Source organism: Hippocampus guttulatus, chromosome 21 (genome assembly GCF_054856545.1).
Source record: "Hippocampus guttulatus isolate MCC_2025c chromosome 21, RoL_Hgut_1.0, whole genome shotgun sequence".
Taxonomy (NCBI): domain Eukaryota; kingdom Metazoa; phylum Chordata; class Actinopteri; order Syngnathiformes; family Syngnathidae; genus Hippocampus; species Hippocampus guttulatus.
In genome coordinates this window covers 1,550,482-2,072,019 of record NC_141281.1, presented here as the reverse complement: position 1 = coordinate 2,072,019, position 521,538 = coordinate 1,550,482, and the positions used below count along the sequence as shown (strand labels likewise).

At 47.6% G+C, this 521,538-nt stretch overlaps 31 protein-coding genes, 6 long non-coding RNA genes, 1 other non-coding gene and 3 pseudogenes across 81 annotated transcripts; 20 read left to right on the top strand and 21 right to left on the bottom strand.

The window, feature by feature from the left end:
* Positions 1-3,920: 3,920 nt before the first annotated feature.
* Positions 3,921-10,643, bottom strand: LOC147186671 (phospholipid scramblase 1). 2 transcript variants are annotated; one of them, XM_086102448.1, is made up of 8 exons: positions 10,561-10,643; positions 10,055-10,134; positions 9,549-9,591; positions 8,471-8,505; positions 8,285-8,350; positions 6,319-6,480; positions 5,852-6,013; positions 3,921-4,982 (listed from the first exon to the last, which is right to left on the bottom strand). In XM_086102448.1, the coding sequence occupies exons 2-8, from the start codon at positions 10,121-10,123 to the stop codon at positions 4,953-4,955; spliced, it is 567 nt and encodes a 188-aa protein (XP_085958574.1). In that variant the 5' UTR covers positions 10,124-10,134; positions 10,561-10,643; the 3' UTR covers positions 3,921-4,952. The 2 variants fall into 2 exon arrangements, with proteins under 2 accessions (XP_085958574.1, XP_085958573.1); XM_086102447.1 differs by having other exon boundaries at positions 8,285-8,505.
* Positions 10,644-25,844: 15,201 nt separating this feature from the next.
* LOC147186670 (syncytin-1-like) lies at positions 25,845-31,258 on the top strand. The gene is made up of 7 exons (XM_086102561.1): positions 25,845-25,961; positions 26,634-26,741; positions 26,839-26,861; positions 29,983-30,396; positions 30,466-30,596; positions 30,712-31,114; positions 31,165-31,258. Exons 1-7 carry the CDS (start codon positions 25,845-25,847, stop codon positions 31,256-31,258), a joined length of 1,290 nt encoding a protein of 429 aa, XP_085958687.1.
* A 28,506-nt stretch (positions 31,259-59,764) lies between these two features.
* On the bottom strand, positions 59,765-62,599 carry LOC147186669 (uncharacterized). Its single transcript, XM_086102098.1, has one exon. It carries the CDS (start codon positions 62,205-62,207, stop codon positions 60,867-60,869), a length of 1,341 nt encoding a protein of 446 aa, XP_085958224.1. The 5' UTR covers positions 62,208-62,599; the 3' UTR covers positions 59,765-60,866.
* Positions 62,600-130,031: 67,432 nt separating this feature from the next.
* zic4 (zic family member 4) lies at positions 130,032-137,074 on the bottom strand. 2 transcript variants are annotated; one of them, XM_086102464.1, is made up of 3 exons: positions 136,325-137,074; positions 135,653-136,222; positions 130,032-131,863 (listed from the first exon to the last, which is right to left on the bottom strand). In XM_086102464.1, the coding sequence occupies exons 1-3, from the start codon at positions 136,761-136,763 to the stop codon at positions 131,412-131,414; spliced, it is 1,461 nt and encodes a 486-aa protein (XP_085958590.1). In that variant the 5' UTR covers positions 136,764-137,074; the 3' UTR covers positions 130,032-131,411. The 2 variants fall into 2 exon arrangements, with proteins under 2 accessions (XP_085958590.1, XP_085958589.1); XM_086102463.1 differs by having other exon boundaries at positions 135,653-137,074.
* A 3,376-nt stretch (positions 137,075-140,450) lies between these two features.
* Positions 140,451-142,814, top strand: zic1 (zic family member 1 (odd-paired homolog, Drosophila)). The gene is made up of 3 exons (XM_086102225.1): positions 140,451-141,541; positions 141,680-141,843; positions 141,954-142,814. The coding sequence occupies exons 1-3, from the start codon at positions 140,545-140,547 to the stop codon at positions 142,176-142,178; spliced, it is 1,386 nt and encodes a 461-aa protein (XP_085958351.1). The 5' UTR covers positions 140,451-140,544; the 3' UTR covers positions 142,179-142,814.
* Positions 142,815-251,317: 108,503 nt separating this feature from the next.
* Positions 251,318-261,160, bottom strand: LOC147186666 (uncharacterized). The gene is made up of 2 exons (XR_015098991.1): positions 259,657-261,160; positions 251,318-251,718 (listed from the first exon to the last, which is right to left on the bottom strand). It is a non-coding gene; the product is annotated as an uncharacterized LOC147186666 (long non-coding RNA).
* agtr1b (angiotensin II receptor, type 1b) lies at positions 258,126-270,400 on the top strand. Its single transcript, XM_086101869.1, has 2 exons — positions 258,126-258,198; positions 267,633-270,400. Exon 2 carries the CDS (start codon positions 267,698-267,700, stop codon positions 268,793-268,795), a length of 1,098 nt encoding a protein of 365 aa, XP_085957995.1. The 5' UTR covers positions 258,126-258,198; positions 267,633-267,697; the 3' UTR covers positions 268,796-270,400.
* A 71-nt stretch (positions 270,401-270,471) lies between these two features.
* On the bottom strand, positions 270,472-271,586 carry LOC147186664 (uncharacterized). The gene is made up of 2 exons (XR_015098990.1): positions 271,443-271,586; positions 270,472-270,708 (listed from the first exon to the last, which is right to left on the bottom strand). It is a non-coding gene; the product is annotated as an uncharacterized LOC147186664 (long non-coding RNA).
* On the top strand, positions 270,626-276,086 carry cpb1 (carboxypeptidase B1 (tissue)). The gene is made up of 11 exons (XM_086101867.1): positions 270,626-270,690; positions 271,343-271,418; positions 271,496-271,620; positions 271,901-272,000; positions 272,829-272,930; positions 273,010-273,114; positions 273,180-273,290; positions 273,370-273,460; positions 274,151-274,353; positions 275,256-275,340; positions 275,707-276,086. The coding sequence occupies exons 1-11, from the start codon at positions 270,626-270,628 to the stop codon at positions 275,892-275,894; spliced, it is 1,251 nt and encodes a 416-aa protein (XP_085957993.1). The 3' UTR covers positions 275,895-276,086.
* A 5,437-nt stretch (positions 276,087-281,523) lies between these two features.
* Positions 281,524-305,125, top strand: LOC147186661 (glycogenin-1-like; annotated as a pseudogene). Its single transcript, XR_015099065.1, has 5 exons — positions 281,524-281,619; positions 282,734-282,906; positions 282,978-283,149; positions 283,233-283,394; positions 305,043-305,125. The product of XR_015099065.1 is annotated as a glycogenin-1-like (transcript).
* Positions 300,436-303,919, bottom strand: LOC147186662 (uncharacterized). 2 transcript variants are annotated; one of them, XR_015098989.1, is made up of 4 exons: positions 303,722-303,919; positions 303,443-303,496; positions 301,676-303,191; positions 300,436-300,876 (listed from the first exon to the last, which is right to left on the bottom strand). It is a non-coding gene; the product is annotated as an uncharacterized LOC147186662 (long non-coding RNA). The 2 variants fall into 2 exon arrangements; XR_015098988.1 differs by having other exon boundaries at positions 300,436-303,191.
* Positions 305,126-306,169: 1,044 nt separating the features above from the next.
* plcd1a (phospholipase C, delta 1a) lies at positions 306,170-315,664 on the top strand. Of its 2 annotated transcripts, none has more exons than XM_086101753.1 (15): positions 306,170-306,404; positions 309,685-309,843; positions 310,456-310,684; positions 310,759-310,888; positions 310,960-311,188; positions 311,281-311,482; positions 311,577-311,721; positions 312,126-312,278; positions 312,451-312,600; positions 313,122-313,278; positions 313,771-313,887; positions 313,956-314,134; positions 314,263-314,398; positions 314,487-314,636; positions 315,203-315,664. In XM_086101753.1, exons 1-15 carry the CDS (start codon positions 306,374-306,376, stop codon positions 315,292-315,294), a joined length of 2,259 nt encoding a protein of 752 aa, XP_085957879.1. In that variant the 5' UTR covers positions 306,170-306,373; the 3' UTR covers positions 315,295-315,664. The 2 variants fall into 2 exon arrangements, with proteins under 2 accessions (XP_085957879.1, XP_085957878.1); XM_086101752.1 differs by lacking the exon at positions 306,170-306,404 and adding an exon at positions 307,434-308,259.
* Positions 315,665-316,547: 883 nt separating this feature from the next.
* On the bottom strand, positions 316,548-324,085 carry vill (villin-like). Its single transcript, XM_086101751.1, has 20 exons — positions 323,892-324,085; positions 322,638-322,727; positions 322,446-322,520; positions 322,036-322,226; positions 321,778-321,886; positions 321,571-321,681; positions 321,230-321,435; positions 320,483-320,561; positions 320,307-320,405; positions 320,082-320,235; positions 319,841-319,941; positions 319,192-319,329; positions 318,968-319,126; positions 318,706-318,888; positions 318,486-318,631; positions 317,971-318,115; positions 317,688-317,876; positions 317,522-317,590; positions 317,177-317,386; positions 316,548-317,090 (listed from the first exon to the last, which is right to left on the bottom strand). The coding sequence occupies exons 2-20, from the start codon at positions 322,710-322,712 to the stop codon at positions 316,977-316,979; spliced, it is 2,553 nt and encodes an 850-aa protein (XP_085957877.1). The 5' UTR covers positions 322,713-322,727; positions 323,892-324,085; the 3' UTR covers positions 316,548-316,976.
* A 1,477-nt stretch (positions 324,086-325,562) lies between these two features.
* On the bottom strand, positions 325,563-335,477 carry ctdspla (CTD (carboxy-terminal domain, RNA polymerase II, polypeptide A) small phosphatase-like a). Of its 5 annotated transcripts, XM_086101757.1 has the most exons (9): positions 335,359-335,477; positions 334,671-334,911; positions 331,660-331,832; positions 330,362-330,463; positions 328,997-329,053; positions 327,825-327,938; positions 327,020-327,205; positions 326,526-326,669; positions 325,563-326,320 (listed from the first exon to the last, which is right to left on the bottom strand). In XM_086101757.1, the coding sequence occupies exons 2-9, from the start codon at positions 334,744-334,746 to the stop codon at positions 326,195-326,197; spliced, it is 978 nt and encodes a 325-aa protein (XP_085957883.1). In that variant the 5' UTR covers positions 334,747-334,911; positions 335,359-335,477; the 3' UTR covers positions 325,563-326,194. The 5 variants fall into 5 exon arrangements, with proteins under 5 accessions (XP_085957883.1, XP_085957884.1, XP_085957886.1 ...); XM_086101758.1 differs by lacking the exon at positions 335,359-335,477 and having other exon boundaries at positions 327,825-327,917; positions 334,671-335,239; XM_086101760.1 differs by lacking the exons at positions 326,526-326,669; positions 335,359-335,477 and having other exon boundaries at positions 326,992-327,205; positions 334,671-335,238.
* LOC147186656 (glycine--tRNA ligase-like) lies at positions 335,362-341,994 on the top strand. The gene is made up of 17 exons (XM_086101754.1): positions 335,362-335,680; positions 336,864-336,965; positions 337,027-337,129; positions 337,194-337,335; positions 337,610-337,698; positions 338,096-338,172; positions 338,244-338,389; positions 338,462-338,611; positions 338,876-339,038; positions 339,411-339,575; positions 339,656-339,764; positions 339,839-339,983; positions 340,062-340,147; positions 340,210-340,319; positions 340,589-340,682; positions 341,340-341,530; positions 341,603-341,994. Exons 1-17 carry the CDS (start codon positions 335,411-335,413, stop codon positions 341,726-341,728), a joined length of 2,268 nt encoding a protein of 755 aa, XP_085957880.1. The 5' UTR covers positions 335,362-335,410; the 3' UTR covers positions 341,729-341,994.
* On the top strand, positions 337,406-337,540 carry LOC147186657 (small nucleolar RNA SNORA84). The gene has a single exon (XR_015099079.1). It is a non-coding gene; the product is annotated as a small nucleolar RNA SNORA84 (small nucleolar RNA).
* Positions 341,995-342,641: 647 nt separating the features above from the next.
* LOC147186654 (glycine--tRNA ligase-like) lies at positions 342,642-349,340 on the top strand. Its single transcript, XM_086101755.1, has 17 exons — positions 342,642-342,782; positions 343,313-343,414; positions 343,480-343,582; positions 343,907-344,048; positions 344,111-344,199; positions 345,031-345,107; positions 345,183-345,328; positions 345,682-345,831; positions 345,906-346,068; positions 346,306-346,470; positions 346,540-346,648; positions 346,993-347,137; positions 347,564-347,649; positions 347,725-347,834; positions 347,918-348,011; positions 348,623-348,813; positions 349,044-349,340. The coding sequence occupies exons 1-17, from the start codon at positions 342,738-342,740 to the stop codon at positions 349,155-349,157; spliced, it is 2,031 nt and encodes a 676-aa protein (XP_085957881.1). The 5' UTR covers positions 342,642-342,737; the 3' UTR covers positions 349,158-349,340.
* On the bottom strand, positions 344,605-348,716 carry LOC147186655 (uncharacterized). Its single transcript, XR_015098976.1, has 3 exons — positions 348,570-348,716; positions 348,401-348,486; positions 344,605-344,742 (listed from the first exon to the last, which is right to left on the bottom strand). It is a non-coding gene; the product is annotated as an uncharacterized LOC147186655 (long non-coding RNA).
* A 372-nt stretch (positions 349,341-349,712) lies between the features above and the next one.
* Positions 349,713-355,000, top strand: hhatlb (hedgehog acyltransferase like, b). 3 transcript variants are annotated; one of them, XM_086102593.1, is made up of 12 exons: positions 349,713-349,822; positions 350,864-351,005; positions 351,422-351,489; positions 351,575-351,688; positions 351,766-351,960; positions 352,172-352,381; positions 353,022-353,193; positions 353,301-353,445; positions 353,517-353,552; positions 353,628-353,829; positions 354,475-354,616; positions 354,706-355,000. In XM_086102593.1, exons 2-12 carry the CDS (start codon positions 350,900-350,902, stop codon positions 354,933-354,935), a joined length of 1,620 nt encoding a protein of 539 aa, XP_085958719.1. In that variant the 5' UTR covers positions 349,713-349,822; positions 350,864-350,899; the 3' UTR covers positions 354,936-355,000. The 3 variants fall into 3 exon arrangements, with proteins under 3 accessions (XP_085958719.1, XP_085958721.1, XP_085958720.1); XM_086102595.1 differs by lacking the exon at positions 349,713-349,822 and having other exon boundaries at positions 350,817-351,005; XM_086102594.1 differs by lacking the exon at positions 349,713-349,822 and having other exon boundaries at positions 350,841-351,005; positions 351,435-351,489.
* LOC147186653 (uncharacterized) lies at positions 353,015-354,519 on the bottom strand. Its single transcript, XR_015099067.1, has 3 exons — positions 354,412-354,519; positions 354,056-354,310; positions 353,015-353,199 (listed from the first exon to the last, which is right to left on the bottom strand). It is a non-coding gene; the product is annotated as an uncharacterized LOC147186653 (long non-coding RNA).
* Positions 355,001-355,585: 585 nt separating the features above from the next.
* Positions 355,586-358,728, top strand: klhl40b (kelch-like family member 40b). The gene is made up of 6 exons (XM_086102592.1): positions 355,586-356,770; positions 357,133-357,293; positions 357,367-357,474; positions 357,883-358,068; positions 358,148-358,297; positions 358,591-358,728. The coding sequence occupies exons 1-6, from the start codon at positions 355,676-355,678 to the stop codon at positions 358,700-358,702; spliced, it is 1,812 nt and encodes a 603-aa protein (XP_085958718.1). The 5' UTR covers positions 355,586-355,675; the 3' UTR covers positions 358,703-358,728.
* Positions 358,729-359,460: 732 nt separating this feature from the next.
* Positions 359,461-370,912, bottom strand: nktr (natural killer cell triggering receptor). 6 transcript variants are annotated; one of them, XM_086102587.1, is made up of 18 exons: positions 370,582-370,688; positions 369,651-369,743; positions 369,361-369,439; positions 368,539-368,613; positions 368,270-368,377; positions 368,035-368,079; positions 366,466-366,553; positions 365,624-365,653; positions 365,412-365,557; positions 364,829-365,048; positions 364,562-364,732; positions 364,368-364,455; positions 363,834-363,982; positions 361,329-363,749; positions 360,851-360,928; positions 360,658-360,720; positions 360,284-360,385; positions 359,461-359,957 (listed from the first exon to the last, which is right to left on the bottom strand). In XM_086102587.1, exons 2-18 carry the CDS (start codon positions 369,654-369,656, stop codon positions 359,888-359,890), a joined length of 3,939 nt encoding a protein of 1,312 aa, XP_085958713.1. In that variant the 5' UTR covers positions 369,657-369,743; positions 370,582-370,688; the 3' UTR covers positions 359,461-359,887. The 6 variants fall into 6 exon arrangements, with proteins under 6 accessions (XP_085958713.1, XP_085958712.1, XP_085958714.1 ...); XM_086102586.1 differs by lacking the exons at positions 369,651-369,743; positions 370,582-370,688 and adding an exon at positions 370,825-370,912; XM_086102588.1 differs by lacking the exon at positions 369,651-369,743 and having other exon boundaries at positions 370,582-370,729.
* Positions 370,774-374,553, top strand: sec22c (SEC22 homolog C, vesicle trafficking protein). Its single transcript, XM_086102596.1, has 7 exons — positions 370,774-370,923; positions 371,570-371,772; positions 372,331-372,494; positions 372,559-372,741; positions 372,828-372,946; positions 373,021-373,086; positions 373,773-374,553. The coding sequence occupies exons 2-7, from the start codon at positions 371,591-371,593 to the stop codon at positions 373,971-373,973; spliced, it is 915 nt and encodes a 304-aa protein (XP_085958722.1). The 5' UTR covers positions 370,774-370,923; positions 371,570-371,590; the 3' UTR covers positions 373,974-374,553.
* Positions 374,554-377,679: 3,126 nt separating this feature from the next.
* mos (MOS proto-oncogene, serine/threonine kinase) lies at positions 377,680-379,242 on the bottom strand. Its single transcript, XM_086102065.1, has one exon. It carries the CDS (start codon positions 379,064-379,066, stop codon positions 378,035-378,037), a length of 1,032 nt encoding a protein of 343 aa, XP_085958191.1. The 5' UTR covers positions 379,067-379,242; the 3' UTR covers positions 377,680-378,034.
* Positions 379,243-380,071: 829 nt separating this feature from the next.
* plag1 (pleiomorphic adenoma gene 1) lies at positions 380,072-387,585 on the bottom strand. The gene is made up of 3 exons (XM_086102063.1): positions 387,490-387,585; positions 384,434-384,791; positions 380,072-383,730 (listed from the first exon to the last, which is right to left on the bottom strand). The coding sequence occupies exons 2-3, from the start codon at positions 384,682-384,684 to the stop codon at positions 382,617-382,619; spliced, it is 1,365 nt and encodes a 454-aa protein (XP_085958189.1). The 5' UTR covers positions 384,685-384,791; positions 387,490-387,585; the 3' UTR covers positions 380,072-382,616.
* A 122-nt stretch (positions 387,586-387,707) lies between these two features.
* Positions 387,708-389,564, top strand: chchd7 (coiled-coil-helix-coiled-coil-helix domain containing 7). Of its 3 annotated transcripts, none has more exons than XM_086102066.1 (4): positions 387,708-387,901; positions 388,543-388,604; positions 388,682-388,780; positions 389,115-389,564. In XM_086102066.1, exons 2-4 carry the CDS (start codon positions 388,551-388,553, stop codon positions 389,217-389,219), a joined length of 258 nt encoding a protein of 85 aa, XP_085958192.1. In that variant the 5' UTR covers positions 387,708-387,901; positions 388,543-388,550; the 3' UTR covers positions 389,220-389,564. The 3 variants fall into 3 exon arrangements, with proteins under 3 accessions (XP_085958192.1, XP_085958194.1, XP_085958193.1); XM_086102068.1 differs by lacking the exon at positions 387,708-387,901 and adding an exon at positions 388,234-388,454; XM_086102067.1 differs by lacking the exon at positions 387,708-387,901 and having other exon boundaries at positions 388,234-388,604.
* A 1,623-nt stretch (positions 389,565-391,187) lies between these two features.
* Positions 391,188-405,929, top strand: arhgef4 (Rho guanine nucleotide exchange factor (GEF) 4). Of its 10 annotated transcripts, none has more exons than XM_086101475.1 (13): positions 391,188-391,507; positions 392,955-393,458; positions 393,540-393,672; positions 397,979-398,127; positions 402,183-402,362; positions 402,445-402,648; positions 402,789-402,968; positions 403,068-403,300; positions 403,372-403,696; positions 403,973-404,190; positions 404,676-404,753; positions 404,831-405,004; positions 405,110-405,929. In XM_086101475.1, the coding sequence occupies exons 1-13, from the start codon at positions 391,427-391,429 to the stop codon at positions 405,132-405,134; spliced, it is 2,484 nt and encodes an 827-aa protein (XP_085957601.1). In that variant the 5' UTR covers positions 391,188-391,426; the 3' UTR covers positions 405,135-405,929. The 10 variants fall into 10 exon arrangements, with proteins under 10 accessions (XP_085957601.1, XP_085957599.1, XP_085957606.1 ...); XM_086101477.1 differs by having other exon boundaries at positions 391,189-391,507; positions 403,973-404,216; XM_086101474.1 differs by having other exon boundaries at positions 391,190-391,507; positions 403,372-403,501; positions 403,565-403,696; positions 404,831-405,929.
* Positions 405,930-406,160: 231 nt separating this feature from the next.
* Positions 406,161-419,936, bottom strand: LOC147186643 (uncharacterized). Its single transcript, XM_086101482.1, has 8 exons — positions 419,360-419,936; positions 418,024-418,093; positions 416,566-416,646; positions 416,024-416,154; positions 415,455-415,569; positions 408,165-409,959; positions 408,005-408,093; positions 406,161-407,901 (listed from the first exon to the last, which is right to left on the bottom strand). The coding sequence occupies exons 2-8, from the start codon at positions 418,066-418,068 to the stop codon at positions 407,818-407,820; spliced, it is 2,340 nt and encodes a 779-aa protein (XP_085957608.1). The 5' UTR covers positions 418,069-418,093; positions 419,360-419,936; the 3' UTR covers positions 406,161-407,817.
* LOC147186644 (uncharacterized) lies at positions 412,861-415,414 on the bottom strand. Its single transcript, XM_086101493.1, has 2 exons — positions 414,949-415,414; positions 412,861-413,714 (listed from the first exon to the last, which is right to left on the bottom strand). The coding sequence occupies exon 2, from the start codon at positions 413,701-413,703 to the stop codon at positions 412,861-412,863; it is 843 nt and encodes a 280-aa protein (XP_085957619.1). The 5' UTR covers positions 413,704-413,714; positions 414,949-415,414.
* A 130-nt stretch (positions 419,937-420,066) lies between the features above and the next one.
* On the bottom strand, positions 420,067-429,100 carry plppr4b (phospholipid phosphatase related 4b). 3 transcript variants are annotated; one of them, XM_086101484.1, is made up of 8 exons: positions 428,955-429,100; positions 425,728-425,927; positions 424,690-424,875; positions 424,437-424,566; positions 424,150-424,345; positions 423,781-423,838; positions 423,252-423,425; positions 420,067-422,688 (listed from the first exon to the last, which is right to left on the bottom strand). In XM_086101484.1, exons 2-8 carry the CDS (start codon positions 425,797-425,799, stop codon positions 421,285-421,287), a joined length of 2,220 nt encoding a protein of 739 aa, XP_085957610.1. In that variant the 5' UTR covers positions 425,800-425,927; positions 428,955-429,100; the 3' UTR covers positions 420,067-421,284. The 3 variants fall into 3 exon arrangements, with proteins under 3 accessions (XP_085957610.1, XP_085957611.1, XP_085957609.1); XM_086101485.1 differs by lacking the exon at positions 428,955-429,100 and adding an exon at positions 427,985-428,376 and having other exon boundaries at positions 424,150-424,303; XM_086101483.1 differs by lacking the exon at positions 428,955-429,100 and adding an exon at positions 427,985-428,373.
* plppr5b (phospholipid phosphatase related 5b) lies at positions 428,437-433,703 on the top strand. Of its 2 annotated transcripts, none has more exons than XM_086101491.1 (6): positions 428,437-429,029; positions 429,925-430,057; positions 430,824-431,074; positions 431,224-431,400; positions 431,532-431,660; positions 432,402-433,703. In XM_086101491.1, the coding sequence occupies exons 1-6, from the start codon at positions 428,826-428,828 to the stop codon at positions 432,429-432,431; spliced, it is 924 nt and encodes a 307-aa protein (XP_085957617.1). In that variant the 5' UTR covers positions 428,437-428,825; the 3' UTR covers positions 432,432-433,703. The 2 variants fall into 2 exon arrangements, with proteins under 2 accessions (XP_085957617.1, XP_085957618.1); XM_086101492.1 differs by lacking the exon at positions 428,437-429,029 and adding an exon at positions 429,080-429,231.
* A 156-nt stretch (positions 433,704-433,859) lies between these two features.
* Positions 433,860-438,187, bottom strand: snx7 (sorting nexin 7). 3 transcript variants are annotated; one of them, XM_086101489.1, is made up of 9 exons: positions 437,075-438,187; positions 436,376-436,558; positions 436,191-436,301; positions 435,872-436,030; positions 435,359-435,557; positions 435,019-435,209; positions 434,844-434,930; positions 434,224-434,450; positions 433,860-434,092 (listed from the first exon to the last, which is right to left on the bottom strand). In XM_086101489.1, the coding sequence occupies exons 1-9, from the start codon at positions 437,150-437,152 to the stop codon at positions 433,954-433,956; spliced, it is 1,374 nt and encodes a 457-aa protein (XP_085957615.1). In that variant the 5' UTR covers positions 437,153-438,187; the 3' UTR covers positions 433,860-433,953. The 3 variants fall into 3 exon arrangements, with proteins under 3 accessions (XP_085957615.1, XP_085957614.1, XP_085957616.1); XM_086101488.1 differs by having other exon boundaries at positions 435,010-435,209; positions 437,075-438,165; XM_086101490.1 differs by having other exon boundaries at positions 434,292-434,450; positions 435,010-435,209; positions 437,075-437,604.
* Positions 438,188-438,991: 804 nt separating this feature from the next.
* On the top strand, positions 438,992-440,453 carry ppp1r3g (protein phosphatase 1 regulatory subunit 3G). Its single transcript, XM_086101494.1, has one exon. It carries the CDS (start codon positions 439,085-439,087, stop codon positions 439,823-439,825), a length of 741 nt encoding a protein of 246 aa, XP_085957620.1. The 5' UTR covers positions 438,992-439,084; the 3' UTR covers positions 439,826-440,453.
* A 258-nt stretch (positions 440,454-440,711) lies between these two features.
* lyrm4b (LYR motif containing 4) lies at positions 440,712-443,846 on the bottom strand. The gene is made up of 3 exons (XM_086101495.1): positions 443,690-443,846; positions 442,351-442,471; positions 440,712-440,870 (listed from the first exon to the last, which is right to left on the bottom strand). Exons 1-3 carry the CDS (start codon positions 443,776-443,778, stop codon positions 440,823-440,825), a joined length of 258 nt encoding a protein of 85 aa, XP_085957621.1. The 5' UTR covers positions 443,779-443,846; the 3' UTR covers positions 440,712-440,822.
* On the top strand, positions 442,153-458,439 carry fars2 (phenylalanyl-tRNA synthetase 2, mitochondrial). Of its 2 annotated transcripts, XM_086101487.1 has the most exons (10): positions 442,153-442,283; positions 450,216-450,504; positions 450,730-450,816; positions 450,885-450,944; positions 451,012-451,180; positions 451,596-451,761; positions 451,830-451,961; positions 456,194-456,354; positions 456,922-457,027; positions 458,157-458,439. In XM_086101487.1, exons 1-10 carry the CDS (start codon positions 442,220-442,222, stop codon positions 458,213-458,215), a joined length of 1,293 nt encoding a protein of 430 aa, XP_085957613.1. In that variant the 5' UTR covers positions 442,153-442,219; the 3' UTR covers positions 458,216-458,439. The 2 variants fall into 2 exon arrangements, with proteins under 2 accessions (XP_085957613.1, XP_085957612.1); XM_086101486.1 differs by lacking the exon at positions 442,153-442,283 and having other exon boundaries at positions 450,263-450,504; positions 456,867-457,027.
* Positions 445,014-451,915, bottom strand: LOC147186637 (uncharacterized). The gene is made up of 4 exons (XR_015098953.1): positions 451,792-451,915; positions 450,071-451,262; positions 446,285-446,403; positions 445,014-445,777 (listed from the first exon to the last, which is right to left on the bottom strand). It is a non-coding gene; the product is annotated as an uncharacterized LOC147186637 (long non-coding RNA).
* A 3,016-nt stretch (positions 458,440-461,455) lies between the features above and the next one.
* nrn1a (neuritin 1a) lies at positions 461,456-466,990 on the bottom strand. The gene is made up of 3 exons (XM_086101926.1): positions 466,782-466,990; positions 464,758-464,905; positions 461,456-463,432 (listed from the first exon to the last, which is right to left on the bottom strand). Exons 1-3 carry the CDS (start codon positions 466,819-466,821, stop codon positions 463,207-463,209), a joined length of 414 nt encoding a protein of 137 aa, XP_085958052.1. The 5' UTR covers positions 466,822-466,990; the 3' UTR covers positions 461,456-463,206.
* Positions 466,991-467,016: 26 nt separating this feature from the next.
* Positions 467,017-475,268, top strand: LOC147186634 (coagulation factor XIII A chain-like). Of its 6 annotated transcripts, none has more exons than XM_086101921.1 (17): positions 467,017-467,164; positions 468,153-468,344; positions 468,870-468,922; positions 469,024-469,309; positions 469,384-469,632; positions 469,712-469,830; positions 469,899-470,568; positions 470,899-471,037; positions 471,304-471,407; positions 472,014-472,102; positions 472,204-472,357; positions 472,432-472,547; positions 473,028-473,199; positions 473,261-473,415; positions 473,493-473,629; positions 473,703-473,808; positions 474,682-475,268. In XM_086101921.1, exons 3-17 carry the CDS (start codon positions 468,893-468,895, stop codon positions 474,736-474,738), a joined length of 2,583 nt encoding a protein of 860 aa, XP_085958047.1. In that variant the 5' UTR covers positions 467,017-467,164; positions 468,153-468,344; positions 468,870-468,892; the 3' UTR covers positions 474,739-475,268. The 6 variants fall into 6 exon arrangements, with proteins under 6 accessions (XP_085958047.1, XP_085958050.1, XP_085958049.1 ...); XM_086101924.1 differs by lacking the exon at positions 467,017-467,164 and having other exon boundaries at positions 467,235-468,344; positions 469,899-470,006; positions 470,394-470,568; positions 473,034-473,199; XM_086101923.1 differs by lacking the exon at positions 467,017-467,164 and having other exon boundaries at positions 467,235-468,344; positions 469,899-470,006; positions 470,394-470,568.
* Positions 475,269-478,910: 3,642 nt separating this feature from the next.
* Positions 478,911-505,586, top strand: rreb1a (ras responsive element binding protein 1a). Of its 5 annotated transcripts, none has more exons than XM_086101465.1 (20): positions 478,911-479,144; positions 490,701-490,757; positions 493,558-493,671; positions 493,820-493,994; positions 494,105-494,180; positions 494,250-494,339; positions 494,408-494,571; positions 496,029-496,170; positions 496,232-496,410; positions 496,532-496,682; positions 496,769-497,014; positions 497,336-497,783; positions 497,854-499,309; positions 499,740-499,915; positions 500,151-500,336; positions 500,430-500,591; positions 500,862-501,002; positions 501,080-501,177; positions 501,810-502,449; positions 503,218-505,586. In XM_086101465.1, the coding sequence occupies exons 3-20, from the start codon at positions 493,560-493,562 to the stop codon at positions 503,646-503,648; spliced, it is 5,073 nt and encodes a 1,690-aa protein (XP_085957591.1). In that variant the 5' UTR covers positions 478,911-479,144; positions 490,701-490,757; positions 493,558-493,559; the 3' UTR covers positions 503,649-505,586. The 5 variants fall into 5 exon arrangements, with proteins under 5 accessions (XP_085957591.1, XP_085957590.1, XP_085957586.1 ...); XM_086101464.1 differs by having other exon boundaries at positions 478,912-479,144; positions 496,493-496,682; positions 501,083-501,177; XM_086101460.1 differs by having other exon boundaries at positions 478,912-479,144; positions 496,493-496,682.
* A 90-nt stretch (positions 505,587-505,676) lies between these two features.
* On the bottom strand, positions 505,677-513,457 carry LOC147186632 (regulator of MON1-CCZ1 complex-like; annotated as a pseudogene).
* Positions 513,458-515,847: 2,390 nt separating this feature from the next.
* LOC147186631 (xylulose kinase-like) lies at positions 515,848-520,719 on the top strand (annotated as a pseudogene). The gene is made up of 18 exons (XR_015099064.1): positions 515,848-515,922; positions 516,778-516,915; positions 516,986-517,066; positions 517,153-517,239; positions 517,442-517,563; positions 517,631-517,696; positions 517,782-517,845; positions 518,125-518,243; positions 518,332-518,413; positions 518,485-518,525; positions 518,683-518,798; positions 518,874-518,989; positions 519,056-519,129; positions 519,202-519,298; positions 519,371-519,429; positions 519,509-519,596; positions 520,155-520,249; positions 520,479-520,719. The product of XR_015099064.1 is annotated as a xylulose kinase-like (transcript).
* The last annotated feature ends 819 nt before the right edge of the window (positions 520,720-521,538 follow it).

Genomic DNA, 521,538 nt, shown 5'->3' with positions numbered 1-521,538 from the left:
GAGATGCAGAAAGGAGGAAAGAGAATTATTTGGTTGGATAATTTTCTACCAGTACAAGGCATCTCTGAAGTTCACCCCCCCCCCTCCAAAAAAAAGGACTGTCATCACATTCAAAACCTATTTTTTGGACCTTCAAACGTGATCAGCCGTTCTAATTTTCTGTCAAGTTGTCAAATGTGTCCGCCGAGCTCTGATCACACGCAATGACGATGACGCAAATAGTTAGAGATTACTGGTGTCACTGTTCAGTTAATTCCGTTTTTTCACGGCCCTCTGAATAGGGATCGGCGGCCAGCATGGAAGGATCACTCTTTCTGTACTTTTTTGATACATTTATTGGGACACTTTGCAGCAGAAGCTGTAGCAGTATCAGAAGTAGGTAATAACCTAAAGCACTCATAAATGCAGTAAAAAAATGAATATATCCATCTTTCTGCATCACGATGTAAATATGTATAGAATTGACATTAATTAATACTTTTATTTTAACAATACATTTATAAATACTTTAATCAACCATGATTTCACTATGTATTATTATCGTCATTATTTTAAACGTAAGAAATCATACATCACAAACATATCAAGTCGACTCGAACAAAAGAACTACAAGTCCCAAAAGGTCCAACCCGGAAGTGGAGCGCCGGCATGATTAAGCCCAGCTGCAACGCAATTTACTTCGTTCAAACATCAAATTGCAGCTGGACAAACACAACAATTATGCAAAAATGAGCTAAATAAAGACACCACTGTTCTAGAAACACTTTGGCCCACGCGGTCTAAATTGCCGATTGCGAACGGTAACTGACTGTGATTGCAAACAAAGCATAACGGACACAATGCAAAGCAGACAAACAAAGCAACCGATCGTAATCGAATCTAAAGCTAACTTTACATACAGCATCTGGTAAAGAAAAGCACACGCGTAGCTTAGCATTGGGCCATGCCGACGACGAAGCGAGTGTATTCACTAACGTAACATAATGCGATGCTGCTTTTTATACGTCGCGCCGACGGTCACCTGTCAGTGGCAGCCCCGCCCCTCTTAAAGCGCCAGGTGAATCCAACAGTCACCCTGTCTCATACTTCCATCCATTTTCCGAACCGCTTGATCCTCACTAGGGTCGCGGGGGGTGCTGGAGCCTATCCCAGCCATCTCCGGGCAGTAGGCGGGGGACACCCTGAATCAGTTGCCAGCCAATCGCAGGGCACACAGAGACGAACAACCATCCACGCCCACACTCACACCTAGGGACAATTTAGAGCGTCCAATCAGCCTGACATGCATGTTTTTGGAATGTGGGAGGAAACCGGAGCACCCGGAGAAAACCTACGCAGGCCCGGGGAGAACATGCAAACTCCACACAGGGAGGCCGGAGCTGGAATCGAACCCGGTACCTCTGCACTGTGAAGCCGACGTGCTAACCACTGGACTACCGGGCCGCCCTGTCTCATACTTGTCATTCAAATTTAGAACTGGACCAAATAGACAGCGAACAATGACCAAAATGACAGTTTTAACCCTTTCGGGGACAGCGGTTACTACAGTGGACATCTTATCATCTTACAGGGTGCATGAAAGGGTTAAATTATGTTTTCAGGCATCATTTTCTTTTACTATTTTCTGTCTACTCGTGATTGACATTTGTACCAACTTTCCTGTTTCTAGGTCATTTGTTTTTCCTAAAAATAACTACAAAGCACTTTCAACGCAGGGGTGTAAAAGGACACTGTGATGTTGCAGATTGGTGACGATCCACAACCAACATTATTTTTTTCATCCTGACGCTTGGAGACTTAAACTTTCCATGAAGTTACTTTCCAGTAACCACTCAGAAAGAAAAGGAACAACAACCATGAAGACTTGAGCAGCAAATGACACAGGATGGACTTTCATTTGAATCTCGCCTCATCCTTTGGTGGGCAAACAGGGCTGTGTAAACATTACAAGGAGAACAGACTTCAGGATTGCGTCAGTCTGGTCTGTTGCGTTTCCATGACAAGAGTGACTTTTCTTTTTCATATAATCCAGACGGGTGTGGGGAGGAGTGAGTGGGTGAGGTTGAGCTGTTAATACAGTGGGTAACATTTATGAAATATGCTGAAGATTCGATGCTGTTCATCATTTGTGACAAGTGATGCGTTGCATGCATTTAGACAATTCTGGATTTGTTAATACAGTACAGCGGTTCCAAAATCCGACCCACACTCCATTCTGTAAAGCCATATTTGGTTGACCCGATAGCACGGCAAATGCAGTATTGGTGCCCGTCCTGCATATACAGTGAAACTCCTCCACAACGAAATCATGTTTCCAGCAAGAAATTTTTCACAACAGGGGGTTTTTCACTGTAGCAAATTTGATCTCAGATGTAAACACACGCACGCACGCACACACACACACACACACACACACACACACACACGCACAAATGAATGTGTACACGCACACACAAACATATGTGTACTCTTTGTTTTTATTCCAATAGTGCATAAGTATGAGCATACACTTATTTGACACTTCATATAGTCAGTGTAGAAAGAATTAAAGGGGAAGAAATTGTGAAATTTACAATCAGCATTCACTTTCACTGACATCAATTTCTTGGATGATGTCTTTTATTTTGCTTCCTCCGTCTTTCATTTTGATCACTTTTACCCTCTCTTCCAGTGTCAGAGCTCTTCTTGTCTTAGCTGCTTGACATCCAAAGGTCCGTTTTGTAACCATTTTAGCAATGCAACGTTCTTGCTGCGTCTGAAACTAACAATAAATACTTGGACTAGAACACTACCTGGACTACTGCGCATGTGTAAACCAGTGTGGTGGTTGCTGTTGCCGTTTCCGAACAAAGCAATAGAGGTCGCTGTTGGATTAGACTTCGTTGTAGTGCATCTCGTCAGGAAACTGGGAATGGTGCTAATGCATGAAGATTTTTTTCACACTAGGGGATATTTTCACCCATGTCGGTTTCGTTGTAGAGGATTTTCACTGTAATTGTGAGTGAGACTTGAGACAGGAAACTAACAAAACGGGGGCATGATTCCGAAAATGTAGGTGCAACTCCAAGTTGTACAACTTTTCAGGTGTACCACTTGCGCTCCATTTGAACCCTTTCAGTGGACAGCTTATCATGTTATCGGGTTACAGGGTGCATGACAGGGTTATTAATGGTTGCTGTTGTTTCTCATGGCCTCTTTTACATCCTGAATCTGTCGTCTTGTTCCCAATTGTGCAAATATGTTGTTGTCCAATTCCAGAGAGTTATGCCGGCCGGAGCTAGCAGCAAATTTTGTCTGTGTTGCATTTACTGTTTCTAATCTTGGTCTTTTATCTGGCAAAGCGCTTAGCTAGCTCACCAAGTAGTCATTGATTTATATCAGGGATAAGTACCGTACAATTGGCTTTGTGATACGAATGCTGTGCTTGATTTTAAATGCAGCGTGGAGGGAGGTACTGTTGCAGCAACGTTCGTGTCAGCTCCCAACACCAACACTGTTACCTGGTGTTATCTGGCAAACTGTTTTTTTTTCTATCCATGTGTACAACAGGCTTTTATATGTCTACGTCCTTCGGGTGTTGCAGGTTTAGTTTATTGGAAAAGAAGGTGTGGTCATGGTTGCGTTTGTTTGACATGCAGGGGGCAAGTTGGCACAACAAGATGATTATTAGAACAATTGTGATCTTGCATGTCATACACAAGATCCATTTTTAAAAAATATTTCCTCTATTGAAGTTTATTCACATTCATTGACTACTTCCATGACGTCTAGGCTCTCTGTATTTGTACACAACTTAGTACGTTAAATTTAAGACAGTGTGGTTGTAGTTTACTCACAAAGTAGGTTTTAATAGCCTGAAGGTGGCGTAGCAACTATTAGTCCACACACGAGACGCATATGATCAGCTCAGCCTTCTCAAGGAAAGTTAGTCACATTTATTTCTCTTTTTATTATTCCACCAACTATTTCAGACCAGAAATGGTTGTAACAGACAGCAAAATTCATCCACAATATCAAGAAAATACTCGTGACAAAAAAAAAATCTCTGCTGAGGCATACAAATATTTTGTTAATCATCAAACAGTTCAACTGAACACACGTTAACCAAAGCAAACAGAACTATCAAGAATCTGCATATTTATAGAAAAAAAACTTCAAAGTATCAATAATGACCATTTGTAACTGTTTTTTCGAGAGTACAGTGCGCGTACGAAGTGAAACAATGGTGACTCAACATAGAAAATGTCAATGCCTAGAAGAAATCAGGTTTATGTTTTTTTTGTATGTGTTTGTACAATCCATAGTTGCATCGAGCAGGCTTGGCGGTCACGGGAATGTGCCTTACAGGAAGCGCTAGCGACCCCTTGTGGTGGAGGCCGAGTCATACACTTTAAATCATTATCAAATCCGGTATCTTTTTTTTTTTTTTTTTTTTGGTAGGTGAAACGTATTGTCATTAAATTAAAAGTTAACTGAAAGCACACACATAAAGCAGCGCAGAAGCGTGTCGTGCTGTGGAATCAAACGACACACTGAATAAGTGCTTTTTGTTCAAACACGACACGTACTTAGTCCACTATTTGAATTTGAGGACCATGTTACACAACGCTGTAGTCTCACCGAATCGTACAAATGACGTTTTATTTTTTTACACAAAATAATTTCCATAGTAACCGAGGCTTCCCAAAGTTAACATAAGCCTGACAAGAGTTCAAATCCGACTACAGCAACTAAAAAAAAACAAACAAACCTTGTATCTTCACGTCTGTGTTTCTTCGTGTCGTGCTTTCTTAGAACGTAAATGTTCTTTTCTGTTAAGCTATTCGTTGGAGGACCGTTCTGACACATGAATGTATTCGGCACAGCTCACTTTTTGTGGGGACTTTTGTGGCCTTGTTCCTTCCAGCAGCTTTGCATGATAACGTTTTTTGTTGTTGTTGTTGTTTAACTCCTCAGTTAGTCGTCTCAAAAAACATGAAATCCTGCAAAAAAGAAAAGGGGAGAGCAACGGATGTTAATGGAGAAAACGGTAAACTGACAACGATGCAAGCACCAAAGTTGAATTGCCTGCCATGTCCTCTAAATTAGCTGTAAAAACCGTTCTGACGTTTGGAAGACACAGAGGGGGCTGAAAATCAGTTTTAAGTTTATGGTGAAGGCGGTTAGTTTCACGTCACACTTCCAACTAAATCCGAGCCAAGCGCTACAAAGAGTGGTCACTACAGGAACATTTCCGACAGCCAGCGAACGGAAAAGTCATCTCAGAGGAAACCTTTCAGCCCGTTAGAGTTGACTCTGACACAGAACAGACAATTGCTCACCTTTCACTCGTAAAAGAATGACAACTAGCTGTGCATTGATGTATGCAATCACCCACAGGTCCTTTGTGGATCCTTATGTCCGACCTTTTTTTTTCTTCATTATTCTTACTATTCTTCAAAATATGCCACAGCCTGGCACCAGAACACAGACATTGCTTGCAAAAATAGTGCCTCAAAATGGATACAAAATGACTTCTTGTCTAATATAACACTGAGCCCAAGAGGCCCCGTCCCAATAGTCAGACTGAATGAATAAGAGGACCTAAATCTTGCTTTTTTCTCTCTTTTTTTTTCTTTTTTTGGGAGCTGGAGATTCCGCGATCCTTCCAGACATATTCAGGATGTTCTGGTAAAACTACTCAGGTGGACCCTTTGATCAAAAATGTCATCAACTTGGCAAAATTGAGGAAGGAAATTGTGCTGAGAGCTCAAGCAGTGTTGCAAACTTCAAAATATCCGGAAAGGTGGATGAGGGACCGGAAATGTTTTTTTTGTGTGTGTATGTGTGTGTGTCACAGTGGAATACTTACAATGAGAAAACATGCCCCGATCATGACAGCCTTCATCCTGACGTCCAGGTCCATCGGAAACTGGATACCAAAGTTGTCAGAATCTGTGAACACTTCCCGAAGGAGGCCGGTCCATTGCTTGCTGATTTTCCCAATCTTGCTGACCTCATCCATGGTCAGAATCTAAAAGAAGACACAAACTTTGTATTCGTTGCCTATGAAACCATGGCCGGATTCCCATTCAATTCCAGGCTTTCTGCCCGTTGGCCCAATGACGCCAGTTTTGGGGCTCATAAAGACAGCGAGGGGAAAAAAAACAGGCGTGTGATATTTACAGTTCAGTTACTTCGAGCTCTGTACAAATGACCTTGAATCCCTGTTCAGCAGAATCAGCTTTGAGCACCCGGAGAATCACTGAGCGCCTCAAGAGATGCCCATGAACGAACTCCGGACAACATGAAGGGATTGCCGTGTTTGGTTCGACCCACCTCAAAGTCCACATCTGGAAGGCAGCTCCATCCGCAAAAGGGGCCGTGGATCTTCAGGACCGGCTCCGTGTGTTCATTGGCGACGACGAATTTCGGGGAGAAGGGGTGCCACTGTTGCATGACGTACCCCACCGTGTTTCCCGGGGGGGCCTGCACCTCCAACTACAAAAAATAAAAATCGTTTGAACAATCACATACTGTAGAAATTAGATTCAGAATACAAGTGGTACTTTGCAGACTACATTTACTTTGATTTGGTCACAGTTGAGAAGAGAATCAATCAAAATGATCATTATTCATTATCATATCATTATTTGTGATGCATAAAGTTATTAAATTATGACGGAAGTAACGCAACAGCGCACAGTATGGCGCCTGCTTCCCGCCGTAGCATCAGGCAGACCTACGAAGAAGTTGCATTGGTGAGTCAACAATTTTATAAGAATATTTCACCTTGTCTTCTCTTTCGACTGTGTGGTGTGCCAAAGTAATTCCCTGATTTGTTCCAAGCCCACATTGCTTTGTGTGTTGTTATTAAAGTTACGTTTTGTGGAGTGAGAGTTTTTACATTGTGGAATTGAACAGCAAGTGCTTGTCTGTTGCGCAGTAATGTCCGAGACCCAATGCGACTTCATCATTGAGCCAAATGAATTAAGGCGTCACTTAAAGACATTACACCCCAAAACGTGCCGAATATTGCCAACAATCATGCCGCTTTGTGACTGCTACTTCAGTAAACTAAAATACTGTACAGGTCCCGGCTACACATTGAGCAGGAGCCGAGAGTTGCTGTGTCTTGCTTCAAACCTCGCTTCGAAAAGCTGTGCATTGCAAAATGTGCTCATTGTAGCCATTAATCCAGACATCATCTTTGATTAAAAAAAAAAAAAGAAGCACAAATTCTTTTTTATGTTTTTGTTTTGCTGGTTAAAGTTTTTTTTTTTAAATATTGTGCTCCTGAGATAATGTTGATTAGTTTGAAGGCATTATTAGTTATTGATTTTATGTAATTTTATTTTTCAGTGTCGTATGGTTTGACATGGTCAGTCCAAAAATATTGGTTAAATTAAGGATTTAATGTTATTTTTGAATTTCAGATGCACTTTAAATCTTTTCTGTTCCAGTTACTAAAGCTATTCTTTGTTGTAAGTTGGTCCATAAAGTTGGTCCATATTTCTTTCTTGTTTTATTCTCTTATACGTTAATAAGGATACAGTGTTATGCAAAGGTGTACTTATAACAATTTCATAGACAAATGATACTATTTATAGTTGTGCAGGGGTGTGGGGGGGGGGGGTGGCACGAGATGTTTTCCTCTTCCTTGGGGGGGGGGCATGACAGAAAATAATTGAGAACCACTGCTATACGATCACATACGTTGTATATTTGTTTTCTTTTGAACAATGATTTGTCAGGTCAGGCGGCCCGGTAGTCCAGTGGTTAGCACGTCGGCTTCACAGTGCAGAGGTACCGGGTTCGATTCCAGCTCCGGCCTCCCTGTGTGGAGTTTGCATGTTCTCCCCGGGCCTGCGTGGGTTTTCTCCGGGTGCTCCGGTTTCCTCCCACATTCCAAAAACATGCATGGCAGGTTGATTGGACGCTCTAAATTGTCCCTAGGTGTGAGTGTGGGCGTGGATGGTTGTTCGTCTCTGTGTGCCCTGCGATTGGCTGGCGACTGATTCAGGGTGTCCCCCGCCTACTGCCCGAAGACGGCTGGGATAGGCTCCGGCACCCCCCGCGACCCTAGTGAGGATCAAGCAGTTCGGAAAATGGATGGATGGATGGATTTGTCAGGTCTGTGCTACGAGGAAGTTGCATTGTAATGTCCGAGACCCAATGCGACATCATCATTGAATCCACCTTAGTGTCTATGGTTTTGAAGTGACAGCGTACGTGGAGCTGCAGACTGCCACACCCGTAATGGCGCCGTTTTAGATCAATATAAGAAATGTGAGCATGGTCTTACCTCCTGTAGACAGCACGGGAAGAAGCAGGACATGCACTTGAGCGGGCGGGTGACAGTGATGATCTCCTGTCCGAAGTTGTCCAGAATGTGGATGGAGAAGGGGCGCATGGGACCACAGCACTGGCGACTCAGGCAGTCGTTCTCCTCAACGGCGTAAAACACGTTCTGGCCAATGGAGTTACGCACCTCATATTTGTTGTTACTCTCGAATCCGACGAGAGCTGTGAGGGCCGACAATTGACGTGCTACTGTGTGAAATCAAAACCTGGATGGCACAAAATTTCTTGAGATTCAATGAAAAGAAGACAGAGGTGATATTGTTTGGTCCCAGTGGCCCTTGTACATTCCATCCTGTAGACTTGGGCCCCCTGTCTCCTTATTTTAAGTCAACAGTCTCAAACTTGGGCCTTAAACTGGACAGTGATTTCAAACTCGATCGGCAAATTGGTGCCGTTGTTAAATCCAGCTTCTTTCACCTTAGACAGCTGGCCAAAATAAAACCTCTCCTCTCACATGAACACTTTGAGACAGTAATTCATGCCTTTGTCACATCCCGGCTCGATTACTGCAATGCCCTTTACTTTGGAGTCAGCCAGTCCTCCATTAAGCGCCTTCAGCTGGTCCAGAATGCCGCTGCTCGCCTCTTGACTGGTACTCGTAAGAGGGAGCACATAACTCCTACTCTGGCATCCCTTCACTGGCTCCCCATTCATTTTAGAGTTATTTTCAAGATCCTCTTATTTGTTTTCAAATCTCTGAATAATCTCGCGCCACGTTACCTCTCTGAGCTCATCCGCCCCTACACACCTGCCCGGCGCCTCAGGTCTGTGGACCAGACCTTATTAGAAGTACCAAGAACTAAACTGAGGCTCAGAGGGGATCGAGCCTTTTCTGTTGCTGGTCCCTCTCTCTGGAATGACCTCCCACTGAACATTCGGCAAGCCTCCTCGCTGCCCATCTTCAAAACCCTCCTCAAAACTCACTTGTATTCTTTGGCATTCGACTCAGCATGACTTAGATTTGTTCTTGGTTTTACTGTTTGGTGCTTTCTACCGCCTTTATTACCGATTTGTCTTACTGTTTATTGTGCATGTTAAATTGCTCCATGTACAGCACTTTGTATGCAGCGATGGCTGTTTGAAAGTGCTCTATAAATACTGTTGACTTGACTTGACTTAAGGGGATAACACCTCAACTGCGCATGTGTTTTTACCGTAGTTTTCGCAAATGGAAAAAATATGACGAAACCGTGCTTGCTACTTACCTTCAACAAGTTCAACCTTCTGTTTGATAAGTAGCTGGTCCACCTAGAAAGCAGACACTGAAAACATTATCATGGAGATCACAGTGTAATGTTGCAAATGGCGAACCACAAATATGCAGGGGTTCACTTTACTGGGCTGAAACTAGTACGCAAAAGTCTTTGTCCACCATTATATTGGTTGTTTTAGCAATACCATCACTATCAATTGAGCCAGACCTCTGCTAGTGTCAAACAAACAGATGAGTAGTACCATCATAGGGTGGGATGGCTGTTTGGCTACATTTCATGATCAACTATATATGAACTCATCAATTACTTATTTGTACTTCTCTTTGAATGTTCTGCGCTCCTGCTTCAATATGTACTTTTACCTAATTGTTGTTTTTTTTCCACACAAATGTCTGCTGTACTTCAATAGGCTGTAGAGTATGAGTGCCACCTCTGTATTTCTACTCATAAAAATAATGCATAAAATAATAGAATAAATAAGAATATGTAACGTTTACCTGAGTCAGGTATTCCAGTCCAGGTGGACAGCCTGGTATTCCCGGGCTGGGAACCTGGTACATGTTCATGTCCTCTCAACCTGTTGAGGAAAAACAAGTCAATACTGAGATCTGGCGCCCTCTTGCGTTCATTTCAGGGCTGACAGTCATAAACAAACGGAGACAAGATCCGCGGCAGGTGGTCTTTAATCACGCCATCAGTGGATCAATAGTACGTTTTCCAAAAGCGGGAAGTGATGTCAGCGACATCGGTGAATAATAAATAATCGTTAGATGAAATAATCATTTTGAGTACACAACGACAACCCGTTTGAATGTCGGGGCCATTCTGGGCGGATAAGTGGGTCAAACGTGTGGCGACGTCCAACGTCACGTTCGGAGGTTGAGATGAGCGTAAGCGCGCGCCCTTCTTGCCACTGTCACGCGCCGCGAACATCCGTGGACGTACGTGTCAGATGACGTCACATGCACGCAGCTGTACAGCCTCCGAAAATGCTACTACTCACCGATTTTCGGGCCACGACTAGCATCAATAACGGGCCACTCCGGAACTAAACCCCTAGAATAAACGTCTCGTCCCATTGGTCGACGTCATAACACTTCCTGTCCTCGGCAGCCAATGACGAGGCGTCAAATGAATAGGCTGCAGTCGATTCCGACTGGAGATTACGCAATCATGGAGCAAAAATAAAACCCCGAGAGAAATTCGTTTTAAAACTAAAGTAACTATTAAATTATTGTATGCATTATTTAGTGCCAGTGTTGAAATTTTTGAATTTATATTGTAGTATTCTGAATATATTTTTGGCAAAGAAATCCATGCAAGTCTATTTAATATTTATTGTTTTCGTTGAATTTAGTGTATCTAACTATATTATCTGTTATGATTATTAATTTGACTGCATTGAAGCAGGTTTAATCTTTTACTTCGACCTTTGGGCTAATTTTATTCATTATGATCATAATTAGTTGTAACATTATTGTTATTTATTTTGACATGTTCTCGTCAAGTATTTGCTTATTTACTATTAGTAATATTAGTCTTTTTAATTTGAGTCAGTTAACACAAAATTTCACGGCTTTTTTTCAATATTCCCCCAAAATACTAGTTGTTTTATTTATTTTTTATTACCAATTACCACTAATATGAAAAAATACAATTATGCAACCATAATTAGTTTTTTTTGCACTAGGATTGAAATTCACACAAAAAATTGCATCTTTTGTAATAAAAAAAATATCCTAGAAGATATTTTATGATATTGTCATTTATTTTTAATGTGTATTTTGTTTTATTGATCAAATTTACATTTTATTGTTGTGATGTTACTTCTTGTAAAATTATATTTTTCCCCCATTGAATTTATGACATTTATTATACATACAGTATATAACATGCATTTTAATATTTCAGTTGTATTTATGATTCATTTTGATTAGGGTGAAATTAGACACAAGCATTTTCTGCAGTTTTTAAAAAGAAACTGCATTATAATTACTTTGAGCCTCTATTCTACCGTTTTATTTGAACGCATTTCAAATATTATAATCTAAACTATACACTATAATTATTCCAGCAATCTGTATCCAGAGTAAGACAGTATTAATGTAATTGTCAAATGCCCACTAGAGGACAGTATTGAGCTACTAATGCCCAACCCCATGGTCACCACTAAGTCTAATGCACAAATGGCCTTTTTTTCTCCCATTTTCCAAACAACAATATTCCCACATATCAAGCACACAATACACATACATACACTGTTGTGCACCGTGCTTCTGTGTTACAAATTGCGTAACGCCAGCGGGTCGACTTTCCCTATTTGCGAGTAAAAAATCACCGGATTCCCTCAAGCGGTGCCGATTTCTTCCCAAGAAACGCTAATGAGAACAAATGTTTGACTCGGGCGCAAATCTGCTGACACTTCAGCTGCTTTCCGGCGGCTAACATCTTCTTTTAATTGATTCGCGTAACACAAATTGCCCAAGTGACCCACAGTAACCCAGAAAGCAATGCATGCGCCATCAGTGGTGTGTTGTCATAACAAGACAAATAAATGTGGATGTGGAATTTGTACCTGACTTTTTAAACTTTTGCTATGGTTTTTGTTTTATACCAAAAAGTATCAGGGCCAAACCAAAAAAATATATATACAGTATATATATGTTGGAGGGTGAAGAGATTAAGGGGTGATTTACACAATCACATTAAACTGTTTATATTAGCTTAGCATTTATGCTAAGTCCAGTGCGTTTACACTGTTTATTCTTGTATTGATTAATGTGCACTGCCTCAATGAAATAAATAAACAAATATTTTTTTTTAAAAACTGTTCATATTAAGTCCAATTTAACATCCACAGTTAACCCTTTCAGGGACAGCGGTTACTACAGTGGACAATTTATCATGTTATCAGGTTACAGGGTGTACGAAAGTGTGAGTGTGACCTGTACAATTACTGGGAATGTGTCTGTTCAGAATTAAACCAAACAGATTCCTACTCTGTGACTGTTTAGCGCGTCAGCCTTGCAGTGCAGAGGTGCAGGGTTCGATTCCAGCTCCTTCCTGTGTGGAGTTTTTTTTTATGTTCTCCCCCCATGCCCGCGTGGGTTTTCTCTGGGTATTCTGGTTTCCTCCTACATTCTAAAGACATGCGTGGCAGGTTAACGGAACACTCTAAATCAGGGGTGGCCAACCAGTCAGAGACTAAGAGCCAATTTTTTTCTACTGTGTTACTGCAAAGAGCCACATCCCACACATACACACACGCGCCCGCACACACACACACATAAATCGTCGTGGGTTTTTTTTCGGCTACAAACACCTTACTATCCGTGGTCGTTTTTTTTTTGCACCACGTTTTTAGCCAAAAACGTGGTGCAAATTGTGTTTGTTCATTTTTTCATATACAGTTCAGATATCGGATCCTACTACATTGCGCTTTGTGTTGCAGCCAGGCTATCAAACAAAGAGCAACACTACACACACACACAAAAAAAAAAAAAAAGGTCTGTGCACCATCAAGGGAGCATTTCATCACCTGGAATGGCCGCGAAGAGCACTGACACTGATGTTCTTCATCAGTGAGATCAAAACAAAGCAGTACAACGCCGGCCTTCTGCGCTCCCATCTGAATAAACACAGCAGACAGTCAGGGGGTCTTTGAAAGCCGCTCAGATTGTCTTTCTGGCTCTAAGAGCCCAGTTACACCCACCAGGGGTTTCGCGCCCCCCACCTCCCATTTGTGTATGTGTGTGTGCCCGCCACATTCCTACCTGTTTTACAATCCGTCTGTGTGTCTGTTTGTGTTTGCGCCGTGCTCTTTAGCCGCATGTTGTAATCTTTCGTGCACTCCTAACGAGCTTGTCGCCTCGGCCGCATAATGAGGACCCCTCCAGCCCCCCTGATGGATGTCAAAAAAGCCCTCCATTTACGCCACTTTCCTCTTGTTGTTCATTAGGTTAGCGTAAGGTTCCAAATACATTACGCCCGATCTCGGTGTTCCCTGCTCACGATTGTTCGGTTGTATTTCACCCTCTTTTTTTGGTTTTTATTTTGTTCGCTGCACTGTCAAAATTAGGGGTACAGTCAGTCCATTTTTATTACACGAATGTCCCCCACAGGGCTAATTGTTGAATAGATATCATGATATATAATTTCACAACTATGTACGGTTACACACACTTGCCAGTTTGTTGACAAGCATGCTGAATTTTATGGTTTAACCCTTTCATGCACCAACAATGACGACCTGTAACATGATAACATGATACGCTGTCCCTGAAAGGGTTAATTCAGGGGTCGGCAACCCAAAATGTTGAAAGAGCCATATAGGACAAAAAAAACCCAAACAAATTGTCAGTGAATTGATCGTGAATTTCCGTTTTTCTGAGGCTGTCTTTGAACGCCTCTCGAGTCGAACGAGAAGAGAGAAGGCACGGAGTCGGACGCAGACGTGTCTGTTTGTCGAGTCTGTTGAAAGCATAAATAAAGTGTACGTTTTAAAAAACCAACACCACAGCTCTCCTTTTTCGGAGCTGCAACATGTATCTCTATCTATTTGAGCTTTATTAGCCTCCTATGAAAATCTTTTTCCATTTTCAAACATTTTTTATAAAGCTCCAGGGAGCCACTAAATGTCGCTAAAGAGCCGCATGCGGCTCTGGAGCCGCGTGTTGCCGACCCCCGGGTTAATTAAAGTCATACTGGACAATATATGTAAGTGGTGCCCCAGTACCTGATACATGGTCGTAGTTTGCCGCAGCATGGCGACTGTAAGATCAATCGATCGTCAACTCTCATTATTTTGTGATGGTCCCTTCCGCCATCTTGCGCGGTGGGCCTCAATTACATTGACTGTGCAAGTGTGAATGTGAGTCTCAATATTTTTTTTTCCGATATGTACTCCCGTGATAGCTTGGGTAAAACTTTAGAACGTATTTTCTCAACACGCCGTTAGCCGTAAACAAAATAAACAAGTAGAAAATGTATGGACAGTACTGTGCATACTGTGGTGTCAGTGTGTTAGGTACAGCGGATATCAAAAGTATGCACACCCGTTTTCAAATGCCAGTATTTCCATTATTTCCTATGGGGAAAAAATCATTTTGAGATTTGTGTATCATTTGTTTTTCTTCGAGTGAATTATGCAGTCTGCACTCTCATGTGTTGTCATTGCATCATCCATGGATGTCGGAGCTTTTGTCTCCTCACCTCAGCCCGTCCCTCCTGCTTTTCACTCCACCCTCCCCTCCCCACCTCGCCAACCCCCGTCAAGTGCTTTTGTGCGCCGTGACTTTCCGACGGGGGTTATCTGAGCGCGGACAGTATGCCTCGCTCTGGCAACGGGAACCTCAGTTTCCACGGCAACTTTATAATTGTTTTGGACGGGGTCCAAGCGCCACTGGACGTCGTGGCGTTATTGATGTCAAAAGAAACGCGTATGAAATGAGGAGAGGTGGAGGGCGTCCATATGGTTCCGTACGCGCTCTCACGCAAGGCCATTTTACTCTTTTTTCTGGGAGAGTGTTTTCCTCCTATTTCTGTCTTTAATTCTGTTTAAAAAATATATGTCTTCATTTTTCCCTCTTTTTTAAAAAAATATTTTTGATCTTCTTACATCCAGCATGCTAGTGCCTTTTGCAGTCCTCCCCCTGCCTCACCCGGACCACAAGGTCATTGTGGCATGTCTGGGCCGAGTATGGCGGCCTTATTGAAGACAATGTGCCTCCATCACAGCGTGTTACAAATGTGAATAAGCGCGACGGCACCCAAAAGCGTTCCATCATGAATCTTTTCATTGGAAGTCACATCGTTCTCATTTGCGTTTTGACAAGGGGCAGTGCTTGTCACTCTAACCATATTATCACACACACACACACACACACACACACACACACACACACACACACACACACACACACACACACGCACACACACGCACACACACAAACGCAGCACAACCACCACGCTGCAAGACTCAGGCCTTGGTGCCAGGTCCGACCCACCACATAATTTTTCGTGGCCCAGTAAACCAAATTATGTCTTCTTCATGTTTCTGGCTGAAAGGTTTTGTCATTTTAATTTTGATCGGATATCTGTCTGAAAATTACAGATTTTTCTTTCCTTTTTATATCAATTTCAGCCATTATTTTGAAAACCCACTTTGGTGTCAAACTAAACATAAAACAAGGAGCATTTAACGTTGCACATTTAAAATTGCTGGATTCATGCTAAAGCCATATCCCTTACAGCAATGGATATTTGAACACCAATGGGGCAGCAACGAAGGAAGACATGTAATATAACAGGCCTTCTTGTCATTCCTTTATTCTCTGTGAAGCACAACTGATATGACTGTGTTGAGGAGCTCCGACCGCCTCCAATTAAAAAGTCTTTTCTAATTATATTTTATTTTCTCTTCTTTTTTTTTTAATGCAAAGGTCACTATTATAGAGTGCCGTTTTCTCTTCATACATGACGAAAATCCTCACATATTTTGTCTGTTATTTTTTGGAGAGGGGGGGTGAGGGGGTAAATTTGGAAAACATTAAGGGCATTTCCATTCGTTTCAATGGGGAAAAATGATTTGTCATGTACGTGATCACATTGAACATTTTTTTTTGTTCAAAATTCCTAAACTAATGCAACAAATATGACATGATCTTTTCTAATCTAATTTCTTAGCATGGGCAGTTCTTTGCACACTTTTACCAAAATTGGTTTGATAAAAAAGGATTTCCTCATTTGTATTAATTTCGTGATTGTCTTCTGCTCGATCATGATATATTTGTCAATTGATTAACTTTGAATGAATGATTAATTCTAAGTAATAACATTCTGCATTTGTAAAAATAAATAAATTTTAAAAATGTTTTTTATTCTTAATTTTTTAAAATGAAATGATTGATAATTATGGTTGATGAAAATTGTTATTATTAATCCTTTCATGTGCCAATGATGATAACCTGGAACAAGACAACATGAAAAGCTGTCCACTGTAGTGGCCGCTGTCCCTCAAAGGGTTAAAACAATTTTACGCACATTTTATTTCCAGCATCTCCAAATCAATTGTATCAATAAATCAATCAATTGTCACCCTTTAGGGCAAAAAGCGTGTCCACCCCGTCATAGTGAAGAACCCAAAACGCAAGATCTGAATATGTTGCTTTGTTCTTGTATTCTTTTCAATACTGTGCTCTCTCCTGTGTTTGAAACATCAACCAACATTGAAAATGTGCTCTTTTTCCTTAATCCAAACGCTCCCCCCACCCACCTCCGCACCCTTCCCTCAATCCTTTTCCCGGCTTAATTTATGACCTGCGAGGCATAACCCGTGGAGTGAGAAGTGAGTGAGACTGGTGTGAAAGCCCTGAATAGAGTCGTGCCAACAGGCCGTCCAAAACAAGACCAAAAATAAATAAATAAATAAATAAAGAGGCACCACAGCTGTTTTGGAGACAAACATCAAGTCGCGTCTTCTGTGCGGAATTCACTCTCTGGCTGGCACTCACGCTGACTTTATTTTGTAAACGGCAGGATCACGTTACGTTTACGGCGATGGAAAACTTCAGCGATGTGTGCTTTGTGAGATGAGACGCTTTATTTAGCATGTGGGATACGAAATGCTAAAAACAGGGAATGAGCGTCTCTTTTATTTACATTGTGACTGATGCGTTGCCTTCTCGATCCATTTCAAAGTGGAAAAGCGCCACAAATTGTTGTCTGGATTTGGTCGAGTCATTCGCAATGCGAGCCCGAAGGCGCTTTGATGTCAATTTCAGTCGACGGTAGAGGGCAGTAAAGGATAACATGTTTGCGCCCTGTGACGAATGAAAAATCATTAACCCGCTTAATTCACAAACGCAATATTCATCATAATATCGTGTTTTGATGAATCGAAGCGCACAAATTGTGGCCTAGAGTTTCGCTTTAAAAATGATTTGTAGCTAGATCTTGAATTACTTTTGACGAACTACCAAGACGAATTCCAAAGATTTCTTCATATTTCCTTCATCGACTTGAGTGGTTTATAGACAAAACAAAGACCAGTTTCTCCGCGTTCTAATTCTTTTATTAGCTGAGGAGCCACAGTGTTCTAAAACAACGATTGTCAACTTATTCTGGATGTCAACGCTTGGAACTGTGCATCACGATCATTTATTCAGCACTGTGTCATTGTGTGCCACGACCACCAGCGTTGTAAAGTGATACCAACACAAAAAAACGATGAACACAATGTGCTCAGTTAAATGTTATTTTTTCTGGAAAGGAGAAATAGTACAGGGATCCCTTGCCACTTTGGACTTCTTTTGCGGCTTCAGTGTTTCGCGTTTTTTTTTTTTTAAATTTATTTAAAAAAAAAAAGTAAATTAAATACAGGCAATATCGGCAGCCATATTGTGGAAACAAAGAGCTGACGTGACTCCGAAGGGTTTGTGCACGCCTGTCCTCTACTGTACACGCCCACTCAAACGAGGCGCGTGATTGGTTCCCAGTGCGACATCGACCAATGAGAGCGCAAGTGGACTGACCCCGTCAACTGATTGGTAGCATTTTCCCTTGTCTCACATAGTGTAGCTTCGTGTTGTGTTTGCGATAACATTTTGGGATTCGTTAAGCGCTATGCCGCGCGCCCAACAATGCGCCCTGTGCGGGAGAATGTAAGCCTGCTCGTCGGAAATGGCACCATCAACAGGGACACATTGCGTTCGCAGCCTTGACCGGGTCGGCGGAGCCTTATTTTGAAGGTTTCCCGACCCGGTCAGCTGGTTTTTTTTTGTTGTTTATTTTTTTAAGACTCATCACAAAGAAGCAGTGACAGTTTAGATGAGGGCCGAAGTGACAGCCGCAACTGTCAGCACAATGAGAGTTTTTTTTCCTCACCCAAAAAAACCCCCAAACACTATTGTCTGATAAAAAAAAAAAAAAGAAATCTGAAACCTATATCAACTAATAAGAAGACAAGATGAATATCATCATGCTACTCATCACCATCTTTTTCTCCAATTTACAGTCCAAAATGAAAGAGATTTTCCTCCTTACCAATACCTTTTTTCTGCGAGGTTGTATCATTGCCATCTGCAAATCATGATCCATCCTTAAATTCTAGAGATCTCAAAAGTGTTTTTCCAAGCCGGCCTCGTGTGCCCCTCCTGTTGAGGACCGGTGGTCGTGGTTCTGGGTAAAGAGGGGGGGGGGGGCAGGTTGTTCTGAGGCCCACTTTGTACCTCTCCAGGCTCGTCTTCCAGGTTCCTTTACCCTTTGAGGGTGTCATAACTGTGGCCTGCGTAACACGGCTGACTGCCGATGGCGCTCCGTGGCACTTGATGGGGGCCTCCCTCCCGGGGCCCCTTGTAAATTCCACACCGGTGAAGAGGCGGGTGCATGCATTATGGCTTCCAGAATGTAGAGGGTGCTCCAAGTCCACGTTTGAGAAGCAGAGGGACTGAAGCCCCCCCCCCTCCCCCCTTCGCTGCTGACAGCAAGTGAAATCTGTGCTTTGTCCTCTCGTTGTATGAAATAATACAAAACAAATGCGAAGCCGCAGAACCTGCAGCTGTTGCAATGACATACAGTTGACTGTAGCTTATGTATGGATGGTTTTTTTTTTTTTTGGTGCGTGTGTGTGGGTGTAAAATGGAACAATGCGGCGTTAACAGCACGAGAACAATCCCCCACACCTGGTACTCACCTCTCGGGCGGACACGATGCCATGCTGGCATGCCGTAAAACTCCTTTGTGGAAAAACACCGTCATGCTGAGGCTGATTCAAAAAAAAAAAAGGGAAAGGGAAAATAGGATTTTTGTTGTTTTTTTTTTTGGAGGCGAAAATAGGACTTGTGCATGCGGCAAATCAGATTTTTTTAAACAATGCAATCAAATCTTTAACCCTTGATATAAGCAGTCAAGAAAAAAAAAGATTCGCTCAAGGTATATTTATATAAGAAAATATTCAGTTAAAGGTATGCATTATTAATTTTAAAGATAAAGTACAGTTAAGAGCAATAATGAACTTATTCTTTTTTTTAATGTTTAGGTTAAAAAAAAATCACAACGTATTTATATTTTGAAATATTTTAAAAGCGGTAGTAAAAAGAAATTCTGAATTGAATTATCGCCCAGTATAAAACAATTATGAATAATGGTTAATGGTGAAATATTCAGAATAATTGTGAATTTGCATTTCGACATGAATTTACAGAATTGTTTTTATATCATCATGATTGAAACCGCATATTTTGTATCATTGTGGTATATTTCAAATCCTGCCAGATTAGTTGATAAATGGAACATCATTAAAATGCCATTAAATATAAAATCCCGTACATAGAAATGAAAATCATACAATTGCACAAATTCATTGTCAGTCATATTTTTCCTCCTTTGTTCATATGCGTGCCAAAAGTTTTTCTCGTGTGTGTTGAACCTGGACTGGCCCAACGCACACATTCACACACTCGATTGGTGCGAGGTTCAAAGGTCACGGCGCTTTGGGGCTGTGGGCCGCCCTCAGCTAACGTGAGTTGCCGGAGCACGCTTGCGGTGTGCACAATGCTCCTCTGTTCTCTGGCTAAAACACACACACACACACGCACACACACACACACACACACTTCAATGTTAATCTCATATTCCATGCTGGTTTAATAGCTTTTTTTTGTTTGGTTTTGTGTTAAAAAATTAACACTACAACTACTACAATGCTGCTGAGTATCCTCGCTGCTTTCCACATTCACTTCTCTGTACGATGTATGTATACAAATATAGTTAGTCAAAAATTATACGTTAAAAAAAAAAAGCTCTGCGAACTTTTCCCTGAGCCTCCTCAACAACCTGCAAATTCAATTCATTAAACAGAGATGCTGTCACATGGGTAAAAAAAAAACAAAAAAATCCCGAATGCAGCCCGTTGATCAAATATATCAAAACCGGCGTGTGTAGACAGTGGAATGCATGAAGAATGTTGAGCTCCATCCCTCTGCGGCGTTGACGGCCGGCATCCATCTCGTGCTAATATCCCTTAATCGGATTCACTTGGCCGCACAGTTGCCTGTTGGAGCGCCTTCGCGCATGATGGATGCTGTTGTCAGAAACGCCAAGGTCAATATGTCCCGCCCCAAAAAAAAATTTATATACAGTATATATATATACGCAAGAGCGGCTGGATAGCTCAGTTGGTAAGGCATCGGTTTGGCATATGGGAGACGGTGGTTCGGATTCGAACCACATAATGAGCACATAACACCATCCAGTGTGGGTCCTTGGGCAAGATCCTTCACGCTAATGCCTACCTCATACAAAGATGAGAGACAGTAAAATGAATGACATGCCGGCTCAGACGTTGCCCGGCCAAACAAGGTCTGCGTCAGGTGCTGGGGAACCAGAGCACCTTGATGAAAAATGGGCTACTGGAACAAAGCGAAGATGGGCGAGATGCGATAACATGGCTCTGTTGGAATGCTACTACTCAAGCAACCCTAGTCAGAGGGGTTACATGCAGAGAATGTGGGCTAAATGGTTACTTCGAAACCCACAGTCACGGTTGACCACGAAACAACTAGTAGCTCAGTGTTCCAACATCCACAAACGGCAACTGCTGTCACAACTTGAGATTGATGAGGTACAACGCAGGATCCATGGTGAAGGGCCCCAGGCTGCCAGATCAGAGGAGGAGGTCATACCAGAGATTAGGAGGCAAGCCCCAATGAAAGCAGATGATGAGATTGGGAGGCCAGCCCCAATGAATGAAATGCTGAGCGAGGCAGCAACTGACCTGAAAGCTGGGCAACCTAGAAACCGATTACAACGGCTATGTGAAGTACCACCGGAAAGTGTGAATGCAGCACTGAGGGCGACCTACCATAACGATCACGGAAACCAATGAGCTGATATACGCTTCAGCATCAGTGATCCTTGAGATGCTTGGCTATAAGAGCAACCATGGAAGCCATGAGATACGTTACCCACCATGGAAAAGACGGTTGAAGGCTAAGATCAAGGCGGCTCGGAAAGATGTGAGTCAATTGACTGAGGCCCAGAGAGGTGTGATGAAAAGGCCGATACCCGAGAGGTACATCCAGATGACCATACCTGAAGCACACGAAACTGCTAAACAAAGGCTCCAAGCCTTGTCCAGCCGCCTAAAGCGGTACACGAAAGAGAATGAGGCCAGACGAATAAACAGGCTGTTCGCAACACAACCTGCAAAAGTGTACGCTCAGTGGCAGGGTCCTAACAACAGAGCTGACCCACCAAGACTGGAAACTGAAAGGTACTGGAAAGGCATATGGGAGAAGGAGGTTGCACATAACAGCAGTGCACAATGGCTGGTGACCCTGAGAGAGGAGCACAGCAACCTCCCTGAACAGAACCCAGTTACCATAACAGTGGCAGACATACAGGAAAGAGTCTCAGATATGAAGAACTGGACAGCACCAGGCCCGGACATGGTCCACACCTACTGGCTAAAGAAACTCACAGCACTCCATGAGCGCCTAGCAGCACAAATGAACCAGCTGCTGAGGGATGGGACTCACCCAGGATGGCTAACCGAAGGGCGAACGATCCTGATCATGAAGGATCCCTCAAAGGGTGCAGTCCCATCCAACTATCGGCCAATAACCTGTCTCTCCACAACATGGAAGCTCATGTCAGGCATCATTGCGACTAAGATAAGTGGACACATGGATCAATACATGAGCGAAGAACAGAAGGGCATTGGTAGAGATACCAGAGGAGCCAAACATCAGCTCCTGGTTGACAGAACAGTCGCACAAGACTGCAGGTCCTGACGTACCAACCTGTGCACAGCCTGGATTGATTACAAGAAAGCCTATGACTCGATGCCACATACATGGATCACTGAATGCTTGGAGTTGTATAAGGTGAACAGGACCCTAAGAGCCTTCGTTGCGAACTCGATGAGGATGTGGAAAACCACACTTGAAGCCAATGGCAAGCCACTTACCCAAGTGTCCATCAAATGTGGCATATACCAAGATGATGCACTCTCCCCACTGCTGTTCTGCATAGGACTGAACCCCCTAAGCCACGTAATCACCAAGACAGGCTATGGATACCGCCTCAGAAATGGAGCTACAATCAGTCACCTCCTCTACATGGATGACATAAAGCTGTATGCTAAGAGCAAAAGTGTTGGATTTATTATTTTTAGTAATCATACATTCGCATATTATTCGATTGATTCTCGCAAAGGCTATTTATGCTCGCAAAGAAGAATGCTTCTGCTTGCCATGATAATTTGATTTTGCTTGCAAAGAAGAACGCTTATGCTTGCAATCATTAGTTGCCTTTGCCTGCAATGAAGAACGCTTATGCTTTCAATAAAGATATATCCTTCATTAGTTGACTTTGCCTGCAATGAAGAACGCTTATGCTTTCAATAAAGATATATCCTTTATTATTTACTCACATCTGTAATCATTACATATTCTTCATTATGTACTCACTTTTATAATCAAGAACGCTTGGTGCACTGTGTGAAAGGTTAGGGACGCAACCACCTTTCCGAGGACGTGGTTGGGAAGAGATAACTGTTAAGACTAAACAGTGAGCAAGGGTGAACAGTGAATGGAGACATCAACACCAGCTGCAACGTGATGTTTTTGTGACATTTGCACACTTGTACGTAAATTGCACTCACATACACACAAATAGTCAAACAAGTTCAGTGTGTGTTCAACAGCCCCCACCCTTTAGGTTGGACACACCTATGTAGTAGCTTTCCCAATAAATGAGGAGGGAAGGGGGAGATCGTGAGGGGTGACGTGCCGAGAACTGAAACCGAATGCTTCTCCTCGTTCCCTCCTGGTACCAGAATCGAGTCTCCTGTCTCCTCCTTGTGTTTTATTCCTGAGTGTCAAATTGGATTAATTAACCTGACATTTTTGGGGGCTCGTCCGGGATCGCAACATACCTGACGCCTCCAGAGGCTGAGTCGAGGACCAGGAAGACCGTGGCCACGGCAAAAACACCCTTTCCGGGACTGGGTTTCGGCTCCTCGTCTGGGGGCTGAGGGTTGAAGCGAATCCAGAGGAGAGAGGACTACTCTTGGTGGTAAGTAGGGCGGCGGTGTCCTGTACGTACTTAAACTCCGCTTAAACACTCTAGGTGAGTGTTTGCGCGCCGGGTTTGTAAAGACGGAGGTCGGGTGGTCTTTAAACCTGTTTTTAATTGAAACCCTCTCTGAGAGGGGTTTGTTGAGAAGGGACTCTTTCAACGTTGATTGAGTGATTGCGCGCCGGCAAAGAAAAGACGTGGTCTTTTTAAGCCGCAAAGCCCTGAGCCATACTAGTCCCTATCAGGCATATAAACCGGCAAGTCTCATAAACTGGTGAGGGCGACGGTGTCCTGCACGTGCTTAAACTCCGTGTGTAAATAATGTGTATTAAACTCCGGGTGTAAATAATGTGTATATAGTGCGTTACCTCGGGTGAAGGTAGTCGGATAAAAGCTAATTAAATGCGCATAAATGAATGACTGTGTAACTGTGTGAGTGGAGGTTCGCTACCTCATCTGAACAGGACATTTGTTGTGGCGACTATCTGAGGAAGCAGATGCAAGAATTTCCCGCCACCTTGGTGGTAGAAGGTTGGAAATTACCTCAGTCGGAGAAATTGCCACCCTGTTCAAGGGAAAAGTCAGCCTAGTTACCCTAGGTAAATCGCTGACTCTCAAAATTTCTCAAATTCTCAAAGTTCCACCACCAAGTTCACAATGGGGTTGCAAAATAGTAAGACCGTGGAGAAAGGGGATCCCAAAATGAAGTTAACATGTAAGGACTGGAGATTCGTAGAGAGCCAATGTCCTTCGAAGATAAAACATTTAGATACGTGGATAGAAAAATACAATTTCGCTGGCCAGCTGAATACACAAACGTTGATGCGCCTGCAGGATAATATTAGATCTATGTGCAAGAATGACAAAAAGAAAATGTATAAGGATGGGTTTGGAGACATTGATTTCTGGGTGTCCTTGGCTGAAAAGAGGCGGAAAGTGAAAGTAAAGAGGGGTTTAGAGAAAGTGGGAAAAGGGGATTGTGTAAGTGAGTTTGAACATGAAAAGAATGAGGGAAACGTTATGTTTCACAGGAGAGAGGATGATGAATCGGGTCCGGTAGGTATACTGACAGGGGGAAAACAGAAAGTAGAAAGAGAGAATGCGTTGGAGCAGAAAGAAGAAAGAGAAAATGCGTTGGAGATGGCATCCACAAATACTGTTGTTACACCATCATTATATCCAACTCTTCCGACATCTCCTCCTTTTCCACCATCCCCTCCACCCTCTTACAGAGGGGGCCATCCGATGGCCACCAGGGGAAAAGGAGATTTGGGAGTGGAATTTTCAAAAAATTGGGGTAGTGTTTTTTCCCCTGTTGCGACGAAGGTTGACTCATCCGGGAGGGAGGTACGAGACGCTTTTCCCATGATTGAGGTTGCAAATCCAAACATAAAAGATGAGTCGCCTGTCATTCTTGTTTATAGAACATGGACACAAGAAGATGTTAAAAAAGCCGTAGATGGCATTACATCACATAAAATTGATGTGGTACAATTCGTCCATGAAATGGAGGATCTGCGAAAATCATATCATCTAAATGGAGCTGAGATGCAACAAGTTTGGATGGCGGCTTTGCGGGGTGATTGGCATAGTGTAAGGGGAGGTTGGGACCCCAAGCAGGGGGGCATGATACTTCCTCATGATAGCAGTGAATTGACAAATAGGGTTCGGGATCTGGCAGAACGCACGCAGGATAGATATAAGCAGAGAGCAAATTATACTACCATCAGTAGGGCGAAACAAAAAGAAGGTGAATCTTTTGAGGAGTATCGCACCAGAATGACTGCCTGCTTTAAGGCCAACAGTGGTATTCTTGAAGACCACACTCCGGGCAGTGTTTTTCAAGAACAGTTGAAAAACGTTCTCCATGCCCACTCTAATAGTTCCATTCGACAATGGATTGACAAACACTGGGTTGACAAACCAACTGGTAGTCTTGAGCAGTATATAAACCAGGCACTGCAAGCTGAGAGAATTTTGCAAGAAAAAACTAAGAGACCCAACAGCTTCCTTATGAGAAAAGAACTGATGTACAAAGGGCGTGGCCGTGGGGCTGACAATGACAACAAGGGCCGCCATCGGAGCAGAGGAATGTCAAAAATGAGACGAGAGACAGGTCCGAGGGAGAAGGTTTGTTGGTGTTGTGGAGAGACAGGACACATTTCCCGTGACTGTCCCAATAATAAATTTGCGAGTGCATGACTAGACATGCCTGGGTCTCAGCAAGAGATAACAACTCATGACGCAGATGAGGAGTTAGAGGTGGCGCTCAATCTGCAGGAGATTTCGGCTCTGACTTCTGTTAACCCTGAAGTAACATTGATGGTAAATGGTAAACAACTAACATTTCTGTGTGATTTCGGAGCCTGCCAGACAGCTTGCGGGGACCCTTTTCCTGGTGCCACCATCTTTAAACAGAGGTTTGTTAGATCAGCTAGCGGCATGCTCACCGTAGCTTTGGAGACTGACCCAGTGTGGATCAGAGATCCACAAGGGGAGACTTGTAGAATGTCGGTGTTATTGATGCCCCAGTGTCCTATCAATTTACTGGGGAGAGATGATTTACTTTTGCTGGGATTGTCTTTAGTCCCGTCACCGGCAGGTGTCATAGAAATAAAGAGGCGACATGAAATAAAAATGGCTAACATCAATGTGATAAAAGGCAGACCCTCCGTCCTTTTGTATTACACATTGGACTTACCGAATAAGTTACCTTCGCTAACCTGCGATACGCTCCTGTCCGAGGGGCTCCTGCACATTGGCAAGCTGGAGGAGAAAATGGAGTGTGACTCCTTGCATATTGTATTGTGGCGTAAGCGCACAGAGGGTCACAACTCAGACTATGAAAGAGCCCTAAATTGAGCTACATCTGCTAAGATAACAATCGACTATTTGTATTTTGATGGTGTTTCTACTGTGGCTGCAGGGGTACGGCTCTCGGCAAAGTTACAATCACTCTACAAGGAACGGTTTGTCCCCCATATTTCTTTGTACAAGGCGCATGGGGTGGAGTGGTCCAGCATGGGACCCTTCGTCCAGAAAGGGCAAGTGATGTCTGATTGGATGCCAGACGGGGGAGGTTTGGAGTATAGTGCAACAGCTGAGGTATACAGGAAACCACTATTTTGGACTGTTCAGGTCGAAGAAGGTACACACCTTTATTGATTTGAGGATGATCTTCCTCATTTGCTCTTAACCACAGATGAAGGAGAGTTTTTGCAGAAGGTACCGGATGTTTTATGGTCTACAAGTCCTTCGGATGTTGGTTTGATAAAAGGAGCGCTCCCTGTTCAGATAAGACTGAAAAGCGAATATAGGCCTTGTGTGAGGCAATACCCTTTAAAATCAGATGCACGTGAGGGAACCAGACCAGTAATTAGTGATTTGATCAGGGCAGGAGTAATAGCGGAGTGTAATGATTCGCCGTGTAATACTCCCATTTTTCCTGTTAAGAAAGCACCTCCCTCCGTGGGGTGGCGATTGATTCTTGATTTGCAGGCGGTGAATTCAGCTGTAATTCAAAGAGCACCTTGTGTGCCAGACCCACACACACTTTTGAATAGTTTAGATCCTGATGCAATGGTGTTTACTGTGGTAGATATTAGTAATGCATTCTTTTCCGTACCGGTTGATACAGAGAGTCAATTTTGGTTTGCGTTCACATTTGAAGGTAAAACATATACCTTTACGCGATTACCTCAGGGGTATTGTGAAAGCCCAACAATTTATTCCCAGATGATGGCCGCCAGCATGTCGAAATTCGTTCCTCCCGGAGGGAGCCAAATATTAGTCTATGTGGATGATGTCCTAGTAGCCTCACCTAATCTAGATGCTTGCAAGACAGACACTCTAGCGTTATTCAATCATTTAGCTCAGGAGGGTCACAAGGTCAGTAAGAACAAGCTGCAGTTGTGTAAGGAACAAGTAAAATACTTGGGACACAGTCTCAGTAAATCGGGTCAAACTATTTTGGAGAGTAGGAAGGCAACTGTTTTGCAAGCACCGAAACCACGGACAAAGAGACAAATGATGTCCTTTTTGGGATTGACTAATTATTGCAGGGGATGGATTCCAAATTATGCGGAGATAGTCGCCCCTCTGTCTAAATTGATGTATGAAAAGGACCTGAAGATGACATCATTACTACATTGGACAACAGAGGCGGAAGATGCTTTCTGTGAAATTAAACACATGCTAACGTCGAATTTGGCTTTAGCGTTGCCCGACTACTCAAAGCCGTTCATTCAGATGGTTGACTGTCGGGATGTGTACATGACGTCTGTTTTATCTCAACAACATGGAGATAAGCTAAGACCAATCGCTTACTTCTCAAGTAGGCTAGACAGTGTGGCTTGTGCACTTCCCCACTGTGTCAGAGCTGTAGTTGCGGCGTCTATGGCAGTAATATGCAGTTCCCATATTGTGCTATTTCACACTTTAATACTGAAAGTACCACATGCAGTTGCCACCCTGCTTCTGCAGACAAACATGACTTTTTTGTCCCGAGCGAGAAATTTGTCTTGTCTAGCGATATTGCTGTCTCAGCCGCATCTCACCTTGGAGAGGTGCACTACTTTGAATCCAGCCACACTGTTGCCACTTCCTGAGGATGGTGATCGACATGATTGTCAGGAACTGGCGGAACAAACTACAAAATGTAGGATTGATTTGAGTGATCAGCCATTACAAACGGGGGAAGTCGTTTTTGTTGATGGTTCATCGAAAAAGAACACTTATGGAAAAACGCAGACGGGATATGCTGTGGTAACTGCAGACAAAATATTAAAGGCCGAACCTTTACCGCCACATTACTCGGCTCAAGCTGCGGAATTGGTGGCGTTAACTGAAGCATGCAAACTGATGGCGAATAAGATTGTTACTGTATTTACGGACAGTCAGTATGCGTTTTCTACATGTCACGTATTTGCACAATACTGGAAAAATAGGGGGATGGTAAGTTCCACGGGGAAACCTGTCACACATGCGGAACTTCTATCAAATTTGCTGAATGCTGTTCAGTTACCACAGCAGATCGCCATATGTAAGTGCATGGCGCATTCCTCAGGCATCGATTACATCACTCTTGGAAATGCTTTTGCAGACAAAGCAGCGAGAGATGCCGCCTCTAAACCCTTTTTGGCAATTGTTGATTGTAAACAACAAGATAATATTTTGCGAAATGATATCTTATTTGATATGCAGCAACAAAGTCCAATCAGTGAACAGAAAATGTGGGGGAAGAGGGGGGCTACGTTGCAGGATAGGATTTATGTCAGCACTGACAAAAAAACTATTTTGCCAAAAAACCTTTTTAAGTGGGCTGCTGTATTAAGTCATGGGTCATCACATGTTTCGGCGAGAGCAATGGTGTCTCTGGTTGAGAAACATTTCACAGCTTATGGGTTTAACCTATATTCAACTACCTTTTGTAGGGCCTGTCTAATTTGCGCTCAGCATAATTCTCAGGGAAATTTGCGTCCGAGACGGGGTCAATTTCCTAGGGCTACATACCCGTTTCAGAGGTTACACATGGATTTCATTGAATTGAGCAAAAGTGAAGGGAAGCGATATTGTCTGGTCATTATCGATGCTTTTTCGAAATGGGTTGAAAATTTTCCTACAAAACACCCAGATGCTTTGACGGTGGCTAAAGCTTTGTGTAAGGATATTATACCTCGATATGGTATCCCTGAGACCATCTACAGTGATAATGGTACATATTTCGTGAACAAAATCATTGATAAAATAGGGCAATTGTTTCATATAAACCTTAGACACCATTGTTCATACCATCCGCAATCTGCTGGGTTGGTGGAGAGGATGAATTCTACGATTAAAAACAGGTTAAAGAAATGCATGGTTGAGACCCACAGACCGTGGACGCAGTGTATAGATTTGGTTAAACTATATATAAATATTACGGGTGTAGCGGCTCCGTCGCCATTTGAAATTTTGTTTGGGAGACCATACAAATTACCGTTTTTTTCCACACAATGGGAATTAGATAATGAGGCTAATTTGGCTGATTACATGAGAAAGACAAAGCACATTCATATAGTGCCCGTAGTTATGGTCGGGGTTATATATGGTATTTGACATGCAAAACTAGGGATTGGACGAATCTAGTTGCTGAAACAGGGACGAATTGGCATAAATGGACCACAGACAGCTGTGCGAGGAAATTGAGGCCTTTAATACAAATGGTCCACGTTGCTGTGGGCATACAAGTGACCATACGAACTCTTCAAGGTTTTTCTTGCGACTCGAAACCGTGTTTGATGTTTTATCTGAGCCCCTATGGGGGGAAATGCCCCTACTTTGTGATAAAGTTGTGTGTTTCCCCCAGCCTGGCGAGACCCATTCAGGCGGTGGATAATTTCTCTCAGTCACATGGTCTTCACAGGGTGAATGGTGTTACGGTAAAATTGAAAAGCGACATAACTACAGATGATAAAATTTTGTCAATAACCGGGGTTTCTCAAACCGGGAATAACTGGTTATTGTTAATGGAGCATGCTTCCTCCCTGGTAAATTATAGCTGTGTTACCTGTATGGGGCCGAGACCGCTGTTACGAATAATTCCTACATTACTACCCGATCGTTGTTTTCTGGAAATAATGACAAGGAGAAATCCAGTCTATTCTTGTCGTCAATGGCACATTACGTACCCTCTGACTAAAGCTGTGTCGGTTACACCAATTTTTTCAACGAAGGTGGCGCGCGCGAATTTTACTTGTATCAGGGTAGCTGGGGGTAGGCGGTCAGTGGGGTTTCTGGACTCCAGTTGGTGTCAGGCCATCTTTAATGTTGCGGTGCCCCTTGTTCCTAGAGGTGATGTGTGGTGGTGGTGTGGGGGAAATAAGCTTTTTGATACTTTAAAGGGTGCTAGCGGTGTTTGTGCGTTGGTATCACTGCTTTTGCCAGTAACTGTGTTTCCATCAACAGCGGAGGATATACAAGGCTGCGTTATCGTCGATGACGGAGAATAGCCTTCTCCGGTTCCGGCGTGACGCCTCCTGGAGGGATGGCGATCACACCTATATAGATGCAATTGGGGTTCCTCGTGGCGTGCCAGATGAGTATAAGTTGGTTAACCAGATTGCTGCCGGTTGGGAATCCATTTTCATTTGGGTTACCCCTAATAAGAATGTTGACAGGATCAACTACCTCCACTACAATGTCCAGAAGCTCGGAAATTTTACTGAGGAAGCCGTTTTGGCTATAAAAGAGCAATTGGCGGCCACCTCCCTGATGGCGTTTCAGAACCGCATAGCGGTTGATATGCTCTTGGCAGAGACCAATGGAGTATGTGCGATGTTTGGTGACCAGTGTTGTACGTTCATACCTAAGAACACCGCGCCTGATGGCGCCCTCACCAAGGCCATTGAAGGCCTCCGCACCCTGAATCGCAAAATAAGGGCCCATTCCGGCGTGAATACGTCCTTCTGGGTGGAGTGGTGGCATAAGGCCTTCGGAGAGTACAAGGATTTGGTGTTTTATGTACTAATCTGTTTTTCTCTTTTTGCAGCTGTCTTGACGTTGTGTGGATGCTGTTGCATTCCCTGTATCAGAGTGCTGCTTATCCGGCTTATTACTACGGCTGTTGCGCCCACGACGTCTAAAGTGAATGAAATGTATCCTCTGTTGTTGTTTGATGGCAGTGATTCTGAGGTTGATTATGCCTCTTCGGGTGATGACGTCATTTCGCTTCGGCATCAGGGGGTCATAGATGATTTTTAGTCGTTTTGCTCCCCGCCCCTAGATGTAACTATGTTTGCGTGTGCGCATATTATTCGATTGATTCTCGCAAAGGCTATTTATGCTCGCAAAGAAGAATGCTTCTGCTTGCCATGATAATTTGATTTTGCTTGCAAAGAAGAACGCTTATGCTTGCAATCATTAGTTGCCTTTGCCTGCAATGAAGAACGCTTATGCTTTCAATAAAGATATATCCTTCATTAGTTGACTTTGCCTGCAACGAAGAACGCTTATGTTTTCAATAAAGATATATCCTTTATTATTTACTCACATCTATAATCATTACATATTCTTCATTATGTACTCACTTTTATAATCAAGAATGCTTGGTGCACTGTGTGAAAGGTTAGGGACACAACCACCTTTCCGAGGACGTGGTTGGGAAGAGATAACTGTTAAGACTAAACAGTGAGCAAGGGTGAACAGTGAATGGAGACATCAACACCAGCTGCAACGTGATGTTTTTGTGACATTTGCACACATGTACGTAAATTGCACTCACATACACACACATAGTCAAACAAGTTCAGTGTGTGTTCAACAGCCCCCACCCTTTAGGTTGGACACACCTATGTAGTAGCTTTCCCAATAAATGAGGAGGGAAGGGGGAGATCGTGAGGGGTGACGTGCCGAGAACTGAAACCGAATGCTTCTCCTCGTTCCCTCCTGGTACCAGAATCGAGTCTCCTGTCTCCTCCTTGTGTTTTATTCCTGAGTGTCAAATTGGATTAACCTGACAGAAAGGGACATAGACTCCCTGATCCACACAACCAGGATCTACAGCAGCGACATCGGGATGTCATTCGGGCTTGAGAAATGTAGTCGGATGGTGACTAAGAGAGGAAAGGTAGTCCGCACTGAAGGGGTCTCACTCCCTGAAGGAACAATAGCAGACATTGAGGACAGCTACAAGTACCTCGGTATGCCACAAGCCAATGGCAACCTCGAACTGGCAACAAGGAAAGCGGCTATGGCCAAATACCTCCAGCGAGTGAGGCAAGTCCTAAGAAGCCAACTCAATGGCAAGAATAAGACCCGGGCAATAAACAGCTATGCCCTGCCAGTGATCAGATACCCTGCAGGAATAATAAGGTGGCCAAAGGAAGGGATTCAGACCACGGACGTTAAGACCCGAAAGCTCCTAACCATGCAAGGAGGGTTTCATCCCAAATCCAGCACCCTGAGACTGTACGCAAGCCGAAAGGAAGGAGGCCGGGGACTGGTGAGTGTGAGAGCCACTGTCCAGGATGAAACATCCAAGCTCCATGAATACATCAAGGAGAAGGCTCAAACGGATGACGTACTCAGAGAATGTCTCAGACAATGGGGAACAGAAGATGAGGCGCTGGAAGAGGGACCATCATGGGAGGACAAGCCCCTACACGGGATGTACCACCGGACCATAACTGAAGTGGCCGATCTCAAGAAGTCCTATCAGTGGCTAGAGAGGGCTGGCCTGAAGGACAGCACAGAGGCACTCATCCTGGCTGCTCAGGAGCAGGCCCTGAGCACCAGAGCCATTGAGGCCCAGATATACCACACCAGACAAGACCCAAGGTGTAGGTTGTGCAAAGAGGCACCTGAGACGATTCAACACATAACTGCAGGGTGTAAGATGCTGGCAGGGAAAGCCTACATGGAACGCCATAACCAGGTGGCTAGCATAGTCTACCGAAACATCTGTGCGGAGTATGGACTGGAAACCCCAAGGTCAAAATGGGAAACACCTCCGAAGGTGGTGGAGAATGACAGAGCAAAGATCCTGTGGGACTTCCAGATCCAGACTGACAAAATGGTAATGGCGAACCAACCAGATATCGTGATCATAGATAAAGGGCAGAGGAAAGCCGTTGTAGTGGATGTAGCGGTCCCAAGTGATGGAAACATCAGAAAGAAGGAACACGAGAAACTCGAGAAATACCAAGGGCTCAGAGAGGAGCCGGAGAGAGCCTGGAAGGTAAAGGTGACAGTCGTGCCTGTGGTGGTCGGAGCACTCGGGGCAGTGACCCCCAAACTAGATGAGTGGTTGCAACAGATCCTGGGAACAACATCGGACATCTCAGTCCAGAAATGTGCAGTGCTGGGAACAGCAAGGATACTGCGCAGAACCCTCAAGCTTCCTGGCCTCTGGTAGAGGACCCGAGCTGAATAAGGGACGGACACCACCCGAGGGGGGGTGAGACGAGGAATTTTATTTATTTATACATATATATACTCCCAAATTGAGAATCGCTTCCCATGAATCATCATCCCTTGCAATCTGACCTTGCTTTTTCCTCTGTAATAACATTCCGAGGGAGGAGCCACTGCTGGGCGCGGGCGTTGATCTCTTCGACGGGTCACGCCATCGGCCAGGAGAGGGCCCCCCGTCATTCACTGACGGCCATATTGCGTTTTGACGCCGACGCCCATTTTGGAGAAAAGTGAGTGGGTTGCTATGAGCGGGGGACAATTATGTCTTAATTTGAGCTTGTCAACTGGAGGGGGGCGGTGGGGGGGGGTGACGCCATCGAGCAAGCTGACAGAGACGCATTAGTGTGTCATTATGTAAAGCGGCTGTAATGTGAACTAAAATGCAGAGACACTTTGTCAACATCACTTTGAAGTTCTTGAGTTGTTTTTGTTATGTTTTACGGAATATACTCATCATTTTAAATATCTGACTATTTTCTTTATTTTTTTTTTAAATGTAAGAAACTCCATACACATAATGGCGACAAATCCTGAAGTCATCATCATGTGTGGTGTACTCGAGATGACCAAAACACCGCTTTCATTAACTTGCCAAGTGTTTGTGAAGTGAAAAAAAACTTTTTTTTCAAAAATCACTAGACACATGCTCTGGCGCTCGATAAATTCCGACACAATAATTAGGACGGCGACCCGGTGGTCCAGTGGTTAGAGCGTTGACCTCACAGTGCAGAGGTCATGGGTTAATTCCAGCTCTGGCCTTCCTGTTTGGAATATGCAGGTTCTCCCCCGGGCGTGTGTGGGTTTTCTACGGGTATACCAGTTTCCTCCCACGTTCCTAAAAAACATGCATGGCAGGTTAATGGAACACTCTAAATTGTTCTTAGGTGCGAGTGTGGGCACGGATGGTTGTTCGTCTCTGTGTTCGTCTCTGCGATTGTCTGGCAACTGGTTCAGGGTGTCCCCAGCCTACTGCCCCAAGACAGCTGGGATAGGATCCAGCACACCCCACAACCCTTGTGAGGATAAAGCGGATCAGAAAATGGATGGATGAAAATTTTACATTTTGGTACAGATTTTAGCTAGCATCATGGAAGTTGACATGTTTGATTTGTTTTTGGGGGCCACATAGAATGAGGTGGCGGGCCAGATCTGGCCCCCGGGCCTTGAGTTTGACACCCGTGGTCTACAAAGTGGATGGGTGGACATTAAAACCTGTAAGGTGCTTTTTTTTTTATAAGTCACACAACGCAGAACTCAACTCCACCGTGTCGAGCTTTACTTATTCGCAGGACTAAAGAAAAATGACTTCAATTTAACTATAAGTGAATCAATATTGCTCCTGACCAAAGTCAAGCTCAGAGAAATCCCTTGATGGAAATTGCTGTAATTGCCCCCTAACAATGGGGACGAATATGTCTCTGCTTAATTACATGTGGCTTAATATTTAAATGTCGCATTTATGGAGGTTTTTAAAGTATCATAATCGCGGCCATCAATTCAAACATACACACCATTTGGAGTGCGACTGGTTACACGTGGCAGGTAACGCTCGCAGAATGTCAGGTATGTATTATGCACGAGGCGCCGCTGACAAGAACGGGTAATTGTCCTTTCCCCGATCGGCGGGAGGCCGCCAACAGTCCGTTCACATCTACTAAAGCCCGACAATTGTATGCGACCACTGGGAACAAAAGCCCCCCTTTCACGCTACAATCTCATTCTCTCTTTCACTGCACAGAAATTTCAAAGACGTTGCCTTATAGAATATAATCACATCATTTCAGGTCTTTTAAAAAAAACAGCCTTTTGACAGTGCACCAAGAGTGTATATTTTGTGCAATAGACTTTTAAAATTTGCGCACTAAATAATAGCCTGCATGGAGAGTCATTGAACAAAGTCTTGGATGTTTTGGTAAATTTTGGATTATATTACAGTGGTAACTCTACTTCCGAACGTCTCTTCATACGAAACTTTCAAGTTACGAAACGCCTCAACTGGAAAATATTGCCTCTTGTTACGAAAGAAATTTCAAGAAAGGTAAAAATACAGTATGGGCAGCTAGTCGCAGCTCCGAGTTTCCTGAACGCAACATACTTATAGCTGCTCTGCCATTGGCTATTACTGAGCATAATTCTGGCATTCCATTGGCTAAGAGGGACCTCTACTGAATGTGTAGATAGAGAGATATGTGTCGATGCAGAGTCCTCGTCAATCGCGCCTCAGGCCATGATCGTTTTACGTAAATGTGAATCACCCAGAAAAAGTGTTCACCAGTCGGGCGATCGCTCACTATGCCGATGTTTGCCTTGGACGTTTTCGAAGGATTGTTAAAAGCCGATAAAAGCAGACGCCCTTTGCTCGGTTCTTTACAAAACGCCAGGCAAAAAGCCACTTCTGAAAGAGAACATGAACTAAAGAGGGCAAAAATGATGAGGACGCGGTTAAAGATTAGATGATCATCATTTTAATTCTTTATTCATTGTTTTTTTTTAACATTCTGCACAACTCTCATTTATTGTGCAATAATCTAATTGTAACATGTATTTGTTACATATTTTGATGCATTTTTATGCTTTAGAAAACATTTATGTCTGAATTTGGGGGGGGGGGGGGCTTGGAACGGATTAGGCCCTTTACATGGAAAACGGGTCTCTACTTGCAACATTTTCTAGTTCAGAAATGTCTTCTAGAACCAATTCATTTCGTAAGTAGAGGAACCATTGTGTATAAAAATAAAAACATCATTTGCAGTCCACTCGTGTATGGCTGTGTGCCTTGAAGGGGCGTGGCTTTGTGAGTGACATAAGGGGCTCCGACTGGAGCTCAGCTCGGCCGTTTGTCACGTGGCCGGCTCAATGTTAGCGTCCACTCCATGCTCCTTGCGAGTGTTATCATTTTGCGTATTTGACGTTTTGTACCATTTCCTAAACCGGCATCTGGGACTGTGGCTCTCACCCAAGCGACCGTTTGTAACTCCAACAACTCGCCAGCGCAACTGTGTGACATACAGTATAGTAGAATAATATTAAGATGCTTATATTAACCCTTTCATGCACAAATCATGATAACCTATAACCCTGGCAGGTTACAGGTTATCATGTCCACTGTAGTAACCACTGTCCCGAAAGGGTTCAAGGTCACCTTCAAGTTCTGTGTGCTGCAACTTTAAGAACAATGCAGTGGATTGAATAATGAATACAGCAATATTCTTAAATTCGTGTTGTCAAAGCTTCACTGAGCCACGGCTCGGACGGTATCACCAAACAAAAGACATCTGTCACAAAAGGTATCATGAAATTGGGGAGGTACGAAGACACATCTCAATCTGTATTCATAAGAAATTAGATTTGTATGGTGCTTTTTAGGACCCCCCCCCTAAAAAAAGATGCGGTCTTTCAGGACTTTTCCACTCCGGAATAAAGCCCGCTTTATTATCCGAAAATGAACATATTTTTGTCGCATTCGGGCTTTGTTGCAGGGGCCAAAACGCCGTTATGATCTCCAACCTTCTGCTCATCCAATGTTAATTTTCCCCATCACCCCCTCCTTCTCTATTTTCAGGCGGTGGTCATTTAAACTTGGCTCCTGCTGGATCAGGGGTTGCACCCCGGCGTCCTGGCCCGCGGCCAAGCGGCGACTCTCCCAATCTGGCCGCCAAAATCGCCACCTTATCTAATTGGCCCGAATCACCCGCTGCTCGAGGACCCCCCGCGAGCCGCCGCATGGCAAAAGGCCTTTGCGACGAATCAAACAATGTTTGCAAACTGTTAATGTCATGTTTGGTCAAGGCTTGAAGGCTTCTCCAAAAAGCTGCAGACGCAAAACCCCGCTAATTTTAGTTGTTCCGATGTTAGGGGAGAGAATGGAACAAAGGCTTTTTGTTGATGACACAGGGACCTTGAGTGCATGCCGGTTTCATACAATACACTTTTAGGCCAGAATGTACAAACCAGGCTTGTGTGCTATATACAGGTCCTTCTCAAAAAAAATAGTATCTTGTGATAAAGTTCCATTATTTTCCATAATGTAATGATAAGAATTCAACTTTCATAGATTTTAGATTTATTGCACACCAACGAGGCCCGGTGGACCAGTGGTTACCGCGTCGACGTCACAGTACAGAGGTCGTGGGTTCGATTCCAGCTCCGGCCTTTCTGTGCAGAGTTTGTATGTTCTCCCCGTGCCTGTTTGGGTTTTCTTCGGGTACTCCAGTTCCCTGCCACATTCCCAAAACATGCGTGGCAAGTTAACTGAACACATTAAATGGTCCCTAGGTGTGAGTGTGAGCGCGAATGGTTGTTTGTCTATGTGTGCCCGATGATTGGCTGGCCACCGGTTCAGAAGCTAGTGCCGCGATCTACGGGGACGTAAGTGAATAAAGTTAAAATCATTCGCAATTACAATAAAACGCACGCCAATAAAAACTCACTTACACGCCGTCGTTTCGGATCTGATGATAGAAAAAGGCGAAGTGAAAACGTGTCGTCGTCGTGTGTTTCCGTCGCATCGGGTGGGCGTTGCGTGTATTTAAGCTGCCGCGGCCTTCCCTCTCCATCCGGATTATGGCTAGTGGAATTTCTGAAAGTAACTTCCGATAACATGTAATATCGTAGTCAAAATATTAATGCATAGGTTTTTATTCCGGCTGAAGGAAATTCCTTTTCATAGAATTCCGGGGATGGGAATGTTTACTGTATATATATAAACACACCCACACACACACCCACACACACATACACACACGCACGCACACACACACACACACACACACACACAGTGGTACTTCTACTTACGAACGTCTCTACATATGAAATTTTCAACAGGAAAATATTGCCCCCTTGTTCCGAAAGAAATTTCAAGATACGAAAGGTAAAAAATACAGGATGGTGTGCTACTCGCAGCTCCGAATTTCCTGAATGCAACATACTTATAGCTGCTCTGCCATTGGCTATTAGCTAAGACCTCTACTGTTGTGTCTATGTGTGTAGATTGATTGATATTTTATATATATCAGCTCTTCGCTTGGAGACACAAAAGGGAAGAGAAAATTTCACATTTGACGGTTTGACAGGCACGCGGATGCAAAGATTTGGATGTGAACCATTCAAACGTAAACATATTAACAGAGAAACAAGACAAAGCAATCAAGTTCCATTGCACTCTTGTTTCTTTTGTTGTTCCCCCCCCCCCCCTTCGTTTCTGAGTTTGTAGTTTGAGAGAAATGGCGGCAATATGCGGCAAACAACCAAAGCGTGCCATGCCGCATGCCCACCACGCTGCCACTTATCGAGCGCTGACAATAAGCGAAAAATGCTGCGGGGCTAACAAACACGCTCAGTGGAGAAACCCCTCACACACATACGCGGAAGTTAAGCAGACCTTTGGGTCACAGTGTGAGTGAAAAACAGAAAAGCGGGAGTGAGCGAGCAGCTGCAGGAGCCGTGGGGTGGGTTTGGCCTTACGGGCGAGCAGCGAGGGGCAAAAAAAAGAAGCGGGAGGGAAGTTTTTCGGGGGATGGAGCGGGCTGAGGAGGGCTGCGGGGAGACCCGGAGCACGGGGGCCCGCCTGTTTAATTGGAGCTCATTTACGCAGCAGTGAAGCAGGAGACACCTGAAGGGCCTTGGCTGCCTTATCAGCTAAATAGCTCCCTCTCTACCACTTGTACCAGTCAGACTCCTCGTCTCGTTAATGCGTTTGCTTGCTCTTCCCCAATCATCGCTTCTCTCTTTGCCTATTTGGAATTCTCGTCTCTTTATTTATTTATTTTTTGCTGTGAGTGTTTGCTCAAAGTGTCACACAACGAGGATGAAAATCGATCGATTTTTTGGTTTTTTTTTTCAAACTAGCCATCCATCCATTTGCTGTTGTGCTTAACCAGACGAGGGGTTGCAAATCTCAGGCTATAAATAGACAAAGAACAATTCATAATCGCAACTATGGACAATTTGAGTCTTTGGGATGGAAGAGGAAGTCGGAGCACCAGGAAGGGAAAAAAAAAAATATGCCAGCAAAGTCTTCACAGGAAGACCAGAGCTGAGATTCAAACTCAAAACGTCAACAACTGAGAGTCGGATTTGCTCACCGCGTATTATTTGAACTTGCTGAGTTTACAGCTTGCTCCATTTAACCGGGGTGAGTGTCGATGAACCCTTTCGGGGACGGCGGTCACTCGAGTCGACAGCTATTCAGATTTCGTTTTGTCTGATATTCATTCATCTTAACTACAATGGAATCATGAAATGACTTGATGATGAAAAATGAAAAAAAAAATACAATGGAAACTTAAATACATCTTAACTACAATGAAAGTGTGTTGCCATCCAAGATGATTTTTTTCCCATGCCTAGACGAAAAAAACCAAAAAGAAAAATCCTAATGTAGGTTCTCATTATTTGTGCATGAAAGGGTGAAAGTTGTGACTATTTTGTATTTGTATAAAAAAAAAACAATAATAATAATAATAATAATTAAATGATGTGGAAAAACAATTGTAAATAGCACTGCGATTTATCCATTTTGTATTTATATTGCACTTAATTGAACGGTGTTTGTTTGTTTTTTCTTCTTTCTACCTACATTCTTGCTGCTGGAGGCTGTAAATTTCCCCAGTGTGGGACAATTAAATGATCTCTTATCTTATCTTATTTTCTTTCAGATAAAATGATATGGTAAAATGGGGAGTGACAAAAGTTTTTTTAAAACTGTTTTGAACTATGGAGGCAGATGTGCTAATCCCTCGCTGTTGATTCTCTTATCGAAGTAAATGTCATGTCAAAAAAAACAAACAAACAAACAAAACAATTCATCGTGGTAGGCTAAAAATTTACCACGATTGTCGCCCCGGACTCTTTTGCACATTTTGAAAGCCATCCAACAATCTGGACTTGACTGCGTGTCTCACGCCGCGTCTCTCTCTTTGCATCGGGTGACTTTTTGAGTTATTTATGCAAACGAAAACAAAACCTCCTCCGTCATCTAAAGGGCAAAATGTTTTGACTGGCAGTGGCATTATTGTGAATGCTTGACTCTTTAGCATTCACGTCGTGTTTTTTTTTCTTTCTTTTTTACCATTTTGCAATAAATGAAATCAATTTTCTGGGTGGCGGGAAAGGCGTGTGGGAGGGCGAGAAAGGAGGAGGAGGAAGAGCAGCGGGAGGAATGGGAAGCCAAAAGAAGAAACAACTTTACTGTAATCATAGTCATGTTCAATCAGACACCCGCTATTAAGTTGATAAATACACTTTTCCCAGTGTGAGTCCAGATACACCGAGTACCCCTCAGGCACACTTGTGCTCTTTAACTACCCTCCTCCGCCGGCTTTCTCCACTCAAACCACGACGACTCTCCTCCCATTAACTCGCATTTCGCACTCTCACAAGACGTACCCCCCCCATCCCCGAATTCATCCGCCGCCGCGTCCTTGCGGGGCAGGCCGCCGTGTGATGGACTAAATGCAGTCCTCAATAGGATCGATTGGGGCGAGTGGCTTCTTTTCCGGCTTTTGGGGACTGAAAGATAGTTTTCGCACATTAAGAAAGTCCGATTTTCTTTTTTCTCGCCACCTCGCCGCCTTTCCGGTAATAAGAACAAATGGAAGTGTAGTGCGCTGTTGGACAGAGGGGGAAAAGAGCTTCTTGTCTTACCTTGTCACAGCTCCCGTCGTCAGGGCCGAGAGGAGGCCTCCCGTCGCGCGTGGTAGTTGACGGGGTGTCATGGCCGCCACCCACCTCAGCACAGATTGGCATACCTGTCAACTTTTCGGAGCGCCAACCTGTATAAACTACCAAAAAAATCCTTCTAAAGAGCAAAAAATCCTTATAACATAGCAAAGCATTTTATATGTCAAAATAACGGCAGAAAAACCCCCACGAAATTGTCAATGATATTTATTGTAGATCTCCATAATACAATGTCTGGTTAATGTCTAATCATCATTCTACTTAGTGGCATTTCTGTGTTCAGAGTTGTATTCCTGCGTTACTTTGTTCACCAACTCCAAATCATTTGGAGTTGGTGAACAAAAAACCCAAAAATTTACAGAATCCGTATGATTTGTGCGATACGGCCATAAACGTAAGATTCACCACAAAATCCGTATGAACTATGGCTAAACCGTATGAGTTGACAGGTATGGATTGGCTAAGTGTGATTGTTGTTGTTTATTCATTTTACGGTCCTTTGGAGTCTGCCGGGAAGCTAAGCAAATCGTATGGGAACTTAGAGCAGTGGTCCTAAACTAGAAAGGCTGTAGGTCCACTTTTTTTTATTTTTTTTTTATAAGACCACGGTGCGGTCCCATGCACGGCGGTCATGGGGAGCAGGGCTATATGCCAATTTAGTATGGTCAAGCCAAGCTTATACAAAAAGGACACTCCTCACAACCAACCAATAATGGGGTGCATGAAAATAACAATTATTCACTTTGCCAGTACACAGCAAATAATGAGAGGTATTGTGTTGAGGCAGAGGAACTCCTTTATTTTGTTAAGTTGTGGCTGCTTAATAATAGAAATAGCCCTTTTAGGGAAATAAGACATTTTTACTTTAACTTTGTTAAACAGTAGTTGTCTTTTTTCCCCTTAATTTAACAAAAGCAAAACAAAATACTAATTTTACCAAAATAAATACTAAACATGAAAACAAAAATATCCTTTTCATTTGTACAATTCCCCTTTTCACATCCTCTCTGAAATCACTGAAAAATATATCAGAAGAGGAGTTAAGAACCATTTTAAATACTGACACAAGGGAGCACAGGAATGTGCAGTGCTGTTCTTCCACTAAAGGTGAATGCAATGTCTGAGGCATGCAAATATTATTTGAGGACGCCATTGGGACGTTCATTTACCACGTTGCGGTGTTCTGCTGTTAAACAGCTGCAAAGATCCCCGGGTAGACGGGAGAAAAACTGCACACGATCGAAACCTCCCGCGATTCGTCTTGTCTAATTGTCTGTGTGCGGCTCTCCTGTGCTGAAGCTGTGAGCACACTGTGGCGTCGCGCATGCGTCTGTTTCCTGACACAGTCATCCATTTTGAATGCGTGACGGTTATGTATGGGCACACCTTAAGTTCAGAGGAGCCAATCAGCGCATCGTATATGCTGACGTTTATGTATGGGCACACCTTAAGTTCAGAGGAGCCAATCAGCGCATCGTATATGCTGACGTTTATGTATGGACACACCTTAAGTTCAGAGGAGCCAATCAGCGCATCGTTATCGCCGACATGCCCTGCTCAGCCATTATACACACACAGTCGCGCTGCTGCGTCCTCTGCAATACATCTGTTCGTGCACGCAAATAATAAAACGGATAATTTTAACAAGCGATCGCGGTAATGCGCAGATTATAGTCCAAAAATAGAAAATGTATAACGTAAAAATCACTTTATAATTTGTTATTTTACACAATTTGCCGAGGGTCCGGACAGAGGAGGTCGGCGGTCCGGTCGTGGATCGCGGTCCGCCAGTTGAGGAAGACGGACTTAGAGGTACAGTGGTAGCTCTACTTTTTAAATTAATTGGTTCTGGAAGAAATTTCTTCACTAGAAAATTTTGTAAGCAGAGACGCGTTTTCCATGTAAATGCCCTAATCCGTTCCAAGACCCCCCCCAAAATTCAGACATAAATGTTTCCTAAAGCATAACAATGCATCAAATGCATCATTTTGGAGTCCCAGTTTGTATTTAACCCTTTCGTGCACCAATAATGATAACCCAATAACATGATAAGCTGTCCACTGAGAGGGATCATGAATTTTTGCGTGGTTGTGAAATGTTCAAGTGACAAAAACAAATATCGACACGTTGCGTCTACAAGATCTTAACTTGGAACAGGCTTCAAATTTACCAAGACCGACGCAACAACATACCATCTGATCAAATGTAGCAGCCTGTTGTGGTAAATCTCCATTCCAGATGATTTTTCCATCTAATGCAATTGCAGATTTTCATGGTTGCGTGATGGGTGTTAAGTGCCAGCGTATGTTTGCTCCGCGGTACTGTCACACACAACATTTGGGTTTGGACCTGGCCTTACAAAAAAAGAGGGGACACGCGTGCAACTGGCAAATGTGATTGAATTCCACATTTGCTTTGAAACATGAATATCCTGTGTACATTGCCCCCCCCCCCCCTCCCAAAAAAAGTTTCCCATAAGTTGCTTTGAGTCTTAAAAGAAAATTCATAACTTGTGCGGTCAAAGTTCAGAGCGCTTCTCAGCTTGAGCATGTGGAGTGAGGGGGCGGTGTGAACGCAGCGTAACATGTACACTTTCAATGGAACACACTTCATCAGAGATTTTTTTTTTTTTTTTTGCTGCTGGTCTCACAATTTTATTCATGTCCACTTTGCCATTCACGTCATGCACTATATAGTATCGATTATTCAGGTATTGCTCCACACGTCACCACTGACTATTCACTTCTGTGTCCGTCGTACCTGTTCATGTTCACTTTTCCCTTCCCATCTGCATATTTATGTCTTTCTACATGCAGTTGTTATTGCTCTTTCATTGTCCATGGTTGTATGTACGCAGGTGATATTAGCGTAATATTCTTGGGAGCCTGAGCAACCCAATCTTCAACAATCTTCCAAGCAACCAGTGACCTTGTTTTGACCCGAACATGGGGAGGAAAACATATGTTCTACCGGTCTTGGCTGGCTGGCTACCTGCAGAGAGGGTTGGGAATTCCTCCAGCGGGAGGCAATGGAAGAGGGGAGGGCCGGCTGTACGTTATTGTCCCGTAGCCGTACACATGGCGAGAGTACGCCGCGTTTTATATCCGCGCTACGTCGGACAAGCTGCGAAGCGCGTTAACCTTTGGCGCCGGCGTCGACGAACGGAACATTAAATGCAATGTAATAAAACAGCTTAGTTCCCCTTTCCCGCTGCTAATCCGACGGGCTCAGTCAGCCTTGTCGTTCCTTAATGTTTTTTTTTTTTTATTACGTGTAAAGCAGTTGCCAGCTTGCTAAGTCGCCATAGCGCTCGATCCGGGATTGTTTGGATCACTTCCTAGGCCCTCCCGTGACCACTCGGGGAACGCTAGCTAACCACACTTAGAAGTCTAATATGAGTTGCTGTCCGTGTGTGGATTTCAATTGGAAATGTTGACGTATTGACGAGCATAAGTTTGTCTGAGTTATGAAGCCGTGGTCACCATTCTTAAGCGCTTCCTGTTACTTTGGGGGTGAAGGGATGGAAGCGAGTGGGGGTGCAAAAAGGGTTGCTAAGCAGTTGCTAGAGGCGGCCCACGTCTCCCCCCTTTATTTACTCTGACCCCGGGTTGGTGGGAGGCCCAGGGAGGGCACATGCCAAACTCCCCAGGCGGGCAGAGCGGGCCTTGCCCTCTCGCTCACCTCGCAGCCCGCCCCTCCGTCTCCGGGTAGATTTACGAGTGTATTTTATTTTTTTTCAACGAAAGGCAGCGTGAACGATGACGATACCCTCCTCCTGTTTCGCCGACATGTCTGTGAAAATTGTTCACAGCACTCACACGGCAACATGACCTGTTCACGTGCGCATTGACTGCCATGTTTCTTTCATTGTAGTGCACCGGTAAGTGACTTTCGATTCGTCCCGTTAGATGTCGTCCTGAGCGAGTCACTTGGATGATTTGTCCGGCGCAATTCTGATGCCATTCCTGTTACGACCCAGCAGCGGCTCGGTAGTGGGGCATTCATAAGAATCAAACTTGTGCTTTTAGTCACTTAAATTGACCTTGTACTAAGTCAGTAAAATCGCATAATTTCCGACAAATAAAAATCGTTAAATATAATTCACAATTAAACAAATCTCTGAATACGTAACGAAAGCACCGCAAATGTAGGCAACAAACCCGTTTTTTTTTTTGTATCCTGTACCAAAGAGGGAGAAGGTACCTCAACGGTATTTTAAAAGTGACCGCTCATGATCTCTTATGGAAGCACATTAAAAAATAGTTCGATTGTAAGGCACAGAACCTGCTTTATAATTACCGTATTTTCCGCACTATCAGGTGCACCGATAAGCATTCAATTTTCTCCAAAGCAGATTTTTCTCCGATGCGCCTTATATATGGATCAATAATCTGAATTCTTGGATGTAGTATTTTAAATGTTCTGTAAAGAGCTTTGTTCCAGCTGTAGTATTTGTGAAAGCTCAATATAATATATAATGCAACCACATCAACTATTGTAGCTTCTATTCTATGCACCTCATAATGCGGTGCACCCTATTTATGAGGACAGTTTTAAAATAGGCCATCCATTAAAGGTGCGCCCTATAGTGCGGAAAACACGGTATTAATAATAATAATAATTCAGCAATATAACACAGGTAATATAAGGTATTTCAAGTGTGAATACGACGGAATGCAAACTGAATAAGTGAGCGGTGGCTCAAAATATGTTAATAGCTCAAACAAGGACGAAAGCTTCCTGCCTGTTGTCAATGTCAGCACACTTCAATTATTACCATAGCAACGCCACCGTAGCGGCCAATCACAGTGTGTTTATTTGGTTAAAGCAATTAGCCGCTGCGATTCGCTGTACAAACATAATTGCAAGCTAATCTTGCGCTTCAAGGGGTTGCTCTATTTATGGCTTTTTTTTTTGGTTTGTTTTTTATTTTGTGCGAGTAACCTTAGAAACATCATTGATGAAAGCACAATGCCAACAAGCACAGTTAGCTAATTTCCACCTATCATCCTTCTTGGGCCATCCACAAAATGAATCCGAGCAGGCTGGTCCTGGTCTCTCCAATACCCAATTCTCCAGACATTTGGTATTTCTCAGTCCTGTGGATTCTAGCTGAGTGCTACTCTCGTGATGTTTTGGATGAGTTTTCACAGAGTGTCCTAGCCAGCAGCAGAATCTCTGCATTATTTCCTCTTCGATGGACTGCTGAGCTGATGTCCTTATAATTGCTTGTTGCTGATCACATTTGGAGAACGTGTTCTTGGAAAGCAAAAAAAAAAGAAAACAAAAGTCTGCTTCAAGACTTTGATATTCTGTAGCGCTTGCTCTCATTTGAGCATTGGGTGCGCTGTCTGGTTTGGTCTTTTCTTGATCTCAATCGGGCTTGGTTTGGACTTATTTCGGGCATACATTTCTTTGGTCTTTGTCTCGTCTTGGTCTTGACCTGCTTTGGTCTTGTCGTGACTTAGTCATGATCTGCTCTGACCTTGTTGATGACTTTGTCCCACATTTGGTCTCCTCTCGCCTTAGCCCCGATCTCGAAAATGTCGTCTTCAGCCAACCTAACATGTTTTTCGAATGTTGAGAAAATCTACGCAAGTACAGGGCGAGCATACAAACTCCACATAGGAAGGCTGGAGCCAAGATTCAAATCCAGAACCCCAGAATTATAAGGCTGACATGCTAGCTAGCCATGGACGCTATGCTACCTGTGTATTTAGCCTTTCAATCCTTTCAGAATTTTTAGCGCGTCCAAACATTTTGGGAGGCAAATTTCCATAAATCAATCGTCAAATCACGTCGTAAGTGAGCTGACTTGGGTGGGCCAAAACATGTCGATTGTGAGGTGTGAGGTGTCCCACCCCCCGCGCCAGCCAAACGAGTGCAACTAGTGGCTCAGCGGCAGTGCTTCAAAGTGTCACGCCAAGATGACCGTTGTATTCCATTACAGCTATCAGTCAATATCTGCTATCAGAGCAGATGACAACAGTTGACCACAGTTTCGAGTGACAAAAAGGAACGGAGCCATTGATCACAAAAAAGAAAACATTTGTGACATCATCATTGAGATGCATTTGCTAATCATAATTTTTCAAAACTAAACTCACACCATAGAAGCAACCGAGGGGAGTTTACCGGGGGGTGACACTTGGAAAAATAGACATGTTTTCGTGCTGCGAGGAACATGCTGTGACATATCGAAGGACCAATTACTCCACTTTCAAAACACGTTGCCATTGAAAATGAAGGCCAGTGACACAATCCATCCAATTCCAGCGGTTTGCAAGAGGGCCAAGATGTATTGGACCTCTATGGGGGGACGCCGATAGAGCCGCTGGGCACGCGAGTGAAATTTTTGGCCTCAATCTGGTTTTTCCCCCGCGCCGAGAGCCTCTGGCGCAGGCCCGTGGTTGCCAGGCGCCTCCTGAGGGGACTCTATCAGAGCCAGTCAAGCCTGAAATCAATCACTCACAGCCATCAAAGCTGCCTGCCTCGCACCGCCATTGTGACGCGGCCATCTGGGCCTGGGCAAAACATTTTTTTTCTTATTTTAAAAACTGTCCGCATTCATCCCACATTGAAAATTATGAAAAGTTGAGCACATTAAAACTCAACTTAATTACTTACTTTTTAAAATTCGTCATACAAGGTTACCAGCAGCAATTGTGCAGTAATCTTTTTATTGGAATCAAGCCATCCGCAATGCATCACGTAAGACTGAAAACGAAAATGCACCGAAATATTTGGAATATTTGAAAACTGCTACTGTAATCGTGATAGGTTTTACAGAAAAAGTAATAAATTCAACATCGTGACGAAATTAAGACAATGCATATTAATTTGTGTCATAATTAGAACCTCGTTTGCGTTTTTCATTGAGTAGTTCCAATTGAGCCTCGTAGATTCTGCCCAGCAACAGGTGGCCGTTCAAACTTGGGATATACGAGCAGGAACATGAATCTCTCGTCTGTCGAGCTATATTGCTGCACCTGTGTTATTACAGATAATGTGATTTTTTTTACATACATTATGTTTGTTTTTATTAGGGCACTTCTGAAACCGCTGTGTCACGAACAGACTTTTTGGGGACCACAACAATTTTTTGACTGAGTGGAAATTGGTACCCTATGGTAGGGATTCTCCAACCTTTTGGAACCAGGAACCTGTGACTGAGGAGAAGTCTTTTGAAACAATTTAACATCTGTGTACTTCAAAATGCCATTCGAAAAATACATAAATAAATAAAAATAATGCCAGGACACAAACGTGTATTTTTACAGGGTGGAAAAAAAACAAGAAAAGAAACAAAGTATTTTTTTCTGTATTTTTGTTGTATTATTTTTCAGAGAATAATGTTATATTTTCAACATAAAAATTCACGATTCCAAGATTCAACATGCCAAACATAATATAAGGTACTAAGGCATTCATTCCCTGAACCGATTCAGGCTAACTGGGGTCGCCCAGCTGTCATTGGGAGAGAATTGCAAGATTTACATTTCTGTGACATCCTCATTAAAAAAGAAAAAAAAGATCTTAAGGATCAAGAATTATACGACGTATTTCATACCATTTGGATATGCGGTTGTAATGTTGATAACAAAACCTATTTTTCAAAATGAAGCCTATTAAATTTCAACTGCCCAAACGTAAAATATAAAGACATATACGTAGTAAGAGGGATAAAAAGACACTTACAGTTTCGAAAACAAAATACTAAATACAATTAGAGGCATAACTATGTGAAAAACAAATACATCTTGACTGTATATGCCAACTATATTTTCGGAACCAGAAAATAAAACTCAATATTTTCGAGAAAAAAAGGTTAATTCTTTCGATACTCGAATCCTCCTATGAGACTGAAGTTGCATTTTATAACGTTGTAAAACAAGTTGAACGAAGGAAGGCCTTTTGTCCTGAAAACTACACTACAAAAAACGTATTATATATTCTCTATGAATATAATAATCGAGCTTTTTTGGGGGGCATGGCGATCTCTGCTTTGAACCAGCTCACTTGCGTGTGAAGCCTTTTTCTCTGCTTTTTGAACTCGTCTCCAAAGTGCAAGCAGGTTAGCCAAACGAGCGCTAGCATACATTTTCCCGCCATTGGAGGGCAGTAGAGCACCAGCATAGCCATCGCGGATGGAAGCGCCACAAGCTTGACCAGCACAAGAGTAAAAGTGATGCTCTGGTGTTTGTGTGTGTGGTGGTGGTGGTGGTGGGGGGGGGGGGGGGGGGGGGGCACCTCGTCAGTCACTTTGACAATCACCGTGGACCTGAATCATGATGCAGTTTGCGTGTTCTCAATATAAACATGTAGCCCCCTAAAATGTCAATCTACTTGCTCTAAATGCTCTTCTTGTAGCTAATTATCCAGCTAAAGAAGCAAACCACCTTCACAGGTTTCCCTACACACTCTATCAAATCACCTCAAGGTCACTCACTACCTTCGCCCTGATGTTTGAATTTCATTTCAAAGAGATGTAATCGGACAGCGTGGTGGAGAATTTTAGCCAGTTTATGCAATTCATACGAAAGAGTCTATTTTAAGGTAATGAACTTTCAGATGTTTTCAGATTTCTGTGTGTTTATAAAATGTTAGTCTCTGTTCTCACTGGGTCATCTATTTTCCTCAAATGCATATTTATTCGATCGAAAGGTTATTAGTCAGGCGTTTAATCTAATTATAACTCAATCTAAGTGAGTTTACAGTTTATAGGAATAATGAGATTGGACTATTGAAGTGTACATCCTCTCAAAAAAAAAAAAACCCCAGCCATGAAACTTCCATTTTCTTCTGTCTGCATTAACGTCGATGTTTTGGTGATGGTGGTGGGTTTGCGTTGTAGGGGGGGGGGGGGGGGGGGTTTGAAGTGAGATGCCCTGGTACGTCCCATGTGCAATGTCCTCGAGCTCGGCCTGGCTTTATTTTATTTTTTATGATGCAAACAAAAACTCCTTGCTGTGAAGGGCTCCCATAGTTAAGAATTCCACTTAGAGAAAGCAATACGGCAACATTGATGTTTTCTTTTCCTGAACGCTTTCAAGCTGCTTCCATGTTGCTCTAAATGTAGTCTCAATACCCAGTTGGCCAAGCGTATGTACGGACGATAAAACCATAAAACTTTTGAGTCACTGACTGATGTTTATCCAATCCAAAGATCGGTTCAGAGACTCATTCGTTTCTGTCTAGTTGTTATGCATTGGATGTGGTTCGAAGGAGCTGCACTATTACATATATCTGGATTTTTTTGTTGTTGTTGCTATCTTATTAAATACACTCACCACCAACTTCATTAGGTGCCAAATTTGTAATTAATTTAACAATGTTTTTTGTTGTTCCCGGTAAATGTAGTTTAGAGCTTATTTCTTAAGGTGTTTTTTTTTTTTTTTTTTTTTGGTGGGGCGCAGACCTTATAAAAATATTTAGACATGTTTCCGTTTAATGCGCTGCAATTGTACGGCATTGGAATCTATCAATATAGTAACAAGTTGTTCAAATCAAAACAATATTTTTGGAAAAAGATTATGTAGGCCTACCTAATGTTTTGGCTGTTTTTGCCACATTGCATCCGACAGCTCCCGGGTGTGTTAATACATTGCTGTGACGTGCTCATTGAAAAAATAAATTGTCATAATAATCTTTCATTTTAATAAAACCTATTTTTTAAGATGAAGCCTCTTTCAGGGACAGTGGTTACCACAGTGGACATCTTATGTTATCAGGTGCATGAAAGGGTTAAGTTATGTTGTTAGTTCTATCTTAATATTTAAACGACGTGGTACTTTTTGGGAAGACTGTATTTATTCCATGAAAGTCACGTCATATCAATCCCAAACTTTTCTGGATGACGGCGTTGTTTTCTTTTCGTGAAAAAAAACCCCACACACAAAAACGCCGCAAACGTGTTTACAAGTGCCTGAGGGTGGAACGGGACCTTTTATTTCCCACCCGCTAATTGTTTGATTTCCCGTTGCCGCTGGAGAGCTCAGTGTCGACGGTGGTGGTGGGGGCTTTGTGGGGGGGACGAGGCCCGGCTACATTCGTTTTTTTCGGAAGCAGCGCGATGGCTCCAGGCAAGCCTCTCTCCAGAGCTTTGTACAAATACCAAACAGTGACATCTGACGTTGTCTGTCTGTTTTGTTTTTTTCCGTCTCACCCCCCCGCCCCCCCCCCCCCACGTTCCCCATCCGCCATTCGAACACACAGCAGCACCTGTGGTTGGTTGAACCCTTTCTCGTGCCGTTCAAACGTCTTGAAGTTGTTCCACTCAAGCATCTTGTTCCTAGCTTGTTTTCGCTGTCATTGCTAATTTCTCGCTTTGTAAGGAGAGTGAAAAATCATCATTTGAGCTTTTTTTTTTTTTTCACATTGGGGCATATGCCGGTTGTCTCGAAAACATTATCCTGTGTTGTTGGGCGTTTTGTTTTATTTATTTATTTTTCCGGGCATACGTACAGTCATGAATATTTAACCTGTTCAATATTATATATACATTGCCTTCCATAATTACTGGCAACCCTGGTTAAGTTGTTTTTAGCTTCTAATGAATTCCTTTTTTGCCTTAAATGTAGTCCCAAAATTCAATTAAAATTTAATAATAATCAGTGGGGGGGGGAAATCCCACATTAATTTTACATCAAATCCTGTGCTACAATTATCGCTTGATGTTTACACACCCCCTCTTTTGCCAACAAAGCAGCACCTCGTCGTCTCCTCGAAAGTTTTTCACAAGATGGGAACGTACAGGAAGAGGGATCTCTCCAAATCATCCAGCCAGCTGGGTCCTCTCCTCTTTCGCTCACGCCACAGGTTTTCAATGGGGCTTGCGACGCGGGGCCCGCGGGAGCAGCTCCATTCTGTGTCTGCTGAACCATTTCGACAATTTTCAGGATGAGGACTCGGCTTCCGCAATAAGAAATGAATTCATTTTGAGGCTTGTGTGCCAATAATTACGGAGGGCAAACGATCGCAAATCTTAACTTGTGGTCAACGGCGAGTTGGGTTTAGCCGTGGAGTCTGTGGTGGAATTGAACAAGAGCCAATGAAGCAGAATACAAATATATTGACACATGAATTGTTGGATGTCTCTGAAAGATTATCCTATGGTATCGGGATTCTCAAGACGTGAACTAGAATAATCGGTACTATAATAAATAGTGGACACAAATTGTGGATTTTTTTTTTTTTCTGTTTGTTTCTTGTCATGTGGAGTCTTCCTACCCCCCCCCCCCCCAAAAAGAAGATATTTAACCCTTTCATGCACCCTGTAACTTGATAAGATGTCCATTGTAGTAACCGCTGTCACTGCAAGGGTTGAAAAAAAAAAAGAAAGAAATATATATATATACAGTATATATATGTTTGAATCCCACTTTACTCCAGCGGGCAGTAAAAGTTGAGGTTTGTACTCCGCCGTTGAGGGAGAGGACAATTTTTACGAACGCTGGCAAGCGTGGCCGATCCCCCACTTTTCGAGGCCCGCTGAGTGATGCGTTCCCGACGAAGGTTCTGCAGGGCTAGAGCGCCACGTAGTGCGGTGGATTCACCTACCACATCACGCAGGACTATTTTCATGCAGATTTATGTTCATCGGGACTCGGAGAGATTGTTTTAAGCGGATTGCTGCTCATTGGTTTGTTTTGCTGACAACAAAAAAAAAAGAAGTACCGCTGTCAGATGGCAATAAGCCAGTAATTGTACACAGAGCTTTTGGGGGGGACATTTGCACAATCCCGCGAGGCAGACAGACTCTCTGCAGAGACTTCTGCGGTGACCGGTTCTTTGGGCAGCTTCACTTCTGAACCTGGTGTCATGAGGATAGAGGCTGCCCTGTTACCATAGTTACCTTAAAACAGGGCCCATGACAGATACATGAACATCGATGTTTGGGTTTTTTTTTTTGCGTTGGCTGTTTCTGAAAATAATTTCATGAGCCTGACATCATCATTGCCAAGTCCAAGTCATTTTGCATCACAGTCAAAGATACCAATGTGCTTGCTAAAAAGGTGTTTTTTTCTTTCGACGGTCACATTTCTCAATCATCCGGATCGCAGTACAGTAATCCCTCGTTTATCGCGGTTAATGGGGATCAAAATCACCCGCGATAAACGAAAATCCGCGAAGTGGCGACCAATTAACATATACAGGTAAAAAAAAATTTTAAAGTCCGCAAAAAGTCCACAAACGGTCCGCGAGAACCTGCAAAACAACACTGAGTAAAAGAAAGCAGCAAATACAGTACTGTACTCCATGTATATTAAAAAACATTTTTTTTCAAAAAAAAAGTGCAATTTTTTTTATATGTTTGAAAAAATCCGTGATGCACTGAAGCCGTGATAAACGAATCGCGAAATAGTGATGGATCGCTGTAATCCAAAAAAGACGGGCAGCAACGGAATTTCTTTTTGTCCTTTTTTTGGGGGGGTTTTCCTGAATCGTTCAAATGTGACTTCGGCAGGAAATAATATGTAGCGAAGGATCGGGTACATTTGGAAAGCTAGCAAAGCATGCGTGTCTAAAGGCTTTGTGGAAGGCGATGACAGCGTTCTTGCGCAATTCTCGGTTCATCGTTGATAGTTTTTGACGGTACGGGTTGCTTGCCAAACGCAAAAATACGCGGGCAATTGACACCTCTCAAAACGGGTTCCTAATTGCGTACTGTATAGACATCACAAGATGGCCTCAACTCACTCCAACATAGTTCCCCCACAATGTACATGTGCAATTGAGATGAGGCAAATGACAACATGGTGACTGACTTCTGCCATACCCCGCCGGCTGTCGTGCGAGACCCCTCCCCAACTGGTCCGCGGCAGCACATTTCTGCCTGCCAGCGGGCCTTTAATCCCTCCTAATGGGGATTGACATCCAGGCGCTAATTTAAATGCTCCAACCACGAGGCTCCCCCACCTGGCCCAGGATAATCCCATCTCTAAAAAAAAAAAAAAAAAAAAAAAAAAAGGGGGCCTCCTTCCCGACAACTAGCCGCCTCTTTTTTTCGGGGGGCCCGGGGGCCCTCGCCACCCTCCCGCCTGACAACAGCATCTTTCAATCATCTCTCCCTGATTGTATTAATCTTATCTGTGTTTAATTACATTTTTTAAGATTATTGCGGCATGCCATCTTTGCGCGCCGTGGGGGCCTCAGAGGGCTGCTCATTTCGCATGCGTTTTCATTTGAGCGTAAATCCCCATCAAAGAGTGCCAGAAATTATAGGGGAGCAATTCTTCACGCTTGGGGGGAGTTTGTAAACTCGGAACGTATAGCCTCAAGTTACGGCGCTAAGAGCGGCGCGTCGCATTGTTGTCGGACGCTTCTAAAATGGTAAATCCAATTTCACAGACAGCACATTTAATACCTAATAAGACAGTTCTTCTCAACTGGCTTCACCCTGGGACCTACATTTTCCCATAGTCATTAAGTTTAATAGAAGTAAAAAAGCAAGGAAATGTCTTTTTTTTCCCTCCCCAAAGCAGATGCGTGTCCTTTTGTGAACACAAATAGACATTTACACGTGTAAAGTGTGTTTGCATTCATCCTTTTCAAACGCTTATCCCGCTCAGGGTCACTCACGGGTTAGCAGCTAACATTGACTATAGCTAATCGTTAGCTTGCCTAGGACTAACCGTTAGCTGTAGCCAACGTCAGCCAAGCGGGGGGCAATAAAGTCAATTTTAGTTACTGCGTGTCGAAAATGAAACGGGACTGCAAAATACCTTTTATAGAAGTGAAATTAAAAGAATTTTCCTTTTCTTTGGTATCCTCTGTGGCATACGCGGAGCTTCACTGTAGATTCAACAATGCCACTCCAGGCGCTCTTTTTTTTTCGTCCGTAGTTTTGAATTGATTAAGCCGCTTGCGGCTTTCATTTCATTTCATTCATTGTTCTGTCTTTTGTTGCCAAAATTAGGGAGGATGTTGGGGATTGCGTTTAATTAACTCCGGCTTAATTCGCTTTCAATTCAGCATTGGCGGGTGTAAGGAGCACGAGGTGCTTCCGAATCTGCATCATCACCACCTCGCCAGGCCTTAACGAAGCGACGGATGCTTGAGAGTGATTGCAATCAGCGCCGCGCTTTCGTCGTGAAAGTAAACAAATCAAGCGCTCCGCGCCAGGCGAGTGGTATGTTTGTTTGATTGCAAACGCCTCCTTTCTCTCGGGTGCCGATCCGCCGGATGATTCGGATCAATCAATGTAGGGCTGGACCGTTAATCGAAATTAAATCGTGATTTTCATTTTGGCTTCTCTCAGTCTTACGATAGAAGACAAACCTGCAGAACGGTTCGGTCCGTTTACCGATTTTGTGAAAGTACCCTGAATGCACCTTGTTGCTTGCGTAGCAAGCGTGGAGCGTAACAACTTTAATCTGCAACGTTTCGACAAAAATCCGACGTCTTTATTACCCAACTATCCAGCGGCTCCCCCTTGATTATTGAAGCACTTTTTTTTAAGAAGAGTGAAAAAAAAAAAAAAAAAAAAAAGATTCAGCATTCAAAGGTTCCACACCTGAAAAGCGTCCGCGCCATGTGAGGCGACATCACACGGGATTACACACGTGTTTTTTGTTAAGACTTCAAGTAGCGCTGGAAAATAAATGTGACGGTGAGCCGGCCTCATTTAAATAATGTCTGGAGCGCGAGACAGATAGAAGGGGTTTTTGTTTGGGGGGGGGGGGCAAAAGGCATAGTGGATGGGGGGGCATGCAAATGTTCCAGGAGGGACAAAGGAATGAGTCTTGGCAGCACATTAAAATGATCGTTGGACAGAATTAATCTCAAATTCAAATGCTCACGTGGACATTTGATCCGTACACACGTTTTCTTTTGGACGTCCGATCGCAAAAAATAAAATAAAAAATAATAATAATAATAACGTCGACAAGGAGCTTAACTGGCTGTGAGTTTTACCTGGGTCGATGAGCAGAAACAAAAAAATGATGCTGATGTCTTTTTATACTGTTCAAGTGTTTGGCTACGACACATTAGCATGTCTCCATTAGCAGCTAGTCACGCTTCGCGCACGAGAGGGAGAACGAGCGAGAGAGTGAGAGCGGAGTCCATGTTTGACAGTGGCAGAAGACGCTCTCCCTCAACAAAGCATTACTGATAAAAGGATTAACTAATTTAATTAACAGACTAAAGTACTTTATAACTGTTAATTACGTGCTTCCCTTCGCCGCTCCAGGCCTCTAGCACCCTTTGTTTGAACGGCTCCTTGTCTGGCCTAATTGACCTCTGGGGAGCCTTTGGTGTGTGTGCCTTTGGGGGGGCGGGGCCTAACACGATCCAGTGGCACGCAGAAACAAATGCATCTCGGGTGAAGTGTGTGAATGCGCTGAGCGGACGCTTAGCGCGGTGACCTTTGGGTTGGCCCCAGCTCTGCTTTTCGGAGACCTTTTTGAGGCGCCAAAGCACATTTCTGTCTAAAAAGGGAATGTTATATGTTATTGCTAAAATAAAATTAAGAATTCTATCACAGGTACACACACCAGTAGCATTCATTTGAAACAGGAATTCTCAAGTTTCATCCTTTGATAGGAGACAGTGACAGCTTACCACGGTGACCTTTGTTTCTTCTCTGCATTTGGGAATCTGGACTACATTCTTTAAAAAATAAATACATTTTAAATCCTCTTTTTTTTTTTTTTTTAATAACCCATTTTAAACGGTAAGACCAAATTAGCGTTTCGGTCCGCTGCCGCATCTTGCTTGGGTGATTGGCATGATCAAATAATGCTAAATGTCAAAATGATTAAAATTTGATCAACATGATCAAATTAGAGCAGTGTTTCCTTCGCCAGATTCCCCCAAACACCCTCCCCCTCCCAAATAGTTGACATATCTGTATTTTAAAATCGAAATTATTTTAATTCGGGTCAATATCATCTTTGGAATTTGAAAGGGTCAATTTAAACCTTTTGCATTGCGAATGGAATGTTCCAATGTGATGTTGCCAACGTCTTGTGGGAGCGCGTGCATGTGCCTCCCATTCATCAAGTATGTCAGCGGGCATTATTTGGCTTTCAAGTAAACCGTTGAATGTTTGTTTTTGTTTTTTTCCTTCGAGACTTTGTCATGCCATCACACCGAGGCCGTGGACGGCGACTCTTTTATCCCGGGCAGTGTCTCCTCTGACGCGTGGCCAATCACATTATTAACCTCCCAAGGCCGCAATCAAAAGACTTGATATATGCCAGCCCGTCTCCCATCCACCCCCCCTACCCCCCCACTCCATCTTTACCCCCGTGGTTCTTTTAACCCCTTCTCTCCCCTTCCAATGGGTCGTGGGGGCCAACGAAGTCCTAACAATGTCTCGGACAAACGATCCATCAGTTGGCAATTACAACATCTGTCGCCACGACAAAGATGGCTCTCTTTTGAGGCGGGGGGTGGAGGGGACTCATCCTTCGCCGCAAATTACGCCTGAGTTTGGTTTGGGCTTGATGGTGGTGGTGGGAGGGGGGTGCTTTTGGGGGGGTGGGGGGAAAGGGGCCGCCAAACAGAGACAGACACGTTGACAGCAAACACAAACATAGCAAAACAAATGGTTCACGCCTACCTCTTTAGATTGCCATTCAAACGCACTCCACAACTCTGTGAACAGTTCTCTCTATCTTCTATAGAGTGAAGAACCTACCAGCTGCCGTCGTCTCGCCTCGCCTATAAATAGGACCTTTCACTCGGGAACAATGAGAAGGGCTCCTCTTTTCTCCGGCCCCGCCACGTTTTGGTTTCAATCGCAATAGATCAGTAGCAAACAACACTCCAAAAAAAAAAAGTGATGGCGGCTTATGCTGCGAAACCAGGAGGAAAAGACCAAAGAAAACAACAACAAATGAAGGAAATGGGGGCACTGTAGGGTTGAATTTAAGCAGAGTTGTCTGCCAATTGAAGGGGGGAAATTTTGGTTGAAGATATCAGAAGCAGTAGCTAAAAAAACAGCAGCCTTAAAACTAGTACATGGTACCTCTACTTACAAAATTAATTGGTTCCGGAAGAAATTTCTTCATTAGAAAATGTTGTAAATAGAGGCGTTTTCCATGTAAATGCCCTAATACGAGCCCCCCACCCCAAAAAAAAATTCTGACAAATGTTTCCTAAAGCATAAAAAATGCATTGAAATATGTAACAAATAAATGTTACAATTATATTGTTGCACAATAAATGAGAGTTGTGCATAATGTAAAAAACAAAGAATAAAGAAGAAAAACTATGGTTATTTAACTGCATCCTCACCGTTTGTTTTTCGCCCTCTTTAGTTCATGTTCTCTCTCAGAAGTGGTTTTTGCCTTGCGTTTTGTAAAGAACTGTTTGCTTTTGTTGGCTTTTCACAATCCTTCGAAAATGTCCAAGGCAAACATCAGCATAGTGAGCGGTCGCCTGACTGGTGAGCAGTTTTTCTGAGGGTGATTCCCATTTACGTAAAACTATCGGAACACCTCATGGCCCCAGGGGCGAAATGACGAGGATGCTGATAGATACGTCTTTCTATCCACACACATCGACACATTCGGTAGAGGGCCGTCCCTCTTAGCCAATGGGATGCCAGGAAGATGCTCGAGAATAGCCAATGGCAGAGCAGCTATAAGTACCGTATTGGCCCAAATATAAGACGGTGTTTTTTGGATTGAAATAAGACTGAAAAAGTGGGGGTCGTTTTATATTCGGGGTCGACATTATACCCATTCACGACGCTAGATATCATTGAAGCGAATGCTGAACTTGACTCCCATGGCCAAAGTGAACCCCTGTCACGAAGAAGAAAAATTAAAATAGCGGTAAGAAAGAAAAGAGAAGAAAATAATAGAAGAGATAACAGAAAATGGAGAAACGTAGCGACAATCTAGAGAAAAGTGGGTTGAAGATCGGCCAGGCCAACCGGCAGCTGAGGAGAAGTTGTGATGCAATTTACATTTCAAAAACCAGAAGCCATTCATTTACGAATGTGATTGCACTTTCGTTTACATTTTTAAATGTTCAGATATTAAGATTTGAATGAGGCAAAATAACATGCTTTTTCTCTCAAATATCTTGTTATAATCATTTGTTTCAGACGAACTGTAATTATTTTATGGATAAAAATTTATTTGTGTTCAAAAAGTCTTTTTTCAAACTTGAGTCTTGAAAAAGAGGGGGTCGTCTTATAATCAGGGCCGTCTTATATTCGGGGCAATACGGTATGTTGCGTTCAGGAAACTCGGAATTGCAAGTAATGGCCCATATTGTATTTTTATCTTGCGTATCAAGGAAATGTATTTCACAACAAGAGGCAATATTTTCCTGTTGAGACGTTTCATAACTTGCAAATTTCATATGAAGAGACGTTCATAAGTCGAGTTACCACTGGATATCGTCACTGTTCAGTTAATTCCGTTTTTTCACGGCCCTCTGTAGGGATCGGCGGCCAGCATGGAAGGATCACTCTTTCTGTACTTTTTTGATACATTTATTGGAACACTTTGCAGCGGAAGTAGTCGTAGATGATACAGAAGTAGTTGCAGTATCAGGTAATAACCTAAAGCACACATAAATGCAGTAAAAAATGAATATATCTATCTTTCTGCATCACGATGTAAATATGTATAGAATTGACATTAATTAATACTTTTATTTTAACAATACATTTAATAAATACTTTAATCAACCATGATTTCACTATGTATTATTATCGTCATTATTTTAAACGTAAGAAACCATACATCACAAACATATCAAGTCGACTCGAACAAAAGAACTACAAGTCCCAAAAGGTCCAACCCGGAAGTGGAGCGCCGGCATGATTAAGCCCAGCTGCAACGCAATGTACTTCGTTCAAACATCAAATTGCAGCTGGACAAACATGACAACTATGCAAAATGAGTTGAATAAAGACACCACTGTTCTAGCAACACTTTAGCCCACGCTCTTTACATTGCCGATTGCGAACGGTAACTGACTGTGAGTGCATAGCGATGCGGCAAACATAAAGCACAACGGACACAAAGCAAAGCAGACAAACAAAGCAACCGATCATCATCAAAGCCAACTTTAGATATCTGGTAAAGAAAAGCACACGCGTAGCTTACCATTGGGCCATGCCGACGACGAAGCGAGTGTATTCACTAACGTAACATAATGCGATGCTGCTTTTTTATACGTCGCGCGAACGGTCACCTGTCAGTGGCAGCCCCGCCCCTCTTAAAGCGCCAGGTGAATCCAACACCTCCCACTTAAGTTCCCGATGTCCCATCCAGGGAACTTACACCAACACGTAATCAAAAGACCCCATTCAGTGACAAAAGTGAAAAGTTCACAAACATTACAACAGTTGTGTTGTTGTTTTTTTTGTGGCGAACATTTGTCCAATGTTGCCTCCTTTTTTGAGGCCCCAAAGTCAATCATGGCCCTCAAGCGGGTCAATGGCTTTATGAGGTGTGGATGCTCAACTTCGTGTATGTACGGTGTACATTTTGTGTGGGCATGGTGGCAGCGATCCGCCTACACCAACCAGCCAAATAATGACTTAAAAGGGTCTTGACTGGAGCTAGAGTCCGGGTCACAGAGTTGCAGCTGGAGTCAAGTCCTCTGTTGGGATAAGCACAGCCAGCCTCCTTACATCTCTTTGCAGGATGATGGTTGGTGGGAGTTGTTGACGTGTTCTGCCTTTATCATTGGCAGTCCGGCACAAACTTTGACGTCAACGTCCCTGACGATTCCGTGCTTGTCGGATCTTGTGGCCGTGACTCGGCCCAAGCGGAATTGCCCTCTGATAGCGTTCGGGTCCACGATCCAGACCACGTCTCCTTCTTGGACGTTTCTTCGTTTTGTATGCCACTTCTCACGGACAAAGAGATTAGGACCAGCTAGTTCGTTCCATTTGGTCCAAAATCTGTCCACTAAATTGTGGATGTTCCTCAGCCTGCGCCAGGGGTGAGTGACAAGATCAAGTCCATCTGTGTCTCCTCCCACTGAGGATCGTCCGAGGATGAGAGAATTGGGACTAATGTATTCGATGGACTCCTCTTGCTCCTGGGCGTGAGCGTCGATCGGGCGCTCGTTCGTCAGGTTGGCTGCCTGAAACAGTAGAGTTTGAAACTCACCCCAGGTGAGATAGTCCGTTGCTCCTTTCAAACTCGTGAGGGCTCTTTTTATCAATTTCACGGCAGCTTCTGCTGCTCCATTTCGGTGGGGCGCATCAGCAGGGTGGAAGCTCCACGCCCAGTCCGTCCCGTTCTTGGAAGCGATGTCCTCAACTGATGACGTCTGAACACAGCGTATGTGGTTTTGGAGCTCATTCAGGGCGGGTTTCGCCCCGATGAAATTTGTCCCTTTGTCGGACCATAGCTTGCGTGGATGGCCCCTTAGAGCAACAAAGCGTGAGTAGGCTAGCAGAAAACTTTCTGAAGATTGGTCATCGCATACATTGGCATGGACTGCCCTTGAAGCCGTGCAGCAGAAGACGATGCCCCAGACTTTCTTCCTTACTCTCCCTTTGACCGCGTCTTTGACTTCATAGGGGCCAAATAGATCCAAGGTTGTATACTCAAAAGGGCCTGCCCTTTGTGTGCGCTCCAACGGGAGGTCACTCATCACTTGCTGGCATACTCTTGCTCTTTGCTTTCGGCAGTGGATGCAGTCATTTATCACTCTTCTGACGACTCGACGGCTTTGTATTATCCAGGCTCTTTTCCGAGTGCGTAGGAGAGTTGCTGCGACCCCCTCATGGTTCTTCTCATGAACCTCTAGGGCCAGCAGTGTGGCCAGTCTTGTATGCATAGGGACCAGAGGAATAGCAATTTTGCCTTCGTTCCAGGACTGAATACGTCCTCCGCAGAGCAGGAGTCCTGTCCCGCCATCGGTCCGGACCACGAGTCGGTCAAGTTTTGAGTCCCGTATTTCAGCTCCATCCTGGGCTTCAAGGACAAGGCATCGGAAGGCTTCTGCTCGATCCATAGCTGTAAGGCTGGGTTTGGGATTCCTATTGACTGTGGTCTGGTGGTTACCTCCCAACCAAGCCTCCCCCGCCCGACGTGTCCAGGCAACCGTCCCACACAGCTTCGTGAGGGAGCTGAATCTCCCAGGCCCAATGAGGCGCACAAGGGCCAGCCAGGACTTGCATCCGTGGGATAGGGATAAAAGGAGGTGGAGTGGTTCCCGGTCTACCAAGCTCCGGAGGCTTCATCATGTCGTTTTTCTTTTCCTGATGCCTTGTGACCACTGCAGAGAATGCGCGTCTTTGAAGCCTCTTGATGCTCTCGTCAGCGACCGTGGCAGAGACTTGACTTGCAGTCTTCACCGGCCATTCACTCTCAGGCCATTTGAGGAATTGAGGCCCGGTCTGCCACTCAGAGTCTTCGTCCAACTCCTCAGGGGTCACGCCCCTTGTGAGGATATCTGCGATGTTAAGGCATCCTTCAACCCACTTCCAGGTGTCCACCGGACCGGCTTTCTGGATTTCTCCGATCCGGTTTGCGAAGAAGGTTTGGTATCCATAGCTGTCCTTTTGGATTGCACCGAGGATCGTCTGACTGTCTACTAAGTGTACCCAGTGATCGACTGGGATGCGGCAGTGCCTCTCAAAGTATTTCTTCAAGCGAGTAGCGATCACCGCACCGCACAGTTCAGCCTTAATTCCATCCCCCTTCTGGCCGAGAGGAGTAAGCTTGGCTTTAGACTCCACCAGCCTCACGATGACCTGACCAGGCTTGGTTTCCCAGCGGAAATAAAGTACAGCTCCGTAAGAGGCTTCACTCCCATCAGAAAATGTAATTCCAACTGGGGGGCCTAAGACTTCAGTGGGTGTGAGACTTCGGTCGAATCTTATTTGGCCAAGCCTTACATACTCCTCGAAGAGTGTAACAGCTGCCTCCCGGAGTCTTGGTGACAGCGGATCATCCCATGTATCTTTCACAGGACGATCTTTTCTTGCTTCTTGGAAGGCTTCTCTTACAAGGATTACTCCCTTCTGTTTTGCAGGGGTAACTAGACCAATTGGGTCATAGAGGCCTGTAAAATTACGCATGATTCAAAATTTTTCTTAACCTAGTGCAGTATAGTTAGCTTGCATTTAGCTTTTCTATACAATCCTTCCGTTTTTGTGTGTGTGTTTTTTTTATACTTTGGAATTGTGCTCAAGCTTTTGGTCAGGATATTTTCCAATGTAACTTTTAAACGCAGTACATGTATTTGGAACATTGAAGTACATTTTTTTAAGTGTGCTACTATTCAAACTCGGCATCGTGTTCCAGCTGCTTACGATAATACTACTTTGATGTACTATCGGCATGAAAACCATACGCACTAATGTATTTTAATGTCATGGTAATGGTGGTACTAAAGCTCAGGAATTACAAAGTACTTTCGTTGGTACTTGGTTGAAAAGGTTGGAAAACCACTGACAGAGACGGTTTAACAAGCCCCACCCCACCAAAAAATGGTCAGTCAGCAATAAGCGACAATGTGGGCGTGAGGCATCTTTCACTTGATCAAGTTTGAAGTCCCATTTCAGGTGGATACATTTCCATGCTGTCCTTTCTGTTGCCCAGTGGGAGGAAGGTGTGGGACTTTGCTTTGCCCCCCCCCCCCCCCTCCTCTCCAGGAAGAACACTGGATAGATGGCATGACATCACGGGCCAAGCTGGCAGCACAATGCAAAGGTCATGCGGCCCCATTGATCTAAGGCAGGGGGTGGGTGGGGGCAAAGAGGGGGCGACGGGCAGTGGGCACCCCGGATACAAACTCCCCTGCATTATGGCGGCAACCACACGCGGGGTCTTGCACACACTGCGCCATAGAAACGGACCACAAATGTAGCCTTGTTGACTACCCATTCACGGTCCCGCAATCAGCGGATTTACACTTTGATGTGGAGCCGGGGAATAAAGCCCTTTTCGAGCGCTGACCTTTATCGACTGACGGATTAAAATCCATAGCCCTCTCTCTCTCTCCCTCTCGAGCTGCCTCTCTCTCTCTCTCTCTCACTCTTTCTCTGGAAAACGACATATCTTAGTTACAGTCCTCCTCGCTCTTGCCGCTGAGGCATTTCTAAAGCCAGTGTTTTTTTTTTCTTCCCCCCGCCCTCAACTCTCTGATCTCACCCCAACTTTTTGTGCCTGGCTGCTAGCATGGAACATTTTCCTTGACAGGAAACCACGTTATTCCGCCTTCCCTGAATGTGCAGATCACTAACACTTCTCCCAACGAGGAACAAAGTGTTCTCACTTGGCACAAATAGAACACCCAACAATGTTTGCGGGCATGTTATTTCTTCGGTGTACAGGTGGGAGCTGCTGGGGTTGAGTTGCTGACTTTCCACTTCCTTTCACGCTCCATGTATCCTGATAACACGGTAAGCTGTCCACTGTAGTAACCGCTGTCCCTGAAAGGGTTGAAGATGTTTGTCACTCATCGTTGAAGTTCAACTAGAAATCAATGGAAACAAAACAAATGAGGATGAAACATGTACAGTGCATTCGGAAAGTATTTACAGCAGATCACTTTTTCCTCATTTTGTTACACCCTCCTCTCAGAATGGAATACATTTCCCTTCAAAATTCTCAACTCAAATTAATAACAAAGACGGTAGAAAGGACAAAAACAGTAAAACTAAAAAAAATAATAATCAAGTCGCATGCGGAGTCAGAAGCCAAAGAATACAAATGAGTTTTGAGACGAGTTTTAAAGATGGGCAGCGAGAGGGGGCTAGCCGAACGTTCAGTGGGACGTTATTCCAAAGAGAGGCACCGGCAACGAAAAAGACTCGATCCCCCTCTGAGCTTCCGCTTAGTTCTTCGTACCTCTAATAATATCTGGAAAGGATCTTGAAAAGAACTCGAAAATGTATCGGGAGCCAGTAAAGGCATGCCAGAGTAGGACTAATGTGCTTCCACTTGCGAGTACCAGTCAAGAGGCGAGCAGCAGCATTTTGGACCAACTGGAGATGCTTAATGGAGGATTGGTCCAAAGTAAAGTGCATTTCAGAAATCCAGCCGGGATGTGACGAAGGCATGGATTACTATTTCAAGGTGACAATGTGATTTTTTTAAAATTTATAACAAATATATAGACATCACATGTACATACTGTAAATATTCACACCCTTTGTTCCGTACTTTGCAATGTACTTTTCGCATTCATCACTGCCTGAAGTTTTTTGTTTTTAAATATGCGACAAGCTTTGCTCACCCATCTTTGGGCAAGGACGTTCACAGAGTTGTCCTAAAGCCACTCCTTCAATGTCTTGGCTGCGTGATTAAGCTCATTGTTTTGTTGGAAGGTAAACCTTTGCCCCAGTATGAGGTCCTGACCACCCTTGAGATGGTTTTCATCCAGGATGCCTCTGTACATTGCTACATGTGTCTTTCGGTCAATCCTGACTCGTTTCCCTAAATTGCTTACACTGAAAATCATCACAATTTCATGATGCTGCCACCACCATGCTTCACTCGAGACAAGACACCAGAGTTCCATCATCAGACAAGAGCACAATCCTTGCTTGATCTAAACATAAAGCAACTAGCTTAATGCTAACATTTAATATAAACAATAGAAGTCAGCCTTGAAACTGGGGTCATTTTAGACCATCGAACAAATGTTACTTAGACAGAAACATGTCACTAACATCTACAAATAGAACTTCCAACACAGGCATACACTCTCACTTCTTTTTAGAAACGATTCGAACTTGAAGACGTCTTGCGTCAAGCTCGTGGTTGACATCTATTGTCAACCGACGCATAAACAAAAAAGGATGAAACATCATATCTTTAAGAACCAAAAAATATTCTATCGAGGTGTAGAAACAGCGTTTAGTGATAGTCGACTTCTTTTGACATTGATCAACTCCATCTGGCTCGCTACTGCCACCGTCAGGCTATGTTGTGCACACCAGAGGGGGCAGTCCGAGTCGTGTGGACAATTTGCGGTCGTGTTAAAGTGGAAAACATGTACTTGACAAGAAGTCATGTTTGCGCCATCTTGAAAAACCGCCTTGCCTGCCAACGTCTATTATTCCCGTATTGTTTTACAGCGTCCCCGATGCCCACTTGAACACGTCTCTTCCGTCTGCTCTTCTCCCCGAGGTGCCAGCTTGAAGCAAATAAACAAGATCCATCGCTTCTCAACCTGACTGGATTTGATAGCCTCTCCATTCTGCTTCGTCAGAGACACACGGCAACATACAAGAACACTTGGCGGGCCCCGAGTCGTGTTCAACGGCAGAACTGGCAGCCTGGATGCAGTGGTGCATTTTAAAAATCTCACATCCACTTAATGCAGCCCGGTGCTTTCGAAGGGCCCACCTGAGAATTGCGAGGCCGCCCGCTGAGAGTCAACCATCAGCATTAGCGAACATTACCACTGTGCAAGCAAAAAAAAAAAAGAAAAATCACTCAGGCTATTTCCCCATAGAAAATGCAGAGGCTACACGCCTTTCCCAGAGCTCTTCTAAGTGCAACGAGACTTTGAGTCTTCGTTTACAACCGCCATCGTCGGCCCAAAAGACCTATTTGACCCACTGTTATGCCTGGTTCCATTCAAGCAATTACTCCCCTGTTACCGCCAGCCTCTGTTAAAGAGTCGTTAATTTGTTCACTAAACAATCAGGGTTTTTAGCGCGCTAACTGTGAGTTGAAACAGCTTCGGTGCCGTAATAGATGGCAAGACCTTTTGTTTTGCAAAACAATGACATCCCAGCCAAACAAGGAAACAAGGCCCCCGCGTGTGCAACGATGACAAGAGAATTGTGCCTTCGGGCAGAAAACATTGGACACGCTGGAGATTGCAGCGGGGGAATTTTCGAGTTGATGAGCATAAAGTACAAGGTCCATTCTGACAAATGGGAAGAAAACAACAAGGTGCACTGAGAGAGAGAGAGTGAGAGAGAGAGAGAGAGAGAGAGAGAGAGAGAAAAAAAAACAGTTCAATAAAATATTAATGGGATATATTTACCGACAAGCTTTTGTAACCAACGGCGTTCTTCGGGGACCTTTGAGTTGAGAGCGCTGGAGCTCGACCGACAACCCTTGCTGCTGCGGTACATGCACATACCAGACATAGAAACACACTCATGAGCTGCCTTGTTTAATTTATGTAGGCAAGAATGGCTCATTCTTGTACTTCCGGAAAACACTGTGAACTTGTCTTGTCTTGCTGTTTTGTTTTGTTTTGTTTTTTTGGGGGGGCCGGGGCGGGGTTAAACCAGGCCGCACATATCATATTGAACGCCTGAAATAATTTTAATAGCAACACTAAATCAACAAACTGCGCACATAACAATATCTATTGACCCATGAGGGCACGGAAATACATAAAATACAACAAAAGAAAATTATAATAAAATACAGTGATAAGTTAAAAAGAAATTGAAGGAGCTAGCTAACGGTTAGCTTGTTTGGTCTTCCTCTGATCATGAAGGCGATATGGCTTTGGAGATACATAATGCACCCACGCAACAAAACCAGCTGCTCGTCCATTCTTTTTTGTTTTTTTATTTTATTTTTTATTTCATTGGAACAGTGCACATTCATCAACACAAGAATAAACAGTGTAAATGCGCCGGAGTTAGCATAAATGCTAGTTTTCAGCCGTAGTCCCAAGGCAGGTTTCTAAAATGGCACAGTGAGACACATAAAACTTTAAGACCACAATGACAATATATAAAAACCAAATAGGTAAGACATCATGAAAGAAACAATACTGTTACGTTTCGGACAAGCCGAATTAAGTTTGGACCCCAAAGTGTAGACGTCAACAAGGTCTCCGTTGACCCCTCCCTCAACTTGAGGGAGGGGTACTGTCATGATTCGGTTTAGGGACCAACAAGTGGCACTGTAGGGCTCCCCCGGCAGCTGCACACCTGTTGGTCATTTGGTAATTAGTTGTATAAAAGGACTCCTGCCCGAACACTCTGTGTCGGTATGACAGTAGCAACAAGCCACAATGACCCGACACCGACCCTACAGTGCCACCTGTTGGTCCCTAAACCGAATCATGACAAATACAAATAGTTGTGGTACTCAATTACAAGACAAAAGACCGGGCACAGACAAATCACTTTGATTCTTGAGGATTTGCAGTCGTGGATATTGAAACAGGTTTAATATTTCCGATTGTCAGAATCATGAATGAATTATCGGCGACCTCATTCACGGAGATGACATATCGGTCCGTGTGTACCTAAGAATTTGTGACTCCTGATATTGAACTGATTTAACGTTTGCAATTGATAGCCCTGAACATTTTGTAAAGCATGTCGCGGAAAAAAAAAATCTGTCTTGGCGTATACCACATCACTGAATAATTGCTCAAGATAATCTTTCAGAGAGAGCCAAGAATTGGGCCTTTCCTGCCTTTGATACTGCTTTAAAAAAAGCCCAAACCTCTATCATTTCACTGCATCGCAAAACTGCCAATCGTCAAGACCGTCAGTTCATCAGTATCAGTTCAACAGTGACCAAGGTTGGGTCCCCTGTGTCCCATTCCTGTCTGCTCCCCTTTTTCACATGTCCCGGAAAACTTTGTTTACCTAATTCTCGCAGCATATTTCTTTGCCACAGGAGGCTGGTTATGACAAATTAGAAAGTCTGCAAATGTTCTGATGGTGCAAAGGCCCCAGCTGTCACCAGGGAGATGGTGATCGGGTTTCCGAGCCGCATGGTCTCTTGGCGCCACAAAGAGTTCCATATGGTCATCCAAATGCTTGCACCGAAATCTGCTCCCATTCTCCACCCGGGAGCTGAGCCCCTTCCACCGAATTAGTCACAAGGCTTCTGGAGCAACTCAATTGACGGGTCGTGATTTTAAGGATGTTCACTATTCTTTCAGTTTAGGTTAATATTTATTTATTTTTGCTCGCCGTGCAGAGTCTCACACCTTTACTTTTCGCTATTGTTCATGATCAGACAAACCAAATTCGCTCTTGAATAATTAGTCCCAAATTTTGCTATTCACCATGAAAGAAGAAACAATTTGATTGTCGCTAATTGAGCCCTTTGAGGGACAGCGGTTGCTACGGTGGACAGCTTATCATGTTATCACGTTACAGGTAGTCATTATTGGTGTATGAAAGGGTTAGTCAGACGTTTGCAAGAGAGGGACTGGAAGACTCACAGAAAGGTATAGAATTGGACGTCCTTGTAAATGTTCATAATGAGGTCATTGGAAGTTCACCTGTAAAGGGTATCATGCATTTTAGCCTAAAATCCCCCAAATTTTGTGAGTAGTGTGTCGTCATTGTTATTCCAGATGCTGTTTGTTTTTTAATTGAATTGATGTACAAAAGATAGTTTACAATATATCATCATAGTAGAGACAGTTGCCGCAGATTTCCCTTTAACTTGTCAAAAGTTACGAACCTTTTTCTGATCTCCTGCCCAAAAACATGTCTCGCGTTTGATTCGCAACAAGAAAAGGCACGGGCGAGCTATAATTAACCGGCAGATCGGCGCTGATGTCATTGACGCAGCGAGGAGGTAGAAGGTGGCACTGCCAAAGCACCTGTTGTTGTGTAGTGTGGCATCTGATATCATTACCTTCCCAGCCGGAGCGCCAATGTCCCCGTTGGCTCACGAACTGTCCAAACGACCAACCTTTCACACACACACACACACACACACACACACACACACACACACACACACACACACACACACACACACACACACACACACACACACACACACACACACACACACACACACACACACACACACACACACACACACACACACGTACGAGTGCTGTCATCTACTGTCATCGTGTCCTTTTACGTAACTCATTTTGACAGCCTTTAACACCTCGAGGGCAGCCAGACACAGAGAATTCCAATTACTGATAATGGTATTTTGATGAGGTCTGCTTAACTCATGCTACTGTCAAAATGCAGCTGTACAAATATGAATGAAGGATGACATTGTTACAAAATGTAATAATAGAACATAAAAATAAATAAATAGTACTAATAATTATAATAATACATTTTCTTTGTGTTGCGCTTTAAAAAACACTTTACACGGTGAAAGACTATTTAAAAAAACAGAACAACAAATTAGGCATGTAACAAAATCAAAAAATAAGACAATCGTAATTTTAAATACTATATGGTTGCAACCGTGTGTAAAAAACAAAAAAAGAAGGGACATGAGTGCGGTTTTAAAAGAGGGGTGTGTGTGAGTGTGTCTGAGGTGATGAGGGAGAGTTCCAGAGGGAGGGGGCGACTTTGTCTCCCCGGGTCTGGTGCTTGATTTGGATAGAGGGGTGAGGAAGTTGGCATGGGCAGATCTAAGATTGCAGGTGGGGGTGTGATGGTGAAGGAGGTCAGTGAGGTAGGAGGGGGCGAAGTTTTAAAGGGTGATGAGAAGTATTTTAAACTGGATTCGGTGTTGGATGGGGAGCCGACAGTGTGGGTGTTGGAGGATTGGGGTGATGTGGTCTCTGGTGTGGGAGTGGGTGAAGAGATTGACAGCAGAATTTTGGATGTATTTGTTGAGGGTTTAGGTGGGGTAAGCCGTAGATGATGCTAAGGCAGTAGTTGAGTCGTGAGGTGATGAAGGCGTTAATCAGTGTTTCAGAAGCTGAGGGGAGAGAGAGAGAGAGGGGCGAATATGGGCGATATTTTTGCGGTGTAGGAAAGCAGGTTTGGTGATGCGGTTGATGTGGGTTTCAAATGAGAGTGAAAAAAAAGATGACGCCAAGGTTATGGGTAGAAGCGGGACTTGTAGAGCCGTCAATCGAAAGAGAGAAGTCAGGGCAGGATGTGCGAAGTGATTTTGGGCCAATGATGACAATTTCTGACTAGTTGTTAGTGAATTTGAGGAAGTCGGTCCGCATCCATTTTTTTTAATGTCGAAAAAAAGCTGGTGGAGTGAGTGGCAGCAGTGATGGGATTTGGGTGTCGTCGGCATAGCAATGGAAATTGAGACCAAGGGGAGGGGGCTAAGCATCGAGCCTTGGGGGACACCTTGGGGAACTGGGTCAATGTTGGACTAAGATTTTTGAATGCTGATGAACTGGTGGCGGTCGGTGAGGAATGATTTTAACCACGAGAGAGCAGTGTCAGTGATGTTAAGGGAGGATTTATATCTTTTCAGCAAGAAATTCTGCCAACTCCAAATGCATCGACGTCGATGACATTGTTTCACATAATATCACTCAGTAGAATCAAAACCATCTATCTAATTTTGCCATTTTCTCCCCCTTTAATCTGACCAAACTTATGACAACAAAATGAATGTTATCTTTTTCAACAACAAAATACTTTTATCTGGGCTTCAAAAATAAATTCTAATAGTTTCTGTGATATTTGTGATTTGCAATTGGGGGCAGGGGGGAGGGCCACGTCAGTAACAAATTGCGTCAGTTGTGAACACTTTGATTTGATTAACGCCTGTGATTTTTATTTTCTTGTCAACAACAAAAATGCTTTAATTTGGTTTTAAACCGAATAGACACAAATTTTAATGGTATACACGGTATGCAATTTAGTGCTCAGTCAAAAATGGACTTTTCTGCCTCAGTGGACGTCACTCTAATGTTTTCAGATTGTCATACAGAATAATGTGAATGTCATCGGCGAAGATATATGAGGAAAAATTGTTACCGTGGGTCTCTTGGCCATTATCTGGTGCAATTGTGATATTTTTGCAGGTTGCCTTTACATTAATGTCCCTCTGAGTTAAAGCCCGGCGTCCTCTGGGAGCGCATGCCGTCGTCTGACAAGGTTGAAGGATTCCAGTGAATATTCCCCCTGATAATGGAAATCTCCCAAGGCCTGTGAGACAAACAGACAGGAGACTAGCGAGAAATGTCTTCATCTGTATCAAGCCTTTGTTGAGCGTCCTCCCACGCACAGCAGTACATCTGGATTGCGTTGTGACCGTCGGGCGCCCGCGGGTGCAGCCCAAGCGGCCGCGTACGCGGGTGAGGGTCGGAGTCCGGCGTACCGCGGCGAGGGCTCTCCATCATGCCGCCTCTCGGCTTTGACAAGACCCCGGCTCCGGGAGCGCGTCGGGGTCTTGCTGCTCGCGTTCAAACTGTGCTCTGCTGAGCAAGGGATTCGGTATCCTTCTAATGGATTACTCACTCGCATCACCTGTCCAAGTGTATTGTCTTGAACGACAGGCAAAATTGTACGGGTCTTTTTAAGGCATGACTGGGTCAGCGGAGGCCAAAGAGGTTATGCTTTTATCGACGTTGACTTAAATTGTTGATCTGTATATTCATCCAGATTTTTAAAGATGGATAAAAAATTGTTTCCTTTTACAGCCAAAAATCATTTTTTGTTTGTTTGTTTGTTTTTGTTTCGAAAAGCACGACTTGTTACAGAATTTGGAGATACAGAACATGCTATCCATTGAACCTAGTAAACTGTAATATACGGTCATCATGGATATTAATAAAACTAATGGCTACATTCTTTAATATGCCAATATTAACCCTTTCATACACCCTGTCACCTGATAACACGATAAGCCAGGGGTTTCAAACTCATTTTTGTTGCGGGGCAGATTTTAGTTACAGTTTCCCATGGAGGGCCGTTAAGACTGAAACCATATAGAGAAGTCAAAAATAATGGTTTACTCATCTATTGTTTAACTTACTGTGATGAGGTGTTTGGTAACAAGAAAATGCTTCCAGTATCATATTTATTTATTACAAATGAGAATTTGAAATTTTGGTCGTGATTTTAGCAAGCATCATGGAAGTTGACATGTTTGATTTGCTTTCGCGGGCCACATAAAATGACGGGGTGAGCCAGATCTGACCCCCGGACCTTGAGTTTGACACCTGTGTGATGCTGTCCCCTGTAGTAACCGCTGTGCCTCAAAAGGTTAATGACAAAACGCTACATGCGACGATGAAAAGTATGTCCACATGTGTAAAGATAAAAAAATATTTAACAAAAAAACAGAAACCGTTTTTTCTCATTTACCAAGCGTGGTCGGCAATATTTACACCCGGCTTCTGTCCGACATGAAACTTTCCTCGTTTTTAGAAATTACGAGACTTCACTGAACATTCATTTCCTCTGTGAGAATTTGGTTGTACCGGTAGCGGCATTTCCCTGGTATGCCGACGCTCTCTCCAACAGAAATAAAGCACGCTGACCAAAGCTCGCTATTCTTTAGCCTGCCTGACATGTAAAGTCATTTTCTCCTTTAACTTAAAAGGTCACATGGCCACCTCAGTCATCTGCTCGTAATTCGAGAGAGAGCAGAGAAAGAGGGAGAGCCAGAGAGCCCGGTGTCATGCTGCTGGACACCTGCGGACTTTGCTTCGGCCACTGCCCTAATCAGACTAATACATATGTGTCACACTCAATGACCCACTAGGCTGCCTCGTAATAAAGGTCACTCACTGAGAGGTACTCTGTCCCCCCAGGACCTCTGTAATGGGGTACCCCTCACCCCCCACTCGACTGTAACTCCGATGCGCACACACACACACACACACACACAAACGTGGATGAATGCAACCAACCAACACACCTGCATGGTCTAATGAGATCCAACATTCTAGCTCAAATGAATTTTTAACCAAGAGGATAAATACTGTAATATAACTGGAATGGAAGAGCAGAGTGCGGACTTCCTCCAGGGCCAAATAAATAATCTCAATTCGGATTAGCACTAAATTAATAGATGCAATAGACACATATTGTCATTGACTGTGACATTAGTTCAATGTTAAAAAACAAAAAAAGTATATATATTTTTTAAATAGACAAAAATCAATTCTAGCAGAGGTGGACAAAACTGCGCTGAAAATTTTCCTCTCAAAATTAGCAAAAGTAACTTCATTAATTTTTTGTGTAATCTTAATTCAAGTCATTAAAGGATGCTTAACAGTGTAGTGAGTACAATTGTATTATAACGCCCGTCATAAAAATGAAAAGAGGGCCAAGACTTTTAACTGGAATTAATTAATATATACGGTATGGAAAAAAATAAACTTTTGGTGACATTTATTTATTTATTGCTTAAATTCAATGGACAGTGTAGTGCTTCCTGGAGTCACAACTTCTTTGTGATGTCCAGTAATAATTGTTTTTAGCAAAAGTCCGTAGGCATGTGAGTATTGTTACTTTTTTAAAAATATTTTGCGCTACATGTAATTCTCTTTGCGCAACGTTGCGTTTGACAGCAAACTACAACTTGGCGTGACAATGAGCAGCTTGAAAATTTCTTTTCATGACGTTGGTTATCTTTGAGGCAACCTGAATTTTCAATACAACTCTTATCTTGGATTGTGTAAGAAATCGGCCGAGACACTATAATCACTTCTGACCCACCATAATTCAAGTGCGTAAAGGCTATTACTTCAAGGTTATGGACAAAAACAAAAACAAAAAAAATCCCTTTTCGCTCCCAGACAGATACTGTACATCAATGTTCCAAACTGGCATTTCAATGCTATTGCCGGTAAATAACAGCAATGAAGGTCAAATATTGATCGGTCTTTGAAGGAGACCTCTGGGGCACGTTAAGACTGCTCATTGGCGCTTGTCAATGATCTCTTTATGGCCTTGGACTTGACAGATCTGCCGCTATCAATCCGGGTTAAACCAGTCCTCTAATAACAAATCAATAGTGGTCGATAGATATTATCATGTGATTATAATTCAGTCACGTAAGACATCAATCAAAAGGTCTTGTTGTTTTTCAGAGGGGGCAAAACAATGTACTCTGTGGCGAAAGTGCCTGTAAAATGGATTTTTAAAAAATGTTTTCTGAATTTAATGCAGCACAGAGCATTGTTGACAAGCCTAACAGATTTTTATGATTTATAAAAAAAAAAATAAAAAAAAAGACCAAGTATATCCAAATGAGGCTTCCAGGTCATGAATTGAGTCACTGGCATTAGCTCGCTCACAAGCTAGCAGTCCCTGAATCGCGTTCCTCCATTAAAATTTTCATTATGTCTTAAAAGTCCCCAACATCTCACTCCGTGAGTATTCCCTAAACATTTTTACACTGTGTCGTTTGAGGTGGTTGAAGAAAGTAACAATCCTATTTCGAAAACCAATTTTCATTTGTGGAATGCAGTCAGTAAAGTGTTGTCACAGAAATAAATACTCAAGTAAAGTTTAGATATCTGATAAATCTGCTTTAAATTCAGCAACCAAATATTTCCACTTCTATTTAATTTCCACCACTGTTGTTCTGCGGTACGGCTGCAGATCTGCGTCGCAGCGCACAAGTTATATTGTGATAACCTTTAGGCAACGGCAGATATTTCACCTGCTTAGCCAACTTGTTATTTAGCGCTAAGCCTCGTCCATCAACGTGCCCGCATCGCGGCAGAGAGCAGCATCAGTCAGCGGTGTTTCCCAGCGACCAATCGCGATGCGGCAGTATGCGTATCCGTCAAAGGCGTGACCTTTTGCCGCGCTCGCATTTACGTTCACAACACCATTAAACATGCGCGGGTTGCTTGCACAAGGGCTTTTTTTGGGGGGGTTAACGATGCTCGTGAAGCGAGCCGCGGCACGGACGCTGGTGTCATCCGTCCCCGGTGCTGCGCACCTATTGATGGAAAAGCTGTTACCCGATGGAGAACATTGCAGATAATCACGACTGGGTCTTGATATGTGGTGAAGCAGCATTTGGTTCATTCCTCTGAACATTATTTTCGCTTTTTTTTTTTTTTTAATGAACCAATAAAAAGAGAAAAACTTGTGTTAGCTAGCGTTACGTTTTGAATTGAGTTAAGTGGCGCTGAGGAATGACATCATCATTTTTGATTGGCTGCTGCTAGATGATGTCAAAATGAATTGCCAAAGATGAAAACAAAGGACATTTTCACGACAGCTTGAGTTACATTTGGTACGTTGTAAATGTAAAATGTCGTTTCAGTGTTTGTTTTTTCATGTTATTTTGTTTACGAAAATGTCCCTTTCAATTTTAGTTGGAGCTACTGCATTCGTTTTCATGACGTAAAATAACCTTGATCCATGGCTAGTTGTCTCAGCATCTGCCTTCTGTGTCTGCAAAAAAACTGGGTTCACTCTTGGGCCCCTCTGATGACTTTAGTGTAGCCACTGGCACCTACTCTCGTCCAATATCAGCTAAGAATTGGCCCCTGCTTCTCATGACCCTGAACAGGATCGGTAGCATATTGATTCCAAGACGGCTGCATGGATGGACTTAAACTAGCGATACCGGCTACTTCACACCTGGGCAAGCGAATAGATTCCAACAAACTTCCACACTTGAGTCTTTAAATACATACCGCATTCAAGTGTATGCTTAACTCTCGTTTCACAATGTCAAATCCGCTGCGTGTGGCGCAGCACATTTGAAGCTTCTTGTCGCTAAGATGCAAACGACTAAATCAAAAAGTCTGCTATCAGTTGCTAGGCCATAGCAGCGGGAGCCCCCCCGCCACCTTTTTTCTTTTTTTTTTAACTTTGCATATTAATATCATCCGACATTGGCCCAAAAAGAACAAACACTTTGATTTCATTTCATTCCCGCCGGATAAAAAGCATAGCCCCGGTCTACATTCGCTCACCTTTTTTTCCTCCGAGTCCAACCTAGACACACTGATTTGGGAAAATGTAATTCTAATTTATCATTTTTCAGCCTGGGGCGAAACGCTCTCAAGCCTGGGGCTGTTTGAAAAGCAGTCAGACACAAAGACGGACCCTGGGAACTTTGCCCATGCAGTCAATCAGTCAGACACCCCAGAGTGCCCAAAGCTGAGCGGCTTGTTGTTTTGCTTGTCAGTGGATATCAAACAACTTCGTCCTTTCCCTTCAGAAAAGAAAATACATGTAAATAGGAGTGACTTTCTTCACATTTTTTGGGGGAACAAATTTAACTGGAGATGGTCTGCGGATGTACGGTGCCGAGTCGGCTAAGGGGGGGGGCCGTACTTCAAAAGGCCCGCCAGAGGTCTGTGACGGAGAATACAGCTGGTGTGTGAGCTTCGGCGCTGGGGCGAGCTGCAGGCCAGGGCCTCAGCTGCTCCACTATAAAGACGCACGGGGCAAGGCACCGACTTCAAAGCATCCACCCACCCGCACACAAACAACAAACACCCCAAAAAGAGCTTCCCCCAACCCCTCTGCCAAAAAAAGAAACATCACTTTGTTTTTGTGCGTTTTTTTGATGTGCACCAAACTGCTGCTGCCTTTCTTTACTTTTCTGCTTGGAAATAAAATAATGTATTCGCTCTGATGTCGGGACTGCCTGTTTACATTTGTTTAATTCCGCTCAATTAAAAAAAAAAAAACAGCTTCGATCCCTCGGGGTGTCATTTACAAACACCAATACGCACATAAAAGTTGAATTTGCACACCGAGACGGAGAGTGCAAATAGAAGTTGAAATACTGAACAATTAAGAGGCAGCTGCTAACTGCTTAGTGTGACGAAAGCAAAAGTTCACATCGGGTCACAGAGGACATAAGGCAGGAATATGTTTTATCAATTGACGTGTTAAGTGTGACATTTCTGCACTAAATGCGTGAATATATTTCTTTTTATTGCATGTTTGATGTCAGAAATAATTGTAAATAATCTAACTGGAGTGCGGAACTGCTCCGGGGTCCAAGCAATCCTAATTTGGACGTGCACCAAAGTCATAGAGAGATGATCGATGAATATTGTCATTAAGAATTATGCATTATTCAACAGGAAATAAATAAAACCGGAAACAAAACAGGGGAAAAAAAAACAGTTTGCTGTGATAAATTCAATGATGTCTCAAAATGTAGCGCATCGTGACAATTTAGCTAGTGAGCAAAAAAAGTGTTCCAATTTTTACACATTTTAAGTCAAATATTTTTTGTTGTTGTTCCTGTGTGATTCTTTGAAGTGAAGAAAAATGATCAGGTAGTTGTGTTTAGTGTGCTTACTATAGCATAAAATAAAATATAGAAAGTTTGTAATATGAAGTCTCAAAATGTAATCAATCACAGTGATTGGACAATGGTAGGACAGGTGCTGTTGGGTTTTTTTAAGTTTCATACAGGTTTTTTTAAACGTCATCTTAGCAATTTTAATCAGTCAATTCGTATTTACATCTGTCAAAAAAAAAAGAAAAGAAAATTATGACATTTAAACAATACTGATTGTGTTAAATTTTTTGTGGTAGAAAATTTTGTCACACAGCCAGCGGTGAAAATTTATAATTTTAAACAGTGTGTTACAGTTTTAGTTTTAGCCTGACTTCTTGTAAATTGGATTAGCACCAAATTCTCAAGAGCTTGATGTTAGTTGCATTATGACATTTCGATCCATACGCCAGTCAATGATTCAACAGATTCAAATGATCCGGATCGTTGTTCGGCTCAGCATTGATTTGAATCAGGTGTGTTCGTGGTGGGACACGTCGAAAACATGCACGACATGATGGACTCTTCAAGGACCGTAGTTGGTGACTCCTGCTGTACAGAATAATGATCCAACTGCTGCCTGACCGTGTCTCAAGACAAAATCTGATGATCTTGACGGAAAATGACGTATATCTTTTTTTTTTGTTCATTTAATTGCTTCAGTCGCGCTACGAGCCTCCCATCCTAAAAAGTTCTCAACCGTGTCCCTATTGTCAGTTCCAGTGTTGGTCTGTAGAGGGCGTGCCAAAGCAGCAATCTCGTCTCGCCCAGCGGGGGGTCCCACAGACACACAATAGCCCCACAGGGGACGCACACGGGGCCACTTTCATGTGTCTTTAAAGGGAGGAAATGGCTTTGTTAGATAGAGGAGCACTAATATACCGAACACCGAACATAAAGATAGTCAGCGTGTCTAAAGATTTCTGGGGAAATCAGCGCGCTTTCTTTTGCAGAACGAGGGGACCACCTGAATAAAACATAACGTATCTATTGCCGTGGAGTCGGACCCGGGCCATCATTCATTTAACCATTTATTTATGACTCCATTCATCTACATAAATATTTAAGCATGTCTTGGCATCTTTATAGAGCGCTTGCTCCGGAGCTCCATTTACAAGGCATGGTGTCCTAGCCCGGCCATATGTCAGCGATCTGGTGACACTACATCTCCACAATTTATGGACGCCAGCTCAAGAGTTGTGGCATCATTCCGGTGTTTATTTATTCTTTTTTCAGGGCTTCAATGTATAGTATCCACCACGCAAGTATTAATCCGTGGCTAACGACTGGCGACAACAGCCTGCCAAGCCCGACAGGATTACTGTACACATATCATATGGCAGCAAATAAATTGGGCGCCCACCATATGGAGCCTCCATGGAGACGCTCACTGGACACTTCATTAGGTGCACATCCAATAACAAGAACATGATTTAAGTTGAAGAAATAATATTTGTTCAAATGAGAAAGCTGAAAATGACGCCAAACTCTCCACTCACAGCTGAGACGAGTCATCTGCCATTGGGGAAGGAAGGCCCTTTCACTTCGGGGTGTGCTCACTTTTGTTGCGAGTGGTTTAGACGTTCGCTTCTGTATTGAGCTATTTTGAGAGGGCGCTACACTGAGACAGTTGAGATGTTTTTGTATTTTACATATATGTACTATTTGTACTTATTGTATCGTGGATATTCTATTTGCATTTGTAAAGAAAAAATATAAACATAAGAAAAAATGAAACAGATTTGGAGAGGCCTGCTTTATAGGTGGTGATGCACACTTTGGGGAAAAAATCAATTCATTATATAAAGTTAGTAAGCATTGAGCCCACATGCTGGGCAGTGATGACAAAAAAATCTAATGATAATAATATACAGTTGTGGAATGTCTGATTTTATTGCCCTTTCAAAATGCCCATACCAAAAAATACCCCCCCAATCCCAAAAAAAATTATCATGTATTTTTTATGTGGCCACAAATAAACAAATGCGCTGTACTTAACTTCATAAAAAATCAGAAATTAAAACTACAACTGAAAAAGCAGAGTAACAATTGGAGCAACTTTGATCGTAATGGTCCAAAAAGAGGCCATTTTATACATGAGGCGTATATTGAATTTAAAGCAACTATCATCTGGAGGCCAATTCCACCCGCAAAAAGTTTTCCCTATCATATTTTTGTCGATTCATATCGCTGAAATGATGTATGCGGTCTGATCCCAGTCCATCATGGGCCATCTTCCTCCTCTATGAGTCTTGAGGCCATCGCGCTATCAACCAAACGGTCTTGTCTTGTTACTCACAGGAAGAGGATCAGAAAGCTCAGCGTAACGCGGGGATGGGGTCCCACCTGCCATATACATGTACGTTGCGGTCGGGAAGGAGGGGTTGCTTCTGCTCACGCTCGGGAGGCGGGAAAAGAAAACGATGCACGCGCAGGTGGTCAAATGTTCTTTTTCTTGCTGTTGCTGTCATCTCGCAGGAGACAACCAGTGCTGCTTTTCTTGCCGTTCAATCATTTTCAAAGAGAAGTCCTGGTGGGTGTTTACGGTTCCTCACATACCCTCCCCACCAGTTTCTGCACGATTCCACGCGCTCTCCTATCCCTCCGATCCCCCTTAAATATGCTTTTGTCATTGGAGGGGAAGAGAAAAATATGTGACGCCTGCCTGTTATCAACCATGTTACCTTCAGGCCACAATGTTATGCTGGCCAACAAAAAAAACATGGCTCTCCAAATTTCAGATTTTCTTATGATAGTAATCTTTTACATATTCGCGCTTCACTCTTCAGAAATGTGTATTTTTGTGGCCACAAGATGTCGTCAGAGCCTGTCTAAATGGGAATTGGTGTCAAGGAGGTTTGTTGACAAGACGAAGACACTTTTTGTATGTCTTTGTATGTCGTGGGGAGGAGCTACTGTAAATTTAACCTGGTTTAACGGAAGTGTGCATTCATACTTTTGGGGCAATTTAAATTTTTTTTTTTAATCATATCATCTGTTTTCGGGGAATCTCAGTTTCAACACAAATTTGAGTGGAAGAGTATATATCATGACAGGCCTCAACAAAAGGCATCTGGGACCAGTGCCTGAAATGAAAGAAGTCAACAATTGTACTTTGAGCAACTCCAAGAACCCAAAAAGTTTGAGAACCCCTTCGTGTAGGTGTAGAATAAATTGTGCCCAGTGAGTTTGTAAATGTATGTTAAGTTCCTTTTTCCGACCATTGCAAAAAATGTCAAGCGGCCACCTGTTAGCTCAGCATGGCCACGGATGGTTCTGCAACGCTGTGAAGCTGCCGCCACTCTGAGATGATTTCAACGTGCTTCCCTTTAGCCGAGAGAAGGGGTCAAGTCGGGCTCATCAGTCACCGGGCCGATGGGCCGGGTATAGCAGCTGGAGGCCATCGATGGCCGTTAAGATCTTCAGCAGCTCTGCTCTCATTTGAACTGGTCTCTAAAAGAATAAAAACTTGAATATTATTAAGAGTTTGAAAAACAGTACACTCATTTTCAAGACAATTTTGCCACAGTGATACATTCAGCTCTGAGTTAACGTGGTTTAAAAAAAAAAAAACTACAACGCGCTAATCTGTGTGTTTACCCAAGTTGGGGTCATTATCTTCAGGTGCGCCCGACACCTCGATGTGTCCTCCTTCGTGACGCACACTTTCGCCTGGTGTCGTTTTAGCCCAGTGAGAGCACCAACAGTGTGGAACAGGCCTGTTTTTTATGTACGGGTCAAATTTGGGCCAGGCCCTTAGGCAGCAGTCATCTGATCCCTCCCGAGGTGCCTCTGGTCTGGGACCTGTTTGAACCTCCACCTGCTGGGAGAACTTCACTTTGGATACATTGTTCTGGCCCTGCTGAACACCGCAAAAGGGGAGGAGGGACATGACGCCAAAGTGAACTTGGAGAGATAAGTCTGCTGTTTGTTCTTAGCTTTGAGGGTCATCTCCATTCCAGTAGAGTCAATATGAGGTCATGTCCACCAGGGATTCCTATCACGGGTATATGTATTTCAAAGATTATAATAAAATTTAAATAAGATTATTTTGGGACATGCATACATTCAGCGTTTGTGTTTTCACGTATTGCATACAATACCCAATATTTTGGACCATAGTCTTCAGGTTCTCCTTCAGGGGAAAGAGCTGCCGCAAAAATAGGGCCATGGTTGCATTTTGTAGGCTTGACTTTTGGGTATTCAGTCACTTATTGAACTCTTCCCAAAACGAACTACTTTGAAACCTTGCTCAATGTTCTCTCCTTCGAGGAAAGCCCCGTCGATTGCTAACGTTCGCGAGCTAATGCGCTAATCGCTCTCGTAAATGCTAATAGTAAACAATTGTAACGTCTTTTGAATATAAATTCACGGTGAACAAACCCCACGAATTAATACTATTGCATAAAGTTACAAGATACAAAGATACGGGCTGTGCTTGGCTTGGAACACGAACCTTCTCCGAAGAACGTAAAACAAGTGTCTCACGCAACAACATCCGGTGTGCCTTTCACAATAATTTGCATTATTTACTTTATAAAATAAAGCAGCTCTCTAACTATAGAAACAGAAAACAAATATATGGCTCTTCAGCAGCCAGAATAATATAATATAATTCTAATAACCAAAATTAAACACAACCGAAGTTTACCAGAAAATGTTGAATTTTATTCGATTTTTAAAATTAAAAACAAAACATAACAAATTGTCAATGTCAAGCAATCACACTGTTCAACTTTCCTCAATGCTCCTTGCAATTGTTTTCATGATATATTTGTGTCTTTGACTGTTTGTCCCATTCATGAAACAGCTGAAAGTGCATCAGCGACTGTCACTGATAAAAATACTTGTTTTTTCCACCATCCCCTGTTACACGCTAACTTCGATGGAAGCAATTTCTTTTATTGGTCGGTTTAAGCAGCTGTTGTGTGGCGCCGTCAATTAAACAACATGCCTGTTGAGAGTTTAGCGTGAATTTTGATTTTGTTTTTTGGGTGAGTAGGAGGGTTTGACGTCATTGTTCCGTCTGGCCTGGCGTGTTCCCCTCCCTCTTGGTTCCATGTTGAGGTTTTCCGTGTTGTTTTGTGCCCGTGGAAGACTAAAGGCGGGATGTCTGCTCATCCATCTCCGACTAACAGCCAGTCCGGGCCCCACACTGGAGCCCTGGAGAGCGGAAGCGATCGCTCACAGTACAGGAGCCCCCCCCCCCCCCCCCCCCCCACACACACACACCCTGGTCTCCTCATCACTGCTTGACACTGGGTGGGGGTGAGGGTGGGAGGTGGGGTATAGGGTCGAAGCCATTTAACCCATCCGGGCCCAGCCTACTTTTCTTTGCTAGCTGATGCAATCGTGTTCGTTGATTGTCAGTAGTAGGCGTATGCTTCTGTCATTATGTGCACATCTGTACATATTCAATCATTAGCATGACTTTCCGTAGATTCATCCATCACTTTCTCTCCATCGCCCCCCCCCCCCCCCAATTCATTTCAAGAATAGGCCCTCCTCCTCTGTCTGGTGTCAATGGCGTGTAGGAATTGACATGCCCCTACTTGTGTTGACATGGGAGTGTTTAGCGCCATATTGTTTTTACTTTGACAGAGAAGGGAAGTCAGTGATGCTAAGTGCAAATACTTTGTTGATGTACTTCAGTAGATTTTTCAGGTACCTGTACGAAATGATTTCGTTTTCTGGACAATTTTATTATGATATACTGTATATTGAATCTCTGTTTATCAAGGCGTATATGTTCCAGACCCACCCGCAGTTGGGGGAAAACTGCCAGAAATGAAATCACAAAAAAAAAAAAAAGGTTACTGTATTTTTCCTTGTGTGAGGCTTTCCACATACTTTGGGATTGAAAGATTCACTGGGGTTAATTGTAAATGAAAATGGATAAAAAAAATACTGTATAGTACTGATAAATGCTTTGGCTCAGGTGTGGAATTTCATGGTTTATGCTGAGAGGCAACTGTAAATTTTCTAGACTGGGGCCGCCTAACTCTGTCATTCCTGGAACATATCCAGGAGTTTTATCCCCACCTGCACGGTCAGGGTCTTCCTCTGGACTTAAAACGCACCCAAAATGGTTGTATCCAAGAATCTGCAATATTTTCAATTTGACGAATCAGAAATTCCTGTGAGACGGCTTCATTATTTTACTGGATATACTTTGGGACGTATTGTTTGGTGTTTTTGACTCGAAGAATGATTGTTTATCAATGCGTTGTCTTGTGCTAGCCTAAAAAGCACCAACATGTGGTGGTAAAAAAAAATAAATATCTGTTAAATCTGAAAAACCACATAACAGATTAAGAAGCATTTGTTCAGTTGTTCATGTTGGTGAATAAAAGTTCTCGTTGTTAGGAAGCTATGGGAACATATTGTTTTGCTAGCATAAAATCCTGAGAGTAGCTAGTGCTTGGATTAAAAATTTTAAAAAACTGTCGTGAGTGCTTTGTTTTCTATTTTTGTTTAAAATGGGTGTTGTATAAAATTTAAACTAAAAATCCATTTAAGACATCAGCATTTAAGTACCTTTCTGTGTCGACATTTTTTTCAATTGAACCCTTTCATGCATCAATGATAACCTGTAACCTGATAACATGACAAACCGTCCACTGTCGTAACCGCTGTCCCCGAAAGGGTTAAAACAGTCAAATCAGTAGGCCTTCTCCTTTTACGAGTGTCACATCAGACCAGCGCAGCTGTTATCGTGCACACTGTGGGCACGCCACCTCCCATGAGAAGCACACATATTTACGCAGAGCTTTACTGGTTAGCGACACTTTCGAGGATTGGAATTTTAGGTATCTGGGTTCAGTCTGGGTGACGCCAAGGTGAAAGGATCCATCAGGGAGATAATGGTTGACCACGCACCATTACGGTAAAAAAGAGCAGTCAATGAAGAATGAGACATTGGCGGCGGGGAAATGAGCGGTCTTGAATACATATGAAAGCTGAACGGGTAGTTAGGTCAAGAAATGAAAGAAAATTGAGTCAATCACAGCCCGGGTGCGATGACTTTTAAACAATAAAATTGACGACCCTTGTCTGTTCGGCATAAAGCGTGGACGTCGTGAGCCATGACCAAAAAGCTATTGGTGACTAATGTCAAGCGAGTGCTTCGTCTTTGACCCCCGCGGCTGGGAATGGAAAAGCGGCGCAAACGGTGGAAACATTTGAGAATATGAATGACGCGGGGGAGACAACACAGGGAGACCTTTTTCCAAATAAGTCTCAGAATGACATACAAATATCATCTGGTAATGTATTTGTATTCATAGCGAAAGTGAGACGTTAGTAACTTTTCCTTTCTGACTGCTTTTTCTTTTCCTTTTTTTTTTTTTTTAACCAGCAAATGACATTCCTGGAGAAGAGAGGTGGCCATGTAGATTCTTAAGCGGGGTATATGGATAGTCAGGCCAAATTTCAGCATCATCCAAGACCACCCTCCCAATCAAATTCACAAAAAGCCCAGTTGTGGGATATCTCAATTGCTCCAGACTATCTTGAGCAATTGTATCCCCTGATGTGGGCCGTGTTGAGAAGGATGTTTCCTCCGCCTTCTTGGCGAAGCTGACAATTTTGTGAAACACGTTCAATATTTCTGATCGCAAATCCTGATATGCACGTTCAACAGTGAGTTACGCTGAGCCACAAATCTTGGGGTGATAAAATATAACAGTAGACTAGCGATTGCCAGACACAATTAGCAGAACAACTAGTTGTGTTGTGTTCAGGTAACATGTCTTCCAAATTACTCACCACAATACGAGTCGAACGAGAAGAGAGAAGGCACGGAGTCGGACGCAGACGTGTCTGTGTTTGTCGAGACTGTTAAAAGCATAAATAAAGTGTACGTTTTAAAAAACCAACACCACAGCTCTCCATTTTCGGAGCTGCAACATGTAGCTCTATCTATTTGAGCTATATTAGCCGACTATTAAAATCTTTTTCCATTTTCAAACATTTTTTATAAAGCTCCAGGGAGCCACTAGACGTCGCTAAAGAGCCGCATGCGGCTCTGGAGCCGCGTGTTGCCGACCCCCGAGCTAGGGCCTAGCTGGTGACTACAGTACATAGCTGCTAAGCTAACAGTTAGCTTAGCTTCTTCTATTGTTTTTCTTCTGTGATTTTTTTTTGTTTTCTTTTTGAGTCTTGTTGGTAATGTTTGATTTTCACCTTGAATTGTTTCATTCATCTACAACACCTGTTTTTTAAAAGTCCTGGTACTGTCTATCTATCTACTTATATGTTGTTTGGCGGAGAAGACTCGCAGTTTGTGGAGCTACTTCGTCAAAGCTCACCAACCACGTCCCTGCTATGTTGTTGATTGTTTTTTTTCATGTAGAACAAATTTTGTTGCTCATTTTGAGTGCACCACACACTATAAGCAGCAGGAAGAAAACAGATGCTCATTTTTTCCCCCCTCATCATGTGTAGAGTCTTTCAGGCTTAAAAAAACAGATAAGGTTTTAAAAAATCAGTTTGCGCGTGCCCTGCTTGAATAAACAGATGGATGCACCCTGACTTGACATTTTTCAATTGGAGAAAAAAAAAAGCATCAACAAACGGAGGGCTGGAGAAAATAAAAATGCACACAAACATAAACACAAGCTGGAGAAATGAAAATGACTTTGAGGAGCGGATAGCTCATTAAAAGTGATGCTGGAAGGCTGCAAACAGGCTAATTAGAGCGAGAGCTCCTGCTCACACTTAGCAGTAGTGTGCGAGGTGGGGGGCCGTGTTTGTGTGTGGGTTAAGTGTTGTAAGAAAGCTTGTTTTTAGCCCCGTCTTGGCGCCAAAGTCTTAAGTCAATTAGGTTGCTGTAACAGGAGGCCAAACACATCCAGTGCGAACACGTGCGCTAAAGCATATGGGCGTAATTTGTCTTGGATATGGATGGATGGTGACTTAAGGCAATCGAAATGATCGCAATTATGACTCCATATGATGTGAGAAACACTGACGCCAAGTACATGCAACTGGAAGGCATTTTCCCCTACTTCCTGTCAATGACTAAACATTCCAACCAACCGGTGAGGAAGAAGGCCACTTTTTTTTTTCAATTTACATTTTAACATAACAGTTTTATCATGTTTTTTTATCAACAAATAAATGATAACACGCACTTAGAGGGGGAGGAGCTAAAGCCGGTATCTCATTGAGTGGTGAATGCTTGTGAATGCAATGCTTCTTTTTTTTTTTGGGACTATGTTAAACATTTCAAAAGCTTTGAGGAGCAACTAAAGTTCCCAATTTTGAACTTGTTGAAAATTTCTTGTCGACAAGAAAAAAACGGAAAAAGTAGAAAACTGCCTGCGATATTTTTCGCAACCTTTTACGAACATTGACACACCCAAAATTCGCTGTGTTCGCGAGCATTCGCTGCTCACAGAGATACCATCTTAACCCTTTCATGCACCCTGTAATGTAAAAACATGATAAACTGTCCACTGTAGTAAACGCTGTCCCTGCAAGGGTTAAAAACGTATTTTGCAAATTTGAGAGGAACACCCGCTCCTAAAAGCAGCATTGTCAAGATCAGTCATGCCGGTTTCTTTAATTGGCAGCGGACTCCTGGCAAAATGCCATCTTCTGATGTCGAACATGCGAGATAACATCTTCAGAATGGGCTCGTCATCAGAGAGTATTTTGTGTGTGTGTGTGTGTGTGTCTGTGTGTGTGTGTGTGTGATCGACATCCCCTCTGATGAGAGGAGCATGTCCTCAGTCATCCTGTCTTCAATGCTAATGCTAATTCAGACACGGCAAACACAGAATGCCCCCTTTACCTCTTCTTATTCGTCGCCGTCTCCTTCTTGGGGTAACAGGAGGAGACGCAATGTGCTGTAGCGGATTGAACAATTACACGTCTGGCATACAGACACGGTCGGGGGAAAAATACACATCACAGTTGCACATGAACATGCGCGGGATGCCAAAAGAATGAAGTCACTGCGGTAGAGGAGAAACCCAAAATGGTTTTTCGGTTCCCGCCGATATGTGCGCGTGTCACATACATGAGCGGCCGTATTACGTGCAGAGAGACATTCCCTTTGCTCTCACAGTTAATCCCAAACTGTGAATTCTTCCCCCCCCCCCTGCATCCCTTTTTTTCTCTTTTTTTCTTTTTATTGACACAGCATCTCCCACTGCTAATCTGACATCTCGTTATCATCTCCGGCTCAGTGTCCGTCAGTGGACTCTGTCATATTTTTTTTTTCACTCCACTTCTTCCTGTGCCTCTTTTTTTTTCCGGCCTCCCTCTGGCATGGAGTCTGTATGTTGCTTAGGGGAATGGAATGGGAGGGAATTAGGGAGTGGGGGGGTGGGGTGGCTGATATGAACCTGTGAACATCTGTCTGGGATGAATGGACATTAGTGATCGAGATGAGCCACCCGCGGGGGGCGGGGGGGGGGGCCGTTTGGACCGTCGCAAAACTTCGTGCTTATTTGTCTGGGACTTGTTTCCTTTTTTCAAAGAATCCTACAAGCGAATGGGAGACACTTTTTTTTTGGAGGATGAGGACTGAAGGAAGAGCAGGAGGAAGTGGTGGAGGGCGGGTGGGGGGGTGTTAGAGCAGGAGAAAAGCATTAGTAGTTCCTGCCAGCTGCCAAATGATGCCCTTGATTGCCTTGCTTCTTGTGCAGAAACAGAAGGTGTGAGGGGTGATTAGGCCTGGGCTGATCCCTGATGAACAGATGTTAATAACAAAAGCCTGCGTTCATTGTGCTTAATAGCTGAGCACGCCAGGGCTGGAAAGCTGAGGCTGGAGGAAAAGAAAAAAAAAAGAAAATCTGCCTCCATTGCTCTTCTTTCTCCCTCTCTCTTCACAGGAGAGAGAGAGAGAGAGAGAGAGAGACTCTCTGCTAATGTTTAGGTTGTACGCTAACGTAATGAGCGGGGTATTTGCAAGAAAAGGTAATGATAATCCGTCACAGGGCAAAATGGGGAAAAAAAAAGAAGGTGGGCGAGGGTGGTGATGGTGGTGGTGGTGGTGGGGGGGACAACACCGCAAATGATGGCGGTGTGTCGTGTCGAGGAGATCGAGGAGCTTACGGTTTGTGCTGTTAACTTTTAGTTGATGATCGTCCGCTGATGACATCAGAGATAAAGGGATGCTAATAAAGCGGAGCTGCATGACTGCCTCGTCTCTGATTAGGCTTTTGTCTGCGGGCTGTAACGACAACAACTATCATGTGCAGGGGAGTCGCCATCATTTGATTTCGTGCCGCTCCAAATCACTCAAGTCGAGGAATGTGGCGCGGAGAGCTGAGCTAAATCTGTACTAACAAGCGAAAAATAAAGTTTGGAAGACATTATGCTGGCTTGCAATGTAACAGATTGTGCTTCTGCGGTCGAACCCCCCCCCCCAGTGATCAACCTTTTCTGTGTTCTTGAATAAAAGCCCTGGATCTCATAGCCTTCTCTCTTGACTCGGTCTTAATCTGGTTTAGTCCAGCTCTTGACTTCATACTTAGTCTCAATACACCACAGTTTTGTTCTTGACTCAGTCTAACATTGTCTAAGTCTTGATCTTGACGTGGGCCCAAACTTCCTTGGTGGCTTATGGTGGTTTATGTCTGTTCTTGTCCGACTGTTTGGTTGACAAATACACTCACGTTCACGACCCGCCATGGTGCGTTTTGCTGACTGCAACCCGACTTCACCTACTTCTCTCGGCATCCAGCACCACCTTTGTAACCTCGTATGGCAGCTGGATTTTCGAATACATGCGATTTACACGACTCTGTTGACCAATTATTTGACAAACGAGGAATTGGACCGGACCTCTAACCTCCACACCAATGGATTCCCCATTTTTGAGCAAGGAAAATTTGCGTAATGCCCATCCCTCGGTTAGCAATCATCCATTTATTTCCACAGTGTCAGCTGATCCATCAGAGAAGCACACAATTAAAACATACCATACACATGCCGAGCCTGACTTCCCCCTTAAAATTGAAAGCCAACAATGCTAGTTAAGTTATATTCCCAGCGGTACGCTTGCTCTCCCAGGCATCAAACGCCGCTGTTTAATGTACACTCATGCCTCATCTACCTCGTCCTCCATTACATTCTACTCTCCAGACCTCCGTCTCTTGCACACTTTCCCCCCAAGCCTCATGCTGGCCCATGCTATTTATTGAATACATCTTTTACTCAGCTACATTTTTCCACCTGAGCTGGCAGTTGCAACTTTTATGGGGGTTGGTGCAGAGAGGCACCAGGGCCAAGGTATTTTTCTGAGCATCCATCATGCTCCAGCGCACGACGGCCATATCAAACTCAAATGGAAGACACCTTACATTTTTGGGCTTGTTGATGGCCTCCTGTTTATATTATTGAAGAAGGAGTGATAGCAGCTACACGACCCCTCATGAAAAAATAAATCCATGTAAGGCCACCGGCTGGGTGCAGCCGGAACAGGGACGATTGGAAAGGCTAAGTAAACAGCAAACCAAAAGGCAATACATTACAATCTATTAGTGACACCCCTGCCCCTTGTGATGGTAAACCGTACAGCGGGTTGCAATTTATAACAGTAATAGTAACAGTATTCCCCCCCATATTTTTATCTATCTATCTGGCTTGCTGGCTAACTAGCTATCTATCTAACTCGCTATCTATCTATCTCTCTATCTCGCTAGCTAGCTAGCTACGTAGATAGCTGAATAACTAGCCATTTATCTGTTTATTTATTTCCCATTTTTGAATTCTTCTCCTTCACTGGTGTGATAGAGGTTTGTACCATCACAGGTTTGGAGTAGGTTATAAGCATTTTCTAACCTAGTTTTAGTCTTTTTTTAGTTTTGTTTGTTTTGTAGTTGCTCTGCGATTGGCTGGCAACCTGTTGAAGGTGTACCCCACAGACTGCCTGAAGAGGCCAACTTCTCCTCACCCGCCACCCTCGTGAGGAGAAGTTGCTTTAGAAACTTGATGAATGGATGTGTTGTCGTTCGCGACCAGCCTGAAGGTCATCACAGGAGTGCAACAGCATTTGTTTTCATTGTGAAAAATGTGTTTGGTCATGTTAATGGATACATTTCTGCGCACATGATAGTACCATACCTTTAATAGCAGTCCAATTGTACAGTAGACCTTCATCAATCACAGCTATATAATTATGAGTAATGAAGAAAACAAAAAGTAACACTTTGTCTTGATCTGCCGAGGCATTGGTCTCGTTCAAGCTTGGGCTTCGTCTAATGACGTCGGACTGCACGAATGTAGCCCGATTGAACCGACAAGACATGTCGCAGACAAACGTAGTGTCTAGTGGCCAATTTTGAGTTCTCTTTGTACATGGTAGCCCGTGTAGTGATATCGTCAACGATTGGTCGTCTGGAACGCCTCGCCCGGTACAACTTGCTTTAACCCTTTCAGGCACAGCGGTTGCTACAGTGGACAGCTTATCAGGTTAGCAGGTTACGGGTTATCATTATTTGTGCACGAAAGGGTTAATGATCTTGGTCTGGATTTAATTTTGACCTGCTTTGGTTGTAGTCTCAACTTTGTATTGGTCAACTTTGATCTTGACCTTGACCACCTGCATCAACCTGTCAGTTTGTCTGTAATGAGCAATTTTTTACGTACATCCTTATCAGCCGTAGCTTTTTATAGCATAGCTGTAAAAACACCAGTTGACATTTTACTGTAAATGTATCCTCTGTAGCACAAGTGGATGCTCTTCTTGTTCAACAAACGGTACTTTGGGCATACAAATCAACGACGCCAGTGTGTTCATGTCTATGTGAAGTGTAACGATGTAATATCAGTCCCAGTGTCAGAGAGGGATGAGTGTCGATGTGCAATTCACTCCTTTCAAGGGAAGGCCGTCTTTGTAGTTGTGGCAAAAGCAAAAAAGAAGGTTTGCAGCCGGACGACACCGATGCTTTGTGTAAATAATCAAGGGCTGACCTATGGGGTTAAACCCTGGAATTGAAGTGATGCCTCAAAGGGAACGACTGGCACCTTCTGCAGGCTGCACCATGCCGCATGGAGCGAGCGATCCAAATTTAGAGGCGGGGTTGGGGGGGGGGCGGGTAGTATGGCTGCCTGTGAGTGGGTTCATGCACACACATCCAGAAAAAGAAGATGGAGGTAATGGAGTGCCCAGATTGGATGACACCGTCGGAGTGCCCATCCTGGTATACAAGTGCCGCTCTTTTCCCCACCATCAAAGGCAAATTGAAGCCGCAAATGAATGAAATGAACATGTGAGCCTTTCATATCACAATACAAGCAAAAGTCCCGCTGCTTGTGGTCCTTGCCGAATGGGGATGGCGGTGGGGGTAAAAAGGGGAAGATGAGATCACTGAATGTAAAAACGCAGCCTTAAAATTCCTACTTATCATGATGTATTCCTGGAGGATGTTTTGACACAAATATATCATTGTTACAGATACTCTTCATTACTCTGACAAATGGCATGCAGAGAGCAGACATCGCTCATTCCAAATAATGCAGACCCTCAAATATGCTGTATTTCTTCATCCTATTTGCAGTTTAAAAAAAAACCCAATAATAATTTTTAAAAACCCAGACAATATAGGGTCATATGTAACCCTTTCAGGGGCAGTGGTGACTACAGTGGACAGCTTATCATGTGATCAGGTTATAGGGTGCATGAAAGGGTTAATGTTATAATACTTTTAGTATTTTGTATTTAACAACATGGGGGAATTTAAATGCACCTTATGCATTTATGACTGCATCATGTAATGGAAAATGCAGTTAATGGAGCATCATGTTTCTTTTGGTGACTTTTTAGTTGTACCTTCATGTAATATTTTAATGGCTGGCGACCAGTGCAGGGTACAGCCCGCCTCTCACCCAAAAGCTAGCCGGAATATACTCCATTTATCTTCAACCTAATGACAGCAGGAGATACAGAAAATGGATGAACACGGGGGGAAAAATGAGCCTTTGTGGATATTGATCACCTATTTCAGGGGTGTCAAACATTTTTGTCGCGGGTGGCATTGTAGTTACCGTTTCCTTTGGAGGGCCAGTATGACTGAAACTATATAAAGAAGTCAGGAAGAACCGTTTAGTCGACTATTGTATAAATTAGGTCATGAGTGGATTGGTGACAAGAAAATGCTTACACAATATCTCCCTTATTTATTACAAATGAGAAGTTGAAATTTTGGTCCAGATTTGAGCAAGAATCACGGAAGTTGACATGTTTGATTTGCTTTCACGGGCCACATAAAATGATGTGGCGGGCCAGACCTGGTCCCCAGGCCTCGAGTTTGACACATTGTGACCTATACTGTATTCCCAGTCAGAATCCATCCATCCATTTTCTGATCCGCTTTAACCTCACAAGGGGCGCAGGGCGTGCTGGAGTTTATCCCAGCTGTCTTCGGGCAGTAGGAACAACCTGAACCGGTTGCCAGCCAATCGCAGGGCACACATAGACGAACAACCATCCGTGCTCACACTCACACCTAGGGAATATTTTGAGTGTTCAATCAGTCTGTCATGTATGTTTTTGGAATGTGGGAGGAAACTGGACCACCCGGAGAAAACCCACGCAGGCACGGGGAGAACATGCAAACTCCACACAGGGAGGCCGGAGCTGGAATCGAACCCGGTAACTCTGCACTGTTCGGTCGACGCGCTAACCAATCGACCACCGGGCCGGCCCCCAGTCAGAATGCAAACCCAATTACCCGCTTTTTTTCCTCTTACCTAGCTGTGCTGTCTTTACCAAATGGCCGGCCAGCCTCGAACCGTGGCTTGGTGACGCTTGCTCGAATGTACATATGTAGAGTAGAACATGTATCGGCAACTGAGTGAGTAAGGGACTGCGGCTGACACCACAACAGTTATTTACTGACAGTACTGATCAGCATGGTGCATTGTGGTTGACGGATGCTGGTGCGGCCCACTATGAAAGGCCTCCCTCCCAACCCGTTCCATGCCGCCTCCACCCCTCCCCAAACTGTGCCCACTTGGTGCTGCAAGCAGCAGCAGAGAGAGAGGCAGATTGAAGCCTAGTTCGTACGTCGCTACGGGCCTCTTTCCCTCATTAATTCTGCTGATTCCACCAGATGGGAAACAAAATATTAATTCTATTCCGCCCGAGGCGTGCGCTTCTCTCTGTTTAGGTGTCTCAAATCACGGGCTGGGATGCTCCCGCACTCTGCAGCGTGGTGGTGGAAAAAAAAAAAAAAAGGCACGCTGGTCGATGGGGGTATGCGGCGTTTTGAAATTGTCATAAGTGTAATTAATTGTTTTGCAAAATGATTAATTTTGCAGAAGCTGGCGTGAGTGAGACAGGACCCCTAGCCATGCCTTCCCAGAATGCACGCTCGCTTGGAATTATGCAAATGAATTGACTCCTTCAATGTGGCATAAAATGCTGGCGCAAGTACACTGCATGCTACATTAGTCTGTTCATCCAATAAAACTGCTTTCTCCACACGTGACTTTGACGGCGGGACGAGAGCTCGGGGATGCAATTCGCTCTGGGCGCAGATGTGACAGGCTGGCACGAGCTTTCGCGTGCGAGCGGGGTGAGAAAAATGTTACATTGTGTGTGAATACACGAATGAATGCTGTTGGTCAGCTGACCCCTCTGACAACTGCTTTGCTTTTTTTTTGTGGAGGTGGGGGTGGAGGGTGGGGGGAGGGCAATTTGATCCATGGTCTGAGTTGGTTGGTTGCATAAAAAGGGAGCATGTGGTTACACGTATAAATTCAGGGAACTCCTGCATTGGTCTCAGCTCGGCTTCACACAACCTGTTGGAAGCTTTCAGGTACAATGGTACCTCTACTTAACAAACGTCTCTTCATATGAAATTTTCAAGCTACGAAACGCCTCAACAAGAAAATATTGCCTCTTGTTACGAAATAAATTTCAAGATACGAAAGGTAAAAATACAGTTTGGGCTGCTAGTCGCAGCTCTGAGTTTCCTGAATGCAACATACTTACAGCTGCTCTGCCATTCTTAAAAGCCGACAAAAGCAAACGTCCTTGGATCAGTTCTTCACAAAACGTCAGGCAAAAACCACTTCTGAGAAAGAACATGGACTTCTAAAGAGGGCAAAATACGATGAGGATGCAGTTAAAAGACCATAATTTTTCAGAACTCTCATTTATTGTGCAATAATCAAATTGTAACATGTGGTTACATATTTTGATGCATTTTTATGCTTTATAAAATTTTTATATCTGAATTTTGGGAGGGCTTGGAACGGATTAGGGAGTTTACATGCGATACGCGTCTCTACTTACAAACTTTTGTCGTAAAGAAATTTCACTTACTACACTGCAACTCCAAAGTTTATTTTTAAAGCTAGACAACACTTTGTCATCATTATGGCGTGTAGAACCAACCTTCATATTTTCATCTCAAACTGACACTCATGCCTCACTGTTGAAGATATGAATTGTTTTTATCTGCCATAATGGACAGTTTGTCGTGTGCCTGTTGGTTAATAAAAGGGTGTGTTTTACCTCCATGATTTTATTATTTGTCAACTATTAGTTTTGTTTTGAATGAATGTGCAGTAACAATCTGTGGCTGAATGTGGTGTTGTGATTGACAACTCGTGCCTCATTTTCCGTGAACAAAGGCATTGCACATTTTGCCAATTTGGTTTTGTCTCAAAGTAACACATTAAGTTTTGGATTTGTAACTTGAATCAGATTATTATTTTTAGAAATAGCAACACGTTAAATTACTAGTGACTCAAAATAGCAGCCCTTAATGAATAACGGATTACTCAGTATTATGTTAACGTCATCACTGGATTTGGGTATTATGTCATTTTTGTTTTTTTGTTGGTTTTTTTGATGATAGGCTCAGCATTCATTGAATTCAAATGAATGAAGACGTGATCAAAAAAAATTTAAAAAATTGAATGACAAGCTTCAGAAATCCCGTTCTACCTCTTCTCCCATACACCCCCTCCCCTTTTACCCAAAGCACTGCCTCAGCCACCCCCGACACTTGTCCCCTACTTTAAAATACATGTGTCAAGGCCAAGTGACAAATAGCACATATTAATTAGGCACCGGGACCTGGCGAGATTGCTGTTATTAACGCTGGAAAAAGGGAGTCAGGTTGGATTTAATTGCCTGTGACATCAAAGTCAAGCGAGTCGTATTTCAAGCATCATTTAAAATGTTTGATATGGAGGCCATTGTGCTCACATCTAAAAATATAAAAGAAGATGGATGGGAAGGAAGGGAAGAAAAAATACCTGTGTGCTATATCATCTCAGATGGTGATGGAAGCAAGCTGATGGTTGCTGACCGATGTGCCACAGGCCCACTGATTATTCAAGGGCCCCTATCAAGACTGCGGACAGTGCTTTTTTAGCTGGTTGCCATGGCGACGCTGTCCTCCTGTCGGGCGTTTTTCCTGCTAACCCTGAAATTAACGGCAAGGTGCGGCGCCACCCCAAACTGTGCTCGCCCCCCCCCACCCCCAGATTGGCTGTCCACGGTATTTAAAAAAAAAAAAATCACTGTGAGCAAGATAAGCACCTGATGGGAGTCAATAATCCAAACCAGAATCTTAGAAAAAAACGACTGTGGTAAAGGACCAAGCCCCAACACAAAAGCAAAAATTGTCCATCCCCGAAAAAAACAGCAACAAAAGCCAATATTAACTCCTAAACATCTTTTGAAACTCATTTCACGTGACTTTTAAAAATAAATGGCTTGCAAATTATTTGATGTCGAAAAAAAGTCACCCAACTGTGAAGATGCTGGCGCCGCTTCACAACCTGATAACACAGAAGTGACGATAGTTTCCAATTAAACCGGCTGATGATATTATTACGTTTGACTCCGTGAACTCTCAGGAGGAATCTAAAATACAATTTTGCCTTTCCAGGTGATTAATTTGATCTTCACCATTGAATGTTTCAGTATTTTTTTTTTTCCAAGGACGTTCACCTCTATGCTTTTCTGTGACTCTACCAGTTATATTTTGGATGCTGGACGCATGACTGGAACAATAACAATGCGACGACAATCCGATTCTCTTCGCATTTTGACATGAAAGCAAACCCGTAGCAGGCGCTCACGAGTAACTCTCGCTCACGAGGCTTCAAACAGGAGATTTCAACAGAGATGAAGAGAGATTACAGGAGTCACAGAAAGACATCAAAGTGGACATCCTTACAAATATATTGGTCGACTGACTCAATTCCTGGATTAACAATCTGTCGTGAGTTTTGCCATTCAATTCTTCAGAGAACAGAAAATGGTGCAAGAAGCACTGAAACACTTCATGCGGAATGTGAATTTCAAATTTTGGAGATGTCCACATTAAATTCACCTTTAAAGGTGATTGCATATTTTAGCTTCACCCAGAAAATTCACAGACTTTTTATGCCGTGGATATAAAGGGGCAAGCAGCAGTTTTTCGCTGTCAAGCTAGCCAGTGGGCCAATGCTAGTTTCCGCTTTGCTAACATGGCGCTAATGGGTTTGTTTTAGCTAAGTTCGACAGAAAAATCTGTGAGCGGGTGTGTTAGCAATTGACGTTTGGCAATTTGGCGTAGCTTTACTCGACTGGCTCCTTGTATAAAATTCTATCCCTCGAAACCACTTTCCGATTTTCTTCCGTCTTGGTTTTAAGGGCCCCGTTTATGCTAACATTGTCAGCAACGATGCCCCCACACGGGAATAAGCAAAACCGACTGAGAATCAAGCCATTTTCCAAGCACCCGTTCGTGCCGTATCACGCACCAGGTGCACCCGCTTGCAAATTAGCGGATCAACAGGGAGGCGAAAATGGCGTCCTGATGATGCCGGGCGCCAGCGTGGCACATCGTTTAGAAAATAGCCTATTATTTTTGTGTGGGCATTAAAAAGAATTTACTGTCTTTAAATTCAAAATCCCCCCCAAAACATGACCGAGCCCAGACCGTGTGTGTGTTTTTTCAAAGCAAAGACGTTGAACTGTACTTGTTATGGGCTTTCGAAATGAGTGCAACCACCCGTGGAGTCAAATAATTAATTGTATCTCATATTACCGAGGCCTGGGCCATACAGCCTGAAGACACAAAAAAAATATGATTTTAGGTGATCCCCCTCCAACACTAAGCCATCATCATCCCCCTTCGCTTATAGAAAATCAAATGACAACATTAACAAAATCAAAATTTTCTTTTTGATTCGTTACTCCCTCCCCGCCTTTGGAAGATTAGACAGTTGGCTTGGAAATAACAAAAATAGATTGCAATACATATTGATAAGATGCTGTTGTCCCCTTTGCCCAAGACTAGAATTCTAACGAGCTGGATGAATGCTTCCCCCACCCCTGCCATGAGGATTCGGCTCTCATCCCCTGGCAACCCCCTCACTGGGAATCTGCTCAGTGCGAAGGACAAGTAGCCAAGTGGCGGGCGGGAACATACTGATGTTAATGAACAACATCTGACACAGATGCTGGGCTTGTAGGCACTCGGGAGGTGGTCCCATCAATTTTTTCCATTTTTTGGGGAAGCGTTATTTGATTTTTACCTTGCTTGGTTCTCTCTCGCGGGCAGCGCAATGGCCGAGTGCTTAGCATGTCTACTTGGCTGGTTGAACTATTGAAATAGCCCAAAATCAACCCCCTGGAAACGTGGTGTTTTCTTGCATTTTTCTATCTGGCCAGGACTGTGTGTGTGTGTGTGTGTGTGTGTGTGTGTGTGTGTGTGTGTGTGTGTGTGTGTGTGTGTGTGTGTGTGTGTGTGTCTATAAAAGGCTTACCCGCACCTCTGGACCAGAAGCTGTCATGATACAGTCCTGTTTGCTTTGTTTTTCCAGTCTCTTGCTGGAGAGTGGGCGTTCCCGCATGAGCCGCACCTGTCTGTAATCATGCCTTGTTACCACCTGCTTTTAAAGACTCTGCCATGCCGACAGGCCTGGAATATCATACTATCTTTTTATTTATTTGGAAAGGAACGTGTCTACTGGTGGTCAAGAGACAACAGGAGGGTCAAAACTCATTCGTCAGTTGAGAATGCCACAAAATCAGGGTCCTCGATAAAACAACCCTCTTTCTCGGACACATTCTGCTTTATATCAGGCAAAGAGCTGTTTAAAAACCTTGAAATGTGTCAATGTTTTCTGCAGCTAAAAAAGCTTGCTGTCAAATTGACCCCTGAGGATCATAAATGCGCGCAATATGTGTTCAGGACATTGAAAAAAAACATGATAATTTTATGCTTAATCAGCTTCCCCATCAAATAAGGAATAGTAATGAAATATAGAGCAAAAAAAGGCAACAATGGTTTTATTTTTTTAATAATCAAATGGGGTCAAATTGCCCCCGATGACCTGCAGCTAATGAACTGGATATGTAGTCCCTGAGTGTCTCTTGTTCAGGTTTGGATACTTGGTAGAGGCGAGAGCTTGGCAGTGGGGTATTTGCGAATAATTCAACAATGCAGGCGTACCGTCAGTACGGAGGCGATGATTGAGCTCAATCTTTATGAAAGATTTAGAGATCATGGTATTCATCCAATCTCCAGAATAATCCAGAGAGAGGTGGATTATGTCAATGGATGCTTGGGTGCATTTCATGCACACTGTCCATTTTGACCAGCAAACCTGCCATTCCGAAGATCTGACAGAAGCAACTTCGGGCAAAATAAATAAATAAATAAAGTAGATTTTGGAACAACCGTGAACCAGTTGAAATTGCCCAAGATCAAAAGTTCCACTTTTCTTCCCATTTTTGGATCTTGCTAGGACCCCCGGTGTGTGGTCCTCTGTTCTTTGCAACCCGAAGCATTTGCAATTCCGTGTCGGTTCTGCCTTTCTTTCACTTCGCAGTCCACTGAATCAAATGACTTGAATGGTCGGCTTTCCCAACACACGATCAGTTCCTAACCCTCCTGTTGAGACAAATCCGCTCTTAACACGCCTCACACCAAAGGGTTATTTTCTCGGACACTCTTTGAAGATAGGTGGGTGAACCTGATCAGGAAAGGGCAAAAAATCAGGGCAGAAAAAGTATTTTTGTTGTCGTGGATTCCCGACCTTACCCTCAAGGACACTTTATGAGGGAGCTGAATATCGATCCGTGTTGAACACCAACCGCTCTACCACCCGTGCCGCCCCACATGGTGTTTTTTCGAAGCAGAGGGTAGCCAGGACGGCCCACCTCGGCTGCTCCCTCTCTTAATGACCCTCGTAAATCACATCTTTAAGTGACCGCCATGGACTCCTGGCCTGTCTGCCATCCATTTTCCAAGGCGAACTATCCTGGCATCTGGAGCGAGACCGTCGCATAGAAATGAACCCTTTCGGGGACAGCGGTTACTACAGTGGACAGCTTATCATGCTATCAGGTTACAGGGTGCATGAAAGGGTTAAAAAAATGGATCGTGTCTCTTCGAAATGACCACTCTGCCTTTGAAGCCCTGCAGTAGGTGGGGTACACCCTGAACTGGTTTCCAGCACTCACACTCACACCCCGGGACAATTTAGAATGTTCCAATGAACCTGCCATGCATGTTTTGGAATGTGTTTGGAATGTGGGAGGAAACCGGAGTACCCGGAGAAAACCCACGCAAGCGCGGGGAGAACATGCAAACTCCAGACAGAAAGGGCGGGGCCAAGATCCAACCCTGCACCTCTGCACTGTGAGGCTGACGCGCGAACCAGTCGCCCACTGGGCCACCCTGTGTATATAACAAACTATTTTTTTTTTAATTATAATTTACATTTTCAAATGTGCTTGGTACTTGTCTCCCGTTTCTTGTGGTGTTTTATTGTTGAATACGCCATAAAGACAAATTCATGGAACAAAGACTGCATTTTCTATTTTGAATAGCTAAATACTTCCGAGAGTGTTTCGGTCAGCAAAGAAGGCACCCCTGACTGTATTTCCAGTCCTTGAGGTCTTGTGTGGGACAGTCACGCACCTCACCCTCAAAACAACAACATCAAAAATGGATCATGGACGGCCACTTTTATAAGGGGCCCCTCTGTGCCGCTTCCTCCTCATCGTCTCTGATCTTGTCACACTGGAGTGCAACGTTTGAAAGCTTCGGCGAATAAGAACCAAGTTGAAGGAGGATAGCGGCTGACATGTTGACAGCCTTAATTCCTCTGCCACGAAGCACCTGCCAATAAGTCCACAAGCAGGAGGAAGGAAGGGAGGGTGGGGGTGGGGGGTCGGGGGGGGGCACTCCAATGCAATGCTGCCGCCCCCTGCTGGTAAGCAGCTTTTGAAGCCTTCCCTCCTCCCCACCCATGCCATTCAAACACCCCCTCCCAACCCGAGCCTCCCCTCCAATCCCCAGCAGTAAGATACTTTTTTTTTTAATTATTATTATTTTAAACAAATCCCACTGCTGAATATTGAACTATTTCCTTTCACCTTTTAATTATTTTTCGAAGGGGTATTGGCAACATTAAAATGAGGAATAGGCGGAGGATAGGGAGGGAGAGTTAACTGTGTCCTTACGTTTATCTTAAAAAAAAAAAAGAAGCTACATGCCAGCCAGAAGGTAGATGACTCCAAACGCGACGTCCTCCTCCTCAAATTGAATCCAAATAAATTCCGTAGCGCCCTCACTAATGGTCACACTGACCGCAGGAGGCAAGTCTAACAAAATTAGAATGCAAAAGAGATGGACTATCAAAATATCGGAGGATGATGAAGGGGGAGGTAAGGAAATGGGAAGAAGAAGAAGAAGGAGGAGAAGAAAAGGGGGGCGAGTGGGGTGGGGGGAGAGACAATGGAATTTGGAGCGTGCAGACGTGCGTAGCCTCCCAATGGAAGCTGCATTGAAAACAACTTAACCCGCGACAGCAGGTGGGATGGGGATGCAAGAAGGGAGAGAATGCAACACTCCTGGAAACAGCTTTGATATTTACTTGATTCCGCGGCGCAGCTGAGGACCAAAACAAGTGCTCCTCTGTCTCCGTCTCTCTCTCTCTCACACACACACACACACACACACACACACATTCACTTTAGGATTATTAATGTGCGGCAGACCGACTGAGGCAACTTTTCTCCACCCAAAGCACATTAAAAGTAACTGCACCTGCATTGTCGTGCACAACAACAAAAAAGAAAAAGATAATATGAGCTGTAACATTTCAGATTAATCCATGGTTTCTTTCGTAAACTAATTCATATAACTATACACTGGTTTATGATGTTATTTACACGATGAGACTGAAAGGGTGGAAGAAAATAAATTGTATTATTATTAAGGGAATGGAATTTTGGCGTGAAACTAGCCTTAAAAATATGGATTTAAATGGGCCGACACAAACATGATGAAATTGAAAATCTATTATAAATAAAAACAAATCGATAAATGTTTGCATTTGTACGAAAAATAATGGAGCATTTTACAGGAAAATGTAAACATAGATCTATAAATGTATAGAAATCATATAAATAATATATCTAAAATCGAAACCAGAGAATTAATGTGAAACCGTACCTTGAATTTCGTTTCAGTCAAAACAATCGAATCCGAGTATTTCACTGATCATTTCGTAATTCACATCCTTATAAAACTTTCTCAATAACAAAAGCACTTGACAAATTCGTGATTATTTTCTGATTTCCGAAAGTCATCGAAACACGTCGTAAATGTATTTAGTTCGTTGTCGTAAATACTGCACGTCCATTTTTGCGCAAAACGTGGAAATTTGACTGTGCTCCTTTTTTTAAAATCAAGTATCCCATCATTAATAATAATAATAGTAATAATAGTCATATTTGAAAAAAACAATGATAGTCATAATGTTGTTCTGTTGGGCGCAAAGTCGCCCCAAGCAGCTCGCGGGCCGCCGATGTTTTTTGGTCTTTATCTTCCTCTCTCCTCCTCTTCCTCCTGAATGTTAATCGCAGCGTTTCCGAATCATAAACGCTGACATAAATCAGCGTACTACAATATACCGCTCCACTTTTTTTTTTTTTTTTTTTAATGTGACCCTACGCGGTGTGCAGGAGCTGCGGAATAAATCACCTCCGGGGTGCTGCCTCTTGCACGCTCCCAAGCTTGCGAGCTTCAGCCTGCGATTTCCACGCCGCTTTTTTTTCCCGCCTCCTCCTACAAGATGGAGACTTCATTTAGTAATCAATGGACATTCGGCTGATTTAGATTTTCCTTTTCCTTTCTGTTTTTTTTATGTGTGTTAGGATTCAAACGTGCTCCGTTTCATCCGTCAACGATCGCGCGAGGGTCACGGACGATCGTGATTATCTGGAAAAAATGGAAACGTTCCCATGCGTTAAATATTTAAAATGACGAACCATAATAAATAATTGTGTTTAAAAAAAAATTGTGTGTGTGTGAGTGCGTGTGTGTGTGTGTGTGTGTGTGTGGGAAGGGGGGGGGCGAAATTGGTATTTCCAATTAAATATTAAACACTGTGAATGTAGTGAACCGAAATCTAATTTCCCCATGTGGATTCCATAATAATTCCAGTGAAAATATATTCTTTCCATAATTATTTAGTAGCAACAAATAAAGAATTACATCAACGACAAATTAAATGTCGTCATAAGTTATCTTAATTTCCAATGAATTATTGAATGTTTTGGAGAACATTAAAATGAAGTGTTTTTAATACAGCCGGATGTGATTTTATTTCAGCTTTAATAATAATGTACTCTAATTTTCACTATATTATGTTAAGCACTGGTTCAAGGGCGGGTAACCTTTTTCCCCATAGGAGGAGTATTTGAGTTGATAAATTAAATTTAATATTAAAATATGAATTATTCAATGTTTTGAAACCTGCCCTTTATACAACCTGAATGGATGCGATTACAAAAATAAATAAATAAAAATTACAGTATGAAGATATCCGGGTGTACAATTCAAACTTAAAAAGATTTTACTATTGGTTCGTAAATGAAATTTGATATGACCAAGTCAATTATGAAATGTTTAGGGCTGTTTAAATCAGTCTAAACTGATGAGATTTACAAATAAAAATGGACATTGATTTAAATATCTAAAAGACATATCTGTTCACCTTTGAGTTATAATAATCCTGATTTCATTTGTGATGACGATTAGATGAAAAATTGTTAGTACATGTTATCAGCATGTGTGGGGCATTTTATTTCATTTTTTTAGGTATTTCCTTTTAGGCCCTGCATTAAAAGGTATTTGAAAATGTTCATCTGCCACTTGTGCTCTGATGTGAAGTGAAGTTGTGAGTATCCATGCGTGCACCTCAGCCATGGCATGTACTCGCCTCCACAAGGGCTTCCATATTTCCCCCGTCCCTCATGCCAGCCCAGCATGGAGGCCTCGTAATGTGCACGTCTCTGCGCCACCACGCTCCCCCTAAATGGGCCACATTTGCACATCTCCCCTCACATCCAATCCCATTGCTCCATCGACTTTTTTTTTAATGCGACTTCATTTCAAGATAATACTTTTCCCCCCATAACATCCTCCATCATTTATTGTGTGTGTGTGTGTCTGTGAAAAATTAATGCCTTTAATTTTGCTTGATGGCAACATCAGTGCGGCTCTGTAAATTGTGCTTTAATGAGATTTTGCTACAGGGGATAATCTGAGAGAGGGTGGGGTAAGGGGGGGGTGAATTAAAAAAAAACATCTTGCAAACATCTGTAGACCTTCCACGTCGGAGACCACCGTAAATCTGCAGGGGTCTCTCCGGGAGGAGCTCACAGGAAAATGTCCGATCAACTCGACTCGATCGTCAGGGACTGTTTGAAGATCCGCTCGATTCAATCAGGGACAATTTCAATCTGAAGCCCAAATGTCTTAAATGTCAGAAGTCAACATAGATCAAACGTTGAGAACCAATGGGAAGCAAGTTTCCGTTTTGGCCAAAACAAAAACAAACAAACAAACAACAAAAAAAAAACCCTCATAACGTGAGCACACTAAGTCACAACAACTCCACCAAATAACAGCGAGAGGCAAAGCAAAATCAATGCGGTACCCTTTTAATGTATGTTAGCTGGGCACCATTACTGTCTCCAAAGCCAATCGGAAAACCCGTCGTCTTCTTCTTCCCAACCTTTCTATTAACATTGCTTCACCAGGCAGCTTTTTCCCTAGCTACATACTTATTTTCCGACCTACCTGTACTTAGAACCATATCTACAATGGATATAAAAAGTCTCACTTATTCGCAAAAGCCTCAAAGTTATGTGCTAACAGTGACCGCCATTTGGAACTGTTCATAATTCCTTCCACCTTGTCTAAGGCGTTTAGCTAAAAAAAAATAATAACAAAAAAAGTTCCAAAGCATGATGCTGTCACATTGTTGTTCTTGTGTTTGCACCAGATATATTGTTCCTTTGGCCATTGTGGCTATAAAGTTCAACTGTAGTTTCATTGGACAAAAACAAAATCTCCCAAACAAAGGAAGATATATTTTTATGTATTTTGGTCTCTGGTTTTTTTTTCATTCTGTCACATAATCCTGGCATTTGAAGAGGGGTCTGTAGATTTTTTTTTTATCCACTGTAGTTCCTCACTACACGGCCAGTCATTTCTTTCTTACTGACTACCTAGCTTCTTTCCTATTGCTATAGCTAGCAATGTGCTTTCGATCTACCCATCCTGACCAGTTTATCTTCCTAGTCTCTTATCTACAGTATTTGTACCAACCTATCAACTCATTTTAACCTAATTATCTACCGACTTGACAATTTATTATTATAATTTTTTTTAACCTATTCTCAAAGTGCTTGTCCAGTTGCTTGTCAGCTAAAGGGTTATTTTTCCCTTGACAATAGCCATCAACTTAACAGGAGGAATTTCATTTGAACCTTTCAAAGCCAAAAAATTAACTAAAAAGTTAAGTATAAACAAATAAATAAATAAATAATATTTATGTCTGTGTTACAGATCAAATACCGAGCTTATGAGAACAAATGAGCCAACAACCAATTTTTATATTGGATCAAAAATAAATAAATAAATAAAGGACCCCAAATGAAATTAGGAAGTTTGATTTGCTTGTCTATCCCAAAAAAAAAAAAAAGATAAAAATCCTGCGTGGAAAGCAAACATCCAAGTGTGAGCCCTTTAATGAACTATTTTCCACCACTCTTTAACACCACGACGCTTTTCCTGAGCCAATCTTAAGGTCAAGCGCGTAACGCCTCGTTACATTTTTTTTTTTTTTTTTACAGGTCCGTCCACACCCTCCACCTGGTATGTATGTTCCCTCATTATCACTACATTAGCCTGCCTTGGTTGCCGTGGAAATCAAACTAATTACAGAGCAGACGGTAACCTGCAAGGTGGGATGCTGTGAAAGTGATGGAGGGAAGAGAAGGATGGGGGAGGGGGGGCAGAGGGGGGCACTTCTCATAACGACATTTGACGTCCACTTGGAGGACTGCTTTTAGGTCTAGGCGGAGTAGGAATATATTCAGGGTAGAATTTACCAGAAAGCGTCCCTGGTGCGGATAACATCTGACATAACAATGTCATCTCTCCATCATTCATTTAAAAAAACAAGCAAAAAAAAAAAGCAGTAGGAGTCAGTGTGAACTCCAAGAGACAATACATTGATCTTGCGACTCATTCAGATGTCAATATAGCAAAAAAGACTGTAAAATGTATTTTGCCATCAATCTGTTTTTTTTCCTAAGCCGTCCATCTAAACATAATCAAGGCCCCAAAAAGGCTGAAAAATGTAAATGTATCCAGCATGGACAGATATCGTAAGGCCGGAAGCACCATAGGGCCACCAAAAGATGCGTCAGCCTCTGGGGTTCGCTTGTCATTTTCATCGGCTCCTCTTGCAGGGTCAATTGGATCAGCAAGTGGCCCAAAAAATGCATGACACGATCCAGGTTATAAAACAAGCCAGTCAAAGAAGGGACAGATTTGTGTTTCATTTGCTCAGAACAGAAACGTATCAAATGCGCCTCTGTGGGTCTTTCGGGTTTCACCCGTGCGATCCCCACTCGGGTTGGGGGGGCAAAGTCCTGCCGGGCCAAATTAAGTGGGGAGCCTTAAGCGTGCGGGATCCTGCTGGACTAATGATGGGCCCCGGAGGATATTTGCAGGGTCACGCCAAGGATGTGGCACAAGAAAATTGGGCATTAGGCGGGAATGACACAGCTCGCTTCAGACTACCGCCGGCCCCACTAGCAGGCAGCGGGATCGCTGCGCTTCGCCATCTTATTTATTCAACTCCTTTCTGGAAATGAGATGATTATTTATGGAGTATCTGCATGGCTTCTGATGTTGCTGTCAGCCCGCAGAGCCACAAGTGGGGGGAACAAAAGAAGCATTTATTCAGGGACAGTGGACTGCTCTAACGTGCAGCTGTAAATTTGACGATGCCGAAAAAGGCCCATTCCGCCAGTCGCATCAAAAAGTAAATTCAACCAATGACAATTTTCAGAGATTGTATCTCGTACGCTTAAACATCCGTGTTGCTTGATACAGTGGTACCTCTACTTATGAAATTAATTGGTCCTGGAAGAAGTTTCTTAACTAGAATATTTTGTAAGTAGAGACTGGTTTTCCATGTAAAGGCCTTAATCCGTTCCAAACCCCACCAAAATTCAGGCACAGTTTCCTAAAGCATAAAAATGCATCCAAATATGTAACAAATACATGTTACAATTTGATTACTGCACAACAAATGAGAGTTGCGCATTATGTAAAAACAAAGAATAGAGTAAAGAATAAAAATGATGGTCAGTTAACTTTTCATTGGGTCCTCGTCGTTTTTAGCCCTCTTTATCATGTTCTCTCTCAGAAGTGTTTTTTGCCTGGCGTTTTGTAAAGAACTGATCCAAGGACGTTTGCTTTTGTCAGCTTTTCACAATCCTTCGAAAATATCCAAGGCAAACATCAGCATAGTGAGCGACCGCCCGACTGGTGAACACTTTTTCTGAGTGATTCACATTTACGTAAAACTATCGGAACACCTTATGGCCCGAGGGGCGAATGGTGAGGACACTGCATAGACACATCCGGTAGAAGTCCCTCTTAGCCAATAGGATGCCAGGATGATGCTCGGTAATAGCCAATGGCAGAGCAGCTATAAATATGTTGCGTTCAGGAAACTCGTAGCTGCGAGTAGCAGCCCATAGTGTATTTTTACCTTTCAGATCTTGAAATTTCTTTCGTAACAAGAGGCAATATTTTCATATTGAGGTGTTTCGTAACTTGAAAAATTTCGTATGATGAGATGTTCGTAAGTAGAGCTACCACTTTGTTAGGTCCAAATGATTCATATTAACCCTTTAGGGGACTGCGGTTACTACAGTGGACATCTTATCATGTTATCAGGTTACAGAGTGCGTGAAAGGGTTGATTTACGACACTACACACCACTTTGTGTGACTGTTTGGCGACGTTTTTGAAAAATCTTTATCATACATCACTCTCTCCGACAGACTACTTCAATGATGAATATATCACACCGCAACATCAAAACCAGCTGCGGTGAATATGCTGCATGTGACCGGCATGTGATAACAACCTTCCATATTCTTCTCAGTCATCTGCCCTACTTATGGATTTATAAGTGAACGATTAAAAACTAAATAAATAAAATAAAAAATCAGGTGTGAAGCTGAAATGGCAAAGATGCAGGCTCTTTAGGGTGAAAAGTGACGTGATGTCTTTTAAAGCCAAATAATTAGTCGCTAGATGCCCGAACGGGATGACGTCACTTGTTGGTTCCATTTGATGTCTTCACAACATCAAGTTGAAAGCGTTCGCTGACGAGCAGTTCTACTGGCAAAGACAAGTCTCAGCTGTTCATCATCATCATCTGAATGCTTTCTTGAGACAAAAGCCGACGCAATTACACTCGCTTGATGAATTCCAGTTCCTCTGTGTTGTTTGATAAATAATGAAATTCGTCAAAAGGCGCGCTCAACGTATGGTAATTAAAGTGAAAAATTCTGTCACAATGTAAATCCTTAATTGGACTCCCGGAGAGACGTTAGAAACGTGTCTGGAATAAAACGGCGGATGAGCGCGGACGGGAAAACAAAGCGCCTTGAAATGTGGCCCTGCATGTTCAATTAATCACCAGGTAGAGAAAAGGAGCAATTTAGCATCGCTCATTCAGGGAATCACTCGGCCCAGGTAATGCACTTTTAATCATGCCTCGCCGGGAGTTCGGCGTAACAGTAACACGGAGAGAAGTTAAACATTCTGCGGGGACAATTTTTTGGCTCCGTGGTGCAAAAATGTTGTATTTTAAACAAGACTGAATTAATAGAGAGGCGGCGAGAGGGCTGCTATCGTAGCTTGTGCTATTTGTAATGTCGAAACTGGTGACAAGTGCAGACTGGAAATGCCTCCTCCTGCATGTTTGTCAGGACCACCAGGACCTTATTAGCACGGTCACAGCCGGATAAAAACCCACGCGTCCAACTTTTGTGCCGCTCGGGTCCCAGCAGGGTACGCCCTGGACTGGTCACCTGTCGCTGGAAGGACCGGGACCCATCCGTGCATTTTTTTTCTTGTATCATCTGTTTCAGAAAGGTTACACAGCGGAGTAGTTGCCAGTCACTTGTGGGGACACGATCCCAGCCACTCTTTTACTATATCGTGTTGATCTTGACAGACCGCGGGATTTCTCGCCGTGGCAGACCTCAGAACCGTTCCATCAGTTTTTGGAAGTACAATCAAACCTCGGTTTTCGAACGTCTCTGTTCTGGACCAAATCAGTTTTCGACCAAAAATTTCGAGTTTTTTATGCCTCGGATGACGACCGAAAATCGGTTCTCCACCAAACTGAGCGCAATACCGACTTCAAACTGGACTTGTTGCCAGTCAATTGCAGTTTGTAAGGTCAATGGAATCATTTGCAGAAACTAATCTGGCGATCGCAATGTTCCTATTTTGCTACCCTGCTTTACTTTTACAGTATTTCATACTTTCTGAGCTTGTAAAGAGAAGAATGCAAGTAAAAAGGTAATTGCTTGGTTTTTACAACATCTTTGTTTTGTGGTCTTTTTTGTTGTTGTTTAACCCTGCAAATGTCTCTTAACATCTTGAATTCCGAGCAATGCTGCTGCTTGGTTAAAAGCACCATGGCAGGAATGATCCAAGTTTTGAAGAGCACCCCCCGCCCCCCACCCCACCCACCAACCTTCTCCGCCAGCCATCTGGGAAAACACACCTGCTTCACCGTATGCCTGTAATGGATTCCCGCCTCCGCGCGGCGGGCCTGTCATTCCGGGATCATTAAGCGGAAGGCTTTCCTGGGATGCATGATTATAGATATTGCAAGACTTTGGAAATGATCTATTGAAACGACTCCGCTGGCAGAGGAGCTCTTATGCCACTTTTGTTTCCATTTTCAATGTTCACGTCGTGGTGCGCCTAACGTGGAACCGACGGTGGCTATTTGGAGCTTTGTTGAGCGACTTGGATGCCAGTCGCGATGCGATCCATTATTTATCATGCTTGTCCTCGCTATCCCAGCTAAGGGAAGGGCACACCCTGGACTGGGGCACCCTGGATTGGTCACCTGTCAGTCATGGGGCACACAGACAAACAACAATTCCCACTTATATTCACACTTATTGACAATTTTCAAATCAGTGTGTTTTTGGAACATGGTAAGAAGTCAGAGAACCTGAAGGTGAGCAGGGTCAACATTTATGATTGCCGGCCTAACTGTTTTCCAACCAGACCAGGGAGGGAAAATCACTCTGAGTGTATCCCACAGCACGGGAGAATCTTTCTGACATTGGATCATCTGGACTTTGCTCCCTTTGACCTGAAACGGGTAAAAATGCTCAATTTTGTCCGGTCATCAGTATGTGTAGGTCCATCCCGCTTTGGGTATTATTGTGTCAACTGATTGAGTCAAGTAGGAGACGATCATTCGGTGGGTTTAAAGCACAGTGAGACGCCTTTGAAATGTCACATGTTGCACTGAAGATGCTGAGACAAATGACGGCATCAGATCCTTTGAACTTGCTATCGGGTCTCGTTGCGCTCCATTGAGGGGGGGGGGGGGCATGGAGAGTGCCGCGTCCTCGTCAACTCTACGCCGAGGCCGTCAGGTTTCCGTCCTTCTCCTCCACCATTGTATCTGTTTCTAAATGGGCCTGACGCAGGCCACAGACATTCCCTGCTGGGGTCCTCTGAAACCAGAGACCCTTGAAGTGTCCGGTCTGCTCCTGCTCACAATCCAAGGACTCCAAATGTGGCCCCTGCTACACAGGAGGCCTTCTGGTCAGCCCCACTTTTTGCTGGAGGGTCCCCCTACCACCGAGAGCAACCTCCTGCGGCCTGAGGAGCAGACCACCCTGGGCTGGTCAGCAACCCCTGCTTACACCTGCCATAAAACTTAAAAGCTTCAGTCCCATCCCGCGGCTTTGAAGTGTTCAAAGCATAGCTCGCCGGCCCGACCTTTGCTGCGACTCTGGCCACAACACATGTTCTGCAGCCATGTAGAAAAGACGAGGGCCCCGGCCGCAGACAAGGCGCAATTGTTGACCTAACATGTGCCGAGAGTCAGGGCCAGTGCGCAGCGGCCATGCGTGCAGCTCCGCCGTTCCCACGCAGGGTTGACGAGGAGTTTGTGTTTGCGGCGGCCATATGTTCCACGTGACTCTGCCCGCTTTTCTCACAGGCCCTCACGTGCGCGCTGAGGCCACCGAGTCACTGTGCTTTGAAAACACAGAATGCGATCACGTCAGCCTGCTTTCCTTCCACGTTTTTCTGTATGAAGTTGTCACATTTGGAGCCTGTAACCCGATAAGCCGTCCACTGTCGTAACCGCTGCGCCAGAAAGGGTTCATGGCTTCTCAAATGTGCCACTCCCCACATCATGTCAATGCTTTCATATTCATTCCTCTTCTGCCACACTTTGCTCCACTCCATGACAGTCAAAGTGCACAATAACAAGGCCTGCAGCTGTTTTACAGGGCATGATTTTGCGGTACGGTAGGCCAATGACACAAATGCACGGCTCTGTGTAAATGTCAATCGAACGTCACAACAATTACAAGTGGATAAAAACTCCATGCATGGCATGCCCATAGCCTTCCGGATAGTACAAAACAATGACACGGCACAAAACTGTATTGTTATCCCAAACGCTATGCTATCTCTAGATCAAATAACAATTTAGAAAACACACCATGCTACCGTAAAAAAAAAAAAAAAAAAATGCTTTATCATTTTAATTATTCACGTTCAGAGGCGCCACATAGATAGGCACTACTTTTTTGTTGCTTACTGAGCCGCAAACAGCGTGATAAAATTGCCAAGGAAGAAGCCATGGCTGCTGTAGCGCTATTGCAATAATTCTGAGAGGAAATGGGCAAGAAATAAAGGAGAGAGTGGCGATCTCAAAAGGCTTTGTTCACGAACTGCGGCCATGCCTTTGGGTGGCAGAGCCGAACGTGGTCATTTTCATGTTTCTTTTCCCAGGAGTGAACTCTACAAATGTCTAATACAGGGGTGTCAAACTCATTTCACATTGTGGGCCACATACGGCCTCGGTAGATGTCAAGTGGGCCGGACCATTAAAAATGATACCATACTTTGCTATAAATAACCAAAATAATATGTCTTTCCTTTGTTTTGGTCTAGAGAAGCACAAGAACACTAGGAAAATGTTGAAATTTAATGAACATATCTTTTACAAAACATTTCATGAAGCACCTAAGATTTCCTTAGACAAATGTGCAATTTACTTTTATCATTCATATATACGCATTGCAACTGATCCCACTGACTGTACAAAGGCACAAAACCTTAACAAGTAATTGGTATTGAAAAATATAGTAATGCACTTTTAAGATTAAACGAGATTTATAAAGAAAGGAATTTTTCAACCATTTACACGAGCATATAAAATCTAAATGTAATCCCTGCCTACATCATACAAACTAAGGAGAGTGCTATAATATGTGTAAAGAATAAAGTATTCAAATGTCCTTGATAGCGTCTGCTGTGTTGGGTCTGTTTCAGTGACAGACTGAGGCTGCTGTTGTCTTCTTCGGTGTGTCCATGAATTGCACCTTGTTAAAAATATTCATTCCGTGTCTTTTATGCATTTTTTCCCTTTTAAATGATCCTGCGGGCCTGATCAGACCTCCTTGTGGGCCGGTTCCGGCCCGTGGGCCGTATGTTTGACACCACTGGTCTAATAGCATATGGGCTGTGAATCCGCCCATGGAATAAATTGTTTCCTATTCCTGAGCAATCGGAAGGCGGGTCTTGATGATGTCATCACCAGTGTCGGAGCCAAAGGAGTAGCAGGCCTCCGCTAAATATAGACAGAGAAACATCTCGCGGCGTGACTCTTTCTGGCCCCGGGGGCCATCTTGCACTGCCTGCACAAATGTTGAACGAGATGAAACACGGCAACCGCGTGGCGTCTGCACTGTGACCTGCGGAATGCGTCTTCAAACGAGGACTCCTGGCTCGGTGTCAGGAGATTTCACTTCCTGACGCGCGAGTGTTTTCTCACCCCGTACCCATCCCATACCCGCAAGCGGGCTGAAAAGTAGCAGCCAGGCTGTTAAAAATAAATAAATAGAGGCATGGGGGACCTGTCGCTCGGCGGCCGAGCCGGCGCGGCAGGAGTGGCACATAAGCTGCTCGGTATAATGGCGGCCCTGCGCTCCACGCGCACCGCCATTAAAACAGTGCGAACGGGAAGTGGAGCTGTCAACACTCTACTTGCGTGATGGGTGTAAATCATGAGAGCCAATTTTGAAACCGCATTGGGGTCCGCGTGTCCGCATAAATACAGACCCCCCCCCCCCCCGCCACCCCCACCTGCCTGTGTGCCATACCCTGACTTTTAGATACAGTATTGAATTCTTCTCATTCTATCACTTACGGTGACTCAATCAAGTCCAACTCAACGTTGACCGTACACATCAGGATGTGAGACCGTTAAAGTGCCATATTTACAATCGGCGCTCCTGACTGTTTTCACAGCATATTCGTGGAGTGAAAATCACTCATGACAGGCTCCACACCACAGGAGATAATCCTGGCGCAGGTTAACCTTTGAGATATGTCATAATTGGAGCTTTGATCTAATTGGTACCGTAACTTGGGCTCATATATCGTGAATATGTTTAAAGTTTATGATTATTGGTCACAACCATTTTCTGAGCGGATCTGAGAAACCTCTCCTCACGCCACACACCAGGTTTTGCGATTTTATGTACCCAAATGCACAAACTAACATCAACATTAGCACTTTAGCTTAGCTACCCGTAGAATTAGCATTCACCAAAATACCAACAGCAAGTAGTCCATGTAATGTATATGCTAGCATAGCCGTTCGCCACCCGCGAGCGTCGTTAGCATCATGCTAATCCCCCATTAGCATCCTCTTCTACTCATTTTGTCAGAGTAAAATATGATACATAACAAAAAGTGTTCATAAAAATGAAAATTGATTTTTTTTTAACCCGGCTCGAGTGTTTCAGTGAATCTCTCACTGGGAGTCAAGTGAAGTGAATGCACTCCACGGCTAGTTAGAAAGACAAATCAAGCACAACACCACTTCCGTTGCTCCCCCCCCCCCCCCCCCCCCAGCCCCTTCCAGATGCTCGGCAGCCCCTTCATGTCTTTCACACTGCCGGGAGTCGGCATGCCGAGATGCCTTTGTGCTCCCGCCGCTTAGGCCGCGTTGACTGGAACTCCCACTCTTTTCAGCCGGGAAGCGAGAGAAATGTCCGGAGAGGCCCGAGCCGGGCCTGAGCGAGCACAACAGCCCTCTCTTTTTGTGCTCGGCAAGGGGAGGCGGCGGGGGTCCTAAAGGACGGATGCGGTCAGTCTGCCGGAGGATAATGGAGGGCCGGCCAGCTGTCTGAGCCACAACAAAGGCACCAGTCTCCTGTTCGGCCTTGTTTATTTTTGCCTTGTTTCCATGCAAACGCACTACCTGGATGGATGCGCTGGCGTGAAGCGAGGGGGCTCACGATTGAGACCTCAAATCGCACCGGCTTGAATTGATGGACAAGCGACATTTTCATTTTTGTTTTCTGTGGATCATCACTTTGGCTATCCGGGCAAGATTTTGCCAACGATATAGCCATAGATAACACAACGGAAAAAAATATTGTGATTCTGTGAGCAATACATTGGAAGAAATATAATCCAGTCCAGATTATTTTTTCCACTTTTAATCTACAGTACATTTTTATACTTAATGTACAGTGCATTTTTTTTAGGAACAGTTCAGTTGTGTTTAACTTTTAAGTACCGTATTTTCACGACCATTCGACGCACCGTATGGTTGGGCGCAGTCTCATTAATGGGTGCTATTTCTGTATTTTACACATAGACAAAACGCACTGTATTATTGGGCGCAATTTTAAAGTGGTAAAACATACGCCAGCTTAAACATACGGCATGCATGCGCGCACGTTAAAAACACGTTAGCTTGTAGCATACGGTAGCATGCCAAGACATACAGATACAAGCTAAAAACACGTTTTTAAAAAGGCAACGGAAAACTGAGTTCCGTTGTATTTTATTTAGCCATCGTACAATGTACTCACGTTTTTCGATCAATCATCACCCAGAAATCCATCAAAGTCCTCATCCTCTGTATCAGAATTGAACAATTGTGCAAGTACCGGTAATCCATCAAAAACGCCGTGTTCCCTCTCGTTGTCAGTCACTCTCATTGCCATGTGGCTCCACAGAAATGATGCCGGCTTTGCCAAGAACTCGAACAACAGTGCAAGCAGACACGTTCGTCCAAGCAGCCACAATCCATTCGCAAATTGTGGCGCTGCCTCTCACTCTTTGTAAAGTTGTGTTTGCCATCGATCATTCATTGTTCCCATGCCGTTCGCAACTTTACTTTGAACGCCCGGTTGATGCCGATGTCCAGCGGTTGGAGTTCTTTAGTCAAGTCTCCGGGAATAACGGCAAGCTCAGAGTTCATTTGCTTGACTTGGTTTTTCACCGCTGCTGTGAGATGGGCACGCATGCCAAAAGCATAACCGATGGCTTGAAGTTTGAACTGAGCTTCGTAGGCGTGTCTCTTTGTAGAATTTATTTTCGGGGGTTCTTAGAAACCAAAACCGAAGTTGTTTTGCAACAATGCACATAGCCACACTCTATACAGGTGTTGGTACCTGCTTGTAGCGTCCCTTTAGCGTCCACTTACACGCCCACCCTTCACTCATTGGCGGACTTCTTCCCCGCATGCCTGTCACTCACGTCTGCCTTTTCTCTCTCTTTCTCTCCATATATGTATATATACACGCCCACCCTTCACTGATTGGCCGACTTCTTTGTCGCATGCCTGTCCACAGTCACTTCCGCCTTTTCTCTATATAAACAGCGTGTCGGCTGTCAGTCAGGTTTTGGAACTCAGCGCATAGACAAGACGCTCCGCATCATAAGGCGTCCTGTCCATTTTGGAGAAAATTTTAGACTTTTAATGGCGCCTTAGAGTCGTGAAAATACAGTACATACTTTTGCATTTAATTCTTCTTGTTAACATGAATGTGGAATATCGATTTTAATTATATCATTTAAAATACATTTTTTTGTGTGGGTTTTTTCATTTTTTAAACGCATTGTGCACAATGATACAGTGGCTTACAACAATAAAGACTTTTTCAGAATAAAAGCTCTCGTTACCTTAATTAACATCAACTACTCAATTATCAAATTATTGAAAATGTTATTTTGAGGGCGGCCCGGTAATCCAGTGGTTAGCACGTCGGCTTCACAGTGCAGAGGTACCGGGTTCGATTCCAGCTCCGGCCTCCCTGTGTGGCGTTTGCATGTTCTCCCCCGGCCTGCGTGGGTTTTCTCTGGGTGCTCCAGTTTCCTCCCACATTCCAAAAACATGCATGGCAGGCGGATTGAACGCTCTAAATTGTCCCTAGGTGTGAGTGTGGGCGTGGATGGTTGTGTGTGCCCTGCGATTGTCTGGCAACCAATTCAGGGTGTCCCCCGCCTACTGCCCGAAGACAGCTGGGATAGGCTCCAGCACCCCCCGCGACCTCAGTGAGGATAAAGCAGTTCGGAAGATGAATGAATGAATGAATGTTATTTTGATCGTCAATTAATAATTTCGACCCGCTGGTCGAATGGTTAACATGTCTGCTGAATGGTGAGCACGTCCTCCTCACAGTGCAGGGGTGCAGTGTTTGATTCCGTCTCCAGCCTTCCTGTGTGGAGTTTGCATGTTCTCCCCGGGCCTGTGTGGGGTTTCTCCGGGTACTCCAGTTTCCTCCCACACTCCAAAAACATGCTTGGTAGGTTAATGGTTCACCCTAAATTGTCCCTAGTTGTGATTGGGAGTGCGAATGGTTGTTCGTCTATTTGTGCCCTGTGATTGGCTGGCAACTAGTTGAGGGTGTCCCCCCGCCTCTTGCCTGAAGTCAACTGGGATAGGCTTCAGCATGCCCGGGACCCTCATGAGGATTTCAGATAATGGTTGGGTGAATTCATAATTTTGCGACGTTTTTTCAGTTAAAATGGTCCAAATCCTAAAAATGTCAACCTCCCACAGTCAATATTCTATTTCTGTATGCAGATGAAAACGGACTGAGTATCTTTGAATGGAATGGATGGGAATTTAAAAATAAATAAATTGAATGAATTGACAAAATAATCAACAGTTGAATGGATTATTAAAATACATATTTTCAGCCCTATTTAATATTTTTGGGTGCCTAGATATTTTTTGGATGTGTAAAAAGATTGTACTGGGCTGTTAACGTGATATTTTTTTCAGGACGTTTTGTGACATCAGAGGTTAAAAACGGTGATGAGCCCAGACAAAACGTAAATTTGCGCTTGTGGCTTGGTTGGAATCAAAGTGTCATGGTGGCGCTTTTGGGAAACTTTTTTTTTTAACACACAAACATTGCTCGGTCATCGAAAGTAGTCGTCTATCTGTTGGCCCCTCATTGACCCCCCCCCCCCTCCCTGCCCCACTTCCCCCCACCCCACACCCTCACTTGGTTAGACTCTCTTTGATCCCTTTCATTCGCGCCCCCCTCCCATGCCCCCACTTTTTTTTTTCCCCTCCACGCCATGCCGGAGAATTCTTGAGTTTGTCCATAGAAACGTGTCTTTTTCCACAGGGATATTGATGTTTTTTGCCTCGCGGGGGTTATGATATGGTGGATCGCAATCAGAAAGCTGCAGACAATGCTGGCATTCATGCTGGAGGGGTTGGGAGAATTAGGGGGGGAGGGGAGGCTGATGTGTTATGTTAATATCCTCATTTTTCCAATGAATACAAATAATTACCGAATGGCTTCCAGTCACGTGACGATTTTTGTTGGAGCGGCAACAGTCGAGAAACCGGTCCATTCTTTTTCTTTGTGCACATGTTTATTTGGTTATCCCTTTCATTTTTTATTTTTTCATTGTATGGTTTTTCTTTGAAGTATTGTTTGTTCAGCCATTTATTTTCCCCCCGTTATTATTAATGGGTTCAATTTTACTCAAATGTGTTTGTTTAGCTTTTTGTATTTTTTTTGTTGTTGTTGTTTTTGCTTGGTTTCTGTTATCCATTTTGATCATGTGTCATTATTTTCATTTCAAAATTGTCTCATTCTATTATTTATTTTAAAATATTGTCTGTTCATGTGTCTTTAATACTCTGAATGTATCAGATAACTGTATGGTTTGGTTATATTTTTTGTTGTTGTTGTTGTTAATGACATTTAATGCTTTGAATGAGGATTTGATTGGATTGTTTGAATTTTTTATTTTGTTTCTTTGGTTTTGTCACCCATTGAGTTTAATATATTCTCGTCTTTGATTTTCTGAAATTACTTTCAGGGACAGCGTTTACCACAGTGGACAGCTTATCAGGTTCTCAGGTTATTATTATTTGTGCGTGATTGTTTTGTTTGTGGGTTAAATTTTATTCTATATATTTTTATTTAAATATGTTCTTATTGGTTTGTTAGTATTATTGTTTGGAGAACAGAACCGAAACATTTGTGTATTTTTTTTTCTAATTTTGTACTATTTTTATTTTATTTATTTTTTTAACCTCACAGTAGTTTGGTGTTTTTTTGGAGGGGGGGGGGGGTCCTGAGTTTATTTGATTCTTTCTTTATTTTCTCTTTACACTGAGTGCATCAATTTGACCTTTTGTCACTTGTAGCCGAGCCACGGTAACCTGGCGCTCCTCAAGTGGAGGTATTAAATAGCCACTTTTCGGCCCTTTCTCAGCCTTTCTGCCGCAAGACGTGTCTGAGATCGCGCGCTACCTCCCGCCGCTTTGTGGCCCTGTCACGGCCAACAGTGTTCATCCCAGCGACACTAGTTTTTGGCGGCTTTGATCCGCCAAGCGAAAGCAACAGCGTTATGACGAGAAGCAGGGAGACAGGGGAGGGAGGGGGGCAAAGAAGGCGGGGAGGTTTAGATTCAACTATCCTTCCCTTCAAAAGCACAACATTTGCAAGACAAAAGTTAACTTCAAATCAGTGGGTGCCTTCTTCACAGGGCATTTTTCAATTTTGTCGCCCAATGCTGATGAAGCAAAGCAGCCCCAGAACAGAAGTGAACCCCGCCTCTATGTTGTGCAGTATGTACACTATTCTTGACAAGCCATTAAGCTTCTGGAAGAATATCCTTTTCAGGTCTACCTCACCTTCCAAACCATTTCACTCTGGCGTACTTTAAAATATTTACAATTGTTGATTAAGTGGTGCAGATTACAGAAAAACAAGAAATTGGCAGGTCAACATATGAAAACCACTTTTTAGGTTTCCAAAACAGTAAAACTGGTTGAAGATAGTGGGAAAATCATTTATTTAGGATCGCCCGCGTCCCTACTTGAGGCACGGGTGCCCCAAAAAAGGCACTTTTTTTTAAACTACTCACAAAAAGGTTTTTGGGTGGACTTTTAGGATAAATCTAAAATGCGCTCTAACCTTGACGGTTGAACTGAATTTGACTTTCTCGTAAGACTGCCACTACTTGCTGTTTCTCCATCAAGTAGATGAAAAGAAAACTTAATCATAGTCATCACCGAAGAAAATCTTCAGACATCGCCTTTCTGCCTTTCTGTGACACTTCCGGTCTCTCTATCTTTGTTGTAACCCGCCGATGAGACTGTAAGCTCGGTGGTCATTTCCCTCCCACCATTGTGAGGCTTCGGGCAGGATGCTGTCAGACAGGCCAAAGTGGCATTGGCCGGTTGGAACAGAGCCACTGGAAAAGTCACAGAAAGGCGGAGGTGACATTTTCGACAGATGACACCACAGAATTTGAGTACAGACAGATTCAGAAGAGAAAAGGTTCACCAACACTTCAGAGAGGTTGAAATGGACGCGTGACAGCGGCGCGCGTCCCCTCACAAAAGACACAATTGTCATTGAGGGGAGGGGTTAGACGTTGTCTTCTATGGGGTTGGGGCCTTGTGTTTGGGCGAATGGGACACATAAAGGCAAAGGTCAAGTCCCTTTTCACTTCAAGTGTGCGACAACTTGCCGGAGCTCCCAGTTCTTGGGAGGAAACCCCCCCTTAATTCCTTAAAGTGCCCCCGCCGCCCCCCCCCCACACACACACACCTTCACACTCACTCCTTCCTGCCTAGAAACATTCGCAGATTTAAAAAAACAACAACAACAACACAATAACGACAAAGAAAGTAAAGGATTTGTATGATTAGCGCAGTCACTCGATCGTTTGTTAGGGAGAATAAGTAGTGTTAATTGCGCGGCAGGTATAACGAGGGGGTCTAATCCTTCCCCCTGTTCACTATTGACTCCTGGTGGCTTTAATGAGTGGCAGGTAGGCGCTGCTTCCTGCTCGCCGGCGCACTCAAATGGGCCTCTCGCTGCTTGCAGCCGCAGACCCTGGCTGTTTGCAGGAAACAATTGATTTGGGGTATCAACTTAATGACACGGGCCAGGAATTAGACAAGACCCAGGCCGGATTTTTCTCGACACGCATAAACACATTTACAACCTCAGTCTGGCGCAGCACCGTGTGGTGCTGAGCTTTGCATGGAAAAGGTTCCGAGTATTTACGATACACGCAAACAGAGACTGCATCGCCTTCCGTGATGTGATTCGCTACCTCCAAAAATTGCACTGACAAAAACAAAGAATAGCGTTATCAGACTCATGTGGTGGGATAGTGTTTAGCACATCTGCCTCACAGTACAGAAGTCCAGGTTTCGATTCTGGGCTCCAGCCTTCTTTTATGTTCTCCCTGCGCTTGCGTGGGTTTTCTCCGGGTACTCCGGTTTCCTCCCACATACCAAAAACATGCATGCTAGGTTGATTGGACACTTTAAATCTTCTCGAGGTATGACTGTGAATGCGAATGGTGGTTTGTCTGTGCGTGCCCTGCGATTGGCTGGCAACCAGTTCAGGGTACACGTCGCCTACTACGCGAAGACAACTTGGAACCCCGTGAGGAGAAGCGGATCAGATAATAGATGAATGAACACACATAAATGAACTGCACCCAAAAAAAATAAAAATAAATAAAACGCACGACTAAAAAGACACAAATGTCAAATTAGTTTTCACACAATAGAAATACTTTTTTTAAGACTCGCAACACATGGTTGTTTTAACATACTAACTTTCCTCCCCACAGCTGTTTAGATCTTAAAATATGGAAAATGCAATCAAATCTATTTTATCACACTCAAAAACGAGTCTCGCCACTTTGGAAGTGCTCACTAAAAAGCTCAATGCTGTCGGTTGGCCTCCATTGCAAACCGTCATGTTCCACTCTCTTTGATGACATTCCGGGTCCATGGGAAAAATGTGGAATGATAATTTAGTACCCATCATGTTATGGTCGTCGCAATCCAACCGCATGACAACTTTTAGGCATGATTTTCCAAGAAGTGTATGTGCCAGTAACAAAAGCAAGACAATATGGTTCTTATTTTCACAAACTAAGGCGCGTTGCATTTTGGGTAATATCAGTTTTTTTTTTATTCCATCTGTACACAAAACCGAAAATCCGAAAAACAGTCGTGATCTGCTATTTCGTATTCTTTTTTTTGGAATGAATATTGACAAAACCAAGTTATGATTTTTTTTTACTTCCGGTTTTGTTTTGAAAAAGAAAAATGCAGGTCTTCTGATTATACCTGCAGCGCGTTTCCTCCAGTGTGAAAAGTAGACCCTTGCGACATTGGACATGAGTCTGATGATGATTGTGATTACGGGTGTGTGTGAGTGTGTGTGCGTGTGCGTGTGCGTGTGCGTGTGCGTGTGCGTGTGCGTGTGCGTGTGCGTGTGCGTGTGTGTGTGTGTGTGTGTGTGTGTGTGTGTGTGTGTGTGTGTGTGTGTGTGTGTGCGTCCGTGTGTGTGTGTGTGTGTGTGTGTGTGTGTGTGTGTGTGTGTGTGAGTGTGTGTGTGTGTGTGTGTTGCATTGCGCGGGAGGCGTGATTAAGATGCAGTGACCCTCCGCCGAGGGGACCTCCATATGCTTTGGCCGTCACAGTGACACTTGCTGTCTGCTTCCCCTCCTCCTTTCTGCATCGCCTCGGTGTTGTTAGCCGGCTTTTGTTTCTCCGTGATTGACACGTCATCAAGCTGATGATGATGATGATGATGATGATGACGATGGCGCGCCATTCGCATCGGACCGTCAGCAGGCGGGAACGGGAACGGGAACTATCAAGATGACAACCTTTGACACGCTCGGTCAAAAGTCACCTCTTCGGCACTGTTCCAATTCATTTGCATTCGCGTTTTGCATGATCGAAAGCATTTACAAGTAAATAGGGTGAAATTAACTTCAAATGAACGACGAAAAAAGAATGCAAATCGATGTTGCGTCGTCTTTCATTGTTCGCTGTTTTGATAGTTATCTGTTGGGAACAAAATGGCTCCTCCTCCTCCACTAGATTTCCTCCGGCAAAAGAGACTTTTTTTTAATGTATTTTATTTTGCATGCATGCATACATGCAGGCGACGTTATGGATGGCCCCCCATTTGCATCCCATGGCGAGCCCACCTCCGAGCAGGTGATCGGCGCGTGGTAACGGGCAGCCAGCGGGGTCCTGACACCACTGTAATAATAGTTAATAGAGCGTATTAAAAGAGGACGTCACGCGCGTCTTCATTAGGTCGCCGCGGCAGCCATTTCATTTGTCTGCCAATTTATGGCCAATATTAAAAAAAAATGCGTGTACATCGTGTGTAATGTTTTTTTTTCCTGCGGGAGGGAACGAAATGACCCCGAAAGTCGATGCGTACATGGAAAGTGTCCCCCCCACCACCCCCCTTTCTTCTTCTTCTTCTTCTTCTTCTTCTTCTTCTTCTTCCAAAGTGACGTGTGAAACGGCGCACATAAAGCAGTGATTCATACTCAGTAATGCTCGTGGCTTATGATGATATATGATCATACGCTGTCTCTTTTTATCGAGGGCACTGACGCCTTTATGGTTTTCGCTGCGTCGCTGAGATCTTCTCTTTCTTAAATTTATCCCTCGTTCTTTTTTTTCCTGTCTTTTCCTCCCCACTAGAAGACACTTCATTTGCTAGTATGTCAACCACTTTCAGGCCACTCAATGTGGAGAAAGGACAGAAGGATTCCCACTGTGGCCAGAGAGGAGCCTCCGTCTAAAGTTGCTGTGAAGTAATGTGCGTGTGTGTGTGTGTGTGTGTGTGTGTGTGTGTGTGAGTGTGTGTGTGTGTGTGTGTGTGTGTGTGTGTGTGTGTGTGTGTGTGTGTGTGAGTGTGTGAGTGTGTGAGTGTGTGAGTGTGTGAGTGTGTGAGTGTGTGAGTGTGTGAGTGTGTGAGTGTGTGAGTGTGTGTGTGTGTGTGTTTAACATATCCACTTAACGCGTTCAACAGGACCTAAACAGGAATGTTAAAAAAAAAAATGGAATCCGTGATTCTGCAGAGCGCCAGCAGGAGATGCTCGAAATAAATCATTCCTAAAAGTTTGACAAGCACCGATCAAGTTTTGTATTTGCTAATATATATATATATTAAAATGGGATATACCACGTAGGCCAAATAGTATATGAGAATATAAATAAATAAATTATTAAAAGCAGTTTAAAAAATATTAATGAATTTATACTGATTCTACAGAGTGCACCTACTAAATAAAAAAAATGGGGGCGGGGGTGGGGGTTATGTCAAATTCTGCAGGATGCACGGGCTAAAAGTGAACAAATAAGTGCTCGTTAAATATGTTAAATTACATGCATTATGTTACACATAATTACCAATCAATTTTTCTTGTATCTGATATTTAAAAAATATATAACAGTTGTGAGGCTAAAAATACATTGCAATAAAAAGTAAACCTACGCTGCACTTTTTATATTTCTGTTAAGGCCTGGCTATGTAGAATCTAAAGGCCCAAAGTCCAACATGATTTCTTCTTCTTATTATTATATGATTGTTATACCTCGAAATGACACGCGTTCACGTCCGCGTATTTTGCTTTAAATGACTGAAATGCTTAATTTTGGTACAGTATTTGGGATTGTTGGATTCACCTGGCGCTTTAAGAGGGGCGGGGCTGCCACTGACAGGTGACCGTTCGCGCGACGTATAAAAAACAGGATCGCATTATGTTACGTTAGTGAATACACTCGCTTCGTCGTCGGCATGGCCCAATGCTAAGCTACGCGTGTGCTTTTCTTTACCAGATACTGTATGTAAAGTTAGCTTTAGATTCGATCATGATGGGTTGCTTTGTTTGTCTGCTTTGCGTTGTGTCCGTTGTGCTTTATGTTTGCAATCACAGTCAGTTACCGTTCGCAATCGGCAATTTAGACAGCGTGGGCCAAAATGTTTCTAGAACAGTGGTGTCTTTATTTAGCTCATTTTTGCATAGTTGTTGTGTTTGTCCAGCTGCAATTTGATGTTTGAACGAAGTAAATTGCGTTGCAGCTGGGCTTAATCATGCCGGCGCTCCACTTCCGGGTTGGACCTTTTGGGACTTGTAGTTCTTTTGTTCGAGTCGACTTGATATGTTTGTGATGTATGATTTCTTACGTTTAAAATAATGACGATAATAATACATAGTGAAATCATGGTTGATTAAAGTATTTATTAAATGTGTTGTTAAAATAAAAGTATTAATTAATGTCAATTCTATACATATTTACATCGTGATGCAGAAAGATAGATATATTCATTTTTTTTACTGCATTTATGTGTGCTTTGGGTTATTACCTGCTTCTGATACTGCAACTACTTCTGTTTCATCTACTTCTGCTGCAAAGTGTCCCAATAAATGTATCAAAAAAGTACAGAAAGAGTGATCCTTCCATGCTGGCCGACGATCCCTATTCAGAGGGCCGTGAAAAAACGGAATTAACTGAACAGGGATTGAAGTTTGACTGATACTGTATTTGGACTGCACGCAATGCCGTGTCGACTGTACACGACGCTCATATCGGACGTAAAAGGGGCTCAGAGGAGCGGCAGCTGTGCGGAAAGTCACGCGGGTGCGCATGTGTGGGGGGTCGGGGTCACCCCATTCAGCCTGCAGGTGTCAACTACGTGGCACGTTTTCACCGAGAATGTGCCACGCCGCTTAATCATGCATGCCCGTGTGTGGGGGAAGCTCCTCTCACCGAGGTCCTCGACTTAGGTCAGTTACAAGTTTGACTTTACGCCCTTTTGGCAATCGTCTCTCTTCACATGTGATTTTATTTTTTTAGACGGGAGAAGTAATCGTAATAATGATCACAATGCGTGCGCTCATTACGTAAAGTTGTGGCTCTCCTTTCCCACGTGTGAGGGCATCACAGGAAGTCAAAAGGCAGAAAAAAACAAGTTCTAGAAGGAAAAGAGAACGATATAGTGGGCAATTTTGGAGGTTTTAAAACGTGTTTACAAAGTGGGTTTAAGTAAAAACGAGGGATAGGATGACGTCACATAAAAGCTGATGTGTCAATGGGCGTTTTAAGAAAAATTGAGCCAATTTATGATGGTGAATGCTGATATGATGAAGATAAATAGAAAGTAAGAGTTCCTTTTGTTACATCAATTTTTTTGTATTTATAATTGGTTACAATTAATGTATTTAACTTCAACAATGAAATATAAAAGATTTTAATTTGATCACCTTGTGGCTGTATTTACAATTACATTCATATGAAAAAAATAGCAAAATGGTTGCTTTTCATCATCTCATAGTTTATTTGAGTGTTAATTGTTTCACTTGTACTTTTTGTAATTTAAATCGTTTTTGAAAATTCAATAGTTTTTGATGAAACTCCTACTTTTAACGATATACCTCATTGAACTAACATTCACTGAATTCGTGAGTTCGAATTGTGTATGTCCATTTTTTATTCGGCATCTATTTTTCTTGTTTTTCGTGGTGCTGCGTCCACGTGAACTGCTCTACTTCCGCAATGTAATGGCCGGCGTGATGCTGCACTTCCGCAATTGAATGGCCGGCGAGCTGCTGTACTTCCGCAATGTAATGGCCGACGAGGTGCTGCACTTCCGCAATTGGATGGCCGGCCTCTTCCTAGTCCGCAATTCACTTCATCTCACTGGAAAAGGCTCCCAAGAAATCGTGAAAAGGCAATAAAAAAAATAAACAAACAAACGCATCTTGATAGCCGAGGCTGCGGGTTGCCGATCACATCACGAGTTTGCGACCTCGCCAGGCCCTTTGGCGATTTCCCAGCGTGCGCGCGCACACACACTTTACAGTGATGTTAATACATGAGCTGCACGGGTCCTTCTAAATTGAAATAACTATGCGATTTTTGGACAGTATGTTGGGGGGGGGGGGCGAGGATTGACCTATGGACGGTGAGGCGGTAAAACCAAATATTTTCAAAGTTGTTACGTCCCCAAAAAATTTTGACATTAAAAAGGCCTTATTTTGTCTTTTAAAATGTCATTTTAATCTTTCGCAATTTAAAAAAATGGACCCTCTGCCTAAATGTCATTTGAAAACACTTTGCATATAGACATTTTCAAATTGTAATAAACTTTTGTCGTGTTAAGACTTCAACAAGAGAAACGAGACCAAGCATGCAACTTTTAGTCCACACACCTTCCTATAAAATATATACACATCTCAAATCTCTCGAAAATAAAACACACATGGAATAGATATTCAACAAATAAACCAAGCATTTTTAATAAGGGTCGTTTTAAACAACAGAAAGAAATAACGTGATGTCAATCGGAAATTAAAAAATAATAAATAAATTGAATTGTATGCTCTCTGTAATGTATTCAAACTCAAAGTGCCACATACAAGAAAAAAAAAGCTTCAACGGGCCTTCGGATATCTGCAAATGCATAAAACATTCATCCAATATGAACAAGTGAATGTGAAGAGCGTTTTTTTTCCGGTGTGTGTTTAATTTCCTTAAATTGCACCTGTCTTCTCCTTTCTCCTCTTCGTTCGAATAATTATTGACCTGCTCGAGGTGCGGATGGAGGGTTGGGACGGAGGGATGTAGGGAGGGTGGTGGTCTTTTTTTTTTCTTGCTCCTCGCCTGCTAATCCCCCCCATTAAAAGGCCTTTTGTTCAACAATGCCGGACAGTTTCCGGAAGTGGGATTAGCTCCACTATTATTTTGCAAAAGAAATGAAAATTCACACTCAAATGAGCCTCGGGATGTATTGAAGGGCGGACAGTACATTAGGTACACCCGCACACAAGATTCGTCTATTATTGGGGGTGTGGTTTGGAATCATTTGCTTCCAAACGTGATGCAGTTTTTTTAAACGAGTCTCTTTTCAAAAGTAGTGCAAATATAATCAAAAAATAACATTTGGACGTGTTTTTAAAGCTCCCTCAAATAGCTTATAATATACTGTAATTATTTGCCGTATCATATTTTATCATAAATACATGACGACCCTCGGGGGACTTGTAATACATTAAAAAATAATAATAAACGGCCCCTTGATAGGGAAAAAGGTCCCCACCATCCCTCCTGTGAATATTGTCCCCATTTAGGCATCTGCAAAGAGCGCATCCGGCCATCTCTAGAGTGACGGCAGGTGTGCCTAATGAAGTGACCGTCGACACAAACCAAATGACACGTTTCATCGGTTCACGATTCTACTGGCGCACGTGGTTTCCCAATGACGACTGTCATGATGCTTTAAAAAAAAAATTCGATGAGAGAGCTCCTCACTTCACCGGTGACATTGGTGGTTTAGTTATGAAGGGCAGCTATAACTATTGGTTAAAAATTTGGGGTGGGGGGGGGGGGTCATCGATTTACGCAATACGATTTGTCCAGGTTACGAACGGCAGTCCTGACAACCATTTTTCATTTTACCAGCATTAATTGCTCGAAATTTTGCGATTTCGGTTTTACGCCTCTTTTCGAAGTGAACGAACGCCAGGAACTCAACTTTGCCCCCGTCGCATATTTCACATTTATTTCTCCTTGACCGCAGCTGTCACTCGACTGCTTAACCAACGGCGCGTTCCGACTTACGAACCGCCATCCCGGCCGCTCATTCAAGGCCATCATTCTTGCGCACATATCGAATTAAGAGACCTTTTTCAAAGGGGTTGAAGATTGCCGTGTCCAATTGGCGCGGCGTGTTCTCAACTCCCCGGTCGTCAACGCTCTCGCGCACGCGCGTTTTAACTCCGCGCACCAAGTTGACAAGTGGAACTAAAAGGGGTTTTTTTTTTGGTGGGGTGAAATAATAGAGAGAGGCTAGCACAAAGGACTTTTTTTTTCTCCCCCTCCTCGGCCTCTCACATGAAGTCGCACTTCAAAAGAAGACTTTCAATTGAGATCCAACTATCTCATATAGTGTGTGTGGGAAGAAAAGCGTCGTCCGTGTTGTTTGCTCGCCGCACAAAGCGCACATCGTCACGCACTTCAAGGGGCAAGACATGCGGTCTTTGCACCCACTTGCACCAAAACTTCTTTTATCACGCATTTTAAAGTCGACCCAAAAAAGTTCACTTTGAACACCGAAGCTAAAATATGAGCAGAGGTGCACAATGTGACAAGAGAAGGCTGGAGAAAGAGGGGGGGGGGGGGGGGGGGATTTTTTCTAGTTGGACATAAAGCTGCACGTAGATTAGCGTTTCCGACCCCAAGGGGAAGCGAATATTACATTCTTTGCAAGCGACGCCTTTGAGGCGGCGCCCCCCCCCCCCCCAGCCCAAGTCTTATCATTGCACTTTGACTCGGCCATTGCCATAGAAATCTTAATGCAGCGTCACAACCACACAAGGGGACCCCCCCCCCCCAAAAAAAAGAACGGTTAAAAAAACTGCTCCTTTTGTATCTCGATGCACTTTGAAGTTCGGCTAAGCGGTTCGTGTTGCTTGGCATCCGTCACCACGACAAGTTAACACTTAACACACGCACGTTCTGCATACAATAGACACGTAAAGAGGTGGGGAAAAACAGCTCTTTTCTCAGCTTAACTTTTGACAAAACATTGACATTAGTACAATGAAAGTGAAGTGAAAGACGAAACACAGGATGCAGAAAAATAATAAACGGAATTAAAAATGTTGAGCACATGGGTCCACCCTCACAAAGTCTAATAAAGAGCCAAACTTGCATAGAAGATTCAGCAACTAGAAAATTTAAATTAACCCCCCCCCCCAAAAGATACAGACTTCTCGTGGGTAAATAAACGCGTTCATAAATAACAAATATAAAGCATCAAAAGACTTTTGCAAAAAGGGGAGAAAAAAAAGACAAGATGCAAAAATATGACGTAAACCCCCACTCAGACTCTACTCTTAAGACCACACAAATTCCAGCAAAAATAAATAAGACAAGACACGCCCCTTTTGGGAAATAAATACATTTATGAAAAATTACATTTGGAAAAAAAATAAGACACTAAAAAGCTCCCTCCCTCCTGTAAAAACAAAACAAAACGACACAAGCAACGACAAAAACATTTTCTGCATGAAAAAATACTCTCAAAGCAATTTTAAATAAAACAAGACATCCTTCTTTCTGGAAAAAAAAACACTCTTTACAAAAATCAGTGCGAGTCACATTGAAAAGACAACCAAAAAAAGTCCGCCGAACAACGGAAGAAGTGAACACAAGAGCACGTGACTTTGTAAAAATGCACCAAAAGGAGAACTTTACATGAATTCCTCAAGATTTATTGAAAATACCCACAAAAGACAAGGCAGTTCGGTACGCGACTTGTGAGCGCTTCTCGAAGCTGGGGAAGAACAAAAAAAAACAAGAAAAAAAACCCTGACCTAGTACAAAAGCCACAAAAACGTGTTCCAACGTTTACAATTTCACGCTCGGTATTTCAAAAGCAAAAAGTTGGATGCGCTGCTGCATAAAAAGCGGGACGCGTCAACAACAACAAAAAAACGTCCTGCGTACAAAAAAACCCCGAACATTGACAACATTTCAAAATAATTTGTACAAAATGTACATTTTGGCCTCAAGGAGTTTCACAAACGTGCACTTTGGTTCTTGAATGCAAAACCAGATTGAAAAATAAATTAAGAAAAATATATTTACAATTTAAAAAAAAAAAAAGAATGCATTGCACAGAAAGCATGCCCAAAAAAGACTACGTCGGGGTGGGCAAAGGATGGCAAACTTTTTGTTGTTGTAGCAAAATAGTAAATAAATAAAATGGCTTCAGGACATCGTATTTGTAAATTATTCGTCAATGTTTATTCATTTGCGATTCAACTGTATCTTGAACGAATTACCCTAAACGATACAATTCAATCTTAGCAATCTAAAGAATGATACACATTCCCATTAATTTAAATATTGTTAAATAAATCAAAATTAAGTTCTGAAAAGGGAATTATGTGAACGACCAATTTTTTTTGTAAACAGACAGATGGGCCATGTCAAAAAGTGTTTGTTTCGAGAAATATACGAAAGATGTCCGTTTTAAAAAATAGAGCCTATATTTAAAAAAATATATCTTTAAAAAAAAAAAGATTTTTTTTTTCAACCAAATCGGACGTAGAAAATTACAAATGACTTGACTCCCCCCCAACTATCTCCAAATAGTAAGTGTTAAACAGCAAAATAGTCAAGATGGGTTTTTTTGAAATACTTACAAAAAAACCCATCTTTTTTGTACAGTACTTTACTGCTCCCCCAAACATTACTTACTCGCTCTCTCTCTATGTGGATGGATATATATATATATATATATATATATATATATATATATATATATATATATATATACAGAGAGAGAGAGCGAGCGAGAAGCGTTCAATTTTTCCTCCTTTTTTTTAAACCTCATCTGCCAATAATCTGTCCCATGTGTCAGTGAAAAAAAAATAGGAAAAGAAAATCCACCGTGGCCCAGGAGCACAACAGTTTGCCCACCCCTGCACTACATGAATGCACCACAAAGTCCACAGATGATTGGAACACGATTCGGTCCATAAAAACAAGTTTTTTTTGTGCTCCCTTTTTGGAGGGTGGGGGGGCAGGGGAGGGTGGGGGGGCAGGGGAGGGGGGGGCAGTGAGTCTATAAATTGTCCCTCGGGTCTCGTTCCCTGTACGGGGGTCCGTCGTCCTCAGTGGCCGAGTCCGGCGTGGAGGGCCCACTGTGGGCCCCGCTGGCCCCGGAGCTGTGACACACGTACCACTCGCTCAGGTTGGCCGGGTGTGAGGAGGGGGCGGGGGTCGGGCCCCCTCCAGGGGGCGGCGGCGGCGGCGGCTCCCGGCCTGGGTCCGATGAGGGGGACACCAGGGACGGGGTGGACGACTCGTAGCCGGAGCTGGGAGGCGGCGGGGACTTGCAGTGCACCTTCATGTGTTTGCGCAGCGAACTCGGGTGCGTGTAGGACTTGTCGCAGCCGCGCACTTTGCAGTTGTACGGCTTGTCGGACGTGTGCACGTGCGAGTGCTTCTTGCGGTCGCTGCTGTTGGCGAAGCGCCGGTCGCAGCCAGCGAACTCGCACTTGAACGGCTTCTCACCTGCAGCCCACACACGTGCAGAAACACACACACACACACACACACGAAACAAAACAAAGAAAAAGTTCAACTTAAGTGATTTGATTTGAAACCGCAGCGGGACGTCAACCTCCATATTCTGGAGAATTATTGTGTGTGTGTGTGGGGGGGGGGGTTCGCAGTAATTGTTTGATATGTTTTTTCATTATGTTTGGTGTTAAAAATGTATTTGTGGCTTTTGGAGAAATATGTTAACATGAACCGGTCAATTCCCCGCGGGCCCCATAAAACACACATTCTCTATTTTAAAAAAAAAAAATGAGACCAGAGGCAAATATTTCAAAGTGCAAAAATGAATTACAAGTAATACGTTAAAAATAAAACAACCGAATGAGATGAAAAGTCATTCTATCAACAAAGTAGACATTAAAAAAACATGAAATAAAAACATGAAAATAATGTACACCTTTACACGTCATTAAGTGCTTGTTTGTGAATAGATGCATCATAACTTGTTGTATATTAAATTTTTTTTTAAAAAAAGATAGAAATTAATATATGTAGACATTAAGTGTAGTATATTCATGCATTGGGAGCTTTCAGATATTTGGTACGGTATCAGAATCAAAAACACGACGAAATAAATATACAAAAGCGCCACAAAAAATACATGTTAAAAAAAAGAAGAAATGAATCAAATGTGTTAAATGTATTTTGATTTCCACAATTAACTTTTTAAAAACGTTGCAGGGTGGTCCACATCAATGCTCTCATGGACGCAGATATTGCCCAGCACCCACAGATTGCACAACTATGTCCACTGTCAGCAAAAAATAATAATAAATAAGTTAAATGCTCAACAAAAACAAAATGAAGCAATTGGCATCTTCGTGTCATTACATCCCATACACGCAGAGTGCACATGTGAGCATACAAAACAAAAAACTCCAAAACGCAAGAAAAAAAATTGCGTGTTGGAGGAAGGGGGTGGGAGCCAAAAACAAACCAATACAGTAAATACTGCAAAGAATGCCCCCCGCCCCAAAATGAACAATTTTGAGAGTGAGGGCTATACGATATGAAACACGCAGGCTTAGCGCAGAAAGTAGAACCATAAAACGAACAAACAAAAAACGTCAGGAAATTAAAAACTGTAACATAAATTTCGAATATATATTGTGAAGAACTGTATTTGTGAACAGATGCTGGATTACAACTCTATCATTGTCGAGTGTGTGTGTGTGTGTGTGTGTGTGTGTGTGTGTGTGTGTGTGTGTGTGTGTGTGTGTGTGTGTGTGTGTGTGTGTGTGTGTGTTTGTGTTCGTGCGTGCTTGTGTAAGGCCAAGTTTGTTTGGATTGTGCAAGGTGTGAAGCCCAGCGCACAGACTTCAATCTTCGCCATCCGCTTTTCTATGCACACGGTAGCGCGCGCCCACGCGCACGCACTTACAGGCAGACACACGGGACAGTGCGAATAAATTAAGCAGAAATCAACTCCTGCTACAGCAAGAAGGCTTTCAGAGCACATGTAATTGGGCCTGTCTAATTACACTTGCGCTTTTTGGGGGGGGGGGGAATATCAATTTGACCTTCAGCTGTTGGGTTGAGAGAGCCAATCAAGGATATTAGTGTAGAACAAGAAAGCGTCGAGGAGCAGGCAAGACCCCAGGGGCAGACCCCCCCCCCTTCCACGCGCACCCCCACGTCACCGACACTAACTCAATCATAACCACACTCACTTACATGATAGATGAAAAAAAATAAAGGAGCATGAGGCCCCTCGGGAGTCAAAATTATTTAACAGATTTTTAGGTCATGTGAGCAAATGATATGAATAATGCATAAAGCGGCCACTAAGTGTGTGTGTGTGTGTGTGTGTGTGTGTGTGCGTATAGTCAGTGTGACTCAACATTTTGAGGCCACAAACAAAAGCATAAAAGGAGGGCTACAATCTCTCGTTTTTTTTTCAGTCAGGCAATGTTTGGTTAACATTTTCCCATTTGAGTTTTGATATCCAGTGCGGACCGCTTTTATGAAAACAAAAACAAAAGGTGAGAGTAAATGTTTATATGGGTCCAACGTTTACAGGTTTTATAACAAGTGGTTTCGTTCAAGGGTCCAGATCAAATGCAATGACGGGCCCATAGATGGCCCACGTACCACAGGTTTTATACCGTGCCTGAACCCATGCTTGTTGAATGAGCTCATGTTATTTCTGTTGTTGTTATTATTATTATTATTATCAGTTAGTTAGTCAGGAGATATTTTCAATCACCAACGATTAATGTAGTTTAAACTCAAGGGAGAGTGAGGGAGGACCCTTTTCAGAACATACCCTTCATAGATCACCAGAGTAAAAAAAAAAGTGTTACAGCAGTTAAGAAAAAAACAAACAAACAGTCCTTTCAAGAGTGACTTAGTTATATAACCAATTAATCATATTTATGAAAAATATGATAATGGTCAAGAAAAAAGAACATTTTGTCGTTTTACTGTAATTTTAGTCAGGCAATATTTGTAGCTATCTATCAGCAGCTCTTTGACTTTTTGATGAAAATTGTTGACAAGCTATTTTTGTGTCAGCATGCCTTTCAAAAATGTCATTTGAGTTTAAAAAAAATGTCCTCTCGGGATCCATTTTATGACCAAAAGTGACAAGAATGAGACTTGTTGGAAGTTTCTTTGTTTTTTGTTTTGTTTCTTTTTTTTTAGGCAGGCAGTATTCGTAGCTGCCTATCTGCCTGATAACAGCAAGGATTGATGAAGTTTCTTTGACCATCAAGAGCCATTTGGGTTTGACAGAGTCAACGGGGAAAATGTATCACAAAATATCATGACACAGACTTATCATGATTATTGATGTTCCGGTGTAGGCTAAATATTTGTGTTCATAAACATTAATGGCACAAGTGCCATACATTGCACATCGATTCTCTCGATCCATGCCTGCGACATATCGTGACAGCTCGAATAAATCAACTCCTCCATTCGATGGCAGAAGGTCAGAGAATATCCACGTTTTGTGACATTTTAGTTTGGTTGTGTGTTGAGATTATTTGTATTAATTTTTTTATCTATATGTCAAATATCTGCAGTGGCTCAATAGAGATTGGGTTAAACGTTCAGACTGAACAATAGGTGGTTTAGTTTGGATAAAATGTATGAGGGGGGCCACTTACGGCCCATGTGCCGCAGGTTGCACGCACACCCAGGTAGGACGAGCCCTCATGATTTTTATTTGCATTAATTTATTTTCAATCCAAGCTAATATATTTTAGTAGGTGATATTCACATCAAACAGGGAAAAACATCATGATTATCCATTTGAGAATGTCCAATTTTACGAAAAACGATGCCTCACGTGTTCATTAATACATGCTGTACATATTTTAAAGGTGAAATCTTTAGATTTGAAAAAAAAAGTTTCGTCCGTGGAGGGTGGAGGGGGGGGGGGGGGGTTGGCACACACGCCACAGGTTGCACACCCGGGAGATTCAGTAGTACTGGTGTTGGTGTCACTACAATAAAGCAGACAGGCAACAAGTGCTTTGACATGACAGCAGCAAAGTGAACGTAGTGTGTGTGTGTGTGTGTGTGTGTGTGTGTGTGTGCCGGGGAGGGGGGGGGGGTCACTAATAAGACGTCCACGTCTCTTTTGTGCGGTGGTGTAAACAAGAGGTCCAAGCGTCAAACGCATGAGCGAGCTGCCATAATCTCCCCCATGCACCCCCCCCCCCCCCCCACCACCTCCAGTCCCCCAAACCACAAAGACCCAAAATGATTGAATGCCATAAAAACGCGCAAACTAACCTGTGTGCGTCCTTTTGTGGATTTTGAGGTTTTCCGAGCGCGCGAAGACTTTGCCGCAGCCGGGGAAGGGGCACGGGAAGGGCTTTTCGCCCGTGTGCACGCGGATGTGGTTGACCAGCTTGTATTTGGCTTTGAAGGGCTTGCCCTCGCGTGGACACGCTTCCCAGAAGCAGATGTGGTTGGCCTGCTCGGGCCCGCCGACATGCTCCACGGTCACGTGCGTGACCAGCTCGTGCATGGTGCCGTAGGTCCGCGCGCAGCGCTTCTCTGCCGGTTCCAGCCACTTGCAAATCAGCTCTTGCTTGATGGGCTGCCGCATGTAGCGGAAGAAGGCGCCGCTTCCGTGGGGCGGATGCTGCTGGTGCGGGTGCGGATGGTGAGCGCTCAGGTTCAGGTTGAGCCCTCCGTAGAAGGCGTCGGCTCGGGTGCCCGCCGCTAAGTGCTCCGAGCGCACGTAAACGTCCCCCGGTAGTCCCAAGCGCAGTTGGCCGCCCGGAGACTGCTCTTGGTGCAGCCCGGAGAAGAGCGCATGGCTGCCGGCGTCGTGGCCGTAGTGCGCCGGGTAGCTACCTGTTGTCGAGAGACACATTCCGACGTGAGAAGCGGCAGCGGCGGCGTGCCGGTGGTGCTGGTGGTCAGCCAGACCCGGCATGGCGCGGAAGAAGTCCCTACCTGCGGTAAGAGCTTGGGCCGGGTGCGTCATACCCGAGTAGGGCACCGGCGTCGCCCCGAAAGCTCCCGTTTGACTAGAGACCACTTGACTGTGGCCTGCCATGCGATGATTGTGCTGAGGCTGGTGCTGCTGGTGATAATGATGGGCTGGGCTGATTTTGAGGGCCGCCGAGTGCCCCATGTGTTCTGGCCCGAATGGACTCGGCCCCAGGCGGGGTTCCGCAGTCATCTCCCCGGGGTGCGCGTGAGCCATTGAGTGCGGATGGCTGCCGAGCCCCAGGAAGCCTGTCACGCTCGGAGGGACGGGGTGGCGGGGATGATGATGATGATGGCGATGATGATGGTGGTGAGCCCCCGCCAAGTCAACTAATCTCAGCGCCGCGTTCCGTTTGGAGAAGGCAGGGTCCATCGCGGGGCTTCCCAGCGCATCGGCGCTCATTACTGCCCTTTTTATTTTTTGTTCTTTATTTTTGCACTTAACAGCGGGCAAAACAATAATGATGATAAATGTGTTTTAATCGCAACTCAAAAAAAAAAGGGAAAAAAAACTTTCTAAAGTTGCGCCTAGCGGCGGGGCTACATTCGCTGGGCAGCAGGACGCATTTGATGGAGAATAGCGGCTCGCGGTGGGCGCTCGCAGCCCGCCGAGCCCAACAATCGGGCCGCGCTCTAATTGGTCAGAGGCGGCTGATTGACGTCACCGGTGACACTTTTCCAACCAGAAGAAAAATGGTGAAGAGCGATTGGAGGGGTTGCGCATGCGCGCTGCCGTCAGGCAACAGCACGGAGGGGGGAGGGGGGGGGGTTATGCAAAGCGTTATTGTATCATTAAAAAAGAAGGAGTGTAATCCGGATACATGACGGATTCTCTTTTGTGTTCGGAGGTTCCACAACTTTATTTCACGGGATTAAAAAGAAATCTTGGTCAGGGCGCATTTGGTCCATCTCGTGTGATATCTTCATTTTTTAAAAACAGTTGCCAAGGGGAAAGTCGCCTTTCAAGGGAGGACGGTCCAAAAATCATAAAAGCCAGCAAAGCTTGCATGACGCCCTCCCGTTTTTTTTTTTGTTTTTTTTTTTTGTGGTTCCGCTTGTTTGGCGCAGATTTCAGAATCACCACGCCGCCTCCCTCTCGTCGTCGTCGTCCAAAAATGAAATCAAACAAAAATGTCGGCGAGGACCTGTTGTCACAATCCGGGCTCATTTGCTTTGTCGGCGTCGGAGGCGAAGCGACTGCAAGCAGCAGATGGTTGCCAGAGGAGGTGGCGCCTGTCTGTGCAGGCTGCCGCTCTTGCATGCATGCAGGCATGAGGGGGGGGGGGGGGGGGGGTAGGAACGCTCCAAAAGAAAAACGGAGTGCGAGTACGAAAGAAGTAAGCCGATGGAAAAGCCGAGCTTGATCGCCACGTTCTACGTTGGAATGAAGCGAAACGAGGCACTTTTGAGCACACGAGAACACAGCAAAGGGTAAAAAGTGAGTTTTTCTTGCCGGGAATTTGCAAGGATATGCAAGAGGCTCTAAATACGCATTCAGTCGTGTGTTCTTATAAAGCTAAAAAAAACCTCAATAATAATCAGAGCCGGTTTCAAGTAAAATAGTCAATGCATTAGAAAACGATCCCATAATAGAATGCATACCGAATGTCTCCCACAAATAGCCCCTTCCATAGTTTTGAATTACACACATTTGCACGCTCCAAAACAGCTTGATAAACAAATTTGCGAGCCATCCCCTCTATCAATATTGACTCACTTTTTTAAAGTGCAGGTCGCTGTTAGCCAAGGGTGTGACATTTTAAAACAAACAGGAAAAGGAACATTTCCTCTCCTTTTTTAAGCAGTTCTAATATTTGCAAAGCGAGTGGCGAGTTGTGGGGATGTTCATTATTTTGACTTTGAAAACAAACTGCAAATAAAGTCCACTTGTAGGCTGTTAACTTTCGAATTCCAAAGAGCGTAAAGAAAAATCAAGCTTGTTTTTTTGACACTTTTCAGTTCCATTTTTACGGAGTCAGCACAAAAAGCAACATCATGTTTTCTCTAGTGTACATAGAATCATACATTCCAAACAAAGGGAAACTTGGGAAAATGCTTACAAAAGAAAAAAAAATGACGTCATACAGCACCTTCAAAAGTGTGTGTGTGCGTGCGCGCAGGCGAGTGTGCGTGTGGAGTCGATTCCTTTTTTTTTAATGGCTCGCATGGCATTAAGAAAAAAAAAACGTCTGCATGTGGATTTTTGAACTCCGGGGCAGCCGCAGGTTCCTGCCGCAAATCCCACTTGATAAATTCTACAACCCACAACGTTTTAACACACACACACTTGAGAATTTATTGACCAACGTAGCCAGTCCAGGTGGAAGGCGGGATGCTTAAAATGGACGATCAAGTCGACTATATTTTATCTGAAATAAATTTTTAACACAAACCTTTTGGGCATGTGTAGCCCATTGGTGCCCTCTCCGTTTTTTTGTTATTTCTGCCCCCCCCCCCCCGAAAGTTGGAAATTCAAGAAAAATAACTCGCACGTTGTGAAGAAACCGTTTTTGGTTGATTTGATTTTTGATGAAGAAAAGTGGAAGGTTTGAGGAAAGACACGTCACATACCTGCCGGGTAGGTGGATTCCACTAGTAAGGAACCATTTTTGGTCACAATAGAAGTGTTTTTTCCCGCCCCAAAGACAGGACGAAGTTGAGGAAATTATGTGAACTAAAGACTAAATGGGACACTTTTTTTAGATTTTTTTCTCAGTTTACTGAAAAAGAAATGCGACACACCTTTTGGGAGTGATTAGCTAACTGGAAGGTAGCATTTTTGTAACTAGGGTTGAATTCTTTGGAAAGTGGGAAATTCAAGGAATGTTGAGGAAAAGATGTGGGACATACATTTTGGGAATGTGTAGCCATTGGTGGCTCCAAGGCAGTGATTTTGAAGGGAAAAAAGAGTGGAAAGTGGAGAAAAAGGACAATGGAGGTTTTATGAAAAGACAACAGAGACTTGTATTGGGAAAGTGCAGTGAAAAAAAGTTTTTTTGTTCACAAGGGAGATCGATTCTCACCAAAATTGGTACATTTAGGAAAAAGTGAAGTTGGAGGAGGGGGGAGGGGGGGGGGTCTCATAGGAAAATACAGAAACAGTTCAGAAAAAAAGATGTAGAGAATGTGGATAGCTCAATTCATTTTGGGGATCACAAAGGTGTTCTTTTTTATTTATTTATTTATTTATTTATTTTATTTTTTTTTACAAGAAAAGATGGAAGTATCCAAAAATACGTGACATACTCTTTGGAAATGTGCAGCTAATTTGGAAGGGACCCATCTTGGGTAACAAGTTGGTGATTTCTTCAACATAGGAAAGGATAACCATGAAAATATGACGAGCAAAAAGCTCATCGTTATCTTGAATGCATTTTTGCGCATTCAGTTTGAATTTAGTTCCCAAAGTTAAAAAAAAAATCGTAATCGTTTGGTTTCCGAAAACATTCAAATATGACTTTTGCCATTTTTTTTCTCTCCAAAAGTAAAGATATTAGTCCAAAAGGTTTAAATGTCACCAACTATGAGGGGGTAAATAAGATGCAACGTTGTTTGTATTTTGACTGTGTTCATATATTTATGATAATGTCAAATATCCCCCCCCCCAATAAATAAATAAATAAATAAGTCCTACATGGCTTGATGATGCAAAGAGGCCAATCGTCTTGCAACGTGGATTGTTATTTGGTGAGTGGATGTTATTGAGGAAAGGTTGGGGGGGCTTGTTGGCGCCCACCAATCGGTAGCGGTGGGGGCCTCACGTGACCGCCCACCGCACACACCCCTCCCCATTCATCAGGGCTGGACCGCGCGTCGTCTTTGCAAATTCATTTATCTGCAGGAATGATCCCAACTATCAGTCCGCATCTCAGCGGCCGAGCGAGGAGGTGAAAGTCGCGCCGCGGGGAGATCGAGCGTACCCAAAACAAAACACGAGAGACAATAGCGGGGCGGTTGTTTTTTTTCGGGGTGTCGCGTGGGCGTAAGATGCGCGCGAGAGGGGCGCCCTAGAAAGTAAACAAGACTCGGGTGGATTTCGGAGGAGTCGGGACGCGATAGCGAAAGTGAAGGAGGTGGGTGGGGGGGAGACAGAGGGTGAGGCGGGAGGGACGAATATCTGTGCGTGATTTTTTCAGCCGTGTCCTCAGTCGCGTCGGCGCGCGCACAAGACCGAGTGGGCGAAGATGCTCCTGGACGCCGGCCCTCAGTACCCCGCCATCGGAGTGAGCACTTTCGGCTCCACGCGGCACCACTCGACGGGCGAGGTGACGGAGCGGGAAGTGGCGCTGGGCATCAACCCGTTCGCGGACGGCATGGGCGCCTTCAAGATTAACCATGGCTCCCACGAGCAGACGGCGTTCTCCGCGCAGGCGCCGGCGGGCTACGCGGCGGCGGCCGCCCTGGGCCACCACCACCATCACCACCACCACCACCACCCGGGCCACGTCGGCTCTTACTCCACGGCGGCCTTCAACTCCACGCGGGACTTTCTGTTCAGGAACCGCGGGTTCGGCGAGGCGGCGGGCGCGCAGCACAGCCTCTTCGCCTCGGCGGCGGCGGCGGCGGCGGGCGGCTTCGCCGCGGGACCCCACGGACACTCGGAGGCGGCGGGCCACCTGCTCTTCCCGGGGCTGCACGAGCAGGCGGCGGGCCACGCGTCCTCCAACGTGGTCAACGGCCAGATGCGCCTGGGCTTCGGCGGGGACGTGTACGGCCGCGCGGCGGCGGAGCAGTACGGCCACGTCACGAGCCCGCGCTCCGACTACGCGTCCGCGCAGCTGCACGGCTACGGCCCCATGAACGTGAACATGGCCGCGCACCACGGCGCCGGGGCCTTCTTCCGCTACATGCGACAGCCCATCAAACAGGAGCTCATCTGCAAGTGGATCGAGCCCGAGCAGCTGGCCAGCCCCAAGAAGTCGTGCAACAAGACGTTCAGCACCATGCACGAACTGGTCACGCACCTGACCGTGGAGCACGTGGGGGGGCCCGAGCAGACCAACCACATCTGCTTCTGGGAGGAGTGCTCCCGCGAGGGCAAGCCCTTCAAGGCCAAGTACAAGCTGGTCAATCACATCCGCGTTCACACGGGCGAAAAGCCCTTCCCGTGCCCCTTCCCCGGCTGCGGCAAAGTCTTCGCGCGCTCGGAAAATCTCAAAATCCACAAAAGGACGCACACCGGTAAGGCTGCGCCAATAACCAAACAAAACAAACAAACAAAGCCAGGCTGCGAAATGAAATGAAATGGGGGGGGGGGGGGGGGTTGCATTCCTGCTTTTGCGCCAAATTGACCCACTTGTTTGCTCTTTGCGATTCAAGGTGAGAAGCCGTTCAAGTGCGAGTTCGACGGCTGCGACCGCCGCTTCGCCAACAGCAGCGATCGCAAGAAACACATGCACGTGCACACGTCCGACAAGCCCTACTTGTGCAAAATGTGCGACAAGTCCTACACGCACCCGAGTTCGCTGCGCAAACACATGAAGGTAAGGTCACTTATACGCTCCTGTCAAGAGAGCAAAAAATGTCCAAGGTGATATTAAAAAAAATTCTCCGGGTTACCAAATAGACATTTTGTTGTTGTTTTTTTTTCTAGGTCCACGAGTCGAGCAACCCGGGCTCGCAGCCGTCCCCCGCGGCCAGCTCGGGGTACGAGTCGTCCACTCCCCCCACCATCGTGTCCCCGTCGGCGGAGAACCCGAGCAGCGGCAGCTCAGTGTCGCCCACGGCCCCCGTGGCCGTGCAGCATCACGCCGCCGCCACCGCGGCGGGTGGCCACAGCGGCGCGCTCACGTCCAATTTCAATGAATGGTACGTGTAAAAAAAAATATATTTCTGGGGAAAGGGCTGGGTTGAAAAAGATCGGGGTAAAGAGTTTTTGTTTTTTTTTTTTTTTTGGTGGACTGTAAAGACTTTTTGGAGCGTGGACTTAAAGAATGCATGGACCAAAAAAGAGAAAAGAAGGAGCCAACTTTTTTAAAAATTTTTTTTTTACCTAAGGACTGCTCCAATAGTTGCAAAACGGGGGAGGGGGGGGGGGCGAGCGGGAATTGTTTTTGTACATACCACAACCAAGATGGAAAGGAAACAAACATGTAATATTTTATTTTGTAAATATCATAAGTGGAGGGGGGGTTGTCAAGAAAAAAAATGTGCTCCCTTGATATATGGACAATAGACGCCACTGAAAAAGAATGTTCTAGTCGTGTACCAAATGTGAATGATTCCCAGTATTACAAGGTGGAGCTTATAGTATTAAATGTGCTTTTTTTTGTTGCCATCATGTATAGCCCAGCGTGCAGCATTCTCGTCCCAAAAAGTTGGAGTAGCACACTTTTAATCCTTGTTGTTATTTAAATGTCATGTCGACGAAATCGTGTCGAATAGTGAAAAAGCCTGAACAATTCCGTGTCAACCTGTTTATTATGTATACGTGATAAATATACACAAAAAGTTACCTGTCTTGTCTGAAAGGAAATATTATTATTATGATGATGATACATGTATAACTAGCTCACTTTTCCATATTTATCCGCATGTTTTTATATTTTATTTTTTAGAAGTGGTCGGTATTTATGGAGAAATGCGCTCGTATGTTAAATCTAGTTTCGATTCAACAACAACCACTAAAAATGTTTGGATACATTTTCGTACTATATTCAACGATTAAAAAATGCGAATGCAAAAAAAAACAAAAAAAAACAAACAAAAAACAAAAATGCGTTGGGCTTGATTTAAGGCTGCAACTCGGACACCGACGTCAAGTTGTCAACATTTTATTCCCGCTTGTCAGTTGCGCAAAAAAACAAACAAAAAAACACCCAAAAAAAACTAATTGAAAATGCAGATAGTATATTTTTAAAAACTGGTCACGTGACCCCCACTTCAGGCGGAATCGCTCAGTTGGTTGAAGGCAAAGGTGGAATTCACAGCTTGTGTTTGCAACTTTAGTGACAGTCAAGAACAAGAATTGCCCTCAAACACACACACACACACACACACACTCACACACTCACGCGCGCGCGCGTGCGCGCGCACGTACACCCACACGCAGTTCTAGCCTTCAACCCCCTTATTTCTGTTTATCCAAATTAACATCCAACACTTTTGCCCCGCAGTAATGTGCAAATTAAATCGATTAATCACGCCGGTTGTTCCTCTTGTGTATACACACAAAAAAAAAATAAGTTGGCCTTACTTAATTGTTGGGGAATCTCATTTCGCAATCTAATTTATTTCCGTTTGTGGGATCGCCTGGATTTATCGGGGAGGAGGCAGTCAAGGGGGGGGGGGGGGTGCAGCAGTGCATGAAAAGCATGAAAAGTGAACCCCCTCTCCCCGACTCAAGCCCCCCCCCTCTGTTTTTTTCTTTTTTTTTCCTCCCCTCATTGTTTGTCTGCAGCTTGCTTGAGCGGCCCATTAGGCAGCCAGAGATCACGTCGTGATCGCCGTGCATGTGGCAAGTCTTTGTCAGCAATGCATGGACACCGAAAAATAAAGGCGAGGGAGTTTTACGAACGAGTGTACGTGTGCGTGTGCGTGTGTGTGTGTGTGTGTGTGTGGTCAAAATGAAAAAAAAAAGGAGTGTGTGTGTGTGTGTGTGTGGGATGGGGGGGTGCAAAATGCATGCATCATCTCGGCAATATATTGAAATGTATTCATATTTCCCTTTTCATGGACTATTACATCCGGGGGATGACGCGGAAATGACTTTTTCGACGCTATTTAACAATTCTGTCGTCAGGCAGAGTCCATTCCACTCTTGTCTCACACACGGGCACGATCACACGAACACAGCAGATGCCTTAAGAAATAATCTCAGAGTAGAAAAAAAAATATGTAGCGTGTATCGTGCTTCGCGTCGCAGCGAGGGATGTTTTTTTTTAAATCGTGCGGGCCATATTTGGGCAATTGAGGGTGGTCAGTGTGAGGCATACAACCACCGCAAGAATTGACTGAAGCGTTCAACGAACACAACGGGCAAAAAAAAAAAAAGAAAGAAAAAAGGCGTGCATGACATGTTTCAGAAAACAACACTCGCAATCGCTTGTCTTGCTTTGCGTATTTTCAACAACTCGGTCACGTGTAAAGATGCCCTAAAATGTGCCATTTAGAAACACGACTTCATTTCATGTGCATATAATAATAAAGCCAGCTAAAACCGCGACCGTAAATTACACGAAAGCATCTTTGTTCACAACACAATGTAAAGAAAATGAATCCATCCATATGAAACGTCTTAAAATGCCTTTAGTGAGATTATAATACTCACGTTTGCTGAAATATCGCGATGCTGTGCAAACCGAAAGCACTCGAACGTTAATATATGAATCTACGATGACCTTAAATTCCCTCCTTTTACTGAATTGACTACACAATCTGAATGACTGTGCCATTTCAAACAATTTATTCCCCCGCATACAAGTGCAGGTAACCGTAATGTTGCCTCATGGCTAATGTAACGTCACGGGGGGGGGGGGGGGGGGGGGAAATGTCATTTAAAAATAAAGACGAGCTTTGAGGTATTAATAGAACGACTCAAGACTTGCGCTGCCGAAAGTTGTTGACTATTTTTCAAGATAACTATAACCCGGCTCGCAAATGGGGTCATCATACAAATCTTCGAAAGTGGCGAGTCGATGTCAACAGTTTTTTTAATCGTGCTGTTAATTTCCAATATGGCGCCAAGTACAAGAAACAATTTTTTTTTCCGACGGCTGTCAATCAAAACTGAGCTCCATTCCCGCCCCACGTTTTTGTGCTCTGAACGAAGCGGCGTTGTATCGCTGTCTTTTGATCTATACGAAAATACAATACGGTTGCGGAAGGGGGGAAAAAAATAATCGTAACAACAATAAGTGAGTTTATTGTTGTGTCCTGCGCGGGCGGTGAGGGTTGAGGCTGCGAGCCGTGCCTAATTTGCGGACTCGTTTCCACATGACGCCCGATTTGGAAGCTGAGAAATCCACCCTGGATGCGTGCGCGCTCGCGCGGAAGAACTGCCGAGAAAAATAGTGCCCCCGGAAGAAAAAAAAATCCACCAACAGAAAAAAAAGATGTATTTTTTAAAAAGTACAATGTATTTCATGCGTGTACGCTCACGAGGCACTTTATTAGGGATACCTTCGCAGTTACTTGAAACACCTTATTGAACAATTTGGTCCTCAGGGATTTGGAGGTCCGCGGAGCAGGACACCAAGAGGGACGTGTCGAATATTTCCACCCTGAGGCTAAGTAAGGGAACAAAATGTGATTGACTTGCTACATAGTTAAGTAGTTGACTATCTTGTTTAACTGGATAATATCCCGTGAAAACATCACGTGGAATTAATAATTCAAGTGCTTGTGGTCTGCGGGGCAACGTTGTGACTTGTCTCGAATAGTTTGAGGGAGTCAGCCAAAATGTGATTTACATACTTCAATAGATGACCACGAGGTTGTTTGCTACTTTTGATTGAGTTGAATGAGTAAGCCATGCGATGTTCATGAGTCCGGTTTGCAGTGCATTCGATCTCAAGACAAATTACAATTTGCATCATTTGATGGAACCTAAATTTGGTGGGATAATTTAACACAGTGTTGTGGTCAGCAACCAAAATGTGATTGACACTTGGACTATGATCACCAGAGGTCGATTATAATGACATAACACAGAGAAGACTCGCTCTCGAATGTTGCAAAATTGGATCAGAAAATATTCCTGATTATTGTCAGAGTGTACCTAAGGCTGTGGCTGATGTGTGTGTGTGTGTGTGTGTGTGTGTGTGTGTGTGTGTGTGTGTGTGTGTGTTTGTGTTTCAGTTTACTTGGAGGGACAAAACTAAAGTTGCTGTTTTTGAATATATCCACATAGAAATAGGCATTAAAAAATTAGACTACACAGTCGTAGGCTCCAGACAATTGACATTAAGGTCCTGCGCAAAAGTGGAAGGCCACCACCAGCTTTGTGCTTACACACACACATATATATATATATATACATATATACATACATACAATATATGCATACATATATATATATATATTTTTTTTAAATACACACACACACACACACACAAGATGCATAACGTTAGAAAAATATACAAACGCGTGTTGAATATAAGCGAGGACGGAATATTTAACAGATATGACAGATTTATTATCCCATGAAAGAAATAAAATAATTCTCCGTGCGGCAAAATAAGATGTATTCTTTGCAGTTTAATTGCAATGCCGCGAGATACTGTTCACCTATTGGAACATTTCGGGTTGTATATGACTGGTCAGTCAGATTAAAGCATACAATTCCATAGGAAAGTGATTGCAGATCTTTGTAATGTGCAGACTGCACGGGACATGATTGCAATGATGATATTTTTGCAATATATTGGGCAGCTTCAATACAAACACACAAACAAATATATATATATATATGTTTTTACAAGTTCTCTAAATGTGTAATTTTTTTTTCTCCAAATGATGAAAGCGTACGACTGATTGGACCATTCATCTGCAGCTTGGGTGTTCGTTATGGTGACACATGGACCGCGAGGTGTGACCCCCGTAGCATCACTTGTGTTTTCTGACACACTATTAGGACTGCAAGGGAGATTTGTGGAGACCCCGAGTAATGTCGCACACCCTTTAAATCCCAACAAAGTCACCCCTCCACCCCTCTTTTTTGGGGGGTGTTGGGGGGGGGCGTGTTGCTAAACAAAGCTGGTCCAATTAGCTCCCTGCTGCAAGCTGGGGAAGAGAGGGCTGCAAGCCCGAGCTGGGGTGTTGGAACCTGGGGAAAGAAGTGCCTGGCTCAAGGGCTTTCTCATTAAGTACAAGTTAAATGACTCTGGGGCTCTCTACGGAACATTTTGGATTCAGGGGGGAAAAAAAAAACCTTTCCATGGACCACAACATAATCCTAATGGCAACTGCAGATAACGATGTGCTCACAACTTGGAATCAAATTAATTAAATTCAATCTACCAAGCCATTTATTTATCGAACCCAAAATTTTGGACCCGAGGTATTTGCGTCCAAGCCGCAAATATTTTGCAGGTCACCTAGCCTTACCTCTATTGCTCTCCATGAGAAAAGAGTGAGAAGGAGCGAGAAAAAAAATGCCAGGCTGCCAGATTTATGCGATGCAGTACAGCATGATCACATCAGTTTTTATTAATATTTGGTACACTGAACACAAATCTCATCACTTGGATTGGATCAGAAGAAAGTGTCCATTTTTGCAAAACTATTGATCAATTGTAATATCATAATTTGCCTATCGATCAATGACATCAATGATCATACCCTCAGAATAAGTTATTACAGCAAACACAATCTCATTCAATCATTCTTGGAAAAAACATTTCCAACACTTCAAAATTGAAAATCCACATTTTCAATGTACGGAATGTTTATCAGCATTTTTGGCAGAATTCTTCGGGTTTAATCGCCATTTTTGATCCAATGCATTTCAATGGGCCTCAAAATATGTACATTTTGGCTGAAGAGTAATCCTTTGCGGATAAGGGTTTGGTCATGAACATTTTTTTTCTCTTTGCCTTACAAAATAATCTCAAAAAAATAAACAAAAGAGATTTGCAGGGTTAATTCTTCTGACCAGGAATGGGCAACTTCAATGCTGGAGAGCACCGCAATTTGTCTTCGGTGAGACTGGATTTTAATCAGTGTGGGGATTTGTGAAACATACAAACAACAAAAATAAATAAATCATTTAAATAAACGATTACTTGATGATTCAATGGAGGGATAATCAATAGAATTGTCAATTCGAAAAATATTCTACAAGTGCAGCCCTCGTAGCCCTTCCATTTCCTGCTCTATGTTTATCATCACATTTACTATTTTTCCATGGTCAGATTAGTCCAAACACCTAAAAAAAAAATCCCGACAATTTCAGCGCAAAAATATTATGTCACACATGACGGATTGACCTCATCCTGTCCAAACATTTGCGGTTTAAGGGATATGTTGGATGTTGGGCTATTCCCAAATTGTCTCCCAGCGCCACAAAAAAAAAAAAAAAAAAATGATCGCAACAATGTACGACCATAAAGCAAAATGTGGGCGAGTAGGTCGCTCAGGCCCACATATCAACTTGATGTGGTGATAAAAGGTAAGCACAAAATGTTGCGCCGTCGCCACTCGCCGACATCTGCTTACGACTACGACTGCGTTTTGTCTGCTTCCTGCTGAGCGATTCCCGATATATTCCGATCATTTCCTAATAGATTGGTTTCTCTTTTCTGGACTTTAAGGGGAGGTATCGAGTATCTGGCGTTGAAATGACAAAATGTCTGCCACTTCCAGAAGGGAGTGGGTCAAATCCATTAAAAAAAAAAAAAAATCCTTGACTCTTTCCAGACGCGAACATGTGACTGACTTGGCAAGAAATCATGGCACTACCACAAAACACAACAACAACAAAAAACATTTAAATCTTTCACGAACGTGACGTATTTCCCCCATCAAAGCACACCACCAGAACTGAGTGTTCACTATTGTGTTTTTTTTTTTTTTTTTTTTTGCTCTTCTTCCTTGTTGTGCAACAGATTCGATGGTCATTTGATTAGGTACACATATGCAAAAGAAGTAAATATGCCATTCGAATGGAGAGACAATGAGCTCTGTCTGCATCATCCGGATGGCGACAACAATATTAGGTACAGCCCTCGCTCTCATATCAGACAGCGCTGGAAACATTTGATTCCATCGACATTCCGCAAATGGGCAAATTGAAGAGTTTTTGCTCTCCGCTTCCTTTGGGGATCGTCACAAGTCGTGAAGATGTTACTGTTTGATAGTTGAAGTGGGGCCGGTGGGGAGGGGGCAAATTGGGGGTGGGGGTGGGGGTGGGGGTGGAGTAGGAGAGGATCGACTGCAGTGGGAGATTTGGCAAAGAAAAAGTGGTTGTCAGCTATCATCAAGCGGTGCGCTTGGCACACGCACGCACACACATGCAAACACGTCAGCTTTCACCAGGTGCAAGTGCAACATGACCACCGAGGGATGCCAGCTAGCATGACTGTGTGTGTGTGCGTGTGTTTGTCAGTACACTTTATAGCAAGGAGGGAGAATTATCAATGACCAGAAGAAAATACAAGCAAATGAAAAAAAAAAGGGATTCATTCAGTCTCTATGAAATGGAATTGCATCCCATAATAAAACCAACACATTGTCGGCCAATTAATTTCCTTATTTAACCCTTTCGGGGGCAGCGGCTACTAGAGTGGACAGCTTATCATGTTATCAGGTTACAGGGTGCATGAAAGGGTGACTATCGGTCATGTAGTCGAACGCGCTTCCACACAATACCTGCAATACGTTCTGTTGACTGCTTTTCAAAATATTTTAAACAAGCGGTGAATTGTTGGAGAGATTCCGCTGCTGTGCGACAAGGTGACCTCAAAGGTCATTCTGCTTGGACTGAATCTACTTGTGTATGGATGTGAATTGTTTGTTCATTTATATATACACACAGTATATTATATATATATATACACTGTATGTATATATATATATATATATATATATATATATATAAATTCAAAATGGGATGATTGCTAACCATTCCCAAAGTTTGCATCCAGCACAGCACAAAAAAATCATTTTGATTGTTCTTTGAGCACAATAGATGAAAAAGAGCACCTGCGGTCCACACGAGCACCGCACAGCTTTTTTCTTGTCAACGCTGGTCGACGCTATCGATCAAACAAGGCAGCTGTGATCCTTCCAATTTGTTCCAATCAACACTTTGGAAATAAAATGCCAAACATCCCCTTGTACATAATAAGAGGTGTATATCCAATTAGGGGCTGCTGCCTGTTGCTCTGATTGATCATAATTGGGCCAAAGCCGCTTGCTCGCCCTGTCCAGGTGTTTGCTGTTTATTCTGCTTGCACTCGCTTTGATTCATTAACTAATTGTGAGTTTCCCACCTGTGCTTCTCCGACGTGGCCAGATGCCCACGAATTGAATTTTTATCGCAAGCTGAAGGGTGGTGCTGATCTGCCTTTGACATGTCAGATATTCCTCCCTTCATCGGTCGTGCTGCCATGTGATTCAATCAATTTCGCGGGGTTCACACGTAACCAAAATGTGGGCCGAATTTCAGTATTTATCCCCACTTTTGATCAAAATCAGCAAAGGCCTGACTATCGGATGTCTGAAGTCTATCCTTTGTGATGATCTTGTAATGTGTGTTAAAACAATACAATACAATACATCCTGATTTAATAAGAAAGCCTTTATTAGTCTCGCAATGGAGAAATTCCCAATTCACAGCAGCAAAGTTATGAAAGGAAGAAGTAGAACAACAAAATATAGGAGCTGCTGGAAAGGCAGCCACTCTCGCGGCGCCATTTTGAAGTCAAAATAACAAAAATAACACAACACAACACATAGGACAGAGACAGACGCCTTACTCTACATGGTCGTTTTTCTTCGGCTAAAAACGCCTTACTATACATTGTCGTTTTTTTCGGCCAAAAACGCCTTACTTTACATGGTCGTTTTTTTTGGCCAATACTTTACATGGTCGTTTTTTTCGGCCAAAAACGCCTAACTATACATGGTCGTTTTTTTCGGCCAAAAACGCCTTACTATACATGGTCGTTTTTTCTATACATGGTCGTTTTTTTCGGGCTAAAAACGCCTTACTATACTATGTCGTTTTTTTCGGGGCAAAAACGCCTTACTATACTATGTCGTTTTTTTCGGGCGAAAAAACGCCTTACTATACTATGTCGTTTTTCTCGGGCCACAAACGCCTTACTATACTATGTCGTTTTTTTTCGGGCTAAAAACGCCTTACTATACTATGTCGTTTTTTCGGGCTAAAAACGCCCTAATATAGTATGTCGTTTTTTTCGGTGCAAAAACGCCTTACTATAGTATGTCGTTTTTTTCGGGCTAAAAACGCCTTACTATACTATGTCGTTTTTTCGGGCTAAAAACGCCCTAATATAGTATGTCGTTTTTTTCGGTGCAAAAACGCCTTACTATAGTATGTCGTTTTTTTCGGGCTAAAAACGCCTTACTATACAATGTCGTTTTTTCGGACTGAAAACGCCCTACTATAGTGTGTCGTTTTTTTCGGGGCAAAAACGCCTTACTATACTATGTCGTTTTTTTCGGGCTAAAAACGCCTTACTATACAATGTCATTTTTTTTTGGGCTAAAAAACGCCTTACAATACTATGTCGTTTTTTTCGGCCAAAAACGCCTTACTTTACATGGTCGTTTTTTTCGGGCGAAAAAACGCCTTACTATACTATGTCGTTTTTCTCGGGCCAAAAACGCCTTACTATACTATGTCGTTTTTTTCGGGCTAAAAACGCCTTACTATACAATGTCATTTTTTTTTTGGGCTAAAAAACGCCTTACTATACTATGTTGTTTTTTTCGGGCCAAAAACGCCTTACTATACTATGTCGGGTTTTTTTGGCTTACGGTTTTCGACCATAATCCGTTCCAGAAGGCTGTTCGAAAACCGAAACCACGGTCTTTTAAAAAAAAAAAAATCTTTATTGAACACATCTGTGCACAATGGAACGCTATCCTCGTGTAAGGAAGGTGAGAGAAGTCAAATGACGCATTCAAGTGCACTCAGTTTGTTCGAGAACCGAAATTCGGTCGTTATCCGAGGCATAAAAAACTCGAAATCTTTGGTCGAAAACCGATTTGGTCGAGAACAGAGACACGTTCTAAAACCGAGGTTTGACTGTATGTTGGTTTTGCGTTTGTGGCGTCAAGTCCACCAAATTCATTTTAACATTTCAAAGAGCCATTCTTATCTGTTTCAAATGAAGTTTTGGAGGAAAGAGGATGTGAGCTACTACCACAGAGCATACAATGTTGAAAATGGTCGGCGGTGGAAGTGATAAGGCAAGATGTGTCTTATCGCATCTTGACACAAACAAGGTTCCATGTGCAGCTTCATCTCTCACAGAGTGAATAATCTGAACACGGATTGTAGAAAAACATCTTTGTGGCGTCTCCTCAACACGCTATGCTCGAAACGGTGGTGGCCATGGCGCAGCGGCGCGCGGGGTAAAGTATTGGGGTTTGCGGGGGGCGGTAGGGTGGCGACACGGGATGGAGCAAGATAAGACCGGACGCCCTTCATCTCACTGGCCACCGGCAGACGTAAGTCAATTTTGCTCTCAGTGGGAGATTTTCTCTGGAGCAAGTTTTTGGCTAAATCCAATCAGCTGCTGGCGAGATCGCTGTGTTGCATGTCACCGGAACACATTTGGTTGGAGACCCGTCATTTCTAATAAGCTACTGCATCGTTTACACCTCCTCCAAGAGCATTCATTATCACTTCAATTGATGTGTAATGTACATGTTTTATGTATGGGGATTTTTTTTTTCCAGAAAAAGGTTGAAGGGTTCCCATTTATTTGACATCATTCCATCATGCCAACCAACACTGCAGGTCATGTTTCATGACTTTCCCCAAACTACAGAGGCATACGTTTGGTTGAAGGGTATATGGGGTGCTTTCAAGACGGAGTACAGTTTCAATAACTAATCTCCGCTAATGCATTGGTCAGAGTAACCAAGTTTTTTTTCTCTGTATAAAATTTCCTGTGGCCATTCTTCTCTTCTTACCAGAGTTTCAGGGGAAAAAAGGCAAAAGCAAAAGGCAAAGGCAGAGTTTATCATTTGATGCTGGCAGAAATCAGGTCGATAGAGGAATACTGACTTCTTGTATTCCCAAAATTGGACAAGTTCAAGGCACAGTTTACCGTATTTTCCGGACTATAAGTCACAGTTTTGGTTTGGTAAACTTATTCGCATGTTCTTTATGCTATCGTTATCTGAACAAGTCTCAATATGTTACGTGAACATACCAGGCAGGTTCTCAGTTGTTTACGCATCATGTAACGTTAGCATATCGTTAGCATATTTTATTTTGATTTTAAATTGACTTTCAAGATGACTGTTTTTGGTGTTGGATTTGATCATATATAGTTCCCCCCAAAATGCGATTTATACTACAGTGCGATTTATATATATTTGTTTTTCTTCTGTATTCTACATTTTATGGCTGGTGCGATTTATACTCCAGAGCGATTTATAATCCGGAAAATACGGTAATTTTCCACTACTTTTGTTTTAAAAGCAAAAAAAAAAAGTTCCATTAAATTATTTTTTTCTCCATTTTTTGACAAGGCATGTATGAAGGGAGACACTCTTGCTGGAGTGCTTTGGCGTGGCGGCCTAGCGTGAAATCTGTCTGTCTGCAAGGTGCCAGTTTCCAAATCTTTCTTCCCCCAAAACGCCCGTCAACTGACCTGACAGCCGAGACAGGCCCTGTTGCCTTCTTTTTTTTTTTTTTTTTAATTCTCTTTGATTGGCTTCATTCCATCATTCCTCATTAGCATGTGCTATTATCTGCGGGAATATTCAGGGGAATGATTCCAGGGCTGCAGTCCGACGGCTCCTTGAGCTTTTTTGTCTGGATCTTAAGTCACATGGTACTTGTTTCAAGGTCATCTGGTCCAAGTTGGCCCAAAAGCGGGATGTAAAAATGTAGGGGGGGGGGGGGGGGGGATGCAAAAGGAAAGGATCCACTTTGAATTTGTGGAATTGCGTCGTTACGCTTGGATGCAACTTTGCTCACGTTGGCGGGTGACCATTTTGGCTCTGGTACAAGCGTCAAGTTCACATTCATTCACATCTGCTTTGTATTTAAGTGACAATGCATTCGCGGTATGTCTACACGCCACCAAATGGATGCTTGTCCAACCAATTCAGGAGAAATTGAGTCAAACCCATCACTGAAAAACAATTGTAGTGCAATACACACATCCAACTAAAGAAGCCACTTTTCGAGTGGATTATTTCCGGCCCAAGCAACAAGCTGCGCCAAGGTCCTCTTGGAATTGTCATTTCTGCCAAGTGTTCTCAAGATAGAGTCCGCAAAATCTTTGTTATAAATTATCTCATTTCGGTGGAAAAAAAAAAAAGCACATTCCTACATAAGACGTGCGAAGCCAAGAAGCAGCTTTGAGCCAATTAAAAGTTCCGATATGCTTGTGGCGCATCATCATGTAAATCTGACATTCTGGATGAAGTCATTCTTATTATTATTAATTATTATTATTTTATTATTATTATTTTTTAGATATAATAATCAAATTTGTTTGAGACTGACGGGATCCATTTCAGAATAAAAGGTGTAATATTAGTAAGATGTGTTTTCAGAATTCACGAAATTTACAATTTGATTCGTTCATCATTAAACTTGGACATCTTTTTACTCGCTATATTTACTCTTTCGACAGAACACGGCTTTGTTTTTGGAAAGAAAACACTTTGTCTTGAAAAAAATACTTTACGTTTTGAACCCTTTAGGGGACAGCTACAGTGGACAGCTTATGTTATGAGGTTACAGGGTGTGTGAAAAGGGTTAAAATTGATGAATTTCTGATCAGGATTCCAACTTAATCCTTGCAACATTTTGGGGTATGTTCAAGTGTGGTTCGGATTTCGAGAGGCACTTGGAAAGAATCTTTTCCGCCTATGCGTCGCTAACTTGGTTGGAGCTTTGTGTATGAGCTCAATTTTAGGCTACAAATTTGGATTTACTCTCTGAAAGTGTATATTTAGGACTAAATTTAATTCCTCAATTTTGCCAGTAAAGGGTGTGAGACAGTGTGTTCGCGCTCACATATTGAATGTGCGCATGTGGCTGATTGTCGGAGGACGACGGCATTATTTCGCTAACTCAATAATGCAGTTTAGTGGGATGGCAAGGATGAGCAATGACGCCTGCGGGGGGTCTGGACAATGAATACGAGCAGTGATGAATCTGCCGCAAGATAACAACAGGCCTAAGCATTTTTCCCAAGGATATTAATACCCTTTATTTTTTATTTATTTATTTATTTATTTTTTATCCCCTCCATAAACTCCAGCTGTATTGGGATGTTTATGCTTGTGCTTTTGTGTTACCGCCGGGTGTGACAAATGAGTATTGTTACAATGCGAAAGATGGGAGGCATAATAGCTGTTTTGGTTTTTTTAAGCCTTAATTCAGATATGAGAGTGTTCATTACACTCATTATTTCGATTGCAAATCTGTTGCAATCTGCAGTATGTAAATTGGAGTGAAGTGCTACGATCGTAGTACTCGGAAGAAATCTGGGGCGTACCATTACTATTTAAGGACTGTAGTTCACGAGTTCCTTTGGACTCATTTGTGACAAAACCTATTCGTCAACGTGTCCCCCCCTCTTGACCCCCCCCCCCCAAGTCTACGCGTGTAGTCTCAGTTTATTTTGTAGTGAGTGTTCCATTAACCTGCCATGAATATACTTGGTACATGGGAGGAAACCGGAATACCCGGAGAAAACCCACGCAGGCACGGGGAGAACATGCAAACTCCACACAGGAAGGCCGGAGCCACAATCGAACTCTGCACCTCTGTACTGTGAGGCCGACATACTAACAAGTCATCCACCAGGGCCGCCAATATTTTTTTCCAATGTTCAAATGTCAGAACCAGAAGGGCCTGCAAGAATTAAAATGTTGGAACAAAAGCTAAGTGAAAGCAAAGTGTAGAAATTTGCTAAGGTTTGGAGAGGAAATGCTGGTTGGATTTGGATCTGGAAAGTCACCAATATGCAAAATGAGGGTGATTAAAACTTTGTTCAAACCGGACTGATCAATCTTGTCTGAGTCACTGCACCAGCATGTTCCCGAAATTGAGCTTGTGCTATCCAAGATTTGGAGCAGGTGTGCCCCAAAAGATTTTGTGAGAACAGAGCACAGTGGCTTCAAAGCGCTCTCTTGCGCAATTGATAAAAATCCCTCAGCCAGATTTACTCGGCAACGTAACTGGGTCTTCATTTGCTCAAATGGGATCTCGATGCAACCTTTTCACAAAAAAATGATTTGATTCACCACACCCACAAAAAAAGCCGAATTTTGCTGACGACATTTGCCTTTGATTGTGTTCCTTGTGAGTTTTCTCAAGAGAAACACTGGAGTCGTTTTTTTGCTTCTGATTGGTGCTCATTTTTGTGAATATCCTGGTATTTAGCTGAGTCGGATTTAACACAAAATGACCGAAACAAACCAAAATGGCCGACTGCCTGTTCACTTATCGCGCGTGAGTCATTCATACGTCCCGTCATGTCCACTCAATGTCATGACAATTGGTAAAATTGTATTTTCGGGGAGGCTTAAAATACAAATCTTCAGCAACATCCACGTTGCCGACGACAAATTATGATTCATCGGAAGAGGAAGAAAGAGCGATCAGAGTGCCTCTGCGCTGCCCTGTCCTCCGAAAAACTCAAGGTTTTTGTTAAGGTGTCAAACCCAAGCGCTGTTTCCCTGGTGTACGTTGTTGCGGGGGCCACTTGGAGGTAGTTGAGACTGAACGTGTGGTGGCTAACAGCTCCCCGGAGAGTAGCAGTGATTGCACTTCAAGTCTATGAGGTGATATTATGCCTGAATGTGTTGATTTACTCCTCCGGGGCTTTCCCCCCAGCCGACATGTGGTGTGCTTTTAATTCTATGAACGCGTCACCTCGGTTTCACTCCACTGTCGATGCACAGCGTTCCCGCTCCGATATCGGCACTCGCCTATTGCAGCCTCATTGTTGCAGATTTTCTCCAAGTGTCGAATACAGTTGGTACCTCGACTTATGAAATGAATTGGTTCTGGAAGAAATTTCTTAACTCAAAAAATTTTGTAAGTAGAGACGCGTTTTCCATGTAAATGCCCTAATCTGTTCCAAGGCCCCCAAAATTCACACATCAATGTTTTCTGAAGCATATAAATGCATCAAAATATGTAACAAATGCATGTTACAATTAGATTATTGCAAAGTAAATGAGAGTTGTGTATAATGTAAAAAAAAACTAACAATAAAGAATCAAAATGATGGTCAATTAACTTATAAACTGCGTCCTCATCATTTTTTGCCCTCTTTAGTTCATGTTCTCTCTCTCAGAAGTGGTTTTTGCCTGGTGTTTTGGAAAAAACTGATCTCAGGATTCTTGCTTTTGTTGGCTTTTAACAATTCTTCGAAAATGTCCAAGGCAAACGTCAGCATCGTGAGCGATCGCCCGACTGGTGAACACTTTTTCCGGGTGATTCACATTTACGTAAAACTATCGGAACACCTCATGGCTCGAGGGGCGAATGACGAGGAAGCTGCATAGACACATATGGTAGAAGTCCCTCTTAGCCAATGGGATGCCAGGAAGATGCTCGGGAACAGCCAATGGCAGAGCAGCTATAATTATGTTGCATTCAGGAAACTCGGAGCTGCGACCTGCAGCCCATCCTGTATTTTTACCTTTTGTATCTTGAAATTTCTTACGTAAGAAGAGGCAATATTTTCCCGTTGAGACGTTTTGTAACTTGAAAATGTCATATGAAGAGACGTTCGTCAGTGGACGTACCGCTGTATATTGAATTGTCTATAGCAGAAAACAGCGGTTTCTCGTGCACGCTCGAAATAAAGTGCAGTTACCGAGCTCCGTATCGTGCGGCTTCTCAGGTACAGCATCGAGCAGTGGTCTGGGACCACGGATCTGAAGCTCCTTGTGCCGAGAGTCCCCCCCCCCCCCCCCACCCGCCAGAAACTGTCTTTGATTTGTTGCCGCCCCTGTGCACCGAGGGCAGTGGGGACCAAGCGTAAATGGGAGCAAGACAATAGGCCATCACTAATCAGAGACCTCAAGGTTGCCATGAGGTTAATTGTAATGCAGGTGGCGCGAGGGGAGGGCAGGGAGGGGGCAATAAGAAACATGGACTCCTTTACCCAAATAAAGCTGCCTTTAGTGCCTTGGTGGCCATTGTGCTCCGACGTGAAGCCCCGGGGCAAGGATTTGCCTTTCTCCCCCCTTGCCAGTATTTACCTTTTAATTTCTTATCATCCGCTGATTCTCCATTCACCCTCGGTGGGTTCGAGAAAACCTCTCGCCACGTGTCAAAAGGAAATGTTAATATCGGGTCTGGTCCCGCCTGTTGTGATGCACGGCCGCCCTATTGTGGGCGACTCAATAGCGTGTTTTGCATTGACTGGAAGCAGTCCTCTCGCAGCATTGTTATGTGTTTAAAACGACAGAATCTCCCGCTCGCCATTGTGTCCCCCCCCCACCCCCCCGCACCAACCCAAAGACCGTCAGCCGAGTCGAGCCTCCCCATGAATACACAATGCTACGCTGTCTTTACAGCGGCATTAGCTTTGAGGGCTTTTTGTCGCAAGCGCTTGGGCCTACTTTTCAGGGCCGCTGGACCAAGATATATTTACTAGCCAGGAGAAATGCTTTGATAAGAAAGCACACATTATCCTCTGTTCTCTGTAATGCCAACAATTATCGCACACGTGAGGTTTTAACTAAAAAAAAAACCCCAATAAAAACGTAAAAAAACAAATACATGGAACTACTATCAGCATCTACTATCCTGCAAGATTCAACCATGTCCAATCAAATTGCTTGTTCAGAATTAGCCGTTTTCACTCCTCTGTTCAAGCTCAAATGTCAGCTTGATGTGATTAAAAAAAAAAGAAATAAAATAGAAGAACATACAGTATATCATTACAAAACTTGTTCACACACCCGAATCACATTTTCGGGACTCCGTGCACACCTGCCACCATTTAAAGGGCCTCTGATGAAACCTAAATACATATCAGATGTTACACTAGCCTCTTTTACTTTCTAGCAGAAGGTTATGTGCTAACGTTGACTATTTTCTGTAACTATTCATAATTCCTTGCACTTTAACCGAGACCCGAGTTCCAGGTGAAGAAAAGCAGCCCAAATCATGACGCTGAGGTGTTTTGTTGCCGATGGGGAGTGTTTGGGGCTTCACCTCCGCATTAACCTTCTTTTAAGGCAGGGGTCGGCAACCCAAAATGTTGAAAGAGCCATATTGGACTAAAAAATGACGCCCCGATGCTTTATTCCATCAAACCGCCATCCTTAACCGTCGATTTAATCCTATCCAATTTAATCCCTTAGATATTAAGATTAAGATATCCTTTATTTGTCCCGCAATGGGGAAATTACAAATATATATATATATATATATATATATATATATAATGTCCTGGAAAGTCAGACATTTCTTCCCCCCCCCCCCTCTCAACTTCCTTCGCGCATTTTCCCTAAATTGCCGCAGGGATGTTCTCAGCTATCAACATCGCTTCACCTTTGACTTTGAAAGGGAAACAGGTCAGGTTGCGTTTGTTCAGCCGAGGCCTGGATGACGGCCACGGCCGAGTCACTCTGCAGAAGCGGCGTGTGTCTTTGCGGAAGGATGCTGAAGTTTACGTTTGATATCGAACGAACGACACGGTAATGGACAACGGGGCTGCTGTGATGGAGTGCAGGCGGAATGTTCGAAGGGGGAAGAGGCAGCTAGATTTCTCCCAAATAGCTTTTGATCAGCTTTTGGGGCTTCGACATCGCTCGAAAATGTAAAATATTCTTGTTCTGTGTGTTCATGCTGAAGGAGGTTATCAATATTTTTTTTCCACCCCATTTCACGCGTAGCTACATAGAGTCTGTGCATGTCTACGACAAAGTCAAACACTCTTCATCCAGACTCAGTGGTCCCAGGCTATAAAACGGGTTAAAAAGTAAAACATATTGATTGCGTTACTGCATTATTTTCGAACAATGTACATACGATGCTGCTGACTATTCAATTGCATATACTACAGGTGTCAAACTCAAGGCCCGGGGGCCAGATCCTGGCCCGCCACATCATTTTATGTGGTCCCCTGAAGGAAAATCACATGTGTCAATGTCAACTTGCATGGTCCTTGCTAAAAAAAAATTAAAAAGTCAAATTATTTTGTGTATAATAAACTATGTTGAGATTTTGCAATAATTTTGATACCCTTCCAAGAAACAATGCGATCATGCGATTAGACATTTTTGTGGTTTCACTGTCTTAACTAACCCTCTGAGGGAAGACGTAACTCAAAAGTGGCCCGCGACAAAGAATGAGTTTGACACCGTTTGATATCCTGCCTGTTTTTGATTGAGAAATATTGTTTTTTTTAACTCCACCGTTGGTGGTATTGCCGGTTTTAACGCATATGTGTGTGTGTTTATTGTTCCATGTCACCACATACGATGCTACTGACTAGTCATGCTTTGCGTTCACGTTCAGATCGGCATTGATCAGGATCAATTATTCACCAACATTTGCCGGATACACTGCTCATTCTCATTGCCTGATCTCAGTCACCTTTCCATGCACCCTGTACCTGATAACATGATAAGCTGTGCACTTTAGTGACCGATGTGCCTGAAAGGGTGAGAAGACATATACAGTTTTTTTTTTTAATGGCTACTGCTGCTGCTGTTAAAAAAAAAAAGGGACACAAAACTAGAATGCCACGGCGGACCAGGATGCAAATAGCGCACTTTTATAAATACTACTGTACAGTCTGAATTTTGCCAAAGATTTAGAGAGAGAAGAGAAAAAAAACCCCACTGTTGATATCTACTCGGTGTGAAAGTAGGGGGAAAAAAAACACAGAGCCCTTGCCAAATTTTGAAAGAAAAAAAAAAGAGTTCTTTGCTAGAGTAGAAATGTTTTCGGAAATCCTGACCACAAACAAGCCCAGCTGAGGTCACACCCCCTCACCCCCCAAAAAGCTATTTGCCATTCGCGGAATTGCGAGCAAATACAAAGTAGTAGACCCGATTTGAACAGTCGATAAAGCCCTAATTGTTATTATTCTCCAATTACATGAAGACAAAAGCTATTGACCGAGGGCTGCGGCACCACACTTGTCTGCTGTGATCACTTGCGAGTGTCGAAAATGCTAATTAGCCTCCAAGCAGCCCTCTTTTTTTTTTTCGTTACGTCTCGCATGCAAAATTATTCATTCCGGCTTTATTTTTATTTTTTTTAATCCGTGTCTTCCAAACTTGCCCCATCCAAATAGTATTAACCCGGTGATTAAGGTGTGCGTGCTTTCAAACTGCACGCATTCTTCTACGCACCCTTCATCTCTCAGCCACTTCGACATGACCAGCACATTGGCCTGACAAAAGCAGATAAAAGAAAAAAAAAAGGTGTTCTTGAGACTCCAGGCTGATATTTACCACATTCATCCGGATATGTGACATTGAGAGGGACAAGCAGAACCAGCGGGGCGATTAAGGCCCCATTATCACCTGCGCCTCACAGACATGCGTGACTCCGGCACACATCCGCATGGGCAGGAAATCTGTCGAGCCGAGCGACTTTGAAATCAACCTCTTATGAGGGCTTGCGCCGCAAAGCGCTTTGAGAAGCAAGATGGTGTCTACCTGCGGCAGATGGGTTGTCAACATGCTTCTTACAGAGAAGGGCCATGTCGGTTGATGGCGTCCTCCGTCAACGTGTTCAGAAGTGTGCACGCACAATGCGGAAGGGTCTCCAATTACGCTTCCAGGCTGATTTTTGCTAAGCCGTCCATCGACATTTCTGTCTTTATCTCAACACCCTAAAAAAAACCCAAAAATTTCAAATTTGATTCCTTGAACGCGTTTTGAAATCTAATTACATTCTTATTACATATTAATTACATTCTTATGGCTTCAAATTGTTTAACCGGCTTGTCAATTGTTAGGTCCCATAATATTGCAATTACAAGCATATAACATAGAAAGGGTCCTCATTTGATGACTGTGTTCCCTTCCTAGGGTGACAGCCTGTATGTTCCACAACTTGAAGCAGCTGGAAAATGAGCATCAAAAAACTCATAGGACGGACCACAGGCACCTGAAATCTATCTCGTTATATGTTTATTTAAAAAAAAAAAAGGGGTGGCGTCAACATCTTCAGATAAAGTAGCCTGGCTTTGTTGCTGGGACCTGCACTTGCAACCCCCGCCCTATCTTTTTAACATTCAAGTCAACAGCTGCAGTCCCCACTTCAGAGTCTTGTCTTCTGACAACTCTTTAAAAAAAAAAGAAGGTGATTACTCCAAAGTGCCATTGCTTGTCTCTGGTGTAGCACCTGACTGGGAGGGTGTAGACCTTCTTAGACTGGTGTGAAATGGTTTTAAGGCTCACTGATGGAGAATGTCACAGTCAGAGCCAGCTTCTGCCACCTCCATTCCGTGCAGTATGTGGCTCACGCCAACTTGTGAGAGGCTTTTAAGTCTTGATTTGGAGATGCTTTCACTCATCCCGGCAAACGGAATACAGTTTTAAATGCGAGCACGGTAGCGGATAAAATGTCTGGCATTGTGACATGCAATAACTTTGCATCTACATTGAGTCCAATGGGTTTCTCGAGAATTTTTTTTCACACATTTGTTTGACATATGTTATTGTCTGGAGACCTTAAGGCAAGAATGGCAGTCATTTTTTTGTCGCAGGCCACATTTCTGTTACCGTTCCCCTTGGAGGGCCGTTATGACTGGAAGCATAAAATGATTCTTTCAACTATTGTTTAAGTTACTGTCATGAGGGGTTTGGTGACAAGAAAATCCTTACAATACAGTTTCTCCCTTATTTATTACATCTAATTTAAAAATGTTGGAAGAAATTTTAGCAAGCATCATGAAAGTTGACATGTTTGATTTGGTTTCGCGCACCGCATGAAATGATGTGGCGGGCCAGATCTGGCTCCCGGGCCTTGAGTTTGACACCTGTACCTTAAGGTGATAAGAAAGAAAAAAAAAAAAAAACTTTGCCCTCGCAAAGTTTGGCGTTCCCTGGCAAAAATTGTGAGATAACTTAGTTTTTTTTCAAGGGAACACTTTAAAAAAAGTGTGTTTATATACTTCAGCGTCATCTTCCGGTCCAACGAAAGTAACAAAGATGGAGCGCTTTCCACCTGTGACTGAGTTTAATCGTATTTTACTTTAAGATTGGCTTGAAATACAAAATACATAAAATCCGTTCTCGATTTTGAAAATAAATAAGCGAAAGGCATGTGAAGCGGACTTTCTAGGAGCCAGTAGCCAAACTGACCCGGAAGTACATAAACGCGCATTTGATATCGGCATTCCCTTTGAAAAAAAATAAATAAAGGAACTTTGCGTTATCTTAGCGCAAAGTCATTGTTTTTTTCCCCCTGACAGTTACTTAAACGTAACGTAACTCGATCGCAACATTGAATCACACAGTTGCGGATGCATACCTGTCAACTGTGTGATTCCATGTTGCGATCGAGTTACGTTATATACTGTCGGCTAATAGCTGCCCTTATAAATGATTACGATTCCCCTTACAAAGCAACAAAAACCCGTACAACGTTTTACCGCGCATGCGCACATCATGCTTTATCAATCCGACCGTACGCAGCGATGAAAAAAAATAAACGATTGAGGATTACTTTTGCTGGTTTGCCGTGACAATAGTAGTGATCGACGACGGCATTGTCGTTGGCTACCAGCAGGTGAGACGATCTGGATTTGAGCCAAAATGGTCTTTGTGAGCTCGGTTCACAATTGTTGTTTGTTTTTTTTTCGTATAAAAGTTGTAATACGCCGTACATGATTTGAAATGATAAAAAAAAAACGTATAAAATATGGGGAAAACGTACAAGTTGACAGGTTTGCGGATGTCACGTATGCAAATATTTTCTGAAATCTAGAATGACATTGAGTTCATTTCCGCAACGTGTGTACATTCCTGCGATCGAGTATAGTGTGGGAACACCGCATCTGCAAAAAAAACAAAAAGTCTCAAGCGGAGTAAATAAATCCATACAGCATGTCGTGTATACTTGAGCCGATTGTCATCGGCCATAAAGACACTCAAGTGTGTTTCTCCTTTTGTTTTCTTGTGAGCGTCCGTGTCGCGATCGAGAGGTTTTTTTTTTCTTAAAAGGACGTGAACGCTTGAGTCACAGGCTAAAATTTCACATAAGACAATAACCTCAAGTCGCAGCCTCTAAAGCTTGTGTAATTAGTCTTGCACTATTAATCAAGTTGTGTGATTGTATTTCGCCATGCCCTAATTGAAAAGCCTTTTCTTTTTTTTTATAATACACTGCACGGGACGGTGATGGATGCAGAATCGGGCACAAACAGTTTGAACCACTCAGGCTGTGATTGATCAGTCCTTCTGGGATATTGGGTGGATCTCTCCCCCCCCCTTCAGCCACAAGATAAAAGCCCGAACAACTCCCTACTCTTGTTGGACGTTCCGATTGTGCGCGCTTGTCAGAGTTATTATGTGGCACTGTTTGACCTTGAAGTTTCTATGTGCATTCGAGGCGGCGTCGTCTCCGGGAGTGTTCTTTTAAGTGCCAAAACACACCTTTTTTTTTTTTGTTTGTTTTTATGTGTCCATTGATGCCGCTGTACATACACGACAAACGCCGCCATGGAGGAGCCCATTTGCATGAAAATTTAAGTGATTTATGACTGAATTCTATAGCGTTTCCCCCATAATCGGATGGCGCATTTTTGCATGGCGCTTAGTAGTGGCCGTAGTGATGCCACAGTACAGTGCTGGAAGCAGACTTCAAAGAGTATTTGGTTCACACACTCACACACACACACACAAATCCAATCGGCAAAAGGTAGACCAGCTGGCTTGTTTTGTTCTGCAATTCTCTTTTCCCCCTGCCGCCTTTTCTTTCCGTCGCTTCGTCGTCAACACTTTCCAATCTTTCTTTCCCGGAGCATTTGCGCAGAAGATTTACACGTTGTCCAGGAGGGGGATAGGGGGGGGGGGGGGCACACGAGAATCACAGTGAGCAGGAGAGCAGGCCACGCTGGGGGGGGTGGGGGGGGGGGGATTCGGGTTTTGAAGCGTGGTATTTCCACGGGGTCGTAGCTGATTGTAACTGGCGGCGGGGATGGATGTGGCTTTTTAGATCGGAGGAGATCGCTCGGCATCTTGTGTCACCGTGACCCCCACCGGCGAGGGCCCCCCTCAGCAGGGAGTCCCGCTGAAAGGCAACATACATTTCAGAAGGACAATCAATAGAAGGGTGAGAATTGGAGGAGATGCATTGGTTCCGACTCTCTGACTGTGACCCTGATACTTCGCTCTATACGACAGACAACAATCCTCCACTCGAGAAAAAAACCCCATAAAACATCAACAAACCAACACCGGGAAAATAGTTTTCAAAATGTACAATTCAGGAATGGGTGTGTAATAATTCACGAGTCCGTTCATTGAACGTCAATTGCTGCTCGACTGATTATTCAAATTTAAAAAGAACCGAGTCCGTTTTTTTCCCCCCTTCCAATATTCTTCAAACTGGAGTGCAGGAGTCAAAAATGTGATAAAGCTACTGTCTATTTTTTGACTTTGGTGAATTAATGTGACGTTTGGCTCAGTTTTTGTTTTTTTCGGGGGGGGGGGGCCACAGTTATTTCAAAGTGATCCTAATTTTTGAACACAGTCATGTATATATTCGTATCTGTTCATTTTTAATGAAACGGCAGAGTGCATTTTTTATTTTATTTTATTTTTTATCGTCGTATCATCGGTTCTTGGGAAAATAACCAAATGGTCGTTCCTAATAACAGCGACAGATAAACAAAAAATCCTTCGAGATCAAACATACCACTCCCACTATCCTACCGTACAGATGGGATGAAAAATTAGCTTGGGCTAGCTCAGGGGAATTGCTGGCCCCAAAACATTTACGTCACAAAAGTAGTCCAATCGTAAAATGGAAACAGCTACCTACCGTGTTGGCCCGAATATAAGACGGCCCTGATTATAAGACGACCCCCTCTTTTTCAAGACTCAAGTTGGAAAAAATACTTTTTGAACACCAAATTAATTTTTATACAGAAAATAATTACAGTACACCTGAAACAAATGATTCTAACAATATATTTGAGAGAAAAAGCATGTTATTTTTCCTCATTCAAACCTGAATATCTGAACATTTAAATATGTAAACTAAACTGAAATCACATTCGTAAATGAATGGCTTCTGATTTTTGAAATGTAAATGCCATCAGAACTTCTCCTCAGCTGCCGGTTAACCTGGCCGATCTTCGACCGACTTTTCTCCAGATTGTCGCGACTTTTCTCCATTTTCTGTTATCTCTTATTTTCTTCTCTTTACTTCTTATCGGTATTTTTTCATTTTTCTTCTTTGTGCTACCGCTATTTGTATTTTTATTCTTTGTGACAGGGGTTCACTTTGGCCTGGGGAGTCAAGTTCAGCATTCGCTTCAATGATATCTGGCGCCATCTAGCGTCGTGAATGGGTATAATATCTAGACCCCGAATATAAGACGACCCCCACTTTTTCAGTCTTATTTCAATGCAAAAAACACTGTCTTATATTCGGGCCAATACGGTACATTTGAACAAAGTCATACACTTTTTTTTGGGTACTGTTGTATACAGTAGCGACTCTGACTACGAGTGGCTGAATTGACAGTCACGAGGCCGGTGGAGGACGGGGGACGGGGGGGGGGGGGGGGGGGGGGGGGGGTTGGGGCTCCAGTCATGTTGGATACACGGGGGCGGGGGGGACCATTCTCCCACAAGATGTATAAATAGCTGCAGCCATTGGGCTCCCTGTGTCAAATTTAGGACACTCAGCAGGGTGCAAACTTCAAAGTGAGCAAGAAAATTGTCCAAAAACAACTGCTGGAAATTTCAAATCCGCATTCCCTCTCAAAACTGTGAAACCTTGACACCGGATTATTTGGATTATGAAACGATGGCGTCGCCCACGATTGTAGTTCCAATTGTGTGTTGAGCCTAAATCAATTGTAAAAGCACAAAGAAAATTGGATGGTTAGCATGAAGCTAATTGGATGAAGAGCTGCACATAAAGGCGAACCCCCCCCCCCCAAAAAAAAAACATCCGTATGCATTTTTGGGCGTTCCATGATTGAATGCTGTTGGTCGTTACGTGTGAAATGACATTCCCACATATGGAAAAGCCACTGTTCTCTCGCGCCCGCCCACCCGAAACATCAAAGTGGTACCCCCGCTGAACATTATACAACACTGCCCCCACCGCCGTCCACTTCTCTTTCTAATCCGATTGGAGGCGTGAGCTTTATGAAGGAAAATCTCAGCGAGAGATTTTTTTTTTAACGGCTGTTTTTTCAGGTGGGAGGCAAAAAAAGTTTAGCGGGGGGAGAATGGGGGGGGCAGAGGACGATGCCCCATGTATTGCAGCAGCATTCTATCGACGGTACGAAATCTAAAATGACAATGAAGAGATTATTGCTTACACTCACTGTACGGATTTACTAACAAAATGATTATTTTCCCCATTTGGTTCATTTGAGGGTTTAAATATGATTTTTTTTTTTTTTGAAGGCCGGTAAATACGATAATTGGTTTTGGAGTAGGCCTTATAGGCTCAATATGATAGCACATTTTGGGTGAACAGATGGTTAGCGAGGGTATCTGCAGGTTTAAAGACTGTGTTTTATTTTTTTTTTAATTAATGCCACTTCAATTTTTTGTCCTTTCAATCACTAATACGAAGCATTTGGAGCGGGCAATGTGAATTCAATATGACAGACGGGCCGTAGTATTTGTTCATATGGTGTTTGTTGTCCTTCGTGTGGACCCGATGTGGACTGTTTTTCAGCGTTTTGGCCACGACATTCGTCAAAGTAGAAGAATCTGTGCTTGATGGGTGCGCCTTCTTGGCGGCACGCGTGCACCAGCACTGATTTGGATTTTGATGGGGAGGAAGGCCGGCGCTTGTGAGGTTTTTTTTTTGCGCCTGTAATGGGCAGCATTTTTCGCAGCCCCGTTTTGTTTAGCGGTGATGTCGGCGCTGTTGGATAATCTGCGTTTTTGCGGCTGGATGGACGGCTACTGGAGCCGAGGATGAGGAGAGAGGAGCGTCGGCGCCGAGCGTGGATGCGTACTTGGAATTGAGAGTCACCGCTTGGAATTGAAGCGGATTTACATGGGACGAGGGAAGTGAATCGAACGTTTGCAGGAATAGTGGTTTACAATTGCATGACCGTCCGTTTCTTCTGTTATGTGTTGTGTTATACTATTTTGTTATTTTATATTCACTGTTCTGTAAAGCATTTTGTTACAGCTGGAACTGTTGTGAAAGCACTATACAGTCATACCTCGGTTTTCGACCATAATCCGTTCCAGAAGGTTGTTCGAAAACCGATTTGTTCGAAAACCGAAACCACGCTCTTTAAAAAAATATATATATATATCTTTACTGAACACATCTGCTCACAATGAAACGCTGCACGAGGAAGCGTCCCTTCCTCGTCTACCCGAGGAAGTGACACTTCCTCGTGTAAGGAAGGCGAGAGGAGTCAAGTGGTGCATTCAAGTGCGCTCAGTTTGGTCGAGAACTGATTTTCGGTCGTAATCCGAGGAATAAAAAACTCGAAATTTTTGGTCGAAAACCGATTTGGTCGAGAACAGAGACATTTGAAAACTGAGGTTTGACTGTATGAATAAAAACGTATAGTAATAAAAATAAGAAAACTATTTGTCTCACAATGGAGAAATTCCCAATTTACAGCAGCAAAGTTATGAAAGGAAGAAAGTAGAAGTACAAAAAGAAGGACAATAGAAAAACAAAAAATATAGGAGCTGCTGTAAAGGCAGCGTGTTGTATTGCAGCTTTTGAAAAATTTTACAGAAATGCTCAGAGGAAGCAGGATAGAAAATGGATGGATCTGTCGACAGCCTCTCTATTGAATTAAAATGTAAGATTTCTATTCGTCAGCAAGACCACCGTTGTTTTCTACTCTTCAAACAGTGGACATTTTCAAATGGCTGCCCTTCTTCCTTTGGCATAACGTCAAAAGGACGGCGAGGAAGGTTGAGGAGAAATAATTGTTTGATCTGTCCTTTTGCCCGCCGCTGCCCTAATCATTCAAGACTGATTCAGAAAATGCAGGCTTGAATGTCAGAGGGCCTCCTGCGGCGAGGCGGAGCGTTTTTGCCGGCTTTGGACAGCCGCCACCCAGTAATCACCGCTCTCCCCGACCTGGTTGGGGCACTCCAGAGCTCCCCCTTGATTGAGCGCCTCCATCTAACAAGGTGCTATTGCTGGAGCCAGGTTCTGACAAACCAGCGGATTGATGCCCGATCATCATGGGACATTGCGTCTGCACCTCCCCCCCTCCCGCTCCCGAATCAACCATGTGTGCAGTTCTGCGGAAGCAAACCTTAATGGGAACACCACACATAAAATGTGCTCAAACAACTGTGATAACTGCGTTTTATGACTTGTGTACAAATTCTGGTGATGTCACCACCATACTGACTTCAAAATGATAACCGTCAACACCATTTGAGGGTGGAACAAAAATAAATGTCTGGTTTTAGTGTGATACTTGCTGAGAATTCCAGTCTACTTCATGCGTTCGTTGTAACCTTCTGCTCGTTGCCAGTTGAATACTTGAAAACGCAGCTGTGGAGGGGGGGGGAGGATTCAAATGCGTGCAGATTAAGTGCCGACTGCATTCGCAAATGATGATCAATTGTCGCTTTCTGCAAAGCTGGATTTAAAGTGTCATAAATGTCGCCATGCGACAGGAAATAATAGCCCCGTCGATGTTCGCGAGAGTCGAAATTCATTGTGGCCTTGCCTCCAGTCTTTTAACCCCTCATCTGTTTTCAGATTAATGTAATATTGTTGATTTATCTGCGATAAATTTGGCGCTGCGGGTGTCCGCCGCTCCGATTGTGAAACGAATAGACGTTTTTTTTTTGGCGTGGGTGTTTCATTCTCGTGGCGGCTTTGACTGAACTGTGGCGACAACGTGGCACACCTCGATGGTGAGACATGACGTCCGGGCGTCTCGCAAAGACATTTGTCATTCAGGGCAGCCCATATATGGCCGACGACACACAGTAATTCCAACTCAAGTCAGTCACTTGACTTCCACCTACAGAAAGAAGCGGGCGGGGGGGGGGGGGGGGGGGGGGGGGGAATAAAAAAAGTATTCCGCTAATTTCCAAAGTGGGTCCTCATAATGTGCTGGCCAGCGTTGATTAATAGCGCATTGAGCGCAACTTACAGGCTTCCTCTTTGTAATGAATTAGGGCCATTAATCAATAAAGAGCACGGCACTTCCAGTAGACAGGGGACATGCTGGCTGCTAATAGAAAAAAAAGTCAGGAAGTGGCACTCAGGCCTTTAGCAGGCATTGACCACCATGGTTGAGGTGTGCATTGTGCACCTGCCTCCAATGCAATTAGATGACATCATTAATCAACATCCCTTTCAAATCAGGATGACCCATTTGTACTCTGCACCCTATTGATTTCACTGTCAATTTCGGAGATTTCAAGGAGCCTCTCTGAAACTTTTTCAGCAACGCATGTATGACGCAGACGTACCGCATTTCCGGTCATTTGCTGGATCGCAGGTGTGACCGGTAGAGACAGGACATAATTTATGTGGCTGTGCCTTTTAGACGGAACTCACTTAAGTGAAATACTGCTGTGTTCCAAGTGCATGTTCACGCAACTATTGTGGGTTGGTTGCCCACAAGTGTTAAACTTCACATTCTGCTTAAGGTTGGTGGCGTTTCACACGGTGACGCCTTGAGTACAATGTCAGGAAATGGCTTAATTCTCAGGTGGACTTCGACCTAAAAGGGAAAAAAAAAAACCAGTGTAAGACGAAGTGCACCTAAGGTAACAGACGCTTATACGCATTTAATTTTGGGGTATGGTAATATGCTGAGGGGCATTCCAAAAATTGAAAATGTGCCATTGTAAAAGCAGACCAATTTAAAATCTGGTGGAGAACGAAGAACTAAAGTCAAACATGGTCCACTTGAATTAACCCTTTCATGCACCAATAATAATAACCTGTAAACTGATAACATGATCAGTTGTCCACTGTCGTAACCGCTGCACCCGAAAAGGTTAAACGGGAGTTGAATATTTAGGCCCCGCCTCAAAATAAAATAATCCAAAACAGGGGTGTCAAAATCATTTTTGTCACAGGCCACATTGTAGTTATGGTTTCCCTTGGAGAAAAACCATGTCAATGTTTAATCCCCTCCACATATTCCATACACAGCGCACAACAAATTGATGAATAACGAGTTTTCAAATCAGAAGTCAAGAATAATGACTGTGATTGTGGAGTATGTTTTTTTTTTTATTCTGACTTTAGCAAGCATCGTGGAAGTTGACCTGCTTGATTTGCTTTGGCGGGCCACATAAAATGATGTGGCGGGCCAGATCTGGCCCCGGGGCCTGGACTTGGACACCTGTGATCTAAAGTGTGTGTTTCAAGTAAAATTCTAGCAGTTTCTTGTCTACACTAGTAACTTATGAATGGTAAAGATTAAAAAAACAAAACAAAACAAACATTAACTTTGAGTACCACAGGAACATTTTAAGCAGAAAAGACAAGTTTTACAAACACGATAGTTGAATTGATAGGTGCGATTTTTTTCTTCAGTTGCTTTTGGCCTGATACGAAAGGCATTTTTTGGGGGGGGGGCGGGGGGGGGGGGGGGATTGCTCTTGTTTGAAATGAGTGGTGTTACGTTTAAACAACAAAAGAGCCCAGAGGGATGCTAGCATGCTGGCAGCCAAGCGTGGATGCCCAAAGACTAGATTTATTATTCAGTGAATATGAGTGAACGATTCATGACAACACATGACACTTGAATGGATAACTCTGACTGGCTAGCTGAAAATGTTGATTTCCTTCACCTAAGCAGGCGCAAAGCTGCAACCAAGCAAAGTGCTTCCTTCACACTTGATGAATGATAAGCTGTGGGGCAATGCTAGCGGGTATCGTCTCAATTATGAAAAAAGTGGCAGCCACTACTCCGTTGCGCTGATGCCTTCATTCTCCACACAGTGCTATCACTCACGAAAAAGCTGAAATAAAGGTCAGCGCTTGCTAGCTACAATGCTAAATCGCTATTTATACACCTCCGAAGAAAGTGAGGACTGCATAATGTGAATAAATCTACTTCGAAATGAGAGCTAACTTCCCCTTTTGAGGTCATACCGCCGGCGTAAGAGCAGAAGATTAGCGAGTTTAATATGCACCGGAGGGTAAAGAACATTCTATTACTGTACGTCGTGTAGAAATAACCCCCATAAAGAAAGCCAGATAGCAATTTGGGGAACAATTTTCAATATGATTTTTATGACACACATTTCTACTTATGCTAATGAAGTTGTCGTGGCGCTTGCTCACTGCCGCTAATGCCAAGAGCTCATCGTTCAATTTGTACGAATTACACTAAACTGTAATGCATGAACTTCATTAATGCTGCAAATGAGAAAAAGCATGTTATTGCATTTCCGGACCAGTGGCTGTGGCTTGGCGTGTTTTATATTGTTTTCATCTAATTTTGGAAGATGCAGAGAGAAGCGCTCTCCAAGGTATAACCGGGACGGCAGCAAAATATAAACAAACAGCGGGGGGACGCTTATCGAGCGCCGACAAGAAAATCTCATTGAGGAGAGAGATTGTTCCGTTTATGAGTTAACTGAATAAACGTCACATCCATTCCGGCTCGAGTGGGTTTAGTGTCACGTGGGCATCAATTGGGAGTAACAAGATGGCACCGTAATTTATGACACTGCGAGTGAAAATGTAAAATATAACTTGGAATTTTTTTCCCCCATTCAATATGTAAAGTCGAAATGCACCATAGTGCACGTAATATTTACATGAAGGAGATTTGAGGCCCATACCGGCCTTATTTTAAGGTATCGGGTATTGATGAGGCAGCCAATACTAGCCAGCGATACTTAAGACAAAAAGAAAAAAAAATCTGACATCCTCCTCGCCAGTAGTTGGAGCTTTACTGCGGCAGTTGGACACATTGGTGAATCTGCATCAGAAAGAAAGTTCTTTGGGTCACAACCTTTAATTATTGTGTTAAATTAAAATGTAAACGTATTCGCGGTATCACTACTTGGCATTGATGAGTACGTTGTTGTGCAGACGAGACAACTAGCGTTGTCTTTGTATTTTCGTCTGTGGCTACTGTGTGAGGTTGCAGTGCAAATCGCAAAGCATCAAACACACCGGGGCTCCGTGTTTTATGCTCGCAATGAACTCGTTTTTGCAGCGGCCAAGAAATACACCCCGCGGTACAGCACACTCGCTTCTTGCTGAATTCGTTGTTTTTCCATTGGATTATTTGTGACAGTAAATGCAGTATGTTTGGCTTATAAATATTTATTCTAATTTACCGCATTAGCGTAGGCTAGTAACCGTCTATGGCATGTTCGAATTTGCGCACAAATCTGTTTTACGCCGACATAGAAATGGTCTCAGATAGCTTTCTTCTCTTGACGAAAGTAAAGATCGAACGGTGCTCAGGACTTGGCACTGTATAAGAAGTGTTTATAATTTGCAAAAAAAGTTTGAAAAAAATCATTTCAAGACATCTGAGCACAGAAACAGAAACTCAAGTGAATAAATCAGCGGCTCCGGTCGATATCAGCAGAAGTAATTACCTGTTGGCTCTTCACTCATTTTCAAAGTGAACACCGAGTGAACTTGGCTCAATGACTTTAATCCCTTAATGTGATTCCGTTCACTGATTGAGGAAGCCGGAAAAAACGTCCTAATGTGTCTGGACAGACGTTGGGAATCAGGCTTGATTCTTTTAATTGCAGGGTGGGCTCTTCAACCACGTTTTCATTCGACAAACGGATGATGCACAACTGTCTTCAGAATTGTTTTGTTTTTTTCAGTATTACAAAAATTATTTATTGGTATTGGGTGTAAATGAAAGTATAAATGTATATTAGCGTGGTAAAGAAGTAAGCTAACAATGTGAGCTGAGTGCAAGTTGCACACTAAACTGAGCGCACAAAGTCATCGTCAAGCAGGCGAGCGTGATTTCCCATCTGTTGATTAGAAAATTATTAAGGAGCAATTTTGTTTCCTGAAAAGCAGGCTAGCTGTCTCCTTATGATTCTAATCACAAAAACAAAAGGCGAATTCCAATATTGTAACCAGGAAAAGGTAGCTAGCTTCTTTCGCTTAGCTAATGCCACAAATGGTAACTAGGCCTAAAATTAGGTTAGCCTTTGGATAACAAGCTAACAACATCATGCCATTATTTTACGGATAATACGGGTTGTACACTGCTTAAATTGGAGCAGGCCACCTGTCTAATTTTGACAGATTAAAATGACTATGCAAATACCCACTTAGCTTTAGCATTAACTTGCAGCTAAAATGAAAAATCAGAATCAGAATCAGAATCATCTTTATTGGCCAAGTATGTAGAACACACAAGGAATTTGTCTCCGGTGTATCACGCTGCATTAGTATCATCGTAAACAACAAATCATTGAACCATTTTAGAGTCACCAGTAGCAGTATTTGTAGTACAAGAAGAGTGACTACGTCAGTGACTGTTTAAGGAGTTAATGGCTAGAGGGAAGAAGCTGTTTAAGTGTCTACTGGATTTGGTGCGCATGGATCTGTAGCGTCTGCCTGAGGGGAGTAGCTGGAAAAGGTGGTGGGCAGGGTGCGGGGGATCCAGGAGGATTTTCCGTGCCCTTGTCTTGATTCTTGCAGTGTGCAAGTCCTCAAGAGTGGGTAGGGCGGTGCCAATGATTTTTTCCGCCGTCCTAACTGTCCGTTGAAGTCGGATTTTGTCCTTTTTTGTGGCGGCCCCAAACCAAACCGTGATGGAAGAACACAGGATTCTACCCATTTGTTGGAATTCCCTTTGCTGTGAGTGACTGAAACGCAGTCATAAAATTAAAAAGACAAAATGTTTTTAAAAAACGCGTTTGCTATGATGCCCTGTTCACTCCTAAACTCAAAATTAGCCACTTGCGGTGTATTCTTCAATGTAACCGGATGAACCAAAACAGTCAAACTGCTTCATTAGAGGAGGAATTCCGCTGACATGAAATTGAAATGGTGTCAATCTGGCAAGTACATACAGCATGCAAGTCAGAATTCAAACGTGCATGGTTGAATAGTTTGCCGTCAAACGGTCAAAACGCGTGAGTTGACCGACTTCCTTTTCAGACTCCTCTGTCTTGATCTGACACTTGTGAAACGGGGACATTCCCGACTTGTCTGCGAGAGCGCTGACGCGCGCTATTCGCTGTTTTTGGAGGGGTTGTCTTTGGCGATTTATTTGCGAGGTTCGTAAAAATGAATTTCACATCACGGGATTAGACGGCACGGGATTTATTGCATCCATCAACGTAGCGCTGAGTGACACTAAGCTGTCTCTCAAGCGTCCAAATGACACGCGCAAATTTAATGAGATCTTAAGCTCTGACAACATATAATAAAAAAAAGGGGTGACAGAGAAATAAGACAGCAAAAAAAAAGTCTCCCAAGACTCCGCAGTGAACTTTGCCAAAAGCCGTAATACTCAGAAATAGTTCAAGTAGGACGGCCAACTCGTGTTTTGATGGATTTTATGAGAAGATAATCATTAACAACCTGCTAATTCAAGGATTTAAAAAAAATATTTGTGCCTTCTGAATTGCAACGCTGAATTTGTTTCACTGTATGCGCCAAACCTACAAATATGCAACTCTACAATAAATGTCGCCAAAAAAAAGTATGACTGTGTTATTACTACAATATTTGTTTGCCAAAAAAGAGTGTGAATAAAACTTTCTTCCCGACATTGCGGTTTGCAAAAATATATGTAACTGTCTCATATTCAGACAGATAGATAGATAGATACTAAAAAGGTGAACCAGAACCTGAACTGCAAAGTGTTTGTTCACAGGCTACACGTGTGATAACAGCACGAGGCAGTAACACTTCCTGTCCCTTACTTAGCATTTTCTATGCCGTCGGACTGCATAATTGCCCCTGCATCAGATTAACACTTTGACATAACTAGTCTTTGAAGAGAAATCAAGAGAAATTGGAGGCAACAAAATGATTTGGAGGGCCAGATCTGGCCCTTGGGCCTAAATTTTGACACCGCCCAAAGGAAACATTTTTGCAGTTTTCCGGACAGGAATGGGATGCAAATAGACTTGTGTTCCCAGGAGGAGGAGGTGATGACTGGATTTGGTGGCAGGCCAATGTTGAGCCAGCACATGTTGTTCCTTCACCCACTCACTTCCTGTGGGTGGAGGAGCCATTGAGCCACTGGCTCACTTCCCAGCCGGCCGTCACCTTTGCCAGCGAACAGCAAAACAAAATGCCCCAGGAGCGTGTTCTGTTTCTGTATGTCTGAATTGCGAGTGAGCCACACGACGGATGAGTGGTGAGCAAAAATCGGCCTGACAGTTCAGAGTTTTCGGGTTTGAATCCTGGCTCCGACCCATCCTCTCCCTATGCTTGCACGGCTTTTCTTTGGGTATTCTGTCTGAGGGACGAATGCTTCTTTCTCAATATGTGCCTTGTACGCTTACGTATGGAACAAGAGCAGCAGCAGCATCTGGCGCTGACAGTCTTCCGGCCTTTTCCAAGTCAATTTGCCGCGTTAGCCTTTCGAACAGCGGTATGGGGTGTCGGAATCCAAAGACCGCCCAAAGGAGCCCTTGGCCGTCACTTTGAATGGACGCGAGGTAGTCGGGCTGAAGGCTTCCCACTGACCGGAGAGGAGTCGTCGGCCAGCCTTTCCTTGTCACTGGCGGTTAAGGCAGTCACTGATCCTAATGCCCGCACTGTTGAAGCGGCATTCCAATTTCTAATCACTGCGTGACTTGTCAGACCTAATGAGGCCGGTCGGGGAGGAACGGAGCGCTAATGAGAGCGTCACACGCTGACCGCATCCATCTTGCTTAAGATCTGCATACAAGGATGGCCTTGCGCAGGGAGAAATAAACCACATCAAAAAAAATAAATTAATGGGGTACAGGCATGCCGATATGGGCGAATTTGCACGAGTCGGAAAAAGCTTGATTGTTAAATGAGGGAAAGTTTATGCTAAGCGATTAGCTTGCAGTGTCTTAAGCTATTTTTCACCCTCGATCTGCTCGGGAAACAGTCAAGCTGACAATCCTACATGCTAAACCTGTTCAATATTCAAACAGGGGTCCACTAGTGCGAAAAAGGCCAGATTTAACCACTTCTTTTTTTCCTGATAGCTGGACGTCTCTCTGAGATTTTTCTTGAGGGGTTATCCTGTGGTGTGGACTGTGAAAATCTGCTCGGAAAACATTTGGGTCCCACAATCATAAATATTATCGAATAGCTTTGTATTGTACGATGAACGTCAAATTCAGCCGAGCCATGGACTCTCTATTTAATCAGGAAGCTCCCTGAAGCTGACTCTTCTGCATTTATAAAAAGAGTCCATGTTTGTTTGTATAAGCATTAGCAACTGCAAAGTGCTGAACAAAGGAGATAAGCCCGGCTTCTTCCAGGACTTCTTCTACGACAGTTTTTCTTTTGGGTTTTTTTTCTTTCTGTCAGTCTGGATGCTCTTCGAGCACTGTACTACCTCTGACAGGTTCGTTTGGTACGCGGACAGACATCTGGTGATCGATGGTGATGAAATCAGTCCAGTCAACTCGAATGCTTTGTTCAATTGTTGTTCAAGTGAGGGTAAACAGGGTGACAAAAGTTTTGCAAAATCTCAATGTTAGATATCACACGTGAAAATGTGACATTTTGGTACAGATTTTAGCCGGGATCATGCACGTTAACACACATGATTTGCTTTTGCGGGCCACATAAAATGAAATGGTGGGCCGAATCTGGCCCCCAGGCCTTAAGTTTGACACCCATGGGCTAGAGTATATATATATATATATATATATATATATATATATATATATATATATTTTTTTTTTGGATTATTGTCTTACTATTTTTTATCAATTCTTTTCATTCATCCCTTTTCTGCATGTTTAAAGATTCGCTTGATTTTACACACGTTATGATTACATCCATATTTATTTTTAAAGCTTGAAGTCACATTTGTGGCAGGAATTCAAATTTCATGAGACAGTCGTGGGAGCAAAAGGCGATCTTCTCATACCTCAAATTGGGTTGACCCGCGGCGGATGTTAGCACACCTTCCTCTTTGTGTGCAATCCAACGCTGGCTCCACAAGCTCGTCTGAGAATTTTTCTCCGAGGACGACACCCCTTGTGCACATTGCGCACAGCTTTTCACTGGTATCCCCTGGAAACTGCTCCCCATTCTTTAAACTCCAGGGGGTATTTTAAAAAAAAATGGGAAGAGGAGGAGGGAGAGAAGTGCCTTTTCCACATTTTGAAATGCACTTTGATCACGCCTTGGTCTTTGACACGAGTGACTGACGATCCCACTCTTGTCACCAGCGCGCCTTGGAGTACATAAATCAAAATTCACTCAAACATTAAGACATTTTGCACCATGGGCGAACTCAACGATGTGACTTCCATCTCACATTCTCTATGTTGGGGTGTCCAAGCTTTTGTTGACCGAAGATTTACACACGGGCACACGCGTACGGCCCCTAACATGAACGAAACAGAAAATAAAATAGACACAAGAGTTTATGAGTTTGTGAAAAAGAAATCACTGCCTACCTTCGTCGAGACCTGACGAGGCACATTTGTCGCGTGTCAAGTGCAGGAACATCCCTATCGTAGCTCACGTGTGTCATGTTCTGTCTTGATTGTGTTTCAGCTGCAGCTGGAGTGAAGGGCGTTTCCCTCCCGCAGGTGCACCTGCAATTCGTTACCCCGTCAAACTTGGCTGGGTATTGAATGTATTCTGACTTTTGCTGTTACTCGTCGGATTATTGAACTTGCTTGCTTCAAGTGTGATTTTTTCCGAGACCTCAGGATATACTTCATAGTGGCTCTCGTTTGTTCATACATTCTCGTTTGTCAATATTTTGTTATTTTAGTATTACTCTTGATTGTTTTCGTGTTATTGGATTTTTGACATTTTGTTTTTGTGTATGCTTTTTGTGTTTCAATTTCACCTTGCCTTCACGAGCGCTTTTGGTTTCACGCATTGTTTATTCCTGGCTCCTTGCGACCTGCGATTTCAGTTGATACTTTGTCGGTGCGATTTTTCTTGAATAAACATTTTTGTCATCGCACTTTGTCTGAGCCTGCATATTTGGGATCCTAAGAAACATTATTCGGTGTGAATCAAACGTGTACAATTTTAAAATGCTTTTCCTGGCACTCCAGATTCCGGTTCTTTGCCAGCGCCATTGGTGAATTGTACATGAAACTAATTTAAATGAGAATACATTTAAAAAAAAGAAGATATAGCGCAACAGGGGTGGCCCGGCGGTCCAGTGGTTGGCGCGTCAACAGAGTGCAGAAGTACCGGGTTTAATTCCAACTCCGGCCTCCCTGTGTGGAGTTTGCATGTTCTCCGTGGGCCTGCGTTTTCTCCGGATACTCCGGTTTCCTCCCACATTGACAAAACATGCATGGCAGGCTGATTGAACACTCTAAATTGTCCCTCAGTGTGAGTGTGAGCGCGGACGGTTATTTGTCTCTGTGTGCCCTGCGATTGGCTGGCAACCGCTTCAGGGTGTCCCCCGCCGACTGCCCGAAGATGGCTGTGATAGGCTCCAGCACGCCCCGCGACCCTTGTGAGAATAAGGCGGTTTGGAAAATGTATGGATGGATATTGCGCAACAGCTCTGTTCACAAGCTGCGATTGCAGACGGCTGACTGCTAACAACTTCCAGTGATGCAAGTCACGCGGCAGTGGAACACACATTTATTTTATTTTATTTTTTTCCATTTCCCCCGACACCCCTCGCAATCAACTTGGGAGCAGTCCGCGGGCTACCGGTTGAACGCGATCGACATATGAACCACCCCTCCTTTATGTCCAAAGTTTGTGTCTATCAAACTATTTGCTTCTGAAATGACTTGTTTGTATACCAAATGCTGTCCTGCAGAAGTGAGTGTTGGGTCACGTCCCACTGCCTCGGAGGAAAAACTTCTTCCACACCTTGGCAGTACACCAAAACACGCACACTCGACCCCCCACCCCCTCCACCCCCATGACATGTGACCTTGCCGGCAATATCCGGACCACCGGTGCGCATACACCTGCTCGCCGGTCATGATGGTAATGGAAGTTATTTGCTGTATGAGGCGTGTTGCACCTCCAAGTTACTTTTTCAGATCAATCCGACACTTATAAAGAGAAAGTTTCATTTGATCTTTGCTCCTCCATTTATGGGTGTGCACAAGCTAATAAGCTCCACACAAAAAAATTATTTTGGTCTTTCTTCATACTGTCAGAAAGAACATGTTTTACAATGTTCACATCATTGTAGTTGGCAGTTGCGAAGGACTGCACAGCATCAGACTGAGAGCTGTTGGTCCTATTTTACCCCACCGGTAAACTTTTATTTGGTAAATGTCGAAAAATATCACAAATAGTTTTTTTGCTGGGGTAGGGGGTGGGGCCTGCACAATTTGGCGCAACTCTGCAAACCAACACACAGCAAAAACATTCTCCGAAGCAGAGGCAATAATTGAAGTCATGTCATCCGGCAAACAGATTTGCTAATATCGAAAACAATTTTCACCCAACTTAAATTAATGATTACTGCTAACCTTCAGCATCCAAATATCCCACGCCAGACCGTTTAAAACTAATTCACTCCCAAAGACGTTTTTAAACGTCTTTTCAGACTTGGTCCAGAATTGGCTGGTACTGAATGAGTTTTATGAAAATGACTCAACGCATTTTACTGCATTTTGGATATTGACAAGAGTAGATGTTTTTGATGTTTCAATTTCTACTTCAAGTACAGCAACGTGATACCGTCTACAGTCAAAATCCGACACCGCAGTGAGGTTCAAACCGAGCTAACAAATCCAACTTTTCAATTGCATGTCGGTGGTGCGACACAAAACAAGAGGGCGACCAAAATTTGGTGATTTTCGGTAAGCCGCCAGACAACAGCCGCCTTGGGGAATGGCCTTTGTTCCCTGGTGGAAAGTGACACTTAACAACAGGTGAGCAACCTCTTGTCGGTTTTATAATCAAGGGGGTCATGAGCGCCTGATGATGAATGGCAGCCAACCTCTGCCGAGACACTTTTCCAACCGTGTCACCTCACGGTTGGTTGCGACGACGGCCGCGGGGGCAATTTAAGCGTAAAACGTCTCCACCGGGGGAAGGGAGGGAAGTGGCGCCGGGGCCACCGGGTGCCCTCTCGGGGTAAGTGGCTTTGCGGTGGAAAGCTGACGCCTGCCATCGCCGTCAAGGTTGTTGTCACCAGGCGGTTCTTTAAGCGCAACGCTGCCACGTTAAAGGATGAACGCCGGCGGGGGCTGGGATGGGCGGGGAGGGGGTAGGGGTGGAAGCCAATGCGAAGTACAAGAATTACAGGGCGATAGGCGGCAGGGAAATGAGTCGTGCGAATGTTGCTTACACGGGAACACGGGGGAATATTACCTAATCAGTCAAATCCTCCCGAGCTGACACCTCTTGTGTGGCGCCCAACGAGACCCCCCTGAACCCCGCTGCCCCCCACCCGTGGTTCAGCCCTGAGGGAACCCCCGCGAGGGATGATCTGCTGGTTGGGAATTTCTCCTTGACAGCCACTCTTAGAATTACTGGAATGGTTTTGCATACAGTGCAGTATCTAACAACCGGAGGCCACTTTACCCTCAATTAAAAGTGCAGCGGTGAAGCTGCATATTTTGCATTTGGGCAACAATGCGCGTGTTAAACTGAAGGTGATGGTAATAGGATTTTCTGCGCTTGGGAACCAGAGATTAGGAGATTTATATGGCGGATCTGCAGAATGTGAACAGGGGAGTGTTTTAATCTGGACTGGATGCCTGACTGTTGAGAAAAAAAAAAAAGGTAATGGATGAGACATCAAAAAGAAATAATTACTTCATTTTAAAGGATGTGTGAACGAGCACATTACATGCTAATATCTTGCTGACTCCAGACGAGACTATTTTGAAGCGCTCCAAAATCTTAACCCCTTTCCTGCACAAATAATGATAACCTACATCAGGATTTTTTCTTCCTTAAATGTTTTTATTCGTCTTTAGGCATGGAAAAAAAAATAATCACCTTGGACGGCATCATATATAAGGGTCCATTGTAGCGGTTGAAAACATTTGAATAGCCGTCCACTCTTGTAAACGCTGTGCCCAAAAGGGTTCAGCAAACCTAGCCATTAATTTTATTTATTTATTTATTTTTTTTACTCACTCACCAAGAACAACATTGTGCGGTGTCGTCAACAAAAACTATCTTCTTACTAATCTCTGACATTTCAAAAATAATTCAACACAATTGTTGTTCATTTTCCCTGTGATCAATCATGGAAATTCAGTAACAAGCCCACCCGCAGCAGCGTAACGTCGGGGTGTTATTTTGCCAACAAAATGCAATGCCGTTCAAGTAAAAAAAAAAAAAAAAAAACATTGACAGGATATATGTAAATTGTATGCTAATGAGCTACGCAGGAACCCCCTAATGGAGTGTTGTACCGAGACGTAGTCAGCCTACTAATGTTAAATATATAATCCATCTGGAATCAAATTTGACGGTTAATCAAAGGAAGCGCTGCTCGAGCAGACGTTTGGATAGACATAACGAACATCGTCAGTGTTTGCAGAAGAAACGGAACGCTTCAATGATGCTTCCACAGGAAGTCATGTTTCCGCCGCTCACTTTTTAAATGATTCTGCTGATTTAGTTCAGCTTTAGATGGCCGCTGGAAGCGAGGGTTACGTCAAGGTTGAGCTAAGGTGCGGCTGCCTTTTAAAGGGAGGGAATTTGACAGAAAGGGGAGGGTGTGCGCGCTCGCGGGGTGAGGGGTGGGGGGGCGGGGTCATCAAGATTGGATGAATTCATTCTCTTAATACCATTCAGGCGCTTTTGCATGTCAGCTGCTTGGGTGCGTTTGGAGAACAGCGGCGAGTGAAGGAGTCCTTTTGATGGTCGGACAAAGGGGACTATCATTTACAGAAAGCGGGCTTCAGCCGGAGAGGGTGCGAGTGACACGTCAACAAAACCCAAGTCGGGCTTCCTCTATGGGTTCCTGACAACAACAAAGCCTTGGACATGTGCTTCATCTCCTTCTCCTTCAATGAGCCAAGACTGCTTGAAAAGTGAAAGAAATATGTTGGGTGCGTGTTTATTCACATCCAATAAGTACAGTCGTACCTCAACTTTCGAATGTCTCTTCATACGAAGATTTCAAGTTACGAAACGCCGCAACATGCGAATATTGCCTCCTGCTACGAAAGAAATTTCACATTTCTAAGGGTAAAAATACAGTATGGGCTGCTAATCGCATCTCCGAGTTTCCTGAACGCAAGATATGTATAGCTGCTCTGCCATTGGCTATTATGATCATCATCCTGGCATCCCATTGGCTAAGAGAGACCTCTACCGTATGTGTCTATATGTGTCCATAGTGTTGAAGAAAATTTTTCCAGAAGCAATTAATTTCGTAAGTTGAGGTACCTCTGTACTCTACACATTCTATATATTATATCAGTTCATATAAAATTTATGTGGCATCACAATGAAACCTCTGTGATGATTTTTGTCAAGTGCTAGTCAACTTCACGACACTCTCACACAAGATTTTGAAACACCAAGTTGGTGGAAGGAAACCTAAATTGGCTGAAATGTGCAACGTGCACACTCCACGATGGGTTGCACTTGTTTGATGCGTTTTTACAGCTGTTCACTTTGTCAGGAACACCGATTGGAATGTAGCGTGGATGGGACATTACTATAAATAAATGTGTTTATAAACTGTAGAACGTTTGTCTGTATTCAAAGATACAAATAAACCATTTATGATTAAGAGAATAATTTATCTTCAAAACACTGACGTGAATTCAGATGATTCAATTTTAGTAAAAATAGTTTCTTCCACTTTGTGCTCTAAGGCTGATTTATGAAGACATCACATGAATGAAAATAGTCACTTCACTACAGTGTTCTATTTTTTTTGGGGGCGGGGGTCTGATTATGGAGATGAAAAAAAACTCAACTATTTGCCTGAACGCCTTTAACAGAAAAAATTGAATTCGACAATATAAACAATATACACCAACGATAATTGCTTTCTTGACTGACTTTCGCGTTTTTTCCCTATATGCGGCCCTCAATGAAAAAATATGGACACCCTGACCTAGATCGTTTGTTCATAGAAATATTGACTGCAATTGGAAATTCGCTACTGCGTTAGCATAGTTGAGTGAGAGACGATAGCACCTTCCGATTTCAAGTTATGTGGTCACTGTAGCAACTGTCAGAAACCAAGGACCCAAAGTAATAAAATATATATATATATTACATCCTTTTTTAAAATTAATATAATTTAAAAAATTACATTTATATATACATTTTTATTTTTATTTTTTAATTACATTCGGCCCTTGGTTTATGACAGATTTGCTATCTAAAACAAAAGATGATGGTCAATATCCTGAAAAGAGCTGAAAATGATTTAATGTTGCATCTATTAGCCAAAACAATGATTTCATGAGTTCTTGGTTTGTCTGGATGTCGCCGCTTCCACTAAAACCAGCATGAGAGGTCCACATGCTGACAAGCACATTTGTAGCATTCTTCAAACATTAAGATATTCCCCGCAAGCCCGGGAGTTGACGGTACATCTTGTCGTGTTTATTCAAAGGATTACATGACTCGGCCCCTCGCAGACACGGGTGACACGCCGTAACACGCTTCTCTTTGTGGATGCTTGTTCTCGGATCGGTCCGAATGAGGCATCGTTCCACAAAAGGTCGCTCAGTCTAATTACATGGGCACCAAATTGTCCCCTCCTCTCAGCGGCTAACACCTAATCACGAGACTGGATGTGCGTCCACATTTCCAGCGTGTCTCCCTGGCTTTCCAGGAGGGCCGGCGGCCTCAGCAGTTAGCGGCTTTGACGAGGTCCTCTCCGTGCTACCTCGCCGGGGAGAACGCGGGCTTCAGCTCCCCTCAGCGTCAAACTTTAACCTTTCTCAACTTTAATTACACAGAGTAAGTTGGGAGTGCGCCGCGGCGCTGTCTGGCCGCTTCACTTGCGCGGCTACACTGATGGGAAGCCCGCATGGGTGCCACGGCCCCCGCCGCCTCTGACACAGTGATGTTGCACAACACTGACGCCTGCGCTGACGCTTCCTCCTTTAGCTGCTTCCTGACCGCCTTGCTAGGCCTTTGGAACTGATTTGCCCTTGGGAACATCCTACTTCCGGGGTGATTTGCACATCAAATTCCTCAAAAAAAAAAAGACAAAAAAAATCAGGAGGTACTGCAGAGTTCATCAGCTTGAAAACTACATTGCTGGTGTGGATCAGAATCCTTACATTCCGAAACCATCACGTGAAATGTTTGTTGAACCACTGGGACACTTTTAGTTGACGAACATGAGGACCAAATTTGCACATGGGATGTTTCCACTTGATTGTGAGGCTACTTGAAATTAAAAAAAAGGGGGGGGCATATCGCTTACAGAGCTGGCAAGGAACAAAGTGCAAATATTGTATGTCATTGAATCTAGATTTTTTTTTGCAAACGAAACGCACTAGCTTCATTGGTCAAGTCAGCAAGCTGAGCGCCAGACGAGCATTCCTCCGGGGAGGATGGCTGACTGTTGGCCATCGAGGCAAATACGGCTGGCGATGTCCCCTTTATTGCACAATAAATGAGAGTTGTGCATAATGTAAAAAACAAAGGATAGAATAAAGAATAAAAATGGTCATTTAACTTTTTTGCCCTCTTTAGTTCATGTTCTCTCTCAGAAGTGGTTTTTGCCTGGCGTTGAGTAAAGAATTGATCCAAGGACGTTTGCTTTTGTCGGCTTTTAACAATCCTTCGAAAATGTCCAAGGCAAATATCAGTATCGTGAGCGATCGCCCGACGGGTGAACACTTTTTTCTGGGTGATTCACAGTAAAATTATCGGAACGTCTCATGGCGAAAGATTTGCAAAAGACGAGGATGCTGCATCGACACATTTCTATCCGTTTATTTATCTATCTACACACAGACACATAGGGTAGCGGTCCCGTTTAGCCAATGGGATGCCAGAAAGATGCTAGGTAATAGCCAATGGCAGAGCAGCTATACGTGTGTTGCGTTCAGGAAACTTGGAGCTGCGATTAGCAGACTAAACTGTATTTTTACCTTTAGAAATGTGAAATTTCTTTCGTAGCAGGAGGCAATATTCTCATGTTGCGGCGTTTCGTAACTTGAACATTTCGTATGAGCGGAGTACCTCTGTACATTTGACTCATCAATTCGTATTATGAGTGGTTTTTGGAGTCCAAACCCAAAACGTAGCCCATACTTACAGTATACTGTTGAGCGCATCTAAACCACACAACCCTCCTCACAGCAGGCAGGTGAATTGGGAGATTTGAGCTAAAAAAAAACGTTTGGCAAAAGTCTGCTGACTGATATATTGAGTGAAAACATTTTTAAGAAACACATCTCGGGTGGGTGAAAAAGGGGAAAATTCGATTTTATGCCCCAATAATGATAACCTGAAACCTGATCACATGATAAAGTAAAGTAAGTAAAGTAAAGTAAAGTACATTGTACATAGTAAAGTAAGTAAAGTAACTGCTATCCCTAAAAGGGTTTAAGAACATTCAAAGCTAAGGGGGCAATCAAGTGGACTTGCTTTTTGAAAATAAATTTATTACAAACGCCGGAGTCAGAGTTTTCATCGATTGGTTGGTTTGTCGATTGTGCCCCTTATCAAAATAGACACCCTTGCAGTCCTCTAATTCTGTTGATGAATTTGACTACCAGAGGGAGCTTAAAAACAAAACAAAAAACAAGTTACTGTGGCAACCACATGACCTGTCAATTACTTGTAATCAGTCTGCCCCCACCCCCACCGCACCTCTGGCTCTGTTTCTCTCTTCATTGCTTGGTGCGTCAAAATTAGAACTCTCTCGACAGGGGGGGGGAACAAAATATTTGAAGGAAATGATAAAGCATTGCGAGTTTTGCACCCCATGTTGGAAAACTTGGCAGAGTGCCACTCATTCGGCTTGGACTTGCTTAGCACCCGAGTAGGGCATCAAACGTTCAGTGAAACGGCATGAAACTCTTCAATTAACCCTTCCAGAGACGGCGGTTACTACAGTGGACAGCTTATCGTGTTATCGGTTTACAAGGTACATGAAAGGGTTCAATGCCCACATTGGGGTCACAAACCATTTCAATGCAAATGCCGCCAACGTTGTGTATGAGCTTTGGGGAAGGGTTGGAAACGTCCGGCGGTGCGTCACGCCCCGCTCCCAAGATAAGGACACAGACTCGCAAAATGAATTGTTTCGAAGCGTTTGACTTGCCGCACAGTTTCCATCCGTGCGTAAAATTTGCGCGGAATAGCTGCGAACGCTCGACGGGGTCACATTTTTAGCATTTCATCCAACTGGCGGCGGTGGCGCGTTCAATTGAAGTGCGGCTAATGCACCGGGGGCGGTAGATGTGAACTGTGACGTTGCATCGTGGAAGAAAAGGGGCACACGGGCTGTCAAGATCTTAACTCACCATTAGTTCCTTATTCTCTCCGATGACAAAGACGAGGCCCTTTCGGTTTGGAGTTCGCCCTCGCATACCAAAGTCATTCAACGGGAGAGACCTTTGCAAAGCGCAATGCTCTATTCAAGCCGCCTTAATTACAATTTTAAACCGTGATTTGTTTCACCACCTGGTTAACCTATTCAGACCTGTTGAAATCCTCTTTATTATCCCAGGTGTGATAGGAAGGCACTGAGGAGTGAAAGGGTCTTGTCTGGGTGCAGCGGGAACATAATCAAGCCCGCACTAGAGCACTGAATGGCTTTTTTTTGGGGGGGAGATGAGATCAGATGTTACACACTCCAGTCCTCCAGTAAAAGGTGGATTAGGTGTGAAAAGAGGATTTTGTCAAGGATGTGTCCTCAACTTTTCCTTTTCACCGGCGACGCCATCGTTGAATGGAGCGCGACTTCAGCGGCTGTATTAGGGCTGTCCAACAAATCAACTGTGGTCTTAAAAGCTTTTGTTGTGCATTTTTGTGCATCTTATTTGTGTTGTGGTGGGAGGGCTTAGGGAGCGGGTGGTGGGGGGGGGGGGGGGGCGTCGCCTCGGGAGACTGGATGGCGTTTGTATTAGAAGAGTTCTTCTCATCTGCTAAGCTCCTTTGAAGTCGAAGGTAGTAAGAACAAGCTCCTGTGTCCATTATAGCCTCATTAGCGAGGCTCTACGAAGGAACTTGACCCCTGCGGTGCCTTTGTTGATATGACCGCTTGTTCGGCTTACCTGGCCGGGTACTTGCTTGGGATGATCCCATTACAATAGGAAATATCAACAGAGGGGCATAATGGGGCAACATGATGGAAAAACAGGAGAGAATATTTCATCTTCACAAGAATTCGCTCAAAGCCTTTTTTTTTTTTTTTTTTTTGTAATTTGCCAGCCCCGCCACCTCCTGCATCCACAATGGCCACAGGCTGTTTGTGTACGCCACCTGCCGCGTGCTTCACATCGAGCGCAGCCTTCAATACAGTAAAGGATAGCCGCACCGAGCTCTGATGAACAAATTAACACCCTCTAATAGCCCTTTGCCAGTCCTCCTCTAAATGGATTAAAAACCCCTTTCGCCCGACGTTTTCTTTTGGCGCAAAATCTAATTTGGATTTAGATTTGCTCAGAACACGCCGGGACAGATCGGCGCTGGATTCATGATCGACTTCAATTAGAGAGCAAAAAGCAACTTAAGCGGCTTCGCCAGTAATTAGGCTATCGCGAAGAAAGAGATGCCATCTAATTAGGTTTCATCTTCATTCAATTTCTTTGCAAGTTATCGTGTGGACCATGTCACCTTTGTGTGTGTGTGTGTGTGTATGTGTGTGTGTGGCTATCACTACAGCTTTTCAACAGAAATACAGTGGTACCTCTACTTAGGAAATGTATACAGTATGTTCTGGAAGAAATGTCTTCACTAGAATATGTAGAGACGCGTTTTGCATGTAAATGCCCTAATCTGTTCCAAGCCCCCCAAAATTCAGACATAAATGTTTCTTAAAGCATAAAAATGCATCAAAATATGTAACAAATACATGTTACAATTAGACTGATAGGTGTTGTATTTGTCTAAGCCATTGTTCCAGGCGGGTACAAAAGGTGAAGCATGGCTAAATCCTTGCTACTTCCGTTCCAGGTTCTTGTATGTGCACTCATGCAAGGCCCTCCCCTCCCATGAATGAATTTTTTGAATCTGTCAATGTGCTTGCTGGTGTGTTTAGAACCTTCATTTAGTCTTCCCTCTCAGCCCAATAGTGCATTAGCAGCGGCAGGTGGGGTATGGAGAAAAGGCCCTGCCTAGGATTGGATGTCGTCTAAAAGAGCCATCAGTCAACCGTACCGCAGGGCGTTCGTGTTAACGCTCAGGAAACGTCCTGTAAGCACTGAGGAGCGGGGCTGTTTGTCAAAGTGCATCAAATGTGAAGGAAGTGGTTCAGTAGGGCTAGCCTAGCGTCACATTTGCATGGTCAGACCACAACCTTTTCCCCTGGGACTTACGTTAATTGTCTTGCATCTAAGTGTCAGTCAAGGGGACCATTCAAGGATTGATTTGTTCCATTTTGGATTTTCTCTTGATAAAATGAAGGTGATTTAATCCCAAATGAGCAATATATCGTTTTAATAAAATGTGTGTGGAACAAGTAAACTATACAAGTGATGAACTACAGTGGTACCCCTACTTATGAAATTAATTATTTCTTAATTAGAACATTTTGTAAGTAGAGATGCATTTTCCATTTTAATGATCTAATCCGTTCCAAGGCCCCCCAAAATTCAGACATAAATGTTTCCTAAAGCATAAACATGCATCAAAATGTGTAACAAATACATGTTAAAGTTAGATTATTGCACAATAAGTGAGAGTTATGCAACATGTAAAAAACAAACAATAGAGTAAAGAATAAAAATTATGGTCATTTAACTTTTAACTGTGTCCTCGTCGTTTTTTTGGCCCTTTTCCGCTTTTAACAATCCTTCGAAAATGTCCAGGGCAAATATGAGCATCGTGAGCAATCGCCCGACAGGTGAACACTTTTTCTGGGTGATTCACATTTATGTAAAAGTATCGGAACACCTCATGGGCGAATGACGAGGACGCTGCATAGACACATTTTTCTCTATCTACACAACTAGACACATATTATGGCTAAGGTCCCTCTTCGCCAATAGGGTGCCAGGAAGATTCTCAGTAATAGCCAATGGCAGAGTATGTTGCGTTTAGGTACCTCGGAGCTGCGACTAGCAGCCCACACTGTATTTATACCTTCGTATCTTGAATTTTTTTTTTGTAACAGGAGGCATTTTGTAACTTGAACATTTCGTATGAAGAGATGTTCGTAACTGGAGGTACCACTGTATCAACAATCCAAGGCGTTTCTTGTCAATGTGCAGTGTTCCGGATTTGGCAAAAATATGGAAAAATGACTCCAGAGCTACATTCAGGCAGTGGTGTCTAACAGAAGGGTGCTCCAAAATATCCGAGGGTCCCATCCAATTAAAAAAGTCTATTCATTGTTCATTTTTCCTCATGTGAATCAAGACCAGCGAAGAATCAATCTTATCAAGCTAGCTAGCGGCTACGTGCACTATACATACAGCGTCTCCAAACAATAAATGTAGTTGCCCATGTATTTGTCTAGTGATTTAAAACAAGCGAGAATGTCCTGCCCTGTGTTAATTTACTCAAAGCAGCAGGGGTCACCGGCCGGGCCACTGACCATTACACAGTAGGACAAGGGTGTCCAGCTGACTGTCCTTTTAATCGACAACAGCAGGCCTAAGGAATTTAACAGCATGGATCCCCCCCCCCCCCCCCCACTCTCCCTCAACAAATAACGTTTATGGAAGATTTACGAGTGACTGCAATTGTCTGGGCTTTCCCTCCCTCTAGCTCATTCAATTAGCGACTGTGAATGTCTCAGTTAAAGGGGGCGACGAGACAATTGAAGGTGTCATCTAATTATTTTAGCCCAGCACTACGCAAAACCACTACCGTGCTGGAAATCCCGGCCTTGGCTTGATGATATGAAGGAAATCAGTTCACGCTGTAGGGGGGGTCGAAGACAATGCGGCTGTCCTGCAGGTGTTCCTCAACCTCAACCATCTTAAAAATGAATCATGGACCCGCAGTGTGGCAATTTGATTTGATAGGAAAATATATGCTGTGTGGGCTAAATGAAATCACTTGGGTTTTAAACGCAAGTTTATAAGCAGACTATATTTATGAGCAAGGGTCGACATGTATTGCGTCCATTGGGCTTGAGAAGTTGGGGGGAGGCGGGGGAAAAAAAAATGTTTTCGAAAACCAAAATAGCGAAAAGCCAAAATATGAACCAGTCGACTTTAAAATGGCTAAAAAGTGTCATGCCCAAAACCAATATGGTGGAAAAGAGCTCCATCTGCAACTTATCTTAAATCTAGTGGATAATGCTGATCAAGCTATTTGAGTAAAAATCAATAAATACATTAAAAAGCCTGGATGGAAAAGAAATCTCTTCACCGAGCCTCCTCCAACTGCATGTAATGTGACTACTTCTTCCTGTGACAGTCACCGAAATGAACAAAACTGTAGCTACGGCTAATGCTACATGCAAAATGGAGATGCGGACACATGACCATTACAACGAGTAAACATGCCAGAAATTACCCTATGTTAATCTTAATCCCATTCTTTCCCTGGGGCCAAAGACATGTGAACCGTTTCAGCTGCCGCCGCTGGTGCTGGTGGCAAGAAAACTGCAATCGCAACTTGACTTAAACTGCACATTTCTGGACCAAGTTCAGCAATATTAATCAATAAGCCCACAATCTAGCAGGTTCTAGTATGTACAAACAATACAAAAAAAAATTGCATGTTTGTTGTGAAACAGTATTTGCACCGTTATTAAAAAAAAAAAAAAAAAACTAACTAAAAAACGCGTTTAAATCCCTGGTTTATTTGTCCCTGATAAAGAGCCTTGGCTATGACTACCACATGGGTCCCCAAGCGCACATTAGGGAGCACGAGGGAGGGCAGCGGGGGGGACCCTAAGTGTCACCCATGAAATCAAAATGTTAGGGTATGAAAAACAGGGGTGGGACCGCAAGTAATTCTCCTTATTGTTAAGTGTTTCGTCGTTCCTTGGTGTTGACTTTTCGCCGTCTGCCGAGAAACAACACGAATCCTGCCGCCGTCACTTTCAAAAGAAATAGATTTTGTGGGGGGGGGGGGAGATTGGGGGGGGGGAATCCTCTTAAATCCGAGTATAACCCTAAATTAATTACTACAAGACCAGACTCATTAAAAGGTTTCGTATTTTCCTCGTCACTTGCTGATTATTGTCAAATCCTGAATGAAAGGCGGCGGAAGATTCATCACTTTATGGTTGTACATCCTTATGTTGAAAAGGTCAAGTGCCCCCCCCCCCCCGACCCCCTCTCGTAAGGAGGAAATTCTTCAGGGCAGGCACACATTTAGGCTGGCAGAAAATCCGGGACGCAGTTCTGATGAGTGGCAGACGCAAAAGAAATTCTCAATGGCAGATTCTTGACATCAATAATGGCTTAACGTCGTCTTGACAGAGAGATTGGGGGTTGTGGGAGGGAGGGGGCGGCAAAAAAAAAAAGAGTGACTCTCTGCGCATTGGTGTGGCCCAAAGGCTTTTGCTGTCACCGCCGATGACAGTAACTTTCTCCATGCAGATTAAATTGGTGTTTACAGATTTGCCCTGGGTGTACATTTTTGTCCCCCGCTGGGTTTCACTGGCTGATGATGAGTCGCAGATGAGCGCCAGCCAGCGTTTTTGACACTGATGCTGATGTTTCCATCATACGGGGTGGGGTGGGGGGGGTGTCTTACACCAGGCAACACCCGATCCGGGGTACCAAATGAGACGCTATTAACAACTACGGTGTTACCTCTACTTACGAACGTCTCTTCATACTAAATTTGCAAGTTACGAAACGCCTCAACAAGAAAATATTGCCTCCCAGATAGCAAAGACATTTAGCCCACATTCGGCATGAGGCTGGCAAAGGTGGCATTGCGTCGGCACTGGCATAAAGCATGTGGGCCGAACATGGCCCAGGAGTGGCAAAGGAGGCACTGTCTTGACTCTGGCAAACAAGATGTGGGCCAGTTGTTGAGTGAAGTATGCGGCCCAGAAATCAATTTACAACTCAGGGCCATATATGGACAGCCAGTACAGTAAATATTCTCTAGTACGGACTCGTGTTTGAGCTGTCCAATTTGTCCTGATAACAGAAATTCCTCATTTGGGAAATGAGCATGGTACATGTCCTTTATGAACCTGCAAGTATGTTGACAAAATGCACGTGTAACAACACAATCAATAAAATACAAAAATATACTGTCCAAAAACTGTTTATATAACAAAAACTGCAATACAGGTGTATCCAAAAAAAAATCACAACAATAAAATACGTACAGTATTTTAATGTTTATTTTTTTTCTGTCTTGGGAAAAAAATATGTATTTTGGATTGTTTTGTTGGATGCATTCTTTGGTTTATGACAATATTTGCCTGCGTGTCATACAGTTTTCTTGCTAGTTGCAAGTAACTGTCCCGTTGATCACCGATGTCTGGTCATTCTTGTGCATACTGAAGGATTTTTGTTGCCATTTGCATTGCTTCCTTGCTGGATGGTGGTTTGTCATCAGGAGTTGAGTCGATGCCTTGTTGTTTAAAGTTTCGTAGATTTGCGTCTTTCCGACTCCAAGTGTCTGCTGGATCTTTTTAACTTTGTGTCCAGCCTCGCTCAAACGGATGCATTTCACTCGCTCCGCTCCAGTTGTTACAGTTCTACGTTTCGATGCGATGATCTACACGACGTAAGTGAATAAAGTTAAAATCTTTCGCAATTACAGTAAAACGCACGCCAATAAAAAGTCGCTTACACGTCTTCGTTTCGAATCTGATGAATGAAAACGGCGAAGCGAACACGTTTCTTCGGTCGTGTCGAGTGGATGCTGCTTTTAAGCTAGTGCCGCGTTCTACAGGACGTAAGTGAATAAAGTTAAAATCATTCACAATTACAGTAAAACGCACGGCAATAAAAACTCACTTGCACGTCGTCGTTTAGAATCTGATGATCGAAAAACGCGAAGTGAAAACTTGTTTCAGCGTCAGTCTTTTCCGTCGCATCGGGTGGGCGTTGCGTGTATTTAAGCTCCCGCGGCATTACACCTCCATCCGGGTTACGGGTAGTGGAATTTCCGCTTACGCAACTTCCGGTAACACGTAATATCGTAGTCAAAATGTTAATACATAGGTTTTTATTCCGGGTGAAGGATATTCCTTTCCATAGAATTCCGGGGATGGGAATATTTACTGTATTGATTTTTTTTTCGTCACACAGCCTTGTTTTACATCACAGTCAGATGTAGAATTCGATTCATCACACACACACGCGCACACACAATGGCACACACACACTCTCATGCTTGTGCACGCTCGCACACACAAGTTAAACTTGGTCAAATAAGATTATGTTGAAGTCGACTGACGTCAGCGAAAGAAGGTGCAAGTGCAAATGTTGAATCTGTTTGTTGTTACAATACAACATTCATGTATTGCTACACTCCGACACAGTAGATGGTGATGCACCGGGAATGTTAGCTTAGCTGCCACCCGCCAAATAAGAAGAAGAAGAAGTGCAAGTGGTGTATGTGGCCCAGAGCTGGGCCAGACCAATTTTGTTGACTGGGCTCTTGTTACGAAAGAACTTTCAACATACGAAAGGTAAAAAATGCAGTGTGGGCTGCAAGTCGCAGCTCAGAGTTTCCTGTACGCGAGAACCGAATTTCGGTCGTAATCCGAGGCAGAAAAAAACGATTTGGTCGAGAACAGAGACGTTCGAAAACCGAGGTTTGACTGTATGTCTGAAGTTCAGGTATGCTTGGAACGGATTAGTGCATTAAAATGGAAAATGCGTCTCTACTTACAAAATGTTCTTGTTTAGAAATTTTTTCCAGAACATATTAATTTCATAAATAGAGGTACCACTGTATTTACTTTACATTTCTGCCTCAGCCCCTCCAAATACATTGATGGCTGCCTTGGCCGTTGCTTGCTTGCTTGCTGCGTAGAGGAGGGAAATCGAACTGTCATCGAGGAATCCAAAAGGGGGCATATGTTGATGGTAGACCCTAACCCATAAGGTCCCACAGCGCTAAAATGGACAACCGTGATCCGCCGGTGTTTTTTTGAACAGCTCGGGTTGTTACAGCTGCTAAGTGAAGAATGTGCTCAGAGTTTAAAGACACAGTGGGTTGTTTTCACAGATGCCTCCCCCGCCCCCCTCTCTCCTCTTTGCAGCGCACTTCAAAAGAGAAACGGGGAGGGAGCTTGGCTCATCACAAGGCACAAGTTTGGTTTTATGGGAATCACTCAAAACTGAATTGAGACATTTTTTGCTCCAGGCGATTTCACAGCTATATTTCCAATGCTCGGCAAACGGCTAAATTCTTTACGGCCGGCGTCCAATGTGTCTCCGATGTGTCTGCGTAAATACGAAAAATATAAAAAAATCTGTGACAGAATTACCCACAGCGTATTTCAAAAACACGAATGCCAAGCAGCGGTTTGATACAGACGAAAGAACCGTTCGAGTGATTTCGAAACATGTTTATACAAAGCTTTAAAACACCTCAATCGGCAAAACCAAAGTCATAATTTGGTCAATGATGACACTTTAATGGATTGTTTTGAACATAAGCCCACATGATATTGCACTTGAAGTTAGCGCGAGTCACCCAAGATAAACTTTTGACACATTTCTTCTCCCACCTCAATTCCAGCCGATATGTTGACATGCCCGTTTTTATTTTTATTATTTTTTTAAGGCTGCATTGGCCCAATGTCACTTAATATTGATGTTTTAATCAGCCACACGCTACGGTCAATAGCCATTCCAAATGTGCATAATTGAAATATCCTTACAAAAAAACAAAACAAAAAAAACACTTCTTTCTCAACATGTGCTTATTTGCAACACACGTCGCCCTGCACCAAACACAAATAAGAAGGAATTGTTGTGGCTGTATGATAACCGAAACGTGAAGCCGCTAGTCACCTGAAATTTGCATTGATTCATCTGTGAGCGCGGGGGTTACGCTCTGATTGCCTCGAGTGCGGGAAGCACAACATTTACTCTGAATGGCACTTGGTTAGTTCAAATGAACAGCATTGGATTAAAAATAAATCAAGGGAGCACAAGTGTATCCAAGTGAGGTTGGACTCGCTTCGTCGATATCCTTTATTTTTTTTTTTTTAAAGCTTTGATATGAAAACCGGACGTAAGGACATTGTCAAAATTATTACATTTGGTTGAGGATCGTGTTAATTACATCTATCCATCCATTTTCCGATCCACATTATCCTCACACAGGTCGCAGGGGGCGCTGGAGCCTATCCCAGCCGTCTTCAGGCAGTAGGCGGGGGACACCCTGAACTGGTTGCCACATCGATGAACAACCATCCGCACTGACACTCCCCACCCGGAGAAATCCCACACAGGCCCGGGGAGAACATGCAAACTCCACACAGGAAGGCCGGAGCCGGGATCGAACCCAGGACCTTTGCACTGTGAGATCAATGCGCTAACCACTGGACCATCGGGCCGCCGTGTTAATTACAGTCAAACATTTATTGCATATGCTGAAGCGTATCGCAGCTATCTTTGGGCCGTAGGCGGAGGACACCTTGAACCCGTTGCCAGCCAATCGCAGGGCACACAGAGACGAACAACCATCCGCACTCACATTCACACCTAGGGACAAGTTAGAGTGTTCTGTTAACTTGCCACGCATGTTTTGGGAATGTGGGAGGTGACCGGAGTACCCGGAGAAATCCCACGCAGGCCCGGGGAGAACATGCAAACTCGACACAGGAAGGAAACCCACGACCTCCGCACTGTGAGCCCAACGCGCTAACCAGTCGACCAGCCGGCTGCAGATGGTATTTCTGACCAGATTTAGGCCATCTTGCAAAGCGACGATGTCGACAGATGAGTCGGACGGAGTGTATTAATTTCAGGTGGTAAACAGTAGCCAGGGAGCACCGGGTTGTTATTGAGTTGTGGCTCCTGGCAGAGGATTGATCCACTTCAGTTCAGCAGCGGGGAGGCGGAGAGCTCCGGAGGGGCTCAGCGGGGCTCCAAATCAATAAGGTTAATAGATGTGGGGGCCACGCAGTCAGAGGTGCGTGGTCTGGCATTTTCGGTGCCAATGAGGAAAATTCCCGATGACGAGGTGTCTCCTTTGGAGCCTGCATTAATGTCAGTCTGATTACCTGCCGACCACGATGTCGCATCCAGCCAGGGCGAGCGCTGCCCAGCCATTAACTGGAATTAGCTTTCCGAGGAGACCCTTCAGACAGAAGACTAACCTGCCTCCTCTTCATCGGCTGTCCATTGAGAACAAATTGCCCAAAGCCCCCCCTCTTCTCCCGGCTCCAATCTTTGCACCCTGATTTCTGTCACGACAACAGCTTCATAATCACTTGATGAGTAATTTCCTGTCATTTGGGATTTGAAGAGGAAGGTTTCATTAAGAAGTTGCTTTTTCCCTTCCTCTCTTAAAAACATTAGTAGAGGATGGTCAATACAAAAAAAATAATAAATAAAAATCCCGCAAAAGGCGTCAATGGAGTGGCTCCTCTTTCCAAGGCAGTGAGTTGTCGAGCATAACAATACTGCCCTGGATGAATCACCCCAAAGCAAACAGGTACCGTAGCTCAGTCGGGGACCGATACTGGTCCGCGGGTCGTTTGGTACCAAGCCGCACAGAAAGAATAAATAAATAACTTACTTTATTTTTATTCATTTCGGAACCTGAAAGATGTTTTATTTTGAAGAATTACCAGATTCTTTGTTACATCTTTTTGAGCAATTCGACAATCTTGCCTGATCGTAAAATGGGAGAGATGCTTAAATTTGACCCACTTGTGTGTGTGTGTGTGTGTGAATCTTTCCTGAAAATTTGACTGGCGCAACACCTGCAATTAGCCATGCACCTGCATCGGACCAAATTTAAGCATTCAAGCAGGAGGCATGCTGGCTCAGCCCCCAAAGCAAAAACTGAAGTCATTTGCAAAAACATGGACCCCCCCCCCCCCCCCCCCGCTCCCCCCCTTCCTTTCACCCTCCCCTCAACAAAGGGACCCTTTCGCATAGGAAATCAGTTGTCAGTGCCTTCGTGAACACCGTGCCGTGTGAGCTCCCATGGAAATGAGTTTTGGCATTGTTGTGGAGAGACACTCCCCCCTTTGAATAAATTGAGGAGGATTAACAGAGAAGAATGTAATAAAAGGATAGTCATTTCATCATGGCAGACATTATTTTTTTTTTAATCATCGGGAGGGAGGGGGTTTGGGCAGTGGGAGATTTAAAGGATAATCAGCGGTGGGTTTATTTCCATAACATGCTTTACAAACTGCTTCTTTGAACTCAGCAGCCACTTATATTGGTAGATTTGGGAGTGCGGAAGAAAAAAAAAACATTATTTAGTGTTGAGACGAGTAATATATTAGATACGTCTTAAGTGAGTTGTTAAACCGTTATGGCGCTTGGAGATTATCAAGCGTTAATCGAAAGGCTTTGAAGTGAGCATACGCGCGGAATGAGGAAACATTTTAAGAGTGCATTTAGGAGCCTTGCATGTTGTCACTTTGAAAATGTGGAAAAGGTGTCAATGGAATCCACCTCGAGCGGTCGTTTGGATATTTGCGGTCTGATCAGGGTACCAACGTGGAAATCATGCAGAGGTTTGTTTGTTTAGACCTGATTGGAAAGGCGTCACGATTTGGATTGGCGGGTAGCAGCAGGCGACTGCGGCCAGCGCTTTGAAGTTCCTGGGCCCCGATTGATCCGCTGCATATTCCTGAAAATCAAAGGCCACATCAAAGGCATAGCTCGACTCTTAAAAGAGGGAGCGAGCACCAAAAAAAGGGCAACAGTGACAGCGTGAACAAGCAAAGCAGGTGGTCGGCTGCCGGCCGGGGCGATCACCCCGACGACCCCGTCAACGACACTCGCAGACAGACTGCCCGGGGCTCCTATTTTAATGTCGGACAGCAGGGAGGGTCCCGCTTGACTGACACTTGTCTTTCATTAGTGCATGAAACCAACTCGAGTCAAACTGTTAAGGATTGTATGTGAGCCCCAAACGCACGACAGCAGACGGGAATGGCGTTCACCAAAAACCTGCCGTAATTTATTATCAACGTTGCAAAGTCAACTCAGGAAAAATCCAAACTGAAACTTACTTCCAGTTCAAGGGAGAACACGAAGACTCCACAGGGAGAGGTAGGAAGGAAAGAAGGAAGGAAGGAAGAAAGGAAGCCAAAACGTCACAAGATTTCTACCAGAGCTCACCTTGAACCAAGGACTGGTTATGGATCCAAGTTATCCCAGCCCTAACGAGCTGGTGAGCTACTGGTGAGTGATTAGCGGGCGAGCCTCAGGTGTGAGATACAGAGCACACCTGGCTGAGAAGGCTGCCTGATTGGCCCCTCCCTACCACAAACATTCAAATGATGTCTTTTCATTCAACACTTTAGAGTAGACTCTGGATTTTCACTGCAGGTCTCCAGGCACGATTCCGATTTCATAACTATTTCCATGTGTCACATGTTGTTGTATTTCGATGAGGATCTAGCTCACGTTGGCGGGGAATATCCGGTCTGCCCATTGGCGCATATCAAATGTTGATCCCGTTGCGATTTGAAAATACCAAATATCATGGCTGATTGTGTCACAGGAGAGTCCAAATAGTTGAACTGGTGTCACCTGAACCATGCAGTGCAAATACAACAGAAATGATTCAAACAGTAGCAGGGTCCCAGAGTTATGAAGGCTTGATGGACTGGGGCCACTGTCGGGGCCACCATGTACCACAGAGTGACGCTTGCCTGACCAGGCCAGGACAAATGTAATCAATCCATCCATCCATTTCTGATCCACTTTATCCTCATAAGGGTCGCGGGGCCTATCCCAGCCGTCTTCAGGCCGTAAGTGGAGGACACCCTGAACCGGTTGCCAGCCAATGACAGGGCACACACAGACGAACAACCATCCGTGCTCACACTCACGCCTAAATTGAACACTCTAAATTTTAGAGCATTCAATCCTCCTGCCATGCATGTTTTTGGAATGTGTGTGTGGGGGGGGGGGGGGGGGGCACCCGGAGAAAACCTACGCAAGCACAGGCAGAACATGTCAAATCCACACAGGGAGGCCGGAGCTGGAACCGAATCGGGTACCTCTGCACGGTGAAGCTGACGCGCTAACCACTCAGCCACAGGGGCGCCCAGCAATTAGACAAATTAGTAAAATCATCAACAATCGCATGAATTGACTAAGTTAAGTTAAGAAAACCTTTATGAGTCTCGCAATGGAGAAATTCCCAATTCACAGCAGCAAAGTTATGAAAGGAAGAAGTAGAACAAAAAAATATAGGAGCTGCTGGAAAGGCAGCCACTCTCGCGGCGCCATTTTGAAGTCAAAATAACAAAAATAACACAACACAACACATAGGACACAGACAGTCGTGCAATCTTCACCAATTTTCTGCATACACGTTGTTGTCTGAAGCAGTTATAGATGAAAGAGGAGAGGATCAAAGTGTCCTTTCACCAGTGGATCAGAGACGTCATGCTGAAAATGTGCACACGTCTGCTACAAGCTATGTTTTGAAAGCAAACGCGAAGCTGTAGCGTCCATTGACGAAAAGAGATTTGTTCACTTCTCCTGTCCCACGTAATCCGCTTCAAACTCCAAGCCGCGACTCCCAGTTCCAAATCCGCATCGGCGCTCCGCGCTAACGCTCCTTTCTTCTCATCGACGACTACAGTCATACCTCGGTTTTCGACCTTAATCCGTTCCAGAAGGCTGTTCGAAAACCGAAACCACGCTCTTTTTAAAAAGAAAAAATCTTTATCGAACATGTCTGGTTACAACGCTACACCCGAGGAAGCGTCACTTCCTTGTGTAAGGAAGGCGAGAGGAGTCAAGTGGCGCATTCAAGTGCGCTCAGTTTGGTCGAGAACCGATTTTCGGTCGAAATTCGAGGTTTGACTGTATTTGGTCATCCCTCGAAAAGACGAATTAGGCAAAACACAATTGGTCACATAATATATAACATCAGGCTTTAATACTAGACCGGGTAACAAAAGAAGGTGGGGTGGGGTTAGACCGTCTTTGGTGGACGGTAAGCCAAGCCCTCTTGGTGACAGGCAACCGTATACGGAGCCATCAGCTCCTCATTCAATGACTCCACTATGGGCACGATTGATGGCGCTAAAACAACATGGGGGAGGGTGCCACATTTGGAGGAATAAGACAAATCCTTTCTGCCTTCCGTATCCAGTCTGCCATCTGATCCATGGCCGTCCTCTGTGCTCCCCTTTGGCTGACTTATTGAAGGCGTTCTGAGATCAGCGGGCGGGGAGGTGCTGCCACACCAGCTCACTGTTGGATTTCCCTCGTTGCGTGCGACGTTGGCCCTTTTTTTTTTCTTCCTCCCCCTCTCTCATGCGACGACACGGGGTCGAGTTGGCGTGGGGCTGATTTAACTTGTTCGCTGCGGTCCACTGCCACTGGCCACATGCCTGCCAGCCCAGAGACTCCGACACAATGCTAAGTGCTCCTGAAATGAGCGGGCAAAAAATGCTGATTCAGATTAGAGTCTTTTCTTTCCTTGTTTGTTTTTGTTTTTAACTCCCTTTGACAAATTTGTCAGCTGACAAGTGTTCCGCGAGTATTTAATGGGTAATGGGGATGGGCTCGCTCATCGATTTGTTGGTCGTTAAGAAGTGCGTACAATTGATTGTTAATTGATGTGTCAGGTCTTGGAGAAAAAAATGGTGAGTGTTACATGGCTGCAAACAGGAGAGGTACTGCTAATTTACAGTTTGCCTAGTACTGTCAACACCAGGGTTCACATCTTTTTTGGCAAAGAGGAAAAAAAAACCCCCACCATACCTAGCTGACAGTTTCGGCTATCGCTTCAGCCTTCATTGGAGCTCAGCTGAAGTGACAGCTGAAACTATCAGCTAGGTAAGAGTTTTTGTCCACACCAAAAAAGATTTTTGTCAGGAAAAAAAATAACCTTTAAACCTTATTTAAACAATAAGTAGACAAGATGAACGTTCAGACACAGGTTACAATGCACTAAATGTAACATATTGAGCTAACATAGCACGACGTGATACACGTGGTCGTCGTGTGTTTCAAGAGCAAAACTGTAAATGAAGCGTGCCACAAATAAGCATTATTGTCGCCCGTCACTTCTGCACGGCGAGTTTATGACTTATGAAGCATCTCGGCAAGGAGCACCTCGAGTCGGCGGGCCAACGCGCTCTCACCGCGGCGGCGCTCCTTCAGAAGACGGGGACGTCAATTTCCACACAGTGATAAATCTGTGGCATGAAATTGTCGTTGCCACGTTCTCAGCCCTGAGGTCTCGCGTTATTGCTTTATTCTATTAGTCAGTTATTACCAGCAATCACAGTCAAGCCCCACAACGTGCACACAAAGGCCCCTTTTACATTCCATTCATCAGGCGTTGTACACATGATGAAAACATATGACGGCAAGCCTCAGAGCTGTGTTTCCTCCGGGGCTTTGGAGGAAGGTGGTGGTGGTGGTGGTTGTGGCGGGGGAGCAGCCAGCTGGCCCACAGCGCATCTGTTCACAGAGCTGGGCGGCAGTGACACCATGAGGGCCACTTCTTCCGTGATATATACAGTGGTAGTTCTACTTCCGAACGTCTTTTTATTCGAAATTTTCAAGTGACGAAACGCCTCAACAGGAAAATATTGCCTCTTGTTACGAAAGAAATTTCAAGATACAAAAGGGTAAAAATACAGTAGGGTGTGCGACTCGCAGCTCAGAGTTTCCTGAACGCAACATTCTTATAGCTCCTCTGCCATTGGCTATTACCGAGTATAATCCTGGCCTCCCATTGGCTAAGAGGGACCTCTACCGAATGTGTCTTTGTGTGTCGATGATAAATCGAGACATATGTGTCTATGCAGCATCCTCGTCATACGCCCCTCAGGCCATGAGGCGTTACGAGAGTTTTACGTAAATGTGAATCACCCAATAAAAGTTTTTCACCAGGTCGGGTGATCGCTCACGATGCTGATGTTTGCCTTGGACATTTTCGAAAGATTGTTCAAAGCCAAATGTCCTTGGATCAAATTCTTACAAAATGCCAGGCAAAAACCGCTTCTGAGAAAGAACGATGAGGACACAGTTTAAAAGTTAAATGACTCTCTTTGTTTTTTTTTTTTTACCTCTATTTTTGTTTTGTTACGTTATGCACAACTCTCATTTATTGTGCAATAATCTAATCGTAACATGTATTTGTGACATATTATGATGCATTTTTATGCTTCAGAAAACATTGATGTCCGAACTTGGGGGCGCTTTGAACGGATTAGGGCATTTACATGGAAAACGCGTCTCTACTTACAACATTTTCTAGTTAAGAAATTACTTCCAGAACCAATTAATTTTGTAAGTAGAGGTACCACTGTACCCAGTTAGGTATTTGATGGTGGGATACCGCGCCGTCAAACGTGTTTCTGCTAATACCTTTGTGACGTAGCTAATCCCGAGTGCGCACTTGGAATCTTGGCCCCCTTCGCAGATGTTCAGGCCCAGTTGCCACTCGAGAACCGCGGCCCCAAGGCTTGCTAATGGTGTCACGACGCGGAGAATAATTATCACGCCGTCGTATATAATGTCGAGGCAATCGCAAGGTGATAACATGCAATTAAGTCGCAATCTCGGATTTGTACACTCTTGCATCTCCACAGACATGAAGATAAAGTGGCCATTTGAAAATGTCAAAGAGAAGTAGCTTCATCTGATTATTTTCAATTAGTATGCACACCCTTCTGTCTTGGAAACGCTGCACTTATTGACGTTGATGAATTGAGCTCATTGCGTCTGGAAGCCAGGTCGGAGATAGCTTCATTTTATTTGCCATCGTCCCTTTTACTTTGCGCTCTACTTGCCGCTTTCATTAAATCTCACGCGCGCGAATCCGTTTTAGGACGGCTAGCGCTCAAAGCAGCAAAATAGCCAGCCATTGAAAGGTGTCGGGAAATAATTGTCATGTCATTTCAGCACCTTGCAAAGTCCATTCGAGTCCTGTTGGAAGGGAGTAGGCAGCCGTGGATGACAGGTTCCAGAGAGCAAGGGGGGGCTGAGGGAAATGAAGTGTTTATTGTGTCACCCGGGAGGGAAGTGGCAGGCCCGCTCTGAAGAGTCAGTGCAGTCGGGATCGCCACAAGCTCGCCCACAGATGAGATTTGCGGTGAGAAATGAAGACCGGCGAGTCTCTGGTGAGGTTCTTAGAACCATCTTTGCAGTTGAATAGACATTTATAAAGGATTTTCCAGCCCTTCTGTTGAGAGGGGAAAAAAAATAAAAGTGAAACGGTGCCGTCACATTTGAACAGATCCTTCCATCTTGCCTGAGGGAGAGTGGTGCTCAACGTTTGAAGATTAAAACATCCACTGTCATTTCCTGCTCCAGTGGTTGCTTTCGCGGGGAGAGCGCCGATATGAATTGTATTTTCCACCCCCTTCGGAGCTGATTATCAGGGATCCAGCCTTTCAGCGGCCACCCAATGTTTCATGGTGGTCCCAGAGACAAGCTGCCACAGAGGCAGAACCAGAGGGGTGCGGATCAGCTGGGTGTTGTATTTGTCTAAGCCATTGTTCCAGGCGGGTACAAAAGGTGAAGCATGGCTAAATCCTTGCTACTTCCGTTCCAGGTTCTTGTATGTGCACTCATGCAAGGCCCTCCCCTCCCATGAATGAATTTTTTGAATCTGTCAATGTGCTTGCTGGTGTGTTTCGAACCTTCATTTAGTCTTCCCTCTCAGCCCATCAGTGAGTTAGCAGCGGCAGGTCCGGTACGGAGAAAAGCCCTGCCTAGGATTGGATGCCGTCTAAAAGAGCCATCAGTCAACCGTACCGCAAGGTGTTCGTGTTAACGCTCAGGAAACGTGCGGTAACCACTGAAGAGCGGGGCTGTTTGTCAAAGGGCATCAAATGTGAAGGACGTGGTTCAGTAGGGCTAGCCTAGCATCACATTTGCATGGTCAGACCACAACCTTTTCCCCTGGGATTTACGTTAGTTGTCTTGCATCTAAGTGTCAGTCAAGGGGACCATTCAAGGATTGATTTGTTCCATTTTGGATTTTCTCTTGATAAAATGAAGGTGATTTAATCCCAAACGAGCAATATATCGTTTTAATAAAATCTGTGTGGAAAAAGTAAGCTATACAAGTGATGAACGACAGTGGTACCTCTACTTATGAAATGAATGTGTTCTGGAAGAAATTTCTTTGCGAGAAAATGTAAGTAGAGACACGTTTTCCATGGAAAAGGCCTAATCCGTTCCAAGCCCCCCCAAAATTCGCCCCCCCAAGATGGCACCGCGAGAGTGGCTGCCTTTCCAGCAGCTCCTATATTTTGTTTTTCTACTTCTTCCTTTCATAACTTTGCTGCTGTGAATTGGGAATTTCTCCATTGCGTGACTAATAAAGGTTTTCTTATCTTAAAAATGCATTAATTTAACAAATACATGTTAGAATTAGATTATTGCACAATAAATGAGAGTTGTGCAATATGTAAAAAAGAATAAAGAATAAAAATGATGGTTGTTTAACTTTTAACTGCGTCCTCATCGTTTAGTCCTCTTTAGAAGTCCATGTTCTTTCTCAGAAGTGGTTTTTGCCTGGTGTTTTGTCAAGAACTGATGTAAGGCTGTCTGCTTTTGTCGGCTATTAACAATCCTTCGAAAATGTCCAAGACAAACATCAGCAGAGTGAGCGTTCGCCCGACTGGTCAACATTTTTTTCTGGGTGGTTCACATTTACGTAAAACTATCGGAACACCTCATGGGCGAATGACGAGGACGCTGCATAGACACATATCTATCTATTTGTCTATTCACACACATAGCCACATACGGTCGAAGTCCCTCTTGGCCAATGGGGTGCCAGGAAGATTCTCGGTAATAGCCAATGGCAGAGCAGTTCTAAGTATGTTGTGTTCAGGAAACGTCCATACTGTATTTTTACCTTTCGTATCTTTAAATTTCTTTCATAACTAGAGGCAATATTTTCCTGTTGAGGCGTTTCGGAACTTGAAAATTTAGTATGAAGAGACGTTCGTAGGTTGAGGTACCACTGTAATTGAAAACAAAGAGCAGTGAAGCTTAACCCTTTCATGCACCTTGTAACAAGATAAGCTGTCCACTGTCGTAACCGCTGTACCTGAAAGGGTTAGTCAGTGGAGTCTCCCCCCCCGCCCCCATTATTAGCATGACCAATTTCTACTTTGGCCCATTATTAGTGGTGACTCTTGTGAAACATTATGCACAAATTAACCCAAATACATCTTCACTATTTCTAATCGACACTGGGGCCCGACCGATATGGATTTTTTGACACTGAAGCAGTTTCCACTATTCAGCAGGATAAAAATGGATCAACCGGTATAAAAACATAATTTTGGTCCCCTAACACTTGAGACAATTAAACATTAATTACAGGCAGAACTCTAACGAGTATTCTTCTGCTATGTGATGATGGCCGCGTGCCATTCGTAACCTTGAAATCTCGTGTCAGGATTTAACATCAACAAAGTATGTATCGACAAAATCTTCATCTTTAGTAAATGCCACAACCGGAAAATGTGCGATGAGGAATATCGCTTGTTCTGTGCACATGTCAGAAAAAAAAGGAAAAAAAGGCAAGCTCAGCAAATCGACCGCAAGATGGATTGGGTTCATCTTGAGCCCACGCTCCGAAACCTACACTTTTACCAAAGTCAGGCTGTCGCATTTTGCTCAGTCATCCTGTACGTACGCACACGCTGACGCTCTGCAGCACTGATGGATGCCAATGAAAAAAATAAATAAAAATGCTGATTATGTTAAACAGAAAAGCTCTGAAATATGGGAGGCTCTTTCTTGGCCTCTGCAGGAAGCCTGCAGCACATTCAGATTATGGGAGCATTCAAACAAGGAAGTTCTGATCAGGCGTAAGGTCCCTCGCAGCAATTTTCAAACGGGCTCAAGACCGGCGGGTGGGCGGGCATGAACGTGGGCAGCAGCCAGCTTCTGCGTGACCTTGGAGAGTGTGAGAGGAGCCACAGTAAGAGTCGGCACGGTATGCCAAGCCAACCCGACCCACTTGCCATCTTGGAGAGCTCAGCACACACCAATACACTTCTGCTGCTCTGCAGCGCTATTTTTACATTATTTATTTATTTGTTTATTTATTTTTTTGCTCGTTCAAAATCCCAACTCCGTTCCTAGCGTGCTTCGTTTTCATACCTAATTATTGGCATCCTGTGTAAATTGCTTGTCACGCCGCGTATTATCGCTCAGCGGATATGGCAAGCGCGCTTTGCATTTCACCTTCATCTCATAGCTTGCCGTATGAAACGGCCGAGCATATACGGTGTCTTATTTTCATGCCAATCATGCTGGTGCGAATATAAAAGTCAGATTGGAGGGGGGCAAAAAAACCCAAAAACAAAACCCTGAAAAAGGGAGTCTATTTACGGAAAATATTTCTGACATGCATCTCGACACTTCTTTGAGAATGTTGCCTCGGGCGGAGGGTGAGATGCTTCAGCTGTTTCCAATACAAAACTCTCCTTTAGCAAAAACAGCAGCGGAGATGCAAAGATAGCACATGTTGGAGATTATGGATCCCGATTCACTCGGGAGCGACTGCTTGTTTACAGACTCGGTGATCAAAGCCGCCCCCCTCCCGAGAACGGCTCTATTAGATTTCACACTTTCCCCCCAGGAGCCCAGGAGACAACACAAAGCATACTTTCCAATGTCAATAAATATTAATTTTGCGCTTAGATCAATCCCCTTTTTCCAAGTGTGTCTCTAACACAACATGTTACGACTGACCAGGGCCAGAGAGATCAACAAATATTAAGATAAGAAATATTTTGGGGGCATGACAAATCAATTCTGACATGTAAAGTAACCGTAGATATTAAAAGTGACAGGAAGGAAAAACGAAAAAAAAAACCAAAACACGCATTAAATAGGATATCGGAGATCGAAACAAGGCTTCTTTCAAGAATGGATACAAATCAGTTCCAAGTCATGTAAACCAATGCATATGTGAACAAGTCAGCTACACCCTGTCAATTTTATCCTGGTGCCGTAAAAATAACTACATGTATTTCACACCCAACTCTTGCACACCACAGTTTGGTAATCCTTGGTAAATAGCATTCAAATCGAGAAAATGACCTGTAGACTCGTGCTGATGTGAGCGTGCATTTGAACAAAAAGCGAAATAGTGAGTAAAGCCTGGCGAAATGCGATGGAATCGTGAATACCGTATTTTCCGCACTATAAGGTGCTTCGAAGTAAAAGGCGCAACTTCGATGACTGGCCTATTTTAAAGTGTTTTCATATTTCGGGCGCACCACATGATAAGGCGCATAGAATAGAAGCGACAATAGTGGCTGTGGTTGCATTATGCATCCACTAAATGGCGCTGTGCTAAAGGGAATACAATACAACACGATTCATTCATTCATTCATTCATTTTCTGATCCACTTTATCCTCACAAGGGTCGCGGGGGGGGTGCTGGAGCCTATCCCAGCTGTCCTCAGACAGTAGGCGGGGGACACCCTGAACCAGTTGCCAGCTATGCCACTGTGAGGTCAGCGCGTTTTACAGAACGTTTAAAATTCTCTGTCCAAGAAATCTGAATATTGATCCATATATAAGGCGCATCGGATTATAAGGCACACTGTCGGCTTTTGAGGAAACGGAATGGTTTTAGGTGCACCTTCTAGTGCGGAAAATTCTGTGTTTGTATTTGTTATTGGTCGTCACTGTTCGAGCCACACACATTTTGGGTGCCTGAAGGTTACTTGAGGTGTTCAGTCGATGTGGTGACATCAACATAATAACAGAGGGGCAAAGTAACAACTGTCTTAATTAACTGGGATGAAATTGGGATTGAGGCGACTTTTTGGTTGAATGAGATCTGGGCACAATGCCAAATGACTGGAAAACTGTGCTCGCTTCCACTTGACTGGCCGCGGCATTGTCCCCATTAAGGAGCGAGTGCTCGTTACCCGCTCTAGATTTGATTCTTGGAACGGCAATAGCTACATTTTTTCGCCTTGTATCTCAGGTAAATCGTGGGATTTTTTTTTTTTAATCGAGTACAGGAAAGATTTTCCTGCTCCAGGAAGGTGCTGAGGAGTGTGTTTGACACGAGGTCTTTGGTAGCAATTATCCATCCATCCATTCATTTTCTGATCCGCTTTATCCTCACAAGTGGTCGCGGGGCATGCTGGAGCTTATCCCAGCCGTCTTTGAGCGGGAGGCGGGGGACACCCTGAATCGTTTGCCAGCCAATCGCAGGGCACGCAGAGACGAACAACCATCCGTGCTCACGCTCACACGTAGGAACAATTTCGAGTGCTCCAATAACCTACCATGCATGTTTTTGGAATGTGAGAGGAAACCGGAGGACCCGAAGAAAACCCACGCAGGCACGGGGAGAACTTGCAAACTCCACACAGGAAGGCCGGAGTCAGGATCTAACCCTTGACCTCTGCACTGTGAGATCGCCGCGCTAACCATGATAGTATTTGCGTATTTGCTTCCACGGACCATTAAATACTTCTTTGGTGCTTCGTGAATGAATTCCGCATTCTTTCAATCGAGTTCGACAGTTTGACAGATAAGACAGTGATGTCCCCGTTTACCTTTGACAAGGCCTCCGATTGGCAGCATCCAATCCCCTACAAGCCAGTGCGTTTTCCCTCCACCGACGCTGCCACCCCGCATCCATCCCACCCCCACTCCACTCCCACTCGGCCCGGATGCCAAGCTAAAACCAGAGGTTAGAGCTCCGTTTTCGTTCCACGTTGCCATGACAACAGATACAGAAATCACAAGGTCTCCAGGGGCAAGAAAAAGCCAGGCGACACCGAAACGCGGTGGCACTTTTGTGGCACAGTGAAGGAGAAGATCACCCAGATGAGCTGGTCATAGATGAACATTTAGCGCTCCGAAGAGAAAGGAGCGGGAAGGGGGAGCTTCCCCCCACCCCCATAGAAAGGCTCCTATGGCTCAGAAGCAGTTCTGCTCCTCACATCAAAGCTTATTGTGATGAAGTCTTGAGAGGCCTCTGCCGGCTGCCCGAGACCTAACACAACTGTCTTGGCGGAGAAACAAAGCGCTTACTGAGGCATTTGTAAGCCGGAAGCAGCTCCTGTAAAGTGCGAAAGCAGAGCTGAGCGGCGGATAGCGTGGCTTATAAACACGCCTGCTTTCGTCAAATTCCACGCACGCTTCTGCTTGATGGATTAAATGTAGGAAGTGAAAGTCTCTCCCCGCCTCGCGCTCGGTGTTTAAGAGCATGTGTCGGAATACGTTCAATAAAACCGTCAAAGGCTTCACGCAGCTCGCCGAACAATAAAAATCGATACCATTAAACACTTCTTTAAGGAGCCGAAAGCGCCCCCCCCCCCCAGAGGCCCCTGTCAGTTTCTATGAATGGTATTTTTTTTCCAGACACTTGTCAATAAAACATTGGGAGCATCTGAAATTCTTCATCGCATCTCAGAGGAAGCGCGTTTTTGAAGGTCCCGACACGGCAAGATCAATGGAGAAAAAAAAGAAAATTGGGGGGGGGGGGGGGGAGCGCAAACGGCTTTCATGCGGCGCAAACTTGTTTCTTCCCGTCTGGGCCGTGCGTCCAATCAAGGCGGCCCCCGTTACAAAGAGGCTCCGACCGCAAAGGCCCTGATCATCCGCTTCCCGAAGGCATTCCAATTCCTTCACAGGCGTATAAGCAATTTTTACAGTAGTTAAGCAGAGGTGGAACTGCTTCACATAATCTCGCTGAGACCGTCTCCGCTGTCGGCCCAGTGACAGATCCTGTTAAAATCCCCAGGCTGAGTTCAACCACAAAATGTAGGAAGCTTTTTTTTCTCCCCCCTTCTTTGTGCAATAAACACTCTGGGACAGACACTAGCGCAATTGGTCTATGCTAGCGATATCGGTGCTATGCTAGTGCAACCGGTGCTATGCTAGCGCAATCGTAACGCAATCGGTGCTATGCTAGCGATATCGGTGCTATGCTAGCGCAATCGGTGCTATGCTAGCGCAATCGGTGCATCCTGTCAGAATGCTAAAACAGCCTACGCCCCCTGCAAGCCGCGGTTTGCCACACTGGATGTTTCAACGTCTTTTCCCCAAAAGTAGCTGTAATTCAGCGGTACACGGCAGGTCCTGAGACACCCACTCAAAATATTGTGCTAGATTGGATTCAGACTGCAGCCATTGGGGTCACACGATGGGAGGGGGCGTAGCAGCAGGTCAGTTCACTTTTACCCAGGTCAAGTTATTTATACCCCTTTTTCTCCTCGTTTACCACGCCAACTAGTCATTTGCATGGCTAACTACCGACATTCTTGCTGCTGGAGGCTGTAAATTTCCCCAGTGTGGGACAAATAAAGGATATCTTAAATATCTTAACCTGACACAAACTTGAACTGAGCAGGCAGCTTTAATTGTTTAACCCGAAGCTGACCATGACAAAGTGGCCCTTTCACAATAGGCCAAGAGGCTTACATAACAAGGACAAAAGAATGTCTGGTTACAACTCAAATGTGACCATTCATAAAATGTTTAAGAAGTGATGCATGTAATCCCCCCCCCCCCAAAAAAAATCTATATCTAAAGTTTCCGATTTGATGAGTTTTATTCGAAGCTTCACGAGTTGTATCAGGCAGTAAATAATTAGCCGATGTTTGCTCATTGCTGATTCTTCTCAGCAAATGAAAATTCCAGAGAAATTCGGAGTGAGGATAAAGACGAATTTCAACTGGTGAAAGTAAAATTCAGGTTCGATTTGAAACCTTTCAGGGGACAGTGGTCACTACAGCAGACAGCTTATCATGTTACCCGGTTACAGGGTGCATGAAAGGGTTAAACTTGAATCCGCCAACGCTGTAACCCAACGGTGCGTCTTAATTGTAACTATCTCAATTATAACGGGCCAACTCCTGAGACGCCTTGGCCCCGCCCTTTCCTTTTTACCCATCCCGCCTGAGCTTCATCAAAGCAGAAGGAAAACCCGGATCTCCTCATGCTTCAGATGGTAGAGTCAGAACTAACAACCCGGACAGGTTCAAGAATTCTTTGCGGCGAGTTAAGGTCACTTTGGCTCTCTCCCTCCACCTTCTTTATCAGCACCACCTCCTTTCAAAAAAAAATGCTTTTCTCTATTAAATCAGAACTCGCAGCTCAAACTGGTCTTCAACTTCCTGCCCAATCCTCACTAAGCCTGTCATTTCTGGCCATTATTTACTTTAATGGGCTTTGGCTGATCCCTACGCAAAAGCCTCGGATCGGAGAATAATGCGTCAGAGGCAAGCAGACCCAGACACGAGCGCGGGGCCGCTTGTAGATTAGCTATGGCAGATGGGCTTTACAGGGGCTTCCTGTGAGCGGTAGTGTTGATTGAGAAGGCATAATGAGAGAGGTGGTGTCCTCACAATGGACCTCGGCGCACCTCTTGGGCCAAACAACGCACCCCCACGCCCCCCGGCCCCCAGAGGCCCTCGGCGCTGGCTCCTTTTGCTTTCGGTGCCTCCTCTGCGAGGAAGTTAGCAGTTTGGAACTGAGCACAAAAGCAACTGTAAATAGGCATGAATGCTAATCCAGCATTAATTGGTTGCATTTTAAATTGGGTGTGCACCCTCATGGACCAAAAGACCTCGACCCCCTCCTTTTTCATTGTTAACCTGCTTCCGTTATGTGAGGAGAGAGAGATTGGGTGAGACCAATGCAAAACAGTAGCCCAAAAAATTATACGTCTTAGGTTTTGGTTGAAGGCTTTTCAAGCGACACCATTTTGTTTCGCTCAAGTAGAACAATTCACATTAGCGACATAGTCAGGCCTCTCTTCCAAATGTAAATAAAAATCCCGGGGCAAGGATATCTGACGATGAGCGCAGTGTAAACATGTAGCTAGGATAGGCCCGTAGTCGCACCTTGTCAGCTTGACAACACTCAGATTGGTGATATAGATACACCCACGTCTTCTCAAAGTGCAGAAATAAAAAGGAAAAGAAAGCACCCACGACAACAAACCTGTGGTTATAGACCAGTGGTCCCCAACCCCTGGGCCCCGGACAGGTACCAGTCCGTGGGTCATTTGGTACCGGGCCGCACAGAAAGAATGAATAACTTACATTACTTCCCTTTTATTTATTTCTGAAGCTTAAAAATGTTTTATTTTGAAAAATGACCAGATTCTCTATTACATCAGTCTCCAGTATGTCACTCTTGACGCAGGCCAAGGCGCGCTTCTAGCTCACGTGATAGGTTAGCGCTAAAATGAAACTCAGGAGATCGCAAAATGAGTATAAAACAAACATCTTTGAAATGATTCTTTGGGAAGGGGAAAAGGCCCAGCCAGGAGTCAGAAGAGGAGCCGACGATTGTCAAGAAAAAGAAGGCTACATTTATTTCGACAATATCATGAGCCCTACTTAAAGTATGGATTTATCACAACGGGAGATTCCCACGCACCAAGCTCACTCTGCATAATATGCGGCGATGGTGAGTTGTATTTTTCATGCACTTTGTATGTGGGGTCTATCTTATTTTGAAGGCACGTGTATATGTTACCATAGCGACCAGAGAGTGTTGCGGGCCAGATAGGACGTTCCTCGCGTCCTGATTCGTGTTTATTATTATGTTCCGAAAATAACACAGTTTTCATGCCGGTCATATCATATTATTTTGTCGTATTTATCCGTCACACCTTAAAGGCCGGTCCCTGAAAATATTGTCTGACATTAAATCGGTTCGTGGGGAAAAATGGTTGGAGACCGCTGGTATAGACCATAATTAAATACGGTCTGAATATGCAAAAATATAGAAACAGTTTGGCCCGATCAACGAAAGGCTTCGTAACGGCTAACATATTATTGATGGAAAATTGTGTTTACTCCGATGTTGACGCGGCCTGTCGTTGATGCGAACAGAATTAGTGACTGTCTGCGCAATTTGGGAATCTGCGCTCCAGCAGCAACAGAACGGCAACAGGAATGACAGCGTATTGCAATTGGGCACTTAAAACCAGCACAAGTGCACCGACTTTTCTTCAGATTGTCTGTCAAGTGTTGCGCCGAGTGTCAACACTAGCTAGGTTAGCTAGCTAGTGTTGACACTCGGCGAGTAAGGTGACAGCGGGTGAGGGGGGAGCCCCCAGCTGCTCCTCAGGGTCAAGTTTATGTACAAAAGTTAAAATTCGGTTGCGTCCAACTCTCTCTGTCTCCGGCTCGGGAAGTTTCCACACAACCCCCCCCCCCCCCCACTCGCGCCCTGCCACCACCCCCCACCCCCCAATTATCCCCTTCTTCCGAGCGCCTTGAAGCGACTTTTTCTTAAGTCCTTTCACTGGGCTCTTGTCAAGCCGTGAAAGAAAAACTAACCACCATGTCAAGAGAAGTCTGCTGCCTAGCAACAGGGCCACGCTTGAGGTCTGATTTGCTTCAGCTTTTTTGAGTAATGGGGATTGACAATGTTAAGGCAGTCACAAGTGTTGTTTGCCACCACTGAAACGCAAACAAAAAAATCTTTGTTTTTGCTAAGTATTGAGCATGATGGATGTTGGAGGCAGCACAATGGCATCATTCATTTGCCCCCTTGTGTTTTGTTTTGTTTTTTTTTGCCAGGATTGATGTCATATCTTTTCATAGCAGGTTAAAGGTTTGTGAAGGGCCATGAAAACGTGCGGCTTTTAGTCTCGCTTGCAGACGGCGCGCACGTATTTCTATAACTGGTGAACTTTAATGATGCCATTCGGGGGCCGCTCTTCATCTCACCCAGAAATAATTCAATAAGAGACCGCGGCCTTCAGAAGTCTCTGTGTCCTGTCACAATAGCGGACGGGCGCACAAAAGACAACGTGGAAGGCAACAAAGAGGGCATCCTGAATGCCACAGCCTTTGATTCGTTTGTTCAGTGACTTTTTTTTCCCCCCTCCTCTCGGGATTTGTTTTTTATGAGGAACCTTCATTTGCAACTTAACACTCGGGGTTTTACAAAAAGTGAATTTGGAGGACGAGCACGAAGCGCAGATTTTTAATCACAATATATTTATATTATATTTGCATTCTCTATCTGTAAAGTAGTTGCGCTCGAACTCGCATTTGTTCCCATAACGGGATGCTGTTCGGATTTATTACAACCATCACCAATAAAAGGTAATTCAGTCTTGGAAGCAGAATTTGGCTCCGGTGGAGATGAATTTGGAAGTCCACAGGGTTTCTGAGTGTGGCGGTGCCAAGTTCCCAATATATGATCTTTCAAGGTTACGACCGGTGCAGAGTGAACTGGATCAGCGACGGCCCGAAGAATACGGCGCTTAGTCACAGAGTACACCAAAGGCACGCTCGTTTACTGCCATCGTGACTGTTTCTTAATAGTCGCGGACTACAAGTCGATTTCATACAATTGTTGACGGTAACTTCCCCGTTAAATCGGGGTTGCTTTGCCGGGAGGAATAAAACAGTCGTAAACTGAGGACTTTCTGTGATATTTCAGCTCCTTAAAAAGAAGCTACACAATGTATTTGACTTTAGTTCAGGGCGTTTGTGGTGATTTAATGGTGGTATATTAGAATCAGGTTTGAGCTGCTCATTTAAAAAAAAAAAAAAAAACATTCACCCTTTCAGAGACAATGGACAGCTTATCCTGTTATCAGGTTACACAGTGCAGTAAAAGTCAAATTATCACCCAAAATGTTTGTTAGGATCTGTACAGTGTATTGAAGAAATCAGTGTACAGTAATCGCTTGTTCATCATGGTTAATGGGGACCAAAGCCACCTGCAATAAACGAAAATCCCCCAAGTAGCAACCCCCCCCCCCTCATAGGTATATGAACATGTGTATGAGTATAAATAATATTTATAAGGCCAAATTTAATGCTATACATGCATGTTTGTAGTAATTAACATCACTTAATGCTATATACTAATATATTTAAACATGTATAAGTTAGGTTAGGTTAGTGTATGAACAACAAAATACAGTAAACACATACATGTAGTACTGTATATGTTGCTCTATGTGACTCGCTGTTGTTTTGCTGACTTTCGCTGCCTCTCGCGGACCTTTTGCAGACTTTTTGCGGCATTTTCGCATTTTGGCATTTTTTTTTTAATGAATATGTTTGAAAAAATCTGCGATGCACCTAGGCCGCAGTAAACGAACCGCGAAATATCGAGGGATCACTGTACATTAAAAATCCTAATAATAATAATAATTTCCCAGTTTAGGGAAAAGACTTTGCATCTTAGGGAGCACTTGCAAACATTTCTATTATTTGAATACATATTGAAGCGGAGCAAAATACTGTCTTTTTTGTGGGTTTTTTTTTTTAGATGCTTCGATCATCTCACTTTGGAAAAACATTCATTTTCTTCTACTCTCAAATGACACAATCAGAAAGCCGTCCGTCACCAAAGAAAATGAGTGCAAATAAATAAATAAATAAGGTGATGGCCTATTTGCATTCTCTGCCCACCGGGAGGAATACGGAGGCCTCCAGGCGGAGTCGACAATAATCTGACGAGGCCCAGGAAGTCCGCGACGATGGGCAAACCCACAGAGGGCCGCAACTCAAATCGAGGCGTAAGCGAGCACAGATTCTCCATCTTTTTAACTCCCTCTCTCCCCGCATTGGCTGCGTTGACACTACCCATGTCTGCAACGCTTCATCTTCATATATTTCTGCCACCCAGGGGTTAACGTGGCCTCTGTGATAATACTTAATCCTTCTCAGACATGAGAAGAGAGGAGAAGGGAAAAAAAAAAGAGCTAATTATCTTAATTGGACGTGAGAAGCACCGCTGTTCCCTTTATGCGTCTCATATGTCCTTTCAAACGCGGGTTTCAATATGCGGCGGGCTAATCTTTGCCGCCGCTCCGTTTTATGCGAGGCCGCGCGGCGATGAAATGTCGGTATTATCGGCACGTGTGTAATTTCATCGGTTTATAGCACGGGCGCCCCTCCCTGCCCCCCTCCCCCGCCCCCTGTTCATGCTGGAGCTTATCACATGACATGCTAGCAAAGAATTGACCCTGGCGCTACAACGGCGCATACGTCGTACTGGAAAGGTGCCAGAGATTTAAAAAAAGAAAAAAAAACGTGGACAGATTGTATCAAGACCAGAACATTCACTTTGAATCGTTCAAGCTCGTTGAAATGGGATGAGGGGGGAGACAAATCTCCCGAAACGTTCTGACCTTCTTCGTGTTGTCCGGAGGAGTCGCCAAAGTGCGAAGTTGCTTCGCTGGAACTCTTAATTTCTCATTTGCATACCTCATTTTGGAATCGCTCTTTGCTTGCAGGATGACCTTCAATTTTTTCAAAATAAATTGTCATTTTATGTTAACTGTTCTTTTGATGGCGGCGCGGGCACCCGCAGCGGCTCCTCTTGTTGTCTTGTTGTCTGTTTGAGAGGGAAGAAATTTCATCTGTGCTATATGTTGCACATACAGCGCATTTGACAATAAACTTGTACTTGACTTGACTTGAATTTCTGGGTCATTCAAACAGAACTAAAGCCGAAGAAATGATTTGTTATTGGTGCAGATTCAGAGCTGTTTTGTTTTGACGACAGAAACCTTAATGATCAATTAATAATCGGGATCTTGAATGTTGAAATAATATTTTTGAGGGTTAGCAAGTTTGGGGGTTAGCAATTTTGTGCGAAAATCGTAGAGTCAACTGAGCACAACGAGAAGCAAAAACGCTTGATTAATGGCTGGAACAGATAAACTCTTCTTGCGCTTTCGTTCCAAGTAAGAATTAAGAGCACGCCGTTTTTACTCAACAGAAACGATTAATTCATCGATTCTGTGCGTCATTAAAGTTTGAATCTAACCGATTTTTTTAATTTCGCCCCTAATCTGTAATAAAGGATATTTTCTTTTTCAAGCTACGCAAACACGCTCAACCGCTCAAGAAGCAGCACTCGCACAACAAACGGCGCCCCTCCGCTTGTGACGTGGCATGAGAAAGTCTTCCCGCGTCGATTAACAAATGGCTCCTAGCGCTCGCGCCATCTGTCCTTAATGACTCCATTTTCTCCTCGCGCCATTTCCATACTGTATTGTGCATCGCTGTACCGGCATTTACATAATTGTTCAAAGATTTTTGCAACGGAAAAGACATCCATGCTGAGCGAGAGTCGTCGGACGTGGAAGTCCCTCCCTCCCTCCCCCCTCCGCAAAAGCCCCCACAGTAACCTAATCAGGAGTTGCTTTATCTGCTAATCCACATTTAAACTTTAACCTGTGTGTGTGGGGTGGGGGGGGGGTCTCTTTGTGTTAGATAATGTAAGCATAAAAGACAGAGGCCGGCATGAATGACTAATCAGATCCATCATACAATGTGAGAGCAAATAGCTTTTCACACAACGAGCGGCGACTTCCAAACTTGAAATAAAGCAAATGGCCACGTAGGAAGAATGAGAGAGCGAGAGAGACAGAGAGAGAACGGAATACATTAGCGCTCAAAAAGGCAACTTCTTCATCAGCTCAGCTGCCATACAGAAAAACCTGAATGTTGGGTCATTTGGTAAATGAAAGAAAACGACGGGCAGCTGCTAATGGCGCTGAAGCGGAGGGGAATAAAAACCGGACGGACAGGCATATTAAAACGAGAACAAATGGGTGGGACTTAATAAAAAGTAATTGGAGGGAAATCTTGACACGCTCGCCGTGACAAATGACACTCATGACAGATGACATATTAGGCTTTTAATATTTAAGCATCACCCTTCACCAACAATCGCTCATTCGCTGCGGTAATTTCGAATGGTTTTTATATTGAAGAGGTGAACCGGTTGAATTAATAGCAAAGAAAATTTAAAAAATCATTTCGTCTGGCGCAATGAAAAAGCACCGGTTGTCCAAACAAACATACACTCTGAATATTCATAAAGGCCGTGTGAAACAATGCATTATTTACTAGTGCCAAGCAAAACACTCCAAGTCAATTACCCGTCACCGGTGGCGCATGCTAAACGGTGCAATACACGCGAGAGATGCAGGAAAACTGAACTTGTTGTGGTAGCTTGTTTTTTCTGTGTGTGTGTGTGTGTGTGCGCGCGCGCGCCTCATTTCACAGCATTAAACGTCCACTGACAAGACTTGACTCCTGTGGGACGAGCGTTTAAATATGTTGTGTCAGAGCGGGTGACACCGCGTCTGCGTGTCAACAGCACTACGGGTCCCCAGTAACTCTTGTTTCAAAGCACTTGAGTCACAACAATTTATTCTACTTTGATCAGCACTTAATAAGGCTACCCTTTTGGATTTTTTTTTTTTTTTTGGAAACGCCATGAGCGACATCTGTCTCGAGTTGACAAGCTATACGTCAGTCGGTGGTCATCACGGTGTATTTCGTGTGATATCATTTCCAATTCTAGCGATTTTTCCACATACCTACAGTACATCTTCGCGGTGAATCCAAACGCTATCAAAAAGCGGTTATCATTATGACTATTACATAAAAAAAATAAAAACATGGATAATAATAATAATTGCGGGCTGTGCTTCAAGGGTGCGAGGCCGCTGGAAGACCAGGTTGTGATCACACATGCAAGTCTGTGGCGTCCTGTGCTGTACTTTCATGGGGATCCCAAAGCTCTCCCGAAGGATCTGACGCCATCTAGTGGTCGTTTAGCTCTTCAACATGTCAAAGATATGTTATTATCCTGCCGTCAACCCCCCCCCCCCACACACACACACACACTAACACACTAAGAGTCACAAAAAGCCCACCTCTTTTTGAAAGAAAATGCTACAACCGTAAAACAGATAACATCATGCCAGAAAATGTCATTTGTTGACCACATTATTCCACTGGCCGCTGTTGGCGATTACTTTGCTGATTTAAGAATATACACGCCACCATTTGCTGTGACCACATTAAATTGCCGATGCATTGGCCGCATTAAATTTGCAGTAAGTTGCCTGTTCAATGTGTTTGACCCTTTCATGCATCCTGTATCCTCATAACATGACATGATGCTGCCCACTGCAGTGACGGCTGTCCCTCAAAGGGTTAATTGTGTTGTTTTGGTGGGGTCAGGCTGTGTAATTGGTGCATTTTGATGACATGTCAAAGAATATCCAATTTATGTGTTAACGCTGGACTCGTATTGGCCGAAATGTAAAATGTCGGATTTGTATTCGCATTTGGATGGGCCTGATTCCGAGATTTTTTTATTTTCTTTCTATTTACACTCCGATAACATCTATCTGAAATTGTGCCATTTGAGAGCATTTTTTTCCAGGTAATCGCATGGTCATATTTATAGATCGCAGATTTTTACAAAAAACAATTCAGTACAAAATTTGGAGAGGTGAGAGCCCTGAAGCTCAAAGTTCAAATTGAATCATAAAAGAAGTGGTCCCAAGGGAATGCGTAATCTTTTTACATCCTCTCAATCTCAATATTAGCATAATACTGCTAAATAAACTTGTCTCTGTCATATTAACACTTTAAGGAGTCCTAATGAAGTTGCCCGATTTTTTTTCTTTTTTTTTTTTGGGCGGCTTACGATATTGTAAAGAAACAATAAGGGAGGTCGAGGCTTTGCTGCTGTAATCACGCAATTTAGCAGCGCACCCAGGTCTTATATGACAGGCCAATTTTCACACTTATTAAGCCTCTGACACACTCAAAATAATCGTATTAGCATTTTTGGTGAAATTAGCCCAATTTCTGCGGGGGATATCGACGTAATAGACTCTCCTACACAAGTTGTGATGTCTCTATTGGCGCAGGGTTCTAGGCAGGGGGTGAAGGCATACGAGTCCCGCCCCTCTCAATGCTCGGGCCCGTTAAGCTACGCATTAGCTCCTTTGGTAGGGTTTCTAATCACGGATGTGGTGCTAAATGATTTCATTTTGCTAGGTAATAAAAGATGTATGATTTTAACACGTCTGGTAGTCGCCTCCTGCAGGGATGTTCGAAGGCGAATTTAAGAGCGCCGGACAACTTCCCCGGCGCTACGTTTAACACGGCTGACATTTTACCTTTTTTATTTATTTATTTATTTTTTTAAACATGGCCAGTAAGTGGAAGTTGCGGTGTCGTAACTCTCAGCTGCGAAACGAGGCCTCCGACTGCGAGCGGTGGAAAGAAGAAACGCGAGGCACTCGGCTCGTCGGCCCCCTCCGGTGAGGAATGTGCACACTGCAACTGACTTCAAGTGGGGGTAGCGCCACATCCTGGTACTTTTATCTTTAACCCCTGACCCCTGGCACATCTGGAAAGCTAGTTGGGAGTCAAACATGAGGAAGTCTCCCTTTTCTTTCCCTCAAAGCAGTTACAGAGATGCTCTCGGACCGACGTTAGGCTTAATGGCGCCACTAACTATGAACTCTGGGATGCTGACCGTTTGCATCGAGCCGAGCATGGGACACAGATGGCGAGAGCCCACTATTGATCCTCTTGCCCGGGTGGCTTCAAGACTTGGAAGCAGATAAACATCTCAGCTGGAGCCCAACGGCTTTGATGTTTGGCGGCGGACGATTTGGACACTGCGCAAAACATGGCCAATCAAGATGTTTTGAAGTCCAGACACCTCTTTCTTCTTTTCACGCCACCCCCCCCCTGCCCCCCAACCCTTTTGGATCCACTGTTTCCAATCAGTTCTTTCCAATTAAGCGCTTTCATTGCAAACGGTGCGCTGAACAGCGCTCGGTCTGAGTAAGGGGCATATGGCAGAGCATTGTTGGAGTTTAAAAGAGCGAGACTGCGCAGGCGCAGGCCTTAAATGACCGCCTGCCATTTTGAACCGAGTGGATTGGCATCCTGGACAGCAAGCGCCCGAGATGATTAGGCTTCCGAACAAGTCATAACCAACTACCGTGGGCGACGATTAGCAACAACAGATGCTTTATCTTCATAAAACATGTTTTACCGTTTGTCAGTGAAGGGCTACGACCCAAGAGATGGACTCGCCGTTGTTTCTTTCAAACTACTCCCGTATTTTACGCACTATGAGGCGCCTTAAACAGTGATCATTTTCCAGTTTGAGCCCTGCGAGTTCCAGGGACTCGCTGATCAGAAAAGTATGAGTCCCATTATGCATTTAGAGAGTCCCAAAATTCGAATTCTGAAATGGTCTACTTATTCAATTGCATTTGATAATAACACAAACAACAAGAAGATACATTGAGAATAGGTTTATTTCTTATAAACAAATGCTGCAAAAATGTAAATAATTCAGGCATACAAGATTATGATCGCAAAAAACTACCCAACTTTAGCTGCTTCCTCTGTGATATCGCCGCAATAAACTTTCGCAACGCTTGTTCGCAACACTTGTTTTAACGTTACACAACTTGGCAATCGGCTGCTTTCCACGCGGTGAAGGCCGATCTCACAAAATCTCGTCTCGCGAGAACGGAAATCTCGTCACACGAGATTACTTAACGCGAGATCAAAACAACAATGGCGGCGATTATCAAACTGCGATCGTTGACTGAGAAATTTCCTTGCGTCCCAAAAACGCACATTATTTGGAACTGTGCGTCTGGCGGGAAAATTATGCGTTTAGGATGCAAGAACTAACTTTATTGTTTTGTCATGCCATTTGTATTTATATGTCTGTGTTTGTCACCAGTTATCTGCTTTGTTTTTGCTGCAGCTTTAGTGAAGGCTCTATATAAATAAAGCTGTCTTGTATTGTATTCCCTTGAGCGTAGCTCCATGTAGTGGATTTATAGCGCAACCACAGCCATTATTATTGTAAATTTCCCCAGTGTGGGACTAATAAAGGATATCTTATCTTATCTTATCTTATTATCGCTTCGATTCTCTATGCACCTTATAATGCAGTGAGCCCTGAATCACAGTTTTGAATTAGGCCATTCGTTGAAGGTTTGCATTATAATCCGAAGCGCCTTATAGTTCAGAAAATATGGTATATTCTCAAGTTACAGGGGGTATTCGATTCATGATGGCCCAGACACACTACACTGAATTAATCAAAGGCAATGTGGCATAAGACGACATTGTCCTGTGGGTGGGGACAAATGCTATTGATTGATTGATTTTTTTCTATCGATGGCCTCAAAGTGTTTTTCATGCGAATCGTCACTGTCTTCAGGGCTTAACTTCTACATAACTAAGTGATGGACGACGGCGGGGGGTGGTCGACTGGTTACCGCGTCGGCCTCACAGTGCGGAGGTGCAGAGTTTGATTCTGACTACAGCCTTCGTGGGTGGAGTTTGCATGTTCTCCCTGTGCCTGTATGGGTTTTCTACGGGTATTATGGTTTCCTCCCACATTCCAAAAAACATGCGTGGCAGTTTAATGGAAACTCTAAATTACCCCCAAGTGTGTGTGTGAGTGCAGATGGTCGTTCGTCTATGTGTGCCCTGCGATTGGCTGGCAACCGTTTCAGGTTGCACTCCGCCTAGTGCCCGAACACAGCTGGGATAGACTGCGACCCTTATGAGGATAAGCGGATTAGAAAATGGATGATGGGTTGTCAATGAGCGGCCACCAACAATCCTGAGAGATCTGTATTTCATATTTTGTTTTTTTTAATCGTGGCCAATTAACGGTCTAGTCGTTCACTCCCTTCCTGATATATTTAACATGTAAAATTCAATCCTAAATGCAAAGATCCAGAGATATGCATAAGCGTCTTTAAGTAAAATGTCTGGCCTAATTTTCTTTTGTCAAGCATGAACAGCCACATATGGTCACAAAATGTGCTCAGCAACTTCCACAGGGAAGTCAATCTGTTTCCACGGTGGTGGGGGACCAAAAAAAAAAAAAAGCTCTAGTAGTAAATGAAATTAATGAGATCAAGAAATGGTGGCAAATGTCTTTTTTACTGCACTGTAAATTGGAACTAGTCACCCTATAGCTTTTCAGATGTGTCTCCCAAACATAGCTTTTTTTTTTTTCCTTTGGATGACATATTTCACTCCCCCACTGCAAATGTACACAACCAGTGAAGGATGGGCATCGGAAAAGTGTGGTTGATTGTAAATCAATCTTTCATGGACCCTGTAACCTGATTACATGATCAGCTGTCCACTGTAGTCACCACTCTCCCTTGAATAAAATGGGGCTCGCCTGCGTCTTTAATCCTTTGACACAGGATGGCGCAATTCCAGCGGCTATTTTTCCAATACTTTCCTTATCTGACAGGTATGGAGTTTCCAAAAATCCAAAACAAAGATGAAATATCTTCCCTTAGCAATTTATTCAAGCGAGTAGAAGGGCGGGAATAGTAGCTTCCGCTTCAAAGTCTGAGTGTGTGATTGTGTGTGTGTGCGCGCTCTGTAATAACAGGTCATATTTTTACATCTGCAGCCCTCGCTGAGAGAAGAGCATTTCACACATCTTACTACCCTGTGGTTTCCTGGCTAATCCTCACAGGCCATGTCATTGCCATATCTTTTTCGAAAGAGATCTGAAGCTTTCTGAAAGGCATGATAGCACCGAGAGGAGTTCGCCGTCTTGATTCTGGACAGTCCAAATTCAATCCTTCCATCCATTTTCCGATCCGCATTATCCTCACAAGGGTCGCGGGGGCTGCTGCGGCCTATCCCAGATATCCTCGGGCAGTAGGCGGGCGACGCCCCGAACTGGTTGCCAGCCAAATAATAAATTTTGAGTGCTCCCTTAACCCATGGTGTATGTTTTTGGGATATGGAAGGAAACTGGAGTACCCGGAGAAAACCCACTCAGGCACAAGGAGAACATGCAAACTCCACACAGGGAGGCCAGAGCCGAAATCGAACCCTGCACCTCGGCACTGTGAAACCGATGTGCTAACTTGTCGCCCACCACGCCGCCCTTGTCCATATTCAAATTTCAAGTAACTTTCTTTCAAATACTTCGCCTACACTGACTTGGCGGCCCGGTGGTCCACTGGTTAGCACGTCGGCCTTACTGTGCAAAGGTGCAGGGTTCAATTCCGGCTCCGGCCTACTCCTGTGTGGAGTTTGCATGTTGTCCCCGTGGCTTTTCTCTGGGTACTCCGGTTTCCTCCCACATTCCAAAAACATGCATGGCAGGTTAATGGAACACCCTAAATTGTCCCTAGGTGTGAGTGTGAGCGCGGATGGTTGTTTGTCTATCTGTATGCCCTGCGATTGGCTGGCAACCGGTTCAGGGTGTCCCCCGCCTACTACCCGAAGACAGCTTGGATAGGCTCCAGCACACCACGCAACCTTTGTGAGGATAGAGTGGATCGGAACATGGATGGATGGAGGGATATGTTGCACTTTGGCAGGTGTTAAAAAAAACACACACACACTCAAGCATAGATTATACTGACTTCAGGGGCATATTGTGTTACAATTTTCAAAACAAAAAAAAAAGCCCAATAGCAACAAAACAACCGGAGATCTGAGGTCACTCCATGCCAATGATGGCAAAACAAACTAATTGATGGCTTGTTTACAAAATAAACCAGAAGGTTAATCGCATTACACCACAAGAACTTGACCTTTGAAATTCTTTGGGTTCTCAGCTGTCCTTTCTGTTTTCTTGCAGGGGACACAAAAATGGCTCCATGCAGAGTCAGATCGAGTTGCCTGCTCGTTACTTGATAAGCTTCAGGCGCAGACGTGTGCCTATTATCACCAGGAAGTGTTTGGCTGCATAATTAGCAATCATCAGACGAGTCTCGCTGCCACAAAGGACCTGTGTTTTAGTGAAGTTTGGGTGCCCTAGAGCTTTCCCCTCAACACTAAAGAATATTTGTTCTTCATGAAAATGTGATGAGTTTGAATTGCTGGGGAACAACGTTTGAAAAAAAAAACTCCCCCTCGATCACACACATTCTAGAATGAAGGGTAAAATCAGGCCAACTAATTATGCTAATAAGCAATTGTTCAACCGTGGTGACATGTTTATTGAGTGGCTTGATGTGTTTCCTGTGCTGTGTCATGAGCAGCCAGCCTATGCGGCTCTTTTTTTTCCCCGAGATGGCTACACCTGAAGGCAACAAGACTGTGACCTCATCCATCCTGCCCAAGTCATTACCCTTGGATGGGGAAGAAGATAGATACCGTTGCAGATGCTTAACTCACTGAAAATGAGATTTCACAAGCCAGATTTATCAAGCCTTGGCGGGGTGTAGAAGGCTCCAAAACTTGGCCCTCGGCATGATAAAATGGCAGCACATGTTTCTGAATCACACACACAGCACACGGTGTTGCTGCCAAAGGGTAGTATGATTTAGTCAACCGTTATTTCCCATGCCTGTGTTGTCTTTGACATTCTAGCATTTGGTTGTCCAAAGGTGGAGTATTTTAACAAATTTGGTTGATGAATTTTTTTTGAAGTGTCATGCTAAACACTGAAAATAGCTGAATTCAGACCTATAATATTCAATTTTCATAATACCGAATGAGTACATTTGTCAAAATCGCTACAGTGAAACTCCTCTACAACGAAATCATGTTTGCAGCAAGAAATTTTTCACATTAGAGGTTTTTTCACTGTAGCAAATTTGATCTCAGATGTAAACACACACACACACAAACATATGTGTACTCTTTATTTTTATTGTGGTGGTTGCTGTTGCCGTATCTGAACGAAGCAGTCGAGGTCACTGTTGGATTAGACTTTGTTGTAGTGAATCTCGTTGCGAGGCAAGAGCAGAGAAAAATATTTCGTATAACGCATCAGGGTTTTTTTTCGTTGTATGGGGGGCAGGAAAGTGGGAATGATGTTAATGCATGAAGATTTTTTCACACTATGGGGTATTTTCACCCATGTAGGTTTCGTTGAGAATGAAAGCAAATTCTATTAAGGGAAAAAGAAAACTTGTTTTGACTGTCACTGTCATTTGCTTTGTTGTATAGGGTCAAACGGGGTCAAACTAAATCTGTTCAAAATCGGAAAACCTAATTTTATGTGTGTGTGGTGGGGGGAGATGAGATTTTATTTTAAAGCCAAATGACTGAGCCAAAAATCCGCCACACCCCCATACCCCAAATTAGATTTTTACAATCTTAAATACCATTTGAAACTAGAATTTTGCAAACACTTGAACATCGTTATATTTAGCTGGTCTATTAAAACGTACACCGGGGGGATTCTGCGTTTAAGCCGGACCTGACATACGAAGTTACAGTCGGCACGCAATGAACTTGTTAAAAGTACCGATTGACTCTGATGTGTTCTGGAGCCGAAAACGGGTGAGGTCTCCATTTCATCATAGCGATGATACCTTGACTGCGAACGTACCCATCTCAATCAATCACCATCCGCTGTCATTTCATCTCTTGTCATCGGCGCCTTCGTTAACTTGGGCTTCATCTCTGATGACAGGTGCTGCTGACGGCTTTTTACGGACCTCTGTTAGCCGCGCTTGCCCAAAAGCGCATGCACAGCCGGTGAACATTGCAAAAGTATCAGGTTATGAGATCCGGTAACAATAAGAGGCCCCGAGTGAAACCCTATTAAGTGGTGCCATTTGGTAGTTTGCTTTGCAAAGACAACAGCATGAGCAACAGCCTCACCACAACAGTAGCCAAGCAGAGAGAAGGCGGCCGGCGATCCCTGTTTATTGCAGGCCATAAAGTCAAGCCCCACCCGGAATACTTGTAAGCTATACTTAAAGGCAACCTATCGAGTTTTTACTCCTCTCAACAGACACTTATCAACGCACCTTTTCAAAACATTTTTAACATTTTTGAACATACAGTGGTACCTTCAGTTACGAACGTCAATTCACACATTTTCAAGTGACCAAACGTCTCAACAGGAAAATATTGCCTGTTGTGACAAAAGAAATTTCAAGATATGAAAAGTAAAAATACAGTATGGCTTGCTAGTCGTAGCTCCTAGTTTCATGAACGCAACATACTCATAGCTGCTCTGCTATTGGCTATTACCGAGCATCATCCTGGCCTCTCATTGGCTAAGAGGGACCTCCACCGAATGTGTCTGTACGTGTGGATAGATAGATATGTGTCGATGCAGCGTCCTTGTTATTAGCCACTCGGGCCATGAGGCGTTCCGATAGTTTTACGTAAATGTGAATCACCCACAACCACAAAAAAATGGGGGCTAAAACAATGAATTGCAATAGGGAAAGACAGCAAGAATAATCCATTTGTGTCTTCGTGGTTCGATTTAAAAGCTGTTGACCTACTTCTCAGAAAAAACAAATATTTGGGTTTTGGAACGTCAGAGCCATCGTATTAACTGTTGCTAGATTTATGTATCAGACATTCAGAGGTACATACCAAAGGCCAAATATTTCACGGTGACTCAAGAATTCATTTGCCCGACATGTTGCATCCATCGGCACTAAATAGCCAACAGTGTTAACATGCTCAAACTAGTTAGACTGGCCGGCCCGAGGCTCTAAATCATCATACGCACAAATCCACACAGTTAAAAAATCCGGCGCAGTATGTGGCCCGCACTTGCACCGAGCACGCAACAAGGTCGCTGATGGGAAAATTCATAGGCCAGCCATAAAATGATGTGCATCTGAACCTGTTAGTGTCGACCTTCGCTTTTTTTACGACTCACCGCGGAGCATCCCACTGTGCAACGCCATATTTATGCTGGCATTATATGTGAAAGAATTAGGATCATAAAAATGCGTCGGCCACACAAAAGCTCCGGAGGACCTCTGTTCCGCGAGGCCGACTGCTGGCGCAACTGCAGCCAATGAGCATGTCTACTTTGTCTTACAACTCCAAACAATATTTTCTTTGTTGCACTCGCTTCGCAGGAGTTGAAAATATTTAGCCGCTGTTTACAACGCAAGGTTTTGACGTCTTGAACCGCCGAGGAGAAGTCTGAACACACAACAGAGCGTGAAAGCAACGACGCTCTTGAGGGGGCGTTTACAAGCTGAAAAAACATCTTTCTTCAATCGATGTACGATTCATTTTCATTAGCGCACATCAGCACACACGCTATTTAGGAAGTCTCACGAGGGAAGCCGGCAAAGGGGAAAAAAAAACTGACTGTGGCAAAATAGTCACCAAGTCGCAAGCCTGGTTGAAGTTCTGCAGGCCAGTTCATATTTTTGTTTGTTTTACAAAGTCAAAGTGTCACAAAGCACGCCTGCGCTAGACGACCAATTTGTCAACATGACAAAATGCAGCTAAAAAGTGACAGCGTGAGATTGACACCGTGTGAGGGGGATGCGGTCCAAGACTATTGTAACTCGAATCCGGTGATCTCCAACCACAAAACCTGGACTTTTCCACTAGGTGGCAGAAGGTACAATGTTGCCTCCACCTGTTGCATTGTGTTCCCCTAAACCCAGGGTCACCAATCATTTTCAAAAACAGAGCTACCTCTTGGGTACGAATTGCTGAGGTTTTTTTTTTTCCAGACCCCACACTGTGCCCCTCCACGAGAGAAGCATAGTTTGGGCATGTTTTTCCGCCCCTCATCCTTCCTTTTGTTTTTGTCTTTCATCTAAGAAAATCAAGGCGCCACCTGGCAAACCGTCTTCCCGTTCTGTCTCTCTCTGGATATTGTTTTCTTTTTTTTTTTTTGTATGTCTCTTGGATGAGTTGGAACTCATTGCTGGGAACTGACAAAGTTCAATGTCCATTTCCATGACTAAAAAACAGGGGTGTCCAAAGTTTTTTTGGTGAGAGCCAAATACAGAAAAATAAGCAAAGGCTCGGGCCACACACTAGAGGTGACATATTGACACATGCTCGTTCGGCACCTGTGTACGATGCGTAGCTCTGATGCCTGGTCTCATAGTGCCGACGGACATTATACTCCTTCATCGCGGCAAAATCTTCATCATAAATCAAACACTCACTTTCCTTTGATTTCTTTGAAGAAATATTCATTTTCCCACTGTGTTTGAAATCTTCTGCACTCACTTGCTATCTTTCGTTTCTTCGGTGTTGCCATTTCTGGTGACTCGTGGTCAATGTTTTTCTTTGCTTCATTTTGTTTAGTGGAGAAGCACCTTTTCCGTTACTGGCTCCATCTAGTGTTGAAACTGAGAAATTCAAAAGAGTTGAGCTCAAGCGCCATGTGCGGGCCAATTTGCGAGTCAATTTGCGAGTACATTGAATTATTCCAGGAATTTTTGGGGGGTTGACATTTGTTCGGTGGTGTGCCATGAGATTTATTTTGAATGGAAATGATGTGCCTTAGCTGCATAAAGTTTGGGGCTGCGGGGCAGCTCGAAATCCAGCGAATCCCCCCACCCAGCGCCATCGACACCGCGGCTAGTGGAAACAAGACGATATGATATTGCAATTCACGAAAATGCAATTTGAAAATAAACTTTTAGGCATTAAAGCCCACCCATACCCCACCCCCCTGCCGGATGGACACTTGTGGAACGACTGCATAGACATGACATTAGCAGCGCAAATCAACACTCTCCTCGCACGTTCGGCTCCAGTCGACGGGGAGCCCCGGAGTTTCTGCAAATGAACGATCTGTCAGGAGGCTGTTTGTGTCCTCTCTCCCACTCGTTTTATTTAACGCTCTCACATTTAAAAAAAAAAAGAAAAAAGATGGGGGGAGAAAATGGAAAGAGGGAAGAGCTTTTTAATTAGCTGCGGACCTCTATTTTAATCAACTCGCACAAGGAGTCCAGCTGCGACAGCCTTGACAGGCAAGGACTGCTGACATTCCAACTGGTGACTTTCCTCGCGGAAGGAGAAGGTGAGATGGGCGGAAAGGCAAGAATAAATCGGGGAATTCGGATCATGACAAATATGTTTGGGTGTTCATTTTTTTCATAAATCTGGATTTTCTTTCAATTACTATTCTGAAGGCACGAACATCAAAAACAACCCTTTTTTCACATAGACCTGGTGTCAAAAACAAACATTTCTCTACCTAATTCAAAAGACTTTCATAAGTTATTACCGACATTTCTTATTTGTTTGAGCGCCATCCAATAACATGAAAATAAAAGAGCAATCATAGAATAATAAAAGTACCATATTTTCCACACTATAAACTGCTCCGGAGTACAGTAGTACCTCTACTTAGGAAAGTAGAAAATTTTATAAGTAGAGACCCATTTTCAATGTAAATGCTCTAATTCGTTCCAAGCCCCCCAAAAATTCTGACATGTTTCCTTAAGCATAAAAATGCATCGAAATATGGAACAAATACATGTTCCAATTAGATTATTGCACAATAAACAAGAGTTGTGCATAATGTATAAAACAAAGAACAAAGAATAAAAATGAAGGTCATTTAACTTTTAACTGTGTCTTCATCGGGGGTTTTTTTGCCCTCTAGTTCATGTTCTCTCTCAGTGGAGGTTTTTGACTGGCATTTTGAAAAGAACTGATCCGAGGACATTTGCTTTTGTCGGCTTTAAACAATCCTTCGAAAATGTCCAAGGCAGACATCAGCATCGTGAGCGATCGCCCGACTGGTGAACACTTTTTCTGGGTGATTCACATTCACGTAAAACTATCGGAACGCCTCATGGCCCGAGGGCCGAATGACGAGGACGTTGCATAAACATCTATCAATCTAGCTACACACATACGATAGAGGTCGCTCTTAGCCAATGGGATGCCAGGAAGATCCTCGGTAATAGCCAATGGCAGAGCAGCTATGCATATGTTGCATTCAGGAAACTCGGAGCTGCGAGTAGCAAACCAGACTGTATTTTTACTTTTCGTATCTAGAAATCTCTTTCATAACTAGGTCCTATGAAGAGATGTTCGTAAGTAGAGGTACCACCGTATACCATAAAATGAGAAAAGCCTACTCTCTACTGTACATAAATACATCGAGCCTGACACATCACGGAATATGAAACAAAGAATGCTGTTGTGCCTGAGCAAGGGGTCGGCCATTTTAGGTTGAATAAGTTTAAATCGGGTTCTGAAATGCCGCCAGCTTTTGATGTCAGACCGCAGGAAGTAATGTCGTGGATCACATCATCTTTACAACACTTAACATTAGCGAGCAGGGCACATTTGATGGACATCTTTAGTCATGGGCTTCGTTTGAGATGAACTTCACATCGGTCGTTTCTATTTGCCTTTTGTTCGCAGAAAGGTTTTTGAACGACAAAAACAACACATCCAAAGCATGAAAGAACTTTTCGTTTTCGGACATTTGATGGGACTGCCAAGGAAACCAGTGGGATGTTTCCACTTTGAATTCATTCTATTCAAGTGGCATCTTTTATTTACATGACAAGAGAGAACAGATTGCATCGGAGATGAGGACATCCCCCCCCCCAAAAAAAATTGGGCAAACAAAAAGCAACATTTGCCAAACACAATTAAAAAATACAGAGATATGAAATGGACGGCTGTGGGGGGCAGTGTTTGCACCCACTCGCTGCAACCACCGATGTCTTTTGGATCTTTTATTACACATCGGAGAGACGCCTATTGTTACACTGTGATGTGCAATCTGCTCACATGCAAATACAAGAGCTTCAGAGCTTCCTCTTCCCCACCCCCCACCCACCTCACTGTACTCTCAATGGACAACACTCATTAAACTAATTACACACTGAACGTAAACCGAGTGGAGCGTAATGAGATATATGATATTCGCGAGGAACTTGTGCCACCAGGAGCATTCCGGCGGAAGGAAAATGTCCACAATACAGTATTGATAGATATGATTCAGGTCTGCATCACATGTTGATACGAATCGGAATCCTACCAATGTGATTGTGGTCCAAATCAATATATTTTGCATTGTAAAATACAGTATTAAAGAGGGGGAAAGCATTTCATCTCCAGCTACATCTACAACTCAAGCAGAATCAGCGAACCTCATCATTTGTATGACGCACGCCTTTTCCAGTCATTCATTTGTGTGTGCGTGTGCGTATTTCATGAAAACATGTTGATCAAAGCGACAGCCAAACTCCTAAAACAATTCCGCAGTGCAACCAAATCTTTGGTCCAGGCCAAATGAAACAGGCAGGTTTAACAATGCAAGTGCTTACCGGTACTTACATTTCCACAAGCTCGTCTTGTTTTCTGATTGTAAGCTTCGAGGAACTGGCACTAATGGAACTTTACAAATCATCATTAGTGTCGACCTAAAGATGTGCCACTGCTACGTGAAATGAGGTTGAGGTGGAAAAAGGACATGAAAGCTATGTCACAAGACAAGCGGGGCAAAGCGCAAAAAGGTATACAGTAATCCCTCGTTTATCACGGTTAATAGGGACCAACACCACCCGCGATAAACGAAAATCCGCGAAGTAGCGTCCAATTAACTTAAACAGGAAAAATATATATATTTTTTTTTTTTGTTAAAGTCCGCAAACGGTCCGCGAGAAGCTGCAAAGCAACAGCGAGTCACATAGAGCAACATATACAGAACTGTACTCCATGTATATGTAAAAAATATATATATATTTTAATATGTTGGAAAAAATCCGCGATGCACTGAATCCGCGATAAACGATCCGCGAAGTAGCGAGGGATCACTGTAAATGCCTTACATACAGTATGATAAACTAACAAAGACAAGATTTAATTATGCTTGCAGAATTGACACAGTACTCTTTATGCATTACGAATAAATTATTAATATTAATTTTTTTTTTTAATCTCTCACGTCAAGTAATGGCTATCACATTTTTTCAAATATGTCATTCCTACTACTTTCTAAGCAACCTCTTTTACCTCCCACCACAAAATATCACTTCACTCATCACCGAGTGTGTTGGAAGTTCTCCACGCATCATAATTGTTTTGCTAATTTACTATGCTAATTGACTAATTAAAAATCCGGGACAAGGGTGAGATTAGAACTAAATAAACACGGCAAAGCAAAGCACTGTTACTGCCTGGGCCGCCTTTTTTTTATTTTTGTTGTGACATTAGAGATGCACGCTCACTCCAGCAGTTCCAGTGCACGCTTGCCTGAGGCGAGCAGAGGCAAATGCTTTAAATACAACAGTAACTGCTCACCATGAGACATGGAAACAGACACGCATCAAACTGCCTTGAAACAACACACCCGACGCATTCGGGGACTTTGACTTTTTACAATTATGCTCTTGTTTTTGCCAGCTGGGGTATCACGTATGTAAAACTGCAGTCCCTGGCGAGGATTCTTGGCAATTATCTGAAACTACTCTCCCTACTTGCCCTATAAAAACAGAAAGTTCGACGTTTGGGAACAAAAATGGGGCAAGTCAATCGTTCACCCGCAGTAAAAGTGACACACCACAAGATGTCACCGATAACATTCTCAATGTAATACTGAAAGTGCTGCTCTTTTGAAGCACGCCATACAAGTAACAGTAAAATTCCCAAGAGTTTTTTTTAATGTGTTAGCTTGTGTTATATTATAAATCATTATTATTTTATGTTTCAGCATCACTTCATTTCATGTTAATATGACCTCAATTACATTCTGTTGTTTAATAATTGCCAAGGCATGTTTTTACATTAATAGCTTCTGATGGCTGTTGAAGTAAGGGAAAGCAGGAAGTGATTTTGTTGTTGCCAAGGAGAATGTGTTCTCGGTCGTACTGCGGTGCAGACGTCCTTTTGAAATAAAGCTGTGTTCAAACGTAATCCGTCCTTCTTTTTGCCATTCAAAAACAACGAAGCCCTCAACTTACATATGTAACCCTTGCGTCTCTTATACAATAAATACAATTTTACAGGCATAGATACATATTGTAATGATTTGGTTTGGGACCAACAGGTGGCACTGTAGGGCTCCCCCTGCAGCTGCACACCTGTTGGTCATTAGGTCATCGGTGCTTTAAAAGGACTCCCAGCCCGACAACTCATTGTCGGGTCATTGTTTGCTCTTTGCTACTGTCATGTTCGTTTGTTTGCTGTTCCTTTGTTGCTGTCAGGTTTGTTTCGGTCATGTTTTGGTCACGGTTCTGTTTTAGCTTCAGTTGCTATTTTTGTTTGCTACTTTGGAATGTCCCCCAATGGAGAGAGTCGGGTATCAAGTATCCCAATTGATTACTACATAAAATGTGCATGATTAAGGTCACATTTGATGACAGACGACAAATGTCCAACACGAAGCTGGAGTAATGGCAAGAAAGTGTGGACATGTCCAAGTGTGTGCACTGATAAACAATGCCTGGAAGTGACTGCAAGGGAATAAATCCACATGGTGCACTATTTCTGTGAAGCGCGATGCGGATTCGTTGACATCCTGGGCTGTGACATCAGAGCATGTCACTTCACAACCTGCCTGTCTGCATCGCTGTGACTCACATGCTCCACGCGAGTGGACCGATGGACTTAACTCTTGAGAAATATGGCACAATATGGCCCTTTCATGTGGGGACACTTTTTAAAATGCCCCCTGAATGACGTCAGCAGTGTGCGGCACAGATGGTGTACCGAGGGATACGGTACCCTATCCAATAAAAATAAAAAGGTACAGTACAATAACCATCCTGGCACCACAAGCACATGATGGGCTGTATTTTGTGCTCAATTTATTTTATTCTTAGAGCACATCCCCCTTCCCCCCCCCCCCAAAAAAAACAACTGTAGCTAAAACAGTGCCATGCAGAAATATAAAGATTAATAAAACAAAAGAATTAATGAATCAAAATATACTTCTTTCAACATCAATTAGTCGAGGACTTAAAAACACTTTTCCGGCATCTTCTCGGTCCTTAACTTACTTGTTCGCTCCACTTGCTGTTTCAGCAGCAGCCTGTTGGTGGCCACAGCACTTTTTACATTTTGTCATGAAACAGTATGAACTAAGAGGAACAAATCTCCTTTTCTCTTCCAAAGATGTAATCATGCCCGGCGCATGAAATTGGATCTCACCGGGGGGGGAAAAAATTATATATTCCATTTCCGAACCGCTTGATCCTCACTAGGGTCGCGGGGGGTGCTGGAGCCTATCCCAGCCGTCTCCGGGCAGTAGGCGGGGGACACCCTGAATCAGTTGCCAGCCAATCGCAGGGCACACAGAGACGAACAACCATCCACGCCCACACTCACACCTAGGGACAATTTAGAGCATCCAATCAGCCTGCCATGCATGTTTTTGGAATGTGGGGGGGAAACCGGAGCACCCGGAGAAAAGCCACGCAGGCCCGGGGAGAACATGCAAACTCCACACAGGGAGGCCGGAGCTGGAATCGAACCCGGTACCTCTGCACTGTGAAGCCGACGTGCTAACCACTGGACTACCGGGCCGCCCTAAAATTATATATTCTTTTTTTTTTTAAAAAGAAGCAAAAACGTAGTGGGCCCATTATTGGCACGTTTTTGTGTTTAGTGGACAATACTCAGTCCTAATTTGAAATAGAGAGCCAAAAATGTCCATGCGAGCCTTGGTTCTGGGGTTGGTTGGTTCGAAAAGAGTGACAGGAACAAGCTCATGGACTTGAAATCTAATCCACATTGATGTCATTACAAGTCAACCACTGAGGCCTCCATTTGAGATGAACAACCAAATCTAACTCGTTTGCAGGCGAAATAATATTTGGAACATAAGAATGGACAAGACAAATGCCAAATTGGAAGATGATGACTACAACAGGAAAAAAAAAAAAGCATGGCAGAATAACAGGTCATTTCTGTTGTATTAACGATTGCGCTCAATTAAACCATAGAGGATATTACATCTGTTTTTTTTGTCCCCACACCCCACACCCCACCTTGCTGCTAATGTGAAGTACATCTCTCAAACTAATTGCACATCCTACAAGGGAAACAGCCTCTTGCCAACACGCCACGCCGTCGCCGCCGCTAGCCGGAGATTCTAATTTCCCAGTCGTGGGAAACAAAACTCTTGTGCATGGTTAGCACCCTATCAGATCTGTTTGTGGTGTAAGAGAACTCTAAGAACATGTCCCTTAAGTAATTTGCCCAGAGGGAGTGTTTATGCTTGAATGAAATATGAAATGTAGGTACAGTGGTACCTCTACTTACGAAATTAATTGGTTCTGGAAGAAATTTCCTAACACGAAAATTTTGTAAGTGGAGACGCGTTTTCCATGTAAATGCCCTAATCCGTTGCAAGCCCCCCCCCCCCCTAAAATTCAGACATTTTCCTAAAGCATAAAAATGTATCAAAATATGGAACAAATACATGTCACAATTAGATTATTGCACAATAAACGAGAGTTGTGCATAATATAAAAAATAAAGAATAAAAATGATGGTCATTTAACTTTAACTGCATCCTCATCGTTTTTTTGCCCTCTTAAGTTCATATTCTCTCTCAGAAGTGTTTTTTGCCTGGCGTCTGATAAAGAAATGATCGATGGACGTTTGCTTCTGTCGGCTTTTAACAATGCTTCGAAAATGTCCAAGGCAAACATTAGCATAGTGAGCGATTCACATCTACGTAAAACTATCTGAACGCCTCGTGGCCCGAGTGGCGAATGACAAGGACGCTGCATCAACACATGTATCGACACATTCGGTGGAGGTCCCTCTTAGCCAATGGGAGGCCAGGATGATGCTCGGGAGTAGCCAATGGCAGAGCAGCTATAAGTGTGTTGCGTTCAGGAAACTTGGAGCTGCGAGTTGCACGCCACACTTTATTTTTTTTGAAATTTCTTTCGTAACAAGAGCCGATATTTTCCTGTTGAGACGTTTCGTAACTTGAACATTTCGTATGAAGACGTTCGTAAGTAGAGGTACCACTGTAATAGAAATAGCGAATACCAACAACTGTCCTTTTGCGAACCACGGTGTGTTCTTGCACCGCAAATTGGTGTTCTAGGCTTTTGGGACGTGGACATTTCTTTGGAGGTCGCCAATAATTAACACTGCAGTGAACTTCGTAGCACATCCCCATTGACTGCAATGAGTGACTACATGGTAAAAATATAACCCCCCCCCCACCCCACCCCCGCCTATCCGTGGGTAAAGATTGAAAAGTCGCATCTAAAACATGTGTCAAACAGAGGACATACTTGACGGAGGACAGTCCACGGTGTGTTGCCAAACGAATCCGCATTAAAAACACAAACTATTTCAAGTTAGCAATAACGCCCGTCTCTCTATTGCCTCGTTAAAGCTTTTTAATGGGTCTGAGTCATCGTAATGGTCATCGTCAGCGCCGTTGTTGTCGTTCAAACGCAATTAAGACGGCGACTGAGCCAAAAGGCTAATGAGGAGTGTGTGCTTTAAAAGAGGGATTAGTGACCGACTCCATATAAGAGCAAAAAGTGACCGGTCTATCGGAGGGAGATAAGGTGGGGGGGGGGGGGGGGGATGTGTGTGCATGTAATGACAGTAGTGCAGGTATACTTGGGCATTAACGCGAGTCGCCGTCTCGTGTACCAACTCTCGATGGCCCTTTTAATTCAATGAAAAATGAGATGAGAGCCGTAATTCTGTTACAAGTGGCTAATGCGGCCGCAGGAAATGGAACAGGGGGCCGGCGCTCGCAAGGCCTCACCGCCACATTCGGTGTAAGAGTTAACCTGATTTACGCTACGCTACCTCCGAATCCAATAGCTGCGTGCATCACCCAAAGCCCATCAAAGTGAGATTACGCACAATAAATGATGGATGGCTCCCCGACACCCGTAACATTGTTTTTTTTTTTAGGTGTTTCTATATGACAAGGCTCACGTCACACATTCAAATCATTTGACTTACATCCAAAAACTATTTAGCATATCTGTTCAGTGTTCCTTCTGCATATCGCGGAAACCGCGGACCGCCAAAACCATCACTTTTCAGGAGACCCCAAAAAGAAAGGCATGTTTCTTCCACCATTAACTTTGCATTGTCAAAGATAGCGGGCTGTTTTCAACACTTTATTCTTGTGACAGTTACAGGACTTCCAAAAGTAATTATTGCCATTTCATGTCCTGTATTTTTCGCACTATAAGGTGCACCTGAAAGCATTCAATTTTCCCAAAAGCCAACAGTGCGCCCTATAATCCGATGAGCCTTATATATCGCATTAGAGTGGCTTTCTATTCCCCAATGAGTTGTTTCCCTGTTTGTGTTCCAATGCCATCTCGTGGTGATTATTTGAGGAACCAATTGTAACCTAAAAGGGTTCTGCCCGACACTCCTTGAAATGGGTAATTCGCCAACACACAACTACGTTGTGAGCTCTGCACAGCCATTATGAAACGAAGATAATATCCAAAAGCATAGTTAACGACTGACTAAACGAAGGAAGAAGGAGACAAGCACGACTTCTGAGGATATTTAGCCTCTTGTGGGTGTGAGCCCACGAGGTTTGTGTACCTTTTTGTTTAATCAATTGTCTTCATAACGTTTGTCTTTCATTCATTGTTTTGTAATGCCATTTGTATTTATATGTTTCATGTCCGTGTTTGTCACCAGTTCTCATGGCTTTGTTAAATGTGCAGGGGTTGTGATGCTCTATATAAATAAAGCTGTATTGTATTGTATTGTATTCCTTTTAGCGTAGCTCCATCTCGTGGATGCATAGCGCAACCGCAGTCACTATTGTAGCTTCTATTCTAGGGGCCTTATAATGCAGTGCGCCCTATATATGAAACCCGTTTTCAAATAGGCCATTCATTGAAGGTGCACCATATAATCCGAAGCGCCTTATAGTGCTGAAAATACAGTACATAAGAAAGATATTTTGAATCCTCGAGGATGGTTGCACGCATGCAGTGTTACACAAAGTGGCATCGCCAGCAACTGGACTGACCTGCATCTTTGTGTGTTGCGTTATTCCAGAAAGGTCTGTTTGCCAATGACACAGTACATAAACCTTTTTAAGCAGCAAGCTATTTTGAAACGGGGTCAGGGTGGTCCCAGTTTGAGGGTGCTCTCTGGAGGCTCTGTTTTAACATACGTTTGGGAATGGAAACGAAGATGAAGCAATTTCCCCATCTGACAAGGAGAAAGCTACATTCTAAATCCATCTAGAGGGATGGGCGGTGGGGTCAGTCTCCACAAACAGATTTTCTGTTATCTGTTAATGCAATGCAGGGGTCTTCTGGTTTCCATGGTCCTGACATACAGTAGACAAGATTATGAACTGCGCACAATGAACTAGAATTTTCTAGGTTACCATTGCACCGAGTGTTTTTACATTGATTTTTCTATATTTAAGTCCTACAAGGGTTTTCCCATACATGACTTTACGACCGCGTTAGCAAAGGTGTTGGAAATGTACTACTGAGCATTCCAAGCTGGGTACAAATTCGGGTTGCGTCACTACCATGGGAACAGAACTCAGTCATAAAACCAGGACCACCTGTTTACCATCACAGCCAGTTTGTGCGGTTGGGTTTAATGATCTGAAAACTAATGGGAGGTAGAACACCCCTGAAAGAGCGGAGTCACTCTCGTCCTTCAACCGGTAATGACTGTAAAGCGCTACCAGGATGGTCATTTTTAAATATTGCAACGCATTTGGGGAGGTAAATTTCAATCGTGCATACCCTCAAGAACACCATCAAAATCTTTCTGAAGCAGCACAACACAATTCAAGATGGAAGAAGAGTATTTTGGACCATGTAAAAAAAAAGGTCACAGATGAATCCTTTTAGGGACAGCGGTTACTACAGTGGACGGCTTCCCATGTTATCATCTTACAGGGTTCATGAAAGGGTTAATTGACTAATCCAGGAAGTAGTATTTATACGAAAAAGGAATTCCTCACCAGCGTTTTGTTTACATGAGTGCACACATGACTCTGGGCACGAGTCAAGGCCGCACTGGGTACGAGATGCTGATAGATGGACGGTTTCCAACACAAGCAATGCTGACCACTTGTCCTGTTCCTCCCGTGTCAGCCTCACCCCCACTCCCGGCTGATTAATTCGTGAGAGGAATTAAGTCTGTCGGCACGGCTGCGGGAGGGGACCAAAATATTTACAGAGCTTCCAGGAAAGGTTCTTAATTCGGTGTCGCGATGTGGCGAGATGCCGTCTCTGAAAGTACGGCCGTGAGATCTGTGAACCTTGACCACCAGTTACCGTAAATGCCATAACGCTGGGCGTCAACAGGGGGAGGGGGGACGACATTTACTCAGTGGCACGGAAAAGTGCATGACTTCTTGGCCTTGATATAACTGACTGAAAAATGAAAAAAAAATAGCTTTGGTGTCTGCAGTCTACCACGTAGCCTCTCCTAAGGGTAAAACATAAAGTCTGGGAAATCTTAGCGCATCCATCTATGGGCTAACGTTTCTCACTTTGCTGTGCGTTGATTGGCATGAGATCCCCCCCACTGCTGCGTTATTTCCTCTGGCTCTGCTTCCTCCCCCTCCACAGCGGGGCTTGAGTTGACCCCAGAAACAAACAGTGCGAGCACCGAGGAGGGGCCTCCCAGTGCCTCTTGTGATTACCACTGGGAAAAGACAGCGCAACTGATGACCAATTTCAGAGCCTTGCGTTTGACTCGGCAACAACTAAGAATGAAATACGAAAGAAAATATTTCACTTTTCGTTGCCCAATAAATAAAATGGATGGCGCCAAGCACATTAGTTTTCTCAGATGGAATAAAATGGAGTTGTTGTTATCTCATTTGGGGATTTAAGTGTGTGCTCTCACGAAATCTGCTTGATGTAGAACCCCCCCCCCCCCCCGCCCCGCATTTTGATTCATTGCAGAATCCCGGATAAGAGGCTACTTCCCTTTAGACAAAAATGGTCTAAAAAAATTTTGTTGGCCAATCGTTTTCGATTGGCCAACAAAAATTGAAAGGCAAAAACTTTTCCCGCACTTTCACTTTCATCAGAACATTTCAGCCATTTTTTATGATTAGTATCCTGTTCCTCAAGGTCAAAAAAGCCAATATTCCATTTCCTTCTGATATATGTGACGGATGTTCCACCTAACATTCACATCATTTCATGCTCCACGAATGTCCCCAAAATGAGAATACAAAAGAGAGGAGGGCTGGAGAAAAATGAGAACTCGGTCTATGAGCACCATCTCAGGAGGGAAGAAAGTCCTTGCCATGCAGGAACTGGCACCACCACCCCAGCCCTGTGACAATGAGATGCGGAATGTTTCAAAACAACCCCTTGGGTGTTGAAGCAGACACGAGGGAATTTCATTGTTGCATTACAATTTGTACGTTTTTACAGGAAACAGCGAAACATTAAGTACAGTACACACACATACATACAAAAAATAATAAAAATACAGGAGTTGAGAAAAAGAAAACGTCACTGTGAGAGCCCAAAATAATCTCGTGACCTATTACCAGCATTGGGTCAAGTCAACTCCGTGTCCCAGCCGATGTTGCAACCACGCCCGGACGAAAAAGAGCTTTTAAAAGACACAAGGTTGGCCTATTGAGTGTTTTCTAAAATATATTCGAACAGGCTGTTTACACTTCATACAAGTAATGAAGCAGTGTTTACAGTTTACACTATGCTCCAATCCAGAGGTTAGTGCCAAAACGGCTTTTTTTTTTGGGGGGGGGGGGGGGGGGGGGGCGACAGATGGCTTAAATATCCAGACACTAATTTTGACTTTATAACACACAAAGAATGCTGAAAATGCACACAAAGAATGAAACCTAATCCTGTGGGCCCCCCCCCCCCCAAACACAATTGGGTACATTACTTGCCAGTTTTCCACAACATCGAAAACCACACCTCACTGACACGTGACATACCAGTTAAAAAAATAAAACACAAAAAGAAAACCGTACACACAATGTCATGATCCTGTTTGTGACCAACAGGTGGCACTGTAGGGCTCCCCCGTGCAGCTGCACACCTGTTGGTCGTTATGTAATTAGTTGTATAAAAGGACTCCCGCCCGACCGCTCATTGTTGGGTCATTGTTTGTTTGCTGTAGCTGTCATGTTTGTCTGTCATGTTCTTGGTCATGTTCCCAATCATGTTTTGGTGACTGTTAGTTTTTGGCTACAGCCTGGGTTTTGTTTGATACTTTGGATTCATTTTGTTTTCAGGATTTTGTTTTGGATTTAGTTTTCTGTGTTTTTATCAATATAATTCTTCAAGTACAACCTGCTCCTCCCTCTTGCCTGCTATTTGGGGTCCACCACCACCTTGCAACATGACATACAATGGAGACAGAATGAAGGTCTCCCCTGCTTACGTCTGTCGATGACGGGGGGGGAATTTAATCCAAGAGAAGAGTGAGTGGAGCAAGAGAATAGGCAACTGTCGTTAAAAAAAAGTGCATATTAGTAGTTGGCATGCATGTTTTGGTGTCATTTCTAGTTCATGTGACAATGACAAAATCTGCTTGACAAGAAGTGTTCTGAAGTACAGGATCTGTATTTTTGCCAAAGTGGTTTTAAATGGGGGGCATGGCTGTGCTGGAGTAACAAACTTCCCCACACCCGACGAAGGCTCTGTGCGATTAAAAAACAAAAAAACAAAAATCCCCCCCACCCCGCCCCCTCTTTCCCAAGCTCAGGAGCATCATGAAGACATCAAGATAGACTGCCGTGATGACGGAGCTGTGAAGGTTCACGGAAAAAGAATTGTTAAAATCCTTGCAGAAGTGCATGAAGGCGTAATAGAAATGGTTGGTCCAGTGTATTTGACTCCAGGGGGATTATTTTGAAGAGGGAAAACGTGCGGTTTTGGATTTGAAATAGATCTTTTACAACACAATTCCTGGAATTTTTCTGACACGCCTCAAAAAGTGATTGGAGCACTCCATACGACATCAGACGTCTGCTATTATCTCGATAGACAAGTTGCCAGTCACAAAATCAAAAGACTGGCATAGTGTGTTTAAGAAAGACCTGAGAGATGCAGCGTGGTGGCATGGGGCATCCAAACTGCCCAAAATACAAAGAAAAGGAGAGAAGTAATACAAAAGTAGGAGTACAGTAATTGTTTCTGGAAGAAATTTCTTGACGAGAAGTCAAGAAGTCGAGACACGTTTTCCATGTAAATGCCCTAATCCGTTCCAAGCGCCCCCAAAATTCAGACAGAAATGTTTTCTAAAGCATAAAAAAATGCATCAAAATATGGAACAAATACATGTTCCAATTAGATTATTGCACAATAAATGAGAGTTGTGCATAACGTAAAAAACAAAAAATGGAGTAAAGAATAAAAATGATGGTCATTAACTTTTAACTGTGTTCTCATCGTTTTTCGCCCTCTTTAGAAGTCTATGTTCTTTCTCAGAAGTGGTTTTTGCCTGGCGTTTTTTAACGAACTGAATCAAGGACGTTTGCTTTTGTCTGCTTTTAACAATCCTTTGAAAATGTCCAAGGCAAACATCAGCAAAGTGAGCGATCGCCCGACTGGTGAACACTTTTTCTGGGTGATTCGGAACGCCTCATGGCCCGAGGGGTGAATGACGAGGACGCTGCCTCGACACGTACGGTCAAAGTCCCTCTTAGCCAATGGGATGCCAGGATGATGCCCGGTAACAGCCAATGGGAGATCAGCTATAAATATGTGGCGCTCAGGAAACTCGGAGCTGCGATTAGCAGCCCATTCTGTATTTTTACCTTTCGTATCTTGAAATTTTCATATGAAGCGACATTCGTTAAGTAGAGGTACCACTGTATTAAGCCAAACTCACTGTTCAGTTATCTGGTTCCAACATTGCAGTTACAAACTCTTCTCATTTTTAAAGTGGCAAATGGCTTGTGAGATACGACACCCAACCCAACCTGTTGCTCCTCTATTCATGTCCAGCAAGAGTGAGCTTCAGGTATGTTGGGTTTACTGATTTGCAAGCTTTCCATTTCACGTCACAATCGCAGAGTCTCTGGCTGAACCGAACTTGGTGTTGAACACCGACCCCTCTCCCACACACACACACACACACTTGTCATCGTAAATATTGACCAGGCTCAATGTTTCCAAGTGGCTGTTTTCCCAGCAGGGAAATTAGCAACCCCCCACTGAAAAGGATCATCCCATAGGTTAATCTTTGGAGACATCCCAATCAGATACTTGCTGCCTTTAATTGAAAGGGATGGAAAAACACACTCAAATTTCCATGGACTGTTTTATAAAGGAACTTCAGTCAACTCAGAAGACCACCAAGTAGCCACGTCAACCGAACGTGACTAGGCCAAGCTAACAAAGCCGCAGAGGAGACACAGTTTCATCAGCCTAAAATGAAAAATGCCTCAAGGGAAAAAGTCAAACAAATACTCTGCCTTGATTTGTTTTACAAATACAAGAAATGAGTAAGACATTGCCGTCTCCCCTCCATGGGTCATTAGCTGGATGATTGGCTTGTCAAGGAGTGAGGAAAAGGCTCCCAAATAAATCTGTTGCTGCGCGAGATGATAAACGCATGACATAACATCGCCAGCATGGCGCGAGTCACCCTCTTCCCCCCACCCCCGAGGACAAACTTGTTTATGTGATCTGGAGGGCCCCGCGGCTATTGACTTAGCTGGGCCTCCCCTGCAGAGCCTGTGAGGAAGAATCCATAAGATAGTGGCATCCACCCATGGGATACAGAGACAGTGTTCAACTTGATTCTCACATGGACTTCCGCTGCAACTTTAATCGGCTGTAGGAGAAGAAGGGCTGCTGAGGAAACAGTAAAACCGGAGACTGTGGGCCATCATGCAAAAACGACACGGCGTGCCAATTTTAGCTTCAACTGTTAAAATATTTTCATTAAAGAGACGAAGGATAGCAAGAAAGTAGTGTCCAGAGCTTAAAAAAAAATAGTCTGTATCCTTGTTTTTGTCATTGCTAGCTGTGTAACCTCAAATGCAACCATTGTGCTGCCATTGAAGTAGTAGCAAGAAAATCGACAGGGTAAGCAAATTTTAGCTTGTGTTTATTTTGTCCCTTCGAGCAGTGTATCTTCATATGTTTTAATGACAAGGCGATTATATTCAAGAGGAATCTAAGTCAGCAAGCAAACTTGTGACTTGTACTTGGCTAAGATAGTCCTTTACAATGCAGAGACTAAATACGGAGTTAATGTTAGCACGGATTGGGGGAATTGACATACGAAGTGCCTGATAAAGTTTAAAACAGATATGATTTGGATACTGAACTTGTTTATTTACTGTACAGGGATTGGTAACAAATAAACCCTCAAAAATATTCGGTGGGGTATAAAAAAATTTGAGTGTAAATGCTAAGAAACTTTGGTTTATTAACGATGGCGGCACAGAACGTCCTGGAATGAATGAAATTGTGTTTGCGGATTCGATAAATGACGTCATTGATTTTCAGAGAATTATAAGATTAAAAATCGATCACCAATTTTGACACAGTTCGGGAATGAAATGAATGGCAATCGGATCCCACAAACAGAGACACAAAGAGTATCTGTCCAAAAATGCACCGACATAGTATAAAAAGAAATTGCTGTCCAATTGCACGAAACAAAAACGAGAGCAAGACGAAAAGGCAAAATAATATAAATAAATACAAGACGAGAGATGAGAGAGCAAAAACGACAATCACGGAATCGAGGGGTCGGGAAAACAACACTTGAGCAAGAGCAGCAACAAGGTCAATAATCCAACAGAGACATGGGACCTTGGCAGTCCTTAAATACTTGGCTAATTTGATGACCACATTGGCAGCAGGTGTGCACGTGGGAGGGAAAGCCCTCCTCTGCCATCTGATAGATTAGATTTGTGTAAAGTCTACTTGCTGGGCTACATATGAAAACATAAAATAAAATCATCTGAAGACAAACGCGTAGGAATATCGCACACCACAAGAGCATACGACCCTACCAGGACAAAACGTGACATCGCTTTTAGAATACACAAGTCAAAATAATTGAACACTTCAGTTCAAAAACTATTCGATTTGAATACCTTCTCATAATGGTCGCCGTGTGTACTTAAAAGATAAATGTCTTTCATAAAAGCCTGTCAAATAACAAGGGACCTCTTGCTCAAAGGCAACAACAGCCGCTGATGCCGTGACGCACGACAGTGTTTTCCATTGAAAAGACACGCCCCCCCTGGCCTCCCCGCCCAGAAGCTCAAAGCAGATGAGGAAGTATACATGTACTTGTGGTTTTTAAAAAGATGTCCTTCCGATATGTACGTGCAGAGAAACTGACAGACTTTCCCATCCTTCCTTTTGTGTCGATTTAAAAGTCAAACTTGGGGGGTGCCTGACCTAAACAATGTGACTCTTCGGAGGCCCACTATTCTTCCCACCGCCTGAGCCCCCCATCAGCAACCATTTTTGGCACGCTTCCTGTTTGTGTAAAACATTTGTTGTCTTTCACATATCGGCAATGCAGGGGGAGTGTGCAGCGGCGTTTTTTTAAAATCTTTGGGTGGCCAGACATTTCCATGACGATTTTTTTTTTTTTTAGGGGGAGAGCAAATATCAATTACTCTCCTTCACAAACTTGAGTGCAATATGTTAATTAAAAGAAAGTGATCTTAATAATATTCTTACTATGATGTTCTGATTTCTTTCAAACAAACTTTACCATGTTTGATGAATTTATGTTAAATGCTAACACGAAAAATGTTTTCTTTTCCTGTTGGCTGTTTTACCTCTTTGAAGTCACAAGAAATCGATCCAAAAATTGTTTGAAAAGAAAAGCCATGAAATGTATAGAGTACAGAGTACTTTTTAAATGTTGAATGCATTTGTAATTTTTTGACACATTTATAAAATAGTATATATTTAATTATTTGCAATACATGGGCCAATTACTTAAAAACACAAATATTTTAAAAAAAATCTGAAAATATTAACCACGTCTGATGCGAAATGATAATGTACATTTTATTGTTGAGAGATCAATTAATCATTTCTGAGAAAGTTAAACGTATAAATTGTACTAATATTTGTTACGATACATTAATCATTTTTTTATATTTATTTTATTTTAAAAAATTGCCAAGCCCTTTTCAGAAAACACAGCTCCATGAATGCAGTGAATACTACAGAACTCTTGATAACCGTAAATTACTTGTTGTGCCATTGGCTATACTAGATTCTAATCTTTTGAAGCTACTTTGTAAACAAGCGGTAAAATTTCCGTCACCCCGTTTCGGAAGAAGAGGTCGAGTCACGCAAATCAAGGTAGTGACGGCAACAAATATTGTCCCAAACCTTGACTGCCCCCCCCCCCCCCCCCGAGGTCGGTCCTTGAGACGTGCACTGCCCACGGACAAAACACGAGCATTGTTCCTGCGCGGTCATTTTTGTTTGCTTACTGTATGTCTGGCAAAAAGAAACACACTTTGCAGCTTTGACGTCATCTGCTGTAAGCATTTTATTAAGCCCGCTGGAGTACAGCGGGTGGTCCGAAGGACTTGCGGTCTCTCTAAGGTATGTCTCTAACTGGATTTCTTTAAACGTTCAAAAACGCTTCACCTCTCCATCTGACAATTTTGCAGTGCATAATTGGCAGTCCGCTTTTGCCTTTGTCAGTTTAGTTTGAACTATACAACGCGACGAGAGGAAGAGAAAGAATATATGCCTGTGAGAATTGTCACGGTGTAATTCCGCGTGAATTGTGGGGCCGTTTGTGTTTGAATATTAGGTTATTTTCGAAGGTTACGCTGCAACATTGATGCCAATTTGACAGCTATGGTGGGTTTCGTAAGCTGTTAGATTTATGCTTGCAATTTCTTTAAGTGGTGGCAATATTTGAATGTGTGTAATTCTATTTACTTTGTGTTATTTTCACAGTAAAACTCAAGTGGCAATAACCAGCATAAAAGCAAGCTTTAATCTTCAAGAGTGGTTCATGTCAAACTGCACGTCACGTTTATGGAGTGCAGAATCGTGATATCAAGCTGGTAAATTGTCGCAGTATTGGAGTATTTTTTATTTTATTTTTTATGAATGTTTGAAAAAGTCCGCGATGCACTGAAGCAGCAATAAACAAACCGCGAAATAAGGCTGACTAGATGGAAATTATTTTAAACAAAACTACCCTTTTGCATGGATTAAGAAAAATTATGACGTTTCAAATAAGGAATTGTTATGAACCCCTTTTTTTTTTAACATTTATGAAACGCCTTTGAAACTTTTACTGTGGGCAGAACAAAAGTTTGTTTGGTTTTTTTGTGTACGTGTGTTTAAGTAATGTTAGACAACTTGACATGAAGCATTTAAAAATGGCATTGTTAACTGTAATGTCAAACAATTATTTTATCCAGTCACTGTTTTAATGTGTTTTGGCAGTCATGAAAAAAAAAGTTTTTCGATGTCAGAAGGCCATTTAAAGTAGTAGTAGTAGTAGTAGTGGCGTATCATGTGCCTTCAAGTCGAGGGCAGCCGACACTGGATTGTGCTCATATAGAGACCTGGGAATAAAATATTAAACAAATTGTGTTTGGAATTCAGCCAAAGCCCAACAAGTGTTATATAAGGTATGAAAATTGGAGAAATTGTGAAAACATTTGGACATTTATGAGGGTCGAGAGGGTGGCCGTGCGTATAGAAAAACATTCTTCCAACATCAAGCATATGTTGCGGCCATGTGTAGACAAGAGTGCCATTGTTACTCACCTTGTCGGGAGGTTCACTGTAAACAGTCAGGACCGGTTATCCTAAAACTCGCCCCTCAAAAAAACGGGGATGTATGGGACCTAACATGTGGCAGTGCTAAAACACGGAATGCTCCGCAAGAAAAATGTTGTTTGAAGCATTTAGAAACAGTATCCACGATCATAGCAATGGCGTTTTAAGAATGTCGGAGGCACAAGTACAGCAAAGCAGTAAAACAATTTAGTCAGCAAGAGGGCCCGTCAACCAATTGATGTGACGGGACAATTTTTTTAAGTCACTTTTTGACCCAAGTTGTGTGCTTCCAAGCGCCAAATATTTTGCCTTGAGTTGTCTGGAAAACTCTACATGAGAAACCAAGATGACTTTTTACCTTTGCATAGGAGCCATTATACTTGACAGCTCATTTTAGATTACACAGTTGGAAACATTCATTTCTAAAGAACTGTCCAACTATTTTGGCTAAAAGAGGAAGCACTTATTTTTGCATCATCTGTAGAGCAAGAAGTATATTATTTCTTTGGGAGTCGATGCTGGGGGGGAAAAACACACCGATTCAATGCTTTGTCTGGTATCAAGAGTAAAAAAAACAATCCCAAAAAAGGGGGGGGGGGGCCCCAAGAAGCACAACTTTGTTGGAATAATGTCATTGCCATTTGCTTTCACCAGCATCCAAATCGGATGGCCAATATTTTTGAGAGAGTGGAAAAAAAGGGGGGGTATCACCCAGCCTGAGACAGCCGGTTAAGAACTTTGAGTCTACAGAGACCCCATAACTACACTTGGCCACACTCTTAACCAGGCACGAAATGGGACCAACGTGACTGGGCTAAAAACATGTTTCCTTTCAAAAACTATGACAAGAGAAAGACTGCTTGGGCAGACTAACAGAATGCTTGGTATTTAAACAAAGCATAGTGTGTCAACCATATTGAAAACCGTTCTGAAAATACAGTTCGACCGTCTTCATAAGTATTTGAAGCAGACCAAACAATGTCATCACCATCCAGAAGCATTCGAAAAAACCACAATCTCACCAGCTGGGACATTGAGTGTATCTATGCTAGGCTAGTTCTCGACTGAGCACAAAATGGAAGGAAATCAGTAGAGAGTTTTAAAAAAAAAGGCAAAATTCCTACCTTGGAAGGTAAGGAGGAGTAGAGAAGGTTGAAGCACAGGTGTGACGCCGGAAGTCCAATTAAAGTCACTTCCGGTGTCAAGGTAAGTGCTTCCAGAACGGCGTCGGTCACTCAAGTGAAAAGTCACTTGAGCGGTGGCTTGAATTTGTGGGACATCATTTGCGTGGACTCCTCATTCTAGTAGTAATTCTATTCAAAATCAAATTCATGCCTTCTGTTTCTATTTAAAAGAAAGAAAGATGAAATTTGAATTTCAAAAATTACGTGAAGTTTAGAGTAATTTCCTGGTCCTGAGTAAAATGAATATTATTATTAGATTACGTTTAGTATTGCTTCTGCAAATAATTCAATTCCATTCAAAGCGAAATGAAATTCATTTTCAATTTAAAACTTCACTTCAATACACTTTTAAAAATAAACATAAAAAACGAAATGTTACGCTGTTTTACTGCACATATACAGAATGATCATTTTAATAGCAACAGGCGGTTATTGGTTGACACATTACAGGAACAAACTGAATGGCAATTGGATCCCACAAACTTAGACACAAACAAAATTGGTACCAAAAACAAAAAATGAATTTAATAACAAAAGCGCACCGGCAAAGTACAAACAGAACCAAAAGAACCAGGAAAAACAATACATGAACAAAAAGCGCTTCCAAAGGCAACAAAATAGGAAAATTCGAGATTATAAACGAAATGATTAGAGTACAATTTCACAAAACATGACCAAGATCAAAGACAAAATAACAAATATTTACAAGGCAAGAGACTCATGAGCAAAAACAACAATGACAGGATCGCGAGGTCTAGAAAACAACACTTGACCAAGAGCAGCAACAAGGTCAATAATCCGACAGAGACATGGGACCTTGGCAGTCCTTAAATATTTGGCGAACTTCAGGATCAAATTGGCAGCAGGTGTGCCCGCTGGAGGGAAGGCCCTCCTCTGCCACCTGCTGGAGACACACAAGAACAGGATCATGACACGAGTCATATGTGATTAAGTTTCATTTTTGGAGCAATTCAATTCAATTTTTTTGCCCCTAACGACTGGATCACTCACAACCAATTTTAAAAGTCACCTCAGTCATCCCAGTATGATAGTTTCAACTCATCTTTTTGGTCATATTTATCATTGCATTTCAGAGTTATTTATGATGTTTTTCTTTTTTTCTTCCAACTTTCCTCGCTCATTAATCACGACCAGAACATAGAGCTGTGCAAACTGTTTCCAACTAACGCCACAACAGTATCACGCGTCTAATAATAACCCTAAAGTATGACTCATATTTTCTTAAGCACATTACAGAACCTGAGGTGAAGACATGTGAATGCATTTTTGCAGGCGTTGGGGTCATACCAAAAGTCCAAAACAGTTTTGCGGAAGACACGCTCATCAATAAAACATCAGTCAGAGCCAAAACAAGACGATATCCAAGTTCACTTCGAATGCAAAACTCCGATTGTGCAACAGCAACAAACGAGAAACAGGTGTGAAAAGAAAACATGACGTTTGGTTGAACAGTCGAGTTGGAACGGCCGGGGAACAACATGGGCGAATAGGATTATTTTTGTTTGGAGGGGGCATTTACTGGAGATGAGCCGTTTGTGGTGGTGACACGTCGCAAGGTATCATCTTTCCTTCAGCAGGTGGCTGAGGGAAACGGTGTGGCATTAAAAAAATAAAAAATAAAAGATCCGTGCTTCCCACGCTGCCCGTAATCGACGATTCGTTCACCGGCTGAAGCATGAAGACCGCTAATCGTGTTAGCGGGATCTGATTAGCAAGAACACGGCAGAACCATTGCGCCTCCCGGCCAGGACCTCGAGGTCAAGTCTTGTCCTCGTCACCTGTTAATGATGCTAGATGACACCACCCCCCCTCCCAAAAAAAATGGAATTCAAATTCAAACCTGTAAAGTTAGTTCAAAAATATTATATAGTTAGTCATCATATAGCTTTGATGTCAAGATGGCGCCCGAGTAGGCAGCCGTCGGCAAGTGCTCTCATGAGCCTTGCTTTTTTTGTTATTTTTGGGTTTGTTTTGTCACTTTGTGGTTGTTGTTACGTCGTGTGGACCTGATGTGGACTTTTTTCAGCATTTTTTGGCCACGACATTCATCAAGGAGGAAACTCTGTGCTTGGTGGTTGCGCCTTCTCGGCAGCATGGGTATACCAGCACTGTTTTTGCCTGGGAGGAATGTCGGCGCCATTTGACTGTCGTTGCTGGACAGTCCCGGGGCGCTTGTGTCTTTGCGCCTGTTATGGGCAGCATTTTTCACAGCCCCACTTTGTTCAGCGGAGAGATCGGTGCTGTTGAACGGTCTGCGGCTGGATGGATATAAGGCTTGAGGAGCCGACGATGAGAAGAAAGGAGCGTTAGCGCGGAGCACCGATGCGGATGTGGAACTGGGAGTCGCGGCTTGGAATTGAAGTGGATTTACATGGGACAGGAGATGTGAGCCAATCTCTTTTTCGTCAATGGACGCTACAGCTTCGTGTTTGCTTTCAAAAACTTAGCTTGTAGCAGACGTGTGCACATTTTCAGCATGACGTCTCTGATCCACTGGTGAAAGGACACTTTGATCCTCTCCTCTTTCATCTATAACTGCTTCAGAGAACAAAGTGTATGCAGAAAAGTGGTGAAGATTGCACGACTGTCTGTGTCCTATGTGTTGTGTTGTGTTATTTTTGTTATTTTGACTTCAAAATGGCGCCGCGTGAGTGGCTGCCTTCCAGCAGCTCCTATATTTTGTTGTTCTACTTCTTCCTTTCATAACTTTGCTGCTGTGAATCGGGAATTTCTCCATTGCGAGACTAATAAAGGTTTTCTTATCTTTCTTATCTTATCTTATCGTGATCATGAGCAATGATTCGCCAGTGCCAGTGATGTGATCCTGTCTGGTTTTCTGATAGGATAAACAGGAGAGGAAATTGATGGCTGTACAGAGGTCTTGGGGATTTGCTGACTTGTACAATACGACAGAATGTACAGTACAGCGTGAATTTGTTTGGCTAGCTAAACAGGAAACTGAGGAACCGAGGTCTCGCTGGAAGTCACGGTGTCAATTTGGAGCTACTTCTGTTAGGTTGCCATTTCAGAGGTGGATTTTTTTCCTGCAAATATCAGTTAGGTTCCAAAATGAAACGTACTCTGTTGGGGGTCCAACTTCAGTCGCGGGATACGGGGCTTGAGGGCTAAACAGGGTGTCTGCAAAGTCACCAGAGGCCCCATTTTACCGATTGATAAAATATTGCCAAAATCGTGGCCAAATTCCTCGTATACACTACTGGGCACATTCAACCTCAGACACAGGTGTCAAACCCAAGGCCCGGGGGCCAGATCTGGCCTGCCACATCATTTTATGTGTCCCGCGAAAGCAAATCAAACATGTCCACTTCCAGTGATGCTTGCTAAAATCTCTACCAAAATTTTAAATTCTCATATTTCATAAATTAGAGATATATTGTACATGGTTTCAGTCATAACAAGGGAAATGGTAACTAAAATGTGGCCCGCGACAAAAATGAGTTTGACACCCCTGAGTCCTAAGAGATTCCGCTGCAGGTGCCTGAGTTGAATAACAGTGTTCATTTAGAAGCTGTCGCAGGATGACGTTACACCTTGCTAAGTTGACCTGAACACGTATTATCAATCGAATAAATCCCCCACGAGAAAAAAATAAACAAACAAAAAAAAAAACCTTCTCCCAATCATTTCTTGACTCTTCAAAACCTCGCCATCTGTTTCTGCTCGTACCCGAGCGGTGTAAATCAGTGTTGTGCGCTGCGCTTGCTATTGCAACAACATCCTGTCTCCTCTGAGAAGTATTTGTTTTGTGAAGAGCCCCTCTTGGAGATGTACTGCTCGATACATCCTGAGCGTACTCACGGGTCGGATCCACATTGTTTGATAGCCCGGAGAACGTGTGTGGCATCTAATGAGGGGATTCTTCATTCGCAGGCGTAATGGAGGCGATACGAGGTGCTCCGGAGGTGTAAATGGCTCAGTTGCCGCGTTTCAGGCTGGACCTGACTAATGACAGGCATAAAGACTGAAGAGACCTCACCTCGACGACATCAATTAACCACCTACACCCCCCCCCCCCCCTCTCCCCATCTCGCTCCTTTTGACCCGCTGTCACCTGTCGGCTTTGTAAACCGATGACTCGGTCACACCTGATCGCCCCAAAGTCACCCAGCCGGACCGTGACTTTACGCCCCCCCACCCAACAACCCGCCGCGCGTGTTTGTCTTTCCTTTCATTCCTCATTTGTCGATGCTAAGGCCACTGACGGACGCCTCATCAATCACGATCCATTTATGCCACTGCGATTTGGGACAGTGTGGCCCGAGGGCGAGGACCGATGTGACCTACTTCTCACCACCTGTTAAAACCTTGAGAAAGAAAAGCGCTGATGGATGAAAGATTGCACGTCGGAATACTTTCCCCATTCACCCTATTGTGGGTCTGGAACTGTTGTGAGGGACACAACTTCAGGATACAAAGTGCCCAGCTCCACCCTTATAATAGCCCGGCTGAGGGCGAGCGCGCATTGACTATTTATACAGAGCGATGACAGACCTTGTCACAATCAGAATGCTTGAGTCTTCCATTTGTGGTGTTTTGGGTGGTGGTGGGGGACAATGGATGAAAGATGGGCACAAGAGTGGACCAAGAGAGGAGCTTGGGATACTTAAAAGCACGAGGAAGGGATGATTATTTGGCATTTGGTCTTGAGCTAATGCCTCGTTTCCACTTGACTCACTTTTGAGGTATGGCAGTTCCTGCTACGGTAAATCGTGAAATTTGTGAAGGGCAGGAACTGAGCCCTGCTACCAAAAGGAACAAAACATGCACGATTTAGACGATCACATGTCCAACCGGGTTGCCATGGGGCGACAAGAGTAACAGCTAGCTTTCAAGCTAACAGCCTTGGGCCTGATACTACTACTACTACTAATAATAATAATACTACTAATAATAATTATCATCATCATAATCATTATGCCAGATGACCATTTAGGCAAATGAAGGCACTCAAGTTTTACGTAGCACAATGCTCTGCAAAGACAAAATACTTCAAGCCTTGAACACCATAGCTAAGCAATTCAGGACTGCACAGTTCTTTCTTTCACCTTTTCAGCAAATTCTGTAATATGTGTAAAATGTACTTCAAAACGACCGTATTTTTCACACTGTAAGGCGCTTCAGTGTATAAGGTGCACATTCACTGAATGGCCTGTTTTAACACTGTTGTCATATATAGGGCGCACCACATTATAAGGCGCGTAGAATAGAAGCTACAATAGTGACTGCGGTTGCATTATACATCCACCAGATGGAGTTACACTAAAGCGAATACAACACAATACAGCGTTATTTATATAGAGCCTTCACAACTGCTGAAGCTGTAACAAAGCGCTTTACAGAACATTTGAAATACTACGTCCAAGAAACCAGAATATTGATCCATATAAGGCACATCGGATTATAAGCCGCATTGTCGGCTTTTGAGGAAATTGAATGCTTTTAGGTGTGCCTTCTCGTGCGGAAAATAGAGTAATTTATTTATTATTATTTATATTTATTTCACTTTACTGGGTCTTTGAGGAGAGAATGTTAGCGCTAGCAAAAGATGAGAAGCAATCGGGCTGGTCTGGCGATACGATGCCTGTGGTAATATTTTCGATATCACCAAAATAAACATGGGGAGACATATTTTAAAGTGGGTCATTCTGGGCAGGGCGCAGAGAGCTAGAGAAAAATTTGCAGCGGTTCCTCGGGTTACAACGGAACAGACACATGACATTTCATTGTTAGAGATGTCAGGAACACATTTTGAATTTGCAGTTGCCTGTGTGTACGCTTTGAATATTTTATTTTTATTTTTTTAAACCTTGCGCTTTCCCAGTTGCTTTAAGAGAGTCTTCATTTAACCAACCAAGAATCTTTTTGGAATGCGGAAGGGAGCGAGACCGGACTGGTCGCCATTCATTATAAGGGATAGACAAGCATTCACACATCTGGACGACTCGAAGGTTTCCATGAATCTCACATGCATGTTTTGGGAGGAGTGGGAGGAAGTCAGACCTGAGCGGTCGCCAGTCAATGGTGGGGCAGATAGAAACACCCATTAACACATATGGAAACTTCGAGACTTCAATGTGCTTCTGGAATGTGGAGAGAAGCCACAGCATCTGGAGAAAAGCCGTACATGGAGAGAACATGCAAAAACGCCACGCAGCAAGGCCGAACACTGAACCTCGGAGCTGTGAAGCAATCATGCTCACAACTAGTTTCACCGTGCTGCTGCCCTGACTCTTCCAAAATGACCTCGGGACTCAATAGCCAGCGAGAGAGCAACCCACCTTGGAAGGAGCCTTTGGAGCCACTTTTCGTACAGCTGTATTTTCAAACTACTGTATTTTCCGCACTATAAGGAGTATAAGGCGCACCTTCAAAGAATGGTCTATTTTAAAACTGTTTTCAAGTGTAGGGCGCATCGCATTGTCAGGTGCATAGAAAAGAAGCAATCGTGGCTGCGGTGGGGTTTGCATCCACTAGGTGGAGCTACGCTAAGGGGAATACAATACAATACAGATTTATTTATTTTGAGTTTTCACAACCATAACAAAGCTCTTGAGAGCACATTTAAAATACTACGTCCAAGAAATCAGAATATTGATCCATATATAAGGCACATAAAATTATAAGGCACACTGTCGGCTTTTGAGAAAATTGAATGATTTTAGGTGTGCCTTATAGTGTGGAAAATACGGTAATTTAAAATTAGGCCTGAATTTTAAAAAATTGCATTTTCTTTTTGGTTTTAGTTTTATAAATTAATCAACAGGGGTTTTTTCCCCAATTTTAGTTGGAGTGATTTTTTTTTTTTGTTTGCATTAAATGGAATAACCTTGTTTTGAAATGAAGAGTTGTCGGTCCAATGATGACACACAACCACTTAAAAGTGATATCTCCAACCAAGTGCTGATTTTTAAACCCTCGGGGGAAAGAAGGTCTCATATGACAGTGAAAAAGAGTGATTAAAAGCAGACATGAAGAGAGGGAACCAAAGAGAGGGGGGTCTGGAGAGTTGCTGTTGTGAAAGATTCTGTTTATTTGTGTGCGTGTATGTGTGTGTGTGTGTGTGCGCTCGAGATGGGTCAGCACAATGTGAGTGTGTAACAGCTCCAGTGTAACTCATTCATCACCTTTCGTGTGTATGTGTAAGCAAGGGAAAGGGACCGAGGGTGGGCGGATAGGAGGTGGGCTGTAGGGGGGGGGTCAGTCCCAGTTGGTGTGTGTCGGATGGTATTCCTGCTCGTCTAGCCGCGCCAGTTAAGTGGAATCAGAGGCGAGCGGTGGCGCACGGCGGTGGTCTCTCTCTCTCTCTCTCTGGTGGGCTCCCGCTCTCACAGCATCACTTCAGGTAAAGATCACCTCGCTTTGATTGGAACTTTCAGGATATTTGGAATTGGGGCTAAATTGGCAGACCGCTTCTTTTCCACCTGTTGTTGCTGTTTGTCCAAGTAGTTCATGTGGAAATAATAGCGGGGAAACCGAGGATGAGGGGACCGGGCGGAGGTGGGGGGGAGAGGTGCAAATCCCAATGTGGCCTGATGAAATCTTCACTTTCCAAACATAATTTCCGAGTGAGAGCGGGCGTGTGGCGAAGGAGGAAAAGCAAGAGTTGGAAGAGCAGGAAAATGTCAATAAGGGCCCTGGCTTATGCGGGCTCGAAAGGGGGCTGCTGAATTTCCGCATAAGTGACTCGCTTTTGAAGAGCAGCTTGTTGGAGGCGAGCTTCTGCCTCACATCAGCTTTTCAAACTCTCATTGGGAGACAGGCTGCTCGGGAACTTGGAAAAAGACCGACTCATTTCATTTATTAACCCTTTCGGGGACGGCGGTCACTGCAGTGGACGACTTATCATGTTATCAGGTTACAGGTTATCATGATTGGTGCATGAAAGGGTTAAACAACGGTAGAAGAAAAAAATACTGCTTATTTGAAGTTCAAAAGGAAAACCAGGAAAGTCAAAGAGGTCCAAAGACGTTGGAACCATTGTTTATTTTGAAATTGCCCAAATCCTCGGAATTTCAGCCTCCTCGCAGCAAATCTGCTCATATTTCCGTAGTCCTCCGTGAAGGCATCTTCGTATTGACTCAAAATGAAACATTTGCAAGCATCTGCTTTGACTTTGAAAAACACTTTCGCTTTTTTTTTTTTTTTTTACATGTGAAGTACCAATCCAGTAACTGAATCCTAAATCATTTATGCTGGGGTTCTCTCAAGTTTGATAAAATGTCCTCATTTTTTAAGAAAAGGAATGGAAATGAACACTTTTGTTGTTCTTCATCCGATTCATCAATGACTCGATAAAATAAATTGACACAAAAATAATTGTCCGCTGCATCCTGAGAGAATAACGCTCGCGATTCGGGTGATGATGTACAATGATTATCGTTTTCAAATTTCCAGTAAGTCAACCACATTTACATGCAGAGATTGCCTGGATTTTGTGGTCGGTATACGTCTGTCTGCTATGTCTGGCTCCCAGTTCTGAGCTTGTGGGTTCAATGTGCACGCATGTTTTGCCGCTGCTTTCTCCTCGACTGTGGCTTCCTCCCACATTCCAAAAAAAAAAAAAAATTGTGCATGTTAAGATCATTTGGTTGGAGCCGGTTCAGAGTATGGCCATGTTCTGCGGGCCAGTAGGGAAAGTTGTCATCGTTTAACCCAGTGGTCCCCAACCCAGGCCACGGACCAGTACCGGTCAGTGGGTCGTTTGGTACCAGGCCGCACAGAAAGAATAAATAACTTACTGTACATTATATCCGTTTTATTCATTTCGGAATCTAAAAGATGTTTTGTTTTGAGAAATTACCGGATTCTCTGTTACATCCAATCTTCTCGCCCATTACGTTGATCGCGATCGACCAGTAGATCAAGGACTTGTCCCAAGTCGATCCGAGAGGTGGAGAGGGGAATAAAAAAGAAAACCATTTGTGTCAATGTGCATGTTCGTAATATATTTTTTTGTGTGAATGCACACTGCGCCCTAATCATTCTATCAGTCTCCCTTTCTCAAAAAGTATTTAAAAAGGTAAATAAAATAAAGCAGGTCATCTTTAACCTTCGGTGACGTGTGACTGCGTCGACGAAAGTTGTTCGCGCTCAGCAGTCTGCAATTGCAAGCTTGTGATCAGAGCTGTAGCGCTATACCTTCTCTCGTTATCATTATTCTCAGAGTTTGTGTTGCCCAATGACCGAGGGGACGGGCAAAGAATGGGAATCTGGAGGGCCGAGAGAAGCATTTTAAAACGATCCGCGTGAGCTACGATCGTTAACAGGCTGCAAAAGTGCGTCGCGTGCCTCAGCGTCAGGCTGTTGCTCATCATGTATGTTACACATACAGTACATTTGACAATAAAGTTGTCATGATTCGGTTTAGGGACCAACAGGTGGCGCTGTAGGGCTCCCCCGGCAGCTGCACACCTGTTGGTCATTTGGTAATTAGTTGTATAAAAGGACTCCTGCCCGAACACTCGGTGTCGGGTCATTGTGGCTTCTTGCTACTGTCGTGTGTGTTGCTGTTTGCGCTTAGTTTCTGTCATGTTTAGTTCATTGTTATGTTTTAGCTTTAGTCATGGTTTTTGTTTGATACTTTGGACTTTGTGTGTTTTGTATTTAGTTTTCTTTGTTTCAAATACAATTCTTCAAATACACCCTGCTCCTCCCTCCTGCCTGCTTTTTGGGGTCCACCACCACCTCGCTACGTGACAAAAGTTCGATCGCGGATGGTTGGTTGATCGAAAAGTATATCTTTGGTCATAAAAGTTTGTGCACCCCTGGTCGACAGTATGTCACTCTTGACGCAGGTCTTTCATTTGATCTCTAGGGAGTTTTAATTATCGATGCCACCAGGGACCGGAGCTAGGAAGTTGCAAGGAAACAAGCAGCAATTCAGTATTGCCCATTTCGGGATTGTTTTAGTGATTTGTTTGGGCCTCCTTGAAAAATAGATGAGCAACGAATGGAGTAGCTTTTTCTGGAAACTGTTGAAGATGCTGAGATTCCCTCCAGAGCAGATAAGCACCCCTCTGAAAATGAATGGCACATGCTCAAAGCCCCCAACTGGCTAATTTGGGTTAAATTTAGTCCGGTTTGCCCAGAGTCAGATTTTTTATTTTATTTTTATTATTTTTAAAGAAATTGGCAGCTAAAAAACTCAAACACAAACTCACAACATTCTGAGGAATTTTCATTGGAGAGCAGCAGTACTATATTACGCCAAATGGTATCTCTTATTATGAATTATGGATCTCTTCTATATTTCTTCACTTGTGTGCATTTTTTTTTCATCTACCAGAATGATTTCTTTTCCACGAAACAAAATTAGCTCTACATTGAAAAAATAAGAAAATTGGACATACTGTCCATGTTTTATGTCCACCCCTGCTCTAAATCATAGGTGTCAAACTCAGGTCCTGGAGGGCCACTGCCCTGCATGTTTTCCAAGTCTCCCTGTTGCAACACACCTGATTCAAATGATCAGATCATCAGCAAGCTCTGCGCAAGCCTGACATTGAACCTGTTCATTTGAATCAGGTGTGTTGCAACAGGGAGACTTGGAAAACAGGCAGGGCAGCGGCCCTCCAGGACCTGAGTTTGACACCTATGCTCTAAATTGTCCCTAGGAGTGAGTGTGGGTGTGAATGGTTGTTGGTCTGTGTGTGGCATGTGATTGGCTGGCAACCAGTTCAGGGTGTCCCCCGCCTACCGCCCAAAGACAGCACGCCCCGCGACCCTTGTAAGGGTAAGCGGCTCAGAAAATGGATGGATGAATGGGTGTTTTATAGTAGCCGTCCAATGAAAAGTATGTATTTTGTTTCGTGTGTTTTAGATCTTAACTTTGGAGATTTACCTTTTCACCAGTGAGCTTCTGATTTCATCCTTGCCTAAATATTTTATCATACTTACTTGTTTTTCATCAAACCGCACCCGAGTGATTCATGAGCTGCCCCTTTATTTGGACGATGACACGCGCACTCGTACTTCAATGAAGAATGCAGAGGCAGTGCTGCTTTTAAACCGGCTGTCATCATCATTGTGTTGATGGATCCCACTTGCCCCCCTCCGTCACGTTTCCTTCCGAGGATTACGGATCGAGACTTTACGCCCAATTTTAAACGTCACAATCTGAAATGAGATGGTTTAAAAAAAAGGGAGCTGGTGAAAATGGTCATGAACAGGAAGTAATGAATTCATTCTATTGAATTCATCTTAAATGAAAAAAAAAGGACATGGGGGGGGAAATATAACTGTAGTAAAATATTGGAAAAATACAATCATTAGAACAAAATGCTGAACAATATTTAAAAAATTCAAAAATACCAAATTAAATGAAAAATCAACGAATATCACAAAGAAATAAAAGACAAAAACTCCCTAATTTTAGGAAATACAAAAAGATCCTAACTAAAAAAATTAGATAAATACAGAAACGATAAAAAAAATCTAACTATAGATTTTTAAAAAAGACTACATTGTTTTCCAAAAAAAGATATTACATACCACTTTTGCCACAAAAAATACACATTAGCTTAATCCTTTTTACTGTATAAGGGGAAAAAAAATTGACACTTTTACCAAGGTATACTTTATTAATATTTGACAAAAAGACAAAAATATTGTGATGATTGTTCGAACCTTTGGATTCAGTTTTGAGGCGTTTCCGATAAAGAGACAAAATTGTGGATATAGTCTTGCACAGCCTGACAGCATGCTCCATAGGTGGGCTGTCAAGAGGAAGCCTACATGATGACGGTCTGTTGGTATCAATCATTAACTCCATCAAGCCCACATTACGCTTGGCTGTCTATGCGGGCAGCCCTCCACACGCAAGACGGGCGGCGCGTGCAAGGCGGGCGCCGCTGCGTAGTCCAAGAGCAGGCTTGCATATCTCTGTTGATGGGAAACATGTTTTTTTATTTACTCACTGGAAGCCAGGCTGTGATTTCACTTGAACACAAACTTCCCATGATCCTGGGAGGAGGTTGTTTTCAAATTGAGTGGCTGTAAAAAGTCTACACACCCCTTTTTCAAATGCCGGGGTTTTTGTCATGTACCAAAAAATAATAATAATAATACCAAATCACGCATGCACCGAACGCCTCCGTCAACATGACTTTGACAGTGTCTTGCCTCGCCGCCGGACTGAATCTTGACGGAAAGCATGCGACGACTGGACTGGGTCTGCTCGGCGACAGACTTGTAGTGTGACATCTCCCTTGATCCAAGACACAGAATGATATGTATCTGGTTGTCTGACAGTGCGATGGTCGTTTAGTTTAACCCTTTCAGGTACAGTGGTCACTACAGTGGACAACCGTTCATGTTATCAGGCTATCGGTTATCATTATTGGTGCATTAAAGGGTTAAGAAGGCCATTACGTACACTAAGGAACACGGTTTGGAATAGTCGGTCCTCCTCAAGGAGGAGGAAAATATAGTCCAAAAATGTTTAATGAACAAGAACTGGACATTCCTCCAACTTTGATGCAAAAGATGAGAAGAAAGCTAGTCAGGGAGGCTGACAGCAATGGTGAAGGAGCTGCAGAAATTCCTGGCTGTTTAGTGTCTGTGACAACAATCTTCTATTTTCATCTTTTTCTATTTTCAGCCTGGCATTTGATCAGGGGTGTGTAGACTTTTGAAAGCCACTGTACTGAAACAAAAAATTTGTGCTGTCAATGGCTATTCTCTCCGAAAAAAAATCCCACCCCCACCTACCGCCAACATCCTGCTATTCCTGTCTTGATTGTTCACCGAAAGCCTTGCTTGACCTTTACGCTTCATCCCTAGAGGATGCAGCTTTGACCGAAATGTTTACCTTCCTGTTTTGCGGTCACCCTGGGTTTATGGTGGCCATTCTGTAATGTGCCATCTTGGCATATCTCCGCCGTTTAAAAAAAAAAAAAAATCACCTACTTCCGAGCTCCCGTCTGTCACACTTTGTTGTTTGCCTTTGTGCACTTCTTTCACGGAAAAACACTTCAAATTCTCATTAAATCATAAACGGGGCACATGGTGGGAGATTTTCAACATTATTTACATAGGCGCGTATCATAAATCCTCCGTGAAATGAGAGACTTCGTCGGAAATGCCTCAAAAGTGAATCCAACGTTCGGACATTTTATTCAGAACACCTGCAAGATACAACACACAATACTGCCTTAAAAGGAACTTCGAGGAACCAAGATCGATGCCAAGATCTTTTGCAATTATGATGAAGCCCAAAGAGACCAAATAGTATCAAATTTTGCATTATCCTTGTTGTGCGAAAATTCCAGTATCAGTATTGTCGCGCTAAAAAAATATATATATATACACATTAGGGCAAATCCCTTGTCTTTTCATCAGTTTTTGAGGGGCATCCGGTTCTCGTATTGTTGCTTTTTTCTTTTTAATATTAGTTATTATATTTTTTAGGCATCCCCAAAACCTGGCATTTGAACAAGGGGTTTGTAGACATTTCAGAGGCACCGTATATGGCCCACGTGCCCACCTGCGGCTATACATCCAGTTGAACAGACAGCTGTTCTAATCATTAACATTCGGAACAAGTAAATAAAGCAGTGACGTGCGGTGGCTGGGCCTGCGGAGGATAGCGTGCGAGATAGCCCATCATTGTGCTACGCTTGGTAGTGCCAAGTCGTCCTCCACAAGTAACAATCGTCACGTCCGCGGCTGATACGCTTTGTTGTTTCTCACCAACGTCGCTGGAACATTTGGAGAAGAGGGAAGATAAAATTGCTCTGGTGGAATGCTGCAGTATACGCACTGCCTGAAGATGCTCTATTTTTTTTTCAAAAGAGGACACTGACTAATACTTTTTTTTTTGCTATTTATTTATTATTTATTATGCTTTATTATGTAAAGCTGAAATCCATCATTATGCATTTAGTTGAGATTTTTAAAAAAGCAGCAGCCCATCCTGAAAATCATTGTCTTGAAATATTTGAATATTTTCATAAAAATAAATGCACTATTCAAAAACATTTTACCAATTTTTTTCGCATCTTTAAACATTATTTTAAAGAACAATTTCTAGTGTAAAGTTAATAGAATATTACTTTAGATAGGAATGCTACTGGTTGAGGGAGAAAATAAGGTATTGCAAATTATTGAATGTTTTGGTTTATTTTTTTCTTCAAGATGTGTCACATTTTCACATTTCAAGAAAATTAATGGCCGTTTTCATTTTGAACTTACAAATATTATTTTATACGTTTCCAGAGACGTAGCATACCATCTTGAACCAAGACCGCCATCTTGTGGCAAGACCCAGCTCAGTGTAAGTTGTCAAATGTCGATTTGAAAGCACTTTGGATCAAAAAGCCTGCATTTTAATCTCGTTTATGTAACAAAAAATAATATATTGTTTATATCATGTTGTTTTATTATTTTAGATTATTAATCACCAGCTGTAATTTCCCATAGGAAGTTACAAATACTGAATTTGCAGCTTTATTAAGTGAGCTGCTGACAACTACAATGGGCTACGTCTTTTTATTTATTTATTTTTTTTATGAGTTTACGTGTCAGAAAGAAAGAAAGAAAGAAAAAAATCGAGGTTTAGTTCCAATGTTCACATAGAAGGGGCACTCCATTACTGCACTGAGCTTTTTTATTTTATTTTATTTTAATTGTGTGTGTCAGTGCATCCGAATGTTAGCATGAGTGAATGTTATGATCTTTGTTCAAGTTTGACGGATGTTTGGACTTTGGGCATTATTGCACCAAACTTTTAGTGGCAGACAAAACTGAATCACTCTCACACAAAATTACATTTTAAAAAATGGAGTTAGCCCATTTTGTTCTTAGTGGATCATTTGTTTTGTGCATGCTGCAACTACTATTTTCGGCCAACTAATGAGGCTCACAGAGCCATTAATATCGAACGCCAGTTTAATTTCATCTCTCTTCCCCAGACAAATGGAAGCAAAGGCTCGCCCCCAGGCCAATTTTCCTCTACATGCAGGTTTGATTTTCTCACCGGGCAAAAGAAAGGAAAAAAAAGTTTCCAGAGAGCCGAATCCCCGCTGTCTTGTTTGTTTAGGTGCGCGCTGATTAGAAGTTCTCACGCTGTGGCACGACGTATCGAGGCGAGCTTTTTAAAACGTGTCTTCTTATACCTTCCGTGTTTTAATGGCCCGCTTAGCCGAGCTTGGTAGCTTTGCACAGGCCGTAACGCACCAGGGCTTGAATTGGAACCAAAATCATTGATGCTGCTTCCCTGGAAATAATTTTTTTTTTTTTTTAAACAAAAGCACCATCTGCTCACTAAAGCATACATAACTTCAATAACACAGACAAACAGAAACATTTTTACTCTGATGAGCAAGAATTTGACACATTTGTGTGTCTGTTACACATTTGACTTCATTTTACAAGTCTAACAAAATGTTAATACTGTACAGTAATAGTTTTATATTAATTTTTAAGATTGTTAATTATATTTTTGAAAATATTTGTATATCTTTGGCAGAATAATTTTGTATTATTATTAATAAAATTTGCTATATTGTTTATCTTTCAGCTATTTTTACTTATCCTGTAAATTTCAGTGCAGCCTCGGCTTTCCAGCATCTTTGTGCACTTTGTATAGAAATTGCATTCTGTAGTGATTGATGGATGATGTTCTCCTGCTGGGGGCTTAGTGTCCACCCAGATGGACGCATCGTCGCCATTCATTAGCCGAGAGACTATTAAATGAGGAGACGGGACGTTGAACATCTGAAAAACGATGTTCCTGAGCAGCATTTTTGGAATGGAAGGGCATCTAACATCTGTTTTTTTTTCACAGCCTACTCTCTTAGCGAGGTAGCATAAAGCGTAAGGATGGTTTTAATGTCGGGCTCTGTAATGAGCTCGTGCGTACGGGTTGAGCGCTTTCGTGTGGATTTAGCGTTTATGGGCCGTGCTGGTGCCAGAGGTGGCAATAGTACTCACACTCAAAATAGTTTCCCTCTTTTATTGACTTGCGTAGTACTCCTACCAAGAAGAAGGTTTGGTGAGTTGCGGTGGATAACTGGACACGTTTTTAAAAACAACTTCCTTCCATATTCGCTAACAATGTGAACCGACAAACAACAAATGCTAAATTAGCTCTTGAGCTAATTTAGCAAAGCAAATTTGAGTAATGGAAGTAGCTGGTTTTTAGGCTGAACAAAGACAACGCATGTGCCACAACATCAAACAATTCTTAAATAGGGCCTCTACTTACAAATGTCTCTTCATACGAAATTTTCAAATTACGAAACGCCGCGACAGGAAAATATCGCCTCTTGTTATGAAAGAAATTTCAAGATACGAAAGGTACAAATACAGCATGGTCTGCTCGTCGCAGCGCTGACTTTCCTGAACGCAACATACTTATAGCTGCTCTGCCATTAGCTGTTACCTAGCATCTTCCTGGCATCCCATTGGCTAAGACGGACCTCTACCATATGAGTCATGTGTGTCAATAGATACATGTGTGTCTGTGCGGCATCCTTGTCATTCGCCTCTCAGAACAGATCCGGGCATTTACATGGAAAATGCTTCTCAACTTACAAAATTTTCTACTTAAGAAATTTCTTCCAGAACGAAACTTTCGTAAGTAGAGGTACCACTGTATATTATATTAGTAGATGATACAAGACAAGTACACAAAAAAATAGACCCAAAAATGTAAATGCAAAAAAGAGATTCCATAAAAGTCTATTGAAGTAGCCTAACAAAGTATTCATGCTTTCCACAAATACTAAGCGAAAAGCCTCAGGCGCTTTCTGACATTTTTTTTTTTATTATTTTTAGGACTAGCAAAAAGGCCTCTCGCCCAAGGCCTGTTCAACAGTTCTGGCATCTGTCGTGGGGAAAACATGGAGAATGTCACAGCAGGGACGACGAAGGCGATAAACCTGACATGCGGCATGTCCGGAAATCATGATATCATCTTCACCCTGGTGCCCATCGTCTACAGTTGCAATTTTGTCATCGGCATTGTGGGCAACAGCATGGTGGTGGCGGTCATCTTCTGCTACATGAAGCTCAAGACGGTGGCCAACATATTCGTGCTCAACCTGGCCGTGTCCGACCTCACTTTCCTCATAACGCTGCCCATGTGGGCCACGTTTACAGCCATGGACTACCACTGGCCCTTTGGGGGATTTCTGTGCAAGACCAGCGCCGGACTGGCCATGTTGAACCTGTACACCAGCACCTTCTTCCTCACCGCGCTCAGCATCGACCGCTACTTGGCCATTGCGCACCCCGTGCGGTCGCGACGCTTCCGCACGGTGGCGTACGCCCGCATCACCTGCGTGGTGGTGTGGCTCGTGGCTTTCGTGCTCAGCGTGCCCACGGCATTGACGCGGGACGTGATGAATGTCGCTAACTCCAACAATACCTTGTGCGGTGTCCTGCACCCGTCTAATCCAACCGACCGTGAGAGGCTGAAGGGCGTCCGCCTGGCCATCAGCCTCATGAAGAGCCTGATGGGCTTTCTGGTACCCTTTGTCATCATCATCACGTGTTACTGCCTGATTGGACGGGCGCTAGTGGGCGCCAGGAACATCCAGAAGAGTGCCAGGTCCCGGGACGACGAGGTTCTGCGTATGCTTGCCGCCGCCGTCCTGGCCTTCTTCCTGTGCTGGATGCCGCACCAGGTGTTCCACTTCCTGCAGGTTCTGACCCAACTCATGCTGGTGGAGAACTGCACCATGGTGGAAATCATTGACACCGCCATGCCCTTCACCATCTGCCTGGCTTACCTGAACAGTTGCGTCAACCCCATCGTCTACGGCTTCGTTGGACGCAACTTCCGCAGGAATTGCAAGCGGCTGCTTCACTGCTCGCCCGCCGGACCCCCGGGGACACACCCGAGCATCAGCTCCAAGATGAGTGCACTGTCTTTTCGGGCCTCCGAAGCCCTGAGCCTGACGGCCCTAAAGAGCAAGGCTTCGTCGGACGGGAAGTAAACGAGGGGGAAAATACAGCGGCTGAAGAAGAAGACATTCCGTGGTTGGAAAACCTCCAACGCTCCAAACACTGAAGCACGCCAAGACCGTCTTGATGTCCTGTAGCATGCTCGTCTGACAGTCTCAAGTTATATTTAGAAGAAATATATGTACGCCCTTGCGGGATGCACCCATACAGACAATGTACCCAAATGTGAGCATTTTCCATCCATCCATCCATTTTCCAAACCGCTTAATCCTTTCCCTCCCTTGCAATTAAAGTTAGCAAAGGCCCGATTACTGGCTGTCTCTAAAATATTCTGTGGTGGTAGGTGGTATAAGAGTGGTTTGTTTTCGCCCTGCTCTGCACAGAAAACAAATGCAGCCAACAATTTACAACCTGAAACCCTTGTAGCCTTGCGCGCTGTAGGCGCATGGTATTCAGCGGGTTACAAAACATACTCTCAAGACAAGCTGCCTGAATTTAAGCTTTTTCCCTCCACTGATTCGAGTCAGCGAGGTCTTAATTATCGGGGTGTGTTTGGGGGGATTTTTTCCCCCCTTGAGCTGCTTCAAAAACGATCCGGGATGACAATCGTCAATAGTGTTCAAACCTTCCGATGACAGATCCCTATGTGTGTGGTCAACACAGAGTTGGGCTGAACCACGGATCTCGTGCTTGTGACGTGCAACAGAAGGATAGTTCGTTAAGAATACGCACGTACCGACAATCGGGTTAAATCTGGGCAGATTTCCTTCCTTCCAATCAAAGACGGCAAAAAGCCAGACGTGAAGATTATCCTGAGCAATTATCCTGCGGTGTGGGGTGTCCTAAGAGTGATTCTTCCTCCCCGATCTACTGAGATAAAGGAGACAATGGTATATGTTGATTCTATTTTTATGATGGAAAATCGTTGCTTGTGGCCAAAGACGACTTGGGACCATCCACGGACTCTGCGAGCGTGGTATGAAAGTGGAGTGACAGCCATTTAAGCAGGGTACATACTGACAATCGGGCCAGTCAGAAACCGACCGTAGCTCACCTTGTTGCCCGTCACTAAGACAGGACACACAAATTGATCCTCAAAGTTAAGAGTCCTGAAATTAGCCCAAAACGCCTGACCCCCAAAATAAAACGGTGAACTTCCTGTCCAATTTCAGGCATGGCTCCTCAAGTTTTGTTTTTTTGTGTATCCTGTCATGATAGATGTGTCCATGTTGGTATGCGTGTATTCCGCTTTAGCAAAGCGTTGGATGTAGCATGAGAGCTTGGGTCATAACGATGCTTACCGGTGAGAAAATGTTTTGTGTTTTCAGCAGCTCCTTCGCCAGTCGGCGGCACGGAAAAAAGTCACGTGAAAAACATGGCGTAAATGTACTGTACGGCATTTAAAAATATATATATATCGAGGATGCTATCTGGATGTTGTGCTGTCCAACGTGCTCCTCGTGTTAACGTCAAACAACGTCATTCATTGTTGGCGGTAACAAGATGTACAAAAAAAATGTTGAAGTGGGCGGTTGTCTTTGTGGTATTTAAATATGTTGATATATTGTTTTCTACTGTTTGTGTGTACAGTTGTGAATATGTGACAGCATGAATAAAAATCGATAAGGAACATTAAAGTGGACACGATTCTATCGTTCTTACTTCCTAGGTTGATCATGAAATGTCATCATTCCGAAAAATGGTCACCTTGCAAGTTTAAACCCCTGGAGTTTATTAATGATTGACTTACGCATGGCAGCCACTGATTGCGGGGGTGGGGGTGGGCTGGGGGTGGGGGGGGGGGGGGCCCAGCCCGCGTTTATAAAAGCCGTCAGGAGGCCACGTCAGCCTCACTCGCCATCATGAGGATCCTCCTGCTTTTCGGACTGGTCGCCGTCGCGTTGGCCGACATCACTCGCTTCGACGGGTAACCTTATCCGATCTTCTGATGAAAAGACAATTCCAGTTTTCTTTTTTGGCGGGGGTTGGGGGCCAGCAATATGATGCGAGACACGCTGAGCAAATCATTGGGCTTTCTACCGCATACGGTGACAACTGCCTGCGATCCATCACGGTGGCGTACACATCTGATCCAGTTCAATTAGCCTCCCGTCAGCTCAGAGTACTGCAATTTTCGATGTGCCAGCAAACAAGAAATTTGTCATCTGAGTGAGTTGGGGGTTTTTTTTAACCCCCATTGTGACACGGTTTATCATGGGCGTTGTCGCTGAACTGCGCCGCATCATACTGAGAGCTTTCTCTCTCTCATATTTTGCCATCAATACCGATCAAAATTTAGTATAAGAATCTTCGGAAAGGCAGATTTTATATTCGATGTCATATGGTGACAGTCCGTTGGGGAGCACGCCTGTCTCGGTGAAGTTTCTGGGCTCTGGTGTTACCTGTGTGGAGTTTGACTAATACGGTACCCTGTGATTGGTTGGCAACCAATCCAGGGTTTATGTCTTTGTCCAAAATCAGCCGAGATCGGCTCCAAACTCACGCGCTCAACCCTAATGAGGAAAACAGATGGGCGGATGAACTGTTGCATCACTAACACATTTTTTTCCACCCCCAAGCGAACAAGTGTTGCGTCTAAAACCGGTTTTTGACGAACATGTCACCCTCATTAAGGACTTGGCACAAAGCATTGAGGTAGACCTTCAATTCCTAACGTACCTTCACACGAGGCAGACCGTAGGTGTCGCTCAACGCCATCGTCCTTTTGGCAGATCGACTTCTGGAGCCCCGAGAGCGCCGAGCTGGTGACCATCGACATCGACGTGGACATCCGTGTCCCTGCCTTGTACCAAGATATGGTGCACACCATGCTGCTGCAGAGTAACATCGAACATGAGTAAGTAACATGAGGCTCAAATGACTGCATGAGTCTGAAATTGGATTTAGTCTTCATCAACCGAGAGAGACGTTCGTTCTCTCGCATGAGTGAACGAGAACGTTACCCAGCTTTGTTTCAGTTCGTCGTTTTACGCAAATGCTAGAACGCTTCTGTTTTTTGAAGCTTTTGATCAGAAGGGAGAAAATCCTCATATTCAGCCCGATGAGCAGGGTGCGTCTAAACGGCTTTCGCAATGTTTGTGAAATGCTGGGGGGTTTTTTGTTGAATGTTCCAACAGGGTCCTGATCGACGACCTGCAGGCTGCCGTTGAGGACCAGGCGGACAACAAGGCTTCGCCCAGAACCCACAGCTACACCAAGTACAACAGCTGGGATAAGGTAAGAGAAAGTGACATGCCTTATGTTTGCATCTACACTCTCAGAAGTAAGAGTCCATTTTTGATTCTGGAAGACACAACCTGCGTCAGGGGGTTTCCTTTCAGGAACAGCGTGTACAACAATACAGTGTACAAGTTGTCATGTTATCAAATTACAGCAGCGGGGGGGTCATTTGGTACCAGGGCGCACAGAAAGATTAAATAACTTACATTACTTCTATTTCATTCATTTCGGAATCTGACAGGTGTTTCATTTTGAAAATTGACCAGATTCTCTGTTACATCCGTCTACAGTATGTCACTCTTGACGCAGGTCAAGGCGCAGTTCCCGGTCACGTGATATATTACCGCTAAAATGAAACCCGGGAGCTAGCAAAATGAGTAAAAAAAAAAACAAACGTCTTTGGAAAGTTTGGAAAGCCAGGAGACAGAAGAGGAGCCAACGACTTTCAAGAAAAAGAAGGATACATTTAATAAATAGTGTCAGGAGTCCTACTTAAAATACGGATTTATCTCAACGGGAGATTACCACACACCAAGCCCACTCTACATAATATGCGGCAATTGTGAGTCATATTTTTCATGCCCTTTGTATTTGCGCTATATCTTATTTTGAAGGCACGTTAAAACGTTACCATCGCGATCAGAGATTGTTGTGGCCAGATAGGACGTGTTTCGTGTTTATTACTGTTTTGAAAATACCACAGGTTTCATGCAGGTCATATATGATTATGTTGTATTTACCAGGCCGGTCCGTCGGGCAAAAAAGGTTGGGGACCGCTGGATTACAGCGTGCATGAAAGGGTTAAATGCCCATGTTTGGTTTTAGGTCCAGTCATGGATTGCATCTATTTCCTCTTCCAACCCGAGTCTGATCAGCAGACAGGTGATTGGGAAAACATACGAGGGACGCCCCATGACTCTCCTTAAGGTATCCGGCGAGGCCTTTGAAACAAATCATCCGATCAGTGTTGAACATGATTACACCTGACATTTGTTTGTCGTGGCAGCTCGGCAAGAAGTCCAGCTCCACCAAGCCTGCCATCTTCATGGACTGCGGCATCCACGCCAGAGAGTGGATCTCCCCCGCTTTCTGCCAATGGTTTGTCAAGGAGGTACGAGATCTATGAACCCAAATTTGAAAATGGAGATGATTTCAAAAATGGTCATGCGTCCTCAGGCTCTGTCCACCTACGGCAAAGATTCTCAGATGACCAGTCTCCTCGACCAGATGGACGTCTACGTCCTTCCAGTCTTCAACATTGACGGCTATGACTACACCCACAAGAGCGTATGTGCTTTTGACACCCCGACGGCGAGGCTCACGTTGAAATGCGTGACCGACTGTGTTTGCACTTTATGCTTTCTAGAATAGGATGTGGAGAAAAACTCGCTCCAGGAGATCCGGGTCCAGCTGCGTTGGAGCTGATCCCAACAGGAACTGGAACGCTGGCTGGTGCAGTAAGTAGGATGAGGATGAGAGAAATTTGATCTCAGATGTAAACACACACACACACACACAAAACGTATATGTGTACTCTTTATTTTTATTCCAATCGTGCATAAGTACGAACATACACTTATTTGACACTTCATATAGCCAGTGCAGAAAGAAAAAGCGGGAAAGAAATTGCGAAATTTACAATCAGCATTCACTTTCACTTACATCAATTTCTTGCAGAATGTCTTTTACTTTGCTTCCTCTATCTCTAATTTTTATTACCGTATTGGCCCGAATATAAGACGGTGTTTTTTGCATTGAAATATGAATGAAAAAGTGGGGGTTGTCTTATATTGGGGGTCGAGACATTATACCCATTCACGACGCTAGATGACGCCAGATATCATTGAAGTGAATGCTGAACTTGACTCCCCAGGCCAAAGCAATAAAAATAAAAATAGCGGTAGCACGAAGAAGAAAACTAAAAAATATATATTAAGTATATTAGTATATCAAATGCCCTGGACGCTTTCATGCATGAACATTCTTTTCACACTCGGGGGTATTTTCGCCCATGTAGGTTTCGTTGTAGAGGAGTTTCACTGTATTTGTATTGCCCTTTGATGATTCCACGACTGTATTATCGGCACCTCTCAGCATTGACACACACTTTCTAGTGCAACGACACCAAACCTGGGTCTTTATTTCAGCCATCGGAGCCTCCAGCAACCCTTGCAGCGACACCTTCTGCGGCTACAAACCCGAGTCTGAGATCGAGGTCAAGAACGTGGCCGACTTCATCCGCAGGAACAAGTCAGCCATCAAGGCCTACATCACCATCCACTCGTATTCGCAACTGCTGCTCTTCCCTTACTCGTACACCTACGACCTGGCAGCGCACCACAGCGAGCTGGTCAGTATGTCCTCGTAGGAGCTTCCTCATCACGGTGTTGGAACAACTTTTTTCTCTCCCAGTTCGTCTTTTGGCTCTCAGCTGGGAGGATCAAGTTCGTTAACACTCGCAATGCGTCTTAGTGCTCACATTTAACACATCTGTCTGCGGCCTCACGGGTCATTTTTGACACTTTAAAGGGAGACAAAGAAGCAAAAGAAGTCTCACAGCCGAGGAATTTCATTTCCCGAGCGTGCATTTCTTGCCTTGATTTCATTTCCTGCTGGGTGTCGCCACAATCTCCGCAAAAATGCGCTGCGTGTGCATATTACGTGTGTCTTTTGCCATTATCATCTGGATTGAGTTCATAGCACTGTGTCGGTCTTTCAATTTTAACGACAATCCCGGTCGGAAATGGCTGTACGTTTGGCTTCATAGGGTCTCCTTTACAATGTCACCTGGTCTATTATAATTGGTAGTATAATAATAATAATAATTATGGGGCGGCCCGTTGGTCCAGTGGATAGTGCGTCGACCTCACAGTGCAGAGGGTTCAATCCCAGCTCCGGCCTCCCTGCATGGAGTTTGCATGTTCTCCCTGGGCCTGCGTGGGTTTTCATCCGGTACTCCGGTTTCCTCCCACGTTCCGAAAACATGCATGGCAGGCTGATTGAACACTCTAAATTGTCCTTAGGTGTGAGTGTGAGCGCGGATGGTTGTTCGTCTCTGTGTGCCCTGCGATTGGTTGGCAACCGGTTCAGGGTGTCCCCCGCCTACTGCCCGAAGACAGCTGGGATAGGCTCCAGCACCCCCCGCTACCCTAGTGAGGATGAAGCGGTTTGGAAGATGAATGAATGAATGAATGATGAAGAATGCAAAAAACAAGATAGTGAACGTAATTTGTTTTGTCCACTGTATTGCAGCTGAAGATCGCTCAGGGAGCTTCTGCTGCCCTTCGTCGTCTGTACGGAACCCGCTACACCAGTGGACCCGGTGCAGCAACCATCTGTGAGTGACAGTCAAGTTTCCATCATGTACACACTTCTGCAAGAGGTCTATGACTAAAACTCATGCTATTGTTGGTTGGTTGGTTACTAAGTTAAGCCTCCAAAATAGACACATCAGAAACGGAACAAAAGACAATTTTGACACAGTTCAAGTCCTGCCTTGAATAGGGCTTTGACGCCACTTCCAATGGCGTAATATTGCATGCAAGCAATCTCCTGACAACCGTTGATTAAACTTAACTTCGCTTCAAGCTTGCCGATCACTTCCTACACTGTACTCGGCTTTGGGCCTTGTTATCGAACTCAAATTGATTAGCATCCCACAAGCAAATATTTCAATCAACTTTGCTGCTTGATATGCCCTCAGACCCCGCCGCCGGAGGCTCCGACGACTGGGCCTACGACCTGGGCGTAAAATACTCCTTCACCTTCGAGTTGCGTGACACCGGTCGTTACGGCTTCCTGCTGCCCGAGTCTCAGATCAAGCCCACGTGCGAAGAGACCATGCTGGCCGTCAAGTACATCGCTGCCTATGTGCAGAAGAACCTCTATTAAAAAGAGAGCGGGAACAGAGAAGCCCGGGACCCCTGCCAACTGGTTCTCCAGCTTCCCCCAACCCCGACCCCTGGCAACCTCGTCGCCATCTCCGGGCCCGTATCCATGGAAACGGTCACCACCCGCCATGTTTCCTTGCTGTGCTTGACAGAATGTCAAGATGAGTGCGAACAATAAAATCAATGATCCATCCCCGCGTGTATGATACGATGGATGATATGATGGGGGGTAGAGTAAAACACGAATATATAGCGAGTAAAAACAATGGAACTACGATACAGGCTCCACTGCATTCAATTTGAAAATCTTTTGTGGAGGGGGGGGTCCGTTATTGAAAATATTTTCGAGGCCATACGCTTCTGTAGATGTTTCAGAGACATTTTCTGCCACCACTATTTCTGTCAATAATATTGATTATTGATCACTTATGAGTAAATTTCCAATACACTACAAACGCATATCGGGGTTGATGTTGGCCTACACAGGCACGGCGCTACAACGGGACGGGGGGGGGGGGGGGGTGCTACAGCCCCATCAGAGATCTATGGAGCACCTGAGGTGACATCGAAAAAAAACGTTTTGCAATGCCACCCAGCGATTGCGTTAACTCGCAAAGATTGCGATTTAAAGCTTTTTTCCCCCTTTTTTTTGCAAGGGGTCTCTTCCGGGTCATTTTCCAGGTAACTGAAAACAACAAACATGGAGCGCATTCACCCGTTGGCGAGTTTAATGGAATTTTTCTTTGAAACTATCTTGAAATACAAAGACATTAATTATGTTCATGATCTTAAATGCGGTTTCCAAGTCCTCCTCCATGATTCTCTCCTTTCTAGAAGTAGTGTCGTCTCTCAATCAGTAGCGATGAGAGCCTACGTTAGCTAAACCAACCCGGAAGTACAAAAACGCGCATTAAAAAAAAAGAGCGTCATTGTACAAAGAAAGCAGTTTGCGTTATTGAGGAAACAAAAAACTTTGCAAGGGAATGCAAAGTTTTTTTTCTTCCATGTCACCGAATGGCTCCGTAGAATATCATCTGGGCCTCGTGAAATTAAAAAATATATAAACGTCCTGTAATAGTGTTATCAGCTTTACTACTTTTGGATCCAAAATACTGCAACAGCAACGTTGACAATGAAGTGCCAAAGCAAACAAAATCACTTCATATGATCAAAAATAAAATAAAAAATAAAAAGTTCAGCAAATATTCAACTATTCAGTACAGCTGATGAATTTGTGGTACATGAAATAAGGTGAATAAAATGGTACTTCTACATTTACGTCCCTAAATCGGTCTGAAAATTATTATTCAATGACAACAAATAATGTATCATTGTTATTTATCCATGCCATTAACGTAAAGTGGCAGGCAGAAGAATTTAATGTTCTTCTACTGGATGACAGAATGTCCAATTAATTTGGGTATCAACCAGTTGCAGTGACATTTTTGATGGCTGGTTTGTAGTGATTTTTGTTTTCTAACGTAATCCAGTACCGTAGGCCAATGTGCTTTGGCGCTATTATGGTTAAATATTGAAAAAGTGTATCGCTCACTGTCCACAAGATGACGCTAAAGCATCACATAGAGGTAGCCTAAATATTTATTCGACATTGTTGCTTGAAATGTCCTCGTCCAACATTGCAACATTACTCAAATATTTTCAGAACACTACACACATTCCAATCTGCAAGATCATTTACAATTAAAGCTTCCGGGATGAATTCTAAATGATAGTGGCATTGAGCGAGGCTTTCCAAAGTATATCATTTCTGTACAGTATTTATCATTTTAGCTGTCATTCTACATCATTTGCATTACTGCTGTTGCCTAGTATTTCCATTTTCCTCACTTTATATTGCTTAATTACTCTGTATTTTAAAAAACTATTTATCTACCAAATGTATTATTTGTGATCGTTTGTTGGAGAGGCTCCAACTACCGTGTTATGAAATAGTATTTCCCTTGTTTCTGATTTCTGTGTTCTTTGCATATTTATCACATGCTAAGCTTTCGGTGAGGTAAACCAATTTTAATTATCACATAAAAGACTGCCCAAGGAAATATACCATTTAATTTATTAAGGCACAAAAAAAATGCTAAATTACCTGCCCGATAGCGGTCCACAGATAGGTGGTTGGGGACCACTGCACTAAAGCCTACTTTTTAAGTCAGGGGTTCGAATCTTAACTTTGCACAATGGCTCGGGTTTAAAAAAATTATATTGGGGGTTCAAGGCCAGGGTTTGGGTTTCAAAGCAGGTTTTATTTCCTGGGTTTGGGTTTTAAACAAGAGTTAGCGTTTGAAATTGGGGTTGCAAAGGCCAGAGCGAAGGCTTCAATTTCAAGAGGGGTTTTGTGTGTTCAAGGAAAGGAAAAAGGAGAGAAGGAAGGATGGAAGGAAACAAATACCTTCCTTAAGTTCAAGTGTATTCCCATCCCTTGCCCCCACCATTGACAATTTAATATCTCAGTCAAAAGTGAACATTTTTTATGTATAATATAAAACTCTCACAGTATAATAGTGCCTCATGCGCGTGCGCACACATTCATCTTCGCACACCCCTGGCCTGGAGAGAATGCGTGTGTGTGTCTGTGCGCTGCGCGCCTGTACACGCTCATGCTGAGAGCAAGTAGTGTAGTGGACAGACACAGCCCCCCTGGTCACATGATGCTGACCACTGTCCCGCTGCTATAAATGCACCCAGGTACGCTTTCGTCGCTCCTTTTCGTTTCCACGCCAAAGCTACCTTGAGTGTGTGCGCCAAAGTTGCCTTGAGTGTGTGAGTGTATGCGCCCGCAGGCGTGCGTGCGGTGGTCGCGTCCACGAAGATACGACGACGTAGCTTGGACTTTCTTCCTTCAGCCGTGACAGGTATGTGACAACGGAAAGCGGCTTTTCTTCCAAATACCGCGAGACTGCCCAAGAGGCGAGACTTGTGACTTCTTGTGTAGCTGGTAGGCCTAATATACAACCACAGCGGTGAATTCATACGTGAAAATGTCAACGGAGTGATTTTACATGCCGTGAAAATGGCAGCGTATCGTCACTTTCACGCCGAACATGCGTGCGCACCTTCGACGTGATTTCTTTATATCAATCACAAAATCCTTAAGATCCATCACCAACTCCATCAAAACCTGCCTGCTCCCCCCCCCATCTGAACCTTCTTCTCCTTGTCATTTCTTCTCCAGTTTTGTTCCACCAACGACTGCTGAATTATCCAACCTCATACTCAAATCCAAGCCCACCACTTGCCAGCTTGATCCCCTCCCTTCATCCCTTGTTAAATCCTGCCTTCCTTCTGTGCTTCCTCTCATATCTGCTATTATCCACTCCTCACTCTCTTCTGGTATTGTCCCATCACTCCTCAAAACTGCTGCTATCACCCCCACACTGAAAAAACATGGCTCTGACCCCAACAACTTTGATAACCTCCGCCCCATCTCCAACCTTCCATTTATCTCGAAAATCCTTGAAAAAACTGTTGCTGCTCAACTCCACTCCCACCTGTCCCTTCACTCTCTCTCTGAACCCTTTCAGTCCGGTTTCCGCCCCCGTCACAGCACAGAGACTGCCCTAATCCGTATTGTAAATGATCTCCTCATAGCATCTGATTCCGGTTTAGTCTCCATCCTCATCCTCTTAGACTTGAGCGCTGCCTTTGACACAATCTCTCACCCTATCCTCCTCAATAGACTCTCCTCCATTGGTCTCTCCCACACTCCCCTCAGTTGGTTCCACTCCTACCTCACTGGCCGCACTCAGTTTGTCCAGCTCAAATCCTTCACCTCAAAGCCCTCCCCAGTCACCACAGGTGTACCACAGGGATCTGTCCTAGGTCCCCTTCTCTTCATCATCTACCTCCTGCCTCTTGGCCATATCCTCCGCAAATTTAATATCCACTTTCACTGCTTTGCTGATGACACCCAGCTCTACCTCTCCTGCAAGCCAAACTCCATACTCCCACCCCCCTCCCTCACCTCTTGCCTCTCCGAACTCAAAACATGGTTCACAACAAACTTTCTTAAATTAAATACTAATAAAACTGAAGTCCTCCTTCTTGGCACCAAATCCACTTTATCCAAAGTAAACAGTTTTTCCTTCAACATTGACAGCTCCCTAGTGTCCCCCTCCCCCCAGGTTAAGAGTCTGGGTGTCATCCTGGATAGCATGCCTACCTTCCACTCACATATCAACACCATCACCCGCACTGCTTATTTCCACCTCCGCAATATTACCAGACTTTGCCCTTCCCTCACCCCCCGCACCACTGCTATTCTTGTCCACAGTCTTGTCACATCCCGCCTTGATTACTGCAACGCTCTCCTCTTCGGCCTACCTCAAAAGTCCCTTCATAAAATCCAGCTGGTTCAAAATGCCTCTGCTCGCATCATCACAAAAACATCTTCCCAGCAGCACATCACCCCCGTTCTCCAACAGCTTCACTGGCTCCCTGTTCAACATCGCATCAATTACAAACTGCTTCTATATACATATATGGCCATCCACAACCTGGCCCCTCCTTACCTATCTGACCTTCTCCAGGTGCATATCCCCTCTCGCTCCCTCAGATCCTCGTCCTCCCTCCGCCTGTCAGTGCCCCCTGCCCGACTGAGCACCATGGGAGCCAGAGCCTTCAGTCACGCTGCTCCAAAGCTCTGGAACAACCTACCTCCGGACCTCCAAAACTGCACACCTCTTTCCACTTTCAAGTCCCGTCTAAAAACACACCTGTTCAGGATTGCCTACAACACATAGCTCTTCCATTTCCTATGTTTTTATGATTTTATGATTTTATGTCCTGTTTTTATATAATATCTCGTTTACTAATTTTTACATTGTATTTTCTTATTGTCTGTACAGTGTCCTTGGGTGGCATGAAAGGCGCTTTTAAATAAAATGCATTATTATTATTATTATTATTATAGATTAAATGTCGGTATTTTGGGGAGGTGACGTGACGTCATCACTCGTGCGAGCGTCACAACATGGCGCGGCGACGTCAAACTTGTTCACTCCAATCGAATGCTACTTAACTTTGCATTCATTTTAACATTCAAGGCAATTAGTGACATTATATCCTGTGAATTTGCGTTCCTCTCAGATTTTAATCCCTGCCAGACAAAGTTGATAACAAAAGAGTGGGGTGACATCGTATAAATTACGAATGATCTATTCAGTTGCTTGAATCGCATTTTTAAAAAAATAAATAAATAAAGTACTGGCACACGTGACAAAAATTCTATTCAATATTTTCACGCTTTGTTGAGTTGCTATAGTATATGACGCCATAAAACATGTCCGACAGTATGAGTGACGCAATTAATTATCATTAACGATTCTTGTCCAGCCAGCGTCACAGTGTCCTAATGCATATTTAGGGTGAAAAGTGACAAAATATATATATATAATTTTTTTTTTTTTAGCCTGTTAGCTAGTGTTGCAATTTGAGGAAAACATCTGGTCGCCGAACATGGATGACAACATGCATAAGAGTCTGTCCAGTAGTGTTCAGTTTAGTCTAACCCTGCCCCCCCCCATCCAATTCTACTAATATTTACAGCAACATGCGAGGACATTTCTGTAAATTACAATCCTCTGTATTTTTGTGTTAGCTTCTGTTGATATATCATGACATTGACTCAAACAAAATGGATACCGAATGTCCTGGCTAATGCAGGGGGCGCCACCGGCAAGGGGCATCTCAACAGCACAGGGTGGACCCTGGTCAGCAATATGAATTACTCATGTTTAATATTGTCTGCTATTGTTTTACCCAGCCTCAGCTGGTCCTAAGCCCAGATATAAAATGGGTGGCTTGTGTCAAGAAGGCCATCTGGCATTAAAAACTCTGCCAAAAAAATCATGTGCCCTGACTTGCTGTGGCGACCCCTGATGGGACCATCCCAAAGTACGAACAACAACCACAACAACAACAACTCCATATCTGACATCATTTTAATACCGGCTTTACCGAGTGGCATTTCTATTTGAGTATCACGTTTTATGATGCTCATGTTGAGATAACGTGACTCGCTGTCACTCATCACAATGTCAAACTGATCAAGAAAGCATATGGCTCAAGTACATCATCATACTGTAACTGCCCATCACTCTTTTTCCAGCAGCTCCATCCATCCATCCATTATATTACAGAAACATATTTTTAATATATTGTATCCAAATAGGAAGTAAATCTTTGAACCACCTATTTCAGGAAAAAAATGCCTGTGAATAATAATAATAATAATAATAATGATAATAGATTTTATTTATAAGCGCCTTTCAAGACACCCAAGGACACTTTACAATAACAAAAAACACAAAACAATACGGGTTGAGCAGCGGCAGCCAAAACGCGCCAGCGTTCACTCAACCCGAAAGTCAGAAAGAAACAAGGGAGGGAGAGGGGGAGAAAAAAAAACCACGCTCGAACTACCCTCTAATGAGCCGTTTTGAAATTTATTATATATCCTTCTACATGCTGCTTTTTGTATTTTATTTTATTTTTATTTTTTTTACTTTGTTGGTTGATTCTAAATTATTACTGGTAATACACGTGTCTATCTTGATCCCTGTTGGCCATATTGACGAAAGAGTGTTGTTAGAACAAAAGGGAACTGTTTTAAAAATTGGAGGGGGAAAGTGCACCATGTCTCCTTCCAAGTTTGGCTGAATACACCAATAGAAAAAGGGGGTGTGGGAGAAGGGAGGCCTGGCCAAACAGCCTGCAGCACATCATCTCAACATAAAAGTGCATGTGACTGTTGGCAAAAATAAAGTTGGTAGCGCGTAGGTATTGACATCACCTCTAAGTGTCACCCATTGCTGCGGGGAAAAGTCAAATCATGAAACGCGTGTCTCTTACTCCTTGACAGACCAAGCTTTTGTGACGTTGGCTACCAATGACAGCTATGCCAAGGGAGCCATGGTTCTGGCCCAGTCCTTGCGCCGCCACAAAACCTCCAAAAAGCTGGCGGCCCTCATCGGGCCTCAGGTGTCGGAACAGTGCCAGTAAGGAAGCTCCGATCCTATCCCGATCGGCAGTTCCCCGTTGTTTGTTTGACGCTTCGAAAACCCGTCAGGTCCGTGCTGAGGAGGATCTTGGATGAGGTTCGACTGGTCGACGTGCTAGATAGCGGCGACGCGGCCCACCTGGCGCTGTTGAGGCCCGAATTGGGCGTCACCTTCACTAAACTCCACTGTTGGACCCTCACCCATTACTCAAAGTGTATCTTCATGGATGCAGACACTCTGGTGAGACCGCGAGAACACGTCAAATAAATTTAAAAAAAAAAAGCTGAGTGAGGATATTTGCCGCCTGTTTGTGTCCGTCTCAGGTACTTTCGAATATAGACGAGCTCTTTGACAGAGAAGAACTGTCAGTTGCCCCGATCCTGGCTGGCCCGACTGCTTCAACTCGGGCGTGTTTGTTTTTCATCCGTCTGTGGAGACTTATGACAAACTCCTTCAGTACTGCACAGAACACGGCAGCTTTGATGGTAAGCCAGCACGCATATCTTATGCAAGTCAAGCGGAAAAAAAAACAACCTTACTAGCCTGTTTATATTTTCGGATTTGAGAGGGGTTCAAAATGTAAAACTAGGGATGGTCGACCATTCGTATATAAAGTGTTAGCATGCACTGTGTAGACAAAGCCCTAAGAAATACTTTAGACGGGGTTGAGGCTATGATCGCTCTGCAATGAACTAATTTGCACAGCAACTGTAAGAATGACACATTTGATTGTTTTACTTTATATTCATAGCCCGGTGGTACTCTTCGGAACAATACCACAGTTCGGAATTTACGATTGCATTTTGGTAGGTTTGTGACACGCTACGAACGCCGCATGTCATAAACCAAAAGATCCCGATCACCTGATAACATGATAAGGTGTCAACTGTCGTAACCGCTGTACCTGAAAGGGTTAATATATGAAGACAGATAACAACAAAACATTTGCTGTTGTAATTCACATAAAGACAATACGATAAAATGATATTCAAGTTATGACAGGCGGAACGCAAAGTTGAATCATGTAGCAAATCATGAATCAAGCATTTGCCAAACAAGCGTAAAAAAATAACGGCACTTCAAACTCTGATTTATGAGATGCAACGGGATATTTTTCTTCAAATTCCTCATGGCCCGACCGGCAGTTCCGCTCATCTGACTTCCGGGTTGAGTGAACGCTGGCGCGTTTTGGCTGCCGCTGCTCAACCCGTATTGTTTTGTGTTTTTTGTTATTGTAAAGTGTCCTTGGGTGTCTTGAAAGGCGCTTATAAATAAAATGTATTATTATTATTATCTTGGACGAATCCAAATCATTCTGGAGACAGCTGTACCCAGAAGCAATCCCCTGCTTACTAACTACTTTTCTATAAATGGGACCATTATTGACAAACGGAACATCGTGCTGCATTTAAATGATTCATAGCACAAACACATTAGCAAAGTGTTTTAAGTGGTCTTAAAACTCGCTTGTTGCCCCCTGATGGTCATTAGAAGAATACCGTCTGAAAGTGGGAGTGAAGTCAAAAATTCCTTTCCAGTAAAACGTTCTGTGCGCCGGCGCCGCTCGTCTCAACACCATTCTGAGAAGTATTGCGTCTGTGGAATATGAATGAAGCTGAAAAATATAGGGCTCAATTTACAAATGACCCAACCCAGGAAACTGGCTGAGCCGCGACGGTCGTTGCCCGCATGGAGTCCTTAGGCACTGTGATGTCATTTTCAGTCGACAGCAAGTGGCAATACAAGGCAAAATGGCATCCCCCTTTGAGATCCGGGAGGCATCCTAATCAGATGCCCGAGCCACCTCATCTGGCTCCTCTAGACATGGAGGAGAAGTGGCTCGATCTCCGGCTCCCTCCTGTTCTCACTCGTGAGCAAGACCCCAAGCTACTTAAAATCCTCCAGATTACACAAATGCAATTTTAAACAGAATACCATGTTTCGACCAGCAGAGGCACAATAAAACATATCGTGAAGAAAATGTTTGACTTGACTTCCTCTTTCCGATACTTCCCATGTCCAAGAGAGTCCTCAATTTACAGCAGTAAGGATGTAACTTTCTTGTAAACTAGTATGTAGAGTTCCCAAAGAAAGTGAAACTTTATTAACCTGTTCCGGCAGAGGATTCCACTTGAACCTGTTCCGGCAGAGGATTCCGCTGGCCTTCACAGTGGCGAGAGGACAGAGAAACGGCAGATCTGTCAGGAATAGAACAATTTGCGCTCTTGTCATAGTATTGTGATGCTATCGTTCTTATTTGCAAAATATCCCAACATACTCTGAGTTACTGACTGTCAGAGTTTGACCCGGACAAGTTGAAACAAAAGACTCGACACACAGGGAAGATTGTCTTTGCAATCGTCGGAGCAGATTTCCTAGGACGAACGACGGCAGTTGTCCCGCTCCAAGTTCCTCGTGCTCCTCGTCAGACTTTTGTTTACATATGCAAAACACAAAAAAACCACTGCCCTCGATATTTGCATAGCATGCCCCCAGTCCGGCCCCTCGGCAATGACTCGATTATGTTTGTCAAGCTTTGAACCACAGATACACTGACACCTTCATGTCTGGTCTGCTACGACTAAGCAAGTCGCAGACTTCGCAGATGACAAATGTTCGCCTGGGTGCGACACTTATTACCAGTTCTCAAACCGTCTTTTGATGTTCTAAAACACTTTGTTCGTAACTGTTCACTCCCACTTCCAAGCCGAGTCGAGCCTCCTTACATCTGTTCGCACCCTTGCTTTAATGTGATTACTGTGGGCTTCAAAAAGCCCTCTGCCCAAAACCGCCGACACCCTTGCGCACCGGCATTTGGGGGCGCTGAATACACTCCAGAACGTTTAGATATGCCCACATTAAATCAAACTTTAAACATGATATGATTTTGCTCGTAGATTTCTCCATTGTAAATTTCCTCAGTGTGGGACAAATAAAGGATATCTTATCTTATCTTATCATGACCGGAAAAAAAAACCAAACACTAAATTGGTAAAAACTGAATTTTATAATGGAATCTACTCGACAAGAATCAGAAACAAGCACAACGTGAACCAAACAGCACCTTAACCCTTTCAGGCACAGCTGTTACTACAGCGGACAGCTTATCAGGTTTTCAGGTTACAGGTTATCGAGATGGTGCACGAAAGAGTTAAACTCTCTTCCACATTGCATCTAAGTAAGCCGAGTCAGCTGTGAGTAGGACTTAGCGGATGGCCTGCCAACCACTCTGGGACATCTTGTACAGACTTAGAAAGGAACGTTAATGAAGAAAATAGTTTGTCAGCCGTGCACTTCACGTCGACTGCGAATATCAGCAAAGCTGTGCCGGTGCGTTAACTGAATTATTTCCAATCCCTTGAGGGATGATGTTATTTTGTCTGGAAAAAAAAAAGGAGGCGGTAAACTGCACTAGGTATCATTGCCATAAACCAAATGAGGGATGAAACGATGCGCTTCAAACTTTGCCAAAGCAACAGAAGTCAATTAAGACGCCTGAGCTAACTACCTTCCTCGCTTGATGACTTCCAAAGCATTATTTGCGGAATATTTCACGACGGGAAGTTGTATATTGCTCCTATAATGGAGTAAAGGGCAATTAACAAAAGAAGGCATTATAGCCATGATAATCTTTAAAAGTGTGCGACGCACCCCCGTTGGCATTTAACAGATGCGTTGAGTGTAAATGTGTTTTGTTTTTTTGAAGGAAAATGAGTCATGAAACATCTTAGATGCAATTAAACCGTGAAGAATGGTAAAAACTAATCAAAAATCCAGGGTGCGCCCCGCTCGGATGTTTTCACTTTGGGCCTGGTTGTTTGTCATTTTCGAGATGCCATCGACAAAAAGCCCGCAGATAAAAGTCTCTGCACGTCACCTGCTCAGCAATGTTGTTGCCCTCAGGAGTGGGTGGAAACTTACTTGAACAGAAATGTAACTTTGAAGAACTCCACTTGTTCTGCTCAAAACTGCTCAGCTTCACAGCTATCAAAATCAAGGCCCGGGGGCCAGATCTGGCCCGCCATGTCATTTTATATGGCCCGCGAAAGCAAATCAAGCATGTCAACTTCCATGACGCTTGCTCAAGTCTGAACCAAAATTTTAAATGGTCATCCGTAATCCATAATAACATGGAGATAGTGCAAGCATTTTCTCGTTAACAAAGCTCTTATTAAATTAACGGAAACAATGTTGAACCTTTTCAGGGACAGCGGTTACTACAGTGGACATCTTATCAAAACGAGCTCTCCATCAATTTGTCGTGCGCTCTGTATGTAATATGTGGAGGTGATGAAACATTTATATGGTTTCACAAAATTCACAGTCATAGAACGGCCCTCCAGAGGAATCCGGAACTACAATGTGACCCTAGACAAAAAATGAGTTTGACACTACTGCTTTACAGTCGCATGATGTTTGCAGATTCTGATGTCAGCTACCAGGCAATCAATCCATCCTTAGGCGTTATAGTAAAAAACGACCATGTACAGGATGGCGTTTTTAGCCGAAAAAAACGACCATGTATAGTATGGCGTTTTTAGAGGGAAAAAATGACAGAAAAAAACTACCATGTATAGTAAGGCGTTTTTAGGGGGAAAAAAACGACCATGTATAGTAAGGCGTTTTTAGAGGGAAAGAAATGACAGAAAAAAAACGACCATGTATAGTAAGGCGTTTTTAGAGGGGAAAAAATGACAGAAAAAAAACGACCATGTACAGTAAGGCTTTTTTAGCCGAAAAAAACGACCATGTATAGTATGGCGTTTTTAGAGGGAAAAAATGACAGAAAAAAATTACCATGGTAAGGCGTTTTTAGAGGGGAAAAAACGACCATGTATAGTAAGGCGTTTTTAGAGGGAAAGAAATGACAGAAAAAAACCGACCATGTATAGTAAGGCGTTTTTATCCGAAAAAAACGACCATGTACAGTAAGGCTTTTTTAGCCGAAAAAAACGACCATGTATAGTATGGCGTTTTTAGAGGGAAAAAATGACAGAAAAAAACTACCATGTATAGTAAGGCGTTTTTAGGGGGAAAAAAACGACCATGTATAGTAAGGCGTTTTTAGAGGGAAAGAAATGACAGAAAAAAAACGACCATGTATAGTAAGGCGTTTTTAGAGGGGAAAAAATGACAGAAAAAAAAACGACCATGTACAGTAAGGCTTTTTTAGCCGAAAAAAACGACCATGTATAGTATGGCGTTTTTAGAGGGAAAAAATGACAGAAAAAAATTACCATGGTAAGGCGTTTTTAGAGGGGAAAAAACGACCATGTATAGTAAGGCGTTTTTAGAGGGAAAAAATGACAGAAAAAAACGACCATGTATAGTAAGGCGTTTTTAACCGAAAAAAACCACCATGTATAGGAAGGCGTTTTTAGAGGGAAAAAATGACCATGTATGGAAATGCGTTTTAAGCCGAAAAAACCGACCGAAGAAAACGACCATGTATAGTCAGGTGTTTTTAGCCGAAAAAAACGACCATGTATATAGTAAGGCGTTTTTAGCCGAAAAAAATGACCATGTATAATCAGGCGTTTTTAGAGGGAAAAAACGACCATGTATAGGAAGGCGTTTTTAGAGGGGAAAAAATGACAGAAAAAAACGACCATGTATAGTAAGGCGTTTTTAGCCGAAAAAAACGACCATGTATCGTAAGGCGTTTTTAGCCGAAAAAAACGACCATGTATAGTAAGGCATTTTTTAGCCGAAAAAAACGACCATGTATAGTAAGGCGTATTTAGCCGAAAAAAACGACCATGTATAGTAAGGCGTATTTAGCCGAAAAAAACGACCATGTATAGTAAGGCATTTTTAGCCGAAAAAAACGCCTTACTATACTATGTCGTTTTTAGCCGAAAAAGACGCCTTACTATATATACTATGTCGTTTTTTTTCAGGCCAAAAACGCCTTACTATGTCGTTTTTCTTCGGGCCAAAAACGCCTTACTATACTATGTCGTTTTTTTCGGGCCAAAAACGCCTTACTGTACTATGTCGTTTTTTTTGGGCCAAAAACGCCAGACTATACTATGTCGTTTTTTTCGGGTCAAAAACGCCTTACTATACTATGTCGTTTTTTTCGGGCTAAAAACGCCTTACTATATATATTATGTCGTTTTTTTTGGCTTAAAAACGCCTTACTATACTATGTTGTTTTTTTCGGGCTAAAAACGCCTTACTATACTATGTCGTTTTTTTCGGGCTAAAAACGCCTTACTATACTATGTCGTTTTTTTCGGGCTAAAAACGTCTTACTATACTATATCGTTTTTTTCGGCCTAAAAACACCTTACTATACTATGTTGTTTTTTATGGCTAAAAACGCCTTACTATACTATGTCTTTTTTTTAGCTAAAAACGCCTTACTATACTATGTTGTTTTTTTCGGCCTAAAAACGCCTTACTATACTATGTCGTTTTTTTCGGCTTAAAAACGCCTTACTATACTAAGTCGTGTTTTGGCTTAAAAAAGCCTTACTATGTCGTTTTTTTCGGCCTAAAAACGCCTTAGTATACTATGTTGTTTTTTTTCGGCCTAAAAACGCCTTACTATACTATGTTGTTTTTTTCGGCCTAAAAACGCCTTACTATAATATGTCGTTTTTTTTTTTGCTAAAAACGCCTTACTATATACTATGTCGTTTTTTTTCGGCCTAAAAACGCCTTACTGTACTATGTCATTTTTTTCGGGCTAAAAACGCCTTACTATACTATGTCGTTTTTTTCGGGCTAAAAACGCCTTACTATACTATGTCTGTTTTTTTTAGCTAAAAACGCCTTACTATACTATGTCGTTTTTTTCGGCCTAAAAACGCTTTACTATACTATTTCATTTTTTTCGGCCTAAAAACGCCTTACTATACAATGTCGTTTTTTTTCGGCTTAAAGACGCCTTACTATACAATGTCATTTTTTCGGCTTAAAAGCGCCTTACCATACTATGTCGTTTCTTTCGGCCTAAAAACGCCTTACTATACTATGTCGTTTTTTTTTCGGCTTAAAAACGCCTTACTATACTATGTCGTTTTTTTCGGCCTTAAAACGCCTTACTATAATATGTCGTTTTTTTCGGCCTTAAAACGCCTTACTATACTATGTCGTTTTTTTCGGCCTAAAAACACCTTACTATACTATGTCGTTTTTTTTTTGCTAAAAACGCCTTACTATACTATGTCGTTTTTTTCGGCCTAAAAACGCCTTACTATACTATTCGTTTTTTTGGGGCTAAAAATGCCTTACAATGTCGTTTTATTTCGGCCTAAGAACGCCTTACTATACTATGTCGTTTTTTTTCGGGCTAAAAACACCTTACTATACTATGTTGTTTTTTTTGGCTAAAAACGCCTTATATGTCGTTTTTTTTAAGCTAAAAACGCCTTACTATACTATGTCATTTTTTTCGGCCTAAAATTGCCTTACTATACTATGTCGTTTTTTTCGGCTTAAAAGCGCCTTTCCATACTAGGTCGATTCTTTCGGCCTAAAAACGCCTTATTATACTGTGTTGTTTTTTTCGGCTTAAAAACGCCTTGCTATACTATGTCGCCTTACTATACTATGTCGTTTTTCTCGGGCCAAAAACGCCCTACTATACTGTTTCGTTTTTTTTCGGCCTAAAAACGCCTTACTATACCATGTCATTTTTTTCGGGCTAAAAACGCCTTACTATACCATGTCGGGTTTTTTCGGCCTAAGAACGCCTTCCTATACTATGTCATTTTTTTCGGGCTAAAAACGCCTTACTATACTATGTTGTTTTTTTCGGGCTAAAAACGCCTTACTATACTATGTCGTTTTTTTCGGCCTAAAAACGCCTTACTATACTATTTCGGTTTTTTCGGGCTAAAAACGCCTTACTATACTATGTGGTTTTTTTCGGGCTAAAAACGTCTTACTATACTATATCGTTTCTTTCGGCCTAAAAACACCTTACTATACTATGTTGTTTTTTATGGCTAAAAACGCCTTACTATACTATGTCTTTTTTTTGGGCTAAAAACGCCTTACTATACTATATCATTTTTTTCGGCCTAAAAACGCCTTACTACTATGACGTTTTTTTTGGCTTAAAAACGCCTTACTATACTATGTCGCCTTACTATACTATGTCGTTTTTTTTCGGCTTAAAAACGCCTTACTATAATATGTCGTTTTTTTCGGCCTCAAAACGCCTTACTATACTATGTCATTTTTTTCGGGCTAAAAACGCCTTACTATACTATGTCTTTTTTTTGGCTAAAAACGCCTTACTATACATGGTCGTTTTTTTCGAATAAAAACGTCATACTAACATGGTCGTTTTTTTTCGGCTAAAAACGCCTTACTATACATGGTGTTTTTTTCGGCTAAAAACGCCTTCCTATACATGGTGGTTTTTTTCGGCTAAAAACGCCTTACTATACATGGTTTTTTTTCGGCTAAAAACGCCTTACTATATATACATGGTCGTTTTTTTCGGCTAAAAACGCCTTCCTATACATGGTGGGGTTTTTTCGGCCTAAAATGCCTTACTATACATGGTCGTTTTTTTCGGGCTAAAAACGCCTTACTATACATGGTCGTTTTTTAAGGCCTAAAAACGCCTTACTATACATGGTCGTTTTTTTGGGCTAAAAACGCCTTACTATACATGGTCAGTTTTTTTCGGCTAAAAACGCCTTACTATACATGGTCGTTTTTTCAGGTAAAAACGCCTTACTATACAATGTCGTTTTTTAAGGCCTAAAAACGCCTTACTATACATGGTCGTTTTTTGGGGCTAAAAACGCCTTACTATACATGGTCGTTTTTTAAGGCCTAAAAACGCCTTACTATACATGGTGGTTTTTTTCGGCGTTTTTTTTCGGCTAAAAACGCCTTACTGTACATGGTCGTTTTTTTTAGCTAAAAACGCCTTACTATACTGTGTCGTTTTCTTCGGCCTAAAAACGCCTTACTATATATACTATGTCGCTTTTTTCGGCCTAAAAACGCCTTACTATACTATGTCGTTTTGTTCGGGCTAAAACGCCTTATTATTCTGTCATTTTTTTCAGCTTAAAAACACCTTACTATACTGTGTCGTTTTTTTTCGGGCTAAAAACGCCTTACTATACTATGTCGGTTTTTTCGGGCTAAAAACACCTTACTATACTGTGTCATTTTTTTTCGGCTTAAAAACGCCTTACTACACTATGTCGCCTTACTATACTATGTCGTTTTTTTTGGCTTAAAACGCCTTACTATAATATGTCGTTTTTTTCGGCCTTAAAACGCCTTACTATACTATGTCGTTTTTTTCGGCCTAAAAACGCCTTACTATACTATGTCGTTTTTTTCGGGCTGAAAACGCCTTACTATACTATGTCGTTTTTTTTTCGGCCTAAAAACGCCTTACTATACTATGTCGTTTTTTTCGGCTTAAAAACGCCTTACTATACTATGTCGTTTTTTTCGGCTTAAAAGCGCCTTACCATACTATGTTGTTTCTTTCGGCCTAAAAACGCCGAAAGAAAAATGGTCGTTTTTTTCGGCGTTTTTTTTTTTGGGCTAAAAACGCCTTACTATACATGGTGTTTTTTTTCGGCTAAAAACGCCTTACTATACATGGTGGTTTTTTTCGGCTAAAAACGCCTTACTATACATGGTCGTTTTTTTCGGGCTAAAAACGCCTTACTATATATACATGGTCGTTTTTTTGGGCTAAAAACGCCTTACTATACATGGTCGTTTTTTTTTGGGCTATAAACGCCTTACTATACATGGTCGTTTTTTTTTGGGCTAAAAACGCCTTACTATACATGGTCAGTTTTTTTCGGCTAAAAACGCCTTACTATACATGGTCAGTTTTTTTCGGGCTAAAAACGCCTTACTATACATGGTCGTTTTTTTCGGGCTAAAAACGCCTTACTATACATGGTCGTTTTTTTCGGCTAAAAACGCCTTACTATACATGGTCGTTTTTTTCGGCTAAAAAACGCCTTACTTTTCATGATCGTTTTTTTCGGCTAAAAACGCCTTACTATACAATGTCGTTTTTTAAGGCCTAAAAACGCCTTACTATACATGGTCGTTTTTTCAGGTAAAAACGCCTTACTATACAATGTCGTTTTTTAAGGCCTAAAAACGCCTTACTATACATGGTCGTTTTTTTGGGCTAAAAACGCCTTACTATACATGGTCGTTTTTTAAGGCCTAAAAACGCCTTACTATACATGGTTTTTTTTCGGCTAAAAACGCCTTACTATATATACATGATCGTTTTTTTCGGCTAAAAACGCCTTCCTATACATGGTGGGGGTTTTTCGGCCTAAAACGCCTTACTATACATGGTCGTTTTTTTCGGGCTAAAAACGCCTTACTATACAATGTCGTTTTTTAAGGCCTAAAAACGCCTTACTATACATGGTCGTTTTTTTGGGCTAAAAACGCCTTACTATACATGGTCAGTTTTTTTCGGCTAAAAACGCCTTACTATACATGGTCGTTTTTTCAGGTAAAAACGCCTTACTATACAATGTCGTTTTTTAAGGCCTAAAAACGCCTTACTATACATGGTCGTTTTTTTGGGCTAAAAACGCCTTACTATACATGGTCGTTTTTTAAGGCCTAAAAACGCCTTACTATACATGGTCGTTTTTTTCGGCGTTTTTTTTTCGGCTAAAAACGCCTTACTGTACATGGTCGTTTTTTTTTAGCTAAAAACGCCTTACTATACTGTGTCGTTTTCTTCGGCCTAAAAACGCCTTACTATATATACTATGTCGCTTTTTTCGGCCTAAAAACGCCTTACTATACTATGTCGTTTTGTTCGGGCTAAAACGCCTTATTATTCTATGTCGTTTTTTTCAGCTTAAAAACACCTTACTATACTATGTCGTTTTTTTCGGGCTAAAAACGCCTTACTATACTATGTCGGTTTTTTCGGGCTAAAAACACCTTACTATACTATGTCATTTTTTTTCGGCTTAAAAACACCTTACTATAATATGTCGGGTTTTTTCGGCCTTAAAACGCCTTACTATACTATGTCGTTTTTTTCGGCCTAAAAACGCCTTACTATACTATGTCGTTTTTTTCGGCTTAAAAACGCCTTACTATACTATGTCGGGTTTTTTTTCGGCTTAAAAGCGCCTTACCATACTATGTTGTTTCTTTCGGCCTAAAAACGCCGAAAGAAAAATGGTCGTTTTTTTCGGCGGTTTTTTTTTTCGGCTAAAAACGCCTTACTATACATGGTGGTTTTTTTCGGCTAAAAACGCCTTACTATACATGGTCGTTTTTTTTGGGCTAAAAACGCCTTACTATACATGGTCGTTTTTTTGGGCTAAAAACGCCTTACTATACATGGTCGTTTTTTTGGGCTAAAAACGCCTTACTATACATGGTCGTTTTTTTTGGGCTAAAAACGCCTTACTATACATGGTCAGTTTTTTTCGGCTAAAAACGCCTTACTATACATGGTCAGTTTTTTTCGGCTAAAAACGCCTTACTATACATGGTCGTTTTTTTCGGGCTAAAAACGCCTTACTATACATGGGCGTTTTTTTCGGGCTAAAAACGCCTTACTATACATGGTCGTTTTTTTCGGCTAAAAACGCCTTACTATACATGGTCGTTTTTTTGGGCTAAAAACGCCTTACTATACATGGTCGTTTTTTAAGGCCTAAAAACGCCTTACTATACATGGTCGTTTTTTTCGGCTAAAAACGCCTTACTATACATGGTCGTTTTTTTGGGCTAAAAACGCCTTACTATACATGGTCGTTTTTTTCGGCCTAAAAACGCCTTACTGTACATGGTCGTTTTTTTCGGCTAAAAACACCTTACTATACATGGTCTTTTTTTCGAATAAAAACACCATACTATACATGGTCGTGTTTTTTTGGGCTAAAAACGCCTTACTATACATGGTCGTTTTTTTGGGCTAAAAACGCCTTACTATTTATGGTCGTTTTTTTGGGCTAAAAACGCCTTACTATACATGGTCGTTTTTTTTGGGCTAAAAACGCCTTACTATACATGGTCAGTTTTTTTCGGCTAAAAACGCCTTACTATACATGGTCAGTTTTTTTCGGCTAAAAACGCCTTACTATACATGGTCGTTTTTTTCGGGCTAAAAACGCCTTACTATACATGGGCGTTTTTTTCGGGCTAAAAACGCCTTACTATACATGGTCGTTTTTTTCGGCTAAAAACGCCTTACTATACATGGTCGTTTTTTTGGGCTAAAAACGCCTTACTATACATGGTCGTTTTTTAAGGCCTAAAAACGCCTTACTATACATGGTCGTTTTTTTCGGCGTTTTTTTTTCGGCTAAAAACGCCTTACTATACTGTGTCGTTTTCTTCGGCCTAAAAACGCCTTACTATATATACTATGTCGCTTTTTTCGGCCTAAAAACGCCTTACTATACTATGTCGTTTTGTTCGGGCTAAAACGCCTTATTATTCTATGTCGTTTTTTTCAGCTTAAAAACACCTTACTATACTATGTCGTTTTTTTCGGGCTAAAAACGCCTTACTATACATGGTCGTTTTTTTCGGCTAAAAACGCCTTACTATACATGGTCGTTTTTTTGGGCTAAAAACGCCTTACTATACATGGTCGTTTTTTAAGGCCTAAAAACGCCTTACTATACATGGTCGTTTTTTTCGGCGTTTTTTTTTCGGCTAAAAACGCCTTACTATACTGTGTCGTTTTCTTCGGCCTAAAAACGCCTTACTATATATACTATGTCGCTTTTTTCGGCCTAAAAACGCCTTACTATACTATGTCGTTTTGTTCGGGCTAAAACGCCTTATTATTCTATGTCGTTTTTTTCAGCTTAAAAACACCTTACTATACTATGTCGTTTTTTTCGGGCTAAAAACGCCTTACTATACTATGTCGCTTTTTTCGGCCTAAAAACACCTTACTATACTATGTCATTTTTTTTTGGCTTAAAAACGCCTTACTATACTATGTCGCCTTACTATACTATGTCGTTTTTTTTGGCTTAAAACGCCTTACTATAATATGTCGGGTTTTTTCGGCCTTAAAACGCCTTACTATACTATGTCGTTTTTTTCGGCCTAAAAACGCCTTACTATACTATGTCGTTTTTTTCGGGCTGAAAACGCCTTACTATACTATGTCGTTTTTTTTCGGCCTAAAAACGCCTTACTATACTATGTCGTTTTTTTCGGCTTAAAAACGCCTTACTATACTATGTCGTTTTTTTTTCGGCTTAAAAGCGCCTTACCATACTATGTTGTTTCTTTCGGCCTAAAAACGCCGAAAGAAAAATGGTCGTTTTTTTCGGCGTTTTTTTTTTTTTGGCTAAAAACGCCTTACTATACATGGTGGTTTTTTTCGGCTAAAAACGCCTTACTATACATGGTCGTTTTTTTGGGCTAAAAACGCCTTACTATACATGGTCGTTTTTTTTGGGCTAAAAACGCCTTACTATACATGGTCAGTTTTTTTCGGCTAAAAACGCCTTACTATACATGGTCAGTTTTTTTCGGCTAAAAACGCCTTACTATACATGGTCGTTTTTTTTGGGCTAAAAACGCCTTACTATACATGGTCAGTTTTTTTCGGCTAAAAACGCCTTACTATACATGGTCAGTTTTTTTCGGCTAAAAACGCCTTACTATACATGGTCGTTTTTTTCGGGCTAAAAACGCCTTACTATACATGGTCGTTTTTTTCGGGCTAAAAACGCCTTACTATACATGGTCGTTTTTTTCGGCTAAAAACGCCTTACTATACATGGTCGTTTTTTTCGGCTAAAAAACGCCTTACTTTTCATGATCGTTTTTTTCGGCTAAAAACGCCTTACTATACATGGTCTTTTTTTCGGCTAAAAACACCTTACTATGCATGGTCGTTTTTTCGGCTAAAAACGCTTTACTATACATGGTCGTTTTTTTCGGCTAAAAACGCCTTACTATACATGGTCGTTTTTTTCGAATAAAAACGCCATACTATACATGGTCGTTTTTTTTTTCGGCTAAAAACGCCTTACTATATATACATGGTCGTTTTTTTCGGCTAAAAACGCCTTCCTATACATGGTGGGTTTTTTCGGCCTAAAACGCCTTACTATACATGGTCGTTTTTTCAGGTAAAAACGCCTTACTATACAATGTCGTTTTTTAAGGCCTAAAAACGCCTTACTATACATGGTCGTTTTTTTGGGCTAAAAACGCCTTACTATACATGGTCGTTTTTTAAGGCCTAAAAACGCCCTACTATACATGGTCGTTTTTTTCGGCGTTTTTTTTTCGGCTAAAAACGCCTTACTGTACATGGTCGTTTTTTTCGGCTAAAAACACCTTACTATACATGGTCTTTTTTTCGAATAAAAACGCCATACTATACATGGTCGTGTTTTTTTGGGCTAAAAACGCCTTACTATACATGGTCGTTTTTTTGGGCTAAAAACGCCTTACTATACATGGTCATTTTTTTGGGCTAAAAACGCCTTACTATACATGGTCGTTTTTTTTGGGCTAAAAACGCCTTACTATACATGGTCAGTTTTTTTCGGCTAAAAACGCCTTACTATACATGGTCAGTTTTTTTCGGCTAAAAACGCCTTACTATACATGGTCGTTTTTTTCGGGCTAAAAACGCCTTACTATACATGGGCGTTTTTTTCGGGCTAAAAACGCCTTACTATACATGGTCGTTTTTTTCGGCTAAAAACGCCTTACTATACATGGTCGTTTTTTTCGGCGTTTTTTCTTCGGCTAAAAACGCCTTACTATACTGTGTCGTTTTCTTCGGCCTAAAAACGCCTTACTATATATACTATGTCGCTTTTTTCGGCCTAAAAACGCCTTACTATACTATGTCGTTTTGTTCGGGCTAAAACGCCTTATTATTCTATGTCGTTTTTTTCAGCTTAAAAACACCTTACTATACTATGTCGTTTTTTTCGGGCTAAAAACGCCTTACTATACTATGTCGCTTTTTTCGGCCTAAAAACACCTTACTATACTATGTCATTTTTTTTTGGCTTAAAAACGCCTTACTATACTATGTCGCCTTACTATACTATGTCGTTTTTTTTGGCTTAAAACGCCTTACTATAATATGTCGGGTTTTTTCGGCCTTAAAACGCCTTACTATACTATGTCGTTTTTTTCGGCCTAAAAACGCCTTACTATACTATGTCGTTTTTTTTCGGGCTGAAAACGCCTTACTATACTATGTCGTTTTTTTCGGCTTAAAAACGCCTTACTATACCATGTCGTTTTTTTTTCGGCTTAAAAGCGCCTTACCATACTATGTTGTTTCTTTCGGCCTAAAAACGCCGAAAGAAAAATGGTCGTTTTTTTCGGCGTTTTTTTTTTTTGGGCTAAAAACGCCTTACTATACATGGTGGTTTTTTTCGGCTAAAAACGCCTTACTATACATGGTCGTTTTTTTGGGCTAAAAACGCCTTACTATACATGGTCGTTTTTTTGGGCTAAAAACGCCTTACTATACATGGTCGTTTTTTTTGGGCTAAAAACGCCTTACTATACATGGTCAGTTTTTTTCGGCTAAAAACGCCTTACTATACATGGTCAGTTTTTTTCGGCTAAAAACGCCTTACTATACATGGTCGTTTTTTTCGGGCTAAAAACGCCTTACTATACATGGTCGTTTTTTTCGGGCTAAAAACGCCTTACTATACATGGTCGTTTTTTTCGGCTAAAAACGCCTTACTATACATGGTCGTTTTTTTCGGCTAAAAAACGCCTTACTTTTCATGATCGTTTTTTTCGGCTAAAAACGCCTTACTATACATGGTCTTTTTTTCGGCTAAAAACACCTTACTATGCATGGTCGTTTTTTCGGCTAAAAACGCTTTACTATACATGGTCGTTTTTTTCGGCTAAAAACGCCTTACTATACATGGTCGTTTTTTTCGAATAAAAACGCCATACTATACATGGTCGTTTTTTTTTCGGCTAAAAACGCCTTACTATATATACATGGTCGTTTTTTTTTCGGCTAAAAACGCCTTCCTATACATGGTGGGTTTTTTCGGCCTAAAACGCCTTACTATACATGGTCGTTTTTTCAGGTAAAAACGCCTTACTATACAATGTCGTTTTTTAAGGCCTAAAAACGCCTTACTATACATGGTCGTTTTTTTGGGCTAAAAACGCCTTACTATACATGGTCGTTTTTTAAGGCCTAAAAACGCCCTACTATACATGGTCGTTTTTTTCGGCGTTTTTTTTTCGGCTAAAAACGCCTTACTGTACATGGTCGTTTTTTTCGGCTAAAAACACCTTACTATACATGGTCTTTTTTTCGAATAAAAACGCCATACTATACATGGTCGTGTTTTTTCGGCTAAAAACGCCTTACTATACATGGTTGTTTTTTTCGGCAAAAAACGCCTTACTATACATGGTCGTTTTTTTCGGCTAAAAATGCCATACTATACATGGTCGTTTTTTTCGACTAAAAACGCCTTACTATACATGGTCTTTTTTTTCGGCTAAAAACACCTTACTATACGTGGTCGTTTTTTTCGGCAAAAAACGCCTTACTAGTTATGCGTTGACGCATGCGCCGGGCTCACAGAGCAAACCACGTGTCGGTGCATGTGCTGCTTCATTACGTCACGTGATTGACACGTGAACTGCACCGGTGCAGTTTAGACTGCATCGGCTGCTTGGCACAGTCCAAGCTGCGCCACTTAGTCCAGGGGGCGTCGACTCAGTGCAGGGGGCATTGACGCAGCAAACGCCCGCACAGTGTATCCTAAGGAAGTGCGTCTGGCGACACGATGCCGATTGCCAGACCTCACCCTCGCTGGAATAAAAATATATGTTTGGGCAATACGGAAAACACACTGATTATCAGAAAAAATGTGTCCGTCTGACTTCGAGCGTCATGTCGGCTGTCATATAATAGGCTATTATTATATGAGAAGTGCTTTATGAACGTTTGTACTGTACGTCATACTCCAGTTGATTGAGAGGTCCCGCCTATAAGGGGGAGTTCCAGAAAGTGATTGCGAGTGAGCACACCGCATGTTTGATGACTCTGCCACGTTGCTATTAAAAGTCACATAAAACGTAAACCTTGTCTGCTGACCATCATTACATCGGCTAGGCTAGTTTAGCCGTTGTCGTAGTTCAAAGCTTAATATGTGGCGTGGGTTGGGTCGGCCCTGCGAGTACGTGCTCGTGCTCACAGCAGAGAGCAGCAGACTATCTACTGCTGAGACGCGCTTCACTCGAGTGACGTGGCTACAGTACGTGCATATTATGGAGCAGCTTCCGGACAAATACAAATTGTCCGCCGTGTACAGCCATTTTGATCTCCTTTTGGAGAATAAGGTATTTATTAAAATCTTGTTTCGGATTTTTGACATGTCTTATTCCATTGTGTGTTCTCCACAACAGGGGAAAAAGCATGCATTAAACGCAACAGACTGAAATTTAAAACACTGGAGCATCTTATTTTTCTAAATCAAAATTTGTGAAAACAAAGCCCACAAGCATCCACATTATTGAAACACATTGAATGATACAATATGAATGCATGGATGTGAATGATATTGTCAAGGTCATCTTTATTGTCAAATATGCTTTATGTATGACATGCAGCATAGATGAAATTTCTTCCTCTCAATCCTCAGTGCATACATGCTGTGCATTAATAAACACACACAGCTAAGAAAGGATAGCAGCTACACTGTATAAAAAAAGACATGTAATCTGAACAGTATAGACAATATAAAAAGCATAAAGAACAACAAACAATGGTGCTTGTGGCTATTGTGGGTAGAGTGAGGTAGTGCATTGTATACATGTCATCATCAAATCAGTTTGTACAGTCTGTCAAGTGGGTTGGCTGCAGGGATTTTGAAGGTCCAGCGACACAGTATCAACACAGTGTGTCAACACGCCTCATGGACCCATCACTAATTGGAGCACTTTACAGCAGAAGTAGATGTAACAGAAGTAGTTGCAGAAGCAGGTAATAACCTAAAGCACACATAAATGCAGTAAAAAAATGAATATATCTCTCTTTCTGCATCACGATGTAAATAGGTATAGAATTGACATTAATTAAGATAAGAAAACATTTATTAGTCTCGCAATGGAGAAATTCCCAATTCACAGCAGCAAAGTTATAAAAGGAAGAAGTAGAACAACAAAATATAGGAGCTGCTGGAAAGGCAGCCACTCTCGCGGCGCCATTTTGAAGTCAAAATAACACAACACAATACATAGGACACAGTCGTGCAATCTTCACCAATTTTCTGCATACACTTTGTTGTCTGAAGCAGTTATAGATGAAAGAATTAATACTTTTATTTTAACAATACATTTAATAAATACTTTAATCAACCATGATTTCACTATGCATTATTAACGTCATCATTACCCATTATTTTCAACGTAAGAAACCATACATCACAAACATATCAAGTCGACTCGAACAAAAGAACTACAAGTCCCAAAGGTCCAACCCGGAAGTGGAGCGCCGGGATGATTAAGCCCAGCTGCAACGCAATTTACTTCGTTTGCAAATTGCAGCCAGACAAACATGACAACTATGCAAAAATGAGTTAAATAAAGACACCACTGTTCTAGCAGCACTTTACCCCACGCTGTTGAAATTGCCGATTGCGAACGGTAACTGACTGTGACTGCATAGCGATGCGGCAAACATAAAGCACAACGGTCACAATGCAAAACAGACAAAAATAGCAGCCGATCATGATCGAATCTAAAAGCTAACTTTACATATCTGGTAAAGAAAAGCACACGCGTAGCTTACCATTGGGCCATGCCGACGACGAAGCGAGTGTATTCACTAACGTAACATAATGCGATCCTGTTTTTTATACGTCGCGCGAACGGTCACCTGTCAGTGGCAGCCCCGCCCCTCTTAAAGCGCCAGGTGAATCCAACACACTAACAGGTAGTTCCGTTTGCTTTTGCCCAGAATGGTGCGAGTCTACTCGAATGCTTTCATTTCCGGTAACTTTCCAGTAAGTCACGTGGTTCCTAGTTGAAACCTGAGTGCTGAATGGCTATTTTTTTCTGTGTTTTCAATATTTGGAGTTGGTGAAAAAAGTAACGCAGGAATACAACTCTGAACACAGAAATGCCACTAAGTAGAGTGATGATTAGACATTAACCAGACATTGTATTATGGAGATCTACAATAAATATCATTGAGAATTTCGTGGGGTTTTTGACATATAAAATGCTTTGGTTTGTGTTGGAGGATGATCAAACAGGGGGAAGCGTGTTGTTGTCGACACGGCGGGATCCCTTGACCGTTCTCCACTTCCCCAGGTCCTCCGCGTGTTCGTTTGATTCGGGCTGAGTTGATGTGCAAAAGTCAGAGGCTGGAAATGGAGAAGTTCTTGCAAGATGTTTTACTGAACGTTCAGGGCACAACACGAATCGATTCGGGCTCCTGTGAGTCTCAGATTTCATCAGGAAGCCCCGAGCAACTACAGTCACACGTACATATAGGCATAGTATGTTAATTATATTAATTAGGGGCGGGCAGTCCTTCCCCTCATGTAAAAATCAGAAACAAAGAAAGTCAAGCAAAGTTCGATTTTGGCATTTTGACAAAGTACGGACCATATCTGCTGGTCCACAAATCTTGAGATTAGGGTTCCTCTTCGAAGGCACTTGACAGCCTTCAGGGACTTTCCCAAGGTGGGAGACGCAAAAGAAAACACTTGGGGGGCTGTTAATCACTCATGGGGAAATAGGACCCCAGCTTCACACTACATTCTTTGTTTTAAGTAGCGGATGTTCAGGACAGAGACCTAATAGTCAAAGTCGACCTGTCTATGATACAAAGTTTTAAGCTAAACATATAACATAGGTGATATCTTCATTTGTTATAAGGATTTTTTTGCTCTTTATAAGGATTTTTTTGGTAGTTTATACAGGTTGGCGCTCCGAAAAGTTGACAGGTATGAAATTGGAAACTAGTAACCGGACTAATTCTTGAATGAGAGTCTCTCATTCTCTGTCACTCTCTGGAATGACCTCCCACTGAGCATTCGACAAGCCCCCTCATTGCCCATCTTTAAAACCCGCCTCAAAACTCACTTATATCCCTTGGCATTTGACTCAGCATGATTCAGATTTGATCTTAGTTTTATTGTTTGGTGCTTTCTACCATATTTGTTACTGATTTATTGCTTTATTGTTGCTCCATGTACAGCACTTTGTATGCAGCGATGGCTGTTTGAAAGTGCTATATAAATACAGTTGAATTGAGTTGAGAGCGATTCTTGTTCCTGTTGCTCCGGCAGCATGGCTCACTGCAAAAAGTTGAAACGAGTACCAAGCAATGAAACTTCAGAGTTAGCATCTTGCAAGCAAGTTGGCTACATATGCTAAATTGGCGTAGAAACTTTTGATTTAAATTACAAGAAAAGAAAATAATAACGTTTACCATTAAAAAATGCAAAGTGAAGCAAATCTAGCCAAAGTGAGAGAAAATGTGTGTAATCGAGTACTCTGAAGTCGAGTGTTGATTCTCTGACGTCACGACCGCCGTCATGGAACCAACCTGGTTGCGAGGGCCGCCATTTACTGCACTTTTTCTTCACATCACGACACAGTTCTGTACAAAAAATAAAATAAAAAAACCGATCACAAATAACACGTTTTAATCGAATATATAGAGTCATAACAAAAATATGTATTGAGATTTCGCCTCGTTGTTTGGGCGGTTTGTCATAATATGACAAGGTACATGCTGTCTTGCTTTCATGTCGTTTCGAAGACTCGGGCTTTTCGATTTTTAATCAAATAGAATTTTGGTGTACAAATGTACGAAACTACTCACAAGCGTTCAAGGAAGAGAGGTCTCGTCGCCGGTGGCGCAGTGCATTCTGGGAAATAATAGCAGCCCACTAATGTCGGCGCGTTTGCGCTCTTAACCTGCATTACTCGAAGACATTGAGCTGCTTGAAAGCGGGCAACGTGTGACTTGGCGCTGTGATTCTAATTGGCACAAGCGACGAATTTGGTTTGCCGACATGAACGCGGGTTGACTAAACGCGGTAGGTTTGACAAGCACTGCTGCTTTCCGCCAAAAGGGGGAGGCATAGCCCCGGAAATGTGGGCCAGCCCCCAAATTGTCCCAACCCAAAACAGTTTTCTGATGAAGATAGCCGCACCGAGTTGGCAGTGGCGGTTCCGGATCAATTTCACTGAGGGGGCTGGGTTGGGGCCAGTGGTTTTGATGGAGGGGCACATTCAACCCAGGGCTAAAAAGGCAGATTCGAAATCTTATTTGACTTTTTATTTCAACAAACTTTGAAAGCATTTTAGTCATAACATTACAGTGATGAGAAAAAAAAACAGTATTAGGAGGGCTAAAATGTCTGCAAGCGTAACAATACGCCGTGTCCATCTGTTGAGAATATTCAAGCCAGGGGATGATATGGTACCAGCCTGCCTTGAAGCTCCTTCTCCTGTCCCGCATCAGGGTCCTGGGAAACTGTTTTAGGTCTGGCTGCATTGGCGGGTCCTCTTTACATCAACTGATGTCTGCGGACAAAGACAAACCAAAAATATGTAAACACTAGTTCTGCATGGACACAGCATATTCACTAACCCGCTAGACTTACATTGCTGAGGCACTCAGACATACACAATTGTCTAAAATGAATTGATTGATGCTATTTATTAATTGTATTCATTATTTTTTTAATTGTATTAAATAAATATAAATTAATACATTATCAAGCCTGATCGGGGACAAAAATTGCAAATACACTGAAGCTAGATGTTTTACATGCATATAATTATCCAAATTTTAAAAGGCAATGTCTTATATATAGATCCCGTTAAACAAAGTTGTTACTGGTGTAACCTGTTTTTTGATTATTTTGTGTGGATTTTTACAGTGCGGGTCAAAATGACCCACAACATAACCAATGTGATTTTTTTTCAACATAATATGAGGATTAACTAAAAATTAAAATAAAAAGGGAGACTAAAAAAGTTACATACACACACACACGCACGCACGCACACACAGAACAGGATCGTGTTCTTTTTAGCATCACATACCTGATGGTCCAGTGCTTGTTGAAGCGCAAATATCCTCTGTCTGTGTCTCACACTCCACTTCTATTGCAGTCTCGTCTTCTCATTCTCAGGATCTTCATTTGGATATCTTTCCTGCTCTGTGTCCTCGATCTGAAAATAAATGAATCTAGTGTCCTCTGACTCTCCCTCTCTGGTGCTTTCAACTTGCTCCTCTTCAGAACTCTCACCACCATCATCATCTGACTCGCTCTCTGTGTCTGGATCAATTTGTTTCTTTTTCATATAGAAATATGATGTAATGTCCGTTTTTCTTTTCATTTTTAACATTAAATGTTTAAGTGAAGAGGAATTAGAATTAATAATGCTTCTGTTGGAGGCTTGTTTCGTTTTGTGATTTATCATCGAAAATATAAATGGTGTGTCGAAAATAGCACTCATGTCGTGGTAATTTGCTTCTCTGCGGACTGCTTCTCATTTTCCCGTTCATTTTTAAGTGGTGCAGCGCACTAAAGGGTCCGACTAGAATGTTAAGCCACGCGCTTTGGTTCCACCTTTCTCGTCGGCGACTCGGCGCAACTGCGTCATCTACGCTCGGAGGGGGGGCCACAGGGGGGGCCAGAGTCAGTGCTACAGGGGCACTGGCCCCCGTTGCCCCCCCCCCGACCCCCCCAGAACCGCCACTGCGAGTTGGGTAATGCGAATGACAACACATCGCAAGGTCTGTGTTGCCAATAGATGTGAATCAGCCTTTTTTGGGGGGTTCAATCTCATGCAAATGTGCCACGACTCAGTACGAGGCCCAAAAACATAAAAGCCAGCGGACTGTATTTTCACACATGGAGGCAGCACTTCATCGACACCTAAGTGGCACTTGTCCGCTCGAGAGGCACAGGCGCTGCGCTGCCCCACTATCATTTTCATTCCTATGTCACCTTTATGATTCACGCCGCGTTCCTAGGAGCATGCCCCGCCCTTCCCAAAAATGTTCCATGTTGTGCCACTCCACAAAGAAACAAAGTGGAGATGAAAAAAAACAAAAACGATTGATGCAGGAATAGACATATCTGAAATGGCACATGCGCAAACAAAAGTCCCTCACATGGGAGAACCTCGATAGCTCAAAGTGCACGCCCATGTTGCAATGCGTTCGGCGATCTTTGAATGTCTTGAATTCCAGAGAGCTCCCCTTCCAGCATGCGTGAAAGTACTTGTCAGACCGGCATGGCAGCAGTGGGTGTGAACTGAAGCCAGCCCATCTTGAGCGGACGGGGCCGGCGGCAGTTGCGCGCTGTGCCTCCGAGAGAGGAGAGGAACGGAATACTGTATCACGCACCACTTTTACCATCGGGATTAGAGAGGAGGAGGAGGAGGAAGAGGACGCTGTGGTGGACTTTCGCCCTTCCCTCCTTGCCTTCCAGGACGGACTCGGGGCCAAGGCGGAATGGAGGCCAACGGCGGCGGCTCGACGCACAGTGAGTTGGATGGCGCACGGATTTACAACCCGGTTGCACTTCATGTACACCCACGCACAACCCCACGGCAGGCTTACCGATTGGAGGCTGCTGGGACATCAAAGGTCATGGGCGAGGGGCGGGGAGGGGGGGTTGTTATGGCCACCTTCGTCAATCTGAGTGCCGGGGAGGGACCGAAGCGCTTGAGTATCTCTCCACCATGGCTTTCATTCTAGGGAGTTGACAAGATTTTCAACGGCGGAGAGCGAATTCCAAGATTTTGCTTCCAAATACACGGGTCAAAATGCCGTACTCGACTGTGGAAATACATTCAAACAGTTTTTCGTGGTTTCAGTTTTCTGGATTTGGGGGCGAGGCGGGCCTAAAACCGGGCCCAGCCACACACTTTAGCACCTTCCTTAGCTGCAGCAGTTTTTTCGGCACAATCCCCACGTGCGGTTCAGCTAGCCAGCCATGTCTACACCTCAAATATACACCATCCCTTCTGAGGCTTTAGAGTGCCTTGTTGTTGGCCATGAGTGTTTGCATGTCACGCAGAGATTGGGTTAAGAGCGGGCAGGGTTTTTGTTTGTTTGTTTTTCAAAGTCCGACTTAACAGCTAGCGTGCGGACAGGTGTGCCGGCGCGGCTACTTTGGAGCGCCTCGTTGTCACAACGTGGAAAAGCCCTGTGACAATCCAGTGGCGTATATTCCTGCCCCTGCCCCCCCCCCGCCCCCCCCCCCACATAGTTTTGTGTCTCAAACATGCCGGAATGTGTAGAAGGATAAGAAATATGGATCCATTTCCAGTGCGAGTAGTTTTGACGACACGTGACAGCCGACAGTTGAACCGGGCGTGGTTTCACACATTTAACCGTCAAGACCACAGTGTTTGAGAGCAGAGAGAAAGGCTTCATTTTTCATGGTTTTGGGTGTGTCTAGCGCCAAAATGATGCCCCCCCCCCCTCCCCTTTGTGTGTGTGTTTAAGTGGAATAATTAAATCTAAGTACTTAGCTCCCAGTGGTAGGAGGGGCATTTTATGGGCATTGGTGGATTCAATGATTATGCTTATTTGCCAATTTAAAAATGCTTTCGTGTCATAAACGTATGAAACAACCTTGTTTCTTTTTATCTCCAACCTATTGGAGATAAAAAGAAAAAGATGCAGACGCTGGACGAATATGACCTGCTTCTATGACTGTTTGTTCCCGCCCTGGCCCCGGGTTGAACATGTCCAAACTTTATGATTGCAACTGCAGTCAACGGGACGCATAAACAACAACAAAAAGACCAAATATGAGGGGAAAGTGAAAGCCAAGGCACTTGAAGACGTGATGGGAGTACAAGCTTTGAGAGCGGCAGAGCAGATGGAAGACAATTCCATGGATGCTTCGTGGCCCGCTATGATTTTCCGTCTCGTGACGGTGTTTTTAGTCTCGTTCCGTTGTTGTTGTTGTTTTTTTTTTTTTAGCTCTTCGGTCGTCATCGCAAGGGACGCGTCTGCTCTTCGGTCTCACGACAGTTGACTCGGTGACGCTCTTGATACGAAGTGGACGCGAGGCCGGCGCCCGTCGAGCCTGCGGGCAGACGACCAAACCGGTGGTCGGAACGCACTCCGATGACGCGCACTTTCCAAGACTTTTTGGGTCGCGGCGACGAGACGAGGACTCAACTCGGACCCCGCCCAGTGACTCTCGGACACGCTCTTCGTTCCCGCACGCCCCCGCGGTCCGAGAATCCGTGGCCGTAAGCCGCGCGATCGGTTTTCTCGCGCGATGTCTTGCTGGGAGACAAGAGCGAAAACGAGCCCGTCGGGGGAGCCGGCGCGGCGGGAGCGCGCGAGGAGAGCGGCCCGAGAGAACGGCAAACTTCTCGGTGAGTGGCGAGCCCCGGACCGCCGCGCCGCCCTCTTCTAGGTCCCGCAAGAGGCGCAACTCCGTCGGCAATGCGTCACTTTCCAAGTCGCCCAAGTTCAAGGAAATCGCATGTTTTGAGGGGACTGGGGGCCCGACGGGAGCGGGGGGAGCAGGGTGGGCAAGGCTCCGGGGGGGGGCAGCAGTTTCTCCTCGATCACGGGTTCTTTAAGGCGACCGAGAGACGTTAAGACCGCTGTAATAAAACGAGGCACAAGCGAGTCCAAGCACACGTTGATCTCGGGCTGTTGCTTTTCCCAAAATGGCTCTTGTTAAACCCAAAACAAATACATCTCCATATACGCGCATTGCAGGCTACTTTTTGTTAAAAGAAGGGGGGGGGGGGGTCGGGCGCTACCGCAACGAAATTGGGTCGTGCGTTACAGAAGGCACTCGATTTACACGAGCCTAAATAAACGCAGTACCTCGTCAGGATGCGTTTCAAGACGAAACAAGCACACGGAAAATGTCAGCTCCGACCGAATGTTGCCCTTTGAGCCAGCAGGAAAGCCACGCACTCCGTTGAAAAACCTGGAGAAAAAATAAATGCACGGGCGGGAATCTCTCGCTCAATCGGTACCTTCGATCAAAAGAAAAAAAAAGGTCATGTTTCAAATATTACTTTACGCATCTTGACCGTCAAGACGAGTATACGTGGTTTCATAAAAGTACAATAAAGTCAAACGACTCCGCCTTTGAAGACAACAGTGAGGGAAAAATCTGGAAGGAATTGACGTATGCCCAATTTTTTTTTTCTTTTAAACAAGGCTGAGACTCCTCGCTTCACTTCCGATGATCTGACTGTAAATTCTCCACAGGCGTCCACGTTAGCGGGAAAGGCCGTTTGTCGATATGTTCCCTGCCACCGGTCGGCTCTGGCTTCATGCACGTTAGCGTCAGTGAAAATTGTCCAGGCCAAAAGAGCAGAGAGAGCAACGATGCTTGCCACTTTTGGGGCGGCAACGCGTCCCTACTTGTGACTGAACTTCCTTCAATGAGGAAACTGTGCAGTGAAATCACATTTTCGGAGTTCCTTTTTTTTGGTTTTTCGTCTCAGGGGTTGTTTTGAAGTTTTCAAAGTGGAATCCAAATCTAAAACGCGGAAGAAGAAAAAAAATCAAGACTTTGGCTTAGTTCGATTGAAAGTGTGCGATTCCTCCTCTGGTGTCTTTCTAGGGGATAAAAAAAAAAAAAAAAAAGCAGTCAAGCAAGAAAAGTCAGGAAAGCAAAGGGCAAACCCCAAATGGGCGGCCCGATGGCTTGACTCCTCGGCTCAGGCGACGGACTCTGGGCCGAACGTTCCCGTTGTCCGTCACCCCGGCCAAAAAGCCGTTCGGAGCCGCCCGCCTCACGTCACGGACATCGTCGGGCCTTTTTCCCCGCCCAGGTTTGGACGGCGACCCGGATCTAAACTTCCTGCTGGTCGGCGGCATGCTGACCAAGGTCCGGTCCCGCTCTTGGCAGAAAAACCGCTTCTACCGGCTGCAAGAGGACTGCAAGACGGTGTGGCATCAGTCCCACAAGGTCTTCAAGCGCAAGCAGACGTGTGAGTAGCGCTCCCTTTTACGATAGCGCGAGGCAATGGCTCTCCAAGCCTCCACGCCGTCCTTTTGGGCTTGGTCCTCTCATTTGATGTTCTGTTTCCACCACAAGAAAAAAGCCAGCCAGAAGAAGAGGCCCATCTTTTCCAAGCAGAGTCGGGAGGGGCTCGCCGAAGCATAGCGGATGCCGACTTTGTTTTCAGTGCGGTTCTGTTTGAGGGGCGAAAAAGAATCTCCCAAAGTATGACGGGACCGCGACATGGGCAAAGAGGCGGAGGCCCCTTCGGCCCATTCCTTGTGCTTTCTGGCCCACATCCTTTCGCCCGTCGAGCACGCAGATCTCTTAGAGATCTCGTCATGGTCCGCAGTTGCGTAGCGCGGTGCCAGCGCGAGTCTCTTGTCCCCAAATGTCGCCGGCAGCGACTCCTCGTCTTCCCATTTTCGGGCAAAAGCCCATTTGGGCTCCACGTCGACGACACGCGCAAGCGGGCTGGTTTTGGGGTGGGCGTGAGATTGACTTTGGCTCGCCTTAAAGTAGACGGTTGAAAAGGGGCAAACTAAAAAAAAAGAAAAGGAAAGCGCCATCCCACCACAAGCTCCCATCTTTCCGCGCGCAGTCTCCGTGGACGACATCGACTCGGTCCGCAACGGGCGCCGGTCCGAGGGCCTGAACAAGCACACCGACCCGGGCGACGAAGACCGCTGCTTCTCCATCGTGTTCAAGGGCCGCAAGAGGGTCCTGGACCTGATGGCGAGCGACCGGGACGAGGCCGATCAGTGGGTGAAGAGCTTTGAGAAGGTCTTGAACAACCTGCGCAACCTGAGCCGCCAACAGAAGAGCGAGCAGTATCCTTGAGAAAAATGGTCCGCGGGGGGGGGGGGCGTTCAGCCGCAATGAAATCCTTGCATCCCATGGCCAGCTGGATCATCGACTGCATGCGCAGAGCGGACAAGGACGCCGACAACAAAATGAACCTGAAGGAGCTCAAGCGCTTCCTGCGCCACGTCAACATCGAGGTGGACGACGCGTACGCCGAAGAACTTTTTCAGGTGGGTACCCCGCGCCGCGCCCGTCGCTCCCCATCCCGCTCGGGCTCGAAGCCGCCTCGCGTGTCTGGCAGAAATGTGACCGCTCCAAGTCGGGCTACCTGGAGGACTCGGAGATCGAGACCTTCTACGAGCTGCTGACCCAGCGGGAGGAGATCGACGTCATCTACGGCAACTACGCTCGCACGGAGGGCCAGATGAGCGTCCGCGACCTGCTGGACTTCCTGCTCAACGAGCAGAGGGAGAGCGCCACCGCCTCCGACGCCCTCGCGCTGATGGAGAAATACGAGATGGACAAAACGGGTGGGCCCCCGGCCGTTGTCCCCCCCCCCCCCCCCCGTCCTTCTTTGCGCGGGGACGGACGGATTGATTTCTCCAACAACGTCTCCGTTCAGCCAAACGGAAAAAGCGCATGAGCAAAGACGGCTTCCAGATGTACCTCCAACACCAAGACTGCTCCATCTTCAACCCGGCCCACAAGAGCGTCTGCCAGGACATGACGCAGCCCCTCAACCATTACTACATTTCGTCCTCGCACAACACCTATCTGACGCACGACCAGCTCAAAGGACCCAGCAGCACCGAAGGCTACATCAGGTCCAGTATCTCCCGCGTGTCCAGAGAGATTTTGGCAGCAGTGCAGAGAACTCTGGCAAGTCGACTTTCTTTTTCTTTTTCTTTTTCTTTTCAGAGCTCTGATGAAGAATTGCCGCTGCGTGGAGTTGGACTCTTGGGACGGCGCCAACGGCGAGCCCGTCATCTACCACGGCTACACGCTCACCTCCAAAATCCTGTTCAGGGACGCCATCCTGGCCATCAAAGATTACGCCTTCAGGGTGCGCATCCGCACACGCGTTCTATCGGCGGCGCGGCTTACCGACTCGTTGGCCGAGCGTCGGGCCTTTATTTGAAGCGAGCCGCGCTTGATTTCGAGTCGGGCCGAGGGCATGTCTCGACGCAACGGCGCGAGGCGATGGCTCGCCGACAACCGGCCGACTCATTTCGCAACTCGACCGCGGCGTACCGCAGGGCACTCGGGCGTTCGAGGCGGCGGACGTTTGCGGAACTCAACCTAAGGGTGGCCCGCGGGCCTTTCTGCAGAATAGCGGGTGTTTGGGGGTGCGAGGCATTCGCGTGCCATTTGGAAACCTTTTCATAAGGGCGCTCTTACCCGGCGCCGCCCATGACGTAGCGGCTAGATTTTGCCGGCGTGCTAACACGGCGTCCGTTTGTGGCGCAGACGTCGGACTACCCGGTCATCCTGTCCTTGGAGAACCACTGCAGCGTGGAGCAGCAGAAGCTGATGGCCCACTACATCATCTCCATCCTGGGGGACGCCTTGGTCACCGAGCCGCTAGGCGACTCCCCGCCCGCCGCCTTCCCCTCGCCAGAGGTGCGCGGACGCGCCCTTTCGCCCCTTTGAGAGGTTCCGGTCGGACGCTCGGGTTTCGCCCGAAGACCGGATGGGGAGGGTCGTTCGCCCCTTGGGTCGAGCGTACCCGACGTGCGGCGCTTTGCTTGTTTTGTTTGGAGGCCGCTTTCCCACGAGCTGTCGTGTTCCGCAGGAGCTCAAGGGCAAGTTCCTGATCAAGGGAAAGTGCCTGAACAAATTGAGCGCCGCGTTCAACGGCCGCGACAACGCAACGTCGGAGGGCACGGTGTCCGAGGAGGACGAGGCGGCCGAGCAAGAAGACGGTCAAAAAAGCCCCCAAAAGGTCTGGCCAAACGCACGCCGTCCGGAGCCGCAGACGAAACTTTCAAAAGCGGCTTTTTTATGATTAGAATTCATATTATCACCCCCGCAAAAAAAGAAATGAGAAAGAAAGTCCTTCTTTCTTTGCCGAAAAGTTGTCGACTTTGGGGGAAAACGGACCGTGAGGAGAAAAAAGAAAATCACTTTCAAAAATGGTCATTTGACCGGGAAGGAAACGGATTCATTTTCCATTTTTGAAAACATTCCTCTGATTATCACGAGGAGAAAGGCTCGTCGTTTTTGGAGAAGAAAGAGAGGAGAGGAGTTCACATTTTTGAAATGTTGGGCAGAAATCTCCGATTGGAAGAGTAGGAGAACTATTTGTTTTTCGAGAAATCATTTTGATCATCTTACAGGGGGGGGGTTTGAGGACGCTAGCTATGTTTGTCATGGTCAAAGATTTGCAGAGAGGGAGAGAAAAAAAAACCCACGTAGCGATATCAAAGGAAAACGCCACGTCAACTCACCGCTTTTTCCCCTCAGAAGTCCAAAATCCGTCTGGCCAGGGAGCTCTCCGACGTGGTGGTCTACTGCAAGAGCGTTCACTTCAACGGCTTCGAGCACGCCCGGGACCAGCTGGACTTCAACGAGATGTCCTCCTTCAAGGAGAGCAAAGCCTTCAACCTGGCCGAGAGCGCCTGTAAGTTCAAAGGCAAACGCGAGGATTAGCCTGACAAGCGCGCCTTCGCGACGCCGTCGTCGGCGGTCGACAGACAAGTCGAGACGCGGATCTTCTTAGCGCTTAAAATAGGTCAGACCGATGTCCGAAAAACAACAACAACAAAACACCTGAAGCCAACCCGGAGTGTTTCGGAATCAGAGACGTTTGTGTCGGCTACATTGCCATATTCAACGATGCGCCGCTTCTCAGAAATGCCCCACTTAGCCACTGCTAGTTGCACACACAAGTGTATCCAAAACCTCCAATGTCGCAATTTGCTCAATGTCACACAGATTGGATCAGATTGGTCAGCGCGCACGCGTAGCTCTCTTTTTCCTGCGGTCGAGCGCACGGGTGCCGGCCTCGGGGTCTTGGGAAAAGCCGGGCAGGCATAAAAGGATTCCGTCGGCCATTCGTCAGCGCGTCGGCGAGCGCCTTCCCCTTGACCCAAGACGCCTTGTGACCTTGCAGCCGGCGCCTTCACGCGACACAACGTGGACAAGCTGAGCCGGACCTACCCGGCCGGCTCCAGGACTGACTCGTCCAACTACAACCCGGTGCCCATGTGGAACGCCGGTTGCCAAATAGGTGCGCGGCCCCTCGCTCCCCCCCGCGTGACGCCGGCAACACGAGTGACGCGGCCTTTGTCTCGGCAGTGGCGCTCAACTTCCAGACGCCCGGCAAGGAGATGCACATCAACCAGGGCCGCTTCCTAGCCAACGGCATGTGCGGCTACGTCCTCAAGCCGCAGTTCCAAAGGGATGCCGCCTCGCACTTTGACCCCAACGTCCTTTCTTTCGGACCCTGGCTGAGGAAGAAGAGCCTCCATGTCATGGTCGGCACTCGCACACATGCATACACCCCCGCCCCCCTAAAAAAAAAAAACACACAAAAAAAATAATAATAATAAGCAAGCCGCATTTCGGGATGACACTGAGGCTCGCATTCCGGCTTACCTTGCAGGTGATCTCGGCCCAGCAGTTGCCCAAGCTCAACGTGGACAAGCAGAAATCCATCGTGGACCCCCTGGTGAGGGTGGAGGTGTACGGCGTGCGGGCCGACAACGCCAGCAAGGAGACGCACCGCATCGACAACAACGGTGAGCCGGCGCCGTCCGCTCGCTCGCGCGTTTGGCGGCGGCGGCGTGACGCCCCTTCCCGTTCCGTTGGCCGTCGGGCCGCTTGCAGGCTTCAACCCCACGTGGAACGAGCGCTTCCAGTTCCACGTCCACGTTCCCGAGCTGGCCGTCTTGCGATTGGTGGTGGAGGACTACGACGCCACGTCGGCCAACGATCTCATTGGCCAGTACTGCCTGCCTCTCACCTGCGTGCAGAACGGTAACGAGCCCACACACCCCGCGCTCCATTTGTCTCCGCCCAACTTGCACGCTTCTCCCAATTTTCGGCTCGTTGTATTCGTTGTCATCTAGGCAGAAGTTGGGATCACATTTTGGGATTCATTCTCTGTCTCTGTGTGTGTGTCAATTTTACTTCAGATCAAGGGAGTGAAATATTTTGGGATCATTTTGTTTTTCTTTGATTGAGGTGATCCAAAGTGCATTTTGGGGATGGGAGGGTGCACATCAAAATAAAAACTGGTTTGGCCTTTTTTGGGGTTGTATTTGGATAAAAGCAAGCAAAAACTTTTTTTTTTTATTGTATCGTATTTCACAACACTAAGTCTACGACTGCAATTGAAAAGGTTTTTCTGCTTGCCACTTGGTGGTGCTTGGTTTCTTCTTTCCGGTGTCATCGGACTCGTTTCCGGTGCGAGGCTCCTTGGGGAGCGGGAGGGTGAATGCCGCTGCATGTCGAGCGCTTTCTGCTGGATGCCACGCGACAATTCATGACATTCTCTGAATATTTCTTGATTTATTTTTGTTTTTGTTTTCGTCCTTTCCCAGGTTATCGGCACGTTCCGCTCCTGAACAAGAACGGCGACTTGATCTCGGCGGCCGGCCTTTTCGTGCACGTCATGCTCCTGGACGCCGAATAACGCAAGGGAAAAGCAAAGTTGCCACTCCAACCGGTTATGAGTGTTTTTTTTTCTTTATCTCCCCCGCTCCCCCTGCAGAATAACCACCAACGAGCATTTGAACGCATTTGTCCCACTGATGGTCACGAGCCCGGGTTGGAAAGGACGACAACCAGCACGAACGTCTTTCATCGATAGGCGTGCTCTTTACTGACCCCAAGACATCTGATGGCGTTTCGCATCTTTTTTGTCTCGACGAGCTTCGCGAGGCCACCTTTTTGTTGTTGTTTTGTCAGGCCAAGTGATGTCAAGTCATCAACCGCATGAGAACCCGACTGGACAATGCGTCACTGTGTTTTACGCTCCTTCATGAATAAAACCCTCAGCCTCAGCGAGGTGTTGTCATTTTGCAAAACAAAATCAAAAAAAACGGTTTAAGATAAGAAAACCTTTATTAGTCTCGCAATGGAGAAATTCCCAATTCACAGCAGCAAAGTTATGAAAGGAGCTGCTGTTATGTGCTGCTGTTTCGGTTTCTCGGGGGCCAGAATGGCAATTGCTACCTGCGAGCGAATGACCCCAATTGCATCATCCTCGGTGCAACTCGGGAGTGGCCCAATATTCCCGACGGGCCGTTTCGGGTAGTGAAGATATCACCTATGTTATATGTTTAGCTTAAAACTTTGTATCATAGACAGGTCGACTTTGACTATTAGGTCTCTGTCCTGAACATCCGCTACTTCAAACAAAGAATGTAGTTTGAAGCTGGGGTCCTATTTCCCCTTGAGTGATTAACAGCCCTCCAAGTGTTTTCTTTTGCGTCTCCCACCTTGGGAAAGTTCCTGAAGGCTGTCAAGTTCCCTAGAGGAGGAACTCTTGTCTCGAGATATGGTCTGTACTTTGTCAGAATGCCAGGATTGAACTACATTGACCTTTCTTTGTTTCAGATTTTTACATGAGGGGAAGGACTGCCCGCCCCTAAATTAATATAATTAACATACTATGCCTATATGTACGTGTGACTGTAGTTGCTCGGGGCTTCCTGATGAAATCTGAGACTCACAGGAGCCCGAATCGATTCGTGTTGTGCCCTGAACGTTCAGTAAAACATCTTGCAAGAACTTCTCCATTTCCAGCCTCTGACTTTTGCACATCAACTCAGCCCGAATCAAACGAACACGCGGAGGACCTGGGGAAGTGGAGAACGGTCAAGGGGTCCCGCCGTGTCGACAACAACACGCTTCCCCCTGTTTGATCATCCTCCAACAATAGCGACAAGTCAAATCATTTATCATTCATTATTTATGGCAATACAAATTGGCTTACAATTCCTTGAACATGAAATAACGGTGAGCGCGCACAGCACGTTGCAGGCGGCCCCATTTCTTTCACTGGATATTCGAATCAAATAGGACATGAAATGATCTTTTTCCTCTCAAGCAGGGGTGGCCAAAGGTTGGCGTTCTAAACGCTTGACTTCTAAAAATGGACCCAAATCGTCAATGAGGTTGAGAAAAAAAAAAATCAAGGGGCTTGCATTAAAACAAAACATTAAAAATTCAGTCGATTGCGAGTTTTCAAATCGCGTCAGCTTTGCAAAGAGAAATGACTGAGCGAGCCTCATTTTGACCCCCCCGCCCTCCCTTACAGTGTCAGGCCTCCGCAGTTGCTGATAAAAAGCGATTGGTTCTCTGTTGGTGGTGTTAAAAAAGCCCCGCCTTCTTTTTCAGCTCCTTCTGCCGCCACATCGCCAGTCGCTGGAATTCGAAGCGGCCCACGCCGAGCAGCTGCTCAAAGTCGGCGTCGGACAGGAAGTTCTGAGATGGAGAAGAGTGGGTTAGGGGTCACCTGCATCCTCGTCCCCCACACCCCCCTCCCGCGCAACCAATATTTGCCCTCTGACCTCTTTGCGGCAGGGGTCCACGCCCGGCGGCAGCTCCGAGGCGGCCTTGTGGATGAGGAGCTCGGGGGCCACGCGCTTCCCCCCGGCGGTCGTGGAGGGGGGCCGCGATGCGCTCTGGCCGGCGGCGTGAGGGGACGAGTCGCCGACACGACTCGTGTACAAAGGATGCGGGCTCGCGGGGCCCGAATTTAAAGTGCTGGCGCTCAGCTCCTGCGCGGCAAGACAAAGAGAACGAGAAGAAGAAGAAGGAGCAGCCGTTTTAGAGAGCAACAAAAGCACTCGCCACCATGGGAAGCGGGCCGAAAATCGGAACGGGAATCTCGAGGTTGACTCGGCGCGACTTACCGAGATGCTCTGCGACAGCGACGCCTCGCCGTTCAGCTCCTTCTTTATCTGCTCGTAGGACTTGCCCGCCTGTCGACCAAATCCAAGCGGAGCCGCGGATGAACGGGCGGACGCACAATTATCGTGGAGGGGGGGGGGGGGGGGGGGGGGGGGGGATTGTACTCACGCTCCACTTGTGGGGGTCCCAGGCGTTAAACCAGCCGGTGAAGGTGGGGGGCTCGAAACCCTGCTTGACGGAGACCACGGGCGTGTCCTGCTGGCGGCCCGCCGGGTGGGTGCGCAAGTACTCGCGGGCGCAGTCCCACGCCTCCTCGGTCTCCGACTGGTTGGCGGAGTTCCCCAGCCACAAGAAAATCTGAGCAAAACGCAGGGAGGGGGTTGTCGGCTTTTTTCCAAAATCGTAATTGGCGGCCCCAGAAGAAAGAGGCAAACGGAGAGCGACCGTTGACCTCCTCCCAGGTGTCCAGCAGCATGACGTCGTCCTCGTCCAGGTCGCTCTGCGCAAAGTCGTCCACCTCCGTCATCCGGAACCGGCCCGTCTGATTGGAGCATTCAAACAGGCGGGGGCTGTGAAGCGGCTCCTCCCTCTGGAGACTGGGGGGGGGGGGGGGGGACACGGTCGGTCACTTCTTTCCTCTCGCGTCCACATGTAGCCATCGACAGCAAGCGGGGGTCCCCAACCGCCGCTCGCATTCAAAGCCGTATTTCTTATTGCCCCTTTCTTTCTAGCTCACCTTCTTTGATTTTACGCTGCATTTGTTGAACAGTAGAATGACCCCTAACCTGCCCCCACCCCCCAAAAAAAAGCCGGCGAGCGGCACAGAAAAAAAAATGGTTGGAGAAGCTCGCTTTCGACCATTTCGCCCCCCCTCCAACACATCGGGCGCTTCTGCCGACGAGCCCGATCATTGGACTCGGGGGTGTTGGGGGAGGGAGAACAGAGGAGCGGCGTTTGAGAAATGACCTCTTGTCACTGGCGTAGGGGGCCTTCCCTCCGAGGGCGAGCCAGAAGTCGGCGGGCTCCCGGCCCTCCATCACCACCTGTTTGTCGCGCTTGGAGAGCACGTCGGAAACGGCCTTGGCCATCATCCTCTCGTCGCCGTTGCAACCCTGCGGAAGGAAAGAAAAGATGCGAGCCGCCGCCGCCAGGGTCGGCGGCAGCCGTCGGCGGCAGGACCGCTAACCTTTCCGTACCACAGGTAGCACGAGTGCTCGCTCTGGAGCAGGAAAACGTCGTTGGCGTTGAGGGACGACGCCCTGGCCTGAACTTCGGTGGCTTTGGTGTTGAGCTCGTTGGTCCCCCGAACCTGGAAGAGCCTGGCTCCTCCCCCCGCGGGCTCCGCCGCGCCGGCTCGACCCGTGCCGCCCTACGCGCGACAGCGTTAGCGCGACGCACACGCGGAAAAGCCGCGACTAAAGTGGGCGCGGCCGCGCGAGGAGGCCCACCTGAAAGATGATAAGTTTGCCTTTGAAGATGGCCAGGAAGTGGCGGGGCTCCTTCCCCATGACCACCCGCACCTGCACGGGGGCGCCGTCGTACCTGGCGTCCAGCAGCGCGGCCTGATAGGCGCAGGCCGTCACCTCGTCTTTGGTGGCGTGACGCCCCTGGCGGCTCCAAAATCCCTTTTGAGTACGGGACGCCGAAGCGGCGAAGCGGCGAGCCGACCCACCTGCCACATGTAGAGAACGCGCCGCTCCCGGCCGGAGACGCGATACGTGTAGAGCACCAGGTAGCAGTCTCCGCCGTAGAACTGTCCGTACGTCCTGGGGTCGACCTCCGCCGGCTCCAAATTCTCGATGCGCCACACCTGACGCCCACGTGAGTACAACATGTCCCGACGCCTGGTGAAGAAGCGCATTCAAGCGCCCCCCAAAAGCTCACCCCTTCAAGACTCGGCCCGTTACCGGATGTGAAGAGTCACTCGCTTGGATTGCGAGTGACTCGAAGCCGCGCTTCAGCTGCTTGGGTTCCAGACTCGACCGGAAGGCCGAGCGAGGTTGAACGGCAAGGAAAACAAAGGTGGCCCTTTGACTCAACGTACCGAACGCTTTTTCTTCCAAAAGGTGTCTTTCTCCACCTCGCTTAACTTTTTTTTTTTTTTTGAGAACGCCCATTTGTTGGGACTTTGTCGACTTTTGCGCTCCGCCGTGCCGCCACTCCAAAGGTGCGCCATCGATTCCTCCGTTGAAGCTACAGAACTCGCACGGAGAGTACGAGTAAGCTTCCCGCTTTGCCTTTGGCTTCCACAAGCGCAAGACGACGAGCTCGAAAACCCAAATGGCAAATTTCCTTCAATGCTAGCGAATGGAGAAGCGCACCTTGACGTCCCCCGAGGCGTCATCCACCATGCGCTGCTGCGCCGCCAGCTCGGGGCGGGCGTGAAGCTCCAGCACGTCGAACTTCACCCGGTCCACCTTGGCTGGGGGGGGGGGGGGGGGGGGTAACGGCAAATAGGGGAACTATTTAGGCTGGTGGTTTCGACTCCGAGCATCAAGCGGGGGCACAGGGGGGGGGGGGGGCACGAGCAACAAGTGGGCTTTGTCTGTTTTGGCCACGCACCTATCTTGCCCAGGCTGTGCGTGGCGCCCAGGCCCTGCGTTTGGTTCTTGTCCCTCCACTCCTTGAAGAGGTGCTTGAACATGGCCGACTCGCCGCCCTCGCACATCACTTCCACGCCGGTGCTGGCCGGGTAGTTCTTGGCCTTGATGTAAGCCTGACAAGGAACGGGGAATGCGACGGCACTTTCGCACCCAACGATGCCCGCTCGCCGCACGCGTCGCTCACCACCGCCCGGTTGAGAGAGCCCCGCCTCTCCTCCTCGGAGGCGCGTTTTCCCTTCCACACCATGACGGCGGAGCCGCCGTCGTCCAAGATGTAGCAGTCCTGACGGATGGGAGGAAAGCCCGTCAAGCCGCCGGCGACGGGGCTTCGCGCGGAGATGCTGCGGAAAGGGCTTTTACGGAGGACTGCAGGAGGTCTTGGCTCAGAGGCTGCGTGGCGATTTCCCGAACCACCAGATTCCCGCCGACGTCGGAAACACTGAGGAGAAACGCCGACAAAGTCATTCTCTCGGCCCCAGCAGCGGTTGGCCGAGGACTTCCGCGGAAGACAAAGGCGGCGGCATCTCGGCGCAGAGGGACCGTGTTGAAATGAGATGAGTTTCATTGCGACCCCATCTTGGGGCATCGAGTACTTTATAGAGCAGGGGTGGGCAAACATTTTGGCTCGGGGGCCGCATTGACTTTTAAAATTTGACAGAAGGGCCAGGTCAGCACGAGCTATGGTACATTAAAAAAAAATGCATTTGTTGACAGTCCATATCAAACATCAACAGAACAAAAGCATGAAAGTACTGTATTAATATACTTTTTTAAAATGACAACAGTGTTGTTGATGCCCTCTTTTAGCCTGTGCATTGCTGCAGATGGGTTGTGATCAGACCAGTAGAAGTAGAGCGATACAGAGGTCCTAGGTGGTCGAAAAGACCCCCCCCCCCCCCCGTGTTCTGCAACTTCAAATCATTGCGCCACCTGGCGGTGAAATGCCTGTCAATACAAGTCCAATTGAAATGAATGCAATCATTCACATCGAACCTTAATTTTGGACCAACCTTCGGCGGGCCGGATTAAAAAGACCAAGGGGCCGGATTCGGCCAGCGGGCCGTAGTTTGCCCACCTCTGTTATAGAGACTCGAGCGCCGTCCTTACTGGTAGAGCCGGACGGCGGCCTTGCGCGCCCCCCCCGAGTCGTCGTCGGGCACGGCGGCCTTGAGCGGGGCGCTCCTCCGGCCCAGCGACGCCATCATGCTCTCCATGAGCTCGGGCGAGTCGCGCTCGTCGGCGCCCTCCACGATGCCGATCCGAGCCCGGCCCCCTCGCTCCCGGTCGCGGATCTCCTGAGCCAGCAAGGTGGCCTGTGGGACCAGAGGGGACGGGAGGGGGCTTATTTCTTGCCGACGGAATACTCGAATCAAAACGGGCGTGACAAGATGAATAGCTCCCCCCGCCCCCTCCCAAAAATAAATCAATAAAAACTTGCAGGAGGGTACCTTGAGCTTCTCCCTCCTGTTGCTCTTGTCGCCATTCCACTGCACGATGAGTTGGCCCGCGTCCAGTAGAAAGCAGTCGCCGGTGTTGAAGCTGCTCCACGACGCCTCCACCTGCGCGCGGCCGCCACATTTGGACCAAACGCTCAGGCCCAAAGAAAGAAAGAAAGAAAGAAAGAAAGAGGGCCCGAGGAAGAGTCCCGGTCGCACCTCGGCGGCCGTGACGTGCTTGCGCCCTTTGACGTGCAGCAGGCGCAGGACGTCGTAGGCGTTGGTGTCCACGTGCTTGAAAGCGGACGCTGCGCCCCCCTTTTTGTAGCTGCCGAGGAAGAGAGAAGCAGAACGCCGAGCAAAGTCCGAGGGCCGTAAAACAAGGCGCTGCGGGCGACGAGCGCAGGCGGCGACGCCTCGGGTCCAAAGTCACCCCGCGTCTTCCGCGCAAGCGCGCCGGTGCGACCCGGTACTCACACGAGGCCCTTTTTGAAGTAGCCGCGGAAGCGTGGCGACTCGTGGCCCTGCACCTCCCTGCGCTGCACCGGCGCGCCGCCCAGGTGCTCGTCCAGCTGCGTGACATAGACGGCCGCCGCCCCCTGCTCGTCCTGCGATGAGGCCTTCCCGATCCAGTAGTGAATGTCCACCGCGCCCGAGTTGTCGCTCGCCTGCGAGAGGGATGCAACGCGTATGAGAGGGGGTCAAACCCCCACCCCCTGTGCGTTGCATGCTTTTTGTGCCATTCCTTTTTGTCCCCAAGTGTGATGTTGGCTTGCAGACATTCAAAGGTCACCAAAACGGAATCGTTTTTCCCGCGAGTGATGTTTAGCGGTGTTTGTTTCCTCGTGGGGGTGCGCCAACTCTCTGGGATTGGAAGGTCTACTCACATGCAGCACGATGTAACAATCGCCCTCATAAAAGTTGCCGAAGCTTTGGGCCGGCACTGGCACCATCTGCAGCTTCTGTTGGACATTGACAAGAACAAGGCCGAGGACGTCAAATGAAGAAGTGCGCAAATCCCCCCCCCCCCCCCACACACACACACAAAAGGCTGCCGTTTGCTCGATTGCATGACTCACGTTAATGGTCCATATCTGCAGGCCGGCTTTTCTGTTGACACCCCCGAAGGCATCTTTCTTGGCCTCGTTCATCATCACGAGCGCTCCGGACTGCAGGAACAAAGATTTCCCCATCATTTGCTTCAGACGTTGGGGTTTTTTCCCCTCCAAATAACTTCAGGGAACATATGTTACAGACACACAATTATAGGTCCTAAAATTTGTGATACCATTGGTCCAAAACTTTTGTTTTGTTTTTTTTTTTACATCGGCAATTGTAGCTTAATAGCGCTGTATTGAAAGTTGAAAAATGTGGAGAAATGCAGTTGTATTTCCAATATCAACTCATTGACAATGCGTCCCTCTTTTGTTGCGTCATCATCCTCCTCCTCCTCCTCCCCCTCCTCCGATGATTGCCCGGCGCCAACAGATGGCGGAGATGAAGCCAAGCGATAGCGTCCAAACAACCAAACATCCGCCCTCGCCATCCTCGCCGATGACCGCTCGACTCGCTCAAGGCAAAGTCGTAATGCCAATGCGGCCGCTTGCAAACGGCGGGCGCCCTCATCGCGCGACCATGGAAGTGGGGGCGAGGTGCGGCGGCGTCCCCAAAAAAAGGGCCTCCGCGAGAATCCCAGCGAAGCGCTTTGTGGCCAGAACGTTGTTGGCGCACGGGCAGACTTTGGACCTGATAAGTAGCAGACACGCCCTTCCCTTCCCTGTTTGACATGAAGGAGTAATTCTAGCACTACATTTCAAGTCCTATACTGACACAAAGTATGTCTAGATAGTTGTTTTAGTATTTGAAAAAAAATTTCTCACAACAATTCCATCCACCCCTCTCCACTTTGCATGTATAGGACCGCTACCGGACACCGAATCTTTCGACGTACAATAAATTCGAGCGAATAATTTATTTACCGAGGGGGGGGGGGGGGCGGGGGGGCAAAGTGACTTTGTTGTTTGACTTCCCAACCGCAGTCCCGAGTCCATCGCGGACCGCTGACCTTCCCGGTGGAACACGGCGAGTCCACCATCGGGATGGAAACCACATCGCGCGGCCGTGTTGACCTTCGCCGTTAGCGCACACAAAAGAGCGGCTGCGATTGCAAACTGAAGCCATTCAACACATGGGTGGTGGTGGTGGTGGGGGGGGGCGCTAAATAAATCAAATCCATAATCGTGCAACAGGAAGAACCGGTTCCACTTCAATGAAGCCACACGAGCATGTCGTCTGTCGCCGCAAGAATCGCGAATGGACTGAAAAGTACTCACCAAAATGTCAATGTCAAGGTCAAAACAAGTGGCGGAAAAGATGTGGACTTTTTAGAAAGCCGACCGTATATTCTTTGTGCCGGGAGCAAAGCAAAAGCAACCTCGTTGTCTTGGAAGCTGCGCACGTTGGAAAAAGCCAAGGCACGACCTGTGCGTGCGCGTGCGGGAGCTGGAGCGGATTGGCTTCCACGCCCACTCGCGCAACACACCTGCAATTTGCCTTCTGCCAATCTCGCGCGGGACGGGGCTGCGAATGTGAGCTCCAATGGAAGAAAAGCAGCGAGCGGAATCACAATCGCTGCACATAGACGTGAATGGCCCACAACGTCAAATCATTCGCGTCCAACTTTGCGCAACGTTTACCATCCATCCATCCATCCATCTTCTACCGCTTATCCGGGGCCGGGTCGCGGGGGCAACAGCTTTAGCAGGGAAGCCCAGACTTCCCTCTCCCTAGCTACTTCTTCCAGCTCTCCCCGGGGGATCCCGAGGCGTTCCCAGGCCAGCTGGGTGACATAGTCACTCCAGCGTGTCCTGGGTCTTCCCCGGGGTCTCCTCCCGGTGGGACATGCCCGGAACACCTCACCAGGGAGGCGTTCAGGAGGCATCCGAATCAACGTTTACCGAGCTCTCCAAATAACTCGGCACGCAAAAGTGAACATTTGCCCCCCATTGGCCATCGGGTGTCCTATTCAAGTCGCGTGACGGCCTTTCGGTGCCGTCCTTGCGCCTCCGCAAAATTGACGCCGTTTATTTTGCGCACGTACCGAAGGTGACAACGACCACGTTTGCTCGGGGAGGGGGGGGGGGGGCGTGTTTCATACCAGCCTTGCTGATTTGTCCTTCCCGGATGCAGTCCTCGTCATCGCAGTGAAGGTGCGTTCATTCATGTCAGGCGCACAAGAGAAAAGCCTGCACGAGACCACTGGGGGGGGGGGGGGGGGCGGCAATCCCACAATGGGCTCAATAGAGCCAAAGCTAAAAGTTCCCCTCGCATATCACATGAGGAGTCTAAACTAGCGGATAATCACGGATTGCGCAAAGAGCCTTGCAAATAACACACCCAAAGAAAGGCCCTGCTTCTTTCAAACAGACAACAGAGAGGTCGGGGGGGGGGGGGGGGCGGTGTCGTCATTTGATGACAACAAAGTGGTATTTCTGAGAGCAAAGTGCATGAGTGGAAGTCAAACTTGTCTGGATTGAAGAGAAATACGTTTTACAAGCCAGGCAGGGGCGTGCAAAGGGGTGGTCGGGGAGGGAGGTCGTAGCCCCTGGGGCATGAAAAAAAGGAATCCATTCTGTCCACCAAGCAAAAAAAGTCTCAACTTTAGGAGAAACATTTGGGGGTGTCAGGACAGGAAAAGAAAATATTCTTTCTCATTTGATAAAAAGAAAATCTCTCTTGATTTTCAATGTTCGCATTTTTTTCGGAGGCAAAAGTGGAAAACGTGCATGGTGAATTTCTTCAATTTCACAAAACCAAAGTCCCAACTCTTTACTCAATTCTAAAAATAGAAGTGAGACAAAAACAACTTTACCCGACATGAATGAAGTTGTACTTCAAAAAAGATGACCAAAATAAAGGCAATGGGCTTGGAAGGTTCCGAGATGAAGTTGATCATGGAGAGAAAGTTGACATTTTCAAAAGGTCTCACGTAGCAGGACGCAAAGTGAGTGTGTGCAAACTTGCAGCTTTAATCATGTTGTACAGTACCATTTACATTTCTTCTTGTCAATATATTACGATGCACCCGAACACCCCCCCCCCCCCACCAATAAATACAATTTGATATCATCTAGGCTAATCAATACATGTCTCGGCAACATTGACTCGGTGGATGCTGATGTTCATCATAATCACTCCAAGCACTCACGTATCATTAAGTCAATCCATCAACTCCAAAAGAAATAAAAGGGTCACAATTTCCTGTTAAATAGTGTGGCCATCACTCAGAGTAGCGCTTAGTTTATATGTTTTTTTTTCTGGTGGGGGGGGGGGGGGGGGGTAGAGCGAGACTGGTGGATGAGGGAGTTATTGGGGTAATAAAGTGCGCCCCCTACCCAACATGAGGAAACAATGAAGGCACTTCATTCTGAAAGAGAAGACCAAGGAACGTCTTGCACCAGAAAAATAAACAACCCCCCTTCCCCACTCCGAAAGACTTTGTTTTCCCCGGTAACTAAAATATGAATTTGATAGAAAAAGTACTTGTTTTAAGTATGTCTTCTTCTTCGTCTCCTTAGAAACATGGGAGTCTTTTGTTGGGGGGGCGGGGCAGGCGGGCTGCTTTTGGGGCCCCCTGCTACCTGTCCCTCAGGCTCTGTAAGAGGCTGTAAACGTCGTCCTCTTTACTGAGGCCCTCGAAGATGGGGAGCAGCTCCAGGAGCTCCTTGTCGGCCATGTCGTCGAACCACGACTGCACCGGCACCTGAGCGATACCCCCCCCAAAAAAGCAAAACAAAAGACCCGGTGATTCGCCATCGGTGACGACTGTCGACATTCATATTTCCTGAGTTTGAAGTGTTCATTGAAAAAGGGAAAGCAGTTCATATTTGATCATCAATCAGTCTGCTTATTATTGCCTGTCATAGTGCAAACTTTGGGAGTAAAAAAAAAAAAAGTGAGAGTAAGACCTTTTTTTGTGGATCGTTTCGTCTTAATGTAAGCGCATCTCTTGGCAAGAGTAGATCTTTGACGTATTTCTGCTGTGTGGAAGCTGGTTCCAAATAGCTCATAGACGACTGTGAGTGGTCTCCAAATGCTGGAGCCTTGGAAGACTTGGAAGGGCAAGACAACTTCATCAAGTAAGTCTCGTGTACAGTTTTCTTGACTGGTTCGCTCGCCGTCTAGCCGCACAGTCACTATTCGGGCCCATCTTTAGTTACGGCTTTTTGGGTTTCTTTTTACACATTAACAGATGACAACGTAAAACAACTGCTAGAGACAAGCAAAAGCGTCCAATCTTCTCCTCAACCCCAAAAAGGAGTTCTTGGATTCATTCTCGAGAATTGAAACCAATGGTCAGGAGAGCGCAACTCTGCCAAATATCGGAACGGGCGCCCCCAAAATCGAAAGCCTCCGGTCACTCTTGTGGCCCACCATTGGTCGACGCGTGCAATCGACTCACGGCGTTCTCGGGGTGGAAGATGTAGGAGGCGGGCGAGTTGTCCACGATGATGACCTTGGCGAGTTCCCGGCCCAGCCGGCTGAGGTCTTTGACGTAGTTTCCTCTGTGGAACACACAGGATTCCCTGAAGAGACGAGCGCGGAACACGCCCCGACGGTCCAGGAGGTCGGCCACTGGGTCCGCGTACTGGAAAAAGGCCGCACGGCGCACAGAGTCAGAGATTTGGCCTTGCGTGCGCCCCGGCACCCGACAACACGGAAAGCTGTCCGCTGTGCTCAGCGCTGTCCCGAAAAAGGCTGAACTCGGGCCACGTCGCTTTCTCGCTTCACTTGCTGGCTTTCCAATGGAAGGCGTTCCTGTCATTTGGCCACCAGATGGCACAGTTTCTCCTCCACTCGGGATTAAAATCTCCCCCCCAAAAAATGTCATTAAAAATTGGATGTTGTAGATTGCAGTTTTAACTCATTTTAATACATTGTGGAAGCAAGATTTTCTAATATTTTGTACAGCGGTGTCCAATTACAAAAAAAAAAAAAAAGAAAGCGAACCATAAGCATTTGAAATTATTACAAGCAGCAAAGTATTTTTAAAGTTGTTCCTTAATCTTGATTTTTTTTTCTGGATTTTCCAAATGTCCAATTTGACCCTCCCGCGACAGAACAGTCGACCTCAAATCCCGCCAAAATCATAAATATTACCGTCCTGGGCCGTTTTAGGATTGAGGCATTAAAAAAAAAAAAAAGATAAAGGAATGAAAAGGCAACATTTTTCCAGCTGTCTTTGTGAGGCTACTGGTTGCGCTGACCTTGGCTAAACTGGCGGTGAAGAGGACACATTCGAAGAGCTCCCCCATCCTCTGCAGGAACTCGTCCACGTGAGGCCTCTTCAGCACATACACCTGAAAAACAGATAGATAGATCTATTTTTTTTATTTCGCACCATAAACGGGAACGTGGATCTGGATTTGCTAAATGTCGGACATTTCAGGTGTCCTCCGGCGAATAGCCGCTGCTCCCGAGCGCAAGTAATCGAGAAGAGGCCGAGTTTGAGGCAGAAAGCCTATCCTGGATTACTTGAACCAGGTCGCAGCCGCGCGTCGACGGCCGCTCCTCACGCCGCCCCTCATCTTACGGTGCTCCGGGAGCAGTTCGCTTGAATTTCAAAACATAGCAGAACAAAAAATCACAAATAATAGCACGTGAATTAAAAATGTTCCCAAATAATACATGTAAAAAAAATGATAATAATTTGAAACCTGCATGATGAAGACATCAAATTAAGACCAAAAAAAAAATAATCATTTGGGGGAGGGGGGGATTTTAAAACACAGAAAAGAGGAAAAACAAATCAAATTAGCAAAGGTAAACAACTACAAATAATGTCAACTAAAATATGTATAAAATACGATCAAAAGTAAAAGAATCACATGAGAGGAAATACATGAAACTTAGCAATAGTAAAATAAAATCGATTAAGATGAAAAATATGAGATCCTGAAAATACACCGTATTAAACCTACACATTTTTAAAATATGAGAAAAATAATTTCAAAATGAAACAAAGTCAAAAATAAACAATGTCAATGATTTGTCAATAAAGAAAAAAACAAACCACATATTTCAAGTTCAAATAAAATGGAAAAGATTCATTGAAGTAAAGAGTGACCCAAAAAAAAATAGAAGTTCAAATTTTTAAAAAAGTAAACAAAAAATAGAAAAACTTGATTCTTTTTTGCTACAAACAATTCCAAGAAGCAGACATCTAAATGACGAATCAAACATCATGTCATTTGAAAGAACCAAAAACGACTATTTTGAATCAAGAGTTGGTGTAATGAACAGAGCAAAATGAGGAAATCAATCCACGCTCCCTGACAAGTTGCGAGTTGAAGTGCTTATCCATGGAATAAACGTGTCTGCCGTTCTTTGTCTCAGCGCATGGCGGGAAAACAACAAAATGTCTTTCTCGCGCACGTACCTGATGAACAGTTCCATCGATCTCCACCGGAACGATGAAGTCTGCGTTGCTAATGGGCTGCGGGGCACACACAAGGCAACAAGACCTCGCGTTAGCCAATCAATCACACAGGCGTGTCGAGGGCGGGGCGGGGCAACGTGAGAAACGCCAGCGAGGAGGAAACGGAGGAGACGCGGCGCGGGAACGTGCACGGGCGCGAGATGAGAAGAAGAGATTGGATGGGAGCCCATCGTTTCCTTGGATGCAAATGGAGAGCTGCCCACAAGTCAGCAGCCACTGTGACTGTCGGGGCCTTGTTCCTTCTTTTTTTTTGGGAGGGGGGCACAAGTACAGTCATCCTCCCGTGTGTCAGCATCCCCAATACATAAAATACATTTGAAGCAATCTGGCGCATATATCTGGGGTGGGGTAACCAAGTCCTAGAAAATAAGAATCAATCAATAGTCCGTTAGTTAACGGCCTGCCGTGCATGTTTTGGGAATGTGGGAGGAAAGCCGAGTACCCGGAGAAAACCCACGCGGGCACGGGGAGAACATGCAAACTCCACACAGGAAGGCCAAAGGTAGTGAGCTTTGCACGATGGACCGCCGGACCGCAATAGAAACCAACCCAAAGACGTTTTTAAACGGCCACAATGTCTACAACTGCAGCGACTCACTTTTGCCTTCACGTCGGGAAAACGGGCCACTTGGATTCTGACTGATGCCCCCCCCCCACCCCCAATAACATTCAGTATCCGCGGCCCCCACACGACACGCCGCTTCAGTCTCCACACGCGCGTTATGTAACCCAGCAGCTATTTTTAGAAGCGCCGTTCCGTCCACATGTGGGTGGCTACGGTGCAGCGCGCCAACAGGACACCGATCGCCGGGAAGGCTTCGGCTTTGATGCAAAGCGTGGCCCTCAAAGCATTTGCAGTTCATTTACAAAGTGCCGTCAGTCACTTGGCGCCTTGCCTTTCCTGCCCGTTGATAGCTTCCGCACGCGTTCGCGCGTGACTCACGGGTGGACCCGTGACAGCGCGCGGACACGTTTCTCCGCCATCCGCGCCAGAGACAAAACATTTCACCAGCACAAACTCCCAAACAACCACAAAAGTTAAGTTGGGCACCCCAACGCAATCTGAAAATCAACTCGGCCACATTTTTAATTGGTGGCACATTGCCAGTCGAACAACCTTTGGAGCAAACAACTTGCTCGCTAACTCACACTCTTGCCATCAAGGTCAACGATTGGTAGTTGTTTCAATTCGACAGATTGTTTTAGCCCCCGAATCCAAGTTAGGCGTTGACATCGTTTGGCTTCGCTTCCCTCCCGTTGTCACCGGTGCCGTTTCGATCTGAGACTCCCGTGAACGGAGCATACCTTGAAGGAGCTGTGAACCAGAGTCTCGTCCAGGTCGATCACGACGCAGTTCCTGCCGCAGTCTGCTATACTGACCTCAGGCAGGAGGAACTTGGCTGGGGGCTGCCAAGGCAACGCACACACACGCGCGAGAATGAATTAGATGCAGTTTCATCAGCGGAAGCAACTGTCACACGCTGACAAACCACACAGAGAAACGAGTGGAAGCTCTTAGTTGAAAGGCCCTTTTCCAAAAATAAATCTCCCAAAGGGAACAGTGCCCATAGACTCGGACCCAATCCAGCCGCCAAAGCTTCGAGCGCTTGTCAAAAGTGGCCGCTTGAAGTGACCTTGTGTTGACTCTGCCCTGTGCCGCCTTTGGGGACTGAAGAGAGAGAGAGAGAAAAAAAGAAAGTGCAGCCCCGGTGTTTGTTGCCAAATGGGCCGCAGACTGACAGACAAGCGTGACGGGACAGATGGTACAGCCCCGTGGGTGGGGGGGGGGGGGGGGTGCACACATATTGTGCAATACAGGAATCTCAGAGGGATTTATTTGATTCAATTTTTTTACAGTTTCGCAATCATGACGGGGAATGCCATCGCGTTGAACGGAATGAACGTGATTGACAGGCTCAAGCTGCATTTTCACGATGGCGCATCATAGTCAGAAAAGCATTTGGCCCGGGGATTTGAATGAAAGAAAGACAAGAGAAAAAAAGCGTTGCTAACCTCCTGGATGCGAGACATGTCTCGGGTAAACGCGAGCGGAGACTGCCAAATGATTTTGCGCCGTCGCCAGCAATTTTGGCACCGCGCGTACGCGCTCAACTGGTCAAACGGGGAGGGTGGCGAAGTCTGTCGCTCCGCCTGCAACGCCCTCACGTGTGGGCAAGGAGAGCCGGCGCACTGAATGGGAAAAGCGGCCCAAAGCACAACGAGAGGTCTCCGAGCACACACCGCCGAGCCATTTTTAAGACACTGCGCAGACTAATTGTGCTTCAGAAAAGCACTTGATTCGTGACATGACCAACATCCTTGGTTTTCGGCTTTGTTTTCAATGGATTTATTTTGGGAATCGTGGATGGTCGGAAAGAAGAAGGGAGGGCAAACAGTTGTTTGGGAATTGGCGCACGAATGCCCTGCCCCAATCTTGCACTTTGACAAATACGCTCCATATTCAACCCCACTAAAATCCAAGACAAAAACAACCCCCCCCCAAAAAAAACAAAAACAAAGAGTAGCTAACAAACATTTGTAGCGGGAAGACTAAAAAATCTGCAGCAACAGGAAGTGTCGTGCAGAGAGCAAACGCTTCTCACCTTGAGAGGAGTGCCGTTCTCCTCGAGCGGCGGTGGCGGCGGCGGCAGGGCGCGCGTCTTGTTGGCGAGCGGCGGCTCCACGCGGTAGTCATTGTAGTTGCGAAAGCAGCAGAAGAACGGGCTGAAGATGCTCCGACTGCGCCGCTTCTTGAGGCTGCCGTTGGACTGGGAGACTAGAACAGAAAGTTGGGGGGGGGGGGTGGAGGTGAGGCGCGAGCAAAAAAAAAAAAAAAAAAAACATCCAACAAATGTGAACGCCACGCAAGAAAGGCAGGCAAAGGTGAGGGCAAAAGGACGACAACAGGAGCGGAAGGCGTCCCCGTGGCCCCGCACGGCATGCGGTTGACCCGCCAAAGAGCCGGCCGGGCTCCCAGGAGGCCAAGAGTCCGGGAGCGGGCGCGGGCGTCCATCCATTCCGATCCTCTCCATTGGAGGCGCTTTGCTTCCATCTTGCGGCCTCGCCAAGCAAGCCCTTTTGCGGGGCTGCCCGCAACAACTGTATTTTGGGGCCTGGCAGTTGCGGTCGAGCGGCCAAGCGGGTAAAGAGGTCAGTACCCGGAGGGCGCGTGGCGATGGCTGCGTTAATAATGCAAACGGAAAAACAGGGTCGCTTTGAAACGGCACGGCTGTGTGCAAAGTGTCCCGAACAAAGGACGACAGAAAACACGGCAGATTTGGGCAGCGGGCTGAAACCAAACCGTTTTTGCGACTGCTCCTTCTGATGGGAGCGCACTGGCCACCGGGGGGCAGTCCAGTACAGCCGGAGAGACGCGTCGGAAGAAGACTTCCACCGCAAGTAGTAGAATTGAGGTCGGCGGGGGGCCGACGGCTGCTTCTCGAGCGCCCGCTACGAAGGAGATGACGAGCGAGGGGGCTCGCAATGAAAACACAGAGAGCTCGGGGAAGAAACAATGAGCGCGACGAGACGGCGCCGCTGCGGTTGCGCAAGCAGGCTGCGAAGTTGCTCGCCAGCCGCGGCGCTTGACGCCTGGCGGGAAGCGCACGTGATGAAAAGCCTGCGACTATTCGGAGGCCCCAAACGCAGAACAACAAAGCGGGCGTCTCACTTTGTTGGAGAAACTTTCAAATCAACTGGCGCTCTTGCGCGGCTGTGACCACTTTTCGCACAGGTGGAATCCGATATCCTTTGAAATGCTTCGCTCCCCTGAAACGGAGGATTGATTGAAAAGTGTGACAGGAGGTAATGCAAAAAGACGATGCAGATTTGACCTGCAAGAAGCGATCTTGAATGGGGCTGGCCTTTCAAACGGACAGGGCCCTAAAATGGCCCAAAGCATTAGGACGGTCCGCCGTCATCATCGTCACGCCAGCCGACGTGTCGGACCAGCTAAAAAGCTCATCCGATGGGAGTAGGTGGCTCATCCACTCAGCTCTATCTGCGCGCGGCGCGATCACAGCGAAAGCCTCTCGACGAGAAGAAGCCCTTTGAAGGCGGTGCGAGGGGGCGCTTATTACACACCCAGTCACCCGTCACCTGCACGCACGCTAAGGGTGACGGGGCACGGAAGACCATAAGGGTCATTCCATGACGCCAAGAGAGAATTTGCAGAGTCATGAGAGTGATTCACTGCTGAAGGGTGACCTTTTTACCCACACGGGATGGGCTGTGTGGGACCCGTGGCCTTGGAGGCACAAGACCCCCTCTGGCTTGGATTTGGGGGGACGGGGGGGATGATTTATTTATGCATCATTTCAGAGCAGCTACATGCTGTATTTTATGCTGAAATGTGTCTTGAGCTGCACTGGACTACTGCTGGCAAATGCAATTGTTAGCACATCGAGCGTGCTGCCTTTGTCTTGTGTTCTGTATTGAAAAAACGTCATGTAGATTTGATTTGGAAAAGAAGTTTCTGCAGAGCATAAAGAATACTTTGCAGAATTGATGGTCTCTTCTGGCGCTGTGTGTCAACAAATTACTCGTTGAAGGGTTTCTAGAAACTGCAACATCAATGCCAGTTTTGTCAGCAGCCTGTAGCGTAAACCAGCGGGCTTTCGGAAGTCAACCTTAATGTCCGTTGGGTAAGTACTCAACGTGCACTTCCCTTTGGTTTATATTTAGGGTTAAAGAAAATTTTGCTGGGGAGTGGAAATAAAGAGCTTGAGGGAACTATAAAGCTTTAAGAAAAGAAATATTTCACTCTGGTGGCGTTGTGAAATGTGCTGCTACCAAAGATAGCGCCTCAAACTCAACTTTTTACTGCATTTGTAACTCTAAAAAAAAGAGAAAACAGAATTACCGAGAAGTTAGCAATTCTGCCTTTCAGTTCTCAGGTTCTGGTTTGGAATCTGTGTGGAGTGTGCATGTTGCTCCAAAGTTTTTATGGCTGCTCCACTTTTCACATTCCAAAAATATGCATCTTATATTGTACACAGATTCGATTGTTAGCGTGAATGCTTGTTCACTCCAAGTCAGCGAGGACAGGCTCCGGCTCACCCTCGAGGTTAAGGTTTCCTTAAGAAAATGGATGGATGCAGACCTAAGTTTGAATTTTATGTATTAAAAAAAAGGGGGGTCGCCTTTTATCCACTGCTCTGCCAAAAACTGCCGAAAAGAATGCTGCTATTCATTTTGCAGGCTACCAAAAAACAAAACAATAAGCACAGAGTAGTAAGTATTTTGATCGCTAAACTGTATTGTGTGTCGACTTGTTTGATTTCGCTCCGTTCTCGAGGTAAATCCAACAATGTTTAGTCCGTAAAGCACACAAAGACAGAAAGTACCCGCCCCCTGTTGCAAAGGAAGCAGGGGTGTGCAATCACGCGAGGAAACACGACAGAAATCGTTCAAATCCATCGTATTTGGGGTGAATCGTTTGTATAACGTGGGGGGGGGGGGCGCTAGATATCAACAGCGGCGCTTGTATCGGCCGAGCATTTGTTACTGCAGTATTCGGTGTCCTCTGCACCGTGCAATATTTTACACACGGTGAGGGGGGTGGGGGAAAATAACATGGAAGCGTGTCATAATAAATCAAACATGTACGTCTTACCTTTGTCTTGACTCGCGCAAATGCTTTCCTCCTCTTTGGGATTTGCAACCTGTGTTATGATGGACGTGTTGTCCATGGAAAAAGCGAGATGCGGTGCGCCGTGAGGGGGGCTACACCGTGCGTGTTATTCCTCGGCGAACATGACTGTTGAAGCCAGTCGACTGCACTTCCCAGGAGGCTTTGCGCTTCGGCCGCTGCATCGTGATACCTTCACTTGTGTCGGAGACAAGGAGACTGTTGACTGGAATGTGAACGACATGGAGGGAAGAAACAAAAAAACAAACAAAAAAACAAGAGTCGGTCACGAGTGCGCAAATTAAAGTGCGTAAATTAACCGCGGGTTCCGATTTATGGATTCGACATGCGCGGTAAACAGAGGACTTCCAGTCGTAGTGCCTCAACATGCAATCGTAGATACATCTGGTGGACAAAACTCAAACAGCACCCAACTAATTTTCCGAAGAAAATAGAAAAAAGACGTCGTCGAATTACAGAAGAGTGCGAATTTATCTCTTTTTTTTGTGGTGGTGGGGTCTTGTTTCCATTTCATTTCAGCAAACGGGATTCAGATGATAGATGGCTGTTCATTTGTGGCGAATCTGCGGACGGGTGGCTTAGCTTGATTTGCCCCCCCCCCCCCGTTTCTCTTGAGACGAAAGTGTGGGCGATGTATTTAAAAGACATTTACTTGACGTCGGAGCGATTGCATCATTCTCGTCCTCAAGCGTTCCTGTCTGTCCATGCTTGTTCTTCTCCGGGGGGCTGCTGCATCGGCACCGCTGAGGACCATCCCCGACATTTCCTCGCTCTGCTCGGTGCTGCGGGTCCGGCCTGTTCGGTTAGATCGCCTCCGGAACCGGCCCCTTTCCACGTCGGCTCGCCTTTCCAACAGGAACAAGAAAAAGAACCTGTGGCAGGAGCAGCAGCAGCGACTGGAAGAAGGACGAACAACCATGGACGGCGACATGGAGCAAATCCTCGCCCCTTTGAGGCTCGCAGTCAAGGAACAGGTTCGTTTATAGTGCAAGAAAGTCTTTCTGTGCCGACGCCAGGTTCGGCTTCAATCAGGACAGCTCAGTCCAGTCAATGAATGGAGCTTCCAACTAGCTCGCTGCTGACGCTGGCGAGTCGTCGCTGTGGCGTCTGCGCCCTTGTGCCACGTTTCAGCCGCGGCCACAGCTGTGGCTTTTTAAACGGGGTGTGGTCCAATCAATCGACAAGTTCATATTTGTTTACTTTTTCGTCAATGGACGCTATAGCTTCGCGTTTGCTTTCAAAACTTGGCTTGTAGCAGACGTGTGCACATTTTCAGCATGACGTCTCTGATCCACTGGAGAAAGGACACTTTGATCCTCTCCTCTTTCATCTATAACTGCTTCAGACAACAAAGTGTATGCAGAAAATTGGTGAAGATTGCACGACTGTCTGAGTCCTATGTGTTGTGTTGTGTTATTTTTGTTATTTTGACTTCAAAATGGCGCCGCGTGAGTGGCTGCCTTTCCAGCAGCTCCTATATTTTGTTGTTCTACTTCATCCTTTCATAACTTTGCTGCTGTGAATCGGGAATTTCTCCATTGCGAGACTAATAAAGGTTTTTTATCTTGTCTTAAAAAGCGCTGGTCTCAACTTTCAAGGTTGGTTCTTTTATTTATTGGGAGTGTAACCCATTTTTTTCCAGCATCAAAACGTACTTTTTTTTTTTTAATTCATGTGTGTGGTAATAAAGTGAGTTTCCGTTGCTCCGTTCAGTAAGTTGAAATCACCCCGTGCTGGCGTGGAACTCATTTCAAGTGCGTCGTATCATTGAGTAAAGGATAGCTTCATCAAAAGAACGCAAAAAGGACATAAACCCCTCTTTTCAAAAGGCAGCAGAGTCCCAAAAGCAAAAAGTCGTCATACAAGGTCCCACTAAAGCAAGGAAAATAGCTGGTGGTTTTTCGACACGAGGAGAGTGGGGTCGGTCCATCTATTTTGGCGGGGCTCTTCTTCCAGAGTGCGGGGGCCCTCAGGGGCAAAGACGCCGTCTTGCTTTGGGGGTGACAAGGAGTGATCTGTGGGCGGAGGAAGAGTATGAAAGTTAGGATGACAATGGCTCAGGATATTGACAATCGGCTCTTTGTCGAATTTGATGGCGGGGGATGCTGAAAGTTGGTGCCCTCCCCTCTTCACAGGTATGCCCCGTCTGTTTTTCAGGGGGATCTCGTTCGCCAAATGAAGCAGAACGGCGCTCCCGACGTGGACGTGACCAAAGCGGTGGCCGAACTGAAAGCGAGGAAGCGCAATTTAGAGGCCAAGGTACAACAGTTGAGCCCTGCTGGCAATCTCGCCCAGGAGTCATTGATCAAACTGCCCGCAGGAGCTGGCGTTGCAACCCAAAGATGACATTGTGGACAGGACCAAGATGGAGGACACCCTGAAGAGGCGTTTCTTCTACGACCAGGCCTTCGCCATCTACGGCGGTACGACAAAGCTTGCTCGATGCATGTCGACAGATGCGGTTGACTGAGTCTTCATCCTCTTCAGGTGTGAGTGGCCTGTACGACTTTGGGCCGGTGGGCTGCGCCCTGAAGAACAACATCTTGCAGGCGTGGAGGCAGCACTTCATCCAGGAGGAGCAGATCCTGGAGATCGACTGCACCATGCTCACCCCCGAGCCCGTCCTCAAGTGAGCCAGAAACCACACTTGTGCACATTCCCCTTGTGGGGTGGTGTGTGGGGCGGTTTTTGTTTTTGCTGCCTGGTGGTTCCTACGGTCAGCTCCCAAGTGCTGGACGGTGGGTTGTTTTTGACAGGCGCACATGGACTCTGCAATTTCATGCGTGGGAGCTGTCATTATCGCAGACTTCCACAGCCCGGTTGTAGATACACTCTTTAAAAGTGACGGCATATGGAATGTCACAGCACCTGGAGACATGTTCACCATTTCTTTGTGTCAACAGGACATCGGGACATGTTGACAAGTTTGCTGACTACATGGTGAAAGATATCAAGAATGGCGAGTGCTTCAGGGCGGACCATCTCCTCAAGGGTACCTTGACTTACGTTTTTTTTTTTAAAGATACAAGGTCACTGAGCATTATTATTATTATTATTAAACGCAATGTTATGCAATTGTACTTAATTGGCCCTAAATGAAAGTCTGCTAGCTTAATGCTGTCATGCAGTGCAAGACTCTGTGGACAGGCTAACGAGATGAGCGTATTCTCTCTCCTCTGTGAAAAATGACTGCTATTAGTGCAGCTTACTGGGTCACTCCCTTGTGACCGCGGCAAAAAAAAAAGCACATTTTGATTGCCGATTGCAAAGGGAAAGATGCACAGACTGCGATCAAACCTCCTTCCACCCTAAATGCCGATGTAAAAACAGCATGCGCTTGCTTACTGTGTCGGCAGAATTGGATTCACTGATCGTTTTTTTTTCTGCAGCGCATCTGCAGAAGATGATGGCCGACAAGAAGTGTACTGCAGAGAAGAAGGCTGAGATGGAGGACGTCATCACGCAGGTGACTGAAGGGGGGGAGGGGGGGAGATAGGGCTCTACTTTGGACACACTGATTAAGGTTGTATTTGACAGATGGACAACTACACGCAGCAAGAGTTGAGCGACCTTTTCGTCACGTACAGCGTCAAGTCTCCCACCACGGGAAATGACCTCACGGCGCCCATCGCCTTCAACCTCATGTTCCAGACCTCCATCGGACCAGGGGGGAACATGCCAGGGTGAGGAAGGAAGGGAAAAGCCCACGATGCTCAGTGTAAATCTGGTCTGATGACACTGGTCTCCATGCGCAGCTATCTGAGGCCTGAAACGGCTCAGGGCATCTTCCTCAACTTCAAGCGACTGCTGGAGTTCAACCAGGGAAAGCTCCCCTTTGCTGCCGCTCAGATCGGAAACTCCTTCAGGAATGAGATCTCGCCTCGCTCTGGGCTCATCCGTGTCAGGTGGGGGCGGGGCGGGGTGGGGGGCTATCGCCGCTTCGTTTGTACGAAACCTTTCCAAGGGTTCTTTGGTTCCCCCCTTCAAGTTACAGGTCGGACTTAATTTGGAAAAAACGGAAATGAAATCTGTTGCATTTGCAGGGCTGGGTACATGAAAGGGTTTGATCTGGTACTGATCGAAAGGAACAATTTTTTTTCCCCTTTCTCGGAACGGGTAAACGTACCTTGGATCAGGACACGTCTTCACGTTTGTGCCTTCCCCGACAGAGAGTTCACCATGGCCGAGATCGAGCACTTTGTGGACCCCGGCGAGAAGGTGCACCCCAAGTTCTCCAACGTGGCCGACCTGGACATCCTGCTGTACTCCTCCGGGGCTCAGACCAGCGGCCAGTCCGCGCACACCATGAGGCTCGGAGACGCCGTGGAGCAGGTGGGGGGGCCCTTGACTACGTTTGTCCCGCAACCGCCACCGTCCTCTTGAGTGGGAGAAGAGAATCGGCAGCTGTCTCCTGGCATACACTGTCAATATTTGTCCATCAAAAAAGTGCGAGAGTGCCAAACAAAAGCGCAGATTTCTTGGGAGTATTGATGAAGGACTTACCGGTGCTCGTTTTCGGGCGGCATTTTGTCCGGTGCTCGTAGTGAATGCGTCAAAGGCTGCGAGTCAGCGAACGACTTCAATTGAAGCGGCTCCACAAAACGAAATCATGGTATCGAAGCACCGAGGAAGTGCGAGACTTGGCCGTTCGGCACGGCCGCCGAGCAGGAAACGGCACCGAATTTGCGCGTTCTTGTCTCGCAGGGGGTGATCAATAATTCGGTTCTGGGCTATTTCATCGGAAGGATCTACCTCTATCTCACCAAAGTGGGAATAGCCAAAGACAAGCTCCGCTTCCGCCAGCACATGGACAACGAGATGGCCCACTACGCCTGCGACTGCTGGGACGCCGAAACCAAAACCTCCTACGTAGGTCTCCTCTGCGTGCGCGCGCGCTCTGTCGTCATGGCGCTTGCGCCGGCGCTGATCGCGGCCTTTGCGGCTCGCAGGGTTGGATCGAGATCGTGGGCTGCGCCGACCGCTCCTGTTACGACCTGAAGTGTCACGCCCGTGCCACCAAGGTGCCCCTGGTGGCCGAGAAGCCGCTGAAAGAAGCCATATCCTTGCGCGACGCCCGCCTTCTCGCCCGCCACCCCTCTCGGCAAAGGCTCCTTCCTTAACGCGGCCGCACAAAGTGGTGAACATGGTCCACTTGGAGCCCAACAAAGGCGCCATCGGCAAGGCCTACAAGAAGGACGCCAAGATCATCATCGAGTACCTGGCCGCGTGCGACGAATGCCGCGTGGCCGAGAAGGAGCGGCTCCTCGAGCGCAGCGGGTGAGTGGGCGAAGCGCGGCGACCCCCCCGTTGCCTCCGCGGTCGCTGAGCGCCAAGAGTCCCTTTTCAATCCCGCAGAGAGTTTGCCGTCGAGCTGGAGGGAAAGACTTTCAAACTGACCAAAGACATGGTGGCCGTCAAGCGATTTCAGAAGACGCTACACGGTGAGATCAGAGCTGGCGGCCGCGGAAGGGGGCGCACGCTTCACCTGTCTCCTTTTCCGCAGTGGAGGAAGTGGTGCCCAACGTCATCGAGCCGTCGTTTGGGATCGGCAGGATCATGTACAGCATCTTTGAGCACACCTTCCGCGTCAGGGAGGGCGACGAGCAAAGGACGGTGAGTACAGCCAAAACCCGTCCTAAGCCGGACACTGCGTAGCCTGCTAGCGGGACATGAACGTGAAACATTTTCCATTCCTTTCTCCTCTGATATTGGTCAATTACAAAATATGCATGGATGGAATGAGTCAACTGAAAAAAAAAACATTACTTTTGGGTTAGGGTTCCTTACGAAAATGAAGAACGAATCGTTTAAGAATTGAGCTTTTTCGGCGGCCATTTGAAGTGAAACAAGCTCTCTTCTCTCTTGTGACCCTCCACTGCCAGTTCTTCAGCTTCCCAGCAACAGTTGCGCCATACAAGTGCTCTATTCTGCCTCTGAGTCAAAACCAGGAATTTGTGCCCTTCGTTAAAGAGCTCTGTAAGTATGACACTTGTAAATAGTTTGATTTTTTTTTTCCTTGATAGCCGTCCATCCCCGAATCAAAAAGTAGCGACTGAATGGCCATTAAAGCAGGCTTCCAAAAGTGGACGTGTGTACACACGTTCACTTATAAAGTCACGTTTCAGGATTGGCATTAGGACGATTGGCTGATACGAGGTATTATCGGCCAATGGTTTTTTGTTTAACATTTGTATTTTCATTTTAAACAATGCCGAAGTAATCGGCTGATTTTTCTCTCTGTTGTGAAGTTAAATGCTAAATGACAGTTTTGTAAAACGGTCAAATGTTTCGCCCGTATTTCATCTTTATTGATGCGTGAAGGGACCCAAACACGCCTTGTTTTATTCATGATCTATCGCTAGATTTTGAATGGGGCAATTAATGATCCAAATTTTCTTCTGCAAAATATTGGAGTACACGTTGTCAAATCTCAAAAATAAGGGAACATTCTTCCTCGAATCATTTTTGAAATCACCTGTCGCAATCACGACGGCGAAAATGACTTTGGATGACGTGGGACATTGGGCAGTCGGTCTTCAATTTCATTTCCCCCGGAAGCGCGTTGAATCGAACTTGCCTTGAAGCCGTCGATCCGCCGCCCCTGCTCACACCTCTCCTCTCGTCTCCTCTCAGCCGAGGCCATGACTCGAAACGGCGTTTCCTACAAGGTGGACGACTCCGCAGGGTCCATCGGGAGGCGCTACGCCCGGACGGACGAAGTCGGCGTGGCCTTCGGCATCACCGTGGACTTTGACACCGTCAACAAGACGCCGCACACCGCCACCCTGAGGGACCGTGACTCTATGAGGCAGATCAGAGCCGAGGTCCGGTCCGGTCCCATCCTGTCCTCCGGACGAGTCCATGTCTCTTACTGACCGCACTCTGTCTCTCCTCAGGTGAGCGAGCTGCCAGTGATCATCCGGGATTTGGCCAACGGGTCTCTGACCTGGGCGCAAGTGGAGAGCAAGTATCCCACCTTTGAAGGACAGGAGACCAGCAAGAGGGACGCGGCCGAGGAGTGAAGTCCTCCTTTCTCTCTTCCGCCTGCGGGGGGTGGGGGGAATAAATCAATCAATCAATACAATTCATAGACTTTTGTTGCATTCGCATCATCAAAAGAACGTCACGATGATCACGTCCACAAGGAGGCGCTGCATTTCAACAACGTATGACCAGCGCGTCTTGTTTTTCAAAAGGGAGAAACTGGCAGCGGAAGGAGGCGCACCGCTTTTCAGATACCGAGCGCTCTCAATAAAAAGCGCCAGCACTTACTGGACACGGCATCCCACCTGCAGCGTTCTCATTTGTTGTCGCAGTTGTTTATTCGGTTCTCCCGGGCACGACTGCAGACGTGCCAATCGCACGAGACGTGTGCACTAGAGTTACTCGATGGAATCGGAACAAATCAAATGGACGGCAATTGAAAAGAACTCATCTCTTGCGCGGCGGCGGAACGGCAAGATTTGAATTTGTTGCGCTGCCGTCGGCTGAAAAAGGCCCATTGCAAAGCGGAGGCTACTTTTGTCTGGTTTCTAGGTCTTTGGGTTTTGACCTTTTCGACGTGGGGTATATTTGTCAAGATTCCTCAAAAGGTCACGGTAGCGAGGACGAAACTACTCCCAAACGGGCTTTCGGCCTTCGGTCGTGTCGTACGGCGATACCGAGACATACTCTGAAAACTTTGGTCTGAAACGAATGGCCCAAGACAAATTTTGCGACAATTACGGTTTGAATTTAATCCGTGGAAAATGTCCGATTCCTGCGTCCTGTTCAGAACGCCAATTTGTGCAAAGCGCTCGGGCGGGGCCCCGCCAGCAGGTCACCGGGGCACATTCTTCCAAACGGGCCGGTGCGTATGGAGCCCGCTTTGGCTGATGCAACTCCAAGCCTCGGTTTCAGAAAGGGGGGCGGGGGAGCCAGACGGGGAGGGACAAGCCGGCAGCGAGCCGAAAACATCCATACGGCTGGGGGGTAGCAGGGGAGAGCGCAAAGTGGCAAGCGGCTTGACTCGGCGCTCTGTGTCGTGGCAACATGGAAGCGGCTTTGGCACCTTTGCGGGAGGCGGTGCGCCAGCAGGTGAGTTCCCAGCTCAGGCCGTGGCTCCTTGGACCTTTCTGTGGACATATTCCATGGTGATAGATAGCTTTTTTTGGAGGTAAGCCCAGGGCTGCGAGTCCTTGCATCGTTGTCGTGCTTTGCGCAGATGGGCATGTCAACATAGTCATTGCGCAGGAAATAATTGTGCTTTCAAAGCCGCAGCGCTTGCTTGCGCGAAGCACATCCAAGTGGTCTTGTGAACGACGTGTGCTCTTCTCATCAAGCTGCCTGCCTTGCCTCAACTTGCCCACCTTTGAAAGCGACGCGAGTCAGGTCGGCGGACCCAAGTTCCAAAAGTGACGAGCTCCAAAGCTTCCCAAGTCAGCGGCTCCCATTCAGCCATTCGCAGAAGCTTATGTTTTGGAAACGGGCGCTGGGCCGAAAGAAGCCAATGTCACCTCTTCTACAAGTCCGCTGCGAGCCCCTTTCATTTGGGGGAGGGGGGGGGGGGGCATGCCATGTCTCCTTTTCCGCCAGAGTCATTTCTAAGGTCGGGGTGTCGCCTTCAGGGCGACTTGGTGGCCCAGCTGAAGGCGCAAGGAGCCCCCGAGCCGGAGGCGAACCGGGCTGTCGCCGAGCTGAAAGCCCGCAAGAGAACTCTGGAACTGAAGGTACAACTTTGCGGCCGGCTCTCGCTTGGGCTTCCTATCGCTACCCTCCGCCGGTGCGCTTGCAGGAGCTGTCCTTGCGGCCTCAAGAGGAGGTCGTTGACAGGCTCAAGCTGGACGACACGCTCAAGAGGAGGTTCTTCTACGATCAGTCTTTCGCCATCTACGGAGGTAGGCGCAAAGCATTTCAGAGCGAGCCCTCCGACGGGCCTCTTGCCTTCTGGGTGAGAGCGGGCCACTTCCCGTTTCTTGGGGCTCAGCGTTCAGCCGTGTTTTTCGAAGAATATTTGGCATTTGATTGGCTGTCAATTCTAGGTGGAGTTTTGCGATTTGCCGGGGACGGGGCGGCCCGCCTTTACGCCATCCGGATGTTTGGGGCCGGCCATTTTGCCATGATGGCGTATCGGCCGATTTGATCAGATGTCAAGTCTAATCTATCCATACGGTGATGAATGATAATAATAACCGACCTACCATCTTGCCGTCTTGTTTCAGGTGTGAGCGGCCTGTACGACTTTGGGCCGGTGGGCTGCGCCCTGAAGAACAACATCTTGCAGGTGTGGAGGCAGCACTTCATCCAGGAGGAGCAGATCCTGGAGATCGACTGCACCATGCTCACCCCCGAGCCCGTCCTCAAGTGAGTGCAGCACACCCGCCACCCCCTACTTCCAAAAAAATAAATAATGTTTTCTCAATCAGGACATCGGGCCACGTGGACAAGTTTGCTGATTACATGGTGAAGGACACCAAGACGGGAGAATGCTTTCGCGCCGATCACCTCCTCAAAGGTGATGATGTCGTCACCCCCCTCCTCCCCCCTTATTTTACATCAAGCACCCGGCCCTAGGTTTTTGCCTGTCTGTCACACATCTGGATGACAGGCGGGGCTACAATTCACATTCCTCTGAGGTCTCTCTTGTCTTTCTGGTGCGCCGCCATCATTTGAAGACCGTTTGACTTCTTTAGCCAGCCGCTTGATTTCACAAAGAACTTTTGTTCCTTCCAAGCAAACCGCTGCGCAATCGGTCAAATGGGGGCCTTTTGTTGTTCTGGTCTGACAATGACTCGGGAGTTCTTTGCTTGAGCGACTGGCCGCTCAAAGCGCACATTTTGAAAAATCCCGATCTCTTTCAACTCGTCGTCATCAAAACAGTAACGCGGATCGAATCGGTCAAATGGAGGCTACCGTACCCGCTTGGATTGTTGGACGTCTCTTGCAGCCGTCGGGCGTCGCCTTGGGGAATACGATGGAACTTGAACCTTCCATCTCCCCCGGCCGATTCAGAGAAGCATGCGACGTCATCGCCCTCCGGCATCCAAGCTCATCTTCCCTATTGAAGAAAAAAAAGAAAAAAAGATAACAACACAAAGTCCATAATCCATGAACTATATGAGTTATCTTTCAGGTATTTTCTTGTTTGAATGTTGATGAAAACCCAAGTTTTTAACAAACCCGTTGAGAACATCCTCTACAAAAAAAAAAGTGCCACTTGCGTTCGCGGGCCAGTTGAACCGTCGCATTCAGAAGCACGACGTAAATCAGACCTCGTCCTCCTCGGCAAATGCCGCATTCTTTGAAGAGCGTGCGTCGAATCTGACCGGATGGTCGCTGTCCGCAGCCCACCTGAAGAAAGCGATGTCCGACGGGACGTGCTCCCCCGAGGAAGCGGCGGAGATGGAGGACGTGATCACTCAGGTGGGTTTGCGCGCGTCAGATGGCGAAGGCGACAGCGTGCCGACCCTGTCCCCGCCCCGCCCCCTTGTGCGCCAGATGGACAACTACACCCGGCAGGAGTTGGGCCAACTCTTTGTCAAGTACAAGGTCAAGTCTCCCTCGGCGGGGAACGAGCTGACCCCTCCCATCTCCTTCAACCTCATGTTCCAGACCTCCATCGGGCCAGGAGGCAACACCCCCGGGTACGACCGCCGCTCTTACGACAGTCGGAGTCGCAACGCGACTGCTATCCGGCCACCGCCGCTCAGTTGACGAGCAGCAATTGCACTTGGCGTACTCCTCGTGACCTGGGCGCCAAATCCCAATACGGCGGCGACTATCGCTGCTATCGCTACGGTTCCAGCCCTTGGCTCGAGTGGTCCGAATCCCGCCACCACCACTCTACGACAATTTGCGCTTGCCACCGTGATTCCTACTCGGTAGCAATAGCTCTCACAGCGGTGACTTTGAGTCCCCAAATAGGTTGAATCCCGGCTCGGCTCCCCCAACGCGAGGCCGCAACTGACTGTCGATGACTCTGCAAATGTGTGCGCAGCTATCTGAGGCCGGAAACGGCTCAGGGCATGTTCCTCAACTTCAAGCGACTGCTGGAGTTCAACCAGGGAAAACTGCCCTTCGGCGCTGCCCAGATCGGCAACTCCTTCCGAAACGAGATCTCGCCTCGCTCCGGCCTCATCCGCGTCAGGTGCGAAGACGGCACGCGCTCCCTTTCGCCTTCAATTGGGCTTCGTGGCCGTTAAACTTGCCCAAACATTGCAGAGAGTTCACCATGGCCGAGATCGAGCACTTTGTGGACCCCGGCGAGAAGGTGCACCCCAAGTTCTCCAACGTGGCCGACCTGGACATCCTGCTGTACTCCTCCGGGGCTCAGACCAGCGGCCAGTCCGCGCACACCATGAGGCTCGGAGACGCCGTGGAGCAGGTGGGGGAACGTCAAACTCTCGGGCCTTACCGACCCCGATGGCCCCGCTTGTGGCAAAGGAGAGTCATTGTCGGGGGAGGGGGGGAACGCTTTTCAGCAATTTCTCCTTTTTTTTTTTTTTCCCAAGCCGGCGAGAAGAGCAGACACTCGAGCGAGCGAGCTCTCTGAAGTCGCGCGGCAGGCCCCGCCTCCGTTTTAGCTTTGCTCGCCTTCAAACGCGGCCTTCTCCCCACGCAGGGCATCATCGACAACTCCGTGCTGGGCTACTTCATCGGCAGGATCTACTTGTACCTGCTCAAAGTGGGTCTGCGCAAGGACAAAGTGCGCTTCCGCCAGCACATGGAGAACGAGATGGCCCACTACGCCTGCGACTGCTGGGACGCCGAGGCCAAAACCTCCTACGTGAGTCGCCGTCGCCGCCCGCTCCCAACCCCGACGGCCGCTCTTTCAGCACGCCGCGTCCTCCTTCAGGGTTGGATCGAGATCGTGGGCTGCGCCGACCGCTCCTGTTACGACCTGAAGTGTCACGCCCGTGCCACCAAGGTGCCCCTGGTGGCCGAGAAGCCGCTGAAAGAAGCCATATCCCGGGAACTCGGCCTTTCGGCCAGTCGTGACCCCATGCGGGCAAAACAACATGAGCTCCTTTGCGCGTCTTCCAAGAGTCCGACGCCTTCTTGCAATCCGCCGCGAGCAGATGCGGAGCTCGACCTTTTCTGTCATCCGTGGTTGGTTCGTGACAGAATTCGGACGCAGCGGCGAATCGTGTCCCTCGGACCTTGTAAAGAGAGAGAGAAAAACTAATGCGATGCATGCAGTTGCTCATTTGGAATTGGGAGGCCGCAGCCTCAGAGGGAGCGCGGCCTTTGGTGAAACGCCGTCTTCCCTCGGCAGCGTGCTGTGCTTTTTCCTTGACTCGTCCACACAAGGTGGTCAACGTCGTGAAGTTCGAGCCCAACAGGGGCGCCATCGGAGCGGCGTACAAAAAGGACGCCAAGCTGATCTTCGACTACCTGGACGCGTGCGACGAATGCTTCATCGGCGACGGGGAGAAGCGTCTCAACGAAAGCGGGTAATTGCTCTTTCTTCAGCCCAACGCTGTCAGGTCTGCGCGGAGCCGGTGGAAAAAAAACAACGTGCACACCCACAGTGGCAAAGAGGCGTGCGTATTCAGAATCAAGCCATGCCACTCACGGTGACGCGAGCGTCCGCACAGCATCCGGCAGCGCACAACCTTTGCGCTTTTGTCACAAAGCCATCCCGAGAAGCCCCTGCCCCCCCGAGAACATCTGGACTTCGGAGGTGGCACGTGATGCGAGCCGACCCCCCATTAACATGACTTTCAATTGGCTAGTTGGGCTGTGCGCACACGATCGCACTTTTGTTCTCCTTCGCCTTGATTGTGTTGTTTTTCCAGTCAAGTTGGACAGATGCTCCCAAAGTTTTGAAAGGAAAAAAAAAAGGGGGGTTGTTGTCTTCTGCTATCCACTTCATGCAGAGAATTCAGCGTGTCAACGGAGGGCAAAACCTTCAAGCTTTCCAAAGACATGGTCACCGTCAGGAGATTCCAGAAAACGTTACACGGTCGGTTAAAAAAAAAAAGCCTCAATTCGGATTTCCCGTGGCAGCGTTCCGCTCTCAATGCCGCTTTGCCCGCAGTTGAGGAGATCGTCCCCAACGTCATCGAGCCGTCCTTCGGCATCGGCAGAATCATGTACTGCATCTTTGAGCACTGCTTCCACACGCGGCAGGGAGATGAACAGAGGACGGTAAGGACCACGAGCAGGGGGGGGGGGGGGTTCCTCTCCATCGATTGCTTGTTTGGATTCAGCGTGACCGATTTGCTTTGCAGTATTTCAGTTTTCCGGCCACCGTGTCCCCATACAAATGCTGCATCCTTCCTCTGAGCCAAAACCAAGACTTCACACCTTTTGTCCAACAACTCTGTGAGTTGTCCGCTTTTTCGCACGCACGCGTGCGTCTCCGGTTGTCACGAGTGACAAATTGAAATCAGGTCGATTCAAGCAAAGCTGATGAAGCCTTTACCATGCATAAATTCCATCAAGTTAGTTAAAAATTTGGATCTATTTTGTCATCATTGGAATAAAAATGAAGACCGACAATTCAAATAAAATATTCAAGTATTATCCCAAAGAATCAGGTAAATATATTTGTTTAAAAAAACAAGCTAATACAAACATTCTAAATACAATAAGGCTGAGATGATATCATGTATCATAAATTGACCTCAACAAAATCAGCAAAAAAAAAAAAAAGTGTCAGATTTGAAATTATATTTGAAGAAACAAAAAGAGCATGAATGAATGAATCTTACCTTTTTCCATGGCATTTTGAATGAAATGAGACCGTGATCCCAAGATCAAGGATGGACCTGAAATGTTGCGCAGGGAATTTTGTGACCTAAAATACCCCAAAAAGACACAAAAGTCAGGCCCGCGCCACCAGGCGGCAGTCAGCACACAGTGCCTTCCAAGTCTCCTCACCTCGCGCCGTTCCATCGGAGCGAACCCACGGTTTTGCTGTTGGTCCTCCTCAGCCGAGGCCCTGACCCGAAAGGGCGTGTCCCACAAGGTGGACGAGTCGTCGGGGTCCATCGGCAGGCGCTACGCCCGCTCCGACGAAATCGGCGTGGCCTTCGGCGTCACCGTTGACTTCGACACCGTCAACAAGACGCCGCGCACCGCCACCCTGAGGGACCGAGACTCCATGAGGCAGATCCGCGTCGAGGTACGTCCCGCCGCGACGCGCCGCGACGCGCCGCGCCACACCGCGATCGGGCGTAAATGCCGGCGCCGCCGTTCAATGACTTGACGCCATTTGCGCCCACGACACCGAGGTCGGAACAAGGTGGCCTTTTTCAAATCCGAGTTAATTTGAATCGACTGGCTTCGGTTGTTTTTTTTGGGGGGGGTTATATCCTGCATGTTGTACAAATGAGGAACCCGGTGGTGGTGCAGGTGGACGCTTTGCCTGGGCTGATCTGGTCCCTGGCCAACGGCGAGCGCACGTGGTCTCAGATGGAGCTCCAGTACCCCCTCTTTGAAGGGCAGGAGACCGGCAGGAAGGAGTGACGGGCAGTGTGCGCTCATCTGCCGAGAAAAAAAAAAAAAGGAAGCCAGAAGAAGTCGTCGCAAGGGCCGCAAGACAACGGAAAGTCATGGGGAGCCGCCGCTCTCCAACAAGGGTGCAGCTCGAGTCACGCGACACCAGACTGAGCGATTCTCCTGTTTTCTAATAAAGGAATTCTGGTTCTCCCCACCGTGTCCTCTTTTGGAGTTGCCCATCTATTTTTACCCCATTGTGTGTTGTTGTGTGGCCGTGTGCGGAATGCAAAGCTTTTTGATCCGAGATTTCATTGCATCGCCATTCTATTCTCAAACGGTCGCACGCCGACTCGTCGTCCCCAAGAGCAGTTTGATCGGCTTGGCCTTATTTGCGCCGTCGCCGCCGAGAGGCCTCGGGGGCATTTGCATTCGTCTCCGAGCGCCATTTATTTCGGCGCAATGTTTGGAGAGGACTTGGACACCTCGCTCACGTCCCCGGGGAGGGCATCGAGTCCCGCCCACCCAGCCTTTGTGGCCCCGCCCCTCTTTGTCAGCAACAGTATACAAGTCCGGCTAGGCGCCTTTGCGAGCGCCGGCAGGGAGTCCGCGGGCACCTTTGGTCTCCCTTGAATATTTTGGAGCCTTTGGAAAAATTGGCAGGTTTTGTTGAAGCGACCTCCGCTCAGTTCAAGGTCAGTGCGACAACAGGTGTTTGCCGAGGACAGAGCGCGGCGCGTGACCGGCCGCGGAGCTATTTCGAGGCACGCGTGGGACTCAAACACCTTCATTTCCATTCCGCCCTGCGAGACTTTGATTGTCTTCAAAGTCGGGCTTAGTGACGGAGAGTTGCGCGTGTGCTCGGAAGCAGCTGGCGGCTGGACTTTCCTCAAGTCTAAGGAGCGCAAGCAAAGGCCACTCTCCTTGCCTTGGTCGGCGGCTCAGGTGAAAGAAAAAGCAAAGCGAGTGGCTGGCGCTCGCTTTTGGATGGAGTTGGCGAGAGTGGCCTTCCAAAATAAAGGTCAAGTGCCTGAAGCGCAGCAGCTGCGATGGCTCGAAGCAGAGCGGTACGGCTTCATTGCGCACCTCAAATGGAATTTGGCAAATCAACAAAGAAAGCGGTCGCCTCGCCATTGTCATCGATGGGTACCGGCAGGATTCAACCCGTCGCTCGTGAACGGAAAACTCTGGGCGCCCTCCGAAATAACCGGACTGTGACGCGCACCCGGTCGGTGGGCCTATTTAAAGGGTGACAAGCCGGCACCTTGCGCGCGTCCCGCACTGAGCGCGGAGCACAGAAAGCGCCAAGCGTTGGGTCCGCCCGGGCAAATTCCGATGCCAGACTCGGATCAAAAACGTCCCCGGCTCATCACGCTCACGTGTGACCGAAATCCAATTGATATGCGACGTTGCTCGTTTGCGCGTTTCGCCGGCCGTGCGTCAAAATATTCGGAAACGGCGGACGGAACTCCCGCGTGCTGCGCGGCGACGGCAAAATGCCACGGTGGACAAAAGTATCGGGACACCCGCCGGCGTCCTCTGCGCCGCACTCGATGAAACTTTGCTTAAAGAGGGCGGGCGTGTCCGGATGCATTTCCAAACAAGAAGCGCGCCGCGCCACGAATGGCCCGAGGTCTGGCGTCATTGACACAGGTTAAACCCGTTTGAGGCCGTTTCAATGCGCATGTGTGCTTAGGAGCTTTTTTTCTTTTTTTTTGGGTGTCGTTTTGCCGGAGGTCCTGGTGGGTGCGCGTGAGCGTCATTCCGTCGTCATGGCGATCAAAGCGGCGCTTCCCAAATACGAGCTGTACTTCTACAACGCCGCGCTGGCCTCGGCCCTGTTGTGGTCCACCCGCCGGATCTTTGAGGCGTCCGCGTGTGAGTATTACTCGACGCGGCCGCCGTATCGCCCCGCTCAAGTGAAAGCATGATCGCGGTCGATCCCGTCTTCTATTCTGGATGCAGCGATGGTGGAAGCGTTTTTGATTCACGAGTCGCAAATCCAAATGTGTCGACGCAGCACCGATGCTCTCGTAGCGACTGCACCCTCACTTTGAAAGAGTGTTACCGATTTGGATTGACAATGTGTGAAATTGAATTTGTAAAATAATTGGAATCTTCATCGTGTTCTTAATCCTGAGCATGTTTTCATGGCATTCATTCATTTTTTTTCCTGACCACTTTTTCGGTTGCCCTCGGTAAAACCGATAAGAGCCCTTGCTCAAGCATTTGACTATTCCTTCACGGTTCGTATTTGCCCTGGGTTTCTTTTTCTTTTTCTTGTTCCGTCCCAGCCAACGTCGACAGGAAAGCCTTCAAGTCCAGCGTGAAGCCAGGCTGGCACTACTTGGGCCGGAAAATGGTAAGCGGCGGCGGCGGCCTTGGCGAAAGCGAAAGAGAAGGGAAGCTTTTGCCTACCTGGCATTTGGGGTGGTCCGCCCTCCCAGGACACGGCGGACGAGGAATGGGCCATGTGGATCTGGACCTTGCGGGCTCACATCGCCTTCGCTCTGTGCGGCCACGTGCTGTTCGCCAAGCTCTGCTCCATGCTGGCTCCTCAGGTGGCGGGGCGGAAGGCAGCGCGCGCGGGGCCGAGGGGGCCCGGCGTGGAATGACCCCCTGCCCCGTTGCTCCACAGCACCGGTCCCTGGCGTCCATGGCGTACGGGCTGGCGGCGGTGTGGACCAGCATGGGCTGGACCTACGTCACCCTGCTCCTGTCCCACTGCGTTCTGCTCTACAGCATCTCGCTGGTCAAGATCCGCCGGCTGTGCTTGCTCGCCGGCTTTTGCACGCTGGCCACGTTCAAGTGCGAGCCCTTCGTGTCCTGGCAGGTACGCCGGCCGGCGAGGTCCGCCGCGTTCGAGGCAACGCTCTTCAAGGCCGCGGCTGCGTTTGGCGGCAACCTCGAAAGAAAAACACATTTCGCTTTTTTTCCCCCCCGATCCAATTGCGTGTGGGATTTATTATTATTATTTTTTGTACATCGAGACCACGGTCGTTCTCGGGAGCCCCGCGGCGCACTTTGAAAAATGATGTGTCCAGGCCGACTTGGTGGCGGGCGACTTTGACCTGCGCCGCATTCTCTTCTACGGCGGTTGCGGCTTCACCATCATGCGATGCATCAGCTTCGCCCTGGAGAACTGCGAGCGCGAGGACGGCAACTACAGCATCCTGGAGCTGCTCAAGTACAACTTCTACCTGCCGTTCTTCTACTTTGGGCCCATCATGACCTTTGACAAGTTCTACGCGCAGGTCTGTTTCTCAAGCGTCGACGGGCGCAAGGAACCTGAGCCGCGTCGCTTGCTCGCACCTCCCCAACCGACGCACGCGGGGCTATTTCCGACTCTGCGGGGCTCGACGGCTGCGCGCGCCGCGCACGATGATGGCCGCAGACAACATTAGCAAGGACCAGGGTTCAATTTCGAAAGCTCCTAATCTCACCGCAAGCCTTTTTACTTTCCTTTTTTTTTTTAATCCCAAAAAGGAATTGGTATTTTCAAGGATAAAAAACAAACAACCCCACCCCCGAATCATCTTGAAAAGATATTTCTAAGCGAAAAAGAAATTAAGTCGCTTAACTCCAACTTCTAAAAGAAGGGAAAAAAGTCCATCTTGTTGAAGCTAAATGTCATTAAGTCCGTTTTTAACTTGTCAAAAGTTTTTTCATTTTGAGTATTAGCGATCGCATTCCTGCTCAAGCGCGCCAAAACGAAGGCCGCGCACGGCCAACGAAATCAGACGGGGCCTCGCGTCGCTCCATGAGTCACGTAAGCAAAACAAGACGCTAGTGGAGAGAGCCAAAGACGGAGAGAGAGACCTGCAAACGCGACGAGATTTCCAAACTGCCCTTAAGAGTCTGGCACAGGAGCTTTGCGTGCGCTGCCCCCTGCAGGCCAATAAGTCGGACCTGAGCAGGAAGGCGCGGGAGATGTGGGACATCAACGTGCAGGCCGTGACCCACCTGGCTCTCATCCTGGCCGTGGACATCCTTTTCCACTTCCTCTACGTGCTCACCATTCCTGGCGACTTGAAGCTTCTCAGGCACCTCTCCGACTGGGCCTTGGGTCCGTCTATCCGGGAAAAAATATAGATATATACATCAATGAATCAATGCCCCCCCCCCCAAAAAGAAATCCCATCGAGAATGAGAATCCAACACGTTTGCTTGCAGTCGGCGTGGCCTATTTCAATCTGGTGTACGACTGGGCCAAAGCCGCCGTCATGTTCGGCGTGATCAACACAGTGTCCAGGCTCGACCACTTGGACCCGCCCAAGCCGCCCAAATGCATCACGGCGCTCTACGTCTTTGCCGAAACGTGAGCGAGTGCATTTCCGTCGGCGCCGGGCGCTCTTCGCCGATCACTCACTCCAAGTTTGCTTCGCCCAGACACTTTGACCGAGGCATCAACGACTGGTTGTGCAAGTGAGCGGCCCCGCCGGAATCCGAGCGCGCCGCGAAGCGGCGCTCCAATCCCGTTGTGCTTTTCCCCTCAAAAAGGTACGTGTACGATCGGCTGGGCGGCAAGCACGACGACGTGCTGGCGGAGCTGCTGGCCACGCTGTGCACCTACGCCGTCACCGTCCTGTGGCTGGGACCGAGCAAGCCGGTCCTGGTCTGGGCCTTCTTCAACTGCTTCGGCCTCAACTGCGAGCTGTGGGCCGCCAAGTTCTTCTCCATGGAGCCCTTCGCGTCTTTCGAGGTTCGTGTGTCCGTTCCGCGCCGGGGGAATCCTGGCCTCGCCGGGGGCCACCGTTTCGAAGGGAACTTGCAAGTCGTGGATGCGCTTCACCGTACTTCACCTCTTGATTTTTCGGATGACCTTTTGACCGGCGGATGTTGTATCGCTCTGTCGCGTTGAAGAAGGAGCCGAGCCAAAAGGCCAAGCGCTTTCTATTTACCGGTCGGATCCACGTTCCCACTCTCACCTATGAGCGTAGAGAAGGTGAGAAGCTCGCGCGTCCGGGAGGCGCTCCCAGTCGAGCCGTTTCTCCTCCACGTCGAGAGGAGCCAGATGAGGCGGCTCGGGCATCTGATGAGGATGCCTTCTCGGTGAGGTGTTCCGGGCACGTCCCACCAGCAGGAGACGACGATGTCTCCCGGCTGGCCTGGGAACGCCTTGCCGGGAAGCAGCCGGGTAGAGGGAAGAAGCGGCTGGGAGGGGGGAAGTCCGGGCTTCCCCGCTGTAGCCGTTGCCCCCCCCCCCCCCCCGCAACCTCGGATGAGCACTAAAAAAACGGATGCACTTTTTGACTTTTGAGATAAGCAAAGACTTGCCACTGACGTTTTCCCACGGCTGGCTCGATGGGAAGTGTGATGTTTCTTTTCCTTCTTTGTGTCTGTCAAGCATGCGATGTCCGAGGCAATGTCGCGCCGGATTCGAGCCATCGTCTGCATCTTCAACTTCTGGAGTATCGTGTTGTACAACACACTGCTTCTCAACAGTTTGGACTTTGCCAAGTTGCTGGCCAAGCGCCTGCTGCTCAAAGGTGAGGTGTTCGGCCGGATTCGGAGTTGGCGGTTCGAATGACGCAGCGGAAGTATTTTCAAGATGTGTAGCCGTCTTCCGTCTGGCCAGGTTTCCCGATAACCACGGCGGTCGTCATGTTTGTGACCTACTGCCTGATTCAAGTGATTAAGGAGAGGGAAAGGAGACGGGCCCTCACCGACGACCCCGATCCGCTTCCTCCCGCCACGTCGGACGGAGCGCCGGCGGGAGCCTCGACCTCCCCTCCGGCAGACTCGGGGACCGCCGCGCCGGCCGTCGCCCAGCCAGTCGCCGATGACGGCAAGCAAAAAGCGGAGTAGAGGATTCACGCTTGCGGTCTTGATTTTCTGAAACGTCGGTCATGGAAATAAATCAAGTACAAGAAGATGAAAGTTTGTTTTTAAGCCCAAAAAGTCAGACTTCCATCAAATGAATGTTGTAGTCAGAAGATTAAAACATGAAAGCTGGAGTGATAAGATTAAAGGGGGAAAAAAAGTCAGACTTACCAGAAAGGGGGTGGGGGAATGAACTCTTTCTGTCAAAAAAAAAAAGGAGGATGATTTGGACGATTTGTTTCAGAAATTGTGATTAAAATCAAACATAAAAATAATGTGTTTTCTTTCATTGGCGTCCAGGATGACTTTTTAGACAAAATCATACTCTGATCTTGGCATACTTGGCATACTTTTTAAAATATAATCATCCAAAAAGGATATACAGTAGATGTCCAGTTGGTCCAGATGACCAAAAACAAAAGGGTCATAATACTCAGAGAATGAAGTCACGTCATGTTTGGGATGACTCAGGGGTGGGGGGCTATTTCAGGGCAATATGTCAGCTGGCTAAGAGCGGTGAGTGCGAGGCAAGGGGGGAATGTGGGGGCATGTCACGGTCATGTTCCATCGCCGGCTATAAATGGCCCGCCAGTCAGAGCGCACTCGAAAGGCGTGAACAGCTGCGGGAGCGGACGGCTTTCAGTTGGCGCCGGCGAGGAAGGAGCCGTTGGACCGCAAGACCCCCGTAAGGATCTTCCCAGACTCCCCGCCGCCGGCCGGCAAGAATGGCTCTTGCGGTGAACCCCGCGGACGAGCCCCGGGTGTACCAGCAGACGCTTCTGCAGGACGGCCTGCGCGACCTCCTGGAGAACGACAAGCTGGTGGATTGTGTTCTGAAAATCAAGGGCAAGGAGTTCCCGTGCCACCGCTTGGTCCTGTGCGCCTGCAGTTCCTACTTCCGCACTCTCTTTTTGTCTGACCTGGACGAAAGCAAAAAACGCGAGGTGGTCGTGGAGGACGTCGAGCCGGGGGTGATGGGGCTGATCCTCGAGTACCTGTACACCTCCAGGATCGACGTGACCGAGCACAACGTCCAGGACATCTTTGCCGTGGCCAACGTTTACCAGATCCCGTCTGTTTTCACGGTCTGCGTGTCCTTCCTCCAAAAGCGTCTGAGCCTCAGCAACTGCCTGGCGGTCTTCAGACTCGGCTTGATGCTGGACTGCCCCAGGTTGGCCGTCTCGGCCCGCAACTTCGCCTGCGAGCGCTTCCGGCTCGTCTCCCGGGACGAGGAGTTCCTCGGCCTGCGGCCCGGCGAGCTGGCCGCCATCCTGGCCGAGGACGCCCTGGACGTGGACTCCGAGGAAGCCGTGTTCGAGGCCTTGATGACGTGGGTGGCGCGGGACCCGGGCCAACGGGAGAAGGACCTGCCCGGCTTGCTGGACTGCGTTCGCTTGCGTCTGTTGAGCGAGGACTACTGGAGGGACAAGGTGGAGAAGAACAAACTCCTCTCCGACGGCCCCGAGCTGCGAGAGAAGCTCCGGCTGGTCAGGGACGCTCGGGCGGGGAAAATGCCTCGAGTCGACGCCGAGGGGCGGAAGGAAGACGGCGAGGGGGAGCGGCAAAATCTCCTCCCCGGGATCCTCAACGACAACATGCGCTTCGGGATGTTCGTCCGCGAGCTGATCCTGATGGTCGGCGACGCGGGGGCGGTGGCCTACGACCCAGCGGGCAACGACTGCTTCGTGGCGGCCGTCTCCGCGCAGGTTCCCAAGAACCACATCAGCCTGGTCACCAAGGAGAACCAGATCTTTGTGGCCGGAGGCTTGTTCGTCGACGAGCACAACGAGGAGGAGCCACTCTGCTCTTACTTCCTGCAGGTGAGGGTCCGGCAGGTGGGAATACGTCTCGACGGGCGACAGACACACACACACTCGCATGCTGATAATCGGCTAGAATTGGAGATCAAAGGCAGCAAAGGCCCGATGATCCGATGTCTCCGAAAGATGATCCTTGTGGGCTTGGGAGATCCCCCCCATACCTGTTCAGACAAACATATCGGGAATGGTCAACCTCTTCAATCTTTCTGATCCTGTGAGATCGAGACTAAAGCCCGGCGCACACGCAGCTGACCCAGCGGGCTCGGTCGGTTCATGCGGCAATTCTTTGCCGGCGCCGCAAATTCCAAGGGCGAGTCCCTTTTCGGACTCGGCGCGCTAATCTCGTGACACTTCATCTTCAGTACGACCCGGTCAACGCCGACTGGCTGGCCATGCCGCCGCTCCCATCCCCCCGCTTCCTGTTCGGGCTCGGGGAGGCCGAGAACTCCATCTTTGTCGTTGGGGGGAAGGAAGCGAAGGAGCAGGAGCGCACGCTGGACTCGGTCCTGGTCTACGACAGACAGTAAGCGCCTCGTCCTCGGGAAAGCGGAGAGTCAGATGGGACGGGAGGCATTCACATGCTCCTCTGTTGGTAGAACTTTCAAATGGGGCCAGTCAGACCCGCTTCCGCACGCCGTCTACGGACATGCCACCCTTTCGTCTGACGACACGCTTTATGTGATCGGGGGCAAAGGAGACGACAAGTGAGTACCGCATCACCTTTCGCGCTCACAAATGTTACCTGCTTGGACTTGACTGTGCAGCGGCCTGGAAAGACTCGTGGCCCTGTGCCAGTTAGGAGCGCATTTGGCAGAAGGGTTCGGATATGAAATTGGAAATTCAGATGGTAACATATAGTAGCTACTATAACTTTTGTTTGTTTGTTCAAGATTGCAAAACTTGTTTTCAGGGAAAAAAACAACAACCTTAAGATGGCCAGAATTACAACTCCTTCCACCCTAGAAAACGAAACTTTTGAAATCAGACTTTTGCCACCCTCACTCCAAAAAACTGGACTGTTTTCTGAAAAATTCAACCCCCCTGAAATGTTCTTTTTTTTGGGGGGGGCGGGGTTTAATTCAAAAATAATATATTTTCTTTTATGCGAAAAGGAAATGCTCGAGCAAGATGCACGCATATGACGCTAGGAGGTTCGAATGGAAGGAACTGGCTTCCATGAAGACCGCGCGCTCATTATTCGGCGCGACCGTTCACCAGAACAAAATCTACGTGGCGGCCGGAGTCACCGACGCGGGGCTGAGCGATTCCGTGGAGGTGTACGACATCGCCACCAACAAGTGAGCTCCCGAGATACAAACGCAAAGGTCCAGTGAGCGCGGCCTCGGGTGTCAACGGCTTGGTGTGGTCCTTCGGCAGGTGGTCCGACTTTGAGCCCTTCCCCCAAGAACGCAGTTCCCTGAATTTAGTGTCTCTGGGCGGCTCACTCTTCGCAGTGGGAGGTTTCGCCATGATGCCGCTGGAGGACAGCGAGGACATCGTCCCCAAAGAGATGAACGACATCTGGAGGTAGGCCGCAGAGTGACGTCCGAACGCCCATGTACAAGTCGCGATTAGGCAAGAAAATAGGCATGGGCTACCGTTTATTCGCTACCTTTTGGAATGGACAAAATGTACATTTTCCAATGTTGAATCCATTTTGGGGGTGAAAATTTCCAATGTTGAATCCATTTTGGGGGTGAAAATAAGTTGGGGTTTTTGCAAGTAAACAAGTCAGATTTGATCAGCATTCAATGAGATTGTCTATTTGAAATGATTGAATTTGCAACCACTATTCAATCTCCTCCCTTTTGTTGCTCCAGGTACAATGAGACCGAGAACAAGTGGACTGGGATTCTGAGAGAGATTCAGTACGCGTCGGGCGCCACTATTTTGGGGGTCCGACTCAACACGCTGCGACTCGACAAGATGTAAAGAAAGAAATAAAGAAAAAGAACCAAGCACTTTTTTTTTTAACTGCCACTTGGCTAAAAACAAAAAAATGGATATAGTTGTACATACCCGGTCCAGGTCACACTTGGTTTCCAAGCAGCCGTATGTACATGAAGAGTCTTGACGTCATGTCCTACTATCAGCACATTTTATGATCATGCTGCTCAATCCGGTATATGGGAGGGGGCGGAACAGTCTGTTGAATCTCCATTTAGCATATTTCCTCCTGTAAGGGTTGCAGAAAGTACCAAAGGTGAATTGAGGGCTAATCGCGGGTGGATCAGCCTTAACGTGCAATCGAACACTCAGAGAAATAGTCCAGGTCTGTATGTCGAAGGCATAAAGCAACTGATAATTATTGATGCTCAATTAGATCAGATTCACAAATTAAACAAATGAATATATGCGAGGATTATATCATGACGGATTATAAAAAGGCTTTCTTCAATTTTGGTTTGATTAGATTAAATGTGCTGTATGTGTACAGCACAGATGAAATTTCTTCCCTCTCAACATAAAACAAGAGGAGCCGCTGCGGGTGTCCGCGCCATCAAAAGTGAACAAAAAAATGACAAAATAATACAAGATACATATTTGTTTCATTATAACTCCCCCGTGGCCTCCCAAATAAATAATGCACTTACCACATCTACTTCCGGGGTGCAAAATGTGTGGAGTTGGATGAAATTGTCTTTGTCTAGCTCCAACCGCTAGAGGCCAGCATTGGACAGTTTAGGAACTCACGAGCAAAAGTGGTATTTATTGAGCATCAACATTGTTCAAAACAAAAAGCTTCATTCACCACACTTTCAGCACAGTAACTCCACTCGTGATACAACGTCAATTAAAACTGCCACCTAAATCCGAACACGACAGCTGGAACTACAGTATATGTCCCAAAGAAGGGGGGGGGGGGGGGGGGGGGGGTTTAGATAATTCCAATTAACATCCTCCCTCCCTTCAAGTATGATTAGCATCCAAATGGTCTAGGACTGCGCTATTCTTAGCTGGTCTTACTGTACAATTATTCTTGATGTATTACATTCATTTCTAAGCATGGAGCACAGTCGCGAAACACTGCGGAAAACGGCCGAGAAGCTTCGGTTCCTCTGGGAGCTTTCGTAACTGGCCTGTAACAGAGCGGCGGGTCGCTGACGATGATTTGTCTCAGCTGTAGCGGCTGCTCCGGCTGCGACTCCGTCGCCTGGACCAGCTGCGACTGGACGAGCGCGAGGACCTGCGCAGTGTTAACGACACATTTTGACGAGCATGTCACATGAGTTCAAAGACAGCATTGTAAATTGTAAAGTTAAAAAAAAAAAATTCTAGAATGTTTCCCAAAACATTTTTAGCAGCATTACCTACTCTGATGCATTGTTAATCATTTGTATCATGACAATACCTTATGACAATCCTGCTTCTGGTTAAAAAAAAAAGGGAAAAAAACATTTGAAAGCACAATTTAATCGCCATTTGTTTCGACTACTACTAATAACAATAACACAAGGCTTTCTAAATTGAAATTAGCAAGTGACACATTTCTTTGAGGATCGACGATCTTACCGCGACCCGCGGCGTGGACTTCGGTAGCTGTGGCTTCTATGCCGCCCTCGCGTCCGGCTCCCGCTTCGACTGCGGCTGGAATAGCTGTCAGAGGAGGCGGACCTTTTGGGGAAAGATCCCAAGTCACGTCATCATTTATCGTTTGGTATTTTACATGGACTCGTAGAACATGTCGGGTTATTTTCAAGCCCATTTGGAAAGCTCAAATACAAAGGCCAAAGGCATCTGGGTTTACAACAGTGTTTCCATTCCCACGGCGGCGGTGCGACCATAATATTCCGTCGTTCGTCACTAGCGCAGTAGTCACGTCTTCGTTAAAGTAAATATTTCAGGTCCAGGAATACAAGGGAATCCACTGGAAAGACCCAACCCACCTGGATCTCCTGCTGCGGTAATTATAGGAGCGACTTCTGGTGTGACTTCTGCTGTACGTCCGGCTGACAGGGGGGCAGAAAGAGGCAGGTTTGAAACGACGCGCGAGAAACACGCCGGCACATTAGACATTTAAAAAATAAACCCCAAAAAAAACCAATTCAACAAATCACAACCGATGAAATCAGGGCGCACCTGTGGCTCCTGTAGCTTCCGTACGTGCTGCTGCGGGATCGCTGGCGCGCGTGCCTGCGGCGACTCCTGCTACGACTTCTGAAAGTGAGAACAAACTCTGTTGTTAACGTCTTCCACGAAACAGCGTTCCCTGCGCTTCTCGCAAATGTCGTCATCGGCACATATCAATAAAAAAACATTTTCGGCATATGAAGACTTCCGTTTTAGTGGAGACATTTGGAATCATACTTGTGTCAGTCCACAGTTGTAGCGTGATCCAGCGTGAGAAGGGTACTCGTAGTTATTGCTACCTCCTTGTCGTAAATCCTCAAACATCGACGCTTCGTTCCACATGCCAAAAAGGCTCGGTCAAACGCTTTGATGGATTGCGTTTGCAACGCCGCTCGCTTCTTTTATTTTCTAAATGAACGGCCCGGTGCTTTTTGCTAGCTTTACCGCTGGCGCGCAACAGATGAATTCAAACCATGCGGACTCTCACCTGGAGGAGTAGCTGGAGCTGCGCGATCGACTCCCGGACCTGCTGTAGGACTGCGACCAGTCTCGGGTGCGGGAGCGCTGACTGGAAGTCGAGCGCGAGCCGCGGGCGGCCGAGCGCGACTTCCTCGGGGAGTCGTCCCGGGTTCCCCCGGCCGAGGGGGAGCTTTCCTCGCCGGAGCTCTCCCGGTTCCCGGGCCTCCGGTTGAGGCGCACGGTCTTGCGGACCTCGTCGAAGAGCGATCCTGGTCGGACCCGGTTCTTGCTCTTGATCTCCATTCGCACTCCCTGAACGCTGGCCAGGTGGCTGTGCTGAGCGTGCGCGTTGTGGGTCACGAGCTGCGCCGCGCCCACGTTCTGGAGCAAAGCCATTCCTTTCAAGGGCCTCCATTTGAAATGAACGACGGCGCTGGTGGGCTGGTCCGTATCCACGGCGGCGACAGGGGGCGGCTCGAGGCTTTGCGGCTGCGCTAGGGCAGCTTTGCTTGCCTTGGCGGCCACCCGGGAGCCACTTTTCAGGGCTTTCTCAGGGGCGCCCGCGGCGTCATGCTCGGGAGCGCAGATGTCCGTGGCGTCCGCAGAGTTGGGCTCTTTCGCCCCGCATGTGTTACTTCCGTTCCTGTTCGACAGCTGATGCCGAGGCTCCGATGCTTTGGTGCTTTTATGACTCGATTCTTTGGCCCTCGTCGGAGGCCCGCTTTCCTCTTTATTAGGATTCTTGTTGGAAGAGGTGACGCCGTGGTCCTTGTTGACGACCGCGGCCACCGGGCTACGTTTCTCCTTCTTGGCGTCGTCTTCGTCTTCCTCCTCATCAAACTCGAGAGGCGGCTGCCAATGAAAAGTCTCCTTCATCTTCTGCCGTTTCTTTTTGGGTCTCTTGCTCTTGTCCCTCGCGTGGCGGGAGCCGCTCTTGCCCTCTCCTCGACTCTTGCGTTTGCGCTTCCGTTTGGACTTCCTCTTGCTCTTGTGCTTCTCCGGGTCGGCAGCCGTCGGCGTGCTCGCCCGCGCCGGGGCGGAAGCGTCGGCGTGCCCGGCGCTCGAGGGCATTTTGTCGGTTTCCCGCTCCGACTCGGAACTGGCTTCGCCTTCCTCTTTCTCCGATAGCGCCGGTGGCCTGGTGGCGATGCTTTCGGACTCACTCTCGGAATTCCACCCGGTGAGGCCCGAGGTCTTCTTGTCAGGGATGTGGCCGGGCGCTTTCTGAGGCTTTGACAGGAAATCACCGTTGCTTTGGCTCACCCTATCGCTGTCACTGTCCCATCCGGATTTGTGAACCAAGCTATCCGTCTGCATCGAACTGTACTTTTTTGTCTCTTGGTCCGGAGAGCCTCGTTGCTCTTGACCCACTTTATCAGGACTCGGCTCGACGCCCGCTTTCTTCACCGACGGGACCTCGTGAGCAGCGGCGCTCGAAATGTACTTGTCCATCCGCTTTATCCTCTTCAGAGATCGGTAATACTTTCTCCAATGTTTGTCGAGGCATTTCTTCTTCTCGGGCTCTGAGGGCGCGGAGTCCGATCTGCTGCTGGTACGGGATCCGGAGGTGGACTTGCAGGCGCTTCGGCTTCTTGAGCGGCTGTCGGACTTGCTTGGAGAGGATCTGCTGGGCGAGCGCCGTGCGCCGTGCTTGGCCCTTTCGGAGTCGCTCTGCACTAACGTCTCCTGAACTGAAGTCGGAGCGTTCTCCGAAGCCGCCTGCCCCATGGAAGAAACGTTCACCGGAGCTATTTGGGCCTTGCTGTCCGGAGGTTGGATGTAGGATGATTTCCAGGGCTTCTGACCTGGCTTCCAGCGGGAGGGAGGCGGGCTATCGCTGAGCGGGATCACAGGGACTTTTTCCGGGACCGGCGCAGTCAGCATTCTGGATCCTGGTGTAACTTTGCTATCCAAGAGCTTCCCGGGGAGATGGACGGGGGAGTCTGCTCCGGACTTGCTGGACTTCCCCTTTCTCGGCGATCTGGATAAACTCCTCTTTCTGCTTGGCGTGAACGACGCGGACCTGTGTCTGGACCTGGATCGAGAGTAGGACCGGCAGCGAGATCGAGACCGGGAGCCGCTTCTTGAGCGGGACAGGCTTCTGGACCGTGAATAGGAGTAAGACCTTGCCCTGGATCTGGAGCGACTGGATATGCGCGATCGGGAGCAAGATCTGGACACAGAGGACCGCCCTCTCGTGCAACGGCGACTCGGAGAGGAGCGAGGCGTTCTGACGTTCAGCCGTCTTGAGGAGGGCGAGCGTTCCCCGTCTTGATGTTTGCTTCTGGAGCTCCTCTTCTTCCCGCGCTTACGTTTTTTGGCCTTTTTCTTATGCTTGCCCCTCTTCTTCTCTTTTTTAAGGAGCCGTGGCGGGCTGGACATCTCCGAACTACGGCCTGACGAACGCTCGGAGGACCTGGACCATGCCGTCTCGCTTCTCTTGTCCAATCTGCGTTAAGGCACAGGCATTTCAGTCCGTTAGGTCACAAACCTGATCATAAACGTGTTTCGTGTTTTTATAATGGTATCGTACTGTTCTCCTTTGCTCCATCTCTCAACACTGGGAGGCTGATAGGCTTTAGTCCGCATCATCTCCTCTTTCCAGTGGGGCGGAGTTTCACTGCTGCCTCTCTCGCCCACGGATGCAGATCGAGATTTAGACCTGGTGGGGGTGTGGTACCTCTGCGGACAAACCGACAAGACCTCGTCGTATGAGGGAGGTGGCTCCGCGCGGCAAATTTGGATCGGGCTTCAAATCTACATGGATCTAACGCGGGGACTTCAACTCCCCACTTCTGAAGGTGGGAGATTAAAAGGGCAGAAAGCAATCTGCTACAAGAACAACTCTATTTTCTCAGGGCGAGAGGCGGGGTACACCGCGGACCGGTCACAGCCTGAATAGACGCCGGGCTGATCATCAACGTGTGCGGGGGTCGTGGTGTTGTGCTAATTGCTCATTGAAGAAGATAAAAGGGGTGTCTGGGAACTACTGATAGAATACACGGACGGGTTTAACGGCAACTGAAGCTTTTTTTTTTTTTTATGAAGAGAACATGAATGAACACACAATTGTGCCTCGGCCTCGGATTTTCCGTCCAGACTTAGAGACTGCTGGTTTGGGCTCGGCTTCAACTGTGGATTCTTGCTTCTCAACTCTGAAAAAACAAAAACAATAAAAAAAATAAAAATAAATCACTTTCTTTTTTTAATCTCGACGACAAGCAATTTTGGAGATGAGAATTGAATCCAGCGTGAACTGACGTCTCCACTTTGTTCTCTTGGGCCGGGGTGTCCTGCCGCAGCAGGAAACGGTTCTCGGGAACAGGCGGAATCTCCTCCGGTCGGACAACGGGCTTTTCCCTCTTCCCGCGGTGCTCCTTCTCATCTTCCATATCGGCATCTCCGATCTCTTCTTCGGCGGGGTGGTGAGAGCTTGAGGGCATTTTTTTTTTTTTTTTTTTTTTACTCCAACCAAGCCACGAGTGATTTGTTTCATGGAATGAGAACAAATAACTGAGACGCTCTCACCTGTGTTTGGACAACTCGAGGTCGACAGTCTTCTCCGCGTTGGGCGGCCTCCTCCGCTTCTTGGAGCGTTTATTCTTTCCGTGTCTCTTGTGCTTGCGACGCGCGGACCTTTCAGAGTCGCTCTCGGACGCCTCGGAAGAGGAGCTTAGAGATGACGAGTCAGAGGAGTTGAGCGAGGAGTCGGCAGAATGCGACGCCCTGACCCTTTTGCCTTCCAGAACTGAAAAAAAAAAAGAAAAGAATGCAGAACTGGGTGACCGAGCTTAACCGCACGGGGGTCGGCGGCGGATGCAAGAGCGGAAAAGGAGGTTATGCGGCCCTACGCCGGGGAGGAGGGCAGGCAAGAAGCTGACGTCAAGCAACAGCCCCACGTCGCGCACATTCACTCCTCCTCTGACCAATTTCAGGTGGAAAGCCTCAGGCTGGCCTGTCGGGTCCTCGACAGGGTTAGCGAAAGCGGGTCGCTCCGGAATGAGGGCAATTGATGGGCATTTTGAGCAGCTTCCCCGCCCCCTTTTTTTCTTGGTCAGCGAGTAAACAACGCATCCAGCAGTCGATCGCGTCATTAGAAGGTTTGACTGACCGTCATTAGCGGACTTGACGATCAGCTGTCCGCAGTCCACCACCCGGACGTCGGCATACGGTCGGCTCGCCGAATCAGTCTTCAGCCCCTCGATCTTCTTGATCACCTCAAAGCCGGAGATGACGAGGCCGAAGACGACGTGGACTCTTAAGTATGCAGAAAGTCAGGTGTCAGTCACTAAACAACGAATGCAAAATGCGGCGGCGACATACCCGTCAAGATGAGGTGCCATCTTGGTCGTGCTGCTGGTGCGAAAGCCAAGCAATGCGCATCCGTCGACCGCGAGATGACGAGCGTGACAAAAAGAGAACAAAGGAGAACAAGAGTGAAAACGAAAAGGGAAATTGGACAAAGCCAGGCGGTATTTTACAATGGGAAAAGACACACAACAGACCTTTTGGTCCAGGGGATTGGATTGCAAATCGATTGTGAATTTTCCTTGTTGAATTCAAACAAAACCTTTACAAGAAGTTGAACGCCTTTGGCAGATTTGAACACTCATGAGATTTTCCAGAGAATTTTGGTTCAAGTTCACATAATTTTTTTTTTTTATATTGGCTGCGGTGGTTCCCCTGGAATAGGACACCTCAAGCCAGTTGGGACTACCTGTACTGTTGTTCACATCCAAAGTAAGCACTCTGCAAAATGTTTGTAGATGCAAATGACTACTTGGTAATACTGTAGTCATGAGAGGGGGTTCGGGGGGAGAGAGAGAGAGAGAGAGAGAGAAAAGCACAGCCTTGGAGACACATTACCTTGGAAGGGCAGGACGCTAGAGTTTCTGTAAATTTTACACAAAAAAAACGGCAAGAGAAGAAATGTAACACATTTGTGGGTAAAAAAAGGTTTGAATCGATGTTTCTCTGTACTAGCATTTCTAAACTACACATAGAAGGGGAAAGGGGGGGTGGGGGGTGTTGTCAATGCCCAAGCAGGTTAAGGAACAAGACAGCAAAAAGTGGCACTTTGTCAGAAGCAACGATAACCAGCTGCTATCACATCTGTCATTAGAATGTTGGACTTTGGGGGATTTAGGTCAAAGAATGATGCTCACATGAAGAACTGTGAACCGTTGGTGTCTTTGCCGCGATTGGCCATGGACAGCAGGAAGGCCCGGTCGTGTTTGAGAGTGAGATTCTCATCTGTCAGGTCGAGAGGAAAAAAAAAACCAAAACAAAAAACAAGGAGGGGGCACGTTGTGTGAGCAGCACAATCCAGCAACTTTAGTTCAGATGAATCTTGAGCCCAAGACGGCAAATGCAACAGAAGCGAAAGCTGTCATCCGTCAAACAGAGAAGTGATCACCTCGCCCCGCCAGCCCTTCCGTAAAAAAGAGGTTCAAAATTCAGCTGCGAATGGAGGAGGGAGGGGGTCGGGGGGTCAACTGATTGACGACTGGGGGAGAAATAAGCATTTCTAAAGTCTGGAGGACTTGGGCACACATCAATGATAAAAACGATCAACGCTGCCCATCTAAATCCGGTCGTGCCGTTGCGGTACTCGTAGGGAGTGCGCGGCGGCAACCTCGCAGCTTTCAATGAACAATGGAAGACAAACAGAAATGTGAGCGGGCCGCGCGTCAGGAATGGGGGCAGCTGTGCCCGCTCCCGGCACAAAAATACGGTCGGAGGGCAGGCGGCGATGGAGGGCACAGTGTGGGCACGTGTACATGGGCTTACCTTCTCATTTTTGCAAAAGACCCCTCTACAAATACAAGAATAACGGTGGAAAATTTTAGGCAAGATGATTCAGAAAAAAAGAGAACGCCTACTGCCCATGCGGATTCTGGTCAAGAAAAGCCCACTCACGCTCGACTGTACACAAAACCGCACAGTAAGGCCGGCGGGGAAATGCAAGTACGCTACCGGCCAGAAGCAGACGACGGCGACAGGTCCCGGAATTTCCCTACGCGCTCAGATATGCCAGCGCAGAATGTTTGGTTGGTCGTGTGGAGACGGGAAATGTGACTGCCTTGCGCTCCAGCCGCACGCAACCGAGTAAACAAACGCGGTGCGGCTCGGCTTCTGGCGAGCGGACATCATGGCGCCAAAGCAATAACAATTGACACCGTATTCAAAATGGGAATGATGCACCGCTCTGCATTGTTCGCGTGCTAAAAAGAGGCTGCGATCCTCCAAGAAGAAAAGATTATGTAAGGGATGTAAAGATAAAGGGATGATTATGTAAAAAAATGTTTTGGGTTTTTTTTTTCCTTTTACTGTCCACATTTTGTTGATCTGTATTGGAGAATATACTGCTCATAGGGTCTTTGGAAATTAAATTCCAAAGAATCAGCCCCAATTTCCAGTCATGAAAAGCAGTTGTGTCCTTGTTTTTTTGTTCCTGCACTGCGCCGAACCGAAAAAGGAGCGACATACAAAAGCGTGAATTGTAGCAAAGCATGACATCGCTACATAGCTGGAAAATCTGCGCCGTCTTCCCTCCTGCTTTTGACCGGCAGTGTACAGACATTATTGCACAAAAACAACGCACGATTCTTGATACCCATCATCTCAGAATGACCTCATATTTGCATGCAACTCTTTTTTTCATGCTGAAACCGTTTCAATTCAAATTAAATATTGAGGAGACGAAATCACGGTGTCATTCGATTGCCAATTACCTTCAAAGTAGCCTCCGTAAATGGATTCTCCTCCTCTTCCGTTTCCTGTGAAGCGGCGACACGTGTGAGACGAAACAAGTGACGTGGATGCCGACAAATGTACACTTTAGCACAACGTGTCGCTTGCAGCCCGTGCCCCAACGTCATCTCGTGGCTTGATGAATATTTCCAACCACGAAATAAGTGGGGCGCTCGCGCCGAGCCGACTAAAGGAGACGGACGGTGTCGTCATCACCTTCGGTGAAGTCGCCGCCCTGGATCATAAAGTTCTTTACAACTCGGTGAAATGTGGAGCCTTTGTAGCACAGCTTTTTGCCTGTTATTTTGCCGGCTCCCTTTTCACCTGCAAGGAAAAAAGGAGCACTGCCAGTGAGATCTCGCACAACACACGACCTACGAGTCGGGGTAGGAATTTTTTTACGAGCGTTATCTGATGATGACGGTTATCGCTTCAGATGTTTCTTTGTCAGTGTTAGGGCGGGAGTGGAGAGGTTAGTTACTCACCAGTGCACAAACACAGAAAGTTTTTGCTGGTCTTGGGACAAATGTCAGAAAACAGTTGAAAGACAATTCGCCCAACTGCAAAACAAAAGGAGTCTGATCAGTTTCCGAAAAGCCGTAAGAGGAGACTCTTCCACACAGAAGCCCCTTTTCGTGGAGCAAGCGGCTTTTCCCGTGTTGCCGAAAGGGGACGGCGGGGGCGTATTCGAAGCCTGGCAGATAAATGACCGCTGTGTGAAAGGCAAATCAGTCATCATCTGTTTTCATTACGGCGCAATCAAAACAACCATCGGTGGAGAACAGAGCTCTATATGTTGACACTTTTAATTGGCCTTGAAAACAAAACACGCAAACCTGATTACACTCAAGAGCTGAAGCGAAAGACGCTGTCGGGGGTAGCTTAGGCCCTCCCTCGGGAATCAAAACATTTTAGCCTGAGGTGAATAAACTGGTCTTGTTAGTACATCCGTAGAGTTAATTGACGGAAATCTAAGCTGGGAGCGGCGACGAGGGCCGCCTCAAGTAACCAGAAACGACTTTCTGTTCTCGTTCGGGTCTATCGGGACCTTTCTGTGCCTTCTGTTACGAAAGGACACTTCAGCTGTCATCAAGGACGCAGCACGTGGTGCTTAGCGAGTAAAATATTGTGCGTTTTCTGGAAGAAGAATAAACACAGCCGTTTCTAATAGAGCTGCTCGATTCTGAAAAATATGAACCCCAATTATCGAATTTAGAATAATTGCACAGCCCTAATTTCTCTAAGCAGAAGCCAATGGAATTCCTGAGAGCAAACTCATGAGAAACACAAAGAAAGACCTTAATTACCTGGCTCCCGGTTGAGCTCCACATCAAAGTAACACTGCGGGCGATCCTTCACCCCCATCGTGATCAAAGTCCCGGTGACCTAAAAGCACAGAAAAATCTAAAAAAAAAAACCATAGACGCGTTCAGATTTGTCTGCGTCAGTGGACGGGGAACAGCTGGAAAAATCTGGCGGACGGAGGAGGTGGAGGCAGATGGGAGGGGGCACGTTGGTGATGCAAAGAGAGAGGGGAAAGGGGAAAAGGGGGGGACGCGCCTGCATGCACGCTGCGCGTGAATCCCAACCACCGTGCCTTCATAATTTCATCCAGGTGCGCCGCAGAAAACGATCGAATTTCACCGAATTCTTGGTCCCCAAATCTTCTCGTTCATCCACACCCAGTGGCCTATTGTGACAACCAGAACAATTGAACGCTCTTCCATAATGACATTTTAAAGCGGGTAGCGATCGACCTGGTGTCGTTCATACGACAGAGAAGTTGTTTCGTACCGAAATCAACAAACTACATTTCACAATGAGTATTCGTTAAATTGTCAGAAAAGTGAGATGAGATCATCACGTCAGCGAATCTACTTTAGGTACATTTTTCACTGGTGTTGTTCCCTATTGTTAAGCGAGATGTTCCTTGACTCAATGAAAGCTCGAGAACCACCGGTGCATACGAATGAAATGTCAATTCAATTAATTCACGTCAGATATGACGATTGCAGATAGACCGCGCAACGAGGTAAACCGGAAAAGCCCACATCGAGGCGACTTTGAGCTTCTAGAGCGGGGAAGCAAAATGAAGCGCCCGAGCGGCCAACGACGATGCAAAGCATCCATAGTTCAAGCCTATCCCGTTTTCATACACACACGTTTCTTCTAATCATAGACCACAAAGGACCTCCATTTTAGAATGAAGGCTACAAATAGATTAGCACGGCATATCAACAAGTGTCGCGCTTCGATTGACCGTTTCACGTCACCTGAAAATCCGCCAACACGACACACTCACGTCTTACGAAGCTGTCGGCGCGCGACATAAATCCCGCTCGGTTACGACTCCCATTGATGAAAGCAAATGTAAATAGAGCACGAGCTAAAGCTCGTGGACCGTTCAAAGCGACGACTAAGCGACTCAATGCCTAGCGGCTATTTTCAAACATTTTTTTGCGGAGCTACCACCACGCCGCGGCGACTCATACGCGGGAACTATATCAAGGAAAGAGTATCGTACAAACCTGCGTAGCTCAATTAACTGCAGTTACCGAAGGAACGCTTGTGCTAACTGGTTAGCACCCTGGGTAGTTCCCGGCCGCACTAGAGTCACGAAACACTTTTGTCCCCCTCGAGTCGCCGTACCGCGTAGCTTTATTTGTGCTATCTTACGCGTGCGCAGCCGACCTTCTAATAACACACGTAATAACAGGTTTATCGGGAGTTCGTTTTCAATTTGTGATCACGCAAAACAATCATATACCAACCGTAGCTCGGGACATCGGTGTGCTATTTTTCACCGGCGGCGTAGTCAGCTAAGTAAGCCAAGTGGCAAGGTGGCAGAATGAAAGCTTTATGATCATGAGGTAAGGTTTGCACCTTCAAAATACCGCTTGCATCTCGATATGATCGAAATCTACCCATATTTACTACACGTATTTAGGCTCATACCTTTACGTGTTCATCCGGAGTATTTTCAATGCATTTTATTTTTTGTTAAGTCAGAAAAAAGTTAAGGCTGATCCAAGTCTTAAATCCACATTTATATTTTTTCTTTAACACATTTTTTTTCTTTTGAAATTTTTTTGGGATGTTTTTTTTAGATGGCGTAAAAAGGCACTAAGCTATTTACAACTTTTTCAATTTTAGCTCCATATTGTTTTGAACGCTTCAAATATTCTTGCTATTACCGGCCCTAGTGTCGCATTTTATACAGTCACATTGGATCGCAATTAGTTTGATGTCATTTTTACCTAAATTTGCTATTACTGTATATTGTTTTATTCTTATTAGATTCTAAGATCATAATTCATTTTATTTTGAATACATTAATTGTATATTTTATTATCGATATTGAAGTTGTGATTTTCGCTGTATCAAGTCTCTTTTTTTAAACAGAAACCTGAAATAACTTAGTAGCAGCGTCGCACCGTTCTTTATTACTAATGCTATTTCATGCTTGACCTTTATTTGATCTTGTCAGCATTGTCTTTTCTTTTCCCGTCTCCGCAGACATAAAAGCACTCATGGATCATGTCTCTGATCCTTTTTGCCTTCGTGGCGCGGGTGAGGGATGGACTCCCCCTGTCCGCCTCCACCGACTTCGAGTACAACCGAGAGCTGCAGGAGAGGAAGCGGCAGCTCAGGACCATCAGTAGGGCACTGGCGCTCTTCCCGGAAAGAGCCGCGGTCAAGGGTCAAGAGCTCAATATCTAGTAAGGCCTGACACACACCGAGCGATGCGCTAAAGCGACGTACCTGGATAATTGGGAGAAAAACAAAAAAATCCCTTTCACTGCAATGGAAACACTGCTACCCCTGCTGTCTTTTTTATTTTTAATCGGGAATCATGTATTGACTACATGCGCTGTACTCCAATTAAAAAAAAAAAGGTTTATTATTATTGAACCACAAACAACATGGCACGATTGTTAAGTAATAAGTGGATTGCTCCAGCTACTGTCATTCTAACGATATAGAGAGAGAGAAAACAAGGACCGTATCGTCGGCTCGATGAAGCTTCCTACACTGAAATGTAGTATTTGTCATGAAAAATTGCATGCGTTGGGCAGGCAACAGTGGCTCGCCACGCTTTGCTTTACTTAACTACAGTCCCCGTACCCCTGCATACACACGGTTCGGCACCTGCAGATTTGCATCATATTTACTGATATATATGTGTGTGTGTAAAATATTGTGGGGGTGGGGTGGGTGGCAGGGGGGCGCGGAGGGAAACTAAACACCTTGTTTTTGTGCTCCCGTCCCCTGCTCAGCTTGGTGTCTTCAGAAGGAGTGTCCTACATGAGCGTGTGCCACTGGAGCATTCCCGCGGCGATGGCCTTCTGCTTCCTGGAAGACCTACGCTGGGAATTCACAGCCTGCTACAATGCCAGTGTTGTGTCGCTGGCAGACAGACCATATCTATTTTTGGAGTTTGGTAAGTTGAGGAAAAGAGAAGTTGGGGCATTCTTCTTCACATCTTCCCCGGGTGCCACACACAGACAGCGCAATTCAGAAGCTGAAACGGCAGTACAACCGCAAGGGCGGCCCAGCCCTCCAGGTCACCTTGGCGGAAGTCCAGGAGGACCTGCGGCTCCGCCCGCCTCAGATTCTCACCCTAGAGGAGCTCGAGCTGACGAACGGCGCTGCAAATGGTCACACGGAGGAGCAATTGGCTACCTCTGGTATGCTTCCACCCCGCTGCTCTCCATCCTCTTGCCGCATTTATTTGGGTGGATTGATGCGAGATGATTTCTTCTTCCTTTTCCAGGCCAGAGTGTAAAATTGGAACCGGTGACGGCGCCTGGCATTCTCTCGCTGGTCCTCAACATCATGTGTGCGTCCTTGAACGTCATCCGAGGCGTGCACCTCATAGAATATACATTCCAGGTATTAGCCAGTGCTTGACTGCAGTTTTTATAAAGGGCTAAAGTAGCAAAAAGTGAGCGTTCCTCTTGGCGCAGGAAGACGACGACAGCATGCGCAACGTCGTGGCATTCCTCGTGGCATTCCTTTGCTGCCTGCTGCAGGTAAATGCACTTTGGTCATGTTAACTCTCTCAACGCCAGCCATTTTCAAAAAAAGAACCTCTTGAGTGCCAGCCAATTCGAAGTTCGTTTCTCACTTTTTCCATCAGCCGTATACCAAATGGGTTGCTTTCAACCAAAGCACCTATTCTGGACCAAAAAAAAAAGAAACCCAGAAAACATTCTTGATCGGAAATGATCATTGACCCCGGCAGGGTCCTTTTCTTCTGTAAAATATCAACAACCACCATGAAAATGTGCTTTTGATGGCATCATGGATTGACAGTGAATCACCAGTGTAACAATTTAACATTTGACGGACCTTACAAACTATTTGCAGGCAATTTGATACGGCAGTAGTAGTACTTAGTGGCGTGTGCGCAAGTGCGTGTTTATGTGCGGACATGGCTCCTACTTCTCGGTCACCATTTCTCTCTTTTGTGACACTCTTTATCGTGACAAAGGCTTTGACCCATCAGAAGCTGCTTACACATGGTTGTGACAGGGCGAGCACATCCAAAAGAGATCCAATGTTGCCCAGGGTTTTTCTTTTTCTTTTTCATTTACCATCTTCATGATCAAGCCATAGCTGGCCAGGACCTTTCTCCGCCCATTTCTATTAACAGTCGACAGCACTCCTTGTTAATATGTCACACTTCAAATTTGCCCATTTTCCCCCGTCCCCGCAGTGTCACTTGTACATCTTCCACTCCCGCCTAAAAGCAGCCAAGTCCCTCGGTCTGCTGAGCGCCATCATCCTATGCAACGTCTTCCTGCGCGAGTTGAGGAACGTCCTGCAGATAGCCTTTCACGTCGGCGTAGCGTCGCTGTCCACCGCGCTCACCTTCCGGCGTAAAGTCCAGGATGGGAGCCCCGACTGCAGGGTCTGACGCGTCGATACCTTTTCTACCGTACTTTGATGACGTTTTATACAGCCCTCAAAAAGGCCATTTGTCGGGTGGAGGAATACTACGACGGCTACGAAGAATTTGAAAGCACTTATTTCAAGGGTTGTGTTTCTTGTCTTTCCACGTATGACGATTGCTGCATATCGGAGCCCAGCTTCCAATTATTTATGGTAGTCGCAATGTTTACTTAGCTTTGCGGGTCTATTTATTTACTGGTAATTTCTGATTTAAAAAAAGAATAATAATTGCTACTACTTGAACTGTTGCAACATGTCCATCCGCATTGATGATAAAATTACGTGTATGTTGTCATTCATGTTCCAAGGCAGGTAGCAAAAGATTTCAAAACAGCTGTTGTGTATTGTTCTTTTCAAAAATTGGGTTTTGTTTTATGATTTGCTGTGGCTGAAGTAATAATAATAATAATAATAATATATTTTATTTATAAGCGCCTTTCAAGACACCCAAGGACACTTTACAATAACAAAAAACACAAAACAATACGGGTTGAGCAGCGGCAGCCAAGTGACCTGTCATCAATAAAATCTTTTATTTCTCTTTACCCTTGTCACTTTTTCATTGGACTAAATATAGTTCACCTCCCAGTTAAAATACAAGCGCTAATGAGTAGCAAACAATAAAAAGTTCATCTCGAAAAGAATAACCATTTAGTTTTTCATGATTCTGACTCCTTTAACAGTGTTGTAACTTCACAAGGTCTTTGCCATATGACTCACCTACCTGTTGGATGAAACGGTGTCTTATGTGGCAAGGATCCTGTTTGATGACGGCCACTTTGTCACCGTGTTGTCTTTGCTCCTGAATTTCAACAAAGATTGATGAGAACGTATGCACTTTAGAAACACACACACACAATGAACGAAGAAAGGAAAGCTAGCTTCACGTCCAGCTCTCGAACTCCACAACGGAAGACACACAAATGCCGACCACGTGATGGAAAACAATCTCACGTGATATTTTATGTTGTAGTTTTTGCAATCGATAAAATAAGCAATGATTTGATGAAGCAAGGTTGACATGACCACTGACGTTTTTTATGTTACTTACATTTGTCTTCATTCCAATGCATAAGAGTCTGCAAATGTGTTGACTTGAGTGATATGATGTAGCCTCGACAAAGTAGTCAACTATTTCATGAGAGAAATGAATACCAAAGTATAAAGGACAGGGATTGGTCACCCGAGTAAAGGTCTCTTTACTCTCCCTTCTCTTTACTCTCGTGCCGCTTCCTTTTCTTTGGACTCCTTGCCTGCACACTCCGTGTTTTTTTTTTCTCTCTCATTCTCGTTCTCATGGCTCATGCAGCCCGCTCTCAGCTGATATGTATGTTGGCTAACGCGTTGCCTGTATGATGACTTTCTCCGTTAGCCCGTTTTCGTCAACTTGTGTGATTCTTTTTAATTAATGAAATGAAACCCGTGCAGTCTGTAAAGCTGATGTAGCCGAGTCTCTGGAAAGACTAAACTGGCCACAAAATAATTTTTATGTGGGCTTTATTCCCGACTGAACAATGAGAAATTGTACAGCTTTAAGATGAAAGTCTGAGATGTAAACTGAATTTTAAAAGAGTTCGAAAAGGGATCTAAGAGATCAAAGAAAATGATCTAACAGATTAAAGACAATTACGCCACAATAGACAACAGCAGTGGCTTGCTTAATAGGGAAACAGAAATAGAAATACATTATTTCCAAGCCACAATACTTCTTAGTGCAGAACAAATAATCATTACAACCCAATGTTTTGAGATGCAGCCACACTTACTCGATATGTTCCGGTGTGTCGGGTGTGTACAAAGCACGTGGACAAACACAAATGATCTCCCCTCTAAAGAACAGATAACACAGTTCATATAATTTCACAGTCAAAAAAAAACATATTTACATCTTATAACATTGCGAACACTTACGCTGTACAGCTGTTCACACGACTCACTAGTGGTAGATTTCAATCTCCAAACCAAACCACTCCAGATATTGTGCTCTACAAATACCATTCAACTAATTAATCATCTGTCCAAAATTAACACCTAACATGCGTCATGGTAAACTAGTTACCAATTACCTGAATATCGCCAGGGTTACGACGACCCATGGGTGTATCAAGTTGGGACAAGCAGTGGGCACAGTTCAGCGACTACCCTCCTGTCACCCTTACTGGTCTGATTCTCACACGCTGCATATGTTCCCGCGTGTTTTGATCTAGTGTGGCTCTTAAAGTGACAGTGCTACATTTGTTAAACAAGGAAGCCTTCACTACAAGCGTCTAAGTAAGGTTCACCTGGTTACACTGATTCATGAATAAAACATTTTCGTCTTGACAAATGATAATTTGGACAGTTATTTCATCAGGTAAGTGGAAGAAAGGACAAACGACGCCCAGTCAATAACCATACCTGTCAACTTTTCGGAGCGCCAACCTGTATAAACTACCAAAAAAATCCTTATAAAGAGCAAAAAATCCTTACAACATACCAAAGCAGGGGACCCGGAAATTTTTAGAATCCGTATGATTTGTGCGATACGGCCATATACGTAAGATTCACCACAAAATCCGTATGAACTATGGCTAAACCGTATGAGTTGACAGGTATGAATAACTTGGCTCACCTGTGAATAGACCATACCTGTCAACTTTTCGGAGCGCCAACCTGTATAAACTACCAAAAAAATCCTTATAACATACCACAGCATTTTATATGTCAAAATAACGGCAGAAAAAAACCCACGAAATTTTCAATGATATTTATTGTAGATCTCCATAATACAATGTCTGGTTAATGTCTAATCATCATTCTACTTAGTGGCATTACTGTGTTCAGAGTTGTATTCCTACGTTACTTTTTTCACCAACTCCAAATCATTTGGAGTTGGTGAAAAAAAACCGGAATTTTTCAGAATCCGTATGATTTGTGCGATACGGCCATATACGTAAGATTCACCACAAAATCCGTATGAACTATGGCTAAACCGTATGAGTTGACAGACAGATGCTGACTTGGCACAAGTTCTCTTTCTTCTTCGCTTGTTGAAACTTTTTCTCCTCTCTGTCTCGTTCCTTCACCTTCTTTCGCTGCTGCTTTCTTTCTTGCCTTAGGCCACACACAGCTTGCCATCTCTCCGTGGCTTCTCGTCTCGTCTAAATCGCTCATGTCGACGGTCGCTCGTGACTTGTGTTGAAAGAGCGACACATCAGTCCGTCCGTTCGTCACGCGGCCTTGCTTGTGTCTCCCTTTGGCACATTACGTTTTCGATGCCTTACCGCCGCCTGCTGGTATGGAGTGCGCTTTGAGCACGCCTTCAACTCGTCCTCTCTGTTCACAGGCGACCAAGCAGTCGTCACACGGCCATTGACTGGATGAGCCTTTTCTTTCATTTACCCCATTCAATAATTGTCCGCTGTATCGTTTGTAAATATAAAACTATTTTAGACGGTATGGATGTCATTCCATTAATTGAAAGCCTTGCAAGCAGTGTTTGGTAAGTTAATTCGAACTAAAATCTATCTCTGTTGCACCCCGCTGATGACATCTGGATTTTTGGCCTGTTTGACTGTCACTTCTCCCCCCCACCCAAAAAAAAAACTTCTGCCAACTTAATACTAATATGCACTTTTTTTACACGAAACATTTTGATAGTTTCGAAAAAACTTAAGAAAGCCAGCAATAAGTAATGTTGTGAAACCAATTTAATGAAAGTAAGTCGGTAAAATGTCAACATCACAAACGCATAACATTCACAGAACACTGAAAGATTAAGACATTGGGTTAAAACGCACACAGGGTTACAAGCCCTGATAAGTTGCAGTGTTACGAGGTAGGAATGAAAATGATTTCACAGGAATAAGGCACGTTGAAAAATGACAGGCACACATTTAAAATGACTCCTGCTTTTTGTTTCCAGCGGGGGCGCATTACAAAAAGATCTCCAAGAAAGCCACAATGAAGTGTCTTCGTTTTAAAGCACTTGGCGCAACCCCCTCAGTCAGTAACGAGACAATACAATACGGCAAAGCAAAATACTTGTCAAATCTTCCCGAGTCCGATATTTGTACGCAGATTCTCCAGTTGCGCGATCAGCTCTTGGGCGCTGAATCTGGTCGAGGCCTGCGCAGCCCAACATCTGCTGAGCAAAGTCTTGCAGAGCCTCCCGGGCTCCGACTGGAAGGCGGCATGATGCTCAACTTTGGGTCGAAGATGGTGAGCGACCACAGCGTAGAGGACGTGCTGCCTGTCCCCCGCGTAGGGCTGCTCTCTTGTCATCAGTTGCCAGAGGGTAATCCCAAACGAGAAGATATCAGATTTAGCAGAGACTTCTTCGCCCTTGAGCAATTCCGGCGCCGTGTGCGTGTACGTGCCACCGGCGCGACTCAACGGAACGACATCCGAAGCCTGACGCTTGCTCTCCAGTTGAACAGAGCAGCCAAAGTCTGCGATCTTGCACGCGCCTTCGCTGGACACCAGCACGTTGGCCGGTTTTATGTCCAGGTGAACGATCAGATGGGAGTGAAGGAAATGTAAACCGCGCGCGATGTCCAGAGAGTGACCGAGCCACCAACCGGGCTCCAGGGTCTCCTCCACGCAGCCGTAAATCAGCTGCTGGAGATTCCTGCTTCCGACATATTCCATCAGGATGGCCCCGATGCTGCTTTCGTCTCCAAAGTCGCTCGGCATGCAAGTCGTGGCCGCGATGATCCGCACGATGTTCCGATGGCGAAGGTGAGCGGCGTTCAGTTCGGCCCAGAAGCTCTGGCGAGAAGCCAGTTCGTTTTTGGCGCACTTCTTGACTTTTTTCAAAGCGACGGTCTGCCCGAGGTATTTTGCCTTGTAGACGGAGCCGAAGCCCCCGGAGCCGACGGGCTGGACGCAGTGGAGCTCCTTCCAGTAGATGACAGAGGACCACGGGCGCCTGGTCACTTTACCCTGGAGTCGCTGGCTTGGGACCTGTAATGTGGAGCCAAACGAGGGTTTGATTAAAGGGCTGCTGCAAGTCCCGATGTCCACGGAGGGGAAAATGTCGTTGGGGAGAAAACGAGTGGGGGGAGCCGGAGAAGGCATTGCATTGCATTGCGCTGTGTGCCTCTTTTCCGAAACGGCTTCTATCGACCGCCCTGGTCTCACATTCCGACACCTGTTTTCAATTTACGTTTATCAGAACTTGCATGCGCGGCATTCTCAAACGAAAAGCACACGAATACACGACTGGGATACCACCTTCGTTTTTACAAGCGAATGGCGCGTGCTTGTGACGTCACGTAGACGCGACAGAGTTCAACTATGTCAAGGTTTCCTGATTTCGGTCAAACTTTCTCTTGATTGATTGCTGGTTCCATTTGTATTGATGAATCTCTTTAAAGAGCTAATTTACTTGTCATTTCCACTGTGAAATGTCAATTGCGATCAGGAAAAAAACAAAACAAAAAAACGTCCATACACGCATAGGCTGGTCTGTTCATAGGAGCATACAGCACGTATTTGGAGTTTGAATAGACCATGGTGTGGAATGGTACGTTAACGCCAACGCCGTATGGAATGTGGCAAATTAGCGCGATAGGTGAAAATGCTTCATTTGTCACGAGGAAACGAAGCAACGGTTTTCAACTCAAAACCAGATGTCACGATGTCACGGGATAAAGACTGAACCGTCTGTGGCCATTACAGCATCATTTTGCAAATAGAACTTGCTGACTTCGTGTGTTATTCTGAAGTCCAGTATGCGCTTTAAACTCCACCGCGAATTCCCACGGTGAAACCAACCACCTATCAAAGTCGTTTGGATTCCGGATGAATTATTCTGGTACAGACTGTTCAATATAGTTTTGCCGCAGTTAAAAACGCCAAACCTCACCTGGGAGCACGATCGATGACAATCTTTGACATTTTTGATAGGCGGTGACAGAATGAGAATGGACACCAAGCGATACTTAAAAGTGTGGATCAATAAGTTTGAATATGTTTTATTCAAGCAAAAAAAATTAGCATTGTTCCAACACGTTGGAAGGTGGAGTTATAGACAAAAAAAAGCACAAAACATAAAACGTTCTCATTTTTATTGAACTTTCAATACATCGCATTTAAACAATGGAGTTGACAATGTCGCCCCCCCCCCTTATTAATAGCAGCAAGGTGTGTAAATAAAATTCAGGTTATTATGCAAAACAATAAATAATCTGCCTCTTTGGATTATGTCAGTGTTTTTTTTATTCTGTTTTACAAAGACTACAAACATATCTAAATATTTTTGATATATACACATTCAGTACTATATACATATATGCACATAAGCAAATATACGTGTGTTGATATAGATGTATTGTGTATATATTGTACATACTGTATATACGGTATATACTCACACACACAGTCTATACAAGGCCATATTTATATATCTATATACATATGCATATAAATACATTGCCTGTATGTATGAAAATATAACAGTAGTTTTAAAAATAGGTTTTTAGTTAAATGTTGAGAGTTACCATCATCCACGCAATCAATTCCATCACTGTTATGGGATGGCAACGTTATAACGCAACACATAAAAATACTAACATGGCTGGAATGCATGAATTGAATAGATTTCATCTCATTTTGGATGTTGTCACATGTACACCCCCCCCCCCCCCCAAAAAAATCATAAATCACGTTTGCTATAGCTCTCCCAATGACAAGGCTTCCCAATATCGGTAAAACAAACACAGGTGGGGCAAATAAAAGGTGTTGCTTGTGAGACACGGTTTGGAAAAATAAAGAGCAAACGTGTCACAGTACAGTCAAACGAAATCAAAGGGATATCGAACAGCCAGTCGGGCACATGCCAGCTGATCGGCTGAAATGACTACTTTTCAACAAACAATTCCTTTTCAAAGTAGAAAGAGTTGTGGAGCACCTCGAGGAGCTTTCGAAGCATGTTAGCAGCTTGATCCACTAGATTCTAGCAGTGTTTCTTCCATACACATTCAATCATGATCTGCCGGTACCACTGAGGGGTTTTCAACAGATTTGGAAGGCAAGGCGGAGGGAAGTTTGCACAAAGGAGCGTTTTTTTTTCTCTTCATGATCCTGATTTTATATCCGTCCGCTGATGTCCGTTTGACGTCTTTCCTCCCTGCCGCCTCCAAATGCTGTTTGGTCGTCTTCTCCGATAGCAGCTTTTAGGCATGAAAACACGAGACGCAAATTAAAACGTCAGCTTTCCGCCAACAACCTTTTCTCACACCGAGGTCCAAACCCGGCAGAAGACGACATCTATTTCAGGTTTGAGTTGAACATGTGCAAGTCATGCAAAAATGATGCTTTGAAACAAAAACGACAAAACAAAGCAAAAAACGCTGTCCACGTGTACCTGGCAAAGCAAAACAGCTCTATTGACACGTTATTGCCCTCGACGTCATCTCTCCATTCGTGACAAAAGGCAGCGGAGAAAATGAAGTGTTGCCGGACAGAGTGGCAAAGCACGCAGCTCGGAATCGGGGGCGAAGCAAAGACATTGACCTCGGCCTTCCGTCTCAGCGCACGGCCTTCTCCGGGGACCAAACGGACACCAACGAGCGGACCAGTGAGGCGCCCGAGCCTAAACGCCAGATGCTCGCGGGGTACCGCAAAGTGCTAACACTGATCATCGGGACTCGAGCGTTTCACGGAGCAAAGGCTGAAAGTAGAAAACGCAAAGGTGGCATCCAGCATCGACATCCGCGCTGCCCTCGACTTTTGTTGCCTTCTCCAGGCTTTGTGCACCCCGTTGCTTCCTTTTCCCCTTCGGCATTTTTGTATCGTTGGTTGGTATGGTAAGTGCTTCTGGGTAGCTGGGAATAGCATTTAAATTCTCTCTCAAGCAAAAAGAATTTTGACACGTCACAGAAAAGGGTGGTTAACTTGGCCAAATTGGATGGATTCGGGGGGAGAAAAAAAAAGAGGCCCAAAACGACAAATGAGTGGAATTGTGCAATTTAGGAACCGAAAATGATGAATCCGTTTGATGCGCGATTGAACTTGTTGGAATGGAACGCCTTTCGGTGACACTTGCGGTCTCTCCATTGCCGTCCTGCGGGCCACCTGCCCTCCCAAGGGCACGTCAACGGTATGACGACGAGGAACGGCGTCAACGGCCGATTGAGGATGCGGTCAGGTTTTGGCGGCGAGCGGCCGAGTCGACCGCTGTCGGGTTTGACTTTCTACGATTTGGGGGACGACTGAAGCCTCAATCGCAGAACGTATGGAAAAAAAAAAAATCGAATAGATTCATATCACGGGAGCACAAAGACGAAAAGTCAGTGAGGGAAAACACAGCAATGAACCAGGCTTGCATTTTGGAAAAACGTCCCGGCCCCAAAGGGCCGGAAAGTCGGCGTCCTGTTGCCGACGGGGCTTACGATGCGGCCGGCTGGGTTTTCGAGCAATGACATTTCCATTCCGAGGTTTTGGCACTCGTTTGCTAGAAGCGGAAGAGAGCTTCACATTGGATGTCGAGGACATCAAAAAAAAAAAAACAACACCGCCGCTCATGATGTGCACCTGTCGACGGCAAGCGCGTTTCATGAGTTGAAAGGCGAGGCGGAGGGATTTCCCAGCCACGGCGGGCCTCGAGCCGCGACCTTTCAGCGGGTCACTGGAAAGCCTGGTGGAAGCGAGGCAAGGTGGTGGGGGCGCTCAGGTTGCAAATGAAGGGAGCCTGGCTTTGAAGCGCAGCCTGCGGGCCCTGGGAAGGCTCGGGGGGCGGGCGGAGATGCGGGCTCTCCGGGGTGAGCGTCCGCTGCCCCTCGCCGCCCCCCGTGTGGTTGCACGGGGGCCCGTGGAGCGGCAAGAAATTGAAAAGCTGAGAGAAGTCCATCAGGGAGGACGACGCCAGCCAGTCGCCGGCCACCGACGTGGCCGTTTTGGCCGAGGACCCCTCCTCGCTCGCTTCCTGCGGCGTGCCCGCGTCATCCGCCGTCTCCGATTTGCCGATAGGGAGGCGCGGATCTTGCGCCGCCGCGGCGGAGGAGGAGGACGGCAAGCCGCTCTGTAGCTCCAACAGATAGCTCTCCAGCTCCCCCTTGAGATTCTGCTCCCGCTCCTGCGAGCAGACGGCGTATGAGGTCACGTTGGAGCCCGTCGGGTATTTGAAAGAGAGCAGCTGCGCGGCGTCGGAGAAAGGCTCCGGCTCGGGGACCAAGCCGCGTGGCGGCGGCGGCGCGTCCGGGAGTTCGGCCTCCGTGCCGCCCGAGGCCAAGTCACGGACGACGGGCTCCGCTTTGACCCTCAGCGGCTCCTGAGGGTGACTTTTCTTCACGTGCCGCGTCAGGTGGTCCTTGCGACCAAAGCGCTGGGCGCAGTATTGGCAAAGGAAGTCCTTGCGCCCCGTGTGAACCACCATGTGGCGCCGGACGTCCTTGCGGGTGTAAAAGTGGCGCTGGCAATGCTCGCAGGGATGCTTCTTCTCCTTGGCGCCGGCGGACTTGCCGGCGTGGCTTTTGAGGTGTTCCAGGAGCGCGGCGGTGCTCGGGAACGGCCGCAGGCACACTCGGCAGGTGAGGTCGCCGCTGTTGGCGGCGTGAAGGGCCAGGTGGCGCTTGAAGCCCAGCTTGGTGTTGTAGCTCTTGCCGCAGTGGCGGCAGGCAAAGGCCTCCTTGTGCGGGTCGTGGATGTGGAGGTGATTCTTTAAGTGATCCTTGCGGTGAAACATTTTCTCACAGTACGAACACTTGTGGCTTTTTTCCGGCGAGTGGGTTGCCATATGCCTTGGGAAAGAGACACCAACCATGAGCACTCAGCGTGAAAAAGACGCGGCTTTCTGCCGGGACGCCGTTCGCAAACCAACAGTGACGTGTCAATCGAGTGATTGAGAAAAGGCCGTTTTGTTTTTCTTATTCTTTTTTTGAACACACCAAGGTCATCCTCCCGAAGCTGTGAGGCACCAGCCGGAAAGACGCCGCCGCGCCGCGTCAAGCGAAACGCCTGACGGGGAGCCGGAACTCCCGCCGGAATTTACATTTCAACAAAAGGAGACGCGGTAGCCGACTTTGGCGCGATCGTTGGGATGCCTTTTGTCGAGTTAACATCAAGCGGCAGCCGGAGCCCTACGTTTGACTCGAACGTACTCAAAAGCCAACCGAAGCACATTTTCCAGTACGGACACACCTGCCACAAACCTGACGATGGGGCCCCCCCCCTTCTCCCCCCACCGTTTGGCCAGCACGACTCTTGACAAGCTCCACTCGATTGCGCTTCCTTCGCCCGTGTCAGGTGTCATTTCGAGCGGCGGCGTTCCGCCACCTGAAACATCAGCAGCTGCTGCCGCTCTACGTCCCTGCGCGCGGACCCCAAACAGCAGCAGAGTGCGCCTTTCGGTCCGGGGTCGGCGCGTGATGGCTCGCCGTCGGCGCACAAGAACGACCTCTACCGACATGCGGAAAAAGGCGAGCGCCGGCTGCTTTTCCGTACCTGAACAGCTTGTACTTGGAGACAAAAGCCTTGGCGCAGCCGGGCTGGGAGCAGCGGTAGGGTCTCTCGCCGGTGTGCGAGTAAGAGTGCACCTTCAGCTTCTCCAGACTGTTGAAAGCTTTCTGGCAGTCTTGGCAGGGAAAATTCCTTTTGGGCTTTGCCTCGGCCCTTCTGCGCCTCCCCGCGGCCGGCGCCGGCTTCGCTTTGACCATGGCGTCCCGGTGGAGGTGGCCCTGGGCTCCGGTGGCCATGGCGCCTCGAAGGCGGAGCGCTCACGGACGCGGATGCGGGCGCGCTTCCCAAAGGCGACTACCTTCCATCCACTTTTTCGTCCTCAACCTCGTCCGGCCTCATCAGCCTGAGAGAGAGAGAGACACGGAGAGGAAACGGTGACACTTGTGCTCGCAAAAGCGCCAATGGAGGCTCTTCACATCAGGCGCAGACGGTCAAATAAATGACGGCTATCGTGCTGGCGGGCAACATATCCCACGACCCATAAAAAGGGACTGGGACCCTCGACGGGTGAACTTCATTGGACCTGGAAACGTTTGAGTGCACACGTCTGCTCGGTGTTTTCGCTCCTCTTCGAACACAACTCGCACCGTCACTGGGATTTGGGGCGTTATGAGTCCACATCACTCAAGAAATAACCCCCAATAAATGCCGGCTGGCCACTGCACCTGCTTTTCAAGACTGTTTTTGCCCACTCAGACTTCGTTTTGGCAATTTTCTTAGATGTATTCATCGGTTTGTTCTTTTTATTGTCGTTTTGTTTTTCCCCTATGGAAAGAAATAGATGACATTTACCGGGACGACGCATGCGTTGCGGTTTCTCTCTTCCGTCGTTTGGCTTGTAAAATGAGTATTACTGCCTTGTGTGTGTGAGAGGGAGAGAGAGAGAGAGAGAGAGACTTGTGTGACTTCTACAAACATTCAAGTTGCGCTTTGTTCAGAACAAACGAAAGAGTGCCAACTTTCCAGCGATTCCAAATGTGCAACAACGCCACTTCCCGTTTCAGTCGTGTTTCTTACATGCGCAGCGATGCGATTTGCTCAACGGAATTCTCAAGCAATCGATGAATCGGGCAGCGCCAAGGCCGGGCGCCTTTGTCGAAGCAGAATCGTTCTTTTTCAGCGCCGGACATTCTTTGCTCGTTTGGGGACGGCCACGCTGTCCCCGGTCGCCACTTTGGAGGTGTCAAAAACCAAAGCGCAAAAAGGCCTCGCGGCGCAGACGTTCGCATGAGCGCACGCACGTGTGCTCGTTTGCAGTTGGCCTCGGTGGCGTTTTGTGCCGCACCTTAACGAGTTTCAGACCGGAATGGAATGAAGCGACACGCTCGGGTTAAAAACTCGGGACGCTTCAATACGCAGAGTTGAATTTTCTTTGCGGCAAACAAACGAGGGCAAATCAACAGCTCCAAGCAAGCCCCCCCCCCCCTTTTTTCTGCGTACACGCATCTTCTTTGGAGAACTTTGCTAAAGTCCTTTTGCTTCCTTCAAGTGATATTCTCCAATTCCTTGACTGTGACAGAGTGAAGAGAGACTTGATAGACTGCGTTTTGACAAGGTGAACGGTGTTTGAAGCACGCGGGGCCCTGTCAAACTATTCCAAAAAGGGCCGTCTAGGGATTCTGGTTACCGTCATGTGAAAAAGGAACGAAGACAAGCGTGTAACCACCAATTGTCAAAACGTACGTCCGCCACTGATTTGCTGGCTGGCTCCCTCGAGTACACTGCAAAAGAATCACCGCCGATGTACATTTCAGTTTCAACTACAGTACATCACATTTCTTCTTCTTCCAAAAAAAGCACATTTGAAGCGAAACTTGACAACATTGAGCACTTCTGCTCAAATCATGTTGAATGACAGTATCACCGTCTACTCAACAAGCTTCTGGGGGGGGGGGGGGCAGCGGCAAACAAGCTCACCCTAAACAATCAAGATACAACTTTGAATGGAATGACATAAGGCTAGCCCACGTGCACAGAGTTGCTTGGAGATTTCAAGAAAACTTGCAAACAAGTTGGCAAGTTGCTTTCACTGTCATTTGCAACACGACTGAACAAAAACAAACTAACAAACCAAAAAACCGCTTCAATTTGAATTTTGCTGGATGCTGTCAGCGACCAACGGGAACGACACACGAAGCGCGCACGCCAGTCGGGAAAGCCTTCTTCGTTTGCCCAACATATCGGCGAGCTCGATTTCGCCCAAGCGGCGTCTTCTCTCGACTGGCACGGGAGTGACGCCAGTTGCCCGAACTGTCTGTAAATATTGTGACGGCGGTAGAAAATGACACCGAGCCGAGGAACATGTTTGGAAAGAGCGATGGCTCCCATCGATGATGATCGATTGACAGGCTGAACCGAAGCCGTAACGTGAACACAAGTCACCGCAGCCACAGGCAAACGCCAGAAAATAAGACTTGATTGATTTGGTCATCAACCAATGACTTCGTTATTATTATCATCCGTTCACCTTGAAGATAGTCAGCGGGCTGCCATCAACTTTCATCAACTCCTTAACTACTGCACTTAATTTTTTTTGAGATATATAAATATATATATACTGTATATATAGTCATTAGAGTTCGCAGAGGTGCGCGGTAACACCGTCTTGGACATCATTTATGAAAAGGTGTTTTTACCGAAGCCACGCCGGGCTCTTCTCTGTGGTCGCAAACCGGGCAGAGAGGAACACAAACTTTTTTTTCCTTCTCCGAGCTCACCCGTCTCTCATAATTTGAATAACCCCGATATTTTAATTCAAGAAATGAGTAACGGTATGCTTAATTGACACGAAACTTACCCCGGGCGCTTCAACATCCCTTCTGCTGTGTTTTTCTTGACTTTCAACTATTTTCCGAATTTTTAATAATTTTTTTCTCATATTTTTTCGAGACGCGGCGGGCCCGAAATTTGTTTGCTTTCCTATCTTTCGAGCAGCCATTGTATGTGCGCTGCAATGCAACCGCACTTGTGTCGAAGTCACGCCCATCGAGGTTGCACCGCGTCGAAGAAGTCGCTGCCACTTTCACTTGGCTCTCACTTACCGACGTAGAGCGGCGAAAGCCACTTGCGAGACTTCTCCTGGAAGACGTCGGGCGTTGCGCGCGGGTTTCCATTGAAGTTCAGATGTTGGGCGACTGTAGACGCCCGCCCAAGTAACTCGTAGGGTCGTCAGGTTGCCAGCCTGGAAGGACGCCATTCGGGAGATCCGATTGGCCGATTCTGCTGTCAGTCATGTGTTACGGCATTGTTGTTCTTCCGGCTGCGTACTGTCGTTCCGTTAGCACGAAGGTAACGCTCAACTGCGGACTCCGGGATGCTGTTTGGTAGCTACAGTATATACTTTCTTGAAGTCGCCCGCTCCCACTTGAAGACACTTCCCCAGATTCTTCACGGGTGACTTGGAGCCATTGCCTTTGTTTCTTCCCGCAAGACCCCCGCCTCCTGGAAGTAGAGGTCAAAGCCTTAGCTAGGCTCAAATGAATTCGATTTCGTGTCTGTTTACGACAATTGTGATCCTCGACTCACACCGGACATGAACATTTCCCGTGTCAAGCGTCCTGTTCTAGAGAACGACTTATTTGTGTGTAAATCCCAGTTTGATAAGGAACGAAGTACAATTGCTTGGTGACCGTACTTGGCTCAGTAGTTCTGATTGTTTTCTGACCACTTTCTACTCCACTCCGCATTTTGGGGGAATAACGAGTGAAAGTTCCCCGTTGAAATGAAGTTATCGTTCCAAATAACCACAATCCGTGGCGTCCTTTTTTCACCTAATTTTACCGAATTTTCCGCGCACCCCCCCCCCCCCCCCTCCCGAAGCAAATGTCTTCAGTTATATCGTCGTCGAGTTGTAAAAAGCCATCATCCTTCCTCCTCTGAACATGTCCGAACCATCTCAATCAGCTCGGTCCAACTTTTGCCCCAAACCGGCTAAGCTTCTGGTGGGCTTTGTACATGTTGTGAATGGACGAAAGGATACTCAACGAGGAAACGACATCAACTCACTGTACTTGCATCACACAACACACACACAAAAGTACTCTTGCCAAACTTGTAACAAAGTTGTTGTTGTTTTTTTGTTGGTGCGTCTACAGAGATACAAATGGCCAAAAATGCCAGAAAACTCCGGAATCAAGACATAAATCCTTGCATTGACGTAAGACCCGATTCTGCTCGTTGGATGCGATATATTTCTTTTGAACCGTGTTTGATCACTTTCTCTCTGGCGCGTAGGAAAGTGACGCATCGCAAAAGTGTTTGGATTCTTGCAACTACGACAAGAACATGTGCACGGCCTACTTCCAGAGATACAAGAACTGTCGGAAATATTGGGTAGCTATGGATTTACCTTGACTAAAGTTTACAGAGTCAACCCCAGAAACCAATGACTACTGTACACAGAATGTGGGGAACAAGTAATGTACGTCGTACGGTAGCTAGGCTGTAATATACGTAATTCGACGGCTATCTGCTGGCACCGGAGCTCCTCCGGCGGCGCGGCCCCCAACGCATCCTCGCGGTTCACGTCAATCGTAGTCAATGACACTTCAGCCACGCCGGAGGCTCCTCTCGTTTACAAACATTATGTGCTCACTGATATATGTGCAAAGTCCAATGGCCAGCATCGCCCTTTGTGATCACTCTTCTTGTCTTTCTACCTCCTCAGCACAACGTCATGCTGCACAGGAGGCGAGAGGGGGTGACACCTGACATGCCCACTGCGACGGAAAGGCAGGAGATTCTCTCCGCCCTTGGAGGGAAGCCATATTGAGGAGCCATCAAGCGTATGCACAGACCCCGGGGCTTCGACGTACGTTGGCTTGTTGCTGCAACACCAAAGAAGTCTTGTGAAGACAAAGAAACCGTGGCGGCAATTTGTTTGACTGAGTTTTGCAAACAATGTCACGGCAGCATAACACTGACCGGATGGCGAAGCGTTTTTCCGTTTGCGAAAATGAATGCGCAATTTTTCTTTTAAACCAACCGCACGGCCCGTGTCAAATGTCATCTTCACATATTTATCCTGTGGCGGGCCGCCAGTGACCCGGAGGGTGTGGTTTGGACACCGCTGTGCTAGTGTGTTGCAGAATAAAATGTTTGACGAAGCCTAAATCAACACACGACTCGACTTTGCTGTATTCTCCCAAACCTATACATGCCCAAAATTCACCTGCAGGACTACAAAGGATGCGTTTGATGTCTGTGAGGACGTTTAGTTCGTCCAAATTGGACTCCTGACCAGTGAGCGCTTCCTTTTTGTCTCGTGGGAAGCGTGTGACGTTATTGTCGGGTACAGATTGAAATCAAAGGTAAAAAGGTTCATCTCGGTCAGTTCTCAACTCGTTTTTGGCTGCCTTTCCAGCAGCTCCTATATTTTGTTGTTCTACTTCTTCCTTTCATAACTTTGCTGCTGTGGATTGGGAATTTCTCCATTGCGAGACTAATAAAGGTTTTCTTATCTTATCTTTTCTTATTTCTCAAGCACGGAAAAACAACCACTGCTTGAAATTGGACCGGTTAGGAATCTTTTGAAACGGGATTCATTTAAAATCTCTGCGTACATTCAAAATTCAAGTCATCTTGAATATTCTTAAATGACTTAATTTCATTTCAAATAGAGGGCTGCGTCCTTTTAGCACAAGTCTATTCGCGTATGGTTTGTTTATAACAGCACTACGATATGGCCGCCGGGAGTGCATCCCTCTATACTGCACCATGAATCAATGCCCAATACCTCGGTGTTCATTGGCAAACAAAGGTCAACGACTCATTCAAATGACTCAATAAAACAACAGCATAGAGGACAATCATTCAAAACCATTGGAAGCAAAATAGCAGAATAACATCAAGTCGATATTAACATAAATAAAATTACCGCGGAACAAATTTGTTGGTGCTTGCTCAGCTCCCAACAATTTGTGTCCCGAGTCCCAATTAGCGGCTAACGAGTGTCACGCTAAAAGGCACCATCCAATGAGCTCACCGCACCCCGGTCGGAGCAGGCTAACACAAACGAAACGAGTCTGTGCCGTCGAGGAACCTATCAGTTCAAACATCACATCACACTTTTAGCAGAGAAAACTCGCATACCGGCAACAGATCGGACCAAAGACGTCGAGCAGCCAAACTTTCGCCGACGCGATTTTAAGGAAGTGACACATCAGACGCATCCCAAATCACGTCAGGCGGGATACGCCCTGTTTTTGGATGTATTTTCTTGATTGCGATTATCATTTGAGTTATTTATTCCAACATAGAATTTATTTTTGGTGCGCTGTTCGGAATGTGTGTCAAAGAAGTGAATTGGATCGCCTCATGTTGTATTGAATTGATTTTGTCACTCAAGAAAAAAAAGTGGTCAGAAGCGATACGCCACCGAAATCACGTGATGATCGCACGACTCTGGAAAAAAAGGCGACATCATCGCAATAATATAAATGATTAAGGCCGTTTACCCACATCCTACAATAATGTATCATATTTTCTGTCATAAATCTAGAAAAATCACCCAGGTTACACCGCGTTTGCGGCCGCAACCGATTGACAAGTTTTTGGGCCATCATGTCATGTGTCAGCAAACTAAAAACACGGATATGCTCCTTTTTGATCAATTCATTGGGCATTCGCCGCTTTCTTCAACAGGGCGATTCGTAATGCCCACCTGCACTTTACGCCACTGTATTTATAGCAAGGCATCTTAGTGTCTGTCCTCTTGAGAGATCAGAGATCACAGCGCGCATGCCTTTTCAAGGTGGATTAAGCTGCTGTAGGAGGATCACAGAATTACCGTGGAGCGACACGTTTGCTTTTTTCCTTGTGTACGGCCGAAGGAGGAAGGAAAGGAGCATTCCTTTCAAATTTGGAGCGTTGATGGAATGGGACCGACTGAGGCCAAGAGAACGCTGCAGGCATGTCGTATGGCTTAGGCCTGAACTTTTCTTGTTTGGTGATGTGTGAGCATGAAGTGTGAGATACACCATGGGAGCGGTGCTAAGCTGGTTTTCGACTCACGTTTACTTCTTGGTGCTGGATACAGCTTGCACATTGATACGCAAAAAAGTAAGTATGCATCTGTCTATCTATCGAGATACACACGCACACACTGTATGGGCGACTTATTGATTTATTTTTACAACAAACATTATTTTTCTTTCCACTTTCAAGTCTACTTTTTTCCCCCAAACTATTTTTCCTTACTCAAGTCAAAGCAAGAGGTCAATCTAATTGCGAGTTAGTACATTTCTTTCAAAAAGGGGCTCTTGAGGACTGCAAATGGGGAAATGCGGCACAAGTCTCAAAGTAGGTCTGAAGCAGCACCTTATTCATGTCGACAAACGTTCCCGTGTCAAATAAGCTAGCTATCCATTTCCCAACAGTGTAGCAGGCCAATGCAAAACAACCGGCAAGGTGTCTGTTGCTAGGCAACAGCGTTCCACGTCAAGCCTGGAGACGCAACGTCATCTGACGGATGTCTTGGGTCACCGGCCCCCACGGCAGCGCGCCGCAGCAGTGAAAAAATCAAGCAGATTTCTCCCGTCTACTTCCTTCAAAACGTAAAGGGCTCGACGGGGCTTGGCCAGAATAGATGACGGAGTTGACAAACAATCAAAGAAAGACCACGCTCACCGCTTCTGGACTTCACTGAAGAATCTCGGTTCATCCATTTGTCCATCCATCCGTCTTCCGCTCATCCGGGTCGGGCCTCCATTCGGGTCCTACTCCGAGTCTCTCCTGAAAGACGGAGAAGCTTCTCATCCCCGACCTGGACGGGCCACTCCGCACTTGATGGACAATCCGGCGAGATGAAGATCAGGGCTTGATGCAGCCGACGCAACCGGCGTTATCTGCGGAAAAAGAAAAAAAGAAAAAAAAGAGACTCATTACTGAAGTTAGGAAACCAGACGTCCCAGTCAATGCTGGGACAATACTGTCGAGTCTTTCCGTGCTTCCCTTCGGCAGTACGGAATTGAAAAATCACAGATAACTGCCATGCTAAGGACACAAATGGATTCATGGCTTTCTTGCTCGAGATTGCTTTTTTTGTTGCGCTCACGATACGGTGTCGCGAACCTCGCTGATAACTGACAGACTGCCGGCAAATTGGCCATAACTTTCCAACCCGTAACCATGGCACTGCGACGCAGCGGTTTGGCACACCGGAGCGTTGGTTTGGAGAAGCGGCACGTCGACTTCGAACCTTTGTTTTGTTTTGTATTTTGGGAGCGATAGACCGCATATGCCGCATTTCCATGAAAAAACAGGATTTGAAGGCCGTCTATTTTCCGTGCCGCTTGTTCTCAGGTTGCCGGGTGAGCTCCGTCGCCGATCGCCGGCTGCAATTTCACAAGCTGTTCGCGTGCATTCGCGTGCACGCTTTTGGGACGCGGAAGGAATCCCCGTCAAGTTCCTTCAAATACGCAACCGTCGAGTACATTTCGGCGGGTCGGAGTCTTCATGGATCCTGAAGGGCACTAATACCACTGGTGTCTTCTTTTTCCGCCCTCAGCCAAAAGAATGCCTCGAAGGACCCCCTCAACGATGTAAAGGATGTGGAATGGAAGATGCCGGCTCAGTTGACAAAGTCTTCAAAGTGAGCCCGAAAAGAATGGCGGGAGGTTACGCTCGGGAACCCCGGAGCGAGTCGAGGACGATTTCAGATCTTCGTCAGGAGTCGAAAGATTCTCTGGGTGCCCCGGTGGGATTGGAGGACGTCCCCGAACACTTCTGCCCCCCTCAAAGTAAAAGCAGAAGGCTGAAAGCACTTTCGCTTCAGCACAACCACCGGAGGAAGGTCTTCGCCACGCGCCGGCTCACAAAACGCAAGAACAACTCGGGCCATTCTGCTACTCCTTTGGAGTTCGGCGCCGGAGACGCGTGTTCAATCGATTACCGAGGCTTTCCGACCAAATTAGCACAAAAGCAACAGCAATCGAGTCGCGATCGAGTTTGCATCGACGTCGGTGAAAAAATGGAGCCCAACGCAAACAAAGCAGCGACCTTGAACGCAAAGGTAACTATAACGCTGGCCGCAACACGGGGCAAAAGCTTTGAGGATGACGGTGGTGAGCAAATGCCTTTCTACTTCTGACAGCCCAGCAGCGTTACCGCTGCACCCGATGAGGATTTTTCCTCTTCCTCTCGATGGCTCAAGGATCACGCTTTCTCACGGAGCACCCCGATTGGTCTGGATCGTCTAGGCCGGAGAAGGCGCTTCTCAAACTTTTGTAAGTATCTGATCCTTGACTCACTCGATTGAATCGCGTGTTGTGGCACAACGTAGTCGCGCCGCTCTCAATTGGGGCTGGCAGAAGTATTCAAAACAAACAAGGCATTTACAGTACGTGGATATCGACACAGCGTGGTCTGTGAATCTCCCAGAGGAAAGCCGCACCGGTCGCCCCCTTGACGTTGGCGTTTTTATGCGCGCACATGCGGTCGCCAGCCATTGACATCATCGAGCCTCAGAAAACCCCTGTGAATACCCCGGTGATGTCATGCTATACCACTTCGACAAGCAGAGAGAGGGGAGCGAGAGTAGCAGTCGAGAGAGAGGGAGGGCAGTGTGCAAATAGGGTGGAGAGACACACAGGAGCAGCGAGCGGAATGAAAGCTAGGATGGATGGCTCCAAGCCTCGTTCTACGCACGCGAGTCGAAATAATCAAGGCGACAGCTGAAGCTTACCTCTCGTCTCCACGGTGGCGGACGAAAGGACCCGTTGGGCCGCCCCGCTTGATTTTGCATCGCTCGCTACAATTCCCTCCCCGCATCAAAATGCGGGATCATCAAAGCTCAGAAGGGAGCGCCCCCTCGCCCAAGGACGCTTGCGGTGGCTCCGACGGTCACGGAGCATCGCTGACGAGCGCGACTACGGACAGCGCGGCGGACACCGGGCTCGCGGTGGCCGGACGCATCGGGGGATTCGATGGTAGCCCGAGCGGCACTTTGAGGGGTGTCCCGTCTCGCTATTGGAGCTTGGAGAGTCTCCGCTCCACCGCAGGTAAAGAAATGCCCATCACGCCTTTCTCTCGCTTTCAATCGCCATTCCAAACTTGAAACTTCACTCCCTTCTCATCTCTTACCCGGCGTGTCTGAAAGACTGGCGTGGGGCAGGCAACAGGTTGGCAAGTGCTGGTCAACTTTGCGTCTGATTTCGGAATAGACGGGGAGGTGGGGCCGGGTCTTTCCTTTACACTTTGCAACTTTGGATCTCAAGGTGAACCTGATCTAAAACGGACCGGATGAGGTCCTAGGTGCACTCTCGCAGGCTGCGGTTGATCCATATCATGTCAGTACAGTCAACCCTCGGCTTAGCCTTCTACATCGACCTGCTTTTTTTGGGGGGGGGGGGGGGGGGGGGATCGGCGCCATCGAGATACAATCCAATGCAAAGCATCTTAAGTGACGAAGCACTTCAACAAGCGCTACAAAGCGCCTTATAGAACAAAGTCACGACACCCGGTGACCTCGAAGGACATAACGTAGCTGCGCCTTCCGACGCTAGTTCATTGTCAAATGGCTGACGCCGCATGAACACGAATGGATGTAAAAAAACATGTCGATGACAAATACGTGTACGCAAAGGAAAAAGAACGCCATAAGACGTGAAACAAACAACCGCAGCGTTCCGACTTCGTCTCGGAAATCATTGCGTCAGCAAATGAAAAGTGCCTTCTGCAGTTCAAGAAGTGCCGCGCCCCGAAGCCGTTGCCGATCATCTTTCGACCAATTTGTGAGCCTCGAACTCCGCCCCGATCTTGTTGCCGTGACGGACGATTGTCGAAATCGCTAGCCTGGGGCCGGGCTTGGTCTGGCAGACTCCCTATCGACAGTGCGAGATTGGCTTCCGTTGAGCGGACTTGTTTTCAGAGCGCCGGAAGTACAACGACGGACGGGTTGATCGCTAGCGTTGCTAAGCGACAGAGGGGACTCCCGCGCCATGCATTTTGTTCGTAAGCGAGGTCGCGGCGCCAGTTATCCTACCGATCTAAAGAAGACTAGCGAGCTAGAAAATCCACTCAGATGATGCCATCGATGAGCTAACGCAAATGAGCATAAATGTGGCGCAGCGACACACGCGGTGTCGATAAAGAGAGCGAGGTCAATCATTCCGGAACTTTTTCAACCATGAACATGAGTTGTAATAGAAAGCCAGGAAGTCAAGATCGGAAGGGATGATTTGCTTGAGAAAAAGAAAACAGATATGAACCGCACTGACGGTTGAAAAAGTCTTTCTGAGAAGCGGTTGCGTTGACGAGGAGTCGCCTCCAGACCGCCATCGCAACAAGACTTGGCGTTTGTGAAAACAATTTGGGTGTGGAGAATGAAGGGAGGGAAGGGAAGCGTGCCCCAGGGCGTCAATCAGAAGAAGAAGAAGAAAAAAAAAAGAGGCTCTCTCGGATATAGGTCATGGTAGAAAAGCCATTCATCCTGCGGGACTTCATGCTCTATCTTTATTGAAGAGGACTCAACTTCCATGTTTCCAGCATCCCAACACCAAAGGAGGAAAACATGTTTTTGTAACGCGTTCCCCAAAGCGCACACCGTACTTCCAAGTGTGTTTGCGGGCACCGGATTGGAAAATTGGTTTGAGTTTTTAGGCCGACATTTGACAAACTCTCCAGCCGGCGTACAATGCAGACATGATAACGTGGCGCTGCATGAAAGTGAAAAGAGCCGTCGTGACAAACGAGACTCAAAAATAGAAATGGATTTGCTACCGATGTGCCCTCCGGTATGCGCGATTGTTCGGAGATCACCCAACGTCTTCCCTGAACCGATGCAGTTGTTGCGCGTGTACTGCAAAAATGTCTCCATTTCCTCCACATCATTTTGCTCGGCGAGTCGACAATGCTTCCCGCCGGCGTTTGGCCGTTTCTTCTTCTTCCGCGTGGCTTGTTGCATCTACTTTGCTCAAGTAGAGGCCAGAGTGCCCTTAAAGGCGACCAAGCAAGAAGGCAAGGACCAAAATCACGTAAATCGTGTCATAAAAAGACAAGGAAATCCAATGATGAGAACCGCAAAAAAGAGCACTACAAATTAAGTCTGAGGAAAAGAAAAAAAACACGACTTACACAACGAGACAAACCATGGCGAGGATCAGTCATCCGACAGCCAGCTTTTAAAGGCAGCAGGAGAACGATGGCGATCAGAAGAAGTGTGCGGCTCTGGAGGGAACGCCCTCCAATCCCGCCAGTGAGATCAGTGCGGCCGGGTCCGTTTAGAAGACTCGACCCAACACAAAATAATGTTGATGTGGCCTTTATTCCCGACTGAACGACAAAAAATGCACAGCGTTAAGAAAATAAAAGACTGAGATGTCCATTGGATTCTCAGGGATCAAAGAAAAGTAGACAACGAGAGACCACGGCAGTGGCTTGCTTGATCGGGAAACGGAAATGAAAAGACATCATTTCCGAGCCACAACACTCCGTGAAACTTCAAAGTGCAGAATCATCCGTCCAAATATAACACCTAACCTGCTTCATACTAACTAAAATAGTGACCAATGACCTGAATAATCGCCCGGGTGGCAACTATATCAAGTCGGAAAAAGCGGCACGCGCAGCTCAGAGACGATCCTCCTTCACAAGTCGAAGTCTCACTTGCGCAACGCGTTCCCACGGGATTTGATCCGGCGCTACTCTTAAAGTGACAGCGCTACGTTTGTTCAAAAAGGCAGAGTTCACCACAAAAGTCCAAGTATGGTTCACCTGGTTACACACACACACACACACGTACGCACATCTTGGGTATCCTTTTTCTTCGTCCCGCGACGGCTGCACGTTTGCCACAACGGCGAAGGCATTTGTTGGTGAGGGCCGTGATGAGGCGCGACAGCAAGAGTATTTTTAGCTCCTTTGATAGGCGTCCACAAAGCACGGGCGTTTTCCGGCCCCAATAATAGCTGTGTAAAATTAGATCAGCTTTCTTATTGGAAGCAACAACCCCACTTGGATCGTGATTGCAGCTTCCGTGTGCTTGGGAGGCTTCACTCTGGATACCAAAGCCCCTCACAGCTCCGACACCATTCGAGAATCGGAGGCTAACATTGTTCCAAATATGACCTTTTATCTTAAGTGGAACAAATAGTGAAGCATCGTGTCATTGGAGTCGTCAGGCTCCAGCAGAAACGTTCCACTTTGGACCCTTTCTTCATGCGCAACCCTAGCTTGATGAGCGGACACCAAAAACTATCATCATGGGTCTCCCCCCCCCATCGCATGACGAACAGCATCTGTTCGAGTGACGCACTGCATGGAGACTGAAAACATGGGGGGGGACTGGGCCTCCCCATTATGAGCGCAATTGGCTTGACGATGACGTTCCTGCCCTGAAGGCGTCCTCTCTGAGCTCACTTTTTTCCCCCTCTTCCACTCGATGGCCAAAAGGTTTTCGGCACGAGTCCAGAGCGGATGCGACGACGCTCGGGCAAAGCCGGCGCCATGCATGACGCGTGGCGTCCGTTTGCTCGCACTGCAATGCGCCGGCTTTCTTTCCTCCGGTCCCATCCTCCCCGTTTGACTCCGCAGCACCTCTGCCCGATGGGGCCTCCCATAAGTCCAGGTCCGGAGAAGAGCCGGGCAGTGAGGAAGACTTGCCGTACGAAGACTTGTGCGCTTCCGCTCACTGTTTCGGACATCCGGGAGGAGGCGGCGGGGAGCAGCTGGCTGTCAATGAGGTACTTTCCAACAATCATCTGCCGATTCTCCATCGCATTCGCCGCAACCGTAGGAACTCAAGTCCGTCCTCCTGGCGAACACCTTTGTGGCGCGTCCCCCCCGTCGTCGTAGGCCGAGCGCCCCTTCCGAACGCCCCGCGATCAGTTTTCAGTGACCCCTGGACCGTGACGTTTGTCTGTCTTCACTGCAGACTGAAGCGGGGCCAAGGAGTCAATGTTGACACTTTTGTTTCGCCATTTTCATGCTGCGTGGAGTCGCGTGTCGACAAGCGTTACGCGTCCACTCCGTCATAGTGAACTATTGATTGATCTAAATCCCTCACAAATGTTTGCCAAACAGTTCCCGGTAAACTTGCCAACCGAGTCCCGTTGCTCGTGGGAAGGCTGGGAAAATGCTCACGTTAGCTGCGTGTTAGCGGGCTCGCACGGGAAGCGGTCGCCCGCTCGCAGTTAGCGTCGGTCAGATGTGGGAGCTTGCGCAACATTTGCTTCCAACGTCGACTTCATGCGGCGAATTTCAAGTTCAACGTCAAATCTCCGATGGGTTTTGGTGAAACGGGTGACGACTGAAAGACACCCTGGGCCTTATTTTCCTGCCATCTAACTGCGCGCGCCGGTGCCATTTTCTGGCAAGCTAGGGAAAATATAGAAATCGCCTTGACGCCGTCGTGGGGGCGAGCGCGGCCGGCTCCTTTCCCGGCCGGTTGAGGCGGCTCCCCTCATTCCCCATAAATTCGGCGCAGGTGAGGAATGGTGGGAGAGCCGCGTGCGCCTCGGAGACCAACGCGTGTCGTCAAAGCCGGTTCTGAATTTGTGACACCTACGACTCTTGCTAGAGCAAAAGACCTCGCCAAACTGAGGGAGGGAGAGACGCCAATGATCCCTCTGTCGGTGTCCTATGTGGAAATTCAAGAAAGTTCCAGAAGAAGGAAATCCCTGGAGTATCGAGCTGTTTTTTATTCCCCTCATTCCATCTCATTTTTGCCGCAGGCTGTATTTTCTGCGCTACGCCACGGAAACACCCAATTCTCATCCAGGTCTGCCGGTTGGCCGACCATGGCCAACTGGCAGAATGGTGGGCAGCTCAATGCTGTTGCATCCCCGACTGGAGATTTTTCTGGGGTGGGGAGGGGGGGGGGGGGTTCTAGTCGGCAACACGCTAAATGTATTGAAAGTGGAGTTGTAGGTGATGGGGTGTTTTTGTATGGCTATTTTTTTGGGGGGGGGGGCCTGGTTTCACGTCAAGACGGCGGGACACAAAAAGCGGTCGGCGAAGATTTGACGGTGAGCGGCTCCATCGTCTCTCTCCTCCGTCGGAGCCACGGATGCGACTCTCTGCCCGACAACGCAGACCTCCTCCCGCCTCTCCTCTTCAGGGCTCGCTCAGGCCGCCGCGCTCTCGCGCTCTCTCTGTGCTGATTGGCTGCTGGCTCTGCGAGGGCGTGCGCAGAAAAAGAAAGGACGGGAGAAGGGCGATCCTGGAGGGCTCGGACGGAGCTTCTCCCGCCAGAGCGCAGAGCCTCCTTTTGACCGGGAAAAGCACGGCGGGCGATCCTTTTTGGATTGGGGCGGTGTCCCCGCGATGGGAAGAGGAATAGCGCCCCGACACGAGAAGAGAGACACGCATGATGGACGGTCGCGGGAGATATGAGCAGCGACGGGCAAAACGCAGCATCCCTTTTTGCCGTCTGTCCTGATATTTTGAGCATCTGGGGGGACGCCAGGAGAAGTGGTGCGGGAGGAGAGGAAAAAGGAGGGGCCGCCTCGCGCGTCGCGCCGCAAACAGTTCCGCAACGAGCGCACCGTCGCCGAGCGGCGTCAAAGTGGCAGGAGGAGAAGAAGAGGCGGCGGCGGCCACAACCGGGAGGGGCAGGAGCGCGCAGTCGGGGCCCGACGGCAAAGGCGGACGAGAAGAGGGCCTCGAGCAGGCGCTGTGGTGCGGGGGCTCGGTGCTGGGGGGCGGCGGACGGAGGAGGCGCGGAGCCCCCGAGCCGCGGGAGCCGGAAGAGGCGGACGCCGTGCAACCGATGGCTCGGGGCGGCGGCGGCGGCGCTCCGGGGAGGTGGAGCAGGCAGCGGATGGGATTCGTCAACACCGTGCTGCGCTGCAACCTCCCTCCCGAGACGCAAAAAGTGGTCGTTTTCTTCATTATGATGCTGCTCATCATCATCAACGTGGTGCTCATGTTCCTGTTGGCTTTCCAGTAGGAGGAGGGGGAGGACGCCGCCCAAGCCGAGCGGGGCACCATGAAGGAGGGCCGGCTGGCTTTTTGAGGCAGCTCACCTTCCGGGTGTGATGGCTGTCCAAAATGGGGGCCACGCGGCGCAAGAGAAACGCTTGGCCGACCCAGTCTACTCTTTGCCCAGACATTTTTTTCGCTGGCAAATGCTCAACGTCACTCTCGGGGTTTTTTTTTTCTTACCCGTTCAGAGCTGTTACAAACAGAGTGCGGCCTCGGAATCATCAGAACACCAAAAAAAAGCGGCGAGGAAGAAATGTATTCCCATCAGAGTTCAGCGCACTGTTGTAACTATCTCCAGTTCATCTCTTCACACGTCCGCCGTTATTTGCTGAAAAGCGCACGCGAGCACCCATTTGCGGTTTTTGTGCCGAGGCCAAAGCAAAGCAGGACGTTAGCGCCATCTCGGTGCAAAGAAATCATGTTGTGCTTTGCCGCCATCTTGTGGCATCCGTGGAACGACAGCGGTGCCCGAGACCTGCCTTTTGAGGTATTCCTCGTTCAAACTACCGTGCGACGACGACTCATTCATTTGTCTTTTTTCATCGGAAATTGCTGTCGCTCGACAAAGAAGAAAAAAAAAAGACAGTCATAATATTGTCCTTCTGGCAAAGGTGAACTGGCGGTGAGCAGATGAAGTCAAGTTGGCTGGCGCCATCTCGAGGCGGGGGGGGGGGGGGGGGGGGCTCAAGTGCACTCGGATCTCCACTTGATGCTTGCGTCTCGGGACAAGGACTGGCCAAGCCGAGGCTCCAATCTCAGCACGGCCGAGGCACTCGTATCTCAAGCCGTCACTCCATTTTGAAGTGATGCGACTACCTTTTGGGGTGGGGGGGTGCTTTGTCTCCATCTGGTGGTCTGGATGATGAACCTTGCTATGTTTGATTCATCTTCTGCCTTTCCTAAGGTGACAAAACGTCACGGCGGCTCACAAGAGAGTGCGCCCGTGTCCGAAAAAATTCCAGGCCTGGCCTTGAAAGAGATTTCAAAGCCAAACGACACGTTTTCCCCTTCAACGCGGGACGGCCGTCAAGCAAGAGATCCCGGCGGTACTTGCTTCGCTCAGTGCGCCAGAGGGGCGACGGTCGCAACAGGACGACTGGCGGCGCCCGCTCCCAACGCCTCGAGCATCTGACAGTTCTTGGCGGGCCGGAGCAACCCTCTTCGTGGCCACGGATATCCCCCCGCCCCCTTCTTTCTTAAGACCACATGGGGGGTCATTTTGAAAGAGATGGATGATGCCTCCGGAGAGGGGTTACCAAAAAAAAAACATTTATGAGCCAAGTTCTGGAATTTGTCCGACACACCTCGAAAGAAATTCCACTGAAAGCAGCCTCGACATCGCCTTCTCCCCCAAGCAAAATCCCAATTTCCATTTTCACAGACGGCGCAAGTGGGCCCGCTTTTCAAATGTGGAACAATCGCTGCAAAGCATTTGAAATGTTTCTCGGAGCGCTGCTCTTGTCCACTCATTTGTCTCCGAGCGCTGGTGACTTTTTCTCCCAAGATGAGCGATACGCCGTCGTACTTGTGGGACTCCCGGAAAAGAGGAAACTGAAAATCAGTTCAGACTTGATTTCATGTCTCTAAACAATAAAAAAAAAAAGCTGTTTGTCTTCTGTGGTCATTTTGTTAGCAAATCAGAAATAGGGCCAATGGGGGAGGGGGGGTGAATGTCATTATCTTTTCCTTATGTTGTATGGTGTAAATGGATTTAAAAAAACAACAACAACAATCATCCAGTGAGCCAGTCGCGGCACATTTAAATGAGCCATCCCATCAAGCGATCGAGTAAAGGTGAACCGATTTGCCGCAGCTCATCAGCGACGGCAACGCGGTGTACGCCGAGGCGCTGTGGGATCACGTCACCATGGATGAGCGAGAGCTCGGCTTCAAGGCCGGCGACCTCATCCAAGTGGTGGACGCCGCCAACAAGGAGTGGTGGTGGGGCCGCATGGTGGACAGCGAGGGATGGTTTCCGGCCTGCTTTGTTCGGGTGAGTGAGGGGGGCTTTCTACTGTGAGCGCAAAACTCCACTCCAGAACGTCCTCGTCTCTTCCTCCCGACTCCCCCGTTAGTTGCGCGTGAACCAGGACGAGCCCACAGAGGACTTCAAAGCCCACCCGGAGGCGGACGAACGGGCCGGGGGCAAAGAACGGCCGGGACTCGGATGGTACTCGGGACCCGGGCTGCCCGGCAAGGAGCGGATGAGGGCCAACGTCGTCAAAGAGATCATGAGCACGGAGCGAGATTACATCCATCACCTGAAGGACATCTGCGAGGTCGGCTTCATCGTCCGAGGGGCCGCCCCTCGGCCTTCCCAGAGAAGACGCGAATGGCGGGAAAAGCGCAGCGCTTTGGCGCTCTTCCGATCGGCTCCTTTCGCGCCGAGCGATGGCCGTTTTTTCCGTTTGTCGCGCAGGGTTACATCAAGCAATGCCGCAGGAGGACGGACATGTTTACGGAGGAGCAGCTTGGCGGCATCTTCGGCAACGTGGAAGAGATCTACGAGTTCCAGAGAAAGTTCCTGCGGATCCTGGAGAAGCAGTACGACAAGGAGCGACCCCACCTGAGCGAGATCGGTTGCTGCTTCCTGGAAGGCGTAAGCGCGTCCGGCGAGGGGAGGGATCGGGTGCGGCCTTGAGGCTAACCGGTCCGAGGCTAACCGCTAAGCGGTCCCGCTGCCGTCTCGCGCGCGCAGCAAGTCCACTTTCAGATCTATTCCGAGTACTGCAACAACCACCCCAACGCCTGCGTCCAGCTCTCCTCGCTCATGAAGACGAGCAAGTACGTGTTGTTCTTCGAGGCCTGTCGACTCCTCCGGAAGATGATCGACATCTCCCTGGACGGCTTCTTGCTCACGCCGGTTCAGAAGATCTGCAAGTATCCCTTGCAGCTGGCCGAGCTGCTCAAGTACACCAACCCGGGCCACAGGTGAGCTTCGCGCGCCGACGGGCGCCCGGCCGGCCGGGTCACGAAGCGCGCGCTGCGGCTGTGATCGGCAGGGAGTACCGAGACGTGGAGGCCGCCCTCGACGCCATGAGGAACGTGGCCAGGCTCATCAACGAGAGGAAGCGGCGCCTGGAGAACCTGGAAAAGATCGCCCGCTGGCAGGGCTCCATCGAGGGCTGGGAGGTAGGCGCCGCACGGGATGCGGGCAAGCGCCGCGCTTTCTGGAGCCCTTTTCTCTCTGCGCAGGGTGCGGACGTATTGAGCAGGAGCTCCCATCTCATCTTCTCTGGAGAGTTGACCAAAGTGTCCCTGCCGCACGCCAGGAGTCAACAGAGAATGTTTTTCCTCTTTGACCATCAGATCGTCTATTGCAAAAAGGTCGCAACGCCGCTCTCGCCTTTCGAGTTGCCTAGCCCCGGCGTGGAGGCCAACCGGTCAAATCGAGGGAGGGGGGGAAGGGGGGGGGGGCAGAGGTGAGAAAAGGCTTTGTCGGCGAGAGCGGCGGTTTTCCGCCGCGATCGCATCTCGCTCGCCCTTTTGCGGAATGGATTCGTGCATTGTTGAAAATCCAAAATGCCCTTTGGAAGGAGACGGGCGCGCCGGGCGGGCATCCGCTCTTGTGATGAAATGCGGTTTTCCCGCGACTCCTCCTAGGATCTCCTGCGCCGGGACACGCTCTATTACAAAGGCCGCCTGGACACGGACCGCATGGAGATCACAGATGTCCGGGACGGCAAAGAGAATCACTTTAACGTCAGCGTGAAAAACACGCTGCGGTTGCGATGGCCGTCCGGCGAGGAGGTGCACCTCCTGTGCGCCAAGAAGCCCGAGCAGAAAGAGCGCTGGCTTCGAGCCTTCGCCGAAGAAAGGAGGCGAGTCCGGTCCGACCGGGAGACAGGTCGGATGCCCCGCATGTCCGCTCCGCTCTTTGTCGCGTAAAGAATGCTCACGCAAGCGGAGGAGAACATCGATCGAGTGCGCGGCCCCCAAAATTGACACGGAGACATGAAAAACAAAGTCCAGCTATGTCCCTCGTTAGGATGGGAAAAGGTCTTCGCTCACCAGCGTTCACGTATTCACCTGCGCGAGCTAGCTTCCCGTGAACGCCGATCCGACTCGCGCTCCAAACAAGGACCAAAGCGTGTCCTCGACCGCATGAGGAGCGGATCGGAGTTTCTCGCCAGGACGCCAACGTTTCCTCGTTAGGATGACGAGCTTTCTCGTGCTCACGAGAAACTTCTTTTTTGGTTCTCCGTGTCACTTCAGGGGCCAAGCTAAAAGAAACCCAGACAAGCTGGCAATGCGCGAATGCGGCGCTTCAATCCGGAAGGTAACCCGCGTCTTTTTCTCTCCAAAGGTTTTGCGCTCACCGAAGAGCAGAAAAAACAGGCCATCGCCAACGCCCGCAAAAGCCGTCCGTCCGGCAAACCCAAAGGTACGCGGGCGCACGCCGATCGGACCGCGTCGATGACGGCGGCGCTCCCGTTTGATCTTCTCCCTGCGTTTCCTCAGCGGTGAGCGGAGCGTACTGCGACTTTGTGCCGAGAGCGAAAGAGCCGGCCCTCGCCACGGCCTTGCCGCCGCGCCGCGTCTTGGTGCTGGAGGAACCCAAGCGCAAAGCCTCCACCTTCTGGCACAACATCAGCAGACTGACGCCCTTCAAGAAGTAATACGCAAGGCAGATGGGTATCTCGCTTCTTTGCCGTCGAGGAAACGTGGACAGTTTGTTTTTTATGAGGAAGGAAATTCCCACGCGATCCACTTCCCCCCGTACGTTTTTGCTCAATGCAGACCGTTCCCTCACAGTGCCAGATGACTCGGTTTGATGTCGACTTTCGTCTCCTGTCAAGTTCTCACAAAGGCGAACGGGAGATTTCCTTCCAAACTAGTCGGCAAGACGAACAAAAGGATTTCGGGGAGGGGGGGCAAACGAGACAATTTGAAGTTCCAAACAGTGACGGGACCGTCAGAGGGTCGGCGGGCGTCCTCTTTTGCGGTGGGCTCCGATCGGCAAAGAATTTCCCCGGCCTTCATTCCCGTGGGCTATTTTGCGACTCCGCCGGTGAGCGAGCGACGACGTCTCGACCGAGCGGCGCTCCACCGAGCTTGACTCGACATGCGCGGACGTGACTCAACTCAAACGTTGGACAGAGGCTCCGATGGAATGAATGAAAATGAGCGAGTCCCTCTACCATTCGCAACGGGAGTGGGAGATTTGGTGAGGGGGGGGGGGCGGGGCTGCTAATCAAAACGGATACTGGTATCGGAAACGCCGAAACACGCCGAACGGTACCGGTGAAAGCAAGAGCCCCGTTATTTCCCCGACGTCACGTTCGACTGCAGCGGCCCGACGTTAGCCGGCTTTGCGGTGGACCGTTGTCATGGCAACAGCGAGGGGGGCGCTATTTTTATGGCCGGGCGGTGGCAGAAGAGCGGCGGCCCGGACGGCTTCTTATTTCCGGGATGAAACGAGGCGGCGTTCGGACACTCTGGCTTGGCCGAAATGAAAGCAGAACGAATGCGAAGGACGGAAACGTTGGGGTTGTCCAAATGGGAGCGACGAGCCAATGTTTAATGCCATTAAATGACGTCATCCGAGCCTTCAAAGGGAGCGCGGTGTCGGTCTTGCTTATTTGCCGAGCCGGCGTGGCTTTTTTGATCCGATTTCCCCATCGGCTAAAAATAAATCAACATCTCAGTGAAGGAATCCCAAGGAAAAGCTAAAGGAAGGGGGAGAATACGTCACCCTAAATAAGAACCAAATGAAGACCTTGAAACACGAACCTGTCACGTTGCGAGGTGGTGGTGGACCCCAAAAAGCAGGCAGGAGGGAGGAGCAGGGTGTATTTGAAGAATTGTATTTAAAACAAAGAAAACTAAATCCCAAACACACAAAGTCCAAAGTATCAAACAAAAACCATGACTAAAGCTAAAACATAACAATGAACTAAACATGACAGAAACTAAGCGCAAACAGCAACACACACGACAGTAGCAAGAAGCCACAATGACCCGACACCGAGTGTTCGGGCAGGAGTCCTTTTATACAACTAATTACCAAATGACCAACAGGTGTGCAGCTGCCGGGGGGAGCCCTACAGTGCCACCTGTTGGTCCCTAAACCGAATCATGACAGAACCCCATTTGAGCAGATTCGGGATCAACAATACAAGCCACTTGATTTTCCAATCAATATTTTATTGTTGCAGAAGTGGCACGGGCAAGCATGAGCACTTGCAAGCATTGCCCGGTCAAAACCTGAGCGCGTTCAAACGTGACGTGGAAAAACAACACCGGAAGCCCACACGAGGCCAAGAAACAGCGCTTCTCATTCATGCTGTTGGAAAATGTCTATACTTTGAATATTTACGCTGTTGGTAAATAAACAGTTGGGATCAAATCCGTGAGGCAAGCAGAGCTGCCTAGTTGAAAATTTCTTTGAGCATTCATTCATAGGAATATATACACACACACAGCTCATATCGTAGAGTCACTCTTTGACATCAGAAAAAGAAATAAAGAAGCAAAACTCATGGCACATTTGAGCAAAGCGTTTGGAATAATGTTTTTGCTCATCGTAAAGTGGCAAAAAAAGGACACAATGCAACATGAGCGTCTCAAGTAGCGTCTGCGAGAGCAACATCCAAATGTCGAGAAATAGCTTTCACACTGAAGGCAGCCGCCGCGGCTTACAAACACAAAACACATGCGCGCACTTTTCGGCAAGGCGAACGACTACAAAAGCCACGAGAGCAAAAACGCTGCAGTTCGGGGAAGGAAGAAAAGACAAAAAGCAAGGGACAAACTACCGAGCCCGGTCTTGCGATGTTGCATTTCCTGCGCGATCGAGTCCCGCGCACACAACTGCCCCCCACCAACGGCCAGAACGGCCCCTCGACGCGAACGAAATACTGTCGTCAAATCGGGTGGAGACGAGACTTTGCGAGTCGGTGAAAAGGAAACGGTGGCCTACCTCGGCGGGGGACCGGACGCGGAAGCGGCCGCGGCCGCGCCCTTTTGCGCAGCGCGTTGAGACGACGGCACCTCTCGCGCGCCGCCTTTTGGCCAAGATCTGCCACATCAGCTTAGCGCACAAGGATGCGCATTTTCCTCCTTCCAATTCCTCACAACGTCTTCGTCGGACCCGAGCAGAAGTAGACTCCAGAAAAATGCAAAAAGGCTCGCCGCTAAGGTGCGCTCGCTCGCAAACGCCTCATTCGCCAGTGCGGATGCACAACAGGAGAGCCGCGCGCGAGCGGAAGCGGAACCGCGTCGAAGTGAACCGAGGAGCCTCATTTAGGTGAAATAGAAGAAAAAGAATCCGGCTTTGCTGCCATTCGAAGGCGCGCGTTGACAGAGAGGCCTTTGGACCATTGTGGCTTATTTGCAGCGCCGCGCATTTCAATCAAGACCGAAACATTGAGTGGATGCCGGAAAATCAAGCGGGACAATCGGCAGCGGGGCATCCTTCCCACTGGGACGTCTCGCCGTTTGCCCCGTCAGTCGTTTTTGGCGAAGCGGCCCGCCTCCCAGCGCAGAGCCATGGCGCTCTTGCGTCTTCCCGCGACGCAGCCCTCTGGAAACTGACAAAGACCCACGGTTACGTCGCCCCCTTCAAAGGCCGTCATTGACCGTTTCTTTGAAAAAAACACGGCGGTCGAACAAAAGGCCTTCGCCGGGCCTTACTCTGTGATCGCAGGACAGAGCGGAGCGATCCATTTTGGCCGTTTTCATGGGCGACGACGGCGACGACTTGCACTTCATTGGCGATGAAGCTGGAAGAAAAAGCAAAAGAAGCCACCGAAAGCGTCGAGGACCAGTCCGCAAGACGGGCCGGCGGGCTTACCCGGGCGGTCCAGCGACAAGGCGGCCGAGTTGTTGGACAGCATCCTTTTGTCGGCGGGCAGGCCGCGGCCGTAGAGACGGGCCCTCTCCTCGCGCAGCTCTTCCTCTCGTCGCCGCACCGCTCGCACCTCCTCGTCCACCAGAGACACGCTGCTTCGCGAACGCAGCTTGAAGAAGGGGTTGCTGGGGAACATTTTCTCTTGGGGCTGGCAGGCTCTGTCCAGCGAGAACTCGGAAGCGCTGCGAACAATCGCGTCGGAGGTCTCCGGCACCGCGAGGTCCTCGGGGCGCCGCTGGCCGGGACCCGCCGCCATCGCCTCGGGCTCCTCTCTCGGCGGCTCCCTGCCGGGAGAGGGCGTGATGACCAAGGAGGGCGCGGCGGGGGGCGGGGCGCCGGCCGACGGGCCCGCCTCCCTCCGGAGTGGCGTTTCCGCCTCGTCGTCGGGAGACCTGGGAGTGGAATCGTCCAAGCCGGAGTCTTCCGAGCACGGGCTGAATTGCGGGGCGGGGGGCTCCGCCTCCCGGGCCCTCCCGTCGCCTCTCTCCATATTTCGCACCGGCGCGTACGTGCGAGCGCGGCCGGCGCGGGGGTCGGGCTGGCGGGCGGCGGGCAGCAGCGCCTTGTTGTTGCTTTGCTCTTCCATCGCCCGCCACTGCTCGCGCGCCGACCGGAAGTCGACGTGCTCCGTGCTGACGTTGTCGCTCGCCGTCTCTTGGATCACGCAGAAGTCTTTGGGGAGCCTCCTGTCGGGATCCCGGGCCCGGCGCGCGACGACCCCGGCGCTCTGGGGCCGCACTGGGGCTCTCCCGCCTCGCTCTTCCCCCTCGGGGATGTCGGTCGGCGCCGGGGACGAGGCCTCCGGCCGCCCTTCCGCTTCCGGCGGGCTCGGTCGCGCCTCGCCGTCGTCCCCTCGCTCTTCCGAGTCCGTCGCTTCGACTTTCTGCACAAAGAGCTCCCGTGCGCTTAAGTGGAGAGCGTCCAGATAGGAGTCGTCGTCTTCTTTATTGATGGAGGAGGAAAAGACGGCCCTCCATTTTTCATCCGTCTCACTGTCGGAGGAGGCGGCTGCGATTTCCACTCGGAGGCACTCGTCCGCGTCGTCGGGGGCCGGGTCGGGGCAGGACTCGCTCGATACGTCCGACAGAGCCTCCTCTCCCGCGACTCCCCGGGGAAGCGGCGGCTCCGGGGGCTCCCCGGGGACTTCGCCCTCCTCCGAATCGCCCGCGTCGGCGCAATCGGGCAACGGTCGGAGAGCCGCCAATGGCTCCCGCTGCGCATCTGGCTCCGGCCCCGAGGGTCGGAGGGGCCTCGGCGGGTCCCCGTCCCCCCGTGGCGCGCCGCGGCGCTCCAGATCCCCCTCTCGCTCCGTGCGGCGGTGGGCCTCGCTTTCGCAAACGCTTTCGGCACCGGAGAGCGCGTCGGACACGGAAGAAGCGACGGACTCGTTTGGTCGGAGCCCCTCGTGTCCTTCCTCCGACGCGACGGCTTCCCTCTCTTCCCGGACGGCGACGCCACCGTCGTCGCAAACGGCGCCGCCGGGCGAGGCCGGGTCGCTTGGGAAGCGGCCGCCGCTCGATTCGTCGTCGTCCGAATCCGCCGGCGCCGCCGTCGGACTTCTCGGCCTGCGATCGATGTCGGAACGGGCCGCGGCGACGACCTCCCCGCCGCCGTCCGTCTCCGCTTCCGGTAGCTCGGCGGTTTCCATAGCGACGCTGTCAGAGTCGGGATTCTCGGAAGCGTCGAAACCCGGCTTTAGCTCCTGCCCGTCGGATTCTTCGGCCTCGGAAGCGGCTTTCTGAACAAATGAGGAAAGACAAGACGTGGAGTTTTGGCCTTGCGCCGACCCACGTCTTCATTTGTGCCCCCAAATGCAGACACCAAGAGACACCAAGTGGCTTTTTGTTTGAAGCCGTTTCTCAAAGAACTGCATTTGGAGCGTGAAGGCAAATCAGCGGCAGTGTTTTGCATTTGTTTGCTTCATGAATTTGTGTCGGGAGGCTTGGTGCCGAGCGGTGAGATGCTCGTGACGCATCGGTGGAAGGACGGAGGCGTTTGTTTGTGCATACGGGCGCACCTGCGGGGGTGTGCAATGGGGGGGGGGGGGGCCCCGTTGCTGCCGTGTTTTCACGGCCTTTCGGCGACCCCGAGGCGGCAACGCGTTGACGTCAGCGACACCTTTTGGGGCTTCCAAGTACAAATGGCTTCCGTGTGACGCTTGACCAGATTTTTTGCTTCCCCCCAATGGGAGTTTGAACACTCAGGGGGGGGGGGACTTGGACGAATTTGAAAGGCAAATTCACGCCATCAATTTGAGAGCATCTGGCTTCGTTTGCAAGAAGACGAGCGGGAGAGAGGGCCGCGCGCCCTCCTCCCGCTGCGCCATTTTCATCACGGCGGTCAGTCCCTCTGACGGAGGAAACGTCGTCGGCTGACGCGTGCCGCATTTGGGCGCGCGCACGCATGAAGCCAACCTGCAAGGACACGCGAGCGTGGAACAGACTGAGTCGCCATGGCAACCAGCAGCGGCGACAGCGACACTCGGCGCACTCGTCATCCGCCACCCACTCGGCAACTCCTCAGTGGACCGAGGCTGCCATGGCAATCGGCGCCTTCCGAAGCAGTCGAGAGCCGCGCGGCGCTTTGCTGGCGGACAAAACCCGCAAACCAAACGGACAAACCAAACACTCGCGAGTGTTTTTCGGGGCCATGAAGAGGAAAGCGGGATGAGCCGAAGCTGCCGATGGCAACAAACAATCGAGTCGGAAGAACACTTGCGGCCCGCAAACGGCAGACCTGCTTCGAGTCGCTCATCGCAGACGGGGACATTTAGTTCACATCCGGATTCGGGTTGGACGTCCTAGTTTTTTCGGTTCAAAGAGAATGCCGGTGAAAAAGTTCAGGGCAACAAACTTTGATCAAATTGTCACTTGGGCAATTTGGCAAGATTGCCCATGTGTGTGATGTCCTCGTGTGAAAATTGTCCTTTGTGTCATTTGCGGGACTGCCGTCCCTTGTATTGCCCCCCACCCCCTACCTCAGAGATTGGTGTCAAAACACCGCAGCAAATCATTTTTTGAAAAACAAAACTCGTCGTGCCACGAGTGCGGCGCAGTCGGTTCAAAACAGTCGTTTCGCTCGTTTTCGGGTGATTGTGTCGGAAGCAAGTACTTCTGCCCAAAACAAAGAAAAGGGCTTGGTGGAAAGACCTCAGCCAGGGGGGGGGGGGGGGGCAAGGAATCAAACATCAAGATTCAAAGCGAACGTGACAAACCCGGCCGAGCGCCGACGGAACGGCATACGAACCGATTCGCGAGACGACGAGGCACTGCCGGCCGGACGAGACGCGAGTACCCGGAGGGAGCCGATCGGTGGAACCGAGGAGTTGACGTCACGCGGAAAAAAAGGACAAAGATGAGATGACACGGAACAAAAGCAAATGGGGTCAAAAGAAAGATGGTGACCCCCCCCCGTGCCCTCCGCTTGTTCTCGCGGCGCACCGAATCGTCTTCGGGGAGCGCAAAAGGACAGCGGACTTGAGAGTTGATGGCGGGGACGCGGCCTAAGACGGGCCCCAAACTGGGAGAGGACGAAAAGCACCCGATGGATGACAGTCAACAACCCCAAAAACAGACCGAAAGGGAGAGTTGGCCGGCGATTGACAGCGATCGTCCTCCCGCGTGACGTCGGTGAGCCGCGCCGCCGCGGAAAAGACAAGAGAAAAACAAAAGCGAGAAAACAGAAAACACCGGGCATCAAAAGTCCGCAGTTTGTCCCGACCGTGTCGGTCGGAACGCGGAAAGCCGGGGACCGACGAGCGCTCCGAAGTCAAAAACGACAGGTGAAGGTAACCCGACACGACGCGCGCCGACTCGGCCAAACGTGACCGGAGTAGAAACGCCAAGATGCGGCAACTCTGCCTCGTCCGTCAGGAGCCACTTGAGTCACGTGGGAGCGAGAGCAGAATCTCCTCCTTTCCCAACAGCGAGCGTGACTCTCTCGTGTGGTCAGCATCATCATCATGAAAAAAAAGGCAATCGGTGGATAAAGGCGAGCTGAAAAGCAAAAGCTCGCGATGAGGCGGACGTACCTGAGAGCGAGTGTCGAGCCCGGGCGGGCTGCCGCGTCTCCTCTCCGAGAGGAGGCTCGCTCGCTCGCTCGCGCTCACCGTTCTGCTCGGCTTGCGCGCTCCCCGATTGGGCGGCCAGTCAAATGGGCCACCAATCCTCGGGCTCCCGTCGAGGAGGGGGGGGGAATTCCATTTTGCAACGGCTGGCGCGCGCGAGAGCTCGCCTCCTTTCCGCCTCTCCAAAAAGGCTCTCGTCTCTTTTGTCAACGTGTCGCCTTCCTTCTGCTCCACTTGCTTCGGGATGCGGACAGCCCATCATGACCAATATTTGCCTTTACAAGCTTGATTGTGGGGGGGGGGGCTTTTTTTTGTGTGTGTGTGTTTTTAATGAGCAGAATGCAACAACACTGTGCCTTGACATACACAAGAGTGCAGCGCAGGTATCGATGAATGTGATGGCAACCATCACAGTCAATGAAGATAACAGTCACAGATCGCTAATCCACAAGATGTTTGACAGAGCTTCAGTTTATGCAAGCGAGTCCCCACACACACACCCACACACAGCAAAACGAGGGTTCACTGCACCGGCTCGAGTCGCGGTTGCTACGAAAAGACAGAAACGGCAACTTAGACTGGCCCTCGGCTCGCCGACTTGTGGATGAACGTCGGCTTGCGCAGAGCTAAATGATTCCAGGTCATCTTGGTGTCGTCACTCATCGCTTTGCGACTCTTCGCCGCTTGGGGTCGGAACACTTTGCTCCTGTAGCCTTCGGGGTGGTACGAGAGGAGCTCCCCGCTGTTTTTGCTTTCAACGTCACCAACTTTGTCGTCATCGTCATCGTCGTCGTCGTCGCTGCACCCTACCGTCACCAGCTCGGCGCGGCAGTCCGCCTCTTCCTCCTCGGGGGCATTTTCATAGCCCATAAAAATCATGGTGACGGCCGTCGGGTTGCGGAAAACATCCGTCGAGGAGTGGACCGCGCGCAAAGGCGTCGGCCTCGCTTCCGACCTGACTTTGACGGCGGCGAAGGCTCCCCGCGCCGGACCGTTGACGTGTTTTGCGTCGTTAGGCGTCGCTTCTTCTCGGCCGTTTCCTCGCGCCCGTTCTTGAGGAGGGCGGGCGGTTGACCTACGAAGTCGCGAAGGGCTTCGCCGGCGAGCGTCGTTCGCCGCGGGGGGTCCCGGGAGCCCGCCGGTTCCAAAGTAAGCGGCCGAGTAGACGGGTCGGTGATAGAGCGGATCGCCGGCTACCGGCTCGTCCGCGGCCCGTCGTCCGAGCTCGTCGGCTCGCTCGGGCGTCGTTTCGCCCGGAGACCGCGTGGCCGCCTCGGGATTCCAAGCGCGCGGGCGCTCGCGTCCGTCCTCGGACGGCCCGGAAGCTCTCTCCCGCCTGCTCTCGGGGCTAACGGCCGCCGCGGGGCCCGCTTGACATATTCCTGTTCTTTGCTCACGTTGCGCACTCGCCTCCATCGCAAATGTTGCTGAAAAGCAAAAACATCGAGGTCTCAGACCGGTCGTCTCGGCCCCCGAAACGGAGGCGCCCCCGTCGGCCGCTATTTGGGCCGCGCTCAACGCGGCTGCCAAGTCTTTATCGCCGCTCCTCGGTTGGACCCGACTGCAAAAAGCTCTCAAGGGTCATTTGTCAAAAGGTGTGGCGGAGGCCAACCGAGTAGGTTGCAGAATCAAGTGACCCCCCCCCCCCCAACAAAAAAAAAATAGTTGAAACCAACACGGGGAATGAATTCACTAGCACAGAAAACACCCTGAAGGAACCAAGGCGGTCGCTTTCGATGGGCAACCTTGTTCGGAGACCCCAGGGCGCTCACTGAGCCAATCGGGATGGGCTTTGCAAATGTGCACTTTTCTCGGCTTTGGGAGATCCCCAAAACGTTCCTCCGAGGTTCGGCGACGGCTCGCTTTTGCCGCGTCCGACGCAATGGTGACGATCGTCGGCGTTTTCACCCGTTGCAAGTGCGATGCATCAGCTCCAAGCAGGCGGACAAACAAACCCAAATTCACCAAATGTCACCAAATGCAAGCGTTAGCTCATAGGTGTCCAAGTCGGGTCCCGGGGGGCCGCCGCCCTGCATGTTTTCCACGTCTCCCTGTTGCAACGCACCTGATTCAAATGAACAGGTTCAATGTCAGCCTTGCGCAGATGATCTGATCATTTGAATCAGGTGCGTTGCAACAGGGAGACTTGGAAAACATGCAGGGCGGCGGCCCTCCGGGACCTGAATTTGACACCTCTGCCTTAGCTGGTCAGTCACTCCACTCACGCGGGCAAGACTTCAATCGTGCCGTTGGCCATTTCGCAAATGACAAATGACTCGAGCGCGTGAGGTTCGACGTCCCGGGGATTCCGAGCGGCCTTCCCGGCGGGCCGCCGTCCCGCCCGTTCTCCGGCTCTCGCTGCCGCGGCGCACCGGGTTCGAGTCGGGTGCGCCGAAGCCGCGTGAGCGTTTGCTTTTGCGGCGGGGAGAGATGGAAAACGGGCCGGGCCGGGCCGGGCCGGGCCGGGCCGGGCCGGGCGGGGCGGGGCGGGGCCGGGCGGGGCGGGGCGGGGCGGGGCCGGGCCGGGCGGGGCGGGGCGGGGCGGGGCCCCCCGGCGCCACCACCCACAACCCCTGAGATGCAATGCGCCGCGGTGCTTTTCGCTCCAATCAAGCCCGATGCAACACACAAACGCACTCTCGGCGGCGGTGGCGTATTTACCTGCGTGGGAGTCGGCGCCGAGCCCCTACGGTTGAACACAGAGGACTGGAATGTCAAAAGTGAGCAGGCAAACATCGCAGGACAACCAATCGTGCCACGGAAGCGAGACCGAGCTGGCGGATGCCGCTCGCTTCAAAAGCGGTCGCGCAGCAACTCCAAAGTCGGTCGCGCCCGCATTGGTCTTTGCTCACCGCGCGGCCGCCTCGGAAGTCAATGACGACCCCGCTCGGTCAAATGGACCTCGTCGCCGAGCGCAAGGCATTCGGGAGAAAACCACATGCGGCGCCGGGTCAGTCGAAGTCGACACGCGGTCACACAAAAAAGGGGGAGAAAAACAAGCTAGCTCTCTCTCTCTCTCTCTCTCTGTGTGTGAAAGCCTTGAAATGAGCCGAGCATCAAGTGCAAACCAGGCCCGAGTCGTCAGGTCAGAAAGCAAGCCATTGAAAAGATGGCCGTCCAAATAAGGAGGACTCTTTTCTTTGTGTTTTTGTGCTCTTTCAGCCTACCTTGATGATGTCCTCCGCTGTCCTCTCCACTTCTTTTAATCGCTTCAGAACCAATTCCTCATTGGCCGAGATGTTGAGCTCCTCCGCTTCTAAGGCCTCGATCTCCTTTTCCATCCTAAACAATCAAACGGCAAGGCTTTCAGTGACATGCCGCAAGAAAAGTTTCGTCCGTCCATTCCACTTTCTCCTTTCTGCCCCTTCCCAAAGTCGCCATTTTGGCGCACGCCTTGGAGCGGAAGAGAGAGTTTTTCACACCTCCGCTCACGCAGTCTCAGGGTGTCGGCCGCCGTTCTTCTTCTCGACTCCTCGGAGGGCTCGTCGGCGAGCGGTTGGGGATCGCGAGCGGCAAAACGTAACCCTCGGCGCCCGGGGCTTTGGAAGCCACAAAAGCGGAGAGGGCCGCTCGGATCATTTCTTCCATCGACGGTCGATGCGGCGCGGAACGGCGGGACGCGATACGAAGTCAGTGAGTGCCTCCGATTGAGCTGAACTGACAGACCGACCTCCTCCTGACCCCCCACCCCCCCGGCAACAACGCAGTGACGTTTGGGGCGGAGCGGCGGCAATACCTGTCAACGTTGCCCTGCAGCGCGTCGCTCCGTTGCCGTTCGTCCTGAGCCCGAAGCCTCGCGGCCTCCCGCTCCTCCTCCGATTGCCGACTCAATCCGTCCGTCAGCCACTGATCCCTCAAAGCCTTCTTCTGTCAACGAAAGGAAAGGCGGGCAAAGGTTAGGACGCCCGCGGCAAACGTCGCTCCCGTGCGTTCGCCGGCCGTCTCGGGGCGGCGCACCTTGACAAACCGCAGGCGCGCTTCCAAAAGTCAATTGAAAACGCGCGCCGACGACGAACCTCATCAACATATCGGTGGGTCGGTTGCAAAACGCGGGGGCGTTTGAAGCACGCGATGGTCTCTACCGACCCGAGACCGGCCGGCTCGTCCCATCTTCGACCGAGCCGACGGACGTGAACGTTCAAATGTGAGGAACCGTCGCTCTTTGTTATTTTCTTCCTGCGATCGGGAGGCCGGCGCATTTCATGCTCAAGATTCCCGCATCATCGGTAACGAGCGCGGATGTTGACTTCTCCCCGTTATGAAAAAAAAAAAAAAGACCTTGATGTATTGGAGCTGGAGTTTCTCTTCCTCGACCCGTCTTCTTTTCTCGGCAATGTATTCCTGGATTCTCCTCTTGTCCTGCGGAGGAAACAATACAATAGAATACATGCTGATTTATATAGCGCTTTCACAACAGCGGCAGCTGTAACAAAGCGCTTAACAAAACAGTTAACATAAAGTAAAATAATAAACACAACATATAACATAAAACACGGACAGTCGTGCAGTCCTAACCACTTTTCCGTCACACGCTTTGTTGTTTGAAGCAGTTTGAGATGAAAGAGGACAGAATCAAAGTGTCCTTTAACCAGTGGATCAGAGACGTCATGCTCAAAATGTGCACACGTCGGCTACAAGCTAAGTTTCAAAGTCAACAAGAAGCTGTAGCATCCATTGACGAAAAAAGAGATCGGTTCACTTCTCCTGTCCCATGGAAATCCATTTCAATTCCAAGCGGCGACTCTCGGTTCCAAATACGCATCGGCGCTCTGCGCCGACGCTCCTCTTTCCTCATCCTCAACTTCAGCAGCCATCCATCCAGCCGCACCAACGCCGACTGTCCAACAGCGCCGTCATCTCCACTGAACAAAACGGGGTTGTGAAAAATGCTGCCCATTACAGGCGCAAAAAACACAAGCGCCCCAGGTCTGTCCGGCACCGACAGTCAATGGCGCCGACATTCCTCCCAATTCAAAATCTGTGTTACAGGCGTGCTGCCGAGAAGGCGCAACCACCAAGCACAGATACTTCTCCTTTGACGAATGTCGTGGCCAAAAAACGCTGAAAACAGTCCATAAGTGAAAGGTGTCGACGCCCGCCGCGTTCCGCTCAGGCCTTCAAGCCGGAAACGGATGGCCCGCAAGCATCCCCGTAAAAAACTCGACCCCCGCCCGCTTGGGGATTTTTGCCTCAAAAGTCTCTGCCAAAAGAAGGCCCGCCGGCGGCCTGGAATTCTCTCCCGCGGCACGACGCGCCGGCGAAAGGAGATCTCTTTCATTCGGCCTCCCGGTATTTATAGACCTGGCCGACATTGGCCGCGTCAAAGACGGCATCGGCGGTCACAGCCGATGTCGTCTCCCGGCGCTTTCTTTTATTTGGGGTTCGTTTTGGTCAACGTGGCGTTTGACTCGACGATCCATTGGGAAACAAAGACGAGCAGACGCCGAGGACGACCCGGCCGTTTGGCCGCGCCGGTCCAGAATCTTTCTTTCCGCTCGGCAACGAGCAGTTGCGATGGGACGCACGTTTGGCGGCCAACGGCCATATGGTACGATTCGGGACGGAGGAGGCTCCGAGCGGCCCTCGACCCGGCGCGGAGCCGCACGACGACGCTCCCGCGCGCGACTGGCCTTAAACTTTTCTCTTCCCTGCAAAACGGGCGGGGAGCGAATCCTACCTTTTGCAAGGGAGCGGCTCGCTAAAGGGAAGGGCGTCCCGTCCCGAGGAGGCGCTTACCGTGATGGCCTGGAGACGTTCCTTCAGCAGCTCTTTTTCCTCCATGACGGCTTCGGCGACGGCGACTTATCTGGAAGACAATTTCAGAGGCCGTGTGTTCTTCGAACCGCTCGGCCGTCATTTTGGCCGGCTCCTCGGACCCGAGGCGCCTTCGTGGCGTTGTTTTCTTGGAATTGATCGATCTTTTGGTCGCAAACATCATCCGCCTGTGGAGACGGACGCCATGTGGAAAGCCCACGAAGAACGAAAACAAAGCGCAGTTGTTGTTGCCGGTCAAGGTCACGCAGCCGTTTGCCCGTCCACCTGTTGGCACCGCCGCAGTTTGATCCGACAGGCTAAAAATACGAAAGCCCCGCGGGCGGCGACGGGAGAGAATGTCAGCCGAGCGGCTGACGACAGCGGGCGAGGAAATCAGACCGGAAGAGGTCCGCCCGACAAGAGTCGGACCCGCCGATGAATGCGACGCGCTTCTCCTTTTGGCATCTGCTGAAGAAAGTCGGAGCGGAGCTTTGGTATTTTTAACGGCGGCCGACCCGTCGGCGATCTTCGGGAGGTGACGTGGCCCCGACAGCCGGCCGTCCGTCTGCCCGCCTCGCCGCTCGACGGAGGTCCTCCTGGTCGGTAATCTCTGCCGCGCCTTCCTTAATCTGATCTGCCGTGGATTAACCGCTCACACGTTGAGCACGACGGCGCAGGTCTCCGGCGACACGTTTTTCCCCGAGACGGCCTCGCGCCCGCGCTCGAAAAGAGCAGGCGGGAAAGGAGCCCGAAGGGGTGGATTTTTCCCGGGCCTTCCGGTAACGTCGCGACGCATCCCCGACCGACGCCGAGCGGACGCAACTTTCTCCTTTGCGGCCGCGGGAACGACGCGGACCGAGGTCGGGCATTCCGACGTCCCGCTGAATTCTTTGGCCAAAAGGAGGAGCGTGCCGACGTCATCGCTCCGTTGCCCTCGCTTGACCCACGAAGCGTATCGGTTACATCTCGCGGCGGCGGAGGCTCGTCCTTTGAACAGAAGAGGAGTCGATGCGGCGAAGCGGGATAGCGAAGGCACGCGGGGTCACGCCGTTCAAAAAAAGAGACGCTTGCCGGTGGCGGCGCCTTCGCGTTGACGGGAGGCCGCGTTGGAAGGCGCCCACGCCAAAAGAAACCGGGACGTCCGATACGTCCGATAAGTCAAAGCGGTCGGGGCGTCGGAACCCCGCCGAGATGCCGCCGACCGGGACTTGCGCCGACGACGGCCTCGGACCACCTCGGGCCCGAATCCGTCGGCGGGGGCCGCGGGGACTCAAATGCGGCGTTTCACGAGCGCCGACTTACTCGGAGGTCCACTCACCCTGTGGCTTGCGCGTCCTCGGGCCGCCTTTTCAAGAAGTCACTCGGAGCGTTTCCAACATCGAGGCAGTCGTCGGGGATTGTGTCGGCTGAGAGGAGCAGGCGGAGAAGCGAGGCAAGCCCGACGCCCTCCCTTCCTCGGCTCCCTCCCTCTGCCTCCCTCTCTCTCCCTCTCCCTCGCAATAGCGGATATTCCGCAAATGGGCTGCCCGAAGCCAAGCCAAAGGCTATCCAGACCCGAATCTTCCGATTGCGCCTTTTGCTTGCCGATCCAAAATAGAGCGGGAAGTCGATGCGTTGCGCCTGCCGTTTTACAAGCGGCGTCCTATTTTCCAGCCGGACGTGGACGGGCTTCTGTTACCATAGCAACAACGCCCACTCCAATTCGAACGGAGGAGGAAGCGGCTCCAAAGTCGAGATGTCGTTTGCGACGGTGCGATCTACCTTCGTCGCCGGAACAATTGGAAAACATCCGGCGTCCTGCGCCTTTGACCGTTTCCAGCAATCAAATGGCTGCCGACTAGCATGCGCACATCTGAACATTTCTCCGTGTCAAAACGGCAACGGGCGTGGTTTTTCTGCATTTGGGCAGTGCGCGGGAATGCCGCCCAAGGGCGCGAGGGCATTTTAGCGCCGTCGAGGGCAAACGACGCGTCCCGTGGCGTCCGAGCGAAGGCCAGCCCAAAAAGGACGCGGGGGCGCGCCGGCCATTTTGTCAGCAGACTTTAATCGTTTCGACAACGCACAATTCTTCGGCGACCCCGATGGGCGTGCTCGGTCGGATTGCTCGGATCCATCTCCTTCTACATTTGGTGTCGTCAAAACAGACAATATACTGTACATGTGTGATTACAACCACGGATAACAAACGTGAGATTATTATCAAAGATCTTTTCTCCTTTTCACAGCCTGTTGTTTTTTTTGTCTTTGTCCCCCCCCCCCTCCCTCCCAATAGTGCATAGAATTCATACAGCGGTCAAATCACAGTGTCCGAAACCCCACATTTACGACATGACCGACGGCAAGACAAGACGAGTCATGCAGAGTTTCCCGCCGCTGGATGGACACGGAATAGCGAGCGCTTTCCCTTCCCTGCCTTCGGCGGCTCGCAGTTGTCAACCGTCGCCATTGCCCGATCGAACGGAATGGGAGAAGCTCGCTTTCGCTCCGGGGCCGGCGCGGCGAGACGTTCGGAGACGAGAATAGGACGACATCCCGGAGGGCGGGAAAGCGCTCGCCGAAAATCCCAGAGTGGCACGAGGAGATGAAGAAAGCGCGAAAGAAAATGCCACGACGGCGCCGGTAAACGACAGATCCAAAAATGGTGGCTACAAAGGACGCGGTGACGAGTCCCGGCGACGGGTCAAAGGTTGTGCTTCAGTTCACGTGGGGAACAAGCGCATGCGACGTCAATCGTTGGACGAGGGCTATCGACGTTCATACGGCGGCGTAGGTGCGGCGGCGTCGGCGTCGGCCGCCGGAAACGTGCCGGCGCCGTTCCTTGGCCCAACACCACCGAGGCGCGTCTCCGCAAAGCGCTCGACGCGGCCCCCGTGTTTGCCGCTCGGTCGGCGAAGGGAGCGGCAAGAGAAGAAGAGGAAGACGCCGCGCCGGCTGAGCGGGATCGGGACAAAATTGGCGGCAGGCTGACCGGGCAACGGACCGCTCCTGATCCTCGCCGTGTTTTAATCTCTTTTGCCGGAAACGGGACACGCTCAAGAAATGCGCGTCGGAGAGTCCGGCCGAGTCCGCCGTCTCGCGGTTACCTCGCTCCGTGTCGGCAGACCAGGCAGCCGGCAGCCTGCCGGCAGGGGTTTTGGGACAAGGCGGGGAAATGAAGCGGGGTTGATGAAATGGGAAGCGAGGGCCCGAGTGCGAAAGCCCCCCCGAAAATCAAGCTGGCCGCCTCGGGCCCACGTCGCGGTGTTATTGCGGATGGGGTCCGGGCGCGCCCTTGTAGAAAACATTTCGGGTGCTCTCCGGACTGTTTCCTCTCTCCGGAATCAGGATGACGCTGCGGCCTTTCGGCCGCGGCGCGGATTCCCGACCGGAGGCGAGCGAGGGCGTTTCCGACGCCGCGTCTCCGCCGCCGGCGTCCCCCGGAGTCACCCTGATGGTGGAGAGGCTCTGATGATGGAGCTTCCGTTCCGGTCGGCCGGGGTGAGGGGCGGGCGCGTTGCCGTCGAGCGAGCCTTCTCGCGGGGAGTCGGAGCTCTCCGAGTCCCTGCCGGGTTCGCCCGGATCAAAGGATTGCCTCAAAGTCCCGCTGGCGGCGCCGCCGCGATCCAGCGATTGCCAGCGCCACGATCCGCTTCCGTCGGTGGATGGGGCTCGGATGACCGGTTTGTTGTTTTCGGGGTGCGCCTCGATTCTGACGATGGCTCCGGCGCCGGCGCCGCCGGGCTCCTTGTCGCGCGCCGAGCCCTGGGAAGCGCTCTCGTCCAGGCTTCTGGAGTGGGCCTGCAGGAGCCCCTGCTGCTTGGACGCGGCCATCGCTTGCAGCATTCGCGGCTGGCTTTTCTTCCCGTGGCCGTCGGGCCCGCAAGCGGCCGTCTTCTCGGCCAGCCTCTGCCAGTGAGTCTGCGCCGGGGCGTCGGCCGGAGAAAGCCCGTCGCCCCCCCCCGCCGCCGCCGCTTTCGGGGAAGCGCTGCGCTCGTTTTCCTGCGATTCCTCCGGAATGTGCACCAGCTGGGAGGAGCCGGGTCGGGATTGCATCAACATCCTCGCTCCTCCGGCGATGCCGCTGCAGTTTCCGGGCAAGGTGGCGCCGGCGCCCGCGGCCAGTTTGGACAGGTAGGCGTGAGCTTCGAAGGCGGCGTCCGGCGACGCCTCGCGATGACGAGGGTGCCCGGTGGGCTGGCCGGCGCCGTCTCCCGGGGGCGGGGGCTGGAGAGGGCACTTGTGGTTGTTTTGACTTTTCCACTGGGACAAAAGCTGCTTGGACCGGCCCGAGTCCCGCTGAAGGGTGGCGGCGTGACGCCTGGCCGCCTCCTCGTAGGCGGCGATGGCCTGCGGCGTGTGGACGCGGGGGAGGGTGTGGCTAAAGGTCACCGGGCCGCGGGCCGAGATCCCTTCCGCGTCTCCGCCCGAGCGCTCGGGGCCGTCGTCGGCCCGCCGCTGCGGGAGGGCGCGACGCAGAGGGCCTTCCGACGGGGCGCCGGCGACGCCGGGCTCCCCCGACGCGCCGGCTTTCATTTGCAGCTGATGAAGGACTGCCTCCTGGCTGATGTGCGCCAAGGAGCAGGTGGGGCAGTGGGGTTGGGCCGGGAGCCCGCCGCCGCCGCCGCTCATCTCTTCAGCTGGGAGGAAATTTCCAACTGCATACAGGCCCTGCTCACACAGACCAAAACATGCCGCGGATGAATAGCACAGTCGATGACGGCGGGCGCCCCACAACGCACCTTCATTTCCAAACTCGTTGCGGACAGCTTGAGCTTCGCCTCGACAAGGATGTTTTGCACTCTGTGCAAGACGGGCGATCGGCCGCTTTGTCGCCGTCGCAATTTGAACGGATGAAAAGCTTTTTTTTTTTCCCCTGCCTGCTTTCATCTCTTTCCAATCGGCCACTTGCAAAGAGAAATTCAGAACAGGCGAACCGCAAAGACTTTCATCACGAGCGCGGCCGCACAAAACGTCCACGCCGTTCATGAATAAAATCATTTGTCGAGTAGCCTGAAGATCCCACCCCCCCACCCGTCCCCCCCGCCCTTGCGCAAAAGTTTGAAGGCGGCAACAGAGGGCGCTCTGGAGCGCAAGCCGCGGCAAAATGATTTCAAAGGCCGCCTCCGGATGGAGGTTGGCTCGTCCTTGCGTTTGTTGGCCGGAAGGAGGCGACTTGCCGTTCGACGGAGGACGAGCGCGTCTTTACGGCTTCCGACGAAGGGAAATCTTACCAGGTAGACGGCAATGGCTGCGCCCAGCAGGAACCCCAGATAAACGTCCACGGCGTGGTTCTTGTACTGGATGATGCGAGTCAGACCGCAAACGATGGCGCCGATGATGAAGGAGAAGACCAGCAGGGGCTTGAGCAGTTTGGACGAGTCCGTCAGCGTGCTGTTGAAGTACATCTGTTGGCACGGCAATGACCTTGAGAAAGGCGCCGGATGGGACCGGCGGCGACAAAACGATGGGGTCGGCTCGCGGAGGGACCTCGGAGGAGGACTTTTCTCCTCTCCTCCTCATCTTTTGGAGTATCGTGCCAATCGGTGACAAAACATGACGGGGGACGCGCAAAACAACAAAGTCAAATCCAGACGCCCCAACGCGCACACACACACACACACACACACATTGAATTGAAAAAATCCATCTCTCTCTTTTTTTTCCTTCCTTGAAGCCAGCTCCAAACATGCACCGGAAAGCAAAAGGCCGAATTTAGCAGGGAGGAAACATTTCAAATGGGCCGCGCGGGCACAAACTCACCGAAACGTACACGGCCGCAAAGGATGCCAGAGTCGCGTGTTGCGACGGGAAGGACTTCCTGCAACGCAGAGAAAGGTGGTGCTGTCATGGCGCTACGGGAAGCGCTCTCACGACCTCGCCGAAGCTCCGGCCGGTGACGGTCGCTTCGGGGCAGAGGGCGCGTGAGCCCGCCGTTTGTCGGACGTCGCCGACGCTCGCCGCCGTGACGCTTTTTCCCTTTCGGCGGGGCGGCCGCAGCCATCGCGTCGCGGAATTCCACTGCCGGAAACGGCCACGGAGCAACGTGGGGCGCGGTCGGAGGTCGCGAGGAAGCGGACGGCGGGCTAAAAGTCTCGAGCGCTCTCCCCCGATACGAGATTTGCAGCTGACCTGCCCCGGTTAATAACGGTGGCGTCCACCCCGGAGCAGATCTCCTCCACGACGTAAGGGTTCCGCTCGCAGCCGATGCTCAGAGCGGTGTAGTTGGGCTTGCACACCGTGAGGAAGTAGGGCGCCGGGTAGCCCGTCATCAGCTGAAGGAGGTCTGTGATGAGGGCAGTGGCACAAAGACCAAAGGCGTGAACGCCTGAGGAAAACGCAAAGCAAGCGTCAACGTCGCTCCTCGGCCCAAAGCGAACGCAGGCGCGCGACCAGAGCCGCCGGCGAGGCCGCCGTACCCACGAAACGGACGGCGCGACGGACGAAGGAGTTGAAGCGGCAGCCGGCCGCGTCGAGGTCGGCCTCGCCCCCGCCGCGGCTCCTTCTTCGAGACGGACAACAGAACAGGACGGCCTCTCCGATCATCATCTGCGAACGCACGCGGTCAAGGGGAGGTCAACGATCCGGAGGCGTCGCCCAAAAGGCCGTTCGGGCCGCGGTCGACCGCCAGACGGCCGGAGCGCACCGAAGCGCGCTACCGACGGCTCCTACCGTGACGGCGGGCCCCGCGAAGGCCAGGCTGAGCAGCATCGGCAGGGGGACGACCTCGTGATCGGGGTCGACGTAAGGGAGGCTCAGGCTGCGGTCGTGACAGCTGAAGCCGGACTTGACCGGCTTGAACAAATCCGTCCACTCCAGGAAGTACAAGCTGACCATGGATGACACCAGGATGGGCAGCTGCAGCGGAGCACAGCAAAGCGACAGGGGAGACCTCGGGCGGGAGGCAAATGCCAAGAGAAGAAAGCCACAAATGCCCCCCCTCCCCCTCTCCCCGTCCGCCACCCGCCAGGCTACGCTCGGTACCAGATCGATTCAGTGAAATAGAACAGAAAGCGGGCGAACGCAGTCACATCCATTGGAGGCAAATCTGGAATGGACGGCGGCAGTTTGATGGCGGCGCCCACCGGTGAATTAGAGCGTGGCGAAATGGCCAAGCTGGGAAAGATACCAGGCGCTTCGGGCGGCCACCGCAAGCTGCGGCAAATCGCGACGGGAGCGCCTCCTCCCAAAGGTGGATTTCCACTCTCGTCGAAGCCTCCGGCGCGGTCTTGAACGCGCGCGGCTCGCCATTGCGCTCGGAGGGAGGGCCGCTCCTGACCTATTGGCGCATCCCCGCCAACATTTTAGCACTTGACTTGCTCCCATTCAAACGGACGCATCTTCGCAACCAAGAATAGCAAGAGAACGGATCACTCCATCGTCCAGTTCAATGCGTTTGGGTGGAACGAGGCCAAAGCGCTTTCTTTCCCGCGTCTCCTTCCCAACTGGCGGGAACAGCAAATATTGGAGGGCACGACTTTGGCAGCCGTGCCCTCCAGTCCCCGTTCCACGCTCGTATTTTGCCGGTGCGCGGCCGTTGAGGCTTTGGCTTCGTTTCCGTTGCTGCAATTAACCCCCCCCCCCCTCTCTCACTCTCTCTCCCCATTGGGCCGCGACCGCTTGAGGTTTTGGCGTGACCTACATAGTCCAAACGACTCGCGGAACACGCTTTTCACCGTCGACGCTTTGTACAAACGACGAGCGACCCACCTCGACGAAATAAAAACAGGGGAGCAGGCTGACGCTGTCCTTGCTCGGACTTGCTTTTTCCCTCGCAGACATGGCCGGACCGCCAGACGTCGACGCCGACGCCGACCCGAGATGATGCGCGGACGGCTCGGCTCGCCGATCAGCAGCAGCGCTCCATGTCGTCGTTTCGACGCGGAAGCTCAGAGCGGGCGATCCGGACTCTGCCAAATGGCAAAAACAAAAACAAACAAACCTCAAAAAGCGCCACCAACACCACCTTTTTGCCTCACTTCCTTTTTTTTTTAGGTTCCGAGCATGTTACGCGCGGGGAGGCAGGTACAGCAGCGCGGACGCAGTGACAGGCGAGCGGGGAGGGGGAGGGGGGGGGGGCCACAACGCGCATGCGCACTGGCTTTTCTTTTGACGTCGCGCTACAATTTGTGCCGCCGAGATTGCTCAAAGCATTTTGAAGGCCCTTTCAGAATGTCTGACATCAGTTTATGGGACAATTTTGGGAAAACTTTTTTTTCCTTTTTAAATTCGATTTATAGAACGTGCACAATCTGCATTTCCCCATGCTTTGTCATTTAGAGCCATGAAGTTTTCGGAAAAAAAAAATCCACCCGTTTCCGAACCCAACCCTATTACTAAATAGATGAATAGATCACGAATGATATTACTTTTATACTGTTTCTGTTCTTCTTATTATTGTGAAAAGCTGATGTGCTACGGAAAAAAATGAGCGCGCGCGCGCGCACCAAGTTCACTTGCATCAACGATGAAAACATTGGGCAGAAATTTGCTGAGCGGTGTCGTTTTACGAGTTTGAACGCATCGCATTGGAAGTGTTTGAGCGCACGGACCTTCCTTCGGCCGGCTCGAGAGGAAAAGTACAAGGCTACGAGCCGCTTCGTGATGCTCATCGTCACACGTTCTCCAGCAGAGCCTATTGCATACCTGTCAACTTTTCGGAGCGTCAACCTGTATAAACTACCAAAAAAAAAAATCATTATAAAGAGCAAAGAATCCTTAGAACATACCAAAGCATTTTATATGTCAAAATAACGGCAGAAAAAAACCCACGAAATTTTCAATGATATTTATTGTAGAGCTCCATAATACAATGTCTGGTTAATGTCTAATCATCATTCTACTTAGTGGCATTACTTAAGTTACCGGAAATGAAAGCATTCGAGTAGACTAGCACCATTCTGGGCAAAAGCAAACGGAACTACCTGTTAGGGGGAAAAAAACGGAAATGTTCAGAATCCGTATGATTTGTGCGATACGGCCATATACGTAAGATTCACCACAAAATCCGTATGAACTATGGCTGAACCGTATGAGTTGACAGGTATGCTATTGTGAAGCTCGGTGAAAAGGGGGACGAGTGCGGTGTGCGGCGTTTCCCCCAGATGGCGGTCATGCCAAGCGGATGAAGGAACGGCCCGTCGCCGTCCACCAGACGGGGCCATTTACACCCCAAAAGCAATCCCGAGAAGGTCACCGAGAGATGACGCGAAGCTGAAAGAAAAGACCCGGCGAGCAAAGCGAACGAAGCAGCGCACAGGCTCGCTGGAGCGTTTGACACAGAGCCAATGGTTCAAGAAAGACAAAGAAGAGGCTTGGAGCTTTTCGCGGGCACTCCCGCTTGACGTTGCCCGTCCGACTCAACGTCAAACTAAGAGAACGACGAATTCTTTTCAAATCAACCACACGACGGTGGCGAGCCCACGTCGGGCAATTTGGCTTTCGACTCGAATACCGCCCGGCGAAGGCAGGCGACGCCACGCCGGCAATTTCACCCTGGAAAGTCTCCCAAAGCACTCGCGCCGCCAACGAGGCGCTCACTCGGGTTCGCGCGACAGAAAAAAACAAAACAAACGGCGCAGGAGACGCCGTTCGGATCCGGTTCCGCGGAGGCAAATGCGGGCGCAGTTTGCGAGAAGCGCTCGATCTGCTTTTCAATGCGCGGCCGTCGGCTCGGCTGCTTTTGCGCGTTGCCGCTATGTGGGTCACGCCGCCGCCTTCGGCGTCGTCGTGCTTCAAAGCGCAGCGGAGACATTTGTGGTCTCTCAGCAAACGCTTTCATTCCTCTCCCGTTTCCTTGGAGTCATTTGGCGGCAGCCATTTTATTTGTATGACGCTGACAACGCGGGCATGGTGGTGGAAATAACTGGGTGATTTCGATCACATCTAGGACGGGGAGGATTTGCTTCACTCGTCCCACAGCGGCGTCGTTTGATCGTGGCGCGGACATCAACCGGAAGCCGCTCACCCAAAACGCGAAGCACTTGCGGGGGAATAGTCTTGGATAGCGGCGCGCCGGCACGCAGGAACGGCGCCGGTTGACCACCCGCCGCGGTTTTGGGCCGAAGGCCGATCCGGACTCTGCATCGAGTCCTCGGCTTCTTTGGATCCCTTGCCTTGCTTGCCGAGGCCTTGGAGCCTTTCCCAAAGGGGGCGATGGCTTGCTCGTTTGCCGGGTAAGGCGAGGGAAGAAAATCCAAACTCAAGACAGGTTTTGCTTTGTTTTGTTGGTATCGGAGCCGCCGGCCCTTGAAAGCAGCGAAGCGAGGCTTGCGGGAAATCGTCGCCCTCACGTCTCCGAGCGTACGGCTCTTGCTTCGGAGAGGAAGAAACGGCGGTGCCGGGCACGGGAAAGGGCCGCACGCTTTGTCTGGCGGCAGCCGACACCTCGGTTGGGGGTGGGCGGGTGGGGGGTGAGGGGGGTGGGGGGGGCTCCTGAGTCGAAAGGCCGTTGGCAGAGGGCGGAGCCATCCGCGCTCTCATTCGACATCTCGCCGGTGCGAAGGGGGTGGGCGGCGGCCAATGAGTGAAGGGAAGCGTCCTCCTTTGGACACGCATTCCTCACTTTGCGAGTGCTTCGCACGCTCATCCGCAGGCTCTGGCTCCGCCTCCCGCCCCCTCTCTCTTTCTGCAAGGCGCACGCCGAGTGGCTGCGAAGCGGGGTCGGGGAGCCGACGCGAGAGGAGCCGCTCCCGAAAAGCTGAGCGGCCATCCGCCGCCGGCAGAACGGAGGGGGGCCACGGCGGGCGCGAGAGCCAGGCAGAGGGAATCGCGCTTGACTGAAAGCTCCCCCGTCCGGCGCGGGCATCATGTTGTACTTCCAGTTGGTGATCATGGCCGGGACCGTCATGCTGGCCTACTACTTTGAGTGCACCGATACCTTCGGGGTGCGCGTGCGGGGATTCTTTTGCTACGACACGACCTACACCAAGCCCTACCTTGGACCGGAGGAGCGCAGCGCCGTCCCGCCCGTCCTGCTGTACGCCGTGGTGGCGGTGCTGCCCACGCTGCTGGTGAGTCCGCGCTTCATCCCGAGCGGCTCCGTCCCAACGCGTCGTCGTCGTCCTTCCGTCCGCTTTGAGTCCTGAGAGGATGAACGCGATCGACGGAGCGCTTCGTAGCTTTGCGGCGACGTCATCGGCCACGCGATTACCTCCGCTCTTGCTTTGGCGCTTCGGTCGTTGGAGAAGACTGCAGACTTCACCGTCGGAAGAGGTGGGATGATTTTCCGGCTTCGCCGCGATGACGCCGCTGCGCTTTCTTTGAAAAATCTTCCATCGTGGCAAACAAAATGACAATAGCTTTCAAAATATACACATATATGCATGCGCGTGTTGCTCGTCAGCAAGCGCCTGAGGATTGGGCCTACGGCAGCAGAGAGGTCGTGACCTCCCCGCCGAGGCCGTCGTCCTTTTATTTGGGTTTTGGTCGTTCCCTCAATTAGAGAGCTTCGGCGTTCTGATTCTCAATTGGCAAAAGTATCGCAAAACGCTGCCCGAGCATCTCTTGAAAGATGACAAACGAGGAAGGCGGGCGGTTCCCGTGGCCTCAAAACATTTCCCGCCGCCGTCGCCGACATGAACGAGCGAGCGCCGAACTGCTCTCGGATGGCGAGATGCCGTCTTTTCCGCCGTCCGTCCAAAGTCGCTTCCGTTGCGACGGGAACATTCATTCGGAAACGGACGTCGCGTCACTTGGGATCTTTGGACGCGCTCCGAAGTGACTTCCAAGTCACGCGAGAGCCGGCTCGAGAGGTCGTAGCAAGCGCTCGTTTGACGGCCGGCGCACGCCAGCCGCGGCTGACGCTAGCTAGCCGGCGGGCTAACCATCACCGTTTGCCCGGTGAGCCGAGGGGGCTTTGGCCAACGCCGAAGCGGCTGTCTTTTGTCTGCTCTTGACTCGCGACAGATCGCAGCAACCGAGACGGTGCTGTTCCTGCTCCAGTACACCTCCAAAGAGTTTGACCATTCGGAGAAGACGGTTGCCACGGGAGACTGCTGCTATCTCAACCCACTGGTGCGCAGGACGTTCCGTTTCCTCGGTACGTCACGCCTTTCCCGCGTCCGCCCGCGAGCGCGTCCGTGCCGCCGAGGCCGCGGTTTGCGTTGCGTTTGACGCCCGCCCCAACATACGGCCGATCCGCCGATGCGCCCGGCGCCCGTTTCGATCGGGAGCGGTCGCGTGCCGTCCTCCGCAAAGACGTCCGGCGTGTCCGTTTACCAGATTGGGTCACCGGCGTCAGGGTCGGACCGCGATTTGTCAACGACGCATTTCACGAAGAAGAAGTCGTACGCGAGCCGGGAACGGGAAGGAAAGGCGGCGCCTCGGCTCCATCGGACCGAGCCAATCGCGCTTCTGCCCTAATAAGCAATTTCAGAGGTGAAGGATGGCCGGCGAGAAAGCGGCAGTCATGCGTGAAGCGCGAAGCGCCCCCACCCACCGCCACGGAAAGGAGGACAAAATTAGAACAAACGGCCCGCGCGGCAAGCTGGGCCTAAAAGGACACGGGGCTTGACAAAATGCATTTCCCGCTGCTTCAAAATGGCCGCGTCCACGTCCGGAGCCTCGCGTCGCTGCCGTGACCGAGAAAATGTGCACTCGTTGACGTTTCCAACAATATGTGCAAGGGGCACGTCTTGTCTTGTCTTGTCTTGTCTTGTCTTGTCCCCCCCGCCCCACAATAGCAATATGCGGACACAGCGTGTCGTGCGCGTGCGAGCGCTCGGTACCTTTTGACGCCGATGCCCCGAGCGGATGAGGCGAGCGCGGCTTTCTGAGAGCATGTCTTCTTCTCTTCTTCCGGCCAGGAGTTTACAGCTTCGGTCTCTTCGCCGTTGACATCTTTGCCAACGCGGGCCAGGTGGCGACGGGGAACCTGGCGCCTTATTTCACGAGCATCTGTAAGCCGAACTACACGGCGCTGGGCTGCCGCGGGGCCCCCCGCTACATCGGCCGGCGGGAAGCCTGCACGGGAGACCGGGAGGACATCCTGCACGCCCGCAAAACCTTCCCGTCCAAGGAGGCCGCCCTCAGCGCTTACGCGGCGCTCTACCTGGCCGTGAGTCGCTCCGGGCTAATCCGCGAGTCCGCGCGCCGAACTCCAAACGGGAAGGATGGGAGGCGGCGTAAACAATTTTGCGTTTGGGGTCGGAGGCGAGCGGTCACAAAGACAAGACAAAGACCGCCGGCTTCCTCTCCCGCCTTCAGATGTACGTGACGTGCGCGGTGCGGGTGGAAGGCAGCCGCCTGGCCAAGGCCGTCCTGTCGCTGGCCCCGCTGTCTCTGGCCTTCCTCACCGGACTGAATCGCATCGCCGAATACCGCAACCACTGGGCCGACGTCATCGCGGGCTTCGTGATCGGCGCCGCCGTCGCCACCTTCTTGGTGAGGCTTTTGGCTCGCTTTGTTACGCCGAAGCGGAGAGGAGAGGCTATCCCGAGCCTTTCTTTCTCCAGTTGCAAAGGAAGCCGTCACGGTTTGTCACCTCGCAACCCACACTTTGGCCTTTGCTTCAGGTGGTGTGCGTGGTCCACTATTTCCAAGGAAAGTTGCTGCTGAACGACGACGCCCCGACGCGGCCCCACGCGGCGCTTGCGGGCACGGGCCGGGCGGAGAGTCCTCCGGACAAGTACATGGCCTCGCAGGTCCGTCGCTTGCTCGCCGCCGTTTGTTGACGACGTTTGTCCGACCGTCGCGATCGACTTTGGAAAGTCGACGTTCGGGATGTCGGCGACAAATCCTCCATCCTAGTCCACCCATACGTGCGGATCCAGATTTGAGGCGAAAGTCTTGTTGAAGCGACGAGACAAACAGGATGGCCTTTACGCGGGCGGTGACGGCGCTCGGACTTTGGCGCCTTCTCCCGGGACGGCCTCGGACGGAACAAATGAGGGCGGCGGCGGAATAGGGTCCGCCAAAGATACAAACAAACCGTGCGGGAGAGCGTCCAGTAAGCCGTTCACTTCCGAAACAAACGCACCGTCGCTTTGTTCAAGTCCGAGAGACTTCAGAGCAACGCGTCCCGCTAAAAAGATGCACATTTGGTGGAGCGTGAAAAGAAAGCAAAAACATTCAGTCGCCTGAACACGGGCAAAACAAAATAGATCAGCTGGCATTAAACTCAGCGACGCTAAGCTCGGCGGAAAGGAAGCGGGCTAAAAATAGCACGGCAAAGAAGGCTCCGAGCGGAAGAAAACGACGAGCGAGAAAGAAACATGGCGCGCTTCTCATTGCCGTTTGGTTTTGCCGCGCTCACCGTCAGCGTCCATCTTTTGGCAAGTGGTTCTTGCCGACGCTCCGAGGCGGTCGTCGCGCGCCGGCCACCGCCTCAGAGCTGATTGTTTCTGATCCGTCCGTCGTTTCTGATTGTTGTTCTTGTGCCGTAGAATCACATCGCCTTTGCCGAGGTCACATGACACGGAGCCGGACCGCACCGGACGGCGCCGCTTTTCGCCAAGCCATCCGGCTAGCCCGAAAAGCCGATGCTCTCCTCCTCTCCGTCTCCGTCTTCTCCCTCCTGTTTTTACATAGCCATCGATCCATATGAAGCGTACATCTCAAGAAGGAAAAAAGAAAGTTGCAGTTCCTACCCGTCCAATGCGCACCGAGCCCTGCTGAAAGTAGGCCAACCGCGACCTCCGACCCCGTCCTTTCCAAATGAAGCTCTTCACTTGAACGGAGCGCCAAAGCCCCAAGATGGCAGCCGAGCCCCCCCCCCCCCTTCTCCGCCGCCCAACGGCCAAAAGGAAGCGGAAGAGTGCGTCGCTCAAGGGCGGCTTCTGGGGGCGCTCCGAACCAAACGTTCCCATTTTCGTCTCGTCGCCGCGGCTTCAGGCCTTCGCGGACACGCGACGCGCAACGCGGACTCGGACCGACGCCACCCAAACGCTCCCGTCGACGCCGCCTGTGATCGTGTCGCGTTATGACCGTCGGCGGCCCCGCAGAAATGGCAAGAGAATCCCGGTCAACTATTCGCAGTCCGAGAGAAAAATAAAAAAAAGACGCCCTTCGCTCTCGTTGACCGAGTGTCCGCAAACGCGCCCACGTGGTCCAAAAGCGAGCGCCGAACGAGTCTCCGTTTTGCACGGCTTCGTGTCGAGCCGCGGCGCGGCACTCTGGACCGCGATTTCTCGGAGGACTCGACGGTCTTTCCTGGGAAACGACGGCCCGTGTCCAAGACGCTTTGCACTGTGAGGAGCAAACGTTGGCGATCTCAGGAAACCCAAGTCGCCCCCCAAAATGTTGCTTCGCGATCTTTCGTGAGAAGCCAACCAGCGCGACGGTCGCTTGACCGCACTCGTTTTTTCTTTCCTCCATTTTCAGGCGACTCCAACGATCACAAACGATGCACGTGGATCGATGATTTCAGTCGTACGGTCGATGTAGCCCAAGCTCGAAAGCGCGTTTGAAAGCCGAGCGAATGGCCGGAAGCGCACCTTCTCCAAACGCGTCTTGGACGGACTCGTCGGCGGCTCGCGATGCTCGGCGTCCGTTCAAGCGCCGCGCTCCGCGTGCGTCTTCTCCTCTCGGCTCAGCGTTTGTTTGCCCAAAAGGGAGCCTTCTTCGCACGGACCTTGCTCCCCGTTGCGAGCCGCGCTCTCGCGCCTGTGTTGTGTGTGCGCCACCCTTTCAAATACTGGATGAGAAACCCGGAGTGAATAAAAGCAAAAGGCTTCAAGCAATCTAAAGTCGCTGTCTGCTTGCTTTCGATCGCTTTACAACCGGTGTCGACACGAGCGGTCGGCGCCTGACATTTTGGGGTCGATATTGGACCAAACACCGCGCGTGTGCCGACATCCTTTCTTCAGTCGAGCGGCGCAAGCCGAATGATCAGCCAAACAAGCTTTTTCTTCGTCTGCATTTACTCGAGGATGACACAATCCAAAATCCGAACCAAAAAGAGGCGGAAATGGGGATTTTCTTGTCACTTGACGCGTTTCAGTGGTAAAAGGGGACGTAGGGGGAGGATTTTCTTCTTCTTCTTCTTGTGACGGGCACATTCAAGACACCTTCATCCTGCGTCTTCAACGGGATCCCTTCGTTGAGACAAGAGGAATGATTCCCACACCGCCAGGCACTGCAAGCCAAAAGGTGATTGATGAGCTCGCCATCCAGATTGGAGGAAACCATCATTGACGGCACACAGGCGGTCGCCGCGCTTTGCTTGTCGCCCTCCCTTTGCCCCAAAAACTGCAAAAATGTACTTGCTTCGATGTTGTCAATTTAAGATGTCGTGTGTAGAGGTTTGGGGGCAACCGCGTGGATTGGACACTCGCCTTCTCATAGCATTCCACGTTCTTCTCAGCGGTCGAGATGAAAGCCCATTTGAGGTCGTCTCTCATATTGTTCTGCCAGCGGACCCAATCGGCCTTCAACGCGCCGTTCGCCGTTTCCAGTCGATCAGCCAGAGCGTCCACTTCTTTCTCCAGCTCGGCCTAAAACGACGCGACAGAAAGCCGGCAAAGATGATCCGGGTTTGCTCTCGCTCGCCTCCGTCTTACGAGGAGACCGGATGGAGTCCGAGGCGCTCGGCCACGCGCGAAATTGCTGTCAAACGGAGTGACATCGCCCTCTCCTGGCTGCGGTGCGTCACAACACGCAAGCTTGCGTCCAAAAACAGAGAAGCGCCACCGATGTGCGACTCGGCAAGAAAGAACGAAACGGGGCTGCCGATAGAAAAACGTCTTCTGGAAAGTTCGCGGCGCGTCAGCACGGACGAGGCGCCAAGAGAATTTGCCAGCGCCGATTCAGCACAACGGTCGCCCGAGTACGCGGCGCCGGGCGTCCGAAACGGTCACGCGAACGGAGCGGGAGCGAAGAGCACTCACAACTTCTCGGTCGGCCTTCTTGGAGGCGAGGGCCTCGTTTTTGGTCTCCAAGTCGGCCTGGATGGCGTCTCGCCGTTTGGTCACCGTCTGAGAGCGACGAGGGAGACTGGAATCAAGCGCCGCGGTCGGCCTTTGCGCTGGGCGCCGCGCCGGCGCTCTCGCTCACCTTGAGTACCTCGGCATAGAGCGCGTAGTCGTGGAGAGCGGGGACCAGCACGGCCGAGAGATGGCGCATCCGCTCTTCCGCTTCTTTGCCGCATCGCTCCACGCAGCGGGCGACGAGGTTGAGCGGCTCGCGCAGCTCCTCCTCCGCCTGCGCCCACTGGCCGTAGAGGGGCCCGTACTGCTTCAGCTCGTCCAAGTGCTCTGTCGGCGCGGGCGACGCGGACATTGAAGGCAACCGACGGCGGGAACGTCGCCGGCGCTTTTCCGGCGTTCGGGCCGGCCGCGGCGGTCTTTCCCAAATACGCCGGCCGCACACGGTGGCGGTTTGGGGGGGGGGGGCGCCGCCATACCTCGCTGCTCCTTGACGATCCTCCGAGAAACCTTGTCAACGGACGAGATCTGGCAGCCGAAACGTTCGGCGTACTCCTGCATCAGTGTGAACTCCTGCGGGCGGCTCTTGACGCCCCGCACAGAATTGGCCGCCGCCCGGACCGTCTCGCCCATTCGACTCAAGAGGCCCGGCCCGGGTTTCTTGCGAGACGAGAAATCCTGCGGTTGAAAGGCAACTTACTTTGGGCTCGCGACGTGAATTTGCCTTTCTCGACTCGACTTTCAGTTTTGGGAGTCGGGATGGGGGGGAGGGGCACCCAACGATCTCTCCCCGATCAGGTCACCCATCCGTCCGTATTCTCTTAGCGCTTATCCGCGGTGGGGCGGCAGGGGCACCGGACTTGCCTCTCCCTGGCCGCTTCTTCCCAGGCCGGCCGGGAGACGCCGCCTCTCCGGCACGTCCTAATGGGATGCCTGAGCCACCACGTCTGGCTCCTCCCTTTCATTTTATCGAGGATTGGTGCGCGTCCTACCTGAGCAGTTAGGAAGAGTTGGAAGTGGCGACTCGAAGACAGGGTGGGATGCTCGGCGATCTTATTGAGGAAGCGGTGCAGGGCTTTCTTCCTGGTGTCGATGAAGTCGTCGGTGAAGCGCTCCACCATGCCTTTCATCACAAACTTCTCCGGAAGAGGCTGAAAGACCAGCATCCTTTTCACCCGCCACCCTCCAATTGCAGCGACGATGCTTCTTTTTCTTTTTTTTTCGTTCAGGTTCCCAAGTCAGAACGTCACGTCTGGCGTAAGCTATAGCCCGGCCCGCGACAAAGTCGCCATGCGCCGCGTTTACACGTACGGGGACGATGAGGCTCGGGTGGCTTTCTTCCAGTCGGCTTCGTAGCCAAAGGAAGTCCTGGTAGCGGCGGAGCACCTCGTACTCGCACGAGTCAAACTCACTCCTCGCCGTCTGGAAAGAGGAAGCGCAAACCGCTCTCAACTCCCAGCGGGTCGCGCTGCGAGAGTGTGCAGCTGCCAGCTTACCTTGGTCACCACTCTGTACACGATGAAGGTCTCAATAGCTGTGACGCGACTCTCTGGACTGTCAACTGTCACAAGCAAGTCTTTGGCGCCGCCGGTCTGCCGTTCATCTTCATCCGGTTGGTACTGGTTGAGCATCGAGCTGGGAGAGTTGTCCGCGGGATCCTCGTCTGTCAGTAATAATTTCTGAACCCAAGACAAGGCGGGCAGTATTTGAGGGTTTTTTTCCCCTCATGAACGCACGAGCAAGGAATTCGTGCGGCGGCTGCTCGGGGCACGGCGAGCTCGCCCTCGGTCGCGGTGAAGCGCCACAACTACGGCCTCTTCTCGCGCACTGAACGAAGCCAACGGCGGGTGAGGCGTCCGGCCCGCATCGAAGGGGACAACTCGGAGCCCGCTTTGACAGACCGCCCGCCTCACGTAGCGCAGCTCGAAGGCTTCCGACGTGAACAAAACGACCCGTCTCCAAATCACTGGGCGCACTAACTCCGAAATGGACGCGGAGAGCAAAAGCCGATCGAAGCGCAAAGGTCAGCTCGTCTGCCGACTCCCAACGTTTGTCGTCCCTCCGCAAGAAGCGAACATTGCCGAAAGTTACGACGGGGGGGGGGGGGCAGTCTTCAGCAAAATCGTCACTCGAGAGTGTTTTGAGCGGGGCGATGTCCACGTCGCGAAAACGGGAGTCGGGAAGTTTGACGGTACCTTACTGAACACCTCCAGGTCTTCGTCTTCTTCCAGATCCGACATGTCCTTTGCTAACATGTCCGCCCGACAATTCATCTCACCGCTTTCGCTGTGGACGAGTGGGAGCCGAGAGACAAACTTGCTCGACGTCTACGCGACGCCAACCACGGAAAAGAAAAGCAGCCGTCCGATCCCATAGGTGCTACTTTTTCCTTTCCAAATAAAAGAAAGCGCTTTCAAAATAAAAGCATGGTGAAGCCTGACCTCTCTGCTTCCTCTTCGTGATCCAAACGGGTTTAACCTGCGTTACCAGAGGCGTGGCGTTCATTGGAGTTTTCACAGTGGAGTCCCCACCCCCACCGACCCCCGCATTATTGGTTCGAGCTTCCACCAGGCCAGTTGGGGGCGGGGGGGGGGCTCAAACCGCACCGACCGAGGAGGCACCGAAAGATGTCGCACTTGCACCTGCGCAGGCCAACAACGTCGCATCCGCAACATTCCAAATAACCTGACTTGAACGTTTTGGGTGGGGGCTAACCTCATGTTGACGTTGCCAAAATTCGGTCCGTGTCTCTTTTGGGCAATCGGATACCATGTTTGGAAACGGAGCTTCAAAATAGGGAAAATGTTTTGTTTTTGGTTTGGATCGAAGAACTGCAACGTTTAAATACGGCTTGATTTTCTGCTGCGTTGCTTGGAACGAGTCAGGAAAGGTTTAACAAGAGTTTTGGTGTTTCTAAAAGCAAAATAAAATCTAGCACGGGACACAAATGGAAAAACGGCTTGTCGGTCTGCTTTTATGAATTTGATCGTGGCTGATCGAAGGCCACTTGAGAAAAGTCCAACGCTTCGCCGTTCTTGGTTTGTTTTCTTTGTTTCGTTTGATCCAATGCAATCGATCTTTCGTGATACGGCGCTTTCACAACAGCCGCAGCAGTAACGGGGAGCTTTGCAGCCGATTTCCTACCAAATAACGATCGTACAACTTCACCCAAACTCGTGTTTGCGTTCGGACGGCAGACAGACACGGAGTGCAATTTCTTTTTGCGGGGCGTTACGCAACGCCGACGCGCACGTCATCCGTGACGCGTCGGCGCATCTAAATCGCACATGCCACTTGAAGCCTTGAACCTTTTCCCGCGAGCTGGTAGGTGTGCGCTTTGGGGTCCAGCGATGTGCCGCGTTCCCAAAGCGCTTGGCTCGTTGTTCGGGAGGCAGCCGCTCCTTTTTGCGGCCTCCGTTCTCGCGCATGCGCAGAGCTGATCGGCAAAAGCGGCTTCTCGCGCTCCAGTCGTCCACCTTGGCGCAGTTTCAGCAGGTCTCGTCAGACACGATGTCTCATGGAAGTGGACAGAAATGCCCCGTTTCAACTCGACGGGGCGTTGACTTGGAAATGTTTGCGCCAGACAAATTCGTCAAGGCCTCGGCCGACTTGCTGTTCGGAGACTCATACCTGTCAACTCATACGGTTTAGCCATAGTTCATACGGATTTTGTGGTGAATCTTACGTATATGGCCGTATCGCACAAATCATACAACATTTCCGTTTTTTTTCACCAACTTTAACGCAGGAATACAACTCTGAACACAGCAATGCCACTAAGTAGAATGATGATTAGACATTAACCAGACATTGTATTATGGAGATCTACAATAAATATCATTGAAAATTTCGTGGTTTTTTTCTGCCGTTATTTTGACATATAAAATGCTTTGGTATGTTATAAGGATTTTTTGCTCTTTATAAGGATTTTTTTTGGTAGTTTATACAGCTTGGCGCTCCAAAAAGTTGACAGGTATGGAGACTCATCGCTGTCGGGTTAGAGTGCTTGTGTCCGAGTGTGTGAAAGATGTGTCGCGCTTGATACGTTGTCGACGTGACAGCAGGTGCGCGGCGGGTGGGGGGGAGGGGGGCGTCCCCTCCCCTATACAAGCAGGAGGCCCCAGCACGGACTCTGACCGGCAGCAACGGGGGCAGCGGCGGCAGCAGCACACCGAGGACTGAGGGACGGCCTGGCAGGCCGAATCATGGACCGCGAACCGGACCCGGACGACGACGACGACGACGACGACCGACTGGACGACGAGCAGGACGCCCGCCAGCTGGAGCGGCGCATGAGCGAGAGGCGGCGGGCCCGCTCGCTGCCCGCCTGCCCGGCCTCGCTGCTGCTGGCCGCCGTGGGCCCGAGCGAGCAGCGCAAGCGGGTCCAGTTCGCAGACTCGCTCGGTCTGAGTCTGGCCAGCGTCAAACACTTCAGCGCGCTCGACGAGCCCCGAGTGCCCACCAAGGTGTTCTCCAGACACACCGGGCGGCCGGCGGCGGCGGGCGGGCGGAACTCGCACCCGGCGGGGGGAGGGCGCCTCGTGGCCTGCTTCTCCGAGCCGGCGGACCCGGACTCTCGCCTTCGGCTGCTGCGCGTGTGCCTGGAGCGGCTCTCCGTCACGCACTTCGACGTGCGCGGCCACGTGCGCGTGCTGAGCGGGAGCGCGCGCGGGGAGGTGGGCGTGCGCTACACCTTCAACGAGTGGCTGTCGCACGTGGACGCGCAGGCCCTGCTGCTGGACGCGCAGCCGCCGGGCGGCGGGGGCGCGCGCTACGGCTTCACCGTCTACACGCCCCCCGAGATGGAGGCCGGCGCCGCCGTGCACCTGGCCGTCTACTTCCGCTCCGACCAGGGCGACTTCTGGGACAACAACGACGGGCGAAACTTCACGCTCCGCTACTGCGCGCCCGCTTTGCCGCCGCCCGAGCCGCACGACCGGATGTGACGCTCAAATCATCCGGCGCGGATGTTCACGTGCTGCTCGAGGACATGTCACGCTTCCGGGTCAAGGTGCGCCGCATGTAAAAGTGCTGCAGTGAGGCTCAACACTCATTTCATCCCATTGAGCAACGCGAGCGCGGGGTTTGTGTGTGTGTGTGTGTGGGGGGGGGGGGGGGGCTGATCCGAACAGGTCCAGCAAAACAAAACCTGTTGCAGGTGAACATTTGTCATTCATCATCCCACCGCCCCACACGCTTTGAATCCATTTCAACTTCTTTTATGCAGTCCTTCTCCTCAGCACCTGTTGTCCTTCTTTGGGGCCCATCGTATAACATCACTTTGAGGAAATGAACAGACTCGTTCACTCGTGGATTCCGAGTGTGCGTGCTTCCAACTGTTCTGGTGTTATTCCCACTTGATATTTACTGTGTAAGTGAAGATGATTAAACCTGGCTCTTCTCTTGCTGCGTTTATGCTGCGCGTCATCCATTAGAGCTCAGCATCGTGCGCCCTGTTGTGGCAAAATGCAAGTCCAAATTCTGCCCAAAAGGTTTTTAAATATTTCATCTGTGCTGTATGTTACACATATGTACAGCACATTTGACAATAAAGTTGTATTCAATTCAATTCAATTACTTTCAAGTCCGAGTCATATCTGAAGTGTGATCTATAGTGGGCGAATGACGTCACCGGGAATGGCTGCAGGATTTTGACGTGCGTTTGTGAGGAAGCGAGCGTCGGTCGCGGGTCCTCAAAGAACTCGGCGCTCTATTCTTAGCCCGTCTGCTAGCTGCGCGGTCAGTCACCCGTTTCTCCTTTGCTCCGGTAACATTGACATTGGAGCCCGCCCCACTAAAACGTGCAGTGGCTTCAAAAAGCTTCCATTTCACTTTCGTCACGTAAAGTGCTTTTATTTGGGTCTCTGTGGAAGTCGGACGCTGCGACGCCTCCCATGATGCGCCGCCCACCTCACAAGCCGGAAGCTGATTGGCCGCTTCCTGCTACTCCACCGCCGTCTTCGGAGCCTGGAACATACCGCCCACGACCACCTGCGGGAGCGCGCAGGCGCGTGCGTGCACGCACACACACACACACACCAAACTGCGTCACGTGACGAGCCTCCTCCGTCGCAATCCCATCAAAATCATGGCGTCGCATGCAAACACAAAAAAAGACTGTGAATGCTTTGCTTCTTACTTGCTATTACACAACACTCGCTCTGTTTGCCGTCACTTTGCGTGCGTGCGTTGTCGATTGATTTTCGCGCCTTTGAGGACATATCAGCTCCACATGACCCCAGTGCAGGGTTGCCTTGAGACACGAGTTGAATGCGTTGCACCACCATGCCCATAAATCAAGACACCCTTTCCTCAAGGACACCACGGCAAATGCAATAAACCAACATGCAGATCTCTCCTGCGCATGCGTGGGGGGAGGCGACCAAACCGCGAGCGGCTCGGGATACACACATACATGTTTATAGACTGGAATGAGGGGAATAGCTGCGCAAGACCACCAGAGGGCGCCAAAGGCTCAAGAGACAGCAGCCTGGTGACGTCATGGCTCGGCCTCGCGGCTGGGCCTATTTATTCCTATTTATCTGGTGTGGTCCAGCCCGACAACTGCTCAGCGGCCGTACGGCAATGGCTAAATAAATCCATTTAAAATCGACCATAAATGAAAATGGGGGAGGAAAAAAAACAAACAGTCCGTTTTGAAGACAAAATGTGCTTTCGGTTTGTTCTCTTTTCATTTGTTTTAACATTCTTGTATTTTATTTCAATAGGAAAATGTTTTTGGGTTTTCCCCCCCCCCCCCCCCAATTGGAGTTGTAGTAATGTCATTTGTTTTGGCGATCACCTTGATGGGCGGAAGGGCAGCAAATCCGACAACAACTTGCCCATGTGAAAGAGAAGAAAGAAGAGAAAAACTGCAGCTGGGCCAACATTTGGTTAGCAATTTTTGGACATGCCGGCAGATTCCCAATGGAGCTTGTCGTTGCGCAATATATATCAAAGCGAGAGTTTCCTCGATTTGGTATATAGAAAGCGGCCCGTACGTCGCATTTGAAAACATTCCCAAAGTCGCTGGCAGGAAAAGAACGCGAAATATAGATGCAATGCTTCCATCCCCCCGCCGATTTCCAGTGACGAAAGGGAAGCACAGGGGGAGGGGTGTCGGCAAGGCAGTCGTTCACGCTGGGTGTCGTCCTACTTTGGACTTCCCAAAAGCAACTCGTGCGTCAGAGAGAGCTGACTTGGCTTCTGGTCTGAAGTTGCAGATGTGCACCCCCCCCCGCCCCACACAATTTGTAACAGTTTCCATGACCTGACAACACACGAGCACGACCCTCAAGGTGGCCGCTCGCCGACGCGTCGTCCGCTGGCGGCACCCAAGAATGAGCCTGAGGGCCGCGGATGCATTTTGGGAACGAGCTCAGCCGGAGAGGCCGCAGGTGGCAGGTCAGGAAACGTGCGCTCGTGTGCGTGCTCGTCAGATTGAGGCTCTGTAGGCGTGCGCGTGCGTTACCTGTCTCTGTATCAGCGCCAGTGACTGGCGGCCCTCCAGCACCAGCCTCTCCACCGTGTTTGGGTCCGCCACATTCTTGTTGACTCTGAAAGCATCGCGCACACGCCGCACCGCGTACGTCCTGCAACGGACGCAGATTGGGATCAGGATTCAATTCCTATTCTAATTACGACCACTCTCATCATCGCGTTTGAGGGCGGTAAAGGCCAAAACGGCCGCCTCCACAGATGGCGGAAAACGGGTCGAGTCATCTGCCTCGTTCACAATTGCATTATTCATCGAGATAGCGTGTGGAGACTCGTGAGGACACGGGCGACATATTCGTGCAAAGAACATTTTGGCCTTGGGATCCCCTTCAAAAAACGGCGGTTTGGGACTGCGTCCTGAGGTCAGGGTGCTTTTGGGAGCGTGAAAGTACAAGGACTTGTTGTTTTGCCGCTTGTACTGACGATGGAGTGGAGATGCCACACAGCTGGCAGGTGCTCAGTGACCTTGACAAGTTCCACTTCTTCTTCTTGCGGGCGCAGCACATTGAACATTTCAGAGCGTGCCACTAAAGCCGCGATGGATCAGATTTACTAGGCGTCGTTAAAAACACGAGGGCGACAAGGACGTGTTAGCGGGATGACGACTTTTGTAGGGATGAGATGGAGGGAGGGGAAATGACGGCGGAGGCTGGCATGAATGGTGAAGTGGAAGTTTCACCCTTGTGCTTCTGATGGCACAATCGACAACTAACTGATTATTCAATTTCACGACAACTCCTTGGACAAATGATTGATCATTTTCAGCAGGGGCGACCAGCCAGTGGATCACAGAACGACACCAAGTCGGCCGCGAGGTGTGTGTGCGGTTTAATATTCCTGAAAAGAGATGATGTGGAAATGCATGACGTCAACCATGTGGAAAGTGAAGTGCGCCTTGCTATATTGTACACTTTACGATGACAACGGAGTGTAGGTTTGGTGACAATTAACGAAATAACCCCGATTCTATTAGCCGGATGAGGAAATATTTGAATGGCTTTTTGATTCGGATGTTTTTGTAATTCTGTTTTTCCCCCCTTCGAAAGCGCTGACAACAAGACTGTTTTTGACAGAGGTTTCTGTTGTGTTTTGATCCCGGTGCTTGGATAGCCATTTTGAAAGTTTAGTCGGGCCGTGGAAGCCCACGGGGAATGGGCGGACCGCTGCATGCATTTCAAGATGCTAAAAACGTCATTCGAGTGACGTCTGATGCAAACAATGCGAAGCTACACTAGCAACCCACTGACTAACACGCCTTTAAAACGAAATGACGCAACAGGAAGCATGGCGGTCTATCGACTCGCAGTTCTTACCTGTAGTTGTACGAGGGGAAGTTGTAACTTTCTCTTAGGAGCATCTTGTACAGAGAAATCACCTGCGCTCTCGAGGGCGCCGACATCATGTTGCTACGCTAACAACGCTAAACCTCAGACAGCAGACATTAAGGCCCCACTGACCAGGGTGCCCGAAGAGTGCCTGTCCCATTTAAGCATTGGTGCCGCGAACGTTTGCCTTTGTTGTGATTTCTGGCCAAACAAATTGATATTAGCCTCTTTTTTTTTGGGTGCCGTGGTTGACGGTCAATATGCATACATTTACAGAATTATACTTTGAATGACGAGTTTAACATACGGGCACGTTTGTGGCCACTAAACGGAAGGCAATGCCGGGCGACGTGTGAAGGTAAGCCCCTCTTGCGATCTGTACTATAAAAAAAACAGTAACAAAACGTCCAAACACGAACTTTGCGTTTTACCCACATGAAATGATGTGAGAGTAATGAGCGTTATTGCAACACGCCAAACGGCATACACGTCGATCAACATCTCACCCTACGTTCCCCTTTTGTTGTTATTGGGAGGTTGGAGGGCAAGAGCCATTCAAAGTCATTTGTTTCCAAAGTGACACATGCATCAACTGCTGTCGTCGCAGATCACAGAGGGCCATGGAACGCCATCAAGATTTTACGATGATCACTCCACGTCTAATATTTGTCAGTCATGTCAAAGTCACTAGTTTACTAGTAAGGTTTAAAAAGTGTTAACATGTTAACTAGTGAAACGTGGATTGTTCTAACATGTTAACTAGTGGCCTATGATTTCCTGCACTAGTTAACTAGTGGGAGCTGAAATATCCACTAGTTAACTAGTGGAGGATAAAACATTGATAGTGCACTAGTTTAAGACCGTTAAAGCCTTCATATCCAACTAGTGAGTCCAAAAATGTTACTTGCTCACCAGTGATGCCCCAAATATCCACTAGTTCACTAGTGCGACATTTTGACTTCACTAGTTCGACTAGTGAAGTCAAAATGTCGCACTAGTGGATGTCACCCTACTCACTAGTCAACTAGTTAAATGGTCGTTTGATTTAACTAGTTAACTAGTGATGGCAAAATGTTCACTTGTACAACATGTGAAACACTAATGGCTCACTGGTCACACTAGTTACGCTAAATGCTAATCAGGAGGCAGGACAGTGCCAGAAGTGAACACCTCCTATTGGCTCCACGATAAGAGCACCACCCAGCAAAAAATTAACCCTTTAAAACCTGATTCTGAGCTTTCACAATTATTTACCGCCATTTGCGTAATATCTACAGTATACAGAAGGAATCAAGCAATTTTTACCAGTCAATGCATCTGTAGGTGATGTTTATTTATTATGTACACGGAGATAAAGAGTAATGGTACAGCTCTACAGTATCTTTCCACTTTTATATATGTATGCTATACTAAATAAAATTAATACGGCACCATATTATGCAACAGTTCTGCAACATATTCTCCCTAAATAATGATGTGAATTTTCAGTTGTTGCTAAATCAGTTAGGATGCTATAATTTGTGGTGTAGATGCGAATTTAGGAGAGCAGGACATCGCATTGCAATTGGAGCAGCAGCTTGGTTGATGATGTCCCCAAACCGGCTCATCTATTATATTTGTCGTGCAATACAATGAAAATGAGCACAATTGAAAAACATAGGCTTCTTATATTTTAAAATAAAATAATCACATGTTTACCGTTCTGGGGTTTCTACAATCATGAATGAAGGCATTATTTACAGCATCTTGACAGCAGTGTGATCGAGCAGATTAGATGGAGTAGAATTTGATTGGGGCTTCACTGATTTATTTCATACAATTCATATCCAAAACACAGTTGAAAAATATTTGATTGTTAAAATATTTAAATACAAGAACTATATCAAGAAATTAACAAAACATACCGTTTTTTTTAATGAGGAGAAAAGTCTAAAAACATATCACAGATGACAAACGTTGTGCCTCTCCTCCTCCTGTTCTTCAATGAAGCTGATCACCCTCCAGCTCCCGTTAGAAACATCGTGCTGCTGAAGGTGTGCCGGCAGAATGGTTGTGATGCAGGAGGTGCTGTGGACTCTGCCAGAAACGAGGACCTAGTTTAGTTTAGTTGTAGATCCAGTAAAACATAGTGCAAATGTTACATTATTTATAATGCACAGTTACAGTCTTGTGAATATTAAAAAATGTACTTCATGTAATCCAGGCAGCGAATAATTCAAACGAACTAAGGCAGCAAACAGTAAGAGCAAAATCATGTTCCAAACATTAACTTTAACTCTTTTTTAAATGTCAATTAGCTTGTGAGTAATAAGACAAAATGTGACTGTCGGACAGAGAACTGTCAGAGCAAACGGCAGATTTGAGAAAGTCCTGCCGAAATAAATCTGCACCCGACTGCGACTGTCAGCGTTGAACTGCCGCCATTGCTGTCAAAGTCAGACACATCTCCGAAATCGTTGGAGCAAATTTTTAAGCAGGCTTCATCTTGATAAATTGACCACATATTTGACATTTGCACCATAACTTTACCACCTAAAATAATCGTAAAACAACATTTTGTGTAACAACAAGAGTAATATTTACCCGAAAAGCTTTCAATGCGTCTGAAAGTTTTCTCCTCCGTTTTTGTTGGGGCTTGGCTCGAAATGCATCATGATTGGCTGCCCGAAGTCCACGTGTCTGTCGAACGTGCTCTCATTGGTCTACAATACAATCACGGATGAATAAATACTCAAAGGGCTTGCCTGGCAAGCCTTCTGAGTATTTATTCCATATTGCCCACTAGTTCACTAGTAAGATAATTTTGACGCTTACTAGTGAACATGTAAGGCCATAAATGTGCCCACTAGTTCACTAGTAAGATCATTTTGAGGCTTACTAGTGAACATGTAAGCCGCAAAACGCCCACTAGTTCACTAGTAAGATCATTTTGATGCTTACTAGTTGACATGTATGCCCCAAAACGCCCACTAGTTCACTAGTAAGATCATTTTGAGGCTTACTAGTTGACATGTAAGCCACAAAACGCCCACTAGTTCACTAGTAAGATCATTGTGAGGCTTACTAGTTGACATGTAAGCCACAAAACGCCCACTAGTTCACTAGTAAGATCATTTTGAGGCTTACTAGTTGACATGTAAGCCACAAAACGCCCACTAGTTCACTAGTAAGATCATTTTGAGGCTTACTAGTTGACATGTAAGCCACAAAACGCCCACTAGTTCACTAGTAAGATCATTTTGAGGCTTACTAGTTGACATGTAAGCCACAAAACGCCCACTAGTTCACTAGTAAGATCATTGTGAGGCTTACTAGTTGACATGTAAGCCACAAAACGCCCACTAGTTCACTAGTAAGATCATTTTGAGGCTTACTAGTGAACATGTAAGGCCATAAATGTGCCCACTAGTTCACTAGTAAGATCATTTTGACGCTTACTAGTGAACATGTAAGCCACAAAATTGGGTATACAGTAATATCACATCGATTAAATTAGTGACATATTATGAATGTATTTTTAATGTAATATTTAATGACTTTATAATGAATACACGGGTGGCCCAGTAGTCCAGTGGTTAGCGTGTCGACCTCACGGTGCAGAGGTACCGTGGTACCGGGTTCAATTCCAGCTCTGGCCTTCCTGAGTGGAGTTTGCATGTTCTCCTGGGCCTGCGTGGGTTTTCTCCGGGTCCTCCGGTTTCCTCCCACGTTCCAAAAACATGCGTGGCAGGCTGATTGAACTCTCTGAAATTGTTCCTAGGTGTGATTGTGAGTGTGGATGGTTGATTGTCTCTGTGTGCCCTGCGATTGGCTGGCAACCGATTCAGGGTGTCCCCCGCCTACTGCCCGAAGACAGCTGGGATAGGCTCCAGCACCCCCCGCGACCCTAGTGAGGATCAAGCGGTTCGGAAAATGGATGGATGGATATATATATATATATAGAGAGAGAGAGAGAGCGAGAGAGACAGATGAATCAAAATTATGAATTATATTTATAAAATCACTCCTGTACTTACTTCTTAAGGTATTACGAGCCGGGCGCGTAAGGGTTAAAGCTTTTAGACTGAATATTCATTCTTTGAATATTGACCAATTAAAATTCTTGTCCCGCCTGCTTCATTTGCATGCAGCCCACTTGTGAACATGTCGGTGTTAAAGTCGCAACTGAGACATGAATGATCGCATGTTACAGTTGACATGCTCACTTGTAAGGGCCAAATGTCCACTGGGTACACTAGTTAAGGTGTTCTGGCCTTAGCAGTGAACTTGTCAGTTTAAAAATTGATCACTAGCTCACTAGTCAGGCATATTATGTCAACTAGTTACACTAGTTGGATCTTCCAAACCTTACTAGCTGACTAGTGAGGTTCAAAATGTTCACTAGTTAACTTGTAAATGCAACAATTTCCACTAGTTGGTCTCATTTCAAACTCACTTGTGGACTAGTGAAACACGTTTTCTTTCTAGTAAACTAGTTGAGTCCAGAGTGAGCCACTAGTTCACTAGAGACTCTCGTGTTTATTCAACTAGTTAACTAGTGGGTGGCATTTTGTCTCACTAGTCAGACCAAGAACTGAACTTGTGCAGGGTTTGACTGAACATGTTTGACATTTTTCCTACATGTTGGGCTTTTCTTTTCACTTGTTGGTGTTAATCAGCACTTGTGAGCGACTGTGCACAACGAGTGCAACAAATATCTAACATGTAGGGATTTTTGTTGCACTAGCTCATGTTTTTGGCATAATAGCTGGCATGCACATCGCACTAGCTAAATAAAATTGCTTACTAGTTGACATGTGTGCACAACTAGTGAACTTGTAAAGTTTTGTAACTGCCAAACATGTAAACTAGCCAAATGTGATTATTTCACTAGTAAACTAGATGTGTGCACATGTCACCTAGTGCCCAGTTTTGTCAAACATGTTCAGTCAAAGTCTATACATGTTCAGCATTGAGCCTGACAAGTGAGACAAAATACGTTCCACTAGTTAACTAGTGATATGAAAATCGGTGTCACTAGTTTACTAGTGAGGAAACATGTGTATCACTAGTTAACAAGTACAGTGAAAATGAGCCCAACTAGTGTAACTAGTGGATATCTCTACATTGACTTGTGAACATGTTCACATTTTGAAACCGTCTAGTTAACATGTAAGGTCAAATCGATTGCACCTAGTTTACTAGTTTGGATTTCTGGATTCACTCGTCGACATGTAACCAATAATGCGCATCCTCTAGTGAACTAGCTGCAAATCCTCAGGACAACTTGTAAACTAGTGTAAAACATGCAAATGATGTGGGTGTGATTATGACAAAATCTGAATCCCGATTGGTGTATTTTAACTGCAGATCCAATAGGAATCCTGCAGCCACATTTCTGCCCCACCTCCTCATTATATTTTGTGCAACTAGCTTACTAGTGAGCAGGTTGGCATCCACTAGTTCTACTAGTGAACATTTTAGACCTCACTAGTTGAACTAGTGCGACATTAAATGTCACACTAGTGCAACTAGTAAATATTTGGGGCATCACCAGTGAACAAGTAACATTTTTGACACTCACTAGTTAGATATCAAGGCGTCAAGGGGCTTTAACTAGTAAACTAGCTACTGTTTCATCCGCCACTAGTAAACTAGTGAGTATTTCAGCTCGCACTTGTTTACTCGCGCAGGAAATCACGGGTCACAAATTCACGTTAGAATAATCCATGATTGACAAGTTGACATGTTGCTGAAAATGAATGACTAGTTGGAGTTTGTATGCAACTAGTTCGACATTCGGTGTCACTAGTGTGGCCGAGTGTCGAACTAGTGCTGAAAGAGATCGAACTAGTGTAACACACTTATGTTTGATATCAGGGATTTGGAATAAATGCTCAAATGGCTTGCCATACGACACGCCTCTTTTGTTATCCCGATGCCGTGCACTTGCAGACTCCTGCAAACTGCAAGCATGTTCACGGAAAACCTCCAACGTGAACATGATCACGTTTGTAAAGACACACATCTTGATACAGCTCTTCCGTTGGGAACAAAATTCGGCCCGGGAATATCCGTCAACGGGGTGGACGGAGGCCGTTCAGAAAAGCCCCCAAATTCCCGACGGCCACCAAGGCCCTGACAACGAGCTTTTAAAATCTGTGAAATTAGGGACCCTGCAAAAAGGGGGGAAAAAAAGTAAAGAAAGGAAATCTACATGCATTACATGGAATGTAGTTGGGACATTCCATCTCACGTTAACATATTCGAAGACTTTTGAAAAGGCCCGTCGCCACGCTTGCAGTCAAAAAATGGCATAACATCGAGGAAAAGATAAGAAGGCTCTCTCTCACAGGTCGAGTTGCTTCGAGCTCTTTATTTGGTACTCACAGTTGAAGGGAAGTTTCCTGTCCCTCCGCGCTGGCCTTCGCTGAAGCCATGCTGAGCAAATGACGGCGTTGACCTTTTTGTCTCCGCAATTTCCCCTCGGCACAGAATATTCTGCTGACGTTGCGCTTTGCTTCTCCGCACACAGCCTGTAGGGGTCCGCCGGTCCTTCAGCAGCTTCTGGCACTCGCGGTCATGCTCTTCCGGCAGCCGCTGCGCCTCCTGTCGCCGCCACTGGCCGCGTCCCGCCGACGCGCGCACACAGTGAGCCCCGCCCTCGGCCAGGAGAGCGTGGAGGTGTTAGGCCGCGCCTACGCGTGCGACGACTTCACCAATGTCACGCCCAAGGTCCTGGCCAAAGTGGGCCGCAACCTCCACAACCAACGGCATCATCCGCTGTGGCTCCTCAAGGAGCGGATCAAAGCTCACTTCTACAGGTGCCTTCGCCGCGCTCAAATGAAGTCACCGTTTTAGCGGACGATATTCGCCCTTTTCAAAATATGCAGAGTCAGGATTTGCCCATGAAATGCTCGTGCTTTTGGCAATTCCGCCACTTTGTGAGCTTTCCTCTTGAGCGCATGCAGCGCCCAGTTCAGCTGACCATCTTAAGAGCAAGCATTGTCGAAAAGTTCAATTCTGCTCCTTGTGGTTTTTCTGCTCAGCGCTTACGCGGGTCGCTCGGGCAACCCGCTGTTCTCGGCCCACGACAACCTGAGCCCCGTGGTCACCGTGGAGCAGAACTTTGACAGGTCATTTGATCGATCGACAGCCGCGTCCCCGTCCGGGCCGCTCACCGACTGTCTTGACTGATTGACAGCTTGCTGATCCCGCCCGAGCACCCCAGCAGGAAGCGCGGCGACAACTACTACCTGAACAGGTCAGCGCCGCCTCGCATGCCGCGCCCCGCCCACAACGGACCGGCGCCCACTCACCTCTTCTCGTAGGAGCACCATGCTGCGCGCGCACACCTCGGCCCACCAGAGGGAGCTGGTGAGCAGCGGCCTGGACGCCTTCCTCTTGGCCGGAGACGTGTACAGGCGGGACGAGATCGACGCCAGCCACTATCCCGTCTTCCACCAGATGGAGGGCGTGCGCCTCTTCTCCAACCGCCAGGTAACGGCAACGGCAAACGACAGATGCTTCTTTTGCAAGTGCCAACCCACCCAAAAAGGGACTCGTCTCCGCACGTCCCTTTCTACCCAACACAAAAAGAGAATGACAGATTTAGGCTTCACACAAGTACAAAAAAAGAAATTTCTGATTAGTTTCACCAATCTGATCAGAAGTCGGATCAGTCTTTACTATCCAGTCGAGCCCAGCCGCTCATGAGGGATTGGGATGCATTGGCAAAAAAAAAGAAGAAAAAAACAACTCCCAAAAACGCTGATGAACATTCAGCGCATGGAAAATGTCACCCCCACCCCCCCTCGTTTCTCATTTTGAGTATATTAAAAATAAATAAATAAATAAAGATGATAAAAATAATTCATTGTCTGACTTTGGATGGCCGGGGCTTTATTGTGCTTAGCTCTTCTGCGACGTTGCCGACGGCGACGAGCTAAAGATGTTTGAGGCGGCGGGGGGCCGCAGGACGCCTCACAAACAGGAAGTCCACAGTCTGGAGGCAGTTAAGCTGCTGGAATTCAACCTCAAGCAAACGCTCAGCGGACTCGTCAGGCACCTGTTCAGAGAAGGTCGGTGGTGCGCGCCGCGCCTCGCCTCACCCAACATCGGCTGACTTTGTCTTCATCGTCCTCGGCAGACTTAGAGGTGCGCTGGGTGGACTGCTACTTCCCCTTCACTCATCCCTCCTTTGAGATGGAGGTGCGTTTCCGTGGCGACTGGATGGAGGTGCTGGGCTGTGGAGTCATGGAGCAGCAGCTGCTCAACTCTGGTCAGAAGGCACACACGCGCGCGCAGCAAGGCAGTAACCTTTGAACTTGATGGATAAGGTTGCACGGTGGAAGATTTTGAAGTTGTCATATTCCCTTCTTTGCTCAAGTCTCACTCGGTCACTAATCGAAGACAATCCAGTCTGATGTTCGCCTCGACTTTGAAGTTTTATTCACCTTTTTGAGTGACACACCCACTTTAAGTGAAGTGGGTGTGCTGCTTGCTGGCTGCTGAACTTCCTCCTTTCCTTGCGCTGGCCCGCTGCTTGTTGCCACCAATCATTGACACTTGGCCCATCACCACCACTGCCACGCGGCACTCTGCATTTGACTGCCGCCACGGCACGTGCGCGCGGGCCAGCCTACTCGCCTCGAGAGGCGAGCAGGCCAAAAATAGTTCAAAGATGCTCACGCATTCATTCGTACGCTGCACGAGACGAGCGTGCGCGCACGCCTCCCCTACACCTCCACTGCGGCAGTGTGGCTGGTTGCTGTGGTAACGGCCCCCCACCCCGCACCCCATTCTCAATCCAATATTTCTGCAGCATCGGAGACAATAGAGAGCAAAAAAAAAAGTGAGAGAGCACCCGAGTGACTGCAGTAGAGTGAGCGAGCGGTGGGTTGGGGCGCCTGGGAGGAGGAGGAAGCGGCGGCGGTGGCGGCGGCAACAGGGGACACCGGTTGGCGTGCATCTTATTTAATTCTGCGATCGCCATATGTGGTGCCTGAGGCCAGGCGTGCGCGTGCATGTGTGTGTGTGGTTGCGCGTGAGTGCATGGGGGGTGGTGGGGGGCAAGGGCACAAAGCAGAGCTGGTGGGGTGCGGCCAAGAGGAAGTTAGGAAGACAAGGGGGAGTGATGGATGCTGGAGGAGAAATGAAACCTCATTAATTCACTCAGGAAGTGTGAGAGAGGCGAGTGCTTTTCCCTTCTATTATTTAGCCATGACACTTCGTGTATATATGTGTGTGTGTGTGTGCGTTTCCCAGGGTTCCCCCTCCCAACAGATGGGACCTGCTAATGACCAGGCCTCCTGGCCAAAACCAGAATTACACACACACACACTTCCCAGGGGACAAAAAAAAAGGGGGGGGGGCAGGAGGGTTATGGTGAGATAATATGTGCATGGGTGTGCGCACGCGTGTGTGTGTGGTTAGTGAAATCTGATTAAAGTCGTGTTGGTCACAATTAAGAGGCTCTCAAAGCTGTCACCACGGGCCCTTGGGGAATGTGTGTGTGTGTGTGGTTCAGGTGCTCGCTTTGGCTCTTAATCCCCCCCTCTTGAATAAATCATGTCTCCCCCACGCCCACCAGTGCCCTGCCCCCTGCTGTCATAAAGCTTCATGTTTTGATGAGTCACTTTTTGTGAGCCGAGGATGGAAGGATGAAGTGGTGGTCAGGAGGAAAGAGGGAGGAACCACAGATTTTAAAAAAAGAAGGATGCAGGCCTGATGCAGGAGGAAAGACTGACGTCCGGTGGCGCTCCTTCCCTTTTCTCCTCCTCCGTGTTTCCACGTTTGTAACGAGCTGACCTCTGAGCCCCATGTGACGGATTTAGATCTTTGCGACCCCACCCTCCCCCTTCCCACCGATCCGTCCTTTCATCCCCACATTCCTCCTCCTTCTGCATCAACCCTCGCTCCGTCTGCCTCACTAACACCCACTGCAGACAATGACTGGTGGCCAGCTGGTCCCCTCCCCTACCGACACACACCCGTTCCCAGAGGGCCTGAGGTGACTGCTTTGAGAGGCTGTTAATTGTTGGCGACATGACTTTAATCAGATCTTACCTTCTCCATACACACGTAAGGAGAGCGCGGGTCAACAGTGCGAAGACGACACATGATGCGGCGCGCCACTTTGATCCAACACTTGGCCAACTTGCACATTTGTGGCCATCAAGTTGTCAGAACGCATCCCCCGAAATCCAAAGCACTCGTGAGAAGTTTGTTCCCGTTGCTCATGGAAAGGAAGTGGAGGCCGCAAATGAGAAAAAGAACTTGGAAGCGCAAGTGGGGCCACAATTTCAATCTTCTTCCCACGTTACGTTTGGCGCGCCAGATGTCGAAATGTAAAACGGTAAAATCATCTCCCAAGTCAACAACTTCTCTCTCTGTGCAAATGTATGAGTTTGGTGCGTGTGTGTTTGCGCGCGCGCATGCTTGCGTGTGTCGGGAGGGTTAGCGAAGGGCAGAACAAACATTTGTTTGCGCAACCATCCATCTCAGCAAGCCGTGCATGTTCCATAACAAACAGTGGGGACACACACAGATACGCGCGCACGCAAAGCCCCCCACCCCCAAAAAATTAAATAAAAACCTGATGTCTGACAAAGACTTGGCACTGACCTCCAGGGGGCGCCACCTGCGGTGGCGCTTGGCGCGCCGTTGCCACAAGCAGCTCGAGTTGTTTTTGGTTGCTCGGAGGCCGCAAATGTCGCTGACTTGATCCGCCGTTTTCATTGGCCTGCAAACAACGAGGATTTCAGTCAGATTGCAAAATTGGGCCTCTCTTTTTAAGAACAGGCCATTATTTCCAATTGACAGGAAATGGCAAAGCAAAAACCCATGACCACGCCGATCACATCCATCAGGGAATCCGCAAAAACCTTGGGCGCCGTCTTGCCAAGTCAAAGACACAAAGAAATTCCGTCTCGCTTTGCAAACATTGGGGACTCTTTTGTGCGGAAAGGCTGAAATTGCCACGGGCGGGGCAGCTTTCCCAAGGAACAAGGGATGATCCAAATGGTGGATGTTGTTGGTTGTGGACCAATCGTCGCACCTGTAGCGCCACCCCTCAGGATGGGTCGCAGCGGACTTTGGCAAACGGCGGGATGCGCTTCCAATCGGTCGCCTGTGAATCCGGCCTCAAGAACAAGGGAACGTGCTCGTGACGCAAAAGCAGACCGGAGACCAGGGTCAACTTTGGGGCAGGCGCGCGAGCCGCAAGATCACGCGACATACCCCGTGGAAGCCGCACGTTGGCCGCACCCGAGAGTTCAAAGTGCGAAGGGCTTGTGTGGAGGAGTCCCGCGACCGCCTCCCGCTCAGTCGGGCAGAAGCTCGGCCGCAAACGGCGGACAGATGGCGGGGCCCGGCGGGCGGCGCGTTCGCCGACATTTCCTTCTGCCGCCGCCTCCCCTCTGCGTCTTTATCCGCTTTGTTGTCTGCCGAGGACGGCGTTTAGGCGCCATCTGCGCCAGCGCGGTGAAGCGCCACTTCCTGCTGCACAGCTGGACGGCACGTCGACGGGGCGCCACTTCCTGCGTGCGTCCTCGCCAAGGCGAGGTGCCGGGGTGATGTAACGGCCGCCCGCCGCTCGTTCGTTCGTTCAGAGTCGAGTCACTCGCGCTCCTGACACGGACCGCCGTGAGATTCGTGGGCCTTTGAACTCACGCACTCGGATCAAGGCTTTGGGCACAGGAGGTGGGCGACGAAGGCTTCCTCGCGAAAAGATGCGCGCAGGCCTCGTGGTTAACGCGTCTGCCCGTCTTTGAATTTGAGCGGGCGCGTCGTGTGGACTTTGCCCTCCCACGTTCCTAAATGTTGTCCCGCTGCACCAGCCAAATGCCAACTGAAGGCCAAACATTGGACGTCAGGATTCGAGGGCAGAATTCATTGTTCCGTCAATCACAGCGAGTCGTCCGGGTCCTGAAGCGGAGAAGCGGCCCCAGATGCCGTTTTCGCTCGGTCGAGGAACCCGTGGCGTTGAGACGATGTCCCGGATTCCTCCTGGCTGAATTGGAATTTTGGCAGGCGGGCGACTGTTGCGGGTTTTCTCAATTGCCGGATTCTCACCGTGCGTCGCCACGCTTTATTCCGCACCGATCGAATCCGTTACTCAATAACTTGGAAGATTTCTCTTTCTGTTCTGGAATTTCTCGGGATTACGACTTTTGGTGGCGGCTTTGGGAGATCTTTTGGCGGCCGGTTTGTGTTTGAGGGGATTTTGTCGACTGAACGGGTCCAGAGCTCATCAGGCTTGGGTGTCATCACCGGAATTGAAATACTGGGGGTAAAAAAAAGGTGACTTAGGAATGACCTTCAAGTGTGAATTCATCATTCAAAAACTGCATTTTGTGTGTGTGTGCGTGTGTGTGGGGGGGGGGGGGGTCCACTATCTGACTTTGTTTGATGGTTTTGACATTTGAGAAGGAGGAGTTCAAATCCTTTTTGCTGTGGCTGAATAACATGTTGTTGAAGTCGCTGTTGTTTGTATGGTGCGTTTGTTGTCAGCCGGCGCGGCCAACAAGGTGGGTTGGGCCTTCGGACTGGGCCTGGAGCGCCTGGCCATGGTCCTGTACAACATCCCTGACATCCGAATGTTCTGGAGCCATGACGAACGTTTCCTCAAGCAATTCCGCGTGGACGACATCCATCAGGAGATCCGCTTCCAGGTAGCGAGCGTGACCGCCGCTTGGTTTGCTTTGTTTTCCGCCCCATCGCGCACGTCGCGGGATGTGCGGCCGTGAGGAAGATGACGGCGCTTTCGTCGGAGGCTCGGCGGGGATCGCGGCTCATCTCCTGCCCAGTGGCGCTGCGCCTTCCCTGGGCTGCCTCTTCGCCTTCCCCCTGCAGCCGGCGCGGATGCCCCGCCACGCGCACACACACACACACACACACACACACACACACACACACACACACACACACAAAAAAGATCGAAACTTCAATGTGCTCTTTCGGAAGGCAACGCATGCCTCGTTTTTTCCAGAACACTACGGCATTATATTGTTTCTCATGCTGGTGCTACTTGAAGGGCGAAACGTTTTAGGTGGGACTGAAAGCTTTGACAAGCACCCACTTTGACTTTGAATGACTTCACAACATAGACAACAAATTGGCCATGAACTCACTTGTTAAAGTAACCATTATTCCTTTTCTTGTACGCGCGTGTGTGTGTTTGGAGGAACTGAGCAAGTACCCGCCGCTGCACAACGACATCTCCTTCTGGCTCCCCGCAGCGGGCGAGCCGGCCTTCCACGCCAACGACTTCTACGAGTTGGTGCGAGCCGTCGCCGGAGACCTGGTGGAGGAGGTCACGCCGCTGGATGACTTCACGCACCCCACGTGAGCGCACGCGCACCCACGCGCATTGCAGAGGAAGGACGGATGAGGAGGGGGAGGTGTCATTTTCTAAAAATGAAAAAGTTTTGATGATGATGGTGGTGGCGACATTTGGGAAAAAACGCGCATGTCTCGGCTCTCCAACTGCCATCCTCATGAAAACAATACAGTACAGTAAAAGTTTTCTTCTTAAAAAGTAGCTTCCTTCCACTCCCACGTTGTGCGCATGAACATTAGCGTCGCTATTCAAACAAATCATTTCGAATGGAGATTGCAAGTTCAATCCAAATTGTACTTGATAAGGTCTTAAAAATTGCATGCAAATGTCATGTGCTTCAACGTGAACCGCACCCGGTTCTAGAACCATGACGAATGCAACAAATGATCCAGAACCGGCGATCGTGGAAATGCACCGCGTGCCGTATGGCAGTGACGGGAAGGAAAGGGAATCGAGTTTCACGGGAACGGAATCGAGCGCGAGAGCAGATTAGCAAACACTCATGAGCCATTAGCTGCGAGTGGCCGTTACGCGACGCCATAATGGAGCCGTGGAACCGCCATCTCGGATCGCAAGAGCGATCGATCGGATCGCGTTTCACGAGACGGACGCCCTCGCGGCAGCTCTTACACGCACGCATACACTCGCGGGAAGCGTTGACTTCCTGTTGTAGCAGGAAGTCAAGAAAGTGAGCGGAGCGAAAGCCACCGGGGCCTGCCGGGCTCATCAAAGGTCAAGCGGAGCACTTAACAAGCAATTAGCACTGAGAAAATGGCGGCTTTATTCATTTTTAAGCATGCCTGCGCGCACACACATAAACCGATCACAGGACCAAAAATGGCTCCCAACTTGAGTTCTTTTGGGTAAAGTGCAACATGAGCACGCTTGCGCTGGGATTCGTGCGTGTGTGTGTATGTGTGTGTGTCTTGATCTCTATGGTGGAGGTGCACACTTGCATCATGGAGACGTCAATTATTCAACACATGCAGACATGACATATAGCACATTCTCTCGTTGAGCGCACGTTGAATAATTGAGTGGCACCGGCGGAGCGAGCGACACACGGGATGAATGAAGAAAGAGAGAGAGAGAGAGCGCGACTGAGCCGGCCCCCGATCCTGTGGAGTGTTTCAGGAGCGGAAGGCGGAGCTTGTGCTTCCGCCTGGTTTACCGCCACACGGAGCGCACGCTAAGCCAACAGGAAGTGCGTGCGGTTCACCGCCAGATACAGCGCGAGGCCGAGACGCAGCTGGGCGTCGAGGGACGCTACTGAACACGCCCCCGGTCAATCTGTCCACTTTTGCTGATCGTCACAATGAAGTATCAGTTGGTATCAAAACATTGGCGCTCATGTTCTCGTTGAAGATGACAACTTTTAAAGCCAGTAAATGTTTCCAAATAAAACATCACAAAGATATCAGCTGTCCTGTGTTTGTTTTTGAGTGCTGTGATGAGTTAGCCACTGGTTAGCCTTTGCCAGCTCACAGAGAGGTTGACTACCAAGGCTCAATCTTCAGAATGTTCATTTTGACGGTGACGGGGAAGAGGAGGTCCGATCGCGCCATGAGCAACAAGGAGCGAAGCTCAAAGACAAACGGGAAGTCCGAGATTGAAAGCGGCAGGCGACCGCCTTTCGACCTCCTTCGGCCACAAAGCTAGCATCAAGCTGAAGCTCGCGGTGAGCTCATGCCCGGCTCGTTGTCATAAAAAGTGTCTTCATCATTTTTCTCTCTCTTATTTCAGCCGCTGCCATGTCCCGTTCACGTGGCGATGCGCGAATGCCCGATCTGTTTCGTTTGGCCTCCGCGGTTACCAGATCTTCGTTGTGCGTGTGTTGCTGTGGAAACGATGCCAGGCTGCATCGGCGTAGCCTGGGATCGTTGTTGTTGTCTCGTCGTGACTTAGCTTGTGAGCATGTGTCACATGTTTCAAAATAGGAAGGTTTCAAGAAGCTTGCCGACACCCTGCCAAGCGTACTTTACATTTCCTGTTAAGACAGGAAGCTCGGTGCCGCGGCAGCCCGGTGCTTTCTGATGGGGCTCCCAAAAGGGGGGGCGGAGGGGCTCTTATTTTAGCAGCGACCCACTTTTACTCCTGAGCGACGCACTTGAAAATGTTTGACGAAAAATAAATAAACAGGAAACATTTTCACATTGGCAGTGTGCCTCAAAAATTCCAAAACAAAAGTCTTGATTGAGTACTGCAACGAACAACTATTTCAATCATTGATGAATGTCTCGCTTAATTTTGGGTGATTGATAAATTGGATTGATTTTTTTTTTATGTCTATTTCTGAACTAAAAAATTTTGACAGGCCCCAAAAGTGTGTGTGCGTGTGTGTGTGTGTGTGTGGAACTGAAAGCTCAGATTCGATTATGAAGCAAGCAAATGACATTCCTGCCATTAGAATTAATTCTCTTTCTTTTTTTAACCTTGTAGGCGTCGATTTTCTCCCTCCACAGTCCAGCCATGTATATAATTTGCCTGCTATTTGCCAGTGCAAAGTGAGATAGGCCCCGCATTAACACGATAGCAGCCAGACGTCAGGAATATACAGAACAGGTTAGCTTCGAAATTAGCATGCCTGGTGACCTTGTGAGTTGGGGCTCAAACATTGCAGGTCACTGCTAGCTTACGGCTAACACATGCTAAGCGAATATAACCAGCGCCTGTTCTTAATTGCCTCCCGAAAACAAACATCAATGTAGAAAAACAGCAGCAACTTACACACAGATAATAGAATCGGCATTGTCTTACTCCTCTGTAGCCAAAAGAACTTAATTAACCTCATAGCTCCGTACGGGAATTGTTTCTTCTTCCCTCAGATACCTTTTATTTTCTATTTGCACGCGTGCACCACACTGCCTCGAAGTGGTCACGTCGCAGCACAGCACGAAGAGCACACCCAAACGCGCAGCTGGGCGTTTCATTGGCGTCATCATCGAGCGACAAACCTCATCATCAGGAAATTCTTTGCCAACCCTTTTAATCGACGGTGTGTGTGTGTGTGTGTGTGTGTGCGCGTGTGTGCGCGCGTGTGCGTGTGTGTGTGTGCGTGAGCGCGCACGCCCGCGCTGACACGTCTACTTGTGATATGAACAATGGATTTCTCGTAAATTTGCGTACGTGTGTGTTGGAGGATCAAACAAGTAAAAAAACAAAAGAGGCCGGGTAAATGGTTTCAAAAACGGAATCATCAATTTATAAATATAAAACATTTAAGAATAATATTATTAATAAAGTATTAACATTATGTTTTCCAAAAGTGAGGTCAATAAAATGTGTAATTTTTACATCGCTGGAGTGTCTTTTTAGTGTCTGTCTTCTTTCGTTCTTTTTTTTTCTTCGTTGCCGTTTGCTGAAATTTTGAATAAATTCATGTTTTGCTCTTAATGAGAATTAAACATTTTGTGTCCTTTCGTGCCGTGCTCACTGACTCTCATTGTTGTCCAGAATGGTTGTAAACGTACGATTGTGATGATTTTCCTTTGACTCTTTCCATCAGCATTTCAGATCAATCGATTCATCTCGAACGTGCGCTTTCCAAGGTGATGAAATTCTTGTTCTTTGGAATGCCATAACGAGTGCAGCAGACGCCTGCAGGGCGTGGTCGCGAGTGGGTTGAGGCCAGGAGAACTCTCGCGGGATTTTCCACATGAATATTTCATGAGCGCCTTTCTTCTGCAGGCCTTAATTGCGTCTTCAATTATTCAGCAGCCTCGCTTCCAGGAATTAGTCGGCTCCCCCCGAGACGTTCGCATGTGGTCCCCAAAAGTCATTAAAAAAATCTTTGTGTGTTTGTTGTTGGGTTGTTGTTTTTTTTTTTTTTTGGTCAAATCGGATTTCAATTTGAGTATTTTGCCTTCACCTCATCTGTCAATAAAACAGCGAACAATGTGTCGCCAATGATTTTGTGCTCACACACGTGCATCCCAGAAATCATGCACCTGCAAGCCAGCCGAGCGTCATGAAATATGAATTGGTCACATCTCAACGCTAATTGACACAAAAAATGGGATTCGTAAGAAAGAAAATATGTGTGTGTATATATTTGTTTTTTAAATGTCGTTGTCATTTCCCTTTTTCATGGGACCCATTTCTGGTGTGACGTTTTCATAAAAAGAAATGCGGGCTGATTGTTGAAAAAAAAATGCCCCCGCCCCCCAATTCCCGCATTCTATAAAGCACGCGGGTATGCACAGCCTGCTCCGCGTACTGTCAATGCTCGATTGTCTGCAAATGGGCGAGCCGCGCAGCAATCTGACGGAGGACTTTTGCCGTTTGGGCAGCTGAGGCCTCCTCGTCTTAATTCTGCACCTCTTCATCTTCAGCCACCTTTTACGCAATGATGGCGCGCGCGCGCACGCGAGAGAGAGAGAGAGAGAGAGAGAGAGAGAGAGAGAGAGAGAGAGAGATGGAGTGACGTCCCAGACTTCCTTTCAAACAGTCGTGTTTTATTTTGCACTAAATACTCTTTTCTGAAATTTCTATGTTCATTATAAGTGGAATAAAGTTTCGATGTTAAATCTTATTTTGTCTTTCTCGGAAGAACATCATAAATCCTTATAAATTCTTTTGATGATTTTTGGAATGATTTGTAAAAATTGCGAGCAAACAAACAGAAACCAACAAGAGATACGAATATGTAATTATAATTATTGTGATTATTATTCAACGTTATTACTTGTTATTTATTTGAGCACAACAGTCTTGATGAATGCTTATTGATCGGTCGGTTGACTAGACCAACACTGGCCATGATGTCGTGGTGGTATTGCTCTTTTGTTTTTCTATTTTTGCCGCCATCACAAACGTAACAACGTTAACGCTAAACTTTCTACTCACGTACCAAAAAAATATATATATTCAGGAAACCAGCACAAAGAAAACTTCAAACCTCTTTGCTAAAAGATTAGGAACCTGCAAGCACACGGGCCGGGACTCAAAGCGGGACGCTAAAGCGCTCAAATGTTAGAACGCAAAACATTGAAACTCTAAAATGTTAAAACGATGAAAAGTGAAAAAAACCCGTCAAAACTCTAAAAACAGTAAACGGTACAATGCTGGAATGCTAAAACGTAAACACCAAACATGAAAACACAAAAATGTTAACGTGCAACACGTTAAAGTGTATTAGCACCCAAAACATAAGAACCCTAAACGTTAAAACAGGACAAGGTTAAAACGCGGAAATGTGAAGAATTCAAACCTTCATCTGGCAAAAATCCACCGCGTCGACACCACAAAGGACCATGAGCTGACGCAAGACAAGAGCTGTGCTAAAAGTCACACGTTGCCCTCCTTGGGTCAACACTCAGCTGCAGCCGATGACCGTTAGCCACGCAAATCCTCGACAAAGTGTTGAACCCCAACTTAGCCGCATTGAGAAAACTCATCCACAAAGACATTCGTTGGCGCAAGTCCACTCTGGTTAGCATGAGCCCATGTTAACGCAAAGGTTTGGATTCGCAGCTCTACGCTGAATGGGCGTAACGCCAGGCCCACGTTTGTGCTCATGTCCTAAAAAGGCTGAGGAGGTGACACGTGTCACGGTGTCACCCAAGTCAGCAATACTCACTTCCAGCCCAAGGGTGTTCACAAACTTTGGCTGTTTTGGACATCAACCAAGGGCCACTGAAAAAACAACAACAACAACAACAAAAAATGGCTGTTCTACAGAGCAGTCGGGTGCGGGCGAAGACCTTGGAACTTGGGCTAACCCATGTTCAAGTGCAAAACATGATGGCGCCAAAACATGAAAAGAGTGAAAGATTCAAATGCTGACTGGCTGGAATGTTGAAGCGCTTCAAATTGGCAACAGCGGAAGGTCCCAGAAGCACCTTTCCACAAACCGGGGTGGGCTTCCCAACACAGCCAAAGAAGGGAGAGAGAGAGAGAGAGAGAAAGCTAGCTCGCAAGCTAGCTGCTAAAACTATATTGCACGGGGGACAATTTGCTGCTTTTGGGAGGGGAATGTTGTGCCCGCCCGGCGCCCGCTCAAGCGACGACATCATTTTGAAAAAGTCCTGCGTCTCAACCGAATGTCCTCGAAGTTTCACCAAGCGTCATGACGGGTGGCGGGGTTGGACCAAGCGCCGAGAAGGCAGAGTCGAGGGCATACGCGGGGCTCAGCTTTCCACTTTTTGGGGGGTCGGGGGGGATTCCGGTTGAGTGGGCGTCTCTCCTAAAGGGCCAGCAGCCAGGTCAGCAGGCTGGGCAGCAGGACCAGGAAGGCCCCTGCCGGGCCCCGCCCGGAGGGGGCGCCGTTTCCCCCGCCGCAAAGTTCAAACAAACTCCCGTGAAAATCCAGACTGCGAGATTCTTTCTTGAGTTTCTCCCAAAGGTCGCTGGCGCCTTCCTGGCAGTCGGCCAACGCCGTGCTGGCGCACGAGTGGAAGTCGTCCCAGTAGCTGTCGGGGAACAAGCACAAGGGGCAAAAAGCAAAACAAAAAGTCACATGCTTTCCACATGCGAGGTGCGCTCTTTTGTGTGTGTTTCCAAACTCAAGTGGGAATAGCGCGAGCAAGAACCAAGTTCGTCCAAGACCAAGTGCCACATCGACGCAGCATCGTCTTGTCTGTTTTTGACCAAAAAGCGGCTCAATGTCACCAGGCATCAGAAGGGAAAGACAAGAAAAGTCAAGTCGTTTTGCGATGAAGGGCCTTTTGGGCAATGTCTGTCGGGGTTGCGTGTCAACGGTTCAGCGTTTGGACCTTTTCCACTTTCAACGTTGTTTGAACACGTTTGCCTTTTGAGTGGCCCTTTCGGAACAAATTCCAATCTTTTCTTTTGTCCCAACGCTCTCGTAAGATTGACACTTGACCCTCCAAAACCCTACAGCACAGAACGTGTGAGTTCCACACTGTCGAGAAGGCCTTGGTTTTTTTTGTCCGGGGAAAGAGGGCCGCAGCTCCGCGTGAGAGCAACGAGGCGCGCGATCGCCGCTTGCCCTCCGACCCGGCCGCGTTCACGCTCCCAATTAGCGCGCGTGTGCATGTGCGAGGAGGTGTGTTAACCGCTTCCTCCCGCCACGCCCCCTGCTGCGATCAAGCTGACATATTGCGCGGGTGCCTGCGCCATCTGGAGTGGGCGTGTCGCCCTCATCAAAGTGTGTTTAAGTGTGGCGGAGGACACAAAACTCCGCCCCCACGCGTGTCTCGTGCAAACATTTGGCCTTTGAAGCCGCAGGGGGCGGAGCTCATCTCCACGGCCGATTAGCGGCCTTCGCGGGTCCAACCGTCACGCCCCCGTTTGCACGAGGCAACGCTCCCGTGGAACGAGTTGGCACAACCGAGAAAAAGCTCCGAGGTTTGCGGGAGTGAAATGCCCAAAACAAGGCGCTGGGCTCGCCTACACGTTTCTCGCCAATGGCTCGCACATGCAACCTTTGCGCTTCGATCCTCGCTTTCCATCAAATGCGTGTCTTTGGAATCAAATGCTGACATTGGAGGCGCACTCGCGGATCCATGAAGGACTCGCGGGCGCCTGACGGATTGACGACCGCTTTGACCTCGCTGAACATTTCCCCAATTCCCATGAAAGCGGACGGACGGTCCCGGCTTTTTTTCTTTTGCCTTTGACAAGGAGACATTTGCGACTACCCGCTCGCGCTTTGGAAAACAACGAGCGGGCTCCCCCAGCGCAATTTGTCGATCGCTGGAAAAGCGCTCGGCCAGATGAATCGCTGAGAAGGCGTGCTCGGCGCTGGCGCGGCTGTCCCGCGCGCGACTCTTACGTGCAGATCTTGTGCAGGTTCTGCTGGTCGTCGAGGTCGGCGGGGTAGTTGGCCATGTTGTCCCCCAGCTGCAGCAAACAGTCAGAAAAGCCTTTGAAGACGGCGTCACAGCGGGCGGAGCTCACCAGCGCCGACTGCGGCAGCCAACCTGAGGCCGGGCGAGAGCACAACAACGGCGCCGGCGTGAGACCGAGTCGCGTCGACGATGCCGAGACCGCGCGTCGCCCGATGCCGGCGCGTCTCTCGATCCCGGCGGTCGTTCACACGTGGCCGGAAAACCACGAAAGACAAAAAGCGCCTCCACAGCCCCACCCGTCCCGACAAAGGACGACAACCGCTCGGGGGCCTATTTTACCGCCGCCCGTATTCGGGGAAGCCCTTCCTTTTCCTTTTCGACAACAAGCCAGCAAACACCTTGGTGCTTCGATGGCCGAATCCCAGGTCTTCTGATTTTGAGTGATTGATTGATTTTTTTTGGGGGGGGGGGGGGGGTCGAGACACTTGGCTGCAAGTTCAATGCGGAAGTGGTGACGCGGCACACGGGCCTGACATTTGCGGCCCGTCCAGCTCTCAGTTCGCACCGGAACCTTCTTGGAGCCTTGGCGATATTCCAACACTTGAGGCCTTGTGATTTCATTCCAATCATCTCGCCCGTGAATCGAAATGCTTCAAAAGAAGCTGAGCCTTGGTCAAATTGAAAGCGCGGCCACCATTGGACAATCTTCAACGGAGAGAGCTTCGAGTGGATTTTGTTCCCCTCCAAAAAAATATGAATGAGGAGCGGATGACGTCACGGGACGTCATGCTGCAGCATTCGTTTTTTTTTTTTGGGTCGTTTCTCTTTCAAAAACGAAAAAAGTCCCCGCGTGGGGTTGTCTCGTTTGTGCACTTTGATTGTCGTATTTGCCACACGTTGCTTTGCTTTCTCTTTTTCGTTGGCTTTGGCTTTTCCTTTCAGCGCGCCTCACGCGCAAACTCGCGCGTTCCTGCAGTGCGTGCGTTCGACACGCCCACCCCGCGCGCGCACGCAAACACACAGGCAAAGAAAGCGGACGCGCGTTGCCATTTCGTCTCCTTGCCACGAAATCCCCGCAGCCCCAAAAAAGAAACCAGTCTGTCACACGAAATCAATGTTTTCAGAACGAGTCGGAATCACGACGATGAGGATCACAATAAGAATTGATGAAATAAAATTGGCTAAGTTCGGTCATCATAAGAATAATGCTAACAATAAAGGAGGCGATACAAAAATATGAGGGGATGGAAGAAACAGAAAGACCGAGGTGCTTGCGCGCGCTTCCGAAGAAGAAAAGCGTGCTCAGTCTTTGGCACGCGCGCGCACACCTCCGCGCATCGCTCTTATGCAACAATTACAACGAGGTTCATGAAAAAAACTATTAGGAAAAAAAAAGAAGACGACTGGTGCAGTCCACATATTAGACGGAGCCCGCCCGGCACGCATTCTGCGGGAAGGCGCGCCCACGGCTAAAAATGACATCATTTTTTTCGCCTAATTTTTTTTCATCATTCTTTTTTTTTTAAGACACTATAACAAAACGCGAGTATTATTGCAGGAAAAAAAACCGAGGCCTCGGCGTTGAGTGCGCAAGTGAGTCACACACACACACACACGCTCAGGCGCGTGCGCAAACGAACATTTAAGTCTCACGCGCAAAAGGCCACTTTGGCACAAATAAAGGAGGAAGAGGAGCAAGATGAAGACGAGCAGGAGGAAGATGGCAAGGGGGTGGGGATCCCCCTTTTTGGCGCACCCGGTCGCGCTCACGTGACAGAAATCAAAGGAGCTCACGAGACCAAATGAATAAATGTCTATTTTGGGGTGGAGAAGAAAACAATGTAATGGACCCGTGCACTTTCCGCCGCGAGTCACTTGCCAGCAGTACAAGGTTAGGTGGCTGCAAATAAATTCCAAACGGAACAACCGTCGTTCGAGACGAACAATCGCCGTCAATGAGGACGACGACGCGAGTTTCAAAAACGTCCTTTCGGCGGCCGCAACTCACCAAAGTGAAGCACCAGGACGAGCGCGAGGGTTCCCGCCATCCTCGGTGGACGTGCACGTAGGCACGCACGCACGCAGGCCCGCACGCACGGACTAACGCCGCAGAGGAGGCGCGCATGCCCGCAAAGTCACACGCACGTACACGCTCCTCCTCCTCCGTGGCGGGAAAGAGAGAGAGAGAGAGAGAGAGAGAGAGAGAGAGACTCCTCCTCCTCCTCTTCGTCAAAGGAACAACTCCTTCATTCACTTTTTTTCATCTGCAACAAAAAAAAATCCTTCCTGAACGTCATCAAGATGCCACACTCACATGATCGGTGAAATGACGTCACGAGTTTGACGTCCATTTGTCTCCGTTCCGAAAGTATTGCCGGAAAAGCAGTTGAGGTGAGGTGCAACGCCTTCGGCTCAAAGTCCCGTTTCAGCGCGTCGCGATTATCCTCGGCTCGATCATACAGATTGCTACGACGAAATCAAAGAGAACAGAAAAGAAAGAAAAATGTCACTTGCTTTTTGGCGTCGTCGTGCAAATGACACACGACGCTCTGCGGTGTATGCCGTGCTTATCGTCAACCAAGATGATTATTAACATGGCGATAGACGCAAATTGGACGTCGCAGTAGGTAGCTGAAGCCGTCCGGGGAAGCCATCCGGGATTGAAGGGTCCTCTGGCGCCCTCTGCTGGCGCGAAAGGAAGAAGCAAGAGCAAAAGGACGCGGCACGACAGCAGGAGGTCTTTCTTGGGGTCGCGCTCTCCCAACAGCTGCAGCTGCTCGCGAGGGCGCTTCCACATCAAATACGACCCGACACATCGGACTACAGAAAACACAAATCCAACCCGAGCAACCTTTCCTCCACGGGCGGTTCAAGATGTGAAAGTGGGGAGACTCGGTCTCTTGGTTCAGAGACGTCATGATCGCAGTTTGCCAATTTGTCAAGGCTCAAAAGGGCTCTGCGGGCAAGGACAACTTGCAATCCCCCCCTTCCCCCCCAAAAAGAAAAAAAAAACAATTCAAGAATGACAGACTTTCCAGCGTTTGCAAATTCCAGAAGAGCAGCAAGAATAAACATTGTGTCGTTATTGTCTGAAATTCATGTTTCATGTCCACAAAGGGCAATGCGATCCGTCTCTGATGTGACCTGCGAGCGGGTCGTCGTGGGCCTGACTTTGTCAACTTTGGGCATCAGCATGGCGCAACTGCTTGACATCTTCATCGTGTGTGTGTGTGTGTGTGTGTGTGTGTGTGAGACTGTTGCTGTGCTGACTGAGCATCCAAAAGGTTTTTCGGTTTTTGTGTTGGGGCGACCTTCCGCTTCCTTGCTCCACTTTCTTCAGTCAAGTTGCACTCTTGCTCATCACTTGGTCGCAAAACAGGACGTCGGCGACTTGACCTCCGCGGCGGCGGCGTGTCACGACGACCTTTGAGGTCAGAGGAAATGAGAGTTTGGTTTTGGGAAGAAGGAACGCTTCGCTCGCCGCCTCCCGAGGCGCGACAAAGAGGAAGTCAGTCGGCTACTTAAAGGAGGCTCCGCGTGTCGTGGTCACAACGCTGCCTCCAACACGCAGGTAAGACACGCGCTCACACGCCCGGGCCTCTTATTTGCCGGCTAAACGTGACGCCTCTCCAAACGGGAAGCGGAGCTCTTCTGGGAAGCTTTTCATTCCAATCGGCACGAGCGGAGGTCACGGACAAGTCACGTGACCGTCGACTCATCGTTTCGAGATGGTGTTGAAGTTCAAATTGCCCAGATGTCAGCCTCTCACCGGCAAATCTGCAGCCCGACTGAGTCTTGGTACGGTGGCGAATCCCCACGCGGGACACTTGGCAAGCCTCTCACCTCAAACTTGGAAAAGCTTTTGGCAACATTTTCGCCACCCTCTCGCGAACATGACCGAAGCCGGCAACCGACGGGTTGTCGCTGGCTTGCCTGCGCGTTCCCCGAGCCATTGATTGTCAACGCGGCGCCCAGTCCACCAGGCCCGCTCCGAGCCAGCTAGGATTCGAGAAAAGGGAGAGCGGGATACAGTGTGGCGCTTTCCATCTCACGTGTTTGTTCTTTCTGCGCTCTCGCTTTTGTTTGTTTCGCTCAGCTCGCGATCCATCCGCGCCCGCCATGGACACGACGGGGCGCTACAACGAGGCGGTGAGTGCGAGGCAGCGGCCGCAAAAGCCGGCCGGGCGTTTCAAAGCCGACGATTTGCAGTGGCGTGGCGCGCCGTAACAGGAAGCCAAATGTCACCGCAGCCGTCCACCAGCAACCTGGGCAACGACGAAGACGATTTCCCGCTATTCGAAGCTTTCCACGAGGACGACAAAGTGTTTGACGACGACCCCGACCCCCGAGGCTGGCGCGAGTCGCTCAGGGTGGTGGAAGTCAACACGTGCAGGGACGTCAACATGCCCAAGCACCGCACCCAGGCCTACGACACCGAGCACCTGGTGATCCGCCGGGGGCAAGAGTTCGTCCTGCGCGTCACCTTTTCCCGACCCGTCACCCCCAGGGACAAGTTCAAGCTGGAGTTCCTGATCGGTGCGTCCGAGCCCGTTTCCGCGCCGACTTGAGACTCGGGTGGGAAGTGGAGGAATGAGCTCCTCCGTCCTCAGGTTCCAGGGCCTCGGTCCGTCGGCGCACCCTGGAGGAGGCCACCTTCGGCACGCGCCGCAGGGGTCGCTGGCCGGGTCGGATCGTGGAGTCCCAGGGCTCGTGGCTGCTGTTGGGAATCACGCCGCAGGCCGACGCCATCGTGGGCAAGTTCCGCATGTACGTCACCATCGTGACCGCAAGAGGGCTGCAGCGCACCAAGAGGGACCCGGACACCGACTGTTACATTCTCTTCAACTGCTGGAATAGCGGTGGGTGAAATCGTTTGCCCGCCCACCGCCCGCCTCCTCCCTCGGATGGGTGGGTGAGGTTTTCCGTGCCGGCCCGCAGAGGACTCCGTGTACTATCCGGACGACGAAGGACGGCAGGAGTACGTTCTCGGCGACGTGGGCGCCATCTACATGGGCTCCAAAGAGACCTTACTCAGTCGCGACTGGGTCTTCGGACAGGTGCGTTCCGGCGCCAGCCGACGGGCTTGCGGGCCAACGGATAACATCCGGCACACATCCTTTCGCAGTTTGATCGCGGCATCTTGGACGCCTGCATTTACATCCTGGACGCATCCCGCATGCCCATCAGAAACCGCGGCGACGCCATTAAAATGGTCCGGAAAGGTTCGGCCTTGGTGAGCTTCTCTCCTTGCTGCCCGACCGGGATGGCTTCTTTGGCGTCCCGACTTCTCCTGAGCCTGTTGCGGCGTGGCCGCACGCAAGGCTCCTCTCCCATTCGCTCCCGTCCTCCGGCCTTTTTCGCCGTCACCGCAGCTGTGGGGGAGTCTTCCAGGAAATCTGCCGCTCGGTCTTCCTCTTTGCCTGCGAGGCGGCGGCTCCCGTTTCCAGCATCCTCCCAGCGGTGCATTCTATGTCCGTCAAATCCATCGCTGCGTCTGATCTTATTCCTCATCGTGTCCGTCCGCCGGCTGCGTCTCAGTCTCCAACACATTCGAGGTGTCCAGTCTCTCTCTCACTCTCTCTCTCTCACAACACCGCGCTGCCCGCCTTCCCCTCCGCAGATCAACTCCCAGGACGAAGACGGCGTCCTGGTGGGCAACTGGAGCGAGAACTTTTCCGGGGGCACGGCGCCCACCCTGTGGACGGGCAGCGTGAATATCCTGCTGCAGTACGCCAACACGGGCAGCCCCGTGCGCTACGGCCAGTGCTGGGTGTTTGCCGGAGTCTTCAACACCTGTAAGAGGGGGCCGCGCACTCACACCTCTCGTGCACAAAGCGGCGTCGAAAGGATGACGTTTGGGCAAAAGTAGAAGCGCTCATTCAAGGCCTCGACTTTGCGTCGGGATGCCATGTTCAAAAAACACCGACGTCAAATGGACTCGAGGCCAAAGTGAAAATTGAAGTCCTGATAGAGGACTTCCACGTACCTGTACGTCGCGGTTTTTCCGCCGGCCATGATTTCATTCGGTCAAGATCTCATCCGCAGTTGACAGTCGGGGTCAAAATCTGTTGTCACGGCTCGGGTGACCGCCGCCGCGGTGGTGACAATGGCTGTTCTTTTGGCAGTCCTGCGCTGCCTGGGCATCCCGGCCAGAGTCATCTCCAACTTCAACTCGGCTCACGATAACAACGCCAACTTGAAGATCGAACTCGTCTTCAAGTCGGACGGATCCGCGGACGAGCGCAACACGCACGACTCCATCTGGTGGGTCCCCACGCGCGCACTCACTCGCCGTCCCCACGGATGTCGCAAAGAGGAGCGACCGTCGGCGATGACGAGATACCTCATCGGGAGACGCGGCAACACTTTGATTCCTGAAAAGCCCATCTCTCGAGATAAGGACCGAGCGTTCCGCCGATCGGTGGCCGTCAACGCCGCCGCGTCCAAAATGGCAAACGGACCCGCTCCGGATGTCGTCCGTGCGTTGCGTCCGCGTGTTTGTGGTCCTGACAGTCAGGGTGTCCGTGCAGGAACTACCACTGCTGGAACGAGGTCTACATGAAGCGCCCCGACCTGCCCCCCCGACTGAGCGGCTGGCAGGTGGTGGACGCCACCCCGCAGGAGACCAGCGACGGTACGTGGGGGCTGCGCCCGGGGTCGCCGGAGCACAACGCCGGCTCCCGCGCTCGGGTCGCGTGCCGCAGACTTGATTCCGCTCGGTTCGAGAGCGATCGGCGACTTTGGAGAGACTCCACCCGGTTTTGACTGGTCGTGAATCTTCACTTGACTTGAAGCGGCCCTACGCCATTTGCCGCGTCTTGGCCGCCCACGTTGAGAAGTCTGCCCTTTGGAGATAGCGGGCGCTTTTTAAGGGCCCTTTTTTATTTGGTGTCCTCCAGTCAAATCTGGCCAGTACGCAAAGTTGTCAAATGGCAAAAAAAAAGCCCATTTGAACTCAAAGGATATGAAAGGCGAGCATGTCTGGCGTCCGCCGTCACAAGAGAAGACGCAGAGTGACAGCTGAGCTACGTTCACTCAACAGTTTCAAACACAAACTGGAGCACCTGCGCCAAAATAGGCAACGTTGTGACCGGGCGACGTTGTACGACTGGACTTGTGACCGGTTGACTGCACGCCACGGGACTCGCCGGGTTTTCACAACAGCAACTAGGCGCTTGCTTCAAAGTGCAAGCTGAATAGCGGAGTCTTCCTTAGCGGTGACGTCCTCCCACCCGTGCAGGCCTCTACCGCTGCGGCCCCGCCTCGGTGCTCGCCATCAAGGAGGGTCAGGTGGGCCACTCCTACGACGCTCCCTTCATTTTCGCCGAGGTCAGCCGCCGAGCCTGGGCGCACCGCTTCCCGTGTCTTCTGGTGGTTAACGTCAGCCAATGTGCCCACCCCCCCAAAAAAAATAAAATAAAAACCCGCAGGTGAACAGCGACGTCCACTACTTGACGCGGGACAAATACGGCAATGTGATCTCGGTCTACGTGGACAAGACGCTGGTGGGAAAGGGACTCTTCACCAAGCACATCCTGGCGGACACCCCGGACGAGGTCACGTCCACGTACAAGCACCCCGAAGGTGACGGCGTCTCCATTCCGACCGCGGCCACCTCCCCCGGCCCAACTCAAATGTACGCGCCAATGTGTGTGTAGGAAGTCCCGACGAGGCCAAGGCAATGGTGGCAGCGCAGGGCTTCGGTCTGGAGAGGGATGACGCTGGAGCAGGCCAAGCAGATTCTCAGATCACCTGCTCGCTTTCCACTCAAGAGGTGTCCGTCCTCATGCCTCCACGTGTCACACTAGCTGTCCTGGTGTCTTGACACCACCTTCTCTCTCTCTCTCTCTCTCTCGAGATGGCCACGGGTCATTTGTATGTGTCCTCATCTGCCCTTCGGTTTTCTTGGTGTTTCTCGTCTTCACGTGTCCTCGCGTCTTCCTTTCGGCGCTCGGTTGAAGCGCGTCCAACTTTTGCCGGCGCGGCGCGATCGCTCTCCGCCCACGCCGCGTGTGAGGTGGAGTCGCGTGAAGCACCCACTTTGAGCGTGGGAAATATCTTGATGACAAACGCTCCGGAACGCGCTGCAACGACGTCAGCTGGCCATCAGGAGTCATTTCTGCTTGTCGACTTCTGTATTGGATGATCTGTGGCCGGAGGACCTTTGAAAAGGAGTCGGCCGGAGTGCGAAGCCAAGCCAGCGGATGCAATGTTTTTTTTTTTTTAAAGCAAAGCCCTTCATTTGTGTCCTGAGGCTCAGGTGGAGCTGGGCAAGGACGTGGACCTGGTGGTGGAGTTCCAGAGCAAGAGCGACACGGCCCAAACGGTCAAAGCGCTGGTGACGTGCGCCGTTATCTTCTACACGGGCGTGCTGTCCAATCGCTTCAAATCCGAGGCCGTGGAGATCACCGTGCCACCCAATAAGAGTGAGTCGCCCGTTTAGATGAGATGAGATCGGAAAGCTCAAGTTGAGCGACTGGCTTGCAGCCGAGCGCGTGGTGGTGAAGACCAGGGCTCAGGATTACCTGAAGAACTTGGGCTTCCAGCGCTTCCTGTGCTTCACGCTGGCGGGTCACGGCGACGCCGCGTACCTGAACGCCATGAAGGTGGTCTACCTGCAGGCCCCCAACCTCCAGCTCAAGGTAGCGGGCCTTCCCGACGCGGCGCGACAGGCCGAGCGCGACGGGAAGCTGACGCCGGCGCGCTTGCGGCCCCACAGGTCAGCGGCATTCAAGCGGTCGGACAGGACATGTTTGTCAACGTCTCCTTCGTCAACACCTTCACCTTCCCTCTCTACAACGTCACCTTGGCCATAGAGGGCCCCCGAACCATGACCAACAGGAAACGCTTCTACAAGTATGCGCGTCCGCTGCCGGGCTGCCGTCGGGGCGCGCCTGTGTCTTCACGTGCGCGTGGGTGTGCCTTTCAGCATCCTCCAACCTCAAGGCTCTTTCAACTGGAAGGAATCCTTCATCCCGCAAATAACCGGAAAGCGCACTCTGGTGGCCGTGATGTCCAGTGCCAATCTGTGCGAGGTAAAAACAAAGAAAAAAAAAACACGCTTTGCCGTCAAGCGCTTGACACGCAGGGCCCTCTGCTTCAACTTCTCCTTTTTTTCTCTGGCACTTCCCATACTCTTGGCTCAACAAACACATCATCCGGAATCCTTCGCGGCAGTATGATTTCAAGCAGCAGACTGCAGACAACTATTATGCTCCAGAGTTTTATTGAACAAATCCATCATTTGATGAAACAAAGTATCGCTAAGCGCCTCGTCTTACTTTCTTGCGCGGTCTCCCCAAAAAGAGGCTTGTTTGCCTCCAGCTGTCCATTTGTCACTCCCATTCGAAGTGGACTCGAAAACACAACAAAGATTGCATCGTGAAACACAGACATTTTCAAAGCAGCCGCATTCTTTTGCTCGCGTGACGCTCACGTAGAATGCAAAAGACGAGCTAACGGGAATTAGCATCAACTCGATGGTCATTCTGAAACTTGGAGCAAATAAAGAGAGCGCGGACACCACGCACACGCTTGCCTTCTCTGGGCTCTGTCGGATTCATTGGGGACCTTCTCTGCCTCTACTTCTTTCTCTGAACAACGCGCCATGTCTTCCCGTCGGGCTCGGGGCTGCCTGGCCTATTTTAGCGCACCGCGGTGCCGCACCCCTGACGCACTGAGACCGGCAAGTCCGAAATGTCCGTGTTGAACTTCAGGCCCCTATGTGCAGGCTTCAAATGAAATCTGCAATTAATTTTTTTTTTTAAAGGAGAGAGAGAGAGTCTTTCCTTTCACTTTGAGAAGAGGTGAATGCCAATGATGTGATTCTTCCATCAGCGTTGGCGTTTGCTTTGTTCGATCCATCTGGACGCATCAAGACCCCTTTGTCGTGTTGTCTCTTCTTGCAGATTTGGGGAAAGGTTGACTTCATCGTTGAGGAAAAGCTCAAGGACGAGGAAGACTGAAGGCCACATTCGCTTCTCATTCGCGTGGATCCGATGCGGCTCTTTCACGCAATCCCAGAGAATGAACGATGACGGCAAATCCATTTTTGATCAGGCTGGCAATGAGACGGGAATGCCGAGCGTGGCTGCGAGTTTCCGCTGCCGGAGAAATTGCGTTTTTTCGTTTTGTGTGTGTGTGTCGAAAAGGGCCTCTTTTCTCGGGGGCTTTTCTTTCCCCACATTGGAGCAAAACAGCTCAATGTGCCGATTTGTCCGCATCGACCCTTTGGTTTCAACTTCTCCTCTTCTCCGATTGGCTGCCCTCTAAAACGGCCACTCAAATCAATGGCCGTGACGTTTCCAAGGGCGGCGACACTCGACTTGCGCAGCCGAAGAGGAACCCGATTGACCGCAGGAGCTCGTGTCCATCGCTCATCAATCCCACTTGTCACGTTGCTAATCAATCCAACCAGACGATTGTTTCTCTCTTCAGCCATTTCTTCTAGTGCATTCCTCGCTTACCTACTAACAATAAAGCAAAGTCAAAAGCATCTCTATTACCACTGTCATTTGATATTGACCGTGGCGACCGTCGCGTTGTTCGTCACGATGTGCAGTGAGCGGTCCCTCGTTTGTCGACATATCGGTGGTCTCCAAGTGCCCCGAGACCGACTGCGGTGAGGCGAAGCGTCTTTGGAGTGCAACGCAGTGCCCCCTAGCGGCCGCCCGTGTCACTACACGCGGGCCAGGTCTAAGTCGGAGACGCAGCGGTAGGTCGAGGTGGCAAATCCGGGTCCGGAGAGTCCAAGGCCTGCCGCCATTTGCTAGCGGTATTTGGCTCAGGGCAAAGCGTGGCAGGTTTTCGACGCGCTGGACGTGCATTTGCCTCCGGTGGCGTTACGCCCTCAGGTTCCAGGGCAAGCGGAGACACACTTGCCACGCACTGCTTCTTTAAGCAGCGCACAAGAGCGAGTTGGCTGACAGGCCAACGAGCATGAGCTCCGAATCACGATGAGAAACCGGTTTTGCAGGGCCCTCCCCCTCTCACGCCCGCCGCCGCAGCTGGAGATGTCTGTTTGTTGTGTCATCCCGACGCTGCAAACAGGTGGCGCTGTCACGTCAACTCCTAGCTCCGGTGGAGGCTGAAGAGGAGTTGGAGGAGGAGCAGGCCAGGGCACGGCAGGGCACATTTTAGACCCTAACCCTCGACGTAGCGGACGAGAGAGTGGCAAAGCTTCCTCGCGTTCTCAGAAATGGACAATTCGAACTAAAAATTGGAAATTTGGGGCCCTGGAACTTGAAGGCGGCCGGGACGGGGAGCGATTCCCGGCAGCCGCGAGCTCCTCCTGGCCTCGGTGTGAATGGATGAATCCAGGCCATTGCAGGCCGATGCTTGGCTCCTCTGCGACATCTCCGTGGCGACCGGCCAATAAATAACATGGCACACTTTGTGCTGCCGGAGACGCAACTTTGTGTCCTCGCCACTCGGTCCCAGACGCTTGTGTGACTTCGCCTCGTTGTTCGGCAAGCCTGGCGGCGGCCGGAGGGGGTCGGAGGACTCGCCCGCTCAGAGTTAGCGTGCCTAAGAAGGGAACGCCACGGCCGATAACCAAGCCAAACCTTTTGAACGCTTTATTGGCATCTTGGAGAAAGAGGACCAAAATTTGTTTGGAATGACGTCACGGGCAAGAGAGAGCAAGAATGACATTGTCAAGTTTGCTCAGTGAAGTAAGTCACTTGATTGACAATCACGTCTTGGCTCGCTGGGATGGACGGGGGAAGTCATGCGAACCGCCTCCGAGTGGAGCGCTTCGCATAGAAATGCAAAATGAGGAGATTAGCGCCGTCAAGCGGTTCCAAAGGTCGCGACGACGGCCTCATCGCAATCACAATCACAATCGAGCGGCTCAAGCGCGTGGCATGCCGACACACCTTCCCCGTTTCCACCTTCATTTGGGACTTCCTTGAAGCCATTCGCTTGGCCTGCGCTGGACCAAAATCCACACGCCCTCGTGGACACAGTGGACTGCTTTACTTTCTAGAACACTTTTGCCTCTTTTTTTTTTTTTAAACAGAGACTGCAGACCACCAAACCAGGAAGTGAACCACAATCAATTTGTTTTCTTGCTTTTTCTCCGCTCTCCATTTGAAACCATGTCCTGTTTTTGAATCAGCAAAGGGAAAAATGTTTTTTTTTTAATCCAATTTTGAGAAAATACAGTCTCCAGATTAACCATTGATCAAAATTAAAATGATTTGCGCCACTGTAATTGGAAAATTGCAGCGTATCAGAACAACCTTCTGCAATAATAGAGGAAGAATGAATGAATTGCGTTAACGAGATTGTTTCAATGGGGGTATTATCTTAAATCAATACAGAGAAGTGCATCTTCCTTCTTTTGCATGGTATTTGTTGAACACGGGGAAAAAGTGGGAGGGGCGGAGGAGCCAATTCTTTTCACGTTTTTTCTCACCCCATTTTTTTCGAGAAAATATACAGAAGATTTATCAGCATTTTTGGAAAACTGGGTGATTTTTTTTTTCAGTGGGGTGACCCAGTGCCCATCCCCCCTGCATTTGATTTGATCGAGGCCATCTTTGTTGGCTACTTTTCAAGATGCATTGCGGCACGAAACAAACGGGTCACATCACCACAAAATGGCCAAGTCACTCAATTATGAGTGGCTTTGGAGAACGGCCCTAAACAAACACTGACCTACCTTCATCATTGTCGTTAACATCAGCGGCAGCCGGCCTTCGTGGACGAAGGAGGAGCAGGAGCCCTGGAAGGAAGGTGGAAGGCAGCAACGGTGAAAACGTTGAAGCGCAGCGCTCAGACGTTTGCATTATAAATACATCCGCTGCAGTTTAACCGAGAGCGCCGCCCCAGTGTCCATGTTGGGAAATTTCTGGATCGGTTACTTTACGTTGATGTCATCACAATTCAATTTTACCACACATACACAACGATCTGGGGCTGTGAATATTGGACGTTAATATTGAAGACTGTCAGCCCGATCCAATTTTCGGGACATATGCACTCGTAACATATCTCAGAGCACAAAGCTTATATCCAAGGACAACCTTATAAGACCGAGATCGTCGGATCTTTGTCGTCCTAAAAGTGTGGCCAAAAAAAAAAAAAAATTGCCCGATTGTCTTGATGTGTGGACTAGGTCAAGGTTATCACACGCGCTAAATGACAGTAGTGGATCAATAAACAAGTTCAATGGGGCACCCTGACAGTCAGATCATCTTGTTTTGGATATTACATGTTTGTATTGAGAAACACTGAAATGATAAAGCAAGTTCAACTTCTACTGCTCTAATTTATGAAGTTGTCTTTGAAGACCATTTCAAGTTAGGCAAGTCCAATTGCAAACAATGAACGACTAAGTGACAACAATGACTCTGTGAATAAAAGCATAATGGGACATGCAAACATCTGGACTTTATATGTTTAGGTATCGAAGAACAATCATTTGATATGTGGGATTTAAACAATGACCTTGTTTTCCTTGTTGCCCAGTCAACACACACATACAAAGTTGTTTTTCTACATTCAGGAGTACAGCTCACCTCGCAGGGCTTAAATAATCAGCATTCTCCAATTGAAAGTGGATTTAAATTACTCACAGGTGTGTAAAAGTTATCAAACAGGAGAAGCTGTGGATTTGGAAGCTACAAGCTAAGCTAAATCGGGCCTGAGCGTTAGCATCCTCCTATTCCACATCCTCTCGCGCAAAGTCTCGCGAGATTTGCACTCCACGGATGCTGCGCTGGCTGGTTTGGGCAAACCCAAGAAACAAGTCGGGCGGGGGGGGGGTGGAGGGGGTAACGGCAGCGTTTGACGAGAGTCGACTCGTCAAACCACAAAGTTTCAAAGAAGTTGCTGGGCTGCGCGTGCGCGCAAAGGAAGAAGCCTCCCGCGGGCGGGCACGTGCGCGTGCTCAGAGATGCTTGATGGCCACGTCCCCTTGGAGATACACGCACACGCACACACACACACACACAACACGTGATGGGCTTTAGTGTACGGCTTTAGAAACACACACACACGGAGGAGGAAGAGGAGGAGAGGCCGACGACTTGAACACACAACAAGCTTCTTCTTCTTCGAGTCTTTTTGACTCGAGTGACTTGCGAGAGATTCGAGCGAGGGAGGGAGGAAGAGGAGGGGGAGGAAAAGGAGGGGGAGGGAGGAAGAGGAGGAGGAGGAGGAGGAGGAGGAGGAGAAGCCGGAGTAAAGTTTGTCCAAGTTTGCACATCCCTTCGGAAACGCCATTTTGATTCGTCTCCTCTTCGGATCAACTTTGCAGCCTCTCCGCCGTCACTGCCTTCATCTTCATCCTCCTCATCCTCTTCATCGTCATCCTCGGCCGCCACGATGTCTCGGCGTAAGCAACCCAACTCCAACAAAGTCCGCTGTGAGTGTTGCTCTTCTTATTTTTCGGGACACTTGGTTTTGGGCGAGTGTGTGTTGTGTGACTTGTCGGATGCTTGTTGACTTGTTGCCGTGTGCCAAGTCAACTTTAAGATGGCGAGCGAGCACTTTTGCTCCCTCCCCTCGTTGCTTCCTAGTTTGATGCGCATCCAAGCGGTGGAATTCAGCGCGGCTGGCTCCCCTTCCTCCTTCCTTCGTCGCAATTTGAAGCCCATTCGAGCCATTTCGCACTTTCGGGACAAACTTTGGGCAGGGGGCATTCAGGGGGGGTCGTCGTCGGGAGCTTTTGCCCGCGGGGAGAGTGGCGCGGGTGGGGTCAAAGTGTGCTGGCGGCCGCAGGGGAGCATCCATATCTCGGCTGCACTTTGGTCGGAGCCTCGCTGTTTGCCAGTCAGTTAGTTAGTGGCCATGTGTAAAGCTAGCAGACGCCACCGTCAGGCCAGCGGCAAGCACAGCGGCGGCTTCCTGCCGGCGCCTTCAAAGTAAAGCCACCTGTTGCTTTCGGGCCTGGAGAAGCACTCGAACCGTGGCCCGGGCGACTTGTTGAGGGACTTGAACTTATATTGGGCATGTTTTGGCGTTCGCAAAGCATGGATGTCACTCGTCGTGGCAGCTCGGGTTACGTCGTTTCACCTGCATGCGTCATATGACGACGGGGCGCTTAGTTTTGCCCAACATCATCCCGTAACAACACCAATATGTTTCCAAGCGCACGCTGGTTCCTAAACGTATCGACGCAAATCACGGAATAGCTTTTCAAATACAAATATATGGATGTTGCACCTCGATCTCCCTGGGCCGCTGTTGTAATTTGGAGGGACGCGTACTGTGCTTCCGCTCACATCGTAGCTAACAGCTGCTGGTTGCACAGTGGTGCGGTGACCTTGCCCAGATAAATTTATCAAGAAAGTCAGCCTCGTTGTCGTTTAAAATTGGTCGAGGCGACGACAAGTCGTCGAATGTCGCCGTTGGGGGCCGAAAACGTCACCTTGGTGGTGCTTTGCTCACTTTTTCGACGCCTCTTTGAGACTTTTTAGCGTCTCCGTTGGCGTGACGCCTGTTGCATCCTACCCACCCCCCGACCCCAACCGTGTTCCCCACTACCATTTCACGCACGCGCCTATCCCCGTCGTTGACTTTCCACGCTGGTTCGCGCGTGCACGCGACTCTTTCGAGCATCTTGCTAGCGCGTAGCCGCTTAGCTTAGCTTTGCGCGTAGGAGGATGCTGGCCGTGTATGAGGTGTCATGACGTCACCGCCTTGTCTTATCTGCGTGAGTCAATGATTGACACTTGCAAGAAGTTGGGAAGGACTTTTGGGACCGCCTTCGGGAACTTTGCAGTTAACTTGTTACGACACGACACCGAAATGATGCGCAACCGTGGCGATTGAGGGACTTCTAGAACATTTGTTTTCAAGTTATGTCATTCAGAAGTTTAGATGTGCTGCAGGAGTGAGGGATGGATGGACCCCGATTTGTGTTTTTGCGGTGCCTGCGGGATGTGATGATGACGATGAAGATGGTGAACATGTGTCCAGATGGTCAAATGACAAATGAAGGGATGCTTCAAATAACACAAGCTCATAATATTTCGGCAAGTCTGCTAATTGTCATTGAAATGGTGATTGAGAGGGAGGTAGACCCTCCTGCTGGTCTTCCAGCGATCATGCGAAGCGTGCGCAACCTTTGCCATCCATTTTCTACCGCTACCAACCCAATTCAAATCATTGTCGAGGTCAGCCATTTATGGCGAAACATCATGTAAAAAGCCTTCTGAAACCATGCTCAGAACTGCCAAGAAGTTTTCTGCGGATGATAAAGCACATGACGAGCCCAAAAGTCTTTGACCGATGCTCATACGATGAGATGCTTGTACTGATGCCAAATCATCTCAAAACCGATGTAAACTATGTTAAAGAAGACATTTTGCAAGTCTTCCTATCTCATTAATGCATGTTGAGATGCTACTAGAATTGTTCCATCGACGCTAAAGCATGTTTGAAACTGTCTAGAAGTCATCCACTGACGTACTACACATTGAGATACTTTGAGAATTCTTCCACTAGTGTAATTCTAGCATTCCTGTGAAGAAAGTTATCCCCTAATGCTAACAATGCTACCAAAAAAAAACTTCTCAGAAGTCTTCTACTGCCACAAGCACAAATTTAAAGATTTTACAAGTAATCTGATGTGACTTTCTAGAAGTCATCCATTGATGTTTGGACAAGAACAACAAGTTGTTCACTGATGCTAGCACACGTTTTGGAACCATTTCAAAGTTTTCAAACAGGTCAAGAGACTTGTCGAAGCCATTCGCCGTTGTGAATACAATTAGAGATGCTTCCAGAATTCTTCCACTGACGCTAACGTCATCCAATGTTAAAAACCTTCCAGAAGTTCTTCCCTGATGCTAACACAGACTAAAACCTTTTCCAAGTCTTCTGCTGATGCTAAAACATGTGAAGAGATTTGTAGAGGTCACCCGCTGATGTGAATACCCAATGTAGAAGCTCTTAGAATGCTTTTGCTGATGCTAACGTGTTAGCAGACCAGTGAAGAGTCTTCCACTGATGCCGGAACCTGTTAAAAGCCTTCTAGAAGTCCCCCACTGATGTTGAGATGCTTCTCGAATTCTTCCACTGAAGCTAACATATTAGCATTCCGGTGAAGCTCTGATGCTAAAACACACTTTTCTCGAAGTCTTGTACTATGTGCTATTATCTATTTTGCGTGCATGCAGAGGAAATGCAACTCATGGAAGCCTGCATTCGAGAATTCATTGACTTATGCCAAAACGTGGAAATGAAATAAAGCCAAACTGTTTACAAGTGGTGCACTCATGTCCCACATTACTTGTGGAATTCCTCCGCCGATGCTAACAGGTTAGCTTCCCCGTGAAGTAAGTCAGCAGAGCTGCGTTCCGCCCCAGGCAGACGCGCATCTGCGCCTCTCGCCGTCTAACTGGCCCATCCACTGCTCTGCGCGTGTGCGCGCGCGCGCGCACTTTGTCTCTTTTCACAAGCGCGCGAGTGGGAGGGAGGAGCGCCAATCAAAACATCAAAGCGCTGGGAATTCCTGGGCGTTGTGGCGACCGGAGGATGCTTCCTCTTGACCGTCCGAGAGGCCGGCCTGGCCGTCATGGCTTCCAAACATGCGGTGCGCACAAAGAGCGTCTTGTGCGCCACGACGCCTCCTGCATTGTGAGCGCGCGCCTGCACCGCCTGTGGCCACGTAGTTGGCGTGACGACAGCGGATGCTCGCCACGTTCTGTCCCTGGTGGCGCTTTATTTGAAAAGAAGCTCCACTTTGGTCGCTTGTTCCCAGTTGCGTCAAGATGAACTCGGACGTCGTGGAACAATTTGGAACAACCGGGCACTCTTTGAAGTCACGATATCGATGACGATACAGTCAGGTGACTTGGGCCGAGAGGCAGAGTGCACTCATGGAGGCAAACGGGCGAACCCCACACAGGAAGGCTGGAGCCAAGATTCCGACTTGTAATAATAACTTTAAGAACTGATGCTTTTAATCTGTAGATTTTTTTTTGTGGTACATCAATCGGACAAAAAACCAAAACCAATTCTAAACTTCCGTCCCTTTATTCCAAAAAACGGGGGCATTCGTTCGATTGGACGTTGCCGTTAATGTACAAACATGAATTGATGATTTGGTCCATAGCATTCATGAGAACATGTTGTTTTTCAAAGTAAAAGTAGACGTTTGTCAATGTCTTATTTTGAAAGAACACAAAGATAATCAGTATGATCTTTCACGGAGGATGACAGAAAGCATAGTCAATGTTTCCAATCATACAAGGTCTCTGAGCCATTGTTAGTGATCTTGATTATTTTGATCATGCATTATTTTTCAGTGAATGAAGCGTGGCGCTTCTTGCTTACTAAGCGATGCTGTTTGATATTCAGCGCGAAACTAATTAGTTGTGCCGTGAGAACATCCTTTGTCGTGGAATTGTTTTTTTGGGGGGGGGGGCGGGAATGAAACTGCCATGGCAATTGTTCATTCGTTTCAGACTCTCGAATCAATGCAAAGGGATTTTCAGTCACGTTGAACCAATTGAAGTGTTACGTCTCGAATTGGAACATTGGAACCCGACAAATTTTGAGGCGGATACAAACACCACTTGCCGGCCGGCCGCAAAGAATTCAGCGGGAACGACGACTGTAATTTGAAATTGAAACGAAGGAGGATGATCCACTAGCCACTCTTTGTGGGGGGGACCGGGAACCCCCGTACTCGAATATTTCTCTCTGCGCGTTAATGACGTTTCAGTGGGATGCGCGTGTGTCATTGGGGAACAAAGTCAAGCAGCTAATTAAAAGCTTTCACGGTCCCCCTGAGACGCTCACTGTCTCCACATTCAGCTCATGTTAACACACGCACGCACACATTGATCCACTTGGAGTCTCGTGAGCGCCCCCTACAAGCTCTTTGTCAACCTCTGAAAGGCGCTGACAAAACAAGCGAAGGATAGACGCGAGCCGCGGCTACCGTCTGGTTGCGCGCGCGGTGCTATTTAGAGAGCCGCCTTTTTTTAGATAAGATTAGGTTTCGCCCCGAGCCCCCCGCCCCCTCCTCCCCAGCGGGTGAGGGAAGATGGCGAGGAGGGAGGGGGAGGAGATAAATGCAAGGTGCAGGCCAAAGTTGAAGACGACACGACTCGCTTGCCGCATCCGCACGCTCGCACTGCGTTTCAAACTTGCTCCACACGGCGTGAGCGTCGCAAACGACGAGGAGCCGAGGAGGATTGTCAGGGGTTCGATGCGGGTGGCTGCGCGGGGCCCCGTATCGCGACACTTTGGAGCAAACGGCCGGTCGGCGTCCGTCGGCAGCCCGCACGCTCGCCCTCTCACGTCTCGAGACCTGTTGCGTAAGCCGCACGCGGCCGATGCCAGCAGGCTTCCGTTTTGGAGCTTTGAGAAGCCCAAGTCTCAAATATGCTCGACTCTCGGAGCGCCGCCGCTAAAAGTACTGAGGCAAAAGTGGCGCGAAAAGGGCAATCGAGAAACAGTGCGGGTCACCCCATGACGTGGGCGCCCTGGCGTTTGCTGTGCTCCTATTTTGGGATTGATCCCAGCAACCGAAAGGTTCTGAGCGGTTCTGTTTCCTCCATCAACCTGGGAGCCCAAGCTCCGCCTCTTCCCGTTTCCCTCATCAACACCCCGATGCTGTGAGAGGAGTGAAGGATGATTGACGTTGGCCGTTCCAGACTGCATAATGATGGCAGTGGGATTTCGGGGTGGGGGGGCATCGAGGTCCACCGCGCGTCACAAAGTTCCCTTGCAGCGATGGGGGCGACAGTGAGGTCAACACGGCAGCCGTCCGGCCGACGGAAAGGCATCGACTTGCGCCCCCCCTCCCCCTCTCTGGCCACTCTGACATTCTTTCACAGCTCGGACTTTGTCCCGGCAACAAATAGGTCGAGGCTTGTGGCGACGGTAGGTGGGCGGTCCCGGCCTTGCCGTCTGTCTGTGCCCCGAACCGCTCGTCGACGCCGGCGTCGGGCCACGCCCGAGCGCGCCGGCTCAGCCTGCAGCACGACAGGCATCCGGCGCAACAGGTCCGACCTCCACGCGACGCCTCGACACAAAAGCCCGCCCGCTCTGTGGGAGGAAGTCGAGGCGCCGCAAAGAGTTAAAAAGGCCGGCCGAGTAGCAGCCGGCCTCAAAGGCGACTCCCCCCTCCCACCCGCCAGCCGCTGCTGACTAAACACTTTTGTCAGCTGGCTGCTGACGGACGAGGACGAGGAGGAGGAGGAGGACGCAAGTGAGATGGATACTTGAATCCAAATGAAAGTGTCCCAACGGCAACATCAACATTTAGCCGAGCGACTTTGACTGAACAAGAACAAACGGGCCCTTTGCATGTTTGGTGCATCTTGCCATTTGCTTCGTGTCCTTCATGACGTGCTCATCAACATTTGGGCATTGAAAATCTCACTTAAAATCTCACTTGGCCGTCCACATCCCGAGCAGAAAACAAAAGGACGTGCGGCGCTGTTTTTTATTTCTTTATTTTTTCTTGCCAGCAAGTAGCACCTCAAATGGGAGTGTGTTTGTGTCAACTCGAAACAGGACTTAAATGATGTTTGAATTCCATAAAATGGGGCCTAAATCAATGAGTGGAAAAAGAACATTGTGAAAGATGAGAGAAGAATGACCCAAGTTGTGATTTTGATTGATTGATTTTTGGGTGGGGGCGGAGGCCAATTTCTTTTCTTTTCTTGGACTTGGAAGCCAAAATGTGGGATGCGCTAACTTTTCATGTCCATCGATGCCACGTCCGGTCAGCATGAAGTGGTCATCGGTGAGCTCCAACACTTAGGAGTCGTCCTCGCCGGCATTGGCCGATGGCAAGCTGATTGCAGCCGCACCGGCGAGCTCGCGCCGAGGCGAATGATTCGGGCGCTTCTTAGCAGCAATGATACAATGCCCGCTCATTACCATGCCAATCGATCGATTGATTGGATGGTTTGTGTGTAATTGCAATTTGTGTGTCACTTGTCGATTGCGTTGTTGTGCTTAAATCTCCTAATCCCCATTACACGCGCTAATCTCTCTCTCTCTCTCTCTCTCTCTCACACACACACACACACACATGCTGGTGACCTCACTGATTAACACACAGACAGACAGTCAGAAAAGAAGAGGAATGCGTGCACACGCAGCCCCTCCCTCCAGTGAAAAGGTACCATTGTTTGTTCAACAAACACGGGACACACCTTGTTACCATGGCGACCGAAGACAGCACCAGCATGCCCCCACACTACGCACACATAGACTGATGCTTACATTTCCTACTTAGCAGTGTGGGGGTCCGATTGTAGCCATCGATGACTGCCATTTCCAAAAGTCCTCCCACCACCGAGGCATTTAGATTTGCCGCACTTTGTCATTTTTTTGTCATCAGCACCGGTGGCGGGGACAGTAGTTCGACTCAAATAAAAGGACTGTTGCTGTGTGTGTGTGTGCGTGTGTGTGTGTGTGTGTGTGTGTGTGTGTGTGTGTGTGTCTGTCTGCGCGCACGCGTGTGCGTTGTTGATGTCACCAAAATGGCCGTCATCACGCATGGGTCTCACGATGACACACACACGCGTGCGCGTTCAGGCACTTCCTACCTCTTCCACGGAAGTCCACTGCGATCGGACTGATCCCGCCTGTCCCCCCCAACAAACGAACTCTCAATGCCTGCATCATGTGACAGCGTGACAATCAATCAATCTCGATGCTGTTGGGTCATTGTATTTGTAGCTCAGTAACGAACACTTGTTCCACTGTGGGGATGATGTGCTCCCTGCTCTTCTTGGCAGACTGTGTGTGTGTGTGTGTGTGTGTGTGTGTGTGTGTGTGTGTGTGTGCGCGTGCGTGCGTGGTCTCAGGTGTATATTGTTGTAGGTGTGGCCATAAAACTCCATTCAACTTTTTGTCCAAATGACAATAACACTCCCATGGGAAAATCTCCCACACACACGCACACAGACTCTTCAGGTTTGTGTCCGTGTGTGTGTGTTTTGCCTGGAGGAGCACACACACAGGATTTTTCACTGAACTGAAACCCGGTCTGCGACCACGCCCCAACACGCACGCATGCGCGAACGCAGAGGCCAGTTGCAGTGCACTCAGTTTCACGACCACCTTGGGGACTTTTCTTGGCTTTTTTTTCTTCTTCCGGCTGTTGCGAGCATCGCCACTGAAGGAAGGCTCTGCGGGCATCAAAAAAAAGAGAAGACGAAACAGAGTTCCCCCGCCACTTCCTGCTTCCTCTCCAGACAGGAAGTGAAGGATGCCAGCGTGTTAGTTCAGCATCTCTGCCGTGCTGATAAGTGATGTCGTTGCTCCAACTTTGTCGATGCGTGCGCGCGTCAGTACGCGTTTTGCTCACTCGGGCATGTAAGAGAGGTGGCAAAGTCCAAGCGCTGTTTCCCAAACTGTCAAAAAAAGAATTGACGATGGCCAGTGAGTAAAGTGGACGAGAAAAACTGGCTCCAATGATCAGGGCATCACAGACGAGACGCAACTAGCATTGATCTTCATCTCCATTCATCTGTCTATGAATTAGTTTCAATTTGTCAATGCGCAAAGATCATTCAATTGTGATTGACGTACTGCTTTGGTTCGGAAGATGGCCACGACTTGTTTCTCAAAGTAATGGCAGATGTTTGGGGGGGGAACCCACAAAGGCTGTTTTCATGGACGACAACAGAGATGGCGTCTGCTGGTGACTGTTGAGAGACAATTTGAAGGCAAACAAGGTCTCAAAATGGTGAAGCAATGATCGAATTAGCCGGCAATGAATTGGATCCTCACTCGGTTGTACTTGTGCTTTATTGGGGCCACTGTTTGATCCTCAGCACATTGCCAATGGCACAGAAAGATTTTTGCGACCCCGTTTGCAAACATTTGCTCACTCGTTCGCGACAACCTCCTCACTACAAATATGTTTCATTCTTCTTTTTTTTTTCAAAACTGTCGGTCACCTATGTCAGCATTCCAGTGTAGTGGTTGGGGAAGGAGTGAATGATTCCCAAAAGGGCCGCCGCAAGCACACGCCCTCAGGGCTGTCCCACACAGGATGGCGGGCGGGCGTCCTGCGACGCCATTGGCCGGTAGCGCGGCCTTGTACTTTGGCCTCCGGCGGCCATCGGCGCAAAGAAAAGACGGCCAACAAACGTGAAGCGCGAGTGAGGACAGAGGGAGCGAGTCACGCGAGTCAGAAGTTGAGCTCACGTAACCCGCACATCCGCCATCTTGCGGTTGCCCGCCAGCTCGTGCCGACACCCGTTAGCGCATCTTTGTTTTGCTCCAAATGCTCAGTCGCAAGTGACATCGTGGCCTGCCACATGATGATTGACAGGCTAGGTGACGGCGCCCCTTGCGCTCGTGTCCATGTGGATGACAAGATGACAGCGACCAAAGCAGTTGTGCGCTCATTTGCCCAATGCGCTCGCACGTATGCGGGCGGTGTGTTTGTGGCAGCTGTTGCACATGAATGTGTGCCTTGTCGTGCAGCTGTGCTGTGCGCGCGCCCGTCAGTGTGTCGATTGGAGCCGTGAATCGTTGCGACGAGGTTTGGTTTTGTTCCAAAAATGTCCATTCGAGTGATTGAGGAAACGTGTTAGCACTGCCGCTGTTGTGAAAGCGCTATATAAATCAGCATGTATTGTATTGTATTGCGTTAACGTCTCTGAACATGCGCTCAAAAGCTCTTATTTGGAAGTCATCGCTGTATTTTGACGAAAAAGGTCCGGCACTGGAATCGGGGATTCCGGATGTCGGTCACCGCGCTGGCGGGGACCCGTTAGTGTGCGTGGAGGCTGTCGGCGGCACCTGTCGGTGAGAGTGAGACAGCTGCTCGGCACGTTGATGTCTCCCGAGGACCCCGTTCGGCACCCCCCCCCCCCCCACCCCCCCAACCAACCGTTGCGCACGTGCAACGGCAATGGCAGAAGGCCGCGCGTTGGGTGCAAGTGCGTGTCGTTATACAGCAAGCGACACGTTGGCCACCTCTTGATGATGCTCACCATGATGTCAGCGGAGGTCTTTAATGACCGACGTTCGGAGAAGCCCTTTATTCCGTCGGCCGCTTGAAAAGTGGACTTTGTGTTTGTGGCGGCGCCGGCAGGGAGGGATGCTTTGCGGGTGAGTGCGCTCTCAGCAGGCCACGGCGACGGGCCGCGCATTGGCTACCTTGGATCCGGACGTGGTCGGCTTCGTCCAACTTAATCCGTAGTAAGGACGTCCTCATCACAGAAAAACATTTGTTGGGTTTTTTTCCCCGCGAGGATGTCTTTGACATGACATCGTTGGGACCGTCACCTCTTGGCATTTCTTTTGAAAGGGTCCGACGGGCACGTCGCGACAGCGTTGGTGACGCTCGGGCAGGCGGGCGGGGCGCCGCTCATCCGGTCCGACCGGATTCTTCTCGTCACTCGCGCCGCTCTGTGCCGCCCGCGCTTTGCGGCAAATGATGGATGATGCGCAGAGGTCAAAGGTCACATCCGCCTGACTCAAACTTGAGCACTTTTGGCCTGAAATGTGGCAAACACAAACTGTCCTCTTTTCATCTTGCCTTCTTTCCCTGCACATTTTCTGTTCTTGCCTTCTTTCCTCCTTTTACGTTTGTTCAGCCTTCGTTCGCTGCTTTTGGCATCCTCTCATCCCTCTCCCCACTGTTTCCTGTATGCACTCTGGACCTGTCCTCTTTCCTTCTGCTGTCCTTTCTCGCTTGCTCCTTTCCACATAGCGACTGCTTCCCTTCCCTTCATCTTCCTCTCCCTCCTCGCTTCCTTTCCGCTGGCGTTTGCCGTCATGTGTGGACGTGTGCGGCACGTCCAGGCCGGCCCGGTGCATCCCAGCAGCATTCCTCTCCTCTCCTCTTCTTTGTGGCATCATGTCACCTGCGAGCATCTGAACGCTCAGCAGAGGATGTGTGGATGGGAGGCGTCTTGCCATCGGCAGACTTTTCCTTCCAACAGCACTTTGTATGCTGGGTCCTTGCTTTCGGGCAAGGAGAGGAGGAAGACATTCTTCTTTTGCTCTCGGCGTGCCGCCGCCGCTGCTGCTGAGAATCAAGTTGCAACTTGTTGTCAGCAGCGGCTTCTCTCGCTCGCGGCTCGCCGCTTAGCTTAGCGTCAGGATGGCCTTTCTCCGGCTAGCCACTTAGCGTGAAGCCACTCCAATTTTTTTATCCCCCCCCACCCCCATCTCGACGTGCCGTAATTAGCCCGGTGCTAAGCTCTTAATCTCGCTCTCCTCCCCAAATCCATCCTCTCCACTTGCCCTCATCCCTCCATCCAGATTATCGCTCTCTGCGTCCTCCGCTTGCTCATCTTGACTTGGATGAGCGTCTTCCATCGGCGTTGTTGATGAGGCTCTCTTGCATGGTTTTGCCGTTGTCATACCCCACCGGCGCTTCTGTCTCGTGTACGGCAAAATCTGCCAAAAAGGACTTTGGGGCTGGCTTAGCTTCTCGAGCTACCCTGCATCATCATCATCATCGTCACCATGCAAAGCGGCGGAACGGGTCGGAATGTCGCTCGTGCCGTGCACAAGCGACAGTTCGGACTTCATGAAAGCAAAAGTCAGCCCACTGGAAACGTACAAATCCTGAGTGCGGCCAAGTTAGGCACGGGGTGGCGCGTAAAGGACTGGACTACGCCGAGGAAAGACTTTGGCTTTCCTTGGATTTGGCCTGCCCGTGCGGACTGCGTGTGTCTCGGCTTATGTCGGTGGGCATTTGATGACGGCTGAACGTCGCCTGGCGACATGGCGGCAGTGTGCGAAGCCAGCGTGCTATATTCCTTTTAACCGCCGCCGCTTCCTTCCGTGAGATCTTGCGTTTTCCTCGCGTGACTCCCGAGCACCGCGCTACTCTCGGACAGGCCGCGAAGGCCTCTGAAAACGTCCATCCGAGCCCGCCTCGGATTTCACTCCCTCGATGGTCATGCCGCGCCCCCGGGGCGTGTCTTCATACCTGTGCGTGTTGGTGTTGTACTGACGTGTTTGTGTGCTCTTTCCGCAGTGTGAGCAGCGATTGCAGACGCTCAACCCAAAGAAGCGAGCAAGCCTTTCTTTGAAGGTAAATATTCTTTCCCTCCATTGCCACTGAACTGCCCCCCGCCCACCCCTAACCACACACACATCATGCCCCCCATTTGCCAATCTTGCCTTGCCCTCTGAGTTCAATGGCTGATTGATTGATTTATTTATATAAAAAAAAAACAACCCCATCATTATTGGCGTGTTTGGTGCTACCTACTTCCATTCATCAGCACGGATGACTGCATCCCTGTGTGCGTGTGCGTGCTTGCGTGTGTGTTTTAAAGGCAGGAGGAGTGTGTGTGCGCGCGCAGCGTGAAGGAATCTGCAAGCTGATTGGCTAACAGCCGGCTGACATTTTCCTCAGCGCTTGGCTTTGCGTCAGGCCTTTGCACCCCTCCCCCGCCCACTCCCGCACCGCCTAGTGGAGCTGACACACGTCTGATGATATCTCAACACTTTATCACGCCGGCTCCAAACTCCAACTCCACCGTGCACGCGTAAGCTCGGAAAACAAGATGGAGGCGGGGGAGTGCGAGAGAGATGCAACGGGGAGGGGGGGAAAGGAGGAGTTAAGGAAGTTGCCAACAAATGAGTCGCAACGAACGAACCAACGTGTGCAGTCGGCATTCTTCAAAAGTCGAGCGCTCATCGCGTGTGCTCCGCTCACTCGCCGGTGTCAAGAGAGTGCGAGTGTGGAGGATGGTGGCTGGCAGCCGAGTGTGAGCTGGACGAAGCCGAGCCATCTCTCCTCGTGTCGACTTCCCGTTGCCGGCAGACGCCGGCGTTCAACCCAACTTGATCTGCGTTGCACGTTCACAAAGCATCCACATAACCACAACGATAGAGTCTTGAGTAAGCGGACAAAATCTTCCCTAAAATATGGACGGATGAAGCGACCTTGACGATTCTCTTCTGTGCGACGCTCAGATTCACGAGACGTTTGGGACTCGATGTGAAATCGGATCACACTCGATGATCTCTGACGGCAAATGGCTGTGCCGCCGCCTCCAAACGGACCATGGATGAAGTCGTCGTTGAAAGCTGCATCAAATGAGCGTAGTTGGGGCTGGCCGACGTGGCTCACAGCAGGAAGATGCTTGACGTTTGAGCAGAGTGAGGCCTGCGCGGCCATTTCTAGGAATGCAGTCAGGAATGTGTTAGTGCGGGTGCCATCTTGTGTGAGATGGAGAGCGAGGAGGAGGAGGAGGAGGAGGAGGAGGACAGTTAGCCGGTCATAAATAGTCAACATATGGTCACCGGATCCTGCCCTCCCCCACGTCTGATGCTAAACTCGGGCTGTTAGCTGACACCCGACGTCACGCCTTCCATCGACATGGCAGCTCATCCACTGTCCACACGCTCGCACGTCAACTACATGAGAGCAAAGAAAGACGTTGACACCTTCAGACCTGCGCGGGAACCGCCCTTCCTTCGTGTGCTAACGCTTGCGGCAAATAATTTTCTCCTCCATGTGCTGCTTCCACCTCGAAAGCAATGGAGAACTCCACAAACAGTGCAGCGGCACGCGTAGACGGGTAACCATGATAACAACAGTCAAAATAATATCCGCGCTCGGAGGTGGCAAAGTTGCTTGTTTGAGTTGTGAGCGCGCTTACGGGAGTCGTGTGTCAAGGCAGCGTACGGTGGCCAGGGATTCCCTGTTTTGTAGCTCCACACGGAGGCTACGCTGGGACTACTCGGGCCGCTAAATGCGAACTAAGCTCGGTTGTAGCCGCGGGACGATCTGGCTCGACATCCCGCAACGTTTTGAACTTCGTGAGTCTCACGATGACGCTTTGAAAAGCTCAGCTGCCAGCGCGGTTACGTGCGGCGCGCTGGCGCCGGACGGATTGCGGCAGATGCGCAAAAACGGCCACCGGAGGCATCCTCTTTCCGTCTTGGTCCGGCTAACGATCGCCCCCCCCCCCCATGCTCTCCATCCTTCTCCCCCTCTTCAGCCTCCTCCTCGTCCTCTTCTTGCAACCATCTGTTGCTGTTCGTTTTCAGCCGGCTGTAAAAACCGCCGTCCAAGCACTTCATCAGACAAAAGTGACACTTATGCATGTGTGAGCCTGAAAATGAATGAGGCTAATGTAAAAAACAATCCCGGGAGTGTGTGTGTGTGTGTGTGTGTGTGTCCACCTGCTCCTGCTTTGTCATGACACAAGCAATTGCAACACTGACGCATGCACGCAAACACACCCGTCCATAGTGGCAGTTGTCAGCAGTCAGCCTAATTTCACTCTTTCACTCTCGTAAAAGGAGAAGTGAAAACCATCAATGAAAAGTAAAATAACTGCGTGTGTGTGTGTGTGTGTGTGTGTGTGTGTGTGTGTGTGTGTAAGCTCCTCAAATTGTAGAAAAATAAATGTACTTAGTTTCTGTTTTGTGGGAAAAATGAATCTCTTAGCTGTCCGACTCATTTCTACGTGGAATGCACACGCACGCGCGCACACATGCGCAAGCTGAGCTGGAAGAGGAAGTGGCTGACTCCGGAGAGCGTCTTCCTGTGGGGGAAGCTAAACAGGAAATGGTCATCATTTCTTCTCCTCTGACGACTCTTTTCGCCAATCTGCGTGTGCGTTTTGAGCAAACAAGTGTGTGCCTGCTTGCAAAATGTCCCCTCCGGTTGAGTTGGCTCGGTCGGGCCCATGAAACCGTCCGCTGGCCTCGAAAACATGTGACCTCTAACCTGTTCTTTGTGACCTTCACTCAACATTCATCAACTTTCTTTTTGAAGGTGGTGTGCACTTTCACGCTTGGCAGAAAGCAGGTGCCGTCTCGTGTTGGATGATGCTCACGTGACACGAGTTGATTAACTTTGTGCGTGTGCGCAGACATGGAAAAGGCCACAGAAAAGCAGGAAGCGGGAGGAGCCAACTCGGTGGCGAATGGCCAAGAGGCGGGGCTGGCGGAGGAGACGCTGCAGAATAGCATCAGTAGCATCAAAGGTACATTAGCTTCTGCGTGTCGTCGAGTTGCTCCTCGGTTGTCTTTTTGTCGGGGCAAGCTCGTGGCTTGTGTCGCCGATGGGGTCCCGTACGCTCGTCGCGTGAGTGGACGCCTTTGACTGTCAGTCACTGTGACCCCGCCCACCAGTTGCACCCGAGAGCGCCAAGAACGAGGACGAGAGCGCGCCGAGCCTCCATAACGGCGGCGGCGGCGGCGACTTGTCCTCCATCAACGCCATGATGTCGGCGGTGATGTCGGCAGCAGGCAACATTAACGGAGGAGGAGACGCAGGAAGTGATGTCACTCCGGGACCCTCGCCAAGGTGGGCGCAAATTTCCTTAACGGGGATAGCTCCCGACACGGTCGCCGCCACGCACGTGTGGCGAAGGCCCGAGTTTTTCACCGCCGCTGACTGATTTGTGCTCCTTCTAGCCCCTCCCCCAGCAAAACGCCCGGGGCCTCGGCAGCCACGAGGGCGCCGCCCGGCCGCGGCGTCCGTCGCAGCCAGGTGAGCCCGGCCCTCTCGCTCCTCGGCCCGCGGACGCCCGTTGACGCGTCGCTTTGTCTCGGCCGCCAGGACGCCAAAGACGATCACGCCGCCCACGTGTGCCCGCTTTGCGACAAGAGCTGCCAGTCGCAGCATCAGCTCACCATGCACATCAGACAGGTAACGGCTACACGCCCGCGCTTCCTCTTCGAAAAGGCCGTCCTCACGAGCGGGCGTTTTTGTTGTAGCACAACGCCGACGCGGGCGCCACGGACCACTCGTGCAGCATTTGCGGCAAATGCTTGAGCTCGGCCTCGTCGTTGGATCGCCACATGCTGGTGCATAGCGGCGAAAGGCCCTACAAGTGCAGCGTGTGCTCACAGACGTTCACCACCAACGGCAACATGCACAGGTATGCGCACGGGCGCGCGCAACGATGGCAGGAAGTTGTCCATTAACCCGTCCTCCGGTTCGCCATGGTGGAAGAACAACTTCACTGGTGGGTGGCTGTGTTCAGGAAGTTAGACTTTAAACCATCTGTCCCCATCTCACACGCACACACACACGCAGCAGCAGCAACGCCCATCGTTTATCAGTCGAGTCCAGCCTGAAACATCCCCACGCGGCGGCCGTGTTCGTACGCCCGCTTGCAGGCGTCTTTGATTGTGTGTCTCGTTGCGAAACAAGTTGGCCCGCAGGTCTGCGTGTGAAAAATGAAAATCCAAAATGGAACATTGGCATCAAGGATTTGGCTTGGCTCCCTAAAAGAACACACACACACACTCACACAAGCTCATGAGGGAGCCAGGCAGACGGCGCACATCAATGTTTGCGGAGGGGGAGGGGGTTGTCGGCATCAGAGCAGTAGTACACATGTTGTCCAGCGGAGGGCGCCGCAGTCTGAACTTTCAGCCATGTTGGCCAACTTGTACTTTTGACACACACACACCCACGCACGCACAGTAGCGCAAGGCAGGGGCTGCCTGCCCCCTCTCTGGTTGGCGAGCGAGGGAGTTTTGGGGCACCTTTCTCCGCCTCTCTGTGACCGGTGTATCAAGTTGTTGCCGTCAGCTGGCGGCAGGACCCGTTTAGGGCGTCCAGCCTGCTGCCTGCCACCTTCTATTAATAGAGCGCTTCCTTTTGACCTCTTCTCTCTTGACCGCTTCCATCGTCATCCTTTCTTCTTCCGCTTTGTCGCACTAACTCGGTGTTCCCCAACTTTTGCCGTCAGAAAAATCTCACGGCACGCAACCGAAACCAAAGCGTCGCTACCAGTATTGCGGATTGCAGCTCGGCTTTGCGTCCCGTGGACCTTCCGCCATCGAGTGGACGAGCAAATCCATCACTGAGAATTCTCAGCGACCATTTTGTGGGGCCCGCTCATACGCGGCTCGCTAAAATATGGACACAAATTCAAAATTATCTTTGGAGAGATTGCATCTTTTTGTTTCCAATCCCCTTTTTGAAATGTAGTTCAACACATTTTTATGGACTTGTGATTCCAAATTGGAGCCACAATTTGCAGATCTTAATGTGATGGTCCATCTACGGCCAACCATGAACATTTTTGATTTATATATGCATGTTTTGAATTCTTCAACGATGTACGAAGAAAACGATGTCGTTGAAAGCATGAGCAGAAAGTCCCTGAAGGTATTTAGTATTTATTGATTGTTTAGTTTTTTTTTTTCATCCCGTCGTTGGTTTTCCACGGTTGTGCGTTCATTGATATGAGGGCAAAGCCCAAGTTGGACGCGGCCCACCGCACAAATGACTCTGGGGTGAAATCGGATCATTTGCTCATTGGGACGGCTTCACAAAGCAACTCCCTCCCAAAGTAACCGGCGCACGTTTGCCCCCCGTGCGCAGACACATGAAGATTCACGAGAAGGACCCCGCCAGCAGCCTCCCGCCCGTCAGCCCGCCGTCGCCCACCAAGCGCCGCCGTCCTTCTGTCAAGCGGCGCCAAGGCCAGGAGGACGAGGACGGCGAGGAGCCACCCGCCAAAAAGGTGAGCGCGTCCGGCCCGGCCATCGAACGGAGCGGCGGGGCTAAATGACCACGTCACGCAGGCGACGGAGGACTCGGCCGCGGAGGAGGCGGCGGCGGCGCCGCTGAAGGCCAACGCGGGGGCGGTCGGCGCGCGGGCCGCGGAGGAGCGTGCGCTTCCTTGTCCCATCTGCTTCAAGACGTGCGGCGGGCGGCTGGAACTGGATGCGCACATGGACACGCACCCTGACAGCACGCTCAGGTGCGCACGCGCACGCGTACGCGCACGCGCACACCTGGCCCGTGCCGTCGCTGTAAAGGTTTGCCCGTTGCGGTGCTCGCAGGTGCGACTTGTGTTGTCTTTCGTTCCGCACCCACCGCAGCCTGTTGCGTCACAACGCGGGCGTCCACAAGCTCCTCCCCCGAGATCCCAGCGGCCGACCCTTCATCCAGACCAATCCGTCCATCCCGGCCGGCTTCAACGACCTGGCCTTCATGGACTTCTCCTGCAAGAAGTTCGCTCGCGTGGCGCAGGTCGGTTCCTCCGGCCGCCGTCTTTTCGCAAGCCGGGCTTCTGTTTGGCGGCTGAGCCGTGTCTCGCGCGGGCGCTTCCGCCGCAGGTGTGGTGCGAGACCAACCTCCGGCGTTGTATCAGCAACTTTCACCGCTTCGTCTGCGAGAGCTGCGACAAGGCCTTCCCGCTGCACTCGGCCCTGGAGCTCCACAAGAGCGCCGCCCACTCGGACGACGCGGCCCAGGAAGCGGCCGGCGCCGGGCAAAACGGCACCCGGGACGCTGGGGACGTTGGGGACGACGCGCCGCAGTTCCGCTTCATGGAGGCGCTGGGACTCCGGCACGTTTCCAAGGTAACCACCGCCGTCTGGAACCTCCGGCCAGCTCTCGCTCTAGCCGCCGGTGAGGGGTGTAGATTTGCTGCAAGAAAAAAAAGAAAAATTCCGTATTTGTTGAACTTCTCAACAGAGAGGAAAAAAGCGCTGAAAGTGTCGGGCCAATGTTTGGTTGAAGTCTTGTCTTCTCCCGATTGCTTGCCTTCCGAAGCCCGGCCAAGCCTCACAGAAAGCAAATCCGCAAAAGCAACGACGTGCGCTACTCGAGCTTGGTGACTGACCACTTCCTGTGCCTCCTGTCGGGCGCGCCCCTCCTCCCTCCCTCCCTCCCTCCCTCAGGTGAAGCACACCCCCACGGAGGATGAGATCCACCAGGCGCACCTGGACAGCATCAAGGCGATCCACGTGGAGCCCCTGAGCTGCAGTCTGCCCCAGGAGCTCGCCTTCCCGCCGGGAGGACTGACGGTCGGCGCGGGAGGTCTGACGGCGCTGGGCCTCCCCCTACTGGAGCAGTCGGGAGCCGCCGCCGGCGGCGCGTCCACGCTGCAGGGCCTGTCTCAGCGGGACGCCCTCAGCCTGCTGTCCCTGCAGCCTTTCCAGGCGGGCTTCCTCCTGCAGCCCGACGGCGCCGCCGCTACCGCCGCCGCCGTCAAAGCGGGCGAGGCGGGCGGCGTGGTGGAGCTGGCCGACATCCAGCAGATCCTCAAAGTGGCCGCCGCCGCGCCCAATCAGATGGGACTGGGCTTCCCCGCGCTGGCGAAAGGGGCAGGCTTCGCCGCGGGCCAAGGTGGGCGCCGAGCGCCGGCGTCCTTTGCGTTCGGAACGCCGCCGCGTAACGCTTTGCGTTTGTGACGCAGGTCAAGTGCAGAACCAGAAGGCCATGCCGACGCTGAAGCCCAAGCCCCCCGTCACGCCGCGCTCCAGCCTGACGGCGAGCACGCCGCCGCCTCTGCAGAGCTCCCAGCGGGCATCGCTGGGCTGCATCGGTCCCGGCCCGCCGCCGCCCACGCCGGCCCTCTTCAAGTCGCCCTCTTCGTCCTCGCCGCCGGCCGCCGCCACCGCCGCGCACGAAGAGGCGGGGCCGGTCCGCAAGAAAGCGGCGGGCAAAGCGGCGGGCGCGGCCAACGCCGAGGCCGGCTCGGCCAAAGGCTCCTTCCCGTGCCGCTTCTGCGAGCAGGTCTTCTCCTTCTCGGGCGTCCTGCAGGCCCACATGCGCTTCCACCTGGGCATCCTGCCCCACCAGTGCAACATCTGCGACTACGTGGCGCCCGACAAGGCCACGCTCATACGCCACCTGCGCACCCACAGCGGCGAGCGCCCTTACATCTGCCGCGTCTGCCACTACCCGTTCACCGTCAAGGCCAACTGCGAGCGACACCTCCGCAAGAAGCACGGCAAGACGTCCAGGAAGGACATTGAGAAAAACATCAAGTGCGTCTTCTCCGCCTCGCCCGGCAACCCCAGCGGCGCCACCGTCGCCACCCTCTCGGCCTCCGACGGCGAGGCGGGGCGCGCCGAGGCCGCGTGCCGCTTCTGCGGCGAGGACCTGAAGACATACCGGGCCCTGCAGATCCACCTGCGCACGCACAACGGCTGCCAGAGGAAACCTTTCGAGTGTCGCCGCTGCGGCGCCGCCTTCCTGGCCAAGCGCAACTGCATCCACCATTTGCTCAAGCAGCACCCCGAGGTCCAGGAGCGCGAGATCGAGGAGCACATCGCCACCATGCGGCCCGCCGCCGACGGGCCGGCTCCGACGCCGTCGGTCAAGACGGAGGATGCGAGCGGCTTCCGGCAAGATCCCGACCAGCCTCTGGACTTCTCGGCCAAAGGCCGCGGCGCTCGCGCGGCGTCCCCGGCCATCAAAATGGAGAGCGCGTCTCCCACGCCGGAGCGGCCCGGCCCGGAGCCGTCCCTGGACCAGCCCATAGACCTGTCGGTCCCCGGCAAACGCCTTTGGCGAGAAGCGGCCGAGCGGCGCCCCATCAAGACGGAGCAAACGGCCGGCGAGGTGGCCGACGAAGACGAGACGGCGGCCGCCTCGCCTCTGGGGCGCAACCGCTTCGCCCCCGGCTCCACCCCTCCCCCCGCCCCCTCGCCCCGCCCGCAGCGCCTCAAGCCTCTCCTCCCCAAGCCCGCCTCCGTCAAGGAGCTCCCTCCTCTGGCATCCATCGCGCAGATCATCCACTCGGTGTCCGCCGCCCCCGACCTGCTGAAGAGAGAGGCAGAGGCCAAACCCGCGCCGGCGTCCGAGGTGCCCCCGGACCCGCCGGGCGGCGCCGTCCTCCTGGAGACGCCGGGGGACGACATCGCCAGGTTGCCACTTTTTCTTTTTCTTTTTGAACCATTCCTCTGAAATTGTAAAGCGCCGTTTGACGACAGCAAGTGTGCTTGGGGACGATCGGGTGAGCGTTGGCACAATTGAGGCAGGGTTGAACTTCCCGGCCCCCGACTTCAAAGGGTCGATGGCGCATCACGATTGGGGTCGGAACCGAGGCCTCCCAACGGTCTGCGGTGGCGCCGACCCGCCGGCCGAAAGTGTCGGCGGGCAAGAAATCGTTGACCTCGGTCTCCGACTTTTCACGAGACGCCATTTGAACTGGGGCGACATGGAGGACGGCTCGGGATGCGGTGCGCGCGGACAAGTCAAAGGCGGAAAAAGCCCCCAATGCGCTAGCAGTCTGGTTGTCTGCTCGAGATGCTCCGGCTCCGCCTTTGAGCTTTTGTGACGGTTGTGCTTGCGCAGGAAGAGGAACCGCAAGAAGAGTGCCAAGGAGGCGGGCGTGATGGACGTGGACTTGGAGTCCAGCGGTGAGTTGGCCAGCGTGGAGAAGATGCTCGCCAACACCGATGCCAACAAGTTCACAAACTTCCTGCAGACCGGCGGCGCAAGCCACCTCGCCCCCAAGACTGCCCTCAGAGGTCAAGGCACACACGCACGCACGCACGCACGCACGCCCCGGGGCAACCGTAAAGTGTCCGATTTCAAAATCCCTTTATTTGTGAGAAGCGGGCCACGGTTTCAAATGGTGAGTGCAGAAGTGCCCAAGATCAACGCACTTCCTGGTTTGGCCCCATCCCTGTCGGAAACTCGGCGGCGAATGTTTTTGTCGCGCGTGGAGTCGTAGTCGAGACCCTGTGACCTTTGCGTGCGCAGACGGCGAGCGAGGCGTGAACAAGGAGGCGGGGCCGCGAGAGGAAGCCAAGACGGCGGCGTTGCTTCCCCAGTCCAAAGGCAAGAAGAACGCCTACTCCAACTCGGTGCAGAAGATGACGTGTCCCTTCTGCCCTCGCGTCTTCCCGTGGGCCAGCTCTCTGCAGAGGCACATGCTCACGCACACCGGTAGGTCGGCGCGCCTCGCCCGACGGCCGGCGTCGCCGCCGACGCCATCCGCACTGACGACGGCGCCGCCGCCGGGCGCCCGTCCGTCCTCAGGCCAGAAGCCGTTCCCGTGCCCGCGCTGCGACGCCTTCTTCTCCACCAAGTCCAACTGTGAGCGCCACCTGCTGAGGAAGCACGGCGTCACCAACCGCACGCTGAGGCGCAACGGCGTCTTTGCCAAGAAAGAAAGTGACGACGGCTCGCACGAGAGCGCCGGTGAGGCTCGCGGCAGAAAACGACGCGTGGCCAAATGCGCTTTGAGACGTCGCTGCCGGAACGCGCCGATGAGCATCGACGAGCGATGCTTTTTCTCCTTCGGCGCGGTCGCATCCGCTCCCGAGCCGCCCGAGCTCGGCGATGATTTCCGAGGCGTCGAAGACCATTTTGTCGTCGGCCACTTGCGCACACAAAGCAGTCCGCCGCCGGGGACTGCTGCCGCCACTTGCGCACGTGCCAGCCGTGACGCTTTTTTCCTCTTCTCGTTAGAGAGTCAGTCCGACGCCGAGCAGCTGGCCAACGACTCGTCGCCGCTCGGCACGGCCCCTCCCGCTCCCCTGAAAGACACGCCCTCTGAGCGGCAGGGAGATGAGCCCGCGCCACCCAGCCCCGCCCGCACGGCCACCCCAGGTGAGTCCCCCTCCCGCGTATGCCAATTAAGGATGCCGATGGCGTCGTCATCAGGAATTTGCGCCTTGTGCGGGCAGCAGGTTCGAGTCCCGCGCAAGCTTCTGAGCTCGCGCAGCGGCCGGGGGCAGCGGAGACCTCAACCGACGCGTCCCAGCAAGCTCCGCCCAGCGCCAAGGTAACCCGGCACACACTCGAGCGGCCGGGCAGAAGTGGGCAGCCGCCGCTGACTTGACTAACGCGTAGCTTTGCTGAGGGGAAGTCGGCATCGTTGAATGTTGAGAAAAAATGCAAAATGCCTTTGATGTGCTTGCGCTTGGAACCAACGAACCGCTGAACACAAACAGTCCGGCAACATAATGCAACGACACCCACAGGCAGATGTATTCTCGATCCTGTCTATGAGAAACGGCTGATGTTGCAGCAACCTGCCCAGTCAAAGTCGATTGGGCTTCGTTTGTGTCCGCGTGATTGGACTGTACCGCCTCCCAGTGGCCCAGGTGGACCAGCGCACCGGAAGGAGCGGCACACCAAATATTTGGTTGCAGCATTCAAACGGGGTGCACAAACTCTTCCCTCCTTTACTTTCTCTTTGCATAAAGAAAGATCATGTAGAGCGCTCCTTTTCCGTCATAAAATTTCATAAAAAACACACACACACACACACAATATATATATATTGCATAATTGCGGGGGGGGGGGGTTGGATTAATGTTGTAACTGTACTACGAAACAAACTTGACTTGCATCTCAAGGCGCCACAGTCCATGGGCGAATGGTGGTGACTGTTTCTGTTTGTTTTGGCTTTAGTGCGATCACCACGACGACGACGATTGCCACAGCAACAAAAGTTTGGATTTGAACTTCGGCTCCAAGCTGATTGACTTCAAACTATCAAACTCGGCTGCCCCGGGCCCCGCCCCCGTCCCTCAAGCCAAGGCCACCGCCGCCCCCCCGACGGACGAAACGGATGCCCCCGCGGCTGCCGTCAAGCCTCAGTCGGACTGGAAGCACGTTTGCGCAACGTGCCACAAAAGTTTCCGCTACGCCACCACCCTCGCGCGCCATGAAAGGGCGCACCTGAGCCAGGAGGGGCCGCCCGAGGAGAAGCAGCAGGCGGCGGCGGCAGCGCCGCCGCCCCTGGAGGCCGACCGGGAGAACTGCGAGGTGAAGCCCGAGGGCAAAGAGGATGACGAGGATGAGCGAGGAGCAACGAGGCCGGGGGAGAGCGATGCCCCGGAGAGCGACGACGACGACGACGACAACGACGACGACGACAACGACGATGACGACGAGCGCACAGACGACGATGGCAAAAGCTCGGAGACGGGGGATCTGGCCGCCGGCTGCGCCGCCGTCGTGGACAAGCGCAAAAAGAAGACGTGCGATGTGTGCGCCAAACGATTTTGGTCGCTGCAGGACCTCACTCGACACATGAGGTCGCACACCGGTACGTCACGCCAAGCACACACGCACGTGCCATGAAGACGCCGTTGAGCCCGTCCGGCTCGATGAAGTTTGCTTTTCGCGTTTTGGAAACAGGCCGCCAATTTCCAAACAGAGTGAAGGCCCGTTTTCCCAGGCCACCAAAAAGTCACCGTATGCTCACATCAAAAGAAGGAAGAAGCTTGAAACAAAGTTCAACTTGTTAAGTCCCTATGAGAATCCGAGTGACTCAGCCGCCGAACGCGCCCCCTGGTGTTGTTCTGGGAAACGACATTTTGAGGCTCCGCATATCAGGACGGGCGGTGGCTTGAGAAAGGCGTGGGCTTCCTTTTCAGAAGATCGTGCTGCCACAAAAGGGACGTTTGCTCGCTAACACGGCTTAGCCCTAACACTGCATCTCCCGCGTTTACCGTTGCCGCCATCAACCGTTTGGGTGCACGTGTGTGGATATCTGTTTTGTGGGAAAAAACAATCTCTTAGCCGTCGCGCTCATTTCTACGTGGAATGCACACACACAGACTGGCTTTCATACGCGTGAAAGAGTCAAAGTCAAACGGCTGGAGAGTGTGACAACTCTCCTTTCCAAAACGATGCACATTTTCCACCAGCAATGTTGAGCACGCTTAATATTTCAGATGAGCAGCTCGACCGTATTCATGGAACAAACCCACTCAGAACACAATCGGGACGCAAAGTGCCCCGCGCTGAAAGTGTGCGTCTGCGTGGGCGTGCGCAGGTGCTTGCGCTGACATGTTGTGGTTTCTTCCCACAGGCGAGCGTCCTTACCGCTGCGCCACGTGCGAGCGCACGTTCACGCTCAAGCACAGCCTGGTTCGCCACCAGCGCATCCACGCCAAGACGCCCAGCGAGGATGGCGACCGGGACGGTCCCGCGCTCAGCGAAACCCGCCCCGCTTCCGAGAACGGGAGCGAGTGTGCCAGGGACTTGGACGACGGCCGCGCATCCGACCCGGAGCCCACCGGAGGAACGGCCGCCGCCGCCGAGGATGAGCCTAAACTTAACGCGGCCCCGCCGGAGGCCGCGCCTCCCGGCCAGTCGGCCGCCCGCGTGGCGCCGAGCTCAAACGTTTCCAAAGAGCTCCCGGGCCAGGCCTCGATTCAGGACCTGTTGGAGCTCCGAGCCCCGCCCACTCTGGATCACACGTTGGCCAATGGGGAGCCTCCGCTGGTGGGTGTGGACTGAGCGTGCGCAAGATGCCCTACCGCTAACAAGTGCCTTACTACTCATCCTTTTATAGCTTTTTAACTTTGTTTTGTCAGCGATCAGATCAAGATGGCCGACCGGTGTCACGTGACACCTCTTGTAACTGGAAAAGATGGCGGATGGACAAACGTTGGCCACCGCCGCCCCTCATCTTGTGTGCGAGAACTTCTCAGTTGACTTTTTGGTGTTGGGAGTTTTCTTTTTTTTCAAGTGAACAAATGTCCTAAGTTGATGTGTGTGCGCGTGCGCGTGATCGCCCTGTGTTGTTGTCGGCCGGCCGCCTTGGCGCCGACCCGTGTCCCCATTACCTCAACGCTGTCAATCACGTCTTCCTGCTCGCTAACGCGGTGGCCGGTAGCCGGCGCAACGTGTCCAGTCGTCCGCTTTGGCTACAGTGGCGCCTTTCGTGCGATTGGCCCTCAGCGCACAACAAGAGCGATTCGCTTTAGCATTTAGCGAGGCCTCGCCTCAGCTTCATCAGGGCTAACGTGACTTCTCCGCGGCTAGCCGGCGCCTTCAAACACTCAGCGGCGAGCGCTAACACATGCGTCGTACGCGGCGAGGGACAACTGTTAGTTCAGCTCAGGCGTGATGTCGCTAACTGCAAAACAGGCCAGGTACCGTAGGCGGACGGCAGGCCAAGTGAGCATTTGTGCGCTTGCCATAAAACACTTAGCTAACATGCCTATTCCCCCTCGAGTTCACACTTGACAGACATGAATTCTTACTTTAATTTCAAACTTGTTCTGGCGTCTGAGACAATCAAATGCGTGCGGAAAAATGTTTTTGGGTGTGAAAGTTCAACACTATCTTGTGTCACTGGATTCAACTTGACTTTTGGTTCAATGCATGTGTGTCGGGGGGAGACCTGGGGGGCTGTTTTGTTTGCCCTCCTGTCCATTTGGCCCCAAATAAAATGAACAAGTCACCATGACTTCACTGCTCCAACTGGATGGACACTAACTCCTACTTTTACTTCTACTACCCTTGACAGCAGTGCTACTACAGTAGAGTACACGGACTCGAGTAGCGCTGCTTGTATTTGGACACGGTCAGCACGGGTTTTCATCTCTTGAGTGTGGCTCACGCCAAGGGCCTCGGGCTGGACGTCGCGAGCTATCTTAGGTGCTGGCCTGACCCGGGCAAGTCAATGCAGTGACTTTGTCCACGTCACGCTCCTCTTGAGTTTCACATTGGCAACGCGTGGCCGCCGTTTTCTGATTTTTTTTCCCCAAGTCAAAGGGACTCTCCAACTTCCCCGTCAGCATAGTTTAGCTAAGCCCCCCCCGAAAACGACGTGGGACTTGCGCGTGTGGCCAGCCGGGTGGATTGTTCCCAGAAGTATTTATTTGGCAAAGCAAAGTCCGGTCGAGTCAGATCAAACATGCCGAGGTGACTTTTGAAAGTTCAGTTAAGTTCATCAAATGTGAGGCTGAAGATTCGCAAGCGCACTTGGATGAAGTCATCGAGTTGCGCGCGGAACGCAGCTGGCCGGGCTGCAAACGAGCAATAGAATTATCCAAGAGGAGAGAGAGGAAAAAAAAGCTTTAATCATCAAATCTTTTGTTCTTTCTGTTAAACTGTGAACATGAACATTATTATTATTATTATTTGATTTTTTTCGCTTCTTCTGGGTGACTTTTAGGATAGTGTTTTGTTTTTGCATGTTTAATCAAATGAGCTTGATGATTTGTGTACACACACACACACACACACGTCATAAATAAAAGATGATGTTGCGCTCAGGGTTCTTCTCAAACTGTTTTTGTTTTGCTTCCTGAGATGCAAATGTTGATGATTTCTTGAGTTCATGTCGACTGTCAATCAATCAATCACACCAGCACTTGACTGTGAACACACACTCAACAAGTGGACAAAGTCGTCAATGAAAGTACAAAAATAAAGTTTGAAAACGCCTCTTGCTGTCCACGTTTTTTGCGGATCCCGCGTTGGAACGGGAAGCAGATTGCGGTCACTCATGCGAAGGGCTTGTTGACATGGATGCTTTATTTCACGTTGACTTGGGACGACGGCCGCGCATGCGAGCCGGATGCCTCGAAACAAGATCGTACGTGCACACGCACACGCGCAAGCGCAGGAAAGCACGTGAGCTGGCCAGCTGGCCGGACGTCACGCTGATGGCGGTCAGGTGGTGGCCGCTCTCATCAGTGCCTGCTCACCAAACACGTGCGTGAAGTGAAGCGTGTGCTCCTCGCAGTGCTCGCCTGCAGACAAACGCAACACAACACAACGCGAGGCGATTCAGAGCTTGCTTGCCAAACGGTAGTGATGGGTCCATGAGGCCTCATGAGGCGTGTCGACACAATGACACACTGTGTTGATACTGTACTGATACTGTGTCGCTGACCACTGCCACCTGCTGGACCTACAAAATCCCTGCAGCCAACCCACTTGACAGACTGAACAAACTGATTTGATGATGACGTGTATACAATGCACTACCTCACTCTACCCACAATAGCCACAAGCGCCATTGTTTATGTTGTTGTTTATGCTGTTTATATTGTTTATATTGTCTATACTGTTCAGATTACATGTCTTTTTTTATACAGTGTAGCTGCTATCCTTTCTTAGCTGTGTGTGTTTATTAATGCACAGCATGTTTGCATGCATGTATGCACTGAGGATTGAGAGGAAGAAATTTCATCTATGCTGCATGTCATACATAAAGCATATTTGACAATAAAGATGACCTTGACCCTTGACAATATCATTCACATCCATGCATTCATATTGTATCATTCAATGTGTTTCAATAATGTGAAAATCATGTGAATGAGGATGCTTGTGGGCTTTGTCTTCACAAATTTTGATTTAGAAAAATAAGATGCTCCAGTGTTTTAAATTTCAGTCGGTTGCGTTTAATGCATGCTATTTCCCCTGTTGTGGAGAACACACACACACAATGGAATAAGACATGTCAAAAATCCGAGAGGCACTTGGTGAGACAAGGAGATTTTAATAAATACCTTATTCTCCAAAAGGAGATCAAAATGGCTCTACACGGCGGACAATTTGGATTTGTCCGGAAGCTGCTCCATAATATGCACGTACTGTAGCAACGTCACTCGAGTGAAGCGCGTCTCAGCAGTCGATAGTCTGCTGCTCTCTGCTGTGAGCGCGAGCACGTACTCGCGGCGCCGACCCAACCCACGCCACATATTAAGCTTTGAACTACGACAACGGCTAAACTAGCCTAGCCGATGTAATGATGGTCAGCAGACAAGCTTTACGTTTTATGTGACTTTTAATAGCAACGTGGCAGAGTCATCAAACATGCGGTGTGCTCACTCGCAGTCACTTTCTGGAACTCCCCCTTATAGGCGGGACCTCTCAATCAACTGGAGTATGACGTAGAGTACAAACGTTCATAAAGCACTTCTCATATAATAATAGCCTATTATATGACAGCCGACATGACGCTCGAAGTCAGACGGACACATTTTTTCTGATAATCAGTTCGTTTTCCGTATTGCCCAAACATATATTTTTATTCGAGCGAGTGTGAGGTCTTGCTTGTTTCGGCAATCGGCATCGTGTCGCCAGACGCACTTCCTTAGGATACACTGTGCGGGCTTTTGCTGCGTCAACGCCCCCTGCACTGAGTCGACGCCCCCTGGACTAAGTGGCGCAGCTTGGACTGTGCCAAGCAGCCGATGCAGTCTAAACTGCACCGGTGCAGTTCACGTGTCAATCACGTGACGTAATGAAGCAGCACATGCACCGACACGTGGTTTGCTCTGTGAGCCCGGCGCATGCGTCAACGCATCGGTGTCGCTGGACGCATCACTACCAAACGGCGTGGCCCCGACATGTCTTTGCTGGTCTGGCTGTGGCGTCCGGTGGCACAACGAGCTACCTTTACGCTCGGACCGGATGGCGGAAGGCCCGCATCGTGCCGTCATGCCTTCACTTCGGTTCGGAGCCATTCAGTAGCTGAGCACCATTTTTGGAAACCGCTGGGCGGCCGCTGAAAAAGCGGCTCATTGGCCCACGCGACCGACACTCGGACGACTCAAGCCGCCTCCCGGTACCAAAGACGCCCCGAAAACGACGTCGACGAGCTCGGGAAGTGTCGAAGCTGGAACGGTCTCGGCCCGGGCTGTGCTCCGCTCAAGTGAACGCCGGTAAGAAAGCTTGCTAACGGGATCGAAATGAGGTTTTTGCTACGGCCGGCCTGGTTTGAGAATGGAATCAAAAGCTTTGGGAGTCATTAATCCCGGCTGTGGTATGCTGCACCCGTTCGGACTGTCAAATTTGCGAAACGGGGATGAGCGCGAGGCGAGCACTCATCGCGACTGGCTCACCGCGAGGCTAGCGTAGACCTCACACGTCGATGTTGGGCGGGCGGGAGGACCCCCGCTCGTCCAAGTGGGGGCCATTTGGAATTGGTCCACTAGTGGTGCTCGGGGTTATTTCCCGTGCGCATTGACGAATTGTGATCGAGCGGGTTGGCCAACCTACAAGGTTGAAAATGACTTGCTGTTTTAGAAAGCCGATCTTAAAGGCTCAACAAAACAAAATACCGCTATCTCATTGCGGGAAAGTATCTGAAATCAAGGTTCCGCTTGTACAAAAACGTGTCGGGGGCATTTTGGTTGAGCGGTGTACCGCGGGCTTCTTTTCTCATTTCCAACAACGGTGGCACAGTAAGCGGAGATGGGCGCAAGATCCGTCAGTCCGCGATCCGCCGCTTCCGCTGGCATTTCGGGCCGAGCCGCGCGGGCCCGGTCCGTCCCTCGTCGGCGGCGACGGCCAATCGGCGTCAAGGGCCTCGTTTCCACGTTGCACGCAGACACGCCGCCAAATGAAGAAAAAGAAGTCCCTAAAAATATGGGACACGCTTTTTTTGGGGTGAAAAAGGTTCCGGATTTGGCTGCGCCTCAGGTGCGTGACCTAGTACGGCTAAGGCCGTTGCCGCCGACTCGGACGGCCCAAAATACCGACGGAAGCTCACTGAGGCACTCGCCGGACTGACCACGCCCACCTCCGCTAAGAAGCGTACGGACGGGCGCGCTGACCCGGGTTGAACGCCGGGTTCCCCCTGAGGCGCTGGTTCCTCTGCTGGAAGGACCTGAAGATGGTGAAGAACAACATGTCGTCTCCCGTCTGTCGAGCCGCATCCAGAAACTTGCGGGCGGACGTGTTGTCGTAGGCGCCTGCGCAAGCACACGCGCGTCATGAGGACAAACGCGGCGCTAGCTCCAGCCTTCGTTTTGCGCGCCGACGTTACGTACCGACGTTGCGGATGAATCTGAGCGCGCCCAGAACCTGCTGCTTGGACGGCAGAACCACCACGATCTCGTCATTGGCCGTCGACAGGCGCTGTGAGGTGCGGCCGAAGGAAGCGTGTCGGCGGACAGTCGAGTAGAGGACAAAGATGTGGCGGAGGAGTACCTTCAACATGTCCAGGGACAGCTGATGGGCGGGGGGGGGGGGGGGGGGGGTACGTGCTCTCCAGGGACAGGAGCAAACAGGCTTGAAAAGAGGTTGACAAGCGCTCGCCGGGTGAGGGGCGCCTCGGCTTGAGATGTGATGACGCGGCGCCGCTGGGGTCCGCGCTCCGCTTACGTCGCCGGCGCCAGCGTGAAATGATGCGCCGTCCTGGAGCCAGGACGCCGCAGCCCATTTCCCAAAGCCCCCCCCCAACCCCCCCAAAGTGATTCTCGTCACCGCATGCTCCTCTTTTCAAATCGGATCGTCCCCTTTTCGAGTAAGACGGCTAGCCCTCAAATCTGTAAGTCACCGACCCGTCCGGGAGACTGTTGAGAAGGACGACGGGGAGTCCTCGGCGTGCTAACGTCACGTCGTGAAGTACTTCGCGCCGCGCGGTGCCGCCAAAGCTTTCCTGGAACTCGGGATTCGCTTAGCTTGGCGCGGCGGCACGGTCCGACTTCAGCATCCTCGATGCTCAGCCAAAGCTTTTTGCGGACGAAAGACAATTTGGGAGCGTGTTCCGGGCAAAGCGCGGAGGCGGGGCGAGCCGGCGTTACTGTGACTCACAAGCGACTTGGAGTCGGTGAGGACGTGGTACTGCAGGAACTGATGCAAGACGTAGAAGAGGTTGTGCTGCACCAGCGTCTTGATCACCAGCTCGTACAAGTAGTGCTGAAAGGACAGCGGGCAAAGTCAGTTGGCGCGCGGCAGGGATGGGGCCGCGGGCGGCGGGTCGCGGGACCCGAGCTGACCTGCACGCCGATCTGGAAGTGGTTGAACGAGCGAATGTACTCCATCAGCACGGCGATGGTCAACTTGTCGGACTTTGATCGCCTCCGCGCAAATTCGGGAAATGTGGTGGCAAAATACCCGGAGTGAAAAGTTTGGATTTGTTCCTCTGGCTGATGTCGCTTCATCATAATGTTAGAACCGCCTCCCTCATCAATCAAAAAGCGACGTTGACGTACAGTACGGCCAAATCCCAATCAAGCGGTGCGGCCGAGAACGAGCGAAACGACGCGTTTCCGTTTCCTTCAAGTCGTTTGTACCTTCCTCTCGGTGAACGCCGACAAGACGTGCGTGTACATGTCCGACTGGTCGATGACCGCCTGGCTTCTGATTGGTCGCTTGTGAGAAACTCCGCCTCCACGGCCTGCCAACGCACACGCGTGTCATCCGGCTCCTCCCTTTTGGATGACGCCACTCACTCACCGCATTGTAGCTTTGCTCCGCCTCCAGGAAGTCCTTGTACACCTGATTGAGTTTGTCGAAGACGCTCGCCACCACGGGAAGACTCGCTCGCCGCTCGCCTTCCGCCACTACGTGTTACGTGAGCAATTAGCACACTGGCGGCGACCCGTCACCATGCCGTCGACATGCTGCGGACGTACGCTGCGAGCACACAGACAGGATGACCGTCTTGCAGTCGTTGCGTCGTAACAGGAAGTCCATCAATTTGCTTTTGTCCTGGAGCATGTTGACTGTCGGACTTAACTTGACGCGAAGATGCCACAGGTAACCTGTCAATCGATCCATTCATCCGTCAATCAGTCTGTGTGCGCGCGCGCGTGCGTGAGGGGGGGTGCGCGTCGACGGACCTTCGCTGGCGCTGATGATGATGTCGGGCTGGAAGACGCCCCAGGAAGACGAGTCTGCGCGACGGTCAAGTCGGACAACAAACGCGCCCGCGCGCCCGTACGCGCGTACGATGGAAGGATACACAGTTGACACGGGACGGGAAGTTGCGAGGGAACCACGGCCGGACCTTCAAACAACAGCAGAACATTTTCATGAATGACATCCTCGTTATCAAGGCGTGTCTGCGTGCGTGCCTGGGTGCGGGATGTGGCATGGCTGTATGGAGCGAGCGGGAAGCACGGGCTGATGTGTGCTGACGGCGCCGTCCGACTCCTTCAACTTGATGTCGAACATCAGCGACGTCTGAAACGGGCACACGTGTCACGCCGCTTTTGCACGTGATCCCGCGCAGGCGCGGACGCGCACGCACCTGAGAGCTCTGATGATGGACCGCCACCAGGTTGTCGACGATGTTGAGAGCAAATTTGCCAGTGGTGTTCAATTTCAGCACGTGGGTCTTCTTACACGCGCCCTAACGCCCGTTCACACATGTAGCACTTGAAGAGATGCGTGCGGGTGTTTTTGCGTTTGTACCTTGGCAAGTGGTAGAGCACCATCTCGGCGCCGGGACTGTTGGCGCTCCTGGAGTGATGCTTCAGGTACATCACGTACACCTGACCGTAACTAAAACACACACACGCTCCGGTCCTTGAACCGAGGTCAGACGCGTGCCCGTATACACGTTGGAGCGACTTACATGGTCGCCATGGCGACATCCCTCTCGGATAGGCTGAGTTTGGCCGGTTTTGGGACAACGGGCAGCTCGATCTCAAATTTGGACAACTTGGAGACGCTCCCGCCCTGATGCGCGGGCACGCGCAAGCAGAGTTAGATGCAGCGGCGAGGTGCCGGCGCGTCAACGCCGCGTGCGGTCGCAAGGCCTGACCCGAAAGGCAAAGGGCTGCAGGACCTTGGCCTGCACGGTGGCGGACAGCAGCATGACGGCGGTCTCGGGGCAGTATTGGTACCAGTTGACGTTGAGGCTGTGACTCTTGAGCAATTTGAGAGCGCGCTTGTCGGGAAACACCTGAATGCGAGACGCGTGTGGGCGGGGCTCGGCTCCGAAAGGAGCGCGGAGGTGGCCGAGGCGCTACCTGGTAGAACTCGATGCCCTGGTGGCTGACAAAGACGATCTCGTTCCAGGTGGTCCAGCAGAAGCCCAGAAGGTCTGCGTTCGTACGCACCGCACAAGCACGTGTCACTCGGACGGGCCCGGCCGGGATCGGTCGCTTTTGGGCTTTGAGCGGCTCACCTTGCACTCGTGCGTGAACTCCGTGTGCTGGTAGTCGGGGATGAAGTTGATGAAGTCCTGAAAGACGGGCCGTTTTGTTGCCGTCGTCCCCCACACACAAAGGAAACAAACACGTTTCTGCTGTTGCTGTGCTGTACTCGGTTTGCTACTCGGCGATTGTCACAGACTGTCGCGCACCTACAAACAGTTCGTGAGGGGGGGGGGGGGGTGGGGGGGACTCACCACGGACTTTGACGTTCTCTGCACGGCAAGAATTTTGTTGCCAATGGAGAATTTGATGCACTTGACTTCTCCTTTGTCCTCCATTCTGCACACAAAACAAATGTTGAGCCCAAGCTCTCATAAAAATAAGGATGATGAACAATTGTGGGGCGCCTGCGCCTTGCCTGAAGGCAGTGGCGGTTCTGGGGTGGGGGGGCCAACGGGGGCCAGTGCCCCTGTAGCACCGATTCTGCCCCCCCCCCCCCCTGTGCCCCCCCCTCCGAGCGCAGATTACACAGTCGTGCCGAGTCGCCGACCCGAAAGGTGGAACCAAAGTGCGTGATTTAACATTCTAGTCGGACCCTTTAGTGCGCTGCGCCACTTAAAAATGAGCGGGAAAATGAGAAGCAGTCCGCAGAGAAGGAAATTACCACGACACGAGTGATATTTGCGTGTGTGCCTGTGTGTGTGTGCGTGTGTGTGTGCGTGTGTGTGCGTGTGTGTGTGTATGCGTGTTTGTGTGCGTGTGTGCGTGTGTGCGCGCGCGTGTGTGTGCATGCGTGTGTGTGTGTGTGTAACTTTTTTAGTCTCCCTTTTTATTTTAATTTTTATTTAACAGGATCTATATATAAGACATTGCCTTTTAAAATTTGGATGATTATATGCATGTAAAACATCTAGCTTCAGTGTATTTGCAATTTTTGTCCCCGGCAGGCTGGTACCATATCATCGCCTGGCTTGAATATTCTCAACAGATGGACACGGCGTATTGTTACGCTTGCAGACATTTTAGCCCTCCTAATACAGTTTTTTTCTCATCACTGTAATGTTATGACTACAATTTCAAAGTCTGAAGAAATAAAAAGTCAAATAAGATTTCGAATTTGTCTTTTTAGCCCTGGGTTGAATGTGCCCCCCCCATCAAACCCCCTGGCCCCCGCCCAGCCCCCTCAGAACTCTTGTCATCCGGACCTTTGACGACCACCCCCGTGGCGCCCCCGGAACGCACCGCGAACACCTGAAGGCAGCACCAGACCATCAAGATATGCTGTTGGATGGCGTTTTTTAAAAAAATTATTATTATTTTATTTTTTTGCGGATTCATTGCCGCCACTAGTCAGCTGACTCTCAGTTGAAGCTCGCGGAAGCTGACCTGTTTGTTGGCTTCGTCGAAGAAAACATTGGCGTTTTCAAAGTGGACCAGGTTGTCGCAAAGCTCCAAGTAGTGCTCGTCGCTCATTGTCTTAAAACATCAGGTCGAGCTTTCGGTTTTTTTCCCCTCTACTTTTACGGCCACCAAAACAAGACGGGCGGAAATGTCGTTGGCTGTCGGTTCAATGACTTCCGGTGCGCAGTTTCACAATAAAAAAACATTCCGTTTGCTCTTCAAATGAAAATTGGACAGGAGAAAAACAAAGCGCCAAGTTACGCTCGGAACAACAATTTGACATCAGAAAGTAGGAAGCACGACGAGCCATTCTTTGGGACCGGCTGTCGACCCGATGAGGACAAGCAGCAACGACAGAGAAAATAAGCCACGATGGAAACTGATGGCTGAGGAGCATTTCGGATTGCTCTTCTTTTTGTGTGAAATCATCACTCAGAGCGACGCAACTTGACATATTCATTCGAAAAGACATTTACATATTCAGTGAAATGTTTTTTTTTGTTTGTTTGTTCAAGAAGCTTACGAGACCACGGTCTCCTTATCAAAACAGAATTTATGATTCCAGTTTATTATCTTGTATTCTGTCAATGAAATACATCTGAAAAAACATAGAAAGGAAAAAAAAAAGCGGACGGGACCCGGAATTTTGATGTTTGATTTCCTGCCGTCACGGCGTCAACCTTGTTTGCCCTGTGGCTTTCTTTCGGCTTTTGGTCCTGCCTTCTTGTTCTCCTCTCAACCTCTCTCTAAATGACTTTGATGGCGCTGACACGCTTCACATTAACGAGTCGGTGAGTTTTTCTTTCACTTCTGCGGAAATCCCCGCCGAGGGCGAAGTTGGTGTTCGTTAACGTCAAGAGAAAGGCCACAGGAGCGAAAGGTCAACTGATGCGTTTCAAAGAAAGACGAGAATGTTTGACGAGAAAGGAACCCGGTCGAGTCGAGTGGCACTTTTGGGCAGAGGAGCGAGGACGTCGGGGCGCGGTGAGCCCCCGCCTCACAGTGCGGAGGTGCAGGGTTCGATTCCATCTGCGTCTTTCCTGCGTGGCGTTTGCACGTTCTCCCGCTCCTCCCGTTTCCTCCCGCGAAACGTGCATGGCAGGTTGAGGGAGCGCTCGAAACTGTCCCTCGGTGTGATAGCGAGCGCGAATGGTTGTTTTTCTGTGCGATTTTTCTGCGATTGGCTGGCAACCCGTTCGGGGTGTACCCCGCCTACTGCCCGAAGTCGGCTGGCATAGGCTCCCGCACGCCTGCGACCCTCCCGAGGAGAACCGGATCAGATTATGGATGGAGTGAGGACGTCACGCAATGCATCCTGGGTAGCTAGCAAACGGATACATCGGCAAATGTCAGGGAGTAAGACGAGAGCGAGAGGCACCACGATGTGATATAACACAAACAAAAGTCAAGAGAGCCTGAAGTGCTCTGTCCGTCCTCGCAGTCACTGGTCTTTGGAGTTGAGATGTTGGCGCGTTGTGTTGTTGTTGACATGTTGTGGTTGCGTGTCGTGATCAGGTTGTGGCGATTGTCCAGCGTTCCCACCATCGAGTGGTGCCGGGATGGAGGGTAATAAGATTGTCGCTCATCGCCGCCCCCCCTGTGGACAGGAGGTACGTGAAAGCCTTCATCGACTTCCCCAAGCCGCTGGTGGCGGTGGTGAACGGACCGGCCGTGGGAATCTCCGTCACCGTCATGGGAATGTTCGACTTGGTCTACGCAACTGAGAGCGTATGCACCCGCGCACGCATGCATGCGGCAAACTCGTGATTTGTGTTTATTCCAAATCAAAGTCGTGAAATCATTTGTCATACACGTTCCCTCGCATCATGGGCCTCGGCAAGGTACCTGCACGAGAACCGCGCACGCACACGTGCACACGTGCACACTTGTGATTCACAGCGGCGCGTGTGCGCGCGCATGTGCAGGCCAACGAGATGTTGCTGTTCAACAAGAAGCTCACGGCCTTCCAGGCATGCCAGCTGGGCCTGGTCACGCAAGTCTTCCCCGACAGCAGCTTTCACGCGGAAGTTTGGAGCCGACTGAAGAACTACGCCAAGCTACCTCCAAATGTAAATGCACACAGTTCACGGCAGAGGGGGATCAACATCATCGCAAAAAGACCATTTTAGACGATACGCATCGTTTTGCGGGGCTTGACATTAACAATGGCCCGGCCCGGGGCTACAGCAAAGCTTAAGACGCTGGGCCGAACGAGCCAAGAAAAATATGTCTGGCTCATCGCTCCGGTTGAAAAAGCAAACTGTACCTCTCCCGCCTCCAGCAGGAGTCGTGAGCTCGCAACGCCGCGCGTAACGTTGTCGGTGTGTGTGTTCCGTTAGTCTCTGGCGCTGTCCAAGCAACTGATCCGCTCGGTGGAGAAAGAGCGCCTCCACGCCGTCAATGACGCTGAGGTGGACTGTCTGATAGAGCGATGGATGTCGGATGAGTGCTTCAACGCCGTCATGAGCGAAGCTTTGAGCTGTGACGGCAAGCGTCGGGACCCACCGCAAGGAGTGTCTCTGTGGTGGCGTGCCACCGTGCGCTGGTTGTCGATGCCATTGATTGGCAGCAGACATTTCGGCCAACGTGAAGGATCAAGTGCCTGACCGGATTTGCACACGTGCGTGGCACTCAACTCTATCCTGTGTGTCCATTTGTCTACAGGGGGAAAAAAAGTTGTTCAAATGATCAATAAACACGCCTCCTTTCTTTGACATGTATAATCACTTGGTGTTGTTAGCAGGAGCTATTGTTCAGATTCGCAGCATTCTCATTAGCAATTATCCGTGCGATCATCTTGTCATTTATTTGTGATTGTGATCGTTCAAATTGCCGACATCGAAGCCATGAAGCACCCGCCATGATGAGCATCGTCGAGTTGCCCAGCAACGAATCGTCCAATCACGAAGCGCACCGCCTCCCTTTAAAAAAAGGGAGGCCCCTCCTCGCGCGCGTCAACGCAAGACGGCGGCCGTCCGAGATGGTGACGCGTACCTGGGTTTCGACTTCAGCACTCAGCAGGTAAGAAACAAACGCCATCCCGTGGTCGCGTTAAACATCTTGGAACTGTAATAATCTGTCCAAACGTTTCGGAGTGGTTTTTTGATCGTATCACAGGTCAAAGCTATTTCACTTCACGGAAATGACCTACGTCAAGTTAGCTGTCGGGTCTTGATCATGTCAAGTCAAGTCCAACTTGATTGTCAAATGTGCTGTATCCCTCTCAAGCCAACATCCATTGAACTAGTTTGAATAGTTGAGTTGGAGTGAGTGACTCGTGCTCGGTGCCTAGCTGGAGGTTCACGTGGACGTGAGTCTATTCTCCATCCAGTCCGTTGATTGTATTCATTTGCATCGTTTGAGTGTAAGGCACGGGGCCGAATGGAGGTCAGGTTCACTTGTCGTTCACTTGCCTTTGCTGCCCCTCCATCGGGCAAATAATTTGGATTTTGGGGTGCAGGACGGAGGGGGGCGTCCACGTGGGTGCGGACGGCCTGACGGTGACATCGCCCGCCCTGATGTGGGTCAAGGTCCGAGCGCACCCGGACGGTCACGTGACCCGCCTTCAAGCGCCGATTAATATTCTCGACTGGTCTTCAGGCTCTGGACCTCCTTTTGGAGCAGATGCAGGAAGCGGGCTTTGACTTCTCCCGGGTGCGGGCGCTGTCGGGCAGTGGTCAGGTGACCCGGTGACCTTTGCTCACGCGCTTCCTGCCGTCTGTCGGTCAAAGTGGATTGCGGGCAACGTCCCACTCTCGTCCTCTCAGCAACACGGCAGCGTGTACTGGAAGAAGGGAGCCGCCGCCGTCCTCCGGGGGCTCCGCCGCCAGCACGGCCTCGGCCAGCAGCTCGAGGTGACCGCGTGTTTGCGTATGCGAGACACTCGCCGCTCCATCGAGCGGATTGAGGGCGCAAGCGTCGGCCTGCCCGTCTTTCGCGAGAAAGTGGCAAGGTGTCGCCGCTCGCTCAGCCAAACGCCAGCCGACGAGCGTTCTCGGGACCGCTTTGTCCAGCGGGTCCGCCTCCTGCGCTCGAGTGCTCGGTGGTGTGTTTCAGGACTGTTTCTCGGTGCGCGACTGTCCCGTGTGGATGGACTCGAGCAGCGGGCTGCAGTGTGAGCGCCTGCGGCGGGGGGCGCCGGCAAGCTGGCAGACATCACGGGCTCCAGGACCTACAAGGTGCTCTCCACGCGCGCGCGCTCGCTCGCACAAATCCTCTGGTGGTGACACGTTTGGCTTTGCGCAGAGCTTCACAGGAAGTCAGATTGCCAAGATGCGTGAGGGACGGCCACGAGAGTTCCAGGACACCGAGGTCCGTCGGCTGGGCGGCTTTTAGCCCCGCCCCCACCCCCGCCTCAGATGTGCCCTGACTGACCTTGGTGTGACCTCCCTTTCAGAGGATCAGCAGCTTTGCGGCGTCGCTCTTCCTTGGCGCCTACGCCGCCATCGACTACAGCGATGGTAGGTGACCAAACGTCATCACTCCCGCCGATGACGTCACAAGGCTTGGGCGGGGCAGCGTGCAATTTGGAGTGAAATCCTTTTGTCATTCATATTTGCTCGCGAGGACGGCTCGGCAACTCGAATGCGAGTCGAGTGGCTCCGAAATTCCATTTTTGCCGCGATCCAATCCACGTTTTTTGCCAAGCGCCTGCAATCCAGCCCGTCCTTGCGCTGAAGAAGCTTTGTCATTCCGGAGTCCTGCGCCGACTGAGCACGTGGCCCGCTTCCCTCTCCAAGGTTCCGGGATGAACCTTCTGGACATCCGCAGCAAAAAGTGGAACGAGGCCTTGCTGGAGGCCGTGTGTCCCCATCTGGACGTCCAGCTAGGAACGCCGCTGCCCTCTGCATCCGTGCTGGTGAGACGGCGGTCCGAGCGGGTCCTCCCTACCCCCCCCCCCCCCCCCCCCCCGAGACCCGCCCTAACCCGGCGCAACCGTCCGTCAGGGTGCCGTGTCGTCCTACTGGGTGCGCAGGTTCGGCTTCTCGGAGGCGTGCAAGGTGGTGGCCTTCACCGGAGACAACCCAGGTGAGCGACGCCCGCCCGTCGACGGGCCGGTCGCCCCGCCCGCCCCGACCGCCGTTTTGTCTTTTTCTCAGCGTCTTTGGCGGGGATGAGGCTCCGGCAGGGAGACCTGGCCGTAAGTGCGCCCGAGCGGCAGTTTCGGCCATGGCGTTTCCATTGGCTTCCGAGCTCGGCCCACCGCCGAACAGCACGGCGACTCGAGCGGCCGCGTTTCAGGAACGGAGGGCGGCGTGACCGGCTGCCTCACGGATGTGTGCGTGCGTGTGTCGCAGGTGAGTCTGGGTACCAGCGACACAGTGTTTGTGTGGCTGCGGCACGCCCGCCCGGCTCTCGAAGGTCACGTGTTCGTCAATCCCGTCGACTGGCGACAGTTCATGGCTCTCTTGTGGTGAGTGCGTTTTGGGCCGTCGGCGTCGGCGCGACCGAGCCGAACGCCGGCGTGCGCTCGTTGTGTGCTCCTCAGCTTCAAGAACGGCTCTTTGACCCGAGAACGACTGAGGAACCGTTGCGCCGATGCTTCGTGGGAACGGTTCTCTGCCGCTTTGAGACAAACGCCCCTCGGAAACAACGGCTACATTGGTATCGTTCATCCACTTTCCTCGGCTCCTTTCCTTTCCTTCCCTCCTTCCGACTTCCTGTTTGCAGGCTTTTATTTTGATGTGATGGAGATCACGCCTCCTGCGGTGGGAGTTCATCTCTTCGATGCGGATGAAAACGAGGTGGGCCGGGTGTCGCGCGGCCGGGCGCGCGTTCGTGCGTGCGTGTGAGAGAGTACTTGCGTTGTCCTGCAGGTGTCATCGGTGAGCGCTCAGGTGGAGGTACGGGCCCTGGTGGAGGGTCAGTTCCTTTCAAGGCGGCTCCACGCTGAACGTCTGGGCTACTCCATCAGTAAGAGCAGACGCATCGTCCAAGGAACGCGCGCACACACACACGGACAGACACAAATCTGGTCCGCTTCAGTTCCAGGAACTCGAATTTTGGCAACGGGCGAAGCGTCGCGGAACAAAGACATCCTGCAGGTGAGCGTGAAAGCTAACACGCTAACGTCATGCCGGCGTCATGCAAACGTCTTCTCGGCCGTGTGTATTTGTGCGTCAGGTGTTGAGCGACGTGTTTAACGCGCCAGTTTACACCACGGACGTGTCCGACTCGGCTCGCCTCGGGTCCGCCTACAGAGCACTGCACGGTACGCTCGCGCCCACTTCCTAATCCGAGCGTGTTAAGGCTCGCCCTGTTGTCCACTTCCGACTCTTGACAAAAGTGTGACACGTGGCCGCGTTGTCGTTTTTCAGCCGCAAGCACGCTTGTCGCGAGGACAAAGAAAGGCAGCCTAGAGAGGAAGGAACAAGGAAGTAGACTGAGATTTGTTCTTGCTTTTACTGTTTGGTGCTTTCTACTGTCTTTATTACCGTTTATTGTAGATGTTCAATTGCTCCGCGTACAGCACTTTGTATGCAGCGATGGCTGTTTGAAAGTGTTCGAGAAATGCAGTTGAGTTGAGTCGACAAAAATAAGCAAGGAAAGGAAGGAGGGGTCGACACTCGGGCGAGGAACAAGGAAGGAAGGAACAAGAAAGGACGCAAAGGACTAGAAAAAGAGAAAGGAAGGACGTGAAGGCCAGCAAAAGGCTTGAGGCTCAACATGGTCACGAGTTGCTCGCTTGCTCCCTTTGTGTACGTTTGACACCCATGACGATGGTGGAGGAGGAGCAATCTTGCTGACTGCTGGATCCACGTCCTCTCAGATGCGCTTCAGCAATCGGGCGTGTCCTTCTTTGACACCTTGAAGAAAGCTCCCGAAGCGCGACTTGCCGCCACGCCGCAGCCTCACGCGCCCCAGGTACGCGCGCGCACACACACACACACACACACACACACACACACACACACATACTGGCCAGGTGAGGAGCAGGAAAAGATGGATGAAAATGAGAAAATTGAAATTGGCCAGTTTGCAAAGGCCCAGCTGCCTTCACTGTTGATTTCCAAAGGAAAAAAACCCAACAAGACAAGCGGAGATGATCGAGCCCGCACCCCTTTGTGACTGATGCGCGGCGCGTGTGTGTCAGGTGTACCATGAGATGCTGCAGCGTTACGGCCGGCTGGAGGAGAAAATCCTGCATGAGCTGCGCCCCTAAACACCTCAAACCGATGTGACGGGCCAAGGCGGTGTTCAATGAGAGCGAGCTGTGCGCAGCACGCGCACGCGCCACACCTTCAAACGCACGCCCACCGAGCGGGCACTGCGAGACGGATGTGCCGGCCAGCCCGTCGCTGTGCCGCCTTCATAATAAAGCTTCAAAAATCAAACGGCACAGAGATGACTCCAAGTGCTGCTCAGACTTCCTGTTGTGAACTTTTGAACTGTGGCCATTGGGATTTTTCCATGTATAGTAAGGCGTTTTTAGCCAAAAAACCGACCATGTATAGTAAGGCGTTTTTAGCCGAAAAAAACGACCATGTATAGTAAGGCGTTTTTAGCCGAAAAAAACGACCATGTATAGTTAGGCGTTTTTAGCCGAAAAAAACGATCATGTATAGTAAGGCGTTTTTAGCCGAAAAAAACGACTTTGTATAGTAAGGTGTTTTTAGCCCCAAAAAACGACCATGTATAGGAAGGCGTTTTTAGCCGAAAAAAAACGAACATGTATCGTAAGGCGTTTTTAGCTGAAAAAAAAACGACCATGTATAGTAAGGCGTTTTTAGCCAAAAAATACGTCCATGTATAGTAAGGCGTTTTGAGCCAAATAAAACGACCATGTCGAGGAAGGCGTTTTTAGCCGGAAAAAAAAGACCATATATAGTAAGGCGTTTTGAGAAAAAAAAGACCATGTATAGTAAGGCAATTTTAGCCAAAAAAAACGACCATGTATAGTAAGGCGTTTTTAGCCGAAAACCCCCCGCCCATGTATAGTAAGGCGTTTTCAGCCGAAAAAAGACGACCATGTATAGTAAGGTGTTTTTAGGCCCAAAAAAAGACGACCATGTATAGTAAGGCGTTTTGAGCCGAAAAAAAACGACCATGTATAGTAAGGCGTTTTTAGCCCAAAAAAACGACCATTTATAGTAAGGCGTTTTTAGCCGAAAAAAATGACCATGTATAGTAAGGCGTTTTTTGGCGAAAAAAAC

What these genes read in the sequence shown, in the direction of transcription:
- zic1 (XM_086102225.1), top strand. Translation starts at nt 140,545, where the DNA reads ATGCTCCTGGACGCCGGCCCTCAGTACCCCGCCATCGGAGTGAGCACT. An exon ending in CCACAAAAGGACGCACACCG is followed by an intron (nt 141,542 to 141,679) that starts GTAAGGCTGCGC and finishes TTGCGATTCAAG; the next exon opens with GTGAGAAGCCGTTCAAGTGC. An exon ending in CGCTGCGCAAACACATGAAG is followed by an intron (nt 141,844 to 141,953) that starts GTAAGGTCACTT and finishes TTTTTTTTCTAG; the next exon opens with GTCCACGAGTCGAGCAACCC.
- LOC147186656 (XM_086101754.1), top strand. Translation starts at nt 335,411, where the DNA reads ATGCTTGTTCTTCTCCGGGGGGCTGCTGCATCGGCACCGCTGAGGACC. An exon ending in TCTGGGCTCATCCGTGTCAG is followed by an intron (nt 338,612 to 338,875) that starts GTGGGGGCGGGG and finishes CTTCCCCGACAG; the next exon opens with AGAGTTCACCATGGCCGAGA. An exon ending in AGGGCGACGAGCAAAGGACG is followed by an intron (nt 340,320 to 340,588) that starts GTGAGTACAGCC and finishes CTCCACTGCCAG; the next exon opens with TTCTTCAGCTTCCCAGCAAC.
- snx7 (XM_086101488.1), bottom strand. Translation starts at nt 437,152, where the DNA reads ATGAATTGTCGGGCGGACATGTTAGCAAAGGACATGTCGGATCTGGAA. An exon ending in ACCTGGAGGTGTTCAGTAAG is followed by an intron (nt 436,559 to 437,074) that starts GTACCGTCAAAC and finishes TCTTGGGTTCAG; the next exon opens with AAATTATTACTGACAGACGA. An exon ending in GATCGTCAAGGAGCAGCGAG is followed by an intron (nt 435,210 to 435,358) that starts GTATGGCGGCGC and finishes CCGCGCCGACAG; the next exon opens with AGCACTTGGACGAGCTGAAG.
- LOC147186634 (XM_086101921.1), top strand. Translation starts at nt 468,893, where the DNA reads ATGGACACGACGGGGCGCTACAACGAGGCG. An exon ending in CCCGCAGGAGACCAGCGACG is followed by an intron (nt 471,408 to 472,013) that starts GTACGTGGGGGC and finishes CCACCCGTGCAG; the next exon opens with GCCTCTACCGCTGCGGCCCC. An exon ending in GCTCGCTTTCCACTCAAGAG is followed by an intron (nt 472,548 to 473,027) that starts GTGTCCGTCCTC and finishes TTGTGTCCTGAG; the next exon opens with GCTCAGGTGGAGCTGGGCAA.
- fars2 (XM_086101486.1), top strand. Translation starts at nt 450,263, where the DNA reads ATGCTCTTCCGGCAGCCGCTGCGCCTCCTGTCGCCGCCACTGGCCGCG. An exon ending in GTGGAGCAGAACTTTGACAG is followed by an intron (nt 450,817 to 450,884) that starts GTCATTTGATCG and finishes ACTGATTGACAG; the next exon opens with CTTGCTGATCCCGCCCGAGC. An exon ending in GATGACTTCACGCACCCCAC is followed by an intron (nt 457,028 to 458,156) that starts GTGAGCGCACGC and finishes GGAGTGTTTCAG; the next exon opens with GAGCGGAAGGCGGAGCTTGT.
- ctdspla (XM_086101757.1), bottom strand. Translation starts at nt 334,746, where the DNA reads ATGGACAACACGTCCATCATAACACAGGTTGCAAATCCCAAAGAGGAG. An exon ending in TTGCGCGAGTCAAGACAAAG is followed by an intron (nt 331,833 to 334,670) that starts GTAAGACGTACA and finishes TTTCTGTTCTAG; the next exon opens with TCTCCCAGTCCAACGGCAGC. An exon ending in TCTTCCACCCCGAGAACGCC is followed by an intron (nt 326,670 to 327,019) that starts GTGAGTCGATTG and finishes TGCCCTTCCAAG; the next exon opens with TCTTCCAAGGCTCCAGCATT.
- plppr5b (XM_086101491.1), top strand. Translation starts at nt 428,826, where the DNA reads ATGTTGTACTTCCAGTTGGTGATCATGGCCGGGACCGTCATGCTGGCC. An exon ending in CGGTGCTGCCCACGCTGCTG is followed by an intron (nt 429,030 to 429,924) that starts GTGAGTCCGCGC and finishes GACTCGCGACAG; the next exon opens with ATCGCAGCAACCGAGACGGT. An exon ending in CCGCCGTCGCCACCTTCTTG is followed by an intron (nt 431,401 to 431,531) that starts GTGAGGCTTTTG and finishes CCTTTGCTTCAG; the next exon opens with GTGGTGTGCGTGGTCCACTA.
- LOC147186643 (XM_086101482.1), bottom strand. Translation starts at nt 418,068, where the DNA reads ATGGAGGAAAAAGAGCTGCTGAAGGAACGTCTCCAGGCCATCACG. An exon ending in CTTGTCGCTGGACCGCCCGG is followed by an intron (nt 408,094 to 408,164) that starts GTAAGCCCGCCG and finishes TTTTTCTTCCAG; the next exon opens with CTTCATCGCCAATGAAGTGC. An exon ending in CTCTGTCCTGCGATCACAGA is followed by an intron (nt 407,902 to 408,004) that starts GTAAGGCCCGGC and finishes GGTCTTTGTCAG; the next exon opens with TTTCCAGAGGGCTGCGTCGC.
- zic4 (XM_086102463.1), bottom strand. Translation starts at nt 136,763, where the DNA reads ATGAGCGCCGATGCGCTGGGAAGCCCCGCGATGGACCCTGCCTTCTCC. An exon ending in CCACAAAAGGACGCACACAG is followed by an intron (nt 131,864 to 135,652) that starts GTTAGTTTGCGC and finishes TGTGGGCTGCAG; the next exon opens with GTGAGAAGCCGTTCAAGTGC.
- ppp1r3g (XM_086101494.1), top strand. Translation starts at nt 439,085, where the DNA reads ATGGACCGCGAACCGGACCCGGACGACGACGACGACGACGACGACCGA.
- chchd7 (XM_086102066.1), top strand. Translation starts at nt 388,551, where the DNA reads ATGGCCAAAAATGCCAGAAAACTCCGGAATCAAGACATAAATCCTTGC. An exon ending in ACATAAATCCTTGCATTGAC is followed by an intron (nt 388,605 to 388,681) that starts GTAAGACCCGAT and finishes TCTGGCGCGTAG; the next exon opens with GAAAGTGACGCATCGCAAAA. An exon ending in AGAACTGTCGGAAATATTGG is followed by an intron (nt 388,781 to 389,114) that starts GTAGCTATGGAT and finishes CTACCTCCTCAG; the next exon opens with CACAACGTCATGCTGCACAG.
- LOC147186671 (XM_086102447.1), bottom strand. Translation starts at nt 10,123, where the DNA reads ATGAACATGTACCAGGTTCCCAGCCCGGGAATACCAGGCTGTCCACCT. An exon ending in GAAGGTTGAACTTGTTGAAG is followed by an intron (nt 8,506 to 9,548) that starts GTAAGTAGCAAG and finishes CGGCCCTCACAG; the next exon opens with CTCTCGTCGGATTCGAGAGT. An exon ending in TTCCAGATGTGGACTTTGAG is followed by an intron (nt 6,014 to 6,318) that starts GTGGGTCGAACC and finishes GTCTTCTTTTAG; the next exon opens with ATTCTGACCATGGATGAGGT.
- mos (XM_086102065.1), bottom strand. Translation starts at nt 379,066, where the DNA reads ATGCCTTCTCCGGCTCCCCCCACTCGTTTTCTCCCCAACGACATTTTC.
- LOC147186670 (XM_086102561.1), top strand. Translation starts at nt 25,845, where the DNA reads ATGCCTGGGTCTCAGCAAGAGATAACAACTCATGACGCAGATGAGGAG. An exon ending in ACCCTGAAGTAACATTGATG is followed by an intron (nt 25,962 to 26,633) that starts GTAAATGGTAAA and finishes TCTTTGTACAAG; the next exon opens with GCGCATGGGGTGGAGTGGTC. An exon ending in AGGGTAGCTGGGGGTAGGCG is followed by an intron (nt 30,397 to 30,465) that starts GTCAGTGGGGTT and finishes CCTTGTTCCTAG; the next exon opens with AGGTGATGTGTGGTGGTGGT.
- nrn1a (XM_086101926.1), bottom strand. Translation starts at nt 466,821, where the DNA reads ATGGCGGGAACCCTCGCGCTCGTCCTGGTGCTTCACTTTG. An exon ending in CGTCCTGGTGCTTCACTTTG is followed by an intron (nt 464,906 to 466,781) that starts GTGAGTTGCGGC and finishes GCCCGGCCTCAG; the next exon opens with GTTGGCTGCCGCAGTCGGCG. An exon ending in AACCTGCACAAGATCTGCAC is followed by an intron (nt 463,433 to 464,757) that starts GTAAGAGTCGCG and finishes GTTCCCCGACAG; the next exon opens with CTACTGGGACGACTTCCACT.
- klhl40b (XM_086102592.1), top strand. Translation starts at nt 355,676, where the DNA reads ATGGCTCTTGCGGTGAACCCCGCGGACGAGCCCCGGGTGTACCAGCAG. An exon ending in TCTGCTCTTACTTCCTGCAG is followed by an intron (nt 356,771 to 357,132) that starts GTGAGGGTCCGG and finishes CTTCATCTTCAG; the next exon opens with TACGACCCGGTCAACGCCGA. An exon ending in GAGATGAACGACATCTGGAG is followed by an intron (nt 358,298 to 358,590) that starts GTAGGCCGCAGA and finishes TTGTTGCTCCAG; the next exon opens with GTACAATGAGACCGAGAACA.
- nktr (XM_086102586.1), bottom strand. An exon ending in TCCGAGGCCGAGGCACAATT is followed by an intron (nt 363,983 to 364,367) that starts GTGTGTTCATTC and finishes GTTTGTCCGCAG; the next exon opens with AGGTACCACACCCCCACCAG. An exon ending in GGAAGCTACAGGAGCCACAG is followed by an intron (nt 360,721 to 360,850) that starts GTGCGCCCTGAT and finishes CCCCCCTGTCAG; the next exon opens with CCGGACGTACAGCAGAAGTC.
- lyrm4b (XM_086101495.1), bottom strand. Translation starts at nt 443,778, where the DNA reads ATGATGTCGGCGCCCTCGAGAGCGCAGGTGATTTCTCTGTACAAGATG. An exon ending in TTCCCCTCGTACAACTACAG is followed by an intron (nt 442,472 to 443,689) that starts GTAAGAACTGCG and finishes CGTCCGTTGCAG; the next exon opens with GACGTACGCGGTGCGGCGTG. An exon ending in TGGCGCTGATACAGAGACAG is followed by an intron (nt 440,871 to 442,350) that starts GTAACGCACGCG and finishes GCGCTCCCGCAG; the next exon opens with GTGGTCGTGGGCGGTATGTT.
- arhgef4 (XM_086101472.1), top strand. Translation starts at nt 391,427, where the DNA reads ATGGGAGCGGTGCTAAGCTGGTTTTCGACTCACGTTTACTTCTTGGTG. An exon ending in AAGGCGCTTCTCAAACTTTT is followed by an intron (nt 393,673 to 397,978) that starts GTAAGTATCTGA and finishes TTGACTCCGCAG; the next exon opens with CACCTCTGCCCGATGGGGCC. An exon ending in TCCGTCCGGCAAACCCAAAG is followed by an intron (nt 404,754 to 404,830) that starts GTACGCGGGCGC and finishes GCGTTTCCTCAG; the next exon opens with CGGTGAGCGGAGCGTACTGC.
- vill (XM_086101751.1), bottom strand. Translation starts at nt 322,712, where the DNA reads ATGATGAACGAGGCCAAGAAAGATGCCTTCGGGGGTGTCAACAGAAAA. An exon ending in GCGTTCTCTACATGTGGCAG is followed by an intron (nt 319,127 to 319,191) that starts GTGGGTCGGCTC and finishes TGGAGCCGCCAG; the next exon opens with GGGCGTCACGCCACCAAAGA. An exon ending in GCAAACTTATCATCTTTCAG is followed by an intron (nt 318,889 to 318,967) that starts GTGGGCCTCCTC and finishes TGTCGCGCGTAG; the next exon opens with GGCGGCACGGGTCGAGCCGG.
- agtr1b (XM_086101869.1), top strand. Translation starts at nt 267,698, where the DNA reads ATGGAGAATGTCACAGCAGGGACGACGAAGGCGATAAACCTGACATGC.
- sec22c (XM_086102596.1), top strand. Translation starts at nt 371,591, where the DNA reads ATGTCTCTGATCCTTTTTGCCTTCGTGGCGCGGGTGAGGGATGGACTC. An exon ending in TCATAGAATATACATTCCAG is followed by an intron (nt 372,947 to 373,020) that starts GTATTAGCCAGT and finishes CTCTTGGCGCAG; the next exon opens with GAAGACGACGACAGCATGCG. An exon ending in TCCTTTGCTGCCTGCTGCAG is followed by an intron (nt 373,087 to 373,772) that starts GTAAATGCACTT and finishes CCGTCCCCGCAG; the next exon opens with TGTCACTTGTACATCTTCCA.
- plppr4b (XM_086101484.1), bottom strand. Translation starts at nt 425,799, where the DNA reads ATGTCTGCGAGGGAAAAAGCAAGTCCGAGCAAGGACAGCGTCAGCCTG. An exon ending in TCGCGCCGTCCGTTTCGTGG is followed by an intron (nt 424,346 to 424,436) that starts GTACGGCGGCCT and finishes CGTTTTCCTCAG; the next exon opens with GCGTTCACGCCTTTGGTCTT. An exon ending in CAGCCATTGCCGTCTACCTG is followed by an intron (nt 422,689 to 423,251) that starts GTAAGATTTCCC and finishes CTGTGTGAGCAG; the next exon opens with GGCCTGTATGCAGTTGGAAA.
- LOC147186654 (XM_086101755.1), top strand. Translation starts at nt 342,738, where the DNA reads ATGGAAGCGGCTTTGGCACCTTTGCGGGAGGCGGTGCGCCAGCAG. An exon ending in GGGAGGCGGTGCGCCAGCAG is followed by an intron (nt 342,783 to 343,312) that starts GTGAGTTCCCAG and finishes TGTCGCCTTCAG; the next exon opens with GGCGACTTGGTGGCCCAGCT. An exon ending in CCAGGAGGCAACACCCCCGG is followed by an intron (nt 345,329 to 345,681) that starts GTACGACCGCCG and finishes ATGTGTGCGCAG; the next exon opens with CTATCTGAGGCCGGAAACGG.
- cpb1 (XM_086101867.1), top strand. Translation starts at nt 270,626, where the DNA reads ATGAGGATCCTCCTGCTTTTCGGACTGGTCGCCGTCGCGTTGGCCGAC. An exon ending in CAGAGTAACATCGAACATGA is followed by an intron (nt 271,621 to 271,900) that starts GTAAGTAACATG and finishes ATGTTCCAACAG; the next exon opens with GGTCCTGATCGACGACCTGC. An exon ending in CAGCGCACCACAGCGAGCTG is followed by an intron (nt 274,354 to 275,255) that starts GTCAGTATGTCC and finishes ACTGTATTGCAG; the next exon opens with CTGAAGATCGCTCAGGGAGC.
- plcd1a (XM_086101752.1), top strand. Translation starts at nt 308,160, where the DNA reads ATGTCTTGCTGGGAGACAAGAGCGAAAACGAGCCCGTCGGGGGAGCCG. An exon ending in ACGCCGAAGAACTTTTTCAG is followed by an intron (nt 310,889 to 310,959) that starts GTGGGTACCCCG and finishes CGTGTCTGGCAG; the next exon opens with AAATGTGACCGCTCCAAGTC. An exon ending in ATACGAGATGGACAAAACGG is followed by an intron (nt 311,189 to 311,280) that starts GTGGGCCCCCGG and finishes GTCTCCGTTCAG; the next exon opens with CCAAACGGAAAAAGCGCATG.
- hhatlb (XM_086102593.1), top strand. Translation starts at nt 350,900, where the DNA reads ATGGCGATCAAAGCGGCGCTTCCCAAATACGAGCTGTACTTCTACAAC. An exon ending in CTCTACGTCTTTGCCGAAAC is followed by an intron (nt 353,446 to 353,516) that starts GTGAGCGAGTGC and finishes TGCTTCGCCCAG; the next exon opens with ACACTTTGACCGAGGCATCA. An exon ending in AGCCCTTCGCGTCTTTCGAG is followed by an intron (nt 353,830 to 354,474) that starts GTTCGTGTGTCC and finishes GTGTCTGTCAAG; the next exon opens with CATGCGATGTCCGAGGCAAT.
- rreb1a (XM_086101460.1), top strand. Translation starts at nt 493,560, where the DNA reads ATGGAAAAGGCCACAGAAAAGCAGGAAGCGGGAGGAGCCAACTCGGTG. An exon ending in GCGGCGTCCGTCGCAGCCAG is followed by an intron (nt 494,181 to 494,249) that starts GTGAGCCCGGCC and finishes CTCGGCCGCCAG; the next exon opens with GACGCCAAAGACGATCACGC. An exon ending in ACCAACGGCAACATGCACAG is followed by an intron (nt 494,572 to 496,028) that starts GTATGCGCACGG and finishes CCCCGTGCGCAG; the next exon opens with ACACATGAAGATTCACGAGA.
- plag1 (XM_086102063.1), bottom strand. Translation starts at nt 384,684, where the DNA reads ATGGCCACCGGAGCCCAGGGCCACCTCCACCGGGACGCCATGGTCAAA. An exon ending in TCCAAGTACAAGCTGTTCAG is followed by an intron (nt 383,731 to 384,433) that starts GTACGGAAAAGC and finishes CTCTTTCCCAAG; the next exon opens with GCATATGGCAACCCACTCGC.
- LOC147186644 (XM_086101493.1), bottom strand. Translation starts at nt 413,703, where the DNA reads ATGGAGGCGAGTGCGCAACGTGAGCAAAGAACAGGAATATGTCAAGCG.
- LOC147186669 (XM_086102098.1), bottom strand. Translation starts at nt 62,207, where the DNA reads ATGGATCGAGCAGAAGCCTTCCGATGCCTTGTCCTTGAAGCCCAGGAT.